The sequence below is a fragment of the Rhinopithecus roxellana genome, chromosome 9 (assembly GCF_007565055.1).
Source record: "Rhinopithecus roxellana isolate Shanxi Qingling chromosome 9, ASM756505v1, whole genome shotgun sequence".
NCBI classification, from domain to species: domain Eukaryota; kingdom Metazoa; phylum Chordata; class Mammalia; order Primates; family Cercopithecidae; genus Rhinopithecus; species Rhinopithecus roxellana.
Genome location: NC_044557.1, coordinates 112,131,788 through 112,708,503, shown reverse-complemented (window position 1 = coordinate 112,708,503; position 576,716 = coordinate 112,131,788). Strand labels below are relative to the sequence as shown.

The 576,716-nt window shown below is 41.9% G+C and overlaps 4 protein-coding genes and 1 non-coding gene across 11 annotated transcripts; 2 read left to right on the top strand and 3 right to left on the bottom strand.

The window, feature by feature from the left end:
- Positions 1–192,475: 192,475 nt before the first annotated feature.
- On the bottom strand, positions 192,476–243,252 carry CDCA2 (cell division cycle associated 2). 3 transcript variants are annotated; one of them, XM_030938214.1, is made up of 15 exons: positions 242,722–243,186; positions 241,900–241,960; positions 241,643–241,813; positions 239,990–240,144; positions 235,550–235,700; positions 233,532–233,728; positions 231,731–231,815; positions 221,296–221,507; positions 217,993–218,080; positions 217,279–217,523; positions 214,954–215,035; positions 213,467–213,555; positions 211,799–211,936; positions 196,870–197,041; positions 192,476–193,866 (listed from the first exon to the last, which is right to left on the bottom strand). In XM_030938214.1, the coding sequence occupies exons 2-15, from the start codon at positions 241,958–241,960 to the stop codon at positions 192,638–192,640; spliced, it is 3,075 nt and encodes a 1,024-aa protein (XP_030794074.1). In that variant the 5' UTR covers positions 242,722–243,186; the 3' UTR covers positions 192,476–192,637. The 3 variants fall into 3 exon arrangements, with proteins under 3 accessions (XP_030794074.1, XP_030794075.1, XP_010376449.2); XM_030938215.1 differs by having other exon boundaries at positions 243,014–243,143; XM_010378147.2 differs by having other exon boundaries at positions 192,477–193,866; positions 214,957–215,035; positions 242,722–243,252.
- A 467-nt stretch (positions 243,253–243,719) lies between these two features.
- KCTD9 (potassium channel tetramerization domain containing 9) lies at positions 243,720–273,904 on the top strand. Of its 3 annotated transcripts, XR_004059269.1 has the most exons (13): positions 243,720–243,983; positions 255,651–255,772; positions 257,581–257,624; positions 261,244–261,340; positions 261,950–262,008; positions 262,213–262,341; positions 264,985–265,052; positions 265,138–265,233; positions 265,959–266,108; positions 268,306–268,411; positions 269,122–269,255; positions 271,787–271,999; positions 272,493–273,904. XR_004059269.1 is itself a non-coding variant. In XM_010378149.2 (12 exons), the coding sequence occupies exons 1-12, from the start codon at positions 243,936–243,938 to the stop codon at positions 271,901–271,903; spliced, it is 1,170 nt and encodes a 389-aa protein (XP_010376451.1). In that variant the 5' UTR covers positions 243,720–243,935; the 3' UTR covers positions 271,904–273,904. The 3 variants fall into 3 exon arrangements, 2 of the variants coding, with proteins under 2 accessions (XP_010376451.1, XP_030793650.1); XM_010378149.2 differs by having other exon boundaries at positions 271,787–273,904; XM_030937790.1 differs by lacking the exon at positions 243,720–243,983 and adding an exon at positions 244,738–244,888 and having other exon boundaries at positions 271,787–273,904.
- Positions 272,508–282,451, top strand: GNRH1 (gonadotropin releasing hormone 1). Of its 2 annotated transcripts, XM_010378153.2 has the most exons (5): positions 272,508–272,643; positions 277,395–277,520; positions 278,366–278,507; positions 280,018–280,113; positions 282,249–282,451. In XM_010378153.2, exons 1-5 carry the CDS (start codon positions 272,606–272,608, stop codon positions 282,288–282,290), a joined length of 444 nt encoding a protein of 147 aa, XP_010376455.2. In that variant the 5' UTR covers positions 272,508–272,605; the 3' UTR covers positions 282,291–282,451. The 2 variants fall into 2 exon arrangements, with proteins under 2 accessions (XP_010376455.2, XP_010376453.2); XM_010378151.2 differs by lacking the exon at positions 277,395–277,520 and having other exon boundaries at positions 272,562–272,643.
- A 3,568-nt stretch (positions 282,452–286,019) lies between these two features.
- Positions 286,020–524,186, bottom strand: DOCK5 (dedicator of cytokinesis 5). 2 transcript variants are annotated; one of them, XM_010378154.2, is made up of 52 exons: positions 523,933–524,186; positions 463,970–464,053; positions 438,522–438,562; positions 432,052–432,107; positions 428,834–428,930; positions 415,115–415,263; positions 410,674–410,809; positions 408,107–408,264; positions 406,527–406,608; positions 404,737–404,866; positions 402,860–402,932; positions 398,583–398,725; positions 394,587–394,712; positions 383,149–383,273; positions 380,661–380,759; positions 379,255–379,327; positions 375,718–375,821; positions 374,548–374,731; positions 367,746–367,843; positions 367,399–367,488; positions 365,894–365,994; positions 363,700–363,834; positions 358,807–358,918; positions 357,665–357,735; positions 356,966–357,072; positions 353,869–354,005; positions 348,108–348,203; positions 343,443–343,541; positions 339,295–339,389; positions 337,739–337,817; positions 335,463–335,563; positions 334,158–334,216; positions 333,669–333,823; positions 332,751–332,836; positions 329,602–329,761; positions 328,632–328,672; positions 327,632–327,722; positions 324,869–324,988; positions 322,864–322,953; positions 320,590–320,694; positions 314,155–314,296; positions 313,091–313,172; positions 311,145–311,229; positions 310,190–310,276; positions 307,354–307,530; positions 303,051–303,134; positions 301,982–302,119; positions 299,322–299,488; positions 293,511–293,682; positions 292,724–292,862; positions 291,465–291,568; positions 286,020–290,545 (listed from the first exon to the last, which is right to left on the bottom strand). In XM_010378154.2, exons 1-52 carry the CDS (start codon positions 523,973–523,975, stop codon positions 290,441–290,443), a joined length of 5,613 nt encoding a protein of 1,870 aa, XP_010376456.2. In that variant the 5' UTR covers positions 523,976–524,186; the 3' UTR covers positions 286,020–290,440. The 2 variants fall into 2 exon arrangements, with proteins under 2 accessions (XP_010376456.2, XP_030793258.1); XM_030937398.1 differs by lacking the exons at positions 286,020–290,545; positions 291,465–291,568; positions 292,724–292,862; ... (44 more) ...; positions 428,834–428,930; positions 432,052–432,107 and adding an exon at positions 436,197–436,632.
- Positions 397,606–397,718, bottom strand: LOC115899863. The gene has a single exon (XR_004059450.1). It is a non-coding gene; the product is annotated as a U5 spliceosomal RNA (small nuclear RNA).
- Positions 524,187–576,716: the final 52,530 nt, after the last annotated feature.

Here is a 576,716-nt window from a genome sequence, read left to right as displayed (position 1 = left end):
AGCTCACGCCTGTAATCCCAGTATTTTGGGAGACCAAAGCAGGTGAATCACTTGAGGTCAGGAGTTCAAGACCAGCCTAGACAACATGGCGAAACTCCATCTCTACTAAAAATATGAAAGTTAGCCAGGTGTGGTTGTACGTGCCTGTGATCCCAGCTACTTGGGAGGCTGAGACAGGAGAATTATTTGAACCTGGGGAGGGGGTGGAGGTTGCAATGAGCCAAGGTCACGCCACTGTACTCCAGCCTGAGCAACAGAGCAAGACTCCGTCTCAAAAAAAAAAAAAAAAGACTATAAGTTCTTTCAAGACGGTAATGCATCTTCTACATCCACTGTTTCTTCACAGCACCAAGCACAATATTGAATATAAAGTAAGTATTTGAAAAACACTCAATAAATTAAATTTTTGTCTAAAGCCAACTGGAAAATAGTATTCAGTATACAGTAAAAAATTTTTCAGAAATGTACTAATTTCTTAGTCTCTACCTGAATACTAAGAAAGAATTGGAGACAATTCAGTGCCCAAAAAGAAGTATACTATTTACTGAAAAGTTACAAGATCTCTAAATTTGGAAAGGACAGCTTTATTTCTGAGAAGAGTTGCAATCTGCATGCTGGCAAGCAGAGTCACTGGCTGAGATTCAGAAGGGAAGGGTGGGACAGGAGTTTTATGCTTAACAGGCTGGCTACACACACATAAAGGGGGTTACCTACATGTGTGATAAGCAAATTTACATGTTACATAGATCCCATGTTCACACAGGGGTGAGACTTAACATTAAAATGCAGCAAAATTAGGCTCTATAGGCACTATACATTAAAAGGTGACATGTAGGACACAAAGGCACTACGTGCGCAGCCTCTGTAAACCAGTCAAAGCCAGTTCATGGTCAATGGTCATTTGTAAGGAAAGAATGCTTTGTGAAACTGGTTATTTGCCAAGTCAAAACTACAAAAAGGGATGGGAGTTGGGCCACAGTGTCAGGTGGTGTGCTGAAGTCTGTGGAGGAGTGTCTTCTTTCTTTTCCAGGGCTGGTTTCTATTTAACTCTCAGGAAAAAAGAACAAGAAAAAAAAAAAAGTATACCGAAGAAGGGGGTGTACTGAGGTGTGACCAACTTGCCATCCTGTCACTGCCTGGAAATTTAGTTTTTAAAGTTTTCCTGGAGTCCCCTTGGCCAAGAAGGGCCTGTTCAGTCAGTCAGGGGGGCACTTAGGATTTTATTTTAATTTCACAATATTCATGCAGAGGGAGTTTCAAAGAAAATGAGATAGATAATTTAAAAGTTTGACCTGTGAAAGGAAGGTTTAGGAATTGAGAGTTTTAGTTCTCATTATGAAAAATTCTAATTGTGTTTCATAATGACAAGTCCTGGCAAAGTTAAGTTTCTATGCACAGCTTCAAAACACTTTAAACACATATACATGGGCACATATATGTTCCATTTAAACAAATATACATGGGCACATACATGTTCCATTACTAGTGCTAACAATTACAAATTCTGGGGAGACTTAAAAATTGGCCTTTATGATTTTTTTAAATGGGTGGAACATTTAGATTATCTGTAGTCCTAGGACTTCTTGTGTTTAAATCTTCAGTTTCCAAAATAAGTGGAAAATGTTTCACAATCCATAGAGAAGAGCCCTCACAATCCCAAGTTTTCTTTAATAATCTATGATTAATACTGGTAAGAGCAAATAATTTATTGCCATTACTATTGCAGGATTAAAATTCTACCTGCTTGTATCCCTCAACAGACACTAATGGATAAATGGCTTTGTTTCGGTTTTTGTTTGTTTTTGAGACAGGGTCTTACTCCGTCACCCAGGCTGGAGCGCAGTGGCACAATCTTTGCTCACTGCAACTTCTACCTCCCACGCTCAAGCAATCCTCCCATGTAGCTGGGACCACAGGTGTGCACCACCGTGCCCAGCTAAGTTTTGTATTTTTTTGTAGAGAGGTTTCCCCATGTTGCCCAGGTTGGTCTTGAACTCCTGAGCTCAAGCAATCCACCTGCCTCAGCTTCCCAAAGTGCTGGGATTACAAGCATAAGCCACCATGTCCAGCTCTGAAATTCTTTTCTGAAGCTAACTTTAAAAATTACCTTTATTCTACTTATTTGTTTGATATCTCCCTTTATGCAATTCATTAGTATATCCAGGTAAATGGATTCATGGAACATTAATGAATGGCATGTTTCCCACAGCCTTTAAAAATTCTGGAAATATTTTAAATATAAGACATGAATTTTTGCCAAAGTTGTATTTAAAAGTTTAATTAGTTGAAATACAATTTAATCACATGTATCAGTCAGGATAAGCTAAGTTCTGCTACAGTAACAAACCTTTCCTAAATCTCTGAAGACAGCCATTCCTTTCTTGCTCTCACTGTGCATCCAACATGGGTGACAGGTGGCTCTGTTCATCTTAATCACTCAGGACTCAATCTGATGGAGGCTCCATTTCAACATGTGCTTCCACACTCACTGTATGAGTGAATGGGCAAGCTCTAGTGACTTATACTGCCAATTAAATGCTTCTGCCCTTGGCAAAAATGCACATCACTTCTACTTCCATTTCATTGACTAAAAACAATCTAATCATGTTCAAGTAAATCCTATCAAATTTTTGTTGTTGTTGTTTGATTCTTTCTGGCTTAAACTCTACTCCTGCATAGTCCAATACATCAGTCACTAGCCACATGTGGATAATGAACTCTTGAGATCTGCTAGTCCCAATTGCCGTAAGTAAAAAACCACACACTGTATTTCTAAGACTTACTACAAATAGGAATGCAAAACATTTCATTAATCATTTTTCCATATGGATTACACATTGAAATAATATTTTAGACATACTGGGATAAATAAAATATATTATTAAAATTAATTTAACATGTTTCATTTTATTTTCATGTCACTATCAGGAAATATAAAATACGCCTCACACTGTCTTTCTATTGGTAGTTTTCTGTTTTATTCAGGATCTTGTCAGTCAGTTCAAGGGTCTACTCTTCCTCTTCTCTCACGGACCAATTCCAGGTAGACTAAGTGTGCAAGGCATTCAGAGTGAGGGGCTTATCTGGCACAGGCTGTCCTCTGCTCTCCTCCGTTATCCGTGGAGCTGTACTTCATCCCACCGAGTCTTTCATGGGCAGCCTCTAGACTCAATGCATCCTCAGCTGAGGTCAGTACTTCTAGCAAGATTTTCAACTTAAGAGTCCATGCCTGAGTGCTGACAAGATCGTCTCAATGAGACAGAGGGGCTCTGTGAGGCTTCCGTCCATTTCAGGTCCACTTGCCTTTTTTAACAATCGATGGCCCATTGTTCTCTTACTGTAGTAGACACAGCACTTCTTTACAACATTGACAATCTCCCAGAGCAACTCCCTCAAACCTATGTGCATTTTGTTTATTGTGATAAAATATATATATAATGTACTATTTTAGCCATTTTTAAGTGAACAGTTCTGTAGCATTAGATACATTTACACTGTTGTACAACCACCATCATCACACACGTCCAGAACTCTTTCATCATGCCAAACTGAAACTCTGTACCCATTAACTATGTGCATTTTTTTTGCCTTTTGGAAACAGGGTCTCACTCTGTCCCCCAGGCTGAAGTGCAGTAATGCAATCTTGGCTCACTGCAACATCTGCCTCCAGGGCTCAAGCAATCCTTCCATCTTAGTCTCCTGAGTAACTGGGACTACAGGTGTACACCACCATACCCGCCCAAGTTTTGTATGTTTTATAGAGATGGGGTTTTGCCATGTTGCCCGGGCTGGTCTTGAACTCCTGAGCTCAAGCGATCTGCCTGGCTCAGCCTCCAAAAGTGCTGGGATTACAGGTGTGAGCCACCATACCCAACCAACAATGTGCATTTTATTTTTTATTTTATTTTTTATTTTAAGACAGAGTCTCACTCTGTCACCCAGGCTGGAGTGCAGTGGCATGATCTCAGCTCACTGCAACCTCCTCCTCCTGGGTTCAAGTGATTCTCCTGCCTCAGCCTTCTGAATAACTGGGACTACAGGCCTGTGCCACCATGCCTGGCTAATTTTTTTATTTTTAGTGGAGACAGGGTTTCACCATGTTGGCCAGGCTGGCCTCAAACTCCTGACCTCAGGTGATCTGCCCACCTCAGCCTCCCAAAGTGCTGAGATTACAGGCATGAGCCACCACACCCAGCCACAATGTGCATTTTAAAAATCATCTCTTTCTCGCCCCAGTGGAACTCAATTCAGGGCTAGGCCATTGACTTTTTCTTTCATAAGGCACACCAGGGATTCAATCTACTCTCAGTTCTTCTCTAGAAACTTCTCTTCCTCAAGATCTGTGAACGAAAACCGGCTAAGCCAATACTTTTGGCCTGTAGTTTGCGAATAGTGTGTCCATATAATTTTTTTATCCAAACTTTTAAGAGTACAGAGGGTTGCTGTAATAACTATATTAACAGGGACAGCAAACAAACTTGGGCTATCCTAGGCAAATTGAGATATATGAGAACCTATTTATAAATAAGCAGTTCTCAAAGTACAGCCTGGGGACTCCCAGGGGTTCCTGAGGCTCCCTTGGGAGGTCCATGCTATGGTTTGAATGTTTGTCCTATCCAAAACTGATGCTGAAATTTAATTGCCATTGTAACAGTATTTAAGACATGGGACCTTGGAGAGGTGATTAGTCCATGAGGACTCTACACTCATAAGAAGGATTAATCCCTTTATAAAGAGGCAAGTTCAGTTCAGTCCTGTCTGCCTCTTTGCTTGTTGGTCTTCCACCATGGGACGATACATCAAGAAGGCCCTCACCAGATGCCTGCACCTTGACCTTGGACTTCCCAGCCTCAAGAATGGTAAGAAAATAAATTTCTGTTTATTATAAATTACCCAGTCTCAGGTATTCTGCTATAGTAGCACAACATGTACTGTAATAGTCCACGATATCAAAACTACTTTTATAATACAAAGATAATGTTAGCCTTTTTCACTCTCATTTTCTCAGGAGTACGCAATAGATGTTTCCAGAGACTGCATGACATATGAGGTCATTACTCTGGTACCTAAAAGAATATATGTTTTGTTTTCTTGAGTTTTTTAAGAATGTTTCAAGGTCGCAGGTTTACTGTATGAGCAAATATGTTTTCAGAGATTAACTCTTTTTTCTCAGGGCTTCAAAGGAACTTTTACCAGTTACCTTTGGCTTTATCTGCTATAATATCTAATTATTGTCCAATAAATCATTATTTTGAAATTCCACAGTTGCCGTAATGCTCGTATGAAAATTTAAGAAGAAAATATATTTTGTTGTCATTTGCAATTTTATTTTTTTAATTCATCACTTTTAATTTCTAATAAAGTAAATAGCAATATATATAACCTACCCTATCACCTCCTCTACCCAAAACAATCCTGGGATCCTCAATAATTTTTAAAAGCATAAATGAGTCTTGAAACCAAAAAGTTTTAAAACTGTTATAGATGTATTTTATGTTTAGTCTTTGGTATAAAAAATACTTTAATTCCCTCACAAAGCATACCTCTTACAGTGAAACAAAGCTTAGCTTTCAACACCATCTGCTCTTCTAGGGGCTTTAAGAGTTTATCTTGCATGGCAAAGACCAAGACTTTGATTCTGTTTTCAGCAGTTCAGTTTCCCTAGTGATGCCTTTTTAATAGTAAAGGGGCTGAGGGAATAAATGGACTTGGAGAGAATTAAAAATCATTGTTTAATAGTTCAAAATATTATCCTTACACATCTATAAATCATATTGTGATGGAAAGATGGTATTTGACCAGGACCCACAATTCAGAACACCCAAAGTCTGCATTGTCACTCTCAGCATTTTGAAATGGTCAAAAGATATGTGAATTCAGAATACAGCCTGAGAAATGAATACTTCTAACTGGAAACTTGACTTCAAACCTCTATAAAGAACCCTAGCCATGGTAAAGTGAGTTAGGCCACATGCTGCCTGACTGCTACAAGGATTCCTTAACTACAAGACAGCAACTACTTAACCCCATTCTCTTTAGAGGCAAAGTAAGTATGAGGATCCCCACTTTGTGATCCACATATCTCAGTGGTAGAAAAGCTGAAAGTTTTCTGAGATGGTTACATTTCTGGTATATTCACTTCATTATTTCTAGGTTAAAAAAATAATTCTAAGATAAAGTTAATTTTAAGGAAAAGAAAGGAGGTAGGGAGTAAAGTTTGCTCAAGTAAAGTTTACTTTGCCCCAACTAATGTTCCTTTCCACAGTAATCTTGCCCAACATTAATACTGGGGTAACCCAACCTAAGCAGCACTCTAACACTCTACCATTGTAGTGGTGGTAAAGGTACTTTACCTCTCTAGGTCAAGAGGCTAGCAAAGTTCTCCATTCACTCCTAGACAGTAGCCAACTCAGCCTACTCAGTCCCCAAGACAGTAAGTACCCAGCCTGCCAGGATCTCAGCACCTCCTAATAGCAGACAGGATCTGGAATCAGCTAGCAAGTCTATTAGTAACACGTCCCAGGAGGGCTCTAAGGACCCTATTGAGTCTTGCTTTAACCAATCAAGCAATCCAAATGGGCTTCAGTGAGACCAGCTGACTCCCAACCTCCTGGCAGTGAATCATGCCAGTGCCAGGAGATAGTCTGAAAGACCCTTTTAAATAACAAAGTGAGACCAGTCAGTCCTCACAGTTCCACTGCCATTGGAACATTGTCATTTGAACGACTGGGATATCCTTAGAATAAGCTAAAACTAAGTCAATTTCCTTAGTCCAAGCCACATTTGCTCTTGGTTAATTCCCTTCCCCTCCCAGACCACCATTTTGGTCCCCAAATTCCTCACTGTATAAGTGCATGTGATCTAGTCTTTTGCTTCCTCCTGTTCACTCAGCCTCCAGTGTTCTGGGACTGCACACCTCCGTGCCCACTTCCTAAGTAAGGCATTACTGCATAAGCTTTGCTTTGAGTTCTGGGACTGCACACCTCCGTGCCCACTTCCCAAGTAAGGCATTACTGCATAAGCTTTGCTTTGAGTTCTGGGACTGCACACCTCCATGCCCACTTCCCAAGTAAGGCATTACTGCATAAGCTTTGCTTTGAGTTCTGTTTTCTGGGAAGTCTAGGCTAAGATATTAGAATCATTATGTAATTTAGACATGGATAGGTTTCAATCAATTGTTCTTCTCAAGGGATAGATAGAAGATGTTGATGGAAAGGTGTTTGAAGCCACACTTGGTGCACCTAGAGCAAAAGGAGGTCAAAGAACAATGAGAAGTCTTGGAATAGTGTTCATCTATCTGGCAGCTGTTGGTATGGCCTCTTGTAAATGCAAATATGCTCGGACTCCACTTATTTCCGTTGGTCAATCCCATACTTTGTCCAGTCTTTGACGGCTCTCCTGCCTCTCTTGACTCATGCAGTTTGTCTCACCTTTACTGGCTCTTGCCATCTCCAGATTTGCGTTGCACCTGTGCTCTATGTTGCTCAGATTGACTTTCTCAGGCTTCTGGCTTCTCTTCCTCACCTGTGGCCCCATGTTCTGGCATGCGACAGCCCTGACCCACTCCAGATGCTCAGCCAGCCAGCTCCATACATCTCAGCATGTGGCCATAATATTCTATGCCCTTGAGTAGAAAAGAAATCTCTAGCCTGTGTCACAATGTGGGGAAAATTGTAATGAGATGATATTACAGGGAATGAAACTTCTCCCGTGTGCACATATTAGTTTCATACTGCAATAGGAGGGCCAGGCTAGAGAAATCAAACCCTTCAATTAATGCCAGCTGGATACTATGTTCTGGGTTTAAATTTTGCCAATACACACGAACTATTTGGAAGGGAGAAGAGACTCAACCTTGTGAATGGATAGAATTTTTGTAACATTTATGCCTAGTTTTTCACCAAAAATGTATCAAGCAGGCACATTTTAAATGAAATGCAATAATTGCAATTGGTTTCAGGTTAATCGACTAAAGATAGCAATATATTTGGGGAACAAATTGGTAGCTGGAAATTGATCTGACTTAGAATATTAGAGTTGGGGGAAAGATTTTTTTTTTTTTTTTTTTTTTTTTGAGACAGAGTCTCACTCTGTCACCCAGGCTGGAATACAGTGGCACAATCTCGGCTCACTGCAACCTCCACCTCCCAGGTTCAAGTGACTCTCCTGCCTCAGCTTCCTGAGTAGCTGGGATGACAGGCACACGCCACCACACCCAACTAATTTTTGTATTTTTAGTAGAGACGGGGTTTCGCCATGTTGGTCAGGTTGGTCTCAAACTGCTGACCTCGTGATCCGCCTACCTCAGCCTCCCAAAGTGCAGGGATTACAGGCGTGAGTCACTGCGCCTGGCCGAAAGTTTTGTTTTTTTTTAAGGAAACAGGAAGTGAAGGTGAGAAAACTGAAGTGTAGCGACTGCTGAGTGACCAAACCTGGTCTTGACCCAGGCCTCATGCCTCCCAGGGTAGAGGGTGGGGTTGGTGAAGCCAAAGGCAGGTTAATTTTTTGGGTCAAAGGACATTTGTATTGTCCCTGGGCTTCTGGGCCATCTCAGCCTATGATGTTCTTCTGTCAGCTACCAAACATGGGACATGAAAATGGATTTGTTCAAGTGATTCCAAGCCTTGGCACCTTTCTAAATGAGCCAGTGACACAGTGCCAGGCAAGACGCAACCTCCGCAAATGAATTAATTAGACTTTCAAAAAGAGCAAGCAGGCTTGCAGTGGTGTTTTATTACACAGTTTTCTAAGTGGTAATTGAAAAAGAAGCACTTGATTTTAAATTCCCTCCCTGAGGTGTTAATTGTAGCAGGGAGGGACTGGGGAGACGGAGAACCCTTTGTAAAGTGAATCGCTTCCTTGCTCAGGACCCGATGGTTACAGACTCTTTTATGCTTGTTTTGGGAAATTGAAGGAGAAGAGCAGGTCACAAGGCTGGCCGTGGGAGCTCCAGCCATCACTGTAATAGAGAAATTTTAAACATGCTCCTACAGTGCTCTGCTTCCAAACTACTAGAGATCAGGTTAACATGAATCAAATTTTTAAAAAGCACTGAACTTGATCCTGCCATTGTGTTCTGGGTAGCCTGCCACCTGTTTTCCAGTTCTCTTTCTCCCTTTCCTTCCCTCAAGAAAATCTAGTCTCTGGGCTACTATTCAACCCAATGCCCTTCAAGTTCCTTAAGATTTGCTGAGCAGCTACAACATATAAGCCATTCAAGAGCTACAGTAGTGAATAGGATAGTCTGTCCTCCTACAAGGTGTAATAAGGGGAAGACAGGCATATGCCTTGAATCTGAACAGATTCACGGTCCCCATGGCGTAAGAAATGAGAAAATGCAGCGTAAGTGATAAACCAGGGAAACTGAAAGACTTATGCATGACACTTTTGACCCACCTAGGATTAGGGTCAGAGTTGAAAGTTATGAAGAAATCATCCAATCAAATCCCTTCACTAATGCTGCCCAGACACAGTGGCTCACACCTGTAGTCCCAGCACTTTGGGAGGTTGAGGCAGACGGATCACCTTAGGTCAGGAGTTTGAGACCAGCCTGGCCAACATGGCGAAACCCTGTCTCTACTAAAAATACAAAAGATAGCCAGGCTTGGTGGCGGGTGCCTGTAATCCCAGCTACTTGGGAGGCTGAGACAGGAGGACTGCTTGAAACCGGGAGGCAGAGGTTGCAGTGAGCCAAGATCATGCCATTGCACTCCAGCCTGGGGGACAAGAGTGAGACTTTGTCTCAAGAAAAATAAATAAATAAAATAAAATAAAAATCCCAAATCCCTTCATTAATGCTGTAGTGTCCTTGGACACCTGGGATTTCAAATATGTAAGATCAGTAAGAGCGTAGGTCCTGGTGCCAGGTGACATTTTGAGTCATGGCTCTACCACGTGACCCTGGGAAAATTACTTACCCCTTTTCTGTGTCCCAGTGTCCTCATCTCTAAAATAGAGATGATAATAATACCCACCTCTTAGGTGGTATGTATTCATGAGAGCAGAATACATTTATATACGTAAAGCACTTATAATGGAGCCTGGCACATGGGAAATGCTATCTCTATTCAAACTGGCTGAAGGACTGGTAGAGCCTCACAGAGGAGAGGGATGGAGAGGGACTCACGGGAGCCTCTAAGGGGTGGCAGAGGACTTTAGGAGATACAGCATAGGACCAAGCCATGCAGGTGTCCAGCACAACAGGCACACACACATTTCCCTGACAATAAGCCCACTCACCACCAACCTCACTTCTGTACAAGGGAAAAAGAGCAGAAAAAGGAACCGGGATCAAATGAGAATTTATATCAAAGTCACAGAGGAAAGAAAAAACTGGCAATGACCGTTTATCTGAAAGTAAGTAAGTTTTTTTGCTACGGACACAAGAGAGCTTAAGAGCCAAGTCCAGCTCAGTTGCAGAGAAAAAGGTTCTATTTTGCAAACCGAGTTGATGGTTGAAATTCATACCCAAGAATCGGATCAATGAAATTGCCCCATGCCTTGCTCACTACATTCCTGCTTTCTGTTTCCGCAGCTGCTTCCTCTGGTCATTGATGTGTCAGCTCCTGCTGTGCCTCTGTCCTGCTGCTCCCCGGAAGCCCCGCCTTGCAAACCACAAAATGTACCCAGCACTCCCTCGCCCAGCCTGGGTTGGCAATGGCCCCACAGGACACATGGGAATGAGGATCTTTAAGTCTCAGATGCCTCATGAATAAAGTGGATGTGATGGTGCCAAACCTGATTGAAAAGTGGGGAATCAGCTGACCTTTCCCAGGGATTACAGCATCACCTGCTGTGCAAGGGTTTTGTGATACATTAAGGCAGTAGTGCATGTACAGTACCAGGAGAAACATTATTTTATTTTAAATAATGAAAAAAGTGCTCAGGAAACAAATTATTATGTTGTCATTATTATTTTGTTCCTTTGGTTCTAAGATCTCTGATGTTGCAAAAGATATACGCATGGGTTTCTATGAGGGCACTTCCATGGAAAAGAATGTAGAGTTGTACATAGGAAAGCTGGGAGAGATGAGGGCAGCTAGAAAGTATTCTAGCTAAACATAAGAATAGCCTGGAAAACCAGGCATGGTGGCTCATGCCTGTAAACCCCGTGTTTTAGGGGTCTGAGGAAGGAGGATTGCTTAAGCCCAGGAGTCTGAGGCTACAGTGAGCCATAATCATGCCACTGCACTCCAGCCTGAGCAACAGAGAAAAAATCTAACAGTAAAAATAACAACAACAAAAAAAACTGCCTGAAGTTTCAAAAAATCCCATTGCCCAGGGCACTCTACAACAATTACATCAGAATTTCTAGGGATAGGTTCCAAACATGAGTAATTTTTAAACCCCCAGGTAATTCCAATGTGCTGACAAGGTTAGGACCCAGCTCTGCAGTTTAGATCTTTGCTTCTCAAAATGCGATCTTGGACAAGCAGTATCAGCAACCCATGGAGGGTGTTGGTTAGAAATGTGAAATCTAATTTACATTCTTACCAACTACCTATTGGGTAATATGCTCATTACCTGGGTGATGGATCCATACCCCAAACCTCAGCATCACACAATATACCCATGTAGCAAACCTGCCCATTTACCCCCGCATATCTAAAAGTTGAAATTATTTAAAAAATAAATAAATAAGAAATGCAAAAATCTCAGGTGTCAACCCAGATCTACTAAATCAGATCTGCATGGGAACAAGTTCCCGTCCTCTGCGTTTTTTGTGAGGACCAAATGAGCCTATGCATGTCAAGGACTGTTGCAGATATGCCTCTTTCGGGACATGGGAGCTGTACTCTCTGTGGCTGGCTAAGCTTTGGCGATCCCTGGGCCTCGGTTTCCTCTCTGGTAAAACAGGACGCTGAGCTAGACGATCACAGCCCTGGCATCGGATGAGTCTTTGGGCCTTCTGCCCAAAGCAGCCCCTGATAGGCCATGGTCCCTCCCCCACCCCCGGCCCTGGCTGGGATCCCCAGGGTGTCCTGCTGAGGAGTCCTACCCAGGAGCGACTGAATCTGGCAAGAGCTAAAAATTAATTCCCTTCAAATCAATAATTTGCAATTAAGCACAGAAGACACTAAAGCCAAGGGGGGCCGGCTTCTGGAGAGAGGGCAGCTGAGCACTTCAAGCCTTTGGAACTGAGAAGGGGGGGATGCCCAACCAGTTCCAAGCAAACAAATGAACATTCGGTTCCATTGTTTGTGAGGAAGCAAGCAGAGGGACTTAAGTGGTACTTGAAGAGTGGGGGGGGAAAAAAAATCAAGAGATTATATCAGCAGGACTCAAAGCCAGAAGCTAATTTACTCTCAGCAGCCCTCTTTGCTCACACACTTCCCATGGCTCGGTGCCCCCACCCCACCATGCTGGGGCCCTCTGAAGCCTTTACAACAGTGCTTCACAGTTTGCTGGCTTCAGGCAGCACCCAGCTCATGAAAGAATTGGAAACCTGCCTGGGTCCCCGCCCCATCCTCAGCAGCAAGTGTCAGACCAGCCTGGGTGAGCGCCAGGCGGGCAGTGCCAATGGGGAGTGCAGATATGACAGAAGCAGAAGCTCAGTGGAGCCAGGATGGAGAGATGGTTGATGCTCCACAGTGATCGCTGCAATCTGGGGCCCAGAGCCATCCCATAGATCTCCAGAGATGTGTGGGGATCTGCAGAAATCCTTGAAACAAAATGGAAATGTGTTTAATTTTAGAAGAAATGGATGCCATGCAGCCCTGGGAGGTGGAAGAGGCAAAAATACAGTATAAAGAACCACAGCTCTGAAAAGACAGGAAATTCAATGTATAGAGATTGTCAAACCAAATTTGCTGCTTGAGTTTCCACAAACCACAGTAAAACAAGGAAGGGAATGCCATTTTTTCTCCCGTAACAATTAAAAAATGACTTTCCTATGAGTCCTTAATAAGTCAAAGCTAAACTCCCTGCCAGAAAGGACAGGGAAGGGAATGATACCTATTGAAGGCCTACTGTGTGCTGGGGTCTAGGGGCTTTAAAACAGCATCTCATCTGGTCCTCACAGTCCCATCTGGAGGAAGATTTTAGTATTGCCTTCATTTTACCTGGGAAGAAATTGCCCAGGATTGATGGCTCAAATCTGAAATAGGAATTGAGCTCCACTCTATGGAAAACACTCATCTGAAACATGAAAGAAAGATACAAAGAACTATAAGACACCACTCCTACTTATGCTGTAGTCGGGAAAGCAAAATCCCAAAGCAAAAAAGGTAACATCTGGCAAGCGCCACATGGGTAGAGCTGAAAAGAATAGTGGCATAAGTGTGAATAGGGAGAGATTAGCCGGGACTTGAGTGGACAGAAAGACAGTGCACATTAGGATTGAGGGAACCTTGAGAGAAAACATGGTTTGAAGGGTGAAAGGGAGGAGAAACATGCCAAGTGAAGGTAGCAGCTGGAACAAAGCCACGGGAATGAGGGTAAACTGGATCTGTTAGATGGTATGAAGACCATTCATGATGCATTTTTCTTTGAGGATGTTGTGATAACCTGGAATAAAAAGAATTGGCGCTATAAAGTTGTTGTCCAAATCTTTTTAATTGTGAAAGGAATTCTGAACCTGGGATATAATAAGGAAACAGAACTATTCAGTCATCTGACAATTACTTGCTTGTCTTAGGCCAAGACTCTAGGGCACAGCTGCTGGCTTGGCATGTTGTTAAGAGCTCAACCTCCTCAGAAAACATGGGACCAAGTTCCAGTCTCCTAATAGGTAATATAGAACTACAGCCTGAGACTCCCACCCACCTACAACTATATCAGATCATGGCATGCTGTATTGTTCTCCTAAATGTAGAGCAAGGCTCCAGGGAAGGTTTCAAGCATCTCATTCTAGTCCACTGGAGTTATTTCTGTGAGCACCCTTGGAGAAGAGCCAGATGTGCCACAAGTCAACTTTACATATCATTGTCCGAAGAGAAAAGAAGCAAGAGAAACCAGGAAGAAGTTGAAACACTCTATGGGAGAAGTTTTGTATCTCTATTCTCTGTTTGGGGTAGAGAGGAGGCTGGTGGAGACTTCTCTTCTTTTCTCTTCTTCCTCCTCCCTCTGGAGCAAGACATTCCATCTCTAAGGAGGAAAAATTCTGGTCTGGATTGTTTAAATTCCAGAACATTGTGTTGGATGGAGCACTCTTCTACTGGGTGCAGCACCTAACAGAACAAAACATCCCAGGGCATATGAGTGCTGTATCTTAATACCAATGTAGCGGTAACATGAGATATCCCAGGTTCAAAGCCTGTTCGTCTTTTCTCTTCTCCTTCTTCCCTCCATGTCCGAGTGGTGAAGATCCCTGAACTGCTCTGAGCAGTTCTGTTTTCCCTATTTGTATTCTATTTTCACTCCCCTTTGGATGCACACATACTCTCTCTCTCTTGGGTTAAGGAGTCCTGGGAGGGACAGCATAGGCCAACTCTACTCTCATCACAGAAACACTTAACTCTGTCTATTCGGGGCTCCTTTTTACTGAGTCTGACTTGTTTTTCCATTGCAGATGTAACATTAAGACTTATATTTGGCTGTGGAGAGGAAAATACAAGAGTTCACATGATTTATTATTTATTTATTTATATTTATTTAGAGATAGAGTCTTGCTCTGTTGCCCAGGCTGGAGTGCAGTGGTGTGATCTTGGCTCACTGCAACTTCCGCCTCTGGGGTTCAAGCAATTCTCCTGCCTCAGCCTCTCCAATAGCTAAGATTACAGGCATGTGACACCATCCCCAGCTAATTTTGTATTTTTAGTAAAGACGAGGTTTCACTGTGTTGGCCAGGCTGGTCTCGAACTGCTGACCTCAAATGATCCACCCGCCTCGACCTCCCAATTATTTCTTGTTGAGGCTATGTTGCCCTGCCTGGTAGAGGGGAAACTGTAGAGGGGACTCAACCCAGTTCCTGGAGTCCTACATCAGGGTAGGAAATGCTAAATGGAATCTTCCTCATTCCCATGCTTTGTCTCCCCGTGCACCTTCTCTCCTCTGAGGAAGACCTAGTGAAAAGGAGAACTACCTAGACCAAGGCAGAATTCAAGTATTTCAGAGTTCCCTAGGCAAATATAACAGTCACTGCTTCCTAACCCAAGCCCTTAATACGACTCAGTGTCTGAGATGCAGCACTCACCTGAAATCATCAACTCCCTGGGAAATGAGGAAAATTGGAGGTTCTATGCAAATTCCCTCTTCCCACTTCTCACCCCCTTCTGCAACTGAAGCACACACACAGACGTGCACACACACAACGCGGCTCTACACAAATTAGATTGAGACATTTTCTGGAAAAACAATCCATGGTTCTGTTTCCATGGAAGCAGTCGCAGGTCCCCAGTGGCAGCAAATGGCAGGCAGACGGCGGTGAGGGAGCTCGCGGTGCCGCTCTGGGCCCGCTCCTCGCCGCCCAGCTGAGCAGAATGCGCAGCAGGAAAGTGGGAGGCAGCATTGAGCTGCACCAGGAAAACCAGGCCTCCAGGGAGACAGCGAACCCCAGCTGTGCCCCCTCTTTTGGGGCAAATGTACATCTGGGCACTCTGGGCATGGCTCCAGCCAATCAGCCAGGCTTATCCTCCCACAGCTTCTCACAAAAGCCTGCTTGCTTGGAGCAGATGGCAGTGCCAAGACGGAGGCTCCACTGAGATGGAGGCCACCCATGGGGCTGGTGCTGCAAGAATGCTGCTGCTCCTTCCAAACGCCCCTTGTCCCACCCCCGTCTGTAAGGCACGCTGCTTGCCTCAGCTCCTACAGTACCCCAAAATGTGGTTCATGTCCTATGAGTGGTCCCCAAGATGATGTGAGGTGGGACATTCATGAATATTCTCTAAAAATTTTAAGTGACATATTTATTGTAATGTGTATTAGAGGGAAAAAAAGGGGGAGGGGGAACTGGGCATGATGGCTCATGCCTGTCATCCCAGTACTTGGGGAGGCCGAGGTGGGAGGACCCCTTGAGGCCAGGAGTTCAAGACCAGTCTGGGCAATACGGGGAGATCCCATCTCTAAAAAAAAATAATAATTAAAAAAAAATGAAAATAAACACAGACTACCAGTTTTTAAATAGTATTAACATAAAACTAAAGTAGATGTTTAAATAAAATGAGTCAATTTTGAGGAATTATGAAGTAAATAATAGGATGGACATTTCACAGGTACAACAACAAAAGAACATGACAATTGCATGTGAATAAATAAAGACTAGGAAACCTGTGTTAAGGAAAAGATTACAACGTCCAATGTCCTCTGTTAGAACTGCACAATCTTCCAAGCAAGAGGAAAAAAATGCTTGAGGTGACAGGTGCAAGGTCAGGGCTCTGGAAAGGGGACCCCACCAAGTTCTCCCTTGGGGCCAATATTTTGGAGGTTCCCTTTGCCTCCCCTAGTTGACACCCAATGCCAATGCCCAGCACACTTTGCTGGGGCTCCCAAGAGTGGTATCAGATAGGACGAATAGATGAATTCTATTTCATACTGATCGCAAGCCTACCCTAAATCAATTTTCCGGTAAGCAAGACCAGACCACGCAGAAGGCCCACTTAGAACCATGACGTTGGAGTCAGCTCTAAGGAGCCAGCTCCTTTCTCCCCAGCTACACGCTGGCTGCTCTCAGCATTTAAGACTCAAATGCAACTTCTACAAAGAAGGCACCCCCACCTCACCCTCTCCAACCTGCAATTCCCGAGGTTTCACCACCCCAAAATGTAGTCTCAAAAGAAGCAATAAAAGTAGACAAGTAGTAGAAGCTTCTAACTCCCTCTTCAAACCCAGCTGTATATTAGCTCCAGTTGCTGTAACAAAATTCCACAGACTGGGTGCTTAAACAATAAGCATTCATATTCCCACAGTTCTGGAGGCTGAAAGGCTAAGATCAGGGCACCAGCATGGCTGGATTCTACTGAGGGCTCTTTTTCTGGCCTTCAGAAAGCAGCCTTCTCTCTGTCTTCCTATAGCACTAATTCTTCAAGGCCACGAATCCCTTCATAAGGGTCCCACCCTCATGACCCCAGGTAACCTAATTATCTCCTAAAGGCCCCACCTCCAAATACCATCACACTGTTGGGCAGGGCTTCAAAAACAGGAATTTTGAGGCCACACAATTCAGTTTATAGCAACCACTTTGAATCTTCAGGAGACAAAAGTAAGAACTGGAAGATCAAGTCCCCAACGTAAGCTACAGTTGGCCCTCCATATCCATGGATTCCACATCCAAGAATACAACCAACCTCAGAAAACAGTGGCTGGGCATGCTAGCTAACACCTGTGATCCCAACACTTTGGGGGGTGAGGTGGGAGGATTGCTTGAGCCCAGGAATTCAAGACTAGCTTAGGCAACATAGCAAGAATCCATCTCGACAAAAAAAAATAAAAATAAAGAAATTAGCCAGGCATGGTGGCACATTCCAATAATTCCAGCTACTAGGGAGGCTGAGGCAAAAGGATGGTTTGAGCTCAGAAGTTTGAGTCTGCAGTGAGCTATGATTACACCACTGCACTCCTGCCTAGGTGACAGAGTGAGAAAGATCCTGTCTCTAAAAAACTTAAAAAATAAAAAATAAATTAAAAAAATACTCAGCCAGGCATGGTAGCTCACGCCTGTAATCCTAGCACTTTGGGAGGCCAAGGCAGATGGATCTCCTGAGGTCAGGAGTTTAAGACCAGCCTGGCCAACATGGTGAAACCCCATTTCTAGTAAAACTACAAAAATTAGCCAGGCATGGTGGTGCCCACCTGTAATTCCAGCTACTCAGGAGGCTGAGGCAGGAGAATTGCTTGACCCTGGGAGGTGGAGGTTGCAGTGACCAGAGATTACACCACTCACTCTAGCCTGGGCAGCAGAGCGAAACTCCGTCTCAGAAAAACAAACAAACAAAAAAAAGTAGGACAATAAAAAATAATATAAATAAACAATAACAACAATTTATATAGCATTGACATTGTATTAGGTATTATAAGTAATCTAGAGATGACAAGGTATACAGGAAGATGTGTACAGATGATGTGTAAATACTACGTCATTTTATACAAGGGACTTGAGCATCCTCAGATTTGGGCATCCTGGTGGGGATGCCTGGAACCAATCCCTCATGGATACCAAAGGACAACTGTATTACCAATAACAACAAAAGTAATGATAATTGTCACTGAATCTATCTAAATTCACTACAATTCTGTAAGGCACGTATCATTTTTCCCATTGTATAGAAAACCATTTTAATACTCAGATAGGTTAAGTGATTGGCAAGGCCAGGACTCTACCCAAGTCTATGTGACTCCAAATCTTGTTCTAGTTCATCGCTCAGCCACCCCCTTTCCTGGTCTTCCTCAAACTCCAGTGTCCTTCTGTGCCTCTTCAGGCCCCTCCCTACTTCCTCTGCGCATGTAGTCAGAAGGGGTCCCTAGAGAGCCCATCAATCTGAACCCCTGTAAAAGGCCATTTCCTCATAACACACCCTGAACATCTGTAAAAACAATTTCTCCTCAAGCTCACAACTCAACCTCATAATAAAAACTCAACATCCAATAGAGCCTTTCCTGATGGCATTTTAACTCCTAGAGGGGCTTTTAGTGATGTTTATTTCCCAGTTATTCTGGGAAGATGCTTGTCTCTTTGGGATAGGGTTTTCTATAAGGCACTGGGATTTTTATTTTTTTCCACTGGGAAGAGTTTGTTGGTGTTCAACTGTATAAACTAGATCATGCTGCTATAACAATCTCCAAATATCAGGCATTTTATTTTACTTCTCACTCAAAATTGGCTCCAGGTTTAGGCAGCTTTCCAGGCAGCTAGCCTCCCAGCATTGAGTTGACATTCCAGCAGCTTCCATCTTACAGCCCTTTCTCCTCCAAAATAGCCCAGACAGTGGAAGACAAGACTGTGAAGAACTGCACATCAGCTCATGCTGCATTGTCCAAAGCAAGTCAGATGGTCATGCCTAACCCAAGGGCATGGCAATATACAACCCTCCAGGTTCCAGGAAGGAGCAGAGAACCAGAAATATGGGGGACATGCACTGTTTATCTGCCACACTGTGGAGAGGCTGTCTTCTCATCCACAAGTGCAAGGAGACGCCTCCTTGTTGACAGGACTGCTCATCTAAGAGTTAAGATGAGAGTCTGAGGCCCTTCTTGGCCATTTCTTAGCTATGTGGCGTCATGGAAGTTGCTTGGCCTTGCTGAGGTTGCGTTTGCTCATTGATGGAATGAGAAAAACGCTGATTCTGCCAACCTCACAGGGTCATTGTGGTGGAAAATTCAAAGTAGGCAATGAATGGGAGTGTTTCTCCACAAAAATGTGTTACTCTTAAGTGGTAGTTTTTCAAGTCATCTTTTCCCTCATGTGGAAGGCAAAGAATAAAAACAAACAAAAAACAAAATCCTAACCAGTTTCAGGCATCCTGAGTTCATATCCTCCCTCTCCCCTCTCTAATAAAGTCATTTGATCTCTGTGAGCCTCAGTTTACCCATCTATCAAATGGGTGGTGATGTTGGTCCCACCTATCCCCATATGAGACACTGAATGAAAAGCACTGTATAAACTGTAACAATCTCTACAAATGCATTCAATCTTTCTCCTCCCTTCCTTCTTGTACCTGGGATGTCTCCCCTTCTATTCACCTTCCAGTCATTCAACTTCTCAACAAGGCCTTCTGCCCTTCAAAGGGCCTTTATTCAGGCTTAACCCCGGTCCCTCACACACGTGCTTAACTTTCCACAGCATCTCTTCTTTGTTGACCGTCAGACTTCCTGAAAATAAGGCTACACCCATGCCTCGTCTCCATTCCTATCTTCCATTGACTCTCTAGACACTTCCTATTTAGCCTCTGCCCTATTTGTGAAGAGTGCTTTTTAAAGGTTGCAGAATCTCGCCATTAACTTTCTGTGAGTCTTACTTGTCCTTGACCTACCTGCAACATTTGACAGCAGGGACCACCATCAACCCCCATCTAATCTGATCATGCTACAACCTATCAGCTCTATCAGGTCCTGCTAGTTGCCTCTGTAACACGTCTCTGTCTTATTAATTCATTCACTGAACCTTTGCTCATACCCATCTCGGACTTTCCTCACTAGCCCACTTGCATGTGTTAATGATTCCATTTGTTATTGCCTTTAATCCTCAAACAGCTCTCATCCATGTCTTCTTCTCCATCCTCACTGCTCCTGCCCCACCCAAGCCCCTAGTCATCTCTGGTGTGAACTTGCTCCCGTAGCTACCTGACTGGTTGTTCTTCATTCTTCTATAAAATGAGAGCGTAATATTATATCGACCATCAAGGCATATTGTAAGAAGAAAATTAATCTGTGAATTTAAAGTAGTACTGCTGAGTGCCTGGTATTTGTTAAATATAGTTCTTTTCCTTCTCCCTGATTAAAACACTGTCTAGTTTTCTTTCCAGGATTTGATTGGTTACCATTTACCTGTAAAAAAAAAAAAAAAAACCTTTCAAGCTTTTCTGTTTTCTTCAAACTCTAGTCCAAATATCTCTTTCCAGGTTCATATATAGGGAATGTCACACCACTTACTCATGTCTCTTTAAGAGACTATCCAGTACTCCCCAAACATGCCACCCACCTGTATCGAGATTGCACTCTTTCCTACACCTGGAATTTATTTCTTCTGTTCTCTGAGGGAAAAAAAAAAAAATCCTTTTTGTCCCCTCCGCACCTCGATGTAAACATTAAATCCCGTACAAGGCCGGGCGCGGTGGCTCACGCCTGTAATCCCAGCACTTTGGGAGGCCAAGGTGGGCGGATCACAAGGTCAGGATATCGAGACCATCCTGGCTAACACGGAGAAACCCTGCCTCTCCTACAAATACAAAATATTAGCCGGGCGTGTTGGCGGGCGCCTGTAGTCCCAGCTACTCAGGAGGCTGAGGCAGGAGAATGGCGTAAACCCAGGAGGCAGAGCTTGCAGTGAGCTGAGATCACGTCAGGCACTCCAGCCTGGGCAACAGAGTGAGACTCTGTCTCAAAAAAAAAAAAAAAAAAAAAAGTCCCATACAAAGCTTTCTCCAACTCAAAGCTCCTACTCCCAGGAACAAAATCATTCCTCTTAGCTCTATTTTCCTGCACTTGATCCCAATTTCTGCGGACATGTAGCATCGGTCCCTTCTTACTAGAGTAACTGTGTGACTTGGAGAGTGAGAATAGAGCCAGGCTACCACTAGGGAGACAATTCACTAAAATGCGTCATAGGAGGCGAGGGGGCCTGGAAAAGGAAGAGCGAGGTAAATGAGATAAGAAAGTCACATTGAAGAGGAACAGGAGAAAACAGATCAACAGCTCAGGAGTAAATGGAGTCTTTTCTGCTGGAAGGCCGGGGTCATGGGGAGGACGAAATGGAAAGTGGAAATGGATTAGTGAGAAAGGAATCTGCCAGTTGTGAACGAAGTGGTACTCATCCCTGATTTCTAGTCTGCCTATTAAATGATGTCATATGTGATTTTTGCTGTTAATTAAAGATCATCCCATAACTAGAGTTTGCCAGCCCATGCCTGCGGGGAGGGGGTTGGACTGTCCACTATAACGTAGATCACGCTAGATGGGCTTCATGGGCTAATGCTCAGTGAAGTAAGATCCCTCCAGCCAAGGCTCCTGTGAGTGGGCAGATATGTGAGTTGAGACTGCTTTAGCCTGCAAGCTCCCATAAACAAACAGCAGCTGAAATGATAAGGGGTTTACTTCTCTCACAAAGCAATATCAACATAGCAGTCCAGGGCTGGTGTGTGCCACAGAGGAACCAAGCTCTCCCTTCTCTCTCTCTGCCAGCCTTAGCACTGCCAAGCTCAAGCCCCACACTCACAACGGGGAGGAGGAAGGAAGAAGAAAAGAGGCCTCACTTCTGTGATGTTTCACCGACCACAACTGCAGCCACAATACAGTCACTCCAGACTGCTAGGGAATTTGGAAGGTGTGTTCGGATCTTTCCAGACTTTATATAAGAGAAAAACAAATGAAAAGTAGACTGGAAGTGAGCTACCCTACATCACTGCCATGGCTGGCTTGAGACAAATTCTAGGATTGTCTGTCTTTCCTCTATGCTCTGAGCCCCTTGAATACAGTGGTACTGGTTTAGTAATCACAAAACAAAATAAGCAACACCAGAGACCCAGTAGTATGTATTAATGTTCAATAAGCATTTGTTGAGTTAACATCTCCTTGAAGGAAATTATGGGAATTAGTGCTCTATAGGTAAAAGTTCATGACCAAGATGAGTCCTGCTGAACAGAGAATGTTCCTAAAAGCCACTGAGCAAGGCTATGGTGGAATCACTATTTCAGTGGGGATTTATTTCTACCTAAGCCTACTTCGAAAGAGATCAAGATCATATCGCATGGTTAAAACCATCTATGAGCCATGCCACGTAGAAGGACAAGTATCAAAGAGGGGGTATGTGTAGCTGCAGATTCTGGACACTAAAATAAATGTGATCATGGGAAAAGATGAAAAAATGTCAAATACATATCAAGAAGTCATGTAATGGAGCTTGATGTAGGCATTAAGATTCCTTGACGGACTGTGTCCAACTGAGGCCAAGCTGCTGGAGTCTCCCCATTAAAAACCTCCAGAGTCATATGAAGACACTGAACACCTAATTCTTTTTTGTTCATTTTCCCATTGGACCCTCCTCAGGGATTTAACCAAGCGTAAACAGCTACTATGCAGAAAGCATGGGAATAGGCACTTCCATGTGTCTCATCTCATCTGATTTCTGAACCAAGAGATGGATTGGTAAAATTAATTTTAGTTCTGCAACTGGCCTGCCTGGATATTATACCAGGAACAGGCGTGGAGTAAGAAGGCAAGAAAGGCTGCCTTGAAAGAACACAACAAAATATCATCTTGTATTATGATAATTTTATAAAGTACTTTCACTCACACTGTCATATTTGTTATTCAAAATAAGTATTGAGCAGTTTTCTGGTGATTGATGAAAGAGAAAGGAAAAAGTTCATTTCTACCATAATGAGCTCAGAGATGAAAGAAAGAAAGGAAAGAAGGAGAGAGAGAGAGAAGGAAAGAAAGGGAAGGAGAGGAGAGAAATGAGAGAAAGAAAAGAGGAGAGGAGAGAAGAAAGAAGAGAGAAGAAAGGAAAGAAAAGAGGAGAGAAGAAAGGAAAGAAAAGAGGAGAGAAAAGAGAAGAAAGGAGAGAGAGAGAGAAAGAGAAAACTGCAGCACAGTAGAATGTGCTATGGAAGCTCAGGGTAGGAGAGGCTGGCTCTCCCTACTCTTATCAAGGTGGGAGCTTTGGAGCTCACAGAGACATCTGAGTTGCAGAAAGAAGTAAGGAGAGGCCACCCAGATCCAGAGACAGAGTAGCAGGCCATAGTTATACAGTTAGGGGTCAAGGTGATGTCCCTGTATCGTTTTATGAAGCCTTTGTAAATGTTAAGCTTGAAGGAAATTCTGTCCTTGCAACCAAATGACTCCTGATTACAACAGTTCTGTAGGCACCCCTGTTTCTTGGCAATCAGACGGAAAGACCCGTTCTCTAACAGGATCTGTGAACCCTGGATTTGCCTGCTTGGCTCCTTTATCTGGCCCTTTAACCTTTCTAATTGGTGATCCCCTCTTTCGTCTCATTGATGTCACCCCCTGGTTACCATACATCAGCCTGGCCCTTATGCACACATATTGTCATTGCTCTAACATCCCTCTTTTAAAGGCCAAGAAGATAAATAAGATATCTAACTAATCAGATAGGCTAAATCTTACAAATCCACTAATCCTCACAAGTCCAAACAGCCCTCTTGTCCTGATAACTCATGCATAATCAATTATACAAGCAAAAAGCAGAAAATAAAATGCACTCATAATCCCATTCCCCAAATATAACCATTGTTATCATTTTTAGGGTATATACTTCCAGGCTTTGCTTTACAGACATTTATACACAATTTTCCTTCACAAAAATAGGGCCATATTAAACTAACTACTTTGTAACTTGCTATTTTCACATCTGTATTAGTAATGGTTGCTTAATTACAAGTACATAGTAGAAATCAACTTCAAGACAGATAAAGCGAAAAAGGAAATTAAAGCATCAGATGGAATTCAAGGAAGAATTGACCAGACAGGCAGCGGGAGGGTCAAGCCTGGCTTCTTCCTCCTCCTCCTCCCATTCCCTCACTTCTCCTTCACATCTCTCTGAATATCTGCCTCATCTTTCTCTAATAAAAGTTTCTTCATTTGTGTCTATAGGTTTTAGCTCAGGCCTAATGTTAAATGTTTTTTCTTAATGCAATTCTTTTTCAAAGTTTACATTTCTCCCCCTTTCAAAGAACCATGTTTTACATGGTTTTAAATCAATTCTACCATATTTCTGTGTTAGAGTTTGTTAATTGTTTGAAACACATTCATTCCTTTCTTCTAAGTTTCCTTGGGCTCATTTATTATTTTTCTAGTCTCTGTTATTTTCAATCTCCCTTTTAAAAACGATAAAGGCAACTGTGAACTTTCCCAAGCCTCCTTCCCTACATGATGCTCATCCTTTCTTACTCAAAGATGTGGAATTGATGATGCACATTAGAGAGGTGGCTACTGAAAAGACTTATTGCCCCTGGAGCAGCACTTCTAGCAGAGAGTCCTTCAGACTCTGCCAGTGCTTTATGATTTTAGAAGGTCCTGAATTTAAAACCAAGAAATGGCCAGGTGCGGTGGCACACCTGTAATCCCAACACTTTGGGAGGCCGAAGCAGGTGAATCACTTGAGACCAGGAGTTCGAGACCAGCCTGGCCAACATGGTGAAACCCTGCCTCTACTAAAAATACAAAAAGTTAGCTGGGTTCTGTGGTACATGCCTATAATCCCAGCTACTCAGGAGGCTGAGGCAGGAGAATTGTTTAAACCTGGGAGGCAGAGGTTGCAGTGAGCCGAGATCGCACCGCTGCACTCCAGCCTGGGTGACAAAGTAGGACGCTGTCTCAAAAAATAAAATATAAAATAAAGAAATGATTGCAAGTCTATTTGCCAAACATTGTGCTAGTCACGCTGACATATATCCAGGAAGGAAGAGAGTATTATCTTCATTTTACCAATAAGATAACATATGGGCAGAGAGCTCACATGATCTACCCACTTACACAGCTAGTCAGTGACAGAGCTCAAAGATGGGCCTAGATTTAGCTAACTCCAAATTGCATGCTCTTTTCACGACCAAATGTGTTTCCCAAACAATTCTGAAAAGAACCAACAAAATCACAAAGAAAAGCGTCCCTGACGTAGCACGATCTAAAGCCAACAAAACTTTTTAGGATGCTTATATTCAAAATCTCTGGCATCATAAAAGTGGGTATTTTATCTTTATACCTATCCATTTATACATATATAGATAGCATCTCTATCTATAATAGCCAGGTATTTTTCCATCATCTGTCAAGGTATTTTTCTTGATTTTCTGAGAGATGAGCTATGAGGATGCAGCAGAAGCAGCTGTTTTGGAAATATTGCCTTTTCTTTGTTCTGAATGCTATTTAAACATTGGCAGGGGGCCTCATTAAAGATGAATCGTTGAATTAGCAAGTAGTGTTGTAGCTAGAAGAGACAGCATGTGCTCCTGTGGTGAAAACAGATTTGCACAAAGGAGGGAAGGTTCGGGGGTAGGTGGGAGGTGGACGGAGGATGAAAAGACCCAAGACATGGCAAAGTCGTGTGTTTTACTGTGTTCTCTAACCTACCCACTACCATAGGAAAGCACAAAAAGGCCAAAAAGGGGCCACGAGCAGCTCCATCTTTCTGAAGTATGAATATGAAAAGGAAGCCCTTCACTCTAGGGCAGTTCTGGTTATTAATAATCCTCACTCCTTCTCTTTATGATAAATGAGTGACCTGCAGCCTCAGATGACCTGAACACTCAGACACCCAGCCTGGTGCAGTAGCTCACACCTGTAATCCCAGCACTTTGGGAGGTCAAGGTGGGAGGATCACCTGAGCTCAGGAGTTCAAGACAAGCCTGGACAACATAGCGAGACCCCCATCTCTACTACTAAATAAATTAGCCAGGTGTGGTGTTGTGCACCTAGTCTCAGCTATTCAGGAGGCTGAGCCAGGAGGATTGCTTGAGTCTGAGAGGTTGGGGCTGCAGTGAACTATGATCATGCCACTACACTCCAGCCTGGGCAACAGAGTGAGACTGTGTCTCAAAAAAAAAAAAAAAAAAAGGCTTGGGTGCCAACACTGCTTTCAGTTTGGAGTGCCAGGGGTGCTATTTAACAACAATAGCAGCAAGAGGTGAATGATTCTAAGATATCTCCTCTTCCCACTCTTCTCCCCATATGCCCTCTGCCCTCTCTTATCTTGGAGGTGGCAAAGAGGTATTGGTAGTTTTATTTCCTTGAATATTTGTTGCAATTCCTACATCATCTCTCATACCTGTGATGGCTTCAATTTGCCTCTGGGTTTAGAAATGCAATAGGTAGGTCAAGGGGATCTCCTGTGGGGTGAGTGATCCCACCCCTGAAGTTGAGACTTATCCCTCAAGCAACGTTTCACTGGTGTGTCACTTCCCTTGGCCCTCTTCTTTTCCCTGAATTTTTGACGCCTTGTAATTTGGGGAGGGAAAAGGGGAGAGTGGGAAACTGATGGAGAAAGAAGAGGTGAAAGGAACTAGTACTGAGTCTCTACTAAGTTCCATCTATTATTTATTCTTAATAGCAACCCCAAAGGAGAGATCTTTATTCCCATTTCTCAGGAAAAACAAAACAAAACTGAGTGTCAGAATAACTTGCCCAAAGTTGCGCAGTTGAGAAATAGCCCAGTTGGAATTCGAAGTCACATCTATTTGACTTCAATGCCTGTGCTCTCAATTTGCTAATTCTCATAGATAATCATTGCTATGTTAAGAGAAAGGATTTGTGTATGAGTCAGTAGCCTAAATTGGGGATCCTAGAAGGCCTTGTCTCCAGTGACCTCTCCCCCATGGGGACCTGAAGAAATTCCTGGCATGAGTCACCAACAGGAACTCATCTTGCTCCCTTAACTCCTGCCATCCCAGCTCCCAGGGCCACTGACCATTTGGGCAGAAAGTGCAAGAGTCAAGATCCAAACAGCCAGGGCCTGGAAAGCAGATGTATCCCAAACTGTTCTGGTTGCAAAGGTCAAGAGCTTCCTGCCTTGCTGAACTTCTGTGCTCCAGACCTTCAGCCCTAACACAGGCCCTTCCCTCCCCAGGCAGGCGTCCTCCTTTATTTCTCCTCCAGAAGTTTGTGCTCTCGAAGTACAGATGCGGACTGATTTACAAAGGACCGAGTGGGTAGGCTACATTAATATGTGAGTGCAGTGGCGTGATCTCGGCTCACTGCAACCTCCACCCTCGGGGTTCAAGTGATCCTCCTGCCTCAGCCTCCCAAGTAGCTAGGACTACAGGCATGCGCCACCATGCCTGGCTAATATTCTTTGTATTTTTAGTAGAAACGGGGTTTCACCATGTTGAGCAGACTGGTTGTGAACTCCTCACCTCAGGTGATCCACCCGCCTCAGCCTCCCAAAGTGCTGGGATTACAGGCGTGAGCCATCACGCCCGGCCCTTTGAAGCCTTTTATACCAATGAGAATATAGCCGTGACAGGGATAACACCATAGGTTTTCATCCAGGCTCTTGGGTCACCAGGATTCAGCTGGGGTCGCTGAAGTGGATGCAAACGGAGATACAGACCAAAAGACAAATTCTAATTTCCTACCAACGTGCGCAGAGATGGTCCTGCTGATTACTCTCATTTAAGGTTCAAGCACGAGTCCTAATAAGCAATAAGTATCCTGCACCCTTCTCAAAAGCAGCAGAAATTACAAGTATTGGAGTCAGCCGCCATGGGAGGTTCAGAGTAAATAGTCTGTGGCTGCCGCTGATAAGGCCTTTATATACCTGTGGTCCTTACCCTGAGTCTGCTAATACAGCCTCTTTAAATTAGCAGCGTCAGGGACCTCGTGGCCCCCACTCCACCCAGATCAAACCAAAAAGCCAGTTAACATAGCTGAAATATCCAGAATAACCCTGCATACCGGAAATCTGAAGACCTCCAGCAGATGCAATTCCATTCATCCCCTTAGACGTCTGGCCTTCAGCTCGCTACTTCTCACACCAGTCTTCACTTTTGCTCATGCATTGAAAACATCTGCCTGTCCTCTAATTCCCTCTTTTCAGGTGGCCTAATAGCTAACTGCTGCTTTCACTGGGCCCCAGGTGCAGACCAGCCTGGAGTCTGCCGCCCCTAGAATCTGTTTCACTGGGGAGTCACCAAAGACTCCTCTGGCCACTGTGTTTCTTTGTTCATATGTTGTGATGCGATGTCCCCACCAAAAGACATTTTGTAAAGTCATCTGCAAGGACCTCCCTGCTCTGAGCTTCCCACCCCCTTTAAACTCACTGGCCTGGCCATACCATGGAAATGGTAAAATGAAACAATACACCCTTCTGTCCAAAGTTGACAGAGCTGAGTGGAGTCTTTGCTCTTCCATCTTTGTTAGCTGTGTGACCTTGGTCAAGTTAACCTGTTTGAGTCTCAGGTTTTCCATATTTAAAATAGGAGGATAGTACAAAGCACACAGAAGCTGTATGAGTCTTAAATGACTAATGTACAGAAATGCATCTATCTATTTATGCCTGGCACACAGTAAAGAATCAGTCAGAGTGTCCTTCCCCAAGCCCCAAACAAAAATTGGCTGCCATTTCTACTGAACAATGGACCCAATTAAATTGGTTTATTAGCCCAGCTGAATTAATGCACATTGTCAATCAGAACATCAGCACAACCTGCAAACAATCAAGAAGCTTTTTTAAGAGCAAACTGAGTAAGAACTTGGCTATGGTTATGGAGTAGAAATAGGCAACCATTTGTCACCTTCTGTAGTTAGCATAGAGGTGCAAACAGCAAAATGGTCTCCTTTTGAAAACAAGTTACAGTATTAAAAAAAAAAGTCAAAGTACAAGTTTGACACAAAAACCGTTTACTTCACTGTGTGGCATCACTGACTGTTGCTTTAAATTTCAGTGTTTCAACTGATGCTTGGTCTTATTTTTCAACATGCAACCAACTCATTTTCTGTCCATAGGGAGAAAGGAGCAGAAAAGGGCCAAGTGCCTGGAAAGAAATGCCTGGATATTAATCTCCTCTCTTTAGAGATTTAATACTGCATAACTTTACAGCCAATAATTAGTCAAGGTGCTGCCTTAGTCAGGAAATATGGGGAGAAGGACCAGTTCATGATTTAAACGAAAAGGCTTTACCTATGACCAAAAGCACTCCAGGACCAAGACCTGGCTCCAGCTGCCCAGTTGTGTGGCTCAGATAAAGAATGCGTCTCTCCTAAACTGACGTGGCATGACATGTCTAAATAGACAGGCCTTCGGTTAAGGAGGTTTTGTTTCCTACTGTTCTGTACCTCTGCCTTCCCTGTACTTTCTCAGGTTAGGTCATTAAAAAAAAAAATGTACCAAAAAATGTACTAGAAACTATTGATTTCTGTTGTGCTAAAGCCCCTGACGTTCCGGCGCGATGAAGATATTGCTGTGGACCTTGTGAGCTTTCTCATACTTCTCTTCTGCTTATGAGGGTCTCTGAGGATGGTATTAAAGATATTGTAGTTCCCACTTTCTGACTGTGGGATATCAGCAGGGTCTCTCCTGTGTAAAGAATAATTATCAGCACTGCTGTTACCTCTAGTAAGTGTGTAATTACATGCTCGGTTTTGTGGGCTCTAGGCTGTGCAATTTTAAATTATACAATGTCAAATTCTCTCTCCCTCCCTCTCCCTCTTCCTCTCTCCCTCTCTTTTTTTTTATTTGAAAGGGGAGGGGGGTACTTTTTTTTTTTTAAGAGACAGAAGGAGGAGTGAGTGTGGGAGTCTTTCCATCCACACTGGCCGAATCGACAGTGTGGTAACCAGGGAAGGTCAAACGCTGCCTTTTCATGCCAGGATGTCAACCTAGAGGACGCCTCTTTAAAAATCAGAATGTACTTGGCAGTGGATGGGGTGACATTAAGAGGTGGAAGGGTTGCCCCCCCAAATGGTGGAGGTGGGGAGATCAGGGGGCTGAGGGGAGTAATGTAAGAAAAGGAGGTGTGTGTTGGGTGTGTGGTGATCAACAGCAACATCTACAGGAAAGGGGCATGGGGGCAGCATACCCTCCTTGCTAATTCCCAGCCAGAAATTAAAGTGGCTGGAGCCTGACTGCGTGTGAGGTTTAGGGGCTGATCAGCATCAGCTCTCAGACTGGGAAATTAGCCTGAGCGTGATGAACAACCTAAGGTGAGGCAGGAGGCCATGCTTTGGGATCCCGAGGCGTCAGACGGCACCTGCCTGCGCGACTGGCCAATCAGCAAGTTCCGAGGATACCCCGCTCCCACCCCGCCCACCTGGGGGCCAGCCCCAGTGCGGCAGGTGCAGCACCCAGACCAGTGGATTTGGGTTGTCCTGGGCTTCCTTGCTTACTGCAGAGCTGCTGCCCTCCTCCTTCCACTACCCCTCCAGGAGGTTAGGGGATGCTGGCTCTTGTGCCTACCTCCACCCTTGAAACCATCCAGACTCCTCCCGCTCCCGACCTTGGCTTACATGTCTATTTTATAATCAACTCAGCCATCCAGGTGTTAACTTATTGAACAGTGTTGGGACTCAGAAAACAATATCCCCAAACAAAGGTTTCAGAGGCAGCCTCAGAAGCAAAAGTTTTTCTCTCACCTCCTGCCCTCCTCTCTCTCCCCTCAAGGTTAGCCATGGAAACTAGAATTCCTCTTTCCCAAGGCCAGTCATAGAAACCAGAACCCCCTTCTTCAAAGCCAGCCATAAAACCGAAAAATATTACTCTAAATTTCCTCTGCCTTTCTGTGTAAAAATAGGCCATAAAGAAATTATCTGACCTACCTTATTTGACTGTAGGTCATAGGACCCCCATTCCAGAGAGGGCCTTCCCTACACCCAGAAGGAAGGAATGCACACTCAGAGAGGCCAGGAAGGATCTAGACAGACAGGCCTCGCTGGGTTTCCTAACTCAGTCTGTTAGCATTAGAACACACCCATTTTCTCCAATCGTATTTCTACATGGCTATCCATACTTTGTTGCACCTAAGCATAAAAATAAACAATTTCCCCTGTATATTTGGGTGTTCATTCTGAAGGCTCCCGTGCATACACATTAAATCAATTTGTATGCCTTTTCTCCAATTAATCTGTCTTTTACAAGTTGATTTTTCAGTGAAACTTCAGAGTTCACTGAAGTTCCCCTTAGCCCCTACACCTACATTCTCCATTTCCTCCTACCTCCCAGAAGAGGGTGCCTACAAACTCTCAGTCCTGCCCCCTCACTGGGGTTTCACATGCAGAGTCCCCTATCTCTGCCAATCCCCACCAAGCCCCTTCCCCACATTGGCCATCACTTCTGCAGCTGCCACTTCTTTGAGTCATTCACACGTCTTGAACACCCTGGGTGTTCAATAGGTATTTGGTCACAACGTGCAACTTTTTTTTTTTTTTTTTTTTTTTTTTTTGAGACAGAGTTTTGCTCTTGTTGCCCAGGCTGGAGTGCAATGATGTGATCTCGGCTCACTGCAACCTCTGCCTCCTGGGTTCAAGAGATTCTCCTGCTTCAGCCTCCCAAGTAGCTGGGATTACAGGGGTGCCCGCCACCACACCCAGCTAACTTTTTGTACTTTTTTTTTTAGTAGAGACAGGGTTTCACCATATTGGCCAGACTGGTCTCAAACTCCTGACCTCAGGTGACCCATCTGCCTTGGCCTACCAAAGTGCTAGCATTACAAGCATGAGCCACAGCGCCCAGCCTGCAACCTTCTTTTTACTGTCCAGGAAGACAGGGCTGTAAAAGTTAAGTAACTGCCCAAGGTCATAGAGCTGTTAGTGACACATCCAACAGAACCCTATTCTTCATGGAATCTACTCCCAGTTCACCATGCTGCTTCTGAGAACTCTGAGATTAGAATGTGTCAATGACTTCAAACAACTAAAAGGCTTGAACTGATAATACAGAAGACGTTGGCCCATAGTAATAAAAAGAAACTAACATGTATTGAATACCCATATATGATAATCACAATAATCATTAGAGGTAGGGATTTTATTCTTCCCATACAGATAGGAAACTAAAGCAGAGAGAAGAAGAGTAACCTACCCTGGGCTCCTGGGTAGAGGCAAGATTTGAACTCAAACCTGCCTGACTACAAATCTTACATGTTTAACTCCTCTGCTTAGGGCTTCTGGTAAGATACATCAATAAGCCTGTTGTGCTGATGATTAAGAATGAGTTCATGGTCTTTGGTGAACATTTCTCTCCTCGTCTATCTTATTCTTTCCTGTCCTGCAAAATACAGTTCACCATTTCTCCCCTGCACAGTCCCAGATTGATTTTTGGTTTGGGGCAGTTGAAGTGCAGGGCCACTAAATCCTCTGAAACTGACAGGGAATCCATCCACAGACCTACTCAAAGCTAGGACCCCTTCTCTGAAGGCACGAACTCCCACCAGCTTGCCTGGACATCCTCCTCACGGTCCATCTATAAAGCTTCCTCAGTCCTAAGCAAGAAAACAGCACAGAGAGATTGCCAACCCAAACAGATCAGGTCAGATTGAGTTTCTGAATTTAATCATCACTTTCTGTAGTTTTTGTAGTTTCCACAGTTTCTGTGGGATGTGCTAAAGGTAAACAACCAGAGCTGGGCAAATACCATTTAAAGACTGTAAATAACAACCTCTTGCATTTAAATAGATGTTTTCATTTCATGGTGTTTTCACATTTATTATCGCAGTTGATGCTTCATCAACTCTGTAGAGAGAAGGCAGCTATTTCTATTCACCTCTACCCCATCGCACCACCATGTTTTGCAAAAAGAAAAAAAAAAAAAAAAGGGAGATCTAGTTACTTGGTCCAAATTGCAAAAAGAAATGGAAACCTGCATCCAGAACTCTGACAAGTGTTGAATATTATTGGATTCTTTGAAATGATCATCTTCTACCCATGTGTTGTGTGTCATAGCTCACTGGGCCCTACCACATCTATTGCATTGTGTGGAAGGAAAAGGACCAAAGTCTGGGGAGGTTGAGTAGCCTCCACGGAATGCAGACAGTATGGAATCGGGCCTAAAACCCCCAAGACCAACCCTTCTCCCATGAGCTTCCTCATCCCGATGCTGTCCCCAGACAATGTCCTGTTGTGAGAACCTCCAATGGCCTTGAGCCAGGGTCAACGTTTCCTTTTCATTTCTCTTCCCACATCTATCTACAACTCTGATGTTCAATAATAGCTTCCCTTCTATACAGGAAGTTTGAGATGCAGCAGGGACTCCCTCTTAGGGACCAGCCAGGCCCTTACAAACACGGAAATAAAGGAAAATCTCGAGTTCCCTGGAGGGAAATTACAGGCACCTAGCTAGTCCTGAGAAGTAAATGAGGAACTTGATCAGCAAGAAAGTAACAGTAGCTTAAAACAATAGCCAAGGAAATTAGAGTCACAAGATATTTGGCTCACTATAGAAACTAAAGATAACATCATGACATATGTCTGATGTGTTTTTCAGAAACCTAGGTCCCCCACTAAATGAATCCACTGTCACACAAACCTCAAATAAGGGGGAACTGAGGACTAAACTCTGCCATTCTTTGTTCTGTATTTCTACCTGAGGGGCCTGGAGGAAGGCACACCCATAGGCCAGAACTTGACATTCCTTTATCCTGACCAGAAGTTTTTAGACAGAGCTTCCATTCCTTAACCAATCACAAATCAGAATCTCTGAATCCACCTGTGGCCTGTAAGCCCCCACTTCCAGATATCCCACCTAAACCCACCTTTTTAGGTGGGATAAACCAATGTTTAATTAACATTCATGTATTAATTTACAGTTTTGCCTGTAACTTCCGCTTTCCTGAAATTTACCCCTGCCTTTAAAAATCTTCGCTTGCAAGTCATCAGGGAGTTCGGGTCTTAAGCATGAGCGGCCCAATTCTCCTTGCTTGGTGCCCTGCAAATAAACGCCTTCCTTTCTTTCCCTGCAAAATCTTGATGTAGGTGGTTAGCCTTGCTGGGCCTGCAAGCAGATCCCAGTTCAGTTCAGTAAAATGTTCAGGAAGAAGTCTGCTTCACAGTCCATATGCTGTAAATTCAGACTAATGATCAAATAATGTCTCCTACAACTGAAACATCAAATTGATGTATATTTATTCAGAGCAGTGCTGGACTATGAAGGAACAACAGCAAGATGGAACTGCCTTCAAGGAGGATGCAAATCAGCTGAAGAGAAAAGATCTTTAGGCAAGTAATTAGGATTCACAGAAATGTTCAAGAGAGTAAACGAGGTTCAGGGGAGTATACGGGTGTTACCTTACCGGACCTTGGAGAATACAGTGGTCAGTGGAAGAGATCAGATTCTGTCCTCATGGGAGAGTGTTGGGAATCGATTCTTCATTCAAATAAACATTGAATTCACAACCTACTAAGTGGGATGAAAGAAAAGTAACAGGGGTTCATGAGCATCTAAACAGAGGGATATGGCCTGTTTGTGTAGCTGGGGGGGCTTCCTGGAGGAAGAGTGACTTTTCAGTTGAGATCTGAAGAAGTGGGAATTAATTGGGATCTGTGTAGGGTGGGAAGGCTACAGATAGTGTGTGGCATACCATTTCAGAGGAGGGGAGACCACTTAGTCTTGTGACCTGAGCAGATAAGGTTTGACACGGCTCTCAGAGGATGGGTGGATGTAGAACGGGAGAGGGGGGTGTGGGAGACATCTCTGGTGCCAGTGGAGTGCAGAGGCGGTAAAGGGTAAGTCCTGTTAAAGCCTGCCAAAGTGTACTAGTATCCTGGGAGGGCTAGATAACATTAATAAGACAGCAGAATCTGCTTCATCTCCATTTCCCCCTCCCTGTGTAGCTATTTCTTACCACCCTAATTTATATAGGCCACCCAAGGCAACCTCAACTTTTGTGAAAACAGAGGCTCAAACTAAGTAACTCGAGAAGCTGGTTAAATGGGATGGGTAAAAAGAGCAAGGACCCAGGAGCAATCAGTGGAGGAAAGTCTAATCAGGCAAGCTGAGGATATGTGATGTGACCACTAGGCCTTTAACCGGGAAAGAACATAGCCACAGGAAATCTGCGTGCAACAGGATCTGGAGTTCCAGGCAAACCATGCTGGAGGCCGTAGACCCCCTGATGCAGACTTTGGGTAGGACTCTGTTCCCTAAGAAAGGAGGGGGTTAGCAAAAGCAAGGAGGGACTGGAGCCAGGCCAAAAGGCCAAGCCATGCCTAGGAGCAGTGTCCCTCCCCCAAAAGGGACATATGCTAACATGGATAATGCATATGCAAATAGACCCTTGGCAGGTGCTTGTGATCATAATAAAGATAAAAATACACATTCTAGACACGTTTATGAGTTCTCTTAAAGAGTTCATTAGCTGGCTGGGCATGGTGGTTCATGCCTATAGTCTGAGCATTTTGGGAGACTGAGGTGGGAGGATTGCTTGAGCCCAGGGGTTTGATACCAGCCTGGACAATACAGTGTCACTCCATGACTACAAAAAATGAAAAAAAAAAAAATAGCCAGATGTGGTGTGGTGCCTGTGGTCCCAGCTACTTGGGAGGCTGAGGTGGGAGGATCACTTGAAGGTACCCTGAGCTATGATCATACTGCTGTACTCCCATCTGGGTGACAGAGTGAGATCCTTTCTCAAAAAAAAAAAAAAAAAAAAAAAAAAAAAAAAAAAAAAAAAAAAAGCTTATTACAGCCTTTTGGCACTGAATCAGACATTAGAGATTATCTGATGTACCCATTCTTTTTTCAAATGAAGAAACAAAGATTCAAAGACTGAGTCACTTAGAAGTGTCACACAGCTCATTAGCCAGAGCCAGAGCAAGGATGAAAACCCAGGTCTCTTAGCTCTTAATCCACTTCTCTTTCCACACATACTCTAATTTTTAATTTTAAAGAGTTAGGTTTAAATTAGGAAAGAAGCCGTCTACGATCAATCCCATAGTGCCCAGTGAATTTTCTCCTCATCACTGACAAGGGCTTTTATTCTGAGACTAGTTCACTTTTTGTCTATGATCATTATATGTCATCTTATAAAGTCGGACAGATAATTTGTTTCAATTGTTAACAGAATTGCTTTCAGATGTCATTATGAGTTGTTCCTTTATCTACAACCACATTTATTAAAGCTTTCATTTTTCCATGACTTTGGGGGGGGTGGAGTGTGGACATCTATATACGTGCTTATTCACCTTGTGTACATCAGGTTAGAGACACAGCTGTGAACAGACAGTTACCCGAAGAGTTCAGTTGATCCACAGTCACAAGATCTGTCTTTGAAACCCAGCTTTGCCTTCTTACCAACTGAGGAAGCTTAGGTGGCTAATTTAACTCCTCACTACTAAATGGTGATAGGAGACCCTGCTCTGACTAGCCCGCAGGATCTTAACTTGACATAACCCAACATTTCTCCTTTTTTTACTTAACATTCTGTAGACACCAATGGAGAAAAGCTGCCCTAGACCCCATCTTTGTTGTCACACTTGACTCTCCAAGGAAAGGGGCATTTGGCCAACAGAAGTTGCCCCTGGACTTAAACTGCTGCAAGTACATCATGGGAGAAGCAAGCAGGGAGAGACAGGGACATAGGTGATAGAAAAGGGAGAAAGTCCATCTATGTCTACTTTCTACTTCTAATCTCATTAGTCCTATGTGAGGCAGCCAATGTCACAGTCCCCTTCCTCCTGTGCACCCTTTCATGGGCTCCTAACCCCTGGATCCCATTTCTTACCACTAGCAAATGCCTCTCCCTCTGCCTGGGGGCCCTGCTCTTTCTGTCCTACCCAGCCCTTCACCTTGGACCTGTGTCTAGCTGTCAGCCTCCTCCCTGGGACTTGATGTTCCACTCTTCTCTGGGGCTCCCTATCCAGGATGCATATCCCATTTCCTCTGCTACTAAATGTGGTAGCTAAAGGACCCCTGGGACCTACAAGTGTGGGAGAGAAAGCCCAGTCTGGCTCTAATCTCCCAGGGCATCCTGTGGTATGGCCCTATTATCCAGCTTTGGCCAATTTGCATGTAGCTACAAACTCAAACTCTCACTTTCACCCTACTTGGCTCCTATTTGGCCCCTGAGGGAGGATCTCAAACACAGGCCTGGGATACGATGCTCACCTTCCAGCATTCCACGGTGGCTACGGATGGACATGACAACTGGCAACAGACCCGTGTCCTTTGTCCATAATCCTTTCCCTTGGCCTAACAGCACTTCCACTCACAGGCAAAACAGCCACAGCCACAGAGCTGCCATCTGAACCCAGAGCCAACATATCATGGTCTCAGCAGCCCCTACTTCTTCCCTGTAGACCTTCCTGTCCTCCTACAGACTCACTTTTATCTGGAGGTTCACAATACACAGGTGACTTTCCAGGGTTCACATTTCATGGAGGTAGGCAGATCTCCCCCAGCCCCATGTCTGATGTCCCACAGCACGGTCAAGATGCTTTTGCAAATATATATCATTCACTCCTGAAAACAGTCTTGCAAAGTGGGTATTATGAACCCTGTCTTACAGATAAGGAAAGTGAAGGCACAGCAATGTTCAAAAGACACACAGGTGGTTAGGGGTAGAAGTGTGGGTCAAGCGCAGACCCCGATTCCAAATGCCGTGCTCGCTCCACCACACTAAGCTATGGGAAACCTGTGATCAGGCCTCGTCAGCCAGGGCCCCCACGTGCCAATCACATCACAGATTCAGAAGGCCATCCCCACGTTCCCTATTCCTAAGCTAATTCTAAACAGAGGGAGCTACTGTCTGCTGATCATGAGAGACTTTCCAGCTGTCAGAATGACTTCCCAAGAGAAATCCAGGGAAGTCTCACTGACTTGTGCATTTAAAGTGGGGTGAGATAAACCTTCTAGAAACATTCCAAAGGAACGAATCTGTAATTGGGAAGGAAAGAAACAACCAAAATGGTCTTTCCAAATTCACATGTCTGTCATTAACTGTCTCCTGGGGAAAGGGGGCAGAGAAACCAGGACAGATTTAGGGAAGGGTTAGTCTAATTCTTTTATTTCCTCATTAGAGGAGTTATCAAGTTCTGAGTCAGTGGAGAGATACCAGTGTTAACTGCTAGAAGAGGAGCTGGTTCACCACTGTGCTGTCCCTTCCACATGTCAATTTCTGAGAGGAAATTCAAGGTGAGGATGACTTTGCAAGCCCCGAGAATGGAAAGAGGGTTAGTCTCCTGGCATGGATCTGTAGTCTCAAATGTGATCTTAGGATTCTGGTCTACTGTGATCCACCATGGTATATGAGGAGAGTAATTTGTTACTGTTAATGTATACCGAGTTTTGCAAATGGTTTTTTCCTATAAGTAACAGAAATTTCAAAAAGTGTCGGCCGGGCGCGGTGGCTCACGCCTGTAATCCCAACACTCTGGGAGGCCGAGGCAGGTGGATCATGAGGTCAGGAGATCAAGATCATCCTGGCTAACATGGTGAAACCCCATCTCTACTAAAAAAATTAAAAAGAAAGAAAGAAAGAAAAAAAAAATTAGCCAGGCGTGGTGGTGAGCACCTGTAGTCCCAGCTACTTGGGAGGCTGAGGCAGGAGAATGGCGTGAACCTGGGAGGTAGAGCTTGCAGTGAGCCGAGATGGTGCCACTGCATTTCAGCCTGGGTGACCGAGCAAGACTCCGTCTCAAACACACACACATACACACACACACACACACACACACAAGTTTCCCATCATTCTCACTCTAACATGCTTTCAAGAGTAGGATAGAGAGGAGTTGAGAAAAGGTCAATGACATGGAGACACCCAAAGTTTTGCCCAGGATGCTGAGATGTGACTATATCTTTTTTGTTCAGATGGGAAAACATTTGCCACTGCATATTCTTAAAACTACCTCTTTCCCCAATACCATTACAGTAGCCCCTCTTTAGATTTCTGAGATTGAATAGATTTGTTAGTTAGCTTCATTTCTAAATAAATAAAAACCAAAATAAGGGTTTCCATCAAGGCAATAGTTTAGAGTCACTGCCTACTTTGATTCATTGGGTGACTTTGGGCAAGTCATTTAACACCTCTGACTGTAGTTATTTCATGTAAAAGATGTGGATAACTTATTGTCCTGCTCTGTGTCTCTTGTAAGGATTTTTCTGATGTTCAGATGCAAAATAATAAAAGCTGGTGTTATTAAGCAGCTACTCTATGCAAAACACACAACATCTCAGTTAATTCACACAATGGTGCCATGAAACAGGGTTTATTATCCGATTTTACTAAAGAAACTAAAGAAAGAGGTGACCTGTGCAGAAGTGCTTTTAAAGGTATAGGGAATAATTTGCTGTGCCTGGTGGCATGCACCTGTAGTCCCCACTACTCAGGAGGTGAGAGGATCACCTGAGCCTGGGGAGGTTGACCCTGCAGTGAGCCGTGATCACACCACTGCACTCCAACCTGGGTGACAGTGAGACCTTGTCTCAAAAGAAAAAAAAAAAAAAAAGATACAGGGAGTTGTCATTAATCATAAACATTTAAAATGTTTTACTATTAGAACTGTCAACTATAGATGCTTTAAAAACAAGAATTAAATATAGATAGTTTTAAAACATAAACCAGTCTGAGGAACTAGCAAGACATATGATCTTTGGAAAAATCATGGCAGGGGAGAGAGCATTCCTGTATTCCTTCCTTTATTCTTGGCATTGGGACACAATACTGAACAAAAAGCTGCAAACTCTCTGCTCTTATGAAGCTTATATTCTTGTGGTAGACACAGACGATGAACAAATACATGAGTAAAAAACAGAGTACAGTCATGCCTCAGTATCAGTGGGGGATTGGTTCCAGGAACCCCATGGAAACCAACGTCTGAAGATGCTCAAGTCCCTGATATAAAATGGCATAATCACACCTGAAATCCCAGCACGTTGGGAGGCTGAGGCAGGCAGATCAGTCGAGCCCAGGAGTTCAAGACCAGTCTAAGCAACATGGCGAAACCCCGTCTCTACAAAAAATAATTTTTAAAATGGCATAGTATTTGCATATAACTGATAAACATCCTCCTGTGTAGTTTAAGTCATCTCTAGATTACTGACAATGCTATATAAATTGTGGTTACACTACATATTTTAAGTTTGTATTTTTAAATTATTAAATTGTTATTTTTCATTTTTCAAATATTTTCAATCAGCAGTCAGTTGAATCTCAAGATGCGGAACCTACAGATACAGAAAGCTGACTCTATGTCAGATGGCGATGAAAGCTAAAGAGAAAAATAAAACCAGAGAGGGAAAAGGGGAGCTGCAAGTTGAATATGTGGTCAAGGAAGGTCTTGCTAAGAAGGTGCCACTTGAGCAAAGACCAGAAGGAGATGAGGGGTGATCTATGCTCGTACTGGAGGAGGAACCTTCCAGAGAATGCAGTAGACCAGGGGATGAGATCCCAAATCACTTGATGTTCTTGTGGACATTCCTGAAGGTGAGACCGCACTTCTGAGGTGTTCTAAGAATCCTGAGATTGAGAATAGGAAGAAAGGAGGGCCCTCAAGATGACTGACTGGAGGCGTCTGGTACTCACCTCCTCCATAAAGAACCTCCGAAATACTGAGAAGATAATCACACTTCAAATATACCATCTAAGAGAGAATGCTGGAATTCAACAGAGAAGTGACAGGAAACACCTAAAGCAAAGAGAAGGAAGCGAGGCAGCCTGCTCAGCTGCCTCACCAGGATGGGCTGCCTTGGACCTGAGGATCAATCCACCCCTTCCTACCATAGCCAACACATGCACGCACCACCAGGGAGCCTGAGGATAGATCCATCTGGCCCGCCTCTGCACCGCCAGTGCCTGAGCACATTATCTGGAGGCCTGGGGACCACCCAGCTCAGTCCACCACCATTGATACCCGAGCACTCCTCCCAGGGGCCTGAAGTCGGGCCCACCCAACCTGCTGCTACCACCACAGCAGGCACCCACCCACGGGCCTGAGGGTTGAACTACCCAGTCTGTCACAGCCACCACCAACACCAGCATGGAATACTTGGGACCCAGAGGTTAGTCCCACCACTACTCTGCCATTGTCCATGCCACACCTGCTGCTCAGGAGCCTGAGAACCCGTTCATCTGCTTAACCCACCACTGGCACTACCTATACCTGAGCAAGCCACCTGCAGGTCCAAGAATTGACCCACCTGAACTCAGTAGCACCAGTGCCAGCATATGCCACCCTGTGGCCCAAGGATAGGCATACTTGGCCCACCACTGCCACGACTAGGGTCCAAAGACAGCCGCCCCCCGCCCACCCAGTAGTCCCATATCCAGCAAAACTTTGCCACAGGCTTCATTAACAACTGTATTCTAAGTCATTGAGGAAATCAGAAACCACCAACATTGTTTACAGCAAAAGAAATCATACAGAGACTATACTATACTACATGCACCCAGAATCAAAGCCAATGTGTCCTAACCAACCAACACTATATCTAAATCTTCAGGAAAAAAAGTCCTCCCCCACAAAAGCAAATTCAAAATATCAAAAGAGGCAACTGTTACATCAGATGCATAGACAGCAATGTAAGGACACATGAAACATGAAGGAAGCTGTCATACAAAAGTATGACACCTCCCAAAGAACACAATGATTCACCAGCAACAGATTCCAATCAAAAAGAAATTTATGAAACCTCAAAAAGAGAATTCAAAATAACGATATTAAGAAGCTTAAGAAAATACAGAAAAACAATATAAAGAAATTAGAAAAACAATTCAGGATATGAATGAGAAATTTTCCAAAAAGATAAATGTCATTTAAAAAATGAAACAAATTCTAGAATTGAAGGATTAAATGAAACACAAAATACACGCAAAAGCTTCAAAAATAGATTAGAACAAGCAGAAGGAAGACTTTCGGAGCTCTAAGTTCTTTTGAGATAACCCAGGCAGACAAAAATACAGACAAAAGAATTTTTTAAAATGAAAAAAAGCCTACATGACATACGGGATACCATAAAGCAACCAAATATTCAAATGTTTGGTATCAAAGAAGGTGAAGAGAAAATGAAGGGGTTAGAAAACCTATCTAATGAAATAATAGCCAAAAACTTCCCAAGACTAAAAACAAAGTTAGACATCAAGATGCAGGAAGCTCAGAGATTCCCAAACAGATACAACGCAAAAAGATCTTCTCTACTGTACATTACAGCCAAAGTGTTAAAAGTCAAACATAAAGAGACAATTCTAAAAACAGCAAGAGAAAGGCATCTAGTCACTTAGAACTCCCCACAGACTAACAGTGGATTTCTCAGCAGAAATGTTACAAGCTAGGAAAGAATGAGACGATATATTCCAAGTGCTGAAAGAAAAAAATGTCAGCCAAAGATACCATATTTAGCAAAGTTATGCTTCATAAGTGATGGTCAAATAAAGTCTTTCCTAGACAAGCAAAAGGTGAGAGAATTCATCACCATTAGCCTGGTCCTACAAGAAAAGCTTAAGGGAGTTGTATACCTAGAAGCACAGGGACAATATCTACCATCATGAAAACACGTGAAACTATAAAACCCACTGGTGGAGCAAACACACAAATAAGGAAGAAAAAGGAATCAAATGTTACCACTACCAAAGAAAACTACCAAACCACAATGATATGAAATGAAAGAAAGAAAGGAACAAAGGATATACAAAACAGTAAGAAATCAACTAACAAAATGATAGGAATAAATCTTCACATACCAATAATGCCCTTGAATGTAAACAGATTAAACTTTCCACTTAAAAGATGTAGACTGGATGAATGGATGAAAATACATGACCCAACTCTATACTGCCTACAAGAAACTCATCCCAACTGTAAAGATACACATAGACTGAAAGCAAAAGTATGGAAACAGAGATTCTATGCCAACGAAAACCAAAAGTAAGCAGGAGTAGCTATACTTATATCAGATAGAAAGACAAAAACAGTACAAAGAGATATAGTAATAAAGGAATTAATTCAGCAAAATGATATAACAGTTCTAAACAAAAATGCACCCAGCAGTGAAGCACCTAGATATATAAAGCAAATACTAGATTTAAAGGAAGAGAGACACTTCAATACAATACCTGGGAACTTCAACACCCTACTCACAGCATTAGACAGATCAGCTACCAGGGGTGTCCAAACTTTTGGCTTCTGTGGGCCACACTGGAATAACTGTCTTGGACCACCCATAAAATACACTAATGATAGCTGATTAATTTAAAAAATAATCACAAAAAAAATCTCCAATTTTTTTTTTTTGACCAAGTCTTGCTCTGTCACCCAGGCTAGGCTAGAGTAGAGTGACACAATCTCAGCTCACTGCAACCTCTGCCTCCCAGGTTCAAGCAATTCTTCTGCCTCAACCTCCTGAGTAGCTGGGACAACAGGTGTGCACCACTACGCCCAGCTAATTTTTGTATTTTTAGTAGAGATGGAGTTTCACCATGTTGGTCAGGCTGGTGTTGACCTCTTGACCTTGTGATCCACCTGCCTCAACCTCCCAAAGTGCCAGGATTACAGGCGTGAGCCACCACTCCCGGCCAAAAATCTCAATGTTTTAATAAAGTTTATGAATTTATGTTGGGCCACATTCAAAGCTGTCCTGGGCTGCATGCAGCCCTTGAGTTGGACAAGCTTGATTGGTCTAGACAGAAAATTTAAAAAGAAACGTTGGAATTAAACCTCACATTAGACCAAATGGACCTAACAGACATTGACAGTACATGTCACCCAACTACACAATACACCTTCCTCTCATTAGTACCTGGAACATTCTCCAGGATCAACCATATGTCAGAACACAAAAACAAGTCTTAAGAAATTTTTAAAGTCAAAATTATGTCAAGTACCTTCTCAGACCACAATGGAATAAAACTAAAAATTAACAAAAAGAGGAACTTGGGATATTGCACAAATACATGGAATTTAAACAACATGCTCCTAAATGACAACTGGGTCAAGGAAGAAATTAAGGAGGAAATAGAAACATTTCTTAAAACTAATGAAAATTGAAACACAATATACTAAAACCTATTGGATACAGCAAAAGCAGTGCCAAGAGGAGAGTTTATAGTAGCAAATGTCTACATCAAAAAAGGAAAAATATTTCAAATGAACAATCTAACAATGTACCTTGAGGAACTAGGAAAATAAGAATAAAGCAAACTCAAAATTAGTAAAAGGAAAGAAATAATAAAGATCAGAACAGAACTAGAAAAACTGAGGCTTAAAAAAAGACAAAGGATCAGTGGGGCACAGTGGCTTATGCCTGTAATCCCAGCACTTTGGGAGGCCAAGGCGGGTGGATCACAAGGTCAGGCATTTGAGACCAGCCTGGCCAACATGGTGAAATTCTGTCCATACTAAAAATACAAAAAATTAGCCGGGCATGGTGGTGGGTGCCTGTAGTCGCAGGTACTCAGGAGGCTGAGGCAGGAAAATTGCTTGAACCCGGGAGGCAGAGGTTGCAGTGAGCCAAGATTGTGCCACTGCACTCCAGCCTGGGTGACAGTAACACTCCATCTCAAACAAACAAACAAAAATACAATCAACAAAAAGTTGGTTTTTAAAAAAGATAAACAAAACCAATGAACAGGGATTACTTTGAATCTGTAGATTGCTTTAGACAGCTAAGCTAACCAAGAAAAAAAGAGAGAAGACCCAAATAAAATCAGATATGAAATTGGAAACATTACAACTGACACCACAGAGATACAAAAAAATTGCAGACCATTATGAACAACTATACACTAATAAAATAGAAAACCTAGAAGAAATGGATAAATTCCTGGATACATACAATCACCAAGAGTGAATCAGAAAGAAATAGAAAACTAAAGCAGACTAATAATGAATAATGAGATTGAATCAGTAATAAAAAAGTCCCCCAACAAAGCGAAGTTCAGGACTGGATGACTTCAGTGTGAAATTCTACCAAACTTTCACCAAGAACTAATACCAATTCTCCTCAAACTATTCTAAAAAGTTAAAGAGGAGGGAATTTTCCATAACTCATTCTATGAGGCTGGCATTACCCTGATACCAAAACCAGACAATGATGCAACAACAAAAAAAGAAAACTGCAGACCAATATCCCTGATAAACATAGATGCAAAAATCCTCAACAAAATAACAGCAAACAAAATCCAACAACACATCAAAAAGATAAGACACCATGATCCAGTCCTCAGGAGGCAAGGATGGGTCAAAAAAAGCAAATCAACAGATATGATACATCACATCAACAGAATGAAGGACAAAAACCATACAGTCATCTCAACAGATGTAGAGAAAGCATTTGATAAAATTCAACATCCTTTTATGATGAAAATCCTCAACAAACTAGTTATTGAGGGAACATAACACAACATAATAAAGACCACAGATGGCAAACCCACAGCTAACATTATACTGAATGGAGAAAAGCTGAAAGCCTTTCCTCTAAGAACGGGAACAAGGCAAGGATGCCCACTTCAGCCACTCCTATTCAACACAGTGCTGAAAGTCCTAGCCAGAGAAATCAAGCAAGAGAAAGAAATAACAGGCATCCAAACTGTAAAGGAGGAGGTCAAATTTTCCCTCTTTGCAGATGATATAATGTTACATATTTTTAATTTTTGGATCTGATATTGAAGAAATGATATTATATATAGAAAAACCTAAAGATTATACCAGAAAACTCTTAGATATTATACATTCAGTAAAGTTGCAGGATATAAAATTAACATACACTATTCTATATACCAATAGTGTACTGTCTGAGAAAGAAATCAAGAAGCCAATTCCATTTACAACACCTACCAAAAAATTAAAATATCTAGATATAAATTTAGCCAAAAAGATGAAAGATCTCTATAAGAAAAACTGCAAAATACTGATAAAAGAAATTGAAGAGGACACAAATGGAAAGATATCCCATGCTCATGGATTAGAGGAAATAATGTTGTTAAATAACCATACTGCCTGAAGCAATCTACAGATTCAAAGTAATCTATATGAAAGTACCAACATAATTTTTCACAGAAATAGAAAAAACAATCTTACAATTCATATGGAACCAAAAGAGAGCCGGAATAGCCACAGCAATGCTGAGCAAAAAGAACAAAATTGGAGACATCACACTACCTGGCATCAAAACATATTACAAGGCTGCAGTAACCAAAATAGCATGGTATTGGTATTAAAAACAGACACATACACCAACGGAACAGAGAAGCCAGAAATAAATCCATGTATTTACAGCTAGCAGATTTTCAACAAAGGCACCAAGAACAAACATTGGGGAAAGGACACCATGTTCAAAAAATGGTGCTGGGGAAATTAATATTCATACACAGAAGCATAAAACCGGACCCCTATCTCTTACCATATAGAAAAACCAAGGCAAGTTAGATTAAAGTCTTAAATCTAAGACCTGAAACTATAAAACTGCTAAAAGAAAACACAGGGGAAACACTTCAGAACATTGGTCTGGGCAAAAATTTTATGCCTAAGACCTCAAAAGCACAGGCAACGAAAACACAAATGGGACTATATTAAAGTAAAAAGCTTCTACACAAAAAGAAAACAATCAGCAGAGCAAAGAGACAACTTGTTGAATGGGAGAAAATATTTGCAAACTATTCATCTGAGAAGGTGCTAATATCCAGAATATACAAAAACTCATAGAACTCAACAGCAAAAACAAAAACAAATAATGCCTAAAAAGTGGGGAAAGGACAGGAATAGATATTTCTCAAATGAAGACATACAAATGGCCAATAGGTATACAACAAAATGTTCTCCCCATCACTAAACATCAGAGAAATGCAAATCAAAACCACAATGAGGCTGGGCACAGTGGCTCATGCCTGTAATTCCAGCACTTCAGTAGGCCAAGGCGGGTGGACTACCTGAGGTCAAGAGTTCGAGACCAGCCTGACCAATATAGTGAAACCCCATCCCTACTAAAAATACAAAAAATTAGCCTGTGCCTGTAGTCTCAGCTACTCAGGAGGCTGAGACAGGAGAATTGCTTGAAAACGGGAGGCAGAGGTTGCAGTGAACTGAGATCACAACACTGCACTCCAGCCTAAAAGATAGAGGGAGACTGCATCTCAAAAAAACAAACAAGAAAACACAAGGAAATATCATTTTACCTCCAGTTAGAATGGCTGTTATTAAAAAGATAAAAAAGTAACAGATGCTGGCGCAGATATGGAGAAAAGTGAACTCTTACACACTGTGAGTGGGAATGTAAATTAGTACAGTCATGGTAAATAGTGTGATTTCTCAGAAAACTAAAAATAGAACTACCATATAATCCTGCCACCTCGCTACTGTGTGCCTATCTACAAAAGAAATCAGTATGTCAAAGAGATATTTGCGCTTTCATGTTCACTGAAGCACTACTCACGATAGTTAAGATATGGAAACAATGTACATATCCACTAATGAATGAATAAAGAAAATGTGAGACGTATAAACACACACTGAAATACTATTCACACATAAAAAAGGATGAAATCATGTAATTGGAAGCAACCTGGATGGAACTGCACATAAGTGAGATGAGCCAGGCTCAGAAAGGTAAAAACCATATGTTCTCACTCACATGTGGGAGCTAAAAATATTGATATCACAGAGGTAGAGAATAGAACAATAGACAACAGAGGCTGAGAATGGTGTGGATGTGTAGAGGGGAGGGAATACAGACAGACTAGCTAACAGGTACAAAGAGACAAACACACACTTAGAAGAAATAAAGTGTAATGTTCGACAGCAGAGTAGCGTGACTAAAGTTAACAGTAGTGTATTGCATATTTCAAAATAGCTAGGAGGGGACTTGAAATATTCCCAACACATAGAAATAATAAATACTAGAGGTGGGCCAGGCATGGTGGCTCACGCCTGTAATCCCAGGACTTTGGGAGGCTAAGGCGGGTGAATCACAAGGTCAGGAGATCGAGACCATCCTGGCTAACACAATGAAACCCTGTCTCTACTAAAAATACAAAAAAAAAATTAGCTGGGCATGGTGGCGGACGCCTGTAGTCCCAGCTACTCGGGATGCTGAGGCATGAGAATGGCATGAACCCGGGAGACAGAGCTTGCAGTGAGTCTAGATCGTGTCACTGCACTCCAGCCTGGGTGACAGAGCAAGACTCTGTCTCAAAAAAAAAAAAAAAAAGAAATAATAAGTATTAGAGGTGGTAGATATCTCAAATACCCTGACTTGATCATCACAGTCTGCATGTAACAAAATATCACATGTATCCCACAAATACATATGAATGTTGATATCAATAAAAAATGCAAACCAAATAATAATCATCATAGGAAAAAACATGACTTATCCACTACATATTCTTGACCATCCCTGAAAAGTCTCGTTCTTGCCGTAGTATTTTTTAATACAGATATCAACCCATCGTGTTACACTGAGATGCTAATAATCCTTGTTTGAAAATCCCCCAGGGCCGGGCACAGTGGCTCACGCCTGTAATCCCAACACTTTGGGAAGCCAAGGTGGGCGGATCACCTGAGGTCGGGAGTTTGAGACCAGCCTGGCCAACATGGAGAAACCCTGTCTCTACTAAAAATACAAAATTAGCCAGGCGTGGTGGTGCATGCCTGTAATCCCAGCTACTAGGGAGGCTGAGACAGGAGAATTGCTTGAACCTGGGAAGCAGAGGTTACGGTGAGCCTAGATGGTGCCATTGCACTCCAGCCTGGGCAACAAGAGTGAAACTCTTGTCTCCAAAAAAGAAAAGCCCCCAAATGCAAGTGACTCATGTTGAAATCCCATTTCAGAGGCCCGTGCAAGAAATTATCATCGCTTTAAGAATACACAGAAACTGCTAAGTTTTTCCTGCAGCTCTCTCATGTCTACAAAACTGAGTAGAACAGTGTGCCCTTTGGGGCCAACAAAGCGACTGTTGCCAAGCAGGGTAACGTGCTTTCAAACCTGAAGCATTTTAGTCCTCAAAAGAAAGCCCAGCCCCTCCACAACTTGGGTGTCCTGCTGGCCACAGAGCCACTGTCCCAGGCTGCTACCCTCTGCGCTCGGCCCCTCCCCTCCACCGCCCCTGCCCTCACTCCGTTATTAGGTATGCATTTCAGATTTTGAATGGATCTCCTTGTCTGGCGTTAATTGACAGTGAAAGCCCGGTTTTCAAAGCCAAGGTACAAGCACTGAAGGTAAGTGATCAGAGGACTGCCCTCGCAATAAATCACTGCAGCGCAGGTCACCGTTTGGAGTGTGAATGCAGTGTTCAATAAAGAAACACACTCCACCTTTCAGCTTCAAGCCAACCCTAGCTAATTGACCTCATTGTAGTCCCCCCATTAATCATTCTGGCACATGGGGCAAGAGGCAGTTTCACTGCTTAGGTTTGCAGGGAGGAGGGGGACCGAGTCCGTGTGGGGGTGGTTGAGGGTTGAGGGGGCAGTTATAATGTAAAAGGAAATCATAGACAATTCTACCTTAATTAACTCATTGGATTTCCAGGTTGACCAGATATGGTTAACTTTGCTAAAGGAATGTGGGGAATAGGGCAGGGGCCTTCATTAACTTCATGCCAGGTCGCAGGAGTTTGAGGCTGTAACAAAAGCAGATGTGAGCATCTGTAGCCCATCCAGACAGCAGCATGGCAGAAGGACTGGGGCGTTCGCCTAATGCTACATAATCATTCAGTGTCATTGATCTCCCCAGACCCTGATTAATAAATTGCAGCAGAAGTCTTTTACAGCAGTGACTACAATTTTATTTCACCTATTAGAAGCCCGTCACAGTGCACACCAGTCATGCAGGACAAGCTTACACACCCCTCCCTCCACCTCTCCAGGCCTGTCCATAGTTCTGAATTCACTTTGCTTGTGCACCTCCATGGGTCTGTTTTGGTTAAGAAATGTGGGGTGCCTTTTGCAGGTCCCTTCATCGTGCCAAGCTAACCCCAGGCTGACCACAGGGAACAGAAAGGGAGCATTTGCAAAGGGGTCAGTTCAAACAGCAACTTGAGGTTTGTTTTTTTTTAATGCAACACAGCAAACATAATTTGGGCAGCCATGATGCCAGAAAGAAACTGCACCAGAAAGAAACCCACGCGTGCACACACACAACATGGTTTGCGTGCTCACGCACAACATGATTTGGTTATAGAACTTGGAATCTGCATTGATCCCTTTACATTTTCAAAATGCAAGATCTGCCTTTTTGTACCAAGCTGCTTTAAATTAGGCCTTTTTTAAAGGTCTGTTTCCCCATGCTTAGTGGCAATCATTCAAGAGCGCAATAGTTTCACAGTTCACAGGGGCAAACAAAGCCTCACAGGTCAGCAACTTTCATTTTGAGAGGAAGAAAATGAAAAAGAGAGGAGGGTGAAGGGAGAGCCGATGCTCATTTTATACTGTGCATCTCTCGCTGGTGCTGTCTTCCCTGTGTTTCATTACTGTTAATGAACTTAATTGTTTGGTTTCAAAAACCGCAGCCTGAAGGCATCACTCTCCATCTCCCTCAGTGCTGAGATTCAGTCTTGCTGATCTCCAAATTAACTTGTAAGCAAATACTTCAAGTCTGTGCCCTTCCCTGACAAGCACCTGGAGGAGAAAATTCAGGCCAAGACTCCAGGACAAATTCAGATGGAGCGTCAAGAAAGACAGAGAGGGTGCATTCAGATCCCCACTTGGTATTGTGTGTAATTCAATTCCACTTAACTATATTTATGGCGTGTCTACTATATGGTCCAGTAATCATGCCAGTCATTGGGTTTAGAAAGTTGATAAAACACAGTCACTGACCTCCAGGAGGGCATGGTTTCTTACCAGCCCAGCAAACATATCAAATTTCCTTGGTTCTATTATCAACAACACAACCACACCTACGGGACCTGCAAGTTAAAGCAGCTCTACTCAGCGAGAAGCTCACAGGCTTTGGAATCACAGATGTAGGCAGACTTCGAAGTTTGTCTATTTACAAGCTATGCAGGCTTGTCCACATCATTGAACCTCATCGAGACGCAGTCATATCTACCCCTCTTGCATTACCATAATATGTGCAAAGTGCTGCTTCTGCCCCACTGTAAAGGCTAGGCTTTCTATAAGAAAATTCTGATGAATTATTGCAAAGACTAACAATATAGTTTGGATATCTGTCCTCACCCAAATCTCATGTTGAATTGTAATCCCCAATGCTGAAGGTGGGGCCTCGTGGGAGGTGTTTGGATCATGAGGGTGGATCACTCATGAATGGCATGAGCCAGCCCCTTCATGATAAGTGAGCTCTTGCTCCGAGTTCACACAGGATAGGGTGGTTTAACAGTGTGTGGCACCTCCCCCACCCAATATCCAATATTCATTCTCTCTCTCTCTCTCTCTCTTGCTCCTGCTTTCGCCATGTCCTGTGCCTGCTCCCCCTTACCTTTTGCCATGAATGGAAGCTTCCTGAAGCCTCCGAAACAGATGCTGGCACCATGCTTCCTGTACAGCTTGCAGAACTGTGAGCCAATTAAGCCTCTTTTCTTATAAAATACCCAGTCTCTTTTTTGTTTATATAGCAGTGCAAGAACAGCCTACTACAACTACTCACAAAGATGATAATATACCAGACTAAAATAAAAACAAATCCATTCTAGTATGTGCTTTTTTCACTCCTTCTTCTAGGAACAAAACATTGTGTCAACCTCAGCACACAAACCAGAAACAGCAACCCCCCACCTTCAACAGGAACCCCTTGGAGGCTTCACTGCCCTCTCCATTCAAACCTGATTTTCTTCCAAGCCCATCACACACCCCACCTGCCTCAAGTCAATCTTCGACTGCACTCAGAGCCCACACCATTCATTTTTACATGTGGAATGATCAAAACCAAAAATGTCTGATAGTCTCAAGAACTAGAGATCTTTCTTGACCTTCTCACATAGGTGCGTTAGTCGGGGTTCCCCAGAGAAACAAAACCACCAGGAAAATCTGTCTTATAGATACAGAAGAGAGTATGTGTTATTGGAATTGGCTCACAAAATTATGGAGGTCAAGTCCCATGATCTTCCAGCTGCAAAAGGAATAACCATAAGGCCCAGTGGTATAATTCAGTCTAAGTCTGAAGGCTCGAGAACTAGAAGAGCCGGCAATGTAACTCTCAGTCTAAGGCTTAAGGCTCAAGAACTGGGAGCACCAATATCTGAGGGCGGGATAAGACGACTGTCCAGTTCAAGGAGAGAGAGGAAATTCACTCTTCTCTTGCCTTTTTGTTCTATCTGGGCCCTCAGTTGGACGACTCTCATCCATGTTGATTAAGGCAGATCCACATTACTCAGTCCACCAATTCAGATACACATCTCTCCTGGAAACACCCTCACAGACACATCCAGAAAGCATGTTTACCAGCTGTCTGGGCATCCCCTAGACCTGTCAGGTTGACATCTTGGTTTAACTGTGATTAATTTCAGATTTAAAGACCTTAAAAGAGTTGTTCAAGTTTGCACAGCTGGTTAATGTTAGTTAGAGCTAAAGCTCAGCTCTTTTGATATCAAGCCCAGGGATCTTTCTATTACATGAGATGGGTTATTTCCAACGACATTCAGATTAGTACCTTATTTTATGCTGCATTAACGTGTCCTCCAGGCTGGGTGTGGTGGCTCATGTCTATAATCCCAGCATTTTGGGAGGCCAAGGCAGGTGGATTGCTTGAACCCAGGAGTTTGAGACCAGCCTGGGCCACATGGCAAAACCTCATCTCTACCAAAAATACCAAAATTAGCTGAGTGTGGTGGCACATGCCTGTAGTCCCAGCTACTCAGGAGGCTGAGGTGGGAGGAACACCTGAGCCTGGGGAGGTCGAGGCTGCAGTGAGCTGTGATTGTGCCACTGCATTCTAGCCTGGGTAACAGAGTGAGACCTTGTCTCAAAACAACAACAATAACAACAACAAAGTGTCTTTCAACAGTTTAATGTGCTATCATAGCTTCCCTTACTGGTCCTCCAGGCTTCCTCTCTTATCTCCTTTTTGGTCCAAATCTGTACATCACTCTCCTGATTAAAATAGTATTAGGCTTCCGGTTTAAAGTAGTATCTGAATCTGGCCGGGCGCGGTGGCTCAAGCCTGTAATCCCAGTACTTTGGGAGGCCGAGACGGGCGGATCACGAGGTCAGGAGATCGAGACCATCCTGGCTAATACGGTGAAACCCTGTCTCTACTTAAAAATACAAAAAACTAGCCGGGCGATGAGGCGGGCGCCTGTAGTCCCAGCTACTCGGGAGGCTGAGGCAGGAGAATGGCGTAAACCCGGGAGGCGGAGCTTGCAGTGAGCTGAGATCCGGCCACTGCACTCCAGCCTGGGTGGCAGAGCAAGACTCCGTCTCAAAAAAAAAAAAAAAAAAAAAAAAAAAAAAAAAAAAAAAAAAAAGTAGTGTCTGAATCTAAGCCTTAATTCAATCTTTTCCAACATCCCACTACAATATCTCTCTTTTTTTTTTTTTTTTTGAGATGGAGTCTCTCTTTGTCACCCAGGTTAGAGTGCAGTGGCACAATCTAGGCTCACCGCATCCTCCGCCTCCCGTGTTTAAGCAATTCTCTGCCTCAGCCGCCCGAGTAGCTAGGATTACAGGCGCCCACCATCACACCTGGCTAATTTTTTTTTTTTTTTTTTTTTTGTATTTTTAGAGAGACTGGGTTTCACCATCTTGGCCTAGCTGATCTTGAACTTCTGACCTCGTGATCCACCTGCCTCGGCCTCCCAAAGTGCTGGGATTACAGGAGTGAGCCACTGCGCCCGGCCTAAAATATCTTTTAAAAAACTTTTAAAAAGTTAAAACCCAACTCAATTAAAAGATTAAAAACAACCAGAGGAAAAGAAAATCTTCCAGACAACATAATGCCAAACCCAGAAGGAAACCCCAGAACCTACAGAAAAACAGAGTTTTTGTTAAAAAAAAAGCTGGCAGTTATTGCCTCATGAATCTCAGTCTCTGCTTCATAAAAAGGAGATCATTTAAAAAGAAAGAAAGACAGGAGAGAAAGAAAAGAGAGAAAAAGAAAAGAGAAAGGAAGATAAGTCATCCCTCCCTTACCATTGTCTCCTGACTCAGACCCGGAAGTTGTATGACCAAGAAACTTGGGGTGCAGATGCCACCTTTTAGTCTTGGCGGGTGCCATTCCCCTCTGTCACACATTCTCACCCAACATTTGTTTAACAACCAATCAGATATAGCAATGCCCAGAAACATCTAAACAGGAAACGTGGGAAAAAAGTAGCAACATAGCACAGCCTAGGCCAAATCCCAGCAAAAAGGCTCTTTAGATAGGAGCAGAGGCAGAAATAAACCAGGTGGCTGTATCTTCTAGGAGCAGAGCAGCTATGTATTCCATCAGTCCAGAGAGTCGTCAGTCCAGGCGGAGGGGAAGAACACATAACCATTAGAAAGCAGCTCTAACACATGGTTTCAATGCTAGCAAATATCCACTAATATGCCTCAAAGTAGCAGTTAGGTAAAGCAGATAAGGATGTCATCAATGTCAGCATCCATTGATAATTCAACATACATTTTACTATATGTATTAGTGAAATGAATAGGAAATACATTCATAATTCAATTTCTATGAAAAATCATCTGTGCTTACTTCAGGAAAATATACACTGAAATTTCAAAAGACACAGGCATGGATAAAACATAAAGTCTTCAAATCATCCCCGCTTTTATATCTTACTCAAGAAATGCACAGTAAGAAAAAGAAAATCTCTTTGAAAACAGCATCTAATATACTTAAAGCAAACGCATTCTTTTAAAATCAAGAACAAAACAAAGATGTATTTAGCATTGTTGAGGAAATTTTGGTCAATGCAATAAGTCAAAAACACATTAACAAGGTATAAATATAGAAAAGAATAGAAAATGATTCTTTGCAGATGATATTAGTTGTCTAAAACATCCATGTGAATCAACTAAACAATGATTGGGTCTAATACCTTTGTCAACCTTTACTTCATTTTAGAATCACCTGGAAAGCTTCTAAAACCTATCAATACCTGGGGCTCACCCCAGAAATACTGATATAATTGTTCTTGACTGAGGCCTGGTTCCATGTCTGTTTTAAAAGCTCCCAGATGCCTTTAATATGCATCCAAGCTTGAGAAGCACTGAAAAAAAAAAACACAGGAAATACACAAAATCCAACAGATTTTTCTTTATGCCACCAAGGACCAATTACAAAATATGATGCAGACAAAATTCCACTAATAACAGTATAAAACATTCGCAATAATAGAATTATCGTGTGATCCAGCACTTCTACTTCTAGCTATATACCCCAAATAATTTAAATCAGGATCTCAAAGAGATATTTTTACACTCAGGTTTATATTGGTATTATTCATGATACCAAGAGTTGGCAGCCAAATAAGTGTTCATGGATGAATGAATGAACAAAATGTGATCTATACATATGATAGAATATTATTCAATTTTTAAAAGGAAAGACATTCTGACTCACACTACAACATGAATGAACCTTAAGGATGTTAAGCAAAATAAGCCAGCCACATTCTTTATAATTCCATAAAGAAAAGTACTTTATAAATTCCATAAAGAAATTTTTTTTTTTTTTTTTTTTTTTTTTTTTTTTTTTTTTTGAGACAGAGTCTTGCTCTGTCACCCAGGCTGGAGTGCAGTGGCTGGATCTCAGCTCACTGCAAGCTCCGCCTCCCGGGTTCATGCCATTCTCCTGCCTCAGCCTCCCGAGTAGCTGGGACTACAGGCGCCTGCCACCTCGCCCGGCTAGTTTTTTGTATTTTTAGTAGAGACGGGGTTTCACCGTGTTAGCCAGGATGGTCTCGATCTCCTGACCTCGTGATCCGCCCGTCTCGGCCTCCCAAAGTGCTGGGATTACAGGCTTGAGCCACCGCATCCGGCCAAGAAAAATATTTTATGTGAAGTACCTAGGGTAGACAAATTCACACAAATAGAAAGTAGAATAGTAGCTGCCAGAGGCTGGAGTAAGTGTGAATGGAGAGTTCTTCAATGAGTACAGAGTTTTCCCTTTGCAACATGAAAAGAGTCCTGAACATGTGTTATATTAAAATATGAATGAGCTGAAAATGAGCTTTACTGCTGAACTATATGCTTAAAAATAGGATGGTAAATTTTATGTTATGTCTATTTTACCACAACTTAAAGCGTTTTAAAGTCATTTAGAAGAAAAAAATAATAATAAGTTTTAAAACAAATGCTATATGAAGAAATATCATATGAGGAACTGTTTCTTCATGAGATGGCTCAGTGTCATAAAGATGCCCATTATTTTTAAATTAATTTATGAATGTGTTTCATTTCAATCAAATCTTAAACATGTTTTGTGTAGCTGAACAAAATAATTCTTCAGCTTGTTAAAAAGAATAAACATCTGCTACTAGACAAGAAAAAACAGGACTGTAAGGTGGCCTGAATTTCCCAATATTAAAACGTATTAGAAAGATACACTACTTAAAAGAACATGATAATAGCACAGGGAATGACAGACAGATCATTAAAGTAAAACAGAAAGCTCTGAAATTCACCCCATATGCATGAGAATTCATGATAAAGGTGAACAGAGAGTAAGAACGAATTACTTAATAAGATATGTTTAGACAACTGGTTAGCCATTTGGTAGTAAAGTACAGTTAGATACCTATCTTACACCGTGTACCAAAATAAATTTCACATGACTTATAACTTTCAATGTAAAAAAAAAAAGTAATTTTTTAAAACCTAGAAAAAGTACAGATGGAGTTTTTTTTTTTTAATCTCAGAGCAAGAAAGACCTTTCTAAGCAGTCTCTGGAAGACAAAGATAAAGCAAGGAGCTTGAAAGCTGATTCCTCAGGACTGCAGATGGTGAAAGGTTGGGAGAGAAAGGACTCAAAGAATACATACCTAAGAGTGAAGGGTGGGGCTTCACACATACTATGACTCCTGCAGGGACCCTGCAGGACCCTGTAGTTCATCCAGGGGCCCTGAAAAGGCCGCACTGTCAGTAGAACTTTAAAACTCCAGACAACATAATGCCAAACCCAGAAGGAATCCCCAGAACCTACAGAAAAACAGTTTTGTTAAATAAAATCTGGCCCATTTAACACCTCAGGGAAGAAAAAAGTGTCATCATCTCTGACTAGGTTTCTGGGGAACAAAAAAGAAAATAAAAACTTTCTGGAAGAAGGCGAAAACAAGTCTATGCCATATGCCGGCACAAAGTACAAATTAGCGCTTTTTCGTTGTTGTTGTTGTTGTAAAAGAAGACCCAAGCCAATGATCTTTTATGAAAGAGCATATGTGGCTCTTACAAGAACACTTTTTTAATGCTCGCTGCGGCCGAGCTTCCAAAAATAAATCACAAGAGAAAATAATCTTCTGTGACCAACAGTCAAAAGTTTTAAAAAGGTGGCAGTTACCGGCCGGGCGCGGTGGCTCACGCCTGTAATCCCAGCACTTTGGGAGGCCGAGGTGGGTGGATCATGAGGTCAGGAGATCGAGACCATCCTGGCTAACACGGTGAAACCCCGTCTCTACTAAAAATACAAAAAATTAGCCAGGCGTGTTGGCAGGCGCCTGTAGTCCCAGCTACTCATGAGGCTGAGGCAGGAGAATGGCGTGAACCCGGGAGGCGGAGCTTGCGGTGAGCTGAGATCCCACCACTGCACTCCAGCCTGGGCGACAGAGCGAGACTCCGTCTCAAAAAAAAAAAAAAAAAAAAAAAAAAGGCAGTTACCATTTCCCAAAACGTCAGATAATATTCTTCCAACAGAAAAACATAAACTAAATATGTTTTAAATTGTCAAAATGATAAAGGATGGTATAAAAAAACATACTGAAGAAAAGCACATTATAAAAACAGGCACATTTGCAGAAAGAGTAGAATAGAATTTAAAGAAATAAAACACACAGTCCTTGGAATAAAACGTTAAAAAAATATACAATGAAGAATTTGGGGATTTAAAGAAATGGGAAATATAAAAGTGGTTAAGACATATGGAAGAGAGAATGAGAAAGCCCAACACACATCTAATAGGGGTTCCAGGAAAAGGCAACAGGGGAAAAGAGGAGAGGCAATATTTAAAGGAAAAATGACTATGAATTTTCTAGCATATATTAGTTAATACCATACATATTTATGAAGCTCTACCATGTACCCTGCACTATTTTAGGTACTAAGAAGAAGGCAATGAATGAAGACAAAAATCCCTGCTTTCACAGCATTTACTTTCTAAAAGAAAATAGATAATGTTGTAGTTGTTGCTTTCTTCTCTTTTTTTAAAAATGGTCCACTTGCTAGAAAAAGACAAGAGAGATAATTTTATAAGTACAATTCGATATATTACTATGTGTTTGGTGTGGTAACCAGACAATCCCCAAATCTCAATGGTTTACGGTGATATTTGGTTTTCATGTCAAGTGAGGGTTGCAGGGTTCCCTGTGGCTCTACTCCAGGCTGGGGGTTGACTATGGGTCTAATCCGTGAGTTCCAGGATGCAGGCTGAAGAAGGAGTCCCCATCTGGGACATGCTTTCACAGTGGCAGAGGGCAAAAATGCAAGTCACCAAGCCAATCACACTGTTGTACTGAAAGCTTCCGCTTAGAAGCAACCTGTGTCATGCTTGCTCACATTCTCTTAATATAAATAAATCGCATACCCAAAGCTGCCAGTTGTATGCACTAGAGACAAGCACGGCAAGAGTGGGTATGCATAATCCTCCTACAGAGAAGGGAATAAGTAATCGTGAATGAAAAATAAAGCCTACCATAATACAGTCAGTGGGGCTAATTGCTATGGAGAAAACCAAAGCAGGGAATGGGGATAGGAATTATCAGGGAGTGTGCCACTTTAAATAGGCAGACTAGGGCAGGCACAAAGAAAGTAATCTCTGATTAAGACCTGAAGGATATCATGCAGATATCTTGAAGAATGTTTTGAGAAGATGAACAACAAATGCAAAAGCTCCAAGTCAAGGGCCAGCCTGATGGGTTTGAGGAGCAACAAGGAGGCCCTTGTGGCTGTCAGGAGGTGAGAGAGGGAGTGTGGCAGGGAAACAGATCAGGCAGACCTCAGAGGCCAGACGATGGCTCTGTGAGGCCACTGTGGGGCTTGGTTTCACCTGCGGTGAGATGAAAAACCATGTGAGGGTTTTGAGCAAAGGAATGACATGATCTAATTTATATTTTAACTCAGAGATATGCACAGAATGGACTGAAGGCAGACCAAAAAGACCAGTAGGGGGCCTTCATGACAAATAGACGAGAGACTATAAACAAGAGGCTCCACCACATAGTGAAAGTGGTTAGAATCTGGATATATTTTGAACATGATTTGCTGAAATGGAATGTGGGGTACAAATGAGAGAAGAATCAGCCACGATGCTTGGGTTGGGGCAAGCATTGCAAAGATGGTGTTCCCGCGGACTATGATGAGACTGTGGCATGAGCAGGTAGGCAGAACCCAAGTGCTCTGTTTGAGTCATGTCAAATTTGAGGTGCATAGAAGACATTCATGTGGAGATATCCAGTGAGCAGTTGAATAAATTCGTCTGGAATTCAGCAGAGGGGTTTGAACCACAAATGTAAATTTAGGAATCACCACCACACTACACATTAGGGGATAACAAACTTTTTTTTGTAAAGGACCAGACAGTAAATACCTTAGGCTTTGCAAGTCACATATGATTGTTCTTGCATGTTCTTCATAAAAACCATCTTTGGATTATAGAGACAAGCCAGGTTTGGCCAACAGACTGCAGGTTTGCAGACACTGCTAGCAAGGATATTGAAGACCATGAGTTTAGATTAGATCACTAAGAGAGGGAGTGCAAACAGGACAGACAAGATGTTCATACATGAGCCCAGGACACTCCAAAGTTGAAGAGGTTAAAGAGATGAAGAAGAACGAATAAACAGACCAAGAAGGAGTGATCAGTAAGGTAGAAAAAGAACAGGAGAGTGTGTGACATGGTTTGGCTTTGTGTCCCCACCCAAATCTCAGCTCAAATTGTAATCCCCATAATCCCCACGTGTAGAGGTAGGGAGCTGGTGGGAGGTGATTGGATCATGCGGGCAGTTCCCCCATGCTGTTCTCTTGATAATGAGTGAGTTCTCACAAGATCTGATCGTTTTTTTAAGTGTTTGACAGTTCCTCCTTCACACACTCTCTTGCCTGCCACCATGTAAGATATTGCTGTTTCTCTTCCTGCCATGATTGTAAGTTTCCTGAGACCTCCACAGCCATGCAGAACTGTGAGTCAATTAAACCTCTTTCCTTTATCAATTACTCAGTCTCAGGTAGTATCTTTATAGCAGTGTGAGAATGTACTAAACAGTATGGTATCCTGAAAGCCCAGTGAGGAATGACTTTCAATCAGGAGCAACAATTAACTGGGCCAAATACTGCTGATGGGCCCAGTAAGAGGGGAACTGAAAACTGATCCTGTGATTTAACAACATGGAGGTCATTGGTGGCCTCCTGATTAGAATGTGTACAAGGAAGAAGGGGAGAATGTCATTGGAGTCCACAACTATACTCAAGTTTTTCAAAGAGGTTTGCTCTACAAAGAGGAAATGGGGTGCCAGCTGGAGGGGAGTGAGGTACAGAAAGAGCTGGGTCTTCTAAGATGAGACAGATGAAAGCATATTGGTATGCTATATGCAGTAGAAAGGTGAACACTGATGTGGAGAGATGCTGGAAAGATGCCTATGAATAGTTGAGAAGGGGAGTCCAATGTACATGTGGAGGGGTGGGTCCAAGCCAGGAGCATGGTTCCTCCCAAGTCACAATAAAATGGTAGTGTACATAGAGATGCAGGAAAGTGGGTAGATGTGGTGGGGAGCACTTGGGGAAATCTCTTTGAATTGCTTCTATTTTCACTAAACAGAAAGATTCCCAAGGAGGACAAATGAAAATAAATCCACACTGAGATTCATTGTAGAGAAAGTGCAGAATTAAAAAAAAAAAAAAAAAAATTCTTAAAAACACCCTAAAAGACAAGACAGATTAGACTCACATTTCAATAGCAACTTTAGAAGTCAGATGACAAGGGAATACACTCAAAGTGAGAGTTCAATTAAAAGTTCACATGGAGTGAGGCCAACTACTGACTTTTTTTAAAGACAGACTCAGAGTTTTACATTCTCTCACCTGGGCTGTAATAGGGACTAATTGATGTATTTGAGTCAAGAAGCAAGAGAATGGCCAGGCACGGTGGCTCGTGCCTGTGATCCCAGCACTTTGGGAGGCTGAGGCAGGAAGATAGCTTGATTCCAGGAGTTTGAGACCAGCCTGGGCAACACATACAGATCCTACCTCTACAAAAGCATTTAAAAAGTAGCCAGACATGGTGGCGTGAACCTGTGGTCCCAGTTACATGGGAGGCTGAGGTAGGAGGATCACTTGAGCTGAGGAGGTGGAGGTTGCAGTGAGCCAAGACTGCATCACTGCACTCCAGCCTGGGTGACAAAGGGAGAGACTGTCTTAAAGAAAAAAGAAAAAAAAAAAAAGCAGCCAAAGAAACCAAGCACGAAAATATGGGAAGCAAAAGCACTGGTGAGGAAAGACAGCAAGGAAGTAATAACATCACATATGTATGAAGTGTAATGTCATTAAGAATACTGGGTGCCTCAAAAAGAAGGTAGAGGTAAAATACTAGGCCTCAATACCATGAAAGAGGTAGGGATGATCAGAATTAAAGTGGTATATGAGTCCTGATCATTCTGAAGTTTATCATAAAAACCTAAGATGTTCTTAAGTAAAATATGCATGTTACAAATTCAAGACTAGAACAATTGGACATCCACATGGCAAAAAATGAATTTTGACCCTGCCTTATACCATATACAAAAATTAACTCAAATGGACAATAGGTATAAATGTTAAGAGCTGAATCTACAAAACTCTTAGAAGAAAATGTAGGAGTACATTTAGTGAACTTGGGCTAGACATGACACCAAAAGCACAAGTGACAAAGAAAAAAATAGAGAAATTGGATTTCGCCAAAGTTGAAAACTTTAGTGCTATAAATGATACCATCAAGAAAGCAAAATACAACCCATAGAAGGGGGAAAAATATTTGCTAATCACATATCTGATATGCAACTTGTACCCCAGAGCTATAAAGAACTATTACAACTCAGTAATAAAAAGATAAATAACGCAACTTAAAAATGGTCGAAGAACCTGAGTAGACCTTTCTCCTAGGAAGATACATGAATGACCAAATGGCACATGAAGGGTGGGTGTGGTGGCTCACGCCTGTGGTCCCAGCACTTTGGGAGGCTGAGGCAGGCAGATCACAAGGTCAGGAGATTGAGACCATCCTGGCCAACATGGTGAAACCCTGTCTTTACTAAAATACAAAAACTTAGCCAGGTATGATGGTACATACCTGTAGTCCCAACTACTCAGGAGGCTGAGGCAGGGGAATGATTTGAACCTGGCAGACAGAGGTGGCAGTGAGCCAAGATAACACCACTGCACTCCAACCTGGTGACAAAGTGAGACTCCGTCTCACCAAAACACACACACACACACACACACACACGAAAAGATGCTCAACATCATTAGTCATTAGGGAATTGTAAAGTCAAACCACAATAAATACCACTTCACATCTACAAGGATCATTCTTAAAAAAAAAAAAAAAAAAAAAGAAGAAGACAATTACAGTGTTAGTGAGGATGTGGAGAAATGCATACATTCCTGGTGGGAAATGTAAAATGGGGCAGCCACTTTGGAAAGTAGTTTGGCAGTTCCTTTAAAAGCTAACTATTGATTTATCACATTATCTACCAATTTCATTTCTCTGTATCTATCCAAGAAACTTGAATACGTATGTCCACATAAAAACTCATACGTGAATGTTCTTTATAACATTCATAATGTCAAAAAGTGGAAACACCCAAATGTTCATCAGCTGATGAATGGATTTGACTTATGCATATAATTATTATTTGGCCATAAAAAGTAATGAAGTATGGATCTATGGTACAACATCAATGAATCTTGAAAACAGTACATTAAGTGAAAGAAGCCAGTCACAACACTTACTCAATGATTCCATTTATGTGAAATGTCTAGAATAGACAAATCCACAGAGACAGAAAATAGATTCGTGGTTTCCAAGGGCAGAGGGGAAGGGAGAATAGGGAGTGACTGATAATGGCTCCGAGGTTTCTTTTGGAGATGATAAAAATATTAACATAAATTATGGTGATGGTTGCTGCACCCTGTGAATACATGAAAATCCACTGACGTGTACACATCAAATGGGTAAACTGTATAGTATGTAAATTATATCCCAATAAAGCTGTTTAAAATATTTTAAGAATAACTCCTAAAAGAGTAGAAATAAATTATCTGTATAACTTCTAAATCAATAGAGGTGAAGGAAGGACTAAGAAAAACTGTTCAGTCCAAGGAATGACAGGAAAGAGATGCAGGAGAAGCAAAGGAAAGGCAAAGCAAAGAAAACATCTAGAAAAAGGGTAAAAAGCAAAGAAGCAAATAAAACATTTAAAAAGAGGGTAAAAATCAATGTTTAAAGAAAATTACAGTCGGGCATGGTAGCTCATGCCTATAATCCCAGCAGTTTGGGAGGCTGAGGTGGGTATATTACTTGAGGTCCGGAGTTCGAGACCAGCCTAGCCAACATGGCAAAACCCCATCTCTACTAAAAATACAAAAATTAGCTGGGCGTGGTGGTGGGCGCCCGTAATCCCAGCTACTCAGGAGGCTGAGGCATGAGAATCGCTTGAACTTAGGAGGCAGAGGTTGCAGTGAGCCGAGATCATGCCACTGCACTCCAGCCTGGTGACAGAGCAAGAGACTCTGTCTCTAAATAAATAAATAAATAAATAAAATAAAATTACAATAACTATGCTCAGTATGATAGACATTTTAAGAAGCACATTATTATATATTGTTGGAGACATCTGTGAGTGGTAAAAGTATAAAAATATCCACTTAAAAACCCTTGGGGGCCAATTTCCGGTAGTCTAGTGATTATATTGGGGGCCAGGTACAGTGGCACATTCCTATAATCCCAGCACTTTGGGAGGCCAAAGCAGGAGGATTACTTGAGCCCAGGCGTTCAAGACCAGCCTGGGCAACATAGTGAGACCCTTTCTCTATAAAAGGAAAGAAAGAAAAGGAAAAAGATGTTGGGTATTGGGGGACGGAAGGAGAAGAATGAGATGGGAAGGATATGAATGAGATGGGAAGGGGATGAATGAGATGGGAAGGGGATGAATGAGATGGGAAGGAGATAAATGAGATGGGAAGGAGATAAATGAGATGGGAAGGAGAGAGTGGGCTTGTGCTGTCCCTATCACACACACTTTATTTCTTTATTAAAATATGAAAAACACTATGGCAAATTGTCATTATCTATTAAATCTAGGTAAATAAGCTCATAGGCATCTATTTCCTGTATCACTTTGTATTTAAAATATTTCTTAATTAAAAGGCAATAAAAATAGCATTGGCAAGAGTTCAGGGAAATGGTACTCCACCTCTGTTGATAATAAGCCTGTACACATTTGGAGAGGGAATTCTGACAATATGTACCCAAAGGTCTTTAAAGTGTTCACATTGCTTAATGACGCAATAAGTTTTCTAAAATTTAAAAAGAAAACGTTGCACAAAGATTTAACTACACAAATGTTTGCTATAGTTCCACACATGTAGAAGCAAATATACACACACAGAAATGAAAATAGAATGTCTATTATTTGGCAAATATTCAGAAGCACTGTACAGTTAACATAAATAATTAGGGATAGAAAAGGTCTTAGGCCTCTAAGAATCTGATAAGTTATGTGTCCCTCTCCGGAGAAAGGCAGATGTACATAACACAACACACCAATTTGCAGACAATATCAGTGTGTCCCAGAGTACTTAAATCTCACACCTTTTATTGTGGAAGGAAAACCAGCCAACTCACCCCTAATTCTCCTTCAGGAACCCCATCCCCTAGGCAGCTTTTCCATACCCTTCCTTCTCCATCTTCCTCAGCCTGGGACAGGTACCCCTTCCTTAAGAACCTATGCAAATCTGTACCCTGCATGGCATATATTTTGTATCATGATTGTCTATTTATTTTCTCTCTTTTCCATCAGCATCTTTGAGAACCAGGTATACAACTCAATTGGCTTCACATCCCAGGACAACACAGATATAAATATTTGTTGACCAGATTGAGGCAGGAGGTAGGATTCGACTCCAGAGGGAGGGCTCGGACACCTGACCGAATTGAGGACTAGCTAAAACAGGGATGAGGTGGAAGCGGTTTTCCATAAGACACACCTACCAGTGTGCCATGTCAGTTTACCATTGCCATGGCAACACCTGAGCGTTACTGCCCCTTTCCATGGCAATGAAGTGACACCTAAAAGTTATTACCCCTTCCCTAAAAATTTCTGCATGAACTGCCCCTTAATCTATATGTAATTAAAAGTAGGTATAAATATAACTGCAAAACTGCCCTGAGCTGCTACTGTCAGCACACTGCCAATGGGCCAGCCCTGCTCTGCAGGAAACAGTCATGGAGTTGTAACAAGGCCACTTCAATAAAGCTGTTTTCTTCTACCCCACCACTGGCTCACCCTTAAATTCTTTCCCCGGTCAAGGCAAGAAACCTCGTGGGCTAAGCCCCACTTTGGGGCTCGCCTGCCCTGCATCAAGATGACCAAATGAATGTTCCTTAAGGAGAGCAACACGGTCATGTATTGCTTCTAGATAATGCTTCACATCGGGAAACATTTCTCATCTATTTACTGATCCACAATCATATCAACCCCTTCTCTAACCAGGTCATACACACACCCCAGCCTCTGCAGCTTGTCTTTTGAAATACACTGGATTCTAAATGCAGCCTTATCTGAAAGAATGAGATATGACACCGGCTGCAAATAAATTGCAAAGAGGAGCCAGAAAAGCAGGGTTGCAGCTTCCTGCACGGCTCAGTTGCCGCTCAGCTCGAACCCAGACTCAGCAGTAACTTAGTCAAATTAGCAGCAGCTTGTTTTCATTTCAGAGGACAAGCTTTCCAATCCTTTCTGAAGTTATTTCCCTTCCTCTGCCTTCCCGTTATTCCCTATTTTCATCAAGCAGAGCCCTTGAATGCGCTTCCCCGCCAGCTATTCAAGAGGCCGTTCCCCCCGGAGCTGGCGACACAGAAGCTATTAATAAGCAAACAGAATGAACTGGCTCGCTCTCCTCATAGTGAAATTCCTCTGCCACCGATTTCTCAGACACTTCCCTTTAGGGTTTTCCTGCGGAGTCCCATTCATTTAGAGGAAATGTGGAAAATTGTTTAATGTTTCTTGTTGTAAGCAAATGCTAGTAAATGCCGATTACACATGGAGAGTGAAATGCCTCTCTCTGACTTAGCTTCCAAGCCCATCTGGTGGGCCTGGCAAAGCGTGCACGTCGCTCCCCGCACATGCGGCAGTCATCATGATCGTGTGGGGAAGAGCGAGGACTGTAAGATGGAAACCTCTAGCTCTGTTAGCATGCCTAGCCTTTATTTTGTAGGTCAGTGAAGTCACTTTCCCATTCCTTGCCTTGGTTTCCCCAAATGTAGGGTGGTGACAAGTATCTTGGTTCTTTACCTGTATGATTCAACACATTCTTTTGCATCTATTTTGGGCTGCAAAACATTGTGTGGACTACAGAATAAGCACGGAAGAATTCCTATCATTATAGATTCCAAAGAGAGGCTGGGAAATAACAATGGTAGAAAACTCTGAGCTTGAAATGATGAGATAAGAGAAGTATAAAATACCTGGGTCTGCTGTCCCCATGTAGGGGAAAGAGAGGACACAGGTTAATTACTCAGAGGAGAAAAGGGTAAGTCTATCCCATCCTGGGTTTTCTGTTTTTTTAATAAAAATACCAAAAGGATCTTATGTTTACACTTCCTTCTCTAATACACTTCAGAGAAGAGGGCTTTAGAGAGCCTTCATCCTGAAAAGGGGCTATTATACCCAGGGTAAAAGAAAAATGGGAAAGGACCTTTTCCCAAGCCTCTCCTTTTTTCAGTAAATGAAGCAAGGAGAGTCATATAGCCAAGTATTTTTGACTTCTTAACAGGCATGAAAACACAATGAGAGCCACCCAGCTGAATCCTTTAAGTCTATGGATGGACAAATCGAAGCCCAGCGAGTTGGAGTGACTTACCCAGGGTCACACAGCTGATGGGGGCCAAGGCAAGGGTGAGATCACGAGTTTCTTATTCCAAAGCTCCTTCCACTGTAGGAATTCTCAGCATCTAGGAACATAATCCAAACATTAACACAACCACCCTGTTCTCACACTGGTCTTCTTACCCCACTAAATGTCCCTTCTGTGGCAGTCAAACGAGGCCTTCTTCCTGTATTATAAAGGCAATTTGTTCATTCCTGCTCATGTGGTTTCCCCTGCTGGCAGGGCTGCACTGTATGACCACACAGGTTGTGCACTGCACAACTCTAAAAAGACACATACAGACAAACACACCTCATTCACACTGTATTCCATATACCAGCCCAAGACGTTCTTCTCATTATCTTCATCTTATTCAAGATATTTTTCAAGTCACATTTTCACAAAGCATTTCTTGAGTGGTTTAGACCACACTGGTTTCTCCTTTCTCTAAGTTCCCAAGATTCTTATTCTTGACCACTTATAAGCTGTGAATCCTTGGGTAAGGCGATGATTCTGAGCCTCTGTTTTCCACTAAGTAAAATCAGTAATGTGCTTTTTCAAGATGTTGAAAAGATGAAACATACCTGGATACACGGAGGAACTCTACGAAGTACCACGCGCTCTGTGATGCTTGTTCTTATCACTCCAGCTCATCAATACTGCTTTATGATGTTTGCTAACAGTTTCTTACTCTTAGCCTAGCTTTCCCCAAAAAGAAGTTCATTCCTGGAGCGCAGGCAGAAACCTCCGCTAATAACACATCCCTTGTAACAGGTGATCAAAATAATGATAACGGCTCACGCGTCACCAGGTGGTCTTCCGAGTCCTTTATCATGCCTACTCATTTCACCTTTATAACAAATTGTAAATCAGTACCAATAGTACCTTGGTTTTAGATGAGGCAATTGAACACAGAGGAAAATAATTTACTTAAGAGGCAAAAAGCTTACAAATGCTGGAGAGATTCACACTCAGACAACCTGGCCCCAAAGCCTGCACTCCTACCGTCTCGCCATTCCAATCCTCTTTTGTATATATACAATGGGACAGAGAGTGGGAGCTCCACGTATTTTTGATAATTGATTATTTGATCTTTGGGGTTACACTGCCTTTAGACAGTGTTAGGTCTTAGAAAGAAAACTTTTTTTTTTTTTTTTTGAGAGACAGGGAGATAAGGTCTTACTCTGTCACCCAGGCTGAAGTGCAGTGGTGCAATCACAGCTCCCTGCAGCTTCTAACACCTAGGCTCAAGCAATCCTCCCACCTCAGCCTCCCGAGTGGTTGGGATTACAGGCATGCGCTACCACACCCAGCTAATTTTTACATTTTTTGTAGAGACAAGGTTTCACCATGTTGCCCAGACTGGTCTCGAACTCTTAATCTCAAGTAATCCTACCACCTTGACCTCCCAAAGAGCCAAAATTACAAGGTATGAGCCACTATGCCTAGCCAGACAGAAAAACTTAAGTCTGTGTTTTACCAACTGGTAAATGATCCGTGGACATATTCAACTCAGGCTAGCTCCCTATCCTACCTTCTCAAACCACAGCTTACTGGAGCCTCAACTGGTTTGTAATAAAGAAAGCCATGAAACGTTTTCTCAGTTTTAAAAATTGTAGTAAAATACATACAACTTAAAATTTACCAATTTAATATTTTTATGGACAAAATTCATTAAGTACATCCACATTGTTGTGCAACCATTACCACTATCCTTTTTAGAACTTGTCTTATCACCCCAAACAGAAACTTTGGACCCATTAAACCATAATTCTCCTCTCCATCCTCCTTCCAGCCCCTAGAAACCTCTGTTCTTTCCATCTCTATGAATTTGCCTGTTCTACGTACCTCATGTAAGGGGAATTATACAATATATGTCCTTTATGTCTGGTTTATTTCACTTAGCGCAATGTTTTGAAGTCTATCCATGTTGTAGCATGTGCCAATATATTCAGTATATTTCTTTCCTTTTTTTTTTTTTTTTTTTTTTTTTTTATTGAGACAGAGTCTTGCTCTATCTCCCAGGCTGGAGTGCAGTGGTGCAATCTTGGCTCACTGCAACCTCTGCCTCCCAGGTTCAAGTGATTATCCTGCCTCAGCCTCCTGAATAGCTGTGACTACAGGTGCACACCACTATACCCGGCTAATTTTTCTAGTTTTTTAGTAGAGACGGGGTTTCACCATGTTGGCCAGGCTGGCCTCGAACTTGTGACCTCATAATCCATCCACCTTGGCCTCCCAAAGTGCTGGGATTACAGGCATGAGCCACTGTGCCCGGCCATCTTTCCTTTCTAACACTGAATAATATTCCATAATAAACCATGTTTTGTTCATTCATCTGTTGATGGACGTTTGGGTTATTTCCACATTTTGACTACTGTGGATAATGCTATGACCACTGGTGTACAAGAAGAAAAAGAAATGTTAATACCAGCCTATAATAAGCAGTACTGGACACAGATAAATCAACATCTGAACAATAATCCCATGACGTTTCTTGAAGGCAAACATGGTGGCCACTCAGGACAATAGAGAGGGCTTTCGGGGTTGGGATCAGGACCCTCTTCTAATTAGCTTTGTGATCTTTGGGATTGAGTTTCTTGATCTGTAAAATAAGGGAACAAGAGTAGACAACTTGAGAGGTTCTTTCTAGCACAAATGTTCCAGGATTCTGTATCTCAAATCAGTTCCCTTAGTGCCTGCAGGTGAGTGTGTTCTGTTCACTCACTTTCCTGGAGTTTTAGCATTTGTATGTGTGAGCAGGTGGCTTTCTGGGTCTGTTTTTTTTTTTTTTTTTTTTTTTTTTGGATGCAGAATGGCTTCTCAAACAGGCTACCACTTTCCCAGATCTTCAGAAAAACTAGGCCGGGCACAGTGGCTCACGCCTAGCACTTTCGGAGGCCAAGCAAGGCAGGCAGATCACAAGGTCAGCAGATTGAGACCATCCTGGCTAACACGGTTAAATCCCGTCTCTACTAAAAACACAAAAAAATTAGCCGGGCGTGGTGGTGGGTGCCTGTAGTCCCAGCTACTCGGGAGGCTGAGGCAGGAGAATGACCACCACCAGGGAGTTGGAGCTTGCAGTGAGCCGAGATTGCGCCACTGCACTCCAGCCTGGGGTGACAGAGTGAGACTTCGTCTCAAAAAAAAAAAAAGAAAAAAAAACCACACAAACAAACAACAAAAAAAAACTAGACTAGAGATTCTAAACCATTACCTCTTTCCCACCTGTATTACTTCCTTTGTTTCCACAGACATTCAGCTAGCCGGGCCGACTGGACTGGCTCCCTCCTGGGAGACCCTCATTTCTCACAGAAACCAAGCCACTCCCATCTCTGGGCCTCTGTTTTCTCATTTTGCTCATTTGCAACCTGAGAATGTTGGGCCACTTGTGTTCCTTCAGCTCCAGCCTCTGTGATTCCAAGGAGAGAACTAGGGAAGGAAGGTATTTGTTTGAAAGAAGAAGGAAGCTTAGGGCCCAGGGCAAGGAACCTGGAAACCAGCTCCAGGTGGGGTAGGTGGATAGGAGGGGTGGAGATTGGGGCATCCTATGCCCTTGTAACAATCCAATGAATACATCAGCATCACAAAGAAAAAAAAATTTGTAGTTTTCATAAATATAAGGGAAATGAAACTATATAATTGCAAAATAAAAGTCATGGCTCTATTCCACAACAGTATGAAATTACACATTTGATCAAGAAAACAAAACAAGACTAAAATACCATGGCGTAAGAAAAAAAAAAAAAAAAAAACAGTCCCAACTTCTGAGCCCCCTCAGCCATGTTTCTCACACTGCCTTTGTTTTCTTACCTACAGTTTCCACCTAGCTGAGCTCCTGACTCATGGATAATGGGGTCCCTTTAGCTAATGTGTAACACACAAATATTCTCACCCACAGTTCAGCCTTCAAGACTTTATTCAGTAGGGCAAAGCCTATTCAGGATGGAACTTTGAGAAAAACCTTACCTTTTACATTGCAAGTACAACACAAAGTTTCCATGTCCTTTTCTCTATCTACCTCTGGGTATTTTATCTGGTTTCCTTTCTGGCTGAATTGTTATCCTGAAGCAAATATCTCACTTGAGCCCATGTGGACTTGCTGTGTTTCACATTTAGCTTTGTAGCTTAGGGGAGTGTGTGTGTGTGTATGTGTGTGTGTGTGTATTTTATCTCCCATGACTTAATGCTTCTCTTGGTTGTCCTTAGACTAAAGCTATGTATATACACATATACACACACAGACACATTATATATACACACATACATATATGTGTATATATATATGAAAACTCTTGAAATACAAGAAAACTCAAGGCTTTTTTATGTTAGCAAAAGCAAAATGTCTCTCTGTCACCTTCCCACCTCTTCCCCCCATCCATTATTGCCACATACCTGCTAATTTCTCATCCTGACGAACTCATTTTGCCCAAATTTCAACCTCGTCACTTATGTATGGACTGACATCTATGACATCTCCCCTGACAATATGGCTGTGGTATGTTTTGGCAATAAGAATAGAGAAGTGATAGGTTTTCTTTTTCTGATTATTTTTCAGGAATCATCCATTAACCAATATCTGGAATTCTTTGCAATACTAGTATCAATAATAACCTTTCCTGGCTGGGCACAGTGGTTCATGCCTATAATCCCAGTATGGGATTTTTTTGGGAGGCTGAGGCAGGTAGATAGCTTGAGCTCAGGGGTTTGAGACCAGACTAGGCAACATGACAAAACCCTGTCTCTATAAAAATTACAAAACATTAGCCAAGCATGATGGCATATGCCTGTAGTCCCAGCTACTTGGGAGGCTGAAGTAAGAGGAAGACTTGAGCCCAAGAGGTGGAGGTTGCAGTGAGCCGAGATCCAGCCTGGGTGACAGAGCCAGATCCTGTCTCAAAACAACAAAAATAGTTACTTTTTCTGCACATCCTTTAGAATCAACTTTGAAGCTTAAAAACAAATACATATGTCTGGGCCCCACCTCAAACTTACTGAATTGGAATCTTGGGGATAGCTCCAGGACATCTGTATACTTTTCATGTTTCAGAAAAGATTTCTGATCTGTATTGGGTTGGGGACCAATAGCAGAGCAAGCGAAGTGCGTGCAATCAGAGAAGGGTAACTTCAAAGATGCAGAACACTATGAATACCATGACCTAATTTCTCACCAAAGAAGCAACCAGACACCCTGTTTTGGAGGTAGCACACTCTCATTCCATCATTTGCCAACCATTTATTCAATGCAACTTTCCTAAGCATGTGCTGAGAAAGATGCAGAAGTAGATGAGGACATTACACAGGCTGTCTCTAGTAAAGAAGAGAGGACACGGGGAGAGTTAACCATAATATAAGAGCTGTGCAGATGAGACATTATAGGAATTCAGAAGAGTGAAAGTCCTTCCATGGCTGAAGACTTCATAAAGGCTTCATGAAGATGTTTTTTGAGATTTCTCAACAGGCAGAGATGGGAGGAGGTAGTCATGGGAGAGAACCACTTGAACAAAGATTCAGAACTGGGAAAGCCCAGGCACATTCAACTGATTTCCCTCAAGAGGGAGAAGTGAGACAGAGATGGAAAGGTGAATAGAGGGGGCCTATGAGTGGTCGTGAATGACAGACCAGGAAGCCCATGCTCTTAGTCTATTTTGTGATGCTGTAGCAGAATACCTGAAACCAGATAATTTATAAAGAAAAGGACTTTATTTTACTCACAGTTCTGGAGGCTGGGAATTTCCAGGGCATGGCCCTGGCTTTTGGTAAGGGCTTCCATGCTGTGTCACCACATGGTGGGGAAGGTCAAAAGGGAAGCAGACGTGTGAAAAGACAAAAATCCAAGGGGTGTCCTGGCTTTATAACAACCCACTCTTGAGGGAATTAATCCAGTCTTGCCAGAACAAGAACTCACTGCTGCAATAACAACACCAAGCCATTCATGACAGATCTCTGCCTATGCCCCAAATACCTTCCACTAGGCCACATCTCAATACCATCACATTGGAGGTAACATTTCACATGAGCTTTGATGGGAACAAGCAAACCATATTCAAATCATAGCACCCACTCTTTATCATGAAGCCCTCCAGCCCACAGCTGCTTTGACACAATTCAAGCCCAGACATCTCTGTGTAGGACTCCTGGAGCCTTTCTATAATTTTTGTCTTGCCATACTTGGCCTCTCATTTCAAACAAATGTGAATCCCTGAATTTTAACCTTCAATTCTTTTTGCTAATAACCAGGCATATCTCCATAGTAACAGGTAACACTTACTGAGTGCTCATTATGTGCCCAGAATTAACTCGTTTTGTTCTCATAATAGGTTGGGTACTATCTCTATTATTGCCATTTTGCAGATGAAGAAACTGACATAAAGGGAGGATAAATAGCTTACCCAAGATTGTGCATGGGAGCAGGAGAGTAGGGGCTTGAACTCAGGTACCCTGCTGCCAAAGTCCACACTGTCAGCCCTCACATTATACTGCCTTCATGTAAGATAACCATGGTTTTTTTGTTTGCTTTTGGTATTGAACCACCTTGAAACCATCTACCATTTTTTCAGTTAGTCACCTCTCACCACTAGATTGATTGAAAGAATGAAGAGTGAAGCACAGGGTGAAAATGAAATAAACACACAGCAATCCTTAAGGGGATCAGGACCACATTCTATATCTAAATCAGGACCACATTCTAGATCCAATCTAACTTTGGATGTGAATCAGTAATCCACTGTAGTGGGCAGAACCACGTCCCCAGTGATGTTCATGTGCTGATCCCCAGAACCTGTAACTATGTTAGGCTACATGGCAAAGGGGAATTAAGGCAGCAGATGGGATGAGGATTCCTAATGCTGACTTAAAATAGAGAGATTATCCTAGATTATCTTGGTAGGTCAAAGGTCATCACAGGGGTCTTGAAAACTGAAAAATGGAGGCAGAAGAGAAGGTCAGAGAAGGAGATGTAACTACAGAACAGACCAGAGTGATGCAATGTGAGGATGAAATCTGCCATTACTAGTTCTGAAAATGGTGAAGAGGCCATGAGCGAAGGAATGCAGGAGGTCTCTAGAAGCTGGGAAAGGGAAGGGAACAAACTCACCCTTATTCCAGAAGGAACGCAGTTCCGACAACACCTTCATTTTAATGCCTTGAGATCAGGGCCAGACTTCTGGCCTATAGAACCGTAAGACACATAGTAAATGTGTGCTGTTTAAGCCACTAAGGCTGTGGGATAGTTTTTTACAGCAACAAAGCAGAAAAATACAGCCACTGTGTTAGCCCACTCAGCTGTGAGTGCTTGCATACGGCTTTGTGGGACTAATGATGCTTTTGCTGATGATAACAAGTTAGCATTGCCAAGTCGCTTTTTAGTAGAGAGACCATCCTGTTGTCCAGATGAGCCCCTGTGGTGGGGGCAGAAGGAGGCAGTCTAATATTGAAGGGAAGACTGTAGACTTTGGAAGCCAGAGATGTATGTTCAAATCGCAGTTGTGCTGCAAACTCACTGTAAGAACCTGAATAATTTACTTAATTTGGCTTAATTTAACTTTCACTATCAGTGAAACAGGAATAACTGGCAAAAAGTGTAGAATAAGATGGAATAAAAACTGGAATAATAACATGTATCAGACATGGCTATTAGGAGGAGTCAAGCTAATGTATGTAGAGTAACTGACACATAGTAGGTGCTCAGGGCAAAGTAAGTGTTGTTTTGTTACTGAAGTGCCAGAAAACTTTACCAATTATGATACTGAGTGGTTAGATGCATATGTGAGATAGTAACTGGTAGAAATGTATGATATTTTTTAAAAGCCAATACAAAATCCTGGCCGTCACTTTGGGAGGCTGAGGCAAGAGGATCACTTGAGGCTAGGAGTTTGAGACCAGCCTGGGCAACATAGCTGAGACCCCCATCTCTTTAAAAAATGATAAGAATAATAAATTAAAATTCTGGTGAGGGAGAAATAACGAAAGGGAAGCATTTTCATATCCATTCTTCTCAGCGGGTAAAGATGTCTAACTTCTGCCTTTTTAAAGACCTAAGTGTGACCCAGATATCCACACATTCCCCAGTCTTCATGGATTTTCCTTCACATGATGTCAAATCACAGTAGAGCAGAACTCCATTCCCTGGACTGGGAATTTCATTCTTCTTACAAGTACCCGCCCCCTATAATTTCTGCAAAACTTTGAGAAATTTACCCTGGTTGTCACTGTAGTCTTTTTATTTTTCCTGACTTCTGCCATGGTCTCTCTATATTTAGCCTGCTGCATGGAGTCAAACCCCTTCCTTAAATCCTAGAAGCATAGACAAGCCAGGTTGCAGTGTTATCAAAACATCACAGAAGAAAATTAGAACACAAGAAGTAAACCTTAAAATTGGTTGTTACATGTCACTGCTTCTAGTTGTGGGCTCTGGTTTTCACAGGGTCTTCTCCAGGCCCTCAACACCTTTCTCTCATTTTCTTCGGACCTACTGGCATGTTGCAAGGGCCAGACAACCTTCTTCAAATGTCCCTCTATCCAAATTCCCAGTTCAGCCACTCCTGGTCCAGTGGAAAGATACAGATCTCCCACCCCCAGCCCAAGGCTTACCTCCTTCTTCCTCCAGATGATTAACAATGGAGTTGCCTGGACCATGTAGCCCATTGATAGTTAAATTTCTACAAAGTTTGATTTAATCAATAAGAAAACACCTCATGGAGTACTTGAGATCAAATAGATTTTAGCTTTGTCATCGAGTCCTTTTAGGGTCCCACTGCCAAATGGTGAAAATATAGAGCCTTGTCTTCCCTATTCTCAATTTCCTACACACACACACACACACACACACATACAGAGAGAGAGAGAGAGAGAGAGAGAGAGAGAGACAGAGAGACAGAGAGACAGAGAGAGACAGAGAGAGAGAGAAACAGAGAGAGAGAGACAGAGAGAGAGAGAGACTGCCCTATAAGAACAAAGAATAATTTTTCAGATATGATACTTCCTATTCCCCTTATAAACAAAATGTGGTAGATATTACTAGTGGTCCCCAATAACTAGTTCTCTTTCTTTCCTGGGAATATAGAAAATCTCAAAGTTTCCAACCCCTTACAGTCAGGTGGGGCCATGTGAGTAGTTCTGGTCAGTGAAATGTATGAAAATGACTTGTGTTTCTTCTGAGCCGATTCAGCAAGTACTCTCTGTTTAACTCTCTGGTCTTTCCTTCTTCCCTTGCCACTGCGACCACCAATATTCTAGATGGTGGTCCCTCAGAGAGGTGGGATTCCTGAGTGATGATGTGAAGTAGACCCCAGTCAACTTTCATTACCTGTACAGTAAAAGCCAAAGATAAATTTTTATTATGTAAGAACATCAAGATTTGGGAGTTTGTTACTGCGATATAACCTAGATTATCCTTGCTAACTCAGAAAATAATCAATTCTCTAAACTCACCATCTGCACAAGCCTATTAGAGTTAATATTTTATACTGAAGTATCTGCATTTATTGAACATTACAGTTTTCCCCAAATACAAAAGGTAATATGTGATAGACAAAAATCTCAAAAGACCCTTCACGTTCTCCCCCCAAGAAGAATATCTTCCAAAAGTGAATTAATATATCAAACTTTAGAGACATATACTGCTATTAAGTTTTACATGGAACTTCTACAACGTAAGAAAAATATACAAAGCAAGGAAAAAACCACCAAGAGCCTATTTGCCAAAATGCTAACATATGAGTTGTTGAAAATCTAGTTGTGTTCCTTTACTTCTTTACGTTTTCTGTACTTTCCACAATTTCTATAATAAATACATATTTGGAAATGTTTTAAATTAACTTTTTGGGGAAAAAACACATACATTAAACTTACCATCTTAACCACTTTGAGTGTACGTTTCAGTAGCGTTAGGTTACATTGTTGTGAAACAGATCTTCAGAACTTTTTTGTCTTGCAGAACTGAAAGTCTGCCTCTATTAAACAACAAGTCTCTGTTGCCCCCTTCTCCAAGCCCCTGGTAACTATAATTCTACTTTCTATACTTATGAATTAGACCAGTTCAGATAGCTCACGTAAGTGGAATCACACAGCATTTTTCCTTTCGTGACTGGCTTATTTCACTTAGTATAACGTCCTCAAGCTTCATCCATGTTGTAGCATATGACAGGATTTCCTTCCTTTTTAAAACTGTGTATTATTCCATTGCATGTACATACTACCTTTCATTTTATCCATTCATACCTCAATGGACATTTGGGTTGCTTCCACCTCTTGGCCATTGTGAACAGTGCTGCTAAGCATGAGCATGAAAATATCCTTTTAGGCCCCTTATTTCAGTTCTTTTGGATATATACTGAGAAGTGGGATTGCTGGATCACATGGTAGAGCATTTCGGAGGAACTGCCATACTGACTTCTGTAGCAACTACACCATTTTACAATCCCAACAACAATATACAGGGTTCTAACTTCTCTACAGCACTGTCAATAATTGCTATTTTCTGGATTGATTTTTTTTATAGTAGCCATCCTAATGGATAGGAGGTCATATCTCATTTTTTAAAATTTCCATTTCTCTGATGATTAGTGATGCTGAGCATCTTTTCACATGTTTGTTGGCCATTTGTATTTCATCTTTGAAGAGATGTCTGTTCAAATGCTTTGCACATTTGAAAAATTGGGCTAGTTGGATTTTTGTTGTTGAGTAGTATGAGTTCTTTATATATTCTGGATATTAAACCCTTATCAGATGTACAATTTGCAAATATTTTCTCCTATTCTGTGTGTTACCTTTTCACTCTCTTGACAGTGTACTTTGATAAAAAAAAAAAAAAAGTTGTAATTTGATGTAGCCTCATATGTCTATTTTTGCTTTTTTTGCCTGTGGTTTTGGTGTGATAGCCGAGAAATCATTGCCAAATCCCATGTCATGAATCTTTAACCCTATGATGTCTTCTAGGAGTTTTGTAACTTTGGATCTTACTTTTAGGTCCTTAATCTATTTTGAGTTAATACTTTGTGTATGATTTAAGAATCCAGTTTTATTCTTTTACATGTGTATATACTGTTTTCTCAATATCATTTGTTGAAGAGATTGTCTTTTCTCCCAATGAGTGGTCTTGGCACCTTTTTCAAAAATTATTTGGCCATATATGTGAGCATTTATGTCTAGACTGTCTATTCTATTCCATTGGTCTATCTGTCTTTATGCCAGTACCACACTGTTTGATCACTGTAGTTTTGCTATATGCTTTGAATTCAGAAAGTGTGAGTCCTCCATTTATAATTTATTCTTCTTTTTCAAAAAAATGTTTAGCTACTTGAAGTCCCTTGAAATTCCATATAAATTTTAGGATAATTTTTCTTATCTCTGCAAAATATGCTGTTGAGATTTTGATAGGTATTGTGTTTAAACTGTAAATCACTTTGGTAGCATTTATATCTAATAAATATAGTCTTCCAATCCATAAATATGGGATATCTTTCTATTTATTTGTATCTTATTTAATTTCTTTTGGCAATGGCTTATAGTTTTCAGTATATGAATTTTTTGCCTCCTTGGTTAGACCTATTGCTAAGAATTATATTTGTTTTGATGCTATCGTAAATCAAATTGTTTTCTTAATTTTGTAATTCTTCATTGTAAGTGTATAGAAATATGTATTGATTTTGTATCCCACTACTTCACTAAATTTATTAGTTCTAATAGCTTTTCATGGAATCTCTAGGGTTTTCTACATATAAGATCATAGGTTTGTGAGGAGAGATAATTGTAGGGGTTTTTTTCCTATTTGATGGTTTTAATTGATTTTTCTTGCCTAACTGCTCTGGCTAGGATTTCCAAAACTATGTTGAATAGAAGTGGCAAAGAACAGGCATCCTGCCTTGCTGTTGATCTTAGAGGAAAAGTGTTAGTCTTCCACCATTGAGTAAGATGTTAGCTGTGGACTTGTTATATATGGTTTTTATTACGCTGTGAAAACTTCCTTCTATTCCTAGTTTGTTGAGTGTTTTTATGATGAAGTGGTATTGAATCTTATCAAGTGCTTTTCTGCATCAATGGAGATGATCATGTGATTTTTGTCCTTCATTCTGTTAATGTGAAGTTTACATTAATTGAGTTTCATACGTTGCATCATCCTTCCATCCCAGGAATAAATTCCACTTTGTCATGGTGGATAATCTTTTCAATGTGCTGCTGAATTCAGTTTGCTAGTATTTTGTTGAAGATTTTTCATCACTATTCAACAATACTGGTCTGTAGTTTTCTTTCTTTTAGTGTTCTTGTCTGGCTTTGATATTGAGGTAATGCTGGCCTTGTAAAATTACCTTGGATGTACTCCCTCCTCTTCAATTTTTTGGAAGAGCTTGACATGGATTGGTGTTAATTCTGCTTTAAATGTTTGGTAGAATTCTCCAGCGAAGCTGTGTGGTCCTAGACTTCTCTTTGTTAAGAACTTTTTAATTGCTGATTTAATCTCCTTACTGGTTATTGATCTCTTCAGATTTTCTATTTCTCATGATTCAGTCTTGGTAGGTTGTGTGTTGGATTGTATACATTTCTTCTAGGTTATCCAATTTGTTGGCATACAATTAATCTCTTTTCATCATTTTTATTTCTGTAGCATTGGTTGTAATATCCCCTCTTTTGTTTCTGATTTTAGTTAATTCAGTCTTCTTTTTATTTCAATTAGTTTAGCTAAGAATTTGTCAATTTTCTTTATCTTTTCAAAAAACCAACTCTTAGTTTTATTTTTATCTACTATTTTTCTATTTTCTACTTAATAGTACTAATCTCTTCTCTAGTCCTTATCATTTTCTTCTTTCTAGTAGCTATAGTTTAGTTTGTTCTTCTTTTCCCAGTTCCTTGAAGTATAAAGTTAAATAGGTTTATATCTCTCTTCTTTTTTAATGTATGAACTTGTACCTACATACGTCTCTCATAGCCCTGCTTTCACTGTATCCCATCCATTTCGATATGGGATTTTTTTCATTTTCATTTTTCTCAAAGTGTTTTCTCATTTTCCTTTGACTTCCTCTTGGACCCATTGGTTGTTAAATAGTGTGTTGTTCAATTTCCACATACTTATGGATTTTCCAGTTTTCCTTCTGTTATGGATTTCTAGTTTCATTCCATTGTGACTGGAAAATATATGTTGTATAAATTCAATCTTTTAAAATTTGTTAAGATTTTGTTCCATGATCTAATATGTGATCTATTCTGGAGAATATTTCATGTGCACGTGAAAAGAATGTATATTCTGTTTCTGTTGGGTAGACTTTTCTGTATATCTTTTAGGTCCAAGTGATCAATACTGTTTTTCAAGCCTTCTATTTTTAAACGTATTTTCTGTTTGGTTTTTCTATTCATTATTGAAAGAGGGGTATTGAAATCTACTTCTATTGTGTTGCTCTCTATTTCTCCCCTTAATTCTGCCAAAGTTTGCTTCATATAGTGAGGCTCTCTGATGTTTGGTGCATAAATACTTAGAATTGTATCTTCTTGGTGAATTAATCCTTTTATCCTTAAATAATGTCCTTCTTTGTCATTTATAAACAAAATTTTTGACTTAGAGTAAACATTTTCTGATTTTAGTATAGCCTATCCTGTTCTCTTCTGGCTACCATTTGCAACATTTTTTCCATCATTTCATTTTCAACCAATATGTATCCTTAAATCGAAAGTGAGTTTCTGATATACAGTATATTGATGAATCCTGGGTTTTGTTTATTTGTATTTATTTATTTATGTATTTATTTTTATTGAGAGAGTCTTGCTTTGTTGCCCAGGCTGGAGTGCAGTGCTGTGATCTTGGGTCACTGCAACCTCCGCCTCCTGAGTTCAAGCAATTTTCCCACCTCAGCCTCCTGAGTAGTTAGGATTACAGGCATGTGCCACTATGCATGGCTAATTTCTTAATTTTTAGTAGAGATGGGGTTTTGCCATTTGGCCAGGCTGGTCTCGAACTCCTGACCTCAAGTGATCCACCTGCCTTAGTATCCCAAAGTGCTGGGATTACAGGCGTCAGCCAGCGTATCCAGCTGAATCCTGTTTTTTAAAATCAAATTTTCCAATATATCTTTGACCGGGGAATTTAATCCATTTACATTCTAAGTAATTGTCTATATGGAAGGACTTACTATTGCCATTTTGTTAATTGTTTCCATATATCTTACAGCTTTTTGTTCTTTTTCTCTCTTACTGCTTTCCTTTTATGTTTTGCTGATTTTTCTATACTGACATGCTTTGATTTCCTTCTCATTTCCTTTTGAGTATATTCTATAGTTTTTTTATAGTTACCACTGTAATTACATATAACATCTTAGAGTTATAAGACTCTATTTTAAACTAATAAATTAATTTCAATGTCATACAAAAACTCTAGTACTAAATGCCCAATCTCCCATTTGTTATTGCTGTCATAAATTACATCTTCTTAGGTTGTATACCCATTAATATAGGTTTATAGTTTTTTAATGTTTTTGTAATTTAAATTCTATACAATAATTAAAAGTGAAGATATGCAATAAAATTACAGTAATAAAGTTTACTATGTCTATGAATTTACCTTTATCAGAAAACTTTATATTTTTTAATGACTTTGTGCTGCGGTCTCTACCATCCTCTCCCTTCACCTTGAGGAATTTCCCATTAGCATTCCTTGCCAAGCAGATCTAGTGATAATGAACTCCTTTTGTTTTTGTTTACCTGAATAAGTCTTCATTTCTTTTTTAGTTCTGAAGAACAGTTTGCTGGACACAATATTCTTAGTTGACAGGTTTTTTTGCAGGGTATTTTTGTTTTTCCTTTTTTCTTTCAGCACTCTGAGTATAATATCCTACTTCCTCTAGCCTTCAAAGTTTCTGCTGAGAAATTCACTGGTAATCTTATCAAAGTTCTCTTTTATGTGATGGGTTGCTTTTCTTTTGCTGGTTTCAAGAGTCTCTCTTTGTCTTTGATGTTTCACAGTTTGATTATATCTAGGTGTGGGTCTTTTTGGATTTATCCTTGTTGGAATCTTTGAGCTTCTTAATTTGTATGTCCATTTTTCCCTTCAATTTGGGAGACATTTGGCCATTATTTCTCCAGTTGAGAGCTCTGGCCTTTTCTCTCTCTTCTCCTTCTGGAATTTCTATAATAACTATATTGAACTGCTTGATAGTGCCCCATAAGTTCCTTGGGTTCTCTTCACTTTCTTCATTCTTTTTTCTTTTTGTTCCTCTGACTTGAGGATTTCAAATAACCTGTCTTCAAGTTCAATGATTTCTTCTTCTGCAGTATCAAGTCTGTTGTTGAACCTTTTTGGTGATATTTTGAAGTCACTTATTATGGTTTTTAGCACCAGAATTTCTGTTTGGTGTTTTTAAAATAGTTTCTCTTTGTTGATAGTCTCACTTTATGCATGTGTCATTTACTGGATTTCATTTAGTCATCTATCTGTATTCTCTTTTAGCTCATTGAGCATATTTATGACAGTTATTTTAAATTCTTTGTCAGCAAGCCCATACATTTTCATTTCTTTAGGGTTGGCTTCTGAAGTGTTATTTTGGCCCTCTGATTGGGCCATAAATCTTTGTTTCTTTGTGTGCCTTTTGATTTTTGTTGTGCTGATGATGTTAAGACATGGACATTCAAAACAACAACCACTTTTCATGAACTTTATGGTCTGGCTTCATGCAAAAGACTTTCACTGATCAGACCAGCTAGAGTTTATTTTAGGATCTTTCAAACTCTGAGAATGTGTCTTCTCTGGGCATGTATATAAGCTTTTAGTCCTGTGAAATTCCCATTGCAGCTTGTCCTTGCTTCTTCTCAAAAGTCTGTAATCTCTTGCTCCCTCTGGCACCTGCCTGTGGAACTGCAGCTCAAATGTGCCACTATTATTGAACCTGTTTTCAGCAGCTTGCAAACAAGGCCACAAATTCAATCAGCCCTCTGAGCCAATTGAGATAGATACCAATTCTTGAGGCAGCTCCCAGATGAGCCAGACTGTTGTACACATGGTCCTCTCCTTCGTTTTTATTCAAAGAGAGGATCTCTGGTGTGGGAAGTTTCCTTCCAGTTGTGTTGCATTAGGTCAAATGGGGGCAGAGCACAGATGAGCATACAAAGTGCTATGAACTTCCCTAACCCTTTATCTGAAATCCCTTCCCGTTTTATGTTGGTCAGGGTGCTTAGACTTCTCAAGTAGTATCCAGAGTTCTCACAAAAATATTTTGGTCCACATATTTTTGCTAACTTTGCCTCTCTGTGAAGCTTCCTAGTCTGCATCTCTAAATCTCTAAATGTGTGTTATTTTAATAGTCAAAATCAACTATTACATTTTCTAAAAGAGGTGATGGTTCATTTAATGGGTATCTCTCCCCTTTTCACTCCCAAAACACTTGGCTTTAATCTTCCTCATATTTATCACATTCTGCCTTTATAGTCACCTTTGAAATGTGTTGAATCTCTCCTCTAGGGTGTCAGGCACCCTGAACTATGCATGTATTGTAGGTTTGTGTCTTTTAAGTGAAAAATAAAATAAAACAAAGTGAAGGGACTTCAAATAACAAGTCAAGGAAGGTAGTGGATTGAGGAAAAATAGATGTTCCCGGCATAGAATATGATAAATTAAAGAATGAAAGACTTGGTGATCAAGAGTAGATAAATCTGAAGGAGCTAAGGGAAGGTGATAGAGGACCCAGAGAAGTCTGGCAGAGACCAACAAAGGACTAGGGGAAAAAATCACCATTTTAGTTTGCAACTGACAAAGGTCTATGAGTATTAGGATGCTCATAAATGTTGTCTACACATTTTAACTTTAATTGACACAGAAACATGAGGACTGCAGCTCCATGGTGCTTTAAAAATCAAGTTTATACCCGGGTGTGGTGGCTCATGCCTGTAATCCCTGCACTTTGGAAGGCCAATGTGAGCAGATCACCTAACATCAGGAGTTCAAGACTAGCCTGACCAACATGGAGAAACCCCTTCTCTACTAAAATTACAAAAATTAACTGGGCGTAGTGCCACGCGCCTGTAGTCCCAGCTACCCGAGAGGCTGAGGTAGGAGAATTGCTTGAACCCAGGAGGTGGAGGTTGCAGTGAGCAGAGATTGCGCCACTGCACTCCAGCCCGGGCGACAGAGCGAGACTCCATCTGAAAAAAAAAAAAAAAAAAAAAATTGCTTACATGGGAAATGTTAAGACACATTGACATTAAAAATAATAATAATAAACGTATTGGACTTTCACAGATTTACATAAACAATTGCATGCTTACCACCAGTCCATTGAACAGGAGCCCTGTTTTATTTTCTGTTTCCTGGTGTTGAGTACTGAAATTCAATTGAAAAATAATACAAGTAAAAAGGGAAGACAAAACGAAAGAACCCAGTGTGAAACTTGCTTGGTTTTCAGGCCTCAGTGAAGGAATTGTGTCCCAGGGTTCAGGACCACCAAGATCACCTGCAGAGCCATTTGACTCAGTAGAGTTAGAGAGAAAGAGAGCCAGTAAGTTCTTTAGCAAGTAGGGATACAGAAATAATAGTTACTAACCATCCTGCTGCCTGAGAAACACATTAACACATACACTAACATGGGCACCTCTGATTTGTAGGAGCTCAAGTCCTAATTAACTGACAGTGAGCCAAGTTAAACGCTAAGCCAATTCTTTGAACATTTACTATAACTACCCCAGTGTACCTTACTAAGCCTCAGACGGCTGATTTTCAAATTGATGGGAAAACGTCTGTTTGGAGATTTTGGTAGTGGTGGTGGTAATTTGGTTTGTTTTAACAATGGCATGTTTTAAACTCAATGGCCAGTCCTACCCAAAGGGAAATGGATCATGGCATTGCTCTTAAAAATGACCTGAGCTATTAGCCTAATGATGGAGGAGGGCGATGCACTAGACATGATGAATCAAAAACAACCACATGAATGCTGACAACACAGTCAGGAAACAAAAGAACGCAGCTGTAAACATGAACCATAAGGCTTCATAACTAACAGCACCTTTAAATGTCTGGATTGTTGCTATTGGTTTAAATCTGGCTAACATTTGGCCTCGCTTATTATAACTGAAATGTTATCTATAGATGCAATCTCTCTTGTATTTCAAAATGTTGTTTGTAAAGCCAGATATGAATCCATCAGAGACTCTTTCATATCTTGCAGAGGAAAAGTTCAAATGCACGAGTCTCTGTAATAAAGCCTACCCAGATATAATAAATGGGGCTGTCAGATTCATTCTCACTTGAGTCACCAACTGTAGCTAATATTACTCGATATGCAGATGTTTTCTGTCTCTCTCTCTCAGACAAAAAAAAAAGAGCATTTAAATGGAATAATGATAAATTAGTATCAATATGAAAAGACTCTGCTACAGTGTGGCAAAGGGCTCAACAGGTCAAGGCTTGGGGATGCATGTGAGCAACGGAGCCCTCACCTCTGTGCTAAAGGGGCTCAGGAATTTATTAGCTGAACTATTCACTCTGCTCAGGACCACACAACACTATTTAAAAAAAAAAAAAGAAAGAAAAGAAAGCCCTGAACTATACTACAACTTCTGGTGGGAGAGACAAGGTCCCCCGCAGTGCCTGAAACACTGCACTGCATTGCACACAGATAGAAATGAACGGCTTAATCGCAAACAAAAGTACTAACACGAGTCCATCAAAGGGGTGAAAAATAGAAAAACAAATCCTGACAATTCTTTATCCCCATGCCAGAGCCGATACTCGTTCTTAACAATTCTGCTGTCCCTGGACGCACCGCCAGGCTGCCTTCTGGAATTTCGTTCCACAGCACCAGCAAATAGTCACCTTCACATTTGTTTCCATTTAAGTCCCCCCCCCCGCCCCGCCTCTCTTGCCTTCTTGCCAACTTGTGTGCAGGTACACAGCACTGTGGAGGAATGTGGGAAAACGTCACTTCACTGCTTTTCAAAAAAGGAAGAAAAGAAAAGCTAACGATAGGAGCAAAGGGCAAAGGTTCTAATGGGACATCTCCCTAAATGATGAGGCATTTCTTCCTAGAGAACACTTGGGAAGCTCTTACGAAGTGTCTCCTGGTGCTAATCAAATGCTCTCTGAAGTCCTTAGGACCTGGAGTCTGTAAACCTAGAGCACAGCCTTTTATTATGCTTCTGAGAGTTTACTTTGGACAAATAAACTCCATGGGGGGAGGGAGATTTAAGTCACATAGTGCTATAACACACAGTCTGCAAATGAATATCCTGAGTGGGCAGTGGTTTAGGTATTATTTATTCACATATATGTTATTAGTGGAAGTCAGAAACTAGAAGATAACCATAGAAAGTGAACCAAATATTTATTCTATTCATCACGACTCTCTAAATGGCTACACACTCAACCTCCAGTTTTCCATGGAAATAGTCTGGATACCCACCATATTATAGAATTCATCACAAAACAGCTATTCCTCCTTCTCTGTCTCAAAGTTTATCTCCTTAATTAAATTGAGTTAGGCTAATATTAAATATTGCCATATCTCAGCACCCACCAAATTCTCGGCTGAGAAAGGCAACAGAGAGCGTTACCATGATGGAGAGGCCAAGCTGATTCAGGGAACTGCCAGAGAGGATTCGTTAGGTAGGAGGATCTGACGTACTAGATTTGCAGTTTAAAGTTCTATGGCTTCTAAGAATTGAGAGGAGTAAAGGAACTTGGAATTGGTGCTTCTGGACTCTCTTCCCCTCCTCATCTCCTGCAAACTCAGGAATAGTCACTCAATGTGCTTATGAACTTCCAAGTTCCGGAGTCGAGCTTGCTGCTAACAAAATGCGCTGCCGAGGTCTTTCTCTCATTCATTGATCAGCCAAGGGGAGGAAGGGGAGCTACGTCCAACTAAACTGAGCCCAGAAGTGGAATGAAACAGCTGATGACATGTCCTACCTCCACGCTTCTCCTTGAGTGCACTGTCACCCATTTCCAGGCACATCCTCTGTGCTGTGCAGCCGTGGCCAGTCTTACTTTGCCCTCTTCACTGTGGATCTGTGATGCTCCAGCTGCAAATGCACAGCCTGTTCTGCTCCTTTCCTTTCCAGGACCTTCCCTCCACACTTCCCCTTCCAAGGGACTTCAGATTGATTTCCTTTACACAAGGCAGTTGGTGGCTTTATAAAAAAACAAAATGCATGTGTGTCATCCTGTGCAAAGGGCCAGCAGGGCAGTAGGAGTCCTTTTCTAATGTAGGGGCCTGAGTCTGGCCCTTCTGTAACAGTCAGGGTTTCCTGATGGGCCCCAGGTATGCACGGGTTCCTCTGCTGTAAAATAGAAGTGGTAACAATACCTCCTCCCAGCTGAAGATGGTTCCAGCACCATTGTAATTGGATTCAACTCCTGGCTACCACATTTAATAACTGTGTGACCTTGAGCACATTACTTGGGTTTTCTGGCCTTAGCTTGCTCATATGTAAAATGGGTTGGTAATAGTACCTACCTCATCAGGTTATTGTGAGGATCAAATTACCTGGTTCAAGTAAAGCACCTAGAATGGAACTTGTCAGAGCAAATGCTAGGTAAATGTTGGCTGATGGAATTTTTCCTTGGATTTGCATAGTTTTCTAAGAAGATAATATGAGTGAAATTGCTTTATAAGCCATGTCCAAGTATAGGTCCTTGTACTCTCTACTCCTTGAAGCTGAATTTGAGGTAAGTCTACAGGTTCTCGAAAATGCAGGAAGACCCTCATTGTCACTGTTTTCAACAGTGATTGCATCTCACAAATGGATCCCAAGGCTACCTGGAGGAGAGGTTTTCCCTGGAGCTGAGAACAGAAAATAAAGGTTCCTGCTGTCATGTAGCATTGACCACAAGTTCCACAGGCCTACCACCTATGTCATTTCTTACTTGAACAAGAACTTTACTACTCTCGTCTTATAGATAAGAGTTGAGGCATAGTGAGTATAGGCCTAAGGTAACCTATTCACAGGTAAAATAATGACGCAGGCCAAGCATGTCTTCATCGCTTTCTTATTTTCTTCCTCTCTACGTTAAAAACATCTTCTTCCATGTTCCCCTTCCCTTCCATATCTCAGTGCATCCTCATAAGCCAGAGTCTAACTAGTAAAGAATTTAGACTTCAGATAAGCAGACTTATACTAAGAAGTGGGTGGCTAACGGCATCATCTTCTTCCCACAGTATTTACATTCTAAGAGAGGTCCATTGACAGAGCAGGACAATGTCTAACCAAACAACCCTTGACACTCAGAAAACCAATTCATTAAAATGAATCAGAGGGTACTTTTAAGCTGACCAACGTCCCAGTTTGCGTGGGGCTGAGGAAGGTGCCCATGACATGGGATTTTCAATCTGAAAAGAGGGACAAGTTGGCCACCCTGCTTCCCAGGCACACACTCTGCTTCCTGATGAAGCCAACTTCTCTTCGGTGGCTGGTAGTGGTTAACAACCTGCTTCTTTGCAATTTGGCTTGCATAGCTACCGTTTGATCTGCTGAAACCATCTCTGCACCCGCTTCTCCACACCACCTTGGCCTATGAGTTGCTCGTCATTCTTCAGAATGTAGCTCAGTGGTAATGACATTGGGGAAACCTTTCACGCCCACTCCACCTCAGATCCAGTGGAGTTTCCTGATTATATGTTTTCGTGGCACCCTGGACATTTTCTCCCTAACACCTGAACTGTGATAACAGCTTAGAAAAATCTGTTTATTTGCTTGTGATTATTTCAGGAATGGCTTCCCCATGAGTCTGCAGGCTTCTTGAGAATAAGGACAAAGAGAATAATAAGTCATCCATTGACTATGGTGTGAGGCAGTTGAAGGAATCAGATTCTCCTGGTGACCAACACAAAGTAACAAAAGGAGTGATGCTCAATGTCTTTATAGGCAGGAGCTCCCAAGGTTAGATATTTAAAATCTCCCAGTCAAACCTCCACCACCAAGGACTGCTCGGGCCCTTCTCAGCTCAGCTCATATGCACTCCCAAGTGGCTCTCACCAAGGCAAGCTGAATTTCCAGGGTGAGTGACCCCAGTCCAGATCTGCAGGCCTGGGGCTCCCCTGGCTGAGCCACCCCTGTTCCAGCCACTGCTCCAGGTTATGCATTCCAAGGCTCTCCAAAGGTCTTACTGTGAGGTGGTGGCCTGAAACCATGCATGAGTGAAATAACTGATAAACTAAATGAAGGGGAGGTGGCTCAAAAGGAAACACTTCTTCCTCCCTGCACCCTCACCCTCGCTTAAATTTACTCTCCTCTAAAATATACCCTTTGACCCCATAACATCATTCCTATGAACCTATTCCAAGACAGGCAACCAGATTTGTGCACTAAGAGCATGGAGAGAAAGGGCTTTATTTCTTTATCTTGTTTGCAACTCTTCTCACCACATACAGGCATCTAATAGCAATTTACTCAATTACTTACACAGTATGATAACCACACGTGAAATCTCTCAGTATCCATGCCTGGAAAAAAACCTGAGAACTGAAAGTGTTTACAGACAGTTGTTTGGGGTGAGTGAGGCTTGCATAAATGTTTTCTTCTTTCTGCTCTTTCCAAATTTTATATAATGTGCATGATACATTCTATTAAAAAATAAATGAATGAATATGGAATGTGCAGAACCCTTGGTGATACTTGATTTAAAGCTATGGCAGTAGATGGATGTCTAGGGCAGCAAGACAAGGGGATGCTAATTAGAGTCTCACACAGCCCCTTGCTGTTGCTGACCCAAGCCCAGCCTCCTGGGGTCCTGCCGTCCAGACATAGCTGACCTCATCTTCAGGACAAGCTTCTTCCTCTCCAAGTCCCCTCTCCCCTTTCCCACAACCATGCAAAGAAAAGAAATACATATATTGAAAAAAACCGCCCACTTCACAATTATTTAGGGGATGGGTCTTATTTGCATCCAACTCTGCAGGAGTAAAATGTGGTCATACGGTGAAAGTAAAAAATACAGGAGAAAGTATTCTTCAAGGTAAGGTCAACACTCCTGCAACTCATTTGTCAAAGGACACATGGTAACTGACTTCAGGAAATACAAGAACTGCTTGAAAAAAAGAAAAGACTATTCATTTCCAGATCTTGCTAGGAAAGGTCATTTTAAAACCCTTGAGCCAGAAGAAACAGACGTATATAAACAAAAGACTGAATTGTATTCTAGATCCATTCATTATTGCTGTTTATCCTGCACGTAACCCTCAGCTTCCAGTAGTCCTCAATATTTGTTTCTGAATATCCCAGGGAATGAAACCAACTAATATTCTCTTTCTTCATTGCCAGATTAAGAAAGTGAAAGTTTTTCTTTTTTCTGGAAATATGCAAGGACCCAGAAACTTTGAAAATCTAATTTAGAGCCATTTAGACTCCAGGACTTACAGCCCTTATTTAATTAACATTTATGGAACACCTGTTATGGGGAGGGTATCGTGGAAGGATAAAAAGATGGTTAATATGCAATTCCCATCCTCAAGAAATTTTTCAGTCCCGCAGGGCGACAGTCTGGTGGGACAGCTGGGAGCAGCAGGGAGAGAATATGCCCAGGTGAGCTTGAAGAGATCTGGTCTCCAAATCTTTTCTGGCCCTGTATTGACTCACTGAGAAACATTAGTTCAGTCCTGTCACCACTGAAGGGCTTGGTTTTGTCAGCTATAAAATCAAAATTAAGAGTCATTGCCCTACCACCTTCCCTGGGACTGCTACCAGGGAAGCAAATGAGATGCGGGGTAAGAAAGCCTCCTGACTAAAGCATACGATGGTCCTGTTAACACTGTGAGATCCTCGACTCCTACAAATATTTAAAACGGCTGCAAAAGGGCTTTTATTGTTGCTTATGGATGTTGTCGTCCTCATAGAATGTTTTTGAATGTAAGACAGTTGAGCACCATGAGGAAGAGAATAAATGACATCTTCCCTGTGACAATTTTCCCTCCTGAGTAGGTGTCAGTGTGCGTAACGGTTTCTGTCTTTGGCCATCACCTTTTCTTTTATGAAAATGCCTTTTATTTTAAGAGTAAAGGAATTTACAAGTCATCGACTTTGGTCCCCGGAGAAACTTCAACAAGGTGGTTTGAGGAAGAAATGTTTGTGTCATTTTCTTCTAAATGTCTCTTTCTGAACACTAAAAGGACTCAGTTCAAGGACACAACAGTGAAGTACTGACTGTTTATGCAACTCAAAAATGGTTTGAAAATGGGGGAAAAAGAAGACTTATTAATTCAGTGGTTTATTGAAATTCCCCAAACATTCTATTTCTCCTTACCGAAATCTACAAGTTCAGCTTTTTTTCTTTGAGAATTTTTTTCTTTTTAAATAAAAATGTAGGATTTGGCTAGATGAAGGCAACTCAATTTCAACCTTTGTTTTCAATGTTTTAGCTTCTGCGTTCATTCCTTGATTGGTTTATTCTTGATTTGAGCTGATCAGCAGATATGGTAACGTAAAAGGAAAACAGGGTGCTGGCCAGACCTTTAGTTGTCTTCCAGGGCATTCTAAGCCCCAGCCTTCAACTTCCATATCTCCCTGTATGGCCCCCATACTGTAACACACAAAGTTCCCCACTTCCACTACCACCACCCACCCCCGGGCATCAAATATGCGTTTTCCCCACCTCTGCGCATTCACTTGTCTTACCCCCTTGGCTTGAAAATACCCTTTCCTACCACATTCATCTGTCAAATCCTATTGCATATCAAAGGTCAGCACAAATGCCTCCCCCATCTGGTCTTCCCAGGTTACTCTAAATTGACATCAATGTTCACTAATCTGTGTTCCCATCACTCTTTCTTTGCAATTCTCTGATCAACTATTGCATTCTGCCCACTTTAAACTATTTCTTTATATACTTAGTGGAGAGTCATGCTGGAAACTGAACCTGTGGGTTTTTTTCACTGAGTTAAGCAAGAGGGGTCCTGGGGATTATCCCTGAGCATTCTTTGGAAGGTGACTCATCCCTGTGATAGAGAAGGCTTTCCTTCAAGTGAAAGGAAGCCATTGTTTTGTGTTTCTGATGGCTAGGAACATCTTTGAGGAAAGGAGTTTATTTAAGGGAGGTAGGAAGTGGGTGGAGTGGCTGGTGAGAAACCTTGGCATTTCTCGGGTTGAAAGGCAGCGTCCATGAACCTGGCAGGGGGCTGACTCCTGCACCTCCTGGCACAGCTCCCCGAGGTGAGGAGGAGGACTGTATAGAACCCAAAGGGCTGAGCACTGAGGGCTGTCTTCTAGAAACCCAATGAGAACAGGCCACAGGGATAATTTAGGAAGTGGAATCAGCTGGGACTTACCCTCCTGAAAAAAGCTACTATGCCCATTCAACAGTGGCACCGTGTGGCAGCGAGGGGCAACGGCAGGGGCAGGGGCAGCCCAAGAACAGACCCGGACTGTTACCTGTTTGCAGGAGGGGTCACAAGGATCTCCTTTATTAGAGGAGCTTTATTCAATGTATTTATATATTTATTTATTATTTTTAGAGACAGGATCTCACTGTTACCTAGGCTGGAGTGCAGTGGTGCAATTATAGCTCATTGCAGCCTCCAACTCCTGGGCTCAAACAAGCCTCCAGGCTTAGACTCCCCAGTAGCTAGGACCATAAGCATGTGCCACTATTTTTTTTATATATATATATTTTTGTAGAGAGAGGATCTCACTGTGTTGCCCAAGCTGATGTCAAACTCCTGGCCTCAAGTGATCCTCCTGCCTCAGCCTCCCAAAGCACTGGGACTACAGGCATGATGCACTGCACCCAGCCTTGGAGGAGTTTTCTTTAGATGGTTCTGAGGATGTAGCAAGAGAGCCATAAGAGGGTGATATTGGACTTCTGACAAAGGTAGTGGGAGGTGGGGAAAGAGACAGGAGAGGATTTTAATTTAACTGGAGAAATTAACAAAAAATTATGGAAAAGTCTTAAATCCCCTACAAAGTTGCAAGCTCCTGGAGGACAGAGACCATTTTCATCTCATGCCTTGGATGCAAACAAAGCACTGACTTGACTACATTAAGTATTTTTACTTTGCATATGTTTGAGGACTAAATAAATGAGACCATAGACTCCGGAAGGATGGGATCATTGATTTAACCACTTTCAGCATGGGCTATCCCCAAATGTTGTTTACTTATCTTTGAAGCAATTGTTTTGCTTCTCCTTGGATAGGCACCCACACATGCATGCACACATGTGTGCACACAAACATACATACACATACACACACATGTTTAGTCAAAGATCAGCCAGTTGGTCTACAAAGATATTGTCCATGATCCTCTAGGATTTAAACTTTGCCGAATTTTGTGATGTTTACTAGGACATAGTTTTCTGCTTCTGAAGACCGTGCCTGCTAAGTCATCCCCGACCCACTAAAGGTCCCCAACAGTAACCCAGTTCAACTGACTTGGGTTCTGGCCAAGTTAGAGTCCCTGATTCTTGGCACCTGTCATTCCCCACTTTATTCTGCATCAGACTCAATAGCATTCTCTTCTTCTTTATAAGCTACAGTGATACATTCAGCTCATGAATATGTGCTTCCACATCCTTCCAGAGAGTTAATTTTCACCCAGGATGGCAAAGTTTTAGGTGAAAATGTCTTCCCCTCCTCTGCATTTTGTACACTTATACCTCCTTAACTGATGGCCTCAATCGGTGAGCTAAACTATTTTCAAGTAGATGAGAGAAGTGGGGCTTGAAATATAGAATATATCGTCATCTCCTCTTTCATGATAAATAGCTGTTATGGTCATTTATTGTTCCCATGTTCCAAAATCTAAAACTGCTTTACAGACGTTCTCCAGCCCAGCTTCCTAACATCTGTGTGGGGAAGGCAGGGCGCAGAGTTACCAGCTCCATTTTGCAGATGAGAATAGTTATGGGAGGCCCAAGGGGCATGGACTTGACATTTTTAGGACGTTGTGATTATACTTTATTAGCCTTTGCTCATAACATACTGGAGCAGCAGGCAAACAGCATGTGTCAATGTCCAGCACGAGGCCATTCCATGAAGTCGGTGAGAGCTAGAAACAGAACCCAAGATTTGGGGACTTTCTATCTCAGGTTGCATTCGCTATTTTCCTAAGTTAAAGAGGCAGGCATAAAATCACAAATACATACAGATACACCCAGAAACAAGAATACTTAGGAACCCACAGAGGTATATGTTAATATAAGGCAACAGAGCAATTTGCTTTATTTTCAAAAAGCAAAGCAGCTCACTCTGCCTTTCTGGTCTCTTTTGTGACAATTGACCTCAATCCAGTGGGCCACCCTAAAGACATGGTCCCTCCACAGGGACTATTTGTCTTCTGGGCTCCTCGAGTCTCTAATGAATATAAAGTAGGACTGTTCTCTTGTTGCATGTCATTGGAGTCTATCCAAATAGGAATCAGGGAGAAAAAAAAAAAGTAATAGAACATTATGCTGGGATTTCCATATCAACACTTCAGAGATAGTTAAATGTTATCTCAATTTTTTCCTAAATGAAGTCTAATACCTTGAGGTATTTCCCGAGGTGTGTTTTCTATTGTCTATATGAGCACTGGGTACTTCAAAGGCCGGGTTTGGGTTGCGCTGTGCAGCTGGTTGGAAAACTGCATTAACCTACGTCCCAAGGTGAAAACAGCAAAGCTCCCTGGAAACATGTGGGAAAATGCCCCATTTCTAATTATTTTCCCCTTCCTTCCTTGGTACTTGGCACTCATACTGCACACCAACTTGAGGAGCATTTCCAGGGACTCGTGCCTACCTCCACTCACCCCACATCATTTAAAACCCACCCAGACTGGGACAGCTCTGCAGAGCCCGCCAAGACTCTCTGGTATCCACAGGTCAGAGGCAGAGGGCCCAGCTGCAGCTTTGAGAAAATGCCCAAGTACTGTATGGCTATCTTATTCTAGATGTCCTCTCAGTCTTTGGCAGGGTGATAAACTCAAGCACCAGGTCTAGAACACTGCTCTCGAGTCATCAGTGAGGGTTTGGGATTGAAGTAGCTATTTACTTCCCCTTAGATAGAGTGCATGCAATCAGGTTACCCCATAATCTGACGAGCAGCCATCCTTTAGGTGTGTTTCAACTGACATGAAAATACCAACATACTCTTCCACTCAGGAATCCTGCTTTTCGTCTAGGACTAGGGCTGTTCAGTGTAGCCAGGCTGAAGAGTACCATGTTTTCGGACAGGCGTTGTGGCTCACACCTGCAATCCCAGCACTTTGGGAGGCTGAGGTGGAGAGATTGCTTGAGGCCAGGACTTTGAGACCAGCCTGGGCAACATGGCAAGACCTTATCGCTATAAAAAAAAAAAAAAGAAGAAGAAGAAGAAGAAGAAGATCGTGTTTTAAAAGGAGATTAAGGCCAGGTGCAATGGCTCACGCCTATAGACCTAGCACTTTGGGAGGCCGGAGCAAGTAGGTCGCTTGAGCTCAGGAGTTAAAGACCAGTTTGGGTGACATGGCGAAACTCCATCTCTACAAAAAATACAAAAATTAACAGGGGGTGATGCCATGCGCCTCTAGTCCCAGCTACTTGGGAGGCTGAGGCAGGAGAATCACTTGAACCCAGGAGGTTGAGGCTGCAGTGAGCCGTGTTCATGCCACTACACTCCAGCCCGGGTTACAAAGTGAGACCCTGTCTCAAAAAAGGAAAAAAGGAGGTTGAGCACAGTGGCTCACACCTATAATTCCAGCACTTTGGAAGGCCGAGGAGGGTGGATCACCTGAGGTCAGGAGTTTGAGACCAGCCTGACCAACATGGGAAAAACCTGTCTCTACTAACGATACAAAAATTAGCCAGGCGTGGTGGCAGGCGCCTATAATCCCAGCTACTTGGGAGGCTGAGACATGAGGATCATTTGAACCTGGGAGGTGAAGACTGCAGTGAGTCAAGATCATGCCACCACACTCTAGCCTGGGCAACAGAACGAGACTCTGTCTCAAAAGAAAATAAAAGAAAAAAGTAGACCGAAATGCAAAGTAACTCAGGAAATGATACACACCTAGGTATAATTTGGCTCTTTTTTCACTTCCTTAACCATTCTTGGTGATTTAATTTAGCCTTAATCTATCTTCTTCGGTTTTCATTAAAATGCTTTTTCCTAACTCACCTTAAAACATTCTCTTCTAATTCAATCTTTTCTGGGAAAGAAATGTATCAAGCCTGTTTGGGACGAGAGCCCTGTCTGGTGCACGTCCTCCACTGTCAGAGCAGATCTCTGCTGCCCCAGGTCCCCTCTTCACCTGGCCAGGCTGCTGGAGAAGGGCTGGTTTAATTGGTAGTCAGGACAGGCATCACCATCCCTGCCAGCAGAGCTGCCATCTCCTGCCAGGGAGGACGCAGAAAGCCACCGCCTTGCCCATATTTGACATTATCAAAGTCTTCTCTCTTTTTTATAATCAAAAGGAAAGATTTTTCTGCTCTCAGATTGCACAGGTTTTCGAAGAGAAGCCAACAGTGGTTTCATCATCGCACCCTGAAGCAAACATTTCAGAAAAGTTTCCTCTTGCCCTTTGTTGGTTGCAAAACAAACACCAGAGGTCAATTGCTGCTTTCTCTGGCAACCTTAGCATACAGATGCCCTCGGCCAACACTTACCCTCATGCTTCAGATGAGATAGAGACCTTCTCCTGCCAGGGATCCTGCAAGCCCAGTTCTTGACAGCATTGCAGGATTTTAAGAAGGTTTCTATGTTACTTTAATAAAAAGCAGCAGCTTAATAAATCTATCTTTCTGCCAGGGAGAAAAACTTTACTTTGTGTCTCTCAGAAAGAAGCCCTATCTCAAGTTGATAAAAGGAACCTAGGAATGTTCTAGTAGATCAGCACCATGGACGTCCCCATCCCCACCACCCCCATACACTGCTCACTGTCTCACCCATTTAGTGTGGGCTTGTGGAAGCGGAGAGGGACACATAAGAAATGTTCTAGGCTGGGCACAGTGGCTCACACCTGTAATCTCAGCACTTTGGGAAGCCGAGACAGGCGGATCACCTGATGTCAGAAGTTCGAGACCAGCCTGACCAACATAGCAAAACCCCATCTCTACTAAGAATATAAAAAATTAGCCAAGCATAGTGGTGCATGCCTGTGGTCCCAGCTTCTCAGGAGGCTGAGGCACGAGAATCGCTTGAACCCGGGAGGTGAAGGTTCCAGTGAGACGAGATTATACCACTGCACCCCAGCCTGGGTGACAGAGTGAGACTCTGTCTCAAAAAAAAAGAAAAGAAAAGAAAAGAAAAGAAAAGAAAAGAAAAGAAAAGAAAAGAAAAGAAATGTTCTAGGTCATAAGAAAAAATCTGGCCACCAGAAAACTCCAACTTTCATATGATATAAATAATAGAGACATGAAATTATTTTGCCAAAATTTCATCATGCAAAAGCTATTTAGCACCCTGGTAAAATTGTGGTGAGGAAAGTGTCCAAGTGGTCTCACTGTGTTGTCTGTTATTCTATTAGAAAATAAGGATGATTAACTGGAGTCCTTTGTAAAAATAGATTAAAATGGAAACCAAAAAACATGGGACTTCCTAGGGTCTGTGATAAAATTGCTACTGATTCTGACAAACTGTTTTTTTTGAGACGGAGTCTCGCTCTGTCACCCAGGCTGGAATGCAGTGGCCGGATCTCAGCTCACTGCAAGCTCCGCCTCCTGGGTTCATGCCATTCTCCTGCCTCAGCCTCCCGAGTAGCTGGGACTACAGGCGCCCACCACCTCGCCCAGCTAGTTTTTTTTTTTTTTTTTTTTTTTTTATTTTTTATTTTTTAGTAGAGACAGGGTTTCACCATGTTAGCCAGGATGGTCTCAATCTCCTGACCTTGTGATCTGCCCGTCTTGGCCTCCCAAAGTGCTGGGATTACAGGCTTGAGCCACCGCGCCCAGTCGACAAACTGTTAAGAGAAAAAATGTTGGCAGATGCTGTGGCTCACGCCTATAATCCCAGCACTTTGGGAGGTTGAAGCAGGAGGGTCACATGAGACCAGGAGTTCAATATCAGCCTGGACAACATAGTGAGACCCCGTCTCTGCAAAAAATTAACAAATTAGCCAAGTGACAACGTGTTCCTGTAATCCCAGCTACATAGGAGTCTGAGGCAGAAGGATCGCTTGAGCTCAGGAGTTAGAGGCTGCAGTGAGCTATGACTACACCACTGCACTTCAGCCTGGGCAACACAGTGACACCCTGTCTCTAAGAAAAAAAAAATATATATATATATATATATATATATATTCCCCTCTGATTAGAAAAAGCAAAGCACCCAGCTCTGTTTTCTGCCTACCCCACAGTTGCCAGGCTAAGTAGAAAGCTGGGGACAAAAGTGGGTGGCCATGGAGAGTTGAACCTTGGCTTCCAGAGTCTCTGGTAGGAGATCTGCCTTTTCTCAAAGGGAAAAACTGCCCGTAGAACAAAGCCTAATTCTCCCTGAAGTACCTAGGCATCTTCCCAGCGGGCTGAAGATGCCCCACTCTTCAGGTGTGGCCCTGTATCTAAGGTCTGGCCAGAAATGACCTGAGAGAAGATGTAAGCTCCATGAGAGAGGGAGAGAAAGAACTGCAGTGGGAGCACTCGGATCAAATCCCAAGACTCAGAGCTTTCCAGAAGTCAGTCCATTGCTCATCCCAATCACGGAAGGGCTCACATGCAAAAAACGTGCACAATGTACATACCTCTCACCAAAGAGCAGTGACTCCAGAGCAGGCATCTGCAAAGCAACAGTATGTGTTTTGGAGTACTTCCCTTTATCTAAAGGAATGCAGAAATGCCTCCTCCTACCTCCTCTCTTCCCAATTCTTTCTGTTTCATTCCCCTTTTTTTCCTTTCTTCTTTCAGTCTTCTTCCAACTCCCCTCTAAGATTTGAGCTTCAGAAAACAGGAGAGGACTCTGATAAGGTTTGGGAAGAAAACTCTTCCAATTTCTGGTCCTGGCCGTGGAGCCTGAAGGATTTTTGAGGCATTAAGTAATTGACCTCTCACCACCTCCGAGTGTTAAGGGACACGTGCTACTGTTATCTCCCATTTTATAGTCAGCACAACAGAGGCAAACCGAGGTTTAGAGACTTGCCCCAAGTACCAGGGTCAATAAACACGCAAGAAACACACACTCCCTTCTGTACTCACTACTCACTTCCAATAGCCTCATTTATTGTCAAATGCATGCTTGTTTGGTTAGTTTTAATCCCCCTGTTATTAACATGGGAGCCTGGAATATGTTGGCTTCTTAACAGCTCCCAGAACCACAATCATTTAGGTTGAAAAGTAAACAGCATCTTATCCATATGAGGGCAGACGGGAGGTCAGCGGAGAGGGAGGCTGCTGCTGTGGATGGCCAACAAGGCAGGCTGGCTGCACCAGCTCTCACTGATCAGGCCGCGCAACTTAGTGGGGGCTCTGGTCTGGGATGTGCTCACTGATCTTTTATTTTTTTTATTTTTATTTATTTTTATTTATTTTTGAGGTGGAGTCTCGCTCTGTCGCCCGGGCTGGAGTGCAGCAGTGGTCGGATCTCAGCTCACTGCAAGCTCTGCCTCCCAGGTTTACGTCATTCTCCTGCCTCAGCCTCCCAAGTAGCTGGGACTACAGGCATCCGCCACCTCACCCGGATAGTTTTTTGTATGTTTTTAGTAGAGACGGGGTTTCACCGTGTTAGCCAGGATGGTCTCAATCTCCTGACCTCGTGATCCGCCCGTCTCGGCCTCCCAAAGTGCTGGGACTACAGGCTTGAGCCACCGCGCCCGGCCAGCTCACTGATCTTTCCATTGTCTCCATCGTCCAGATCAGCTCCAGGTTCCAGTGATAGCAGATCCAGGAACCAGGTATCAGATGCTAAGGCTGTATCAGATCATTTTTGCCATAGGAAAAACTCCCCCAAGCCTCTCCTTAAATTCCTATCTCCTATAATCCAACTTCCAGCTAACGCTAATGTCTAATTCAGAAAATACTGCAGCCAAAAGAAGATAAGATTTGGAGTCAGGCCGACCTGTCCTCCTCTTCTGCAGCTTTGCAGCCAATGGGCAAGTCATAGGACTCTCTAGGACTCCCTGCCCTGTCTGTCCTGGGGACAGATGACACCCAGCACTGGGGAGTGCCTGCTGGGATAAGGTCTAGAAAGCATTATTCTGATGCCTACCACACGTCAGCACGGGATAGGGACTGAAGTTCCTAATTTTTTTTCCACATTTAGTTAAATAATTAAGAGTGCAGGCCAGGCACGGTGGCTCACACCTGTAATCCCAGCACTTTGGGAGACTGAGGCGGGTGGATCACCTGAGGTCAAGAGTTCGAGACCAGCCTGGCCAACATGGTGAAACCCCATCTCTACTCAAAATAGAAAAACTAGCCAAGTGTGGTGGTGGGCGCCTGTAACCCCAGCTACTCGGGAGGCTGAGGTAGGAGAATCACCTGAACCCAGGAGCTGGAAGTTGTAGTCAGCCAAGATTTCGCCACTGCACTCCAGCCTGGGGGAGCAACAAGAGCAAAACTCAGGTCTAAAAAAAAAAAAAAGTGCAAATTTAATAATTTGATTAATTTTATTCAATGTCACTGTTACTTTATTCTATACCTGTCATTAACCACTAAGAAACAGTATTCTGCAGAAAAATAAAATTACAAAAAAGGAAGGAGAGAGGGAGACAAAAAGGAATGAAGGAAAGAAGGGAAGAAGGAAGGAAGAGATGGAGGGCGAGAAGGAAAGAAAGAGAGAAAGAAGGAAGGAAAGGAAGAGAAGGGATGCAAAAGGAAGCAAGGGAAGGGAAGAGAGAGAGAAAGAGGGAAGAGGAGGAGAAGAAGAGAGGGAGGAAAGCAGGCAGGTGGCTGCCAACAAGTGCCGTCTCCAGCAGCCCTGCATTGCTAGAAATGGGTAGGGGGTCAGAGAATCTGGATTGAAATCTTGTTTGCTAACATATGCTACCTTGGCGACCGTGGACAAGTTACTTAACCTCTCTCCAACTTTCTTGCCTCTTAAATATGCTTATAATAAGAAAGCCTAGCTCATGAGATTATTTTGAGGATTCAATGTAATCATAGTCCTGAAGGTGTCCAGCATGTTATCTGGCACTTGACAAACACAAAACAAGAAAAAAAGAAAAGAAAATGCTGATCGAATTTAAATGTCAATTCTAAGATATTCACATAAACCACCGAGGGAGGATAACTCAGTTTCCACACCCAAAATAATCAGAACAGCCTTCCAAGCTCAGAGTGTACAGTGTGGTGTGTCCTAGAGGGACAAGAGCGCTTCACTGTATAGTTGCAATATTAAGTTGTTCTTATTAAAATAAGCTCACCTGACTGCATGGGGACAGAAAGAAATTCAATCCATCTACAGTGGGGCAAGAAGCAATCATTCTGCTCCTCAGCACACAACAATAAATAATTCAGCGAGAAGGAGACACTAATATCCTTCCAATTTTTCTTCTTCTAGTCATGAATCCTGCTTACATTTTCTGGAACCATAAATGGAATACGATTTTACAAACTGAGGGAGAAATGAAACATGCTAGACATGCAGGGACATTCTGACTCATTATTCCCTATCACCAGTCCTTGGTGACCTTTTCCTTGATTTGAACTCCTTTAGCATTGGGTTTACAATCTGTATGACACTGTTAGTGACTGGAGTATCAAACACTTTGGAGGGATTTCTCTTTTCACTTCAAAGTTGTTCTCTCAGCGATAATAGGAGTTCATGTTTATTGTGCACTCACTCTGTACGAGGCATCATTTTATCATTTAATTTTCACAAAAGTCCTCTATGTTGTCATTTAAGCAAGTAAAGACTGGGGCCCAGAAACATTAAGTAGCTTGTCCAGTGTCACATGGTTAATATGTCACCCAGCTAAGATTTGAACCTGATACATACTCTTCATGAGTCATGGTGCATATTACCAGGATGTAAGTTTCTTGAGGGCCAAAGGCTCATCGTCCTCCAATTTTGCTTCCCCCTACTTCCTAGAAAAACTCCTGAGAATTAGGAGAGGTTTGAACAGATGATTGGTAAACTGAATTCAATAAAGGCTTTCACAGGCTTCCACTAGAAGACTTCAGCATACATCCTTTCCCCTTGAAGACCACCACATGCAACCACACTGACAGTGCCCTGCACAACCCCAGGGGTACCTTTTACAGAGACTACAATACAAAGGGACTACAATACTAAGCAAGGCCATTTGCCTCTTGCCAACTCAAATCCATGTCATTTCCCAAGCCCTTTTCAGTGCACAGCAGCCCAGACTTACTCTATGCCAAATAGAAACAATCAGACTCCTAGAAGTAAGTAAGCAGACAAGTTGTATATTTCGATGTCTAGAACATAGAAGTCATTTAGGGAACATGTGATATAATAGAAAAGGAAAAGGGAAGTACTGTCTACTTCTCGTTTTCTACATTAGAAAATGAGTTTGGAATGTGATAGGAAATGTTTATAGCCTATGTTTTCTCCCGTCATCAAAAATAAACTATGTGCTGATCAAGAACACAGGATCACAGAACAATTTTTATTGAGGTCGAACTTATCTAAATAGGTCATCATCCTTGGCACTAGTACAAGTGAGAGCTTTAAATGGGGATGACAACTACACAACCTACAATGGTCTGCAGTGATCTGCCAGCACCATTGCAGCAGGGAGACATAGGAAAAGTAGGTGCAGTTGGATAAGATCATGTTGCACCTGTGGTCAGAGCCTCCTTGCAATAACACAGCTCTGTGGATCAACATGAACCCAAGAGTGGCACCATCAGATTGTAGGCAGTACCCACAGATTCATGTGGTAGGAAAAGTGTCATGTCATTTACCTTCTAATCATTCTTATTAAATCAATGGGAGAATCAGCCTTTACAACCTCTCCACCATTTGCTAATCATCCTTTTTAACAAAAAGAGAGCATGGCTCAACATTAGAGCCTTTAGCACATAAGTGAATCTGGATAGAATTTAATAACATTGTTTGTATGTTTTAATCATTACCTTCCCTGTTTGGCCAATGATATTGGTTTTCCATTTACAATAACGATATAAAGTTTTAAAACAAATGTATTTAAGTTTAAAAAACCAATTAGGTGATCTAAAGAAAAAATATAACATTGAGTACAGTCTGGATATAGCTATGGTAAAATTTGTGAAAGTGACAAATTAATGAATAAAGATCGGACATTAGCCTGGCTCAGTGGCTCATGCCTGTAATCTCAGCATTGTGGGAGGCTGAGGCAGGTGGATTGCCTAAGCTCAGGAGTTTGAGACCAGTTTAGGCAACATGGCAAAACCCCATCTCTACTAAAATAAAAAAATTAGCCGGGCATGTTGGCACACACCTATAATCCCAGCTACTGGGGAGGCTGAGGCATGAGAATTGCTTGAGCCCAGGAGATAGAGTTTGCAATGAGCCGAGATTGCTCCACTGCACTCTGACCTGGGTGACAGAGCAAGACTCCATCTCCAAAAAATAATAAACAAATAAAGATTGGGCATCGCGGCTAATGTGAAGATGAACAGGAGTTAACACAGGTGACCCAAGTTGCTCAAGAGTGGAGGAGGAAGTGGTCAGGGAAGCTAGAGAGAAAGCTTACAGAATTAGTGAAGGAAACAAATATCCTTGTCCCCCCAAAACTAAAATCGGGATGCCTGGGGTCTGAGCTCCTGGCCACGTGATTGCAGGAGGGAAAAACCACAGAACATGAGTGCTACCTGCAACCCCCACAGGGGGACAGCAGCCTCCAATGCCCAAAGAGTTGGCAAGGAGATGGAGGCAAGATGAAATGTCTGGAAAAACATAAAAACACGAAGGCTAGGTTTCAGACAAGCACTGTGTGAAGGCAATAAACACACAGAGGAAAAGCCCTGGGGCACTGTGGAGAGAGCACTGAATTGGGAGTCGAGAGACCTAGTTTTAATCCCAACTCTGCTGTTTCTGCGTGGCCCAAGAAAAAGACTTACTCTTTCTTGCCTTCAATTTCCTCACCTGTTACAAACCCTTTCCTGGGACTACATTCTTTGCCTCTATGTTCTTTAATAAATACATTAGCACAATTTCCAATTTGGTATTATGGGGATACTATTTAAAAGAGACAATATATTTGCTGCAAGAATACCAACCTCCCCCTGATGCGAGTGCACACACACACATGCGCACACGCACACACACACATACACAATTGCATTTAGAATTATAATCATTTGACTGTTAATATAATCACCAGCAAATGTTGGTCATAAATATTAAGTGCTAACGGGGTCAGATTCCCTGGTGGATGTTGAGGAATGTGCCTGGTGGGTGGTGGAGGGGAGCTACTTTTCCAGGGAAGTACGAGGGAATTAACCACCAGTCTTTACCTCCGTGGCCTTGCAAACTCTCTTTCTGTCTAACTCTACAACTGGAATTTGCCCAGCCTTTTGGGAAACGTACTTGAACTTTGAATGTTGGAAACTGCCTATGATACATAAAATCACAGCTCTTCTCTCTTGAGAATTAACAAAGCAAAAAAAGCAAACAGTGGAGTTTTGTCTTGGTAAACTGAGGTTCAGAGATTGTTTTTATGGGACTCACCCAGAAAAAGGTATCCCTCTGTTTATTGCCCACTGAAGGGCTATTGCATAGCCTGAGATGTTGAAATGGCACACTGAAAAGGAAGCAACATAAACATAAAATCAAACTACCGCAAGCATCTACTGAACATCTACTATCATTTGTGCACAGAAGAATAAAACATGGTTCCTGGTCTCAAGATGTCTGTGATCTAGCTAGAGTAAAGGCCAATACACATAGAACAAAGAAAGAGAGAAGACAGCATAGAATTGAGCACAAAAGTAGGTGATTTCCATTTAAGACAACCTTCACTTGCAAGGCTCCACCCAATCCATTCTACACCACAAATAGAGCCACTTTCCAAGACACAAACCTAATTATGCCACTTGCATGCTTAAAACATTTCAACAGCTCCACCTCCAAATGAAGTCCACATTCCTTACCATGGTGTTAAAGGCCACTTGAGACTGTGCCTCTGCTTACCACTAGGGTGTCGTGTCTTACCAATCTCCTTCCTCCTGGTCCTCCATGTGTCCTGGGGGGTCCTGCAGAACTGAAATGTGTCTTTTCCCAGCATGCCTCTCTCTCTCTCTGTCTCATGACTATTCATGTACTTTCCTCTGCCTGGAACATTTGCACACAGCCTGGCAGGCTGACTACTGCCTATCCTTCAAGTCTTACCTTAAACATCACCCATCAGGGCCTCTCTCCCTCTTCCCACAACTTCCTATCTTTCTATATAACAGCATTTAATATGCCATATTATAAGTATTTATTTAACTGATTGCTGCCACCATTATACTTTAAAATCCATGAGGTTGCCAGGTGCCGTGGCTCACGCCTGTAATCCCAGCACTTTGGGAGGCCAAGGCAGGAGGATTGCTTAAGCCGAGGAGGTCAAGACCAGCCTGGGCAATATGGCGAAACCCCATCTCTACAAAAAATATATAAATTAGCCAGGTGTGGTGGTGCATACCTGTAGTCCCAGCTACTCAGGAGACTGAAAGGGGAGGATCACTTGAGCCCAGGAGGTCAAGACTGCAGTGAGCTGTGATCACACCACTGCACTCCAGCAGGGTGAAAGAGCAAGACCCTGCTGCTAAATAACAACAACAATAACAATAATAATAATAACAATAACATTCATGAGGTCGGGAACGGTAATTGTCTTAATTCACATGGTGTTCCCTCCTCCAGCAAAATGCACATCGTAAGCGTCCCTTCACTATGTTTGGATGAATGAATATATGCCATGGATAGTTAGAGAAAATGAAGACTGATAAGAACCACAGTGTAAAAGAAAGGAAGGCATGGAGGAGGTGCTGCTTGATTGGAACCTTTAAAGGTATGGATGATTTCACAAAAGGGAAAGAGCGGATTAAATTATGCTCAGTAGTAGAGGTAAAATACTTTGACTTCCATCCAACACGTGGAGGCCCTTCAAACAAACGGTAAGTAAATTGGTGAATAAATTAATGAATGAATACAAAATAAGTAAGTGAATGGCTTTCTTGATGAAAGGCATAACAAGTAACATGAATGAAAGGCATTTTTTTCTGAAAATGTAACTAGTTGCCTTTATCCACAGCCTCAAACACGGGGTCATCGAGTATACATGGGAGTGGGGTAGGGGAATTACTGACCGGTCACCAGAAACCAGCACATTTCCACATCTCTCGTCATTTCTAATGTCCTCCAACCCTCCCTTCACCTGTTATTATTTTTAAGATGTCCAGGAATCTAGAAAAGCCTTTTCCCAGTTGCTTTCAGACTTTATATATGTTCAGCGAGGTTTTTTCTCCCCATAGTTCTCACCTGAACATAAAAAGAAAGACACTCTTTCTGCTGAAAGTATATCCAGAACTGAGTGGACTGACAGGTATTCAAAGCCAATCTCAAAAACATTTTTCAGATGTCATCATTGCTGAGCTTGACCTTCTTTTCAAACGCTCTGGATTATCCTGGAATTTTTTATTTCATTTGCAATTCTCCTGACTAGAAGTCCTGATTAATAGGGGACATGGAGCCCTGTTTGGAAAAATTCAATACATTATGCTCTAGTCTAATATATCCTCAGCAACTCTTGCAAACCCACATTGCAGCATTCACGTTGACTCTTTCCTCAGGGGCTTGAGAGGCCGGGGAGGGGAGAAGTGAAGAGAAAGAAACCAGCTTCTTGGCTGCTGCTCAACAATAGCTCCAGCTCCCTAGCCCCTCAAAAAAAAAAAAAAAAAAAAAAAATCTTTTACATAGTTGTTCTAACCAAGAAAGTATGCGTAGCTTCCTGACAGATTGGATAATGTGGAGATTTGAGAAAAGTGTGCAATTTCCCTCATTTTCATTTTACCCCCAAATGCTTTGGGTGCAAGTATAACTTCCACCCACATATAATAGTAGTTTCAATGTCCTAAACTGAAGATTGGGAACAGGGAGCAGTCTCTGCGCAAAGGTAGTTACTTAGGCAGGAAACAACGTCAAAATGACACCCAAGCCTGCCTAGGGTTGCCCTTTTGATTAGCGCTCCATTTGAGTCCAATCTCTCGCAGCAGAGCACCAGCTGACCCTGCGCTTCCCTGAGATTAGATACTAGCAGACAGCACAAGGAAACCTTCCAACTTCCAAGCTGGAGAATCCAAAGGAGCCTGAATCCCAGCTCACAGTTGCCAAGAAACTCTATATGATGCAGGTGCAAATCATTTTTTTTTCCTCTTTTAAATTCAGACTCATTAAAATATGTATTTTGCAAGGGGATGAAATTCAAACATCTGGGAGAGGGGGAAAAATCCACAACTCCGAAATATTTTTAACTTGGTTTCGGATTTTGATTGTTTCATTTCTCTTAAGTTGGGCAAAGAGGCTGCTTGTCGGTGGGATGACAGAAAGGCGCAGGGAGAAAGTTGGAGAATTACTTTGAAGGGCCCCAGACTTCATCAGCAGCCATAATTGTGGGAAAGTAACCTGAAGATGCCAAACAACAGGAAATTATCAGAAGAATCTGTCAGCACAATCAACTGTTATTTTCATTGTTCTTTGGCAAATTTATACACAGTCGGGAACACCTGGGCTGGCCTGAAGCCCAGGTTTGACTAATTGCCAGGGGAGAGGAGTCGTCATTTGTCTTCGGAGGGATTTCCTCCATTCGCTCCTCAAAACATGTGGTTTCACTTTTCCCCTCTCTCTGCAGGAAATGGCAGGACAGTGAGACGCAAAATAAATGAGTTCACTTCCAAGAGGTTGCCTCCTAAGAGGCCACTCCAAAAATAACTGTCTTGTGAGAGGTTGTTAATAACCAAGATTCTATATACTGTCCTCAGAAAACAACGTTTCAAAGGCACAATGATATCCACCCCCAGCCCCTTCCCTTCCAAGCACAGTGCACATTACAAATAAAAGCCATGGGAGCCGAGAGAAGGAATCAAGTCCTGTCTTCTGGAGGTAGGGAATGTCACTCCTCTCACTTTGCAAAGCCCCTCTCCTTGGAGTATAACCGTTCCCAAATCCTCTTCCCTGACAATTGAAAGGTGCAGTTGGAACAGCAAGAGATGTCAGAGCCCACTCTCCCCGGTTCTTCCTTGCTGCCCATCACCAACTGCTCTGTCTTAAACGCAACATTGAAACTTCCCAATGGGTTGACACTTCTTGGTTGGTGAAAGAAAAAAAAAAAACCAAACTTCTCAATGGGAACCAAGGGAGATTCCTTGAAAGCTCGGACTGAGTCCTGCTCATTTTTGTTACCTTGTGCCTGGCATACAGTTGGTGCTGGGTCAGTATTGGTTGAAGGAAGAACACCAAGGACTCTACACAAATCACCTGCTTTGCGGCTTGCTGTCTAGGGATGGGTGTAGATATTTAGAAATTTCTTGAACTTCGAGAGATCACCTTTTTACAAGAACCACCTGCCGGAATGACAGCCTTCTCCCTTAACCTCTCTTCATATTTTTATAGGTTAACATACCACTACACACACACACACACACACACAGCTACCCGTCTCATTATTTAAGCACAGTTCGAGCCAAGAGATCCTACTTGGGTAGCAAAGTCATGTTTTATATTCTTCCGTGAAGCCAGTAGAGCTTTCTAACTTAATTGCCTAGTATTTTCAATGTGCTGATTGGGAAATGTCACAGTGACAGTATGTTTCATATTGAAATGTACATCCGCCTTTGGTATATTTTCACCTGCCTTGTGTTCAATCTCTCCAGTGATTTAGGGGTTCTGGCATTGCTTCAGCAAAGAATCAACTGCTTTTTCTTTCTCTCCTTCTTTCTCTTTAAAGCATTTAGAGCACGCGGCAGATCATTACTACCCTAGGTGAAGCCAGCAACATTTGGGTTTGATTTGGTTTCAGTCGCAGATCCCTTTCTCAAAGTTGAGCTGTGCCGTAATTCTAAACTGACCCACCTTCCCCCTAGCAAAGGTGAAAAAATGTTATGGAGCGTTTTACAACCCACAGCCCATCATTTATGCCGAAACACTGGGAGAGTTCAGACTTGGCTTATTTTCCCTAAATCAGAGATGTTTTGACATGTTTATTTGTTTAATTTGTTTATTTTGACTAGCTCTGATTATAATTGGCAGCAGTGTGTAGAATTAACATTAGACAGTGCCTTAGACTTGTCTGTTACAATAATGCAAAAGGAATGTGAAGAGAAATCTCCCCACGATATAACAATAGCAAGCAGGCAGGAAAACGATGAGAGGTTTCTTTCACAAAAAGAAATGCAACCCCAATTTTAAATTTTATTGAAAACTTTATGCTGACAATTTTGCAAATTTTCCTTAAACATGACTGTTTCTTTTATTCAATAAATCTGCCCCTCTGCTAATATACTTGTTAAATATTTACTAAAAGTGGAAATTTTAAAAAAAAACCTTTTTAACCTTTGGAATTTGTTTTTAGAGATTTTCTATTGTTCTACGGCCTGTTTAAAAGTAAAGGTGCTGTAACTATTCAATAACATGACAGTTACATTGGAATGATCACACAGTATCTAATGCAATTGTACGGTTGAAAATGCACTTTCTGAATTCTTCGTCTGCAAATCTCTGAACAAAGATTTACATCCCAAACAGAGAAGTTTGTCTGACTAAGGCAATTTCTCCTGCCTTTATTTGCTGTAACAATAGTCCTATCGTGTCCATGCTCTTCTTTATGCTTGCAAAGCTCTATATAAAGCTTATTTCACAAGGTTGATCCATATTACACATATAGAAGAATATGCTTTTAGAGAGAAAAAAAATCTATATTTGTTGTTTAGCCAGATCATACTTGGAAGTCCCTGAATTCATTATGAGGCATTAGTCCTAAACCGGTGGAGGGCTTCCTCTTCCCCCAGCCTCATCCCTTGCTCTGGAGTTGAAGGCTGTGCTCTAAGACATGTCTGGAAGGTCATCTGGCCGTATCTCCTTAAAGAGGAATACAAGAAATCAGTTCATCTACATATTCTACTGCCAATTATGCACAGAGCACAAACATGCTTTGCTCACATTTAATATCCCATAAATATTTTCCCCATGCACAGTATGGTAAATTGCTGCGTGTGATCCTGACTTGGAACACCATATGCACTTGGAGACGGGGCCAAGTTCAGGTTGCCATATCTATGCCAAGCAACCCAGAGGTCTCCTGCTATGGAGTGTTTACTCGGAGAAGCCTGGAGTCTCTAAACAATGGATCTCGCAGCCTCTATTTCACTTTAGATTAAATCAGACTTCTTTGGCGCAAGAAAACTCGTCCTAAGATTATGGGCATGGCCAGTTACACATGTACCCCCAAGAAGTTCCATGCTAGGGTCTGTTCAAGGCACTAGCTGGTGTTGTTGATGGGAACTGGGAAGACAGATAACTTTTAGGGGGCACTGGAGTGTTATTTATAGGAGATTGAAAATGTATTATTTCTCCCCTCCCCCCTTAAAACAACAAACATAGGAATTGTACAACTACATGGTACAGGGAGTGAGATCAGGCATCAAGTGCAGGTTTTAAACATACAATATGGAGAAAGAGTCACGCAGAGTTCTGTCTTTCCTGAACTGCATCCTGAATTTTCCCAAGAGGAGTACAAAGGGGAGACAGACAAAGGACCGAACGCCCAGATGGACAATGTGCAGTAACCACGGCACTCAGCAACACAATCTCCACAACCTCTGAGCCTCTACACCATGGTGAATGCTTGTTGACTGAGGCATCACCATGCCAAGACTCTAGAAGAATGGGTTTAGGGGAAGAGAGAAGTAGGGACAGGTAAATGTGAAACACACAACAGGAATTCTCCCATATTTGGTGAAAATACAACGCAGGGCTCCACCCAGAGACCAGAACATGGTCTCCTTCCCATTTCTCATCTTTGATCTATCAGCAGGTCTGACAGTGATGAGATGGTATGGATAGGGACTGGAACTCAGAGAACCAGATCACCAAGGAGAAATTCAACCTGGGTCTCCAGACATGAAGAAGCATTCAAACAGGAAGGGTTTACTACGGGACATTCATTGACTATTTAATTCAAAGAACTAAAATGCCTCACTCCTTGAGTACTGGGTTAATTGCAACTTTACCATAGACAATGTTCTGTGTTGTTCCATCAACATCTTGGGAGAACTAGCCAGAAAACAGAGATAAAGAATGCAGCCTCACATCTGGATGCAGAGGAAGGCCTGGGAGATTCTTCCTTTTAGTTGAGAAAAAAATGAAACTGTACAAGATTTGCCACAAAGAACAATAAAAGGAAGTCACTTTCCCTTTTCCTCTAATTTACCACCACCTACTTGCAACTGGTGTGAATGGAACACTGACTGGAGTCAAGTCCTGTCTCTGATTTCCAGTCTGCCTGCTTTTTGCTGTGTTGTCTTTTGACCAAAAACTTGCTTGGTCTGTTCCTTAGATTCTTCAGTCGTTTCATTGTCCAAATTACTTTGAGCTTCTTGGAAGAGAAATGTGTCATACCAAGTGCTATTATTACTACCTGTCTCCAAAGGGAGCCCTTAAATTTGTTAATATGAAATGGGCTGACTGTCTTTTTGGTTAAACTAAGTAATGAAGCATGGGCCGTAAGTGTTTTTAAGCTCCTTGGATATAGAGGTTATATAAATACAAAGCAATATTATTGAAATGAAACTTCTTTAGGGCGTTTGCCAAGGGACCCGGTGTTAGGAATATTTTACGTGAGAAGATTAAATGAGGGATAGTGTAATGAAGTCTTCCTGCTGAAGGTTCCATTAGGGCCAGTTCTCAATCCCACTGGATATCTGGGTGAGTTAGAAGAGGAGAGCAACCGAAGAGTGGCTAACTTGAAGAATTTAAAAACCATTTTACTGCCTGCCAATGCAGTTCTATGGCTTCAGAGATTTCCCAATCTCATTACGTTAAAAATTATCAAAAGATATTCGAAGAATCCTTCAGGATAATAATACCTTATGAGTGTTCATCTTTAAAAAGACGATTCCTTCTTCTAATCCCCAGGTTAAAAACCTCTGACTTTTAGACATCAGATTTCATTGCATAAGAAGACATACTTTTAGTTTACTGTCTAGTCATTTTAGGATACATAAAAGCTATATCTTATGTAAAACAATTGTCATAGAAGGAGGAGAGTGGTAGGTATTGGCCAGGACTATGAAGGTTAAGGAGCTGTGCTAGTACCGAGAAGATAGAATTGGTCTACATTTTTCCCACGGCCAAACTCCTCCCTAATGTCTTCCCATACCCTAACCATACCCAGCCACACACAGCTAAGGACGGTCATAGAACATCACAACAGTCTCTGATGTCTCATTTTCTGGTCTCACTTTATAGAGTAAAGAGAGTTGAGGACAACTAAGAAATTTAAAAATTGAATTAAAATAAGAAATATTTAATAAAGTATCTTATAAACATAATATTCTTTTTTTTTTTTTTTTTTCTGTAACCCAGGCAGTGGCATGATTATAGCTCACTGCAGCCTCAAATTCCTGGGCTCAAGCCATCCTCCTGTCTCAGCCTCCAAAGTAGCCTGAGATTATAGGTGCATGCCATCACACCTGGCTAATTTTTTTTATTTTTTGTAGAGACGGAGTCCTGCTATGTTGCCCAGGATGGGATATTCTGTAAAATATATATAAATAACTGCAGAACTGAAATGTAAAATAAACACTACATTTTGCCTGACTTCTGCCCCAGTCTTTTAACACCTTACAGGTGACACTGGATAAGTCATTCAATTCTTTCTGGGCCAAAATATCTGCACTTGGTAAATCAGTACTATGAATAGTACCCTCCCTACATCACAATGCTATATGAATCAAAGTAGGTCATGGGTATGACCATGCTTAAAATTGTATTAAGTCTTGTACAAATATATAGTATTATTTTTGCTGATGGTTGAATGTTGAAGTGAACAAAAATAATTCAGCAGTTAAGTCAGAAATATCAAATGGTCTGAGAGACACAGCTCATATCATACCTTGACCTCAATGTTACCAGCCATGAAACATTCAGGAAGTCAACAATGCTCTGAACACAATAAATGGGTATGAACTGCCTTTCGAATACAGAAACAGTTTCATATGTACTCCAAAAGCAGAACAAAATTCTGTCATCTCTCAAGAGAAGTTCCCTGTCTTGCCTTTCCAATATGCTCTTGGCCAACAATGCCCTTCTTTTGTTTTGCTTGTTATATAAGTTTATACAAACATGAAATAGTGTTATTTGATTGAACATAAGGTTATATTATTTTTATGTATTTCTTTTTTTTTCTTTTCTTTCTTTCTTTTTTTTTTTTTTTTTTTTTTTTGAGACAGAGTCATCCAGGCTAGAATGCAATGGTGTGATCTCAGCTAACCGTAACCTCTGCCTCCCAAGTTCAAGCGATTCTCCTGCCTCAGCCTCCCAAGTAGCTGGGATTGCAGGCATGCACCACCACACCTGGCTAATTTTTGTATTTTTAGGAGAGACGAGGTTTTGCCATGTTGGCCAGGCTGGTCCCAAACTCCTGACCCCAGGTGATCCACCCACCTCAGCCTCCCAAAATGCTGGGATTACAGGTGTGAGCCAACATTCCAGTCCCAACATAAGGTTTTATTCAATATGATTCAAAGGATGTCCCCAGAGAAGTCCCTTCTTTGATTCTGATTTCTGGACCTCCCCACCTAAGGGCCTCTGAATAAGCACACTCTGGCACTCCAGCGCACACACGCAGACCGGCCTTTCTCCTTTTCCCTTGCCTGCATGTCTCCTCAGACTGTGCTGCCTCTCCTGCTGGCCCCAGACCCTTCCTTTGGAGCTCCAGGCTACAGGGACAATCAGTGGCTGACACTGTGGGAGATGGTTTCAGGATCCCAGGGGAAGTTGTGCAATCCGACTCCAGTTCTCAGCTCAACAGATGCTGATTTGGGGTCTTTTCTGGACTCCCACTCTGAGTCCCAGGCCAAGGGTTGCATTCTCAGGCTGCACATCCATCAGCCACTTGGATCCCTGCAGCCAGCCCATGGCCCTCTTGACTCCCCAGTGGTCAGAATCTGGCTCTTGGTGTGTCCTGCACGCAACCTGGGCAGAGAGCCAGGCAAGGCTGCAGACACGAGGTGGAAGGCTCTGGGAGCTCCAGCAAGGACTGTCTTACAAGCATCGGTAGGTGACCTCTCTCATGAGAACACTCCATTCTTCTTCTATTCTCTCCCCCTCTCCTTTGTCTTCTCTTTCTTCTTTAATTTTTACCCCTTCTCTCTTTTCCAATGTGATAGTCAAGCCAGTGGCACCTACACGTTACTGACTGCACTCAGAGCCAAAGAGATGTGCAGCTATTTCAAACTCCCAAGATGGCTACGTCAAGAAGTCCCTGCCTTTTCTGTCTCTGTCTCGCTCCAACTCCCCCTCAGCAATTCTTTGTTTCTAGAACAACATCAATTAAGTCCCAGGAGAGCAGCAACCCCCACGGGCCTTGGTGTGCGCCATATCACCCAGGCTTTCCCTCTTGTGAGCAGGAAGCCACTCGCGTTTCCTCGCTCTGCTCTCAAACTTCCCACAAAACCTCACATTGTCTTCTCGGTGGTCAGACCAGGCCAGGAGGCAATGACCCGCCCAAAGAAAGAAATGTTTAGCCTGGAGTCTGACAAAAGACAGGTCTGATTCTGTAGGGAGGAGTTAAAAAAAACTTCATACCCAGCAAGGTTGGCTACTTAGTTCTCAATTAAAAGAAAAATATTTTTTTCAAAGAGCAACGTGTGCTGTTGTCTAAAAGGAAAAGGGGAAAATGTTCCTTGGCAGTTTGCTAAGGAGGTTAAAACAGTGACTGTCCATATCTACGTGCATTATTTTTCCTAATAATGAAAAATAACAAGCATGGCCACAGGTGGATGTGAAGAGATAGAAAATGGGCACAGAGCGAGAAGAGTGGCTCTAAACAGCCAAGAATCAACACCTCTTAAGCAAAATTCTTGGTATTGTTCCATTCAATAAAGAACAGGGATTTTAAACTTCAGCAACGTTGAGGTGAAGTTATTCCAGCAGCTGGGATGCAGGCATGGACGGCTCTCTGTTGCCATCCAGTGGATAAACACTGCGTGATCATAAGATTCTTCACCGAAAGGTTCCGTGCACAACATTCAGTCCGCATAAAATCACATTTTCTCCTCCGAGGAATTGCTAAAGCTTCCAGAATGTCCCGTCTTCCCCCATCCTCCTACCTCCTTCATTAGCTTCCTTTGTTTGTCTTTGAGATAAAGGGACTTTGGCTGGACTCTCCTTGTTGACTGAAAAACTCACTACTCAAAAAGAACAGCTTTTGTGGCACTTGGACCAAATCTGCAGTTCCCTTAATTGGTTTAAAAGATGGGGAGGGGAGTGGGGTGTGGAAGGAGAATAAATGAGAACCAGGGAGAGACTGAGAGACCTGGCTCCCGTCTGAGTGCCAAATGGTCAATAAGCCCTTTTTATTGACTCATTTGGTCTCAGTGCTACAAAGCTTCTCTAATTGAGGGAGGAAGCAGACAGAAAGTGGCTGCCTTTAAGTGACACTCGATTCTTCCTGGGGAATGCTCAGGTTTGTGGTTGATCTGGAGAACAGATAAGAGGGATTCGCCCGTGGCCCTTTAAGTCCATGGGTTAGTGAACCCAGAAGGAAGCCTCTAGCTCAAATAGTCCTGGAATTTTTCTTCCAAGCACATACCTGGCTTTTCCCTCAGTGGGTCTCCCATCCTCCTGTTTATGCTCTGATACATCTGAGATAAGCTCACAAGCCAGGTCCTGCCTATGTCAGCTGCTCGCCAGTCATCCATGGTGTCTGAGCCAGACCAGTTTGAGGATCAGTTGTCAATGACATGGGAAGTGTAGAGAGCTCCGAAATATATTGCAGGCAGTTTCAAAATGCATACCCCTGAACCCCAGGTTACACAAGGGTTTGACAAATATGTGAATCACATATCTTTAAAAACTAGTTTTACCTTTAAAAAAAGTTAAATGCACTATTGAATGTCTCGTATGTCAAATTTTAACACATTACGACACCAGTAAATTAGCCTGTGTGTCTGGACTTTTTACAAACCCAGGCCAATGCATGACTCCTCGTGTAACATTGTACGTGCACGTATGTTCTTTTAACATGAACTGACTGTGCTCATGCATATCTGCTCAGAGCACGTGTCTCCCAGCATCTGTCAGTTGTATAGTAACCAGGAAAGAGATGACAAGACATGCGATAATATCATATTACAAATACTGCTAGCATTTGTTATACATTTTTGGATGTTTTTTATTTTGTTTTATTTTGTTTATCTCTTAGCGATAAAGAATATTAACAGATGTTAAATATTGGTAGTAATTCAACCCAAGTTTTTTTTAAAAATCCAACTATTTTTCTTTTGGGCTCTGCATCAACGTATTTGAAGAGTATCCACAGATTACAATATGAGCTGTTTATTTTAAACTGTTACCATTTGTAAATGTAGAAATGACAATTTTCCCAATATTGTTCTACCAGAACAAAACAAATATTACATTAATAAAGCCAGGGAAAAAATTCATTTTTATACATTGATGTTTATGAGCAGATTTCATGAACAAACACAATGATGGACTTGTATTGTCTAAAAAAGTGTATACAGAAGAAAAAAATAAGCTGGAGCCTGTGATGTGTCCCTCCAATGTTGAAGTTTCAACACTCAGTAATTCAGAATGTGACTATATTTGGAGATAAGGTCTTTAAGAGGTAATTAAGTTAAAATGAGGCCATTAGGGTGGGCCCCAATCCAGTATGACTCGTGTCCTTATGAGAAGAGATTAGGGCACAGACACAGAGAGAAGACCATGTGAAGACACAGGGAAGAGAAGGCGGCCGTCTGCAAGCCCAGGAGAGAGGCCTCCAAAGAAACTAAACCTGCCAACACCCTGATCTCAGACTTTCTAACCTCTAGAACCATGAGAAAATAAATTTCCATTGTTTAAGCCACCCAGACTCTGGCATTTTTTCATGGTAGCCCGAACAAACTAATACAGAGTCAAAAATAATTAGGTCTGAAATTACCTGCTTTATTGCATACTACCTGCATGGTCTAAAAAATAGCTTATTGAGATATTATTTATATATCATAGAATTTATCTGTTTTAAGTGTATAATGCAATGATTTTTAGTGGTTTACAGAGTTGTGCAACCATCACAATACCTATACAATCTTAAGAAAGACACTTATCCTCATTGAGCCTTGATTTCTTCATCTGTAAAATGGGGTTAACACTTTTTACATGGGTTTGTATTGAGCCCTTGATGGCATAACATAAAGCATGTAACATATATTTATTTCCTTTCTTCTCCCATTGTTCTTACGACTCTGGGCCCTTCCATTCCAACCCTAAGCTGCACCAGAATTCCTGACTCACAGAAACTGGGAGATAATAAATGTTTGTTTCAAGCTGCTGAGCTTGGGGGTGATTTGTTACACAGCTATAGATAACCAAGGTACCCACTTTCCATTACTCTAGAAGAAAAAGGATCCAAACGAGGCTGACCACTGCAAAAAAGTCCTTACTCAGCTCATTGCCCAGCACCCTGTCAATGGTCAAATAACTAGCAAGTAGCATGAGCCCACACTTGGCCTTTGAGACTCTGCTAACATTTCTGTTGCTCATGGTTGCTACTTCTTCCCACGCCCTGCGAAAAGCACAGTAGTTCACGTGTCTCAGGTCTCCTCGGATGGGCTTACTGCCCCAACACTGGAAATCAGTTTGGGTTGCCTTGTGACCTCAGCTCTCTGATGAGCTCAAAAAAAGTTATGATTTTGTAGATTGCCCAGCTTTCGCTCAGTGTTAGGGTGGAAGCAATGTTCTCTTGTGGCTTTCCACGTCTTAACTGGAAACAGAACCCCAGGCTGGGTTTGAATTTTGATCTCTCCCTTCCTTTCCTTCTGACCCAATGCTGTGACACAGGCCCCAGGAAGCCCAGGTGACCAAGATAACAAGGCTCGGACTTACTCTGAGCCTCAGTGTGTTAGTCCATTCTCACACTGCTATAAAGAACTGCCTAAGACTGGGTAATTTATAAAGAAAAGAGGTTGAATTGACTCACAGTTCCGCATGGCTGGGGAGGCCTCAGGAAGCTTACAATCATGGTGGAAGAAGAAGCAGGCACATCTTACATGGCAGCAGGCAAGGGAGGATGCAAAGAAGGAACTGTCAAACACGTATAAAACCATCAGATCTTGTGAGAACTCACCTCACTGTCATTAGAACGGCATGGGGGAAACTGACCCCATGAGCCAATCACCTGTCACCAGGTCTCTCCCTCTACATGTGGGGATTATGGGGATTTCAATTCAAGATGAGATTTGGAAGGGAATCACAGCCAAACCATATCACCCAGGTCTAAGCTGATTGGTCCCACACACTAATCCTAAAGTGACGGGACACCTCAAAGTGGAGGATTCACAGCATCTGGGTAAAGCCTTCAACTTGACTCCTTTCAACATTTACATGGCTAAAGATTACCAACTACTTTTTAAAAGGCAGAGGAAGAATCAAGGTTTGTAGTCAAACTCTCCAGCAACAGGGTAACCTGGGCATAGTTTATTTCAGATTCTATTTGCTTTGCCTGTGACTGCCAATGGGTAGAACAACCTGAATCCACTGAAATGACCAGAAACCTATGCTGTCCCTCATTCTGGCAGCCTCTGCTTTTTAAGTGCAATGTGGCTCTGGAGACAATGTCATTGATTAGATTGTCCTATTACACAAGTCGGCTACACATGTACTCAGAGAAGTGGCATTGTGTTAGAGGGGAAAGCATGGTGTTAGAATAGCATTAGACTGGAGTCAGGCAATATACTCTCTCACCCAATCCCCAATATGTGCAAGGGTAAAGGGTGTCACCTCAGATTTGGAGCCATGAGACACCGACAGATCCTATGGGGATACAGCCAAGCGCCTTGGCCTTGGTCTCATTAGTACCAAGCTCCAGCCAGCTCAATCAATCACAGAAACTAGCACTTGTCTGTGTCACACATGTTTTCCCAGGACACTTAAGGCCGGGATTTAAAGGAAAGTTACATTAACTGTAGTAATCCATATTTTGTTGAGTGTTTCTACCCTACTTGCTGTAGTGGAATATCCAGCCCCCTAAGCAGTTCCCCAGTGTTATGTCTCGGGGCCTCGGAGGGGGTTTACAATGCACAAGAACAAGCCCCGACAGCCACAGTGTCGTGTCCATCTGCGTAATTTTGGTTCCATCATCTCTTTCACTGCCCCTTTAATGTCACCAAAAAGGATTGCCATTGCGTCCTTCAGCTTCCAGCATTGCACCAGCACCACACTCCATGGAGTAAGGAAAAATCTCCCTCTAACTCCTAATGCCCACCTACAGCAACCACTCAGCCACCAGCACTGTACCCTGTGAGTGTACACACATGCATGCACACACAAGCACACACATGTATACACACACAGAGGCCCCTTAGTGACAAGGTCTCTCACAAGGATCCCCAAAAAAGAGATGTGTTATATCCCAAATCTTAAGGGGATCCTTTGTATAGAGCACATTTTGCATTCCCATACTTAGGGTTCCCTTCTTTTTATTCCCCATAGACCCAGATGTGAACTCTGGTGCTGACAGAGAACCAGCTCCACGCCACCTCCAGCGCTGTCCCCATCCTGCTCCACTTCCCACCGCCTAAGCACTCACCTAACCCGCCCTACGCCCTGTCCCTCCCTGTCAGCCAAAACCTCTTGTGCTTCCATAACCAATCCCTAGGTCATAAGCCTTGGGCTTCACTTTGATGTTCTGTTTGCAGGCAGATAACATCTATTTTTGTGTAGCATAAAAGATAATACAACAATTGCTACTGAACCCAGTAATGCTGGAGAAGGCAGACTCATTTCTTCAGTTTGCCTTAAAGAAGGGAGTCCCACTACAGTGTGCTTTATGGTACAGTGAGGAAAATGAATATGATAGGAATGATCTTAAAATGACAGATGGGAATTTATTTCTTTTCCTCTGCTTCTTGCCTGCCATCTTATGGAGAGATGTATGGGCCATTGAAATAGAAAGTCTAACGACAAAACAAAAGAAAGAGAGTCACTTTGGGCTCATACAATTCACCAGCTAGGGAAGTCAATCTTAAATGCAGAGTGCTCAACTACTTGGTAACATTTTAGATTCAAATTCAGATCTCCAGTACCAAGGCCCCCTTATCTTTCTAATCCTGTATTAGGAACTTTCTTATACATTATCCTACTTAATCTCCATGATTAAACTGTGACAGCTATGCTATTTGAAACAAAATATATTGCTTTACCTTTTGTGCTCCAAATAATGTATTCACTGTAAAAAAAAATCTGATAAAAAGAAACATTTAAAAATATCTGTAATTCCTGCACCTAGAGGAAAACTATTTTATCATTTCGACATACGTGATATATACTATCATCTTTTTCTATGCATATGTAATTTATAATATTGTCATTTTGAAGCTACCTTTTTAACAAGACATTAGTGAATATTTTTCCATGATATGAGATATAATTTTTTTCTACAATGTTATGATTGCTTGAAGTCGCATCATACATCACACACCATGATATATGTAACCTATTGTAAGAGACTTAAGATGTTTCCCATTTTTAGTTATTATAAAAATGCTTTGATCAACATTCTAATAGCAAAATCTTTGCACAAATACATGAGTATTCCTCTCAGATTTATTCCTACAAGTAGAATTTCTGGGTCATGACACATGTAAAATTTTAAAACTTTTCTTCTATATTGTCAAATAACCCTCTAGAAAAGTTGTAGCAATTTACATGGCCACAAGCGGTATTAAAAAAAATACTAATTTCCTTACAACACTGTAAGTGATTTTATTTTTATCTTGGCCAATTTTTGGGGGGAGAAAAGTTAACTTTCAATTGTTTAAAATGTGTACTTCTTGACATTTACCAAGGAAGTTAAATATATTGTTCATGGATTTACTGGCCATTTACATTTTTTTCTGATGTGAAGGATGTCCATTTCTTTCATCTGTTTTCTATTAAGTTGTTCATCTTTTTCTTGTTGATTTCTAAATGCTTTTTTATTAAATCTTCCATCTGCATTATAAATATATTTAGGTTAACTCTCCCATAGGCACCAAAAATATGGTTACCTAGTATGCCTTTTAATATTTAGTATTTGATATATACATAAGCTTTCATAATAAATTTTTACAGAATGAAATTATCATCTTTTTTAAATGATTTCTGTACTTTTAAGCACACTTAGAAAAGGCTTCCAAGATTACTAAAAAATTACTCAATTATATTTTAGAATTGTAAAGTTTTATTTTCACATCTAAATCTTTACTTTGGGTGTGATCTAAAGGAGAGATTTTATAAACTCTCTTAGTTAAATGACCGGCCATTATTAAGCAATCTATTCTCCTCCCACTGGAAGTGCCACTGTTATCACACACAAAATTCTGTCATATATTGAGTTTATTTCTATTCCGTTTCCTTGATGTAGCACACAGGTCTCATCAGTTCCATGTCTTGCCTTTTCCATGTATTTTGCTATCCCACTGGGAAACCGATTCCTTTTCTACCCAAAGTGAGCACTGGTCAGCTGTGTTTAGATCTCCTTGAAAAGCAAAGGATGAAAATAATAATTCACCACGGATACCATTTTAGACTTGGATATTTTTAATTTAAAGAGTGGCATTTCAAAGGAACTCCTTCCTAAAGAAATAGACTTTAGTCCTAGTGTTTTTGTTACTATAAGCCATTAGCAACTCGGCAGGGGCGGGGGCGGGAAGAGTCCTGTTAAAACACTTGTCTCTCTCCTTTTTAACCCGTGAGTTACATGAAGATCTAGTTAAAGGAAGGTGGGAGTTGGCCAGAACAGCAATGCTGTATGATTGTGTAAAGCAGGGAATCATGACCTACCCACTGGGCCATCTTGTCTGCTGCCGCCCCTTTAACATGGTAGAGTAAGAACCCACTTACGCTCTTGGGTAGTGTAAATAGGCCTTTGACCCTTCTCCAAAGACCTCTATCACTCACTGTTTTGAATCTGTTTCTGGTCAACTCAGTTGGCCTGAATGCAGCTCTAATGAGGCTGAGGTCATGGGTTCAATACCAGTGTGGTCTAATTACCAATAAGTCAACTGTTTCGGGGGCCTCACCTTATACTTCTCAACCAGGCCAGTCATTTTGCATATGCCCAGCTTTGGTCACACAAGGGACAGGGTGAGAGACCAGAGATAAATGAGAACAAATCTCCCACCAATCTGGGACATGCACTCAGTGCTCTGCTGTTGGCAGGTCAGTAGCAGAATTTTGGATATGAGCAACAAGACCACATTTTCATATCAGCACCATGGCCATCAGTAATTGGCATATGCTCCTCTCCATCCTGTGGAGAGGCTGCCAAACTCCCATCTCAAAGGGCTTATTATTCTAATTTAGAGGATAGAGGTTTTGAGGGGAGGGGATCTAGTGCTTTAATAGGAATGTTTTCAGTTACCACTGGTGTCCAGGAGAACTCAATCAGAAAATTAAATGGAGATGTAGCACTCCTTTATAATTTTATTTTTATTATGAGGTAAATAAAAACATGTTAAAGATAATTTGGAGAACAAGGGAAAGAAGAAAACATCCAGTCTCACCAACACATGTACAACTAGACATTTTTTAGATTTATTACACGTTCATTATTATTTTAGCACATTGCACAAATAATATTCAACAAAAGGAATAAACATTTTTAGATGAAATGAAAATCGCCTACCATCTCTAACAAAGGGACTAGTTTAAATTTTCCCCAGAAACTTCCAGTCCTGACCCACAGAAGCACCACGGCTTGAGTGACTCCTCATAAGTCCACGAAGGTGCTGGCCCACTAACGCGGTAGAAAGCCCATCATCAAACTCCACCAGGAAGCAAGAGACACCTTGGTATTCCCGACACCACTCACACTTCATGCACCAAAGAAGTTTCTAATAGCAAATATTCAGCACAAATATCATTTGGAAAACATCAAGAGGGAAAAAAATCCTCCCTGCCTGATGTGAATTGGTGCTCCCCTTTGGAACGTACTGTAATTTCTCATGGAAACACTTTGTGAAAAGCCAGTCATATATCGTAGCCCCCAAATATGAGACCGCAGGTCCCTCTAACCACACAAAACAGCTGTGCCCTCAGAGAAAAGGTCATCTGCTGCAGTTGTGTTTCTTTTTACTTTTAAAGAAATGTCAGACTATGTTTTATGCGGTCCTTATGACAGGGTGCTGTTTATTGTATCACCAAGCTGCCATAACTTCAGGACAAGGAAACTGCCATTATTTGGAGAGTATATATCTTTCTGACTTACAGGAAAGATGAAAATTAAGAACGGCCCTTTTTCGGAGTGGGTATAAGTATTCTTTGACAGTCTCTTACAATATTTCAAACATCTTCGTCAGACCCATAAAACCTGATGCTTGACTCCCTTAGCCCAGATGAGGCTGTGTTGGAGTGAAGATATTTATCCCAAGTGTGGTGCCAGGCTGCCCTTGGCAGATGTTTTGAACACAGACTTTAAACTAGCTTGCTTGACGCCCCCCCCAAGACACCAAGGCGTTCATCAAGAAATCACACGACAGGAGGAAATAATCACGAGAGCTAAGGTTGATCATCTGCTAGCTTCTGTGCTAAGCATTGCACGTGTGTTATTTCCATTTATCCTCACATCTATGAGACAGTCACTATTAGCATCTCTATAAGATAGCTGCAATTAGATATCCTTATTACAGGTAAGAAAACTGACATAGAAAGAATTCAAGTAAGGCTAGGCACAGTGGCCATGCCTGTAATCCTAAAGCTTTGAAGGGCCAAGGCAGGAGGATCACTTGAGGCCAGCGGTTGGAGATCAGCCTGGAGAACATAGTAAGACCCCATCTCTATAAAAAAAAAAAAAAAAAAAGACTTTAAAAATTAGCTGGGCATGGGGTGCATGCTTATAGTCCTAGCTGCTCAGGAGGCTGAGGTGGGAGGATTGCTTGAGCTCAGGAATTTGAGGTTGTGGTGAGCTATGATCATATCACTGCCCTCCAGACTGGGCAACAGAGTGAGACTCTATCTCTGAAAAATAATAATAATTAACTAAAAATACAAGAAAATCAAGTAATTTGTTCCAAGTTCACACTGCTGGAGAGTGAGGGTGTTAGGATTCAAGCCCACAGGGCCTCATTCAAGCAGCACATGTAATCAACATGTATGAATCATGTGATGTTTCCCAGGCATTGTGGTCCCACATAATCGTAAGTGTCTTCACAGTCTTTCCATGTGGCTATTACTATCTAAATTGTCTCCAAGATGATAAGTCCCCTCCCCACTGTAACACAACCATGTGACAGCTTGCGTTTGAAATCAGGTCTGCATGACCTCAAACTCCATACTCCAAGGCCAAAGTTCTTGATCTGGCGAGTTTTCTAGAGATGAGAAGCAAAGGGAATGTGAAACATTTTTAAAAATCTGCTCCAGTTCATCGTCGTCCTGGGTCAGGAGGCAGTGGGGTGGTGGTGGGAGGGATGTGATGATCTCACTTGCGAGTTCCGTTTAAGCCAAGATCGTGCCACTGCAGCCTGGGCGATAGAGCAAGACTCCATCTCAAAAAATAAATAAATAAATAAATAAAATAAAATAAAATAAAATCCTTATCCAGTTCTGTTTCAGTGTGTTTTCATACTCTAGGGTAGGTGAAATTCTAGAAAGTCCAAGATCTTTCCAAAAACCGTTCGGATTTGGACCAGGCTTATGAGAGACCTGTGATTACTAAGGAAAGGTAACCCGTTAGTATGGGTTAATCCAGCAGTATTTTACCCTGGTTGTGCAGCTAGCTAGGTGTGTCACAGGGCAGTCTCAACCAGGCCTCCAGCCAGCTAGAGTTCTCTAGTGGGATGTGGAAACCGTGAAGTTCAGATTGAGTAGGTGAGGTGGCTGTAAACTTTCTTCTGCTTAGAGAAAAGCAAGTCACAGGGGAGGCTGACGGCCTATGTACAAATTTAGTTTTTGTCGTCCCACTTCATCTGCCACACGCCCCTCATCCCATCCCCCTCTCATTCTGACCCCTCTCTTCTATCCCCTCCTCGGCCACCCTGAGAGCCATGTGGTGGGAGATTACTGGATAGGTGGGCTGGCTTCTAGCCCTCATTCTGACACTCACTAGCTTTGTAACTTTAGACAAATTATTTAACTTATGTCTTTCGACCTCAATTTCTTCATTTTTTTTCAGCAGATTTGTATTAAATGCCAAACAAAATGCTCATATTTCATTAGTGACATGAAGGAGTTAGGCCAAATGGAAGCTTGAATCCCTTCTAGGTTTGAAACACTGTGACTCCCCCTCTTATATGACAATGTCCCTTTCCTTTTTTTCTTACCTTTTCCCTTCCTTCTCTACTTCCTTCTTCTGTGACTTGTGTTCCAGCATACCTCTAAGACACGGAAGCAGAGAAAGAAAGATGAAGGGGAAAGAAATTCATAGCTGCGTAGAATTTCTCTCTCTCTCTTTCTTTTTTCTGCTAACCCCACGGAGCTTTCCCTTGGCTTTTTGAGAGCATTTTCAGGGGCTAGAGACCTCTCTTCATTCATTGCTTCATTCAAGCAAGCATTTGGAGCACTCACAAGTGCCAGCATTTTGTTAGGCATGGTCACGACAGTGGCCAGCACAGGGATCTGGGAAATACGGGCCCACATTGGTTTGCAAACAGCGGTTTTTTTTTGAGGGGGAGAACAAAGGATCCTCTACAAGGACTGCCTAAACCAAACACGAAGACTACCTTAAAAGGAACAGTCTCAGAAGCCCACAGCAACAAAGCATGAAGGTTGCTAGAGGTTCTGGTTAGGCCCATTTGCTTATTATAAAGGATACTCACTCATGTTAGTTTAAGTAATGATGGAAGCAGCAGTAGAAAGGCTATACTTCTTCTATACAGAGGGTAGGATATTGTAGGTCCCCAAAATCAGGAGCCTAATGAAGTTAGGTCTTACCATGACTAGGTGGTTCTGGAATACGTTTCAACAATTATTTAAAAAATAAAAAAGAACTCCATGTCAGACATCTATAAAACTGTTTTAGCACTTTTCTGGGTTTTAGCCTAGATAAGTACCAGTGATAACCAGGAAGCAGATAAAAGTTTAAAGGTATATCAAGTGCAAGAAGACTAAGGAAGTTTTATGCGTGGGGAAGAGACTGAATATTAATTGATCATAGATGAAAATAGAATTATTCAGCTCCAGCTCCAGTTTATATTTCTTTTTTTTTTTTTTTTTTTTTTTTGAGGCAGAGTCTCACTCTGTCGCCCAGGCTGGAGTGCAGTGGCGCAATCTCAGCTCACTGCAGGCTCCACCTCCCGGGGTGACACCATTCTGCTGCCTCAGCCTCCCAAGTAGCTGGGACTACAGGCATCCACCACCATGCCCGGGTAATTTTTTGTTTTTTTTTTAGTAGAGACGGGGTTTCACCGTGTTAGCCAGGATGGTCTCGATCTCCTGACCTCGTGATCTGCCCGCCTCGGCCTCCCAAAGTGCTGGGATTATAGGCGTGAGCCACCATGCCCCACCCTTTCTATCTTATCTCAAGGCAATTGATCTTCATATTAGGAAAGATAATACAAACATTGTAAGAGAAAAGCCAAAGTTGGTTATTATGCTCTCAATGAGTTCAGATCTCCAGATCTACACCAGTTATACCAAAGGACAGGTGCAGTGGCTCATGCCTGTAAACCCAACACTTGGGGAGGCCAAGGCAGATGGATCACTTGAGCCCAGGAGTTCGAGACCAGCATGGGCAACATGGTGAAACCCTGTCTCTACAACAAAATACAAAATAATTAGTTGGGCATGATGGGGTGTTCCTATAGTCCCAGCTACCAGGAAAGCTGAGGTGGGAGGATCACCTGAGCCTGGGAGGTTAAGGCTGCAGTGATTCATGATGGCACCACTGCACTCCAGTCTAGGTGACAGAGTAAGACCCTGTCTCAAAAACAAACAAACAAACAAACAAACAAACCCATTATACAACCAAAGTCTTGAAGAAATAATGAAAGGTGAAATGCTACAGATACTTTCTGAACAACTGTGGAGAATGTCGGAAGTCTCCGTAGGCTGGAGAGGATTAAATATGTTCCCACTTTTCAAGAAAAGATGGGGAAAAAAAGATTCTATCAACTAAAGAGCAGCAGACTAAAGGAATGGATTGTTGATACATTTTGAAAGGAAAACAGTGATCACCAAGAGTCAGAATAGGTTCACTAAGAATAAATCATGCCAGTCTAACCTCCACTCTGCTTTTGGCACAGAGAATTGCAAAACACATAATAAGTTACACCTCGGCAAGGCATTGGACAGAGTTTCTCATTAGATTCTTCTGGACCAGATTCAGAAATTTGAGCTCAATGCTGGTACCATTAGATACATTAGCAAACACTTGGATGGCTCTCCTCAAAGAGTTTGATTAATAAATGACTGTCAACCTGAAGGGAGGTTTTTATATCGTGCCATAGAACTATCTGTCCTTGGCCTCCTCCGTGAAACATTTGCAGGGACTTACATGAGGACAATGACGGTATGTTCATTAAATCACCGGATGACAGGAAACTAGGAGGGATAGATAACAGATTTCAGGCCTCAAATCTGCTTAAACAATCTGAGATGGGCCAACATTCATAAATTTGCAATGCAAGGATCTGCCCTAGTTCACAATGACAAATACCCCTTCAGCTCCTTGAAAGACCAGATAGGGTGAAGCCAGGAAAAATTCTTCTGAGTGATTAAAAACCCGATTTCCACCATTTTCTGTGATCAGGCCACCAGAAACAATGTGTCTTCCAGTCTCTTCTTGGCCAGTCTTGTTTTGTGGTCAGCAGAACATGCAGAATGCCTCTTATCTCATCCCTGGGCTCTTGTTAGGACTCGCCCCCAGGATGACTCCTCCATCCCTTGTCTTGGCACCCTGCTCCCCAGGAAGAAGTTTCCAAGTCTCGACCCATAGTTACAGCCTGCAGCACTTTGCTCCCCTTCTTGGTGAGGAAGCCACAAGGCCAATTCTTTTGGTTTTGTTTGGTGATGGGGTCTCACTCTATTGTGAGTGCAGTGGCGTGATCATAGCTCACTGCAGCCTCCAACTCTTGGGCTACAGGGATTCTCCTGCCTTAGCCTCCTCCGACTACAGGTGTGCACAACCACACCTGGCCAATTTTTAAAAATACTTTTTTGTAGAGACAGTGTTGCACTATGTTGCCCAGGCTGGTTTTGCACTCCTGGGCTCAAGCAATCCTCCCACTTTGGCTTCTCAAAGCGCTGGGACTACAGGTGTGAGCCATTGTGCCCAGTGACTGAGACCTTTAGATGACATGAGAGATCAAGTTGAGCCTGCTGGACAGAGGATATTGCAGATTCTCACGACAAACCCAAGACGTCACTGAGGACAGAAGCCCTCTTCAGTCCCATCAATACGCAAATTTCAAAAACTGGCCTAGCACTCAGCTTGATCTCCGTGGTCATCTAAAGGTTTCAGCAGCTGGGCGTGGTGGCTCATGCTTGTTATCCCAGCTACTCGGAGGCTGAGAGGATTACTTGAGCTGAGGAGCTGGAGACTGCAGTGAGCCATGAGTGCACCACTGCACTCCAGCCTGTGCCACAAAGCAAGATCCCATCTCTTTAAAAAGTACAACTCAATAAAATAATAATAAAAATAAAGGTCTCAGCCAACGATGCTTTGCGCCTTAAGGCCTTGATACTAAGGCCCCTGTGGTATGTTTGTTGGGTTTGAATACCAGTAATAAAAAAGCAGTGGAACAGTAGTAGCTTGTGCAAAATCCCATATGATCTTAAGCTCCCCTATCAGAGATAGTGAGTTCATTAACAAATTGAAATTTCCTTGGAGAAGAGTGGCTAGCATAGTTAAGAGGATTGAAGCCAATTAAATAAAATAAAAGTTGAAAAGTTTACATTTTTAACTTTGAAAAGATTATAATAGTTATCCACACATTTTAGGTCTGGCATGTGAGGAAGGATTGGCACTATTCTATGAGACAAAGCAAACATCAATAGGTGAAATCTACAGGTAATCAGATTTCTTACAGAATCTCTAAGAATTAGAACTGTCCAATACCGGCCTGGGCTACTTTAGGACCTTCTGAATTCCCTGCTGTTTAGGTGCTCAAAAAGAGAGGGCTATCTGTAATGTTACAGTTGAAATGCATGAACCAGTGTGCGTTAACTAGAAAATCTTCAAGACCCCTTAGACCCTAGACCTGTGATTTTATAATTATACATCTGATTTAACTTGGGCTATTATTTCCTAATTCTCCTCATCTACCATTCCAAGAATATATTCTGAAGAAGACACATGATGTCTCTTTTTAGGTTTGCAAAGCCAGACAGAGAAAAAACAGGGAAGACCAAGATTAATTATTCTTTGAAGATACAGCTGGTAAATATCTGCTGGGGTCTCCAAAATTCTCCTCATCGTTTGTAACAACCCTAGTCCACATCTTAACTCCCTTGAGTTGTTTGAAATATGACCTCAATCCTGTCCTCTTATCAGACTCTGGACAACAGGTCAGTGTCTCTCCCAAGCCTTCCTCTTCGCAGATGGGAACCACTCCAGGACACTGTGGCCAAGTGTGGTGGAGGAGCCTGCTTTACTCAGTCACTGAAACCCACACCAATGACCCGACTGGCTCTGCTTTGTCACAGCCTAAGAAGGGGAACAGACAAAGGAGGGAGTGAGGACGTGGATGATATGAAGCAGGCTCATTCATTTCCCTGTGTCAGCCTATGGCCATTCAACCACTGGGCTTTCATATATGGGCCTGTCTCTCTGGCCAAATAGCCTCAAGGTGACTCCCTGCTTCTCCCCTATTCCTCTGGGCCATCCTTCCCAAATGACAGGATGTCTGCATCAGTAGCATCTCTATCCAAAACCACACAGCTCTCACCTGGAAGAGGAAGATCTAGTTCAGACAACTACCTTCAGACAGGGAAGGGATGCTTATCTTAAGTGTTAGTGTTATCATCTTGATAGCAACAGGGGGCAGCCAAATGCCTAGGCAGTTAGGGATGGGTACTTGGTGAAACCCCACTTCCAGGTTGAAGACAGTTTAAAGCCTGAAACCCAAGCTGCAAGTTAAATCCTAAGACAGGATTGAGAACTTGTCTTCCCATTTGGCGTGCTTTCCTCTGATTGATCCCAACCCTTCACCTATTTTATACATGCCTACCCTTTCCTAATTGGTTTTCTACACTGCTGTGCTCACCTTTGAGTGGTGTCTTCACTTTAACCTTTCTTGCATACTCACAAACCAATCAGCACATGCTCCCCATCCTGTGCCTATAAAGACTCCAGACTCAGTCAGTAGAGGAGGAGATGACCTGACTTAGGAGAAGAGACAACCTGACTTTGGGAAAAATAACTTGCTCTTCTCATTTCTTCTCCAGCTCCCCTCTCTGGACTCTAGACTCAGTCAGTAGAGGAGGAGAAGGCCTGACTTAGGAGAAGATGACCTGCCCTTCCCATTCCCTCTCCAGCTCCCCTCTCCGCTGAGTTGTTTTCATCTCTCAATAAAATTATCTGCCCTCACCATCCTTCAATCATCAGTGTGACCTCACTCTTCTTGGACACCAGACAAGAGCTCAGGACCCACCAACTGTGGGTACCCCAAAAGGCTGTCACACTGGCTCTTTGCCCTTGCCAGTGGAGGGCAGCCACCCCCCATGACAAGGCAAGTGGCCAACTGAGCTGCTAACACGCCACTGTCCAGGGATGGTGGAACTAAGAGAGCATTGTAAACACCCCCTCTGGGGATTCAGGGTCACAGGCACCCTCACCTGGGCACTACCACATTCCCCTTGAGGCGTACACCTGGTCTGGCCAGGGGCCCCACACAGAGCTTGCTTCTGTGTCAGAAGCAGCCAGCTGGGTCCCACACTCGCTCACCCACATGCTCCCTCCCACAATGAACTGAGCACAGTGGGCCAAGCAAACAGGGCACCCCTGCTGTAAGTCCAACAAAGGGGCCAAGAAAAATCCTACATCAATCTCTATTTCCTCAAACTTACAATTTCAATACTTGAAGATACTTCCTTTAACAAGCTAGGATAAAGAATATGGAATATTCAGCTAATCTCAGAGCATGCTCTAGAGAGAGCCAAAGACGAAGGGAGGTGAAATTAGGTGATCCTAAGAGATTCTTTCAGACCTAGATTTTGGCACTATGAGTTTTACTTTTTCTAAATGTCAACACATAGATAATATGGTATAGGCCACAGGATCTGAGACACAATGCAAAAGGAGGTGAGGAAGTAGGGAAGAAATACCTATAGGCTGGAAAGTCATAGTTCTCACAGACTAGAGAATTTTCTAACTCGGAAATTACTGACCAGGCCAAGTACAGTGGCCCATAACTGTAATCCCAGCATTTTGGGAGGCCAAAGCAGGTGGATTGCTTGAGCCCAAGAGTTCATGACCAGCTTGGGCAACACAGTGAGACCCTGTCTCTACAAAAATTACAAAAACTAGTTGGATGTAATGGTGTGTACCTGTGGTGCATGGGAAGCTGAGGCAGGAGGAGCCCTTGAGCTCTGGAAGTCAAGGCTGCAGTTAGCTGTGGTCACGCTACTGCACTGTAGTCTGGGCAGCAGAGTAAGACCTGATCTCAAGAAAAAAGAAATTACTGACCCTCAATAGCTACCTCTCTCAGTCTTGGTTTTCTGGATTTTCAGCTAACAATAGATGGAGAGCAGCCCATCTGAAGATAGCAGGATGTGGCAAGGAAGAGATGTTAAAGGAAGACCCAGAGTCTAGAAAGATATTGGTTAATGATTAAAAGCATATACAAAAGTAATAAAAGTCAACCGACAGAGACCATTTAGTGCTGGAGCAAACAGCTCTTTGCAGCTCAATAGACCCTGAGGGCCCAGAACAATGACTGATGCACGTAATAAGGACAGCATGGCATCATTTTCAGAGTTAAATATCTTCTGTGTTCTTAGTTAATGAAAGCAGAAAAGCAAATACTCATTAGATGCTTTAAAGGTTTTGTTCTTAAGTTTTGCTGTTTAAAATGGAATGCATTCAGTTATCTGGAAGATTCTCTGACCCAGAAGCCCTCATTTTCTAATGATGTCTGATAAATGAGTGTGCCAGGGAGCCCCAGAATGCTCAAAGTTCTGCCATTTAAACTGCCTCCTTTTGGGGGAGGGAAGTAAACCCCAAGAGGGGTTTTTCCCTACATGGTTTGCCTTACTCTTGCATGTGTATTCTCAGTTAAGTAAACCCACATGGGCCACATGGGACCACAGATCAATGCAACCACAAGCAACCCATTCTCTAGGCATGAGAAGCGCTGGGGTGGATTGGGAGGTAAACATTGCTCAATGGAAATACTCTAGGTTGAATGGTAGCAACCTGATCCAACTAAATACTGTCTTTTGGGGAGAGTAAATGCTATGAAATAAATAGAAGGTGGGCTGATCAAGCTTGGCCCCTTGTTCCAAAGCTGCTGTTTATGCTGAATAATGTCACTTAGATGGTTAACAAGCCCACTAGCTCTTTTTAAGGGACTTCAGCACCCATAGTCCCCAAGAGATGAAAGATGTTTATTGAGCAAGAGAGTCTTTTATGGGACCAGAAATGCCACCTGATCCAATACTGGCCAATCTATAGACTGGTCCCCAACCAGTAAGGTGGCATGGCATAAAACATTCTACCCCATAGGTAATTTGCTAGGTCAATCTTTCTCTCCCATCAGTTTTTGAATAAAGGCCAGGCACAGTGGCCCATACCTCTAATTCCAGCACTTTGAGAGACAGAACTGGGAGGACTGCTTGAGCCCAGGAGTTCAAACTAGCCTGGGCAACACAATGAGACCCCCATCTCTATAAAACATAAAAATTTAAACATTAGCTGGGTTTGACTGCATGCACCTGTGATCTCAGCTACTTATGAGGCTGAGGCGGGGGGGGGGGGGGGGGGGGGGGGGGTCACTTGAGCCCAGGGGGCTGAGGCTGCAGTAACCTATGATCACCCCACTGTACTCTAGCCTGGGTGACAGAGTGAGATACTGTCTCAAAAAAAAAAAGAAAAAAAAAGAACTACAACAAGAAATGATGGAGAGACTGAACCAGTGTGCTTGGGGTACACTATCAATAAAGAAATATGTTTGGGTGAGGGAGAAGGGACAAAATGGAGGAAGATGAACAAGATGGAGCAGTACCTGTTGTTTTCAGGTTCTCCATCACCAACTTACCCAGGCGCGGGAAAACACAGCCCGCCCCAGGGAAGATGCAGATCAACGGAGCATGCGCCAGGTGACGTCAATCCGAAGAGATTGAAACTTACCCAGCCACGCCTATGGAGACGCCCCTATCACGCCCTTATCCCGCCCACTGTCCTCCCCCTTCCAGTACCAATGCATAAAAGTCCGCTGCCGGCAGGAGCCAGTGTGACTTCTTCGGCCCCCGCATTCGTGGACCAGGGAACCTCACCCTAGAGCGCAGGCACGACTTCCCTGGCCCCATACCTGAGGACCGGAGAACTTTGCCCAAGAGTGTGTGCATATTTGCGATAAAAGGGCTGCCGCTTTCTTATGTACTTTGGCCTCATGTTTAACTACTTAGCTCTCCTAAATTAAGTTACATTAAACTAAATTAAGACAGGTGATGCCAAAACCCGGGAGGAGACCCCTCCTCAGGGCCCCCCAAGATCTGAGGAGCCTCCTCCTTCCATGCCACGGACGGACCAGGACCTAGACATCGCTTTCCACACCTCCAAGCCTCCTAGGGGTGAGTACCTCTTGCCTCCCTCTCATACTCCTTGGCCAGAAGTCCTGTGCAGGCCCAAGGCTTTTGGTCACCAGGTGACCCACAGGAGAGTTCCCAAAGGTAGAGATGTCTGCCCAAAGGAACTCCATTCCAGTCCGCGTGAGACCCGTCCAGGACGGAGACGTCCGCCTGGAGGTAATCTCCATTCCGGCTCCAGGAGCCATCCGGTCTCTAGTGGCTCCAAAGTACGCTTTGTAGCCAGATAGAGTTCAGTTTCCGCCTTCCGCGAGAGAGAGAGGCAATGGGAAATCCCCAATCCAAAATACCAAGAGACATCCCTTTAGGGTGTCTTCTGGCCAATCTCAAAACTTTACAATTACAACAAGATCTTAAACAAAAGCGACTAATTTTCCTCTCCACAGTGGCATGGCCGCGATACAAGTTAGACAATCAGTCTCAATGGCCACCAGAAGGAACCCTTGACTATAATATTTTACTTGATTTGTCTAATTTCTGCCAAAGGCTAGGAAAGTGGTCAGAAATCAATTATGTCCAAGGCTTTTAGGACTTGCGCTCTCGCCCGGACCTGTGTGCCCAATGTTCAATGGCCCAGGTCTTGTTAGCAAAAACCCGGCCCTCGGCCCCCACCTCAGCAAATGAGGAGGACTCCACCTCCATTTCAGATGGGGCCGACGGTGGGCGACCTCCCTCCCGACCTTCCAACCCCTCCCCTCCCTATGGACCTCCCACCGCCCCTCCCTCAGCCACTCCCCTTACCCCTCCCTATGCACTTCCCACCGCCCCTCTCCACACTCCTCCCTCAGCAGCCACTCCTCTCACCTCTCCCATTGCAGCCCATACCCGTTCAAAGACTACTATACCAAACCTTACAAATCAGCCTTCCACTGACCAACCTAACCCTGCCTCCCCTACTAATCTACTGGCCCCCCCACCGAGAGGTCGCGGGAGCCAAAGGACTAGTTAGAGTCCATGTCCCTTTTTCCTTGGCAGATCTTTCCAAGATTGAAAAATGGCTCGGCGATTTCTCTGCTAACCCCACCCTATATTCCAAGGAGTTTCGATACCTATGTCAGGCATATGATCTAACCTGGCATGACTTACAGGTCATTTTGTCTTCCTCCCTTAACCAAGAGGAAAGAGAGCGTATTCTCGCAGCCGCCAGGCAACATGCAGATCAATGGCATTTAACCGACGCCACTGTCCCGTTAGGAGAGATGGCTGTCCCGTCCATAGAACCAGATTAGGGCTACCAACCACAGCAGCCTGGGCGCCGTAGGAAGGACATTATGATTCAATGTCTCTTGGCCGGTATGCAGGCAGCCTCTAACAAAGTAGTAAATTTTGATAAATTAAGGGAAATTATCCAACACCCAGATGAGAACCCGGCTTCCTTCCTAAATTGCCTTACAGAGGCACTGGCCCAGTTAACTCGGCTAGACCCCACTTCCCCAGCCAGGGCAGCTGTCCTAGCCTCCTATTTTATTTCCCAGTCAGCCTCAGATATTTGAAAAAAGCTAAAAACGGTTGAAGATGGGCCTCAAACCCCCATACAGGACTTAGTAAAATTGGCCTTTAAAGTTTTTAACTCCAGAGAAGAAGCAGCTGAGGCCGCAGAGCTAGACAAGGAGAAAAGAAGGGCTGTGCTTCAGGCACAAGCTTTAGTGGCTGCCCTCCAACCAGCATTGCCCACTCTGCCGGCAGGGAAGACACAGGGCAATTCTCCTAAGGGCTCCTGCTATAAATGCAGAGACCCAGGACACTAGGCAAACCAGTGTCCCCAGGCCAACCCGGCCACTTCATCTCGTCCATGCTTTAAGTGTGGCACAACCGGGCATTAGGCAAAACAGTGTCCAAATTCTCGCCCGCCTACCACGCCGTGCCCAACCTGCCATCAGGAAGAGACACTGGAAGTCTGATTGCCCCGCCAGCAGGGCAGGCATTGCGCCTCAACATGGTGCCTCTCCTCAAAGGCCAGAAGGCTCCTTCCAGCTACTACACCTGGATGACAACTGACGGTGCCCACACTCGGAGACCCCGGTCACCCTCGCCGAGCCCAGGGTAATGCTACAGGTAGCAGGTAAGCCAATTTCTTTTCTCCTCGTTATGAAGGCTACCTACTCAGTTTTGCCATCCTATAGTGGACCTAGCCAACTCTCCACTATTTCAGTAGTAGAAGTAGACAGTAAGCCATCTAACCCTCGCCAGACCTCAATGTTACACTGTTGCCTAGACTCAATGTTAAACTGTTGCCTGGACTATGCATGTTTTGCCCACTCTTTCCTCATCATGCCCTCATGTCCTACCCACTTCTTAGGACGAGACATCTTAACCAAACTCTCCATAGAGGCACGTCAATTGTGGGTAACCCTACTTCCCCTTGCCCTTACCAGACTACGGGCGACACCTAGAAAGAAGCCCTACAGGCCTTAGCCCATTTGAACTAGTTTACGGGCGCCCGCTTGCATTACGAGAACTTCCTATTCTTCCCACACCGTTGGCACCCTACTTGCCCTATCTCTCTCTCTTAAGACAATTACTTAGAGAACACGCCGAAAGGTCACTTCCCCCACCTACACAAGGAAATCCAGACACCCCCTCGGCCCTTTCTCCAGGTGACCAGGTTCTACTCAAGGATCTACATGCAAAGGGCCTTATTCCTAAGTGGAAGAGCCCATATACAATAATTCTTACCACTTCTACAGCAGCCAAACTTTTAGGTCACAGTTCCTGGGTCCATTTTACCCAGTTGAAAAGAGCCGAGCCCCCTCAGGCTAAGTGGCAGTCCACCCAACTGTTGCCCACCCGTCTAAAAATAACCAAGATAGAAACAGGCTAGATGAGCCACACCCTCCTCAAATTTTCCTGTTTCCTCACTATTCTTCATCTTAACTGACTTTTCCCTCACAAACCCCATAGATACCCTCCTCCCCGACCCATTCCCCAACCAGTAGGTCTCCCGACTTTTTACTCTCATAGAAGACCTAGCTTGGCAGGGTGCCCTTTGTGATTTCAGCAATGTTGAACTTACTCTCTACACTTTTGCCACCATTATTATGGTTCACTCTAATCCCCCTAGTTACTCCTACTAATCCTAACTTTGTATCGAAACTTTCTATAACTGAAACCTGGCCTACAGACAACCAGGTACACTCACTCATGCAGGGCACTGCAGAATGTCCCCCCTAGGGCTGTCAATCTGCCCTCTCCCTAAACTTTTCCCTAAGTTCCATCACTGGAGGCCTCCCGGCCATATGTTTCTTATATGACCAAACAGAATATAATTATAAGAACTACTGGCAAGAAACCAACCTCGGGTGTTCATACAATTACTGCAAAATCCATCCTTTGTATGACTTCTTTGCACAATCCCAACATAAAAATATGTTTCAAAGCCCTTCGCCAGGAATATATAGTCTTCTTATTAATGATCCCTGGGACCCTCGGTGGGCCCAGGGAGTAAAAGGTGGACTATATGCATCAACTTCTTCCTCATATCCCACTGCAACCATCCAGGTAAAGAGAATAGACGTTCAGCAAGTACAACTCCCTAACGGTGTACAGACCCTACAAAATTTAACCTCAGCCGTAAAATCTCATGAACAAAAAATACAGAGGCTGTTAAGCCCCCCAACCCCCCCCCCCAACAATGAGGACCCATTCTCATGGCTAACACTTATTCGCCAGGGACTTAACCCAGGCTGCTGGAGTAAGAAACCTCTCCCAATGCTTCCTTTGCACTGCACTCGGAAAAGCTCCCTTAGTGGCAGTCCCTCTACCAGCTGCTTTCAATATCACCACCGACTCTACCAGCTCCTCTCAAGCAACATCCTTGCCTCAAGTCAAACTATACAGTAATCCACAGAGTCATACGCTTCCTTTTTGCTGCTCTACTCCCAACTCTTCATGGTGTAATCACACCCAAGCTCCCAAGGGAATCCAGACGGCCCCCGTTGGCAGCTACTTCTGGTGTAACCAAACTTTATCTAAAACTCTTAACCATAACTCCATCACCCAATCCCTTTGCGTTCCGGTGTCTTTAGTGCCTAGCTTAATCCTATATAGTGAAGGGGAATTGTCCGAACTAGCTTCCCAGCTTACCACTCCCAGCAATAAAATCCAAAAGTGGGCCGTTTTTCTTCCCTTAGTCATCAGGGTTTCCCTAGCATTGTCCCTAATAGCCTCAGGACTTGGGACAGGGGCACTCGCCCACTCAATTCAGTCCACACGGGCTCTCTCCACTCAGGTCCAGGAAGCCATAGAGGCTTCAGCTGAAAGCCTGGCCTCTTTACAGCGTCAGATTACCTCAGTGGCCCAGGTAGCAGCACAAAATAGGTGAGCTTTAGATCTTCTTACTGCTGAAAAAGGAGGAACATGCCTCTTCCTAGGAGAAGAGTGTTGCTATTAAATAAACGAGTCAGGCCTGGTTGACACCAACGTCCAAACATTAAACAAAATCAAAAAGGAGCTTCAACAATTTAACGCCCCCTTAACCCCCGGACCACCAGTATGGCTGCTGCCTGTAGTACAGCAGATGCTTCCATTCCTAATTCCCATACTAATCCTCTGCCTTATGTTATGTCTTGCTCCCATTCTAATAAAATTTCTCTGAGCCAGGGTCCAAGAGATCACCCGAGTCACCTTCAACCAAATGCTTCTGCATCCCTACACCCAACTGCCAACCTCAGACCCTAACTATGCCCCTTAACAGCAGGAAGCAGCCAGACAGACCATGGCGCCCCAAATTCTTATAATCAATAAGAGGTAGGACTGTTTGGGTGAGGGAGAAGGGACAAAATGGAGGAAGATGAACAAGATGGAGCAGTACCTGTTGTTTCCGGGTTCTTCATCACCAACTTACCGGCGTGCGGGAAAATACAGCCCACCCCCGGGAAGATGCAGATCAACCAAGCATGCGCCAGGTGACCTCAATCCGAAGAGATTGAAACTTACCCAGCCACGCCTATGGAGACGCCCCTATCACGCCCTTATCCCGCCCACTGTCCTCCCCCTTCCAGTACCAATGCATAAAAGTCTGCTGCCGGCAGGAGCCAGTGTGACTTCTTCGGCCCCCGCATTCGTGGACCAGGGAACCTCACCCTAGAGCGCAGGCACGACTTCCCTGGCCCCATACCTGAGGACTGGAGAATTTCGCCCAAGAGTGTGTGCATATTTGCAATAAAAGGGCTGCCGCTTTCTTATGTACTTTGGCCTCATGTTTAACTACTTAGCTCTCTTAAATTAAGTTACATTAAATTAAATTAAGACAAAATATCCCCTGCCTTTGTGGACCTTACTGAGGAGTGGTTTTGCAGACAAGTCAATGCTATGACCATAAATGCTGTGAAATGGTGTGAGACACGCTGAGATAAATGAAGGGAGGGTGCCAAGAAATCACAAATCTGGAACTGAATTTGAGAAAGGCTTGCTAGGGGACAATGTCAAAGCTGAAACTAGAACCTAAGTAGAATGATGAGAAAAGAGTAGAGAAGACAGAGCAAATTGTGAGCGGGTAGGACCAGTGCCAAGAAAAAGCCAGTGAGTCAAATGATGTGAGATTAGAGCAGTAGAGTATAGAATGAGTGGGGAAAATGTGGAGGCCAGAGAGATGTGCAAGGCCTCACAAACAGAATTAGGGCTTTGCTGTATATAACAGCAGATACACTGAATTGAAAGAGAGGGCTGAAACAGAGGACCAAATGAAAGAACGCTGTAGGACTCCCAGTATTCTACAGTCAGAACAAGCTGATAAAACTTCTCAGCCACAAACACATAAGATCTTTTCTGAAAAAGGAAGGATGGCCCAGAAGGTAGAACCTTGGGCCCAGAGGGTGGAGCCTCTGGCCACAGAGAATTATTCACTGGCCTTGAAAACTAATGAAGTATGCCTTGCTGGATTTCAAAATTGTTTAGGACCAGTGATATTTTTTCCTTCCATTTTGTCCTGCTTTGAATGCGAATAGCTGCAACTGGCATCCTGTTCCATCATTGTTTATTGTATTTGCAGAGCAGATAATTTGTTTTATAATTTCACAGGTCCATGGATGGAAAGGAATTTTGCACAAGGATTGATGATACCCAGAGTCTTACCTATACATGAGTGAGATGATTTAAATATTTAATAAAGTATCTTATAAACATGATATTCTTTTTTTTTTTTTCTGTCACCCAGGCTGGAGTGCAGTGGTGTGATCATAGCTCACTGCAGCCTCAAATTCCTGGGCTCACGTTTATTCTCCTGTCTCAGCCTCCCAAGTAGCCTGGGATTATAGGCACGTGCCACCACACCTGGCTAATTTTTTAAATTTTTTTGTAGAGAAAAGTTTTTTAAATTTTTTGTTATGTTGTCCAGGATGGGATATTCTGCAAAATATATAAAAATAACTGCAAAACTAAAATGTAAAATAAACACTGCTAGGAAAGTCCAATCTTTGTAAGGCAGGCCAACAGGAAGGGCAGGCTAGAATTCTGAGGTATGAGCTGAAGCTCTTGTTTGCAGAAAAGCCTCAGTTCTACTTGTTAGGCCTTTCAACTGACTGAATTAGTCCTGTTAAGATTATCTGGGGGCTGGGTGCAGTGGCTCATGCCTGTAATACCAGCACTTTGGGAGGCCGTGGCAGGCAGATCACCTGAGGTCAGGAGCTCCAGACCAACCTAGCCAATATGGTAAAAACCCATCTCTACTAAAAATACAAAAATTACTTGGGCGTGATGGTGCACACACCTGTAATCCCAGCTACTCAGGAGGCTGAGGCATGAGAATCACTTGAACCCAGGAGGCAGAGGTTGCATGAGCCGAGATTCTGAGATCACACCACTGCACTCCAGCCTGGGCAACAGAGAGAGACTGTCAGAAAGAAAGAGAGAGGAGAGAGAGAGAGAGGAGAGAGAGAGAGAGGACAGAGAGAGAGAGAGAAAGAAAAGAAAAGAAAAGAAAAGAAAAGAAAAGAAAGAAAGAAAGATTATCTGGGATTATCTGCCTTACTTAAAGTCAACCGATTATGGGCTTTAATTACATCTACAAAATACCTTCGTAACAACACCTAGATTAGTGTTTGATTGAATAACTGGAGACTATAGCATAGTCAAATTGTCACACAAACTGATCATCACAGATCCATTCCAGATTTAGCAGGGAGGCCAGTGAGGCTGGACAGGTGTAAGCAACTGTGACAGCAGTAGGAGGTGGAGTCAGAGAAACAATGGAGGGCCTGCAATGTAGGGTGTTGTAGGCCATTGAGGAGAATGAAAAAGGTTTGAAATCATTAATTCAGAGAATTCAGCCCTGTTAGGGCTGAAAAAAGTATGAATCTAGAGTCTACCAATCTATATGATAATGCTATTTTCTTTAGAAATGCAGTAGTCCAGGTTTAAGCAAGATGAAGTCAGACACTCAAATTGACCCATAATCCCAGTGCTTTAGGACGTCAATCCGGGTTTTTTAGGGAGGATATAACAACAACAACAACAACAACAAAAAAGGAAATGTGAGCAAAGAAGTTAATTAGCAAGTGTATTAGTCTGTTCTCATGCTGCTAATAAAGACATACCTGAGACTTGGTAATTTATAAAGAAAAAGGGGTTTCACGGATTCAGTTCCACATGGTCTGAGGCCTCCCAATCATGGTGGAAGGTGAAAGGTACGCCTTATATGGCAGCAGGCAAGAGAGAGAATGAGACCCAAGTGAAAGGGGAAACCCCTTATAAATCTATCAGATCTTATGAGAGTTGTTCACTACCTCGAGAACACTATGCGGAAACCACCCCCATGATTCAATTATCTCCCCCTGGCTCCTTCCCACAACACGTAGGAATTATGGGAGCTAATAATCAAGATGAGATTTGGGTGGGGACATAGTCCAACGATATCAGCAAGGGAAATGTGGAAACAATGAATCAAAAAGTCTAAGTTGGGTAGAAAATAAGGTGAAGACTGGATAGGGAAGAGCTGAGCCTCAAGGGATTAAGGGTCAATAACAACAGACCACAGGGTCAAGAAACACGTGGGACAGGCATGAGTGCATGAGGGAGCTGCAACACTAAGAGGCCCTGGTTGATGGAGGGCATGTCTACACTTATTCTTTTGGTGACGGACAGTTATAGGTTATGATAAAGTACAGGATATGTTTGTGAAAAGGGTTGCTGGGGACCAGCAGAGATAACATCACAGAGATGAGCAGGACTTAGAGTGGAAAGTAGAAGCCGGAGCCCCATACCAGTGACTTCCCTAAATGGAGGATATTTTTCAGGCAGACAGTGGGTGGCAGTAACAGGAGGGAGAGATCCATGGTAAAAACTGGAGGAAAGCAGAGATTTTCTGCCCACCTTTGGGCATGCATGGGGTGAGAAAATAAAAAGGACTCATTTGAGATGGCTCCCGGGGGGAAGCAGTGTCCAGAGGAGCCAGCCCGGTTTCGGCTCAGGCATGGTGACACAGGAGAATCTGTTTACTATGGGACCGGTGGAAGGCTTGGAAAGAGAGCAGTGAGGTGAGTCGGAGAAAAGCAAGCAGAGAGCTAGAAGCAGAGAGAAAGTGGTAACCAAGGGTAACAGGGAAGGGGAGGCATGACAGACCCGTTGGTGGTGAGTTTTCTAAAGGGCCATGTCACAGCAGCCTCCTGGTGAGTGAGCACAGGAACACTCAGGCCTGGAGTCTTGCAGAGCATGGATGGATTCCACTGGCAGGAGAGGACTAGTCTGCAGGATAAGTAGATTCCTAACCTCACTAGAAGAGAACAGCAATCATCAAAGCTGAAGACAGGGGTCTCAGTGGGCAGCACCATACAGTTCTGCAGTGGTAGAATGTAAGGATATGTGGAACCCATCATGCATGTAATCCCAGTATTTTTGGAGGCTGAAGGTGGAGGATCACTTGAGCCCAGGAGTTCAAGGCTAGCCTGAGCAACATAGTGAGACCCCATCTCTACAAATTTTTTTTTTTTTTTTTTTTTTTTGAGATGGAGTCTCACTCTGTTGCTCAGGCTGGAGTGCAGTGGCGCCATCTCGGCTCACTGCAAGCTCCGCCTCCCAGATTCACATCATTCTCCTGCCTCAGCCTCCCAAGTAGCTGGGACTACATGTGCCCACCACCACACCCGGCTAATTTTCTTGTATTTTTTTTTTTTTAGTAGAGACTGGATTTCACCGTGTTAGCCAGGATGGTCTCAATCTCCTGACCTCGTGATCCGCACGCCTCAGCCTCCCAAAGTGCTGGGATAACAGGCATGAGCCACCGCTCCCGGCCAAAAAAATTTTAAAGACGTGGTCAGGCATGATGCTGCGTGCCTGTAGTCCCAGCTACTTGGGAGGATGGGGCAGGAGGATCACTTGACCCTGGGAAGTAGAGGGTGCAGTGAGCTATGATTGTACCACTGCATTCTAGCCTGGGTGACAGAGCAAGACGCTGTCTCAAAATAAAATAAGATGTAGAGTCCCATATATAAAGCTGACTACTTAGAAGTGATATTGTGGGTCCCTCAAGGATGAAGGTCAATGAAAAGAAAAAGTCCCAGTAGATAAACGATGGGACAAAGCCTTATTTATAAATACACATGTATATTTTTATACTTCTGTTTGGATGCTATCAATATTAGCATGTAAATGAAAGTTGAAGCTATGAATATCAAGAAGAAAAAGTGCTATCCAGGGATGTCATGTAGAATAACAATAACAAATATTTATTGAGCATTTCCTCCATGACAGTCATTGATCTGGCACTTGACATGGATTCACTCAGTTAAATCAAACAATTCTATGAGTAGGTATTGATATTTTGCCATTCTACAGGTGATGTGCAAAATTTATAAATGATGGTGCTAGGATTCAAATCCAAAGCCCACATTCTTAATCCCAGTCTTATACTACCAAAAAAGGTAAGAAAATTGAGGACATAACCCTGGAAAACATCAATAACTAAGAATACACTGCAGGCCAGATGTGATGGCTCACACCTGTAATCCCAACACTTTGACAGGCCAAGGTGGGCAGATCCCTCAAGCCCAGGAGTTTGAGATGAGCCTGGGCAACATGGCGAAATTGTGTCTCTACAAAAAAAAAAAAAACAAGTTTAGCCAGGCATGGTAGCACACACCCATAATCCCAGCTACTCGGGAGGCTGAAGTGGGAGGATCATCTGAGCCTGGGGAGGTTGAGGCTGCAGTGAAACATGATTCCACCTCTGCATTCCAGCCTAGGCAACAGACTGAGACTCTGTCTCAATATATATATATATATATTAACCTCAAGAGTGTATATATATATATACTGCAGATGAAATGTAGAAATTTACATGATTGGGCTACATATCGAATGGATCCTAAATATTGTATTGAAAGTTCCTTTTATGATAAGTTCCTGACAGCATCTTGTTTTCTTGCTTTTGAGTCTGTTGTTTTTTTCCTTGAAAATAGAATGCAGCCAAAAAAAAAAAAAAAGAGTGTTCAATTTGGTTGGGTTTCAATTAATGAAAGTTTTGTTTTATCTGCTTAATGGGTTAATAAAAGCAACTTTAGCACTGGGAAAACTTCCTCTGGTCTTTCTGCATTCCCACAAGAAACTTTTATTTAAAAAATAATAATCACCATAATAATAATTTTTCTTATTTTCCAAAGTGGACTCCTTGGACTCTACTGACTAGAGCAGTTACTGAGGAAGGATCAGAGGTGAATTTTAGTTCTCCTGGGTTACGAACAATGACATGGGACTTAAGAAAAACCTTCATCCAATTTTTTTCCAAATTAAATCAAGAGCATTGATAATTAGTTTCTATCAAAGACATCTAGAGGGAAATGAAAGAACTGAAAAAGCCATAAGCTGCCTTTACTTCTTCATTAATATTTGCTCCCAAATGCAGGTCAAATAAACCACACTCCCAGTTTTAAATGAGTTGCTTTAAAGTTGATGAATTATTTTTCTCTTTGGATTTATACCACCCGTTGTGGCTAATTATTCCCACTACATTGTCTTCTTTTATTTGAGGTTTTGGTCAAACAAAGAAAACAAAGCTTGGCTCCTTAGAAATTGAACTCCGTTTTGTTTTAAAATTTTCTCTTACTGCATACGCAATCCCACGTGGAATATTGAGATAACTGTTTTCACAATCAGAACTCCTGGCTCTAACAGTTGGTGAGGTCAACTGATTTTATGGCTTTCAGAATCTCCTAAACAGAAAAATGAGTTAGGAGGTTAAAGCCTGTAGGAGCTACAAAGGCACATTCGCCTATGACCATCACTATGCTCATTTTTCTCAGTCGAGGCTTCTTTTTACTCTACTGTGCCCCAGTTTGCTCATCTGTAAGATAAGGATAAGAACACTGTAGCATGGCTGGGCACGGTGGCTCATGCCTGTAATCCCGACACTTTGGGAGGCCGAGGTAGGCAAATCACCTGAGGTCAGAAGTTTTAGACCAGCCTGGCCAATATGGTGAAACCCTGCCTCTACTAAAAATACAAAAAAACTAGCTGGGCACGGTGGTGCACACCTGTGGTCCCAGCTACTGAGGCAGAAGAATCTCTTGAACTCAGGAGGCAGAAGTTGCAGTGAGCCAAGATTGTGCCACTGCACTCCAGACTGGGTGACGAAGTGAGACTCCATCTCAAAACAAAACAAAACAAAACAAAAGAACACTCAGCAGAGACAGCTAGCTGACCACCAAAATTCATGCTTCTCCTCCTCTAGTGCAGAGTTATTGCTGAGAAGTAACTGTTCGGCCAAGAACATCTCCTCACCCCCATTGTATCCAAGTGGAACCATACAACTAGTTGTCACCAGTAGAAAGTGGATGGAGTTTTGTAGCCCTAACCCTTGAGAGAGCAGGTGTTCACTCCCAGCAGCCCAATTGTCCCATAGAAATGATGCTTATGGTTTCTTTTGAACAAACAGAAATTGACCCTTCCAGTCTTAACATTTGAAAAAGTTATATTGATCTTATCTGAGTTCCTTTCATATGAAACCCACCATCAGGCCTCCCAGATAGTAGCAAAGAGACAAAACTTACCAGATCACTGCATCTGGACAATGAGATGATAGACCGTCCTTCATGACTGCCTAAGCAACCACCTGCTTCCTGTTCACTGACTCCTTTTCCCTACCCTTCCCTAATTCTTGTTTTCCTGCATGTACTACATTTCTTCCCTGCTATATAAACCCCTGATTTTAGTTGGCCAAGGAGATGGTTTGAGACTGATCTGCCATCTACTCCTCTGCAGCACCCAATTAAAGCCTTCTTCCCTAGCAATGTTTGTTGTCTCAGTGATTGGCTTTCTGTGCAGTGAGCAACAGGACCTAGACTGAACTCTGCCATTTTGGTAACAGTAACAGAGACTAGATTTACCATCACACATGAACACCAAAACACTGGATCATATATATGAAGTGATGATTCTCAAGAAAACAAAGAGTGGGTGATGCCTGCCTGATGGAAAATAAATAAGATGAGCAGTATGTTAGCCCAAACTTATTACCTGGAGAAGGTTTCTGATCTTCAGCATGGGGAGGGGGAATCCAGGAAGATCCCTGTCCTCCCCCTGAATTCAGGAAATGGAGCTGGAAGTCTGGGAAAGCCAAAGCAGTTAGAGTTCACAGGGCAGAGTACCAGAGAAGCGAGAGCTGCACAGAGAGTGAACTCTGGAGATCTGCAGAGGGTCCCCATTGAGTATTCAGTTGAATATTGTGTGAGTAAACTACCTGAGCTCAGGACATGAGCCACTCAAAAGGATTAGAGAGAACAATACCCAGAGCACACACAAGGCCAGAAATAATGACCTTCTGATATGGTTTGGATCTGTGTCCCCACCCAAATCTTGTGTTGAATTGTAATCCCCAGTGTTGGAGGTGGGGCCTGGTGGGGGTGATTAAATCATGAGGGTGGAGTTCTCATGAATGATTTATAAAGCACCATCCTCTTGGCGCTGTTCTCATAATAATGAGTTACCACATGATCTGGTCATGTGGTAAAAAGTGTGTAGCACCTTTCCCCTCACTCCCTTTCTTGCTCCTGCACCTTCTGCTATGTTTGTAAATTTCCTGAGGCCTCCCCAGAAATCAAGCAGTTGCCAGCATCATGCTTCCTGTATAGCCTGCAAAAACCATGAGCCAATTAAACCTCCTTCCTTTATAATTACCCAGTCTCAGCTGGGCGTAGTGGCTCACACCTGTAATCCCACACTTTGGGAGGCTGAGGCAGGAGGACTGCTTGAGCTCAGAAGTTCAAGACCAGCCTGGGCAACATGGTGAAACCCCATCTCTACAAAAAATACAAAATAAGGCAGGCATGCACCTGTAGTCCCAGCTACTAGAGAGATTGAGGAGGGAGGATCCTTTGAGTACAGGAGGCAGAGGCACCTGGCATAACACAAAGTAATATACAATTCAAAAATGTCTGGCATCCAATAAAAAGTTATGAGGCATGCAAAATAGAAATATACAACCAATAATGAGGAGAAAAAACTATTAAAACTGACTCATAACTGACATAGATGTTAGCATCAGTACAGAAGGACATTAATAGTTTTTGTAATGGTATTCCATGTATTCAAGATGCTACAGAAAAGGTAGAACAAGCTAAATAGAGTCATAGAAGATATTTTTAAAAGAACCAAAGTGAGAAATCTATTAGAACAAATACAAGAAAGCTACTAGACCTAATAAATGACTTTGGCAAGGTTTCAGAATGAAAAATACACAAAAATCAATTGTACTTCCATATAGTAGCAATGAACAATTAGAAATTGAAATGTAAAAGCAATACCATTCACAATAGCAACAAATATACTTAGGAATAAATCTGACAAAAAATGTGCAAGACTAAATACATTGACAATACCTCTCAAAATGCATTGTATGACCAAATCACAGTCAGCAGAGAGCATTTCCCCTAGACACACTCTCTGTCTCTTTCAACTCTTTTATTCCCCCCTGCTATGGTTTGAGTGTTTGTCTTCCAGAATCCATGTGTTGGAAGCTTGATTCCCAATGCAGCAGTCTAGGGAAGTGGGGCCTGGTGGGAGGTCTTGGGATCAGAGCCTTCATGAATGGATGAATGTCATTATCTCAGGAAAGGTTAATTACCTTGAGAATGGGTTGTTATAGAGCAAGCCTACCCTTGTACTCTTACTCCGTCTCATGTGCTTGCTTCTGCCTTCTTCCATGGGAGGACTCTCACCAGATGCCAGCACCATGCTCTTGGACTTCCCAGCCTCCAGAATCACAGGCTAAATAAACATCTTTTCTTTATAAATTACCCATCTTATGGTATTTTGTTACAACAGACAATTGACTAAGACACTCCCTAATCTAATTAGGCCTTTGCTCTCCCCTAACTCCCACCTCCTGTCCCCAGTCTGAAGCCTGTCCCAAGGTCCCACCACCTTTTAGATTAGATTTAGATTTAGATCTGCCTCTGGCATTGATGTCAGGAAGAAGTCCTCTCTGCATCTGATGCAGAGTATCTGGAACATAATCACCCTTTTATATAGTGAAGATTAGCCTCCTGTTATCTTTATCTATTATGTTGGATGATGTATGTCTTCCTTGTAGCCTTGGGGTACAGTACCAAGGGCTTCTTTCCACTCCTTAGATTTCCAGTACTTCAAGAAGGTGGTAGATGAGAAGAAGAGGGGAAACATATCTTGCCCTAGTGTAACCACCTAAACTTCATGAGTAGTTGGATAACTCTCCTTAATAAATATTAATAAAAAATATTTTAAGAATCAATTGAAATAAGAACATACTTTCATCCAGGGAAATAAATCCCTCAGTCATTGGATGCTAAGCCCAGACAGCATTCAAACCTCAGCCTTGGCCTTGGTTATCTGAAGCAGCACTTTCTCTGTTATTCCTTTGAATAAGAAGGTCCCCTCACTACCTACAGGCATTTGAGGTATACCCTTATCTGGCAAACCTCACCTCCCATTACTTCCAAAGGGAACCCTAATGAGACTGATTTTGTCTCAGATCCCTCAAACATACTAGGCTAGCTTCCATCTGTCAAGGTTTTTCTCAAGTTGATCCCCCTGTCTGAAATTTTCATTTTTCTCTCTCTGCTCAAATTCTCTAGACTGTTTTGTTTTTGTTTTGAGAGATAAGCCCTGCTCTGTTACTCATGCTAGAGTGCAGTGGCACGATCATAACTCACTGAAGCCTCAAACTGCTGGTCTCAAGTGCTCCTCCCACCTCAGCCTCCAGGACTTCAAGAAGGAAATGGGTGAGAAGAAGGAGGAAACACAGTGTTGGGATTATGGACATGAGCCACTGCACCCAGCACAAATTCCTTAGACTCTTTTTTTTTTTTTTTTTTTTTTGAGACGGAGTCTTGCTCTGTTGCCCAGGTTGAGTGCAGTGCCACCATCTCGGCACACTGCAAGCTCCACCTTTCAGGTTCATGCCATTCTCCTGCCTCAGCTCCCCGAGTAGCTGGGACTACAGGCGCCCACCACCACGCCCGGCTAATTTTTTTGTATTTTTAGTAGAGACGGGGTTTCACCGTGTTAGCCAGGATGGTCTTGATCTCCTGACCTCGTGATCCACCTCGGCTTCCCAAAGTGTTGGGATTACAGGTGTGAGCCACTGCACCTGGCCTCCTTAGACTCTTAAAAGTCCTAGCTTGTCCAAGTCCTCTCTCTAGGCGTTGACTGTTGGCACCACACATTTTACCGTTTATGATCCCACTTGATCATCACCTTATTGAAGAGAAAAACCATAATATCCTCAGTGAATCAGAAGGTCTAATTTTCTTTTCTTTTCTTTTTTTTTTTTTTTTTTTTTTTGAGACATAGTTTTGCTCTTGTTGCCCAAGCTGGAGTGCAGTGGTGTGATCTCAGCTCACTGCAGCCTCCGCCTCCCGGGTTCTAGTGATTCTCCTGCCTCAGCCTCCTGAGTAGCTGGGATTATAGGCACACGCCAGCACTCTAGGCTAAGTTTTTGTATTTTTAGTAGAAATGGGGTTTCACCATGTTAGCCAGCCTGGTCTCGAACTCCTGACCTCGGGTGATCCGCCCACCTAGGCTTCCCAAAATGCTGGGATGACAGGTGTGAGCCAAGCCACCGCGTCCAGCCAGAAGGACTAATTTTTATCCCCAGTGCTTATCACAATTCCTGTCATATCATAGTCCTTAGTATTTGCCAGTCAAATAAATTATTATTTAACTTTTAAATGGAAAGTGTCTTGGAGGAAAACATTGTGCAGTGTGAACTTGAGTTCTAAACGGTTCTGTTGCAGCCTCAAATTGTAAAACTTCCCAAGTCAAGTCAGGCATGGTGGCCTGTGCGTGTAGTCCCAACTACCTGGAAGGCTGATGGGGGAGGATTGCTTAAGCCCAGGAGTTTGAGGGTGCAGTGAGCTGTGACCACATCACTGCACTCCAGTCTGGGCAACAGAGTGAGACCCTATCTCTACAAAAACTGATAAATCAGGCCAGTCACAGTGGCTCATGCCTGAAATCCCAGCACTTTGGGAGGCTGAGGCAGGCTGTTCAAGATCACTTGAGGTCAGGAGTTCAAAACCAGCCTGGGCAACATGGCAAAACCCTGTCTCTACTAAAAATACAAAAATTAGTCATGTGTGGTGGTGGGCGCCTGTAGTCCCAGCTACTCGGGGCGGCTGAGGCAGGAGAATCACTTGAACCCAGGAGACAGAGGTTGCAGTGAGCCGAGGTTGCGCCATTGCACTCCAGGGGTGACAGAGTGAGACCCTGTCTCGAAAACATACACACAGAGAGAAAAAAAAATGAAACAAAAAATTGATAAATTAGTAAAAAGCTTTAAAACTCCTAAACCTCAGTTTCCTCCTGGACAACACAGGCACACTAACCTCACCGTGTATACCACACACAAACATACATACTTGTCGCCTTTACTATGGAGTGCCCTTACAAGGCCATGTGACAAGTGCAAAGCAACTCTATATTTTTGCAGAAGAGTTAGTAGACTTGCACTGATACGGCGAGGAGAGAGATGGCCATGGAGGAAAGGGACAGGTTGAAAAGGAGAATCGAGTCTGGGGGAAAGGTTTTCAATATTGCGGCACGGCCTCGTGGAAAAGAACTGGATCAGTTCTGGTGCTCCAGGAAGCAGACACCAGGATAAAATTAGCAGTTTCCGAAATTTACCCGAGAAATACCATGAAGGGTAAAAGAGACAGGGAGCAGGAGGAGGCAGGGAGGGGCTTCTGACGTCCATGAAAAGAGTGAAGAGGGGGAGGAGGTTTGGATAGGAAGGGCCTCAGGCTGCAATGCTGGGGGAAAGACAGCATCAGAGACAGCTTCCTGGGGGACGTGGCATCGAATGCAAGACCTGATGGACAACTTAGAGGCTGGCCGCCAGCAGGGGCAGGGTGTGGCAGCAGGAAGCAGACAGCAGAGCAGTGGTCCTGAAGGAAGGAACTGTGTCCCATGGCCAGGCGACAAAGGAGATTGTGGCCATGAATTGAAAAAAAGATTAGTATGGATGAAGTGCAAAGAACTTGGGGTGCAAGAGCCTGCCATGTTCCAGGTATAATCAACATACTGTGTCAGGTAAAAGATACATGCAAATGCTAGTTTGGGGAGAGAGGTAGGCAGGATGACGTTATGCTGGATCCTGTGAGCCATGCTCAAGAATCTTGACCTCTGGACTAGGGGCAAAGGGAGCCCCTTTTCAGGCTGTGAGGAGAGCAACAAAGATGACCCAAACATCCCTGGGCTTGGGAGCCTCTCTGATGCAGTGGCAGGGTGGAGAGGGTGGCTAGAGGCTGGGTGTCCTTCCCTAGAGCACAGCTGAGTGAAGCAGGGCACATCAGCTCCAGCGTCAGTACAAACCTCAGGTACACACCAGGCCTCACCTCTGCTTAGCCTCTACTAAGGCTGCCACTCTCTTAAATGTTGGTGACCTCCAGGAGCTCTGGCACCACCGTCCTCCCTAGAACAGAAGCTGCCATCTCCATGATGGTATTGAAAGTGGAGGAGTAAGGACAGAAAAGTTGCTTTCCCCTGTGACACTCCATCTTCAGTGCAGATAATCTTTTAAGCCTCCAGCTCAGCTAAGACCAAGTAGTGACTGTCATCAAAGCCACGCTAATGCACTGAGGATAACAGAAGCTCCCACACAGGTGGAGTTAGAACAGGTGCTCTAGGTAACTGCGCTCCAAATCCACAGGCTAACCTGTCCTCAGTGATCGCCACATGCTCAGCAGCCAGCCTGGTTCACAGTCTGTTGAACTGGGCCGGCCATCTCCTCTCCCACCTGTGGAGCTAGAGGGACCTCTGGCATCCCTCCTTCCCATGAAGACTCATGTCCTCAATACCACATCTCCTTTGCCCCCCAGTACCATTCACATCTTCGTTTTTTACCCTTGGATCTGTCCCCTTGCTGGTGATTGATCATAGGAATTTTCATCCTCAGGGAATACTCGCCACCCAGGTGTCTCACTCTATTTTTAGTTTCTTTTTATTTTATTTTATTTTTTATTTTTGGCTGGAGTGCAGTGGTGTGATCTTGGCTCACCGCAACCTCCCCCTCCCAGGTTCAAGCAATTCTCCTGCCTCAGCCTCCCGAGTAGCCAGGATTACAGGCACCAGCCACCATGCCCGGCTAATTTTTGTAGTTTTAGTAGAGATGGGGTTTCACCATGTTGGCCAGGGTGCTCTTGAACTCCTGACCTTCAGTGATCCACTAGCCTCAGCCTCTCAAAGTGCTGGGATTACAGGTGTGAGCCACTGTGCCTGGCCAGGTGTTTCACTCTAATCTCCCCCTGCCTGTGGGAGCCAGGTGATCCACTCCCAGTGCACTGCTGATGGGCTGGATCCCTGCACCTAGAATAACATTTCTGTGGGGCTTTGAAGGTTGAGTGTTGAGTGCCCAGTCTGGGTCATCTCAGGTTCCTCCCATCACCAGCGTGATCTGGGCTTGCCCCAGTCGTGGACTGAGGAATGGCTTTATCAAGAGCCACAATCAATTTTGGCAAGAGGACTATCTAAATCCATATAGAAGGAAAAAATTTTCCCTAATGAAAAAAATAATCTCTGGAGATACAACCTTGCCTACAAAGAAGAAAGAACAGCTTATCTTCTTAGAGCCTCTAGTTTGTTTGAAAACTATCCTTTCCAAGAAGAAAAGGATTGTTAGATTACATATGCAAAACCAAGTTTCCACTGAGCTGGTCTTCCCACAGTCAAGAAATATTTGTCCTGAAGTTCTTTCAAGACTCCATCTTTTAAATTAATTTTTTCATCAAAGTTTCCAAGATCCCAAGACTAATTCTTTGCCAGGGCTCGAGTTCTCAGTATCTATACTTGTCTTTTCCCAACTTACACTGCAGCAGCTCGTGCAAAAAGGAAATATTTCTAAACCAGCAGTCTAAGATGGGAAACTGCCCACCCACAGCAATCCCGAGGGATCACAGCCTGTATCGTATTATATGATACACATGCGCACACTCTCACACACACACATAGATAATATGCTATACACATATTATACATAATCTACAATATAGCACACTGTGAATGGTTATCCCTGACTTATAAACAGCTAAAATATTAACACCCCATGCCTATGAATGGCTGCCTGGCCTATATCCCTGTTCTCCTAAGATATCACCCCAAAGTCCTTGCTCTTAATAGTAAGATGAGGGTCCCCCTATGCAACACTTATAACAGCAGATAAAATAGGAATTTAACAGTTACAGGTGAACCTATACCATTTGAATGAAGGCATCCTTGAATCTATATACATATTAATACTAGAGCTATGTAGTAATTATCTGCATTCCACATTGTAAATAGTTTCTGGGGAATATCAATTTTGTGTTCTTTTATTTTATTATTATTTTTTGAGACAGTCTCACTCTGTTGCCCAGGATGGAGTGCAGTGGCGCAATCCCGGCTCACTGCAACCTCTGCTTCCCAGGTTCAAGCGATTCTCACGCCTCAACCTCCCTCATAGCTGGCATTACAGGTTCCACTTTGTGTTCTAAGTGACTAACTTTGAACACGACCCTTACTTCCTTTAAAGTGCTTGTAATATACTATATCCCGTAATATTCCAAAAAATGTTTTCTTGATATACTTTCCTGTGACATAAATAGCAGGCAGATTGCTAGCTCCATTTTGCAGATGAAAAATGTGGGGCTTAGAGAGCAAATGAAACAAAACAAATTCTCCAGAGGCCCAGAACAGAGCTTTCTTCTGCTAAGCAACAGGGTCTCGCCAGCACAAACCAATCTTCCAGATAAAGAAATAAGAACCAGAAGAGAGAAAAGGGGAGCAAACCTTGCCCAGAAGACAGCATGTCATCTCCATTGCCCAGCCCTGCAGACCCTGGAGTTTTAACATTTATTCATAAATGTAGAAGCCTGTTTTGGCCAGACGGTATGGTCAGTGATTGTGCTACAAAGAGGAAGAAAGCTAACACAAAACTCAAAAGGATGTTTTGACCGTGCTATGCTTCTATCAATCAGCCAAGAACTTCCTTGCTGCAAATGAAGTATTCAAACTCCTAAATTTTCCCTTCTGTCTCCCAACCCTGCCACCTCTGGGGAGAGGCCACCATGTGCTTGGGACAATTCACCTCCTATCCCCCCTCACTGGGCGACATTGAGTTAGAACTCCCTAACTTCTACCCCACTCCATTCCGTTCTTTCTTAATAATGCACTCCAGGCGTTCTGTTTCAGGCTAGTATTTACGTGGCTATGTGGGTTAGATCCAGGCCCAGCTATTACCAGTGAACGCGGTGACATTAATATGAGTAAATGCAGGAAAAGGGATGAAATAAAACATATCCTATTGAAGGAAATGAGCACTCCTTAAGAAAGGAAAACACACATAGGAAAAGACATGGGCATATCAGAATACAAATAGGGCCCATGGGAACAGTGGATTCCACAGGCATGATGTTATTGAAGTATTTGATACTAGAGTAAGCACCTGCAGATATGAATTACATCCTTGTTCAGACCACTAACATTAGAGTACTGACATCTCAGGAAGCGCCTATGTTATATTTCAAATCCCCCTGCCTGCTGCATAAATATCCAATAAATCCATCAGTGATAAAAGACGCTAACTAAAAGGCTTATAAAGCTGAACAAGCTGCTTCTCCCTCCTCAGAGAGACTGCCACCCTTAATTTACTGGGGGTTTCCCTAGTCACTCACACTTCCAGCCTTGGGACACAGAGAAGGTGAGATGGGGGATTAACACCTTCAGTGCTGGGTTTGGGGAAGAGCAACAGATTGGTCATCTGGGGATGTTTCCCAAAAGTGGGCAGCAGCTTTGAGGGGGCAGATAGAATTTCCTGGTGTCTTTCAGGAATTACGAAAACCCACCCTCCTCACCACCATCTTAACGGGGTTGCCATATTTATGAAATGAAAGAAAAACATTCCTTCCTCCTTGAGGAGAGACAGAATCATGAGCCATGTTCGTTTTATTTGGTCATAATAACATGTGTTTTATATGTATTCAAGGCAGGTTTTCTAATAATTGTTTCATAAGTGGAAAATCAGAGGCATAATAGAAATCTTCATGACTTTCCCAAGTAAACAAGAAACAACATTAAATCTCTAGTCAAACAGAATGGGTGATTAAAAAATTGACCTGTGACTGCACTCCAGCCTGGGCAACAGAACGAGATTCTGTCTCAAACAAACAAACAAACGAACAAACAAACATTGATCCGTGACACATTTAAAAAAAAACGAGAAAGAAAATGTGCCAACTGTAATAATGATTATCTGTGGGTAGCAAAATTGGGGCAGTTTTGACTTCTTTCCTGCATTTCCCAAATATTCTACAACACTAGTGTGTTGGGGACTTAATTTTGTGTGTTAACTTCAGTAGGCCCCAGAGTGCCCAGATGTTTGGTTAAACATTATTCTGGGAGTGTCTGTGAAGGTGTTTTTGGATGTGATTAACATGTGAATGGGGTAGGCGGAGGAAAGCAGGTTGCCCTCATTCAATTCACTTAAAGGCCTGAATACAAGAAAAACCCTGGGTAAGAAGGAGTCTCTCTACCTCAACATCTTCAAGCTAGGACATCAATCTTCTCCTCCCTTCAGACTCACGTTGGAACGTGCACCATCGGCTCTTATGTGTCTCCACTTGCCAACTACAGATGTTGGAAATTCTCAGTGTCCCTAATCATGTAAGCTAATTCCTTATAATAAATCTCTTCATATGTTCATATCTCCTGTTGTTTCTGTTTCTCTGGAATCCATGACATGCAGTTGTGCTCCATGTTCATTTTATTTGGTTACAATAACAGTATATTTTATATACTCAAGGCAGTTTTCTAATAATTGTTTTTTCAGTGGAAAATCAGAGGCATATGGAAATATTTGTGACTTTCCCACAACTAGTTCCGCATTTACACATTTACTACCAACTTTATTTCTATAATTAGAAAATTATTTTTAGGCTGGGCACAGTAGCTCCAACAGTAACCCTAGCACTTTGGAAAGCTAAGGTGAAGGATTGCTTGAGCCTGGGAGTTTGAGACCAGCCTCGGCAACATAGCAAGACCCAGTCTCTACAAAAAACAAACAAAAAAAAATAGCCAGATATGGTGGCACATGCCTGTGTCCGAGGTACTTGGGAGGTTGAGGTGGGAGCATTGTTTGAGCCCGGGAGGTCAAGGCTGCTGTGAGCCATGATCACACCACTGTACTCCAGCCTGGGTGACAGAGTGAAACCCTGTCTCAAGAAAAGAAAAAGAAAATAATTTTTAAAAATTAGCTACACAAATTTAAGAAGAACCATGTACTATGCAAACAAAATCTGACAGAATTAATCCCACCACAAACATTCATATTTCATTTCAGGCTTAATTTTGATATTTATTGTTACTGCATAAATCTTAAAGCATCTGGAGAGTATTAACATAAATATTATTTACAAAACATCACTCAAAGCCTTTACTGGTTTTGAGAGCATATTTTTTGTGTTTAAAAGTTTTGCATTGGATATGAAATCAGTTTTAATTATATACCAACATTATTTTTCTTTAGTTATTTTTAAATCAATAATAACAAAAGTCCTAGCTGTGTTCTTAAAACAGGTGGGTTTCAACAAAAATTTATGCACACTGCATGGTAGTAAGCTGCATGGAAAATAAAAATGACAATAATGAACATCTGTTTTAGGCCTACCAAGTATTGTATTAATTATTATCTTATCAATTATTTAATGATCATCTTATTTAGAGAAACCCATGTCTCAGGTACATCAGCTCCATTTTACAGTGGAGGAAGCAGCAGAGGGCAGAGGTTCCATGACTAGCCAAAGGTTACCTGGGCTAGCAGGTAGGAGCACTGGGGCTTCAATCCAGGCCTCTACTTCTAAATCTTAAGCTCTCTTCTATGGTGTGTGACCAGTCCCCCTGCCCTGAAGAGCTTGCTGTCAAGATGAGATGAATATGAAGGAAACACAGAAGAGTATACAATGAAGCATTAGATCTGAGTGGTATTTTTATTGACTTTCATCAACTATAGCAAGTCTCATCTGACTTGCTCCATTTTGAAAACTCAAGTTCAAAGTTGGGAAATAACTCACCCACGTAGTTAGTGGCAGCTCCAGAAAGAGAATCCTGGACTGATGGCTTATGTTCCAAATGAGGCAGAAACACAGACAGAGCTGCAGCCCAAGGAGCTGTGTTGTGAGGAGGGCCAAGCAAAGGCCGTCTCTGGCTCTGCCCAGATGTTCGGGAACAACAGAATGTAATGATTCAGGGGGGAAAAGTTTTTGTTTGATTGTTGACTTTTATTAAGTCTTTATGAAATCAGTGATTCTCTTCAGAGTCCTCAACATCACTGGGGGTTTGTTTTTTTTTCTACAAAGAATGCCAAGAACCGGATGTTCTTTAATAACTAACCTCTTACTCTGGATCATGCAGAATGGGACTGAGGGAGGGGGAGGGAAGGAGGATGGTGGGAAGAGTGGGGAATGATCAGGAAGGGAGAGAAAAAGCAACGAAGAAGGAAAAGAAAAAGAGAAAAATATCGGTTTTTTTGCCCGATTCAAATTTGTGTCTATTATAATTACCCACTGTTCATGAGAATCTCCTAAGGGTCAGGGTCTATCCTAGGTACTTAACTTACATTATTTAAGTCTCACAAAAAAACCTTGAAAGGTAGGCGCTGTTGTTATTTCAGACAATGAATTTTAAATTAACTTGCTCAGGTCACACAGTTAAGTGGTGGAGCTCGGACCCCAATCAATCTGACCCCAGATCCCAAGTGCTGAACCTCTATAGAGAGAACTGTTTCCCCATTTCCAGGCTCCATAGGCAGAGGCCCCAAATATTCCCAGGTGCTCTCTCAACTTGGCCAAACAATCCTAACGGGCGGCTTCCAAGTTACTTGGAGTTCTTGGGGTTTTTTTGTTGTTGTTTTTTGTTGTTGTTGTTTTGTTTTGTTTTGTTTTGTTTTTAAGATGGAGTCTTGCTCTGTAGCCCAGGCTGAAGTGCAGTGGCACCATCTTGGCTCACTGCAGCCTCCGCTTCTTGGGTTCCAGTGATTCTCCTGCCTCAGCCTCCCGAGTAGCTATGACTACAGGTGCACGCCACTGCGCCCAACTAATTTTTCTATTTTTTTAGTAGAGATGGGGTTTCACCATGTTGGCCAGGCTGGCCTTGAATTCCTGTCCACAAATGATCCACCCGCCTCGGCCTCCCAAAGTGCTGGATTACAGGCGTGAGCCACCGCGCCTGGCCGTAGTTCTTTAACTATTAAAGTGCATTGTCTGTAAATTAAGATTATTTTCCCACTGAATTTTAATGCAACTGATAACCAAGGCCACTGATTCAAGCACAGGATTTTATTTAAGTAGAATTAATACTGGTTATAAAAGGGATCTGCTAGAATTCTTGAGTACTAAAAATCTCTAGGACTTTTTATATAAAGATATCTAGGAAGGGATAGATATAAAAATATCTAGGAAAGGATCTTTCACTCCAATGCATTATGTTGTGCTTGTTGTTCTCTTTGCTTAAGCAGAAGACAATGGAGCCAAGCTACATTTAGCTAGTACATGAGAAAACAAGTTGACATCTCTCAATTGCTCCTAGAATCTTGGGGCAGAGCCAGAGGCTTGAAAACAAATGACATGCCCAGGTTCTAAAGAGAAGTTTAACCATCCAAGCCATTAACAATATCCTCAACATTTCCTGGGAAAATAAACCTTTGTTTTAAAAATAAACCTGACTAAAGGTATCTGAAGACTAAAGGCTTGGTTCTCAGCCAGCAGCAAAATGTGAAAAAGAATTACAATTATTTTGAAATGAAGTTCTGAAGAGTGTTTCAGAATTAGAAAGAACCATGAAAACCAAACTTCTGCAGCGCAGGCCACAGAAGTACGTGACAGTTTAGTGGCAATGAGCACACACTGGCTCAGGGGCCCCAGCAGAGCTCCTTCTTGTTTTCTTTAAATAGTTTTCTGTCTTGCTTTTTTTTTTTAATTGAGATAGAGTCTTGCTCTGTTGACAAGGCTGGAGTGCAGTGGCGCGATCTTGGCTCACTACAACCTCTGTCGCCCAGGTTCAAGCGATTCTCCTGCCTCAGCCTCCTGAGTATTGTAAGAAATCAAACATATATCTCAGTCCTGGGCCCAGTACAAACACATTCCTCCATATATCTCAGTCCTGGGCCCAGTACAAACATTCCTCCATTTGTCTCAACTTCCTGGGCCCAGTACAAACATTCCTCCATTTGTCTCAACTTCCTGGGCCCAGTACAAACATTCCTCCATTTGTCTCAACTTCCTGGGCCCAGTACAAACATTCCTCCATTTGTCTCAACTTCCTGGGCCCAGTACAAACGTTCCTCCATTTGTCTCAACTTCCTGGGCCCAGTACAAACGTTCCTCCATTTGTCTCAACTTCCTGGGCCCAGTACAAACATTCCTCCATTTGTCTCAACTTTAGAAAAACACCACCTGGAGAGTCCCCGATAAGGTCACAACCGTTTGTGGAGTGGTTTTACTGAAAGCGCGGGAACCAATAAAAAACTGCTAAATGTATAACTTAAAATGTTAACCAATTGTAATGCTGTAACCAAAAGAATTCCCTTGTTTCTCTGTAACCTTACATATCCTGTTTACATCGGGCTATAAAAAGCGAGCACATGCATCGTTCGGGGCCCTCTTGTATGCTGTGGAACGGAGGGACCAAGTTCGAACTTGCAGTAAAGATCCTTGCCGCTTGGCTTTGACTCTGGACTCTGGTGGTCTTCTTTGGGGAATAAACGGTCTGGGCATAACATCTGGGGGCTCGTCCGGGATTCCCCAAGCCCACCAGACCCCTGGTCAACGGATCTACTAGGATCTATCTGCTGATAGGTAAGCCTGCTCGTCCCTGTTTGTCTGTCTGTGTCTGTTCTGAACCTGTATCTGTGACTCGCGAGGTCTGTAACTGAAGCTGAAAGCTGACATAGTCCTGGCGGACGTGCTATAGGACGGCCAGTGGAGACCGGTGGGAGACATCCCCTGGCTCTCATCTGATTCTTGACTGAATTAATTCTGATCCAGATTTCTGGAGCGCACTCGCGACTGACTTGTTGTTGATATTCAGCAACTCACTTTCCCTTGCAGGACCTGTTCCAGCAACTCACTTTCCCTTGCAGGACCTGTTCCAGACGCCACTCAGGGTGCTACTGTTTAAGATGGGTAATACCCAAAGCACACCTCTATCTCTCCTCATAAATAATTTTAAAGATGTTAAAGCGAGGGGCCATGATCTTAGTGTAGAGGTAAGGAGGGGAAAGCTGAACACGCTGTGCTGTTCTGAATAGCCCACCTTTAACGTGGGATGGCCACCTGAAGGGACTTTCTGTCTTCCTGTCATCACTAGAGTAAAATCCAAGGTTTTCCTGCCAGGACGTGCCGGACACCCAGACCAGATCCCATATATTCTCATATGGCAGGACCTTGTTGAGAACCCGCCCCCTTGGCTGTCCCCTTTCCTACTAGCCCCCGAACCATGCAGGGCACTGGTTGCTCGGCCGCTAAAATCCAAGCAACCGACCGCCCCCCCAATCCTGTTTTACCTGATAGCGGGGACCCACTGTCCATAGATCCCCCTCCGTACCCCTCTGGGCCCCAGACCCCAGACCCCGGGCTGAGCCGCAGGAAGAAGTAGGCGGACGGGAGGCGGCCGGGGCACCCGAGCTCACTGAAAGTGAAAGTAACTCTGAAGGTCCGGCGGGCGGGGCGGACGCGAGGGCGCACTTTGCGGATTAGCCCCCCCCAGCCGCCTGACTCCACAGTGGCTCTACCCCTTCGGGAAATAGGACCCCCAGATGACACGGGAATCCCCAGGCTCCAGTACTGGCCATTCTCCACCAGTGATCTGTATAACTGGAAGACTCAGAGTGTCCGGTTTTCAGACAACCCCAAAGATTTAATGGCTTTACTAGATAGTGTCATGTTCACCCACCAGCCCACTTGGGATGATTGTCAGCAGCTCCTCCGAATTTTGTTCACAACGGAGGAGCGAGAGAGAATCCAGGTAGAAGCTAGAAAGTTGGTCCCGGGGGACGATGGTCAACTGACTGCCAACCCCGACCTCATAAATGCGACTTTTCCGCTGACCAGGCCGGCATGGGACTACAACACGGCAGAAGGTAGGGGACGGCTACACCTTTATCGCCAGACTCTAATGGCGGGTCTCCGGGCAGCTGCTCGCAAGCCCACTAATTTGGCTAAAGTATACTCTGTTCTGCAGGAAAAGACAGAAAGCCCAGCTACCTACTTAGAAAGACTAATAGAAGCTTTTAGACAGTACACCCCCACAGACCCAGAGGCCCCAGGGAGTCAGGCAGCTGTTGTAATGTCTTTTGTAAATCAGGCGGCCCCAGACATTAAAAAGAAACTCCAGAAATTAGAAGACTTAGAGGGAAAACAGCTTCAGGACCTTCTTCAGATAGCCCAGCGAGTTTACAATAATAGAGATACTCCAGAGGAAAAGCAATTTAAGGCCACTGAAAAAATGACCAAGGTCCTGGCAGCAGTAGTACAAAAAGAGCATCTACAGCCAGAGGACGCCCAACCTAGGCGGTCCCCCAGACATGATAATCTAAGCAAAGACCAATGTGCCTACTGTAAGGAGGCTGGCCACTGGATAAAGGACTGCCCTAAAAAGAAACAACGCAGAGGACAGGGACCCCCTAGGTCTACACCCGTACTAGTTACTCAAGACGAAGACTAGGGAAGATGGGGTTTGGACCCCCTCCCCGAACCTAGGGTAACTTTGCAAGTGGAGGGGTCCCCAGTTCAGTTCTTGGTCGATACGGGAGCACAGCACTCAGTCCTAGTTAAAACTAATGGAAAATTATCCTACAAGTCCTCATGGGTACAAGGGGCCACAGGAATTAAGAAATACCCCTGGACAACACGAAGAACAGTAAACCTTGGAGCCAGGAATGTAACCCATTCTTTCCTGGTCATCCCTGAGAGCCCCTGTCCCTTACTAGGGAGAGACCTGCTGACTAAAATGGGAACACAGATCCATTTCCTCCCTGAGGGGCCCATCGTGACCAATTTCCAAAATCAGCCCGTGCTGGTCCTGACTATAACCTTAGAAGATGAGTACCGGCTCCACCAGGAGCAAGCGGGCCCTGACCAGGACATAGCAACCTGGCTTCAACAATATCCAGGAGCTTGGGCAGAAATGGGGGGCTTAGGACTAGCAAAACACCGTCCTGCCTTGTTTGTTGAACTCAAGCCTGGGGCAGACCCCGTTCGGGTACGTCAATACCCAATGCCCCTAGAGGCCAAGAAAGGAATTGCACCACATATACGCCGGCTCCTCGACCAAGGGGTCCTTCGCCCCTGTCACTCGCCCTGGGATACTCCATTGTTGCCGGTATGGAAACCTAATAGAGGAGAGTACAGACCTGTACAAGACTTAAGAGAAATCAATAAGAGGGTTATGGACATACATCCAACTGTGCCTAACCCATACACCCTCCTGAGTACTCTAAACCCTAAACATCAATGGTACACTGTTTTAGATCTGAAAGATGCCTTCTTCAGTTTGCCTTTAGCCCCTCAGAGCCAAAAGCTCTTCGCCTTCGAGTGGACTGACCCTGAGAGGGGCATAAGTGGCCAACTGACATGGACCAGACTGCCGCAGGGATTCAAAAACTCTCCTACCCTGTTCGATGAGGCCCTCCATGAAGACCTGGGTGAGTACCGATGCAAACACCCTGAAATAACCTTACTACAGTATGTTGATGACCTCCTGATTGCTGCCGAGACCCAGGAAGCTTGTATCCAAGGGACCAAGGGTCTCTTACAAGCTCTAGGGGATCTGGGCTACTGAGCCTAGGCAAAGAAAGCTCAAATCTGTAAACCAGAAGTAACATATCTGGGGTACCTGCTAAGAGGAGGGCAACGCTGGTTAACAGATGTCCGGAAGCAAACTGTTCTGCAGATCCCCAGGTCACAATCCACCCGACAAGTAAGGGAATTCCTGGGATCGGCGGGATTTTGTAGACTATGGATACCTGGGTTCGCAGAGCTGGCTAAACCCTTATATCAGGCAACACGGGGACAGCAGCCATTTAATTGGACAGAAGAAGCCGAGTCGGCTTTCCAACAGATCAAAACCGCCCTACTCTCTGCGCCTGCACTAGGACTACCTGATGTCACCAAGCCCTTCCACTTATACGTGGACGAGAGCAAGGGTGTTGCCAAGGCAGTAATAACTCAGAACTTAGGCCCCTGGCGGAGGCCAGTTGCCTACCTGTCAAAGAAATTAGACCCAGTGGCTGCCGGGTGGCCCCCTTGTCTCCGAATGATTGCAGCCGAGGCCCTGATGGTACAAGATACTGATAAACTTGTCATGGGTCAAGAATTATGGGTCGTTACCCCACATGCCATCGAAGGTGTACTCAAACAGCCACCTAATCGATGGATAAGTAACGCCCGGCTCACCCACTACCAAGGACTACTACTAAATCCCCTCAGGATAACTTTCCTGCCCCCAACAACCTTAAACCCTGCCTCGCTGCTGCCCAACCCGGACCTGGACGCCCCACTCCATGATTGCACTGAGATACTAGCTCAGGTGCACGGAGTTCGAGAGGACTTGCAGGACCGCCCACTTCCTGACGCTGACCTCGTCTGGTTCACCGACAGGAGCAGCTTCATACACCAAGGCCAGAGGTATGCAGGAGCAGCAGTGACTTCAGAGACTAAGGAAATCTGGGTGGAACCCCTGCCCCTGGGGACATCGGCCCAGAAGGCCGAACCTATAGCACTCACTCAAGCTCTTACCTTAGGGGCAGGGAAGAAACTGACAGTATACACAGACAGCCGATATGCTTTTGCTACGGTGCATATACATGGGGCCATTTACAGGGAGCGAGGGTTGCTAACGGCTGAAGGAAAAGAGATAAAAAACAAGCAAGAGATCCTAGCCCTGTTAACAGCCCTATGGAGACCAGAAAAATTGGCGATTGTACATTGCCCAGGGCATCAGAAACCAACCACTCCAATTGCTCAAGGCAACTTTCTGGCAGACCAAACTGCAAGGAGTATAGCAAAGGCTCCCAGCCAACTCCTTGCACTCCAGCTCCCTGATCCGGGCCCCCGGGACTCGCCATGTCTCCCTGACTATTCGGAACGAGATCTCCAGTGGATCGACAAACTTCCCCTGAAACAGATCCAGAATGGGTGGTGGACTGATACTAATGACCAAACCATCCTACCAGAAAAATTAGGACAACAAGTGTTAGAACACATCCACCGAACCACCCACCTGGGTGCCCAGCGGATGATAGACCTGATCAGACACTCCAAGCTCAAAATCAGACATATAGCCGAGACGGCCAGCAGCATTGTGACAAATTACAAAGTCTGCCAGCTTAACAACACCTACCGCCAATCCCAGGCTGCAACGGGAACAAGGCTCAGGGGAACCAGGCCCGGTATTTACTGGGAAGTAGATTTTACTGAGATAAAGCCAGGAAAATACAGGTATCGGTAGTTACTTGTCTTTGTAGATACTTTTTCAGGGTGGATTGAAGCATTCCCAACCAAAAAGGAAACTGCTCAGGTTGTAGCAAAGAAAATTCTGGAAGATATCCTCCCCAGGTATGGTTTCTCCGTCCAGATAGGGTCAGATAATGGGCCGGCCTTCGTTGCTAAGGTAAGTCAGGGTTTGGCTTCCATCCTTGGGGCAAATTGGAAACTACATTGCGCTTACAGGCCCCAAAGTTCAGGACAGGTAGAGAGGATGAATCGGACCTTAAAGGAGACCTTAACTAAATTGACTATGGAGACTGGCACTAATTGGGTGGTCCTTCTCCCCTACGCTCTGTTCCAGGCCCATAATACCCCTTACAGACTGGGCCTTACCCCTTATGAAATCATGTATGGCAGACCCCCACCCCTGGTTCCCAGCGTAAAAGATGATCTGCTTAAATCTGAAACAGAAAATGTCTCTGAACTCTTATTTTCCCTACAAGCCTTGCAGAAAATTCATCAGGAAATCTGGCCCAAGCTGAAAGAACTATATGAGACCGGTCCCCCACCGACACCCCATCCGTACCAACCGGGAGACTGGGTCCTGGTTAAACGACACCGACAAGAGACCTTAGAACCCAGGTGGAAGGGACCACTCCAGGTACTCCTAACCACACCCACCGCCCTGAAGGTAGAAGGCATCGCGTCGTGGATCCACTACACCCACGTCAAACCAGTAGACCCGACCTCCGACCTTCTTGGACCAATCACGGCAGCGACTGAAGCACCGGCCACGTGGACTGTGGACAGAGCTAAGAACAACCCCTTAAAATTCACCCTGCGCCGGCAACATAGCTCACTGCAAACATGCAGCTAAGTAGTCTAACCCTAACGTTAGTCGCCCTAGTGGCCGCTGGAGCAAACACAAAACCAGTTCCTAACCCCTTTGTCTGGAGATTCTGGCTTTATGAAAACCGAACCCACCCTGGGCAACCTCGTAAGCCCGGGAAGTTATTGGCCAGTGCTGATTGCCCCTCCACAGGGTGCAGTGACACAATTTTGCTAAATTTTACTGGTTTGCAGATAGCCAAACCAGTGGTACCAATGATATGTTTTGAGTTTGATCAGACTAAGTACAATTGTAAACACTATTGGTGGCACCAAAATGCAGGCTGCCCCTACAGTTACTGTAAAACGCACTCAGTCAGAGGGTGGAACGAGCAATCTAGGTGGAACTTCTACCAGCAGGGTAGAGGCGGCATCTATACTTGGATAGTTAAGGACCCTTGGAACTCCTGCTGGACCACGCCTCAACATGGGGCTGTATACTATTCCTCTTCCTCCACGTGGCCTAGCAGTCACCTCTATCTGTGGCGTGGCCTAGTTCAGGTACAGTCCCTGGTCCATGGGGATATCCAACGACAGCAAGACAGACTAACACAAGATTTACGTCCTTTCTCCTGGTTAGAATTATTACAAGAAGGATTAGAACTTGCTAACCTTACAGGACTTCACAGCTTGTCTGGCTGCTTTCTGTGCGCCACCCTAGGGCATCCCCCATTAACGGCTGTCCCACTGCCATGGGAATCCTCTACCCAAATTAACAATCTTCAAAATATCTCAACTGCCCCTATTCTTAATGTGCCACTGTACCTGAACCCCAGTCAGGAGAAGTTTCCCTACTGTTTTTCAGGCACTAACTCTAGCCTCTGCAACATCACTGTAACGCCCCCTAATACCAACCTGAGGGCCCCACCGGGCATATTCTTTTGGTGTAATGGAACGTTATCTAAGACCCTATCTGGTCCCTCTGTTACCAACTACTGTGTCTTCCTGTCACATTAGTTCCCTGGTTAACTCTACTAACTACCGGCGAGTTCTTGGGGTACACCGGTAACTGGACTAGTACTGCCATTCACTCAGCCCCTAGACCAAGACCCGCATGAGCCATATTTCTCCCCCTCATTGCGGGAATCTCCCTCACCTCATCCCTCATTGCAGCCGGATTGGCAGGGGGAGCCTTAGGCCACACCCTTATAGAAAGCAACAAGTTGTACCAACAATTTGCCGTTGCTATGGAGGAATCGGCTGAGTCCCTTGCCTCCCTTGAGCGACAGCTCACATCCCTAGCTCAGGTAACCTTGCAGAACCGGAGGGCCCCAGAGCTACTCACTGCTGAAAAAGGTGGTACATGTATGTTCCTGAAGGAAGACTGTTGTTTTTACATAAATGAATCAGGGCTTGTAGAGAACCGGGTCCAACAGTTATGCAAGTTAAGCATAGAAATGAAAAAACAGCAATTTGCCTCAGCTGCAAACCAATGGTGGAATTCCTCTATGTTTTCTCTGTTAGCTCCCTTCCTTGGACCCCTGCTAAGCCTACTATTTCTGTTTACCATAGGACCCTGTGTCATTAACCGAATTTTGCAGTTTGTCAGGAAAAGGTTTGACACCATACAGCTCATGGTCCTCAGAGCCCAATACCAACCTGTAAACGCGGAAACAGAATCAGACTTATAAGACCCAAGATTGGCTCCAGAGGTACCTGAGAAAGGGGGGAATGTAAGAAATCAAACATATATCTCAGTCCTGGGCCCAGTACAAACACATTCCTCCATATATCTCAGCCCTGGGCCCAGTACAAACATTCCTCCATTTGTCTCAACTTCCTGGGCCCAGTACAAACATTCCTCCATTTGTCTCAACTTCCTGGGCCCAGTACAAACATTCCTCCTTTTGTCTCAACTTCCTGGGCCCAGTACAAACATTCCTCCATTTGTCTCAACTTCCTGGGCCCAGTACAAACATTCCTCCATTTGTCTCAACTTCCTGGGCCCAGTACAAACATTCTTCCATTTGTCTCAGCTTCCTGGGCCCAGTACAAACATTCCTCCATTTGTCTCAACTTCCTGGGCCCAGTACAAACATTCCTCCATTTGTCTCAACTTTAGAAAAACACCACCTGGAGAGTCCCCGATAAGGTCACAACCGTTTGTGGAGTGGTTTTACTGAAAGTGCGGGAACCAATAAAAAACTGCTAAATGTATAACTTAAAATGTTAACCAATTGTAATGCTGTAACCAAAAGAATTCCCTTGTTTCTCTGTAACCTTACATATCCTGTTTACATCGGGCTATAAAAAGCGAGCACATGCATCGTTCGGGGCCCTCTTGTATGCTGTGGAATGGAGGGACCAAGTTCGAACTTGCAGTAAAGATCCTTGCCGCTTGGCTTTGACTCTGGACTCTGGTGGTCTTCTTTGGGGAATAAATGGTCTGGGCATAACAGTATCTGGCATTACAGGCACCGACCACCAATCCTGGCTAATTTTTCTATTTTTAGCAGAGACGGGGTTTCCCCATGTTGGCCAGGGAGCTGGTCTCGAACTCCTGACCTCAGGTAATCCACCCACCTTGGCCTCTCAAAGTGCTGGGATTACGGCATGAGCCACCGCCCCCGGCCAGTTTTCTCATTTTTATAGCAGCATGTGGTCGTCAATCTATTAGGCAAGAAAGAGCACCATTTTTACCCGAGTGAATTGGGTTCAAATCCCAGTTCACCACTTCACTGAAGTCCTTGGGGCAATTTACTAACTTCCTTGAGTCTTAGTTGCTATGTTCTGCAAAGTGGAGTTACTAATCTGCTGCTTCACTGGGCTGCTGAGAGAAGTCAACAGAATATTTTTCAGAGCATCTAGCACTATGCCAGGCACATAATATGCATTCAGGAAACTTTACTTTGATCGTAATGTGAATCTGAGTTAGAGAAACACTGTGGAACTACTTCAAGTACTTTCACTGTAATAACTGCAATAGTTACAATACCTTAAAAAAGTAATCAGCTTAAGTAGGTTATCTCTTATTTTTAGGCAATATACACTGAAGCTTTTTTTGTTTTGTTTTGTTTTGTTTTGAGATTCACTGTGTTGCCCAGGCTAGAGTACAGTGATGAGATCTCAGCTCACTGCAACTTCTGCCTCTGGGTTCAAGTGATTCTTCTGCCTCAGCCACCCAAATAGCTGGGATTACAGGCATGTGCAACCATGCATGGCTAATTTTTGTAGTTTTAGTAGAGATAGGGTTTCACCATTTTGCCCAGGCTGGTCTTGAACTCCTGACCTCAAGTGATCTGCTTGCCTCAGTCTCCCAAAATGCTGGGATTACAGGCTTGAACCATCATGTCCAGCCTGAAGTATTTAGGGGTAAAGAGGGATCGTGTCTACAACTTTACTTAAATTGCTCAGAAAAAGACCATATATCTAGCCAGATATATGGAGAGAAAGAGAGAAAGCAAATAAAGTAAAACGCTAATATTTGGGGAATCTTTTCGTACTATTTCTGTAACTTTTCTTGAAGGATAAAATTATGTCAAAATAAGTGGTAAAAAATTAATGTAACCTTATTGCATTCCCATCACATACCAAATACCAAATAAGGAACTTTACATACATTATCACCACATAATTCAACACCCACAATAATTGTAGGAGAAAAATATTATGACTATCCTCATTTTACAGATGTGACAATTGAGATTCGGGGAAGTTAAATAAATTAGCAAACACCACAGTAACTGAGGCACTGAGATTTACACTTAGGTCTAACCTCAGATCCCACACTCTCAACCCACAGAAGTCCCATTGGTTACTACGTCAAAAGGATTAAGCAGGAAGTCCCAGCCAGAGGAAACGGGCAAGAGAAAGACATAAAACACATACAAATAGGAAAAGAAGAGGTCACACTATCTTTCTTCACTGATGATATGAATCTATCCCTAGAAAAACCTAAAGACTCCACCAAAAGTCTCTTGGAACTGATAAACGACTTCTGTAAAGTTTCAGGATACAAAAATCAGTGGCATTTCTACACACCAATAATGGTCAAACTCAGAGGCAAATCAAGAATGCAGTCCCATTTCCAACAGTCACACACGCACAAAAATCGAGTATCTATGAATACATCTAACTAAGTAGGTGAAAGATCTCTACAAGGAGAACTACAAAACACTGCTGAAAGAAATCACAGATGACACAAACAAATGGAAAAATTCCATGCTCATGGAGTAAAATAATCAATATCATTAAAGTGGCATACTACCCAAAGCAATCTACAGATTCAACACTATTCCTATCAAACTACCATTGTTACCTTTCACATAACTAGAAAAGGCTATTCTAAAATTCACATGGAACCAAAAAAGAGCCCAAATAGTCAAAGCAATCCTAAGCAAAAAGAATAAAGTGGGAGGCATCACATCACCCAACTTCAATCTATAGTATAAGGTTACAGTAACCCAAACAGCATGGTACTGGTACAAAAACAGATACATAGACCAATGGAACAGAATAAAGCTGCATGCCTATGGCCATCTGATCTTTGACAAAATTGACAAAAATAAGCAATGGAGAAAGGACTTCCTACTCAATAAATGATGCTGGGATAGCTGGCCAGCCATATGCAGAAGAATGAAACTGGAACCCTACTTTTCACTGTATACAAAAATTAACTCAAGATGGATTAAAGATTTAAATGTAAGATCTCAGACTATAAGAATCCTATAAGAAAACTTACAAAACACCATTCTAGACATCAGCCTTGGCAACGAATTTATGACAAAGCCCCCTAAAGCAATTGTAACAAAAACAAAAATGGACAAGTCGGACCTAATTAAACTAAAGAGCTTCTGTACAGCAAAATAAACTATCAACAAAGTAAATAAACAACCTACAGAAAGGGAAAAAATATTCAGAAACCATGCAACCAACAAAGGTCTCATATCCAGAATCTACAAAGAACTTTTATTATATTTTAAACTCTGGGGTACATGTGCAGAACCAGCAGTTTTGTTACATAGGTATACATGTGCCATAGTGGTTTGCTGCAGCCATCAACCCAACATCTACATTAGTTGTTTCTCCTAATGCTATCCCTCCTTTAGCCCCTCATCCCCTGACAGGCCCCAGTGTGTGATGTTCACCTCCCAGTGTCCATGTGTTCTCATTGTTCAACTCCCACTTACGAGTGAGAACATGTGGTGTTTGATTTTCTGTTCTTGTGCTAATTTGCTGAGAATAACGGTTTCCAGCTTCATCCATGTCCCTGCAAAGGACATGAACTCATCCTTCTAAATGGCTGCATAGTATTCCATGGTATATACATGCCACATTGTCTTTATCCAGTCTATCATTGATGGGCATTTGGGTTTGTTCCAAGTCTTTGCTATTGTTAACAGTGCTGCAATAAACATACATGTACGTGTGTTTTTACAGTAGAACGATTTATAATCCCTTGGATGTATAGCCAATAATGGGATTGCTGGGTCAAATGGTATTTCTAGTTCTAGATCCTTGAGGGGTTGCCATACTGTCTTCCACAATGGTTGACCTAATTTACACTCCCACCAACAGTGTAAAAGTGTTCCTATTTCTCCACATCCTCTCCAGCATCTGTTCTTTCCTGACTTTTTAATGATCGCCATTTGCCATTCTAACTGGTATCTCATTGTGGTTTTGATTTGCATTTCTCTAATGACCAGTGATGATGAGCTTTTTTTCATATGTTTGTTGGTCGCATAAATGTCTTCTCTTGAGAAGTGCCTGTTCATATCCTTTGCCCACTTTTGATGTGGTGGTTTTATTCTTGTAAATTTGTTTGAGTTCCTTGTAGATTCTGGATATTAGCCCTTTGTCAGATGAGTAGATTGCAAAAATTTTCTCCCATTCTGTAGGTTGCCTCTTCACCCTGATGATAGTTTCTTTTGCTGTGCAGAAGCTCTTTAGTTTAATTAGATCCCATTTGTCAATTTTGGCTTTTGTTGCCATTGCTTTTGGTGTTTTAGTCCTGAAGTCTTTGCCCATGCCTATGTCCTGAATGGTATAGCCTAGGTTTTCTTCTAGGGTTTTTATGATTTAGGTCTTATGTTTAAGTCTTTAATGCATCTTGAGTTAATTTTTGTATAAGGTGTAAGGAAGGGGTCCAGTTTCAGTTTTCTGCATATGGCTAGCCAGTTTTCCCAACACCATTTATTAAATAGGGAATCCTTTCCCCATTGCTTATGTCAGATTTGTCAAAGACCAGATGGTTGTAGATAAGTGGCATTATTTCTGAGGTCTCTGTTCTGTTCTATTGGTCTATATATCTGTTTTGGTTACTGTATGTTACCTACTGTTTTGGTTACTGTAGCCTTGTAGTATAGTTTGAAGTCAGGTAGTGTGATGCCTCCAGCTTTTTTCTTTTTGCTTAGGATTGTGTTGCTTATGAGGGCTGTTTTTTGGTTCCATATGAAATTTAAAGTAGTCTTTTCTAATTCTGTGAAGAAAGTCAATGGTAGCTTGATGGAGATAGCATTGAATCTATAAATTACTTTGGGCAGTATGGCCATTTTCATGATATTGATTCTTCCTATCCATGAGCATGGAATATTTTTCCACTTGTTTGTGCCCTCTCTTATTTACTTGAGCAGTGGTTTGTAGTTCTCCTTAAAGAGGTCCTTCACATTCCTTGTAAGTTGTATTCCTAGGTATTTTATTCTCTTTGCAGCAATTGTAAATGGGAGTTCACTCATGATTTGGCTCTCTGTTTGTCTATTATTGGTTATAGGAATGCTTGTGATTTTTGCACATTGATTTTGTATCCTGAGACTTTCCTGAAGCTGCTTATCAGCTTAAGAAGATTTTGGGGTGAGGCAACTTGGTTTTCTAAATATACAATCATGTCATCTGCAAACAGGGACAATTTGACTTCCTCTTTTCCTAATTGAATACTGTTTATTTCTTTCTCCTGCCTGATTGCCCTGGCCAGAACTTCCAATACTATGTTGAATAGAAGTGATGAGAGAGGGCATCCTTGTCTTGTGCTGGTTTTCAAAGGGAATGCTTCCAGCTTTTGCCCATTCAGTATGATATTGGCTGTGGGTTTGTCACAAACAGCTCTTATTATTTTGAGATATGTTTCATCAATACCTAGTTTATTGTGAGTTTTTAGCATGAAGGGGTGTTAAATTTTATCGAAGGCCTTTTCTGCATCTGTTGAGATAATCATGCGATTTTTGTCATTGGTTCTGTTTATGTGATGGATTATGTTTATTGATTTGTGTATGTTGAACCAGCCTTGCTTCCCAGGGATGAAGCCAACTTGGTGGATAAGCTTTTTGATGTGCTGCTGGATTTAGTTTGCCAGTATTTTATTGAGGCTTTTCGCATCGATGTTCATCAGGGATGTTGGCCTGAGATTTTGTTGTTGTTGTGTCTCTGCCAGGTTTTGGTATCAGGATGATGCTGGCCTCATAAAATGAGTGAGGGAGGAGTCCCTCTTTCTCTATTGTTTGGAATAGTTTTAGAAGGAATGGTACCAGCTCCTCTTTGTACCTCTGGTAGAATTCAGTTGTGAATCTGTCTGGTCCTGGGCTTTTTTTTTCTTTTTTGGTTGGTAGGCTATTAATTACTGCCTCAATTTCAGAACTTGTTATTGGTCTATTCAGTGATTTGAGTTATTCCTGGTTTAGTCTTGGGAAATTGTATGTGTATAGGAATTTATCCATTTCTTCTAGAATTTCTAGTTTATTTGAGTAGAGGTGTTTATAGTATTCTCTGATGGTAGTTTGTACTTCTCTGGGATCAGTGGTAATGTCCCCCTTGTCATTGTTTATTGTGTCTATTTGATTCTTCTCTCTTTTCTTCTTTATTAATCTGGCTAGTGGTCTACTGTGTTAATGTTTTCAAAAAACCAGCTCCTGGATTCACTGATTTTTTTGAAGGGTTTTTTTCTATCTCTATCTTCTTCAGTTCTGCTCTTAGTTATTTCTTGTCTTCTGCTAGCTTTTGAATTTGTTTGCTCTTGCTTCTCTAGTTCTTTTTTTTTTTTTTTTTTTTCTTTTGAGTCTTGCTCTGTTGCCCAGGCTGGAGTGCAGTGGCATGGTCTCGGTTCACTGCAAGCTCTGCCTCTTGGGTTCTCACCATTCTCCTTCCTCAGCCTCCCGAGTAGCTGGGACTACAGGTGTCCACCACCACGTCCAGCTAATTTTTTGTATTTTTAGTAGAGATGGGGTTTCACCATGTTAGCCAGGATGGTCTTGATCTCCTGACCTTGTGATCCGCCCACCTTGACCTCCCAAAATTCTGGGATTACAGGCGTGAGCTGCTGCACCTGGCCTGCTTCTTTAGTTCTTTTAATTGTGATATTAGGGTGTCAATTTTATCTTTCCTGCTGTCTCCTGTGGGCATCTAGTGCTATAAGTTTCCCTCTAAACACTACTTTAGTTGTGTCCCAGAGATTCTGATACATTGTGTCTTTCTTCTCATTGGTTTCAAAGAACTTATTTATTTCTGCCTTAATTTTGTTATTTACCCATTAGTCATTCAGGAGCAGGTTGTTCAGTTTCCACGTAGTTGTGTGGTTTTGAGTGAGTTTCTTAAACCTGAGTTCTAATTTGATTGTGCTGTGGTCTGAGAGACTGCTTGATTTCCATTCTCTTGCATTTGCTGAAGAGTGTTTTACTTCCAACTATGTGGTCAATTTTAGAATAAGTGTGATGTGATGATAAGAAGAATGTATATTCTGTTGATTTGGGGTGGAGAGTTCTGTAGATGTCTATTAGGTCCGCTTGGTCCAGAGCTGAGTTCAAGTCCTGAATATCCTTGTTAATTTTCTGTCTCGTTGATCTAATATTGACAGTGGGGTGTTAAAGTCTCCCATTATTATTGTGTGGGAGTCTAAGTCTCTTTGTAGGTCTCTAAGGACTTGCTTCATGAATCTGGGTGCTCCTATATTGGGTGCATATATATTTAGGATAGTTAGCTCTTCTTGTTGCATTGGTCCCTTTACCATTATGTAATGTCCTTCTTTGTCTTATTTTAAATCTTTGTTGGTTTAAAGTCTGTTTTATCAGAGACTAGGATTGCAATCCCTGCTTTTTTTCATTTTTTGGTTTCCATTTGCTTGGTAAATATTCCTCCATCCCTTTATTTTGAGCCTATGTGTGTCTTTTCACATGAGATGGGTCTCCTGAATACAGCACACTGATGGGTCTTGACTCTTTATCCAATTTGTCAGTCTGTGTCTTTTAACTGGGGCACTTAGCCTATTTACATTTAAGGTTAATATTGTTATGTGTGAATTTGATCCTGTCATTATCATGCTAATTGGTTATTTTGCCCATTAGTTAATGCAGTTTCTTCATAGTGTTGATGGTCTGTACAATTTGGTATGTTTTTGCAGTGGCTGGTACCGGTTTTTCTTTTCCATATTTAGTGCTTCCTTCAGGAGCTCTTGTAAGGCAGGCCTGGTGGTGACAAAATCTCTCAGCATTTGCTTGTCTGTAAAGGATTTTATTTCTCCTTCACTTATGAAGCTTAGTTTGGCTGGATATGAAATACTGGGTTGAAAATTATTTTCTTTATGAATGCTGAATATTGGCCCCAACTCTCTTTTGGCTTGTAGGGTTTCTGCAGGGATATCTGCTGTTAGTCTGATGGGCTTCCCTTTGTGGGTAATCCGACCTTTCTCTTTGGCTGCCCTTAACATTTTTTCCTTCATTTCCACCTCAGTGAATCTGACAATTATGTCTCTTGGGGTTGCTCTTCTCGAGGAGTATCTTTGTGGTGTTCTCTGTATTTCCTGAATTTGAATGTTGGCCTGTCTTGCTAAGCTGGGGAAGTTTTCCTGTATAACATCCTGAAGAGTGTTTTCCAACTTGGTTCCATTCTCCCCATCACTTTCAGGTGCAATCACATGTAGGTTTGGTCTTTTCACATAGTCCCATATTTCTCGGAGGCTTTTCTCATTCCTTTTCATTCTTTTTTCTCTAATCTTGTCTTCACACTTTATTTCATTAAGTTGATCTTTAATCTCTGATATCCTTTCTTCCACTTGATTGACTTGGCTATTGATACTTGTGTATGCTTCACGAAGTTCTCATGCAGCGTTTTTCAGCTCCATCAGGTCATTTACATTCCTCTCTAAACTGGCTATTCTCATTAGCAATTCCTGTACTCTTTTTCAAGGTTCTTAGCTTCCTTGCATTGGATTAGAACATGCTTCTTTAGTTTGGAGGAGTTTGTTATTAATCACCTTCTGAAGCCTATTTCTGCCAATTTGTCAAACTCATTCTCTGTCCCAATTTTGTTCCCTTGCTGTAGAGGAGCTGTGATCCTTTGGAGGAGAAGAGGCGGTCTGGTTTTTGGATTTTTCAGCCTTTGTGCGCTGGTTTTTCCTCATCTTCATGGATTATCTACCTTTGGTCTTTTATATTGGTGACCTTCGGGCGGGGTTTTTGAGTGGATGTCCTTTTTGTTGATGTTGATGCTATTCCTTTCTGTTTGTTAGTTTTCCTTCTAACAGGCCCCTCTGCTGCAGTTCTGCTGGAGTTTGCTTGATATCCACTCCAGACCCTGTTTGCCTGGGTATCACCAGCAGAAGTTGCAGAACAGAAAAGATTGCTGCCTGTTCCTTCCTCTGGAAGCTTGGTCCCAGAGGGCCACTTGCCAGATGCTGCCCGGAGTGCTCCTGTATGAGGTGTCCGTCAACGCCTGCTGGAAGGTGTCTCCCAGTCAGGATGAATGGGGGTCAGGGACCCACTTGAGAAGGCAGTCTGTCCCTTAGCAGAGCTTGAGCGCTATGCTGGGAGATTCACTGCTGTCTTCAGAGCTGGCAGGCAGGAACATTTAAGTCTGCTGAAGCTGCGCCCACAGCCGCCCCTTCCCCCAGGTGCTCTGTCCCAGGGAGATAGGAGTTTTATTTATAAGCCCCTGACTGGGGCTGCTGCTGTTCTTTCAGTGATGCCCTGCCCAGAGAGAAGGAATCTACAGAGGCAGTCTGGCTACAGTGGCTTTGCAGCACTGGGGTGGACTCCACCCAGTTTGAACTTCCAGGCAGCTTTGTTTACACTGTGAGGGGAAAACCACCTATACAAGCCTCAGTAATGGCAGACGCCCCTTCCCCTACCAAGCTCAAGCATCCCAGGTTGACTTCAGACTGCTGTGCTGGCAGCAGGAATTTCAAGCCAGTGGAGCTTAGCTTGCTGGGCTCCATAGGGGTGGGATCCGCTGAGTAAGACCACTTGGCTCCCTGGCTTCAGCCCTCTTTCCAGGGGAGTGAACAATTCTAACTTGCTGGCATTCCATGTGCCACTGGGGTACAAAAAATAAAAACTCCTGCAGCTAGCTCGGTGTCTGCCCAAATGGCTGCCCAGTTTTGTGCTTGAAACCCAGGACCCTGGTGGTATAGGCAACCGAGGGAATCTCCTGGTCTGCAGGTTACGAAGACCATGGGAAGAGCATAGTATCTAGGCCTGAGTGCACTGTTCCTCACAGCACAGTCCCTCACTGCTTCCTTTGGCTAGGGGAGGGAGGTTCACGACCCCTTGCACTTCCCAGGTGAGGTAACGCTGCTTCCTGCTTTGGCTCACCCTCCATGGGCTACACCCACTATCTAACCAGTCCCAATGAGACAAACCTCAGTTGGAAATGCAGAAATCACTCGCCTTCTGCACTGATCTTGCTGGGAGCTGCAGACCGGAGCTGTTCCTATTCGGCTATCTTACCAGCCATTAGCTCATTTTGTAATTTTATATAATGGTCAAGTACTACAAATTCAAACTACAAGTACAAAACAATATATCCTGAAATTTTATAATTTGACGTGTTACTGTCACAGGAACATTTGCAAGTAAAATGGGGTATAAGTGAAATAAAAGTTTTTATTCATTTATTTATTTTATATGTTTATATTTATTTATTTATTTATTTTGAGATGGAGTCTCACTCTGTCACCCAGGCTGGAGTGCAGTGGTGCGATCTCAGTTCACTGCAAGCTCTGCCTCCCGGGTTCAAGCCATTCTCTTGCCTCAGCCTCCCGAGTAGCTGGGACTACAGGTGCCCGCCACCACATCTGGCTAATTTTTTTTGTATTTTAATACAGATGGGGTTTCACCGTGTTAGCCAGGATGGTTTTGATCTCCAGACCTTGTGATCTGCCTGCCTCAGCCTCCCAAAGTGCTGGGATTACAGGTGTGAGCCACCGTGCCTGGTCATTGATTTATTTGTATATCGACTGATTGATTGATTGGCAAGGTCTTCTCTGTTGCCCAGGTTGGAGTGTAGTGGCGCAATCAGCTCACTGCAGCCTGGAACTGCCAGGCTCAAGTCATCTTCCCACCTCAGCCTCCAGAATAGCTAGGACTACAGGTGCACGCCACCATGCCCAGCTAATTTTTGTAGTTTTCATAGAGATAGGGTCTCACTATGTTGTCCAAGCTGGTCTTGAGCTCCTGGGCTCAAGTGATACTCCTGCCTCGGCCTCCCAAAATTTTGGGATTATAGGCATGAACCACCACACTCAGCCAAGATACATTTTTCAAATGATTGATTCTTTGAAAAAGCTATTGGGGAAAGGAGGGTAGCTTTCACCAAATTTGGAAGTTAACTCCTACAGGAGGGGATTCCCATTCTCTCCCCCAAATTTCTATGTAGAACTAGAGCAAGGAGCTAGAGAAATCCCTTAACAAGTCTCATAACTTCAGTGTGCCAACTAAAATTATGCTCTACTTACCATCTGGTAATTAGTTATCACTTAATAAACATTTCTTTTTGGCACTTGCTGTCCTAAGCCCCCAAAACAGGACCAGTGCCAGTTTCCCCTCCAGACCTCCCGACAGAAATGCCAACAGCTGCCCAGAGTACAGACCTGTCTCTTCCTGGAATTAAGGTGCCCAGGATGGACGGAGGGCTGTTAAACTTGGATTATTCCTACAAGTGCCCTACGAACAGGATAAGACTTCCTGACAGAAGCTGGTCTTTTACCAGACTCTAGAGAGAACTTCCTGGCCATCTTCCTGCCCTTTGCTGACACACACACCTAACCTCTCCTGATAAGCCACAGGTAGACACACTTTGGGTGTGAAATTGATTCAATAGTCCCAGAGACTAAACATAGAAATTGACCCTTCTGGTCTTATTTTATTTTTTGAGACGGAGTCTCACTCTGTCACCCCGGCTGGAGTGCAGTGGCACAATCTCAGCTCACTGCAACCTCCCCTTCCCAGGTTCAAGAGATTATCCTGCCTTAGCTTCCTGAGCAGCTGGGATTACAGGTGTGTGCCACCACGCCCAGCTAATTTTTGTATTTTTAGTAGAGACGGGGTTTCACCATGTTAGCAAGGCTGGTCTTGAACTCCTGACGTCAGGGGATCCTCCCACCTCAGCTTCCCAAAGTGCTGGGATTACAGGCGTGAGCCACCGAGCCTGGCCAACCCTTCTGGTCTTAAAGTTTAAAACATATATTTGTTTTATCTGAGTTCCTTCCTTAGGAAGTCACCTTCAGGCTTCTCAAAAAAGTATCAAAGAAGTGAAACTCATCAGATCACCACATCTACACAATGAGATGCTGGACCCCTCATTCATCCTGATTGCTTCCTTGCCCCTCCCTAGTTCCTGTTTTCTTACATATTGTTTCATTTCTTCCCAGCTATATAAACCCTTAGTTTTAGGCTGGTCAGGGAGATGGATTTGAGACTGAGCTCCCATCTCCTTGGCTGCAGCACCCGATTAAAGCCTTCTTCCTTGGCAACAATCATCTCAGTGGCTGGCTTTTAAGACCTAGATCGAACCCCTGGAGTTTTGGTAACATGGTGAAAAGACCCATGGATGGTATTTGATTTCCATGGCTAGGGACAAGCTAGAACAAGGCTATGGATAGGCTGATGTAAATTTTTAGCCAAAAGTAGTGTAATAGAGGATGACACAAAAAATGACCTTGCTGGATCCACATAACCTCCTTACAATGTGATCAAGACAAATCTAAATTAGGAGTAAGGAGTGCAATGGGCTCTGCGGTAGTTGACATGTGTGTACTAACGGGATGGATTCCTTTGGAAGAAATGCAGAATGAGGCTATGGCTTAAGGACAGGAGAGTAAGACTGGAAGGGGAAACACACCCCTCTGATGGAGCCAAGATGTGGTCATTGTATCTCCAATCACGTGGTGAGGGCGGCTCTCCATTTCTGAGGACATTGGCATATCTTGCACAAAACTCTTATCTTTCTGGATGAGACTCTATTCTCCTCTTTCACAGCCCCCAAATCATTGCCTCTCAAGGTACAGCATTTTCATCAAAGGAGAATGAACTTGAGGGGAAGACAGACTCCTAATTCCAGCTAAGCCACCGACCAGCTCTGAGACCTTGGGCAGATCACATGACCTCTTAAATGTCTCAGTTTCCAGCTGGGTATAGTGGCTCATGCCTTTAGTCCCACTTTGGAAGGCTAAGGCAGGAGAATTGTTTGAGGGCAGGAGTTTGAGATCAGCTTGGGCAACAGAGCAAGACCCCATCTCTACAAAAAATTTTTAAAAAGCTAGCTGGGTATGGTGGCACATGCCTGTGGTCCTAGCTACCTGGGAGGCTGAGGCAGGAGGAACATTCAAGTCCAGGAGTTTAAGGCTACAGTGAGCTATGATCCTGCCACGGCCCTCCAGCCTGAGCAACACAGTGAGACCCTGTCTCTTAAAAAAAAAAAAAAAAAAAAAAAAAAGGCTCAGCTCCTTATCAGTAATGTGGGTGTGATAATGAAGTCACATAAAATGAGGCATGTGGAAGAACACCTGCTGCAGTGACAACACTACAGATGAACAAGATAATGCAATATTTTTCATCTTTTGGTTACCCTGTGATCAAGGGAATAGGTATCCATACCTATAGCAAGGTGTAGGATGCTGGGCTGATGAAAACAAATACAGAATATTTGTTGTTATTTTCATAGAGGTCCCATAAAGCAGGCATTACTAATATTCCCATTTTGCAGATGAAGTAACTGAGACTCACACCTTTGCGGTTTTAAGCACTTTACTTTTTAAAACTGATTTTGAAATAATGATGGATTCACAGGAAGTTGCAAACATAGCAGAGGCCCCGTGTACCCTTCATCCGATTTCCTCCATCATTGCATCTCCCCTGACTAGAGTCCAACAGCGACTTTGCCATTTCCTCACCTGCACACCTCAGAAAAGGAGCTGGTCTCCCGGAGGCTGACTCAGGGGCCTGGCTGGAGCCACTGGAGGGATTTTATTAGGACAGAGGTATAGATTTCAGTGAGCTGGGGAGCTATGCTAATATTCCCCTTGGAGATTTATAAGACAGGACAACGCTGAGACTGGCCAACATTGTGAGAATGTTCCTGCCTCCAAGAAGGAAATTGGCCCTAGCAATTCAACGATCCTGCCAAAGGAGACAGCTAACTTGCCCCCCGGCCCTCCAATCTGTTAGCCAGGCACTGGACACCAGCAAGCTGCCAGTCACTAGATGGGCATTTGGCGATGAAAGGTTCATCACTTTCATTGCTTAGGCCCTCCTGCTTCTCAGCACTTTCCTCCAAGTGACCACTATCCACCGCCAGCAGATGCATACAGCCAGTTCTCCTGGGTCTCTTCTCCACTCCAGCTTGTGAACTTGGAAAAGCAAACAGCTCCCACATTTCTTACTGCACTGTTTATTAGATGGGAGTTATTTCATCAGTCATTAACATCTTTCCCTGAGAACCAGTTCCCAAGAAAGAGGAACTCGAGCCTCTTCTCCAGCATGGATGTTGCATATGGAGCCATGCTATCTGCACCACCTTGGTGATCCCTTCCAAACATTTGACAAGTGTTGCTCCTTTCCTGACGACCATGATGCCACAGCAACCCCCTTCCCTTCTCCCTACTCATTTGGGGGACGGGGACACTCTTTTGCGGCTGCTGCGTCCCAACCTGTCCCAGGGTCTGGTGTCGTGCCCCGGCTCCTGAAACTGAGGAAGGGAGGGTAATAGCAAAAACAAAGAATACTTGTATTCCTTAAAAAAATAAAGGAGAAATGTTCTCTTTGACCCCCCGTCAAACAAAAACCCTTACAGAAAAAAGCACCCTGCTCAGCTGCAAGAAGGTGAAAGTTTAAATGTGGACAGAGTAGTAATATATAAGCAGTTTTTTAGTTTTCTGATGGGAATACTTAACAACCTAAGTATGTTTCCCCAGGAGGTCATCTATTATATTTTGTCCAATTTCTTCCTCCAAGAACTGAATCAATTCATGATGTAATGCCCAAGGGAGAACAATCTTCTGGAAACAGAGTATCTTTCTGGGGACAAGGTTGAGGAAAACATCTTAATATTGTTACAGCTTTTGGCCCGGTGGAAACAGGCTTTGCTTGTGGATGGTAGAGTGAGAGGGAAAGGCAGGGAAAGTCAAAGGGACAGAGGCCTCACAAGTGCCGGGGATATGGCTAGGGCTGTTGCCCTCTCTTGGAGAAACAGAGGGTAGAGATCCACCCAGACATTTATAGGACAGCTCTAGGGCACTGGGCACAAACCTTAGGGACTGAACTGAAAATGCTCCTTAGACACAGTGCTGACTTCTAGGTTATTCACTTTTTTAGAGACAGGATATTGCTCTCTTGCCCAGGCTGGAGTGCAGTGGTGCAATCATAGCTCACTGCAGCCTCCAACTCCTGGGCTCAGGGATCCTTCTGCCTCAGCCTCCCGAGTATCTGGAACTACAGGAGCATGCCATCACATCTGGCCTATTTTTGTATTTTTAGTGGAGACGAGATTTTGCCATGTTGCCCAGGCTGGTCTCAAACTCCTGGCCTCAAGTGATCCTCTTGCCTCAGCCTCTCAGATTGCTGGGATTAAGACAGGCATGAGCCACTGTGCCTGGCCGACTTCTGCTTTAAACAGGGCTGCTTCTGTCTTCTTCCTGCTCCCAACCTCTCCCGCACCCCAAATATGAAAAGAAAATATAAGTCAACATTCATCATTCATTTAATTTTAAGAAAATAGATGCAACTTTGGATTATTTCTGAAATTCTGGATGGCTTCAAATCTCTGCTGTGGGCCACTTTCACCAGATTCCCAACTAAAATTTTAAAGACTAGCCAACAGGAATCCAAATGGCCTGACATCCTCAAGCATGGGAAGGGGAGGCAGCTGCAAGATGGAGGCGGCAGCTGAGGCAGGGAAATAAACCACAAGCTGAGAGTCACAGGCCTCCAGCCTTTCCCAGCCTTGCGGTAGTCCGCTCCTCCACGCGCTTCCCTCTGGCTGTCTCATTGATAACAATGGAAGCAATAGCACATCTCCCTCTGTGCTTCCAGAGGCAGAAAGATCTGACAATACCTTAGAAGGATGTTTTATATGTTTTACTACAGTGTGAGCTGCAAAACAAAACAAAACAAAACAAAAAAAAGTTGGGGGGAGGACAAAGTCTAGATTAAGCATTTTAAGGGGGGCAGGATATTTATTTAAAGAAAAGCCGGTTGTTTCTCTCTAAGGGGAAAGCAAGCCACAGTGCGACTCATTTAAGAGTCTTCAATTTGACTGGAGAAGGTAAATTGTTTTTAAACCCGCAAATTTCATTTAGGTTTAAAGGGATCCCTTCAGCTGTCACAGGGTTAAAAAATAATAAGGCAGAACTTGGATAAACCAAAGTGTTAACTTAGTACTTTTACCCAAAGAAAGTGGCCTACCACATTTAAGTTTGAAGACTAAGAACTTATAGCAACATTTACAAGTTGAAAAGGGTTTTCCCCCTCCGCAAGACTCTAGTGCCTCCTCCTCACATTTACATTCACCTCTTAACAGCCTGAGCCAAAGATCTTGGCAATACCCACGTAGCCACTCGTGACAAACTACAAAACACTCAACACGCACTGCTTGAAACTCTTTACATGCCCAGGATGTGCCAGTTGGGCTGGTTTACAGGGATATAATTGGATCTCGCAGTGCTTGGGAAGAGGTTATCTTTCCACTGCTATGCAGTGCTTCTGAGATGCAAGACGTGGGCCATTCCATCTGCTGTGTTTATTTGACGGAAAAGTAGCAGCCAGCGGAATTTCCACTTATTTCCACTCACACAGATGTCTAACATCGCTCAGCAAAACTTAAATGAAGGCTAGAATTTTATATTTCAAAGGGATGACCAACGGTGAAGTCTTTGCCACTATTATGCGAGGCAGGCTGCCTGGCTTACAATTTGTTTCCTGTATTTCTTGGTTAAGACACAAACCGAGCCAGCTGGTTATAGGCAACCATAAAATCAAAGTGATTATTGTGACCAATAATAAATATATTTTGTCAGGGTCATGAAGCACAATGGCACATTACAAAATGATTCATCTTGATGGTATAGAATATGTTCTCCCCACAGATCCAAAGCAGGGAATACTTAACAGCCTAAGTGTGGGGGTGGGGGGTTGGAGTCAGTAAACAACCCTGGGGGTTGCGTCATAAAGGAGCCATTGATGCTTCCTAGAGTGGAGGCCTTGGGGACAGTAGAAGGCTACTGTCAAGGGGGTTTTGGTGCATATTTGCTGGGTCTGATATTCCTAGAATTCTGAGATTCTTAGTGGTCTCTAAATGTTTAAATACTTAAATTCAAGCATTTATCACTCTTTGGGGACCCCCATAGACTTTATTTACATTTGGAGTTATTATTATCAGAGAGTTCATTTAAAAAATATTCACAAAAAGTAGTCTATTTAAAAGTATTACCACAAATGCAATTCCTTAAGACAAATCTCCGACTTTTAAGAAAGAATGCCACCTGCAAGCTGTAAATATGTGCATTAATTTTTCCCCATAGTATTTGCTTTGGCTGTGACCTATCCTAATACTCAGTCGAACAAGGGCTAAAAATTGTCAAACCGAATTCTTGCTTGAGAGCTGAACTCTAACTACAGCCAGTTTGAGAGAAACACACATCCAGGTTTAGGGAATATGTTTTGTTTGTTTTGGCTATGACATAGGGCAGAACAGTTTCCATCCCTTCAAATGCATTCAAGAGAGTTTGAAATATTGCACAATAAAAGTCATTCATTATATCTGTCTCCTTTCCCTTCCAAAAACAAAAATGGCTGCCCAGTTCCAAATCTACACAGGGGGCAGGAAGAAGGGAGGCAGAGGGTCACTGGAAATCACCCAAGACTAACATCAGGTTTTTCAGGTTTGAGTTAGGGAATACTTCTGAAATCTTCATTCCCAGCGTTTACTTAAAACAAGAAAAGACAAGACTGGCTGCTTTATTGATTATTGCTCTGTTGTGAACAATTAGAAAATGGACATACTGTATTGTACAAACGTTAGGCAGATAATCTTACATTTTACATTCGAGTGCTTGGCATCCAAACTAAATGTACTTGAACTGAAAAAATCCTATTTTACTCATCTTCTCTATAACGTTTCAACTGTTTGACCCCCATTTTATACTGAAAAATTATTCCCATGTTTGAATCAGACATAGGGATGAACCTATTTTTGAAAGCACCTGCTACTTAGCAGTTACGTGATGTGAAAAAAGAAGAAGAAATTGACATTTACTTCCTTGTTTACCAACAAGGACCTGGGATATCAGAACACTGGGAATGCAGTTTGCTTTTCAAAAGCAAAAGAAATGCCAGTATCAGATCACTGTATTTGACATTATGAAATATTATCAAAGTGGAAGAATTTTTAAAGCAAATTTTAAGACAGAAAAAAGAACCATGAGAATAAATTATTAGATATAGCAAATATATAAGTTACCTTTAAATTCTGAGCTTAAAAATTCACATATACACTTACAAATTTGGAACTTTAAAAACTTAGATAATTTGACATTTCTTCAATTACATCTAAAACCAAAATGTCAGCTGTTTGCATCCCTGAAGGAAACTTTTTATCACAGAACATAAATCAAGCTAGTCAATTAGTATGCCTAGGATAAATGAGAAAAAAGAAAGTCAGCTCTCCAGGTGGTCACCGGAAATTTTGTGATGAAATCCCAACCTGCCTTTTAGAAAATGCAAACCTGTATTCTTTTTTAATGTAAATGCTCCTTTATTTTCTCTTTTCATGTAAGAGATACAACACTTAAAAAGTATCAAAAAATAAAAGCAGTTTCAGAAAATATTTGCTTCTCAATTTCTTAGAAATTTCTAAAAACCTTTCTAATAAATCTTTAAGGTCACATCAAAATCAGACTAAGTATGATCTTGGTTGAAGATGTGGAACAAATCTTCAACTGATATGTATCAGTTGAAAGACAGTAATTACTTACCTTCTTATTTAAGCTATGTTACTTGCAGTCTAACACAATTTCATAAACAGAAAAGCATCAAAGAATGTGCAAAAATGAACACACCTGCACAATATTAGACAAACTTGAAACTATTAGTACATTAGTAATTAACCCATTCTAGAGCTAAGTCAAGGCTATGTAATAATCTTCAAATAAATTTAAGACACCCCAAAAGGGGGATGTACACTTATTTGCTGTAATTTAATCCCAATTCCACTCACTTGGTCTAGGACTTCAAACCCAGAGTGAAACCCTTTAGACACGCTACAAAGAAACCCACTGGTATGAGCCAGAAACGCCTAAGCAATTGAGAACAGAGCAGGTTTCTTTAAAATTTTAGGTACAATTCACAACTTGTAGTCTAATTTCAAATCCATGCTTTTCCAGATGTATTTATAGGTTAGATTTTAATGAAAGTTAATAAATACTTAAAAGAAAAACATGAGATGAAGCCGGCCTGTATCATCTAGTCTCAGTTTAATGATGAAATTATTGAATAATTATTGAATAATAATCAAAGGAGATTTGGACCAGGATGTGCCTTTTGGGTCCCCACTCCTCTAAAACTCCTATTAGTGAATTTGGTTCAAGCATCACTTATTCTGGAAAGAAACTAAACTTGCGTGATCGAAAGTTGATGCCCACTGGAGGGTTGACAGGTTGGGGTATTTCTTTTTTGTCATACCCTGTAATGTATTTTGTAATGTAATTTTGATCCCTTATAGAAAGAAAACTGAGCATCTTGAAAGTAATTATATTTAGAAATTAATGCCTGGCACATAGTTGTTGAATAAATGGCTGGCAAATGATTTTATTAACGAGTCCATAATCTGCCTACCTAGAATGAGCTGGTGCAGGAAATTTTCCTACATTAGGAACTAATTCTCAAATGCTAAGGTTACTAAGGACAGTGACATTTATTCATTATTTATTTATTTGAGACAGGGTCTCACTCTGTCAACCAGGATGGAGTGCAGGGGCATGAATATGGCTTATTGAAGCCTCAACCTCCTGGGCTCAAACGATCCTCCTGCCTCAGCCTCCAGAGTAGCTGAAACCAACCATGCCCAATTAATTAATTAATTAATTTTTTTTGTAGAGGTAGGGTCTTATTGTGTTGCCCAGGCTGGTCTCAAACTCCTGGGCTCAAGCCATTCTCCTGCCTTGGCCTCCCAAAGTGCTGGGATTACAAGTGTGAGTTACCATGCCTGGCTAATTTTTATACTAAACCAAACTGTAATAAAAACTTCAATTTATGAAAATAAATGAGTCATGCTTATTAAATTTTAGCAAATTGAATTTTGAATCTTATTTTAATTCACCTTATTTTCTTACTGCTCTATAGAGTACAGAGTCCAAAGAGAATTATTTCTTGACGACTGAATCTTTCAGTGACTTAGGGTCAAATTATAAATCATAAACTGTAGTAAACTAGTTTCTAGAGGACTAGGCTGAATGCAGAGGCGCCCAGATCAGTTAGTTTCCTTGCTGTGTCTCTGATAGCCTGTCATTGCTGGCTTGGCTTCTTGTACCCAAATGGTACTACAAGTCTGGGTATATAACTGAAGGCCCCAGACAGATGTGGTTGGCCAATCTTTTGCTTCTTCTGGTCTCCTCTCTACTCTCCAAAAAAAAAACTATGATTTAAAAAAATCCAAAACTTTCTCATATACTTGAGGTGGCATGATATTGATAGAATAGACATACAGATAAACAGAATAATGTCCAGAAATAGATATACACATATAAGGTCAAATAATTTTAACAGAGGTGCCAATGTAATTCAATGAGAAATGGTTAATCTTTTCAACAAATGGTGTTGAATGATTTTCATTAAAAATTAAAAACCCGGCCGGGTACGGTGGCTCAAGCCTGTAATCCCAGCACTTTGGGAGGCCGAGGCAGGTGGATCACGAGGTCAGGAGATCGAGACCATCCTGGCTGACACGATGAAACCCCGTCTCTAATAAAAAAAATACAAAAAATTAGTCAGGCGCAGTGGCAGGCGCCTGTAGTCCCAGCTACTCTGGAGGCTGAGGCAGGAGAATGGCGTGAAGCCAGGAGATGGAGCGTGCAGTGAGCCGAGATCGCGCCACCGCACTCAGTCTGGGCGACAGAGCAAGACTCCGTCTCAAAAAAAAAAAAAAAAAAAGTGAAAAAAAACCAAAACAAAACCCACCTTCATCTTACACAAGAAAGTCAATGTGGATCTAACACTTAAGTGAGAGCTAAAACTATACAACTGGAAGAATACACAGGAGAAAATCTTTCTGCCTTTGAGTTAGGCAAAGATTTCTTAGCTAGGACACAAAAAGCATGAACCATTAAAGTAAAAACAAGGTAAACTGGACTTCATCAAAATGAAATCTGTTCTTCAAAAGACATTGCTAAGCAAATAAAAAGACAAGCCACAGAATGGGAAAAAATATTTTAAGAGACATATCCAATAAAGGATGTGTATCTAAATGTACAGATTCTTTTAACTCAATAATAGTAAGACAGTAACAGCAACAGCAAATGTGGGCAAGAAATTTGGACAGACATCTCAACAAGGAAGATAGAAAGATGGCAAATAAGCATAGGAAAGATGTTCAATATCATTAGTCATTAGAGAAATAAATCAAAACCCATGAGAAACTACTGCACACATACTAGAATGGCTAAAATGAAAAAAGGCCAAAAATACCAGATGCTGGTGAAGATGTGGAGCAAACAAAACAAGGTGTTGCCAGTGGAAATGCAAAATCATGCAGCCACTATGGAAAAGTTTGGCAGTTTCTTAAAAAGGTAAACATATATTAATACTACCATCATACAGCCCAGGAACCCTACCACCAGATCTTTATGCAAGATAAATGAAAACATGTGACTATAAAAAAGGATCCATATGTGGTTATAGCAGCTTTATTCATAATAGCCCCAAACCAGAAATAATGCAAATATCCATCAAGTGGTAAACTGATAAACAAGTTTTGGTACGTCTATAAAATGGAATAAACAAGTATCAGCAATAAACAAGTATCAACGACTGACAGCATGCAAGCATGAGGGAATCTCAACAGCATTATGCTAAGCTAAAGACACAAAGGAAGGCCGGGTGTGGTGGCTCACGCCTGTAATCCCAGCACTTAGGGAGGCTGAGGTGGGCAGATCACTAGGTCAGGAGATTGAGACTATCCTGGCTAACAAGGTGAAACCCCGTCTCTACTAAAAAATACAAAAAATTAGCCTGGCGAGGTGGCGGGCACCTGTAGTCCCAGCTACTTGGGAGGCTGAGGCAGGAGAATGGCGTGAACCCGAGAGGCGGAGGTTGCAGTGAGTGGAGATCATGCCACTGCACTCCAGCCTGGGAGACAGGGCGAGACTCCGTCTCAAAAAAAAAAACAAAAAACAAAAAAGACACAAAGGAGTATATATTGTAGGATTTCATTTGTATGACATTCTGGAGATGAAAGAACTGTAACACTAGAAATCAGATGAGCAGTTGTGAAGACCTGGGGTTGGCGGGTAGACAATTGACTATAAAGAGGCAGGAGGAATTCTGGGGTGACAGAAATGTCCTATTACTTGATTGTGGCACTGGTTACATGGCTGTATAAATTTGCCAAAATTCTGGATGCTTTAAAAAAGCGAACTTCACCATAGGTTAATTATACCTCAATAAACTTGACTTTGAAAAGTAGCTCTTTCAATCTAAAGCATGAACCAGGCATAATTAATCATTCTCTCCTCCATATGCCAGGTCTAAGGCTCACCCTCAATTCTGCAGCTTAAGTGGAAGTAGAGGCAATAGTGACAGAAGATGGAAGCAAAATGGCATTAAGTAGTAGGAACAGAAAATGAGAGGCAGAAAGAAGGCAAGGATACTAAAATGTGTGTAAGGGGAATGTGCCAGTTAAGATCCACAGAAGAGAACGTAATCATTTTAATTTCAAGGAATTTATCTTACAGATATTTTCAACAAGCCCAACATGGCTTTGTATTTGCTATATTTACTGCTATAATTGCAAAAGCTAGAGACAACTGACATTCATCCATTAGTAAGGAGATAGCCACCTTCATTACAGATGTTCAAGGTATATGCAGGGGTTAAAAAAGACTGAAACAACAGCACTAGGGCTGTCCATAAAAAGACTGAAGGATACTCACGGCATTTTGTTGAATTAAAAAAACCAAGTGGCAGAATGGCACATACAGTGATCCTGTTAGAAAACAACAAAATGATGCATGCATGTTTACACAGGAAAGGTCTGAAAGGTGCATGCCAGGTGTTAAGTGCTTGCACAGAGAGAGCTGCAGAGAGGAGGGTGTGGCTGGATGACACCTATGTGGAATGGAAGGAAGATAGATTCCACATTTCCACTTTTAAATTCTATACAGTTCTGTGTTTTTCAATAGATACATTTTATGTAAGAAAAATGAGTAAAAATAGAGGGCCACACAGGCCACAGCCATTAGGTTATGCACAGAGAAGGAAAAACTTCAGAGGTTGTGCTGCCATCTTCTGGAACAAACAAGAATGTACAGGAACAGAAACATGATGGAAGAACGTCAAGGGATAGTTACCGCAGTGAAAAACTACGGCAGGGAAAAAAACATTTTGAAGCCAAGCTTTTGATTTCACCATTAATGAAAACAAATGGGAAAACAACAACAATAACAACAACAACAAAAAACCAAGAATGACCAAATACAGAAAGTATTAATGTTTTACAAATCTTGTACAAATGAGACCTGGTAGATAAAACTGCATCTAACTTGCTTTGATTGTTCGTATCTGTTCTTTTTAGGAAAAATGCCTATTGGTTATTGACAAATGCCAAGAAAATGTTTATAATGAAACATTTTGAAACTAAAGATGTGTTTACATTTTTAACTGCTGCTAGAAAAAGAGAACATTTCACATTTGAAAAACCATGCCCAAATCACAGATTGGAAATGTTTCCCTCATTGTCATTAGCACTTTTTGAGAAATAAAACAAAGCATGCGAAATTTTAAAAATTACAATACAATTGAGATCATATATCATCATAGAAAATAGGGAGTGAAATAATAATAGTTGTTAGTCTTCATATTAGACAAGGTAGAAATGCAAAACAATTTTATTAGATTTCTGAAAGTTTTCTTTTCAAATCATTAAAACAAAAAAGCTTCAGAGAAGCTAATTCATTCATTTTCTTGGGTGGGGGGAGTGGTGAACTTGTTTTTAGTGGTAGTGATTTGCCAACACCACCAAACTAGAAATGGAAAAAAAGAGTCTATAAATAATTTACATGTAAAGATAAAAGAATTTTTAAAACAATCCACCCTTGAGCAGAAGAAATTGGGGATCACTTTGAGTGTTAATGTAAAATACATTAGTCTTTAGCAGCGGGAGTTCCAGACCTGCCGGTGCCAAGAAGGTAACAAATAGTCTCTATGTAAGAAGGGGGAAATGGGTGCCCAGCGGGAGCTTTCTTCCCTGCTGTGTTATTTATAGAGAGCTCTATTTGTTAACATGTTTCTGCTATCATGGAGAGGGGGAGTTTAATGATTTAAAGGATTTCAAAGACAATTGTTTAATGATATAATGATTTATGTGCATTCATAAATTCCAGATATATGGCAATTTAGTTTTTCAAACTGCTATCACCGAAACAGCCATAGGAGATGTTGCAAAAGCTAGAGAAACCAAGTCAAGTGCCAGATATTACAAAAGAAAAAGAACGGCTGGAAAACTCCGTGTTAAAAAATCAGTGACCTACCACCACACTTAGTGTTAGTAAACTAACTTTCTCAGTGAGTTTTTGGTTTTCAAAACTTTTAATGGAAAATCGTGAATTAAGTCCTAAACTGCCTGTGACTAATTAGAATAAATTGAGAGCCCAGTCTTCAACTGAGCTGCTATATTTTCACTAACAAAAACAAAAAAACAAAAAAACAAAAAGCAAAAACAATCCTCTCTCACACACACACAAAACATACAGGAATCTTGTTTGAAGGGATGAATAGTTTCATATCAGAGTTATTTCTAAATTATATATTCATTTATAGTGATGAATTTTTAAGATTGTGGTTATTGAAAGAATTTTCTGAAATTTCTTGTTTAGGATTTAAACTATTAAAATAAAAATCTCATTTGGGACAGATAAAACAAGCCATCAAAGCTTCTCTTAAATTTAACCAAAAGGAAAACAAGTTTTGTAATTTCAACTTTTGTCAGTTAAAATTCATAGCCAGGTTTTTTTTTTTTTTTTTTTTCTATTTAAAGAAAAATACATATCTCACCCACTTTAAGTCTTAAAGTTTATATTTCCTTCCATTTTAATAAAGTTCCATTAATTCTATCAATTTGTCTTTTGTGGGGGAAAATCAAAAACAAAAACAAAAAACAAACCTCTTATCCAGATAAAATTAGCCAATTCTAAAAGATGCTTCTAACAACAGAGTCTAAAACTTCAGTGGTAAATATGTACTTAAAAATATATATACTAAAAAAAGTCTAAAAATTGAGAGATGTCTTGTTGGGCCTAAAAATAACCCCTTTAGCAAAATAGTAATAAAGCATTTACTCTCTGAGGAAAGAAGAATATATTTAATAGAATGTTTTCTATCTGAATGGTGAAGAAACTTATTTATTTCTACATAAAAGTAGGTTCAACTCAAATGAGTTTATTAGCAACTTTTGAAACACCGAGGTTGAACAGAGGATGGGAACTAGACAGATCATTTCAGCATAGATGGTTACTTTCCATCTTGCCACAGACTCTGCAGGAAATGTCAATTACTGCTTTTTTTCTCCATTATGCTCAATCCTTTCCAAGGCATTCAAAGAGCTCTCTCCCTTCCCATTAAGAGAGGATCTTCTCCGGTAGCCTTTGAACTGGGAAGTGGCTTTAGTATTTGCAAGTGTAGATATACAAAAGCTCTTCCTCCTCTTACCAGGTTCATCAGAAGAACCAGCAGCAGGGCCCTGGCTGTTTTCTTGATCTGAGACGGGAGGTGCCATCTGTGGTTTTTGTCTGGAGGACACAGTTTCTTTTCTGGGAGACATACTTTCAAATCCACTGCTGTCAAATGTACATATTGTTCTTCTTTTGGCTTTTTGGGAAGTGGAAGGAAGTGGAAGTGAAATCCATACAAGCCCTTCATTTTCCAAATCTTTCTGTAGCCTTGTGCTACGTCGCACTTTGGTTTCACTATTTCTCCTCCGAAAGGTTTGCTCAATGGCATCAGACAAATCTTTAAACAGTTCAGAATTTTCTAAACTAATTTCTACAGAGCTGCCCACATTGGAGGAGGGTGTGTGATTTCCCTTTTTTTCCAAATGTAAACTTTGACCATCAGAATAATACATGGAGCGTCTTCTATCTTTCCTGTCTCTGCAACTCTTAACACTGCTACTTTCCATGGGTTTTCTTTCCAAATCTTCACTTTGGCTTTTAGATTCTTTCATATTTTCAATTAAGACATCTCCTAAGCCATGACAGTCTTTTTGTGAGTTAGGCATTAAACGACTGCATTGCAGTTTTCCTTCTGCAGCTACTAAGAAGTCATCCTTTCTTTCACGCTTCATGTTTAGATCTGGTGAAATTTTCAAGATTTGACAGAGGTTTTCTGCATTTTCACCACCACCAGCAAATTCTTGACTCTGCTGCAGGGTCAGAGCAGGTTTGGGACTATCTAATGCCACACGTTCTTCAGGTACAGAAGCACAAGAAGCAGGACTGTCAGCTCCAGCTTCTGGTTCATTTTCACTTTCTGACTTATTTTTTGCTTTTGGAATATTTTTATTTTCATTAATGTTCATTATATTTGTATTTGGATCTTCATCAGAAGTAGCATAGACAACCGATGAGGAATTTTTCATATAAGAGCAAAATTCAGACACATCATATTTATCAAAGCCTTGATGCATATGCAAATCTGGGTCGTGAGGAAAAAGATCCTTTCTTTTCACTGGATTTTTAGGAGCCTTCACTTCTTCCAGTTTGCCATTTGAGTTGAAATAACCTATGGGCATGTAAATAGGTTTCAATCAAATTAAAAAGTAACAATGGGAATGAACTTTACATTTATTACATAATCAGGTGCCCTGTTTTGTTTTTGTGTTTTAAGCATTCACAAGACCCACAAATGTTACACTGTACTTGCCCATCTGTCATCCTCCTCCTCCTCTCCTAGTTCTCCCATGATCCACAGGTTAAAAAAATAGGTATTCAACGCATGAATTAATAAAGCATATAAAACTAAAACCATGAAAATGAGAACGGCATCTGAAACTGCTTCCTGCATTCTAACACCCTTCCCATGCTACAGGGTCCATTAGCATGAGGCAGCGACATTTCTCATTTCCCTGAAAATGAATGACTGCAAATGGGCAACATTATGCTTCTGAAACTTTCTACCAAGGTATCCTCCGAAACAGGGGAGGGAAAATTTGGAATTCTGGGGGTATTTGAGGACTTACGAGCTAAAACAGCATGCCTGAAGACACTCAGGTCTCATGCCCTTGGTTAAAAATTACAATAAAGTGCACTGTATTCTCAAGCAGAACCATGTTTGTTTCAATATTATAAAAATCAACCCTTAATTCCTCAGCATTTGACTAAATATCCTCTAGGAAGATACACATGGGCAGCCTTTCATGTGTTTCTGGCACATCAGAGGTGGAAAAACCATCATCAAATTGGTAAGTAACACAGCCCACATGAGTTCAGGCTTTATGAGTTCTAAATCTTAGAACAATTAGATGCAATCTTTGTTACCTCAGATGATGTTTTTCAGTGGCCAGTCAAATGAATAAAGTGTTTTAAACAAAATAAAAACTAAAAGATTTATAAACCATAAGGTGAGCCACAAGTCTAAAAAATCAATGTTTCCATTTAAAAATATATCCATGACTAAGGTACTTAAAATTATGTCACTTAAAGCTAGAGATTAAACAGATCAGTGTCCACTCAATGCCAACCAATGTTAGTTGGGTTCTTTAGACAGCTTTAAAAATTGATATTTATGGCCGGGCACAGTGACTCACACCTGTAATCCCAGCACTTTGGGAGGCCGAGGCAGGGAGATTACCTGAGGTCAGGAGTTTGAGATCAGCTTAGCCAACAATGTGAAACCCTGTCTCTACTAAAAATACAAAATTAGCCAGGCGTGGTGGTACGTGCTTGTAGTCCCAGTTACCTGGGAGGCTGAGGTAGGAGAATTGCTGGAACCCAGGAGGTGGAGGTTGCAGTGAGCCAACACTGAGCCACTGTACTCCAGCCTGGGCGACAGAGTGAGACACCATCTCAAAAAACAAACAAACAAACAAACAAACAAACAAACAAACTAACAAAAAGATATGTATTTCGCATAAAATCCAACATACTAGAGAAGGAAGGTAAAGGAGATATAGTGAGACAGGAAAGGAGAAAGAGATAAAGGAAGGAAGGAGCTGAATTGCTTTAAATCCATGTAGCAGGTGATACCACTAGTTACAGATAAAAAATGCTTTAGGTATTTTTAAAAATAAATTCTCTAATAGGATGCAAGATGGAACATTTTACTACAATCACTGTTCCAAAATCTTTTGAAAAACTCCTGTTAGAACCAGAGATGTAATGAAAATAAGACTTAGTTTCCACTCTCAAGGAGACTGAAGTTTTAGGGAACAGGGGAACACCGAAAATAGATCATCATAAAACCAGGCGATGGAAGTATGTCGCAGAGTATTCCTGGAAAAACAGACAGTACAGCAAAATCTTGGAAGATAAGCAACATTAGGTCAGATTAAAAAGAGGTAGAGTGGCGGATGCCCTGTCGCAACACAGCCTGTGAGAAAGCATGGCAGGAGAAGAGTGTGTGCCAGGACATGTGCGACAGAGGGGTGGCTGTTTATTTAAACTCCTGTGCTACCCTAATGTTAAGCAGGACACAGAAGCCAAGAGTCTATGGTGGCATGTACCTCATTCATCCTCAAGTCTATTATTAGTCTTGTATGGTATTCTGCAAATAGGAGGCAGGCTACAAATATCTGATGATTGACAAAGGTAGCCATTTAAAAAATGATTCTATACAAATCAATACACCAAGTGGACACACATTGTTTTTCAGGCAAGATGGCGTGGCTCATGTCTGTAATCTCAGTACTTTGGGAGGCTGAGGCAAGAAGACTGCTTGAGCCCAGGAGTTCGAGACCAGCCTGGGCAACACAGGGACACCCGATCTCTACTAAAAATTAAAAAAAAAAAAAAAAAAAAAAAAAAAATCCTTATTATTTTCATCAAGATCCAGTCCATTTAAAATTTGGGCATTAGAAACCAGAAACAATTCCATTTTTTATCTACTCCATATATCAACTGACTTGATAATAAAATAACTTTCAAGGTAATCAAGCTCAATTTATATGTACTATTTTTAGAAAACGCTCAGTAGTGCCAACTCTAACAAAACATCGTTGCCCTTAACTCATATAAGGTATACATATTACTGAACCATAACCTCGTTCGCATTTTCTGTCCCTTTTTTTTTAAAGACAGGGTCTTGCTAGGCTGCCCAGGCTGGCCTCAAACTCCTGAGCTCAGGCAATCCTTCCGCCTTAGGCTCCCAAATGGTTGGGATCACAGGCAGGTGCCCCAGCCCTCGTTCACTGCATCAAGCTCTCGTTCACTTTCAACGACAGACTACACCACCAAATGGAATTTATTTTCACATAATGCTTTAAAAAGCAAAAGGAAATAGGATGCACAGAAATTATTACTGATATTATAAGCAAAATCTTGTGTCTCAGTTTTCCTGGGGAAAGGATCCAGAATTTCCATCAGATTCTGAAAAGGGTCTAAGCCACCTACAAGTTACAAGTGACTCTTTCCTCCACTTGAAATGCTCATGGTAATGTAAGGAAACGTTGCTTTTTAAATTTATGTACTCTTTACATAGTGAATGGGAAAAAAGTGAAAAAAGTAAAATAGCAACAAAGAAGGTGACGAGAAAAGATAAAATATAACTACCAGGAAAAGGTGAGGATACCTGAACCCAGTCTTCGGATGCTTGGAACTGAAGGTGTCATCTCAGAGACTTCAGGCAGCTCGGGAATAGGACTGAGGAGGGGCTTCTTAGAAGCAATGTCTCTTTCCCCATATAAAGATTTCTGAACACTTTTCTTTCCCTTTCTTTTCTTCTTTCTGCAACTTTTTAAAACCTGAGAAAATGCATTAAAATATTGCAATTGAGAAAGATGTAGTACCATGTAAAATTTTGACCCTTTAGTTATTATTATTATTATTATTATTATTATTATTATTTTTGAGACAAGGTCTTACTCTGTCATCCAGGCTGGAGTGCAGTGGCACCATCTCGGCTCACTGCAACTTCTGGCCCCCTGCTCAATCAATCCTCCCATCAGCCTCCCAAGTAGCTGGGACCACAGGTGCACACCACCACGACCGGCTTTTTATTTTGTATTTTTGGTAGAGATGGGGTCTCACCATGTTGCCCATGCTTGCCTCAAATTCCTGAGCTCAAGCGATCCTCCTGTCTTGGCCTCCCAAAGTGCTGGGATTACAAGTGTGAGCCATAAGCCCCAGCCTGACCCTTCAACTTCTATAATATCTCTAATTATTGTTTACACAGTGCTTTATTGAATAGATCACTTTCATATTTCATTTAAAATTGTAAGCATCTAAATCAAGGGTAGGAAGTCAGGTAACTTCCACAAAGTCAAATAAACTATAAAGCAGGATTCAGTTTCTAAATTGTATGGTAGCTTTCTACATTTCCACAAGGCACTTGCCAAAACAAGGGCTGGATAAGTGAAAAAATATATGAGATGCTTTAGAACCAACTACATGGATGTGATGTCATGAGATATCTGTAAGAAGCACATAGTTATGATGACTCAGGATTAACCAAGTGTGAGTTACATACTGTAAGCTATGGGAGACGCTTTATGTTCCTAGGTCTGGATGAAGAAACAGTAGGTGTGTATGTAAAATATGAAGAAAACACAAAGCTAGCTGAATCTGCAGATTCAAACAACAGATGACTTAATCAAGATTCGGTCAAAACAAAATGGATTTTAACAAGCACAAGCAGAAGATGGAAGACAAAGGTCTGACATTAATTGATGGAAAATGTAGGTTTCCATAAAAATTAGAAGTTGCTTAATATATCCAGAATGGAGTATTACATTCAATTATCAGCGCCATATCAGTAACTAAGAAATAATGTTTTATGTTTTTAAAAAAGTTTCATATGGAAGACTTCGGGGAAATGCTGAAATACTAGAAAGACAGTCTGTTATGGGCAAAAGGAATGAGACATATTCAATGTGATAATGTTGAAGAAAACCAGAATTTAGGGACAACACAAAACATATTAACAACACAGGCCAGGCATGGTGGCTCACGCCTGTAATCCCAGCACTTTGGGAGGCCGAGGTGGGCAGATCATGAGGTCAGGAGATCTAGACCATCCTGGCCAACATGGTGAAAACTGTCTCTACTAAAAATACAAAAATTAACTGGGCACGGTGGTGCACATCTGTAGTCCCAGCTACTCAGGAGGCTGAGGCAGAAGAACTGCTTGAACCTGGCAGGTAGAGGTTGCAGTGACCCGAGACTGCGCCACTGCACTCCAGCCTGGCGACAGAGCAAAACTTCAACTCAAAAAAAAAAAAAAAAAATACATCCAGAAAGTGGAATTCATTCACACATTTATTGAGACTGCTATGTGCCAGGTAATAACTTGCCAGCTGTGGGACCTAGAAGCAAAGAGGATGTGTTCTTCAAGGAGCTGCTGGTGTAAAGGAAAGGAGTTACCATGCACACGCACCATCGCACCATGATAGGCTATGTGAACTGAGAAGATGGGTACCCAGCCTGCAGGAGGTGTTCAAGATCGGCTCCACGGAAAATGTAATGTCTAAGTCAAATCTCAAACAAGCAAGGGCTGTTTTGGCCTATTATGGGGGCGATGCAGAAATGCTTTTCAAAGAAGGGAATGCCACGTGCCTGAACTCAAAGTGAGACAGCACAGCACAGGTGCAGGGCTGCATGCAGCAAGACATGGCCCCTGGATCCATGCAGGAGTGGCAGGAGCAGAGCCCTTGTCACAGTGACTTGAATGAAAGCAATGAGGGCTCACTGCATGGTGACTTCGGGAGTGTCAACGTTTGATCTTAAATTTAAGAAAGGTCATTTGGGTGACAGCACAGAATATTTAGGTGAAACTAATGGTGAGATTCAAGAGTACAGAAATGGCACAAAACTATGTGCTCCTTGAGAAATCTATAGATATCCTGTGAAAACAAAACATTCCACAGAAAAATAATTTTAGAACTGTACAAGATGAATGTTCCTCCTGGTGATTTACAGTGTACATTTAACATGAAATTCTCTGAGAAGTCCGCAGTATAAATAATCTCTATACACATTAGGAAAGTGCTGGGTTAAATATTTTTCCAGTAAATTTTTTTTTCATGGAACATCTGTTGACATTCCGTGGAACAGTTGGGGAAATGCTGGCTTGGTCAATGAACCTGAAAGCCAAGAGAAAAGAAAAATCTTAACTTGAGGCTCACAGATTAAGTTGGAAAAAAAAAAAAAGAAAAAAAATTGGCCTCTGGTGGCAGACACTTTTTGGGTTAAAGTCCTGACTCTGTTACTTAACTGCTTTATAACCCTGGGCAAGTCAACTTTCTGTACCTCATTCTCCTCCTCTGCAAAACAGGAGTCACAACAGCACACCCCACATAAAGCTGAGGTAAGTATTAAATGAGCTGACATGTGATACAGCTGGTTAATGTAGGGCCTGACCCATGGTAAAAGCTACTTGTTCTTTCAAATTCTTTTCCATTACTTGAGAGTGTATACGAGGAAAAATATCAACACACTTTTTTTTTTTTTTTTAGGCCAGGTGTGGTGGCACACCCACGTAGTCCTAGCTCCTCAGGAAGCTAAAGCAGGAGGACTGCTTGAACACAGGAGGTTGAGGCTGCAGCTGAGTTATGATCGCACCATTGCACTCCAGCCTGGGCAACACAGTGACTCTTTTTAAAAAACAGAAAAAAAAATTTTAATTGACAAAAATTGAATATACGTATGGCATACAACATCATGTTTCAATATATGTATGCATTGTGGAATGATTAAGTCAAGCTAATGAACATATTGATTACCTCATATACTTTTATTTTTTAATATTAAATTATGCTATTAATATTACTATAGGGCATAGACCCAGTGTGGTCAGTTAACACACTGTGGGCAATGCCACCAGATTATAACACCAGATTAGCTTCTGATATATGGGTTAAAAAAAAAAAAAGATCCCCTCTTCTCATGATTTTGGAAATCATGTCCCTGGATCTACAATAGTGCCAAGCACACAGTGGCTACTCCACAAATATGAATGAATGAATGAATGGTCAAAGAAGTACAGTTAAGCTTACATAAAATTTGCTCAATGTGATTGAAAGACTAAATTTCTGTTTTTTCATGGTCATGGGCCAACAAAAGTATATTACCACCATTTCCCTCCCCTAAAAAACAACAATTAAAGCACCTCAGGTCTGTCTGTCCTGAAAACATATCTGGTAGAGCTGATCTTAGTCATGAGAAGATTTCATCAGCAAAGGCCAGAAACTTACCAAAATCTGAATTTACTACAGTACAAAAGCCTTGCTGATAGTGTAATAATGAAGAAGTTGTATATGGTTGGAACCCCCGGGGAAAGCCATTTGATCAAGAAATGGTTACGGTGGATTATGGCTTAGAAAAGCCAAAGAACAACTGAAGGGACTGTCCCTAAAGCAATTATATTTACTCCAAAATCACTGATTCCTCTTCTCACACAGTGAAGGAGGTCAGGAAGCAGAAGTAAATGTTTATCTTTTGTCTTATTTGCATAATTAAGACTTCGTTAAATTATTTTCAGAGAATAGCTTTAAAATTATTTAAAAATAATTCAGGCTGGCCCGGTGGCTCATGCCCTTAATCCCAACACTTTGGGAGGCCGAGGTGGATGGACTGCTTGAGCTCAGGAATTCAAGACCAGCCTGGGCAACATGATGAAATCTCATCTCTACCAAAAATACAAAAATTAGCTGGGTGTGGTGGTGGGCCCTGCACTCCCAGCTACTAGTGAAGCTTGAGGCAGGAGAATCACTTGAGCCTGGGAGGTGGAGGCGGCAGCGAGCTGAGATTGAGCCATTGCACTCCACATGGGTGACAGAGAAAGACTCCGTCTCCAAAAACAAAAATTCATGGACATGGCAACAAATCACACCATATAGGAAAGCTTACGGTGATCAAGCACACGCTTGCCTGCCCCTGGTGCTTACTTATCTGCTGGGTCCAGTTTTAGCTCTTGCAGTTAACTCCCTCTTTCTAATAAAGGGCTCATACTGCTATATTTTTAACTTTGTCTAATGGAAAATTTCAAACACCCAAAAAGTACAGAGAATAGTTTACTGAACCCTATGTACCCATCAGCTAACTTCAACAATTACTAGCATATAGAAATCATGATTCACTTTTATTCCCCTAACCCCAGATGAGTTCAAAGCAAATCCCAGATGTTACACATCATTTCATCAGAAAATCCTGCAGTGTCTTGAAGAGTTAAAGGTTCTTTTTCTTTTAGAGACAATTGCAAATATGGTTCAACAATAAAAAGAACTACTGATACACATAATAAGCTGGACAAATCTCCAGAGAATTATGCTGAGTGAAAAAGCCAGTCCCAGATTTACACAGTACATGATTCCATTAGGGTAAGCTTTTCGAAATGACAAAACTGTAGGAATGGAGAAAGATTAGTGGTTGCCAGAGGATGAGGCGGGGTTATGGGTAGGAAGTGGATGTAGCTACAAAGGGCCATGGGAGAGCTCTCTGGATCTTGGCTGTATCAATATCTTGGCTGTGACACTGAACTATGGTTTTGCAAGATGTCACAACTGGGGGAAACTAGCTAGGTAAAGGGCACTTGGGATCTCTCTGCCTTACTTCTTAGAACAGTGTGTATACACAATGATTGCAAAATTTAAAATGTATGCAGGGGACAGAGGCTCATGTCTGTAATCCCAGCACTTTGGAAGGCCTGTGGGGAGCAGACCACCTGAGGTCAGGGTTTGAGACCCGCTAGGCCAACATGATGAAACCCCGTCTTTACTAAAAATACAAAAATTAGCTGAGCATGGCGGTGCACACCTGTAGTACCAACTACTTGGGAGGCTGAGGCAGGAGAATCACTTGAACCTGGGAAGAGGAGGTTGCAGTGAGCCAAGATCATGCCACTGCACTCCAGCCTGGGCGACAGAGCGAGACTCTGTCAAAACAAAACAAAACAAAATGTAATTCAACAAAACACAAAAACCATGATGGCAATTTTCCCTAGTTATCTCCTCAAAGTTCAAATTTCTCCCTTGGCCCATAATTTTTTTTATTTTTTATTTCCTAAAACAATTGTTCTAATCAGGATCCCAATAAGATCTCCACACGTACCATTTGATTAATGTCTTTTAGTCTCTTTTATACTATGGTTCCTTCTTTTACTTCCCTTGACATTTATTTGGTGAGTAAATTGAGGCATCTTTCCTATAGAATTAGCCAAGTCCTAGATTTGGCTCACTACGGTCAGTGTGTCTATGTTCCTCCATGTCCTATAAATTGGCAATTAGATCTAGAAGCTTGATTAGATTCAGTTTTGATGGACAAATCTGAATACGATTGTATAACCAACAGATTAAAACTTGCCTATAATATGGTGGAGATGTTTTGACATATGTATACATTAGGACATGATTAAACTAACATCTCCACCACTTCACATAATTATTTTATGGTAAGAACACTTACAATGTCATCTCTTAGCAATTTTCACATATACATTATTATTTCCTAGTCACCATGCTGTATAATAGATCTCCAGACCTTACTCATCTTGTCTAACTGAAACTTTGTACCCTTGAACCAACATCTCCTCATCCTCCACCACTCAACCCACTAGCCCCCCTGACAACCACCATTCTATTCTTAGCTTCTGTAAGTTTTTTGTTTGTTTGTTTAAAGATTCCACATGTGAGATCTTCTTGTCTCTCTGTGCCTGGGCTATTTTACTTAACATAATGTCTTTCTATGCTGTCAAAACGACAGGATTTCTTTAAGGCTGAACAGCATTTTGTTGTGTGTGTACACACATATTTTTTCTTTATTCATTCATCTGTTAATGGACACTTAGGCTGAATCCGTAACTTGGTTATCGTTCTTTGATAAACTGATTTCATTTCCTTTGGATACATACCCAGAAGTGGGATTTGTTGGATCATATGGTAGTTCTATTTTTAACTTTTTGAGGAGCCCCCATACTGTTTCCCATAATGTCTTGTGAAAATGGATTATTTGGAGTTACCGGGTCATAAACAACTGGAATCCAGAGACCAGGGGAAAAAAAGCACTTGAGATATGTAAGACTAAATTTAACTACCACCATCACTCACCAATCAGAGTTTACCAGCTCCCCAAAACTTTGTGTAGGGCCAGTGAGTTTTCTTTCTAAATAATATGTAACATTTCTTTCTACTCAAAACCCCAACTTTCTTTGTTCTTACGACATATCAAAGACCACCTCAGTCTGTGTATATGCCCCAAACTGCAATTACATTTTCCCAAATAAAACATTTTGTTTAGAGATTCAGTTCTATATTTTTAGTTGACTTTGTCGATCAAAACAGGCTGCAGCAATTTACATTCTTACCAACAGTGAACAAAGGGTTCCCTCTTCTCCATATCCTTTCCAATGCTTGTAATCTTTCATCTGTTTGATAATAGCTAGTGATTTTAATTTGCATTTCCTGTGGTTTTAATTTGCATTTCCCTGATGATTAGTGATGTTAGCCATTTGCATGTCTTTTGAGAAATGTCTATTCTGGACCTTTGCCCATTTTTCAATTGATGTGTTCTTGTTATTGAGCTGTTTGAGCTTCTTACATATTTTGGCTATAAACCCCTTATCAGATGTATGGTATGTAGTTGTAATATCTTCTCCCATTCTATACGGTGTTTCTTTCCTCTGTTGATTGTTACTATGATGTCACATCAGCCTTTTATCAAATGTTTTAGCAGCTTTGTTGAGCATTTCTTTTTTTTATTAGCTGGAATTCTTCTATAAACAACTTTTCCCTCATCAACTATTTGTTTACCTGATATAGAGCTCAAATTTTATCTTCCTGTTATCAGAAAAATGAGTGGGTATCCTAGCAAGGTTCTAAAGTGTCCATTACTTAAAAAAAGTAATAAACTTATACATTATTTCATGATTGTACTACTTCAATGCTTTGCAATGCTGATGGTCATATTTGGTCAGTGGAAGCCCCTTGAAGATGGTTTTGTGTCTGTTAACACGACACCAGTAGTTTTATTTAGCATCCTTCCTTGTACTCTGGTACAGAACCAGCCAGGCTCACTTTTTAAATTTGTTGTTGTAAATCTGACAGCAGCCATTTCACCAATGGACGCTAATCCCTTTTAACTGGTATATCTAATGACAATCTATGCACCAGGGATGCTCATGAATTTAAAGCTTTATCAATGGAGAGAGCTGGACAATTCCTTTAAATGGAAAATAAAATGAGTTTCTACTCTTATTTCCAATTCAAATTTAGTCTTACAAAGTTTTAAATTTCTTGGATTTAAAAATTTATCTTTTGTCTCTTAGTGAATGATTCTTTATGACAGGAAAAATTGCTTATTTGCTTTATTCTAAATTGAGTGCTTCTTGTGAGTGTTTCATACTGTTTATAATTTCTTTGCAGTTATTTTTGTCCTTAAGAGTTATTCCCCTTATAGGGCCAGGTGCGGTGGCTCACGCCTGTAATCCTAGCAGTTTGGGAGGCTGAGGCGGGCGGATCATGAGGTCAGGAGATCAAGATCATCCTGGCTAACATGGTGAAACCCAGTCTCTACTAAAAAATACAAAAAAAAAAAAAAAAAAAAAAATTAGTTGGGCATGGCGGCAGGCACCTGTAGACCCAGCTACTTGGGAGGCTGAGGCAGGAGAATGGCATGAACCTGGGAGGCAGAGCTTGCATTGAGCTGAGATCACGCCACTGCACTTGAGCCTGAGTGACAGAGCGAGACTCCATCTCAAAAAAAAAAAAAAGACTTATCCCCCTTATATTCAAATTTCTAGGTTTGAAAAAATTCTTAATGAGGTTAAGCCACCGATTTGACATAGTAAGATTACTTTGTCAAATTTTGTTTTCGCTTTTTAGAGATTGCTGTCTTTCTCCTGGCTTTAATTTTGTTTCATAGTCAGGCAAAACATTTAAATGGTCCCACAATCAAAACTAAAAAACAGTACACACTTAATGAAGTCTAGCTTGTATTCACATTCTCTCCTGTCTCCTCCCTTCTCCCTATAGCCAGTTTTTAATTTTTCTTTGGCTTATTCTTCAACTTAAAAACCAAAACTGTATGTGTGTGTATATACATATACCATTATTATTTTTTAATGGTCTCTACTTTCTTAGACGAAAGGTAATGTATTAGTTTGTAAGGCTACTATAATAAAATGTCATAGACTATGTAGTTCAAACAGCAGAAATTAATTTTCTCCCAGGTCTGGAGGCTGGCAGTGTTAAGATCAGGGTGTTGGCAGGGCTGGTGTCTCTTGGGGCCTCTCTCCTTGGCCTTCAGATGGCCACCCTGTGGCTGTGTCCTCACATGGTCATTTTCTATGCGCACGCGTCCCTGGTGTCCCTTTGTGGATCCAAATTTCCTCTTCTTACAAGAACACCAGTCAGAGTGGATTAGGACTCACGCTGTTGATCTCATTTTAACTTAATAACTATTTTAAAGACCAAATCTCCAAATACAGTCACATTCTGAGATCCTGGGAGTTAGGACTTCAATATATAAATTTGGGAGGGGACACAATTCAGTCCATAACCGGTAGTTGATCACATATATTATTTTATAACATGCTTTTTTCATTTTAACAGTAAACACAGTCATCCTGCAGTATCTTTACGGGAATTGGTTCTAGAACCTCCTGTGGATATCAAAAATCTGCAGATACTCAAGTCCCTGACATAAAATGGCACAGTATTTGCATAGAGCCTATGCAAACTTCCTTTCACAGCATTATACTGTAAAAATACAGCATAAATATGCTTTAAAGCATCTCTAGATGACTTAACACCGAATACAATATAAATACCACATAGTTAATATGCTATATTTTAAAATTTGTATTTTTAAAATTGTTGTATTGTTATCGGATTTTTCTGAGTATTTTCTTTTTTAAAAAATAATATATTAAAAACATACAGATGGGGTTGTACTATGTTGATCAGGCTGGTCTCGCACTCCTGGTCTCAAGCAGTCCTCCAATCTCAGCCTCCCAATCTCAGCTGAGATTACAGGTGTGAGTCACCTCGCCTAGCCCTGAATGTTTTTGATTCAACCAACCACGGATGCTGGACCACAGTATATAAAGGGCCATCTGTTTCCCCTTGGCATCACTACATAGAAGTGTATGGAAGTTCTCTTCACAGCTTTCTACAGTTGCCTAATACTCACTTTATGGAAACACCACAGTTTTTTCAACAAGTCTCATATCGATGAGCATATGGTTTGCTTTTAGTCTTTTCCTTTACAAAGAATGCTGCAATAAATAAACACATATTTTTGTATTTTCATCAGTGGATCTTTGAGATAGATTTCTAGAAATAGGCCTATTGGGTCAAAGGATAAATAATATTTGATTTGGCCAGATACTGCCAAATACTCCTCCACAGAGGTCTGCTTTAACAGAAAATGTATGAGTGTACGTTTTTGCCCCATAGCCTCACCACGTGAGTGTGCTGTCAACTTTCAGATTTTTGGTAATCTAAAAGGTGAGAAACGCATCTCAATGCATGTTAGAGATGCAGTTCTCTTACGATGAGGAAGTCTGAACATTTCCTTCCTATGTTGAAGGTCATTTTCATTTCAGTTTTGTAAATGTTTTGTTATCTTTTGAAGACTGTTCCTTTCTAGGTAACTTAGAAGCTCTTTAACTATTAGTGACATTAATCCTTGGTGTCTGATATGAGTTGCAAATACTTTTCCCAAGTTTGTCCTTTGTCTTTTAAATTTTCTTATGGGGATTTTTTTCCTTATGTATACTCCATGATGTATGGTTCAAAAGATATCAAATTCACCAATCCTTTGCCTTCACTGTTTCTGCTTTTTGAGTCACACTTTGGGAACTTTCTCTATTTCTGGTTTATAAAGGAATTTACTCTTGAGGATTCTAACGCTGCTTCTGGTTAAGAAGTGGCGTTTAATCTAATTTTAGTTATCTGTCAATGCCTTGCTATGAAAGATAAAAAAAACTGCTCACTTAAAACCAAACCTGCCTCTTTTCTATGTTAATTTTGGTTCTTCTGTTGGTAAACATTGAACTTTTACATTTCTATTTCTTTTCATTAAAATTTAAAATATACATCTTGAATGTTTCATGATAATGATGATAATGGCCACAAAGCTTACTATGGTCAGGCGCTTTTCTAAGAGTTGCGCATGCATGAATTCATTAAGATTCACAAACTTCTAACATCCATTTCCACCACTGTGTTACAAACAAACAAAACAGGAGTCTAGACTTTTACCCAGCATTGCACTGGAGGGAGGAGTGAATGCAGGATTTAAACCCAGGGGTCTGGTCGAGAGTCTGCACTCTTGCCAGCAACACCATTAGCCCCCTTGTTTCTACCTTTTTAACTCACTTTTCACCTTCTGCTATTAACTACATTTTCCTGTTATTATTGGATTGTTAACACTTACATCGTCCTGCACAACAAAAAGCTTCGTCCTTAGTTGAAAACAAACAGCATCTATATTATGATGACTGTGCAAACACCTTTCATGGCTCTGCCAAGCACAGCTTTCATATTCCTTTCTTCTCCTCTGGGACCCTTGAGGGAGATGATTCCTAGCACCATAAAATCTACTTCTCCTTATTCTGCATTATTGCTTGAAATCATAGTAATGTTTGCTTCATATTTACTCTGAAACTTTTACATAGACTTTTATTTGAAATGGTATATAATTACCATTTTTTTTTTTGTATGTGACGTAACTTTCATTCTTTCAATCACAGGTCTTTTCTGTTTTTTTCCTCCAGCACCTTCTCCCTGCTCAAATTTGGACTGGTTGCTCTTCTGGGCTGGCTGAACAGCTATAACCAGCGATTTCCCTTTGATCACGCTCTTGTATTGTTAGATCCATCGTGTCCTGAATTCTTAAGCTTAGTTCCTCATTTTGCTAGAGTTTCTCCTCCAGTAGCATCCAAAGAAAAATAACTTTATGGCTGGGCATGCTGGCTCAAGCCTGTAATCCCAGCACTTTGGAACGCTGGGGTGAGAGAAGTGATTGAGCCCAGAAGAGTTTGAGACCAGCCTGGGCAACAAGGTGAGGCCAACCCCCACACCCCCCACCACGCTACAAGAACCTAAAACAAAATTAGCCAGCCGGGCGTGGTGGCTCAAGCCTGTAATCCCAGCACTCTGGGAGGCTGAGGAGGGCAGATCACGAGGTCAGGAGCTCGAGACCAGCCTGGCCAACATAGTGAAACCTCGTCTCTACTAAAAATACAAAAATTAGCCAGGCATGGTGGCATGCACCTGTAGTCCCAGCTAATTGGGAGGCTGAGGCAGGAGAATCGCTTGAACCCAGGAGGTGGAGGTTGTGGTGAGCCAAGATCATGCCACCGCACTCCAGCCTGGGGCAACGGAGTGAGACTTCATCTCAAAAACAAAATAAAACAAAACAAAACTAGCCAAGCGTGGTGGTGTGCACCTGTAGTCCCAGCTATTCATGAGGCTGAGGTGGGAGGATCACTTGAGCCCCGGAGGTCAAGCATGCAGTGAGCAGTGAGCAGTGACTGCAGCACTGCAGTCCAGCCTGGGTGAGAGTGAGACCTTCTCTCAAAATAAAAAGAAAAGAAAAAAGAAACACTCAAATGTCTTTTATTTTTTCCTTCACACTTAATTGAGACTTTGGCTTGGTATAGAATACTCAGTTAAAATTAAGTTTTCTTCTAAGCTTTAAATGAACTCTTGTGAGATTTTGCGGCTTTCAGGCTATTGTTAGACTTGATGCCACTCTGGTTCTTATGTCTCTGTAGGAAAAGTCCACTTTCCTCCTTATCCTTATTGTTCAGTTTCACAGTTACAGGCCTACCCCCCGCCCTTCTTCATTGTACCAGGCATTCAGTGGGTGCTTTTAACTTGAAGACTCCTTTCTTCAGTTCTAGGAAATCGTCTTCTTTTATTTAGATAATTTCTTCCATTCTATTTTTGGGAAATATTCTTCTTTTATTTGGATAACTTCTCCCATTCTCTTTTATCCTTCTTCTTCCTAACAGTCCTACAGATGTCTCCTAGATTCTCTTGTTTCCAGTCTTTCTTTTGCTCTACCTTCTGGGCGACTTCCCTTAACTTTAATTCTTTTGTCCAACTACTAAATTTTATGTTTTTGCAATTCCTTTTTCATAGCATCTCCTTACTTTCATGCAAATGATATTTTCTTAAATTGGAGTACATATTTATGTATATAAAATTTCCTTCTATTCCTTGAATAACCTGTTTCTCTGAGGTCAGTTTTTAACCTTATTAACATTAGTCTTTTCTCTTTCATGCTATCTGTTCTATTCAATTGTCTGTTTCTTATTTAAGATTGGGTAAGTTGGTATAGGTTTACTTGCTTTCCAGCTCAGTCTATTTCCTGCATGAAAATCCTACCTAGGAACTCTGTGTGGGGCAGGGTGGGGCAGAATGCTGGAGTGTCAACTGTCAGGATTTGCATCAGGGCAGGAGCTGGCTGTCAAGATTGTGGGACTTTCCAAATGCCAGAATGAGGGCTTTAATCTAGATGACAACATCTGTTCTGAGCATCAGGGTGGGAGGGGGCTGGCATGCCAACTGGTGCAAACTGTCCCAAATATAGGACTTCAATTCATCTCTCTGTTTTTCAGTACCACCTCTCACACTCACCATCCATCGTACCTGCCAATTCTGGGCCAGGGTCTCTTGGGATTCCCATGAACAGGCCGGCTCCCGGCTCCCTCTCTAGTTCCCTCCTAGAACATTCTGAGCTGTCAATCTTTCCACCTTTTTTTATCTGTCAACATGCTCCCATCTGCTTGGTTTTCTAGAAATTCATTGAAAGCTGTTGTCGGTTTCTCAATACCCCTCCTCATCCCTTTCCTCCTCTCATTGCTATTCTAAGTGTATTCCTTTTATTACATAAATGGTATTAATTCAGCAAACTCCTGGGAGGGATTGCAGTGACTTAATGCTCAATCCTTTTTGTACTTTCTGGCTGTAATTTTATATGAATAGGTGCATATTCTTTGTAAGAGTGCTTTAAAATGTACATATATATATACACACACACACGAACAAAATCAATTTCTAATATAATAAGTTGTATGTATATTTTTGAATTAATGGTATTTTTTCAGTAAGATAATCTTTCATCATTTTATCAAGAATGTGTGACCTAAAAAAGTGAACTAAAGCAGGAAAACACTCAGTTCCTTCTGGATTTAATGACTTAAGGATATCTGTGCCATTCAACTAAGAAAAGCAGCCATTTTTATTTCATGGAGGGGGAAGGAAGTTTATGGAATGTTTTGGGTGGGTGTGTAGATTGATAAGTTTAGTTTTAGAAATGTTGATTTTGACACAGCATGGTTAAAGGCAGATGTCTAGTATGTAGTTGAACACAGATTTACAGATCAGGAAGTTCTAGTCTTCATATATGGTCATTAACTATGTTTATGAAATTACCCAGAAAACAAACAATTTACAAGGGCAAAGAAGAGAATTCTGGAAAATACAAACATTTAACAATGGGGGACAGAAAACAAACCTTAGAGACTGTACAGGAGTGTTCCATCATGTCAAATGCTAAGATGTCCAGTAGGAACAGGACTGAAAAGTATGCACTGGCTTTAGTATTAAAAATAAAGTGAAGCAGCAAAGTGGTGAAGAAGGCCAGATGTCAGTGAATGTGTAGTAGCACTACCCCCGACTCCTGTGTGAGTGTCTCTAGAGGCTATGTCAGATGGGAGAAAGGATAACTCAGTCAGACTGGAAATTTTGCTGGATGGATGAGGTGGAAGGAAAAGGATCCGGAATTGAGATTCCTGACAAGAGTTGGAAACACTTCACTCAGTTCAGGATGAAGAGGGAAACGTGAACTTAAGGTGTGTCTAAAAGCTTAATAGTACAGAAAGAATTTCAGAGTAAGGGAGTGAGTAGGCTGGATGGACAGGAAGTTGGGGGTCAGAGAATGAGCACTGCTACACATGCGAAGGTGTTAGGCAGTAACAAGTTGTAAGAATGGCAACAAGAGTGAGTAGGTGGCTTCAGAGTGCGGAGTCCAGATCACTGGGCTGGAGAAGGAAAAGGAACTGGATTAAGGTGTTAAATTGGCTAATCACATGGACTGTAAGCGTATCTGAGATGACGAGAAGTGTTAGGAAAGACTGAGAGCTAGTTTCCAAATTTTTCCTTAAATTTCGGGAAAAATTTGATTCAGCAACTGGAAGAAGAGAATCTAACAAGTAGCAAGTGGCAAACTCATCCCTGTCTAAAAAAATCAGGATTCCCAAAAGGGTGATACGTTGGGGTACATTCAAAGATGAGAATCAATTTCAGGTTTGAGTGCCTATTAATTTACTGTGCAGGATGTACGCAACACAAGAAAGATGAAGATGCAAAAGTGTTCCTTAGGTAATTCAAAGTTAAGTATATAACCTCCCAACCCCATTCTACTCCACGATAAGATTGCATTAATAATCTTTGTCCAACGTTGACTGGAAAAAATTTGTTTCTGTATTTTCCTAATCATACAATAAGGAAACACACCACTTCTACTTTTTATTATATCTTTAAACACATGCTTACCTGATTCTTCTTAGGAAGTGTTCTCTTTGTACACTTCGTTTCTTGAGACTTCCTCCTATTACTTTTCTTTTCTTTACAAGGCTGAACTTCTGTATTCAATAAGTTGCAAACATTTTCTTCTACAAAACTGACCAATTGCTATAAAGAAAGTGTAAAGTAAGGATACCATAAAGCACAAGCAATTACATGATAATGTGCAGCTCTCAATCTTGTTGTGCTTCCCAGGATGCTTCTACCACTTTAGATCCCATTTCTTAATTCACAGATCCTATTAAAAGCACTTTGATGAAAATTGGTGGAAATGGTAATTACCAATCTCTGAATCATCAAATGCAGACCCAGAAGCGTATATTACATCACCCAATTATATTGGGGAAGAAAGAAAAAAACAGCTTAAGAATTCGTTAATTTATTCATTCATCAACTACTCATTAAGAACCTACAATTTAGCACCTAACTGCTGGGTTATGGGGACAAAATCATGAATTTTTAGATTATCTAGGTTTGAATCCTGGGTTTAACATCCAACCATATAAGCTAAATACCCCATGAAAGTATATGTTTATACTTTATAATGTTATAAACAAAAATCCAAATTTTATCTAATTTAACAAAATAGCAAAAAACATGCATTCAATGGGAGTTATGCTTATATATAACTCACAGGTGAAACCAAGTGTTAAAACTCAAACAGATTGAAGCACAATTTTAAAAAGGTTATACTTATATCATTTTCTGGTTCTGTTAATTACATGCTGATCCTCTCCACTTTCACCTCAATGAAATTCATAAAATCATACAGATCCCAAACAAATTTTGTTAACTTCCATGTTAACACAGCTCTGAAAGCAGCTTTTTTTTGAGACGGAGTCTCGCTCTGTCGCCCAGGCTGGAGTACAGTGGCCAGATCTCGGCTCACTGCAAGCTCTGCCTCCCGGGTTCCCCCTATTTTCCTGCCTCAGCTTCCCGAGTAGCTGGGACTACAGGCTCCCGCCACCTCGCCCGGCTAATTTTTTGTACTTTTTAGTAGAGACGGGGTTTCACTGTGTTAGCCAGGATGGTCTTGATCTCCTGACCTCGTGATCTGCCCGTCTCGGCCTCCCAAAGTGCTGGGATTACAGGCTTGAGCCACCGTGCCCGGCCCAAAGCAGCTTTTTAGATTTTTCTTCTAATAGAATTAAAATCAAATCAGAAACACATTATCACCTTATAGGTTACATGCTAGGTAGGATAAAGTATTAGTTTTTTTTTTTTTGAGACGGAGTCTTGCTCTGTTGCCCAGGCTGGAGAGCAGTGGCACGATCTCGGCTCACGGCAAGCTCCACCTCCCAGGTTCATGCCTTTCTCCTCCTGCCTCAGCCTCCCTAGTAGCTGGGACTACAGGCACCCGCCACCACGTACGGCTAATTTATTTTTGTATTTTTAGTAGAGACGCGGTTTTACCGTGTTAGCCAGAATGGTCTCGATCTCCTGACCTCATGATTTGCCTGCCTCGGCCTCCCAAAGTGTTGGGATTACAGGCATGCGCCACGGCACCCGGCCAAAGTATTAGTTCTTAATGACACTGATTAAACCAAGATTTCACCCATTATCATTTGACAACGAAAACAGAAAAAGTATATTGCACGATTTAAAAACAAGTATGTTGTGCCAAACACAAACACTTACATTTCTTCTGTTAGAAGTCCTTGTTATTCTACCAACTTTATGAGAGGATATTTTCTCATGGTTATTTGAAGAACTAAAGGTATCCGTGCCTGATAAGACAAAGACAGAATCAGGGTAGGAAACCAAAAATTATAACATGCATCTTCCTTTGGAAACACTGTGTTTAGGATATCCACCTTTAATATCATATGTAAACAAAAAAAAGAAGTCAAGCAGCAGAAATTTTGAAATCCAATTTTTTTTTCGTTTTAAAAAACTTTAAGTTTACTGGATACTCAGAAACTTTCACCACTTTCCATGGTGACTGCTTAACATATTACCAAGCTAAGACAGCAGAATAAATCACATTATAATAAATGCATGTATTTTCATGAACGTCCATTTATTCCACGATATTTTGTATAATGAAATCACAATAAAGGACATTAAGATAACTATGAAAATACTTTACTTGTTTTAAATTTTATTTAAAGTGTAGGATAGGAAAATTTTATTTTGACCACTTTTCTTCTTTGAGATGGAGTCTCACTCTGTCACCCAGGCTGGAGTGCAGTGGTGCAATCTCAGCTCACTGCAACCTCCGTCTCCTGGATTCAAGAGATGCTGCTGCCTCAGCCTCCTGAGTAGCTGAGATTATAGGCACCCACTACCATGCCTGGCTAATTTTTTTTTTTGTATTTTCAGTAGAGACCAGGTTTCACCATGTTGGCAAGGTTGGTCTCAAACTCCTGACCTCAAGTGATCCACCTGTCTCAGCCTCCCAAAGTGCTGGGATTACAGGCATGAGCCACCGCGCCTGGCATGTGACTTTTAATGATATAAATGAAAGGCATATAATGTGTTTAAGGGTATGGGATTTGTAACGTGATAGACTGTAGTTCAAATTTTAGCTCTAACTTAGTAACGCACGGCTTGGAGTCTACTATGTTTGGTTTGTGTCAACAAGAAGCCATTAAAGGGTTTCCACCAGGGAGGACACCTGAATAAAGATGCCCGTCCCATGACATCTGCCAGCTAAGTCCTGGTTTGTCAGAAAAGATGGGAGCAATCTCTGTTGCTTTGTCATAATCATAAAAAATCCAGAGACCTTGGAAAGCACATGTGCTAAAAATGCCACATTAATGTTGAGGAAAAAGTCTGGATATTCAAGAATGATCCTTATAATACAGATATCAGTTCTGTAAACTGTGAATAGCAGTTTGTCATTGATACTTACGAGTTCAGAAGCTAACTCCACTGCTTCTAGCAACTAACGAAATGGGGATTCCATCTGAGGAAGTGAACTGTGGGTGATTATGAAGTATGAGGCTTGGAATGGAAAAGGGATGGACGAATAGCTTCATGTCAGCTTTCCAATACTATTAGGTTTTTTTAAACCAAGTATATGTTGCGGTAACAAATACGAAATTTTTAAAAGAAAATAAAAATAGTCAACATATACACACATAAAAAATGACACTTATGATTTTAAGGTAAACAAAAGTTACTACCTGAAAGGGTTTCAGAGATTGATGACTTATTAGGAGAACTCAGAACGGCAAATGATACTTGAAGTGGTTCTATGTTTTCCTAAACAAAGGAAAAAAGAGTAGAAGTTAGATATCTTTAAAAGCAGTGAATATATAATGTGCCCAAAAGAAAAGTAAGAATTTATTTTGGTAGGAGAAACTATAATAAACATAAAGATGGGTAATCAATAAAAGATTCTAAAAGTCAAAGCAAAACAAATATATTGAATAGAAAAATGTATGTACATCACTTACCAATCATGTTTGCAATTGAAGGTTTACTAACTGCAATCCATCAAACTATTAAGAAAATTTATAAGCGAAAGTACACATAATGATCTGCTGCTAAATTTCTAACTCCTATAAAGAAAATTTAAAAATTCATTCATAAACACAATCTAATGCTATAACATTACTCAGGAAATTCAAGGGTAAGATGGCAATATAAATACACAGAGCAAATCTTTTCCACATAATTGCTGGTAAGACATTAACTATTGGTTTTGCATAGACAACATTTGTCACTTTGAAGAAATTCTCTTTTATTACCATTTTGCTCAGAGGTTTTTTTTTTTTATTATTATTATACTTTAAGTTCTAGGGTACATGTGCATAACGTGCAGGTTTGTTACATATGTATACTTGTGCCATGTTGGTGTGCTGCACCCATCAACTCGTCAGCACCCATCAACTCGTCATTTACACCAGGTATAACTCCCAATGCAATCCCTCCCCCCTCCCCGCTCCCCATGATAGGCCCTGGTGTGTGATGTTCCCCTTCCCGAGTCCAAGTGATCTCATTGTTCAGTTCCCACCTATGAGTGAGAACATGCGGTGTTTGGTTTTCTGTTCTTGTGATAGTTTGCTAAGAATGATGGTTTCCAGCTGCATCCATGTCCCTACAAAGGACACAAACTCATCCTTTTTTATGGCTGCATAGTATTCCATGGTGTATATGTGCCACATACATTTTCTTAATCCAGTCTGTCACAGATGGACATTTGGGTTGATTCCAAGTCTTTGCTATTGTGAATAGTGCCGCAATAAACATACGTGTGCATGTATCTTTATAGCAGCATGATTTATGATCTTTTGGGTATATACCCAGTAATGGGATGGCTGGGTCATATGGTACATCTAGTTCTAGATCCTTGAGGAATCGCCATACTGTTTTCCATAATGGTTGAACTAGTTTACAATCCCACCAACAGTGTAAAAGTGTTCCTATTTCTCCACATCCTCTCCAGCACCTGTTGTTTCCTGATTTTTTAATGATTGCCATTCTAACTGGTGTGAGATGGTATCTCATTGTGGTTTTGATTTGCATTTCTCTGATGGCCAGTGATGAGGTTTTGTTTTTTAAATGAGAAATAGATACTAGATTTTGTTAAATGCTTTTTCTGCATCTACTCAGATGACCATATTTCTGTCTTAGTCTCTTAACAAGGCGAATTACACTGATTGTTTTTCAAACACAACATAACTTTGCAGCCCAAGGCTAAATCTCACATGGTTATGATGTATTTTATCTTTTTACATATTGCTATGTTTACAAGGATACAGAACTGTAGTTTTCTTCTCTTGCAATGCCCGTCTGATTTTAGCACCAGGTTAATGCTGAAATCACAATGCTGACATCAATTAACCTACTCCTTCAATTTGTGGAAAAACTTGTGTAGAATTAGTATTTTAACTTGTTCAAATGTTTGGTAGTATTCATCAGTAAAATCATCAAAAACTAGCCAGGCATGGTGATGTGTGCCCATAGTCCCAGCTACTTGGGAGGCTAAGATGGAAGGATACGGGAGGATAGCTTGAGCCTGGGAGGTTGAGGCTGCAGTGAGCCATGATCACACCACTGCACTCCAGCTTGGGTGACAGAGTAAGACCCTACCTCAAAAAAAAAAAAAAAAAAAAAAAAAAAAAAAAAATCATCTATACCTAGAGTTTTCTTTGTGGGAAAGTTTAACTAAAATTTAAATGTCTTAAGTTGATATAGGGCTACTGAGGTTATTTATTTCACCTTTAGTGAGTTTTGGTAGTTTGTCTTCCAAGGAATGTATCCAGTTTACCTAAGTTGTTAAATTCATTGGTATAAATATGTTCAATATGTACAAGGAGTCAGGGAAGTATTATTTGTAATGGGGAAAAATTCATAAAAACCTACATACAATAGAGATTAATTTAAACCATGGCATATCATTTAGTGTATCTCATTATTTCAAAGCACAGTTATTGCTCATGCAAAGCAGGTGAAGCCTGATGAAAATACAGGCAAGTTTGTTCCATGCTTTTCACACTTACAAGATTCTCCCCCTTGTCATCAAAATCTGGTTGAGGTAATGGCTCAGGAACAGGTGACTGCTCAAGCAGCAGGGAACTGAGACCATCGAAGTCCTTTTTACAAACAGGTGTTCCTCCTTTACGCAATGGAGTATTTGCTGGCAAAGATTCATCAAACACTTCCGGGCTTAAGTCCTCTCCAAAAGTAACTCTCTTCCTCTTCCTCATATTTAGAAAGGCCGGTGCTTCAAAATTTTCTTCATCTTCTGTAATTAGATAATAAATGAGAGTAACTGAAAAATTAAGCTATATTTCTTATCTAAAAGGCATATACTAGAATCTTTTAAAGTGATTATATTCAGCTATTATTTGTATAATAGCTAGTAAAGTAAAGCTACAAAATAATTGTTGGTAGAGCAAATTCAAAATGGAGAAGACAAGCACATTTACAATTAAAATATGGTAACAGATTTCCAAGTAAAAATGTGCATATCTTAAACGTTTATAAAATTGAAATATAAATTTTCTTACAAATCCCACCACTACGTAAAAATGGATCCATGAAATGGACAGACCAATTCTGAGGCTCTCCAAGGAGATTCTATTCCTCTCAACTGTTCTTCATTCACGTGTTATTTCAGAAACATTAAGGCATTGAAAATTTCATATATTATAGCAGGTTTATTAACAAGAAAATGATATCCTCAAGCTTAAAAACAAGAATGAATTTCTTACTTGCTTCTTTATCTTTGCAACAGTTTGGGAGATTTGAGATTAAGCTGGGATGAGTCCCATCATCATCACAGACATTGTTACAGTGTTCCTAAACAGAATAAACATCAGTGAATCATTTTACATATAGAAATACATAGATGTCGTCATTAAAAATGGCAGTTTTTGAAATTCTCTGTCAGCTGCAGATAGATACTCCTGTATGAAAGATTACCTTTATTTTCAATAACTGTCCTGGCTCAAAACCATGATATCAGGCACAAATCATAACTACGTCCCCTACAAACCACTTTAGAACACAGCATTTCAGGGCAAAATTGAAGCACAGGAATCAATAAACGTGGATCAAATTCATTCAATGTTTGATCTAGCAAGTAAAGTTAAGGAAAACATCAGTAGCTAGAATAACAGCATATGGTTATCGCTTGGTATCTATGGGAGATTCGTTTTAGGGTACCCTAAGATACCAAAATCCACGGATGCTCAAGTCCCTTTTATAAAATGGCACCGTATTTACATACAACTTGAACACATCCTCCCGTATACTTTAAATACTACTTATAATATCTAATACAATGTAAATGTCATGTCAAAGAATACTTTTTATTCATTTATTTTTGAGACAAGGTCTGGCTCTATCACCCAGGCTGGAGTGCAATGGTGCAATCTCAGGTCACTGTAACCTGTCTCCCATCTCAGCCTCCCGAGTAGCTGGGACTACAGATGCGCACTACCACACCCAGCTAATTTCTGTATTTTTCTGCAGAGATGAGGTTTCGTCATGTTGCCCAGGCTGGTCTCGAACCCATGAGCTCAAGCAATCTGTGTGCCTCGGCCTCCCAAAGTGCTGGGATTACAGCTAGGAGCCACTGTGCCCAACCTAAAAGAATACTTTTAAATGGCATTGTTATATGGTATTGTTAATATGTATCGTATGATGCTGTTATATGTTATTGTTTTTATGTGTTTTGTGACTTTTTTTTCCTGATAATTTTTGATCTGTGGTTGGTTTAATCCATGGATGCAGAACCCATGGATTTGAAGGCTACATGTACCATATATGGTGTCAGATGAGGAAAACTATATAAATGATCTGAGATAGAAGAATTGCACTAAAATAAGAAAAAAGCCAACAGTTAAATGGTATAACATCGTGTTCTATCTTTTAAACATGCGAACCACACCTATTCCTGGTATTTAAATCTTTTTACGTTACTATATTCTTGAGGAAGAAACAACGAAAGAAGGTAGCAGTTGTCCCTGTGTGTTTCTCCAAATGAAGATTACAGTGTAGGCAAGTTAGGAAGGAAGGGATATTGTAAGCCCCGTAGAAAAAGACAGAACAAGCCTAAACACAGGGCCCCTGGAGCTCAGCAGGAGATAGCCAGGCCTACAGACTGGATCAAAGGTCCCTCTTAATCACCACCTACTCGTCTAGCCTCCACCTAAACCTCTGACCAGTCCTTGTTATCAAGAATTCCTCATTTTCTCCTGTACATCCAATTCTAAGAACAGTACCTGCTCTAAGAAATAGTCCTGCCCCAAATAAACCTCCTTCATCTGTCTCTCAAGTCAGTTCATTTTTCTGACCAGGAAAATGCACATACCAATATTGCAAAATAAGTTAACTTATACAACAAAGCTCATGTTTACTTTTAGATTTATTTTTAACTGAAACAATCAGAAAAGTCAGCAAACAACTCACAATTTATATGCCTCCCAATATTTGCCATCTTAGTATAAAGATCATTAGTTGTAAATGTTTCATTTTCCTTTTTTTTTGAGACGGAGTCTCACTCTGTTGCCCAGGCTGGAGTGCAGTGGCCCAATCTTGGCTCACTGCAAGCTCTGCCTCCCAGGTTTAAGCCATTCTCCTGCCCCAGCCTCTTGAGTAGCTGCGACTACAGGCGCCCGCCACCTCGCCTGGCTAATTTTTTGTATTTTTAGTAGAGACGGGGTTTCACCCTGTCAGCCAGGATGGTCTCTATCTCCTGACCTCGTGATCCACCTGCCTCGGCCTCCCAAAGTGCTGGGATTACAGGCGTTGAGACACTATGCCTGGCCAGTTGTGTTTTCATATGATTCTAATGACAAGACTTAATACTTGCTGTGTCATATTGTTATAAAATAAGAGTTGCACGGATCATTCAGATGTTAAGTCTTTTTGAGAAGATATGAACAAACAGCGCTGTGTGTATTACAGATCCAAACCAGCTTTTTTTTTTTGGCCCAGACTGGTCTCAAACTCCTGGGCTCAAGCGATCCTTCAGTCTTGGCCTTCCAAAGTCAGGGGATTACAGGTGTGTGGCCACAAATCACCTCTTTAACCAAAATTATTAAAGCTTTATAAATAGCAACTGACCATCAATGATCCATGTAAATAGAAGGTAATTTAGTTCCTTTTGGCTTCAGAACAGATTAGAACAGGCTTGTAGGCATACTTGTATGTTAAAATGTTTATGGTTTGAAAAAAAGATTTGTATTTCTGGGGTGCCAGACACTCGTGGTGATTTTATAGTATCCCATTTAACGCTCAAATTACTCTAAAAGTAGTTACCAACTTTACATTTTTATGGATAAGGAAACCAGGCACAGAAAGGTCAAATAATTTGCTCAGTGACTATGTTTCCAAGTCAAGATCTGAAACTTGGCATTTTGACTCCTGAGGCTATTCTCTCAACCTCTCATGGACTGACAGCCTGTCACAGATTTTAACAGTAGACTTATCTGGGTTCACTTAACAACCTACAAGCCTAAGTGTATGTCAAACAGGTCCTATACCTTTCTGGGAGCACTACTGCTGTATATATATGCCAGAACTATCAATAGAAACTACTCAATAAATGCCAGCTAGTTCCTATCAACTTCCTCTTTCCTCATATTGACTGGGCTTAGACAAAAAAGGATGGCTATAAGAGGTACTTTTAATACCAAATATTTTGGGAGGAATAATCAGTTTAACAGACTGACACATTAATTATGATTAAGTAATTAATATCACTTATATAATTACATAAATCAATAATGTTACTGCAATAAGATTATGTAAGATTATGACCCTTTATAAACTACAGTCTACTTATATTAAATTCTGCATACTATATAGTGTATTTAATTCTTTAAAAATAAGAACAAAAAGGAACTACACAGTGTTGTCAATAAGAAAAGATAAGGAAAAAAATTCACAATAAGACAGGTAAGACATTTCCTTTTAAACTAGTATGAAATATGACATTTCAAGGGTATTACTTTGAACGAAAATGCATTTTTATTCATTTGCTTTAGGAAATTTAACTCTCTTCTTACCTGTAAGCTCTCTAGACACATCTTAACAGAGGGTTTCTTCAGTACAGAACGAAGTACAAAGGTCTTAGGGGTGGAAAGGTCCCTCCTGCACGCTGGAGTAGCTGGTGACCTGACATCAGGGACTGCGTCTGAGCTCACTTCTGCTGTGAACATGTCAGGCGAAACGGCATCGCTTGATCCTTTGCCCACTACACAGTCAGCAACCTTCAGTGCTTCAAGATAAACATGTAAACTTGAGAGGAGGAAGATCTCTTAAATCTGTTTGTTCTAGACCAAAAATATATTGTGTATTTGCAAAGATAATAACGTGCTATGAAGAAATTCAAACCTAATATAACCTGATTAGGCAGTAACGTCTGGGATTTCATTTGGAAAGAAAAAAGGAGGTAAAGAAGCAGCATTGGTCAGTTTTTACCTCAAATATGACTATGAAGGGTAAAGTGGGTATGGGGATTTGGCTCCCCAGGAAATCTCTGAGTCAGAGTTTGAAAGAAGGTATCATGAATCAGCTATAAGCTATTAGTGTGCCTCTACTCATGACACCTACTACTTGGACCATAAAAATTAATCTGAGCCAAGCACTGACTAATAAGCAATTTTATTGCTAGAGTCACAGGCATTTCAACATTCGAGGGTGGCAGGAATGAGAAGAGAAAGATCATCACACCAAACTACAAACACACTGTATGTGCCCCAAACAGGCATGGCTTTTCTTCCCAAATTCTTCCCACAGGAGAACGTTGCCTTATGATTAAGTGATCCATTTAACAAATACACGATGTGGCAGGCACTCCTCTAGGTGCTGAAGAAGTAAAGATGAGCACACCCCATCAACCAGCACGGAATAAGCAGGGATTATAATATCTCACAGCAGGGAGGAGGGAGAGGGAAGGAGTGGTGGCTATGAAGAGAAACATGAGGATCCTCAGGACAGAACCGCACTGTGGCTTGGCTGCACTGTGCTCACATGAATCCACACGTGATAAAAACCACATGGACTAAACATACACAAAAGTGTGTGCATGTAAAACTGGTGAAATCTGAAAACAAGTTGGTGGATTGTAGCAATGTCCATTTCCTGGTTGTGATATTAATATATTGTAGCTATGCAACATGTCACTACTGAGGGAAACTAGGTGAAGGGAATACTGGATTTCTTTATATTATTTCTTACAACTAGATAGCAAATTTAGTTATTTCAAATAAAAAGTTATATATATATACACACAACAAGTAGTTAATATATGCTATTAAAGAAAATAATGTAGTAAGAGAGGAATACAGTATGATAAGCTGGAAGGAAGTGCTACTGCTTTGGGTAAACAGAGAGCTCCTGAGCAGACACCTGAATAGAACGAGGTGAACCACACACTGATTTAGGAATGGACACTATGCACACAAAGCCAAGTGCAAAGACCTGAGGTAAAGATGTACCTGGCATAGCAGAGGCCCAGCAAGGCTGCTGTGGCTGGAACAGGGGGCATGGACAAGAGAGCTGAGAAATAAGCTCAGAGCAATGGTTCAGAACCAGGCCAGGGAAGGCCTAGTAGAAATAATATGTTCTTTGGCTACTTCTCTAAGTATAACAGGAAGTTGATAAAAGATTTTGAGGAGGGCAGTGAGATACTGTGACTTACATTTTAAAACCAGTGCTCTGGCTACTGTGTGAAAAACTGTAACAGGGGACTGGGGAAAGAGCGGAAGCAGGACAACTTCAGAGGACATATAAAACAATCCAGGCAGGAGATGGTGATGGCCTGGACCACACTGATAGGAATGCAAAAGGTGAGAAGGGGGTGGACATTTGACATATTTTGAAGACCCAACAGCATTTGCCAATGCGGTAACAAGTTTCATTTGAAAAAGAGAGGTATCAGTTGGGTGCAGTGGCTCGCACCTGTAATCCCAGCACTTTGGGAGACTGAGGTGGAATGGAAGGATCGCTTGAGCCCAGGAGTTGGTGACCAGCCTGGGCAACATAGTAGGATCCTGTATCTACCAAAAAAAAAAAAAAATTAGCTGGGCATGGTGGTATGCACCTGTGGTCCCAGCTACTAGGAAGGCTGAGACGGGAGGACTCCTTGAGCCCAGAAGGTTGAGGCTGCAGTGAGCCAAGATCACACCACACTGCACTCCAGCCTGGGTGACACAGCAAAGACTCTGACTTAAGAGAAAAAAAAAAGGGAAAAGAAAAAGAGAGGTATCAAGTTAAGTCCAATATTTGAGATACAGCAATGAGGTGAATGAGAGTGTCATTTACTAAGATGAAGAAAACAGAGATGAGCGGGTTTGTGAAGGAAAAAAATCATCAAGACCTATTGGACTATGTTTAGTTTGAGATGTTTATTAGGCATTCAAGTGAAGGTCATGAAAGGGAGCTGGGGACTTAATTCAAGAGTTCCAGGAAAAGACCACGGGCAACTATTTTAATTTGAAGTCAACAGCATGTGATAATGTCGCCTAGAAAGAGTCACCTAGAAAGAGTACACATTGGGTATCTTTTATCCAAATGCTTAGAATCACAAGTGTTTCAGATTACAATTTTTTTTCAGATTTTGAAATATTTGCATTCTACTTACCGGTCAAGCATCTCTAACCTGAAAATCCAGAAATGCTCCACTAACCATCTCCTTTGCGTGTCATGTCTGCACTCAAAAAGTTTCATAGTTGGCTGGGCGCGGTGGCTCACGCCTGTAATCCCAGCACTTTGAGAGGCCAAGGCGGGTGGATCACAAGGTCAGGAGATCAAGACCATCCTGGCAAACACGGTGAAACCCCGTCTCTACTAAAAATACAAAAAAAAATTAGCCAGGCGTGATGGCGGGCGCCTGTAGTCCCAGCTTCTCAGGAGGCTGAGGCAGGAGAATGGCGTGAACCCAGGAGGTGGTGGAGCTTTGCAGTGAGTGGAGATTGCGCCACTGTACTCCTGCCTGGGCGACAGAGCGAGACTCCGTCTCAAAAAAAAAAAAAAAAAAAGTTTCATAGTTTGGATTTTTGGCTTAGGGATGCTCAACCTGTATATAGAGAAAAAAGGTCCAAGCACTGAATGCAAAGGTCCGGGGGCATTCAAATATTTGAAGGTCAGGATGGAAGAAGAGGAGCAAAGAAAATACACAAAGAGGAAATGGTCAGTGATACACGGGAAAATGAGAATGACATCCTGAAACCCAGTGAGGAAAACGCTTCTCACAGGAGGGCCTGGTTATAGATGTCTATATCCATCCATAGTGCTGCTAAGACATCAAGGAGACGAATGTGTTGAGACTGACTACCACTGGGATGGCAGCCAGGAGATGGTGGGTCAACAAGGCCTATTTGGAGCTGGATCAAGAGAGAATGGGAGGCAAGGAGACAGAGTGCAGCCTTCTCTTAAAAGTTTTGCCTAAAGGAGAGTAAAGAAATGGTGTTCTGGCTAGAAGGGAATCCTGGGGCAAAGGGAAGTTTAAGATGGGATATTTTACAGCATCTAGTAGCTGAATAAGAAAAGTTAACAATTCAGAAAAGAGAGGGGACAACTCAGACACAAGATCCTTGGAAAGAGAAGGAGCAATGGGAATCAGTCCATAAAAAAGAGGGTGGAGGCCAGGCATGGTGGCTCATGTCTGTAATTCCAGCACTTTGGGAGGCCAAGGTGGGCAGATCACCAGAGATTAAGGAGTTTGAGACCAGACTGGCCAACATGGTGAGACAGCATCTCTACTAAAAATACAAAAATTAGCCAGGCGTGGTGGCGTGTGCCTGTAGTCCCAGCTACGCAGGAGGGCTGAGGCAGGAGAATGACTTGAACCCGGGAGGCAGAGGTTGTAGTGAGCTGAGGCCGCACCACTGCACTCCAGCCTGGGCGACAGAGTGAGACTCCATCTCAAAAAAAAAAAAAAAAGAGGCTGGCCCTACGTAAGAACATTGAGACCCTTTTGAAAGAGGAGCAAAGGTAGATACACACATACAGAGATGCAGGAGGGCTTAGGGGTGAGAGGCCTAAGACCTTTGCTCCCAACATCTCTTATTTTCTCAATGGTACAGGAAGCAAGGAACTGCAAAAGGCTACCAGGGAACTTTCTCTCAGATCACTCATGAGTAGAGCTGCCAGATTTGGCAAATAAAGATGCAGGGGCCCAGTTAAATCCGAATTATATCTAATTCCTTACATATATGTACTTTGATATAAAACAAAAATACTGGAGTGACGTGGGGGTAGATAGTGGAGTAAGAGTTCTGTGGCTTCATTCCTTGTTCCCAGAGAAATCCAATGAGCAACTGTCTGCAGGCAAAAATAACATCCTGAATATACCAGAATTTGGGAGTGAGGTTGAGACACCTCCTTGGACCCCAGAATGGAGAAAAGCCATAAACAAGTGGTAAGAAACTGTTCTGTTTGACTGTGCTGTCCCTCTCCCAACTGGCACAGTGCCACACACAGAGAATTCCCCTGGACCCACAGTTTCTACAGTGGGAAGAGTGAGTGAGAGGCAGACATTTGGCTTCCCCACCGTTCTGGGATCCTTTGCAGGTGCTGCATTCTTGTCTCGTCCCCCAGGAAACACTGGGAGTACTGGCAAGGCTGGACCACTGGGGGTCAGATAAAAACAAGGAATGTGGGATGGTGATCACAGCCACCAGAGCAAATTTTGGTGGTTTCCTGCATTCCAGCTAACAGAGATGCCACACCAGAGAAACCAGCAAGCTATGTTAAGCTGCAGGAAACATGGTTAGTGGTTCAAATCCCTGTCCAGCTTCCCCACACAGCTTGGGTGCTCCCATCAGGTCTTCCCCAGGTCCAGAGGCAACTATAGGTCAGCGATTGCCCACAGAGGAAATATCTGGCCCCTAGCTGTAAAGATGTGAGTCAACTAAGTTCTAGTGCTTGCAATGAAATATTTGCTTTTTTTTTTTTTTTTTTGAGATGAAGTTTCGCTGTGTCACACAGGCTCCAGTGCAGCGACGCAATCTCAGCTCACTGCAACCTCTGCCTCCGAGATTCAAGCAATTCTCCTGCCTCAGCCTCCTGAGTAGCTGGGATTACAGGCAGGTGCCACCACGCCCGGCTAATTTTTGTATTTTTAGTAGAGACAGGATTTCACTATATTGGTCAGGCTGGTCTCGAACTCCTGACCTCGTGATCTGCCCGCCTCAGCCTTCCAAAGTGCTGGGATTACAGGCGTGAGCTACTACACCCGGCCTAAATATTTGCATTCTGCTTACCAGTCAAGCATCTCTAACCTGAAAATCCAGAAATGCTCCAATAACCATCTCCTTTGAGTGTCATGCTGGCACTCAAAAAGTTTCAGAGTTTGGATTTTGAGTTAGGGGGAGCAACTGTAGGTCAGCAATTACCCATGAAAGGTACATCTGGGCCTACCCAATCCTAGAAGTGGAAAGGTGATCAAACTAAGCCCTTCTGCTGTCACTAAGCATTCCCCAAGCCAGGTAGTGTCAGTGATTACCTGTGGAAGGAGCATCTGTCCCTGCTCGACCCCAGCTGCAGAGAAGTGACTCTACCAAACCTCAGTGCTCTGCTTAACCCTTCCCTGGGCTGGGAGGCAAGCCGAAATCCACACACATCTGTGGAGTACAGCCTCAGGCCCTGCCCACCCTATGGGGCCAAGCAACAACCTCAAGCAGCCTCAGAGCCCATCACACGGTTCTGCCCAACTACAGATTCTAAACAATAGTACTGACCAGCCAAGGAAGACAACCTGCAACTCTGCCAAATCAGAGACAATCACAGAGCCCAGAGAGCAGCTCTACCTGACTGAGGCAAAGTCCAGCCAGTGATCTTACTAGACCATGGAGGATAGCTAGCAATATCATTTGACTTCAGAGCACAGGAAGCAACCAGAGAACCTGACACCAAAATACAAAGGATCACAAGAAACTACTATGGATAATTAAATGCCAACAAATTGGATAAAAGAAATGGATCATGAACAAATAGAAAATCTCAAAAGACCAATAATGAGTAAGATGACGACTGAATTAGTAACAAAAATCTCCCACCAAAAGAAAAGCCCAGGACCAGATGACTTTATTGCTGACTTCCATCAAACATTTAAAGAACTGACAAGTTTTCCCAAACACTTAAAAAAAAAAAAAAAAAGTAGAGAAAATACTTGCAAATACTTTCTTGTCATTTTACAAGGTTAGCAGTACCCTGCTACATACAAGAAAATTATACATCAATATCCCTGGTGAACAAAGATGCAAAAATCCTCCACAAAATATTAGCAAACCTAATTCAGGAACACATTAAAAGAATCATTCACCGTGATCAAATTAGATTTATCCCTGGGATGCAAGGATGGTTCAACATATCCAAATCTATGTGATACATGACATAAAGAAGATGAAAAATAAAAGTCATATGATCACCATTTATGTTTCCTTAAGCAGATCATTGTGAAATTATTCATAACTATTCTTTCGCCCTCTGCCCAGAAACCTTTTCTGTATCTGACAATTGCTGAGATTTGGGGAAAGGAGCAAATCATACTAGAAATTAGGACTCCCCTCCATGTATTATGATCATAGTCTCAAAGAAGCTACTATAAGGCATTCGTGGTGCTCTGAGCAGTGTTTCGTGTGTGTGTTTTAAACTGGTAGGAAACTGCGTGCATATTTATAAAAATAAAAAACTGGAAGAAATGAAAAAATATATATCAGAAATAGCCTGGCTTCAAATTTTAAGCACGCACAAATTCTGTCTCTGGGTATTATGAAGCTCTTATGTGAAACATGTTTCTTTGTAATGAAAACCACGTTAGAGATGTTTAGTAATCATATTGTTACTGGTACCAAGACTACTAAGGAAATGCCTTTGTACTTTAGGGAAGTACTTTTGGCATTTTATTATATAGACAGGAAAACTGAGATGTAGCCCCTCTCCTGGAAGGGCTGATTTTGAATAACTGCTCATATGATGTACATGTACTGATTACTGCCTATTTTAATAAACACTCTTGGAAAATGAAAAAAAAAAGACTGAAAACCATATGATCACCTCAATAGATTGGAGAAAAAGCATTTGACAAAATTGAACACAATATCACAATAAAAATTCTCAGATTAGGAACAGAATGTTCTTCAACACAGTAAAGGTCATACATGACAAACCTGTCACTAACATCATTCTTGTCAATGAAAAGCGTCCATTAATGGGTGAATGGATAAAGAAAACATGGTATATACACACAGGAGAATACTATTTAACCCTAAAAGCGGGGAGACTCTCATTTGGTAACAACATGGATGAATCTGGAAGAGATTTTGCTAAGTGAAACAAGCCAGGCACAAAAGACAAAAACTACATGATTTCATGTACATGAGGAATCTAACAAAGTTGAATTTATAGAAGTAAAGAGTTGAATAGTGGTTACCAGAGGCTGTAGAAGTGGTGAGGAAGGAAATGGGGAGTTGTTGATCAAAGAATACAAGGTTTCAGATAGACAAGTGGAATCAGTTTTGAGATCTATTACACAACAGTGTCTACAGTCAATATTAGTGTATCATATATTTCAAAATAACTAAGAGAGTAATTTTCAAATGTCTCATCATAAAAAAAAAGACAGGTAAGTGAAGTGAGGGACATGTTAATTAGCCTGATTTAATCATGCCACATTGTATAAATATATCAAAATATCATATTGTTCCCCATAAATATGTACAGTTATGGTTTGTCATTCAAAAATAATAGTAATACATTTAAGAAAAACAAAACAATTACATGACACATACACTATAAAATTATCTGTTGAAAACATAAATTATATGTATCTAAATTTTAAAAAGAAATAAAGGAAGGAGTGTTGGATATTTTAAGAGAAAAATAAGGTGTGAAAGTGTGTGGATTGATTAAGAAACGCACAGATGGGCTGGGAGCAGTGGCTCATGCCTGTAATTCCCACCCCTTTGGGAGGCCAAGGCGGGTAGATCACCTGTGATCAGGAGTTCAAGATCAGCCTGGCCAACATGGTGAAATCCCATCTCTACAATAATACAAAAATTAGCCGGGCATGGTGGCGGGTGCCTGTAATTCCACCTACTCGGGAGGCTGAGGTGGGAGAATGGCTTGAACCTGGGAAGCGGAGGTTACAGTGAGTTGAGACTGCGCCACTGCACTCCAGCCTGGGTGACACAGCAAGACTCTGTCTCAAAAAAAAAAAAAAAAGAAACAGCACAGAGCCATTTGGTTAAAAAAAAAACAAAAACAAAATTGAGACTATCAGCATACCAAATATTAGCAGCTCTGGGGCAGGTGCAGAGAACGCAGGGAGAGTCACTGAGTTGGATTTCTGGCTACATAGGTAAAACAGAGGAAGCAGAGGGGGTAAAGGAGATCGGAGGTGCCATGCAGGTCTCCCTAAGCTCCCCCCTAACAAGGGACACTTGATTCCATCTTAGAACATCTTTTTATTCTCCCTGAAGGTGCACTGTCTGGGGTGCCAACAAAAAACAACAGAGTTTAAAATACAGAAATCAACACCAGACTCCTTTCATCAAGGCCCCATCTACTATGGTAGATCTATTCTTCCCTGTCTAATTACAATATCTCTGAGTATGGCTTCATGGCATGCCTAAATAAAATTTTGGCCTGTGTGATGTCAACATTTCACATTGTAGAGTGAGGTGTTTAGTACGATGACAACTGTTAATCGCCACACTTCATACAATCTATAATCACTGTCACAGAGAATCTGTCACTCCTACGCAAAGTCCCATAAGAGCAAAGCAAAAAGAATTGTTAAGAAACCGTTGGGCCGGGCACAGTGGCTCATGCCTGTAATCCCAGCACTTTGGGAGGCCAAGACGTGGATCATGAGGTCAGCAGTTCAAGACCAGCCTGGCCAAGATGGTGAAACCCCGTTTCAACTGAAAATACAAAAAAATTAGCTGGGCACGGTGGCAGGTGCCTGTAATTCTAGCTACTCAGGAGGCTGAAGCAGAGAACTGCTTGAACCCAGGAGGCACAGGTTGCCGTGAGATGAGATTGCGCCATTGCACTCCAGCCTGGGCAACAGAGCGAGACTCCATCTCAAAAATAAGAAGAAGAAAAAAAAAAAGAAACTGTTGAAGGCAAGAACACCTTATTCTATCGTGGTAACAAACTCACAACTTTGTCCTGTGCAGGGGGACCATGCAGGTGCACATCCACCCATTTATCTTATGATTAAAATTCAAAGTCAGAGCAGAGGCTCACTACAAAATTGCTAAAAAAATTCTTTTTCAGCTTGAAGAAAAATAAGACAGAGAAACTCAGATCTTTAGGAATAAATGAAGAACATAAGAAATGGTGTATCTGGGTAAATATAAAAGACTATTTTTCTTCTCTTAACCTATTTAAAGCACATATAACTGTTTTGGCTGGGCACAGTGGCTCACGCCTATAATCCCAGGACTTTAGGAGGCCAAGACAGGTGGATTGCTGAAGGCAAGGAGTTGAAGCCCAGCCTGGCCAAAATGGCAAAATCCCATCTCTACTAAAAACATAAAATTAGCTGGGCATGGTGGTGCACGCCTATAATACCAGCTACTCAGGAGGCTAAAACACAAGAATGGCTTGAACCTGGCAGGGGGAGGTTGCAATGAGCCACGATCGCACCACTGCCCTCCAGCCTGGGCAACAGAGTAAGAAACTGCCTTAAAAAAAAAAAAAGGAAAAAAAAGCACATATAACTGTTTAATCCAAAAACAACATCTTGTGGGGCTTATAATGAAATAAATGTATATCCGTAAAGGATCATAAAAGCCATGGCTGGAAAGGAGAGGAAATTGATCTGCAGAGTTTGTAGTTTCTGTATTTTATGTGATACTGTATAATATCAAACAGACTATGAAAGATTACAGAGCAATAATTAGGAATAGAAAACATATGATAAAATGACAGATATGAATAAAACCACGTTAAGTAATTACCTGAAGTTAACAGATGAAATATTCCAATTATAATAAATTATCAGAATGGATTAAAAAAACACAAGATCCAATTATATGCCCATAAGAGTTTTACTTTAAAGATCCAAGTAGAAAAAAAAGTCAAGCTAAACCCTTGCTAGTAATGTTCACTCAGTACAAGCATACTGATTTTGAGAAAGAATGATTTTTACATTCTGGTAAAACTCTTTTTACATACTTAAAAACAAATAAAATTATTACAAGTAGTGTTTCTCTAACAAAGAATACTTGTTAATATGTTCATAGGTGCTACCTCTTTATACTAAATTCCATGAGTTTGGAAATACTTCACTAATTCTTATTGAAGGTAGCTTAAAAAAGAGAGTATCTCTCATATGAAAAGAATTCAGAAGCATCTCTACTAGGCCATGAGCTCCTAAAAAGTAGGAAGCAATATCATTTTCCCCAAATTTTAGCAAACAGGTACACAAATCATAAATGTCTATGAATTGGGAAACTGGCCATGTACTAAGAAAAGATTACTTACCATTTGAAGTCTCTGTGAGCTCTGAAAGGGGAAGAGATTCTTCAACTAAAACTCCAGACTGTATTGAACCACGTTTAGACGATTTCTTGGGGAAAAATGGAAAGAGTATTACATTTTATTACTTACAGTACTACTAATGTCTTTATAAAGATTTGAGTAAACATTATAGATTACCTGGAAATCTGGAGTTCAGTCACCTTCATTATCTCATAAACACAAAGTGTACAGGATCTAACAATGAAGTATCCATACTAACTGCATCCTGAACATCCGACAAATCAACTTTTAATTCCCCAGGAAAAGTTTAAAGGACATATTTTTGTTGTTATAGCCTAGAGAGTTGTATTATCTGCAATTCTTTAGAGAAAATTCTCAAAATAAAGTTTATATAATTATCAAATACCAAATGAAATCAGTAACTGGGATATGAAAAACATTAAAGGCTAGGATAGAAAACACAGCCACATTAATTCAGAAATAATATCTGAATCATGATGTATGTTCAAACAATTAATCAAAGTTCTGATAACAAACAATTACTCTTGCTTCTGTCCGGTGGGGATTTCACATCAACCTGAACAGGGTGGAGGGAGCCAACATTATAGGTGACTGAAATCCACTGGAGCCTGAAGAATCTCTAATAACTATCAAATCTTTGTTCTGCCAGTCCATATAAAACGAATAGGACGAGCACTGGATCTAAATGACAGAGAAGGTGCAGAAAGAGTTCCAACTGTAATGGTGTTAGGTGTCTCCTCTCACAAAGGACATGAGGAGCTAGTGTGTCAAACCAGAACTAGGAGCATGAAGCAAGAAAAGCCTGTCAGGAAAGACCAGCTCCCTGTTCACAAGTGCGCACACAGGTCAGCTGATCTTCAGTAGTATTACTTTTCTTCTAATATCACCTTTTGATCATGTTGACAGGGTTTAGGTAGTTGTAAGCCACAAAAATCCCTACAGCTACTTGAAAGAAGTGAGCAAGGCCGGGTGCGGTGGCTCAAGCCTGTAATCCCAGCACTTTGGGAGGCCGAGACGGGCGGATCACGAGGTCAGGAGATCAACACCATCCTGGCTAACACGGTGAAACCCTGTCTCTACTAAAAACTACAAAAAACTAACCGGGCGAGGTGGCAGGCGCCTGTAGTCCCAGCTACTCGGGAGGCTGAGGCAGGAGAATGGCGTGAGCCCGGGAAGCGGAGCTTGCAGTGAGCTGAGATCTGGCCACTGCACTCCAGCCTGGGTGACAGAGCGAGACTCCGTCTCAAAAAAAAAAAAACAAAACAAAACAAAAAAGAAAGAAGTGAGCAGAGCAAAGGCGAATTTGCTGAATGGCACCCTCATTTCCATCAGAAGGAAAGCAGTCAGGGGCAGGCATAAGTGCAAGACTTCCAGGCCTGTGGAGTACACCCCACATAGAAGGCATCTGCTTATACCCTGCTCCCCAGTAGAAAAAATACTGCCTGAGGGCAGGACTGTAACTTCCTCCCTTCTTAGAGTATCACCCTCTAGAATACCTCACACACAGAAGATCCCAGGGCTTATTCTCTTTGTAAGGTTAGTAGTCAAAAGTGAGATTGCTATCCAAACCGTCTCTAATAAGCGATAAATGCCAACAACCATAAAATTAACAGGTAGGAAACACACACACACACACACACACACACACACACACACACACACACACCCAGCTACCACAGGGCAGAACAAGGTACTAAAATTGAAGAATGGCACTGACAGCCTTAAAACTGCCTATGCAGAAAACCAAAACTTCATTTGCCTATGCATAAAGTAAGTGAATTACCTCAGAAAGATCTGCAGAAGTTTCAACTGCACATGCTCTGTCTGTATCAATATTGAGTATCTGGAGACCAATTACTTTTCCTTTAGCATCTGTTAGATTTTCATCAGAGTCTCTCTGATAGGATATTCTCCGACGTTTGGAGGACAACACTGCAGGGAACCCAGACTGCTGGCACAGGTTGAGACCTTCCTTTCTGGCTATAAACACAAAACAAAAACAAAACAACACAGGCATAAATGTTTTCATATATATAAAATATATATTTATTTCTTTTCTTTTTTTTTGAGACAGAGTTTCACTCGTCACCCAGGCCGGAGTACAATGGTGCGATCTCAGCTCACTGCAACCTCCACCTCCTGGGTTCAAGTGATTCTCCTCCCTCTGTCTCCTGCGTAGCTGGGATTACAGGCTCATGCCACCATGCCCGGCTAATCTTTGTATATTTAGTACAGATGGGGTTTCACCACGTTGGTCAGGCTGGTCTGAACTCCTGACCTCAGGTGATCCACCCACCTCAGCCTCCCAAAGTGCTGGGATTACAGGCATGAGCCACCAACCCGGCTATTGTGCATTGTAATAATTTTAGTAAAATCTAGTTCTTGAGTCTAAATTATCAATGAAAAGAAAAATCTAGCACACTTTTTTATTCCAAAACAATAAATCTAACTGAAAGGAATGAAAACATGCCTATTGAAAAGATATACTAAAATACTTTCGCATGTCTAACATAGTATCTTACGCTTTTTAAATGTATGATGACACCTGTTATTTTAAAAGATGTGGTTATTTTCTAATACTCTGTATGACTTTATGAAACAGATAACCACAATGTGCCTCAGTTTTTTCTAGCTTAAAAAAAAGGAATTGTCTGCAGAATTATAATGATGTAAATAAATTTTAAGACCCAGGAAAAAACTGAAACAATAAGTGAGTCACAAACTACAAATATAAATCGGTACATCTGAACAGGTCACACACTCTAGAGACAGATGAGGGGGCCTTGTCTTGGGCTAACAGAGCAATCCTCATGGGTGGTGTCGAAATCGCACTTAAAGATGGTTCAAGAATTCAAAACAAACTCATTTGGAACCTTAGCGTGTAAAGTACCAGAGAATGGTTATAATGATTACAGTAAGACCAAGATTTTGCCACATTCTGGTGTCTGAAATGCTTTGTGATTAGGGGAAAAAAAAAAAAGACTCAAAAACAACCAAATAAACTACAATCTAAGAGTTACAGAACATAGCAGGTTATCAGATTGGATATACTTGTGTGTGTGGTGTTTTTTTTTTTTTTTTTGAAAGTGAGTCTCACTTCTTTGCCCAGGCTAGAGTGCAATGGCACGATCTGGGATCACCGCAACCTCCACCTCCCGGGTTCAAGCGATTCTCCTGCCTCAGCCTCCCCAGTAGCTGGGATTACAGGCATGTGCCACCATGCCTGGCTAATTTTTTGTATTTTTAGTAGAGACAGGGTTTCACCATGTTGGTCAGGCTGGTCTCGAATTCCTGATCCCAAGTGATCCTCCCTCCTCAGCCTCCCAAAATGCTGGAATTACAGGCATGAGCCACTGCGCCTGGCTGGATATATTTGTTTTTAACATCAAGGTTGGGTGTTTGGTACTCATATAAAATTTATATGAATTTATTTCATGTATTAAATGCTTGCCAAGCTTAATAATAATCCTGTAAAAATCAAGATTTATAAACTCAAAATTGCCAAAAGCTCTATGGTAAAGGTGAAATGAGCTAATTATCTCTGACATTTTAAAACTTAAAATTTAATTGCAACCATGTGGAAATGTAGGATTAGGAATGCCTGATGCCAGGTTTTTTTTTTCCAAGAGAAACCAGAAATCCATATTTTTGTGTGAAATGCCCCAAATTTTTAATGTTAGTCTCATTTCATAAACATAACTGTGTTCTGAAAAGATTGGTTTCACACTAAATCATTTCATATCTCAGAGGCTTGTCTTTATAAATACTGAAGTCAAAACTGAACGAATTATCTCTACTCACTCAAGTCTGTCATCTCGGACTCTCTTCCTGCCTCTGAGAATTCTGGACAGTCGGTCATTTTCTCGTTTTCCTTTATGGAGTGAAAAGCTGACTGGAAGGCCGATATTCGTTCTCTTAAAGAGTTAACATTTCGATACAGTGCAGGGCTGCCCTGCAAAAGTACAAAATATATAAGATTATAATCAATTCATACTTTCTATATTCTAGGCCTACAGCCTTTGAATCCCAAATTAAATACAGTACACATATGCTTTTTGAAGATCAGAGGTAAGGAGTTAGTGTGGTAGAGCTTCTTCACCCTGGAATCACACATTTTCAGTTTGAATAAAGAAGTTTGGCACAAAAATGTTGAGAGGCCAGCCTAAGAGTAGATGGAGGGTGCCAAGAAAACATTGCGCTCTGGGATGGTACAACAAAAAGGGACAGGAGCAACCTGTTTGCAATTTTTACCAAATGTTGTGCTAGATGTATCCATAGGAAGCCATCTGCAATGGTGCCTGTGTCACAGGTAAGTCTCAGCATACCTACTTCAGTCCAAGCTGTTTCTACTCAGCACCGCTCTACACATGCCCTCCAGCCCAGGGGCCAGAATGAGATACAGAAGTTCCATACATACTCAGATACCACATTTGCATTGCTCTCTTTTTTGGCTCTTCCCAGTTAATTGTCCTGACTGTATGGGACCTGGAGGATATTTACTTCTTAGGGTTGAAAGCCTGCCATTCTCTTAAAATACAAAGTTAGACGGTATAAGCACAGAAGCTCTATGGAAATCCCGTTAATAGGGTTCCAGCCAAAGACGGATAAAATGAAATTTATACTAGTAGGGATAGAAGTGCCAGATAAAGGCAAGTAATATAAAAATTGAGAGTTCCATTTACATAAAAAATAAATTACAAATGAAGTTCTCTCTCTAAATTTTTTTTTTATTACTTGGACTACTAACATTTCCATTGACACAAAGTTTGTGGCAATGTTTAAATATTATACTAATGGGCAAAAAGTGAAGTAAAAATTACCTCCCTTTAAGATATCATACACAGTAGGCCGGGCACGGTGGCTCATGCATGCAATCCCAGCATTTTGGGAGGCCAAGGTGGGAGGATCACTTGAGGTCAGGAGTTCGAGACCAGTCTGGCTAACATGGTGAAACCCCGTCTCTATTAAAAATACAAAAATTAACCAGGCATGGTGGCGCGTGCCTATAATCCCAGCTATGTGGGAGGCTGAGGTGGAAGAATCACTTGAACCTGGGAGGTAGAGGTTGCAATGAGTCGAGATCACGCCACTATACTTCAGGCTGGGCAACAGAATAAAACTTGGTCTCAGAAAAAAAATATATATCATAGGGAGGAAAAGCAGTTCATATCGTGAAGCCAGGTTTGATGGTGATTTGTTCACACATTTGATTCTCTTCCCGGTTAAATATAAAGCAAATTCTCTATTATATAATAAGAAAACATTTTACATTGAAATATGCTTGATGACATAAATGTTCATGACATAAACAGCAATAATATTCATAAAAGGCTTGTGCTCAACTCATCTAATAGAACAATAGGGAAAAGATGATCTCAAATTCATACAATTTACTTTGAATGTGCTTTTTCTGTACTCATATTTGAACATGGTAGGGGCAGGTTTAATATCCTAGCAACACGCAGCACCTCTGAAATGCTACTTTTAAAAAAATGGTAAGTTTCTCTAGTCAAAATAGTTTTTTCTCTGTTTTCTTTTTTTTTTTTTTTTTTTGAGATAGAGTCTTGCTCTGCCGCCCGGGCTGGAGTGCAGTGGCCGGATCTCAGCTCACTTTAGCTCACTGCAAGCTCCGCCTCCCGGGTTCACGCCATTCTCCTGCCTCAGCCTCCCGAGTAGCTGGGACTACAGGCGCCCACCACCACGCCCGGCTAGTTTTTTGTATTTTTTAGTAGAGACGGGGTTTCACCGTGTTAGCCAGGATAGTCTCGATCTCCTGACCTCGTGATCCACCCGTCTCGGCCTCCCAAAGTGCTGGGATTACAGGCTTGAGCCACCACGCCCGGCCTTTTTCTCTATTTTCTACTGGAGAAGGAGAACAATGTTTACATACAAAGCAAATGAAACATTTAAAATGCACTGCTTTTTTGAGATTTTTGTCTTAGGAATTGTGTCGGTCAGTCAACAACCTTCCTTCCATGCACCACAAACTGTTCGAGGGGCTTGGAATCTAGGGAAAATTACTTTATTTTTTTTTTGAGACAGGGTCTTGCTCTATTAGCCAGGCTGGAGTGCAGTGGCACAATCACAGCTCAATGCAGCCTCGGTGTCTTGGGCTCAAACGATCCTCCAACTTCAGCCTCTCAAATAGCTTGGACCACAGGCATGTGCCACCACACCCAGCTAATTAAAACATTTTTTTTGTAGAGACGGAGTTTTGTCATATTGCCCAGGCTGGTCTCAAACTCCTGGCTTCAAATGATCCTCCCTCCTTTGCTTCTCAAAGTGCTGGGATTACAGTGTGAGCCACCATATCCGGCCAGGGAGGTTACTGTCTAGAGTGAAATTCTGAAAACATATAAATGTAGTTACAGGTACAAGAGGTGCTATTAAGAAGAAAAATCAGTAATGTGGCTGAGTCCCTAAAAGTGCTGGTTTAGCTAGAATCAGGACAGACCTCTATCTTTAGTAAAATCTGAGTTGAAGCCAAAACAATGAGAAAGTGGTCTAAGGGAAGTTGTCATAGGAGGGCGGTACTCTCCAAGAACGAGGGCCAAGGCCCCGAGTGGAAACAGAATGGGGCAGAAAGGCCAGCGTGCCCTTTGAGTGGAAGGAGACGGGGAGACACCAAAGTGGACACACAAAGGCATCAGGAAGGGGTGTGGGTTTAATTCAAGGGATCACAGGAGGCCATGGGAAGATTTTGAGCAGCCGGGTGAATGATTCGGTTTCTACTTTAAATTAGTACCTCTCCTTGACTGCTCTGTGGGATAGCCAATGGATTATGGAGAACGTGTGAGGCTGCTGCCAGCACGACACACGTACTACATTAAGGTCCTTTTTTTTTTTAAATCAGAGAAGGAATACACTTTAAATTAATGTACAAAGTCTATGGTAAATACATAAACCAGGAACAGTCATTCATTATCACTATCAAGTATTATATATTGTAGATAACCTTTTGTAGATAACTGGCAGCAGTGTAGAACTCTTTGCACCAGCATCACCACAAACACGTGAGCAATGCATTGTTTCACAATGTTACGTGAGCCACATCACCAGGCCTTAGAAATTTTTCAGCTCCATTATTATCTTATGAGACCACCATTGTATATTTAGTCCTTCATCAAGCAAAATGTCACTATGTAGCACAAGAGTGTATCTGACTTTTTAGGAGCATGTATTATTTAAATAAAAATTTGAAAAAATAGTTAAATACACCCCCATCAGCAGATAAATAAGCTGCTCCTCTCCACAAGGTTGTCCCAAATACATTTTGTCCCAGGAGACCCTTGCCCCTATACATCAACACACAGTAGTCATGAAAAAATTAGAAACTTAAGATAAGCTTTTAAAAAGGTAGTAGTGCCTCACCTCATAGAAAAGTAGATATTAATTAGAAAAAAAAACTGTGAAATAAAATAGAAAGCTCCTCTAGAAAGCTATTCTATCCAGGGTCTCACAACTCTTAAAATACCCTCGTTTGGGTTGGGCACTGTGGCACACACATGTAACCCCAGCACTTTGATAGCGAGTGCTTAAGGTCAGGAGTTCAAAACAAGCCTCGGCAACACAGTGAGGCCCCATCTCCACAAAAAAATTTTTTTTTAATTAGCCCATTGCTGTGGCACATGCCTATAGTTCCAGCTAGTTGGAAAGCTAAGGTGGGAGGATTCCTTGAGCCCAGGAGCTCATTGCTACAGTGAGCTATGATTGTACCACTGTACTCTAGCCTGGGCAACTGAGATCGTCTCTAAAACAAAACAAAGAAAAATCACCTATGGTCAACATCATCATTTATGCTAACTGCATTGTTTTTTTTTTTTTCTGAGACAGTCTCACTCTGTCGCCCAGACTGGAACACAGTGGCATAATCTTGGCTCAATGCAACCTCTGCCTCCCAGGTTCAAGCAATTCTCGTGCTTCAACCTCCCGAGTAGCTGGAATTACAGGCACCTGCCACCACACCCAGCTAATTTTCGTATTTTTAGTAGAGATGGGGTTTCACCATGTTGGACAGGCTGGTCTCGAACTCCTGACCTCAAGTTATCTGCCTGCCTCTGCCTCCCAGAGTACTGGGATTATAGATGTGAGCCACCGCGCCCAGCCGCTAACTGCATGTTCTCTAAAACACAGAGAAAATCTCTCTCCAGATTTGAAACAGAGCAGATGCACTAGAAGGTGTAAAGACAGCACAAAAGCTTCCTAACAGAATTCACAACAGAATTCAGAAGCAAATCATACCTGGAAAGGAGAATCTTGTGCCAAAGGAGATTTCCTAGCATTCTTTATATTTTGCTGCCGAGCGATGAAACGAATCAGATGGTTTGTTTCAGGAGAGCCCCGAGCACCGACTGCAGAACGTCGTCTGGACTTTTTAAGGTAGGATGATGACTTTCCTGTAATGAAACTCTCTTACAAATTGGAACAAAACAAGGCAATCATCAGTAACCACGTCCAATACGCGTGATGTACCAGCCTGAGAGAGAAAACATGATAAACATGTGCTACAGAAAGCTCAGTAGAGAGTTACTGGCAGAGTCGTTTATACAGAGTCAGTGGAAGAGGAATCTGTTTTGTCTGCTGACTTAGTCCATGCTTCTAAAACAGTGCCTGGTACATAGAACAGTTATTAAAAGTTGTAGAATAAATAACATGAACACGTTTTAAGTTTTCATTTTCGTTTCATATTTCCTACACACAGATGGCTTTTGCTTTTGACTCAGGATTTTTCTTTTTCTAAATAAGTCAGTTTTATCCCCAACAACTGAAAGGTAAGATCTCCACCTAGGTACATGCAGTCTCAGGTTCTTAATTCTTCAAGATGATTGGTTTCTTTCTGATACCTACCACTGGCACTATCCTGAATTTTGGACATATGCCTAAGCACACAAAATGAATCCAGCTTTTTAAAGGTCTAAGAGTCATGTTCTTGAGAATGCAAGTTAGGGTGGCGTGCCACTTATACCTTGTCTTATGTATTACCTGGTCTAGTGCCCTGTGATATTCAAGACTTCCATTATCCTCCAACTCTAAAACCTATTCTCTGATCCAATTCCATTCTCATATAGTATTTCCTTCTTTTCCATCTAAGTCAGACTTCACTGGTAAACTTCATTTCTACTGCTTGAAGGACATTAGCTGGAATCAATCTTCTGTTTGTGATTTTTTTTTTTTTTTTTTGAGACAGAGTTTCACTCTTGTTGCCCAGGTTGGAGTGCAATGGTGCGATCTCAGCGCACAGTAACCTCCGCCTCCCAGGTTCAAGCTATTCTCCTGCCTCAAACTCCTGAGTAGCTGGGAATATAGGCATGCGCCACCACGCCCGACTAATTTTGTATTTTTAGTAGAGACAAGATTTCTCTATGTTGGTCAGGCTGGTCTCGAACTCTTGACCTCCGGTTATCTGCCTGCCTCGGCCTCCCAAAGTGCTGGGATTACAAGCATGAGCCACTGTGCCCAGCCCTGTTTGTGATTTTTAAAGGAGGTACATCCTGATCTTTTAGTATATTATTTTCTTAATTGCTCTTAAACTTTCTCTTATTTTTGCCATAAATGAAAACAAAATGTATTATTAGTATTCATATCAAACACCCTCCTGCATCGCATGTGACAGGTCAAAAAGTGACTCACACACATTTTTTTCTAGTATTGGCATTAAGCATGACTCTGACTTCAGAACATTATCATGCCGGATGCCTTGCAATTCTGTGATCCCTGCTATGCTAAATGAGCCATGCATGTGCACAGAAGTCTCCCTGAAGAAGCGAGTTTACAGAGTAGGCAATTTAGGTACCTAAAATAATATGACAGTACATATAAATAAATAAAGCTGAATTATATTAAAGTTTTGTTTAAACTTGAAAAGCATTACACTAGAATGACAACTTTTCTTACCTGTAGAGTGCCTAACAAAGCTTTCAGGTGTAATTCCCAATTGCTCTACGGTTACTGTGGAAAAGTTCAAAGGTGATTTCAAAGTATCTGGTGTGCAAGGATTAGGAGGTAATTCGGCATGCTTCTGAGGAGTCATAATCTTCCCAGTTCCCAAACTGAAAGACGCATTTCCTGAAACGCACGACATATTGTAGGGGTGAGGACAACTCTCTGTCTAAACCTTCAACTTCACAAGGAGGAAGCAGATCATCACATACCAGCATTATTCATTGCAGACTCCTTGGTTTCAGGCGGCTTGTCTTTTGAATTAGCATCCATCTAAGAGGTGAAGAGAAACAATGAAAAATAACCCCACCAGCAAGATGAATGTGATTCGATCACGAACCTCATTCAAGACTGAACTGTAATACAGTCCATACTGGCATAGAAACACACGTCACAGGTTCCATTTTTTATTTTAATTTCTGTGGGTATACAGTAGATGTATATATTTATGGGGTACGTGAAATATTTTGATACAGGCATGCAAGTCGTAATAATCAAATCAAAGTAAATGAGGTAGCCATCATCTCAAATATTTATCCTTTTTGTTAAAAACAATCCAATTACACTTTATTTTTAAATGCACAATTAAATTATGGACCGTCACCCTGTTGTGTTAGCAAATACTAGATCTTATTCATTCTATGTTTTTGTACCTGTTAACCATCTCCACTTCCCTCCCACTCAGCCCCAATACCCTTCCCAGCCTGTGCTAACCATTCTTCTACTCAAAACGCCTACTTTTAAAGCCAAATTAAACAGAAAGAAATGGAGGAAACTGCTGTTCAGGCACCAAAGCAGACCCCAAAGGATAAGCCATGGCTTTTCAACCGAAGCGAAGACCTGAATCATAAGGGTACTTCCTCTCAAGACGCAGCTCTATTTCCAGAAATTGTCTCAGCAGGTCCGGATGCACCCCTGGTCACCCAGAGCAGCTCCTGAGAGGAGTACTAACTCTGTGCTGCAAGGTAAGCCGAACATACTCCATAAAAACGCCCCGGAGAAGCAGCCCCATGGCAGCGCGGCTGCAATCCTACCTCTCACGCCGCACCTGAAGGCCGGCCAGGCAGATAGGCTTATTCCCAGAGCCCCGAGGCAGGCGAGCGTCGCGTTGGTCGCTGCTTCCAGACCCCGGCTCCTCTGTCCGGAAGGGCTCTGCTGGCAAAGCACTCGTAGCCGGGAACCGCTCTCCGAACAAGGAGTCCAGGGTCCCTGAGGCCGACTCGCACTCACAGCCCGCGCAGTCGCTGTCTTTCGCTCTGCCCGGCCGCCTCCTCCGCCCGCCGCCCGATTCAAATTCCCGGCCCCGCCCCTCGATGCCGAACTTACTCTACGAATCACTCCGCTACCGCCCCTTTCTCCGATGCGCGCACACTCCGAGCGCTCCCAGGCCTCTTTCCTTGGCACAGGAGTGACTTCCTGGGCTCGGAATGGGGCCACCGCGAGCTGCAGTCAACCCGCCGACCACAGACACCTGCCACTGACCTGTGACCGCGGGGACTACTTTCCGGGAGCGTCTCGCGGAGTAACGCGTCTGTTAGAGCTTTAACTCCGCCTCCCACCTTTCTATTGGATGCTGCAAACTTCGAAAAGACTCATTCAACCAATCCTAACAGAGCGAAGAGCTGGCTCTTACCCAATCAGTCCGTCCCTACCGCAGCCGTTTCCTCGCTGGGCCGGCTTGTGGGCGGGGCTAACGCGGGAGGAGGGGCTGACTGGTGCTTGGGTCCCTTTCAGCGCTCCACCTCCTTTCCGTAGACCCCGCCCTCGTATGCAGATGAGCGCTGCCTAGACTTGAGTGTGCGCCTGCTCAGTAACGCTGTAAGTCGCCGTCCGGCTCCAGGAGCCTCTCTGATTGGCTGATGCCCCTTCCCGTCTACTAGCCTTCAGCGTCTCTTCCCTCCCTCCATCCCGGCTAGGTTAGCCAGGGCCCGCCCGACACTGGGTGCTGATTGGCTGGACCCTGGCCGGTGACGCGGGTTGGTTGGTAGGCTGAGTGTCAGTCTCGGAGTGGTGGGGGAAGGGCCCCAGGCAGGCTGAGGAGCCTAGGGGCGGGGTGGGAAGGAGGACCGGCCGAGCCCTGGGTGTGGGACAGAGTGCGTGTGTGTGGTGTGTCCCCAAGGGCAGGAAGGTGGCGAAGGGAGGCGAATCCGAGTGGGTGGAGGGAGGGGAAGGGCGGGAGGAGAAAAAGGTGGGAGGAGGACCAGGTGGGAGGGTGGCGGCTCACTCAGGACCCAGCGGGGGCAGCGCGATGAGGCGGGTGACCCTGTTCCTGAACGGCAGCCCTAAGAATGGAAAGGTAACGGGGGCGTGAGTGGGCGCGGCGGCCCGTGGGTCGGGGCGAGGGCGGACGGCGCGGACCCGGCTGGCGGGGCAGCGGTGAAGTTGGGCAGAGGGGCTGGGAGGTGGGCGTGCGCGGGCTGGGGGCGCCCGGGGACAGCACAGGGTCCCCGCGGCCTCCTCCCTACCCTCAGGACCCCTGTGCCCGAGCCTGCCTTTCGGCGCCTCAGCTGCCTGGGGGCCGGCGCGGGTCGGGCCGGGGGCTCCGGGACTCCCGGATGCGCGGTGCGGGGGGCGCGGGGACTGGGGAGCGGAGAGGGCCGCGGTCACCTGGGCGCCCGGGCGGTCGCGCCTCTTCCCGCCTGTCCCCGAGACCCCGCTCCCGCCTGCCGGAGGAGGCGCGCCGGCTCCCGTGCTGAGTAATGGTCTGCTCGGAAAGTGGCGGCGGGCACCAGAGCCTGTGGAGATGGGTCAGGGAGACAGAAGTAAACTGCGCGTGGATAAACAAAATCTTCTCCCATCCGAGGTCGAAGACAGGATTTTTAAAATGGGGGCATTTTCTTGTTGATTTTTGCCCTTCTCTGTGAGATGCCTCAAGCCCCCACCCCCCGACGCCGCCAAACTTCTCTGTACTCGTTTTATTATTTTGCCTTATTTTGATTCCCTAGAGGACGGGGACAGCAGACCCAAAAGGGATCGATTTGACAGTCGCCTTTGCTGTGTTAGGTAGGCCTTTGCGGAGGGTGTGGTGCTAAGTGTTCTTCCAGCGCTGGAGCAAGCCAAAACGAATTCTCTTCCTTCCCAGCCTTTTGCCCCACCCATGAAAGTTGTTCTGCTACTTTGGGAAATTTTGACTGTTCAAGGCAGACATTTACTGCGTTGCTAAATGACACCCAGAAGTAACTCAGCCTTTACGAGTCTAAGGTAAAGGTAAATGGGTTTCACTGTGTTAGTTGCCAAAATACTCTGATGCCTGCACATTCGGGAAACACTGTAAATTTTTAAATAGTGAAATTGTCCAGTGGCATTAAAAATGGCTTTCCGATTATTCAGTGTAGAGTGAACATGCCCTGAAAATTCGAACGAGAGTGTGGTTTGTTGGCTATAATTTTGTGTTCTTCTGATCTTAGAGATTTAATACTCATTTTAAAACAGAATTGGTATAAATTAGAGTTCTTGAGGTATCATGAATGCTACCCCGAAAATATGCTCACGAAGTTTACATTTCTCATCACTATTAACTTTTTCTAAACCTGTTCTGTAGTTAGCTGGTATTATCTAAAACGTTATGTTGTTACTCTAAGAAAGATTTAGTATATCCAAAATTGGTAATATTTCTCAAAAATAAACTTCCGATTGACCTTTTTAATGCAGTATCTCTGCTATGTTACTCATGGAAGACAAATATTTAGACCTAGTCATAAATATTTTTGCTCTGAATCTCTCCCGAATCCACTCAATTTGGTTGTCAAAAATTAACTGAGTTGGTCTTTCCATATTGTTCACACGGATTTTTTTTTAACTATCTAGGTTTGACTAGATTAGATTCTTGGATTTAAATTTTATTTACTTTAAAAATATTCTGCTAGAGAATCTCAGAAGATTGGGGAAAATGCATCTCAAATAATTAAATATGAGTATGTTTATGTTACAACGATCATAAAAATCCAAACTGGAGAGTACTAGATAAAAAGAAACAAAGCCGTGATCTTCACTGCTCAGCTGATGAACATATTCTAAGATAACGTTGGCAGTGCTTTCTCTCCTTTCAGTTGATTAAAAAATTTTATAATTACTCTTATTTGACAAAAGAGCTACATAATACATAACAGCTTGCATTTTTATATATAAAGTGACTAATTGGATTGGCATGATCATGACATGAATGTTCATTAAGAATAAGCTAGGGAAAAGTGCTACTCAAATAGAACAGAATTTGATTTCCCATCCACCAGTTGGAATATCTGTACCACTTATCTCCTTTACCTCGCTTCTGCTTTTGTTTCCTGGTTATAAGAATAATCTTTTTTTTTTTCAAATAAGTTTCCCTCTTATAGCTTGTTTAGTGGTTACCAGACTGTGGGACTATAAAGCCTGGGGAAAGGTGTGGAGAGGCAGAGAATTCTTCCAAGGTGCTGTGTTACATGCTCACCACGAATTTTCTGTGTATTGAATAAATGCAACTAGTGGTGAATGTATTTGATGTTGGAGAGAGGGCTATGCATTCTCTGAACAGTGGTTTCCAGAGTGAGATGGCACACCACGGATGGTGTCCACGATGATTTATTGGAGGTCAGGAAGAAATATACCTTTTGTTTGTATCTTACACTTAAAAATATAAAATAAGGTGGAAACGTGATTTTTCGGATCTGGAACGACACAGGTGCCTCCAGTCACTGAACATGTCAGCTGGTCTCAGGTCTCCTGTAAGAAGGGAGGGCCTTCACATGTGAAAAGGTTAATTAATAGTGGCTTCTTCACCGATTGGTTGTCATTGACATTGTGCTATGGAAGCTTACAACTGCCACGTTAAGATTTATATCTAGTTTTAACTAAATTAACCCTCACCAAAATGCCAAGTGATCTTAAAGGATTACTTCAAAGAAACTGCAGCTTGAAGTCGATATGAATTATGCAAGCACAAGTAAACAATGAGGAAATGGCAGGAGCTGCCACTTCTCCTAGTATGTATAAACCATGGGACTAAAAAAAGAGTGGGTCTGGCCGGGCGCGGTGGCTCAAGCCTGTAATCCCAGCACTTTGGGAGGCCGAGACGGGCGGATCACGAGGTCAGGAGATCGAGGCCATCCTGGCGAACACGGTGAAACCCCGTCTCTACTAAAAAAATACAAAAAACTAGCCGGGCAAGGTGGCGGGCGCCTGTAGTCCCAGCTACTTGGGAGGCTGAGGCAGGAGAATGGCATAAACCCGGGAGACGGAGTTTGCAGTGAGCCGAGATCGCGCCACTGCACTCCAGCCTGGGCGACAGAGCGAGACTCTGTCTCAAAAAAAAAAAAAAAAAAAAGAGTGGGTCTCTTTGGGCCTGAGAAGTTGAAACAGTGCTGAGTTTTAAAGAAGACTAGTTGAAGTCCTATTTATTAATTGCTATTAATAATCTGCCTCTCCCTAAGTGTATGTTATTCTTTGAAATATTAGCCATTGATAGGATGAGTCATCCTAGTTAGCAAGATATTTAGAAATACTTTTATAGGACATGAAGACAAATGGCTTCAGACTTTTTTCTTTTCTGATTTTATTTTTTGGTTTTTGTTTTTTACTTTTATATTTATATTTATTTATTTGATACAGCGGTTTGCTCTTCTGCTCCAGCTGGAGTGCAGTGGCGTGATCTCAGCTCACTGCAACCTCTACCCTCCAGGTTCAAGCGATTCTCCTGCCTCCTCCGCCTCTTGCATAACTTGGGACTAATTTTTATATTTTTGGTAGAGACAGGGTTTCACCATGTTGGCTAGGCTGGTCCTGAACTCTTGACCTTAGGTGATCCACCTGCCTTGGCCTCCCAAAGTGCTAGGATTACAGGCATGAGCCACCACACCCGGCTTATTTTGATGTTTAAAGTCAATCCTGTGTTTGGCAGAATTTCACTAAATTTAATGATAAATATTTAGGAGATTCTTACTGGCTGATTCATAGTCTAAATCACTGAAATTCCTCATCATTTGGGAAAACATGTACTTTCTAATAGTGGAATATGGTTTGTAACTACATAAATATACAGATGTTTGAGCACATGCCCAAAAGTGTGTTACCATTGGGGTGTGTGGTCAGAAACATTTGAAGGCCTTAGTTCTAATCACTGGAATCTTTAATTTAAATTTTGAGGGTTTTGTTGTTGTTGTTGTTGTTGTTGTTGTTGTTGTTTTGAGACGGAATCTCGCTCTGTCGCCCAGGCTGGAGTGCAGTGCCCGGATCTCAGCTCACTGCCAGCTCCGCCTCCCGGGTTTACGCCATTCTCCTGCCTCAGCCTCCTGAGTAGCTGGGATTACAGGCCCTCGCCACCTCGCCTGGTTAGTTTTTTGTATTTTTTAGTAGAGACGGGGTTTCCCCGTGTTCGCCAGGATGGTCTCGAACTCCTGACCTTGTGATCCGCCCGTCTCGGCCTCCCAAAGTGCTGGGATTACAGGCTTGAGCCACCGCGCCCAGCCTTTTTGTTGTTTTTTAAACTGCTCCAAAAGAGTCAGTTATGTTGTACCTGTCATCCTTTTTCCATGTGCCTCAACATTTTCATTATTCTTTTTAATATTCCCTGTAAGAGTTGGCATTAAGGAAATTGAAATGGGGACTTGCGCATCTGAATGCAGCGTGTGGCTCCTGAGCAACTTAATGTCAGTGCAGAATTTCTGTATGTCTTGAACACAGAGTGCTTTTTTTACTTCAGAATATTCATTAATGAGCTGTGCAAGTCCTAGGCCTTTTGTATACGGATTCATTCATTCATTCAGTGAACACTTAGTAAATGCCTTCTGAGTATGTGGCATCATGCCAAACATGGCAAACAGGGTAGGAAATACTTTCATTCTGTACCGTGTTTTCATTCTTGGTCCAAGAAATAACTTTTCTTCAGGTTTTGGTATTAGGTCAAAAACATGTTGTTGGGGGCCGGCACAATGACTCATGCCTGTAATCCCAGCACTTTGAGAGGCTGAGGTGGGAGAATTGCTTGAGTTCAGAAGTTCAAGACGAGCCTGGGCAGCAGAGCGAGATCCCATCTCTAAAACAACAACAACAACAACAAAGAATGAAAAAGAAATGTGTTGTTGGTAGTAAGTATCCTGGTTCGAATCCATGACGTTGTTAGAGTTGGAGGAAGGTGAAAATTTTATGTGAACCTCTGCCTCTGAAGTCCAAACATTAATAAGAACCTAGTGAGAGCCCACTTTTTAAGCTTGAACTTTTCTTAATATATTTGATACATAGTAAAGAATATAATAAAGAATGTACATAAAAATTAAAAGGAACATAATATAGCAAATATCTGTAAGTCTGCCAGACAACCCAAGAAGTAGCATGTTATCAATAACATAATGTGCTCATCCACTTTCCTGTACCTCTGTTTTGTTTTTCTCTTTGCTGTGTGTGTTTTTAAATCAGTAGTTTTGTCACATATATATGCATAACTAAATTACCTTTTTTTTTTTTTTTAAGACAGGGTCTCGCACTGTTGCCCAGGCTAGAGTGCAGTGGCGCGATGTTGGCTCACTGCAACCTGTGACGGCCTGGGTTCAAGTGATTCTCCTGCCTCAGCCTCCTGAGTAGCTGGAATTACAGGAGCTTGCCAGCACTCACGGCTAATTTTTCTATTTTTAGTAGAGACGGGGTTTCACCATGTTGGTCAGGCTGGTCTCGGCTGACCTCCTGATCTGCCTTCCTCGGCCACCCAAAGTATTGGGATTACAGGCGTGAGCCACTGCGCCTAGCCATTTTTAAAAAATCAGCTTCGGGACATACTGTATCTCAAATTGATATTATATTGTATATAGTTTTTTGTGGAGACAGCGTCTTCTCTATTGCCCAGGCTGGTCTCAAACTCCTGGCCTCAAGCAGTCCTCCGTCCTCAGTCTCCCAAGGTGCTGGGACTACAGGCATAAGCCACGATGCCAGGCCAGTCCTTGCGTTTTTCATTCAGTATAATTCTGTTCCAACCATAATATCTGACATAGTGATGATTTATTCATTTTTACTGCTTTATTAAAGTACATGCTATACAAATACTGTCAGTGGACATTAGGTTATTTTCTTTATATTTTGTTGTTAAATTAACAGTGCTGTCATGAATATTTCTATATATGTATCCTGGTGCACAGCAGCAAGCATTTTTCTAGGGAAGTAGTTCTCAAACTTTAGCATGCATCAGAGTCACTTGAAGGAGGAGGAGGATCTGAGAAAACCGCTAGACTTCATCCCCAAAGGTTAATATTCAGCAGGTCTAGGGTGGGGTAGGAATGTGCATTTTTAATTTGCAGGTGAAATGTGGTTCAGATGCTCTAGGTGACAGGATCACACATGTGAGAACCACCACTCTAAGGTATAGACACGTAGTTGTAATTATTGGGTGTTAAGTTATATAAATATTCAGTTTTGTAAAATAATGCCAGATTTTTTTCAAAGTCATTGCAGTAATTTATATTCCCACCAGCATTGCATAAACCTTCCCCATTGGTCTACAACTACTCCAGCACTTGGTATTGTCAACATTTTCCATTTTAAATATTTTCTTTTTTCATCTTAGAGTTAATTATCTCACCTTTTAAAGAATCAGCTCATGTAAATATTTAAAATGTGTTTGACTAAAAGTATAGGTAGAGAAAATTGAGTTCTACATTTAGCTATTAATTGTGATTGGTGATTTTGTTGGGTAAATCAGCCTGCATAAATTCAACAAGTATTCCTTGTGTATTACGTAATAAATATTGTGGGTAAAGAAGAAAAAATATTTTATGTACATGTATAGGTTTTAATTTTTAAATTTAAATAATATAGATTACAATTTGAAAATTGTATTTAAAGGCAAATTAAAACTAGCCAATCCTACTAGGCATGGTGTCCTTTTACTTTCCAACTTATAGACAGCTTTCACTTATCATGGGATTTGAAATTGAAAAAGAATTGACTCTGAACAGTAGCATAATACAGTCATCATGAACTTTAATAGACATGCTTCTCAATTTACTCTGTAAAATGCTTCTGTTCTTAGGGCCTAAGTTATTAAAGTAGATAATCACAGTGACATGGAAACATCAGGCCCACATGGTGGAGACAACACATAGAAAGCAAATGATCTTTGTAAGCACTGTCATTTTATGATTTCTTTGGCTCAGTATGAGGACAACAACAAACTTAGTATATACTCAGTGGAGCTTATGTCCATGATATACAAGATTTTTATCGTTTCTCTTTCTCAACAGAGTTGTTATGTAAAGAATACATGTGCCAATCTAACTTAATCATCTTTTCTATATGTATGACAAATTTATGTTGATACATATTTTAAAATCTGGTTTCTAATTAGTTTAAAATACAGAGATTTTGAATGTTTGAATATTAGTATTATAATATAACTCCTTTTTATTTGTTTGGTATTGTTAGTATGCTCGAATGACTAGTTGGAAAACAAATGTCAAGAATAGCCCTCCAAGTGAAAACAAGTATATTGGCCCAAATTAAGGGAAATTTTCAAATTTCTAGAACTATTAAATTCTTTGTACTAATTTTGATTCTGTTTTCTCTGATTGACTACCCTTTGGTTATTTCACTTAAAGGAAATTGTTAACTGCCTGATTACAAACTGTTAAAATAATTTTATTTGTAAAACTAGTATGTGGAGCTATGGAGACCTTAAAATAAATTAAAACTTTCCCCCCTTATTACAAAAGTAATAAAGGTTCGTTGTAACAAATTTGGAAAACAAACAAAATAAAACAAAAAACTCAGCTGGATGTGGTGGCTCGCGCCTGTAATCCCAGCACTTTGAGAGGCTGAGGTGGGTGGATCACGAGGTCAAGAGATCGACATCCTCCTGGCCAACATGGTGAAACCCTGTCTCTACTAAAAATGTAAAAATTAGCTTGGTGTGGTGGCGCGGTTTTACTATGTTGGCCAGGCTGGTCTTGAACTCCTCACCTCAGGTGATCCTACTACCTTGGCCTTCCAAAAAGTGCCAGCATTACAGGTGTGAGCCACTGTGCCCAGATTGCTTTAGAATTGCATTTATACTGTGTATTTTTTTACCCTAATGACAGTGTAAGAGACTTAAATGAATATGACTGATTGTCACACAAAAAAGGCATGTCCTAGTTCAACACTCAACATTCAAGAAATATTTATCAAAGACCTGCTATAAGCCAGGTAATGTACCATTTAGCTAGGTGGATCCTTCAATTTGAACCTATGGCGGTTATTAGTAGAACAACTCAGGGATGTACTTCTTTAGTACTGCTTATCAGCTTTACCAAGGGGTAATTAGTCACCTCTGTTCACAGAATTCATAACAAGTTTTTGCAAATTAATTTTTTTACTGGACCTTTAGGATCCAGGCAGACAGCCAGATTAGAAAATACTTAGTGATATGGTAAATTGTTTTTGATACTTTATTAAGATTGATTTAAGTGGCAATAAAATAAAAGTTGAATTCAGTTTATACCTAGACTGTGATCCTTTAGTAGTTTTACAGCCTTCAAGGAGACACCTATTGTACTTTGATTGCCTTGAGAATAGTCCTTGCCAAACAGTATGTGTGGTTTTTTTTCTCTCATCTGGTCACATTTAACTTCAGTAGGGAAGAAATGGAAGATGGCAACATCCTAACCCTCTGAATAAAACAACAAACAGGTCTTGAGTTGTATTTCATCAATTTGTTACTTTGGGTTCCTATGTCATGGGAAAGCCTAATAGAATTAAAATAGTGTTTTTTTTTCCTTCTTCTTCATTTTATTCTGCTCTTTAGAATGGCACTGTCTGATAGAACTACTGAGATGATGGAAATCTGTGCTATTCAATATGGGAACCACTAGCCAGTGTGGCAGTTGAGCACTTGAAATGTGGCTAGTGTGACGGAACTGCATTTTAACTTTTAATTTTAATAAATTAAAATTTAAACAGACTCATGAAGCTCGTGGCTTCCACATTGGACAGCACAGCTTTAAAACATGACAGGTGGCCTTTATTTTCATCGGAAGACAGCTGACCCACAGAAAAACCAAGTCAATCCTGTGGAAGTAGACAACAATTCAAGTTAGTGTATTTTCAATAAGTCATATAAGATCTTAAGCTATAATATTATGTTAATCACAGAAGGATAATACAGGCAGGTGCATTCAACTTGCATCTGTTTTATGGTATGGATGAGAGAGCAGTGGAAGAGATACTGAGGAAGAATGTTGGTGTTAGGGCAAGGAGGGGATATCAGGCAAAAGAAAGCCATACTGAGATACAAGGGCCAGAGGTAAATAAAGGGGAAACGAAAGATTTAGAAAATGATTTGTATAATGGCAACTATGCCAAGAACATTGAATTGGGAAAGAGGTACTTCTTACTCTCCTCTCAGCACCTTCTGACTGCAGAGGTTGTTTTGCATCTGCTTTGGTCAATCTCTTGCTCCTTTGCATGTTTGCTTCTCTCTTCTCTGTCTTTACTCTCTTCATGCTCTTTGCCTTAACACAACCCCAGCTTTGCCATGTGCAATGCCCTAGGTACTATATTTCTCTTACCTTTTTCCCAGGAATGTGTATGATGCAATTACAGAATTCCTCACTGTGTTGCAGAGGTGAACAATCATAGGAAATATGGGGGACGTATTTTACTCAGGCTTTAATTATTTGTGGCAAGCCTGCCGTGTGTAGGACACTGCGCCTAGTGCTTTGCATTATTTTTTTATTGTGATGAAAGATAGGACAAAATTTATTATTTTAACCATTTTTTAAATGTGTAATTCATTGACATTGTTTACATTCGCAATGTGTGTAACCATCACCACTGTTTATTTCCAGTACTTGGTCATCATCCCAAACAGAAATTGTACCCATTAAGAAATAACTCTGCATTCCCATCTATGCCTTGGTAACCTTTATTCTGCTTTCTATCTGTATGAATTTGCCTGTTTTGGGTACTTTCATGTGAGTGGTATCTTAGAATATTTATCCTTTTCTTATTGGCTTACTTCATTTAGCATACTGTCACAAAGGTTCATCCATGTTGTAACGTGTCAGAATTCATGTCTCTTCTCTTCTCCCTTCCTTTCATTTCCTTTTCTTTCCTTTCCTTTCCTTTTCCCTTTTCGTTTCTTTTTCCTTTCCTTTCTTTTTTCCTTTTTTCTTTTCCGTCCCATCATGTCCAGGCTGGAGTACAGTGGTGTGATCTTGGCTCACTGCAGCCTTGACTTGGCAGGCTCAGGTCATCCTCCCACCTTGGCCTCCCAAGCAGCTGAGACTACAGGGATGTGCCACCATCTTTGCTACTTTTTGTATTTTTTTTTGTAAAGACCATGTTTCACCATGTTGGCCAGGCAGGTCTCAAAATCCTGGACTCAAGCGATCCACCTGTCTCAGCCTCTCAAAGTGCTGGGATTACAGGCATCAGCCACTGTACCTCATTGTTTCTTATTGCTGAATAATATTCAGTTGTATGTCTATACCATATTTATACAATTACCTGCTTATAGACACTTGGGTTATGCAGTATTTTTAATAATGCACTTGGTTCCGTTTATATTTTTCTCGCCTTCAACACTTTCCAAAATGCCCCAGCACTCCTCTCTCTTTCATTCTTCTGATCCAAGAGAAAAAAGTTGGAATCTGAGTACTCTGCTTTTGAAAAACTGCACACTCTTTGTTATCAAGCAGCTTTTTCTATGGCCTTCATTTACTTTATTTATTTAACTAGAAACTCTCCACTGTATTCCAGTCACTGGTGGACAGAGGACCAGCCTTAGTGCTCACTTCATATGGCATCTTGACATAATGATCTTGGGACGTCCATGAGCTAGCTGATTGTACTTCGTGTTTAGCTCTTCACGTACTTCTTTTTCTTTTTTTTGTGGGGGAGACAGAGGCTTGCTCAGTCACACAGGCTGGAGTGCAGTGGTGCAACCTTGGCTCACTGCAACCTCTGCCTCCCGGGTTCAAGCAATTCTCATGCCTCAGCCTCTGGAGTAGCTACAGGCATGTGCCACCACACCTGACTGATTTTTGTATTTTAGTAAAGACAGGGTTTCTCCATTTTGGTCTGGCTGGTCAAACTCCAGGCCTTAAGTGCTCTGCCCGTCTCAGCCTCACAAAGTGCTGGGATTACAGGCATGAACCACTGCGCCCGACCCTCTCCTACATTTTATTCCTAACTTTCAGAGGTCATAACTGATAATGGTGCAACTGTACAACTCAGCTGCTGGGAACCCACAGTTACAGTTAGGACCAGGGCACAAAATTCACTTACATGTAGAGATTGTCAGCCCCCGTGCTTAAACAGTTGCATGTGTCTTACACATATATCAGAATGCTGGATTCACAGCAGGACAGATCAATTCATTGTCACCTGGCTGTTTGCTCTATTCTTAATATTAGATGCTAAAATCTGGCTTAGTTAATGAAAAATTAAATAAATGAGGTAGGAAGTTATGTTTTCTATGGTAGTTGATGTAGATAATGATATAATAAACAGCACTAGTGGACTCCTATTTTAAGGGTGTACCATTCAAATAAATAAATAATAAAAGGACAGCATAATAGGGACTTACTAGGTCTCAGTCTCTTCACTAAGCTCTTACGCATGAACTCGTAATAATCTTCTGAAGTAGGTGCTACTATTTTCTTCATTTTTAGTTAAAGCAACAGAAGCATCAATAGGTTGACTCAAGTTGACAGCTAGAAAATGTCAGACTCTAGATTGAAGTGTAGGTCTATCTTACTTCACAACTGGAGCGCTATTGAACACACCTTAGGATTGTAGATTGTTTTGGTCAGAGATGATTTCTTATGTTCTAGTTTAGGATTCGACAATTTTAGGCACCAAGTGAATAAATGAGTCATAGAAGAAAAGGGGGCACTGTTAAGAACCTCTTGAAGTCTCCTTTTATATGATACTCTTTTTAGCCCTGTTTTACTGTGATGGTTTGTAACTTGTTGGGATAACATTTATTAAATAAGTTGTTCATATTAATCTGGTGTATTTACAGGTGGTTGCTGTATATGGAACTTTATCTGATTTGCTTTCTGTGGCCAGCAGTAAACTCGGCATAAAAGCCACCAGTGTATATAATGGGAAAGGTGGACTGATTGATGATATTGCTTTGATCAGGTAACCTTCACCTTTTTATAAGCTGTCAACAGTGTGCCTCAACTTCTTGGTGCTGTGCTGTTTCCCTTAAGCAGTAGTTTAATCACTCTTAAGAATACAGGATTTTGGCAAGTGATTACCTAGAATTTGGTCTTTGGAATTTAAATCATTTGGGCTTAAGCTGTATTGATCAGCTAGAAAACCCTTAGTATACATTTGAGTATACTGATAGTCTTTCTGCATAGTTCATATATGGCTATGAGGAATTTCTTCTTTGTGGTACTAGAGAAGGATCTAATAAGACATGCAGTTTTTAACATTAGAAATCTAATTTATCTCTTCACTTTTATATGCACCTGCTTGTTAATCATTTCCTAAGAAATGCTTTGCATTTTATAAATATTACAAAGGCCAGATTTTGTGAAAACTTTATAAATATGATATAATTCTAAGTGGAGATATCACCAGTGATCCACCATAATTAAAGACTTATTTGTTTGTTCTTTAAATATCCCAGGCAGATTCATCTCTTTAAAACAAGTGTGTAGTTCACCTTACTTCATCTTCATGAGGTCAGAGAATTTTGGAGCAGGAAGATACTTAACAAAGAAGATGGTAAAGGGAACACAAATTAAGTATTGACTATGCCAGTTATGTTATAATTGCTTTGCCTCAGTTATACCATTTGATTGGCAAAGCATGAGTTTTTTTTATCAATGATGTGAAGATAATGATGCTTTAACTTACAATAATATACAAAGTCTCTGTATAAATCCAGATCAAAATGACCTTTCAATATGATACTGCCTTTGCAGTTAATCAGTTCTAGACCCTTCATTTTACAGATGAGGAAACGAATTATCTGTGAAGCTGAGGATTCACTCAGGTCATACAGCTAGTTGGGTTTTGTTAATGAAAAAAAAAAAAACAGTTATACTAATCTGAAAAAAGTAAATTGGCATGGCGAACAAGTAGGAAATACTATATACTACATTTTAAATCCAAATAAATTAGGATAATTTCTGAGTTTTTCAATATATAATATTCAATATCCCAGCTTCTTTCAGTTTCTAAGGAAAACTGAGTCACATTGTTGGATGATGATCCTCATCAACCTAACTTTCTCCTTAACAAGCACAAACTCTGCTTCTTAGAAAAATTTAATGTGTCCTGTGATGTCCTATAGGAAATAAAAACTTCTACAATGGAAGGTTATAACTGAAGCCTTCTGAGCTATAAAATGTCTGCTTATTCGTTTTGGGTTCACAATACAGTATCTGGTGTAATGGGTTGAGGACGAGGATGTACACTGATTTTCTAGAACTGTGGGTTATGTGCAACCATTTACATTTGGGTGTATGGTGGATCTGTAGTGGGTAAACACTGACAGCAGAGTTACTTCCAGCTATATTTTTCCTAGATTTAATATGACAGTTTATTTCATCTCCAAAGCACACAACAGCTAATGATTTAGGGATAAAAAAATGTAAAGAAGAAAAGAGGAGTTAGCTGTGGCTTTAATCTATCCTTTGAGCATAATTATTCATTCTCAGTTGATAAGAAAGCTGAACTCACATAATTTGTGTAGGGGGGTTTCCCTTTTGAAATAAAAGTACTTTCATGTGCAATATCTTATTTTTGAATTTAAATTCAAAGACAGTTAAGTTCAGGGAGCTAAACAAAGCATTGGAAACTTAGCTTCTTTGCAGTCTAGATTGATAGCAAAACATATTGTCTACATAATTCTAAGGAATAGTTCCTATAAGCAACAGATAATTAATGTGATTTTTAGATTTTGATGGTGGCTTTTTAAATTTTGATTTCCCCAGGGATGACGATGTTTTGTTTGTTTGTGAAGGAGAGCCATTTATTGGTAAGTGACTTTAAAAGCCAATTTTATCTGCCAAAAAAAAAAAAAAAGATGGAATGGCAATTACTTTAAATGGGGCTATTAAGCTTAAACATCAAAAATGATCTTACGGCTATAATTCAGATCTTCACACTTTTTGATTCTACATTGGGTCTATGTGTTAAATTTTTTACTATATGATCGTAGTTTATTATGGATGCTTCATCTTTTACATGCCTTTAAAATGCTTTCGAGGTGTACATATTCATTAACTATAACATAGTAAGGTAGTTTTGATTTTAGAAACAATTGTTTCAAAATTTTTTCTTTGATAGTAAATGTCAAAAATTTTCTACATGTTGTATTACATATTTGTGAGTAAATATTGCTTGCATAAGTAGTGTTTGACAGTATTTCACAGTGATCAGATCAGTCAAAAAATAACTTGGTATCAACCACAAACACGGGTGTGCACACACACTACCCTTTGATTTGGAAGAAAGCTTATAGTTGTATATCTCAAAAGAAAAGGCCAAAAGTAAGATAAAGTATTTGATTTATTTAGATTCATACAGTCAACACTCTGAATATTTAAGTATTTTTTAAAGCATCATACTAATTGCATTTGGTGAGTGGAAGTAGTTCTCAAGATTGATGCACAGGCAATTGTCAACTTAGAAGTAAGTGCATACTCTTGTCTGTCTGTCTTTACCTTAAAACTGTAAGAACTTTTCCTCATCTTCTTTTATCCATTGGCCTAACAGTGATTGGCAGGCAATGATCACTTAATTGGTCCACTGCATACAAACACAATAAAAAATGATCAATTAAGGTTTTTTTTTTAAATTGTTAACTGATGGATTTAAAAATATTTGGTATATTTTCATCTTCTGCATTTATTGATGTTCAGATTGTCTTAGTTTTGGGCCACTGGAAATCTTTTCAGGTGTTTTTAACAAGCCCTGTTGGATTTTATAGCTTTCTTGTTATCTGGAATAACAGGTGTTCATCTTAAAGCCTTTTCCTGTCTCAGACCTGGATCAACATTTTTCCAACAAGCCTTGATTTTTTTGAGTGGGAGGTGTCTTTCCAAGACAAATCTGGGTGCTAGGGAGGCTCTTTGCTATTGGGTTCATCATTGTTGCTATGCCTTTTGGTGGACAGAATTGAAAACATATAGGTAGAGATAAAATTTGTATATATGTTATAGGATATAAAGTTTATATATCATATATAACAAAATATGGATAGATGAAATAACTCATGGGTTCATACTAATACTTAAAGTTTATATTAAGGATTATAAGGTTTTTACTTTTCCTCTTCTGTTCTTACATCTGTGTCTCCTTTTTCTATATCAATAATACTGACTTTCAGGGACACAGGGACTAATAGAATTATAATGTCACATAATTACTCATTTACTATACCCCATACAGAGCACATCTAAAAATGTCATCGTTACAAACCCAATACTTTCAGTACCAATATAATTACTAAAAATAGTTAAATGTTTTTCATATGCTAAATCCTTTCTCCCCTTACTTAAAAATAATTTTATTGTTTCTGCATTGTCAGAACATACAGCCATTGTATACTATACTGTCTCCCTTTATACTCTCATTTAGTTTTGCTTCTTCAAGCGTACAGTTACCTCCATCCTTTTGTTATGTTCCCAGTGGTTATCTGAAACTTGTTCTCAAGTTGGAGAGATAGATTTCTCTCCAAGAAACTATGAGAACAATAGTCTCTGACATCTTCCAGTGGCAAGATGCCGTTGCCATCCACCATCTTTATATGATTTTGGTATAAAATTATGTGTCAACGCTTATTATAAACTTTAGTATGTGTAATTTGTTCTATGTTAATTATACCTCAGTGAAGCTATTGAAAAATCCTTGGTTCACATCATATTTCTTTGAATATCTTAAATATGTTACTGCATTTTATTCTGGCTTGAGGTGTTGGTCTCAAAAAATCTGATCTTTCTTATGTGATTATTTTTCATAGATCACCCAAAGGATATTTCTCTTTCTTTAAAGTACAGTAATTTTAGTAGAATATTTTTGGTGTTCTGAGTTGTTCTGGACTGGTTTTCTCAGTATGTGATGGATCCTTTCAATATATAGTTTCAAGCGTATGTATTTTAAAATTACAGTACAGTTTTCTTGAAGTTTACATTTTTATTTTGTTCACTTTGATTTGATTTCCTTCTTTCAGGACTCTATTGTATGTATGGTGGATCTTTTACACTTGTCTTTTACATTTGAAACTTTCTTTTCCTTTCTTTGTATTTTATTCATTTTTTTGAGACAGGGCCTCACTTCGTCACTTAGGCTATAGTGCAGTGGTGTGATCTTGGCTCACTGTAGCTTCACTTCCTGGGTTCAAGTGATTCTCCTGCCTCAGCCCCCATCCAGTAGCTGGGACTGCAGATGTGTGCCACCATGCTCGGATAATTTTTTTGTATTTTTTTGTAGAGATGGGGTTTTGGGGTTTTGCCCTGTTGCCCAGGCTGGTCTCAAACTCCTGAGCTCAAGCAATCCACTTGCCTTGGCCTCGCAAAGGATTACAGTTATGAGCCACCATGTGTGGCCGTTTCTTTTTAATTTTTCAAGCTATTCTCTTTTTTACCTTTTCTTTCCCTTAAGTCACTGTCTATTGTGTTTAATCACTGTTGTATTTCTTTTGCTTTAGTCTTTATTTTAAAAATCGTTTTTCTTTTATTTCTAATTCTCTTGGGAGTTCTTGCTACTCATTTCTGAATTTGTAAATCCTGGTTTATATTGTTATTTTATACCTTCTATAAACTTATTTTAGCATGTTTTGGAATATTAGATTATAATTTTAATCTTTTGTGGGTATTTCTGGCATGTTTTCATTATCTACAAGGACATTATTATTATTTTAACACTTTCATATTACATTTGATCAATCCTTTTGTATTGCTCATTTTTATGTGAAGTTAGTTTTTCTTAACTTGAAAAGAGGGCTGACAGGACAGTTTTTCTAATTTCATGGCTCTAGAGTTCCCTTTTCTGTTGTTTTTGTGAAGTGTTAAAAACATACAGAACTCATTTTCTGATATATTCTGGTCTATTAGACCTCTTAACTTTCGTCTGGAGTCCTTTTTTTTTTTAGTCTCTGTTGTCTTTGTTGCATTCAGCTTGGATTATTTTCTCAGCATGTTATCAGTGTGGGGCTTTGTCCGTAGAAGGGAGTTTTGACCATTTGGTTTTGAGAGTTTATTTTCAGCCCTATCAGATCTTACTGCAAAGTACTTGCATCACCCACTTTTGGGGTGATCTCAGTCTGTTGTTCTCAGCTGGACTTATTAAGCAATGAAGTCAGTATCTGTGGATGGCTTTGACATTCATGGGTTCATCATATACCCTGTTGCATCTCTCTGCTTTTTCTTTCACAGGCGCTGAAAGCATGCTGCTCTTATAGCTGTTGGTATTGGTGGGACTACCTTATCACCTAGTGTTGTTTTAGATGCAGTCTGTGGGTTTGGGTATTGCTGTCCTAGTAGCTCTGGTATGCTTTTATTATGTGTGTATTCAGTTTTAAAAATTATGCCATTACCGTCTTCCCAGAATCCCCAATCTTAATATTTGTGTTATTTTCTACATGTCATCTCTAGATCCTCAGACAGATTCTAAGCCTCCTGAGGGATTGTTAGGATTCCATACAGACTGGCTGACATTAAATGTTGGAGGGCGGTACTTTACAACTACACGGTAGGTGTGTGTGTATGTGTGTTAGAGAGAAAGAGAATGCAAAAGGAGCACTCTGTGTCATTTGTTCTTCAATTTGCTGAATCCCTAAAAAGATACTCAAATGCTGCTTACACTGTGTGATCTGAAACCATTTTTTATAAGTTTTTCTGTAGAAAAAAGTAAAAACATGGTTCATTCCTGAGAAAGCATAAAAGGCATCACTTCAGTGTTTTAGAACATGCTTTTTAGATATTGAGTAATAGACACATGATATAAGTAAAAATTAACTACTGAAATTTGTAGAGGCTACAACTGCTTTTATTAAAGGGCAGAAAAATCTAAGTTTGGAAGATCAAGAATATTATTATGTAATAGTTTGCTAACAGGATAGACAGAGAAGTGTTTAAAGCAAAGGAAACTAAAACAATGTTTAAATCAAAGGAAGTACCCGATTAGAAGGGATCTGATAAATGGCAACTTACTGCACGTTTTTGTTTCCCAGCGTTACTCCTACCAGGTTGTAGCATGCATCTTTTTGAGAGAGCAGCTGGGATCGAGTATACTCTTGACTTAAATATGTTTGTTTATAAAGACAAATGGAGAAATCAATTTTTTTCCCTGAATTCTTAGGAGCACTTTAGTGAATAAAGAACCTGACAGTATGCTGGCCCACATGTTTAAGGACAAAGGTGAGTGTAATACGTTGGTTTCACATTTCATCTTACCTGTTTTGTATCTGTGCTGACTTTATAACTCCCGACTTTCTGTACTTACTAATTATGTCAGTTTTTAAGAGTAAAAACTTACTGATATATTAAGCAATTTTTTCCTCATACATTTCTGACTTTATTTTTTGTTTATGGGGTACTTTCTTTATTATAATGGTAACACAGGTGTCTGGGGAAATAAGCAAGATCATAGAGGAGCTTTCTTAATTGACCGAAGTCCTGAGTACTTTGAACCCATTTTGAACTACTTGCGTCATGGACAGCTCATTGTAAATGATGGCATTAATTTATTGGGTGAGTTTATGTAGACTTTCAATATAATTATGTAACTACTCACATTTTTGTAAGTTTAAGATTTTAACTTTGTTTCACTCAGTGACAGTATATTTCCATGAAGTAAAAGTATATTTTTTTTTCTATTTTTTAAACTAGATGTTTTCTCATGTATGTGAGTGTATATAGGTGTAGAAATAAATTTAGGCACGAACAGGTGGTCCTTCAGGTAGGTAGTCTTTGTACATATAGGTAAATATCTAAACCATACACATCAACTTTATATTCTAAACTGATATAGATTCTATATGACAAGTGACTTTAAACGATTTTGTTGTTTCCTTTTTTAAAAATTGAATTCTGAATGTAACTTGGCTCCAAGTTCTGGATATTCTCCACGTTATGTGAGAACTAGAGTGGTCAAGAGGGCAAATCATGCCTTGCAATCATAATTCTCAGTTAGAGATTTGATTCTACAATTTGCTAACTTAGGGGGACTAACTTGGGGAAAATTTCTCTGAGTCATATTGGAAAAATGAGTATTAAAAGCACTCTCGACCCTATCTACATCACAAGATTTTTGTGAAGGTTAATGGAGGTGATGTAGACAAAAGCCCTTATAAAACACTGGTTGCACATTTGGATGCTAATAGGCCTCTAAGTGACTGAAGTTGATGTGATGTTAGTACTTCAGGAGTGGTAGGCAGTTGGCGATCTTGAGGTCACATGCCTGCCAGCTTCAGCAGATCATTGCCATGTGCAATGTGGATAGACATAGAGTGCCAGAACCTTGGTTTTTGAAGAAACCTGGGTATCTAAAATTTTATGTGACATGTTTTTATTTTGAAAACATTACATGCTGAACACATCAGAATCAGCCTGAGGACTGCTAGCTTACAGTTTCTGTAGTGAAATACGAAACACCCACTAACTTCTAGTGTTGCTATAACAAACTTTATATTCCCTTTAACATGTACCTATTGCAAAAAATAAAAAATAAAAAAATACATTATTTGACCCTTTTAGCTAGTTCTGTAACTTTGTAACTAAATTGTTGTTGCTTTCTATTTCTCCCATTTTAATTTTTCTTCAGATTATTGATAGCATTTTGTATCCTACTTGCCTAGAAAATAACATCAGAAATATATTTATCTATGCTCTGTCACATATCTGCAAACCAAGCTATTACCAAGATTTGCTAGTTTTTTCTTTTTCATGTTTCTCAACCATTTCTTTTATTTGTGCAAGTGTTCAAAAAGCAGAGCTCTCTGCTGGATTCATTTTATAAAGCATTATTTTTAATTAGTACAGTTTCCATCCAAACTCTTTATATTGCTTACAGATTGCCCGAGTAATTATATGCTTTAAAACAATCTACAGTAATTTCACTAACACCAAAAAGTAGTGAGTGGCAGAGCTGGGATTCAAATCCAGATTTTTTTTTTTTTTTTTTTTTTTTTTTGAGACAGAGTCTCACTCTGTTACCCAAGCTGGAGTGCAATGACGTGATCTCTGCTCACTGCAAACTGTGTCTTCTGGGTTCAAGTGATTCTCCTGCCTCAGCTTCCCGAGTAGCTGGGATTATAGGCACACACCACAATGCCCAGATAATATTTGTATTTTTTTTTTTTTTTTTTGGTAGAGACAGGCTTTCACCATGTGTTGGCCAGGCCGGTCTCAAACTCCTGACCTCAAGTGATCCACCTGCCTCAGTCTCCAAAAGTGCTGGGATTACAGGTGTTGAGCCACCGTGCCCAGCCTGTCTTTTGTATTTCTAAGGCTTCTCTGGATGTTTTAAAGATTTAATTCTAAACCTAGAATTAGAAACGTATCCTGGCTGTATTCCCTAAGAGTTCTGCTTTACTCAGATCTTGGCAAATTGACAGTGTGGCCCGCAAGAACCTCTTTTATAATGTGTTGGGTTTCCACCAGGGATATATATCCGACCAGAATGGCATAATCTTTGGATGCCCCTTGAAGGGGAAATGTGGACCCTGTATGCCAGAGTGGTAGCCGGATGCTGTACCTTGGATGACCTTTGTTTTACAATTGTATTATCGACCACAGAGTTTGGTTTTCACAGAAAAGATTGTATTATTCTTCCCAAATAACAGCTTGTGGTTTTCTATGTCTACTTAGCCTTATTAGCTTGTGTTTGAAGGGCGGGATTATGTCTGATACTTTCTTTGTAATTCCAGAGTTCTAAGTAGTTTTTTACCAAGTCAACAGCCAACTGATTGAGGTCTTCTCATTTGAAAGATAATGGAACCCAAATGTATTCCCACACATTCTGATGATGTTTATTAACAGATTAGAATAAGTAAACATACCAAGTCATGTAAAGGATGTACATTGTTTTTTACCAAGTTAGAGTAAATGATAAATGAAACCTCTTTTAGTATTTACCAATATTTTTAAAATTTATTCTCCTATAAGAAAGATTTCTGAATTACACTTTTGTGTACTTTTTAAACTTTTATTCATTTCCATCATTTTCTGATTCAATATGTAAAAGATACTTGTGGCAAACCTGTTCAGATCTGCTCCACTTAAAAAGTCAATTAAATGTTAAGATTATGTGAACTAATGGTATTTTACTAAATTTAAAATGACTGTAATACATTCACTAAATTAGTTGTTTCAGAATCATTTTTGTTCTGATAGGTGTGTTAGAAGAAGCAAGGTTTTTTGGTATTGACTCATTGATTGAACACCTAGAAGTGGCAATAAAGGTAAGCCTGTTTTTATATTAGCCACTGTTATATATAGTAGCTATCTCCCAAAAGACTCCACTAATTTCTTTATATCTTTTTCAAGAATTCTCAACCACCGGAGGATCATTCACCAATATCCCGAAAGGAATTTGTCCGATTTTTGCTAGCAACTCCAACCAAGTCAGAACTGCGATGCCAGGTAATTAACATGAATTTTACATGAATTACATGAATTATTTCTATCAGCAAAATAAAATTTTACATTGTTCTAGTGTTTTGGGGTTATTTTGCTTTATTTTTCTTTTATATGCAAGATCTAATTTAATTATGGGTCATAGCATTGATTTAGTTCTGAAATGGTTAACCAAAAAGAGATGCAATAATAGCCTTTTTAAATTGTCTAATTATACCTCATGCAGCAGTTTATGAATAATGCATGGAAATTGCAGCAGTTTTTTAAAAGTCAGTATTTGTACATTTGCAATATATGGTCCGATCAGTGGCAGGTACTTTACTTATGTGTACTGTAGCATTTCAGATTTTAAAGACCACAGTATTCATTTTTGCCTGATAAATGTTTTGAATTATTGAATTAATAAAATAATATAAATTTAATTAGGTTTAAATACTTATTAGCAGGTATAGGACTAACAGGGATAACTCTTTAGAAACTTCTACACATAAATGAATTATAGCCAGGCTATATTCTAATGTATATGTTGATAGAGTTTCTTTTATGAGGAACCTATTTAAGGACACTTCTTTCATGTATCTAAGTCCATTTTGATCATGTTTTGTAATAAACTCCAAGTAACTGAACTTCCAATTGCTTCTAAAAAAAAACTTGGTGGTTAGCTATAGTAATTAAATGTAATACAAACAGACGATTTAATTATGGTGACAATTTGTGCTTTTTTATTTCAGGGTTTGAACTTCAGTGGTGCTGATCTTTCTCGTTTGGACCTTCGATACATTAACTTCAAAATGGCCAATTTAAGCCGCTGCAATCTTGCACATGCAAATCTTTGCTGTGCAAATCTTGAACGAGCTGATCTTTCTGGATCAGTTCTTGACGTAAGTGTCATTTTAGGCTACAAGAGAAAATTAAATGTTTAGTCTATTGAACAGTCTCAAAGAGCCTTTGAGACAGGAATTATAACTGTCTTTTATGGGAGCTTTTACTTGAAAACAGATAATTTATTATGTTGATGTAAGACTAAAGGGTCTGAAAGTGAAATGAATTTGGTTTCACAGGTTTGATATCCTTTATTAAATATAGACCTGAAAGGTTTAGTAACTAAAAAGAAATTAAATCTTGGAATTAGTTCCTGATCTCCTCAATATACTGTACTTTATCAGTACTCGTATTTTCAGCAAATTATAAAGGTAAAACTGAAAGGAACCTTGAAATCTGTTCAACCTCATTTCTGGAATGGGAAAATGTTATTGCTCAAGAATTGTTTGATAGATATTTTGAAATAAATATGGTATGCATCAGTTTGTGGAAGTTAACATCTCAGGGGCTTTTTCCCTCTCTCTCTATATATGTGTATATTTATATGTATGTATATGTATGTATTTATAACAGTTACCTGTGTTTATTTGAAGTTAGAGGGTAGATGCAGACCAACAATGAAATCTATTAATTTTTAACAACTTTTAAGTTCCTTACCACCAAGGTCCATGTCTGTATGTCTTTTGAATTAATACCATCTTGCTTTTGGTAGTCATTTATTGAATTATTGTAATTTGGGTTTTACTCATTAGCTGCAGCTTATTTCTCCATGAAGGCGTGTATCAGAGCTAGCAACAAAATCTACCAAATATGCATTTTAGTTACTTTCGCTGTTCTTATTCTGTCTTATCGTGAAGGGTCAGGTTAGTAACAAAACAGGAAAAAGACTAACATCAAAAAAAAGTTTGAAGGACCTAGTCTTTAAATAGTGGAATGTCGAGAGGCATCTTTGTTTGTGTTAAGCACTAAAAAAAAAGTTTGTCAAAAACTCATTGAGATAAATGAACATGATTTAAAACTCTTGACTGGGTGAAGTGGGTCTAGGTCAAGCCTGTAAACCGAGCACTTTGGGAGGCAGAGGAAGGTAGATCACTTGAGGTCAAGACCAGCCTAGCCAACGTGGTGAAAACCCATCTCTACTAAAAATGCAAAAATTAGCCAGGCATGGTGGTGCATGCCTGTAATCCAAGCTACTCAGGAGGCTGAGGCACGAGAATCACCTGAACTTGGGAAGCAAGAGGTTGCAGTGAGCTGAGATAGCACCACTGCACTCCATTCTGGGTGACGGAGTGAGGCTTTGTCTCAAGCAAAACAAAACAAGAAAGCCTTAAAACATGTATTTTCTACATTTTACTCTCTGCCTTGCATTATGCATTGTGATGTGCCTGTTCAGGGTTGATAATGTTTAGCCATGGTTGGTGCAGAAAGACCCAAAAAGCATCGTGTTAGTGTTTTGTAGCTAAATAATGCCTTTAAATGCTGGCATTCGTGTTCTGACCTCTGACTTGAAGGCAGTAGTAGCATCTTAGAATATCAATAATTTCACTTAAAACATTAAGATTCCCATAGTAATAAGAAAATCCATACCCCTAACAAGTGTATGCCTTCCTTACCCATACATTTTGACTATTTCATTGTCATGCATAGGTGTGTTTATAAAAATAGAGATAGAGACATCATAGTTCTGACTCTCCCAACTTCTTTATCTAAACCATTATGTTTCATGTAAAATGAGCATGCTATTTGCATGCATTTTTTTTTTTTTTTTTTTTTTTTTTTTGAGGCGGAGTCTCTCTCTGTCGCCGGGACTGGAGTGCAGTGGCCAGATCTCAGCTCACTGCAAGCTCCGCCTCCCGGGTTTACGCCATTCTCCTGCCTCAGCCTCCCGAGTAGCTGGGACTACAGGCGCCCGCCACCTCGCCCGGCTAGTTTTTTGTATTTTTTAGTAGAGACGGGGTTTCACCATGTTAGCCAGGATGGTCTCGATCTCCTGACCTTGTGATCCGCCCGTCTCGGCCTCCCAAAGTGCTGGGATTAAAGGCTTGAGCCACCGCGCCCGGCCAAATGTTCCCATTTCTTACTGCGTTTAATTAGAAAAGCTAATTTTTTATTAGCTTTTATTGTAAACAGAAAATAATTGATTATGAGTGTGTTGAGTTGAGCTTTTTCCCCTTTTCTATTTTTTCTTTTACTGTTTGAGCTAATTGGAACAAAATTATGAATCTTACCACCAGGACTTTTCTCTTTTCTTTTCAGTGTGCAAATCTCCAGGGAGTCAAGATGCTCTGTTCTAATGCAGAAGGAGCATCCCTGAAACTGTGTAATTTTGAGGATCCTTCTGGTCTTAAAGCCAATTTAGAAGGTGAGATCCTTTCTGTAAATACCTATTCTATGGAGGAAGCAGACTGTAAAGGAAAAAGCTCTGGAAAATAATTAAGGGTGAAACAGGATAGCTGTAGGGAATAGGTTTCTTCTGTCATCATATTCGGAGAACTTCCAAAGCAGTAAGATACCTCCATTTGGTTTCAGTCAAATGCTAATCAAAACTGAGGACTCAGAAAAAATAAAGCCTCAAATATTTAATAAGGTTTTAATTGGAAAATTAAATATCAACATCTTAAACTTTCAAATGGAATAAAATATTCTTACACTGACGAAAAGGAAAAATTTCTTTTGCATAAAACCAGGGAGTTTATAAAAATCATTTTAAGATTTAATTTATTGTTTCTTAATTTGTTATTGTTTTATCTGTGACTGATCACTTTGTTTACTTGTATATTTAGGAGACTACTTAACTCCCTTATCATAAACCTGTAGAGGCATATTATGAAAGTGCTAACCATCATAAGACAGAACTAAATTTCTTCCCTCAAAAGTATCGATGAAACCCTTCTTTCATCAGTGAACTGTTTATATATATATAAGTTCGTTGAGAGACAAGATTTTAGATTCATTTCCAGAAGTCAAAAGAGGCTGTCATTATTGACCTCCATTAAGTCATCTTGCAGTTTTTGTTGGAGGTAGATAACTATATTTTTAAGTTAAACTACTCCCAGAATGTGTTCACCGTAGGTGCTAATCTGAAAGGTGTGGATATGGAAGGAAGTCAGATGACAGGAATTAACCTGAGAGTGGCTACCTTAAAAAATGCAAAGTTGAAGAACTGTAACCTCAGAGGAGCAACTCTGGCAGGAACTGATTTAGAGGTGAGTTTACCAACATTTTAAGAGTTTTTATTGCTCTAGACTTACTAAGCATCTCATGCAAAATGTATTGAAATCAAAACAAAGTAGTTGGTTGGTAAAACTGGATTGGAAGGTTCATCTGACATTCAGACTAAGTTGATTTCATTTCTCTCCTTTTCCTTAAGTTTTTCTCAAGTAAATAAGTTTGATAGATGCATTATCTAATGTATTGCATTTTCCATAAAATTTAATTCTCAACAGAATTAAATGGGCTAGATTACTTCTTAAACTACTTGAGAAATTTAAATGATATCCAGGTTTGAAATCAGGTTCAGGAAGTCTATTTAAAATTGGAACCATATGTTTTTTGGTTTTCAGCCTGAGATTATAATTTTGCCTAGTCATCTTTTTCAAAGAATTGTATTTGTATGTCTTCTTAATTTGCCAGTTTAGCTAGCAGACTCGATAGCTGTTGATAGGTCTACATCAGCACCATCCAATAGCACTTTGTGCAGGAGGGACATGTTCTATGTCGGTGCTCTTCCGTATAGTAGCTACTGGCCATATATAGTTGTTGAGCACTTGAGATGTGGCTAGTGCAGATGAGAAATTGATTTTTAAATTTTATTTAATTCATTTAAATTTAAGTAGCCACATGTGGCTGGTAGCTATGAAATCTGGTATAAATTGGATAGCAGAGAACAGTATGTCAAAATTTAGCTTGCTGTTAATTTTTTTTCTTAATATTTTTGCCTAGATCTCTTGATAGCTCTCAGTAGCAGAGTAGCAGACCCCTTTCACCTTCAAGGCAAAAAGAATTGGCCTAAGATTATAATCCTATCACAAGCACAATTATTTATTATTTATTACATTACTTTCACCTAAGATTATATTATTTGCCTTGGTTTTAGTTACTGTGTACTCAGAGTGGCTTAGCAGCAAAAGCCTCCCTCTGTCCAACTGATTGCAAAGACTGATCAGGTTGACTATTGAGGGGTGAGCTGCTGACATTTGTTCTCCTAAGAGGTTACATTTAGTCACCCTTCTCTCTAACCATAGTCCCGTACCGTATCTAGGGACTTAACTGGAATCTCTATCTTACCACTCCGTGATCTCAAGAGAAATTAAGAAACAGCTTCAAATTGCGGTGGTTACACTATTCTGTACATCTGTCAAAACTCACTGTATTATATACATACCTTTGGGGCTTTAAAAAGAAAGGCAGTTTCTTGCTATAAAAATACTAGGGCTAGGGAATGGAAAAAGGTATTACATAATTTGATTAAGTAAAATCTTTTCAGATTAAAAAAATAATAGTCTTCCCCCCATCTCATTCCTTTTGTTGTTGTTGTTCTTGGATCATAGTAAAATTGTTTTGATAATATTTATTACCTTGGGCCGGGCGCAGTAGCTCATGCCTGTAATCCCAGCACTTTGGGAGGCCAGGGTGGGTGAATCACTTGAGGTCAGGAGTTTGAGACCAGCCTGGCCAACATGGTGAAACCACGTCTCTAGTAAAAATACAAAAAATTAGCTGAGTGTGGTGGTGAGTGCCTGTAATCCCAGCCACTCGGGAAGCTGAGGCAGGAGACTCGCTTGAATCCTGGAGTTGGAGGTTGCAGTGAGCCGAGATTGCACTCTGGCCTGGGCAACAAGAGCAAAACTCTGTTTCCAAAAAAAAAAAATTTTGTGTGTGTGTGTATATATATATATTTACTTATTTATTATGTTGGAATCCATTCTGTATTTTAAATCAATGGTCCCCAACCTTTTTGGCACCAGGGACTGGTTTTGTGGAAGACAGTATTTTCACAGACCAGGGTCGGGAGTGGTTTTGGGATGATTCAAGTGCGTTACATTTATTGTGCACTTTATTTCTACTAGTATTACATTGTAATAATATATAATGAAATAATTATATAACTCACCATAATGTAGAATCAGTGGGAGCCCTGAGTTTGTTTTCTTGCAAGTAGACATTTGCATCTGGGGATGTTGAAGACAGTGAGAGATCATCAGGCATTAGATTCTCATAAGGAGTACACAACCTGGATTCCTCAAATGTGCAGTTCACAATAGGTTTCACTCTCCTATGCAAATCTAATGCTTCTGCTGATCTGACAGAGGTGGAGCTCAGGCTGTAACTTGAGCCATACAGGGAGTGGCTGTAAATACAGATGAAGCTTCATCTACTGGTGACCTGCTGTGTGGCCTGATTCTTAACAGGCCATGGACCAGTATCAGTCTGTGGCCCAGGGGTTGGGGACCCCTGTTTTCAGTGTCTCATTATAAAATATGCAAGAACAAGGGACATGCTTCCTCTTTAACTAACTTGGTTTATACATATACAGCCTGAACATTAACTAGAGGTAACAAATACAGATAGAAGAACATCTTAATTTAGGGTGGTGTATCATCAGTGTTCTGGAAATTAAATGAATTTTATTATATAGGAACATTTTCCTAATCTGCCCCAGAAATCATTTTGAGCAGAAACAGATAAGGCCTGAAATCTCCATATGAATTATGTGAATATTGTTTTCATCTTGCAGAATTGTGATCTGTCTGGGTGTGATCTTCAAGAAGCCAACCTGAGAGGGTCCAACGTGAAGGGAGCTATATTTGAAGAGATGCTGACACCACTACACATGTCACAAAGTGTCAGATGAGAATTTTAGGGGCTGGAGGAAGATATACAAGATGAAAATGTTTTCCTTATCACTTTTCTTTCTCCACCCACTCAGTTGTCTAGAAGAAATAACACTGTAAGGAAATTTAAAAAAAACATTTAGAGGATTATGCTTGTTCTGAGCGGTGCATAAGGAAAAAAACTGACTTTTTTTCCATTTTCTGATTTTTAACAGAAAAGCACTCATTTAATAGATGTAGGGAAACTAGATATTGCTGCCTTTTGAACGGGGTAGGGGGGTTTACCTGGTTTTATGACCAGGAATAGTATCTATTATATTTGCTTTTAAATAGGCATGATGTGGAAATACCATCTTGGTTTGAGATGCATTTGAGGATTTTAATTTATGGAAAGCACAACATATGCAATTATATTTATTGAATACCTAGATGCAGTATGGATATTTAAATTGTTAAAACTTTATGAAAACTTGGAAAAGGTTGTTCAGGTTTATAAATAGCTTTAGTGATGCCTCCTCTCTTTAAATACCTGTCACACCATATGAATATGGTGAGATCAGACTCCCTAAGACTCTTTTCAGGTTCATTTTTATAATGTTTACTTTTTAGGACAAAACAGTAGCTAAATTAAAGTAATACCCAGTTCTTACTGATTGAGACAGAGTGGAAAGAAGGACATCGTTGTACATCACTGTCATTCCAAAGGTACAGTGGGACTCTGGATGGAGGAAGAACTTACCTATCACTACAACACTTATAGGTGAGAATTTCTCAGAATTTCATTCTAGGCAAGTTCCATTCAACACCAGACCAAGCAATTCTATCTATTTACACTGTTAGCCTAGTTTTCTCATACAATCGTTACAAGGATAGGAAGACACTTCAAAACCAAAAAACCAAGGTGCATCATTAATATTCATTTAATTCAAATACCGAATAGTTTACATAGGGCCAGCTTAGAAATAGATACTAAATCCAGAGCTACTGCAATCAAAGCATATATGAATGAAGATGGTAGAGTTGCCTGCCAAAAGGCAATGTAATATAATTGCAGCTAGAACCCTACAGTGGGGAATGAGGAATTTTAAACACGCATTTGATAACAGCCACCAAAAAATATATGTAAAGTAAAAATAAAGGCATTTGGCTGGTCCAAGGTGTAATACCAATCAGTCAGCACCTGTGATTCTTCTAATTATATATATATATATGTTCTAAACAAATTCTAGCCCAATTTTCTTGAGTCATTACCTCTCTGCAGCAGCAGAGGAAAGGCCTGTACCTCCCTACCAATGACCTGATGTCCTTATTTCTACCCCAAGAGCAGGGATATTAGCTGTGTCCAAATGGGTTCTGAATTCTACAGACTCATCAACATGAGGCAAGGAATCATTGAAAACCACCTGTGTCTCCTTTGGGAGAATGACATATCTTTAGTATTTACGTAGCTTATTCTTGTATATCTACATATGCAAAGCTTTCCTTAACAGTAAAGGGTACATATGCATAGTGGGAGGAGGTCAGACCTTTACAGGTGAAGGAAAGCAACTTCAGAAATGAATTATTTTCTTTGCTTTATTATTTTTACCAAGACAGAGAAGTATTGTATTGAGAGATAATCTATTTTCATAATCAATATGTGCCTAAATTATATTTAAATCATTTCACTCTGTACTATATTTTCAGGAATTATAGAATGTGTTATTCATTCACTTAAAGGTACCTCTGTAGACATAACCTAAAACTGCAGAAGGATCTGAAAGATCTAAACATGGTGTGCTTAGAAACTGCAGATTTTAGATCTAATGGATACTGCATTAATAAATGATATAAAGTGTTGAAAAGGAGTTTCTTCTCTTCCTTTTGAAAATCATCACTTTCCGTATTTTACTTACATTTCTTCAATATGTGTTGACAACCAGCCCCTGTGGTTCTGGGTAGCAAAGGAAATACAGTATAACTTAATTTGTTGTGGATTAGTCTTTTTGAAAGTACCATTAAAGTAAATTTATTTCTTTAAACATGATTATTTTTATCATTCTTTAAAAAATATACCATGCTAACAACACAAACCTTATGAATTCTGAACAAAAGAAAAGACTGCCTCCCCAATAATTCATTTAATTTGTTTGTGTTAAATTCATCACTCTTTAGGTGATGAATATTACCAGTTAGCTTTATTAGGCTGGATAAATAGTATGCCCCAAAACATTTTTTGCCTGATAACTAGGATAGAGAATTTTAAGGAGGGAGGTAACCGTCAAAATAGTAAAACTTCCATTAACCCTAGAGAGGAAACATGTCTGTACACATAGGTAAAAATACAGTTGTTGGGATGACAGGAAAAAGGTTTTAAATGTAAACTAGCTAGATTATCTGCATTAATAAAATTTGGTACTCAAGTAACTGCCTAAGCAATACTATCTATTGTAGTCTAGTTCTTTCAACTACAGTCTCAAGGAGATTCTAGTAGAAAATGTTGTAAATTCATTATTCTTATGAAGGGTTCAATCATAAATCAAGACTTGGAATATTTTCTCCATTTCATTTTATGACTCTTACGTGTAGTGTAAATCTGCCCTGTCAACTTTAAATCATCTTTAATATATGGAAAAACTTAGAATTGCACTAAGTCCCCAAGGAAGAATTACCTTTAAAATTAAAAGATTCATTACTACAAAGAAAAGTGGTTACATTATTTCAGTATAAAGCACCTTATCCCAGGATTAATTCTCTGAAACCCTTTTACAACCTGATTAGACATGTCAGCAGGAGTTAACCTTAAGTGCTTCCCGCTGAGATTTTACATTAGGCAAGAAAAGATTTTTTTCATCTGTCATTTCAGTGAGATTATGAAATCATCGCTGTAATAATTTTGAGGTGTTTTGATGTTGATGAAGCAGTTTTTTCTCTAACGCCATTCTTTCAAATTTAGAAAAAATATGACAACTGTAAAATCCAATTATTTAAACCCAATTTATTATATTTAACTTTCTGGTAAATTGACCTAACCATGGAATCCTTAAATGGTTTTAAGTTAGTCATTCAATATCAAAAACTCATTAATTACATAGTGGTTTGATAACCTATTTGGTGATACAGAAAGTAAGACAAAACGAAGTTGACTTTTGCCTTGAGATCTGTGTGACCTAAGACAGTGCTAATGGAGACTTTAAGGACATACAGCATGTTGAATGAATTCATAGACCATGTTTGCGATGGTTAATACTGAGTATCAACTTGATTGGATTGAAGCATGCAAAGTATTGATCCTGGATATGTCTGTGAAGGTGTTGCCAAAGGAGATTAACATTTGAGTCAGTGGGCTAGGGAAGGCAGACCCGCCCTTAATCTGGATGGGCACCATCTAATCAGCTGCCAGCAAATATAAAGCAGGCAGAAAAACGTGAGAAGTCTAGGTGGGCCTAGCCTCCCAGCCTACATCCTTCTGTGCTGGATGTTTCCTGCCCTCAAACATCGGACTCCAAGTTCTTCAGCTTTGGGACTTGGACTGGCTTTCCTTGCTCCTAAGCTTGCAGATGGCCTACTGTGGGACCTTGAGATCGTGTGAGTTAATACTTAATAAACTCTCCTTTTTATATATATATGTGTGTGTGTGTGTGTGTGTGTGTATATATTCTCTCCCTCTAGAGAATGTTAATATGGTATTGCTGTATTCATCTTAATAATTTCAAAGCATTTTTCAAAAATTTAATCCCAACTGTTAGAAATTACCTACAAGAAATCGAGAGATAAGTGATTCACCAGACAATAGGTGTCACAAGTCTGAACTCCCGTTTCATTAGTCCTATCCAGAGACCACATTTTCTGCTTCAGCAATACTTAGATGCACATCTCTCAGCAAACACAAATCAATTGGACAATTTAAACTAGCACTATTCAACCATAATGAATTCTTGCTGAAAAATGGTCTGTCCCTACTTGTATACTGTAGTGCAATGAGATTCCACTCTTCATGTCAGAATGACACATGAGTCAAAGTGTCTAAAGGAAATAATTTAAATGGAACAAAGTTAAATACTTACATTTTATTTTTAAATTCTCCTCTATTTGCAATTATACTTTAAAGTGTACTCCCTTCTCTATCCTATCATGAGGACTGGACAGACTCCACAGAAATGGCTGGACAAAGCAAGGGAATTTGCTTAGATAAGGCACCATTTCTCTTTACCCTGAAATCCCTGCAAATGTAGTTATTCCAGAGGAGATTGGACAATGACTGATGGGTTTAGCATCCTACCTGCGGGGAAATTGCCAATCCCAGCTGTAAAATGAACAAATATCCAGTTATATTTATTAGCCATCTTACAGTTTAGCTAATATAACAGGATTTACAGCCAATTATACATGAAAGTTTAATTCTGTGTCAGATAAAGCATATCTTTGTTGCAGAAATAGAGGCAGCATTAGGCCTTACCTGGTTAAAAGGTTTTTGCTTTCTATTCATTCCTTCGTTCGTTCATTCATTCACACCTGTACTTACTGAATGCTGACTAAATGCCAGGGGTTTCTTAAGAGAGATTTAAATCAGATGGGATCTTTGACTATTATAGGTTTCAGCCTAGGGGTAAATTAGGGAAAGACAACCATGTGTATTCAAATAAATGTAATTAAGAGTAATGGGTGTGTGTGTGTGTGTGTTTTACATGCTTGTCCTGTGTAAATAACATGTCCACCGTTACACCTGTGGGGTGGAACATCTATAAAATTTGGATAATGATACCCACTTTGCAGGGCTATTGTAATGAGTGCTCTTATACATGTGCTATTTATTAAATAACTATAATTTCTCATCTTTCCACTGCCCTTAACAATGATTTGCATATTTAACTCAATAAGCATCAGCTGAAATGAGTTGGTCTGTTGCTGTAAGTCTGCTCAATATGGTCTTGCCCTCGGTATAGGTTTCTTGCTTTTTTGATGCTTTAGAACTAGGCTTTCAAGATAAGTCAAGCAGGGAACCTGATGGGTAGATGAGGGAATTTTCACACACACACTGATTTAGGATCCTACATGAACTTGGTATATAGTGTCACTTATTTATAAATCAGATTTTTAAAATTGGAAGCAACTCTGTGATCATCTAGTCCATCTAGTCGACACCCTTCCTTTTGCAAATGAAGAATCCAAGGGCCAGAAGCTCCCAGATACCCTGACTCAATGTCCTATATTTATTGTGTAGCCTCCTTTGTGGAAGTTATGTATGCATTTGACTTCACTTAATCTAAGACATCTATTTTCCTTGAACTTTTGATAGGTCTGCTGGTTTCCTCAAGGGAATCCAACGTAGCTGGATTTTAATCTCTTTGAATTGTGGCCTCAGCTATAACAGTTTTAGCTGAGGTTTTAATGGCTGCACTTAAGTAATTTTAACAGATACACCAGGGGGTGTTCCAATTACATACACCATTAAAGGGCTTTCTGTGAGGATTTTTAAAAATTACCATTAAAAAAAAAAAAGCATAGTCCATGTGCAATATAATTTACCAGCAGGAAACATTTCAATGTCCTGGAAAAATTCCCTATAAAAAGGAAGACAGAAAAACAGAAAAGTCACAATACTCGACCTACTTCAAGGGAAGCTTGGGATCTTTTTGGCTCTCTGCCTCTAAACAGGTAAAAGGCTTTGTATTATTTCTAACACGAGTTTTTCTTTTTTAGATTGCATGCTATTGTATGTCTACAGGGCATTTGACAGCCCAAGGGCTAAATCCAGGTGTGACAGTATCTAATGATGTCCGGTTCGGTTCTTCGCTGTCCTTGCCAGCACCAGCCACAGAGATCCAGGCTTTGGGGAATCCCACAGCTTATCAACCAGTGTTTGATTTAGTCTTTAGCCTCTTTCCCATCAAATGAAAATTAACTTGGAGACACATTTCATTAGAAAATTAGAGGCCCCCTTGGCTAGGAAGGCATTTGGTCAGGGACTAACTACTTTGAACAGTGTTGAGTCCTGAGCCACAGATGGTCCAGCCAGCAGTAATGCTAGGAAGACTGAAGGATAAATAGAAAAATGTCATTAGTACCATGGGGTAGCCATTTAATGTCAACCAATTTTATATTAGCCAGAGATTTCTAGTAGGAGCTACTTTCCTTAACAGATGGCTCAGTTCTCTTTATCTCAGGAATGAAAGAGTTGAAAACCAATCCACAACGGTGGAAATGTTATGGCAAAATGGTGAACTTGATAAGGGATGAATTACGGGGTTTGGATAACCAAACAATAAAAATAAAAGTATAGACTGTTTTAGTACTAAAAAGATCCTGAGCATGTGAGCTTAAGTACTCAGCAAGCCAGCAGGTGTCTCTGAGTTTCAGTGTCTGTGTATAAAAACTGTGACTCTGACTTCTGTCTTCTGCAGGGTTAGTGATACAGATGCTAGCTTTTTCACTAAGGAGGTCTTTTAGTTTCTGCTCAACCTTGTCTGCATCTAATTTGATTGTGCATTCATGTGCCTTAGAATGGAGCCAATTCCAAAACTCCTAGCTGGCCTTATTCTGCTGACTCTGTGTGTGGAGGGCTGCTCCAGCCAGCACTGGTCCTATGGACTGCGTCCTGGAGGAAAGAGAGATGCCGAAAATTTGATGGATTCTTTCCAAGAGGTAAGTTTCTCTCAGCTTCAAAATAAGACATAGCAATTTGATTCAATTTAACTATATTAAACATTCAGGAGGAGCCCCAATGGCAATATTCTATGATGTTGTACCCTAGATACTCCAGCTGAGATAAGGCACTTACAAAGTAGAAGTCCCATTCCTACTTTCAGTTCAGACAGGGACTAAACAAAGAGCTGGAAAAATTCCAAAAGAAGATATTAATAGCAACAAGTGTGAGATAGCACGTCACATTCTGAGTGTATGGGATTGCTAAAGGAATTAGAAACAATGCGATAGGGTCAAGGTCTGTATCAGAAGATGATTCTTTGGGATTTTGAAAGAAAACGTTAGAACTTTGTATGTGTTTTTCATTTCATCTTTTAAAAATATCTGTGATATTAGATCAGTACATTTTTATAATTTATAAATGAGTATCCTTATCAGGGATGCATGCCCTATCATTTCTTTTCACTGGTAGGGGTATTTAAGCAAAGTTGGAGACTGGTAGAATACAGGAATTAGCAAACTCAAGATGATAAAATAACGTAGTAGAAAACGTGCTGATTTAATTTCATATAGATTAGATGATAGAACTAGCACCAACACTAACGTGAGGTACTTGCTTTTCTGTTTTCTGGGGTTGTTTTCTAAGACAGGGTCTCACTGTGTTATCTAGGCTGGAGTTTAGTAGCACAATCACAGCTCACTGCAGCCTTGACCTCTTGGGCCCAAGTGATCCTCCCACCTCAGCCTTCTGCATAGCTGGGACCACAGGCATGCATTCTCACACCCAACTAATTTTTAAAATTTTGTATAGAGATGGGGTTTCCCTATGTTGCCTAGGCTGGTCTCAAACTCCTGGGCTCAAGGGATCCTCCCACCTTGGCCTCCCAAAGTGCTGGGAGGATTTTTATTTATAAAATACGACCACTCATCAGGGTCACGTAAGGAAAGAAGCCATCTATGTTAGCTGATTAACCCAAAAAATAACCTAGGGCTGAGAAAGGGAAAAATTTTAAATCATTTCATTATCATTGGAAGGAATTATCTCTTTTCTGAGAAATAATAAAAATTTAGTATTAAAGAAGACCCAGAATCTGAAGCCTCTTCTCTGCAGGTTATACATGAAGCAAATCTCATTTAACTATGACATATTTAGTAAAACCTAGAAAATAAAAACCAACCCTTTTTACAACTCTAAAAAACTCTTGGGGTTTGTTTTTTGGGGTATACTGACTCTCATGAGGCTCAAAATGCCTCCTTCTTGTCATCTTTAAGGGGGAAATATGGTATCTTTTTACTGTCTCCATTATTTCCAGATCCCTATGCCATTCTGTAGAAATGTCAGATGGCAGATCTGTGTCCTTAAAGTCCCTATGCTAGTCCTGCAACTTTCCCAGTCCCCCTCAGCCCCACATTGCCCTTGACCCCACTCTCCACAATTTTTTGGTGGAAATGGAAAACACCATTTCATTTCTTCATCTCCATCTCAAAGAATCACATTCTCTTTCTTCAGATAGTCAAAGAGGTTGGTCAACTGGCAGAAACCCAGCACTTCGAATGCACCATGCACCAGCCACGTTCTCCCCTCCAAGACCTGAAAGGAGCTCTGGTAAGTTAAAGTGATCATAACGTGATCATAACATAGAGCTCTAGAGGTGGATAGGCCTTTGGGGATCACTCAGGACAGCCACCTCCCAGCCACTGCGGGGCTTACGTTCCTGACTCCTGTGTTACCTCCTGTGGTAGGACTGTGTTTCATGACAATCCCAGTCAGTGGTTAGACAGCACTAGGGGCTGAAATGTTTTGTTTGTTTGTTTGTTTCTGAAGTTGAATTGAAATCTCTCTGTAACTTTCATCTGTTAATTCTGGCTCTAGCTTTTGGGATAACCAACAAAGCAAATTTCTTCCCACTGCTGCGTTTCAGTTCAAGTAAAATCACCAAACCCCGTAGACTACTCCTCTCTAGGCTCCTCCACAGCCCTCCACCTGATCCTGCAACTGCACTTTATCTTACATGGTTTTCCAGAACCCTGGGGAATATACACATGAGAAACACTACTCTAGATGGGTTGTTTTTCTCCTTTGGAATGAAAAATATCAAACTACTAAATTCATAATTTAGAGAGTGATGGATTTGATTTCCAATTTCCTGATAGGACTATAACCACCTCCAAATTCCACCCCCCAAAATGGAAATACACTAATCTTATTAGGTTTTTGATGAAAAAGTATAAAGAGAATTGAATGTATCAGTTGAATCTTTTTAAAAAAATATTTGTTGAGACAGGATCTTGCTCTGTTGCCCGGGCTAGAGTATAGTGGTGCAATCAATGCTCACCACAGCCTCAACCTCCCAGGCTCAAGCAATTCTTGAGACTAGATTAGCCTCCCTAGTAGCTGGGACTATAAGCCCTTGCCACTACACCCAGCTGATTTTATTTTTTAATGTTTTGTAGAGACAGGGTCTGTGTTGCCCAGGGTGGTCTCGAACTCCCAGCCTCAAGTGATCCTCCCAAAGTGCTGGGATTAAAGGTGTGAGCCACTGTGCCTGACTTAAGTTGAATCTTGGATTTGATGTTGATATTCTCTGATCTCTATTGTCCACTTATTTGTGGCAATCAGAAGGCATTACAGTTAATTATCAGTTATGCCTAGGAGCTGGGAAAGCCCAAATAAATCATATATAAAAATAAGCTATAATTTTGTCTACAGTGACTTCAACTTAATATACCCACGGACAAAGAAAAAACTGGGCAGACATTGTTACTTCCTTTCTTTTACTTTCTTTTTTTTTGTTTTGAGACGGAGTCTTGCTCTGTCGCCAGGCCAGAGTGCAGTGATGCAATCCCAGCTCAATGCAACCTCCGTCTGCCGGGTTCAAGTGATTCTCCTGACTCGGCCTCCCGAGTAGCTGAGATTACAGTCACGTGCCACCACACCCGGCTAATTTTTGTATTTTTAGTAGAGACGGGGTTTCACCATGTTGGCCAGGATAGTCTCGATCTCTTAACCTTATGATTCGCCCACCTCGGCCTCCCAAAGTGCTGGGATTACAGGCGTGAGCCACCACGCCCGGACTATTTCCTTTCTTTTTCTAATTTTGCTTACTGCATTACAAAACTGGCAAGCAGTGAAATTTGCCAAACATGACATTATGAAGAAACTGAAGCAAAGACTGGTTTAGTAGCAAAGTAAATGACCAGACTTTTTTTCACTTCCGTCCTCCACAACTCACTCTTACAAACTATTAATGTAGATTTTATGTATATTAAGTAGCTTAAAAAGACCCAATTGGCCAGGCACAGTGGCTCATGCCTGTAAGCCTAGCACTTTGGGAAGCCGAGGTAAATGGATCACTTGAGGCCAGGAGTTCAAGATCAGCCTGGCCAACACGGCAAAACCGTCTCTACTAAAAATACAAAATTTAGCCAGATGTGGTGATGCATGCCTGCAATCAAACTACTAGAGAGGCTGAGGCACCAGAATCATTTGAACCCGGAAGGTGGAGGTTGCCATGAGCTGAGATCATACTACTGCATTCCAGCCTGGGTGACAGAGTGAGGTTCTGTCTTAAACAAAAAAACAACAAACCCAATTTATCATGTCTCTGTAGCACTAACTGGAGTACAAAATCAAACAGACCAATTCCTTCTAGACTGATATTTTAGAAACCAAAACGTCAAAAATGTAATGAAATTCAGCTGGTAAAGTCAGTCTTGATATATTTCTTATATATTTTTCAGGAAAGTCTGATTGAAGACGAAACTGGGCAGAAGAAGATTTAAATCTGTTGGGCCAGAAGGAGTGATCATTACTAACATGACTTGAGTATAATTCTGACATTGAAAATTTATAACCCATTAAATACCTGTAAATTGTGTGAATTTCAGAAATCCTTACACCGAGTTGCACATACTCCATAATAAAGTGCTGTGTTGTGAGTGAAGTGGCATACCTGGTTAAATCTTTCTCTAATTCAGAACTCCCGGGGAAGGGGTACTGTAAGCCCACAAAAGGGAGCCCTCCAGGTGTGTATACAGGTGGCAGATAGGAGGGCAGATGAGATAAAGTGTCTGTTGTTGACAGCAGGGATCTCAGGCTCTCCAGCACCCCTACCCTGCATCTGCCCACAAGCAGAATAGCCACATACTGGTCCAGCCAGAAAAAGCTGATTGAGCTCCAGTTTCTATGGGATTATAACTTTATCTTTGACCATACTCTACAGAAGTTGAGGTGAGGCCACAGCCAAGGCTTTCTCCCACTTGGAAAGAAGTTCCCTCCCTTGATTGTCTCCAAACCCTTTGAAAGTTTAGTGGAACCCAGGTGAGACCTGGAGGTAAGGAGGAGGGGGCCTCCAAGGACTCCTAGTCCAGTGCTCCTTCTGGTCCCATGCAATCTATCCACGTGGTGTACACTGAGGGTTGGGACTGAGACCTAAAAATAATGAGTGTTCTTCTACTTGATCTGTTTGGTTTTAAGAAACACAGTGGAGTACACAGACTGTTGGAGACGAGACTCTTGTTCCCATGTCCCCTGGTCAGATAGCATTGCCACCATTCTTTCTCCAAAAAGACCAGGGGCAGGCTTTGTGCTGGATATGTGCACAGATATTTTTACTAACCATCGTAAGAACCTTGGATTGTAGTTAGTATTGGCTTTGCTTTAAAATGAGGAAACTCGGGCTCAGAGAGTTTAGGAGACCCAGCTGTTTGGTTCCATGTTCACTATTCCAGTATTGCCCTATGATGAGCAGCCAACAGAACTGGACTTTGGATGCTGGGTTATTTTGTCCATTGGAGCTGAAACAGGAAACTAGGGTTCATAGATCAATGTAGATTTAGCAATGACTAATCCTCCATAAGGCCCCAGACAGTATGACACTGATGTTCTCATTTAGTCACATAACTTCCAAGTGGCTATGAGACCATTGGAAAAAAAACAAATTTCAGATAACTTGCCCAATGTCTCAGTAACAAACTGACCTGTCAAAGATCTAAGCCCTTTTTCCTCTTTTAATCAAATGAACTCGCCTCCCTACCCCCTACCCTGCTTCCTCAAAAAAGGAAAGACTTATGCTAAGAAATCTGAATGGGGGTGAGAAACATCCTGTGGGGAAAACCCGCCTCTTTTTAATACAAATATTTGCTACTGCACAATGACAGATTTCCCAAATACCTCCGTTGGAAGAGTCTCTAAAGTGGAATCAAATAATTTCTTCACTCTGTCTTTAATAAAATTAGGCAATGATGTGATCCACAATCTGCTTTATGAAACAAAAGCAAAACTGCACTATTTCACTAATCAATACATGTGAGCAAGATGAGAGGCTTCCATTAGCCAATTACCCAGTGACTATATATATATATATTTTAATGAAAACAGTATACTTTACAATCTTCACATTATTTAACACATTAACAAAAAGAAACACACCCACTTAACTTACACATCCTGCTTGAAGCGTCAGATTTCCTTAGCCAAAGTTTGTCTTTGGGACAGTTTCTTTAGGGCCAGCTGCAGGCCTCCCTTGAATGGGATAAAAAGATGCTCATCCAACTGCCTGATGCTGATGTTAGAGGCTTTCAGGAGGTACCCTTGACTTTCACATGGCCCAAATAACTAAGGGGAGGAGGAGAGTGAAAATGGCCACTTGGGAGCTGAGCATGGTGCCTCACAACAGTTCCAGTTACTTAGGAGGCTGAGGCATAAGGCTCGCTTGAGCCCATTTCAAGGCTGCAGTGAGTCATGATTGCAACACTGACTTTAGCCTGGGGAACAGAGTGAGACCCCATTTCAAAATGAAATGGCCTCCTTATAAAATCATAAACACCTCCCTGAATCTGAAGACTCTAACTCATCAATGTAGCTTTAAGAAAAAAAAAAAAAAAAATCCTAAGCCTTTTATAATAAAGGGTAGGGAAACATATCATTTAATGAGATAAGTTCTCAAATGCATATGGCTTTAAATGATCAAGTAGTAAGAAGAATGGTTCGAAAATATATTTTAGCAAAACTTTTAGAAGTTGCAGTAGCTTACAGATGACTGGAAAAAAGCCAAGAATCACTGCATAAGATAATAGCACTTAGATCTTGACAGAGGAAGACACTTTATAGTATTTCTCAATGGGGATCCTAGAGCCAAAACATTACCCAGATCTGTCAATTTAGTATTTAGGGCCCAAATGCTGTGCTGTTTTCAAGAAGCATGATTCTTATAAATCATATGAACACAGTGAAGCATTATTGCTTCTAAAAAGCAAAGTATTGGAACACATTTTTTTTTCTTTTTTTGAGATAGAGTTTCACTTTGTCACCCAGGCTGGAGTGCAGTGGCATAATTACAGCTCACTGCAGCCTTGACCTCCTGGGCTCAAGTGATTCTCCCACCTCAGCTTCCCAAGTAGCTGGGACTACAGGCACGCACCACCATGCCCGGCTAATTTGTTTTTATTTTTTTGTAGAGATGGGGTCTTACTCTGTTGCTCCTGCTGGAATGCAGTAGGATGATCATGGGTTACTGTGGCCTTGACTTCCTGGGCTCAAGCAATCCTCCTACCTCAGCCTCCCAAGTAGCTGGGACTATAGGCACGCATCACTGTGCCTGGCTAATTTTTTAAATTTTTTTGTGGAATCAGGGTCAGGGTCTCACTCTTGTCACCCAGGCTGGAGTACAGTGGCATGATCAGGGCTTACTGTTGCCTCTACCTCCTGGGCTTAGGCAATCCTCCTGCCTTGGCCTCCAAAGTGCTGAGATTACAGGCTTGAGCCACAGCTCCTGGACAGAACAGTTTCTTGGGGGGAAAAAAATTTTAAGTTGTAAGCTCAGGACTAAACAGTGGTGCTAACTAATACAAGCGTGACTGCCCCTTTCCTCTCTCCAACTTGACCCACCACCAGCAGGGATTTTATGAAACACACCTTAAATACCAATTTCCTAAAGTCTTATTTCCTTTATGTGGTAGTTTTCCAACCTTGGTCTAGCATTGGAATAATATGGGAGGGACTTCAAAGAAATGTGGATGCCTGGGTCTTACTCCCCACCCTCAGAAATTCTGATGTAATTGGTCTGGGAGTGGCCTCTCCCCAGGTGATATAAACATTCAACCATTTTAGAACCAGTTCCTATCCTTTTCATGTAAGTTATTAGATATCCCCTTTAACCTTTTTATTTCTCTCTTTACCTATCTAAATATCTGTGGGGAATGGGTAAAGAAACAGAATCTATGTACATTAAATGAATTGCTATCAGAAAATTGTCAGCCCAGATAGCAAAAAAGAAAAGACAGAGAGGGTGAAGAGAACCAAGTGGTTTGTAATTTTTCTTATTTCTGGGCAAAGATGACTCCAGGTCCCCACAGTGCAGGTTTAACCTAATAGGACCTGTAAGGAAACAAGCCAAAAAAATGCTAGGTGTGATGTGTCATGAAAGAGGCGTGGGTAAGGAGGAAAAACTGCAAAGTTCAGGAAGGATTTCATTAACATAAGGGCAATAACAAACTAAACACACAATAAACTTTAAAATACGTTTCCATTTTTAATTTAAAAAATAAATAACAGCAAATCTGAACAAAATTTTCCTACTTCAATGCACATCTTCCTAACTGTCCGTGTTTGAAACCCAGATAGCAACAAAATCATGGCAAAGGCATTTTGACAAAGTTTAGATGAACAACTCACAAAATACGGCTAATAGTAGATGAGTTTGGACATCTGATACTGCAGACCAGCCTTGGCTAGATCCTAGGCATCAGAGTGAAATCATGAATTTCCTTTTGTAGATTAGAATTGATAGTCCAACTCTCAACGCACCCGAACAGAAACTTACCTTTTCCAATTTAATTGTAAAAGCCAGACATATCATTGAATGAAGGTATCTAAGGAAGTGATATTTATCAACTTCCCAAATGATACAGAGAAGGAAAGCATAATTATTAAAATGAACCTAAAGTCTAGATCCAGTGGGCCAGGCTGGAGAAGCCTGAGGCTACTATGGAAATGACATTGTTTGTAAGATGTTGCACAAATTACGGTAATCTGTGTCAATATTTCAATGTGTGCTGGATTATTACTGGCATATTCATAATTTTAATGTCCACAAATCTTTTTATCTTAACAGCCAGGGTATGGCAGGGTCAAAGCACCACGTGGGATGATAAATGGGACAAGTATAGTCCATGGACCTCAAAGCCTTTGTACAGAAAACTAGTTTCCTTCAAATCCTCCCCCTCTTTTTGTTTACCGAGAATAAAACCAGCTAGGGCTGAAGGAATTCTAAACTTCAGATGGCTTCAAAATTAAAAAAAAAAAAAAAAAAAAAGAGAGAGAGGCCCAGGAACTGACTACAAATTGACTCTTTAAAAGGTACACAATCTTTATAGCCTTGTTTTGTGGGTGGGGTTTTTCTCCCCTTTTTATTATACCTGAGAAGTATGAGAAACGAAGCCACAAATTTGAAGGGCCTTCTAAATACCTTTCACAAAATGGCGCCATGGGCATGTGGGAACCTTCTGTGGTGCTGAAAACAGTGTATGTCTATATCTTAGAGGCAGGGACATGGGCAGATAGCTATATGAAAATTACCCATCTGCATGGCTAAGATTTGTGCACTTAACTGTATATGAGTTCCATCTAAATTTTAAAATAAGAAATTAGCCAGTGACCTAGGGACAACTAGAGGAGGACCCTTCCAGCTTGGAAAGAGTAAACAAAGGTAGATTGTTTTCCCAAAACCTGCTTTACATCTTGTTTTACATTATGAATTTGCAATGTGGCTGCAGTTTTTAATGGGTTTCCCTGGCAGGAGAAAATGACTGCAATTCTGGAATCAGAGGGTTAAGGTGGAGGAGGAGGAAGCAACCCATGGCCCAGCAGTCTTATATAGGGTTTCATTTTCATCTAGTACCACTCCCTTTCCAATGCTACAGCACACCACAGTGAACTGTCTTTGTATACTGGGGCTGTTTCCATTGAACACACTCAACTGCTACATCCCAAGGGACTAGTACCATGACTAGCATTCCATAAGAACTTGATATATGTTGAATAAAACAATTCTTTAAAAAAAAAAATCTTAAAGCAAGTGAAGTCACTAGAGCAGAGAGAGAAAGAGAGGAAATAAAGATTTAAAAACACCTCCAACCATAAAGCAGTGTTCACAAAAGTTGTGACAATTTTAGGGCTAATTTCAATGTCTTTCAATACTCCAGAGTTCTTAACAAGAAAAATAAAGACCAATTCTTTCTCTTTTTTCCTCCTTGCACCTTATCTCTTACATTTAATGTAATCATGAGGTGTTTCTTTGCAGTCATCCTCTTTGACTTCAGGACAGACATCAACATTACTTATGAATTTTGTCAAATGTGACTCTTCCTACCCAACAGCTTCCCTAAAAAATGAACCTTCCATCGTCCGCTGTAATCTCTTAGCCACAATACTACCTGGAATCCCTTTTGTTCAGGCAGGAGAGAGCTCTTATTTCCATTAAGGTGGAAAGGAAATCATATGGAATATGTTCTATAAAAAAGAGAAGGTATCCAGACAGTGATGTATCCCATCTTCCTAGCCTCTGCGCAAAGACCAGGCTGTGGGACTCATTTCTACTGCTCTGGAAGGATAGCCTTGAGGTTTGGTTTTTTTGGTGATCCAGTTTATATCTTTCTATTTTAATGGCAGCCCAGAAAGTAGAGTGTGGTACACAAATCCCCTCTAGCTGGTCTGCTGGGTGACTTCTCAGAAGTCGTGCCAGGCTCTAGGTAAGCCCTACATATCTTTCTGTTGCCTCCTCCTTTCTCTACAGCTTGAGTTCTTTCCATTTAAAATCCTCTTGAGTTCTTACTAAGTTTGTCTCTAGTCATAAATAATCATGTAAAAGGCTTCAAAGGAAACCACCATTTGGAGAAGGGCTGTATGTGCAGAACTAACTTGCACTCGCATTCCAAACTATTTTGGAAGGAAAAAAAAAGTATCAGTAATGCTCTTAAGAGAGTTCCAGTTCCTTCTCAGGCCTAGCAGAGAAAAGCAAGGACCATCAGGTGAGTACCTCTTCCTTCCCATATTTCATCTCATTGAAACCTCACAACAACCCATGCAGGAGGCATCATCCCCGTTCTGGAAGGTGAGAAAATGAAAACTCAGATAATTTCAAATAATTTGTGTGAGTTTGCAAAGTTAATAGATGTCATAACTGGGATTTGAAACCAAATGGGTTTAATTCCACCAAATAGGTTTAATTCCAAAGCCCATGATTTTTCCACGCGAGCACACTGCAGGTTCTACTGGGTGAGGGTAAAGGATAACCTTTTCCACACCCCTTCTAGAATCTGCAATACGCATTTCTTAAGTAATGCCTTGGACACATCTGAGAGCTTTTTGCTTCCTTGACCCTCATGATGAACTGGCAGTTCTCCTAAAAGGGTGGCGGTGAAACAGGAAACACAGACGATAGGCGGGCAAATGCCAGCTCTGGCAGCGGAAATGGAAATCTCTTTCTCTGTTCTCTTCTCCTCCTTAGTGGAAAGGACTCTGGGCAACGTTGTGGGAGAGACTGCTAGCAAGTTTCCCCCAGTGTTGACCTTTGCATTCAGTCAAAAAGCTTGCTGCTTTGCCACAAATATCTAAGTAGCATAGAAATACCTGGGACATTTCAAATATTGTTCCAACAAGGGGTAAATATTAAAGAGTTTGTCAGAGTTGTCTTCTAGAAGTTACCTGGGTATAGACTAATTTAGCAAGCTGGGTTATTAGTAAGAATCTGTAGTACAATTTTCTGTGTGTAGCCTCAATTTCCTCATTTACTAAATAAGGGGGCTGGTTGGTTGATCTTTGAGGCTTCCAGCTCCAAACGTCTAAAACTTCATGTGGCTATTTATGTATGTAATATTTGGTCACCAAAATCACTCCATTTTTTTTCTTCTGAAAGGAGTACTATTAGTACCATTAGCAAGCAATCAAATTAATTCCACAATCAAGAGGAATAAATAATCAAAGAGAAATATTGCACTGTGTTCTCCAGGGTAAAATCAAGTAGCAGATGGGGCTGCTGAGTCATCCAAATGGGTTCTGGAAAAGAAGCTGCTGAATCCAGACTGGTAAGTCCCTTGTAGCCAGTGATTTGCGCTCGGAGGAGGTAATAGGCAAAAAAAAAAAAAAAAAAAAAAAAAAAAAAAAAAAAAAAAAAAGTATGTGCAAAAGGAAGAGCTTCAAAGAAGTCCATAGGGAAGGAGTGACCGCAGTGCCATGAGGGTCATTAGTCAGGAGTGTGGTGAGACAGGGAGAGGGCAGCTTTCTTGTGCCACGAGAAGATGGGAGTTGGGTGGCCACAAGAACTCAGGGCTCACGTTTGAGTCCATGCTCTTTCAATGACAGCCACACATACCTGAAAGCAGCCAATCTCCATTAAAAATGTGTGTTCTTTTCCTCAAAGGAGACACGATAGACATCAGAAAGATACGATTATTTCAGCTACCAAAGTGTATTTGATATCCATCTCTTCCAAGATGCGATATGGGATGGGATGGGTGTGTCCACATGAGAAAAGTACCTAAGTCTCCAGCACAGCTTTTCATAAAGCAAAAAATCCTTCCAAGGAGATTCCACCATCAATGTGGAAGAACTTGTCCAGGCTTGAGCAGACCATCATGTCTCTGCGGTACAGGCTGACATTTAACAATGGTGAATGCGATCTCTTCTTTGAAAAATTCAGAGGCTGTGACTGATTCTGGAATTTCATGTGGACTGGAAGGGAGGTGGCATGGCCTCAAACTTCTATCAAAGAGAAGCTTTTGGAAGAACATAAGCGGTTTTGAGCTGGTAAACATTATCCCAGGTCAGGAAACGCAGTCAGCAGGGAACCCCATGGAATGAGGACACCGGCTGGAGGCCAGTTCTCAGGCAGCAGCTGTCTAAGGCACTCGGTGTTGCAGAGAGGGCAAGATCCTTACTGGGATCCAGACTCGGAAGTAGGGATGCCAGACTTCCGAGCCTTTGGAGGTGGAGGGGGTGGTGCTTTGGCTTCTCTTCGTGCAGGCAGTGGGGGAGCGAGCTGCAGAAGCAGAAACACAAAATTAGAAGCAGGTTTTAGCTTTCTTCCTAATTCTGCCTTCTCCGCCCATTTCTCATATTCTGTTTTAGCTTCTAAAGTGAAATGGAAAACTATACTGACTTGTCCTCCTTGTTTCCCGTGAGCTGATCAGACAGACACACACACACACACACACACACACACACACACACACACACACACACTCACTCTCTGTCTCTCTCTCTCGCTGCTGTATCCCCAACACTTGGGTTCCTGGCGTATAGATAGGAGGCACTTAGAAGTCATTTGCTGAATGAATGAAGGAAACCCATCTAAGGTCATTTCAGAATGACTGTCCTTTACTCAGAAGTAAACTCTTCAAAAGTGAAACAGAGGGCTGGGGGCAGGCAGTGGCTCACACCTGTAATCTCAGCACTTTGGAAGGCTGAGGTGGGGGGATCACTCGAGGCCAGGAGTTTGAGATCAGCCTGGGCAATACGGAGAGACTCCATTTCAACAAAAGATTAAAAAATTAGCTGGGCATGGTGGCACATGTCTGTACTCCCAGCTATCTGAGGGGCCAAGGTGGGAGAATCACTTGAGCCCAGGAGTTCAAGGCTGCAGTGAGCTATGATCGCACTGTTGCACTCCAGCCTGGGTGACAGAGCCAGACCCTGCCCCTGCCCCCCTAAAAAGGTGAACTTCACAGGTACCCAGGACAAGGTACAGAGAACACCTGCTCTACCTTCATCATCTGCTTGAATGTCTGTCCTTCCCATTGAAAACTTCTCTATCTCCTGTGGTTTCAGGAACGAGCCAAGAATCGACTGCAGTGACAGGCCTATGAGCAAACCTGCCCACTGAAGAGCCTGGAAAACCTGATGCTGCCTTCCCAGGAGTGGCGCTCCCTGGCCACAGTTGCCAGCTGTGATTTCCCTACCTCAGTGGAGTTCCTCTGGCTGCCCTCATAGGGCTTGCTTTTGGGGGGAGGTGGAGGTGGGACAGGAGTGGCCGCGATTCCATCTGTCTGCAACGATGGGGAGCCTAGAAATGACACAAAGTGCAGGCGGGCAGAGAGAGGCACTGAGCAAGAAAGCTCATGGAAATGTTGCTGGCACCATAACACCTAAGCCAACCTGGTCAACCAACTTGTGAAAGCCACATTCTGTGGTTTCCGTGGTTAGAATGAAGAAGACTTCCCACCCCACATCACACAGGCAATGCCCTCGCCAGAAGTTTCAAGAGCTCCACATGATGTTCTGAAGCAAAAACTTTATTTTTTTTAATTTTTATTTTTTTTAGACTCGCTCTGTCACCTAGGCTGGAGTGCAGTGGCGCGATCTCCGCTCACTGCAAGCTCTGCCTCCCGGGTTCACGCGATTCTCCTGCCTCAGCCTCCCGAGTAGCTGGGACTACAGGCGCCCGCCACCACGCCCGGCTAGTTTTTTGTATTTTTAGTAGAGACAGGGTTTCACTGTGTTAGCCAGGATGGTCTCGATCTCCTGACCTCGTGATCCGCCCACCTCGGCCTCCCAAAGTGCTGGGATTACAGGCGTGAGCCACCGCGCCCGGCCAAAACTTTATTTTTTGTTCAGGGTTTTACTATTAAGCTGAAGATGAGAACATTTTCTGGAATGTATGGTATTATTCTGTTCTCTGATATAGCTCAAGTGCTTAGGAAAATATTCACTTCATCTCAACTGTAACTGATAATCTCTTAACTCTTGGTTGACAACAGTCTCCCATCTGGCTCTGATAGATTTATCCCTCTCCCATGCCTCTGGACTATGGGTACCCAATTCTTCTCAAGTGTTGTGCACTGCTGGTTCCCCAAGCCAGACTATAAGCAGTAGATGGAATGGGTCTATTTCTTGTCCCTGTTCAGGTCTACCTAACCGATGGTTAGCTTGTAAGTTACTTGTTGTCTGTCTAGTCCTAGTGCAGATCTGCCTCATTTATACCTTCACAATTATAAAACAGACACTAATGCCCTTTGGATCACTATCCAGAAAGGTTTAATGAGTCCTAGTGGCCTCCTTGCCAAACTCCAGTCTAACTGTATAATACATGAATGCTGAATTGAACCAGTTTTACAATGGCTTTACATACATTGTGGCTGGTTTAGTTACAAAATGCCCAGATGCATAAACATACTCCATTCCCTAGTATAAAGACTATAAGGAATACAGGAAAACTTACTTAGGGTCCTGGTGGCTTTGGGAGTGAGTGGAGGTGGGCTCAAGGGCGTTGACTGAGGAGGTGAAGAACCGTGAAATGGTGATAGCCGATTATCCATCAACTGGAGACTCTTTGGCCTTTGTGCTTTTCTGGTTGGGCTCTAGGACCAGAGAGAAAAAGCAAAACATTTTCACGGTGAGGAAGGCTGAGCTCAACAATGCTCTCAACAGCCTTGTCTTCTGAGAAGACACTTGGAAAAGGACTTAACTAAAGGAGCGATTTTTAAGCTTACTACATTGTCATATGATGGGCACCACCAAACAGGCACTGACTAGAACCACTGAACCATAGATTATTTTCTGACTGGCCACAGACTGGATTCTGATCACAGCTGGGCTGCGTCATTTATGTTGGACATAAGCCATCCTGATTCTCAGGAAAAGGTGGTCTTGCCACATTGAACAACTTGATGTGGTTTATGGAAGGGAAAGTACCTTTTAAAAAACTTAAAGAGAAATGACAGTGTTTGGACTGACTGGGGACAGAGTGGCGAGAACCACAGCTCTAAGCATCAACCCATATGTTTACATTGTAGGTGCAACATCTTCACCAATGTTGATCTATAGACTCGAACTTCTCGGTATGTGCTCTCCTTACCACAATCTGCCATCTGACACTAACCCAGGCTACTGAGTCCTAAGACAAGGCGCATGCCAGCTTCAATCTGGGAGGGGATGGTGATGTGCCTGGGTACAGGGGAGGTGGGGCGAGCCTCCAGAGATTTCTTTTTTTCTTTTTTGTTTTTTACCATCAAATCAGGTTCTGGTGCTTTCTCTGCAATGACCTGGGACTTGCTCAGACTCCAGTCTTTTCTCTTAAACTTGCTGATCCGGTTCTCGCTGTTCTCCTCTCTGAGGGCCAGATCTTCAACTCTGGCACCTGACGAGGCCCTGCGCTCCAAAAGTGGCTCCAGGATCGAGCTATTGGCCAGGAACAAGGACAAACATCACAAATACTGATCACCTTGCAATCAAAATTCACTATGAAAGTACCAGCAGTTATGACTCTTTAGCCTACATTTTTTTTTTTGTTTGTTTGTTTGAGACAGGGTCTTTCTCCCATCATTCAGGCTGGAGTGCAGTGGTGCGATCACAGCTCACTATAACCTTGACTTCTGAGTAGCTGGGACTACAGGTGTGTGCCACCATGCCTGGCTAAATTTTGTGTTTTTTTTAGTAGGGATGGGGTTTCACCATGTTGCCCAGGCTGATCACAAACTCCTGGGCTCAAGTGATCCTTCTACCTCGGCCCTCCCAAAGTGCTAAGGCTAGAGGCACGAGCCACCGTGCCTGGCCTCCTCAACCTACTCTTGACCTATGACTTCACTCTCAGATTCTAAATCTAAATTTTCAATTACAACTGAACAAACATCTCAAGGTGTTAATACACAGAAACAAGACCATCAGGTGACTGGACGAAAATATGAGTATGTTATCCCAGGAAGAGAAGGTATTAATTCAATGTATAGGCAAAGACAGAATGTTTAAGAGATTCAACAGGCAGTTTTATGTAGTGGGTAATAGCACAACTCTGGAGCCAGATAGCCTGTGTTCAAATCCTACCCACAAACTACATACTACTAGAATGTAGTAATCTAAATCCCAGCACTTCTAAGAATGCATGCTAATAGGAAAGCTACATATACAAATATGTTTGCTACAGTTTTTAATGAAAATATATTTCATACTGATACAAGTTACATATTTTTGTATTAAAATATATAATGAAGTTTTATGGTTAATTGTTTAGAAAGAAGGATGCAGCTTAAATATTCTATAGTAGGAGAAGAATTAATCACGGCACATTTGTATGATGCAATGTCTATTGCCATAAAAAATGATGGTAAAAGCTGACAATAAAGATGACACGGCCGGGCATGGTGGCTCACGCCTGTAATACTACCACTTTGAGAGGCCGAGGTGGGCAGATCATGAGGTCAGGAGTTCGAGACCAGTCTGGCCAGTATGGTGAAACTCCTTCCCTACCAAAAATACAAAAATTCACCAGGCGTGGTGGTGGGTGCCTGTAGTCCCAGCTACTCGGGAGGCTGAGGCAGGAGAATGGCGTGAACCCAGGAGGCAGAGGTTGCAATGAGCCAAGATTGCACCACTGCACTCCAGCCTGGGCAACAGAGGGAGACTCCGTCTCAAAAAAAATACATACATAAATAAAGATTACATAGCAACATGAAAAGTGCTTATAATAATAAGAAGGAACAGCAGGCCGGGCGCGGTGGCTCAAGCCTGTAATCCCAGCACTTTGGGAGGCCGAGACGGGCGGATCACGAGGTCAGGAGATCGAGACCATCCTGGCTAACACGGTGAAACCTCGTCTCTACTAAAAATACAAAAAAACTAGCCGGGCGAGGTGGCGGGCGCCTGTAGTCCCAGCTACTCCGGAGGCTGAGGCAGGAGAATGGTGTAAACCCGGGAGGCGGAGCTTGCAGTGAGCTGAGATCCGGCCACTGCACTCCAGCCTGGGAGACAGAGCCAGACTCCGTCTCAAAAAAAAAAAAAAAAAAAAAAAAAAAAAAAAAAAAAAAAAAAAAGAAGGAACAGCAAAGTACCAAACTATATCTATAGGATGTATAATTTAAGAAATACTACATATTTGATTTCCAGGTAGGGTGGCATTAAGGAAGGTTATTTTTATGATGTAATTATTGTATTATGGAATTAAACATTTGTGAAAAGGTGAGTCAACTGATAACTTACAGTCAACACTATTTTAAATACTTAATGATGTATAAATATTCATCACCTATATTAAATGAAGCAGTAGGCCACAAAATGACAGATGCAATGCTTTTCCACTTGTATAAAACATAAACATACTCTTTTGGTATTATATAACTGAACTTTAACAGTGGTTATCTTTGAGTGATAAAGTAGTAAAGCATTGTTTTCTTTTAAAAGTTTCCAGTACTTGGCCAGGTGCTGTGGCTCACGCCTGTAATCTCAGCACTTTGGGAGGCTGAGGTGGGTGGATCACAAGGTCAGGAGATCGAGACCATCCTGGCTAACAGGGTGAAACCCTGTCTCTACTAAAAATACAAAAAATTAGCCAGGCGTGGTGGCGGGCGCTTGTAGTCCCAGCTACTCGGGAGGCTGAGACAGGAGAATGGCGTAAATAAACCTGGAAGGCGGAGCTTGCAGTGAGGGGAGATCGCGCCACTGCACTCCAGCCTGGGCGACAGAGCGAGACTCCGTCTCAAATACATAAATAAATAAAAACAAAGAAAAGTTTCCAGTACTTTAGCAATATATTATTTAAAAATAGTAATCTTAGCAGAAAGAACATGACTATAAATTAACTCCTTTCAAATATTTTAAATTTGAACATACAGAAAGGCATTTTATGTTTTTGGCAAGGAACCCTCAGCATCAAAAAGCCATCAGTCTTCCTCAAGTTAGTCCATACATGTAACATGATCCTAACAAAAACAGCAACAGGATTCTAGACAAGTCAATCCAACAGTGAGCAATGAGCAACACTAGCCAGATTAAATTCTGAAAAGGAGTATTAGGAAATAAAAAATGTTTTATATCTACAAGAACTAAGATTGCATAGTACTGATGCATGAGTAGACAGGTAAATCCAAGAAATAGAAAAAAGGAAAGTCCACAGACTGAAGAGTATGTGGAAATTTGATTTTTTATAAGATTGATATTTCAAAAAAAAATGACGTGTTCACTAAATGTTATAAGAAGAATTGAGTAGCCATTCGGAAATAAAAACGTTGGCTCCATACCTAACATCTTATATTAGAATAAATTCTAAAGGATTGGCCGGGCGCGGTGGCTCAAGCCTGTAATCCCAGCACTTTGGGAGGCCGAGACGGGCGGATCACGAGGTCAGGAGATCGAGGCCATCCTGGCTAACACGGTGAAACCCCGTCTCTACTAAAAAAAAAAAAAAAAAAAAAAAAGGATTACAGACAAAATGGTGAATAATGAAACCCTAAAAGTCAATGAAAAAAACAGTACCTTTTTTTGTTATCTTACAGTGGGAGAGGCCTTTAACTGTGAAATAAAATCCAGAAGCCATAAAATAAAAGATTGATTATATGACTACATAAAAAAATCAGTGCAACTCAATAAAAAATTAGAAGCAACAAATTAGAAGTCAAAAGATAAAGGAGAAATTAGGAGAAAACATTTCAACTCATTTCACAGACAAAGGGCCAACAATTCAACAGAAAAAAGTATTTGACCACAGGCCACAGAAAATAAAACATAAACAAATGAAAAGGTGTTCAACTTCAGGCAAACGAGAAATAAACAAAAACCAAAAAACAAGACCACAGGCCACAGAAAATAAAACATAAACAAATGAAAAGGTGTTCAACTTCAGGCAAACGAGAAATAAACAAAAACCAAAAAACAAGACCACAGGCCACAGAAAATAAAACATAAACAAATGAAAAGATGTTCAACTTCAGGCAAACGAGAAATAAACAAAAACCAAAAAACAAGACCACAGGCCACAGAAAATAAAACATAAACAAATGAAAAGATGTTCAACTTCAGGCAAACGAGAAATAAACAAAAACCAAAAAACAAGACCACAGGCCACAGAGAATAAAACATAAACAAATGAAAAGATGTTCAACTTCAGGCAAACGAGAAATAAACAAAAACCAAAAAACAAGACCACAGGCCACAGAGAATAAAACATAAACAAATGAAAAGATGTTCAACTTCAGGCAAACGAGAAATAAACAAAAACCAAAAAACAAGACCACAGGCCACAGAAAATAAAACATAAACAAATGAAAAGGTGTTCAACTTCAGGCAAACGAGAAATAAACAAAAACCAAAAAACAAGACCACAGGCCACAGAAAATAAAACATAAACAAATGAAAAGATGTTCAACTTCAGGCAAACGAGAAATAAACAAAAACCAAAAAACAAGACCACAGGCCACAGAAAATAAAACATAAACAAATGAAAAGATGTTCAACTTCAGGCAAAACGAGAAATAAACAAAAACCAAAAACCAAACAAACAAACAAAACGCTATACAAGAAAATATTTTCCACCCATCAGATTGGTAAAATTTAAAAAGACTAAGAGTACAGTTTGGTAGTTAGGGTATAAGTAACTAGGCATTCCTGCGTGTTGCTGGTGGGAGTGTAAACTGCTATAATCTTTATGGAAGTCAGTTTAGGAATAATTTTCTTTTTTTTTTTTTTTTTTTTTTTTTTTTTTTTTTTGAGACGGAGTCTCGCTCTGTCACCCAGGCTGGAGTGCTATGGCCGGATCTCAGCTCACTGCAAGCTCCGCCTCCCGGGTTCACGCCATTCTCCTGTCTCAGCCTCCCGGGTAGCTGGGACTACAGGCGCCGCCACGTCGCCCGGCTAGTTTTTTGTATTTTTTAGTAGAGACGGGGTTTCACCGTGTTAGCCAGGAGGGTCTCGATCTCCTGACCTCGTGATCCGCCCGTCTCGGCCTCCCAAAGTGCTGGGATTACAGGCTTGAGCCACCACGCCCGGCCAGGAATAATTTTCAAAATTGCAAATATACATCTTTGACAGAGCAATTTCATATACGAGATTTTTCCCATATTGATATAGTTGTATATGTACAAAATAACTTGTGTTTAAGATTATTCATTGTCACACTGAAGGAACAGTAATAAGACTGAAAGCAACTGAATTTCTACCAGTAAGCACTGGTAGAAACATACAGGTTGAATATCCCTAATCCCAAAATCCAAAATCCAAAATGCTCCAAAATGTGATACATTTGAATGCTGACATGACGCTCAAGGGAGATGCTTCCTGGAACTTTTCAGATTTGGGGTTTTTGGATTAGGGATGCTGAACTGGTATAACGCAAATATCCAAAAATACTAAAACATTCCGAAATTCAAAACACTTCTGGCCCCAAGCATTCTGGATGAGGAATACTCAATCTGTACCATGCCACATACATACAATGATATATCTATAGCTACAGAAAGCATAAAGAGGGGACTTTTTATGTTCTAAAATGGAATGAGTTTCAAGATATAATAGTAAATGAAAAAAGCAAAGTAAATTCTACCATTCATATAAAAAAAGTGTAGGGAAGAAGATATAATTAGGCAATGTTTGTGAACCTATAAAGAGCGGCCATGGGGGTACCAAGAACCTGAATGTTAGTATCATTTGGCTCTGGGGGTGGGGCTACTGCAGGGATTCTACTGTAGTGGGAAGTCTGGGAATAAAGGGAGATTTTTTGTGATATATCATTTGGTACTTTTGGAATTTCATGTCAGGTGATTATAAAACCTATTCATAATATAAAAATTTAGTTTTTAAAATGGAAATGATGAAAAAATAGGTAATGACTATAGGTATGTAATAGCGTGGTATTGTGGGTGATTTTTTTTTTTTTGTCATTTTTCATTTTTAGTAACTGTTGGTATTATTTTGCTAATCATGACATTCCTCATGAGGAAGACAATGAGAATGACCCAAAGGCTATTGTTCTCAAAGAAGTGATGCGTGGCTAAAGGCAAACATCATTAAGGCGTTACCCCACCCTTCCTGCAGATGAAAGATCAAACCCTTACCCATCAGATCCCGGTCTGGAAGGAGCATTGTCAGATGAGTTTGAAGAGGTGGAAACCACAGAGGACGTGACTGAGGTGATGGACAGCCTCCGCAGAGTGGAAGACATGATGTAGGGCAGCACAACAGACCCCGTGCGGCTTTGCTTCCTCTCCCTCAAGTTGGGTGGCTGAAAACATATGACTCCACATGGTTAGCGGGCCTGGAATCCAGCCCCTATGAACTTGCCCAGCTGCCCTGTTTGCTTGTGGCTAACCAGTACCCATCTGTATTGGCTGGCACCCCATTCTGATTGGTTGGTGCCTGTGCTGCCTCTATTGTTAAATATTGCACATACTGATATTGTTAGCTATAGGTACAACTTAGATTAAACCTCCCTGATTCTAAGACTAGAGACAAAGTTGTCATAATTTTCTGCTACCTACATGAGAAAGGAAAAAATTAAGATGTGCCTCACACTCTTCAATAAATAGCAAAACCTTCCGTCTGCTTCCCCAGCTTAGCTTCTTTCAGTCTTTTAAAACATGGAATATTGGGGTAAGAGAAAATTTTTAGATTGACACTGTAGATGTGCAGCTTAACCTGGTGAATCCTACATTCTCTAGAAATGTCACCAGTAGGATTACCCCTAGATGCCACCATATGAAACTGACTCACTAATATTGGCCTAATTGTAACAATGACTAAGCTCATTAAATCCAAGACATAGTCTTTGCTGTCTAGGAATGTGTGTGCAAAAGACAAATGCTCCTAGAAAAACTCTTAAGTAGCAGCAGGTTAGGAGGCACAATCTTAGGAAGATGGCAGGACTGAACACTTAATGGCTGAAAGACACGGTCAAAAAGATACCCTGGAGGAAACTGTACTGAAGGTGGGCAGACAGGAATGGGGGAGAAAAGAACATGAGAAGAAACTCAGAGCTTTGGTTTGAGGAAATAATGTGAAAATAAGGGGTTTAAGAATAAGACCATTAAAGGGCTGGGCATACTGGCTCACACCTGTAATCCTGGCATTTTGGGAGGCTGAGGCAGAAGGATCGCTTGAGTCCAGGAGTTGGATGCCAGCCTGGGCAACATAGCGAGACCTTATCTCTACAAAAAAGTTTCAAAAATTAGCTGGGTGTGGGCCGCGCACAGTGGCTCACACCTGTAATCCCAGCACTTTGGGAGGCCGAGGCACGCAGATCACGAGGTCAGGAGATCGAGACCATCCTGGCTAACACGGTGAAACCCCATCTCTACTAAAAATACAAAAAATTAGCCAGGCATGGTGATGGACACCTGTAGTCTCAGCTACTCGGAAGGCTGAGGCAGGAGAATGGCGTGAACCTGGGAGGCGGAGCTTGCAGTGAGCTGAGATCGTGCCACTGCACTCCAGCCTGGGTGACAGAGCAAGACTCCGTCTCAAAAAAATAAATAAATAAATAAAAAATAAAAATTAGCTGGCTGTGGTGGAGCACACCTGTAGTTCCAGCTACTCAGGAGGCTGAGGTGGGAGGATGGCTTGAGCCTGGGAAGTGAAGCCTGCAGTGAGCTGTGATCACGCACTGCATTTCAGCCTGGGTGACAAAGAGAGATCCTGTCTCAAAAAGAAAAACAAAACAAAAAGAATAAGACCATTAAAGAGAACAGGATGAATTTAAAGAAAAAAATGCAGGTAAGTAAAGCTAGAATGTATCACACCATTACCCGCTGGAGAGAAAAGGTTAGTACGTGCACTATCCACTGAACTGCTCAGGAGGAGAAAAGAAAATTGCAGCTGTGAGGAACTCGTCAAAAACAATTATGAAAGCAGCTACATACATATGAAATGTAATTCACAATTCCTTCTTCCCTTCAAAGGCGGGAAAACCGTACACTTTTCATCAAAATAGATACTATTTCTAAGATTAGGAAAAAATATAAGAATTTGGCCAGACAGGACAAAACTAACCAGTGTCTAGGATTCAGAAAACTTTGGGTTATTTTGGTTTTTTTGTTTGTTTGTTTGTTTTGAGATAGAGTCTCGCTCTTTCACCCAGGCTGGAGTGTACTGCTGTGATCTCGGCTCACTGAAATCTCCCCCTCCTGGGTACAAGCAATTATCTTGCATCAACCTCCTGAGTAGCCGGGACTACAGGTGCCCGCCATTACGCCCAGCTAATTTTTTTTGTATTTTTAGTCGAGATGGGGTTCCACCATGTTGGCCAGGCTGGTCTCGAACTCCCGACCGCAAGTGATCAGCCCTCCTTGGCCTCCCAAAGTGCTGGGATTACAGCCGTGAGCCACTGCACCTGGCCTGATTTCTAGTACAGTGGTTCTCAAAGTGTTGTCCCCAGACCAGCGGCATCAATATCACCTGGGAACTTCTCAGAATTACAAATACTTGGGCCCCACCCCCAGATCTATGGAATCAAAAACTCCGGGGTTATGATGGTTCAGCCATCTGTATTTTCACAATCCCTCTGGGTGGTTCTGATGGTTGTTCAAGTTGGAGAACCTCTGTCCAGCACAAGGACTGTTCAAGGTCACCAAGAGGGGAACACGCTCTCTCCCACCAGCCCCACTATTTCCATGTCATAGCTGAGATATTACAACTCATTTGGCATCTGAAAAACGAATCAGTGTCAAAAAAGGTCACGGAGCCTAGAAAAAGGTGTGAAGGCCACTTAGATCATGCTTACCAGTGTTATAACCCCATAGTGCTTTTCTACTTTCTCCTTGAGTTCCCGGAAGCAAGAAGACAACCGGTCATGCAGCGGCTTCAGCTGCTCTGTCAGTTTCTCCCCATGGATGCGGATCCCTTCCGTTAGCAGAGGCATCTGGAAACAAGGGCAAAAAAGGAGTGAAATGTGCCTCAGGAAGAGGGATTGTTTTGATTTAGTTGGGGAAGGGAAGGATGGAGTGGAAAGGTAAACTGGTAGACATAGTATTGGACAAGAGGAAGGCCACTTCTCAGTGTAGGGCTTCTGGACTGGATGGACTTTGGTCAATGATGTGAGAAAATGTGCACACCAAGAATACAGGTTAGCCCTAAACTGGGGAAGGGCTGTGGGATGAGGCAAATCTAACAGAGCCCTGGGGCACTTCCGTGGATGAGCAACTGATAGGTTTAAGTCTCAGACCAAATTTTGTAGTGATGCTTTCTACCACTGCCCACTGAAGTCTTGAGAAAAAAAATGAGGCAATGAGGCCCACATCTCTTAACTGGAAATGCTTGCCAGGAAACCAATGGATTTTTTTTTTTTTGAGATGGAGTCTCGCTCTGTTGCCCATGCTGGAGTGCTGTGGCATGATCTCGGCTCACTGCAACCTCTGCCTCCTGGGTTCAAATGATTCTCCTGCCTCAGCCTCCCGAGTAGCTGGGATTACAGGCATATACCACCGTGCCTGGCTAATTCTGTATTTTTAGTAAAGATGTGGTTTCATCATGTTGGCCAGGTTGGTCTGAAATTCCTGACCTCAGGTGATCCACCCACTTCGGCCTCCCAAAGTGCTGGGATTACAGGCATGAGCCACTGTGCCCGGGGCCCCAACTGATGAACTTTGATCTCAGCTTTAAGAGGGCTCCGTCAACCCTGGGCAGTTTAACTGCTGGCCAAGGAAACAAATACATAGATAGGTGGTGGTTCCACAATGGTTAAAAAAGAAAGAAAAGTAACGCTGAGTGGGCTTGTAGACGTAAGCCCTGGAGAATAAAGGGTGTCCTACACTGTGCCCTCCCCAGGAGTGTAGAGGAAACATGTCCTATACCTGTAATGCTATTAGTCGCTTTAGCAGCTCAACCTTCTCCTGGTCTTCAGGATGCTCCTGCAAGTACTTTTCTGTAAAGAAAGCCTAAAAGCAGAAGATATGCAAGTATTAATTAGAACACATTCCTATCTGTGCAGGAAAGCCTGGAAGGGTGAAGCATGTGTCCTGTGCTGAAGAACCAGGTGTATCTAACTAAAAACGCATCCCTTTCCTGGGATAGCTCTTATACTACGTTGGGCAATGCAAAAAAGTATGTGCTATTGTGTGGTCTTTCCTTTATTAGCAAATTCTTAGCAAGACTACATTCTTGACAGTCACCAGCCCACCACACACACACACACACACACACACACACACACACAAACACATATCAAATAATCATCATCAACAAAGCAAAATGTCATTCATTAAAATAACTTTCCCAAAGAACAAAGCAAAGGCGAAATGGCAATATCTCAAGGCTAACCATTAAATTAAGTGCACAGATAGTATAAGGGAAAGAGTAAAAAGTTTAAAAACACGAGATGGAGGTGATAGGTTTTCTGCTCTTCCCGTGATATTGGCTGTCTCACGCTTTTTTCCTATATTAAGTGAAAGTTAATATCTGCACTTTCTTACTAATCCCCTATCCCAAACGCTATTTTAAAAAGAAAGTGAGATATAGATGTGAAGACATTTCAAAAATATTAAATTCTGGTTGCCCTTATTAGTACATATCAGCACCATTCTCATCAGTAAACACTCAAGACCCCCCAGCTAAGTCCCTATAACAGGTAAATAAGACCCCAACTTAAATTCCAAACACAGGCCTTATATAGGGTACTGTTTGAAAGATAGAATTCATCAGGAAAGAGAAACAGAAGTTCGCAGCAAACGTTTCCAACAGGGTCGAAAATAGGAGTGACATCTTTTCTTCCCAGACTTTAACATTCATTTCTAAAAGTGCTTTCAAAGACCAGCCTTCAGACTCCCCTCCAGTCTTCTGCTTTAATGCCATGAAAGCCAAACCTTCCATTATATAAAACCAAGAGCTCCTGGAACTACACGACAGACTTACAGAAGTGAATGGCCCATTTTGGGTGGCAAACAAAGTATGTGCAAAGCCTACCTTGCGAGCAGACATCAAGGGTTGACTTATGTCCCCCCAAACTTCCTATGTTGAAGTCCTAATGCCTGGTACCTCAGAATGTGACCCTATTTGGAAGCAGGGCTGTTGCAGATTTCATGAGTTAAGAGGAGGTCATACATACTGGAGTAGGATGGGCCCTTAAGCTCATATGACTGATGTCCTTATAAAAAGGGGAAATTTGGAGACAGAAGTGCAAACACTGGGAGAACACTATGTGAAGAGATGCAAGAAGATGGCCATCGACAAGCCACGCAGGAGCAGCCTCAAGTCATGGAGCACCAAGAAGACACCAGAAGCCAGGAAGAGAGACATGGAACGTTCTTTCACACATCCTTGGAAGGAACCAACACTGTGACATCTTGATTTCAGACTTCTTGCTCATAGAACAGTGAAACAAGAAGTTTTTGTTGTTTTAAGCCACCCAGTTTGGAGAACTTTGTTACAGCAGCCCTAGCAAACTAATACAACAGTGAATATGAATATATATGGAACAATTATCACAAAAAGAAGCATGACAATATAATACATTAGCAAAACAGCTCGTTCTAGCCAGGATCGTATTCAGAGGGACTGTCAGCATAAATGAAAAAGGAGTATTTACTTAAGTTTTCACTGACTTTTACCTTTCAAATACAAGTACTTGAAATGTTTGAAAGTTGTAACATTTTTTTTTTTTTTTTTTTGGCTAAATGGTAGAACACACGGAAGTTCCCAAAGTATTGGTTAGATCAGGGAACACTGGAGCAGAGTGCCCTGAAATTCATTTTTCTAGCAGAGTTCTGCCTCAGAACAGAAAGAGGAGATAAATTACAGCACACAGCTCCTGTGCTCTTATCACTTTGGTGATGAATAAAGAGCTGGATTAGAATAGTTCACCTACATCAAATATGTAATGATGGGCTTCCCAACTGATTGCAATACATCATGGTGATTAACGAGTTTACCTTTTTCTTACGTTTAGCAATGTGCAGTCATACATATTAACTAAATGAATACATTAGTATTTTAAGCCAAAGGTCCTGAAATGTATGTACATATGTATGTATTTATCCTTGCTTTTTGTTCATTTTAATTAGAATGCTGTTACACTGGAAAAACTTCATATGACATTACATATCATTCACAGATACTGGCGTATATAAATCTGTGATTGGGGGTATTCTGTAAAAATTAATACTTGGAAAAAATATATGAAGATTAGTACCAAAGAGTACATATGAAAAAGTACACACTGAAAGCATCACAGTAATTAAAAAGTATTGTATATTAGATCCTATTTTTATATGGACTGCCATTGTAACACTGGATATTATTACGGCTCCTAACATGGACAAACTAGAATTTGTCTCTGCTGTTGAGTCTTTCCCAGCTGCTGAATATAATAAGGCTAGAGAAGGCTGAGAGGCTGAGAAAACGGACAAGAAAGAAGATGATTATAGTGGCAGCCACAGAGCATAGACGTCACCATCCATGAAGAACATTCCAATTACACTGTCTGCTTCAAGTAGGCAGGAGGAGGCAGGAAGAAAATCAACACTGGTGAAGCCTCAACCCTATGCCAAGCACTGTCTGATGTTTCTTCTATACAGGAGGTCTCCCTTAATCTTCCCATCCATCCTGTGATCTATCTTGTAAGTCAGGCATTTTCCTTTTCTTTTCTATTCTTTTTTTTTTTTTTTAAGATGGAGTGTTGTTCTGTCGCCCAGGCTTGGAGTTCAGTGGTGCAATCTTGGTTCACTGCAGCCTCCGCCTCCCGGGTTCAAGCAATTCTCGTGCCTCAGCCTCTCCAGTACCTGAGATTACAGGCGCCCGCCATCATGCCCAGCTAATTTTTAAAAATATTTTTATTAGAGACAGGGTTTCGCCAAGTTTGCCAGGCTGGTCCTGATCTCCTGGCCTCAGGTGATTCTCCTGCCTCGGTTTCCCAAAGTGCTAGGATTACAGGCATGAGCCAATGTGCCTGGCCAAGTTAGGCATTCTTCTCACTTTGCAGACATACGGAGCTTAGAGAGGTGAAGCATGTTGCCAGGAGCACACAGTGGCCAATGGGAAGCCAGAATTGAGTCCTGGGAGCAACTAAGTGCAAAGTTCCTGCTCTTCCCAGGACACACACACACACACACACACACACACGGACACAAGAGTGCCACACAGTTAATGTCTCTCACCCTTCCCCTCTGGCTCCTTTAATTTCTACCCAGTCTCCAGGCGGCTCCACAGGGGTGTCCTTGCCAAATGGTGATTTAGATCCAAATAGTTTATATTCAAAAAATATTTAGCCACTGAAAACATAACACAGCAATGAAAAATTCTGCCACCATTATACTTAACATACACTGAATCCATGATGTGTATTTTAAATGCTGTTATATCCTAAACCTATGCCATGGATTAAATTGTGCTGAGTACTGCTTTCATGTCTCAACTAAGAACACTTAGTTGAACTAATTTAATTGTAGAGTCAGGGCCATCAGTTGTCCACACAACCTCTGGCACGCCAAGTCAGGCGGGGCTCCTAGAAGCTAACTCTGCCGCCCAGGCTGGAGTGCAGTGGCCCAATCTCGGCTTACTGCAACCTTTGCCTCCAGGGTTAAAAGTGATTCTCGTGCCTCAGCCTCCTGAGTAGCTCGGACTACAGGCGCGCACCACCATGCCTGGCTAATTTTTGTATTTTTGGTAGAGACGGGGTATCACCATGTTGGCCAAGATGGTCTTGAACTCCTGACCTCAAGTGATCCACTCACCTCGGCCTCCCTAAGTCCTGGGATTACAGGTGTGAAGCACTGGGTCCGGCCCCTAGAAGCTAACTCTAAAGAGAGTGTGGCTCTGCCATCCCCAGAGATGCTGCTCCATTTCCAGTGCATCCTGGGTTCCAGGGTCTACCCATTAGCATGTATAACCCTCAGGGGAAACAGAATAACAGGTGCTTTGACCAGAGGCATGTTGGGTTTTTTTCTGTGACACTTTACTAGGCAATGTACTATACCAGCTAGGTTGCAGATAGTCTCTAAGAAGTCAGGGACAATTGTTTCATTCACTTTACTTGCCAGAAGGGAAAGTGAACATTTCTTAGAGCAGCTGTAGGAAATGAATTTGTTGGTGGCAGATGGCACAGAGGAAGGCACACAGACACCCAGGTCTGTGAATCCCTAGGGGTTCTGGGACCAAGCGAACCTTTTCATAGTTGGAGAAGCCCCCCATGACAGCCGGGTCCACGATGCCACTGAGCAGCATGGAGAGGGGGTGCACAGAGAGGGACCGGTCCCAGGCGTGCTGCTGAACACAATTGCTGATCCTTTCATTGGTCAGCTCCATGGTTTCGATGGCATTCTCCAGAGGACTGATCTCCTCCTGAGTGACAGAGCACATGGGAGAAAAAGGACACTTGTCAGCTCCAAGTAAAGAGTGAAAAAAGTTTAACTCTTCCCTTGAAGAGGTATAAAATATCCACAAGCTACAGAAAAGGGAAGATTTGCTTGTCAAGGTTAGTCTTATAGCAGGGGTCCCAAAACCCCAGGCCAGTATCCGTCCGTGGCCTATTAGGAAACAGGCCACACAACCAGACGTGAGCGGCAGGTAAGTGAGGGAAGCCTCATCTGTATTTACAGCCATTCCCCATCACTCGCATTACAACCTGAGCTCCGCCTGCTGTCAGATCAGTGGTGGTATTAGATTTTCATAGCAGTGCAAACTCTATCACGAACTGCACATGCGAGGGGTCTAACTAGGTTGCACCCATCTTATGAGAATCTAATGCCTGAGGATCTGTCACTGTCTCCCATCACCTCTAGAAGGGACTCTCTAGTTGCGGGAAAACAAGTTCAGAGCTCCCACTGATTCCACATGATAATTATTTCATTATGTATTACAATATACTAATAATACAAATACAGTGCACAATAAATGTAATGTGCTTGAATCATCCCCAAACCATCCCCTATCCCCCAATACCCCCGACCTTCCCACCCCAGGTCCACAGAAAAATTGTCTTCCAGGAAAGCAGTCCCTGTGTCAAAAATATTGGGGACTGCTAGCTTATAAGGACACCACCATTTTTTGGAATAGTGGTAAGATACAAAATAAGTTATTTAAAATCTCCTTACAAAATACAATGATGACTTAAACATGGAAGCTATGGTAATGATTATTCCATGGATGAAATGTCTACAGAATATTTGAGAAGAAAAGAACTGGACCTGTAGTAAGAATCATTTCCTAGGCAACACTTCCTTGGAGACTTTCGAGAAGATCCACAACAAGAGAATAGCAGGATATCAGATCTGAGTCACTTCTGCACCACCAAGAATGTCCACTGGCAAAATGTTGGATGCTTCCTCCATGAAAGGAGGTAAGTGATCTTGAAGGCCATGCATTCAGACCATACATAATCTTAGTATGAATTCTATGGTTATCAGAAGTCAGAAATAATCGGATGTATTAGAATATACAGGCTGAATTTTGAATGAAAAGAAAATGAGACACAATACAGATTCAGAGAGTTCTTCCTATGGAAATGTCTACAAAATCAGGTTTCAAAAAAAAAAAAAATCTCCTCTTCATTCTACCTATTATCAGTCAACATGACCTCCTATTCCAGACTTGATTCCAAAAGTCTCCATCCAGAAATCATATCCATAACTGAGGAATAATGTCTAAATTTTTTTTCTTTTAGAGACAGGGTGTCACTCAGTTGACCAGACTGGAGTGCAGCAGTGCAATTATTCATAGCTCACTGCAACCTCCAACTCCTGGGCTCAAGCCATCTTCTTGCCTCAGCCTCCCAAGTAGCTAGGATGACAGGCACATGCCACCACACACAGCTACTCTTTTTGTAGAGGTGGGGGTCTTGCTATATTGGCCAGGGTGGTCTTGAACTCCTGAGCTCAAGTGATCCTCCCACCTTGGCCTCCCAAAGTTCAGGGATTACAGGCATGAGCCACTATACCTGGCCATGACTTACAACACATTGAACTTCAGCTCAGATTTGTTCAAGAAACATTTCTTGAACACCTACTTTAGGCTAAGTGTCATGCTATGCACTACAGATACAAAAGTGATTAAGATGTATGTACTTCATGGCTTGGAGGAGCTGATGGTGTTAGTGGAGGTCTCAGGACATGTAAACATGGTAGGTTAGAAGCACGCCCAGGGTGCCACAGGGGACAGACAACAGGTAGGTCACCCAATTTGGTTGTTCCAGAGATGGATTCATTGAGAAGCTGGTGCCTAAACCGAACCTTGATGGGAGTTATTTAGGTGCAGAAATTGCAAGAGTGTGTTTCAGGCAGAGAAAACGATCCAATGTCATGGAGGACTGAAATTCGCATGGGATGAGCAGTACGGTTCCAATAGATTGCCTAGGAGATGGGGCAGAAGAGTTAGGCCGTGTGTGTGTGCTAAGGAGGGCAGGCTTTATATTCCAGGTACTTGGGGCCATGGAAGGGCTTTAAGCATGAGAATGGATGAAATGGTGAGATTTCCTTAATGGAATTCCCACTGAGGCAGTGAGGTAACTGGATCTGAGAAGGCCATGCATGGCAGGCAGGCCAATGAGGAGGTAGGAAATAAAACAGATTTAATCAATACTAAACAGGTAAAATAGCAGCTTTTGGGAGAGATGAAGAGGGAGGAGTCTAGGGTGATTGGGGATGTGATTAGCGGAGAATAAAAGAAGAGAACAGGCTTTGGGAGGGAAGATGTAATTGACAGGAAACTCCAAGCGGCATTCCAAAAGTGTTTCTGGGTGCTGGCAGGATCGCTGAGCAGACACCACTCCTCTGGACATAAAAGAGTCATTCACTGTGAGTGACCTTTAGGGCTGGTGTTGTCACATCAGTTTTACAAAGGAGCTCTATTATAGAAGCATGCCTTTTATTTCTCTTTTGAAAAACAAAGTTGGCCAGAGGAGGTTGGCCAAGCTGGTGTGAACTGCAGAGAGAATTCAACAAAGACTGTTATTATATTTGGAGACAGAAAGTTTTTTTCCAAGTGCCAATTTCAAATGACTCACTGTTGAAATCTGTTTGACTTCAAACCACTTGAGAATCCCAGGAAAGGTATATGCAGTCGTATATGTGGTCCGTTCAATCCACATCGTCTGGTGGCAAGAAGGAAAACATGAAATGTTGGTCAATTCCCAGGAGGAAAACATGAACTGCTGGTCAATTCCCAGGAGGAAAACATGAAATGTTGATCAATTCCCAGGAGGAAAACATGAAATATTCGTCAATTCCCAGGGAAAACAGCAAAACTCCCTGGTTCAGTTAAGTGAGATTCTATTCTCAAATGCCTTGCAGGGAATGAGCCAAATTTTCTCATAAAATTCAAGGATTCTGGATGTTTAAAGCTGAAAGGGATAATCTACTTGGGATTTCTCATCCTACAGAGGGAAATGTGAGGTCTAGAGAGGTACGACTAGCCCAAGGTCATTATAAGCAGCAGGCCCAGGAAGAGTCCAGATTCTGGACTCCTAGTCAAGCATTTTCCATGGAGATGACAGCTGGCTGTCTAGGTAATTAGCACTTGCTCTCTAGGTAATTAGCAGGTGAAGCCTCTACTCCCAGGGGTGCCATCGTTTCTCCTGTGGAAGCTGGTTAGGTAGGTGGAAGACCTCCACCTGGGATGCCAATTTTACCTTTTTTTTTTGAGACAGAGTTTCGCTGTCACCCATGCTGGAGTGCAGTGGCGCGATCTCAGCTCACTGCAACCTCCGCCTCCCGGGTTCAAGCAATTCTCCTGCCTCAGCCTCCCGAGTAGCTGGGACTACAGGTGCGTGCCACCATGCCTGGCTAATTTTTTGTATTTTTAGTAGAGATGAGGTTTCACTGTGTTAGCCAGGATAGTCTCGATCTCCTGACTTCGTGATCCGCTGGCCTCGGCCTCTCAAAATGCTGGGATTACAGGTGTGAGCCACTGTGCTCAGCCCATCAATTTTACCTCTTAAAGGACAAAAGGGGTGAACTCACAGCAAATTCATTGTCTGGATCCTTTTCTCCTTTCCGGAACGGCCGGGAGTATCTGAATTGCTGCACTTCATTGGCTCTGTAGTAGCTGGAGAAGGACAAAGCAATGCTGTATTTTCTCTCCTAGAACAACCGCTCCTCGACTTGATTTCAACAAAATCTGTAACACATCTGCCTGGTCTGAGTTTTACCCACTAAGCTATCTCATAATCAATAATGCCTCCACATGAAGGCCTGAGAAAGTGCACAATTTGATTTTATTTCACACCTTACTTTTATATTACTTAGGAATTTATTTCACAGCACACAATTTTATTTATTTATTTTATTTATATTTATTTATTTATTCATTCATTCATTTTGAGTCAGAGTCTCACTGCAGCCTGCACTTTCCAGGTTCAAGTGATTCTCCTACCTCAGCCTCCTGAGTAGCTGAGATTACAGGCACGCACCACCACGCCTGGCTAATTTTTTTATATTTTTAGTACAGATGGGGTTTCACCATGTTGGCCAGGCTGGTCTTGAACTCCTGCCCTCAAGAGATCCACCCGCCTCAGCCTCCCAAAGTCACAGCACACAATTTTAAAAGGTATATGTGGCCAGGTGGGGTGGCTCACACTGTAATCCCACCACTTCGGGAGGCAGAGGTGGGAGGATCACTTGAACTCAAGACCAGCCAACCTGGGCAGCACAGCAAGATCCCATCTAAACACACACACACACACACACACACACACACACACACACACAGCCAGGTGTGGTGGTGTATGTCCCAGCTACTTAGGAGGCTGAGGTGGGAGGGAGGGTCTCTTGAGCCCAGGAGTTTGAAGTTGCAGTGAGCTATGATCGTGCCACTGCATGCCAGCCTAGTTGACAGCAAGACCCTGTCTCTTAGTGGGCGGACTGCCTGAGCTCAGGAGTTTGAGACCAGCCTGGGCAACACAGTGAAACCCCATCTCTACTAAAATACAAAAAATTAGCCAGGTGTGGCGGCATGCGCCTGTAATCCCAGCTACTCATGAGGCTGAGGCAGGAGAATTGCTTGAACAATCATGCATGCCACTGTACTCCAGCCTGGGTGACAGAGCAAGACTCCGTCTCAAAAAAAAAGGCATATGCACTCACATATGTTTGTGATCTCATTAGTCTAGTTTTTTTTTTTTTTTTTTTTTTTTTGAGACAGAGTCTCGCTCTGTCGCCCAGGCCGGAGTGCAGTTGCCAGATCTCAGCTCACTGCAAGCTCCGCCCCCCGGGTTTACGCCATTCTCCTGCCTCAGCCTCCCGAGTAGCTGGGATTACAGGCGCCCGCCACCTCGCCTGGCTACTTTTTTGTATTTTTTTTTTTTAGTAGAGACGGGGTTTCACTGTATTAGCCAGGATGGTCTCGATCTCCTGACCACGTGATCCGCCCATCTCGGCCTCCCAAAGTGCTGGGATTACAGGCTTGAGCCACCGCGCCCGGCCTAGTCTAGTTTTATAACAGTTCTATCAACACTATTAGCATTTGGCTCTTCAAGACAAGGAATGAGCCCCTCCATCACTGGGGACCAGCCACTCCTCTGTGATGCTTTTGGGTCAAAAGAAAAGCTCAGGGGACTGAAACCTAGGTGTGAAATTTCTGATTTTCCTTTGCCTAAAGAAAACAAAACCCCCACATCCCCTTGTATTAGCAAGCTTTTCTCTTACACTCAAAGAAGACTAGACAGTAGGTCTTGCAAACTGTAATAAATGTAAGGCTTTGGTTTTAATGTACTCTAAACAAGTGTGAGGGAGAGACAAACTTCTCTTTTTTGTAGAGACAGAGTCCCACTTTGTTGCTCAGGCTGGTCTCAAATTCCTGGCTTCAAGCAATACTCCTCCCTTGGCCTCGGAAAATGTTGGGATTACAGATGTGAGCCACTGTGCCTAGACACAGATTTTTTTTTTTTTTTTAATGAAAAACCACTTACTTTAGGATCTGCTCCGGAACTGGTTTATCCTTGTAGCTGGGCGGCAAGCTCATCACTGGCTTTACGGTGAAGCACTGCATGTCTGAGGAACTTGTTAAGGAAAAGAGAGGGGTTGGGGCCGCGAAGTTGTCAGACACCAAAGGCCCCGTTCCTCCTGCTTCATAGCCAGAAATGCCACCAGCGCCAATCACTCCCTTTGACCCAAATGCCAGGACCACATTGAAAATGAAGTTCCTTTGTGTATCACCGAAATGCCTTATTCAGTGATTACAATGAATCCTAGGGTCCTTTCTTTTCTTTTCTTTTTTTTTTTTTTTGGTCAGACATCTGGCAAACAACCCTTGCCATAGGGAAATAGACATCAATGCAATATCAGGGGACAGGTGCTTAGAAATGGATTCAAACAATTTCTTGGGACAAGCAGCCCCTGAAATCACCAGACTCAGAGCCCAGGCAACAGGAATTGCTTTTATCTTTGGATCCCATCTGTTTATCCAGTGCCATAGTTGGAGTGCTAGATATTTTGAATATGTTATCTCTAATACACACAACAACTCTACGAGAGGGATATTATTATTCTCTTTTCACAGATGGAGAATCTGAGGATAAGAGAGGTTAAAATCCAACATCACACAGCTGGTAAGTGGTCAAGTTAGGCTTCAAAAGCAGCTCAAGGGTAAGAGCTCCTGCTCTGATTTAATGATCGTGTCTTAGAAAGTCTTAGCTCCCCAACCCACCAGGACAGAGATACTGTTTCAAAGTCTACAACAGAATCCAGAATTCAGAATAGGAAGTCTATGTTCCACTTAAGCTCCCCATCTGGCTAGGAAGTATATTTCATATCCATCACTTGTCTATTGTCTCTCTTCTTTTGTTACGTCATCACCACCAGCTAATGCTATGAGGGTCCCAAAGATTTTACATGGAATGGGAACCTGCATCAGAATGCTTGAGAGGATTGTCTGTCTGCAGAGAAGGGACTGTAGCTCCCATCTTCTCTGGCTTAGCTGGGGCTGTGCACAGCCATAAGAGCCTCGGGGCCATATTCCCCACAGGAAGGATACACTGCTTGGGGGAGGACTTGATGTCTTCCCCAGGAGGCGTGGTACTGGTCATCTTCTCCGCATTGGGGAACTGGGTTAGCAACCTCAGGCTGAAGTCCTCTCGCCTCTCATACTCCTTTCCCCGGTAGATGAAGATTTTATTCTGCAGGTGAGAGACAGCAAGGGAAGTCACTAAATAGGACGAGTGAAGAAGCAACTGGAGTTCCGGGTACTGAGGGAGCCATTGTACTCCCCAGCCAAGGTTCAATCCACACCATCAAGTTCTCATTGAATATCTAGTCTGTGCCTGACAGCAACTGTCATATCTTATAAGAGCTGCGGTTTATTTGAGAAGTTAAATCACAGGCATAAAAAATACTTAGCCCAGTGCTGCTTCTGGTGTGGCCCAAGGACCATGGCCAGTCTGCAAACAGTCTGGACCCATCTGCAAGGAAATAAGGAACTTGTGCCTTCATGTAAATCAATGACATCACTAAGCATGCTGATATTTTCATGGCAAGACATTCTCAAGGAAGGAAGGAAGTGCATTAATTTACATTGAGGTATAAACTATTGATCTCATCACAATCCAGTAACTGTTTGTGGACCAGCACTTAAACAGCACTGCCAAAGAGAATGAGGAGAAGCGTCTTCTGGCACAGAAACAGAGTCACAGAGAACAGAAGCAATGTACCACAGTCCCCAGCCAATCCTGAAAGTGATAGAAAATCACTGCATTAAATACTATTTTCTCCACTCTAGACTGTAAATATAATCTCTTTAATCAAATTTTTTTCCCAAAGAGATTTCCTAGGCCGCAGGTATGGGAGTAATTTGTCTCACAGGTGTGACTGCCTGGGCAAGTGCAAACATAGCCATGTTTGAAATGAGCAGTTTGCACTGGTAGCCCACACATGATTCATTTTTAACCAAGGCCTGGGCCCAGGTTGTCTTATAAAATGTCTTTGAAACTCACTTGTCCATTCATACAACAAATATGTGTTGCGTAAACAGAAGATCAGTCAGACAACAGGAATACAATGGCGATCCTGCTCTCACAGAATTACCTTCTAGAGGAGAGAATAAAAAAGAAGCAAGTAAATAAATAAGTAAACCTGATAGTATAAGTACCGTGAAGGCAATTACACTTTTCAGGCAAATACTGAATGAAGGGAGTAAAAACTACTGGATCTTTTGGAATACATGATAAAACTTTTCCAAGCTAGGAAAAATCTATGGGACTCAAGCCTGTTGATATCCCATCATTCAGGCGAAACAATGGTGGGCAAAGGATCAGAGTGTAATACAACGCTAGTTGTATGATGCAGACGATAACTAGAAAAGGAATCAAAGCAGGTCAGGAAGAATTAGCTTGGCTGGAAAGAGAAGGCTTCAAAGAAGACACGGGCCTTAGATAGGCATAGACAGATGAATGGGAAAAGGAAGTGTAAAGAGAAGGAGTGAGAAGGGCCAGGCAGGTACGTGGAAAGGGTCAGGCCCAGGGGCGGAAAGCAGAGTCCTGGGAGAAGACATGAGCCTGGCCTGGAAGAATGAGCCAGAATATGAATGATCTCGCATGGCAGGCAGAGGTTTCAAAGACTCAGAATGTTCACTGGAGGTTCTGGAAGGCGGGAGCTGCATGATGAAAGAAATGTAGACAACGTAAGCCAACGGTGGCATCTATGCCCAACTGAAGGCTCATAGGCTGGACTGCGCAGGAGAAGGAAAAGGAACAGCAGGAGAGGGAGAAGGAAAAGGAACAGCAGGAGAGGGAGAAGTAACAGCATTCAGTGTTTGTCTCTTTGGTGTTGGGAGAAGGGCGAGGAAGACAGGAGAGTTGATGCTGATTCAAAGATCACTGGTTTTGAGCCTGGGCAACACAGTGAGACCCCACATCAAAGAAAAAATAAAAACATTAGCTAGGCGTGGTGGTGAACACCTGTAACCCCACCTCCTCAGGAGGCTGAGGCAGGAGAACTGCTCGACCCTGGGAGGTCAAGGCTGCAGGCAGCTGTGATTACGTCACTGCATTTCAGCCTGGATGACAGAGCGAGATCCCATTTCTTAAAAAAAAAAAAAAGTCAGTGGTCTTGGAGTAGGAAGAACAGTGGTACCCTTGACAGAAACAAGAGAGATAAATCTCACCCGGTTGGAAGTAGAGGATGACGTAATTTTATATATTCTGAATTTGGGGAAATATCCCATAGAAGAGAATGGCACTGACGTTATATACACTCATAAGGATTTTATATTCTACCGTAAATACGCTTCGAGGTATGTTAACATCTATAAACTACCTTACAGTTTATAAAGCACTCCTACATGCTATTTACTTAATTCTCAAAACTTTCCTGTGATGTAGGCATTATTTTTCTAAATTACGGATCAGAAAACCAAGACTCAGTGATTACGTGATTTCACCAAAATCAGACACTCGCTCAGCAGGTGATTTAGACTAGAATGCTTCTGACTTAAAGTCTGGTGTTCTTGATTTCACAGAATCACTGCTGTCTCTGTGGTCACATTTCTGATTTCATGCAACACACAGGCATATGTAACGGATGTGGCAGGAGTTGTTCTTTTATGTTGACCTGGATTAAAGCAGAGCTAACACTAGACCCTGCTGCATTTTTACCCTACACTCTATTTTTTATTTTATGTATTTATTTTTTTTTTGAGACAGGGTCTCACTCTGTCATCCAGGCTGGAGTGCAGCGGCTTGATCACAGCTCACTGCAGCTTCTAATTCCAATCCTCAAGCAATCCTCCTGCCTCAGCCTACTGAGTAGCCAGGACCACAGCACATGCTACCATGCCTGGCTAATTTTTAAAAAAATTTTTTGTAGAGACGGGGTCATGCTATGATGCCCAGGCTGGCCTTGAATTGCTGGTCTCAAAATCCTGGGCTCAAGCAAGCCTCCCGCCTTGGCCTACCAGTGCTGGGATGACAGGCACGAGTCACCATGGCTGGTCCCAGACCTTCCACTCTTTATTCTCTTTCCTCTGCCTGGTCCATCTCATCCCCAACCACGGTTAATTTAACTCCATATAAGTAACTCACCAACTTTTATCTCGTCTGTAACTTTACTTGAGTTGACTTGTGCCTTTTGGATGTTCCAAATCTACCTCCCCTTGAGTACGTGCAAAACCAAACTTCTGCAAACACTTTAGAAAACCCTAGGAGATCCTCTGCTATCCGGTACCCACAGCCATCCACCCCATTCTCCTATACACCCTCTTGTACACACTACTCCAGCCTCATAGCTTTTGGACTTGCTTTTCTCAAGGTCTGGGACCCGGGCTCATCCTCTTGATAGCTGCATGGCTTATTCTTTAACTTTTTTCTGGTTTTTGCAAAAATGTCATTTTCTTTCTGAAGTCTTTCTTGTTTACCCTATTTAAAATTGCAACTCCATCCCCAACACGTGCCTCTCTAGTCCCCTTCCCTAAGTCCTTTTCTCCATGATACTTACTGAGTAACTACACTGTAGAAGGCAGTGTTCTAGGCCATCTGACATACTAAATAGTTTATTAATTTATCTCATTTTCTGATCTCTCCAAGCTGGAACATAAGCTTGATAAATTTCAAGATTCTGGTTTGTTTTGACTCTGCTCCCATGCCTATATTAGAGCCAAGTACGTGGTAGGAGTTTCATAAATATTTACTCAAGGAATAAATTCATTCTCTCCTCCGTGACTCTGGCCTTTTCCGGTCCTGCTGTCCCAGTAAATGGTTCAACTACCCCCTCCAATGATGCAGGATAGAAGCCCAGAAATCATTCTTGACAACTCTCGCTTCCTCACCCACACAGCCCATCAATCATCAGATGGCTGTGACCTCATCTCCACCACTCTAGTCTTTCCGCTTCCCTCTAAAGCCACCACCCCCACGTCCCGAGTCTAGCCTGTCATCTCTTTTCTGAACATCTGCAATGGTCTTTTAGTGGTTTATTTGCAGCACCTCCCATCCATTCTCCATGGATGACCATGGAGACCAAAGCCAGATGACCTTCCCAACACAAAAAATCTGTAGCAGCTCCCACTGCTCTTAGGATGCAGAGAGAACACGCAAGGAAACCTCAGGGCTGTGCAGGTTCTTCAAGGCTCCCCTCCTCCCTGCCGGCACCCCAGTCTCTCTGTGCCTGCCACATCGGCCTTTCCTTCCCAGGCACTGCCCTGCTCTTGCCTGCTGCTTCCTCTGCCTGCAATGCTTATTCCTACTCCCTTTACCTGCTCCACTCCCAGCTTACCTTTCAGACTGCAGCTGAAATAGAGGTTCCCTGGAAAGACTTTATCTTATCTTGTCTTATTTGAGACAGTCTGGCTCTGTTGCCCAGGCTGGAGTGCAGGGGCACCATTTCAGCTCACTGCAACCTCTGCCTCCTGGGCTCAAGTGATTTTCCTGCCTCAGTCTCCCAAGTAGCTGGGATTACAAGTGTGAACCACTGCACCAGACCCTGATTCTTTTTTTTTTTTTTTTTAATTAAGACATAAGCTGGGCATGGTGGCTCACGCCTATAATCCCAAAACTTTGGGAGGCCGAGGCGGGTGGAACATCTGAGGTCAGGAGTTCGAGATCAGCCTGGCCAACATGGTGAAACCCCATCTCTACCAAAATACAGAAATGAGCCGGGCCTGGTCATGCACACCCGTAATCCCTGCTACTTGGGAGACTGAGGCACGAGAATGGCTCGAACCCTAGAAGGCGGAGGTTGCAGTGAGCCGAGATCGCACCACTGCACTCCAGCCTGGGTGACAGAGTGAGACACTGTCTCAAAATAAATAAATAAATAAATAAAAATAAAAAACAATATTAAGACGTTATCTACATACAGTAAAATGGACCCCTTTTGGCGTAAAATTCTGTTAGTTGCGACAAACATAACCAGGACCACAATCAAGATAAACAGTTTCATCGCCACCAAAAATGTCCCCAGGCCCTTCCGTAGCCAACCTCCCCCTGACCAGCAACCACTGATCTATTTCTGTCCTGATAGGAAGTGTTGCCTTGGCAAGAATTTCATATAAATAAAACCACAGAGTATGTAGCCTTTTAGGTCTAACTTCTTTTACCTAGCAAGATGCATGTGGGAATTGTGCCCACAGTTGTGTGTATCAGGAGCTCACTGCCTTTGGCTGCTGCAGTATTCTGTTGAGTCGAGACGCTGAAGTTTGTTTATCATATCACCAGTTCAGGGACACTTGGATTGGATCCTGTCTTTGGTGACTATGATTAAAGCTGCTATAAATATTCCTGTACATTTTTTGTAAAAGGGTCAGTTTCTATTTCACTTGGGTAAATATTTCCTGGTTACAGATTCTTATAGCACAGGGTATCTTTCTTGGTTACAGTTTATTTATTTATTTATTATTTATTTTTGTGATGGAGTCTCACTCTGCCACTCAGGCTGGAGTGCAGTGGTGTGATCTTGGCTCAATGCAACCTCCACCTCCTGGGTTCCAGCAATTCCCCTGCCTCAAGCCTCCTGAGTAGCTGAGGTTACAGGCACGCACCACCATGCCCAGCTAATTTTTGTACTTTTAGTAGGTACAGGTTTTCAGCATGTTGGTCACACTGGTCTCGAACCCCTGACCTCAAGTGATCCGCCTGCCTCAGCCTCCCAAAGTGCTGGGATTACAGGCTTGAGTCACTGTGTCTGACATGCGGTTTAAATTTTACATTCATGTGTGATTAAAATCTCCCCTCATGAATTTAGGTTGTAAAATCCATGAGGGTAGGGACTATGTTTGACTGTAATCAGCAAAATATTTCTAATGCCTTCTCTATACCTGGCACAGAGTAGATGCTCAATAAATATTTACTGACTGAATGAATAAACAGTGTCTCATCAGGCACTGTTAGGAGTGTAAATTGCTTGCTTTATCACTTGTTTTAAAATTAGGAGAAAGTAGATGGAGAATAAATGTTTAAGCAAAGCTCAGCTCTAAAAGAAACTTTTCTTAAGAGATAAGAATTTTTGTTTATTAAACTATAAAATGAGTATCACATTATAGATGATTTTGAGATGGAAGAAAAATGCCATCCTTGTCATTATTATTATAATAAAATGTTTTATTTTGGGAGACTCTTACAGTCTAGTTTTTGGGATACCTACTTTCAAATTAGCTCTGGCTAGAAACACAACAAACAATGAAATACATCAGTCCACACTCTTCCCCGGAGTGACCCACAGCAGCTGACCAGTGCGGGGCATGTTTTTCCCTTTTGCACTGCACCTGGGAAAAGTCATTTCACAAAAGACCTGCCAGAACACCAGGAGTGTCTGGGGGTGTGGGGTGAAGAGGCCGGCCGCTCAGGAAATGGTTTCCCTCCCTTACCTCCCACAGCGAGAGAACATGGGTCGGCAGCTGCTAACACACTGTTGCCCATCTGGAAAAGAAATGAGTTTCTTCCCTCCTCCTAATGGCCTGGGAGACCACCATCAGGTTTCTTACCCGTAGGAAAGAAGGAAAGCCCTGTCCATAGTATCCAACAGCAAAGTACTCAGGCTGAGGCCTCATTGCCTTAATGATGTTCTCATAAAACGAGGCCCTTTTTTTCTGGAAAACAAAACAAAACATTCCAAGGGGAGGTTATAAGGACAGGGTGAGGGGGAGAAAAAAGTCAGACCTTGTTTTGTTGTTTCTTTGAAAAACACCCTATGGGCAGAAAAGGGTTATCCTGTTCTCAGATCACAGGTTTTGGACCTGGGCTCCATGAATGGACATTGGAGGGTATATACCCTGAGGGTATATGCAGAAGTGTGTGCACGTTTGAATTCTTCTGCATAACGTGGCACCGTGCAACTTTTTCAGCAGTTTCTCAAAGTGGGCTCAGGACCTATAAAAGGTTAAAAAGTGCATTCTGAGATTCACAGAAGGTGGCTGCACTTAACCAGACACCCATGGGAGAAGATAAAGGACCTTCCAAGGCCAGGCGCAGAGGCCCATGCCTATAATCCTTGCATGTTGGGAGGCGGAGGTGGGAGGATTGCCTGAGGCTAGGAGTTTGAGCTCAGCCTGGGCAAAATAGTGAGATCCGATCTCTACAAAAAATGTAAAAATTGGCCAGCAGCTGAGGCCGGAAGATGTCTTGAGCCCAGGAGTTCAAGGCTGCAGTAAGCTATGACTGCACCATTGCACTCCAGCCTGGGTCACAGAGTGAGACCCTGTTGTGAAAAAATAATAATAATAAAGAACATTTTTAAAAAGAAGGACCGTGCAGTTCATGCAGTGGTTTGGATGAAAGTGTCTGGTACGTTGTAAGTACCCAGAAGATGGTGGTGATGCTCTGTTTTTCAGTATCTGCTACCACCTCTATCTTTAATTCTTCACAAGATGAGAGGCTTCCCAGCTTTGGCTCACAAGGTCGGCCTTAAAGTAAGCAAAATAGCCAGCCAGATGTGGGCAGCTGTGAACAATGACCTGAACCCCTTTCCCCCACAATAGTTAGCATGCCATTACTCTTCTATCTAGGTGACGGTCTCATCAAAATACTATTTTCTTAGACCGGTAGGTAACATGTTACATTACTAATATTTCAGCTCAGTTCAGTTGATGAAATTATTATTATTATTATTTTTTGAGAAAGGGTCTCACTCTGTTGCCCAGGCTGGAGTACAGTAGCATCATTACAGCTCACTGCGGCCTTGACCTCCCAGGCTCAGGTGATCCTCCCACTTCAGCCTCCCAAAAGTAGCTGAGACGAGAGGAACATGCCACCACGCCCAGCTAATTTTTTGTATTTTTTGTAGAGATCGTGTCTTACTATGTTGCTCAGACTGGTCTGGAAGTCCTGGGCTCAAGCAATCCATCTACCTTGGCCTCCCAAAGTTCTGGGATTACAGGCATGAGCCACCGGGCCCAGTCCAGTTCATGAAATTAATACATGAGTTTTTTGCATGTGAAGGCAGGGGCTGGTATAGTACACTGGTAGACTTTTTACAAAGTGATCTTGACACCCAGCTCCTCAAATAAATGATCATTTCATGACTATGGGTGACCTGATCTTTTCTAACTCCTTTACTAAAAATTATTAAATTTAGTATTGTGGTTGCCTAGCATTGGGTATTCAGAATGGTGGCCGCCTACCATTGAGCATTCAGAATGGTGGCTGCCTTCTGTTGGGCGTTCAGAAGACTGGCTGTCTACCACTGGGCATTCGGAATGGTTGCTGCCTCCACTGGGCATTCGGAATGGTTGCTGCCTCCACTGGGCATTCGGAATGGTGCTGCCTCCACTGGGCATTTGGAATGGTGACTGCCTAACACTGGGCATTCGGAACGGTGGCTGCCTAACACTGGGCATTCGGAATGGTGGCTGCCTAACACTGGGCATTCGATTTTGTTTTGCTTTACTGATGTCTGGGGATATGGAAGGTCCACATAAAGAAAAACGGCTTCAGGAAGAATGAGAGAGCTGCAGACAAAGATCTGGAGGGATGTGGAAGCCGAGTCACTATTATCTGAAACTCGATATTCCACCACACTGTCAAGGCAACCCCACTCCACTTCCAGAGATGTCCTGAACCTTCTCTGAAGGATACTTTGTAGAAATATTGATGAGAACCTTTGGACTTGGAATCTTTTTTCATTCTCATTTCAAGCAAAGTTGACTTTTCCATTGTAAAAAAACACCATTCATCCTGACTTTCAACTTACAGAAACATTTTCATGAGCACTAATTTTAGCATCCCTGTCAGAGGCCTAACATATTTTGACCCAGACTCACCAGGAGGTTGCCAAGGCCCTCGTAGTCAAATACTTTGCTTTCGTAAGTCTCAGCCAACTCTTTGCTCAGTTTGATGGCCTTCTCCCACATCTTCAGAAAAAGGAAAGTAGGGTTAAAAGTGGAGAACAAGGCAGTCATTGATCTGGTGGCAGAAGCCACTGGCGAGTCACTGGAAATGAGCAGGTGGTCCGGGGGATTGAGTCTTGGTAGATATTCCTCACTCGCTTTACCCTTTGGATCAATGAAACCTTCATTTCCTGACATCATAGATAGTGTGTATTGGCAGCTTTGCCAGGGGCATCTACTGTAGTTCTGTTTGCAAGGACATTAAGTACCATGTGTCCCCCAAAAAAGCAATAACGCGTTTAACAGGCAAAGCACCCACAGCACTTGAAAGTAGAGAGGAGGCGGTGCCAGCCTAGGTTTGGAGAGCATGCAGGTCTTGTTCGAGAGGGAAAGGAAGCTTCCATGGTGCTTTGGTTCTGAAATGTGTGTGTGTGTGTGCGTGTGTGTGTGTGTGTGTAGGGGTGTGTGTGTGTATGTATGGGTGTGTGTACGGGAGTGTGTAGATGTAGTTATGTTGTTTGTAGAGATGGAAAAAGGCTAACAGTACTGTTGTGTGGAATTTGGCAAACTGTGTTTCCATGCAGGGCACTGATTTCCCTACTTAGTGGATGAGTTTTAGGAAATGCCTCCGAGCATGTATAAAGATGTAAGTTACAGGCTAACGCACGTCCTCAGTGTCTGAGGCTAGCAGCCCAGATTGAGCCTTCTAATCCCTTTGGTATCTCATGAGCTGTCTCTTAGACGGATACTATTCAACTCGCAGCATCCGGACATCTCCTGCTTCATTCCTGTTCACAAGGTGCTATGTTCCATCGTTTCTGGCTGCTGAAGGAATGTGTGCAGAGTCCATAAGCCATTGTGAAACACTTCAAAATTAAATCTTTTAAAATCACTGTTTGCAAAATTTGTCCCCCTCTGAAATCTCACAATTCAAGCATACACAAGGGAAGAATAAAGAGTAGCTGTAAGTTTCTGTTGTATATTAAATCATGTATCCGGTCTTGGTCCTGAGTTCCAGTGAGGGAGCTCCTAAAGCCTTAGAATTTCTCAAGTAATAAAAGTGTCTTTGTTGTTCCTGGTGTCCCCACCCCAGGATCACACCCAAATCTATGCTAATGAGGTGACTCATGGCAGTCTCCTAGTCTCAGGATGGGGTCTGCCATGCCAGAAGTACTAACCATGTGACTAGAAGGTGAGGACTGTGAGCCACCTGATATCAGCCTGACCTCCAGGCAAAAAAAGGAGGCTGAAGGTCAAGTTCATCATGTAGTTAATGATTCATTCAATCCTGCCTGTATAATGAAACCCCACAGTGGCTCACGCCTATCATCTCAGCACCTTGGGAGGCCAAGGCAGGAGGAACACTGGAGCCCAGGAGTTCTAGGTTCTAAACCAGGCTGGGCAACTGGTGAGACCCCATATCACCAAAAAAAAAAAAAAAAAAAAAGAAAGAAACCCCAACAAAAACTCTGTACACCCATGGCTTGGGTGAGCTTCCTGACTGAGGAACACACTGATTTGCTGGGAAGGTGTCCCAAGTTCACAGGGGGAAGACACAGAAACCTCGTGCTTTGGAAACTCTCCCAGACTGTTCCCTACGGGTCCTCTCATTTGGCTGGTCTCAGTTTACATCCTTCCTGATGAAACTGGAATCGTTAAATACAGCACTTCACTGTGTTCTGTTGGTTGTTCTAGCAGACTATGAAACCTGAGGGGGCAGTGGAAGCCCCCCAGATGTATAGCCAGTTGCCCAGAACTATGAATGGACTGGGGAACCCCAAACTTGCAGATGGCATCTGAAGTGGGGGCAGTCTCGTTGGAGATGGTGCCCTGAACCTGGGTAGTCGGTGCTAACTCCAGGTGGTGAGCATCAGAATCATACTGCGATACTGCGGTCATTTTCCTCTTTCCCCTGGTACAAAAACAATCCAATACTCACTTTGCCTTTGTCAAAATAGGATATGATTTCTTGATACAGCTTCTCTTTAAGCTCTTGCTGGGTATAAACATAGTAACTGTCCCTCTGAAGTAAATGAGGCACACAGGGCTTGTCAGACCACTGAAAAGGAAGAAAAGCAACACATGGTTAATACAACAAATATTCAGCCCTCTAATATCAAGAAAATAGTGTATATATATTTGACTCATTGATTTTGCATTTTAGGTTATGTATTAAACACAAAAGTTACATATACACACATGTACACATGCCAGCTCCAAAACAATTATCATGCCAAATGGATGAGCACCCACAGCATTTCCCTAAAATGCCAGCGACAAAGCAAGGTCGCTAACCGACATGACTATCGCTATACTGGGGCATCATTAACTCAGTCAGATAGAAGGAACAAATTAGCAGTCTAAAAATGAATAGGAAGAGGTAAAACTATCACAATTTCCAAACATTATGGCTGTATTCCTCACAAGGCAAGGCAGTTGACTAAGAAACTGCAACACGCAGTAAGAGAAATAAGTTACGCAGCAGGAAAACCAATTAATATACTTGGAATAAAACAGATTTCAGATACATGGAGACTAAATATACAGAAGATAATAGAAGAATGGAACCAAACAAAAATAAGTCCAAAAAGAACATTTCTAAGAGTGAACATTACAAGGAATATGCAAGACTTATATGCAGAAAACTTTCACACACCATTGAAGGGCACAAACAGACTCGAACAAATGGAAAGTCATACCATGCTTTTGGATAAGAAAATTCTATTTCATTAACATGTAAATTCTCACTAAATTAATTTTTAAATTTCATCTTTCCAAAGTCCATATGGAAAAATAAACAAAAAGGAATAGGTAGGAAAACTCTGAAAAAGAAGAGCAATCAAGAGTAACTACCAGGTCATAAAACACACTATCAAGAATTAATAATTAATACAGTATGGTACTGGTACATGAACAGACAGAGACCCACGTAAAAGCATATACAATCTAGAAAGAGATTCCTTGCCCCCAAATAAGAATTTAGTAATAAAGATGGGATCTTATATCAATAACCAAAATGTGAACTATACTTAACAGCATCTCTATTGACTAGCAATCTGGGGGGAAAAAGCTGCATTCGTACCTCATACCTTATACCAGGATAGGAGATTAAGGTAACTTACTGAGTTGCTCAAATGAAGAGACCTACAGTTACAGACACTCAGGATTTCTTTGTCATCATCCAATGGCAAAATCTACAGTCAACAAGCCTCACTTTCTCACTCAGCTATATACAGTAAGTTTTTTTTTTCTTTTTTTGGAGACAGAGTCTTGCTCTATCACCCAGGCTGGAATACAGTGGTGCCATCTCAGCATACTGGAAACCTCCGCCTTGCAGTTCAAGCAATTCTCCTGCCTCAGCCTCCTAAGTAGCTGGGACTACAGGCATGCACCACTACACCCTGCTAAGTTTTTGTATTTTTAGTAGAGACGGGGTTTCACCATGTTAGCCAGGCTGGTCTCGAACTCCCGACCTCAAGTGATCTGCTGGCTTCAGCTTCCCAAAGACCTGGGATTACAGGCGTGAGCCACCATGCCTAGCCCATTACACAGTAAGCTTTTTAATGCCCTAAACTTAAATATGAATTGTGAATTTCCTTTGGGAAGTGATGAAGCATAGGAATCCTGTTTTTAATTCATATCTTAGGACAATGCACTTATATTACTTTAGTATAAAATAAAAAATAAAATTGAAAGAATATTAATAACTGGAAACAAGACTGGAGACAGAGACACCCAACAGGAGACTGCTGTAGTGCTCAAGATGTGACATGCTGATGGGATGGACCAAGGTGCTGGCCAGGGATATAAAGAAAAGTGGATTGGCCAGCATGATGGCTCACACTTGTAATCCTAGTACTCTGGGAGGCTGAAGTGGGAGGATTGCTTGAGCCCAGGAGTTCAAGACCAGCCTGGGCAACACAGCAAGATCTTTTAAGAAAAAAAAAAAAAGGAAAAAGAAAAGTGGATAGGTTAGGGCATTTTCTGAACAGAGGGGCCACATTTCTTGCTTTTGGAGAACATGGGAAGTGGTGAGTAAAAGAAAGAAATCGAAGATGACTATGAGGTTGCCTGAGTAACTAAATGGATGGGAATGTTATTAGTAACATAGTAATAAAATGAGGTAGGATGGGTTGGGGAGGAGCAAAGAGTGAGAAATAAAGCTTCCTGTTACTGCCTTGTTCAGTTTGAGCTGCGTATTAGCCAATCAAAGTTTATATGTAAATCCAAAGTTAGAGGAGCTGCTCAGGGCCAGAAATAATTACTTGGGACTCACAGCATATAGATGTATTTATATCTAAGCCACAACATACATTTATTTAGGGAGAGAATAAAAATAGCAGAGTACTTCTATGGTACTATATTCACTTATAACTCATCTTTCTGTGGTTTTCTGCAGTTTTACAATTTTTTTTATGTATTCATCAATGTGTGTTTTATTGCTTTAATTAGAGTGTCAATTACCAAAGGTTCATAAGTCATGCTCTGCTTTCTAAAGACTTTTAAATAAAAGATAACTGACATTTTCCCATACTTGATGTACAAATTTGTTGTGCCTATTTAGAAAGAATTTTTAAAAACTTATATAAAAGGATATCCCTGGAATAAGGTTCTTTCCCATCAAAATCATGAGATGTATAGAATTTAGTCTGAAAGGACAGTATACTCCAGCCTGTTGCAACAAGCTCTCCGAGCCATTCACCTGCAGAAGCTCAGCGTGCAAGAGAAGGGTGTAGGCAGCTTCTGTGTAGTTCTCACAGTCTCGGTGCAAATCTCGAAGCTTGTACAGATATCTGGCAAGAAGGGGAGAAAGGAAGCATTTTGTCACTCGAGAGTTTTGTAGGTTTTTTTAGTTTTGTTTTGAGACAGGGTCTTGCTGTGTTGGCCAGGCTGGAGTGTGCAGTGGTCCAATCATAGCTGACTGCAGCCTTGAGCTCCAGGGCTCAAGTGATCCATCCACCTCAGCCCCCTGAGTAGCTGGCATGTGCCACCAGGCCCGGCTAATTTTCATTGTGTTTTGTAGAGACAGGGTTTTTCCATGCTGCCCAGGCTCGAGTTGATCTAGTGTTCAGCTCATTCCATAACCAGACCCCAGCCTGCTTCCCTGCCTGACTCCCCCTTCCCCACTACTGTGCAGAAGCAATTCCTTCCTCTTGAGCCAAGGAGTCGGTTCCTCCTCATTTCTTTAATACACTCTGCACCTCCTGCCTCCATATTTCTCCGACTCCATCTAGACTAGTTTCTCTTCTGTCTTTAAGGCAGTGCTGTTTAATGTTTTTAAATTTTAGGTCTTGGACCCCTCTGGGAAGCTAATGAAAGCTATAGAATCTCTCCCCAAGAACATGCATGTTGGTTATGTACAAGTTTGTTTCATGTTGAGAGATTCGCAGACTTCAAGCTAAGACTCTTGCATGGGTTTTCCTGCCTCTCCCTGTACAGCCTCTCCTGCCCACCCAGGACAGAAGTTGTCTATCCCTCCCCTGATCCCTGACATGACCTCACGTAGGCACTCCTTCCTGTCATACTTATTCATGTATCCATCTAAAGACTTTGTCAGTTCAGGGTGAATGAAGCATATCATGTACTTTTAGGGGTCTCTCAAAGCAGCAAATACGGTGTTGGGTATAGTATTTGTTCACTGAAGAAATCAACCACAAAGCCATGAAATAAATAGCAGAAGCAAGACATTTCCTTCAGCTTACCTTATGTATATGTCCTCTCTCTTCTTTTCTTTATAAAAGTTCTGCCAGGAAAAAAAAAAAAAAAAAAGGATCACAGAATCCCAATATAAATCAAGAGCTATTGACAAGCTCACCACAAAAATAGCCAAACCACTATTGTTGCTTTTCAACAGTTTCACTTTTCCAAAGAGTTCACTGTTTCCCTTTAACAGATATCCCCATAAGAAAAGGCGATATTTATCCTCAGGACGCAAAGGCACAAGAATGATATAAAGGACTTTGGGAACTCAGCGGGGAAGGTTACAGGTGGGTGAGGGATAAAAGACTACATTTTGGGTACGGTGCTCGGGTGACAGGTGCTCTAAAATCTCAGAAATCACCACTAAAGAACTTATCCAACCAGGTGCGGTGGCTCATGCCTGTAATCCCGACCCTTTGGGAGGCTGAGGCGGGTGGATCACGAGGTCAGGAGATTGAGACCATCCTGGCCAACATGGTGAAAGTCCGTCTCTACTAAAAATGCAAAAATTAGCTGGGCATGCTGGCACGTGCCTGTAATTCCAGCCTGTAATTCCTGACTCGGGTGGTTGAGTCAGGAGAATCGCTTGAACCCGGGAGGCGGAGGTTGCCAGTGAGCCAAGATCACACCACTGCACTCCAGCTTGGCAACAGAGTGAGACTCCGTCTCAAAAAATAAAAAATAAAAACAAACAAACAGAAACTTATCCATGTAACCAGAAACCACCTGTACCCCCAAACCTACTGAAATAAAAATTAAAACAATCAAAAACACACCAAATTTATCCTCAGGGTCTGTGGCTGCTGATACCTGGGAGCTGAGCCAGCCATTCCAATTAGAATCAGGAAGACACCAGCTCCATAAAGGTGCCCATGGTGCCTCTGTGTTTGTGGGATCTACCTAGAGCTAAGCCGTAGGGTGCAGGGGCAGCCTGGCAGTCCCCTCCCGTCACCCCAGGGGCATGTCACATACCAGCACATTCACAGTGCAGCTCATACGGTTCTCCTTGCTCTCATCGTGCATGATGATGGTTCTATAGTCCAGCAGGTTCTCTAAGAGGCTGCTCACCAGGAGGGCAAAGACCTCCCCAGAGCTGGAGAGGTATTTGTGTTTCCGGCAATGTTCTAGGAGCCTGGAGGGGCGGAGGGAGAGACAAAAGCCCAGGTTCCATGCTGTCATTTCAGCAGCACTGACCGGCACTGACCAGGGTCTCAGCAGTGGTTGGGGTAGGATTTGATGACGCAGAATGTTAGTGTTAGATATTAAGTGACAGAGTTAAGCCGACACATACACCTCATGCAACACCTTCCTATCCTGTGACCTTCATTTATGCTGCACTTCTCTGTGGACTCGAGTTCCAGTTTTCTTTAGGACTCAGCTCAAGTCCTACCATCACTTAGAATCCCAGCCCACAAGGTCCTTCTTGCAATGTCTGTTTTTGTTTGTGTTTTATTCAGTCAACAAACCCTTGCTCAAAAGGTTTGTGCTGTGTGAGGACTCTAATCTAGTTGTATGAGACCATTTTTCCTATGTCTCTATTCTCCCTAAGGCCTGGCACTCAGGGCATCCTCTGAACATTCTGGAATGCCTCGTATGGATGCCCAGCCTAGAGGAACCTGGGAACCTAGGACACCTCCTGCAATGCGGCGCTTTAGATAAAAGTGCTAGCTTCAGATAAAAATGCAGAGTTGTAAAGAAGCAAACTGAGGCTAAACTTTCCGTCTAAATCCTGTGCCTTTGGACACACAGAGAGCCAAGTTCTGGGGCTCATTAGATTAGACAATTAAAAGAAAATCTGGGAAAAGAGGGAGAGGGAAAGAGAAAGAAATGGGTCCAAAACATTAGTCCAGATTTAGGGTTATTCTTGGGCACTGGAGACCTAGGTATCCATATTTTTTCTGAGTTAGTGAACTAGGAAGAATGAAGAAAACAAAGTAAGATCCTTATGTAAAAAAAATCAGCTGTAGGATTAAAAAAAAGTAGCGTATCATGTGTAAATATTTTGTGTATATGTGCACAACGTCATTTAATTCCACAAAAGATCAGAATTGCAAAAGATATAAACTGGGAGGCTTGAAGTTCCAATGGAGAGACTTAATGGAAACAGGATAAAAACACCAACAAAAGGTCCTATCGCCATTAAAAACAAAATACGAAAGGCTTCTAGTCCTTTAAAATACAGAGTATTTATCAACTCAATTCCATTTCTAAGTATTTAGAGTGCTGGTTCCTTAGGGAATCTTTAAAAAAGAAAACAGTTGGGAGCGCTGTCCTCAAACACAGACTCTCATCCACAAAACTCCCACAAAACAGGTGAACAACGAAGTGACCCAGGCAAGCACTCAGTTGGAGATGCAGTTGGTCAATACTAGAAAAGTTCAGGGAACATGAGAAAGCAATGGTCTAGAGTAGTTACAACGTGAATGAAGGGCAGGCCTGTAAATATTAATAATAATAATAATAATAATAATAATAATAATAATAATAATAGGCCAGACGTGGTGACTCACGCCTATAATCCCAGCCCATTAGGAAGCCAAGGCTGGAGGAATGCTTGAGGCCAAGAGTTCTAGACTAGCCTGGGCAACAAAGCAAGACCCCATCTCTACAAAAATAAAAATGAAAGCCAGCTGGGCATGGTGGTGCACGCCTACAGTCCTAGCTACTAGGGAGGCTGAAGTGGGAGGATCACTTAAAGCAAAATTTTCAGGCCAGCCTTGGCAACACGGCAAGACCCTATTTCTACACAAATAAAAATAAGAAACAGCTGGGCATGGCGACATATGCCTGTAGTCCTAGTACTTGGGAGTCTGAGGTGGGAGGACTGCTTGAGCCCAGGGGTTCCAGGCTTTAGTGAGCTATCATTGTACCACCGTACTCCAGCCTGGGCAACAGAGAGAGACCCTATCTCTTAAAAACAAACAAACACCAAAAACAAATTGTAATAACAACCACCATGAACACTAGAGCAGCCAATATTTATTAGGCTTGAACTCTGCAACAGATGCTATGTTAGCATATCATCTCCTGTAATCCTCATAATGATATCAAAAAATAGATTCTATTCTTGGAGAGGGAAAAAAAATGAAGTGTTGGATAAGCAGAATCACTGGACTAAAGCCAAACTCTTTTTTTTTTGAGACGGAGTCTCGCTCTGTCGCCCAGGCTGGAGTGTAGTGGCCGGATCTCAGCTCACTGCAAGCTCCGCCTCCCGGGTTCCCGCCATTCTCCTGCCTCAGCCTCCCGAGTAGCTGGGACTACAGGCGCCCACCACCTCGCCCGGCTAGTTTTTTTTTTTTTGTATTTTTTAGTAGAGACGGGGTTTCACTGTGTTAGCCAGGATGGTCTCGATCTCCTGACCTCGTGATCCACCCGTCTCGGCCTCCCAAAGTGCTGGGATTACAGGCTTGAGCCACCACGCCCGGCTAGCCAAACTCTTAATAGGTGGTGATAACAGGGTTTGACGCTCAGTCTCTCACTGAGGCCAACACCTATGTGTTTTTTTAATAATCACTTTTCCATTCTCCATTACTCCACATGTGCCAAGGAGGAGGACGAGGGCAAGAGGGTTATAGGTGAGTGTGGCGGTGGGGGAAGAAGGGACAGTGGTGATAATGGGAGCCCAGACAGAGGTACAGATGTGTTGAATGGGGTGGATGACAGGGCAGGAAAAAGACCAACCTCGCTGGAGATAGAACTGCTTTGGTTTTATGTCCTTTATGGGGCATAAGGTATTTTTCACATACACAGCAGACCTTGAAATATTTTTTCCTTTAAATTGTTGCTTTGCAGTTATAATTAGAAGTGCTAACACTTTTGTTGAAGTTCAAAAATTCAAACACTGGGCAAAATGCCACCACTCTGTACACCTCCTCCTTGCCTCCATCTGCTGTGTTCTCTAGGGCCAGGCTGGCCAGGAAAATACCGGCACTTGACTCCCACCAGATAACCAATGTCAGCTGTGGACAGTATATACCCCATAACCATACTGAAGACCACAGTGGGGGTGGCCCTGGTGACTCTAAGACTACTCAATTGCTCTATCGGTGCAACAGGACCCCCGTTTTTCTCTATTACTAAATGACACCACTGACTTAAGGTTTTGTTCCTGAAATACTCACAGTTTTTCCAGAAGAATCTTGTATTGTTCGTCTCCTCTGCCCCCTTCTACCTCCTGGTCCAGCTTTGTGATCAGCTCGTTCTCAAACTGAAAGTAGACGTAGAATTTCACAGGAAAATGTTGCATCCTTAGAAGAAGACATGGCCAACCTTTCTAGACTTGGCCAACCCATTCATTGAGTTGTGAACTGTTTTCAGCACAGACAGGGAGGATCACAGAGGGACACTCATAAACTGTGCACCAAGGCTCTATTAAAATGTTCTAACACAGTCTCATGTCACTTTGTCCTTTGCATTACATTTGATTAAAAAAATATTATCCAAAACATTGCTTTCTGTTACAACTATGCATATAAAAACAGAATAATAATTTTTGCTTTTCTATTTTACTTTAGTTTCATGTCCAAGTCTCTGCAGTGAGATTGCTTTTGCAGAGGTTCATAGCTGCAAAATCATCCTTTCAGTATTAACACACTTTGTAGATAAGAAAACAGAGGCATACAGAAGACATATCAGGAAAATGATGTTCTCAAAGCTATAGAGTAATGGATTAGAACTTAATCCATTACATTGCTTTCAGCTGTACTATAATAGATAGGTTTTAAAATTCAATTCGCTACATTATTCTCTGGGCTATACTGAAACAGCCAGGATTACAATGCATGAAGTTAACTTTCTTTAATTATCTACAGACAGGATGTTGCCTTAGGAAAGACATGTAGCAACAATATCTCTTCCAGGCTCTGGGCTGCAATGTCTGACTCCATCTCTAATTGACTTATAAAATGAAATGTAAAGTGAACTTTCAGATCAACGTGGACTTGCATTATTTAGGTTACTGCTTCTCTACATAGAAAGAAATGACTTATGAGTTGACTATATGCCCATTTACTAATAGTACACGGTCTACCACTTCTTACCATATGGAAATTGCCATTTCCACTGAAATTGAACTCACACTGCATCATATCAAAGAAAATGGGGATTGTGGCTTTCCGGAGCTCTACTTCGGGGGTCAGAGTGACCTCCAGAATGGGACCCACCATGGATGGGATGAATTTGATTTTATGGGGACCTGAAATGAAAGTGAATGAAGATATTAAAAAATTATTTCACTGAAAGTAAAGTGTTACAATCTTCCTCCACAAGGCCCATAAGAAAAGAAAAGCTTTATGTGGGTAAATCAACTCAATTCAGAAGTGAGTGACTCAATATTATATTCTGATAACATGTGGATGCCAGAGTAAAAGACAGTTCATTGTCAATGAAACCCACAAATCAACTTTCACTTCCAGACACACAGACAAATACATCTCAGGGTTATCTGGATTAAAATAACAAAAGAATTCATCATGGGATGCTTGTCACTCAGAAGTTGTGATCAGGCCTGTTCAAGGCTAGACACTCACCCAGGTTATACCACATGTCCCGGATTCTAAAGCCGATTTCCTTTCTCATGTCCCCATATCTAGGAAGAAGATCATAAACCAGAAGGAGGATTTGCAGTGGAAATGAATTGCATAAACACAATAAGAAGGAAAGTAAAAACAGTCTGTGCCCCTCTAGGTCACGCTTAAGGCCCAGCCTTAAGAGATGAGGTTCACACCTAAACGAGCCCCCAAAAGGAATGAGGCGCACAGAGGCCAGGGGACCTTGACAGCATGAAAAGCCAAATGGAAACACTGAAAAATAACTGAGAAGATGAGATTAACAAACTCACTTCAGGGAGAAGAATGAGGCACAGACAAAGCCAAACAAAACACGGCAAACACTGATGAAAAGGAAGGAGAATGAAGTATGATTATACAGTACTGTGACTGATGTCTAACAGACAGACTAAATACTTATATACTTTATAGACTGATATTTGGGTAATATACATCCATTCCAGTATGTTCTTCAAGTATTCACATTGGAAGACTCTACACCATGCACTCTCAATGGGAGTGATATTGCCCACAAAGGGATAAAAATTGGTCCTTGGGAGCAAAAAATACTTTGCTGTTTTTATATATATATGTAGGCAGTTTTTGAGGGAGGAACCAGAAGTAGAAGGACACTAAATAGTTTTCCTAGATATAACAGATATCCCAACAAGGGGAACAGAACTAAATTTCGAAGTCTTCAAATAATACATTCCTCAAGTTATTTCTTAACAACACGGTCTTTGGATTTCTAGTCTCTCAATGAAATGCAATGCTTCCCTAAATCTCTTATCACTTCTGCACATAATTCCATTTTGAATTCCAGGCCAGGAATCTGGAGGGCATTTTAATGCAATGTTTGAGTCCTGGCTTTCTCTGCTGAAACGGCAGGGAAGGAGTGTGCTTTGTGAAGCACTACGAGTGACTGACTCTTCATAGTGGTTCATGGTACTCATAGTACTTCACAAAGTACTACGCCTGCAATTTGGGGAAGCTGCCAGTAGAGGCGCAGCTGTTCTTGGGGATGGGCATGCTGACAGCCAAGGTCCATCTCTAGATACAGATTTGATAAAAAGCATGGGATGACTGATGGGAAGATGGTTGGGCCTTAAGAAAAGAGTGCTGAACCTGGGGGAATGTGAGGCCTATTAAGTAATTAGTTGAAGACCTACCTCACTAACAACATGGGCAGCCACTAAATAGTAATTTCTGTGATACCTAAAATACTGCTCTCAATATAAACAAATGGAAGAAGCCCCTTCCCGATCTTAACTTTAAAAGGACACTTACTTTTTAACAATTTTGTTGCGCTTGGCTTGTGAGAAGGTTTCAAGCTGAAGGAACTCATGGGTGAGAAATGCTACTGCCAAATGGAAGTAATTGTTCCAGAGCTGTTCAAAATTAATTGTGTGGGTAAAAGGAAATGAAAAATAACATTAATAAGGGTCATAATAAAACAATGTCACATGGTAAAGTCATTAACCAGGGATTAATGAAAGAACAAAATACACTCTACAAGATTTCTTTTTCTTGGGTGTTTATTATTCAACTCTAAGTTTTGAGACTTAATGTTAAGCTTTTTAAAAAAATTTAAACTATCATATTTTTCTTTACTCCTGGGATAAAGGAAAGCTGCTGCCAAGAAGTACATCTATTTATAGTACGTAGTTTGGCACGATGTTTCAAAAGCCCTACAAGTTTGCAAAACTTTTGAACTAGTAAACACTTTTAGGACTTTATCCTGATGAAATAACCACGAAATTTCTTTTTTTTTAGCTGGAGTCTCGCTCTGTCACCCAGGCTGGAGTGCAGTGTGCAATCTCAGCTCACTGCAGCCTCCACCTCCCAGGTTCAAGTGTTCTGCCTCAGCCTCCCGAGTATCTGGGATTACAGGTGTGCACCATCACACCTGGCTAATTTTTGTATGGTTAGTAGAGATGAGGTTTTGCCATGTTGGCCAGGCTGGTCTTGAACTCCTGACCTCAGGTGATCTGCCCACCTTGGCCTCCCAAAATACTGGGAATATAGGCATGAGCCACTGCGCCTGGCCAACCATGAATATTTTTAAAAATTTAAAGCAAGGAAGTCCATCACAGTGTTATTTAATATAATAGAAAATAGAAACAATCTAAATGTTCATAAGAAGAATTTGGTTAAATATATCACGGACCAGGCATAGAAAAGACGGTATGCAGTCATTAAAAATAAGAAAATATTCGACATTATGGAAAAAATCATAGATCATTGAAAAAGGAAAATAGATTAACAGGGTACCAAAGAACTGCACAGCTCAATTCCATTTTGGCAAATATACATATACATACATACAGTATATGTTCATCTATATGCATATGCATCTCTGTGTGTGTAGGTGTGTATACTTTCCTCTACTTACGAGTTTCAACTTTTAAAGTTCTGAGGCAGGAAAACAGGGCCTGGAGGCAGGGCACTGAAGGCCAATTCACACTAATTTCCTAGAACTGAATCAAAAGGAAAACTCCACCTCTCCACACCCAAGTAACAGAAGGATCAGAGGCTACCCCTTTGCACTGTGTGGCAGATGAAAAGTTCAAAGTACCTCTGATTGGTCCCCTCCCGCAACGGGTGGGAGGGTCAAACTGGTCACAGGCTACTCCTTCATTTGCATAGGGTGTAACCAAGTAACCAATGGGAAACTTCTAGAGGGTATTTAAATGCCAGAAAATTCTGTAACCAGTGCTCTTGAGCTGCTTGCTTGAGCCCGCTCCCACTCTGTGGAATGTACTTTCATTTCAATAAATCTGGCTTTTATTGCTTCATTCTTTCATTGCTTTGTGCATTTTGTTCAAAACGCCAAGAACCTGGACAATTTGTAGTCTAGGACCTCCACCGATAACAGTTCCACAGATACACACAAAGACAAAGAACACAGAAAGCACATCACCCAAAAATGCAGAGTGCCCTGGAAGGTGAGCTCCAGGAGAGCAAGGAACTTGTCTGCCTTCACCAGGGAAATATCCCTGTGCCCTGTACATATAAGTACTCTAACGTTTGCTAAATGGATGAATGGACACATGAATGAATGAATGAATGAATGAATGAATGAATGAATGAAGATAGAGTTAGTGATCATCTGTTTTGCAATTCCTTGGACTTTCAACAAACTGTGCATAAGAACTGTTCTTTAGAACCAAACTCATTTGTAGGTAGGAGACTTACCTGTGTGCTTATTTGTAGCCATGTGTGTCTATGCGCATTTGTGTAAATACACAAAGGGTCAACTCCAAATGTTTACAGTGACAAGGAGGACTATTTGTAGTTTTGATCTTTTACTACTACTCTTTAAGACTTTTTTTTAATTTTTATTTTTTTAACAGATGTTACCTTTATAGAAAAAAGAAACAACCCCTATTTTATTGTGTTTGGAGGACAGTGTGACGGGCATATGTGCTTTAGGAAATGAAAAAACACAGGAAAACCTTTTTCATGTGAAAATGGTGAAATCTGAGGAGACACTTTCCAAATTCATATAGTTCTCTTGCCATGGCCAAGAATTCCAGAAGCACGTAGGTGAGTCACATGCCTACCTGAAGTTCAAAGCTTGCCTGATCCATGAAGAATCTTGTGAGAACTTCAGCAAACTGATTTATAGCACGGAGAAAAACCCTGGGGAAGGAAAATACCAGGTAAAGGCAACTGTATGTCCTTTGAAACTTTTCCCCAACTATGTTAAAAACTAAACCAAACCAAACCTGAACTTGGCATCTTAAGACCTCACAATCTAACAGTGTCCTTGTAGACCAACAGCACAATGCCATCCACAGATGGGGCACAGGAGCTCAGTTTACAGAACTAACGAGAAGAGTCACTCAGGGCCACATCCCAATTTAGGTAACTGAAGGTAGATCTGAGACTGCAAACCAGGACTCTTAAGCCTCAGAGCAGGGTAATAGAGACTCTATTATGATGTTTCTGTTTAAGCTTAGGGTTTCTGGAGAAATTTTTAAAAATCCAATCTGTACATAGCAGGGAAGGCTTCTGCTAATCAGGTATTAGAGTAGAATTACTCAGAATTGGATATCCTGTAGAGTTAACAATAATGCTTACAATAATGGTTTGCTTTATTTATCTCATTAAATTCTAACACTTTTAACATAATATATATTCAGTTCATTTCACTTTTGTTCAACAAGTATCTGTTGTGGGCCAGCAACTGCAAGGCACAGGCTCAGGTCTGTGTTGAAAGACACAGTTTCTGATCTTAAGAAATTTACAGCTTGGTCAGGGAAATTAACAACATGTACATCTATTATCCAACATAGAATCTGAAAACAATTCTATGAGGTTTGAATGGGGTATGGAAAATCAAGGAAAAAGAGAAGACATCCAGCTCAGAAAGGCTTCGTCTGGAGGTGACTCTTGAGAAGAACCTTATGGAATGGCTGGAACGCTGACAACTGGAGGTTATGGGGAAGGCACTGCTGGTGGAAGACTGGTGTCAGGCAGAGCACACCATGTGTGCAGGGACTGGGCAGAGGCCAGTTTGATTGGAGTACAGGTAGCATACACAGGGAAGTAGCAGAAGCGACTAGTTAGTTTGGCACTGTGTATCAAAAGTCCTGGAATTTCGCCAAACTTTGGAACTAGTAAATTATTTTAGGAGTGTATCCTGATAAAATAACCATGGATATCTGTAAATATGTAAAGCAAGGAAGGCCATCACGGTGCTATTTCACATAATAGAAAATGGAAAGAATCTAAATGTTCGTAAGAAGAATCTGGTTAAATACATCACGGACAGTTCATAGAACAGACAGTATCAGGTGAACCCTGAATGTCAGGATGACACAGGCCATGTGGAGCCACAGAAAGGTGCAGTGGAGAGTTGAGGATGACAATTACCGTGAGAGCACTGAAGAGACGATGCTAGAGAAGGGAGTAGAGACCCCGAGGTGGAGCAAAGGCAATTACCCTGGGAAAATCAAGATCATGAGCACCTAAATTAGGACCTCTGGAGCAGGAAGATTCTCACTTTACAGATGATGGATTTGAGGCAAAGGGATTTAAAGACACTTCCCAAAGTTCACACAGCAGCCTCAGGTATTCAGACAAATGCCTCAGGGCCAGCCACTGGCTGTCTCACCTGTTCTGAGTCATATTCATCACCATCCAATCTTTGGCATAGACATTTTTTCCAATCAGGTCCTTGAACATGATAAAAGTTTCCATGAGGAAGTCCTGCGGAGAACAGAGGAGTGGTTGGGGGAAAACTGGGTTACATTCATAGTCTTTATTCTGGCCTGTACACAAGCAGAACCACAACCTCAGAACAGGATGTTCCTAGTGCCACACTAACAGCCCATCTTTCAATGGTTTTAGGAATAACAAAGCATTCTTGCAGCTAGCTATGATGCGATTTGATTTTTATATTGTAGGACCCTATAAGGAAGATGAGGACAAAAAGAATCATCCCCATTTTACAAATGGTACAACTGAGACGGAGAAAAACTAAAGGACTCGCTTAACCGCATTGAAAGTAGGAAGGAGGGTCGGGTGTGGTGGCTTACACCTGTAATCTCAGCACTTTGGGAGGCTGAGGTGGGCAGATCATAAGGTCAGGAGTTTGAGACCAGCCTGGCCAACTTGGTGAAATCCCATCTCTACTAAAAATACAAAAATTTGCCGGGCTTGGTGGCATATGCCTGTAGTGCCAGCTACTTGGGAGGCTGAGGCAGGAGTACTGCTTGAACCAGGGAGGCAGAGGTTGCAGTGAGCTGAGATTGTGCCATTACACTCCAGCCTGCATAGCAGAGTGAGACTCCGTCTCAAAAAAAAAAAAAAAAAAAAAAAAAAGAAAGAAAAGAAAAAAAGAAAATGGGAAGGAGAAGAGTTGGATGAGAACTTGGGGCTTTGGACCCCAAGTTTGTAATCCTTATCTCTCTCGTCCTCTGCTACCACAGGTTGTCAGAATGTGTCTCATGCACTTAAACATAATTCACCAACAATTGTGGGGAAATGGATACTTTTAACAGAGTTCAGTTCAATTCTCCTTTATTATGGTCAGAACAGGACACAGTGATACACACGAGAAGCAGAATCACGATTCTTCCTGCGCCAGGGACGTTATCATGTGCAGCCTGGAAGAAGGGTCTTAAATGGTCCTTCAAAAGGGATCATAACAGTGGCTGATGATGACTAATAACTAATCACTTAAGCATACAGAGCTCTTCTGCTCCAAAGGGGGCTATGAGCAAAAACTAATTCAAAAATAGAACAATCAGAGTTGAAATCAAAGCTAAAATGTTTTGAAGGCATTTTTATTAGTTAGCTAAATTTAGACCTTTTCCACCGCAATTCCTGAAAGTCCTGTCCAGTTTCTCTGGCACTAACCTACAGAGTCCTGCCTGGACACTTGTCTGTTGTGCAGTAGCAAGAACACACTATGTGAGAGGAAGGAGGAGGTCCAGGTCCTATTGCTAACCATATTTTTCTGAGACGCTGGTCAAGCTGGGTAACTTCCTATACTTTGGGTGCTGAACAACATGGGGAGTGACTCTCTCTGGCCAGCAAGTGTGTGTGTGCAACTGGATTTTCCCCTGGTTTTATGGTGAGTTAGACGTATCCACCCTCAATTCTGAAATCCTAGACGTAGTTAATGAATTCAAATTTGTTTCATCATATATTAATTTACTTATTTATTTATTTGGAGATGGAGTCTTGCTTTGTCGCCCGGGCTGGAGTGCAGTGGCACAATCTCGACTCACTGCAACCTCCACCTCATGGTTTCGAGCGATTCTGCTGCCTCAGTCACCCCAGTAGCTGGGATTACAGGTGTCTGCCACCACTCCTGGCTAATTTTTTTAATTTTATTTTTAGTAGAGATGGGGTTTTACCACGTGGGCCAGGCTGGTCTCGAACTCCTGACTTCCAGCCAGTGATCCACCTGCCTCAGCCTCCCAAAGTGCTGAGACTGCAGGTATGAGTCACCACATCTGGCCTCATAATATATTTTAAGCGCTTCTACCAATTTATTAGCCATTCTGTTAACTTTTCTTTTAAATCCATAAGAATTCATGGTTTGTGAAGCAAGGATTCAATTTAGATACTTGTTATTTGCTTCAGATACAGACTTTCCATTTAACTCTTGGAAATCTAAATTAATGAGACAGCATGATAAAGGAAACTCACAGGGAATTCCAAAGCCTGGTTTTATCCACCACTTCCCAAGGGCCTTCATGTGGTTCACTCAGAAGGCAGCGTGAGGGACTGAAAGGCCACTGGGAGGCAAAGGCCTAGCTGTGCACCATAGCTTGGCCCCTGGGGACTACATTCAGGCAAGTTCCCTCATTTCTCCAGGCCTTAGTTCCCTCGTGGGGATAATGATCCTCTTCTAATTACATAATATAGCTGGAGGAGCTCACCACCATGCTGGTAAACAGGAGGTACGCCCCTTTTTTTCTTACTTAATAAAGGAGCCAAATTGTTAGGGTTTGATTTTAAAACTTCCCTATTTTGCCTGCTTTCTGAAGGAAATTTGCAACAAAAATTCCTAAAATTTTTATTGTTAATTTTACTTTATATAGCAATAATAAGACGATGATTGTCACAAACAGCTAGTCCTCATAGGCATTAGCTACATGCCAAGCTGCACAAAGCTGGGCATTTCCCACACATGGAGCCAAGCAACACTTAATTAACCCTCAAGGTGGGTACTATCTTGCAGATGAGGAACGTGAAGCTCAGTGAGGTTAAACAGCCTGCCCCAAATTGCATACAAGGAAGTGGAATGGTCAGAATTCAAACTCAGAGCTGGGTGTTCTAAAGCCTGTGCTAAAGCAGGTGCTACACCACCTTCCTGTAGAGAACACATGTCTACCTTTGGCCTTCCCCCTCCCCTCCTTTCCTCTCATCCTGGTCCTCTTGTGCCTGGTCTCCACAGGCATGTCTACGTATTGCTATGGTTCCTATGTCATGCTGCCTGCCACAATGTGGCCCAAGCAGAGGCTCATGGAGACCTTCAGCTCAAGCCACGTGGTCTAACACGGATTTGAGAGTCTACCATTGGGCCAACGAATACTAACAAACAGCACTTTCCCTCCAATTCCTTGTATGTTTGTCCATCATGTGGGCATGGCAGAAAGGTGGGTAGTGGGCATGGCAGAAGGGTGGATAACGGGCAAGGAGGGAGCTGCGAATGCATGGGGGCACTGGCCTCCTAGTCAGCATGACAGAGGCAGAAAGTGGAAAATCTAGAACAAAGAGACTGGAATATGCACCGATGATGGGAAGGTATCCAAAGACTAGTGTCAGTATGACACCAGTGTGCTAATCCAGCAGCATATCCTGTCCACTGCTCTGCAAAGTCTAACCACGCCTTCATGGACATCTGAAGGACCACTAACAATCCCCTGAAGGGAAGGTACAGAGAAGCCACAGCCAGAGGCCTAACTCAGCCTCTTAGGTGAGGGCTCCATAGCAACTATGAGGACAATTTTCCTGCTTAAAACAATAGAGAACAAAATATTTTCATCTGAAGATAGCTTACAAATGCTGTAAAGCAGGAGTCCCAACCTTTTTGGCACCACGTTTCAGGAAAGACAATTTTCCCATGAACGGGGGCAGGAATGGTTTTGGGATGAAACTGTTCCACCTCAGATCATCAGGCACTGGTGAGATTCACATAAGGAAATGGCAACCTAGATTCCTCGCATGTGCAGTTCACAACAGGATTCAACTCCTATGAGAATCTAATGCCTCCATTGATCTGACAGGAGGTGGAGCTCAGGAGTTAATACTCGCTGGCCCGCTGCTCACGTCCTGCTGTGCGGCCAGGTTCCTAAAAGGCCATGGACAGGTTGTAAAGGGCAGGGATTACTTCTTTTTGTTGCCCTCTCCAAAATGATGGTATCAACCACATCTTAGGAGACTTTGCACACCCCTCCCTTCTAAAATCCTTGCCATGACATGAGTAGTTACTGTACCACGTATGAAATCCTGTTTTCAGAGCAAAACACATCTCCCAAATATTGCTAAACATGGGCTCTCTCTAAATCCAAGAAAGATTAAGGTGTGCGATAACCTCTTGGTATATGTGTTGTCCTCTTTTTCAAATCCTATCAAAGAGAGAAAGTAGGAATTAGCTCTCTCCTTTCTGTAACCACTGTGGACAGCCACACAGCACTGGAGGTAGGTGGGAAGAGAAGCCTGGACTCCTGATGCGCAGCGTCAGCCATTTTTTTAAACCAAATATAAGAAGTCTTCAGGTTACCAAGACCAGTAAAGGCAACTTACAGTGATGTCTTGTCTGGTTTTGAAAGTACTGATGTAGTGGCTATAGTGGCTGTCGTCCATTTGCTGCAGGATGGCAATCATGCAAGCCACAAAACTCCCCTGGAAGGAAAAGGAAAGCACAAATCCAAGACTCCTTAGACCACCAACTGTCAAAAACACAATGTGAGCCCCATGAACTTGGCTTTTTCCACTCAACAAGCCATGCAAGTACTTCACCACACTGGAAACACGCTGCATTCTATAGGTCCAAAGGCCACGTGCTTTGCAGTTTCTGCTTCAAACTACCTCCTTCCAGGTATGAGTGAAGGACTCCCATTAACAGCTATGAAGTGTGGAATCCTATAGACAGGACACCTCAATGAGATTACCAGTGAAGATGTAATAACTTGTGGGGCTTTGGGTTTTCTTGTTGAGACAGAGCTGTAGCATAGAATTCCATGGAGAAATGTCCGAAATACTTAGATTAGTTAAACAAATCTTAATGGGGAGGAAGGTTAGCAGGAAAAGAGGTGGCAACACTGAGCATGGAGGAGAGGAGGGCAAGGGATGATGATGAAAACTCCCTGCTAGAATACCTGTGATATGGTTTGGCTGTGTCCCCACCCAAACCTCATCTTGAGTTGTAGTTCCCATTATCCCCATGTGTTGTGGGAGGAACTTAATGGTGGGAACGGTTACACTCATGCTAGTCTCGTGATAGTGAGTTCTCACGAGATCTGATGGTTTTACAAGGGGGTTTTCCCCCTTTTGCTTGGCATTTCTGGCTTCTGGCTGCTGCCATGTGAAGAAGGATATGTTTGCTTCCTCTTCCGCCATGATTGTAAGTTTCCTGAGGTCTCCCCAGCAATGCTGAACCTCTTTCCTTGATAAACTACTCAGATTTATCAACTACCCAGTCTCAGGTATGTTTCTATTAGCAGCATGAGAACGGACTAATACTACCTGATACCACTTCTCCAACTCCAGAGCCCATCAGCCAGTTGTTCCAATATACTATCCACATGAATTGTGACCCTGACTTGAAAATAAAAAATTAGTAACTAGATGATTAATTAACATTGCTTCCATTTGTGAGTTCGGGAATTACATATTCAAGGTGCTATCCCCTAGACCAAAAAAATGTGAATTATAGACTTAGTTTTATAGACAGGGAGTAAAGATCCAGGGGTGCTAACCTCCTGTATTCATGCAGTTATGAAAATAACACAAAGGAATTTAGCACAGGAGAGATGAACATACAGCTGTTTCTAAAACAGAGAGAAAGTTTTCCCAAGCAGAACAACGAAAGACTGTCTGTGTCTATCTCTCACTGAATGCATTCCTTAGACTGTTTCTTTTGTTTTAAAAAGTTTATATTTTAGGCCTGGTGGCATGGTTCACACCTGTAATCCCAGCACTTTGGGAGGCCAAGGCAGGCAGACCACTTGAGGTCAGGAGTTTGAGACCAGACTGGCCAACATGGTGAAACCCCATCTCTACTAAAAATACAAAAATCAGCCAGGCATGGCGGCAGGCACCTATAATCCCAGCTACTTGGGAGGCAGAGGCAGGAAAATTGCTTGAACTTGGGAGGCAGAGATGCAGTGAGCCGAGATTGCACCACTGCACTCCAGCCTGGGTGACAGCCAGAGCCTGTCTCAAAAAAACAAAACAAAACAAAAAAAAGGTTTATTTTTTCAATTACAAAGCAGTGTAAATTTATTGTACTATATATTGCCAAATTATCATATAGCTTGTTTTCCCAACAGTGTCTAACACAATTTGTTTCTCCAAGACCTTGCCTATTCTGGGTATTAGAGGTTTACTTAATCTCACTTCGCATTTTCATTTCCCTAAATTAAACAGTCTGTCCACGAACTTTTTGGCCATTTAGCTTTCTCATGTTGCTGTTTGCACCCATTCTTTACTCATTTTTCTATTAAAACAATATCTTTGCTTAGTGGCTTATAATAGCTTTTGTATATTAAGTTTATTAGCCACCTGTCACCTATGTTACAAAAATTTTTAAAGTTTGGGGCTTAACTTTTAATTTGCATACACACACACACACACACACATCTTCATATACAGGGATTTAAAATTTTACCTAGTAAAATCGATTTTTTCTTGTATTTTAACTATAAAAATCCATGAATCCTGTTCCTCCTCAAATCAGTAATCTATTATTTTATTCTAGCGCTTTATGATGTAATTTTTTTAATTGAATACTTCATTCTATCTGACATTTATTTTATGGGTAGAGCATGAAGTTGAACAAATTTTTTCCAAATTGTTAACTAATTTTCTTTTTCTTTGTTTGAGACGGGGTCTCATTCTGTCACCCAGGCTACAGTGCAGTGGCGATCATGGTTGACTGTAGCTTTGACTTCCCCGGGGCTCAAGCAATCCTCACATCTCAGCCTCCTGAGTAGTTGGGATTACAGGCGTATGTCACCATGCCTGGCTAATTTTTGTGTATTTTTTTGAGACAGGCTCTTGCAATGTTTCTCAGGCTGGTCTCCAACTCCTGGGCTCAAGCCATCTGCTAGGTTCAGCCTCCTGACATGCTGGGATCACAGGCATGAGACACCGCACCCAGCCCCAAATTGTTAACTAATGTTCTAAACAACGTTTACTAAAAACCTTCATTTTCTCTTTTGAAAGGTAACGAAATATTCATACGATTCAAAATTCCCTTTTCACTTACCATGGTTCTGTTCTGCTGATATGTGTCCTCTAAGTCTGACAGGCAAGCTCTCCATTATTATTTTTTTTTTTTTTTTTTTTTTTTTTTTTACGAGACGGAGTCTTGCTCTGTCACCAGGCTGGAGCGCAGTGGCATGATCTCAGCTCACTACAATCTCTGCCTCCCGGGTTCAAGTGATTCCCCCTGCCTCAGACTCCCAAGTAGTTGGGACTACAGACATGCATCACCACAACCGGCTAATTTTTTTTTTTTTTTTTGTATTTTAGTAGAGACAGGGTTTCACCACATTGGCCAGGGTGGTCTTGATCTCCTGACCTCGTGATCTGCCCACCTCAGTCTCCCAAAGTGCTGGGATTGCAGGCACGAGCCACCATGCCAGGCCTCGTTATTATTTCTATTTGGATATTTATTTGTAACTAGTACTTATTCTTACTCTGACATTTTTGTGACTAAATTAAATAGACTTTCTCATTTATAATCTCTAAATAGCTTCTGTTGTTAAAGAACGGGCATTAAATATCATTTATTTTATAACAGGTTAGAGGCTGGGTGCAGTGGCTCATACCTGTAATCCCAGCACTTTAGGATGCTAAGGCGGGTGGATCATTTGACGTCAGGAGTTCAAGACTAGCCCGGCCAACATGGCAAAACCTCGTCTCTACTAAAAATACAAAAATTAGCTGGGTGTCAGGGCACACACTTGTAACCCCAGCTACTTGGGAGGCTGAGGTAGGACAATCACTTGAACCTGGGAGGTGGAGGTCGCAGTGAATGACCTCTACAAAAAAATTAAAAGTTAGCCAGGCATGGTGGCATGTGCCTGTAGTCCCAGCTGCTTAGGAGGATGAGGCAGGAGGCTTGCTTCGACTCAGGAGATTGAGGCTGCAGTGAGCTGTGAAGGTGCCACTATACTTCACCCTGGTGACAGAGTGAGAACCTGTCTCTATTTAGAAAAAACAAAAGGTATTTAATTTCAACAAAAGGTATTCATTTCCTAATCATCTTATTTAAAGCTCTGACTCCCCCACCCTCACTTCCCTTAACCTGCTAATTCTTTTTCCTCTATAGCGCCTGTTGTCTCCTAACACTACGTAGTTTATTTTGCTGTAACTGCTGTCATTATTGTTGAAATGTCAGCTCCTCAAAGGCAGTGATTTTTCTGTTGTGTTCATGGGTACATCTTCAGTGTCCAGAGCAGTGCCTGCTTTACGGCAGTTTTTACATACCTATTTGTGAAATAAATGAATTTTTTTAATCTGACAGGAATTTGGAATAATTCTTTTCCTATGTCCTCTAATTAAAATCTAACCGTAGCTTTTAATACAGCAAGTAAAAGATACTTCACTTTAATGACGACACCACTGAGTCTTTCCACAGCTACCCCTGGTCTCTCATAGTTGTTACCCGGCATCTATTTAGATAGAGTACACAGAAAACAAGAGGCCAGAGCAACACTGGCCTTTCCACAAGCATGCTAACCACACATTCTTTAAAATGTTTGGTTTTGTTCCTTGAATCAAAGGGGCTGGGTGGTTCATACTGGATCATTTTCTTTCTTTCTTTCTTTTCAAGGCAGGCTATTGCTCTGTTGTCCAGGCTGGAGTGCAGTGACACAATCACAGCTCACTGCAGCCTCAACGTCCCACGTTCAAGTGATCCTCCCACCTTAGCCTCCTGAGATCAGGGTGCCAGCATGGTACCTGATCCACAGGCACAGGCACACGCCACCACCACACCCAGCTAATTTTTTAAATTTTTTGTAGAGATGGGGTCTCACTATATTGCCTAGGCTGGATTATTTTCTCTCAATAGAAAATCCATGTCAGAATCAAGATCTGCTCAAGGTTATAACCAATAACCCATGATGTGAGAGGCCCACGTGAAGAACAGCCTCAAGCCACTTGCCCCGAAGGCTTCCCGATAGGCCGTGGGGACAGAGAATCAGCAGCAGCCGTGGGATCCACCAAAGAGATACTCACAATGTGGGGAGACTGCCGGCTCATCCCAATCACTGTCCGGTTGATCCTTCTCAGCAGCCGTTCCATTATAAGCTGAATGTGCATTGCAGTAGCGCCCTGTGGGAACACAGGATTTGATTCCATTCCTTCTGACTCAGTTTCACTTTTCTTAAGGGAACTTCAGATAGATGAGTTTTGTCTGTAAATCTCTTTCTGGCTCTTCTCTACAAAGCAATCTCTTGTCCAAAAGCGGAAAATGGTCTCAGAATAGTACAAAACTTTATGAAGAAAATAATTGAAAATGATCAGTCATAACATTTAAAAGATGAATGTGGGTGTGCAGGGACGAGTGCCTTCCTACTCACTCAGATCGCTCAGGTTCACTGAGAGCTCACTGTGGCCACTGACTCAACAAATAGTTTTGGGGGACCCCCATTAGCAGGATGTATTCTGTTCTGAGGTTGAGCAGATTAGAATTGCCCAGGTCAATTAGGCACATGTGTGGGACATTAAAGGCAAAAATACAAAGCTCTTACCATCTTCTGTGTTGTAGGGAAAAAAAACAAGAAATTCAAGTCAAGGGAATTGTGATGGAGTAAATGTTTGTGTCTCCTCCAAATTCATATGTGAAGCCCTAACCTCCATCGTGATGGTATCAGGAGATGGGACTCTTGAGTTGTAATGAAGGTTAGATGAGGTCATGAGGGTGGGGCCCTGGACTGATGGGATGAACATGCTTTTAGTAAATGAGATATCACAGATATCGATCTCTCTCTCCACCACGTAGGCACACAGCAAGAAGGCAGCTGTCTGCAAGCCGGGAAGAAAGACCTCACCAAAACTTAACCATGCTGGCACCCTGAACTCAGACACTCAGTATCCAGAACTGTGAGAAAATAAATGTCTGTTGTTTAAGTCACATGGTCTGTGGTATTTTGTTATGGAAGGCTGACTGAGCAGACTAATGCAAGGATGATTTTGTATTCTGACTCTGTCATGTGTGACTTTGAGCAATTATTCAACTTCGCTGAGCTTGCAGTTTTCATAGCTGCAAAAGGGAGATAGTAACAGTTTTCTTATAGGAATGAGTAGGGCTGATGTAGTCATCAAGTGTGCTGAATAAATGTGTATTCCTTCTTTTACCTTCTTTCCCTTTTTTGTAGCTAGATATTACACTCATTTGGCTCCGACTTACCCATATGCAACTTGACTTTTCATAGCCTCTATCTGTCCTTGCTTTATGATAGATATTTTGAAATTGCTGCTTAATGCTTCAAATAACTAAATCATTGCTATATATATATATATATATATATATATATATTGCTTAACATTTTTATTAATTTTTACAAATTTAACTGGTAAAGACAGTACTTATCCAGCATGCACAACATGAAGATTTGATATACGTAATCATGTAATGGTTTCCATGGTCAAATTAAAACATCCATTGCCACCCCTGCCATACAGTAGATTCCCAGAACTTGCTCATCCTACAACTGACACTTTCTACCCTTTGACCAACATCTCCCCATCCTGCCCCCTAATGCCCTGAAGCCCCTGGTAAAGGGGATTTTTACAGTGTACACTGTACCCAATGCGTAGTCTTTTATCCCTCACTCACCTCCTAGCTTTTCCCCAGAAAGTTCAGCAAGTCCATTGTATCACTCTTTTTTTTTTTTTTTTTTTTTTTTTTTTTTGAGACGGAGTCTCGCTCTGTCACCCAGGCTGGAGTGCAGTGGCGCGATCTCGGCTCACTGCAAGCTCCGCCTCCTGGGTTCACGCCATTCTCCTGCCTCAGCCTCCCAAGTAGCTGGGACTACAGGCGCCCACCACCATGCCCGGCTAATTTTTTGTATTTTTAGTAGAGACGGGGTTTCACCATGTTAGTCAGGATGGTCTGGATCTCCTGACCTCATGATCCGCCCGCCTTGGCCTCCCAAAGTGCTGGGATTACAGGCGTGAGCCACCGTGTCTGGCCGCATTGTATCACTCTTAAGCCTTTGCAGTCTCATAGCTTAGCTCCCACTTATAAGTGAGAACATGTAATATTTGATTTTCCATTCTTGAGTTACTTCACTTAGAATAATGGCCTCCATCTCCACCTAAGTTATTGCAAAAGACATTATTTTGTTCCGTTTTATGAGTGAGTAGTATTTCATGATGCATATATACCACACTTTATCCACTCATTGGTCAATGGGCACTTAGGTGGGTTTCATATCTTTGCTATTGCAAATTGTGCTGCTATAAACATGCACATGCATGTGTCTTTTTCATATAATGACTTATTTTCCTTTGGGTAGATGCCCAGGAGTAGGATTGCTGGATTGAATGGTAGTTCTACTCTTAGTTCTTTAAGGAATCTCTATACTGTTTTCATAGTTGTTGTACTAATTTACAACTGTTACAGCAGTGTAACAGTGTTCCCTTTTCACCACACCCATGCCAACATCTATTGTTTTTGGATTTCTTAATTATGGTATGGCTATATTTTTATTACAGTATCACGTATTTCAGGTCCACCCTCCCTCTCTGCTTCCCTCTGTCCCTTCCTTCTTCTCTCCCTCCTTCACTTTTTATTAGTCATTTACTCGTTTCCATTTCCCTGAATGAAAGTGATTCATAAAATCAGCCTCTCCACGAGATGCTGCTTTCACTCCATTTACATAGCATTTCCTTAGTGTGGCCCTAAATAGTTGTGCAGGTCACATGCTGTGCCCTGTGGGGAGGTATGAAATGAATAAGGCTCCTCTGAGCCTTTAGATATTTCTATTGTGGAGGTGGGGGTGAGTGGCACATAAATCTTTTTTTTTTTTTTTTGAGACGGAGTCTCACTCTGTTGCCCAGGCTGGAGAGCAGTGGCGCGATCTTGGCTCACAGCAACCTCTGTCTCCTGGGTTCAAGCGATTCTCCTGCCTCAGCCTCCTGAGTAGCTGGGGTTACAGGTGCTCACCACCAAGACCAGCTAATTTTTGTATTTTTAGTAGAGATGGGGTTTTACCATGTTGGTCAGGCTGGTCTCAAACTCCTGATCTCGTGATCCACCCGTCTCGGCCTCCCAGAGTGCTGGGATTACAGGCATGAGCCACTGCACCCGGCCAGGACATACATTTAAATAAGTATAACACAAGGATTCCCCTAGAAGGTGGGCTCCTGGGGGTAGGGTGCTTGCTTCTCTAGTTCACTGCCACAGTCCTAGCTGATCCCAGTGCCTGGAGCGTAAGAGCAGCTACCCAAGGATTTGTGAGCTGCATTCATAACTCAGTGTACAAAGTGATAAAATCCTCAAAAGAAACTCAAGGGGAGCATGAAAAGAATGAGTAGAATTTGGCAGGACCACACCAGAGACAACTTCACAGAGGCGCTTACTGCAGCTGGACTTGAAAGAATGAGGACAATTCCAAAACAGAGCTGTAGGGAGAGGAGGGAATCTTGCAATGTTTCAAAAAATAAAACAAAAGGCAGGAAGAACAAATGTCAGTAATTAGAGCTTTAAATTAAGGAGATGAGAGGACAAGGGAAGAGATATTGAGCTAGTGCACGTATTTCAAAATGTATATGGAGGAAAAAAAAGTACCACCATGATGGACAAAAATGATTGAACTTACTACTTTACCAGAGCTCCAAGATCGATAATTTTGACTGCCTCTGCTCATTACAGGGAACATAATACTGGGAAGACCAAAATGAAAAGCTAATTTAAATATCCTAGCACAGGATTGAAATACATTCAAGTCATTTCCAAAGAGTCTTTCTGGGTGGTGAGAAGGTTGGTAGGGATGTTACGTATTAAAAAATAGGGTCAGAAGTGGAAGAGACCAAAGAGGTCATCTAGAACAATTCCTACATACAACGGACTAGACTAGGAAACTGAGGCACTGAGATATTTGCCTAAGGACAAATAGCTACAGAGTGGTAATGTTGGGACTAGAATCCAATGCTCTGATTCTTGTGTTTCACATTAACTGTGGATCATAAACATGATTTCTAGAACACTGGATCCCTGGCTAAACCAATGTGCCAGACACATTGTTGCCAAATTTACAGGGCGTGGAGCTTTACTGTATTATTTTAAGGAATTACTGAGTTATAAGAGTTACTTTTTAAAAAGTATTGTGTTTATGACATGATTGGTCACATTTATGTATTTGGTGTAAAGTCCTTGGTTAGGAACAAAATCTCCAATTGCTTTGGGAAAACATATTCCATTTTATAATGTGGTTTCTATAAACATACTTAATTTAAAAACGGGGAATGATCTATAATGAATAAATATCAAGTAAGCAGTGTAAAGAGTAAGTGGGCTACAGGGGCTTAGGGAAGTGGAGGGACAGAGATCGGGGGAGTAGCTAGAGATGGCAATGGTACCCTCACATACGTCTGAGGTTGCAGCATGGATTCACAGAAGTGTAGACATCCCAGTGCAAACCATGAGCAGGAGAAAAGGTGGGCTGTGTTCAAACGGTGGTGGACCCTGACAGGTGAACTAACAGTTTGGCTATGGGAAAAGGTATAGTATTCTTACCCTTTGGTAGAACAAAGGCCCAAGATACTGGAAAGATAAAGAGTTTAGGTGAAGACAAAGAGTGGTTTTCCTGTTCTGCGGGAACACCTGTGCCACGAAACCACCACAGATGTGGTGAGTATAATTTGCGGCAAGACACCTTTTTTTTCTCAGCCCTCAACTGTTCGAGGGAACACATTCTGCAAAGTTCTCCAGCTTCCTGTGTGGGGGCTCTGCTAGGCCTATGGGCTGTACTATTTCTAAGACATGGTGAATCTAGACAGGTTCAGCCCTGTGTTTTCTTTTCTTTTTTTTTTTTGAGATGGAGTCTCACTCTGTTGCCCAGGCTGGAGTGCATTTGCACAATCTTGGCTCACTGCAACCTCTGCCTCCCAGGTTCAAGGGATTCCCCTGCCTTGGCCTCCCAAGTGACTGGGATTACAGGCGCGGGTTACCATGCCCAGCTAATTTTGGTATTTTTAGTAGAGATGGGGTTTCACTGTGTTAGCCAGGTTGGTTTTGATCTCCTGACCTTGTGATCCGCCCACCTTGGCCTCCCAAAGTGCTGGGATTACAGGCATGAGCCACTGTGCCTGGCCTTAGCCCTATGTTTTCAGGAGGGATGGGGGCCAGGTAGGTCACAGAGAAAACGCAAGATGAGAAAACATCATTTCCACTAGGTTCCAGAAAAAGCACCAATGTCCAAGAGGATATGGAAATGAGAACTTCTCAGCAGCTCAGAAATATCAGGTTGTTAGGCATCAGAGGATAAGAAGGAAGAGGTTTCTACATAAAAACAGAAAGGCCTTTGATTCTTATTTATTTATTTATTATTATTATTGTTATTATTATTATTATTATTATCATTATTATTATTATTATTATTTAGAGAGACAAAGTCTTACCAAGTTGCCCAGGCTGGTCGGTCTTGAACTCCTGGGCTCAAGTGATCCTCCTGACTTGGCTCCCAAACTGCTGGGATTACAGGCCTGAGCCACTATGCCCAGCCAGGTCTTTGATTCTTAAGAATATCACAGGGATCTCAATAGTGGGCACACTGGGCAAGCCAGGAAAATCAGCCTGCGGAAGGCCCCAGCAATAATCTGACTTTGCACTGGAGGCTCTGGCCTCCCTAATTATCTCTAAAATGGGCACAGCCTGCCCTAATACCTGAGTTGGAAACTACCTGAGAATAGGAAGGCCATGGAGTCACTCCTGTCTGGTGCAAAGGGGCCAGTGTGAGCTCTGTGCAAAATCAGTGATGACTCAACTCACCACATCCTTCCTGTCCAGCACCTCCAGGATGTTGCTCAGAAGCTGTGAGCTTGCCTCGTGGTCAGGCTTGCTGGAGTTGTCATCTAACTGGCCACTGAGCTGGTCTGTCAGCAGCGGCAGCAGCACTTCTCTACACTCTGAGAAGGAAAACACGAACAGCTCACACACAGCAGTGCCACCTCCTGAACTGCCTGTCTCCTTCCTGCAACTCTCTCCAGTACCAGTAGCTCTAAGCTCTGCAATCAGCCCTGCAGGAATGCAGCCCCTCCAGCTCACCCAGGAACACCTGGTTTTAGGTGTGGAACTCTACTCTTGTTCAGTTTGCAGATGAACGAATTAAAAAAAAAAAAAAAAAGAACTTCACCTTTGCAACTGGATTATACAAACTAAGAAAATGACCCTTCCCACAGGTAAAGGTGGGAACTTAGCAAAATGTTTAAATTATTTAACAATTTCTCTAGCTTTTAAAAATGCCAACCTAATACATGAAATTGAGGTCATATGAAACAAATAAAACCAAACAAGTTACAGATTTTTTTTTTCAAAATTTTTTTCACCTAATGGAGAAAATGTACTGAAAGAAGTTCCTATATATACTAAGCTTCCCTAGTACATTTCAATGACATTCTGCTCATGTCTGTGCAGGCGTGTGGAATTCAGAAAGTAAGATATGACATATTATGTCTTCTGAGATCTTTGCTATTGTAACACATTTTATAATGAATTCAGGTACTCTGCTACAAAAATGACTGTTAACAGTGATCACACTCTAATTAGAACTATCAACTGCATGCTTGCTCTTCTGCTCAAACACCTTATCCTTACTATCTCAATTACCTTTTCTGTATCCTTAAAAAGTTATCAAAGCATATTAAAATGTTTAGTAATAATTTACTTTGGTAATAAATGTTTTCTACTTAAGAGCATTCACTAGCTTTTGGCAGGCATTACCTCTACCTTCAATTGTGTCTTAGGAACATTTGCAATTTCTAAGTGCAAATTCACAGGGTCAGAAAATATCAGAGCCCAAGGAGGCTACTGATATGATCTAGTTCAAGTCCTTCCTTCCACAGAACTGGAAGCTGAGACTTGTAGAAGGCCACTCATTTGTCCAGTTACATAACTAGCCAGGGACAAGGCCAGGAAGGCTCTCCCACCAATGATCCACTCAATTCCAATGTTGAGGAGTCCTGCTGGTCTTCAGATCTCCAGGCAATATACATATAACATGAGGTCATCCTCTGTGAGCCTCTGACCATGGAGACCAAAAGAAGTCTCCGCAGCTGCCTCACTCTAGCAAGTCTGGAGTTTATTGGGAAGGCCCAGGTGCTGGACCTCCTGTTTAATACCAGCTTTGGGACAGAACTACTTGGTGGCTATTTCCTAGACTCCACTTACAAAGTGAAAAGTATTTTATCAGTGTAAGAGTTTTTTCCCTCCATGCCCCACTCCTCTCCCAGCAGAATACTAGTAATCTGGCTTCCACCAGCCTACCCCCTAAAGAAAAGGCTTGGCCAGGTGTGGTGGCTCACGCCTAAAATCCCAGCACTCTGGGAGGCCAAGGCAGGTGGATCGCCTGAGGTCAGGAGTTTGAGACCAGTTGGCCAACATGGTGAAACCCCGGCTCTACTAAAATTACAAAAAAAAAAAATTAGCTGGATGTGGTGGCACACACCTGTAGTCCGAACTACTTGGGAGGCTGAGGCAGGAGAATCGCTTGAACCAGGGAAGTAGAGATTGCAGTGACCCAAGATTGTGCCACTGCACTCCAGCCTGGGCAACAGAGCGAGACTCCATCTCAAAAAAAAGAAAAGAAAAGAAAAGAAAAGGCTTGCTTTATCATGTTTGTCAATTTCCCTGGTGTACCTGGTGTAAATCCTTCCACCATGGTCAATTTCCAGCTACTAATGTGATATCACTGAACATGGGGTTGAGAAGGGATGCATGTAACCAGTTCTCCTGTGGGATCCAGCACATTGCTGCTTCCCTATCCCCTGGTTTTTAAGGTCATGCAATAAGTACAGGTTAAAGAAGAATTTCTTTTAAAAGTGTCATCTTTTTCCTACTTGCTTGTTACTTCCTGAGGTTCCTGTTTTAAAGACAAAATTCTCTAATTAATGAACCTCTTGCAGATTGTTCTAATTAAAGATTAAAGAACACATGATTTTGCTCTTTTAGGAACTGTTGGAAATACTGAGCTTACTTTAGAATCTCCTTAAAACTGCTCTCCGAGGAGGTCCTTACATACCAGCAAACAACTGGCAAGGATACTAATGACATTTTTTCTTTTTCTTTTTTCTTTTTTTTTTGAGATGGAGTCTTGCTCTGTTGCCCAGGCTGGAGTGCAGTGGGCTGCATCTCAGCTCACTGCAAGCTCCACCTCCCGGGTTTACGCCATTCTCCTGCCTTAGCCTCCCGAGTAGCTGGGACTACAGGTGCCCGCCATCTCGCCCGGCTAGTTTTTTTTTGTATTTTTTTAGTAGAGACAGGGTTTCACCATGTTAGCCAGGATGGTTTCGATCTCCTGACCTTCTGATCCACCCGCCTCGGCCTCCCAAAGTGCTGGGATTACAGGCTTGAGCCACTGGGCCCGGCCAACATTTTTTAAAAGGAAAAGTCAAGTGCTGACTGGCATGGTGGCTCACACCTGTCATCCCAGCACTCTGGGAGGCCGAGTTGGGCAGATCACTTGAGGTCAGGAGTTTGAGGCCGGCCTGGCCAACATGGTGAAACCCCATCTTTACCAAAAATATTAAAAAAAAAAAAAAAAAATAGCTGGGTGTGGTGGTGTGCATCTGTAATCCCAGCTACTCAGGAAGCTGAGGCAGGAAAATCACTTGAACCTGGGAGGGGGAGGTTGCAGTGAGCCGAGATGGCGCCACTACACTCCAGCGTAGGCAAGAGAGTGAGACTCCGTCTTAAAAGAAAAAAAAATAAAGCTCAAGTGTTAGCTGCAGAAATGGGGCTGGCATTTCAGCACACAGCAGTTTGTTTTAATCCTTTGAGATGGAGTCGTGCTCTGTCACCCAGGCTGGAGTGCGATGGTATGATCTTGGCTCACTGTGACCTCACGCAGCAATTTTTAAAAGAGACTTACCTGACTGTCGAAAAAGAGCACTCTCTACTATCTTGGTCATGCAGTTAAGTTTCTGCCGAACCAGCTGGTTATCAGGAATGCTTTGAATGAATTTGCAGAAGAGCACACTGGAAGAGAAACCACAGGGTTAGGAGTGTCTTCGTTCTGCCAAGTTGAAGGCATCATTATAAACTTTTCTCCTCCACTCTGAGCTTTGGGCATGGAGAGATTTACATGGAAAACTACAAAATGACCTGAGAGTTTACGACATGGCAGCAAGGGAGACTTTATCCTCACTTACTGGAGGGCTCTGCCTTAGAGCTGAGTATTTACATTGCCAAAGAACACCCTTGTCCATCTTTGCTTTCCAGTCTCGCCTTTGTGAAAATGGCTTTCTTGGCTAACTCCACTCTCATGTTGATTGCAGTCTGACTTTGCACTGCTGGGATACTTAGGGGTAGGGCTGGAAGCAAGTCATTATACACTATCTTTTGTAGTCAATTTCATGTCTGCACGTCTTGTTTTCCCAGAGAAAGTGCAAACCTCTCTCAGGGCTGGTTTTGGTTGCTCTTTTGCATCTTCCACAGAACTGAGTACCAAAAGGTATTCAGTTAATACTGCTTAGAAAAATAAAAGCCAGATGTAGCAGCCCAGGCTCCAGCCACGCAGGGAAGCTGTCTCTGTTAGAGTTAAGGAACAAAATTTTGTTTGGCTATTTACCTGAGCTCAACAGGATCAAATACAAGTTTGACGTCATTAATTATGCTAGGAAGGTACTTCAAAGCTGCCCCCTGTAAGAAAAACACCAAAGGCAAATTCAGTTGCCAGGCAAGACAAATACAACATTTACTGCTTCATCCCAGTAAGAAAAGGTGATGCTTGGAACTTAAATAGGGAACTGCATACAGATGCCCTTACAATAAAAAGGAAAGCTGGCACTGCTCTACATGATCTCCTAAAATGCTTTTCCTGAAGATGCAAGGGGATACAGCTTTCTGGTTTCTACTGCCAGCAGGCTCTGTCCACTTGGAGTTCATTTCTCTGCCTAAGGAGGTGGTTAAATCTTTTTTTTTTTTTTGAGACGGAGTCTCGCTCTGTCGCCCAGGCAGGAGTACAGTGGCGCCATCTTGGCTCACTGCAAGCTCCGCCTCCCGGGTTCACGCCATTCTCCTGCCTCAGCCTCCTGAGTAGCTGGGAATACAGACACCTGCCATCATGCCCAGCTAATGTTTTTGTATTTTTAGTAGAGACAGGGTTTCACCATGTTAGCCACGATGATCTCGATCTCCTGACCTCGTGATCCGCCCGCCTCGGCCACCCAAAGTGCTGGGATTACAGGCGTGAGTGACCGCGCCCAGCCAGGAGGTGGTTAAATTCTTGAAGTCTCTCTCACAACGTGGCCATAAAGAGCAAAAAATAAATATTAATAGTAAAGTTCACATTTGAATTTTCAGGGATTATGTATTTCATATATTTTTTAAATTATGATAACAAAGACGGTGACTTTACACTTCCGGGTAAAATGAGGGACAAAAAATAAAAAAAATTGTCACCTATAGTAGCATTGGGATCAGTTTGCTGAAATTATGGGGTCAAACAGGGTTCACAATGGCCTTTCAAGGGATGTCTAATTAGGTAGCATGTCCTTGGCAAACTGACATTTGAAAATACAAGCATCTGTAGAAGTTAAAATGGGCTTGTTTTTTTTCCCTTTATTTTCTGTAAATCATACTAAAATTCATAAGCTATCCAGGAACCATGATTCATTCTGTTTCTCCCCCATGATATGGCCAATTTGAACTGGTCCCAAAACATCGTTACCACAGCCTAAGAAGAGTTACCCATGATGACGCCAGGCTGACCTTGATTTTGACGGCTTCCTCCAGAGGCCTGTCCATCAGCATATTGAAAGCAAGAAATAACTGGCGGATTGAATCATTAAACTCATCTCCATCTTTGCTCTGGCCATAAAATCTTAACAGGAAAAAGAGAAAAGCAGTTGGACTTTCTATTGTTAAAAGAAATTTTAAAATAGATTTGTTGCCTCCTCGACTTCTCCTTCACTGTATCCCCCTAATCATTCTGACTCACCTAATCAAGCCCCAGTCATCTGAAGTTTCGGGCAATGGGTTAGAGAAGCTGCTCAACCCAGAAAGGCTCTGATCCCCAGCCCAGCCTACAAAACCATTTGTTCCAGTCTAGCCACTGAACTGCCCATGCTGATGCTGGCCTGCTCTATCACAAGGGCCTTCCAGGACAAGACCCTGTAGTCTTCACTGATACGTGCTTGCCTTCATTGAAGTACTATAAATGTCTTCAAAAGATCTGTCCGTCAACTCAAAAGTGGGTTCTTTCTCTTAAGTAGAAATCAAGAGATATTTGAGCACTTTCCAAGAAACACAAAAGTCCCAAATGAAAGTGCATATGCACATATAATAGGTGGTAATTTCACCACTAACTGGTCAAGAATAGGATGGCTTGAATTCAGAATGTCATGCACACACTCAAACACACACACTTATGTTTAAATTCGTCTCCTCCATTCACCTATACCCACAGTACCCAAAGAATGTGAACTTCACTGAGATAGTTAATCAGAGGGTTAATGGTAATTCTCAATTCATCCATTTTACAGAACTAGAAAAGAACTTTATTTGCAATTTAGTCCCCAAAGTATCTAAAAATTAACACACCTACAACAGAACTCACTTGATTTCCCTGCTCAACTCTAAGTATTCCAAATGTCAGCAAACAGCACCACCTCGAACCTAGATCCACCCCAAACCTAGATGTTATCTATGCTTCTTCCCTTTCTCTCATTGCCCCATCAAACCCAACAGGAAATCCTACGAGCTCGAATCAGTCCATTCTCTCCCTCTGCCTCTGAGGTGGGGCTGGAGTATCTCACACTTGAACCACAATGGCCTCTTAAAGTAGTCACTGGCTTCTACCTTTAGCCTTCAATAATCTATTTTCCATGTGGGAGATGAAATGATCATTTAAAACATAAGCCAGATTTTATTACTTCTCTAGTCGTCCCCCAGTGGCTTCCCACTACACCCAGAATAAAATCCAAGCTCCTCACTATGGCCTACAAGGCCCCACATCATTTATTATTTGCTGGCCACTCCCGCTCTCTCTCCTGACACTGGATTCTCGTTACTCCTCACGCATCCACACTTGGTGCCCCATAGGTCCCTGCCTGGGGCAGGTCCTGCTTCCACTAACCCTTTCCTGACATCTCTGGAGGCCGCTTCTTCATCTTTCAGTCTTAGCTCACATGATACTACCTCCTCCGCCACTCAGTTCAGCTCAGGCAGCCTTCCCTGTTGGCTCCACCACTCCAACACCACCCTCATTTACAGGGTGATTTCTTTACTCCTTGCCTCCCTGAACTCCATGGAATGCACACACGCCATCAAAGTGGGAGCCTGGTCACATATGCTGCAAAAGCCCTGCACCAATGCAGAACACTTGGCACTCTATGTGGGTGACTTAATTTTTTTTTTTTAAGTACTAATGATAGGGAGCTGAGGGATTAAGATCAAGCTTCTCAACATCCTATGTGGGGCAATTTACAATTTCTTCTTGGTGTTTTGCTGACTGAGGTGAACTCCAGCCAGGTAATGAGCTCATAAGAGAGATTTAAGCTCTGATGAAGGCAACAGGAGGACCGGGGACCAGGTGACATTCCACTGCAGCCTCCAGACATGGCCAGTGCACTGAAGTGATCATTAAATCTAAGCAACCAGAGGACACACATTGCCAGTCTCTTCCCCAGCTCAGGTTCTTCTTTAATAACATATAAGGGAAAAGCAACCACACGCAGGCCATCACAGATGAGGTGCAATGAAGCAACTCTCCTAGTCAATGTCATGGGTCCTCTGTCGTCCTAATCTTTCATTTTCCACACTCACCATCCTTTACTGTCCTATCTGGTATCTAGAATGAGGACTCTGATGTGCCTTGACAAATGAGGAGGAAATGAACTAGTGAACCATCCATAAGAAAATACATTTTAATTTCACATTCAGGTTTTCTTTCTGTAGTTTAAAGGTGATACTGATTTTTGGACATCAGGGTTTACTATACAAACAAACTTTTGGGTAAGAGGATGTTCCATTGGTAGAACACTCCATGCCCCAACCATTCTCAATATATGGAAATGTACCGTAACTGGAAAATATAATGAACCAACTTTAAAAGAAGACCTTCTTTCTTTTTTTTTTTTTTTTTTTTTTTTGAGATGGAGTCTTGCTGTGTCACCCAGGCTGGAGTGCAATGGTGCAATCTCGGCTCACTACAACCTCTGCCTCTTGGGTTCAAGTGATTCTCCTGTCTCAGCCTCCCGAGTAGCGGGGACTACAGGTGCCCACCACCACGCCTGGCTAATTTTTGTATTTTTAGTAGAGACGGGGTTTCACCATATTGGCCAGGCTGTCTCAAACTCCTGACCTTGTGATCCACCCACCTCGGCCTCCCAAAGTGCTGGGATTACAGGCATGAGCCACCATGCCCTGCCAAAAGAAGACCTTCTGAAAAGAAAGCAAATACAGAGACTCTGCATAAATTATGTGTGTGGAAAATACTGCTCACTTCCATCTGGGAAGGTGGAACGGTCATTCAGCCAGATGGGTTTTAAAGTCATTAAACATTTCTAAAAAACAATTAGAAAAGTATATATTCATTTAAAAATCAAAAAGAATATAAAAAAAGCAAATAAAAATATAATAATAAATATAACTAAAATGCTAAAAGAATAAAAATATAAAGAATGAGAAAAAAATTACAAGCCTGTCACCCGAAGCTTTCGTACTATTGATATTTCAGACTGGGCGTGGTGGCTCATGCCTGTAATTCCAGCACTTTGGGAGGCGGAGATGTGCAGGTCCCTTGAGCCCAGGAGTTTGAGACCAGACTGGGTGACGTAGAGAGACCCTGTCTGTACATAAAATATAAAAATTAGCTGGGTGTGGTGGTGCACACCTTTGGTCCCAGCTACTTGGGGGGCTGAGGTGGAAGGATTGCTTGAGCCTGGGAAGCAAAGCGCAGTGACCTGAGATCGTGCCACTGCACTCTCGCCTGGGCGACAGAGCCAGACCCTGTTTCAAAAACAAAAACAAAAAACCCTAAAAAACTCTAAAGAAACAACAACAAAAAAACCACTTTAGCATGTTATCTATCCAGTCTTCTTCACTATACATAGTTCAAATCTGTATTATTTTAAAAGGAAGATCATACTGTACTCAGGCTTTACACGTTTGTTTTATCATTTAAGAATCTATCGGGGCAGAAGCAGTGGCTCACGTCTGTAATCCCAGCACTTTGGGAGGCCGAGGTGGGGGGATCGCGAGGTCAGGAGATGGAGACCATCCTGGCTAACATGTGAAACCCCATCTCGAAAAAATTAGCTGGCCATGGTGGTATGCGCCTATAGTCCCAGCTACTCGGGAGGCTGCAGCAGGAGAATCGCTTGAACCTGTGAGGTGGAGGTGGAGGTTGCAGTGAGCCGAGATCACACCACTGCACTCCAGCCTGGGTGACAGAGGGAGACCCTGTCTCAAAAAAAAAAAAAAAAAAAAAAAGAATCTATCATGGTCCTCTTTCCTCATTAACATACCCTACATTTGAAATGACTGAATGTACATACTTGCACGTTCATTTTTGTCATATCTGATAGATTTTTTTTGTGAGGTATTACTGGACAAATGTGACACTTTTTCCTTTCCTTAAATTTTTTCTTTTTTGTTTTTATTCATACTGTCTATTTCTATCCTGAAGAATTTATATCTCCATTAGCATCAAAATTGAAATACAGGGCCAATTTTTGCCCAATATCATCAAAGGACAAAGATTTTTAATCTTTTTCAAATGTATAGGTAAAAGATGGTGTGTGTGCATGTGTGTGTATCAAAATTCTTTTGATAGTATGAAATTTTTTTAAATGTATTGACCATTTAAATTTTTCTTTTGTAAATTACCATTTTTGTTTTCTATTTTGGCTATTTATCATTCTTTTATTGATTTATAAAAGCTTTAACTGAGAAAAGCTATTAACCTTTCATCTGTACTATATGCAAACTTTTTGCAGGTTGTTTGCCTTTAATTTTATTTTTTTCAATAAACAAAGTTTCTTTTAAAAATACATATGCTTAAATCTACAAACCTTTTATTTTTTCCTTAGAAACACATTTTAACAGTTGGGAAATACAGCTATTTCTGAAGGGGAGGAAAGTCACTGGGGTTGTGAGTGTTCCCTGCAAAGGTACATGCTCTTTTGTGGTTTCTTCTATTTTTGATGGAACTGTTATGCTAGGAATCCAAACAGGGAATAATCCTATCTTTAGTGCTTAGCTGCCCAGGTAGCTAAGCACAGTGTCAACAAGGAAACACTCATCTCAGGAAACATCTCCCCCGAGATGACTGCCTCTTCTGCTAGTGACAGCAGATCATGATCCTAGATTTGCACACTCAATATTGTCATGAAGTCATCAGCTGTATTAGGCACAATCTTGCCAGAGGAACCTGCTTCCCCAAGTCCTGAGGTCATTACTGCCCCAGAATTTTGCTGAACTTCTCAAGAGTCTTCTCCAACAGAGACACAGCCCACCTCCATCTTCAGCCCTGCAGCTCTGAAATAAGGCAATTCTAAGAGCTAACTGCTCACAGAGCTGAACACCAGTGTGCAGAGTCAGGGAAAAACTACACAGAGCGACGGCTGATAATCTAAACATCTTCACTGCAGTTAATATTACCTCAAGTAGAGCACTCGAGATTGGATGATGAATCTAAACAAGTACTTCAAGGCTTTCAACGCAGCAAAAAGCAATTCAGTCTTGCTGGAGTCATCCGCATTAGCCACGTAGAAGTTCAGTACCTTGGAGAGTTTCCTTTGAAGAATGAGAAAGAAAAATTAAGCTGATGAGCAACAGGATACTCTGAGGCTTGGGTAACTTATCTAAGAGGGGAATGTGGCATGCTGGAAGTAGAAGTCATAACTAATTATATCTTCTAGAATACGCCCTGAACAGCAAAATTAACTCTTTTCCAATTAAGTTTCCTCATCTGCCATCTAGGTTTGGAACTACCCTTCTGCTGAGAAATACTAGAAAAGGTTTCTTTCCCTTTGTGGGATTAAACAGGAGGGTTATGAAATGAAATGGTTGAAGTGACCCAAATTGCTAGGATATTTTAATCTCTGGTATGCAATTCTGACATCTTCAGATGCTCCCATAAAGGAGGGATTATGCCTGCCTACAGGAGTTGACTTAAAAGAAGCCTAATTCCTTTTATTCTGCCCCAATCCCTTGGGACCCCTCAATATGGAGCCTGATAGAAACTTCATGGAGTGAAGAAAAAGGAGCTCAATCTGACTCTCTGGAACATTCATGGTTCTAAGCATTCAACAGATAAAAACTGTTCTGGGGTTTTAGGTTGCTCTTTGTGTCTTTCTAGAGTTTTTGGGCTAGGAATGGCCTTCATTTTGTGCTATCCCTTAGACTTTGGAGGGCACTGATATTTTAATCTTAAACTTTCCTTCTGGGAATCTTTGAGCTTTCCTATAATAATATTATTATTATAATTATGTTATATATATATATATAGTAACTATAATAACAGTTATTATTATTATTATTTAGAGGGAGTTTCGCTCTGTCGCCCAGGCAGGAGTGCAGTGGCGTGATCTCTGCCTCCCGGGTTCAAGCACCTGGCTTAATTATTATTTTTAAAAAAGGAAACATATAGAATTGATCGAGTCTTGCAAGTAAACCCAGACTACTACCACCTGGAGTGAGTGCTGTATTTGGCTCGGTTTGATCACAGTGATGGGATTTCCTCATTTATAGCTACCGCCCACCTGGATGTGAGGCTTCTGGGTGGAACGGCCACCGTCACTGGTGTACTTGCTGACAGGTCACTGGGCAGCAATCTACATGATGTGGCCTAAGCCACTGTCATAAGAAGATCATCAACCAATCCAGCTACATTCCTATCACTATTTATCACATTCTGCACAATAACTGGAAGGCAACGGGGTGGGTGTGCCAGGCACATACAGTGCCATGGTGAGCGCTCTGGGGAGGAATATGGAGTGGACTTTAGTTGTTTTCCTTAGTCAGGAGCCCATAAACCAATGATAGAAGGCAGGCTGCACTATGGAAAATGTAGAGACCACTGCCTCTTATGCAAAAGACTGGCAAAAGAAATCTTCTCATATGCTGTAAGTAATACATTTTACAAAGCATCTGTGGTACAGGGTTGAGGGCACGACCTTTTCTTCTATCAAACTTGGTCTTGTTTAATTCATGGTTTGATCTCCTTGATTCCCCGGGCCAATCCCACTGACATCCAACCTCTAAGATCCTGAGTTGGGTCATTTGTCATTCATTTTGCTCTTGATTTTTTTTTTTTTTTAATTTTCGTTTTTAGATACAGGGTCTTGCTCTGTCGCTCAGGCTGGAATGTAGTGGCATGATCACAGCTCACCGCAACCTTGACCTCCACAGGCTTAAGCAATCCTCTTGCCTAAGGCTCTCAAGTAGCTAGAACCACAGGTGTGTGCCACCATACCCAGCTAACTTTTTAATTTTTTGTAAAGACAGGTTCTCATTATGTTGCCTAGGCTGGTCTTGAATTCCTGGCCTCAAGTAATCCTCCTGCCTTAGCCCCACAAAGTGCTGGGATTGCAGGTATGAGCAACAATGCCTGGCCTACTCTGGATTCTTAAGGAGATTTCACCTTATCCAGAAGGAAGGCCCTGATCTTAGCCCCCTTTCCACAGTTAGAATATTTAGATGGTTCCCTTTTTCCAACAAGAAGCTTAGAATAGAGTTCTGCCTTACCAGGCACATTTACTGAACACAGGTTCCTCTCGTTTCTCAACAATCCAGCCCTACGAGTACAAATCCAAAGATCCAACCACACACAGTTCCCTCAGATCATACTTACACATATGCCAAAGTGGCACTGAAGTGCTTGTAAATGTAGGTTTCAAGTACAGGATTAAAATGCTGGAACTTGATGTCTCCTATCAGTGAAATAATAAATACCTGCCAAAAGTGAAAAACAGAAATAGCAGCACTGCACAATCCCAAGTATTCTGCCAACAAGCTGGATTTTAACATCTCGGTGCCTTCTTTTCTCTCTGGATCTTTTCTGCAGCATTCCCACTCTACCATTCCAGAGCTGATGTCAAGTCTTGAGGATTGTATTTATTTAACATAAATAGAGAGGCTATTACCTGTCAGGCACTGTGCTAAATGCTGTGAAGAAACCAATTCAAGCCAGAATCCCTGGCCTCAGGGAGCTGACTAGGTATCTCAAAGACAGGGGAGTCGGTGCCCAGGTAACCTAAGGGGCAGGAGGAAGGAGGTTCTGGAAAGGGGTTTTCTCTAATCCAAGGATGCAACTAATGAAACATTGCACAACATTTTTCTCCTGGGTACACTATGAGTGCCCCCAATAACAACGTCACCAGAGTGTCATCTCCTAATTACCCCTTGTATATTCCCTTGCACTGCCATCAGGCACATGGCCTAAAATTAACCACACTGCCCTGCTTAAGACAGAGGGGTCAAAAGCAAGGGGCATTTGGGATTTCCATCTATGCCCACTGCCAGCTGCTCTGTCCCTCAGGAATCTGTTTCCTTGTCCCACAGCATCCATAACCACCGTCTCTCTTTCCCATAAACCTGAGTCCAACCAGTTGGATCTCAACTAGGTGGTATTTTCTTTATCTTAAACCGTAGCTTTAATATTCTGATTATTTCTTAAACTGACTAGTTTCTTCAAGCTGGTGAATCCCCTAAAGCTGCAACTGACCTTCCTCCTCAGCTGTGGCATTCAGGAAAAATCCTGTCCTGAAATTTCACCCCACCAAGGTAAAAATGATGCTTGCTTTGGGGCCTTTCAGCTTCTTCCCCTCCACCCTCACCTCTGGCCTTCCCAGATTCTGATATCGCTTATCCCTATTCTGATTTCAATTCTTGCAATGGGTTGAAGGTTTAAGTGCTTTGTGTGACAAACTCAATTGTCTGCTGGGTTGAATATTCTGCCTAATGAGGCTCAGATTCACCTCTGACTTGTGAATTCAGTCTCCCTTGCATAAACACACCAGTGCACACACACACACACAACATGTAACAATCCTCCAGACAATGGTAATGTGAGTTAAAATGATTCCTGATTTCCAATAAAAATAAAACACCTTATTTTCTCTAATAAGAAAGAGCATATCAAAAAGTGAGATCTAACAGGAAACAAACAAATAAAGGCCTGAAATATAAGTCATTGTTTCTAATTGTAATTCTAGGAATTCAGCCTAACACAATAACCAGAGAGATGGAAACAAATACTTATGCGAGAAGATATTCACACAATCACTCACAACAGCGTAATATTGAAAACTATAAAGTTGCAGCAATAAACACTAGTTAATATGTTTAACTGCTTACCAGTGCATCAAACACAAGGAAGTCATAGGTTTCACTGTCTGACATTTCCATCATTATGTTAAAAAGTGCATCTAGTGTATCTTGCAAAAACTGAAGATAAGAAAAACAGAGAGGTTATTTTGATGCTTTCATAGATACCATAGCAATCTGGGGACAACTAGATTTAAATCAAAGAGGTTTAAAATAGCATTTTTTAAAAACTGGCACACTTGTTTAACAATGTAGATAAGTTTTACATTTACAATGAATGGTTTAATTTTCAATGTTGAACCAATTAGGTATAACTGGTATAATAGGTATATGTATGTATGTATGTATGTTTTCTAACTATGAATATATAAACATACCTTAACAATCTCTCCTCCATCCACTTCCATTAACTTCTTTAGGTTGTGTTTAATGTTCTGGGAGTTGGAACGCCAATTTAACAAACCTAACAGGTCAACTAGGAAGAACAACCATAAACATTAGACACAGGTGAGACAGAACAACCCAGACCATTTCAGGACATAGCTAAAGACTTCTCTAGAACAGGTAATTGCTCTTAATAGTGTCTAATTCAAGATGCCTATGTTTTCTTTTACTATCTCCCATCTAAGTCGGGGAAAACCTTGTGGTCCTCTTTCATTCTTCAAAGAGAAAAAAATTAACTATTAATGCATAAGAACTTAAAAGAATATCTGACCGCAACTAACATTTCTCAAGTAATAACATCATGCTCATAAGAAGTAAAGCTAAAAAGCACGCTTATGTAACCTTCCTACTTTTAATTTGCTGCCTTACTTAACTCGTCCCTTATCACTACCTATGTCTGGGTGGATTCAGAGGGAAAGAAGAAACATAGGTACGTGTGCATCTCTCTCTCTCTCTCCATATATATGTGTGTGTGTGTGTGTGTGTGTGCGCGCACGTGTACGTGTGTGTGTATATATATATATATATATACATTAATTTATCTCAACATCATGACCACACAGATTTTATTTTTTCCATCTTTTAGATGAGGAAACCGAGGCTTTGTGGAGTTAAATTACATGCCTTAGGAGAGGTAGAAATGGAATTTTATTACATATTTATCTGATTTGAACAACCAACTCCTTGCTATTCTATCATACTGTTTTCCCCAGAGTTCTCTGAAGAAATAGACAAGCAAATGAGACAGGTGGCTACTTCAAAAAAAAGGTGGAACACATTCATAGCCCTTAGGATAAGTCTGGGATAAAAATATTAAGGCATTTTTTGACTTACAATGGAGAATTTTGAAACTTTAAGCCACTTACAGCTTTAATAAATGTTGAGCTATTAAAAATGTCAAAGAGGCTGGGCGCAGTGGCTAATGCCTGTAATCCCAACACTTTAGGAAGCTAAGACGTGAGGATTACTTGAGTCCAGGAGTTCAAGACCAGCCTGAGCAACATGGAGAGACCCTGTCTCTATTAAGAAATATAAAAGTGTCAGAGAGAAACTGCAGTTATCTGGACTGTGACTGTATTATCACCTAGTTTAGTACATCAAGCTACTATTTCTATTCAGAGCATTATCTAGTAAATGTAGCAATACATACTTTTTTTTTTTTTTTTTTTTTTTGAGAGACAAGGTCTTGCTCTGACACCCAGGCTGGGGTGCAGTGGTACAATCTCGCACAGTGGTGCAATCTCGCAATCTCGGCTCATTGCAACCTCCGCCTCCTGGGATCAAGTATTCCTCTCACCTCAGCCTCCAGAGTAGCTGGGACTACAGGTGCACCACCACACCTGGCTAATTTTGTATTTTTTGTAGAGATGGGCTTTCGCCATGTTGCCCAGGTTGGTCTTGAACTCCTGAGCTTCAAGCAAGCCTACTGCTTTGGCCTCCCAAAGTGCCTCCCAAAGGAATTACAGGTGGAAGCCAGGGCATCCGGCTGTTATTTTTCAATCAATGAATTCGTAGAAATATATAAGTCATTACACATGTGTATTTTTCATAAATAGTCAAAGTGCTTCATGAGGGTGTTTATCAGTTTGCCTATTGTTTAGGCCCAGGGAAACCGCCAAAACCTAATGCCTAAGGATTCCTTGTGTCTACAGAATAAACTTCCAATGCCACACAGAGAATGTAATAAGGCCCCACCTATGTCACTCCAGCACACCCCAACCACCACCATTCTGTTTTACCCTTTAGCAGTCAGAGAAATCCAATCACCACCGCCCAACCATGGCAGGTTCTGAAATATGTGTGTCTTTGTGTATATTCTTCCCTTTGCCAGAAATACTATGTATTTGGTAAGATGTATTTGGTGTCTCCTTGACTCTTCCCATAGTTTTGAGCCATTTGAAGGCAGGAACCATACAGTGTTCATTCTTTTATCTCGCCATAATAGTAGACATCTATTAGGTGTTCAATACATGTCTGATGAAGGAATAAATGAATGAATGGAAAGGGAACCAGTAACTAACGAAGCTGGTAATATGCTTAACCCAGTCATTAATGTATTCATTCATTCAGCAGGTAATTAACATAGGTGCAGTGCTAGGCCTTCCACTAGGCACCGTCCACTTCCATATTCTCCAGCTCTGACTTCTGCCACAGGCTAGTCAAAGGTATTGCTCGTTCCATCACTTCACTCATAGCCGCTGGAGGAAAACGATTTAGTCCCTTCACCAGGGGTGAATATTCACCCAGCAGCTTCAGCCCCAACAAAGTACCCAAATATCATCCCAGAGGTTTATTTCCTAGTGATACCCGCATGCCAGATCACGGCTCACATAGGAAAATATTTTGGCATCTGGTGAACTGTTAGGTCTTAGGACCAGGAAAGCAGTGACACAGGGTTACAGAAAGAGCCCCAGGCTTGCTGTGTTTCTAAGATGTATACAGGTTTATCCCTGTAGCTCTAATTTTTTTTCTTGCTGTGCAGTGTCTATTCAGTTGTATGGGTGCACACAATTTGCTTATCCACTCTGCTGCTGATAAACAGTTGGGTTGCTTCTAGTTTTTCTCTACCATAAGCAATTCTGCTACGAACACTCTCATTCGTCTCCCGGTATACAGGTAGAGCGGCTTCTCTAGCACAGAAAACTAAGGTGGGATTTCTGGGGCATCAGGAAGAATATCTTCAGCCATATTAAATATTATCCAAAGTCACTATTCCCATTTTACATTCTCGTCAGAAATGTGTAAGAATTCTGGATACTTCAAATCCTCAGTAATGCTGAATTCAGTAATGCGAAAGTTACACAAGAATTCACACAGGACACAAGACTTCAATTAGACAGTTCAATTATTAACTACATTAATCCTGTAGGCTGTACAATACTGTATACATGAAAATTGCTAAGAGAATAGATTCAAGTGTTCTCACCACTGAAAAATAAGTAAGGTGGCATGCAAAAGTCACCAGCTGCAGGAGATTACTGAACACTTGACATGTGGCTAGGGCAACTAAGGGACTAATAATTTAATTTATTTATAAAAAATAAAAACAATGCAAAATGAAACAATATACTTTAAGGGCTACAGATACGGCAAAACTAATAAAGAGAAACAAGGGCATGAGAATCCCCACATTTAGGGTAGTAATTGCCTTCTACCCTAGGAAGAGAATTTAAGAACACATACTTTTAAAAAGGGAAGTACGACAAAGCTATTCAGACTCAAAAGGTTAAAAGTCACTGGAGTTTGTAACAAACCGATCTTGGAAACTCTAACTGCAAAACGACAAACTGTAAACTGTTTGGAGCTCCAAAGAGCTGTTTTCAAAATCCAAGTCCACCGCTTAAGAGCTTAAGAAAGATTTGTTGCCACTTTAAAACTCAATTTTCTGGTCAATAAGCTGGAAATGATCATGGCAAAGTTGGCGCTGGAGGCTGAAATGACTGACGAGTATGAACCTCCTGGTCCAAGGCCACATACCTCTGGGGACCTGCACATTCCTCTCTTTTTCCTGGAAAAACAAATCTATTCTTCCCTTCCACTGGGCCCAGAAACCAATGATCCCACACAAATTGGTCTGTTTTAGTATCGAAAAAACAAATCAAGTAAACAAAAAAGAGTCTCCAAGATCTCTCTGTTAAAACTCCAGTGGCTTTTAACCTTTTGAGTCTGAATAGCTCTCCTCAGGCGAAGGAGGAATGCCTTTGCTCACCCTCTCAGTGAGAACACAGCTACCCTCTCTACTCAGTCAACGCCCTCAGAGTTAGCCGATGACTTATTAATGCTCTTCGGCATTTTATTAAATCAAATTCATTCTTTATAATTTCCATCAAGTCAGAAAAAAGCAAATGCATGAATAATCTACAATCATTTGTCCCTGGAATACCCCATTTTCCCTGATGCTTGCGATGCCTTTGCCAAATCTCCATCTTTCCCTCTCTGTCCCCTGGTCCCTCTCCCTGCTCTCAGTCCATTTGGATGGCAGGTCACTCCTCTCTGATTCAGATGAGGCTTGCCTTTTTAAACCTTCTTTGCAATAAGATATTACTTCTGACTTTTTTTGTATGTGTTATGATGAGTTTGTCTTTTTTTAAATCAAAACATCAGAAATAAGGATGACAAAGTAAAGCATACAGTGTCATCCAAAGGAACATTCTGTGATGATGGAAATGTATATCCATCTGCCCAACACAAAAGTTAGCAGCTGCAGGAGACCAGAGTGCTTGAAATGTGACTAGGGCAACCAGCGGACTGATTTATACTGTTTTTATTAATAAAATTTAATTAACAAAAATTGTATGTATTTACAGTGCACAACATGAAGTTTTGATACACACACACACATTGTGGAAGGGTAAATCAAGGTAATTAACATACACATTACTTATTTTTTGGTGGTGAGAACACTTAAAATCTACTCTCTTAGCAATTTTCAAGTATATACTATATGATTAACTATAGCCACGAGGATATATAACAGATCTCTTGAACTTACCCTCTTGTCTAGTGGAACTTTTGTACCTTTTGTCCAACTTCTCCTGAATCGCCCCACTCTCCAATTTTAATTAATTGAAATTTTACAAGCTACATGGGTCTGGGGGCTACCGTATCAAGATAGTACAGGCTAGTTAAGAACATTCAGAAGCTGGGGTGAAGTAGGTATACCAGCAAATGAAAGGTCTACATTGAGAACTGCAACTTGTCAGGAAAGCCTGCATTTTTGACATGGAGATAACAAACAATGTAACAACATGGTTATCGCTAACAGAAATTCCTTTTGCTTTTCATTACTAGTAATTTCACAAACTTTTATTCTTGTTTTCTTTATTCCTCTTTGATTTGTAGTCCAGAAAGGATTATCTACTAGATGTTCAGTAAGTGTTATCCCTTTTAAATATCCCTTGACAGTTTTAAAATATTAATGCTTTATATACTATACTACCATACTTAGTTCAAAGAATAACATTTTGACATTTCATAGTTAAAAATTTGGAAAATACCAAAAAGAGTAAAGAAAACAAGAATTATCAAACTTTGAGTTGATCCTATTCGTCTTTTTCTGTGTACAAAAAATGATGATCGTGATAGCTGACATTACAGTGTTCACAATATAGATCGAATGCTATTTTGTTTTTATTTTAATTTACTGCATTCTTTGAAATAGATACGATTATTGCTCCCATTTTAAAGACAAGGAAACCAGTTCACAGAGATATCAAGTCACTTGCCCAAGATGAAACAGCTAATAAGTGGCAGAGCTGGGATTTGAAGCCAGGTAATCTGGCTGCAGATTGCTCACATATACCCAAATAAAACTGGGATCATACTGTGTACAGTGTTAAAAAGTTCACTGTGTCCTTCACTATGTTTTGAAATACCATATTTAGCAGCTGCATATATTTCGTCACTTAATTATAAAATGTGGTTAAACTGACCCCAACTATCAGACATTTGGGTGGGTTCCAGTATTTCCCTGTTACAAATAAGAGGGAAATAACATCGTTGTACATAAATCTTCGTGCACATCTCTCATTGTTTACTTTGTACTACTTTAAGCTCCACTTCCAGGAGTCAAATCACAGGCTCAAAGGGTCTGAAGACATTTAAAATCCTTGATATGCCTTTTAAATTATCCTCCATAAATATTGCACCCATTAACCTACCAGCAGTTAATTGTTAATAGATTCACTTTGTCCATAACAAGGGTATGTTGCTGATGGTTCTGTCACATCTTCTATGTTTCTGGCTTCATTTTTAGTGAGCATGCTTTTATTTGCACACATGGATTAGCCCTAAACTTCACTCTGTTGAGTCTAGCCACTCGTCCAAGTTGAAATGCAATCCTTATTTTTTTTTGTCAACCATGATTTGTCAAAACAAACCTAATACTGAGCCCTTCTAAAGATCAGGGATCTGATACCTGGGTTTACCCTATAACTACACTGTTTTGTCTATCTTTGCACCCCTTACGGCAGAGCTCTTGCCTGTACCTCACTCTAACTGTCTACAAGGCCAAGGCACCAGTCTCTACACAGCATACGGGAGATAGAATTTCTAGCGCAAGTCCCCTAGGCAGCTCCTTCTTGGTTTACTACATCCAGTAGGGCTCCGTACACATCACTTAAGTTAAATAAATAAGAAGTTGATATTGGCTATCAAATGCCACAATCTACACAAGAGAGGTTAAAATTGATATCAGAGATTTGAAGGAAAAACCAAATGAAGCCCTCTTTGAACTATTCAGCTGAATTTATGATAATCCCTGACTGCTTGGGAAAAAATGGGGAAGAGAAGAATATATGAGGGAAAGACAGAACTCAAACAGGAAGCCCTGCCATACCGTTTGGACAGGAGACTGATTATACTTCTTTGCCAGGCTCCTCCCCTTATTACCAACATCTCTTCCTGCATATACTATACAGAATGCACTATCAGGGAACATATGGCTTTTGAATTTTACAGTTGCTGTTAATAAATACACTTATAGGTTTTATGATATTAAAATTCTAAAATGTTTTTCATCCTGCTTTCAAGTGGACAATGAAACTTCCAAAGAAGCTGTGCAATGTGATCAATTCTACCCAGAATACCACTTGAAAAGCAGAGAGCAGAATCCAATTGGCCAACATCCTACCTTATAAGACTCAGCCCCATATGGTCCAGCCCTGTGAGCCTAACCAAGGAGCCCAGGAAGGCTGAGCAGGAAGCTTATTTGTGTCAATGTATTCACCATCCTACCGTTCTGGGTGAGCTTTGTGGAGCAGATGAGGGTGGCGATCTGAAAGCTGTCTTTAGTGCTATCCTTGCTTGGGGTGAAAGTGACCAGGTTTTTGGACGCTTGAAGCTCTTTTTCTTCCATCTCCATCTTGGTCCCAGGCAGGGTCAGGTAGAATTTAGCATCTTCCATTTTTTTGTTGTCACCCTAAAAAGGAAGCATGTTACGAACACCAAATGATGGCCAACATCTCTTATATGCAAATAAAAACAATTTTTCTATCATGCATTTCCAGCATGAGAAGCGTGATTTTATCAAATTATCCTGAAGATCCCTTCCAACTCTGAGATACTATGGTATCTCTCTGCAAACATTGAGCCCAGAAATAATTTCATGATTGAATGGTAACAGAGTTAAGTTGTGAACTAGAAACCAGAATATCCTAGTCTCTGTTAGAGAAAATAAATACATTGCAGAATAAAGTTAAATTTCATTTTCTTCAGTCTCTAAATGGGGACAATTATACTTTATTGGGTTGATGGTTGATGGAAGAAGAAAGAGCTTGCCATCCCTTCCAAAATGATTCATAAACTAAGAGGTTAAGAAAAATACTCATCAGGTAGATGAATCTCAAAAGAGCAGCCAACTGTGGGGAAACCGCCAGATATTGTTGGATAAATGAGATCTTCCAGCATCTACTTTATACTCTAAAATCTCAGTAGAAGTGGGAGCTCAGTTCCAGTTAGAAGAGAAGAACAAAGACAAAACTCTCAAGGAAGGAAGGAAGGCCCCCAGAGCAGAGAAATGGTATGTGGCTCATGGTGACAGGAAAACCACATCCATCACATGCTACTGAAGCCCAGCGGTGCACCTGTCCACGTGCCATGCAGGACGCAAAGAGCAGATGATGAGAGGCCGACCCCTTACCATTCCCTGCTAGGGAAAACCATTTGCAGGAGAGGGTGAGAGCCTCCTTAGAAGACTCAGTAATAATGCAACTCACTCTCTCCAGAAAGGAGGTGGGAAACCACAAAGCTGGAGGGCCCAGAGCCTTCCGAGTTTCTAGATTTTAATGGGCAAGTACAGATAGCTCTAGAAGGGTTTGATGTTTGTACAAATAAATGTGAAAGGAGCCTTAAACGCCATTTGAAAGGGAGTAAATATTTTTCTCAGCCATTTTCTGTTAGCACCACCTTATAAACCACCAGATCGTGCCTCCCATCCTGCAGAGTGGTGCCATCTGGGTTCATCAGCTTCACGAAGGCCACCCCAAATGCTCGCTCTGATTTATCTCTGGCTGAAAAAGCAGAAAGACATGTCTGAGCAGTGCAGAAAGACACCAGGAGGCGATGGCTATGACAGATGATTTCACATTTTGCTTGGGGGTGTGGCGTTCAACCATATTCTAATAAGCACAATTCAGCAAAATGCAATAAGACACGTACCGTGTGCCAATGAAACTGCCTGGCACCCCCAAGTATGCTCTCCTCTTCCTACATCCCCTAATAAATGAGACCAGTATCTACCCAGTCATCCAAATCGGAAATGTGGGTGTTGACACCAACTCCACCCCATGTCAACTCCATGTCCTAAATAGCTCTGGGGCCTGTCTCTTCTCTCTCTTGCTGTCTTGCTGTCCCTTCCTGACTTCAGGCCAACCTCACCTCTTCTCTTTATTTCTACAGGACCTTCCCAATGCCCCTCTCTGTCTCTAGGCTCTCCCAGCCAACTCATTCTCTACGCTGGAATGAGATTTCCCAAGTCCAATCCAATCATGTCAATCACCCTGCTTCAAAACACTTGAATGAGAGATCTCCATTTATGTTGCTCTAAAACAGGCTCTGCAAGATATTTATTCTACTCTAGGGTTTACGGTGCTGCCCAAGGTTTCTTCCCCCTTCCTCCCCAGAATACCAGCTCCAGTGCCAGGAAAGAAGATCTGTATACCCTGTGGCGGCTGGAAGGAGGGTGCGGCTTCATGAGGAGGCAGAGCACCTCTCTCTTGGTCTTCGGAGCCAGTCTCTGAACTCACTGGGTCCCCTGCTTCAGTGGCTCTGACTGGGTAACCTGTGGCCTGTTCTCATCATAGGCACGGCTCTGTGGTCTGCTGTGACGCTCGGGTCCCCACACTGGTGGAGCAGTCATCCATTGTATGATTTTACCTCAATTTGTTTATCCATTCTCCTACTGATGGGGATTTAGGCTATTCTAGTGTTGGAGTACTATGGGTAAAGCTGTTATGAACATAGACCAACCCCTCCCAAAATCTCAAAACCAGAAACCACCCTTGAATTGCACCTCCTTAACATGGTTGAAAAGCATCTTCAGCCTTTGTGACCTGGCTCCAGCCTAGCTAGAATCAGACTGCCTGGGTGCTAACCTAGCCTGGTCATATGCTAGCCTTGTGACCACAGGCAAGTACCTAGCCTCTCTGTGCCTTAGTTGCTTTATGTAAAAATGTAGATAAAAGTAGAATGTACTTTATTATATTATTGTGGATACTAAACAGGACCATGCACAAATATAGCTTCACATAATATTTGGTTTTTTTTTTTTTTTTTTTTTTTTTTTTGAGATGGAGTCTTGCTCTGTGGCCCAGGCTGGAGTGCAGTGGTGTGATCTCAGCTCACTGCAAGCTCCACCTCCCGGGTTCACACCATTCTCCTGCCTCAGCCTCCCGAGTAGTTGGGACTGCAGGCGCCCGTCATCACGCCCGGCTAATTTTTTGTATTTTTAGTAGAGACGGGGTTTCACCGTGTTAGCCAGGATGGTTTTGATCTCCTGACCTCGTGATCCGCCCACCTCGGCCTCCCAAAGTGCTGGGATTACAGGCATGAGCCACTGCGCCCAGCCTCACATAATATTTCATACGAACTTGATCTTTGTTAATTGTTAATCGATCATTGTTAGCTATGCAGAACCATATGAAATGGCTGATATTTGGCCATTTAGACCTAAAAAATGGCAATTCCACACGATTCAACCTGATACTATTATTGCTCCACTGGTCCTGCTTTAGCCTTACTAAGCTCATTGTGGTTCTCCAAACATATTTCTCCTGCCACCCTTCACTGGGCTAATTTCTACTCTCCTTCAAGTCTCAGCTAAGATGTAGGAAGTTATATGCATAAATCCCCCAGACTGGGTAAGGTACTGTGCTACGTATCCATTACAAGTCTTTGCCCCTTGTAATATACACATCACCCTATTCTGTACATAATCACCCACTTTTTTCATTTATCTTCCTAACCAGACCACAAAGACTCTACGTGGCAGTGTCCAGCTGGCTGTCATAGACCAGAGCCTCACCTGCAGCCTGCTGTGTAGATGGTGTTCAACACATGCATTTTTGGAAGGAGGGGTTACATTTTTATGCAGTGCTAAATGAGAATAAGAAGCTTCCAGAAATTTTGTGATCAGTCTGAAAACAATCAGTTTTCTTCTCTGCTCACACTTTAGTGCAGCCATTTCAAGAACTGTGACCTAAGACTTGAAACAGTTTTTTCATGAGAAAAATGATAATTTGGGGAGACAAGTGACTAAACAGTTTTCTTGCTACTGCAACATGGCAACATGCATTGTGAATGTCTAGGAGGGAGATACAAGGTATATATAGCCTTTTCTACACCTATTTGATTGTGAAACACAACACTTTTTGTTACAGAGCATCTAGTAGCATCTTAGAGCAGGGGACCTCAAACCCCAGGCCATGAACCCGTACCAGTCTGTGGCCTGTTAGGAACTGGGCTACACAGTGGGAGGTAAGTGGCGGACCAGCAAGCAAAGCTCCATCTGTCTTTACAGCTGCTCCCCACTGCTCGCATTACCACCTGAGCTCTGCCTCCTGTTGGATCAGCAGCATCATTAGATTCTCACAGGAGCTGAACGCTACTGTGACCTGTGCATGCAAGGGATCTAGGTTGCACACTCCTTGTGCAAATCTAATGCCTGATGATCTGAACTGTCTAGTTGCAGGAAAACAAGCTCAGGGCTCCCACTGATTATACACTATGGTGAGTTGTATAACTATTTCATTATATAGTACAATGTAATAAGAATAAAGAAAACAGGCCCGGCACAGTGGCTCAAGCCTGTAATCCCAGCATTTTGGAAGGCCGAGACGGGCGGATCACGAGGTCAGGAGATCGAGACCATCCTGGCTAATACGGTGAAACCCCGTCTCTACTAAAAAATACAAAAAACTAGCTGGGCGAGGTGGCGGGCGCCTGTAGTCCCAGCTACTTGGGAGTCTGAGGCAGGAGAATGGCATAAACCCGGGGGGTGGAGCTTGCAGTGAGCTGAGATCCGGCCACTGCACTCCAGCCTGGGCGACAGAGCGAGACTCCGTCTCAAAAAAAAAAAAAGAATAAAGAAAACAACAAATGTAATGTGCTTGAGTTACCCTGAAACCATCCCCCGCTCCTGGTCCTTGGAAAAATTGGCTTTCACGAAACCAGTCTCTGGGTGCCAAAGATTGAGGACTGCTGTCTTTGAGAATATTAATGTTCACAAAACACATTTTGAGGAAATCCTAATATAGAGTGATAACACAGACCTTGCAAGCCGAGCAAAATACATTATGCTGATTTCCTTAGCACCAGTGAGTTACAAAAGAAAGTTGCCAAGTCTCTGGTTTCCAAATATCTTGTTCTCCAGATTCACAAGAGGGTTGTCAAGAAAGAGCAAATTTTTTTTAAGTGAAAATATGTCATAGACCTCTTAATACTTACATTCCTGAGATGACCTGTGTCGGAAGGTAAATCTTATATGGCAGCGTGTGACCTCTTCTATAGCAATGGATACCTGTGTCATAGTAAGAAATTAATAGTTTACAGACACAAAGTACTTCACATGCATGGTTTATTTCATGGAATTAGGCTCAATTTTATACTTTCCACAGCACAAATTACTAGAGAGTGAGACTTGGTATAGGTTTCATTCAAAGGAGACTGAGCTATTTTCAAATCAAAAGAATCTCAGATCATCTTGCTGTTTATCATAGATCCTGAGTATAGAGATACTGTGAATTTCTAGCATTTTCTGAAATAAGAAACAGTAATACCTCAGAGGGGGAATACTGGTACTTTGAGGTCTATACAGGACCTTTCAGACTGCAAGATGTGTGTAAATATAGTAATGATTGGCTCTATAAGACCTAATTATTCCATAAAGAGGGGGAAAGGTAATAATTAGGGCTCATAAAGCAGCTTGCTGTTGCTTACATATCTACAGGGGAGAGAAGAAACAGGGCCTTGGGGCACTCAAATGAGCAGAGATTTGTGGTGTGCAGTTCAATTACGGCATGATTATACAATGAAACTTCATGCAAGTATCTAAAATACATATCTGAAGAATTCATATGCACTGAGATAAGTAGTTTTAAAAAGCACAATATAAATTTCTATCAACAGCATCATTCAAAACATATGAACTATATAAAACTGTTGAAAATGGTTAATTCTAAATTGAGATATACGAATGCAATTAAAACAAATTTTTCTTTTTCCATGAAGAACTCGTGTGACTTCGACAACCAGAAAGAGCTGATGGAGCCTAGTATTCAGAAGAAGTGGACTCTAGTTCGGGCCCTGATACCAGTCAGCTCTAGGATCCTAGGAAGTCACTGAACTTTGAACCTCAGTACCTAATCAGAAAGACGGTGTTACAACACCTGCTTGTTCCAGTTGCAGAGCCCTTGTGGGGCTCAAAGGAGATGACTGATCTGAAAAGCACTTTGGAATGTGTAATACACATATTGAAGTTGAAAAGAGGCCCAGAACACTTGGTGAGAGGCCAAGAAGAAAAAAATGTTAGGAAACTGTTTGCACAGTGTGAAAATTTCTGTTTGGTTTTGTACCGTCTTGGCAGTCTATTATATCCATCACGTCAACCACCAGCTTTGCTATTCAAATTCCCATACATTTATGAATGAGAACATTATTGAAGAATACTGAGTTTCTTAATGATAAATGCTCTTAATACAGAATTATAATTACCGATTCGTTTCTTACTGCACACCATAGGCAACTTATCTAAAAATTTCAAAATAAAGTAGGAATAATTTGGGGGTAAACAGAAGATAGGAATCTAACTGAGGTTTAACAGATAACAGGGGTTGCAAATGACTCATTCTCACCTTGACAGTCTCATACCAACAGGGCTGCTTGACTTGGTAATAGACTACTGATTTGTATTCTGAAATGCCTTCATATCCAGCACCAGGGTGAATTGCTTTCTTCGGATGGAAGGAAAAAATTAGAAGGGAATAATTTTGTTTAGAAAAGGAAGAGGACCCCATATACCATGCACAAGCCCCTTACCCCAAAACACATCCACTGATCGGCTGATTAAGTTTGGGGGAATGAAGAACAGAGAATGAATTTCTATCACTTTATTCAAGGGTCTATAATATCAATTTGGTAGCAGTTAAGGAACCCAGCACTGCCTAAATATTCTTCTTTCCTGTAACTTGTATTTTCTCTTCCCTCCCCAGGCATGCATTCTCCTCTGATTCTTTCCTCTTTTCTCTCTCAGGAAACATGACGATGATGAGAAGTTAGGTGACAAATGCAGACGCGCCACTGTTTGCAGAAAAGCATTTCTCTTTCCTGTCTACATTCTGTTTTAGGGACTTGGGGTATTGGCACAGCATATTCACTCAAACTCAGGGCTGCATCTTTTCCTGGTCATGAACCACTTAGCTCAGTAGAACCAGCCCTTGGTGGGGCACTATCAAACAAAATGACCAACAGGAGAAGGTGTCTACTTGAAATGAGCTCATCTGCTCTTACCAACAGCACAAATAAAGCACTCTCATACAGTGGCTCACAGCATTCAGTTTCTCCCTCTCATGCAGAATATGACTTGACTTAGTGAACTGCCTGGCTATCTGCTTCCTTAATGGATTGTAACATCCATGGGAAGTGATGAAATTGTATTTCATTGTAGCCTCAAACAACTCTGCAACAGGACACTCTGTGAGTCAAGTCAATCAAGTGCTTGGTCCTTGGTTATCAAAGCAGGTAACTACGGCTCAAACGAGAAGAGCTGGAGTTCAGCAGAGGTCATGCAGCCTCCTGCGACCACCTCCTGCCTATCCTCTTTGATGTCAGAATCAGGACTCACTTCTTTATGTGGGCAGAAAGCTGGCAGATACCTGCTTTAGATCTTGTCTTAATGTAAAAAAAAAAAAAAAAAGAAGGAAAGAAAATGGAAAAGAAAATAGAAGAAGGGGAGGGAGAGGGGGAGAGGAGGCAGAGGGAGAAGAGGGGAAGGCAAGGGAAAGGAGGGGAGGGGAGTGAAGGGAAGGGAAGGGAAGGGAAAGGAGAGGAAAGAAAGAAAAAAAAAGAAAAGAAAGAGGAAAGCAAAGCAAAACAACGCAGGCTGCACATGGTGGCTCACGCCTGTAATTCTAGCACTTTGGGAGGCTGAGGTGAGCAGATTACGAGGTCAGGAGTTTGAACCCAGCCTGGCTAACATAGTGAAACCCCGTCTCTACTAAAAATACAAAAAAATTAGTCGAGTGTGGTGGCGGGTACCTGTAATCTCAGCTACTTGGGAGGCTGAGGCAGGAGAATTGGTTGAACCTGGGAGGCAGAGGTTGCAGCAAGCAGAGATTGTGCCACTGCACTCTAGCCTGGGTGACAGTGCGAGAGTCCATCAAAAAAAAAAAAAAAAAAAAAAAAAAAGAAAGAAAAGCTGCCAGAGCTGGAGAAACTCTGGACTTGAATTCAGGATACTTGGATACCCTCCCAGCTCTGCCACTAATGCCTGTGTTTCCAGAGAAAATAACTCTTCCTTTTAAAGTTTCTTACAGTTTCCTGTTCATTAAAACTAAAGAGCAGGCTGGGCATGGTGGCTCACGCCTGTAAACTCAACACTTTGGGAGGCTGAGGTGGGCAGATCACGAGGTCAGAAGATTGAGACTATCCTGGCTAACACGGTGAAACCCTGTCTCTCCTAAAAATACAAAAAAACTAGCCGGGCGTGGTGGCGGGTGCCTGTAGTCCCAGCTACTCAGGAGGCTGAGGCAGGAGAATGGCGTGAACCCGGGAGGCAGAGTTTGCAGTGAGCGGAGATCGCACCACTGCACTCCAGCCTGGGCAACAGAGCGGGACTCTGTCTCAAAAAAAAAAAAAAAAAACAAAACAAACAAAAAAACCACTAAAGAGCAGTGGTAGCAGATGCCTACCCAAGGGATCTTCCAGTTTCAGTCTCTGATGAGCGCATGTTCTTTGGTTCGGCTCACCCAGGGAAGGAAATGTGCTTTCTGATGCTATTCAAGCAACCAGGCCACTTAGCTAAAGCCTCAGAGTAACTGAACAAGCTTGAAAGTGGCAAAATAAGTTGAAAATGATAAATAACCTCTGCATTGGAAGCTTACACATAAAATCATTAGGGGCTGAAGCTATTTCTTAGCACAGGAGAAATATAAAAATAAGAGTCTAGATAGCTTCCTTAGTGAAACTGCTCATTGCTAATCATAAACTTAACAGTCTTTGTATTTCTTTTCTCAGGAAAAACCAAACCCATCCTGATGCGAAGAATTAAAATACGGCCAAAAGTCTATGGTGATTGTAAAGATGGATGTGATGGCAGCAGGATTTCTGAGCCACACTGCGCACCTCCAAGAGCTTGCCTTCCTCATCGTGCACAGACATCGTCACCTCCACATTCTTTGGCGTCTTCTTCTTCCCTTTGTCAAATTCGCCATGGATCAGGGTGACATAGATGTCATTCCGAACATCTCCTGCAATATGACCAAGCATGCTGTGAGTGTTGCTGAGAGAAGTCATCCTAAGTTTCACAATGTCATATGACACAAAAGATAAAGACGATATGAAATGTTCTGGTTTTATACTGAACTACTCATTTCACAAGAGGCTTTCATATGCATTTGCTGTCTTCAGCTTATCTCATTTTACCTTTCCATGCATACCAAGATGTCTTTACACTGTGGTTTTATAGAAAATTAAGTAGTAATTCTTTCTCTATTAAAAATTTCTGTCTAATAATAAATATGTATTATATATTATTAGGTTACAGTGGCAGATCGTTTTTCAATAGTGCCTTGGAGACTGTGATATTTTGAATACATCTGATAATAATGAAGGCAACTGTCTATTGAGTGCTTATTATATGCTGGGCCAGGCACTGGTCAAAATGTCTTATATGTATTAATGTAATCAATTACAAACTAACTTGTTAATCTATAGAACAACCTGATGAGATAGACACTCCTTCTGAAAGCCTATAGAGTATGTTTTTCTTTTCTTTTTTGATACATGATCTTGCTCTGTTGCCCAGGTTGGAGTGTGGTGGTGCAATCTTGGCTCACTGCAACATCGGCCTGTTGGGCTCAAGTGATCCTCTCACCTTAGCCTCCCAAGTAGCTGGGATTACAGGCACACACCACCATGCCTGGCTAATGTTTTGTATTTTTTGTAGAGAAGGGGTCTCACTATCTTGCCCAGACTGGTCTCAAACTCCTGGACTCAAGCAATCTGCCCACCTCAGCCTCCCAAACTGCTGGGATTACAGGTGTGAGCCACTATGCCCAGCCTAGAGTACTTTACATTTCTTTAAATCAGTTTACTTGATTTTATCAATGAAAGGATGCTTTCTGCTCGTTTCTTCTTCATTACCCAGCAAAAGAAATTTAATTAATAAATGTGTGGCCCACATATTAAAGAAAAATATTGAATGTTATTGAAGTACATAAAGGAAACTTGGAATAAATGTAAAGTATATTAAACTCCTAGATGAAAAAACTATTGAAAAAGTGATTCCAAAACCTGCACTGTATTAAACTGCCTCCCAATGTAAAAAACAAAACCTTTTAACACTATAAGAAAACAGGAGTGCATATTTAGAGCAGTGATCATTTTGATCATTTCCCCAACTGGAAAAAAATAAGATACTGCTTACACTTGCTGAGGATGAAGAAAAAGGGGCTTATTCACACAGCACAGTTTGAAATCTTACTTGACACACTCTTTGTCAATGGAGAAACTGAAAATGTGTCAAAAGTCTCAATACAGCAATTCCACTGGTAATATTTGTCTCAAAGTATTAAAAATGTGGGCAATAATTTATCTGTAAGGATATTCACTGTGGTGTTTATAAAAGTGGAAACGTGGAAACAGTCTAAATTTCCAAGCACAGGGAACTAGTGGAATAAATTATGGTATAATCACATGATGGCGGTAATATTCATTTTAAAAAGTGCTTGAGCTCCTACTCTGCAGCAGGCATGTGCTGGGTGTCTGGGTGTCGATGGTGAGCCACTCACCATCCTTGCCCCAACTCAGGTTACAGTCTAGTGCAGGAGAGAAGCACCAGTCAAATAATCTGCATAAGTAAACCCACCATTACCAATGGAGGAACATGCCAGGCTCTGTGAATGCACAAAACCAGGTCCTGACCTCGTCTGCGGGGTATGGGAATCTTTCCTTTCAGCTGTTAGCATGGTCAGGGAGAGTGGCCTGTGCAAAGGCCCAGAGGTAGGAGACAACCTGAGTGACATTCTCACAGTGAGGGGGTGTTCTGGTGTGAGATGAGGTTGTAGAGACAGAAGTAAGCCAGATGCCCCTGAGGCCGGTGGGCAAATTAAGAATTTTTATACTTACCCTCCACATAAATGAAAGTCAGTAAGATGTTTTCAGTGAGACAGGAGTGGGGTGAGATCAGGTGTGCTTATGAAACAGAACATTTGCATGCAGTACGAAGAAGAGAAAATGAGCAAAGAGAGAGCGGAAACATGAAAACCAGGTAGGAAGTTATAGCAGTTATCCAGGGAAGAGGACATCGTAGCTCCAACTCGGGTGGTGGCAATGGAGATGGAGAGAAGGGAAAGAGTGATTTGAGAGTCCTTTCAAAGGTAATGCTGACAGGTCTTATCTAATTTATGTGAGTTGTAAAGGAAAGGGAGGTATCAAGGGTAACTTTCTGGCTTCTTGCTTGTGCAGTGGATGGATAGGTGGGTGGATGGATGAGTGGATGGGTAGGTGGGTGGGTGGATGGATGGATCGATGGATGGGTGGGTGGATGGGTGGGTGGGTGGATGGGTGGGGTGGATGGGTGGGTGGGTGGATGGGTGGGTGGATGGATGGATGGATGGGTGAGCGGGTGGGCGGGCAGGCGGATGGATGGGTGGGTGGGTGGGTGGGTGGGTGGGCGGGTGGATGGATGGATGGGTGGGTGGGTGGATGGATGGATCGATGATGGGTGGGTGGGTGGATGGATGGATGGATGGATGGGTGGGCGGGTGGGTGGATGGATGGATGGATGATGGGTGGGTGGGTGGATGGATAGAGGTTAGATAGGTGGATGAGTGGATGGATAGGTGGACGGTTGGATGGGTAGGTGGATGGGTGGGTGGATGGATGGATGATAGACAGGTGGGTGGGTGGGTGGGTGGATGGACGGATGGATGAATGGATGGAGGTGCTATTTTCTTAGATAAAACACAAGAGAGGTGCCTCAGGCCTTAGATGCACAGAATTATGAGGTCCAAATGGGGATGCTGAGTAAGAATTAGCCAATTAAAGCAAGGAGGGGCTGGGTGTTGTGGCTCATGCCTGTAATCTCAGCACTTTGGGAGGCAGAGACAAGAGGACTGCTTGAGCCCAGGAGTTCAAGATTAGCCTGGGCAACATAATGAAACTTGGTCTCTACAAAAAAAAAAAAAAAAAATTAAATTACCCAGATGTGGTGGCTCATGCCTGTAGTCCCGGCTATCCAGGAGACTGAGGTGGGAGGACTGCTTGAGCCCAGGAGATCGAGGCTTACAGTGAGCTATGATCACACAACTGTACTCTAGCCTGGGTGACAGAGCAAGACCTTGTCTCAAAAAAAAAAAAAAAAAAAAAAAAAAACAAGAGGGGAGTCTTGAGGCAGGAAATAGCTGGCTATATGGTCCTAGAGTTCACTAAAGAGGTCTTGGTGTTGGAGCTACAGATTTGAAGGTGATGGGGAGATGAAAGCCAAGTGAGTGGATGATGCCCCTAGGGAGAAAATACAGGTGAGACAGAAAGAGGGCTGTTCTGGGCTGAACTGTGTCCTCCCCAAATTCATATGCTGAAGCCGTAACCCCTAGTAATGCAGAATATGACTGTATTTGGCGATAGGGCCTTTAAAAGAGGAAGTAAGGTAAAATGAAGTCATATAGGTGGGCCCTAATCCCATATGACTGGTTCCCTCATACAAAGTGATTAAGACACAGACATGCACAGAGGGACAACCAAGTGAAGACGTAGGGAGAAGATGGCCATCTGCAAGCCAAGGAGAAAGGCCTCCCGAGAAGCCATCCCTGCTGTCACCTTGATGGTGAACTTCCAGTCTCCCATCCTTTGTTGTGAGAAAACTAACGCTGACACCACCCAGTCCGTGGTATTTTGCTATGGCAGCCCAAGCACACTAATACAGGGTCTCAGAACCAAATAGCAAGGAACTTCGACATTTAGAGGCGAAGCAGAACATGAGAAGGTGGCAAACGGGTTCTGGCAGAGGCCCCAGGGAAATGGAGAAACAGAGAAAAGTGAGGGGTCACCAATGAGAAGGGAAGGAACTATTTCAACAATGTCAGATGCTGCTGAGAGGTCACAGAGCTGATCACTAGGCTAGAAAACACCAATCAGATGTAGAGATACCATGATCATGGGTGACTCTCATGAGAGCTACTCTTGAGAGGCTGGAGTGGGGCTGGCAGAGGTGAGAAAACAGAAAGAGAGTGGACAGAATCACTCCTGTGACACAGAAGACAGAGAGTCAAAGCTCCTCGCTAGAGGGCAAGGGGGTACAGGGGAGAGTTAAGGAGGCAACTGGAACCAGTTCACATGGTGATGGGACAACAGGAAGGAGTTCCAAGCCCAGGGAGTTGGGTCTAGACCTGGATTTCTCAGACCTGACTCACCACCGGATCACCCTGGGAGCTCTGAATCGGTCTCTAGAAATCTAGGAATCTGTATTTTCATGGAGATCTTCAAGGAGATCTTGATTAGCTGATCCACAGACTAGCACTGGAAACCCTTGTTCTAGATGATTTTTTAATTTTTTTTTTTAATTATACTTTAAGTTCTAGGGTACATGTGCACAACGTGCAGGCTTGTTACATATGTATACATGTGCCATGTTGGTGTGCTGCACCCATTAACTCGTCATTTACATTAGGTATATCTCCTAATGCTAACCCTCCCCACTCCCCTACCCCACAACAGGCCCAAGTGTGTGATGTTCCCCTTCCTGTGTCCAAGTGTTCTCGTTGTTCAATTCCCACTTATGAGTGAGAACATGCAGTGTTTGGTTTTTTGTCCTTGCAATAGTTTGCTGAGAATGATGGTTTCCAGCTTCATCCATGTCACTACAAAGGACATGAACTCATCATTTTTTATGGCTGCATAGTATTCCATGGTGTATACATGCCACATTTTCTTTTTTTTTTTTTTCTTTTTTTTTTTGAGACGGAGTCTCGCTCTGTTGCCCAGGCTGGAGTGCAGTGGCCGGATCTCAGCTCACTGCAAGCTCCGCCTCCTGGGTTTATGCCATTCTCCTGCCTCAGCCTCCCGAGTAGCTGGGACTATAGGCGCCCGCCACCTCGCCCGGCTAGTTTTTTTTTTGTATTTTTTAGTAGAGACGGGGTTTCACTGTGTTAGCCAGGATGGTCTCGATCTCCTGACCTAGTGATCCACCCGTCTCGGCCTCCCAAAGTGCTGGGATTACAGGCTTGAGCCACCGCGCCCGGCCTACATGCCACATTTTCTTAATCCAGTCTATCACTGTAGGACATTTGGGTTGGTTCCAAGTCTTTGCTATTGTGAATAGTGCCACAATAAACATATGTGTGCATGTGTCTTTACAGCAGTGTGATTTATAATCCTTTCGGTATATACCCAGTAATAGGATGGCTGGGTCAAATGGTATTTCTAGTTCTAGATTCCTGAGGAATCGACACACTGTCTTCCACAATGGTTGAACTAGTTTACAGTCCCTCCAACAGTGTAAAGGTGTTCCTATTTCTCCACATCCTCTTCAGCACCTGTTGTTTCCTGACATTTTAATGATCACCATTCTAACTGGTATGAGATGGTATCTCATTGTGGTTTTGATTTGCATTTCTCTGATGGCCAGTGATGATGAGCATTTTTTCATGTGTCTATTGGCTGCATATTTGTCTTCTTTTGAGAAGTGTCTGTTCATATCCTTCACCCACTTGTTGATGGGGTTGTTTTTTTCTTGTAAACTTGTTTGTGCTCCTTGTAGATTCTGGATATTAGCCCTTTGTCAGATTAGAATAGATTGCAAAAATTTTCTACCATTCTGTAGGTTGCCTGTTCACTCTGATAGCAGTTTCTTTTGCTGTGCAGAAGCTTTTTAGTTTAATTAGATCCCGTTTGTCAACTGTGGCTTTTGTTACCATTGCTTTGGTGTTTTAGACATGAAGTCCTTGCCCATGCCTATGTCCTGAATGGTATTGCCTAGGTTTTCTTCTAGGGTTTTTATGGTTTTAGGTCTAACATTTAAGTCTTTAATCTATCTTGAATTAATTTTTGTATAAGGTATAAGGAAGGGATCCAGTTTTAGCTTTCTACATATGGCTAGCCAGTTTTCCAAGCACCATTTATTAAATAGGGAATCCTTTTCCCACTTCTTGTTTTCGTCAGGTTTGTCAAAGATCAGATGGTTGTAGATGTGTGGTGTTATTTCTGAGGCCTCTGTTCTGTTCCAATGCTCTATATCTCTGTTTTGGTATCAGTACCATGCTGTTTTGGTTACTGTAGCCTTGCAGTATAGTTTCAAGTCAGGTAGCATTATGCCTCCAACTTTGTTCCTTTGCCTTAGGATTGACTTGGCAATGCAGGCTCTTTTCTGGTTCCACATGGACTTTAAAGTAGTTTTTTCCAATTATGTGAAGTCATTGGTAGCTTGATGGGGATGGTATTGAATCTATAAATTACCTTGGGCAGTATGGCCATTTTCACTATATTGTTTCTTCCTACCCATGGGCATGGAATGTTCTTCCATTTGTTTGTATCCTCTTTTATTTCGTTTTATTTTATCAGTGGTTTGTAGCTCTCCTTGAAGAGGTCCTTCATATCCCTTGTAAGTTGGATTCCTAGGTATTTTATTCTCTTTGAAGCAATTGTGAATGGGAGTTCACTCATGATTTGTTTTTTTCAAAGAACATCTTTATTTCTGCCTTCATTTCATTATTTACCCAGTAGTCATACAGAAGCAGGTTGTTCAGTTTCCATGTAGTTGAGCGGTTTTGAGTGAGTTTCTTAATTCTGAGTTCTGGTTCGAATGCACTGTGGTCAGAGAGACAGTTTGTTATAATTTCTGTTCTTTTACATTTGCTGAGGAGTGCTTTACTTCCAACCATGTGGTCAATTTTGGAATAAGTGTGACATGGTGCTGAGAAGAATGTATATTCTGTTGATTTGGGGTGGAGAGTTCTGTAGATGTCTATTAGATCTGCTTGGTGCAGAGCTGAGTTCAATTCCTGGATATCCTTGTTAACTTTCTGTCTCATTGATTTGTCTAATGTTGACAGTGAGGTGTTGAAGTCTCCCATTATTATTGTATGGGAGTCTAAGTCCCTTTGTAGGTCTCTAAGGACTTGCTGTATGAATCGGGGTGCTCCTGTATTGGGTGCAAGTATATTTAGGATAGCTAGCTCTTCTTGTTGAATTGATCCCTTTACCATTATGTAATGGCCTTCTTTGTCCCTTTTGAGCTTTGTTGGTTTAAAGTCTGTTTTATCAGAGACTAGGATTGCAACCCCTGCCTTTTTTTGTTTTCCATTTGCTTGGTAGATCTTCTTCCATCCCTTTATTTTGAGCCTATGTGTGTCTCTGCATGTGAGATGGGTCTCCTGAATACAGCAAACTAATGGGTCTTGACTCTTTATCCAATTTGCCAGTCTGTGTCTTTTAATTGGATCATTAATCCCATTTACATTTAAGGTTAATATTGTTATGTGTGAATCTGATCCTGTCGTTATGATGTTAGCTGGTTATTTTGCTCGTTAGTTGATGCAGTTTCTTCCTAGCATTGATGGTCTTTACAACTTGGCATGTTTTTGCAGTGGCTGGTACCATTTGTTCCTTTCCATGTTTAGTGCTTCCTTCAGGAGCTCTTGTAGGGCAGGCCTGGTGGTGACAAAATCTCTCAGCATTTGCTTGTCTGTAAAGGATTTTATTTCTCCTTCACTTATGAAGCTTAGTTTGGCTAGATATGAAATTCCGGGTTGAAAATTCTTTTCTTTAAGAATGTTGAATACTGGTCCCCACTCTCTTCTGGCTTGTAGAGTTTCTACCGAGTGATCTGCTGTTAGTCTGATGGGCTTCTCTTTGTGGGTAATCCGACCTTTCTGTCTGACTGCCCTTAACCTTTTTTCCTTCATTTCAACCTTGGTGAATTTGACAATTATGTGTCTTGGAGTTGCTCTTCTCGAGGAGTATCCTTGTGGTGTTCTCTGTATTTCCTGAATTTGAATGTTGGCCTGCCTTGCTAGGTTGGGGAAGTTCTCCTGGATAATATCCTGCAGAGTGTTTTCCAACTGGGTTCCATTCTCCCCTTCACTTTCAGGTACACCAATCAGATGTAGATTTGGTCTTTTCACATGGTCTCATATTTCTTGGAGGCTTTGTTCGTTTCTTTTTATTCTTTTTTCTCTAAACTTCTCTTCTCGCTTCATTTCATTCATTTGATCTTCCATCTCTGATACCCTTTCTTCCAGCTGATCGAATTGGCTACTGAAGCTTGTGCATTCGTCATGTAGTTCTCATGCCATGGTTTTCAGCTCCATCAGATCCTTTAAGGACTTCTCTGCATTGGTTATTCTAGTTAGCCATTTGTCTAATCTTTTTTCAAGGTTTTTAACTTAATTGCTATGGGTTTGAACTTCCTCCTTTAGCTTGGAGAAGTTTGATCGTCTGAAGCCTTCTTCTCTCAACTTGTCAAAGTCATTCTCTGTCCAGCTTTGCTCCATTGCTGGCGAGGAGATGTGTTCCTTTGGAGGAGGAGAGGCACTCTGATTTTTAGAATTTTCAGTTTTTCTGCTGTTTTTTCCCCATCTTTGTGGTTTTATCTACCTTTGGTCTTTGATGATGGTGACGTACAGATGGGGTTTTGGTGTGGATGTTCTTTCTGCTTGTTAGTTTTCATTCTGACAGTCAGGATGGTCAGCTGCAGGTCTGCTGGAGTTTGCTGGAGGTCCACTCCAGACCCTGTTTGCCTGGGAATCAGCAGTGGAGGCTGCAGAACAGCGAATATTGCTGAACAGAAAATGTGGCTGCCTGATCATTCCTCTGGAAGTTTCGTGTCAGAGGGGTACCTGGCTGTGTGATGTGTTAGTCGGCCCCTATTGGGGGATGTCTCCCAGTTAGGCTATTTGAGGGTCAGGGACCCATTTGAGGAGGCAGTCTGTCCATTCTCAGATCTCAAGCTCTGTGCTGGGAGAACCACTACTCTCTTCAAAGCTGTCAGACAGGGACATTTAAGTCTGCAGAAGTGTCTGCTGCCTTTTGTTCGGCTATGCCCTGCCCCCAGAGGTGGAGTCTACAGAGGCAGGCAGGCCTCCTTGAGCTGAGGTGGGCTCCACCCAGTTGGAGCTTCCTGGCAGCTTTGTTTACCTACTCAAGCCTCAGCAATGGCAGGCACCCCTCCCCCAGTCTCGCTGCCAGCTTGCAGTTCGATCTCAGACTGCTGTGCTAGCAATGAGCGAGGCTCCATGGGCGTGGAACCCTCTGAGCCAGGCGTGGGATATAATCTCCTGGTGTGCTGTTTGCTAAGACCATTGGAAAAGCACAGTATTAGGGTGGGAATGACCTGATTTTCCAGGTGCCGTCTGTCACTGCTTTGTTTGGCTAGGAAAGGGGATTCCCTGACCCCTGGAGCTTCCCGTGTGAGGCGATGCCTCACCCTGCTTCAGCTCATGCTTGGTGGGCTGCACCCACTGTCCTGCACCCACTGTCCAACATGCCCCAGTGAGATGAACCTGGTACCTCAGCTGGAAATGCGGAAATCACCCGTCTTCTGTGTCGCTCACAATGGGAGCTGTAGACTGGAGCTGTTCCTATTCAGCCATCTTGGAACCACCCCTCTAGATGATTTTTTTTTGTCTTTCTTTCTTGAGACAGAGCCTTACTCTATTGCCCAGGCTGGAGTCCAGTGGCACAATCTAACCTCACTACAAACTCTGTCTCTCGAGTTCAAGTGATCCTCCCACTTCAGCTTTCCAAGTAGCTGGGATTACAGGCACGCACCACCACTCGCAGCTTTTTTTTTTTTTTTTTTTGAGACAGAGTCTTGCCGTGTCACCCTGGAGTGCAGTGGTGCAATCTCAGCTCACTGCAACCACCACCTCCTGGGTTCAAGCAATTCTCCTGCCTCAGCCTCCCGAGTAACTGGGATTACAGGTGCACGTCAACTCTCCCAGCTAATTTTTGTATTTGGAATAGAGATGGGGTTTTACCATGTTGGCCAGGCTGGTCTTGAACTCCTGACCTCAAGTGATCCGCCCACCTCAGCCTCCCAAAGTGCGGGATTACAGATGTGAGCCATCTCGCTTGGCCATATTCTAGATGAATTTTAAAACCAATGTAGCCCTTGGCATTCTATGAACCAATCCTATTGACTTAAACAACAACAACAACAAACTTAATGTTATTTTACAAGCCAGATTTCAAAGGTAAACTCACCTTATTCAAAGGCCTCAGGACAAGCCAACCCTGCTGTCACCCTGATCAAAGAATAAACTCTACTACTTTATGTTTTCAGATTTGTGTCTCATTGTAGCAGTAAAACCACCTTAAGGTAGAGAATATTACTACTAATTTTTTTTTTTCTTTAACAAGAAGACAAAACATTTTCCCAGAATGTTGATCAATGTATATCAGGGTAAAATGGCTATGGAATGGCCAAATAAGTAAAAAACTATCTTCTTTTATGAGAAAAAGAAAAAAAGAGTGATCTCCATTTTATTACTTTTTTATTCATTCATTCCACAAATATTCATTTAAGACTCACCACACGTAGACAGTGTGGGCAGCAATAAGTTATCACTGCCCCTTAATTTCTCCAAGGAGAAATAAGATCTTGTATTACTTTAAAATACCTTATTTATTTATTTATTTATTTTTGAGACAGAGTCTTGCTCTGTCACCCAGGCTGGAGTGCAGTGGCGCAGTCATAGCTCACTGCAACCTCTGCCTCTCGGGCTCAAGCGATTCTCATGCCTCAGCCTCCTGAGTAGCTGGGACTACAGGCGCCTACCACCGTGCCCAGCTAATTTTTGTATTTTTGATAGAGACAGGGTTTCACCATGTTGGCCAGGCTGGACTGGAAGTCCTGACCTCAAGTGATCTGCCTGCCTCGGCCTCCCAAAGTGCTGGGATTACAGACATGAGCCACCATGCCTGGCCTAAAATAACCTGGATTTTTGTGCAACAGATAAGTTGGTTTTCTAGAATTTTTCTAACATGGCATGGTTGTTTTTCTAGAATTTCTATTAATATCAGTTAGTTTATAGCAACATGTATAAAATTTGAGGGACTGATTCCCTTTTCTTCGTATGGAGATTAAAATTAAATGGGTGAAGTCAGCAAATCGAGAGAACACACACATATGCAGATCACTAGAAAGAAGATGAAACAGGAAAATGCTGACTATTCTCGTCACAACAAGAACAGGGAGAGCCAGAGCACTTTTGGAGCTGCAGAGAATAGAGAGCAAGGCGCCCACGTGCTGGGGACGTCATAACGAGAAAGGGACACTCAAATGAGGCCAATTAGTCTCCTGAACGGAGCACCCTGTGCTATCTGAGAGAGTCTGTGTAAAAGAGAGAGTAAGAAAATTTGAGTTATGTTTAAAAGCATTATCTTGGGCTTGCACACTGGGTAGCTTCTTAAGTACTGCAGGTGTCTCTGTTTGTGTCTCAGTTGCCTCAGGACCAATGAATGTAAATAACCAAGTCTTCTGGATCCAAGTTGCCTCCACCGTCCAATAAGAAACAATCGCTGCACAGGAGGAAGCAAACAGGTGAGCTATGCAAAGTGCTTACCTGGCAGTATGATTTCAGGAAAGCCCATCTTCCGGGCTATTGCTGTTGATCTATCAACCAAGTGTGAAAAATTCTTCTGAACCTGTGTGAGGTCACCTGGCAAGAGCTTCAAGGATACCCAAAGTCCTTTAAACAAATAAAAGATAAATTTTTAGTTCTTTGTATGATCTGTATAACACATGCATACCTGTTGAGAAGAACATTTAAATTGTATAGTCACAATTTTACTATAAAGATGTAAATTCTCCCCCAGTTGACCTATAATTTTAATGACACTTCCATTAAAATCACAACATGACCTCTTTGAGAATTTGACAGAGTCGTGAACAGATGCTAACTTTGGGGGAAAAAAAGGGTAAAGATAGGCCCTATCAGATACCAGAATATATGGTAAAGCTACAATGATCTGTGATACTAGTGGTAAAAAAAGGCATATACATGAAACAACGAAATACTATAGTATATAGCAATTTAATATATGGCAAAAGAGGCATAACAAATCATTTAAAAATCCAATAATTACATGAATATGCTGGGATTATTTTCTTGCTACTTAAGAAAATTTACTTTCTCATCTTGTATTTTCATTAAAATAAATTCCCAATAATGAATTACATAGAAAAAGAAGGCAGAATGTTAAAAGGAAAAAGAAGTGTATAGTTATTAAACCTCTGAGAACAAACCATTTTTCTTTTTTTTCTTTGTTTGAGACAGTCTCACTTTGTTGCCCAGGCAGAATGCGGTGGCATCATCTCAGCTCGCTGCAATTTCTGACTCCTGAGTTCAAGCAATTCTCATGCCTTAGCCTCCCCAGTAGCTGGGATTACAGGTGTGCACCAACACACTGGCTAATTATTGTTTTTTTTTTTTTTTTAGTAGAGATGGGGTTTCACTATGTTAGTCAGGCTGGTCTCGAACTCCTAACCTCAAGTAATCCACCTGCCTCAGCCTCCCAAAGTGCTGGGATTACAGGCGTGAGACATCACACCCAACCCTAATGATTTTTAAATATCAGTTTGCAATATAACCAAGAGTGCAATAAGATAAACACTCACACATGGTAGAAATCTATGGCAAGTGATTTGGCAATATTTGTATCTCCAGGTGTAGGCTTGTTCCCAGCATGTGACCTAGAAATCCAACTTCTGGGAATTTTCTTGGGGAGACAATCTTAAACATGGAAAAGACTTCATATATAAAGAGAGTCAGAGTAGGGGTTTTTATATTTGTAATAATGACAAATTAGAAAGCACTTAAGTGTTTATCTAGGGGATTCCCTTTTCTTAAGTCTAAATGCTGGAATATTATGCAGCCACAAAAAGTATTTGTGAAGAGCATAAAAACATTTGGAAAGTGCTTGTTTGGCATGAAGTATGGTATTTGGGGAAAAAAAGAAAGAAAACAATGAAAAGTGCTTGTTTTGCTGTTAGGTAGCAAGAATGGAAATGACTTTTTTTCAGTTTTGTTAAAAAAAAAAAATTACACATACATGGTAATCTGTTTAGTATAGGGTTTTCCACTCCAGCTGAAATTATACTTAGTCAAGAGCTCTAAAAAAACAGAAATAGGGCCAGGCACGGTGGTTCACACCCATAATCCCAGCACTTTGGGAGACCGAGGTGGGAGGATCACTTGAGTTCAGGAGTTTGAGACCAGCCTGGCTAACATAGTAAAAGCCTGTCTCTACTAAAAATAGAAAAATTAGCCAGGTGTGATAACAGGTGTCTGTAATCCCAGCTACTTGGGAGGCTGAGTCTGGAGAATCACTGGAACCCAGGCAGCGGAAGTTGCAGTGAGCCGGGATTGCACCATTGCACTCCAGCCTGGGCGACAGAGTGAGACTCCATCTCAAAAAAACAAAAACAAAAATAAAAACAAAAATATATTTAGTTATTTGTTTTCAGATTCTTTATCGATTCCTTGCATGTCTTTCCTATGCATGATAATTGCAAGTACATAAGAAACTAAATATTATGAAAATACTGTGTTTTCTGATTGCTTCCATTTTGGAAGACAGTTACAGGATAGTGAAAAAAAAGTCATTCAGTCTCTGTATTTTTGACATGTACAGACTAATTCAATCTCTACTTTTTTTTTTTTGAGATGGAGTCGCGCTCTGTCGCCATACTGGAGAGTAGTGGCAAAATCTCGGCTCATTGCAATCTCTGACTTCGTGGTTCAAGCAATTCTCCTGCCTCAGCCTCCTGAGTAGCTGGGATTACAGCCATGTCACCATGCCCAGCTAATTTTTGTATCTTTAGTAGAGACAAGGTTTCACCATCTTGTTCAGGAGGGTCTCCAATTCCTGATCTTGTGATCCGCCCACCTCGGCCTCCCAAAGTGCTGGGACTACAGGCGTGAGCCACCCCCGGGCCAGTCTCTACATATTTTTGATATAGGAGTTAAGAAATTATTTAGACAGATAGTGAGGGTAAGGAAATCCTTAGGAAGGTTTTCCTTTTAATGAAAATCAGCCCCCAAATCATTTTCTTTTCCAACAAAGATTAGCCTGTAAAATTGAGCTGCAGACACAGACAAGCAAGCTGGAAGCTCACATGGGTGAATGCGAGCAGTTGTGCCAACAGGAAAGGGCTACCTGGAGCTAGGCATGTCCAACATGGCAGCTCCATCGTCCCTTCTCTTTGCCAGCCATGTGTACAGTAAGAAGCAGACGACATGGCGCCAGCCAGGTGGAAAGCCCATTTGCATAAGATTAGAATGGAGTGACCAGTCTTCCCTGCATGCTATGTAAATGTCACACCTGGTCTAACCAATCTGTAGGCCCTACAGAAATCAGACACCACCTCCTCAAGCCTGCCTATAAAATCTGGGAGCCCCTATCTCTCACGAGAGACAGAGAGCTATTCTCCTTTCTCTTTCTTTTGCCTATTAAACCTCCACTCCTAAACTCAATCTTCGTGTGTGTCCATGTCCTTAATTTTCTGGGCATGGGACAACAAACCCTTGGGTATTACCCCAGACAACAATGCTGCCTCATTTTTTTAAACTAATTTCATAAGCTCTGCAAACACAAGGTCTTAAAAAGTTGGTTAAAGCTCAGAGGGGTTCCTCTCCATGGAATCTTTAGTAAAAGGTGAAAGATTTATAAAATATTAAGGAAAATCAAAGTATTCAATGTTTGAAATTTTACAAATACGGTCATCACCTTGGTATTTGAGTCTTAAAACTGCTTTTCCTTATTTGATTCAAAATGCAGTTTCAATAAGCAGAACTTCTCTTAGTTAAAACTCTTATCAACAGAGCATGATATGGAGATACTGAAAACTAAAACTTTTACATTATTTTATATTAATACATATTCATCTGTACTACTTTGATTTCCTTCCTCTCAGTTTTAAAAAATGTGATGGGATAAACTTATTCAGAATAGAGCATGATTATTATCTAGGGTCGGCATTGGGAATGAAGGGTAGACAAAAATGTGGAGGCCAGGAGCGGTGGCTCATGCCTACAGTTCCAGGGATTTGGGAGGCCAAGGTGGGAGGATCACTTGAGGCCAGAAGTTGAGACCAGCCTGGGCAATATAGTAAGATCCCATCTCTACAAAAAATTTAAAAATTAGCTGAGCATGGTGGTGCACGCCTGTAGTCCCAGCTACTTGAAAGGCTGAGGTAGGAGGATTGCCTGAGCCCAGGAAGTGGAGACTGCAGTGAGCCAAGACCACGCAACTGCACTCCAGCCTGGGTGACAACATGAGACCGTCTCAAAAAATAAAGAAAGAAATGAATAAAGACTAAAGACTCATGGGATAAAAATTTGTTCCACAGAATTTACAAAACACAACTGTGATCAAATCATTGTTGGGTGCATCTCAATGCAATTCAGTCTTAAAAGCCTATGGTAGGAAGCCTGAGGTCTCCAGCAGAGGCTGTTTTGTATCAGAGAAAGATAATAAAGGGCAGGAATCCAAGGACCCAGCTGTGAATGTCCCCAACCCTCAGCAGAGTCCCTCCCAGCTCTGGCACCGGACTGTACCTTGCCCTTTGTGATTCACTTCCTTTGCTGCAATCACTTTATTCAAGACTGAAGTAAGTGGCTCATTCTCCCCAGTCACGTGTGATGTTATCAAAGGTGACATGATGAGCTGCCTCTGGCGGATGTAGGTTTCCATCGCAATTCTTGGAAAACAGAAATAAGAGGTAAGGTGGGAGGGGGAGAAAGGAAGTCTCTGCAGCACAACCTCAGATAATGGTGAGTCGTATGGGAATAATTTGGAAATATCAACACTAAATACCCCTCTTCTATCTTTCCGTAGTTTTCCATTTTGTGTGTATCTTAAGCACTAAATTCACCTTGGAAATGACTTGAGGCAAAGAGAGAGGAAAAAACCCCAAGAGTACACAAAACTGGTGACAAAAGGTTAGCAACTAAAATCAGAGGCAATGCTCCATGCTCTGTCAGAGGCAGAAGAGGCTACTGCAGTAGAATTGAAGACAGAGCACCCACAGAAGGGGCAGGAGCCCCTAGCTCTACTTCTACTTGATAGTGAGCTCTGCAAGAGGCTCCCTTTGGGCCTCAGTTTCTCCATCTGTAAGAGATGGGCTGGGATCGCATGCCTGTTAAGGCTTCTGTCTAGTGTCAACCCCCTATGTACGAGCACAGTGTATATGCCTGGTGTCTGGCAGATGTTCTCAGATTTCTATGTGATGACAAGCTAGATCTTGGCATGGGTGCTGCCAAACAAGTTCCACTTGAGTGACCTTATCAGGCTGTGGCTCGTAAAGGGCGATCAAAGAACCAAACACAGCCCCCATTCTACCGAAGGCAGAAGCACGATCAGCAACTGCACCTCAGTGGGCAGTACAGTCGTCTCCTGTCTCCTCTGTCCGCTGCATGTAGGCCAGTTTTCTCCACAGGGTTCCCTGCACCCTGACAATAAAACACACTGCAATATGTGACTGGCAAATGGGATTGCTATAGTCCTGAGTTCCTGTTTTTTACAAATGACTCCCTCTAAATGGACTTGCAGAATACACATACCACACTCTCCTACTGGAAAACATTGTAAAGTTTTTGAAGTAGGTTATGGCAGCGCTTGCCATAAGTCTTAGGCATTCAATGCCAGAGGCTGCAGTCTACATCGTAAACACTTCACTGTGGCTGTTGGCTGCACAGTGAGCAGTAATCAAATTAAGGCAGGGTTCGTCAGGGACTCAAAGTGTGGATTATGCAGTGGGGACAATCTCAGGTCTAAGTATTGTGATATGGTTGCTGGAGGAAAGCTGGTTCAGAAATTAAGCAGGGGGCACATCACCACCAGCAAATATACAGATGGCTGTTTCAGACACCTTTCATATCCATGAAGGCCACCCCTATTATGTACATATAATCTTAAATACAAATGTAACACATTCATAGTACTATAATATATATGATACAGCATTTATATCTATTAAGTATTATATGTATATTTATATTTATTCAATATACAGTCATATGCCTAACAATGTTTCAGTTAATAACAGACTGCATAGATGACATGGTCCCATAAGACTATAAGGGAGCTGGCCAGGCATGATGGCTCACACCTGTAATCCCAGCACTTTGGGAGGCCAAGGCGGGTGGATCACCTGAGGTCAGGAGTTCGACATGAGCCTGACCAACATGGTGAAACCCCGTCTCTACTAAAAATAGAAAAATTAGCCAGGTGTAATGGCATGCCCCTGTAATCTCAGCTACTCAGGAGGCTGAGACAGGAGAATGCTTGAACCCAGGAGGTGAGGTTGCAGTGAGCGGAGATCATGCCACTGCACTCCAGCCTGGCCAACAAGAGCAAATCTCCATCTCAAAAAAAAAGATTATTAATGGAGCTGAAACATTCCTATTGCCTAGTGATGTTATAGCTGTTTTAACATCTCAGCACAACTCATTACCTTTTCTATGTTTAAATATGTTTAAAGACACAAATAGCACTGTGTTACAATTGCCTGCAGTATTCAGTACAGTAGCATGCTGGACAGGTTTACAGTCTAAGAGCAATAGGCTATACCATACAGCCTAGGTGTGTAGTAGTCCATACATTCCAGGTGTGTGTAAGTGCACTCTGTGGTGTCTAGACAATGACAAGAGAGCCTAGCGACATGTTTCTCAGAATGTATCCTTGCCATTAAGTGATGCATGATTGTATTTAACATATCTATAATGTAATTAACAAATTAACATTGTATGAAATTCAACATATTTATTAAATATACTTGAACATATTTATATATTATACAATACATATTTATATAGGTGTGTGCATACAGTGTTTTATATTATACACAGAACAAGAGCAGTACTCATGGAGATGACAGTTATCACAAACTTTAGCACTGTGCTACATAAAATATTTGTCTCCTCTTGGAAGGTCAATATATAGGTGGTAGCATACAAGGTAAGTGCATTTGATTTTTTAATTATTTTATCTATTTTTACTTTATATTTTATTTTATCTGAGACAGGGTATGATTCTGTCACCCAGGATGGAGTGCAACAGTCGTATTTTAAAAATAATTCCTAGCAGTCTCTGGATAAAAGAGACAAGTATTACTTAGCATGAGCTATTTGCACTATTATGTTTAGAAACTGGTCCAAAGGTGTGGACTTAACATTGAAAGATTAAAATTTTTATATTTTATATATTACATATAATACATATTTTTTATATTAAAAAAGACAACAGGAAAACAAAAACAGAGGCAAAATCACCAAGAGTTACATCAACAGAAATAATCACTGTTAATCATGGAATACATTTTTTGAAATACCTAAATTTTAAAGCTTTTAATGCATTGTAACAATTTATATTCCTATAAGTAATGTATGTCTCTTTATATCTACCCAACACTAAAATGTGGTCAAGATAAAAACTAAACCTTGATGTTTTTCAATTTGCATTTCACTCATCCTCAATAAATGTACAATGCCATTTCTCTGTGTGTATGTGTATTCCCTCCATGTCCTTGTTAATTTCTATTAATTCTTTATATATTACAAATACTCATCCTTTCTCATCCACGGTGCAAAGATGGTATTTTTTTTTTTTTTTTTGTATCTAGAAGTTCTTTACAATTTTTGGGTGGTTAAATCTATCAATTTTTCTTTTTTTGGCTGAATCTTTAAAATGGCCTCCTTCTCATTACTACCATATAAAACTTCTATTTTCCTGTTAATATTTTAAGATTCTAGCTCTTACAGTTGTATGTTTAATCATCTAAAATTTACACTGGCATAAGCTGTGAGACTGCAATCTAACTTAGGGATCTTAAATGGCTAACTTTCTCCAAAAACATTTTTTTTTTTTGGCATAATGTATCTTTCTCCACTAATTTGTGATATCATTTGTAAACAAATGATATATTAACTCAAATATATGATTCTGGCTGGTTTGTGGAATTCTCAGTTTGTTCTACTTGTCTGCAGTGGCAGCTGCAAGTGAACCGAGATGATGCCCTCTGACTGGCACGATGGCCCCTGGTGGGCGTTGGTCCCGGCAATGCTCTCGGCCTCCACTAGGCCTCCACTGTCTGAGCAGGTGCTGGAGCAGGTCACGACGTTCACACTTGCACTTCTTCAGAGTGACACGGCTTGAATCTGCTCCCAACAGCTCCTCAATGGCCTACCCATGGCTCCAGCTCCTGCAGCTCAATATGGAGGGCCTTAGTGAAGCTCTGCAGGGATCCTTTCACACACTCCCAGGATGGCTTTTCCCCGACATGCAGGAATGCCGGCCCATGGGTGGGCCAGCCCTTCACTCTCTCATCTCCTAATCCCTCGCTTCACACAGTGTGGCCCTCAGACCAGCTACATCAACATCACCTGGGAGCTTGTCAGAGGCAGAACTCCCCTGCAGCCTAACAAGCTCCCCTGATTCATATGCATGATGTAGTCTGAGAAGCCCTATGCTAGCCCACGTAATTCTGTGTCTTCCATGATGCCTGTTTCATGCAATAGACTGCACATATACTTTGGCACTGGTGACACAAGGACGACACCACTCTCTGCATTCCAGGGCAGACGGATATTTGCCCTTTTATATTCCTTTGGTCCTTTCTATAGAATCAGGGAAGTTCAGTTTACCCTCTTCAAAGGGAGTCCAACATCAAGGACTTTGAATAAAGTCTTCTGTTCAGCTCCTATCTGACAATCTTGCAGCTTAGAATCTTTCCTTCTCTGAGAAAATGGTTTCTAGCACCTGTTTCTGTGTTAACACACAATTGAATGGCTAATCCAGGTCTCAAGTCACCTGGGACACATGCCAAAGTACTTACTGCTGAAAGGGAATAAAATGCTGCTTTTCTTCATCATCCACCTTCCCATGTATGATATCAGTAATATCCATCACTAGGAAAAAGACAAACTTCATTAAAGAAACTAATTGCTTCATGCCTCAGTAAGTTACTATGGAAAAGGACAGTATCAGCAAACATAAAACCCTGGAGGAAGAAAGGTACCAAGCAGGGACTTTTTTTTAGATTTCTTTGCCAATGGTGATTCCCAGTATACCCAGCCCAGCAAAACAGTGACTCATGAGGTGCTGAGGAAGGGTTTTGGGTTTTACTGGATCAATTTTGCAGACCACCCACTTTTAAAACTCTACAAGATCGAGTTGCTAAAATCTTCTCCTTTTTTTTTTAAAGAGGAAGTCATACTCTTTTGCTTAGGTTGGAGTGCAGTGGCGCAATCTTGGATCACTGCAACCTCCACCTCCCCCGTTCAAGCAATTCTCCTGCCTCAGTCTCCCAAGTAGCTGGGACTACTACAGCGCATGCCACCATACCTGGCTAACTTTTGTATTTTTTTAGTATAGACAGGGTTTCACCATGCTGGCCAGGCTGATCTTGAACTCCCGACCTCAGGTGATCCGCCCGCCTCAGTCTCCCAAAGTGCTGGGATTACAGGGATTAGCCATCGTGCCCTGCCCGAGTTGCTAAACTCTTGAGAAATTTAGCATCAGGTTGCTTTTTAGTAAGTCTGGAACCAAAGGTCCAGGAGCAGAATTGTGACATTTCCTTGATCGTTTTCGATCTATGAGCAACCAGAATGTCAATGTAAGGCCCCAAATATATCTCCTCAATTGAACAAACTACAGAGGAAGATGCTGGGCCTTTTGGCAGGTTCTGGGGTTTGATGTAAGCCAAGGAGCCTCTCTGAAAGCATTTAGAAACAAACACAACATTGTCTTCGAAGAGTTAATTTCCTAGACAGGCAAACCACTTCCCAGCAACTATTTTATTCCACTAAAATCAATACGCAGACCCAGACACGGAGGATTCCAATAGTCACAACTTAGGTTCTACTGTGTATAAGACACAGTGTTGGGCACTAAGGGGGAAAGAAAGGAGCATGGGCTAGGTGAGGACACAGAGCCCATGCAAAGAAAACGGGCAGTGCCAGGCAGTAAATGCTGCGTGTCTGATACTGACAATGACAACGTGATCCATCTCTTACTATCTCTGGGCCTTCTTCCCACCTTTCTTCCTCCTTTCCTCCTTCCCTCCCTCTCTCTATTTTCAAAATTGTGGTAAAACACACATAACATAAAATGTACCATCTTGCCCATTTTAAAGTATACAGTTCAGTGGTATTAAGTGTATTCACATTATTGTGCAACCATCATCACCTTCCATCTCTAGAACTTTTTCATCTTCCCAAATGGAAACTCAATACCCATTAAACACTAACTCCCCATTCCTCCTCTCCAGCCCCTGGCACTCACCATTCTATGCTGTCTCTATGAATTTGACTACTCTAGGTGCCTCACATAGGTGGGATCATACAATATTTGTCCTTTTGTGTCTGGCTTATTTACTTAGCGTAAAGTCCTCAAGGTTCATTTACGCTGTATGTAGCATGTGTCAGAATTCCCTTCCTGTTTGAGTAATATTCCATTGTGCGCACACACCACAGTTTCTTTGTCCATTTATGCACTGGTGGACACCTAGGTTACCTCCACGTTTTGCATATTGTGAATAATACTGCTACAAACATGGATGTACAAATATCTCCTCCAGACCTTGCTTTTGATTGTTTTGAAGCAGGGCAGCTGGATCATTTGCTAGTTCCATGTTTAATTTTTTGAGAAACTGCCATGCTATTTTCCACAGCACTGCACTATTTCACATTTGTCCCTGGGTCTCTCTTGCACCTGCCACTCCAAAAGGTCTTCGGAGTCCACAGGTGTGCTTCTTGCCTTCCTTCAGCTCCATGTGGCCCACGCGGACAATCTGGCACACGAGGCTGATGCGGGGCCGGATGAGGTCCATGCTGCTGAGGTCCTAAAGGGGCAGAGAAAGTGCAAGAGGAGGTAGGGCTGGACCACTCTGTCCCCCGTGTCTCTTTTCTCTTTACCCTCTGCAACAAAATCCTGTTCAGACCTTATTTCTCAATGCTAAAATACCAGAATGACTCTCTTCTTCCCCATCTCCATCCAAGAGCTATTATGGCATCAGAGAACATGACTTTGTGCTTGTAAACAAGTGCTTTTTTGTTCCCCGGTTCCTACTTCAAATTTACAAATCAGATCATGGTCCGTCGGAAGTCTCCAGTTCATCAGCTTAAGCAGGGTATTGAAAAAGCAGGGCCCTCATCATTGCGACTGTATAACCTTCTTGGATGTATCTCAGTACAGGATGCATTTCAGCATCAAATGAAGTAAAAACTTGTGTAACACTGACATTTACTGGGTATCCACACAAGTCTGTGACATTTCATTTCCTCTTCAAAACAAGCCCGTGAGGCAACTATAAGACAGGCATTGCTTTATGGGATTATTCACCTGATTTATGAGAGGTCTCCACTGAGAGCTTATCAGTGTATACTGAATCATGACAGAAGTGTCAATGAAATATCTATTTCTCTTCGTTCTACACTTGTCTGCTTTTTTTTTTTTTTTTTATTTGACAAGGTCTCCCTATGTTATCAAAGCTGGCCTTGAATGTCTGGGCTCAAGGGATCCAGCTGCCTCAGCCTCCCAAAGTACTGGGATTACAGACATGAGCCACCACGCCCGGCCATTATTTGTATTCTTAAGGATGGGTGAGTAAACCCGGGAATGAGCTGATATCTCTCATTCAATTCAACTTCAGAAAAAAAATAAATCACATCTCAAATTGGTTATATGAAACAGCTGCCCAAGCTCTCTTTACCAAAGCAAGAATCACTTTTAACATAATCATTCCAAATCCAGCCCCTGTAATTTAGTTAACTCAGGTCTCCAAGATATCCATCAATGATAACGTCCACCCTGCATTTCTACTCTAGGTCTGCAAGGCTTCTGTTAATGGAAAAATAAAGACTCCAGGTGACTAGTTACATGTATTGTGGCGCATTGACAGAGTAGTCCCCCCTTGCCTGTGATGAATATGCTCCGAGACCCCCGGTGGATACCTGAAACCAAAGACAGTACCGAACTCTATATGTCCTGTTTTTTCCTATACATACATACTTATAAAGTTTTACCTTTTCACTTAAAGGAAGCACGCTTCTCTTTGGCATATCCGAATTGGCAGCATCACTCCTCTTCTACTTTGAGGTCATTTTTCCTTTTTTAAATTCTTTAGTAGCGACAGGGTTTTACCATGTTGCACAGACTGGTCTCAAACTCCTGAGCTCAAGTGATCCTCCCACCTCAGCCTCCCAAAGTGCTGGAATTACAGGCCTGGGTCCCTGTGCCTGGATTGATTATCGTTTATTATCTGTCTTACCCATCAGGACAAAAACTGCTTTTTCCCCCTGATTTTTCATGGATGTATCTCAAGTGTCTAAATCAGTGCCTGGCATTGAAGTACATGTTGAATAAATGGGTGGGTTATTCCTGCTGGGGGACTGATGATTTTTCCTTTAACCTTTTCATTTTGTATGTTTCCGACATATTCATTATGTGAATATGTTCATATCATAAACAAAGAGAATGATTAAACAGAAGGGAGGACTTACAGTAAACACTGCTTGGAGGTTATTGAGCTTCTCTATTTCCTTAGGCATCCCATTACTGCCCCAACGAATTAGATAGTTCTCACTGGCAAAGGAAAACAAATTACTCTTAATGAGAGGCTAACGGGGGTTGAGGTGACCCTTAGTACAGACTTACAAGGGAAGGAGGAAGGGCCAGAAATGCTCAGTGAAATTCAACAGGCCAGTGTGAAAAGAGCTGAGTTGGGAACTGGGACCACACAGATGGCCACCACCGGGTGTCCTGGCATTAGAGAAGCATCCCTGCTGTGGCTCTGCAAGGCATGCCCCACACAGACACAGGACACCCACTGCTCCTGATGGGCACAGACACGGTGGAGCTTATGGGATGCTGTAGTCTGGGTTGTCCTTCCATCTCAAAATCTTTGAATAGAAGTTTCAGCTTTGCTGAATTAATAATTTAATTTTAGGTGGGGCGCAGTGGCTCATGCCTGTAATCCCAGCACTTTGGGAGGCCGAAGCGGGTGGATCACCTGAGGTCAGGAGTTCGAGACCAGGCTGGCCAACATGGTGAAACCCCGTCTCTACTAAAAATACAAAAATTGGCGGGGCATGGTGGCAGGTGCCTGTAATCCCAGCTACTTGGGAGGCTGAGGCAGGAGAATCACTTGGACCTGGGAGGCGGAGGTTGCAATGAGCTGAGATCGTGCCATTGCACTCCAGCCTGGAAGACAAGAGCTAAACTCCGTCTCAAAAAATAAAAAATAAAAAAAGAATTTAATTTTATAACAGTCATTCCAAATCTATCCCCTGTAATTCACATTATGACATTAAAATATATATATATTTTAAAGAAATACTTGTAAGCAATTACTTTTAACTATCTTCTCAAAAATAAATTCTTCATTTTCTTAGCTGATAAACAGTAGTGCCACTGTAGAGCTGAACAATGCCCACTGCACTCCTTAGAGTCTTAAAAAAAGGTTTTTTTAATAGACATTATTTTCTTAGAGCAGTTTTGGCTTTGCAGCAAAGTTGAGCTGAAAACAGAGTCCCATAACATATTCTCTCCCCTCAGACACAACTTCCTTTGCTATCAACATTCTCCTGACCACAGTAGTAACATTGGTTAAAACTGATGAAGCTACACTGACACATCATTTAACCAAAGTCCACAGTTTACATAAGGGTTCCCTCTTGGTATCGAACGTCCTGTGCATTTACACAAATTCATAATGGCATGCATCCACCACCATAGCATCATACAGAATAGTGTTGTTGCTCTAAAAATCCTCTGTGCTCTGCCTATTTATCCCTCCCTCACCTTCCCATGTAGCATTTTGAATTTTTTGTTCCCATCTCCAAGTCCTAATGAGTTTTATGTGATCTCTAAATCCCAGGGAGTATACAAACTGGCCACATTGTTCCAGTAGTGACATATGAAGGCTTCATAGCCCACATGATTTTACATTCTACTGCTTAGAAATCTTCCCTGCTTCCCTATTTTCTCTTCTCAAATCTGGCAAAGAGCTGCCTGGGTAGGGGTCAGGGGAAGGCTGGGTGTCTTTGCTAGGTCAGCAGCAGGGGATCTGGGTCTCTGCTACCTGATAAAAGTGGACTGGTCTGGGTCATAGAGGGCCATAAACAACTCTGCATCTTCCCCGATGTTGCAGACAAAGTTCTTGAAGTTCACATAGAGGCCATAGGTGTGGATGGTACTGAAGATGGACTGGCCCCGTGAGTCGAGGTTCTGCAGGATTGACTGAACAAACATGGAACAGAGAAAAACATTTTGATTTTGGCAAATGGGAAATGTTGGCAAAAAAAAAAAAAAAAAAAAAAAAAAAAAAAAATTAGCCTGCAAATGGCAGACAGCCTGGGCACAGTGGCTCATTCCTGTAATCCCAGTGCTACTAGAGGCCCAGGAGTTTGAGACCAGCCTGGACAACACAGCAAGCCTCTGTCCCTAAAAAATTTTTTTAAAAAAATTAGCTGTGCCTGTAGTCCCGGCCACCTGGGAACAGAGGAGGCTGCAGTGAGTGAGCTAGGATGGAGTCACTGAACTCCAGCCTGGGCAACAAAGTAAGACCCTGTCTCAATCAATCAGTTGATGAATCAATAAATAAAAAACAAAACACAGTCAGATAACACCCAAGAGGAAGTACATTTGCTAAGAAAAAGTGTATGTAAGCAGATAAATGCAGTGAGCAAAATATAATCATTATAATTTCAGTGATCAAGACTATCCTGTTCAGGGCCTTGAACCCAAGACATTAAAAAAAATTGCTGTCTAAAAGGGATAATTCCAGGGTTTTGGTAGCTCCAAGAAGTGCTTGTCTTACACAATAGCTTCTGAATGAAGCTCAAAAGCATGAACATCATGATCCATTATCCTGGATAGAGAAATAACTCTCATTAAAAACAAAATATTCCACTGGAAAGGCTTTACCTTCAGACATGGCTTGCCACTGGATTCACAACACAAGTATTATCATGACCATGCTAAAGAAGTAAACACTACAAACCAACAAACCAAAGAAAAACTGATACAAATCTTTACTCATCAGAACAGAAAGACTGAAAGAAAAACATATAGCAAAATTTCAATATGTTTGGGTCTGATAAATCAAAATATGAATAACTTTTTTTTTGAGACGGAGTCTCACTCTGTCGCCCAGGCTGGAGCGAAGTGGCATGATCTCGGCTCACTGCAAGCTCCGCCTCCTGGGTTCACGCCATTCTTGTGCCTCAGCCTCTCTTGCTTTGTTGCCCAGGCTGGAGTGCAGTGGTATGATCACAGTTCACTATAGCCTCAAATTCCCAGCTTCAAGTAATCCTCCTGCCTCAGCTTCCTGGATAGCTGGGACTACAGTCATGCACTACCATGCCCAGCTAATTTTTAAAAAAATTTTTTGTAGACATGGGGTCTCACTATGTTGCTCTGTTGCCCAGTTGGTCTTGAACTCCCGGCCTCAAATGATCCACCCACCTTGGCCTCCCAAAGGGCTAGGATTACAGGCATGAGCCACCATGCACTGATTCTAATTTTTCTTTAATGTCCAATTATTACTTTCAAAGCCTTTCAAACACTTTATTTTAAAATATTATTTATTTCAGCCTGGGTGCAGTGGATCATGCCTGTAATCCCAGCACTTTGGGAGGTTGAGGAGGATGGATCACCTGAGGTCAGGAGTTTGAGACTGGCCTGACCAACATTGTGAAACCCTGTCTCTACTAAAAGTACAAAAATTGGCCAGGTTCGGTGGCTCGCACCTGTAATCCCAGCACTTTGGGAGGCGGAGGCGGGTGGATCACAAGGTCAGGAGTTTGAGACTAGCCTGGCCAACATGGTGAAACCCCGTCTCTACTAAAAACTACAAAAATTAGCTGAGTGTGGGTGTGGTGGTGGGTGCCTGTAATCTCAGTTACTCAGAAGACTGATGCAGGAGAATAGCTTGAACCCGGGAGGCACAGGTTGCAGTGAGCCAAGATCTGGCCACTGCACTCCAGCCTGGGTGACAGAGCAACACTCCATAAAAAAAAAAAAAATACAAAAATTAGCTGGTCGTGGTGGTGGGCGCCTGTAGTCCCAGCTTCTCGGGAGGCTGAGGCAGGAGAATCGTTTGAACCTGGGAGGTGGAGGTTGCGGTGAGCCGAGATCGTGCCACTGCACTCCAGCCTGGGCAACAAGAGTGAAACTCTATCTCAAAAAGAAAGAAAGAAAGAAATATAAATAAATAAATACTATTTATTTTGAAATTGCAATATATGCAATGAATACAAGAGATTACACATTTAAAAAGTCTCCCTCCTACCCAGTTTTCCTTCCCAGAGGACATCCATTAATAATTATTTCTTGTGTATTATTTCAGTTAGTCTATGTATATGCAAGCATAGATTTACATACATTTTTTGAAACACAAATAATAGCATTTTTATATATACCGTTATGGATCCTGATCTTCTCACTTAATACGTATCTTTGTGATCTTTCCATATCAGAACATATATATATATATATACCTGCCTCATCCTTTCTGCTGTTTCACTTTTAAAATGGGGACAAAACTACAGAAGTAGTTTTGTTCTCAATGATTTCCCTTTCTTTCATTAAAAATCAAGGCAAAAATGGAACCTCAGTGGGCAGAATTTCACATTTGAGAAATTGTACCTTCTCTTCTTGGATCTTCTCCTCAATCCTTTTGGAGGCCACCTCATGGGCCTTGAAGAGGGCAATGGTGCTGGTTTCGTCGGGGTCTAGGATGTTCCCGTTGTCATCTCGCACCACCAGATCTAACCCCAGCATTCTGGAGAGAAAGGAGTGGTCAGCTGGTTCTCCTCACCAGGGGCAGACTTTTTACCGAGGAGTCCTCATCAAGGAGCCCAGAGGATCCATAGTTAGAAAGGGAGATGCTGGACAAGCCAAGGGAAGCACAGCTCACTGACTTTTCTCATTTCAGCTTCTGCCACCTTTCAACACTGTTATAAAACTCACAAGATGATGTGAGCCAAAGTCGTAGAAGGATATGCAAATATGGTCCATAGATCCTCAAGAGAAAAGTAAAATTGGCACTGATTCTGACTAAATTCCTCTGGCCAATGCTTCTTGCCTGTAATCTTCTGTTATTATGAAGAGGAACTATGAAATGAAGAAAATATAGCATATAAAATTAAGATTCAACCTGTGTTTAATAAACACCTCCTTTGGCCAGGCACCGTGGCTCACATCTGTAATCCTAGAACTTTGGGAGGCCGAGACAGGAGGATTACTTGAGACCAGGAGGTCAAGACCAGCCTGGGCAACATGTTGAAACCCTATCTCTGCTAAAAATACAAAAATTAACCAAGTGTAGTGGCACATGCCTGTAGTCCCAACTACTTGGGGGGCTGAGGTGTGAGGATTGCTTGAGCCCAGGAAGTTGAGGCTGCAATGAGCCAACATTGCACCACTGCACTCTAGCCTGTGTGAGAAAGCAAGACCCTGTCTGAAACAATAAATAAATACATACATACATACCTACCTCCTATATACACTTCACATACATTGATCATAACGCCATGAGATAGGGTGGAGGTAATTGTTACTATTTCCATTTTATGAGTAAAGAAACAGACCAAGTGGGCGTGGCCTCACTGTTTATTACATTGCTATGAAAGACCAATGAACAATTATTTGAGGGCTTGCCTTGATTTCCTTAATTCATGGTCATAAAGGAGACGAGTGAAGTAAGTCTTGGCTTGCTGCTATCTCATACTCAGAGCATGGGCTCTGGTGTCATTTAGACCAGGATTTGAATCTTGGCTTGAATACTTGCTACCATTATGACCCTGGAGAATTTACTCAACTCTGCAAAACTTTGGTTTCTTCATCTGTATATATTCCTCACCCTTCGAGGTTATTGTGAGAATTTATTTATTTATTTATAGTTTTTTAGAGACAGCCTTAAACTCCTGGCCTTAAGCAATCCCTGTCTCAGCCTCCCAAGTAGCTGGAACTACAGGTTTACATCACCATGCTTAGCTAATTAAAAAAAAAAAATTGTAGAGATGGGGTCTCGCTATGTTACCCAGGTTAGTCATGAACTCCTGGCTTCAAGTGAGCCTCCCACTTCAGCCTCCCAAAGTGCTGGGATTATAGGCATAAGCCATTGCACCTGGCCCTGTTGTGAGAATTTAATAAGATAATGCATGTACAGTACTTAATACAATATATAGCACACAGTAAGCTCTCAGCTTAAGCATAAATGTTAGCTCTTGATATGGTTTGGATTTATGTTCCCACCCAAATCTCACATTTGCCCCAGTGTTGGAAGTGGGGCCTGGTGGGAGGTGACTGGATCATGGGGGTGGATCCTTCATAAACGGTTTAACACCATCCCTTTGGTGCTGTTCTTGTGATAGAGTTCTCATGAGAGCTGGTTGATCTCTCTTGCTCCTGCTCTGCTTCCCCTTCTGCTATGATTGTAAGTTTCCTGAGGCCTCCCAAAGGCAGAAGCTGGTATGCCGCCTGTGCAGCCAGCAGAACTATAAGCCAATTAAACCTCTTTCTTATAAATTACCCAGTCTCAGGTATTTCTTTATAGCAGTGTGAGAATGAACTAATACAGCTCTTACTGCAGCAACTGGTAGAAACAAACACCTGGCTGTGTGTGAAGTTGTAGCTCTGCGTGTTCTTGGGAATACCAAGGGCCGTATCGTGGGTGCAATCCCTCCCCTCAAGGCTTTTGTGCCCAAAGTGCACACAGAGGTAGAAAAAAATTTTGCTTAAGCTCAAGAAGTTGAGGACTGTGGTGGAATAGGATACTGCTATCCGAATACCCAGCATGCATTCCCGGCACTAAAGAGCAAGACTGCTCAGGGATAACACTGAAATGTGCCAAGTCTTTGGGAAGAAAGCAAAAATGCCTCCTCTCCCTCCTCCCTGTTTTACAGCATCTCCATCAACTGATTTGATCTGGCAGGTTCCTTTCCATGGCAGCCAGACCCACAGGCCACCCAGACTCATGAACAATGGCCATGCTGGCTGCTCAGAGACTGGATCAGGAAGGCACTGACATAGCAGCTCCATTTCCTGAGCTACTTCCAAGAGCTGGAACGGGAAAGAAGTCATGTTCTGCTGTTTGTGGGGTGTGAACATCCTGTGCCAGAGATCACAGGACCTCCAGGCCAATGTCATGGCAACACACCAAATGACAGAAGTGTCCTATGTACAATGGAGAGCTGCCTTACCCCACCTAATTGGCCTTTATTTATTTATTTATTTATTTATTCGAGATGGAGTCTCACTCTCACTCAGGCTGGAGTGCAGTGGTGTGATCTTGGCTCACTGCAACCTCCATCTCCTGAGTTCCAGCGATTCTTGTGCCTCAGCTTCCTAAGTAGCTGGGATTACAGACATATGCCACCATGCCCGGTTAATTTTTATACTTTAAGTAGAGATGGGTTTTCGTCATGTTGGCCAGGTTGGTCTCGAACTCCTGACCTCTGGTGATCTGCCCACCTCAGCCTCCCAAAGTGCTGGGATTACAGGCATGAGTAACCTCATCTGGCCTAATTGGCCTTTTAATAAGTCCTCTGACACCACAAGCCTGGCAGTGCAGTCACTGTTGGTATGGTCTTCTGGGTGGTCAAGTAGTAGGGGAGGGTACTATTAATTCTTAACCCTAAGAAGGCAGCATTAGACATGCTGACAAAAGTCTTGGTTTCAAATTGAACCTTTCCCATTTATTATCTATGTGACTGGGAAGTAAATCACTTAAGCTCACTTGGTCTGTTTATCAATAAGATGCAGATAGTAACAGCTACGTCAACCCTATGTTTTAAGATTATAATCAAGTAATGGATATGAAATGTGCATAGAAGGTGTTTCTTAAATACTGGTTGAATCTGAATCTTGCATGGCATGTCCACTTCAGCTACTTCAGAATATAGTTGTCACAGTCTATGACATTTAAATAAGTGGGATAATGATTTGTATTTTAATAGGTCTCTGAGGGATATCCAAGAATTCTGAGATTGGAAAAGCAGGGTAGAGGAGGAGGAAAAACATCACATATGCACAAGTTGAAGAAATTTAGAATGAAACTAGATTCCAAAAGAGTTACCAATAACAACTAACCAAGGAACCACTTCTGCCTTTTAAAAAAGAGCTAGTCAGGAGGCAAAAATCCCAGGCCACCATCAATTTGGATATATGACTGAATTTCTCATTTTCCTAAAGGCAGTGATACCTGGAGCCTGCATATGTGCCTGAGTTAATCAGAAGATTAATGAAATGATTAATGAACTCTGTAGAGGTGACTGTAGACATGATCAGCAGGCTACAAACATGTTTTACTACTCTGGCAAGTCTGCTTTTCATACTCTGTAGACAGTGGTCCCGGTTAGGGGGAGATGAAGAGAAAGAAAGAGAATCAGTCTGGTATTGATTTAGAATCCACTGTTAAGAATAAAAATAGATACAGCCCCAAGCATCTGAAAATGACAACTTCCGAGGCTTGGTCATTTTCAGGGTATTTTTAGTTTAGTTTAGTTTGTGAGACAGAGACTCACTCTGTTGCCCAGGCTGGAGTGTAGGCATGCAATCACGGCTCACTGCAGCCTCGAACCTCCAGGCTCAAGTGATCCTCCTACCTTAGCCTCCCAACTAGGTGGGATGACCGGTGTGCGCCACCACACCCAGCCAATTTTCAAATATTTATTGTAGAGATGTGGCCTCGCTATGTTGCCTGGGCTGGTCTCAAACTACTGGGCTCAAGCGTTCCTCGAGCCTCATCCTCGCAAAGTACTGGGATTATAGGTGTGAGCTACTGTGCCTAGCCAGGTTTTTTGTTTTTGTTTTCTTTATTTGGAGTGGAGCAGCCTCAATCCAAGCCCCATCTTTCCTGGTCATCTGTCACCTCCATGGGATCAGAGATCCTGGAGTCTGGTCATGGAGGGAACTGTAACATTTTTTTCAACAAAATTAAATGTCTTCAAAGACAAAATGAGAGCAGTAAGCATTATTCTTTGGCAACTCTAAGATCAAAAGAATGCTGCAAACAGTGTCATTAGCTTGAACGTGCCCACTGTTTGCCAGGTTTTCAGTGAAAAGTCATCACTGGTTTACCTACCTGTTCCCATGATCAATTTTGGCTGTGACTTTCTTCTTCAGCTCTGCCAGTTCATCCTTGGGGAGCGTACCAGACAGGATCTGGGACCGCCACTCAATCAAGCTGTACGTCATCTGCTGCAGCTGGCGGAAGAGGGTGAGCTTGTTGTTCTAAGATGAGAAATAAGATGGAGAAAAGAGTCTTAAAAAAAGGTGTGACAGAGGATGGGAACATCCTTAATTTATTCATTTGTTTTTAACAGGAATGTCAGACACATGAGAGGGAACATCTTTTGGCTGATTCTTTTTATTTTATTTTTTTTGAGATGGATCTCACTCTGTCACCCAGGCTGGAGTGCAGTGGCACAATCTTGGCTCACTGCAATCTCCGCCTCCCAGGTTCAAGTGATTCTCCTGCCTCAGCCTCCCCAGTAGCTCAGATTATAGGTGTGTGCCACCACACCTGGCTAATTTTTTTTTTATTTTTAGTAGAGATGGGGTCTCATCATGTTGGCCAGGTTGGTCTCGAACTCCTGGTCTCAAGTGATCCACCCACCTCGGCCTCCAAAAGGGCTGGGATTATAGGCTTGAGCCACCATGCTGGCCTGGCCGATTCTTTTTTTTTTTTTTTTTTTTTTTTTTTTGAGATGGAGTCTTGCTCTGTTGCCCAGGCTGGAGGGCAGTGGCACGATCTCAGGTCACTGCAACCTCCACCTCCAAGGTTCAAGCGAGTCTCCTGCCTCAGCCTCCCAAGTAACTGGAACTACAGGCGCATGCCACCACACCCAGCTAATTTTTGCACTTTTGGTAGAGACAGGGTTTCATCATGTTGGCCAGGCTGGTCTCAAACTCTGACCTCAAGTGATCTGCCCACCTTGGTCTCCCAAAGTACTTGGATTACAGGCATGAACCACCACCCCGGCCTGATTCTTTATAAGGTGTTATTTAATCAATCGAGTCATATAGTAACCTGCATGCCTCCAGTGATTTTAAGAAAATATATTAATAGGAATGGCTTTGTCCTGAGCCATTTCTATACCCTCCCCTCTTGCAACTGTGGAAACTGGTGATTGTAGGGTGGACATTGGGTCATATATCATAAACATATCAAATCTTCCATGTACCCTAAAACTGTAGCCATGTCCCTCCTGGGTTTAAAGCCCTCCAGTGAGTTTCAATGTCCTCCAGACACAGTGGATCACACAAGAGATCTTTCCATATCTTGACTCTTCTGCACATTCCCAGCTGCATTTCATACCCAGTCTCCACCCCAACAATCTACGTTTCCTTCCATGCAAAGCCACGTCCCTTTCTCTCCAAGGCTCCAGATTCTCTCAATATGTTACTTCCTCTTTTGTCCTCTTTCTCCAAATCTAACCCCCACCCCTATCCTTTTCTGACTCACACTACACCCTCTGCCAACTGGTAATTCTGACTTCTTCAGTCTCAACTTAGATGTCTCTACCTTGAAACTTCAACTTCAGGTTAGCAGTCCCACCCACAGTGCCAAGAATTTGCTCCCATGATAGCACGGAGAACCCTGGATTACACTGGCTCATCTGCCTCCCTGCTTAGCTGGTAGGCCCTTATAGGACAGAGAGCCTGTTCATTTGTGTGTCCCTAGTATACAGCTGGTACAAGTAGGCACTCTGGCAAATGTACTAAATGAGTGAATTATGAATGGAGAAATACTAAAAAATATAATTTTAAAGATTAAAGTCCCCATTTCCCCAGACAATTGTTAGACCATTCACATATTAAACTGTTCATCTTGGTTTCACTAGTAACTCACTGTAACCAAACTAAATTACCTTACGACTAACTAATCATTTGTTTTTCAATCATTTTCAAATCAAATACTTGACATCTAAGCCCTCACAACCTTCTAAATCAAGCTTGTCCAACCTGCGGCCCGATACAACTTCATAAACGTTCTTAAAACATCATCATATTTTTTGCAATTTTTGTTTTTTAGCTCGTCAGCGATGATTCGTGTTAGTGTATCTCATATGTGGCCCAAGACAATTCTTCTTCCAATGGGGCCTAGGGAAGCCAAAAGATTGGATACCCCTGATCTAAATGACTGACTGCTTCATTTTAACTTTTTTTAAGTCAATGAGCATCCACTATGTGCTGGAAATAAAGTTTCTACCCTCAAGGATCTAACATTCTAGAGAAGAAAAGACAGCAATAAGAAAGTAAATATATACGCTATATATTGTATCATAATATAGATACACACATGAGATAATTTCTGATGATGAAAAATGCAAGAAGAAAAATAAACAGGACAATATGATCTTGTGTATTTAGGGGAAGGATGTTACTTTAGGTACAGTGTTCAGAGAAAAGTCTTCTGTGTATCACTTTTGAGATGTTAAACAAAACCCTGTAGAACTCCACTCAATCCATATATACTATGAATCCATTTCTTTCTTTCTTTCTTTTTTTGAAACAGAGTTTTGCTCTTGTTGCCCAGGCTGGAGTGCAATGGCGCGATCTCAGCTCACTGCAACCTCTGCCTCCCGGGTTTAAGCGATTCTCCTGCCTCAGTCTCCCAAGTAGCTGGGATTACAGGCATGCACCACCACGCCCAGCTAATTTTGCATTTTTGGTAGAGATGGGATTTCTCATGTTATTCAGGCTGGTCTCGAACTCCCGACCTCAGGTGATCCGCCCTCCTCAGGCTCCCAAAGTGTTGGGATTACAGGCGTGAGTCACTGCACCCGGCCCCATTTCTTTCTTCTTTATAGTTGAAAGTCATTATATAGTAATATAACCATATACTTCCGAAATTATAGGAAAACATTCTTCTTATCTGCTATAAAAACAAAGCACACAGGCTGGGCGTGGTGGCTCACGTCTGTAATCCCAGCACTTTGAGAGGCCGAGGCAAGAGGATCATTTGAGCCTCAGAGTTTGAGACCAGCCTGGACAACACAGTGAGCCCTTGTTTCTGTAAAATAAACAAAAAAACCCCAAAAAACAACGCACACACAGAGAGAGATGTTGACACCTTTACAACAATCTTCTCTAGTGATGTCCTTCTATGACGATCCTAGGGACACAGATTCCCGGACCAGGTGTTGACTAGAAACAGGGCTGAAAACATCCAAAATCCTCATTAACAAAGAATAAACTAGGAGGAAAGAGGCCTCGGTGTCAAGTAAGGGGCAATGAACAAGACGGAGATTAGCAGAGTGTGATGAAACCCTAACAGAAGTTCAAAGTTCTGTGGCAACACAAAGCAAAGAGATGAAGAACCCATTTATCTGTGATGGCAATGTGCTCTGTTAACACCGCTGACCTTAAAAAACACAGAAAGCAAAGCCTGTTTAAAATTTTGAAACTACCTACATTTACTGCTTTTAGAATTTTCTGAATTGCCTCTTCCTCATCCCCCAGTCCTTAGCAAAACATAAAAATGAAGCTTTTAAAGATACTACTTTTAATGAGCAAAAGTAAAACCCTGCTTTCTTCCTTCAATCCTACCTAAAATATTTCCATTTCATTTTCTTCAAAAGTGGAAAAAGAAGTGAGAAATTAAGCCGATCGGTTTTTGCCTTTCAAAATTGCTAGGCAGAAAGGGACTCTTTTTTTCTTTCTTGCAACTCATTTGTCCACTCTTAGTTATTCAAAATGTTTTCTAATGTTAAGATACTGCTTTTCATAATATGGTAAAGAAAGGGTTCAAAGGCTCCGGGGATCCTGTGTGTGAGACAGTGCTTTGTTTGGGGCACATGTGCACAAGTTCTTAGTCTCAATTATATTAGATGCTATTCGTGGCAATTTAATTATTGCCCATCCATACCAGCCTTGTGTGCCAAGTTCATCCCCCAAGGAAGGATGAAGACAGTCATTCTTCTCTGATTCACTGTGCCAAGTGAATTCTGAATAGACAAGCTAGAACACACCAAAGGAAGCAATTTCCCCATTTACTTCAAGGAGATGGACTAGGTTGCTACATTCCTAAGAGCATTCTAAGCAAGATGTTTCACATAATAGCTGGTCCCTGACACTTCATGGGTTTTGAGGGAAGCGTATGAGGACAGGTGAAGCGAAAACCAAACACTCACCAAAAGAACATGGGCTGGCCGGGCGCAGTGGCTCACGCCTGTAATCCTAGCACTTTGGGAGGCAGAGGCAGGTGGATCACCTGAGGTCAGGAGTTTGAGACCAGCCTGGCCAACACGGTGAAACCCTGTCTCTACTAAAAATACAGAAATTAACTGTGTGTGGTGGCGGGTACCTATAATCCCAGCTACTCGAGAGGTTGAGGCAGGAGAGGCTGAGGCAGGAAAATTGCTTGAACCCGGGAGGCAGAGGTTGCCGTGAGCTGAGATCACGCCATTGTACTATAGTCTGGGTGACAAGAGAGAAACTCCATCTCAAAAAAAAAAAGAGCATGGGCTAAGCTCCTCTGAGGCTCTATTTTCTCCCCAGTTGCTGTCCTTCCAGCTCTTTCTCTCCTGAATCCCATACTGCCTAGGCCTGCCTATTCTAGAAGCCTTCTCGGTTATCTCTTGTCATCACTCACTTCAGCCTTTTCTGCATCATCAGCTACTGTCACACCATCCAAGAATTTCTGTGACCATCTCTACAAAAGACATCACAATCCTGAAACACAAAAGGGACTCAAAAACAAACTTCGACAGCTTAAATTTAAAATAACACTCTGTAATACTCTGCCTTCAATTTGAGTGAATGGCTCCACAAAATAAAGCAATCTAAGTTTTTTTCAAGATAGCAAAGATATTCCTGCATTTGCTTAGAATTTCTCCCTCTTCTACTTGGAGATACCTGTGGCCTCACTTTTTATAGTTTTAGTCCAAATATTTATAACATTTTTTTTTTAATGGAGTCTCGCTCTGTCACGGAAGCTGGAGTGCAGTAGTGCAATCTTGGCTCACAGCAACATCCACCTCCCGGGTTCAAACGATTCTCCTGCCTCAGCCTCTCAAGTAGCTGGGATCACAGGCCTACGCCAACACAGTGAGATAATTTTTGTATTTTTAGTAGAGACAGGGTTTCACCATGTTGGCCAGGTTGGTCTCGAACTCCTGACCGCAGGTGATCCTCCCGTCTCAGCCTCCTGATGTTTATAACTTTTTTTTTTCTTTTTTTAGAATGTCTAGAGATAAATACGAAGTCACAAGAAAAAATAGCTTTGCCTTCAATACTCACAGGAAAGCAGGAGTCATTCATTGAGTATTATAGAAATTTGAGGGGCCATTTAGATGATGGCCCACCGCACTGGGTATCAGAAAACCTGGACTCTATTCTTCATTTTCCCAAGGAATGCAGACCACAGGGCTGGGTAGAATGATTCATGCCTATAATCTTAGCACTTTGGGAGGCTGGGGTAGGAGGACTGCTTGGGCCTAGGAGTTTGAGACCCGCCTGGGCTAAAGACTCTGTCTCTACAAAATGGCAAGACTCTGTCTCTACAAAAAATAAAAAATTAGCCAGATGTGGTGGTGCACACCTGTGGTCCCAGCTACCGGGAAGGCTGAGGTGGGAGGATCGCTTGAGCCTGGGAGTTTGAGGCACCAGTGACCTGTGACTGCACCACTGCCCTCCTGCCTGGGTGGCAGAGCGAGACCCTATCTCTGAAAACAAAAAACACAGAAAAACAATGCGGACCACAGTCAAAAACCCTTTCTCTGGTCTTCTACCATTTCGTGTATGAAAGAATCGACATTCACTCTGTTCACCAACCTTTCCTCTTCCATGCAGATTTTATGACTTAGAGGGAAACAGGCTTGGCTGAAAGTATGGGTGCTTGAAAGTATGGGCTGAAAGTATGGGCTACTCGAATTCTATCATTAACTTGCTATGTGGCTTTGGGCATGTTCCCTGTAGGGTAAATGCGCATGTAAAATAAAGAGACTGGCACTAAAATCCATTCCCAAGGATAAGCCTCTTTGAGTCTGTGACTGAGACATTAAACTCAATTACTCCTCCCAGGCAGCTTCCTGATTAACTGCATCTGACTCTGATCATCTCATTCACTTGCACACTCAGTTGGCGCTGAATCAAATTTTCCCTGTGCTGAGCTCTTTGCAATCAATCTCATGCCTTTTCCACGAAGCTATAACACCTGGGTCCAGATGGGGTGTTTTGGTCCTTCTTTGTTCTTGAGCTGCACTGACTCCAGGGACCCCGGGAAGAAGAGAATTCCCACCGCCCCGAACACGCTTCCTATCCATTCTAGTGCCTTTTCTCTCTGTCAGATAAAAGCACAGTCTGACCAGCAAAGGTTTGATCTTTAAAGAAACCATTCAAGTTAAAGGCCATTTTTTGCCTCCTGAAGGAAAAGAAATCCTGACAGCCAGGCAACCAGGTCAGAGGAAATAAAAACTGGAAAAATACCCAAAGCACCTCCCATGTCTGGTGCCTGTCAGTCAGTCCCATGCCACATCTTGGCTCTCTTGTTAAAGCCACACTGAAGCAGGGCTTGCAACTCCCAGATAAGATGCCCTGACAAGAGGACAAAGTTTGCTATGGGAATTTTCTCTTCTTGGTAATAAGAAATAAGATGTTGGTTTCAAACCATGAGACCAGCTTAATTATGCTTCAGAGCTTACGTTCCAGCAGCCAGTAATAACCACCAGTTCAAAGAGATTAGAATCGAGCAGCTTTAAACTGCCTGGATATGCGATGATGGGAAGAAAGGGCCATTCAGTGTGTTCTGCAAGTTCCCCTGCCCCCCTCCCCATTATAGGCACTTTTTCTGCTCCTGATTTTTCCAGAACTATAGACAGCCACAGGGTTCTTTATTGCTGGCAAATTTTAAGTGAGGGGAGATCAAACTACATTTTAGCAATTAAATTCACTTGACTGGCTTGGCACGGTGGCTCACACCTGTATCCCAGCACTTTGGGAGGCCAAGGCAGGCAGATCACCTGAGATCAGGAGTTTAAGACCAGCCTGGCCAACGTGGTGAAACCCCTTCTCTACTGAAAACACAAAACTTAGCCAGGCGTGGTGTAATTCCAGCTACTCTAGAGACTGAGGCATGAGAATCGCTTGAATCCAGGAGGCAGAGTTTGCAGTGAGCCAAGATCACGCTACTGCACTCCAGCCTGGGCAAGAAGAGCGAAACTCAGTCTCAAAAAAATAATAACAATAAAAATAAATTCACTTGATTCAACACTATGCCTTAACTACCTTCTATCACCAAAAATGATCTTCTATCTCTTTTCCATAAGGAGTAGGAATAGATTCAGTCTTCCACAGCTAGCCTGACTTACAAACAGCCTGACTGATCACAATTCACTGAACCCTTTCTCCCATGAGAATATAAGGAATAGCACGAAACTAAATCTTAGGGTGAGATGGTGCACAGCGTGTTTATGGCATCCAAACAGCTTGGAATTTCCAGGACAGTCCTGTATTTGAAACCTCTTGCCCTACTGTGTCCACGAATACACTGCAATTTTTCAGTTTCAAGACCAGATTTTTAGTTGAGAAAGTATGATCCTTTGACTTGAGATGTAGAATTGTTTATATTCAAAAAGTATAACTGAGTTGTTATTGAAAAGATAAAGTTAAACATTACACGAATCCGACCATGTCTAAGTCACTGCATGGCATCTGCCCTGATGCCACCTCAGCCGTGTGGAAGCAGGGAGAGGTGTTGACAGAAAGGAAAAGAGGCCAAACATCAGCTCGCTGGATCTGCTTTCCAAGGCTGAGAAAAGCAGCAGAGAACAGTGGATAGAAAACCTGAACCCACTGACCTGGTTAAGTCACTGCAGGGCTGGAGGGCAGCTAGACATTATCTACCCACCCCTTCTGCCGGAAGCTGGAAGACAAGGAATAACCACAGTAGGTGGGCAACTGCACCCTTACATGACCTCAAGGCAAATGTCACTAAATCTTCTAGTGTGATCCAGCTCTTCTCTTACACTTCTCATTATCAGTCAGCTCTTTCTAGGAGCAGAGTTGTGAGGGGTTAGCCAGGGGCTGTGATGTATTGACCACAGTGTGACAGGTACTACCCTGGAGTTTTATACAGATTATCCCGCTGAATTCTTACAGTAAATTTGCAAGGCACATAGTACCAAAAATCCCCACTTTAGAGAAGAAAACTTAAGGAGATCAAGAGACTTGTCTTAGGTGGCAGGATCAGCTGGTAGCCTTCTGCATCCAAGTTCTTTCTGTTTTGGTTTGTTTATTTTCAGTAACTATTACTGGGTTTGTTATTTTTTCTGAATATTATAGTACATACCCAGTAAGGGAGAAGCCAGAACGTCAGAACTAGTCGGCCTGTCTGACTCCAGTGTCCAAGGTCTTGGCACATCACCAGGAGGCCTCCTTGATCACAATGTTCCCTCCTTTCCTGAACAACCACTGAAAACACACCCAGTGACCAGTTCCAACGGAGGCACAGCAGTATAGGGAAAGTCCACCAGAAACTGCTATATATTTGCAGTTTCTCTGTATTTTGGAATGACCCGGGCCTCCTGGACTTGAATTTAAACCAAGCAGGTTCTCTATGTATGGTGAGAAATTTAGCTTGGCTGCTGAGTGCTCAAGGCCACTCTTCCTAAGACGATTGTTTCAAAGGAAGCGGCCTTGGATAAGGGGCCACACAGAAGGGAGCTTCAGAGTCTCGGGCAGGCAGTCGGGTAAGAGGGAAGCTATGCCAAGGCTTCTCAGGAGGAGGGTGTCCAGATGGCTACTGTTTCCAGCTAAGATAACATCAAAAGCACATGCTCCCATTGGCGGAGTCCTTGACGGTCTGTCAGCAACATAGATCACAGCCACTCTCTCTTTCCATACTCTCACAGTTCTATGCGGTCAACAAGGCAGCTTTTACATCAACTTTTGCAGAAGAACAACATCCAGCAGACTTGAAGTGTTTAAGTGACTTGCCCAAGGCCACAGAACTGGTTAGAACAGGACCCGCACAGGATACCCAGCTTCCCAATTCCTGGGCCAGCGTCTGTCTCCTAAAACCCACTTCTTCTCCTGAGCGTAAGGCCAACACCCACTAGGGAAGATAATACAAGAGAAAACAATAATAATATACCTAAGAAACAGAGGTACCGTGGGGGGAGTCATCTCTTCTCTCCATTTTGGATAAGTGGGTTCACCTCTGTTCGGTGTACATACTCCCCTCCCCTTTAAGACATGTTTATGATTATTCTACATGGTTACTGTATAACTGCTAAAAATAAATCACAGCTAGGCAAATATTTTTCCTTTCTAGAGTAATCACCAGTGTCTACATGGCTGGGCTTAATCTGGTTAGTGGATTGCATTTTCCCCTCATATGAGACTGTGGATCCACAACGTACATTTCTGGTGAACTGAAACTGAAAAGAACAAGGACATGTACTATAGAAATGTGAGATTTCTAAGACATCACAGGTATCTTTTTTTTTGGAGAAAGGTCTTACTCTGTCACCCAGACTGGAAAGCAGTGGTACAACCATGGCTCACTGCAGCTTCTAACACCTGAGCTCAAGCAATCCTCCCACCTCAGCCTTCTGAGTAGCCTATAGATTACAGGTGTGGGCCACCATGCCCAGCTAATTTTTGAATTTTTGTAGAGACAGGGTCTTGCTATGTCACCCAGGCTGGCTTCAAACTGCTGGAATCAAACAGTCTCCCAGGCTTGACCTCCCAAAGGGATGGGATTACAGGCGTGAGCCACTATGCTGGCCACAGGTGTCTTTAAAGACATCAAACAGAGTGCCTGGTGTGGTAATTTACAGGGGGAAATGCAAGAGAGAAATAATACAAGTATTGCTACATACTAGTAGAATCTATATTTATCTTTACTGGACTAAAGGAACTTACAGAATCAGAAAGCAAAAACATCAATAAAAGCGTACAGTGGGTAAAAGGAGACGGGACATGAAAACCAGAGATTTGCGTTTTTACTTGTTTCCTAGTGAAACATAATATTGAGGTTTGCTACTTTGATACAGAAATGTTTCAGTAAGAAGTTCAGAAATTCTGCCTGAAGTGAACTGTCAATGCTTTAGGAAGGGACAGGAAAAAAAAAAAAAAAAAAAAAAAGAGAAAGTCACAATTAATACTAGGATGGTGCAAAAATAATTGTGGGTTTTGCCATTGAAAGTAATGGTAAAAGTCGCAATTACTTTTGCACTAACTATAACAAATCTTAGTAGATTGTTCCTTACTGGATGAGCATGCATCAAAAGCAGAAGCAAGTTTCTCAGTCCTATCAACTGATTGAGAATTTGTACAATGAATATCTTTTAGTCAATCAACAGTAGTTACAAGACATTTTAAATTATTCACAAATACCAAAATAATTATGTTATTAGATATCCGAATTAAAATGAGAAATGTGGTGCCCTCGAAGAGGGGATGGCTTTTTTTTTTTTTTAAACGGAGTCTCCCTCTGTCTCCCAGGCTGGAGTGCAGTGGCACAATCTTGGCTCACTGCAACTTCCGCCTCTCGGGTTAAAGCGATTCTCCTGCCTCAGCCTCCTGAGTAGCTGGGACTACAGGCGCCTGCCACCATGCCCAGCTAATTTTTGTATTTTTAGTAGAGATGGGGTTTCACCATATTGGCCAGGCTGGTCTTGAATTCCTGTCCTTGTGATCCGCCCATCTTGGCCTCCCAAAGTGCTGGGATTACAGGCATGAGTCACCGCGCCTCGCCTTTTTTCCTTTTTTTAACCAAATTCTGCTACTACAACATGAAACTCTCCCATCAAGGAAATGCTCAACAAGACCTTATCACCTTTAACTACTAAGAGATTTTGGCAGCCAAAATATGTGAGTCCTAATTCTTCATCCCCATTCACTTCTTTTTTTCTCTTTTTTTTTTTTTTGAGATGGAGTTTTACTCGTCTCCCAGGCTGAAGTGCGACGGTATGATCTTGGCTCACTGCAACCCCTGCCTCCCCAGTTCAAGCGATTCTCCTGCCTCAGCCTCCCAAGTAGCTGGGATTACAGGCACGAGGCACTATGCCCAGCTAATTTTTGTATTTTTAGTAGAGAAGGGGTTTCACTATGTTGGGACAGGCTGGTTTCGAACTCATGACCTCAAGTGATCCACCCTCCTCAGCCTCCCAAAGTGCTGGGATTACAGGTGTGAGCCACTGCGCCCATTCACCTCTTTCTTCATTCTATTCAATGGTAGAGCTGGCCCAATTACTTGTGGATGTGTAGAGGACATAGGTAATAAACTGGGCACACCAGTTGTGTTTTAGCACGAAAAAAACTCGGCCTCACTCATACTCTCCACTCTCATACATCTTTTTTTTTTTTTTTTTTTTTTTTGAGAGGGAGTCTCGGTCTGTCACCTAGGCTGGAGTGCAGTGACGCGATCTGGGCTCACTGCAAGCTCTGCCTCCCAGGTTCACACCATTCTCCTGCCTCAGCCTCCCAAGTAGCTGGGACTACAGGCGCCCGCCACCTCACCCGGGTAATTTTTTGTATTTTTTAGTAGAGACGGGGTTTCACTGTGTTAGCCAGGATGGTCTCGATCCCCTTACCTCGTGATCCGCCTGTCTCGGCCTCCCAAAGTGCTGGGATTACAGGCTTGAGCCACCATGCCCGGCCAACTCTCATACATCTTAAAAAAAAAAAAAAAAAAACTCCTTTCCCAATACTGATTATCTAATGCATTTCAACACTCATCAATTTCCAGAAGGAACATGTTAAGGAACCAACCCATGTACATGCAGTTCCTCATCCATCAACCTTGTTACATCCACCCAACTAACCAATCAATAAACCAGAACCAGAAAGTACTCTCAATTAAGTGCAAGATGATCGATGAAGGCCACGGAGCTGACAGTAGCATCTCCATCCTCCTTGTGATTTAGGAACTTAACGTGCATTCTCTCTTCAACTAAACATAAAGAGATCAAAAGATCACCTTTATTATGAAGCAGTGTGCCCCAAGGGCCAGATGACGAGTTCAGCAGTAAGTGCTTCTACTGTCCAGAGGGAAACATTATAGATGGTTATGTTTAGAAAATACAATAGAAAGAAGAAAGTATCTAAGCAAGGTCTTGAAGGATGACCAAGTAGAGAAATACCATGTGCTTTTCCACCAAAGGGGTTGGTGATTTCTACTGCTGTGATTAACCAAGGGAAACAACAGCCCTGAATGAAAATGAAACAACTTCCATGAACTCTTAGAAGTTATGCCAAAATGAACTTTTGATTATTGCCTTCAGTAGTTAAGATCTAGAGTGAGGTATTCCCAGTAACTTATTAGGATTGGCTTTTGAGAGTTAAAATGAATCAACACATGACTGAACAAAAATCGAGATAAAAGCCACATAAAGAAAAGAGGAAAGTTGCCAGGCCATCAAGTCTGGTCTACAACCTCCCTGAACCTGTACACACATCTAACGAGAGAATCAACATTTGCCATAGGAATTTCTGGTCAGCCACAGAAGGCTGGAACCCATTAACAGAGGCAAGACCCAGTGATGCAGAACTACAAGGGCTGCAGGCAAAGAAGCAACTTTAGAATAAACAGTCTTTGTGGGTGGGGCGTAGTGGCTCACGCCCGTAATCCCAACACTTTGGGAGGCCAAGACAGGTGGATCACTTGAGGTCAGGAGTTCAAGATCAGCCTGCCCAACATGGTAAAACCCCGTCTCTACTAAAAACAAACACAAAAAATTAGCCAGCCATGGTGGCTCACACCTGTAAGCTCAACACTTTGGGAGGCCAAGACAGGTAGATCACTTGAGGTCAGGAGTTCAAGACCAGCCTGGCCAACATGGTAAAACCTCGTCTCTACTAAAAATACAAAAGAAAAAAAAATTAGCCAAGCATGGTGGCACATGCCTGTAGTTCCAGCTACTTGGGAGGCTGAGGCAGAATTGCTTGAACTTGGGAGGCAGAGGTTACAGTGAGCTGATATCATGCCACTGCACTCCAACCTGGGCAACAGAGCGAGACTCAGTCTCAAAAAATAAATAAATAAAATAAAAAAATAAAAAGTATTTGTGGATTCCAAAGTTAACATTAAGGAAAGAGCTTTCTACACGGGAGATGAGGCAGGCTTGCTGCGAACAGACTTTGAGCATCCTTGGTAGCTGTTCTCAGTTTGATCATGTTAAACGCTAGATTTACTTGGTTCCGATTCCTGTTTATCATGGAAAGGATGCACTGGTTCCTTGTAATTTCCCTGTGAACTGACACACTGTATTGGCATTCTGAGGTCAAACCAGTGTTGGGAGAAAGAATACTGTGAGTCTGCCAAAAAGGTGACTCTCAGACTACTAACACTATTCAAGTTTCTAAGTCTGTAAGGTATGTGAGCCAAGGTAAGGAATGTCATCCTCATGTGACTAAGCCCTGGAATATTGGCAAATTTCAGTTCACTGGTATACATGAAGAGGCTAAGAGCATGACTCAGGTTCCTTATTAACAAATTAATAATAATTGCCCCTACTTTATAGGAATGTTGTGAGGAGTCACTGCTTCCGGCACTTAGGAAAGACTGCAGAAGTGTTTGCGGTGATTATTATCATTAGTACTTTCACAATCAGCATGTTTCTCATTTGAGAAAAGACTGCTAGAATGATTACGCCCACTTACTCCACTACCCGCTATCTGTGACCCAGCTCTGGGGAAATGAGAATCTGCTGCTTATCAGCCTTTGTGTGATCCAGGGAGGATGCATCCCACTCCATGAAGTCAGTCAATAAGGAGCTGACACCCTGTAAAGGACCTACAGGCTGAGGACCCAGAGTGAACCTGGGGCTCCAAGCCACAAGGGGAAACTCACCACATAGAGCTTTCGCCAGATGACAGCCCATTCTCGCAGAGTGGACGTGAGCTCCTGCACCAGGGGGAGCTCGCCAGGAATCACGGTTTCATGCTGCCTGCAAAGAACCAAATGAGGGTCACTTTATTCCAGGCTGATCCAGGCACTGCTTTACTTGATGGAGATCAGACTCCCCAACGTGCAAGGATGAGAATGAAACTGGTTGGGCATGAGGGCAGGAGTTGTGCAGGGGACTTTTATCACATCCAAGCATCTGAGAGAAGAGAGAGAATAAGACAGCACAGTCCTCAAAATGGGCTCAGTTCCTGCAATTGAACGAGCCTGCAGCCCAGCCTCGATCTTCCCAATTTGGATTTCTCCAGGAGGCTCAATTACTGAGCCAGGCTGGCTTCAGTGATTCTCAAAGATGGAAGCAAAATATGCAGCATTTTAGCTGGTACCACCAAGCAGCTGTTTCATTTGGGAGGCTGGATGGAAAGCTGTTTCATTTGGGAGGCTGGGTAGAGTCATAGTCCTGGGGCTATGACTCTACCCAGAACCTGGTTGGGGCAGGGGCCAGGGTAGGGGTGCAGGACACGGAGGCAGCACCCCTTTCTGGATAGTCCAGTGTTTTCTTATCATCTGCAGTTTCACAACATAGAAAACGTACACTTAACAAAATCCTTGCTTACTCACAGAAGACTCTCATAAAGGTAGGTACTATGTACTATGTTTATTCACATACATCCTCTCTGGCATTTTTATGATTAGCAAAAAGAAAAAAGGAGAAAGCAAGAGCAAGCAAACAAACGGGAATTGGTGGTAGGACTGCCAGGCTTAATAAGGAAAAATACAGGAGGCCTAGTTAAGTTTGAATTTCTGGTAGAGTAAGAAGATTTTTTTAGAATAAGTATGACCCATGAAATATCCGGGAAATGCTTACTATGAAAAACTACTTACTATTTGAATTGCCAATGTAACTGGGCATCCTGTACAACACTAATTGGTGTGAATGTGCCTCCCCACCTACGTTTTCACCAACATGGTGGGCAGCAGTGGAGGGAGCCCATGGCCAACCGGAAAGAGGACTTCTCCAGCAGGGCAGGAGACCTGGTTTTTGGTCCTGGTTCTGCCACCAAAGAGCTGCATGGCTTTGAGGACATCTTGACCATTATCTGTGAAATGATGGTGCTGTCATTTCTTGTTCCCTGTGCTTTTTCTGGGAGTCTGGAGTGATGAAGACCTCTGTGCTCTTGGGCGGGTCCTTCCTCTTTTTTTTTTTTTTTTTTTTTTTAACTGCTTTGGAATTCTTTTGGACTCAACCTAGCAACAGTTTCAACGTGTTCTGATGATTGGTTGTTAGTCAGAATGAAAATAAGGCCCGTTGATTACAACACGGAAATTAGAATTGGTGACATACACCTGGGAGATAACTGTCCTGTAACAAGACTGTTCTCATTTAACTATGAGTTTTCTTATCCTGTCACTTTTTGTGGAATCAAGATGATGTTCCAAAGAAATGATGTTGCCCAATTATCAGAGGTCAGTGACAGACCAATGTTGCAACTACCTACGAATTTCCAGCGGTTTGCTATGTGAAGAGGCTTAAATTCCCATTTGTGACGCATTTTGGAATGAGTGGGTTTGAGGCCAACGCCTTGAAAGATACTACTCAAAAAATGAAAGGACAGGAGTCATCGGCTCCCACACAAAGTAAAACATGTGAACCTAATTTTAGCAGTGTTAATAAGGAACAATTATCCACGAGTCACTGCAACAAAAACGCCTGTGTTCTAACATTCTCTCCTCCCTGAGGCACGGGAGCAAGTGGCACAAACTTGTCTGGGAACCAGTTTCATCAGTCTTGCTGTGACATGGGTCCAAAAATGAGGAGCAATATCTGTTATCAATTTCACTACCTTTTGGAGTTTTGAATAACATTATCTATACCGTGATATTTACACTTTTTAATGAGTTAATTTTAAGTGGAACTGTCATTCTAATTTTGTGAAATCAAGTTCATACAAAATAAAGCTTGCCAATAATAATAATAACAATAATAATAAAGAAATGATGGTGCTGAACTACAACTGGGAACGCTCTTTCTAGCTGTGAGGCTGCATGGCTCTGTGACCCAGCTATCCACTCTCTCCTCGGCCCCACTCTCCTCTCCATCAGCCCCAGGATTCCAGTCCTACCCCAGCCTCTCCTTACTGCCTCCAGAACTCTCCTGTCCAGAAACTCACCACCAACTAAGTGACCTCTCTCTCCCACTTGACTAAGTAGCTCACTCTTCTTAGCTGTCACAGAGGCAGTACTTCCCAGGACAAATGAGGTGGGCAAGATGAGGTGGGCAAAAAATACAAATATCCAAAACGTAGCAGATCTTATCTGCAGGGCACATTTGCATACATTACCTCATTCAAATCTCATGACAAGCTCATGATCAAAGTAGGGCCAGATCGTTTTCCCCTAATATGCTGTGAAAAGCCCAGGATCCCCTTGAGGCTAAATGACTCATCCAAGGCTCGGAGCTGGTAAATGTAGGCTGTCACTTAATCATCTATCTCTCAAGGATCCTAAATTGGGGGCTTCTCAGATCTTATCAGTCAGCATCCCAAATGTTTATGTGTGCAAATACACACACACACACACACACACACACACACAATCAGTGAACAGGTAATAAAAATAATGTAGAGGCAAAAGCCCTCAGTTTGCTACTTCTGTGTTTAGTATTCTGGAGAAGTAATGCAAAGGAGGAATTACATCAGTGAAAAGTTTTTCTTCATTTCTCTCTCATAGGAGAAGTAGAACTGACAAGATGACAGAAATTTTTTTTTTGGGGGGGACAGCCTCGCTCTGTCACCCAGGTTAGAGGGTAGTGGTACGATCTCAGCTCACTGTGAGCTCTGCCTCCTGGGCTGGAGTGATTCTCCTGCCTTAGCATTCCCAGTAGCTAGGATTACAGGCGCCCATCACCAAGCCCGGCTAACTTTTGTATTTTTAGTAGAGATAGGGTTTCACCATGTTGGCCAGGCTGGTTTCGAACTCCTGACCTCAAATGATCCACCTACCTCAGCCTCCCAAAGTGCTGGGATTACAGGCGTGAGCCACCACGCCTGGCCTGAGATGACAGAGCTATTAACATACATAAGGCATTAATGCCCTAAGATTATCATTAATGATAATGTTACATCTTCATCATTTTGGGGGAATCTTCCCAGCTTGGAACTTACCCCAGGTCTTCCACAGTTGCCTCTTTCAAATGGATATACGTTTCAGGGAAAATGCCCTACAGAGAAAAGAATTTTGGTTATATGGCCATAAAAACAAAACAAAAACAAAAGCCAAACAAAAACCACCTCAGCCCAAAGTAAAGAGAATAAATGTGAACACCCAGGCAACAGCTAAACTCCTGAGATCAGGTTTGCAGGACATTACTTATACTGGCTGGCTACCTCAACAAAAGCATGGTGGAAACATCAAAAAAGCAGAAATTAAAATTTGGGTTCAGAGAGCGTAGGATAATTTGTGAATGAAGAGGCAAACATGCTGTGTCAGCTCAGAGATAACATAATGGGAAGGAGTGTAACTCTGAGCTCCTAAACCCCTCAGATGCTACTTGCCATGAGATGCTTTCCCATAAAGGGTTTCACATAAGGGATGACATGGAAACTGTGCTGTACTCAGTAGCCCATAAAATAAGTCATCCCTCAGAATATGCAAGGGATTGGTTCCAGAAACTCCCTTCCCACAAAGCATATACCCAAATCTGCACATACTCAAGTATGGCACGCAGCCCTGCACAACCTGCATGTACTTTTACATAGGTTTCATGTCCCAAGAATATTGTAATTATGATTTGCATTTGGCTAAAAAAAAAAAATCCATGTGTAAGTGCTGCGGAGTTCAAACCCACATTTTTCATGGGTCAACTACATAGTGATTTTTCTAAAGTCGTTCCTCTCAGCACTCCCACTTAAACCAAATGCACTCAAAATCAACGGGTGTTAGTTACCTGGTTATTTTCAGCACCTCACAGTCTCAAACTGCTCTCCATTCTATATCCCTAAGAGGCAATTCTACATCAGCATTGTAACACTGCCCCTGGGGAACACTTAGGCCTGGAAAGACCTAAGAGAAAGAGGAGAAACTGGTGGACAGAAATCGGAGAACGGAGGACCAGATCTAACCAACAGGAAGCAAGTCCCAGATGTGAGTGTTCTTATGCGTACCAAAGCTTCTGCTGTTTACTGTGTGATATGTTCACACACAGACAGAGGAGATGCCATCTGGAGACAGTGATGCTGATCTGTTTCATGGTATCTTACATGGAGCTTATAGCTGGCACTGTTGGCTAATTGCTCCTAGCCCTATTCCTGGAAGAGTTGGTGTGAACTCCATGAACATGACACGTCACGGGTGGCTGATCATAAAGGTGGGAGGGGATGTCCGAGTGCCCAGAGGCATATATACCCACTGATCCTTACTCCACTCAGACAGGAAACCAGTGAACATTGACAAGGTTGTTCTTGTGTCCAGTTGCATGTGCTATATTTGTCTGTACAATACTCTGCTTTCTCTCTTTTAATCCATTGCCAATAAAAGAGGAAACAGCAAGAACATTTGAGATCAAGCTGCTCCTAGCACTGGTGATGACAGAGTGGATCCTGCACATGCTTTCCCACCAGACACAGAGCCCCAGAATAAAAAGGCATCCCTTCTCCTCCTTGCTTTGAGAAGCAGGCAGACGTTGGGAACATGAGTGAGAAAGTATGACTCTAATTCCATTACTGATGAGACCAAGAACACACACAGACGCAAGGTGACAATGACCTCTTTCATTATGGAGGTGGGATTCAGAACCATTTTGGAAAACTGATCAAAAAATTGAAAACAAAAATTAAATGTGTGTCTCCTGTGGGGCACAGTAGACAGGACATTTTCTCAATGTGCCACCTCTCAGGTCAGGTGAGCTTGGCCAGGGAATTCTATAAGTATAAAAGATACATGCGTAAGCACACCATCTAAGTGAAAAAGAAGGAGATAAGTCTTCTGACTTTATTCATTCATGCATTCATTCATTTATTCATTCTTTGAGACAGGCTCACTCTGTCGCCCAGACTGGAGTACAGTGGCACAATTTCGGCTCACTGCAACCTCCGCCCCCCCGGGGATCAAGCAATTCTCCTGCCTCAGCATCCCAAGTAGCTAGGATTACAGGCATGCACCACCATGCCCAGCTAATTTTTGTATTTTTAGTAGAGACAGGATTTCACCATATTAGCCAGGCTGGTCTTGAACTCTTGACCTCAAGTGATCCGCTCACCTCAGCCTACCAAAGTGCTGGGATTACAGGCGTGAGCCCCCGTGTCTGGTCTATTTAACTTTTTTAATGATCAAAACAGGGAACTGTCCTTCGCAGCGCCTGGCATGCAGCAGGCACTGAGTAAACATCTGCTGAATACAGCAATGAGGAAGGCGGGTGTTCAGTTCACAAACTGTGTGCGATTCCTCTGGGGCCTGATTTCTGCAGTTCGGAAGCTCTAGGCCTGTCCCTAGGATGCCTAAGGAACTGTGGGTGTTTCTTCTGCCTGCTGTGCCGCTGCACCATGGTAAATGATTTGTTGACTGTCATCTCTGCGGGGAACCAAACTGGGATGTTGGGAATTAACCTTGAAGACATTACACTAAGTGAAATAGGCCAGTCACAAAAGGACAAATACTGTATGGCTCCACTTACACCTGGAGTAGTTAAATTCATAAAGACAGAAAGTACAATGGGGGTTCTGAGAAGCTTGCAGGGGATGGGGGACAATGGGAAGTTGGTATCTAAAAGGGACAGAATTTTAGTTTGGAAAGATGAAAGACTTCTGGAGATGGATGGTGTTGATGGTTGTACAACAATGAGCATGTACTTAGTGCCACTGAAATGCACACTTACAAATGGCTAAGATGGTAAGTTTTATGTTATATATATTTTTACCACAATAAAAAAAAGTCCAAAACTCATAAAAAAAGCAGGAGTGGGGCGGGGGAGGTGCTGAGCAGAGATAAACTGTTTAGTTACAAGGATCCAATTCTGGACGTCAAAAGTGAAATGTTACATTGCTACTACAAAAGAATATCCTTGCTGAAGGTTTTTGAAATCAGAAGGTAAAGGACCAATTAAAATTCTCATGTATTCACAATCTGGTGACTAGTCCCTCCTAATAAATGGAGAACATTCAAGTTAGAAGTATTCAGAAACATAACTGCACAGTGATGAATTTTGTGACATCTAAGCAGATCATAAGCAGACGATTCATACTGGGTGTTCAGACATGATTGTTTTCATATTAAAAGAATATTTAAGGCAGGGCACATTGGATCATGCCTGTAATCCCAGCACTTCAGGAAGCCAAGACAAGAGGATCGCTTGAGCCCAGGAGTTCAAGACCAGCCTGAGCAACAAACTGAGACCACCGTCTCTACAAAAAATTAAAAAATTAGTACAGAATGGTGGCACATGCCAATGGTCCCAGCTACACAGGAGGCTGAGGCAGAAGGATTGCTTGCGCCCAGGAGGTCAAGGCTGCAGCGAACCACGATTACGCCACTGTACTCCAGTCTGAGCAACAGACTGAGATCCTGTCTCAAATATATGTATGTATGTATGTATGTGTTATATTACCACTCTGTCATCTGTAGGCTTCACCTTTCCATGATGACACTTGGCAATTTACAGTCATAGAATTGCTCTGGTAAATTTGATGCTTATAGAATGTCTTCTATGCCACGACGGCACACAGAAAGTCAGAGTAAACCTAGGTCATGTGTTTCTGATTTACAGCCTATCTCTCGAGGTTCTGCTTTTCCTTGCTCCTTGTTAAGCCACCCACTTGAGTAGAAAAATAAACTAATGATTTTCTAGATGTTGCCCTTATCCACACTCCCACAATTCCGCCGGGATCAATAATCAGTTTCGGAAAAGCACTTGGCTTCTTCGATTTGTAAAACCACTAGCTCCTTTTATCACTCTAAATGACTGAGTCAGCTTATAAATGACACCAAGAATTTCCATTAAAACATTAGGGCTTGCAAGTAGCTCTGCCCCCTAAAGATGGAGAAATGAGGGACAAAACACAGGAGAGCATTTCTAATGAGCTGATCTCTTAATGAAGGGGTGTCAAAAGCAGAGCAGAATTCACAGCAACTGAATCTGAATTCCCTGTATTTTCCCTGGATCTCTCCACACGAAGGATATTTCGACTTAAAACAACCATCAAATAAATGCATGGCCCTTGTCTGTGTCATCGTTTCATTGAATTAGAAAGTTTTTCTTTACTATCAAGAGAACAAAGAGAAACTCTCACTAAAAGATTTCTTCTAAAGGATGAGATTTTAAGTTTAAAGGTTTTAAGCACTCCTTAATGAACACAAAAAAATTAAAAACATATCCAGAATTTATCATTTAGATCCCGGTGGGGCACCCTATCTATCTACCGTTCAAAGCCAACAACAATGGCACTATTAGCTAGATTGATTTTTACATACACAAGGCCCTCCGTATCATGGGTTCAACCAACCGATGATTAAAAATATAGAAAAAAAAAAAGTAAGCAGACGTTTATTTCCTTGTCATTATTCCCTAAACAATATGGTATAATAACTATTTACATAGCATTTACATTGTATTGGGTATTATAAATGATCTAGACATGATTTAAAGTACACAGGAGGAAACGCAGAGGTTATATGCAAATGCGACACCATTTTATATCAGGGACTTGAGCATCCATGGATTTCGGTATTGTGGGGATCCTGGAACCAATCCCCTGTGGAAATAAGGAACGACTGTATTAAAAAATCATAGGATACTTTGGAAAGCAAGGTCTTCCATGTTCAAAAGGATCCTTACATACTGTAGTCTGTGAAAAGGAAGACCTGATCTAGGACCTTGGTTGAATGTAATTGAATTTCCCAGTGAAAAATCAAGAGTTTCATTTGTTCCTTAAGTTCATCACATAATTTTGAGGATGGCCTTTTGTTTATTGTTTTTAAATTAACATTTTTTTTTAAAAAAAAGATTGGGAATTAAGTGACATAAGTATTCTTACTGTTTAACAAATTCGGAACATCAAAATTGTTAGCTCTAATTGTGCTTTGAAATAACTACCACCTCCATAACCCTGAGTAAAATTAACACCAATAGGGCTAAAAAAGCAGGAGTGGCCATATCAAGTACTCTGTGCCACTGAGGATCCCAGAAGAAAAGTTTTCACTTGAATTCTATCATGTTCTCATTTATTCTGGCATGCCTGCTGTCTTGGACCCCTATTTGACGGCCCAGAGAAACTGAAGTCAGCAAGAGATTAAATGAAAATAATTTGGTTTGAAATAAAGACGTGTGACACAAGAATAACTGTGGGTAGAAAAGTTCATTCTCTGGCTTGGGGTGAGAAAAAAGGATCAAAATTGCGGGAGTTGCATTAAAAGCAAACATTCCTTTATTGTGCTAGATTAGTAAACTGTCAAAGTTAACAAAATGTGTATGTGCACACATACGTGTGCAAACACTGAGTGTGATTTAAGCATCAATAATGAAGAAGCAGTCCTGGTTTCTAATGAACTATACCTGTAGAAAGGTGTTTTCCTGGACCCTATACTCTTTGGAGAGTTGGGTGTGTAACATCAGCCTGTTTGTGCAGGATTACGTCTTTCTCATGCTGTCCGTGAAGAGTAAGAACCGTGGGTCTGGTTTTGTTTTTTCACTCCTCTTTTGATAAATTCTAAAACGTTTCTCTCATCCCTTTCCTAATTTGCTATTTGGCATGTGAACTAATTGTGAAATAATATGGGCCTATCAACTCTGCTCTTTCAAAAGGAAGTGCTGACATGTCATGCTGCCCCAGTGAGCAGTATCAAAGGAAAAGTGCTGACAAGACCTAAAAGAAACTGAGGGGGGTATTAACATAATTAATAGATTTTCTTTAGCCTGACGATTAGTAGTTTTGGCACCGGCAAAAGGATCCATTTAGGTCAGTATTTTTCAAACTGTGCCTTTGTTGCACAGTAAGAGATACATTCTTACGGCAACCAGTACTACATACGAAATACATAAAATATAATAAAAACAATAAATCATATACCTAAAATAAAAGTTTCACAAAACAGTACTTACCATTGCATCTCATGTTCTCTACTTTTTGGTTTCATTTTTTGGAAAAAATTGGTTATAATCCACCATATTGATTTCATAATGTATTACTGGGGTATGAGGCTCACAATATGAAAACCACTCTTGTTTATCCAATTTACAATGAAGGAAAGGAGCAAGTGGAAATGGGGAGATCCTTTAGCTTGGAATGGTAGCATTGGAAGTAAAGGATAAAGGAAGAAATATGGATCCACCCCTCCCGGAAAGACAGATCCCACTAGAGCAATGAATGTGTTACCAACTTGCTTAACTTGAGGGACAGGAAGTAAGAAGTCTTCCAGGACTCTCTCCTTGAATTGGCTGGTGGGAAATATAGTCAATGGGATTGACACTATTACATTTAGGCAGTGAGGTCAGAGAATTTGCTTTCAAATTCAAAGAAGAGCCAACAAAGAGAAAGCAAACTAGGTCTAGAGACAGCAGAGAGCAGAGGAGAGGGTCACATAGCACAGTACAAAACTAGCGGACAGATTCCAAACGAAATAAAAAGTGGATGAGAAGTCATACCTTTTTAGATTTATTTTGGAGGGTATATCCTCTGTACCAACCTGTCAGAGCAAAAGAGAACACAAAATATTTTATGTTTTCTGGGATATCAGAAAGGTATTAGCAATATATTCTCTCGTGTTCTATTAGCAATACTGGGAAGCAACAATTGACAGAGATGATTAACAGTACGTTAGAAGATAAATGTTTTAGTTTATTACACAATAAAAATCTAATTGAATTTTAGAGTTGTATTCTCTTAATAACAATCGGATTTAAAATTCACATAGAACCTAGCCTCATCTCTACTCCTTTGGAGGAAGAATAGAACAAAGAAAAAAAAAAAAAAAAAAAAAAACCACACGACATCTCGTTTCTTATCACCCTAATACCTTACAGTCATTTAATAAATGTTTTTGCATGAATAAGTATGGACTTTCATTGTATACATGCTTTCTACATGTCACCTTATACCATTAAATTTTTTTTTTTAATAACTTATATTTGCTGTAACTCTTCTGAGTTCCCAAGTTAAGAACCACCATTCTGGGAAAATTTTAAATTGAACTAGCATATCTTATGGAGACAAATATTTGCACTTTAAAAATAATCCAAATAATGAGTAATAAAACGAAATTGTGTGCAATTCTTGGTAATGCTAAAAGCAACACCCCCCCCCCCCCACCTCGCTCCCCATAAGAAGATCTTATGTGTTTGCTTGCTGAGGCTTTAGGTAAAGGCTTTAACTTCTTTTTAAAAATTCCGGCCAGGCACGGTGGCTCACGCCTGTAATCCCAGCACTTTGGGAGGCTGAGGCAGGCAGATCATGAGGTCAGGAGTTTAAGACCAGCCTGGCCAACATGGCGAAACCCCATATCTATTAAAAATATAAAAGTTAGCCAGGCGTGGTGGTGCATGCCTGTAATCCCAGCTACTCAGGAGGCTGAGGCAGGAGAATCCCTTGCACCTGGGAGGCAGAGGTTGCAGTTAGCCGAGATCACACCACTGCACTGTAACCTAGGTGACAGAGCGAGACTCCGTTTCCAAAAAAAAAAAAAAATTCCAATTTAGGCACACACCCCTACAGATATTTTCCAACCCTCAATCTTCTAGAGAGTATATAATTTAATCTGTCCCTAAACAGATTTTTTATATTAACTATTTGCTGAACACCTACTATAGGAAGTTCACTGTGATAATTTCTCTCATTCTCCATGCCCATCAACTAAAGCATCAGTGTGGTCATCTTACCCAGGTAAACGCTGTGGTATTAGGTTCGTGCAAAAGTAATTGTGGTTTTTGCCACTAAAAGTAACGGCACACATATATAACGTAGCCATACACACACAGTGAGTAGATGCAAACTGTAATTAAAACTCCAGGCATCTGCCAATAGGATCCTAGAACTCTCTTGTAATTTGTTCTACATGAAATCAACCAGAAAATAGACACATACTCTATTTCATACATGTTACAAGTAGAAAACTGAATTTACCTTCTTTAGGCATATATCCAATAATATTTTCGCAAATATTATTGTAAAAGTAATATTTCACAAATATTTTAAACTGTGGCATTCAGACATTGAAAGGATTTGTTAGGTTTTACAGCGAGGCATGGAGTACTATGCTGTGGAATTGTGGCTTGCATCAAGGCACATGGCTGAGAAAAAGATATCTAAACAGGAAACACTTCCCCCGATTTAGGATGCCAAGTGTAAGAGATTCAGGAATAAGAAGGATACTAAGCTAAGCATTGTTCCCCAGGTCTCAAGGTCTGTACCTATGTGTATATACTTGCTTGGTTGTATGAAAACATGAAAATGGGCTTTTGCATGACTAAATGGCTTCGAATTCACCCTGGGACAAGAGTGGAGCGCAAGGGGAGCAGGCTGAGAAACAAGATCTTCATCTTTTCCAAGTAGTTTTCGTAGCTCTGTGCTGTCAAAGCCAAGCTGTCACAATACAAACTTCATTCCACTTTCAAAGAAGAATTTATCTGTACTTTTGTAAACAGTATTTTGCACAGCCATTCATCAAGGAGTTATGCTTCCTAAGCCTGTCACTGTTGAAAAAACTTTTTTTTTTTTTTAATCTCCTATGTCTTCTCTAGAATTGTGGTATGTGTATAAGCCCTATCTAAAGGCACAAAATTATCATGCTGAATTTGTAAACATGAATGTTCATTTTCCTTGTATCACGCATAAGAGAACAGATCTACCTCTGGAGCTTTAAGCATATACTGTCAGAACTCCATAAATTCTATTTTAATAACTGCACAGAATATGGTAACAGTTCACGAGTATGTTCGCTCATTTCCACATTACATACCTGGGTTGTCATACAAGCAAGAATCCAGTTTTCCAATTAATCCCGCGTATTTACAGTAAGATGATCATAATTAAATATAGTTTGCTATTAGGGTTAAGAAGGCATAATGCAAAGACGCAGCTGCAATCGGTGGGTGGTGTGAACTGGTCAGCAGGATCTCAGATGCTTTCTTAAGTTATTCCACTATTAAAATAAAGGGAATGGTGAGGGGATAATGAGTCCAGAGGGCTACTCTTGTCTACATTTAGGGGAAGTAACAGTTGCAAAAAGCAAGTTCATAGCAACCATGGCGAACACCAACTTATTCTAGGCTGAGGGTTGCTCTTTCAGGAGGCTCACAAGTCATTTCTGCTTTCTTGGGATTGCTCTAATCCAGAATAAAAATCTGTCCTCTCCAATTGAAAGTAACAGAGAGTTGCTAATTCCACTGTCAAAATTATTTACTTTATACCTGGCTTCTCAAGTAATCTCCATGAGTCAGGACTCTCATCTGCTCCATTTCACTTCAGTGATCCAAATGTCTCTCTGGCTGCTGCACACTGTCTGTCCAACAGATCCCTTACCTGATTCTTCTCCTCGCTACATGCAGTCATTCTACAAATCTTTATTAAGCACTAATTAAGAACCAGGATGTAGTGGAAAGCAAGAGTTCACATGAAGATTATTACACTCTAATGTTAAAAATATATACAAGTAGGATGAGCTGAGATAACGACAGTGCGAAGAGGAAGACGTGCTCCAGGAAAGTAACATGGCAGAGAATGGTTGGTAACATGGCACATTATTTTAAATATGGTGACTGAGGACAGATTACTCTAAGAAGCTAAAAGGAATGAGCCATTAACAGATCTGGGCAAAAAAACTTCCAGACAGGAACAAATCAAGCGAGGAAGCTGTGAGGCAAGAGTAAACCTGAAGTTCAAAGACAGAAGAAAAATGGCACGGCCAGAGTTTAGCACAAGAGACTGAGATAGGGAGAGGCAATAAGAAGGTAGTTAGAGGAGGCCTGGTTCTCAACCCTGGACACCGAGGAGATCCACCAGGAACTTTTACAAATACTGATGCCTGGGCCACACCACCAAATCTTCTGATTTAACTGGACTGGGGTGAGGCCCAGACTTAATGCTTCTAAAAAGGCCCCCCGGTAATGCTGATGTGTAGCCAAGATTAATTACCAGACATAGGTATTATATGCCATGGAGAAATTCAAGTTTTATTCTAAGTACAGCAGGAAGCATTGGAGGGTTTCATATGTCATCATGCCTTATGCTTATGCTTTTTTTTTTTTTTTTTTTTTTTTTTTTGAGACAGTCCTGTCACCCAGGCTGGAGTGCAGTGGTGCAATCTTGGCTCACTGCAACCTCCTCCTCCAAGCTTCAAGCAATTCTCACACTTCATCCTCCTCAGCAGCTGGGATTACAGAGCTGTGCCACTATGCCCAGGTAATTTCGTGTATTTTAAGTAGAGACAGGGTTTCACCATGTTGGCCAGACTGGTCTTGAACTCCTGACCTCAACTGATCCACCTGCCTCAGCCTCCCAAAATGCTGGGATTACAGACGTGAGCCACTGTGCCTGGCTGCCTTAGGCTTTTAAAAGAGCATCCTTGCTGCTATATGGGAATGGATTGTGGGATGTGAGGTGTAGTAGAAAGAGGAACACCAAAGGGGAGTGGTGGGTGCAGCGAACAGGAGGAGAGATGAAAAAAAAGCAGGAGATATATATATATATTTGTGAGGTTTTTTATTTTTTATTTTTTTGTTTTTTTCTTGTGGCAGGATCTCACTCTGTCACCCAGACTGGAGTGCAGTGGCACAATCATGGCTCATTGCAACCTTTGCCACCCTGGCTCAATGGATCCCACCTCAGCACCCACCCCTGACCCCTGGTAGCTGGGACTACAGGCACATGCCACCACGCCCGGCTATTTTTTGCATTTTTTATAGAGACGGCATCTCCCCATGTTGCCAGGCTGGTCTCGGACTCCTGGACTCAAGCAGTTCGCCTGCCTAGACCTCCCAAAGTGCTAGGATTATAGGCGTGAGCCACCACACCCAGGCACATGATATATATGAATCAACAGGCATTGCTCATGACTTTGCTGCAGGTGGCCATGAATGGGGGAGTAAAGGCAAATTCTCAAAAGTATTTGTATCTTGGGCTTAAGCAAATAGGAGGACGGTAGTCTTTGGTATACGAAGATTGAAGAAAGGAAAAACTTGCGGAATGGGAATCAGGACAGAATCAGGAGATGGATCCTGGCCCTTCTGCTCTCCCTCCTGGGCAGTGAGTCCTGAGCCATGGGGTGGAGCAGAGTGACTTGGGCATTTGCAATGGGGGAGGGCTGCACATCCGCAGAGGGATCCAGACTGGCTTGGCATGTCAGAGCCCCGGGGGAATGAGCTGGGCATCCATGTAAGGGAGCAAACGGGGTGTCAGAGCCTAAGTGAGGCGAGGGAGTATCCGCACACAGGACTTGGGGGTGGTGCACCGGCCTTGGATATCAGAGCAAAAACAGGGTGAAGGGGGTGTTACCATGGGAGACAGCATGCTAATGGGGATGAGTGATCAGTTACATACAAGGAAACTGATCAAATAGCTAAATCTATTAAAAAAATGGGAAGCTAGGTTTCTTACTATTATACAATGGAGCTATAAGCCCCAGAAGGGAAAAATCTTGAATGAACCCTGTGCTGCCGGATTGAGATTAAAGGCATCCATGTGAATTCATGACTTTATATACACATGGATCAGTCAAAATGAACAGGTATTAATCTATAAGTATACAAATGCATACTACCCCTAGTTGAATTACCTAGTTAGTTCCTATTTTTCTGTCCCCAGGAGAGATGATAAAGGGAGCTCTCAGAAAAAGAGCTATGTCACTGGGAAAGTGCAACCAGTCCCAAACTAGGGAGGAGGACAGACGGTCCCATGAGGAACGAATCCAAGAAAAAAAAGAACTGAGAAATGATCTTATCTGTCTGAACATATTAAAAGGCAGGCAACAATTCTATCAGCAACCTTGAGTATGAAATAGAGGTACATTCACAGAGAATGAAGAAAAAAAGGAATTAGCTCTAGAAAAACATATTATTCAAGAAAGGAAATGTAATCAGGTAAATCCCACAGCCTCTGTTGCTTCCACTACATAGCCATAACAACCCAAATCCTAAGTGTTTAAAAAAAAACTCAGGAGGCAGAGGCAGGAGAATCGCTTGAACCTGGAGGAAGGGGTTGCAGTGAGCTGAGATCACGCCGCTGCACTCCAGCCTGGGAGATAGAGTGAGACTCGGTCTCAAAAAAAAAAAAAAAAAATTGTATCTATATTTGCTTTTCTAAGAGGGATTAATAGGCATCTGTATGGTTGGTGGGGTATACAGAAGAGTGAAATCCTTATCTTCCACAGTAAGAAATGAATTTAGAAATAAAGATATTTATGCCACAAAAATTGGCTGAAAGAGTTGAAAGACTTCTGAAAAAGCTGAAACTCCTCAGAATTCAAGGAGTTAAAAAGGGTCTCCTGTTTTTCATTGTAAACCTTGTAGAAATGGTCTGGATGTTTAAATTTATAAACATATATGACTGATAAAATTTAAAAAATATACAGCTGATAAATCCTGGTAGGCCAGAACTAGGCAAAGGCAAAATTATAGGGATAGAAAACGGATGAGTAGTTGCCAAGTACTCAGGGTGGCATGGGGACATGGGAGAACTCTGGGGCTGACAGAATGGTTTTGTAGCTTGACCATGGTTGTTTCATGATTGCATGCATTTGTCAAAACCTGCAGAATTTTACACTAAAAAGGGTGAATTTTACTCCATGCAAATTATAACTCTAAAAAAAAGACACAGTGAGATACTATCCACCCACTGGAATGGCTAAAGGTAAAAAGATTGACTGCGCCAATCACTGGTAAGGAGATGGAGCAATTGGAACTCCCTTCCATTGCTGGTGGTTTCTTATAAAGTTAAACTTACACTTATCCTATGACCTGGTCACATCCTCACTCTGATGCTTTATAAGAATGTTTATGAATGCTTTATTTTTAATAGTCAAAAGCTGGAACCCATCGAAATGTACATTAATGGGAGTATCAACAAACAATGTTACATGTACATACTATATTATTTACTATAAAATATAATATGTAATAAATTTATATTTGGCAATACACAGGAATAAACTACGGATGTGCAACATCATGGATGAACCTAAAAACCATTACAATAAGTGAAAGAGACCAAACACAAAAGACACATCTAATTCCACTGATATGACATTGACTCACAGGTAAAACCAACTCGCAGTGATCTAAACCAGATTGGTGGCTGTTTACTGAGGATGCGAACCGTGTGGATAAAGATACCAAGGAATTTTCTGGGGTGAGGGAAATGTGTTTTATCTTGATTGGAATGTTTAGGTATATAAGCTGCATTCATTTCATAAAACACACTGAACTATAAATCTAAGATGAGTGCACTGTGTTGCATATAAATTTTACTGCAATTTTTTTAAATGTAAACACTGACACTGTCAAGTGAATATCAGTCTATAAAGTAACCACCTCAAAGTAACACAGAATTGCATTCTGAAATATGACTGAATATTTTTGTTTGGAAATGTCTCTGAAACAAGTTTGAGTCAAGTGTGAAAAAGCACAGAACTATTTCTCCATTACTTTACGTGGTATTGTGTCTTCCCAAAGACATTATTCATCTTAATTACTACTGCATGCTCCAAAATTCATTCTGAACAAGTTTTGCTATTTCCAGAAGTTCAATTGCAGATTGGAGATTCATTTCTCCAGTGAACAATTAGTTACAGATGTTAGGAAAGCAAAGTACTCAATGTCTCCGTGTCCTAAATCTTACTTAATAATGGAAAGAAAAAAATATATGTGTAAACACACAAGCATATAAACAAGAAAAGTAATTTCATATAGGGCTAAAAGTTACGAAGGAATAGAAGAGGCTAGCCTGGGGAAGGCCAACTCCTGAGAATGAAGCTACTTTAGAAAACATGGTTAGAAAATTCTCTCTGGGCGTGGTGGCTCACATCTGTAATTCCAGGACTTTGGGAGGCTGAGGTGGGAGACCAGCCTGGGCAACATAGCCAAAACCCTGACTCTACAAAAAACTAAAAATAAAATAACTAGCCAGGTGAGGTGGCACACACTCATAGTCCTAGCTACTAGGGAAGCCAAGGTCAGAGGAGCCCTTGAGCCCAAAAGTTGGAGGCTGCAGTCAGCTATGATTGCGCCACTGCACTCTAGCCTGGGCAACAGAGTGAGATCCTGTCAAGACAGATAGAAGGACAAAAAGACAGAGAGAGCGTGAGAGAGAGAGAAAGGAAGGAAAGAATAAAGGAAGGAAGGAAGAAAGGAAGAAAGGGAGGAAGGGAGGAAGGAAGGGAGAGAGGGACGGAGGGAGGGACGGAGGGAGGGAGGGAGGCAAGAAAATTGTCTCTCTCTGAGGATGTGCATTTAGGCTGAGGACTTACACTACTAAAGTGGTCCATTCATTCATTATACATGAAAACACTTATTGAACACCAGTGTGCCAGACACTGTCTTCAAGGAAGAAGGAAACATATCTGTAAACAAATAACTAAATACAAAAGGGCTTTTAATGGTAATGCTTGTAGACGCTGGCACACAAAAGAGAAAGTCATGAATATGCTGAAAACTCAGAAGCAATTACTGAGAGGTACTCATGATTTCCCAAGAAGGAAAGCATCATTTAGATGCTGGAATTATGGAGTGTTTTATAAAATCTCTCCCAACTTTCTGATCACAAGATAAATTAGTTTTATCCCACGTACACACATAAAAGATCAACAAATTATTTTTAACCTCTTAGGAATTAAAGGTAATTATGAAGGAGACAAGGAGCTGTTTCTATACACCTGCATTGTGTGTGTGTGTTTGCCGGGGCTGGGGGCAACGGGGGCGGCGGTCTCAGAGAAGAAGCAGGTGCTAAATCCTGTTGTTTTTCCCTTAAGTGTCGCTGGTCTGGTAGGTTGCTGGATAAAACACAGTTAATGGGGCCAAGGTCAAAGGCTCCATCCCCTGTAGGCCAGGTAAACTTGTCAGGTTTCCATGGGCATAGCCTGTCCTCCCACCCCCAGTGAGTTGTCCTTCCAATAAAAGCTGGCTGTCTCTTGGGAAGCCAGTGAGCAGAAACAGCCAGGTGCAAACTCATCACAGGACAGACAAAGGGCTGGGTCTAAAATCCTTCCTTACAGACAGATAGTGACTGCACCTCTGCCTGTGAGCAGCACACTCACCACCTTCCCGAGCCTCAGGTCTCACGATATCCACACTCCACATGCATCTCACTGGGGCTTTTGAAAATAAGTTCAAAGGCAGAAAGTCAAGGGATGCAAAGATGGTAAAAGATGATTCTATTCTTTTATACTTCTTGGTGAGACAAATGAGTTTTCCAGGTTAATTATCTGAGCTCAATTTTGTGGATTTGAGATCGCCAGATATTGGAAGGAACTAAGAAATCACTGAAAAATAACAACCTTACTTAAAGCAAAGGAGGGCAGGTGCGGTGGCTCACACCTGTAATCCCAACACTTTGGGAGGCCAAGGCAGGAGGATTGCTTGAAGTCAGGAGTTCAAGACCAACCTGGGCAACACAGTGAGACCTTTTCTCTTAAACAAACAAACAAACAAACAAACCAATTTTTAAATCAGCCAGGTGTGGTGGTGCATGCCTGTAGTCCCAACTACTCAGCAGGCTGAGGCAGGAGGATCACTTGAGCTCAAGAGGTTGAGGCTGCAGTAAGCCATGGTGGTGCCACTGTGTTCTAGCCTAGGCAACAGAGCAAGACTGCCTCTTAAAAAATAAAATAAAAAGTAAATAAATAAATTAAATAAAGAAAACATAGTTAAGGAACTGAAAAGGCTTGTCCCATATCTCCCAGTCACTTACCACCTAAGCTGGGGATACGAACACAGGCCTCCTACCTGCCAGCTCATTGCTTTCCCTTATACCAAGCTGGCCCATGGCCCTGCTGGGGCACAGTAGGCAGGACACTTTCTCAATGCACCACCACTCAGGTCAGGTGAGCTTCGTCATGGAATTCTAACAGTATAAAACACACACGCATAGGCACACCATCTAAGTGAAAAAGCAGGAGATAAGGCTTCTGACTTTATTTATTCATTCATGCATTCACTCATTTATTCATTCTTTGAGGCAGAGTCTCGCTCTGTTGCCCACACTGGAGTACAGTGGCACAATTTCGGCTCACTGCAACCTCCGCTCCCCAGACTCAAGCAATTCTCCTGCCTCAGCATCCCAAGTAGCTGGGATTACAGGCATGCACTACCATGCCCAGCTAATTTTTGTATTTTTAGTAGAGACAGAATTTCACCATATTGGCCAGGCTGGTCTTGAACTCTTGACCTCAAGTGATCCGCTCACCTCAGCCTCCCAAAGTGCTGGGATTACAGGTGTGAGCCACCGTGCCTGGTCTATTTAACTTTTTTAATGATCAAAACAAAAAACTGTCCTTCGCAGCGCCTGGCATGCAGCAGGCACTGAGTAAACATCTGATGAATATAACAATGAGAAAGGCGGGTGTTCTTGAGCCACTGGCTAGGTACAGAATAGACTGCTATAAGGAATATGCAATGAAACCTGCACCCACAAGACACACTTGGGCAGCAGGGTCTGAGTGACCCTTCTTTGTTCTCCTGGGATCCCATGCCCAGTGGGTAGAGACAGGCAGTGTTAAAGCACCCTGCCTATGAGGCCAGAATGTCCAGAATAGAAGAGCCACTGCTTCTTTATAAAGAGAACTTGTCTGACACGAAAAGGCCTGGTTCTCCATCCTAACTCCACAATAACCAGCTCTGGGGAACTCCATTTTTTCCATTGTCAATTTTAAGTTCTTACGGTTTCAATCTCTTAAATTTCCTTCCACAAAAACATTACAATATTTTTAATCTTGCTACCCCATAATATCTGTAGCAAAGAATACCAAGAAAGTTTCTTCTGGTTGCCTATAATAGAGGGTGATGGCAGAGATTTCTATTTGCAACCAGCAAATACCTTCTGAGACAAGCAGACAGACCTGGTCCAGGCAGTGAGGGGCGAGGAAGAGGACCAAATCACAGTCAGCAAAATAGAGAGATGATATATCCAAATTTCCACTGCAAAACAAGGAAACCTCCCTCTGTGCCTTCACAGAGCCCTGGAAGCTCAGCGAGAGGAAGGAAACAACACTTCCTGTATCCTGGACAACATCATCTACTTGTTGGCCAATTCCCTTTATATTTTCTGGACGTGGTTTTCTTTCTTTCCTTTTTAAAGCAAAGTAATCTCGCCAGCAGTTAGTCCCTCTTGCTAAAAGTCTGACTTTCCTCTTCTGTGATGCATTTCTCTAACTTATCAAACCAGTCAAGAAAGCTGAGATGATAGGAGGTAGCATGTGGTTTTACCAGGAGGAGCCAAGAATTTGCTGCAACTCACTCTTACGTTGCTTTTGTTATCATCAGCATGAGTTTGAAAGATGAACAAGAGAGAGGTACAATTAACCAACCAAGATGAGGTCCACTTTTTATAAAGAGTGATGCTAGAGGCGATGGGACCTCAAGGAGTTTGACAGTATAACCCCAATCCCCGATCCCTCTCCAGGACAGTGAGGAGACTGCTGGGTGAAAACGGCAGGTTTGTGTGCTAAGAGCCGTGGAGGGGAGCTAAGTTCAGGAAGAGCTCACTGCAATACAGACACATTTGGGATGCGGCTGAACTTTTCAGGTGACTGTTTCAGAAGCAAAACAACCCTATCCCCTTTGGAAAACTTTATGCCATGTCCAAAGTGTAAACGTCATTTGCAGAAGGGCTGCATGTTGTGGAAAGACTATACTAGGATTACACAGAACCCCGGTGGGAATCACAGCTCTGCCATTTAATAGCTGTGTGGATTTCTTCAAGTTTCTTAACCTAAATCTCCACATTGATTAAAAGAGCATCAATAACTCTGGTCTCCCAGGATTGTAAGAACTGAGAGGCAGTACATGGAAGGCCTTAGCTCGATGCCTTGCATAGAGAGGGATGTAAAATGTCAGACGCGGAAGGCACCCAATGGCACAGTTCAGAGATCATCTGCAGTGCTTAGGGCTGTCTTCTGGTTCCCGTGCTGCTGACTGTGGAGGGCTCTATTTGGAGTTCTTTTTTACTTACTTTTTGAAGAATGTGTTTGTGCTCCTCAAAAAGAGCAGAACCTCTCTCAACTACTTAAAATACTGCCAACAACCAAAGCTGAGACACACAAAACAGCTAGAATACCATGCTAGGGGTATCCAGACTATAGTACCTGATATGAAGACATAATTTTATTTTCCAACATAACTTCCCTACTCCAAGAAAATGGTAGAAAAGATGACTTTAAAAGAAAGAGGACCAAAAAAAAAAAAAGCCAAGAAGAAACAATTTGAGTGATAGGAAAACCCTAAGACTGTGGCTAGAATCATCGAGACACATGCAGAGGCCAAATGGGGCCGAACTCAAAAGTTACCAAATTGGTTATCTAAAGCCTGATTAAACACTTAGTGTCAGCAATGAAAGTGACACTAAGAAAAAAAAATTTCACCCTTTGTATCTTTCCATTCTAACTATAAGAGATTCTTTTTTTTTTTTTTTTTTTTTTTTTTTGAGATGGAGATTCGCTCTGTCAACCAGGCTGCAGAGCAGTGGTGCGATATTGGCTCACTGCAACCTCTGCCTCCCAGGTTCAAATGATTCTCTTGCCTCAGTCTCCCGAGTAGCTAGGATTACAGGCACATGCCACCACGCCTAGCTAATTTTTGTATTTTTAGTAGAGAGGAGTTTTCGCCATGTTGGTCAGACTGGTCTTGAACTCCTAACTCAAGTGATCCACTCACCTCAGCCTCCCAAAGTGTTGGGATTACAGGCTTGAGCCATTGCGCCCGGCCTGTAACAGATTCTTTAACTGGCATTGGTGAAAACTAAACAAGTATTCAAGGTTAGTAACGTAATACTCATTGTTCCTGCCATTTAGAAGATTAACCAAATTGCTAGATACAGTTGTTTAAAATCCTATATTCCTATGCCAAAATTAAACACACACACACACATATTTAATATTCTTGGTTGCCTGACAAACATTAGGAACAGATACACAGAATATAATTGTAAGACTAAGAATCTTTCTGTAACAAGAAACCTTCCTGTGTTGCCTTGTCCGTTCTTAGTTGTAGCCTGAATTACACACGGAGATGAGGCAAGGAAGAGAAGTGAAGATTTCATGGGTTTCTAAGACCCCTCAATAAAACACAAGTCTTTTAGGCAGTCTGTTTCCTGCTGTTATGACCATTTCTGTTGAATCATTCAGCTCCATGGGTGAAACAGAATGGGTGTACTGAAGCACAGAGTTAATATTTATGACACAAAAGTCTCCTTATAAGCTTACAATTTTTAAATAGCTTTTAATTTTAGGTCCACAGCAAAACTGAGCAGAGGGTACAGAAAGTTATCATATACCTCTTGTATCCTGACAAGACATCCCTGCTATCAACATACCCCACCAGAGTGGTACATTTGTTGCAATCAAACCTACACTGACACATTATTATCACCCAAAGTCCATAGGTTACATTGGGGTCCACTGTTGGTATTGTACATTCTGTGGGTATGGACAAATGTATAATGATATGATTCCACCATTACAGTATCATACAGAGTAGATTTACTGCCCTACAAATTCTCTGTGCTCTACCTGTTCATCCCTCCTTCCCTCTAACCCCTGGCAACCACGAATCTTTTTACCATCTCCATAGTTTTTCCTTATCCAGAATGTCATACAGTTGGAGTCATATGGATTGACTCTTTTTACTTAGTAACATGCACATCTATGTCTTTTCATGGCTTGACAACTCATTTCTTTTTAGCGCTGAATAATATTCCATTGCCTGGATGTACCACTTTGTTCATCCATTCACCTACTGAAGGACATTTTGTTTACTCCCAAATTTTGGCAATTATGAATAAAGCTGCTGCAAACATCTATGTGCATGCTTTTGTGTGGGTATAAGTTTTCAACTCCTTTGGGTAAATACTAAGGACAGAAATCGCTGCATCGTGTGATAAGAGTGTGTTTAGCTTTCTAAGACGCTAACAAACTGTCTCCCAAAGTGGCTGTACCATTTTACATTCCCATCAGCAACGAATGAGAGTTCCTGTCGCTCCACATCCTTGTCAGCATCTGGTGTTGTCAGTGTTCTGGAGTTTGGCTGTTTTAATAGGTGCATAGTAGTATCTCATTGCTTTACTTTTCAATTCGCTAATGACATATGATGCTGAATATCTTTTCACACACTTACATGTCATGTGGATATATATCTTCCTCGGTGAGGTTTCTCTGAAGGTCGTTGCCCATGTTTTAAGTGGGTTGTTTTCTTATTGTTGCGTTTTAAAGCTCTTTACATGTTTTAGATAATAGTACTTTATCAAACGTCTTTTTTTTTTTTTTTTTTTTTTTTGAGCTGGAGTCTCACTTTGTTGCCAGGCTGGAGTGCAGTGGCGCGATCTCGGCTCACTGCAACCTTCGCCTCCTGGGTTCAAGCAATTCTCCTGCCTCAGCCTCCCGAGTAGCTGGGACTATAGGCGCCTCCCACCACGCCTGGATAACTTTTGGTATTTTTAGTAGATATGGGGTTTCACCATGCTGGCCAGGACAGTCTCTATCTCTTGACCTCATGATCCACCCGCCTCGGCCTCCCAAAGTGCTGGGATTACAGGCGTGAGCCACTGTGCCCAGCCTCAAATTTCTCTTTTACAAAGATTGTCTCCCAAACTGTGGCTTAACTTCTCATTCTCGTGACATTATCTTTGGCAGAGCATAAGTTTTAAATTTTAATAAAGTCCAGTTTATCACTTATTTCTTTCATATAACTGTGTCTTCAGTGTTATGTCTAAAAGTTACCCCCATATCCAAAGTCATTTATATTTCTCCATGTTATTATATTCTAAGAGTTTTATACCTTTATATTTTACATTTAGGTCTAGAATTCATTTTGACTTATTTATTGTCAAGGGTGAAAGGTCTGTGTATAAATTCTTATTTCAGCGTGTGGTTGTCAGGTTGTTCCAGCACGATTTGTTAAAAAGACTATCTTTTCTCTATTGTATTGCCTTTGTTCCTTTGTCAAAGGTCAGCTGACTATATTTGTGTGGGTCTATTTGTGAGCTCTCTCTTCTGTTCAGAGATCTGTTTGTCTAGTGTTCTGACAAAAACCACAGTCTTGATTACTACAGTTTTATAGTAAGTTGTGAAATCAGGTAGTGTCAGTCCTCCAACTTTGTTCTTCAGCTTCATGTTGGTTGTTCTGAGTCCTTTGCCTCTCCACATAACTTTAGAATCCATCTGTCAATATCAACAAAATAACTGTCTGAGATTTTAATTGGGATTGCATTGAATCTATAAATCAACTTCAGAAGAACTGACACTTTGACATTGAGTCTCCCTACCCATGAACATGGAACAGCTTCCATTTATTTAGTATTCCGAATTCTTTCATCAGTATATGCTTTTGAAGATATGACTCTTATATTACTATGGACAAAGCAGAAGCATATATTTAACATTTTTTTCCAAATATAAGCAAGAGGAGAAATATCTTATGATCATTTGCCCTCAATCAATTTTAAATCTTCCTCTAAGGCTTTCTCCTTACAGTAATCCTTAACTGAGGCTTAGCCAGCCCAACAGTGATGTTATGTGGAGATAACCTAATACATTTTTTAAAAAATAAAGGTTATGCACCAAATAATGTGAATGGTCCAGCAATCGGGGTGTGAAGTCAGCTGTGAGAGGGTATGTGTGTGCATGGGATGGAAGGACTCTGCTCCCATTTCGACCCCTTGATCCAACCAAGATCTGTTGCAGTCCAAAATCTGTGCAATGCTAAAAGCTCCTGGGCACATTCCTCCAGAGTACTCCCAAAAGCATCTTTGCTTTCACTGTGTTTGCCTCCTTAGGTGCATGGGAGCTGCCCAAATGGGTAATTCCAAGTACTTAGTCATGACAGAATAAATGAATGAAGATACCACTCAGGAAACAGTTCTGAACTCTACAGTAGAAAATTCCATATATGCCTATACCTGAATCATGCATATTTTTAAAGATGAAATTTTAGGGTTGGTCATGGTGGTTCATGCCTGCAATCCCAGCACTCTGGGAGGCCAAGGTGGGCAGATCACATGAGGCCAGGAGTTTGAGGCCAGCCTAGCCAATATGACAAAACCACGTCTCTACTAAAAATTAGCTTGGTGTGGTGACGTGTGCCTGTAATCCCAGCTACTCAGGTGGCTGAGGCATGAAAATCACTTGAACCCAGGAGGCAGAGGTTGTAGTGAGCAAGACTGCATCACTGCACTCCAGCCTGGGAGACAGAATGATACTCTTTCTCATTAAAATAAATAAAGATGGAATTTTAGAAGCGTATTGAAACATACCCGAAAAGGAAAAATAGGAGAAGGCATTCCCTTTTTTTAAAGATTAAGTCTGGATAAAACTTTTCACTGACACTCCTTTTAATTAATTTCTCTGGTAAACACCCTCCTGCTGCCACATATATCTTTTGAAAAACACATCTCAGGAACATATGTCACCAGCAGTAGTAGCTAACAAGCTGTACTTAAGGTAAAGGTCAAACAGATGTGGGAAGTGACCAAGCACACTCAACAAAATGCCACATGGCCTTATCTGCTTTCCAGGCTAATGCCAAAATGTTTGCACGCAGTGTCATAAAATCTAAGCTGTTAGGCTCACTGCCATTTACGTATGTGAAAAGGCAGTGTATCTGTACCTAGATCATGGCGACTGTACAGATTTTGAATTACAATAAACTTTCAATTATTTTAATTAGTGGGTAACAAAAGTAAATGAAAGTTACAAATACCTTAGATGCCCCTATTGAAGCTTATATCTAGTAAACTTTTACACGTTCTATTAAGAATTGATTTTTAACAGCAATTTTGAATCTTTTGTCTCTCCCTTCACTTCTAACCACTATGCATGGATGACTAAGTAGAGAAAGACCAAGTAGAAAGGAGGAACAATAAAGAGATTTCAGTGTTACAAAATGAATTGTCATAGAGCATAGCAGAATATGACAATCAGACATTCTCAAAACGTTAGATACCATACTGTCTCATAATCCAATGCAGGGTTCTTACCACATCTCTGAAGGATGATTAGTAAGCCTCTGCTTGAAAAAAATCTTTTAAAAGCACTCTTTTTTTTTTTTCTTTTTTTTTTGAGGTAAGAGTCTTCCTGTGTCGCCCAGGTTAGAGTGCAATGGCATGATATCAGCTCACTGCAACCTCTGCCCTCCAGGTTCAAGAAATTCTTGTGCCTCAGTCTCCTAAGTAGCTGGGATTACAGGTGTACACCACCACGCCTGGCTAATTTTTTTTATCTTTTTCTTTTTTTTTGCTATCCCTCCCCACTTCCCCCATCCCATGACAGGCTCCAGTGTGTGATGTTCCCCACCCTGTGTCTAAGTGTTCTCATTGTTCAATTCCCACCTATGAGTGGGAATATGTGGTGTTTGGTTTTCTATCCTTGCGACAGTTTGCTCAAAATGATGGTTTCTAGCTTCATCCATGTACCTACAAAAGACATGAACTCATCCTTTTTTATGGCTACACAGTGTCCCATGGTGTATATGTGCCACACTTTCTTAATCCAGTCTATCACTGATGGACATCTGGGTTGGTTCCAAGTCTTTGCTATTGTAAATAGTGCCCCAATAAACATACGTGTGCATGTGTCTTATAGCAGCATGATTTATAATCCTTTGGGTATATACCCAGTAAAGGGATGATTGGGTCAAATGGTATTTCTAGTTCTAGATCCTTGAGGAATTGCCACACTGTCTTCCACAATGGTTGAACTAGTTTTCAGTCCCACCAACAGTGTAAAAGTGTTCCTATTTCTCCACATCCTCTCCAGCACCTGTTGTTCCCTGACTTTTTAATGATTGCCATTCGAGCAGGTATGAGATGGTATCTCATTGTGGTTTTGATTTGCATTTCTCTGATGGCCAGTGAGGATGAGCATTTATTAGAGACAGGGTTCTGCCATGTTGGCCAAACTGGTCTCAAACTCCTGGCCTCATGTGATCTGCCCGCCTCAGCCACCTAAAGTACTGGGATTGCAGGCGTGAGCCACCACGCCTGGCCCACTCTCTCCTTTTTTATATCTCTGTTAGAAAGTTTTAGCAAACATGCAGACAAAATTCATTGACATGTTACTTACCTGTTGTAACACTGCCCGCTGTCCCTCCTCACAAAGGCCTGCTTTACAAAGATGAGATTTAAAACACATACAGCTCAAGTCTTAATCCATTTTTACTCCTTTTCATATTAGAGGGGAGTAGATTTTTTGATTAGAATTCATTCAAAAACTGGCCTCCTTCTATACAGAAGAAATAACATGGGTATTCTGGGGAACTCCTGTACATATACAAACACTTCTTTTTGTTTCTTTTAACTTTTCAGGCTTGCCTATGTCCTCTGGTTCCAGTCCAAGCACTTGTGCTATCCTTTGAGTCTTTACAAATTGCCCTGAAATAATATAAAACTGTGTGCTGCGCCTGCCTCCGTACAGCTCAGCTCACCTTTGAGACGTCTCATTGTGTTTGTTCCAACAGCAGTCAATTGTGTCGTATTTACCCCAGAAATCACTGCTAACACCAGCACACCAGCCACCCTTTCTCATGAGCTTGTGAGTGGTTTATGGAGCAGAAGAAGAGTTAATCGATGGATATGAATTAAACCCAGGAAACCAGCACTAGAGGAACCTCAGACTCCAGGCCTAAAACCACTTGTGACTGGAGCGAGGTTAATCACAGGAGAGGGGAGCTCCATGGTAACAGGATGCTGAAACCTGACACGTACAAGGTACTACGCACTTTTCAAAGCACTTACATGTGATCACTTTCTATTCAAAAAGTGACTCCAATTTAGATGAAATGTCCTTGTCACAAAGACAGCTGCAATGTCTTGCCCAGGGACAGTCAACCTAGACAAGGATGAAAGCATCTATCCTACAGTAGTCTTCCTTCTCCCTCTCCATCGCTGCCCTCCACCTCTGGACTCTGCAGTATTGCCCTCTTCTCCCCATAGCATTTGTAAGCACATATCTGAATTGTTTTATTTACTTACTTTGTTTGCTTGTTTTTGCCTATCCCTCCAATGTAAACCCTACGAGAGAAGGAACTTGCATTTTGTCACTCAAGAGACCACAGAGTACCCAGAACATCTCTCATGCTCAATACATGTACTTGTCACATACTTGGTGCTCAGCAAATAATGTTGAATGAATAAATGACCTCATGGCCCGGCATCTCCAGAAGTCAGTGCACTTTCTGCCATGGATCTGGGGTGGAAAGGAATGTTCACACTAATAAACAGCTACCTCACTGCCAAATACATTCCATAGTAAAAGAAGCAAAGACACAGAAATGACTGTGGGCAGGCCAGTGCCAAAGATGAAGAAAGGCAAGAACGCTTGCTTCAGTCCTTAAAGAATTCTGTTTCCTGATAAAGTCTCTGAAGACAAATAATTCCTGGAGACCTGTAGTGGATGAGCAGTAGATAGCTTCTCAGTCAGTTCTGCTTCTTTCCTTCATTTAGTAACAAAAGAAGTTCAGGGGCAAGGCCAGAGAGTCAAATGAGTGAGAAAAGATAATGGATAGAAGCTCGCTCATCTGGACTCCGTTCACTTGCTTTGGAGCCAAAGCTCAATCAGTCTGACAGTTCCTCAAAAGATTAAACATTGAGTTACCCTATGACCCAGCAATTCCACTCCTAGGTACCTACCCAAGAGAGATGAAAACATATGTCCACATAAAAACTTGCATGCAAATGTTCGCAGCAGCATTATTCATAGTAGCTGAAACATCTAAACAACCTAAATGCCCATCAACTGATGAATGAATAAAATATAATGTACCTACACAATACGTTATTACTCAGCAATGAAAAGAGATGAAGTTGGGCCAGGTGCAGTGGCTCATGCCTGGAATCCCAACACTTTGGGACACTTGGCCCTTGCGAGGCCAAGGCAGGAGAACTGCCTGAGCCCAGAATTTCGAGACCAACCTCAGCAACATAGTGAGACCCTGTCTCTACAAAGAATAAAAATTTAGCTGGGTATAGCAGTGTGCACCTGTAGTCCCAGCTACCTGGGAGGCTGGAGTAGGAGGATTCCTTGAGACCAGGAGGTCAAGGCTACAGTGAGCTGTGATCATGCCACTGCACTCCAGCCTGAGCAACAGAGCAAGACCCTGTCTCTTTAAAAAAAAAAAGAGAGAGAGAGAGAGAGCATGCGAGAGAGAAGACGTCCTGATGCTAAATGAAGGCAGTCAGTCACAAAAGACCACATATTGTGTGATTCCACTTACATGAAATGAATTTGAAGCTGCCTAGAGCCAGGGGAGGCATGACTACGGATGGGTACAGAGCTTCTTTATGGGATGATGAAAGTGTTCTGAAAGTAGATAGTGATGATATTTGCCCAACCCTCTGCACAGTGAACTTAGTAAATATCCATCGAACTGTATACTTTAAATAAGTAAATTGATTGGTATTTGGATTATATTTCAAGAAAGCTGTCATTTAAAAACAAAAAAACCCCACAAAGCCAGGCACGATGGCTCACGCCTGTAATCCCTACACTCTGGAAGGCTGAGGTGGAAGGATCACAAAAGGCCAGGAGTTCCAGACCAGCCGGGCCAACACAGCAAGGTTTCATAAAAACATTAGCCGGGCATGGTGGCATGTACCAGTAGTCTCAGCTACTCAAGAGGTTGAAGCAGGAGCATCCCTTGAGCCCAAGAGGTCAAGGCTACAGTGAGCTATTATTATGCCACTGCATTCCAGCCTGGGGGACAGCAAGACCCTGTCTCTAAAAAAAAGATAAATAGATAAAATAAAAACAAAAACTTCAGCAATGACTAAATCCTCCTATAATCGCGGAGGACCAAAAAACATTAGCCTTGAATCATAGAGAAGGAACAGCACCTCTGCCTTGTAATACCCAGGGTTTTGTGGAGGTGATCCCTGACCCCCTTACTCTCTATACCAGCTTGCCTTGGTCTCCTATTTTATCTTCATCATTCAATACATTGTTGCTGAGCACCCGCCGTATACCAGGAGCTAGGGAGGCACAGGCTCTGCAGATGAAGGAGGAGCAAGCTTTGCCTTCAATGAGCCAATACTTTCTAAAATTTTTCACCCAACCACACAGCAGGAAACAGAAAAAGGAGAATCAAAAATAGTATTCTGTCCTGGGTGGTGGGCAGAAAACATTTTTTATGTCTGGGTGGATTCATGTCCACGCTGGAAAAACACACACAGATCTGGTATGCAGACATCTGGAGGGCAGGGTGGGGCAGGGTGCAGAGGGAGCGCCCCAAAGTCAGCTCCCACAGGAAGCTGGAAGACACAAATCCCAGGGCCACAATACAGTGCCAGTGTCACCCTTCAGTTCCGCCCAGCAGGACTGTCGATGTTTGCATTTTGTTTATTTTTCTAAAGTTAAGAGGGACTAGGAGAGGAGGGGTAGGAGACAAGTGATTACTCAGCATTCCCATCGCATTTCACGTTTGCAAAGTACTCCTGCCCTTGCCTCGAGCTGCCTTAAATAATAAAGGAATTTGAGAATCCAGCCAAGAACTCTAAGTGCTTAGCAGATACAAGGACCTATCATGGGGCATCTGGCAAGATAGGCACGATTTTAAAAACGAATCCCAGAAAAGAAACACTATTGAAAAATATAATCCAATATAGTAATCTCTCTGTCAAGCTGACCTGCCACTTGGTGGTTAATGAACTTGATAAGCTCACGATGCAGACCTGAGTGTTCTCAATCTCCCTGCCCTTCACACCTTAACATGTGCTTACTTTTAAAAAACAGGTACTGACGTCCTTTGAGATGAAAAAGTTCTATAGCTGATGCAGCAAAAATGTTATGGTAGCAATTAAGAAGAGCAGTTTCTTGCTGGCAGGACTACAGCATCCGGACCATCATAACTGAAGAAATTAACCATTTTTGTGTGACTGTCCAATGGGCCAGCACATCCTACAAGCATATCATAGTGGGAGCTGTAATACACTAGAAGCACTGTGGGTTTTGGACTGTTTGGACTCAAGTGCATGGTATTTGAAATGAATGTAAATGTGTTTATATTTATATTCAACTAAGCTCAGTGACCCCCTTAGCTTGGTCCACACGGATGCTGTCTTGAGGAATGTTCACTGGCCAACTGGAGAATTCTCGGTAAAACATAAACAGTCAGCACGCTTAAAAATACTTTATTTTTTTCCTTTTGAGACAGGGTCTCACTCTGTTGCCCAGGCTGGAGTGCAGTGGTATGGTCAGCTCACTGCAGCCTCTGCCTCCCAGGGTCAAGCAATCCTCCCACCTTAGCCTTCCAAGTAGCTGAAACTATAGGTACATGCCACCATGCTTGGCTAATTTTTAAGTTTTTGGTAGAGACAGGGTCTCACTATTGTGCCCAGGTTGGTCTTGAACTCCAGGCCTCACGGGATCCTCCCATCTCAGCCTACCAAAGTGCTGCGATTACAGGAGTGAGCCACCACCCTCATCCTTAAAATTACTATTGATATGAACCCTAACAGGACAAAGTGCTTCAATTAACTATTTCTTAGAAATATGCTGAGGTCATATAAAAGTGAAAAAAGAATTTGAAGAAATCCTGGGCCAGGCCCTATGGCTCATGCCTATAATCCCAACACTTTGGAAGGCTGAAGCAGGACGATCATTTGAGGCCAGGAGTTTGAGATCAGCCTGAGCAACTTTGTGAAACCTTGTTAACTGGGCGTGGTGGCACATGCCTATAATCCCAGCTACTTGGGAGGCTGAGGCAAGAGGATAGCTTGGGCCCAGGAGCTCAAGGCTGCAGTGAGTTTTGATCACACGACTGTACTCCAGCTAGGGTGACAGAGCAAGGCCCTGTCTCAAAGAAAAAAAAAACAAAAAACAAAAGACATTACCTACTTAATTTCAGACCAAGTCGCCATTCTTCCCTCCCATACTCTGTAGGACAATTAGAAAAGCTTGACAAAACAACACACACAAATAAATACATACACCGCTCCCCTGCCCCTGCCACACACACACACACACACACACACACACATGAACTAACATGGCAGTGAAGAATTACCAGGTCAAAATCTGAAAAAGACCAAAACTTAAAAAGACCAGCCCAGCATCTGGGGCTGCTTTCCGCTTGGGGCATCCATCTGCTGATTGAAGAAAGAATTCCTGGCCGGGCGCGGTGGCTCAAGCCTGTAATCCCAGCACTTTGGGAGGCCGAGACGGGCAGATCACGAAGTCAGGAGATCAAGACCATCCTGGCTAACACGGTGAAACCCCGTCTCTACTAAAAAATACAAAAAAACTGGCCGGGCAAGGTGGTGGGCGCCTGTAGTCCCAGCTACTTGGGAGGCTGAGGCAAGAGAATGGCGTAAACCCAGGAGGCAGAGCTTGCAGTGAGCTGAGATCCAGCCACTGCACTCCAGCCTGGGCGACAGAGCGAGACTCTGTCTCAAAAAAAAAAAAAAAAAGAAAGAATTCCTGGCCAGGTGCGGTGGCTCACGCCTATAATCCCAACGCTTTGAGAGGCCGAGGTGGGCAGATCACCTGAGGTCAGGAGCTGGCCAGGAGACCAGCCTGGCCAACATGGGGAAACCCTGTCTCTACTAAAAATACAAAAATTAGCCCTGTGTGGTGGTGGGTGCCTGTAATCCCAGCTACTCAGGAGGCTTATGCAAGACAATCACTTGAACTCGGGAGGCGGAGCTTGCAGTGAGCCAAGATTGAGCCGCTGCACTCCAGCCTGGAGGACAGAGCGGGACTCTGTCTCCAAAAAACATAACAAAACAAAGCAAAGAAAGAAAGGATTCCTAAGTGGCTGAGAAGCTGAGCAGCATTTTTAATGGCCCTATGGAGCCAGGAGGACAAAAATTGAAGCCCTGGGACTTGCCAGTGAGTTGGCTGCAATTTCACACAACACAGAGTAAGACATAGTATGTTACTACCGATTAAGACAATGGGTTTAATAAATAGGAATTAAAAGTTAGAACTGTTTAACACAACAATTCTAAAATAGCAGGCACCTAAAAACAAGTCTCAGAATACATAAAGCAAACAGCTGACATCACCGTAAAGACACACAAACTACGATCATGGTGGAAGAGTTAACACAGTTTTATCAGTAACAGAAAAAGCAGAAAAAAAAAGTTAGCATATAGCAAACCTGAAAAATGACTCAGAAATTAGAACCTAATTATCATACATAGAACTTTGCCGCCAGGCATGGTGGTTCACACCTGTAATCCCAGCACTTGGGGAGGTCAAGATGGGGCTATCACCTGAGCTCGGGAGTTCAAGACCAGCCTGGCCAATATGGTGAAACCCCATCTCTACCAAAAATACAAAAATTAGCGAGGTGTGATGACGTACGCCTGTAATCTCAGCTACTCAGGAGGCTGAGGCATGATAACCGCTTGAACCCGGGAGGCGGAGGTTGCAGTGAGCTGAGATCGTGCCACCGCACTCCAGCCTGGATGACAGAGTGAGACTCTGTCTCAAGAAAAAAAAAAAAAAAGAACTTTGCACCCAATGATCCTTAAATATACATTCTTTCCAAGCCCACATGGAAGAGTTAGAAAAACTGAACACATACTTTTTACCTGTACAATAGGAAAATGTGCATTCATTGAGGCTAGACAAAGTGAATTAATCTGGCCTCCTGACAAAAGAGGTATGAGTTGATAAGATTGGAAGAGCTGTGGTTTCCATAAGCAAAGGATTCTGGAAAAGATAAGGTTACTGCCCTAGTGTCTTGGAGACTTTGAACTGATGCTTGGCTGGGCCTGAGACGGTAAGAATAAGCAGTAGAGACAGAAAGGGAGTTCACACAGCCCTCTCTGTCTTCTCTCTGCCCCTGGGAGCTACATGATTACACTGAGTTGTGTGGAAGGGGAAAGGATAATGTGAAACCCCAGCCCTCTGCCAAAAACTGAAGGGAGGAGGCAGTAATAGCAGAGTCTTCCATGCAATCAGGCAGATAATTTAGCTGTTATATAGCCAAATCCTGCTTCCTTTCCTCCTGCCTTCCCATCTCCTCTTTCTCATCCTGTGTCATCCTGTTCCACCCTAGGAACCTGCATGGGGTCCTAGCGGACCATCTCTGCCATTTCACCATCACAGGGGTTTACATGGGGGCTAGACCCGGAAAATGCACAGTCCCTGTCAAATCCGCCTAACTTCTACCTCATTTGTACCCTAACCTTCTGAGAGAATAACTGGACCGTAAAAGTTGTTCTTGGTTTGGTCCTCAACTTCAGTGGCTTGGCTATGCTTTTATTGTGCTCTGGAGGTTTGGATTAAAAATGTGGCTATATGGAGGAAGACTTCTTCTAGGATTTAGAGAACCTGAACTGAAGTTGGAAGCCTGCAGTGGAGTGGGTACAGACATGACCAGTGCTTTGCAGACAAATAGGCAGTCCTAAGTAATACCCCGCAGCCCTTTAACAGGTTAACGGAACCACGGCCCTAGTCTGACCTAGTTGAAGGAAATATACAATCAGGCTTTCTGGACCTGCTGCAGTCCTGACCTAATTTTCTAAAAGAATCTCAGCAACACCAGAAAGACTCTCCCTCATTTCTCCCCCAACCTGGGAACATTTAGTGCTGAATAGAAACAGACCCTTAATCAGCAGTGCTTCCTTTGAGCTACTGCCAGCCCAGTGTCCCAAGTGTCTCCTCGCGAGCCAGCTGTGTCGCTGATCCTTCTGTGCCCAAGTGGCCTGGCCACACCAGCGCCCTTCACATACGCATGAGCTTTCACCCTGGTGTCTGTGCAGGTTTGTGCTCATGTATTCAGCTGGCTGTTTTGAAATCACTCTGTTCAAAATTGTGTCACCCAAGTACTTCCTGAATTTTTACTAGCACTGTTTCAGGAAGTCAAGCAGGGTGATATTTACTCAAAGTGCCTTTTTAATAAGTAACTCACAATGTTTTTCCCCTGCCCTCATCTGGCAAAAGGTCAGCCAGACTTACCCTCGTACATCTCCAGGATGTGAACTGTGTCGCCGATCTGCAAGGAGAGCTCCACATCTTGAGAAGCATTGTAGTTATAGATCGCTGGAAATGAGAAATAAAAAAGGCAAATTAGAATGCATGTCACTTGGCCGGGCGCAGTGGCTCACGCCTATAATCTCAGCATTTTGGGAGGGCGAGGTGGGTGGATCACAAGGTCCGGAGTTCAAGACCAGCCTGGCCAAGATGGTGAAACCCCGTCTCTACTAAAAATACAAAAATCAGCTGGGCGTGGTGGCAGATGCCTATAATCCCAGCTACTTGGGAGGCTGAGGCAGGAGCATTGCTTGAACCTGGGAGCAGAGATTGCAGGGAGCCAAGATCACGCCACTGCACTCCAGCCTGGGCGATAAAATGAGACTCTGTCTCAAAAACAAAAAAAAGAATACATGTCACTAAAGATACATGCAGGGGTTAGTGAACAATTCGGTCAACAAACAACTCTCTATTTAATAATTTCATGTGAATCAATCATTGTAAAGCAGAGAATGGATCCTCATTTCCCCCATCCAACAAATATTGATCAATTGCCTGCTACATATCACGAACTGTGTTAGAGACCAGTGATAGAGGGTAAAATCACATCAACATGGCCCCATCCCCAAGGAACTTAATAGTCTAGTGGAAGGAAGAAAGATATCAAATACATAATCACAGAAATAACTAGTTAAAGTTGTGATAAGTGTTAGGAAAGAAACAATCAGGTTACAATGAGAATATATTGTGGGATTCCGTTGGTCAGTGCCCTGTTCATCAGACAACAGCCAGCCTGCAAGAACCCGGAACTAATGATCTCTAGGACACAGGCGAGCCATGTCCTGGCTTCCATAACACAGTATCTAATGGCAAAAGGCCACCTGTGAGGCCCATCCACCCTCCAGTGACAAACTGACACAGGGCACGGTGCAGTGATGGTGCCTGGCCCCAGCCCAAGGTACCCTGGGCAACTGGGTTACCGCAGCACTTCCTAGTCAAGGTGACCTCAGCCACCACAGTCCTTAGAACCCAGCAAAGGCTGGGCCAGGTTGTGAAAAACGACAGACTAACTCATAACTCAAAAAAAGAAGACAACCCAATTTTAAGACAGGCCAGAGCTTTGAATAGATATTTTGCCAAAAAGTATGTATGAATAGCTAACAGGCACATGAAGAGATGTTCGACACTATTAGTCATGGGGAAATACAAATTAAAACCACAGTGAAATACCACTCCACACCCACTAGAATGACTATGATAAAGAAAAAAGAAAAGGCAGACAAATGGCAAGAATGTGGAGAAACTAGAACTCTCCTGCATTGCTGGTAGGAATGTAAAATGGTACAGCCCCTCTGAAAACAGTTGGGCAACTTCTCAAAAGTTAAACATAAATTTACCATAGGTCCTAGCAATCCATTCCTAGGTACCTACAAAGAGAAATGAAGCCATGTGTCTACATAAGAACCTGATGTGAATGTTCAGACCTGTGGTGGTGGGCTGTAAAGGTGCCCGCCCCCCCCCAAAATAAATTCACATCAAATCCCTGGAACCTATGTATGTTACCCTGTAAGGCAAAAGAGTTGATTAAGTTAAGGATTTTTTTTTTTTTTAATTATACTTTAAGCTCTGGGATACATGTGCAGAACGTGCAGGTTTGTTACATAGGTATACACGTGCCATGGTGGTTTGCTGAACCTATCAACCCATCATCTACATTAGGTATTTCTCCTAATGCTATCCCTCCCCTAGGCCCCCAGCCCCCAACAGGCCCCGGTGTGTGATGTTCCCCTCCCTGTGTCCCTGTGTTCTCATTGTTCAATTCTCACTTATGAGTGAGAACATGTGGTGTTTGATTTTCTGTTCCTGTGTTACTTTGCTGAGAATGATGGTTTCCAGCTTCATCCATTTCCCTGCAAAGGACATGAACTCATCCTTTTTTATGGCTGCATGGTATTTCATGGTGTATATGTGTCACATCTTCTTTATCCAGTCTATCATTGATGGGCAGTTGGGTTGGTTCCAAGTCTTTGCTATTGTGAACAGTGGTGCAATAAACATACATGTGCATGTGTCTTTATAGTAGCATGATTTATAATCCTTTGGGTATATACCCAATAATGGGATTGCTGGATCAAATGGTATTTCTGGTTCTAGATCCTTGAGGAATCGCCACACTGTCTTCCACAATAGTTGAACTAATTTACACTCCCACCAACAGTGTAAAAACATTCCTATTTCTCCACATCCTCTCCAGCATCTGTTGTTTCCTGACTTTTTTTTTTTTTTTTTGAGACAGAGTCTCTCTCTCTGTTGCCCAGACTGGAGTGCAATGGCGCAATCTTGGCTCACTGCAACCTCCACCTCCCGGGTTCACACCATTCTCCCGCCTCAGCCTCCCCAGTAGCTGGGACTACAGGTGCCCACCACCACGCCTGGCTAATTTTTTTTTGTACTTTTAGTAGAGATGGGGGTCTCACCGTGTTAGCCAGGATGGTCTCAATCTCCTGATCTCGTGATCCACCTCAGCCTCCCAAAGTGCTGGGATTACAGGCGTGAGCCACCACGCCTGGCCTCCTAACTTTTTAATGATCGCCATTCTAACTGGCGTGAGATGGTATCTCACTGTGGTTTTTATTTGCATTTTTCTAATGGCCAGTGACAAGAATTTTGAGAGGAGTTGTCTTCCCTGAATTATGAGGGTGGCCTTAAATGCAATCACATATATCTTTACAAGAGAGAAAGAGAGAGAGCTGAGAGACACACTGGAGAGAAGCTGACGTGCAGATGGAGGTTGAGATTGAACTGACGTGACAGCAAGTCAGTGAAGGACAGTATCCACCAGAAGCTGGAAGAAGCAAGGAATGGAATCTCCCCGAGGGCCTCCAGAGGGAGCACAGCCCTGTTTGCACCTTGACTCCCTAACTCCCATCTCCAGAACTGTGAGAGAATAAACCCCTACTGTCTTAAGACATCAAGTGTATAATTTGTCACAGCAGCCACTGAAATCCACTACAGTAGCATTATTCACAATAGCCCCAAAAAATGGAAATAATTTGTTAACTGATGGAAGGATACATGAAATATGGTATATCCATGCAATGGAATACTATGCAGCAATGAAAAGAAATGGAATACAGACACATACTACAATGTGAATGAACCTCAAAACATTACACTAAAGGAAAGCAGCCAGATGCAAAAGACCACATAGTTTATGATACCATGTATTCAAAATGTCCAGAATTAAGCAAATCTATCAAAGGTAGTATAGGAGATTATTGGTTCCTGGGGCTGTGAGGAAGGAATGGTGATTGACCACAAAAGGCCCTAAGGAGCTTCTTGGGGAGGTGAAAACATCCTAAAACTGGGTTGTGGTGATGTTTACACAACTCTGTAAAATTACTAAAAATCATTAAATTATATGCTTAAAATGGCTGGATTTTATGGTATGTAAATTACACTTGACGGAAGCTGGATTTTTTTTTTAAGTAGATTTACTTCTTACCCTCACTCTACTGATGAGGGAACTACATCTTTCCAGGAAAAAAGAATCCCCTTAGAGATTCAGCTCGAGCCATGGACTTGACAATTCAAGGAACCCATAAGGCTCCCATCTCTGCAGGCCTGATGAGTGACCATCCACACTGATGAATGGATAGTCACTCAATCTATCAGCATATCCCACAGGGAAGAAAGGCGTCCCTGACATTGCCCTTGGCGGGTCTTCCCGGCTCTTCCCAGCTCTTCCCTGAGCCTGCAGTTCACCATGCACCTGCAGCTTGGCTGATATCACAGACAACCTATCAGTGAGCAGGGAGGAGCACATGTCCAGCCACCCATTTTCCAGTGGCCTCTCCTTGACGAAGGAAGTCATCCAAGTAGAGCTCTCCTGCACTCCTGGCACAGAAGCCTGGACAAAGTATGTTGGAATTTATTTTACTATTGAGTTTATGGACTAGGCTATGAATTCACAACCAGGATTGGCTGGTGACATAGGTTAGGAGAAATCGCACACGATTCAGAAGTAGGAGTAATTCTCAATTCCTAGACCTGCTCATGGATCACTGGGCCACCGCTGCCATTCCACTGGAGTTCAACTCCTTCATTGGTCTGCTGGTTTATACGCATGCTCTGCCTGCTAGTCTGGTAGACCTCACATCCTTGATATCTCCTAGTCCCTATTCATGGCCTTGTACTGAAATGGTCCCTTCCATTGGCCCCCTTCTCAAATGAAAACAGGAAGTAGTGAGGTCACTGAATCACAATGCATTGTGTAATGACCAAGCTTCACCTCTTCCTGGTTCCGGTCATTAGAAAAGTAAGCAGAAGCTCTCAAAGGCAGTACTTGCTCTGGAAGCTCCAAACACAAACACCTACCAAAGACTGCTGGAAACACACACACACACACACACACACACACACACACCCCCACCCACCCACCAAAGACCGATTTGTTTGCTTAAAACCTAGATCTCTAAGCCTGACTCAAAACACCTCCAAAATTGTCCCAGCCCGTAATTATCCATCTTTGTCTCTATCTGCGAAACTCCAACCTACTCTCCAGTGAAGACTCGTATGTTCTCCCCTAAATTCTGAGCTCAGTCCATGGTTTGTTTCTGCCTAGAACAAGAGCCTGTCTTGACTTCTTAACAATCCAGATTTCACATCCACAATTCAATTCAACAAATGGCTACTAGCTCCCGATTACCTGTGTGGATCTCTTTCTTCTCTGACATTCCACAACAATTTTCCCTTCCAGCGCAGTTTGGGTTTTTAATCACAGACAACCTTGTGTAATGGTCTACCATCAATTAGAAGGAAACCCCTATGATTGGGGCCCTCATTACACATTACTTTTGTGTCTTTCTCATTACAAGGCACAGGCTTAGTCCCAAAGAAAGTACTCAAGGTGTAATAATGACTTCAGAAAAGAATATATTTAAAAAACACATATTTTTATCCTTTCTATAAAATCCATCAAAAAGTTCAGTTATTCACCACTTCTTCCCCAAACTCAAACACACTTCTGCTTTCCTCCAGAACACAGAGGCTTTGGTTTCCTATCACTCAAGAAAGGGTTACTAAAATCACTTCTCCACCCATTTGGTTTATCACAAGAGAGAATCTGCCTCTCCAACCTAAGCTTTCCAAGAGATTAATGTTAGAAACATATCCCTTCAACAACGCCTTTCGCTGGAGTGAAAAGTCACCGCACTGAGGATGTTTGTACAATCTGTTTCATGTCTCTGGGCAAAAGCACAAACAAGATTTCCAATCACTTACAGCCATCATCTATTCATTCCAACTCTTGGCTTTGGTAGTATGCACTCCATATCTTAATATACCTCATATTTCCAGTGTTATTTTATAGTTCACTTTCATATATATCTTAGTAATTGTATAGAGTGGATGCCAGGTGTCACATTATTTAATGGGGAAGCTGAGACTCAGAAGGGTTAAACCCAGCTTGCAAGCAGCAAAGCTGTTATAAAGGTGGTCTGTTCATCGCATTTGACCAAGCCAGTCCATAATGGTGAAGATATGCCCTGGAATAGCCCAGAAACAAAGAGAAGAGCCTAGATTTCTCTCTTTAAATGACGGTCCTACTTCCCAAACCAAGCTTTCTCATACACATCAGTGACTGATGATCACATTGTCTACTAGTCTGATGCTATTTCAAGAATGAGAATACAACTAATGCACTTTGTGGGCCCCATAGTTTCTTTCTAGAACATGAATAGCTGTTATAGAGAAAGCTACAGAAATGGGAAACCAAGAAAAACTTCAGGGTAAGCAAAACAGATTCAAGACTCAACTTTACCACTTACACAATGCATGACCTTGAAGGAGCTACTAAGTCTGGGCCTCAGTTTCTTATCTGTAAAGTAGGATTGGCTTTAAAGATTCCTCTGGCTCTAATGTCTTCTGATTCACGGGGTAATGAGAAGAGGCAAAAGAAACAAGTGTCATTTTTGAACCAGCAGGCACCACCACAAACTCTTGTTTTGACTGAGGAAATTAAACAAGAACCGGGAATTGCTGTACATACGTTGCCTCGCTGGCAGCCATGAACAGCATTGGGAAAGACAAATTGCTGGAATTCTTCCCTAAGCAGCTTACTGTTTATAACAGGAAAGTATAATTTTGCAGAGCCAAGTAGACAAGACAAAATAGTTTGCATTTTACTGAATCTTTGATTTGGCTCTTTCTTTTAAACCAGGCTTACAAGAGAAAAGAAAACTGAAGTCCTGGGATTATGCAATAAGAAACCAACAGAACAGACTTATTGGCTGCAAACTGAGTGATCAGTTTTGACAATGAAAAGCCTGCAGCTAGTTAAGTAAATATTTTTTATTTTTTTGAGACAGGGACTCACTCTATCAACCAGGCCAGAGTACAGTGGTGCAATCATGGGTCACTGAAGCCTTGACCTCCCCAGGCTCTGGTGATCCTCCTGCCTCATTTCCCCAAGTACCTAGGCCTACAGGCATGTGCCAACACACTTGGCTAATTTTTTTATTTTTTTTGTAGAGATGAAGTTTCACCATCTTGGCCAGGCTGGTCTTGAACTCCTGGACTCATGTGATCCACCCACCTTGGCCTCCCAAAGTGCTGAGATTACAGGCATGGGACACCCAGCCCTGCCAAGTAATGAATATTTCTAATGAATGAGATTATTTCATGAATCCTCAAATTACAATCCCCTGAAGAATAGCCACAACATTATATTTTTTATTGGTCACCTGATAGAATTTACAAAAGAAAGATCCAGGAAACACAAAATGAGATCCCAGTTGGAGGCGTATATCATTCATAATATTCCAAAGAAGATTATGGCCAGGCGCAGTGGCTAATGCCTGTAATCCCAGAATTTTGGGAGGCCGAGGCAGGCGGATAACTTGAGGTCAAGAGTTCGAGACCAGCCTGGCCAACGTGGTAAAACCATATCTCTACTAAAAATACAAAAAATAAAATAAAAATAAAAAAAATTAGCTGGGCGTGGTAGCGCATGCCTGTAATGCCACCTACTCAGAAGACTGAAGCAGGAGAATCACTTGACCTTGGGAGGCAGAGCTTGCAGTGAGCCAGCATCGCACCACTGCACTCCAGCCCGGGCAACACAGTGAGACTCTGTTTCAAAAAAAAAAAAAAAGATGGTTATAATTCTTCTTTTCCATTATGATCTTGATGTGCCTAGCTTCAGATACGCATTTTGTAAAAACTAAAGAGGCACAACTCATCTTTGATCTTCATCTTAGCTTTCCTGGAGTGATATCCTAGAAGGCCGAACAGATTTCATTTTCTTGTGCTCTTTAATTACACTGTACTATAAGGACTAGAAAATCATATTCAATAATAGGTATAAAACCAAGAAGTCAAATCTGTGGTTTTAGGCTGATAATTATAAGTAGGTTCCAAATCGGTCTTTCTACGATGAGATGACCATCACGCCATCTCTCTGTTCAGATCTATCCAGGACAGGGGCTATCAGGTTAGGATATCAGCTTTATTTCTCACCAACAGTACTCCATAACAGCAAGCTCTCACAGGATTCTTAACTTCATTTTCTAGATAGTTTTGGAGAAGAGAGAATTTCGTAATCAATGCATTGATTACTATTTAGAAATCTCTATCTTGGCCGGGTGCAGTGGCTCATGTCTATAATTCCAGCACTTTGGGAGGCCGAGGCAGGTGGATCACTTGAAGTCAGGAGTTCAAGACCAGCCTGGTCAACATGGTAAAACCCACTCTCTACTAAAAATATAAAAATTACACAGGCATGGCAGCACGCACCTGTAATCCAAGCTACTTGGGAGGCTGAGGCACAAGAATCGCTTGAACCCAGAAGGCGGAGGTTGCAGTGAGCTGAGATCACACCACTGCCCTCCAGCCTGCATGACAGTGAGACTCTGTTACAAAAAAAAAAAAAAAAAAAAAGAAAAGAAAAAAATCTCTATCTTGAAGATTATATATATTTGTGAAGGGAATAGGTAAGTATCTTGAACTGGAGGGACATTTCTCAGATATAAACTCAAATATTGTTTCTTTTTTTTTTTTTTTTTTTGAGGTGGAGTCTCGCTCTGTCGCCCGGGCTGGAGTGCAGTGGCCGGATCACAGCTCACTGGAAGCTCCGCCTCCAGGATTCACGCCATTCTCCTGCCTCAGCCTCCCGAGTAGCTGGGACTATAGGCGCCCGCCATCTTGCCCGGCTAGTTTTTTTGTATTTTTTAGTAGAGACGGGGTTTCACCATGTTAGCCAGGATGGTCTCGATCTGCTGACCTCGTGATCCGCCCGTCTCGGCCTCCCAAAGTGCTGGGATTACAGGCTTGAGCCACCGCGCTCGGCCAAATATTGTTTCTTGATTGCCTCACTGGCAGCAAGTGATGACTTAGAAGCCACCTCATTTACATGAATATGAGATTAAATTTACGTGAAATGCTTACAGCAGGAAAGCAGAAACAAGGCAATTCAAAATTACAGAACAAGGGCCCAGCATGGTGGCTCACGCCTGTAATCCCAGCATTTTGGGAGGCTAAGTAGGAAGATTGCTTGACCTCAGGAGTTCGAGCCCAGCCTGGGCAACATAGGGAGACTCTGTCTCAAAAAATAATAAAAATCAACCAGGCATAATGGTGTGTGCCTATGGTCCCAGCCACCCGAGAGGGTGATGTGGGAGGATTGCTTGAGCCCGGGAGGTCCAGGCTACAGTGAGCTGAGATTGTACCACTGCACTACCTAGGTGACAGCAAGACCCAGTCTCAAACAAACAAACAAACACAAAATTACAGAACAAAAAGTCTAAGGTGTATAATCATGAGTTTTTTCCCACAGCTTCCTCATCTGAAAAAGGGAGGCAACAGTACATTCTTCCTATGGTTTTGTGAAGCCCAAAAAGGAGAATTTGCGCAGGGCCAAAATGATGACTAACACTTGGCAGACAGTGAGTAAAGAGCAGTGTCCTCCCCTCCACTCCTTCCCTTTCTTGCCCTGTCCAGCTTCCCATTCGGACATGGAGACAGCTACATCCTCAAAGATGGACACTACCCTCTCATCAATAAACCAGTGGGAGTCAGTCAATGAAAACAGTGAATCAGGAAGGACTGGAGAGGAGAGGTCACAGAACAAATCAGCCTCAATGGTCCTTCCAAGGCAACGGTTGACAGACAATGAAATACAGGTGTCCTTGATTAGAGCAAAGCCATTTTATTGCAGGCAGCTAAATCCAGAGCTCCTCTAAGAAGCAGCACCAGGCACAGGGAATATTTTAATGTATTCTCCATTTCTTGCTCCCCCTTCCAAGCATCTCTGCAACAATTCAATGAGGAACCAGGGTATTATTCAGAATACTAAAGATGGCCTTGGTCATGTACTCACTACAGGACCCTCAGGCTGTATATAATATCAAAGGTACACATGCTAATGTTATTCATGCCTATAGTTCTATTAGCCTCCATTTTTCTCAATGAGTGTCTTCCTTATTAAGCAAAATAGGAAAAAGTAAAACAGAAAAAAAATCTGACAACTATTGCAGGGCTTTAAGGAAAATAGCTCACTACCCAGCCCAGAACATCTTTTCCAAAGCAAATAAAGTCTTCTTATCAGGTTCTTCTTGGTACACATCCTTATTAAACCAAAGGTGAACAGATGTAAATTAAGATGGTCACATCTAAGACTCTGTTGAGCTAAGACTCTGTTACAGACAGAAATCATCACTGAAGAATAGAGAATCTGAAGATAAATGCCAGAGGTTACTATGGAATCTAGAAAAAGCACTTTTAAATGACAGTCAAGGACGTCACCAATTATTTCCACCGTATCTACATGAATGAGACAAACATTTCACTGAGAAAAGTAATGATCCCCAAACAGGCTACAAAAGTCTTTACTTTGACAATATCAACCTAAAAATGCAAGTACAATAGCAGCTTCCAGCCCTGGGCCAGTCTGAGGACAAGCTCTGGCTTGACTTCTTTAACCTCTGGATCCTACTCAGGAGGATTTTAGAATTGAATCTCAACTTCCTGGGTATTTACACATGCCAGAATCACACCCTACTTAAATTACAGTGAGGAAACGGAAAAATAGGACATGTGTCTGTACACGTGTGTGTGAAGTTCAAAGTGACAGACCTGATGTGATTATTTCACATTGTATGTCTGCATCAAAACATCTCTTATGGCCGGGCATGGTGGCTCACGCCTGTAATCCCAGCACTTTAGGAGGCCAAGACAGGTGGATCACGAGGTCAGGAGATCGAGACCATCCTAGCTAACACAGTGAAACCCCATCTCTACTAAACATATCAAAGAAAGAAAAAGTTGGCTGGGTGTGGGGGCGGACGCCTGTAGTCCCAGCTACTTGGGAGGCTGAGGCAGGAGAATGGCATGAACCCGGCAGGCAGAGCTTGCAGGGAGGCAGAGCTTGCAGTGAGCCGGCCACTGCACTCCAGCCTGGGCAACACAGAGAGACTCCATCTCAAGAAACAAAACCAAACAAACAAACAAAAAAAACACCATCTTATGTACCCCATAAATATATACACCTACTATGTACTTATGAAAATTAAAAATAAAACAAAATTTTAAAAAAATGAAGCACTAAAAAATAACTACAATTTTAAAAAGGAAAGAAAAGTGAGAGACCAAGGTGAACAAAATTATAGCTGTGCCATTGAAGATATTTTCCATGGTGTGGTCAAAAAAACTACCATCCTGAACTCTAGGGCAAGTGATTCAATCTTTGCAGGCTTCTGTTCCCTCATCAGTAAAGCGAGCTTGTGTTTGACCTAACTCTTCTGGTTAAGAATAAAATGAGAAGCAACAAAAACAAGCAATTATTGCTTATGTCTTTGGAACCAAGATCTTTCAGCAGCAAAGACGAGTACACAATCAAAAAAGTTAACTGATTCTGGGACGATGTGGGTTGGAAATATCAGTTTGAATTTGAGATTTTTTCTACCTAAAAAATACATATTTCGGCCGGGCATGGTGGCTCAAGCCTGTAATCCCAGCACTTTGGGAGGCCGAGACGGGCGGATCACGAGGTCAGGAGATCGAGACCATCCTGGCTAACACAGTAAAACCCCGTCTCTACTAAAAATACAAAAAACTAGCCGGGCGAGGTGGCGGGCGCCTGTAGTCCCAGCTACTCAGGAGGCTGAGGCAGGAGAATGGCGTAAACCCGGGAGGCGGAGCTTGCAGTGAGCTGAGATATGGCCACTGCACTCCAGTCTGGGCGACAGAGCGAGACTCCGTCTCAAAAAAAAAAACATATTTCAATTCTACTTGTTGTCCAGGTGGACCAGGGAACCAGGGAACCAACCCATCAGGGACCAGATGAATTATCCTGCTTTAAGCATTAAAAACTGGGCAAAATATACAGGACACGTTGGTTTTCAGACACTGAACAGCAGGCAATGTGGGGAGTGACACCTGAGAGGAGAGAAAGATGAATGAAGTCTACACCTGCCTGCACTTACTGCTGAAACAGGGTTTCTAGGCTATTGTGCAGGCAGCCAGTGGTCACTCTGAGACCAGGAAAGAGAGTGGAGAATTCAGGGGGGTCAAGGTGGCAGAGAACCAGAGAGAAGAGGGCTGCTCAGAGAGAGTGCTAGAGATGTGTAGAAGGTTCCCCGAGTCTTTGGCTGATTACTGGTCAGTGCATGCGTGTGAAAATACCTGAGGCTAAGAAAAAAATCACTGGGAAAGAGCAAGAGGCATTGTTCCCAACCCACACACATGGATGAGAACAGCTTACAGATCTCACAACCAGAGTAGAGAAAGCTTGGAATACGAGGGTACTGGGCTGAGAGATCAGAAGGGTACTGAGTACTCTGCAGTGCAGTGTTATGGACTGAATGTTTGTCTCCTGTCCCCCTAAGTGTTTATGTTGAAATCTATGCCCATGGTATTAGGTATTAGGAGATGGGCTTTTGGGAGGTAATTAAGTCATGAGGGAGGAGCTCTCAGGAATGGGATTAGTGCTCTTATAAAAGACCCCAGAGAGCTCACTTGCCCTTTTTGCACCATGCGAGGAGACAGTGATAAGTTGGCAGCCTGCAAACCAGAAGATGGCCCTCACCAGAACCTGACAATGCTAGAATCTTGACCTTGGACTTCCAGCTGCCAAAACTGTGAGAAATGTATTTCTGTTGTTTATTAGCCACCCAGTCTATGAGACTTTGTTATGACACCCCAAATAGACTTAGACATGTAGCCAAACTGGCCCCAGAATAAAGGCTGTGTTGGTCCTGCATAACAAAGCTTAAATGCAAACCTTGAATAAATTTCCCAATAACTAGCTAAGCCTTGTTCTACATTGCCTTGCATCTGCATTGAAGAACAAGGCTCAAACTACCAAGAGGATTAAATTCACATCTGACATCTGGTTCAAGATTACTAAGCAGCCAGAAGAAGAAAAATATTATTCATAGTTAGGAGAAAAGAGACTTTTTCAGAAATGACATAGATCAGGCAACAGAAGAAGTCCCAAATAATTTAAAAGGATGAAAAATCATACAAAGCATTTTCTTTGACTACAATGGAATTGAATTATCTATTAGTATCAGAAAGATACTTAGGAACTCTCAAAATATTTGAAAACTAAACACACACCTCTAAATAACCTGAGGAACATTCCAATATCAACATCACCCAACATATTATGATGAAAAAAGGAAAACAATATGATCATCTCAATAGACACAGAAAAGGCATTTGGTAAAATCTGATCTCTATTCATAATAAAAATCTGTCAGCAAAGTAGAAAAAAAAAATCCATGATACACATATAGCAAACACCATACTGAACTGTTAAATATTAAATGTGCTCCCCTAATACCAGGTACAAGGCAAGGATATCTGCTTGAATCACTCTATTTCACATTTTAAGGGTGGGTCTAGCTAGTGCAATAAGGTAAGAAAAAGAAATAAAAGGCATGTTAATTAGAAAGGATAACACAAAATTATGTTTATGAGCAAATACCATGATTATCTATATAGAAAATCTTAAGGCATTTGCAAAAAAAATTACTACAACTAATATGTGAGTTTTTAGGGAGGTTTTATGGCCCAATTTTTTGGTCAATGTATAAGAATCCATTGCATTTCTCTATACTACAACAAACAATATGAAATTGCTTGGTTATGATAAAAAGTGCATTTCTTCCCATGAAGTGCAGATGTAGTAACCTGAAGACTACTGCCCCAGAGAAACACTTGCACAAGTGTACCAGGAAATATGTACAAGAAAGTTCACGGAAGCACTGTGTGTGACAGCCCTTTGAAACGGGAATCACCCGCAATGTCCACGGAAAGAAAAACGGATAAATAAATTATGGCATATTCAGACAGAGAATTCTATATGGCAGGGAAAAGGAGTGGAGGCATGACTCTAACAGAATGTAGAGCAAATTAAAATATTATATAAAAATACACAAGGATACAATACCAAATGCCTTTAGATACAATACCAAATCTTACAAAACTAAGTGAATTGAATTTGCATATAAATATGTGTATGGATGATAAAACTACAGAAAAAAAAAGGAGGAAATGAAACACACTAATCTGAGGGTATGTTTACATCCAGGGTGGGGCCAAGCTGTCAGAAATTAGGGAAGAGCAAGAGTATAGGATTAATATACTGAGAATCATGTTTTTGCAATTCATTTGACAGAGATATGTAGGTACTTTTATTACTGTTTTTATTCATACTCTTTGCAAATGGCGTAATTTTTTTTTTTTTTTTTTTTTTTTTTTTTTTTTTTGACACGGAGTCTCACACCATCCCCCAGGCTAGAGTGCAGTGGTGCCATCTTGGCTCAATGCAACCTCCGCTTCCCAGGTTCAAGTGATTCTCCTGCCTCAGCCTCCCAAGTAGCTGGGATTACAGGTGTATACCACCATGCCTGGCTAATTTTTCCATTTTTAGTAGAGACAGGGTTTCACTATGTTGGCCAGGCTGGTCTCGAACTCCTGGGCTCAAGCAATCCTCCCAGTTTGGCCTCCCAAAGTGCTGGGCTTACAGGCATGAGCCACCATGCCCAGCCTGGTATAAATATTCTTTATGCATTCAGTGTTTAATTAAAACAACAAAAACCAGTTAGACAGATATTTACATACGTATGCAGGGGAGGATCATAATGACAAAAGAAAACCTGTTTACATAACTGATGGCACACTACCTACGGGTATTATTCCAGTGGTTCGCAACATTTAGCACACATCAGAATTACGTGAGAGGCTTGCTCCAACACAGGCTGCGAGGTCCCAAACCTAGTTTCTGATTCAGTAGGTTGGGAATAAGGCCCAACAATGTGTGTTTGTAGCACATTCCCAGATATCACTGGTGCTCCTGGTTCAGAGATGACATTGTAAAACCCCTGCATTACTATATGTGAGCCTCATGCAAACCAGCAGAGAAGAAAGAGCTCATGGTCCTCATTTTACGAATAAAGAAACATAATCTCTGAGAGATTAAGAGGTCTGCAGTATTACATAATATTTAATCATACCAGCTCTGGACTCAGACTGTTTATGTCCAATCCTGGCTCTATCCTTGCTGATTCTTATTGAAGGTAATTCTAGATCCAACTGCAGTTTTCACTTATAAGAAAACTATGACCCGAATAAACCAGCTTGCTTAAAATCATACAGAGAATCAGAAGTAGTCTAGGATGAGCAAGCTGGAACCATTTTTTTCAAGGGCCACATTAGTGATCTTTATAATAAATTTTACCCTGTATTAAAGTATACTTTTAAAGTAAATAATAAAAACAGTTTACCTTCTTCATATATATATAAGAGACCAAATAAAATTTTCTTTTTGAGATGCAATTAGCTGCAATCAATTCAAAGCAAACACAGGAAAAATTCTTTTCAATCTCATTTCTTCTTCCAGTCTGAAGAAAGGTAAATCACTATTTCTATTAATTAATTTTAGAAGAAATGAAAACTTAAATTCACCTGAACTGCTTTTTTTTTTTTTTTTTTTTTTTGATATGGAGTCTAGCTTTGTTGACCAGGCTGGAGTGCACTGGCACGATTTCAGTTCACTGTAACCTACGCCTCCCAGGTTCAAGAGGTTCTCCTGCCATAGGTGACCACCACCATGTCCAGCTCATTTTTGTATTTTTAGTAGCTAATTTTTGTATTTTTAGTATTTTAGAGATGGGGTTTCACTATGTTGGTCAGGCTGGTCTCGAACTCCTGACCTCAGGTGATCTGCCTGCCTCGGCCTCCCAAAGAGCTGTGATTATAGACTTGAGCCACTGCACCTGGCTCCTAGTAATTTGTTTAAGTCAAGAAACGTATGTGTGGCATTCTTTCTGGTTCTTACATCTGTGACTTTTTGTTGCCTTCAAGTTCAACTGAGTTTAAAATTCTTGCATCAAAATTTTTTTGTTGTTTCTTTTTTTTGGTAGACATGAGGTCTTACTACATGGCCCAGACTGGTCTTGAACTCCTGGGCTCAAGTGATCCTCCCATCTTGGCCTCCCCAAGTGCTGGGATTACAGGTGTGGAGACACTGTGCCCAGCTCACAATTTTTTTTTTTTGTTTAAAAGATTAAAAGAACCAAGAAAACAGACACACATCATGTTCTCGTAAGAAAAAAAGTAATCTTACAAAGAGTTCAATTCTCTAAATAAAACACAGACTAAATTAAATTCTAATTGAAATAAAAAAGGTTTTTAGAAAATGATACAAAAAAAGGGTAATAAAATGTATCTGGAAGAATAAACGTGTGAAAAAAGTTAAAAAATAGTTTAAAATAGCTTGAAAATGAAAAATTAAAGGGAGACTTGCCTCAGCATATTTATGTCAGGTTACCACCACCATGGCAACACCTGGAAGTTACTGCCCGTTTCCATGGCAACAACCCAATGACCCAGAAGCTGCAACTCTTTTTCTAGAAATTACTACATACTCTGTCCCTTAATTTGTCTACTTCTCAAAGTGGTATAAATATGACTGTAGAACCAGAGCTGCCACTGTGGGCACACAGCCTATGGGGTAACCACAAGTAACAGTCCCTCTGCCACAGCTGTACACTGCCACTTCAATCAAAGTTACTGTTTAACACCACTGGCTTGCCCTTGAATTCTATCCTGAGTGAAGCCAAGAACCCTCCCAGGTTAAGCCCCAATTTGGGGACACACCTGTCCTGCATCACGTATGGGTATTAAATTGGACAGTTACTGATAAAATTGCCATAATTTTTCCTAAGTGGAGCAAAACGATGCTGAAATATCTTATTATGTTCTATTTTCTTTTTTTTTTTTTTTTTTGAGACGGAGTCTCGCTCTGTCGCCCAGGCTGGAGTGCGGTGGCCGGATCTCAGCTCACTGCCAGCTCCGCCTCCCGGGTTCACGCCATTCTCCTGCCTCAGCCTCCCGAGTAGCTGGGACTACAGGCGCCCGCCACCTCGCCCGGCTAGTTTTTTGTATTTTTTTTAGTAGAGACGGGGTTTCACCGTGTTAGCCAGGATGGTCTCGATCTCCTGACCTCGTGATCCGCCCGTCTCGGCCTCCCAAAGTGCTGGGATTACAGGCTTGAGCCACCGCGCCCGGCCTCTATTTTCATTAAATAATTAAATGTGTGTTTCAAAAATGGCCAGGCATGGTGGCACACATTTGTAATCCCAGCACTTTGGGAGGCCAAGGCAGGCAGAGCACTTGAGCCCAGGAGTTTGAGACCAGCCTGAGCAACACAGCAAAAGCCCATCTCTACAAAAAATTAGCCAGATGTGGTGGTGCGTGTCTGTGGTCCCAGCTACTCAGGAGGCTGAGGTAGGAGGATCACTGGAGCCTGGCAGGTGGAGGCTGCAGTGAGCCATGATCCTGCTACTGCACTCCAGCCTGGGCGACAGAGTGAGACCCTGTCTCAAAAAACAAACAACAACAACAACAACAGCAAAGCACAGAAAAACATCTTCATGTCCATACTATAAATTATTAATGGATGCTTAGAAAACTGGAGAAAGTATTATCGAATACTTTATAGTTTCCTTGATTTGTCATAAAACACAATGAAACATACAAATACACACACACACCAGATTATATGTAGTAGATTTAAATAGGATTAGAACCTCACTTGGACTTATTAAAATAACTAACAAATGATTTAAAAGTTCATAAGAAGGAAAAAGTATCTGAGAGTTGACAACATTTTGAGAAGGGAAAAATGGCAAGGGATTTTGCTCCCAAGACATTAGAACTTTCTATAAGGTTTACATACCCAAAGCAATCTATCACTGACACAGAAATAAAAAAAAAAAAATCACTGGAATCAAATTAGAAAATATCCAAAATGCATATAATTATGTATTTTAATTTAGTGGAAAAAATGATTTAATAAACACCCTGGGTATAACTGACTACTCACTTGAAAAAACAAAAATCAGACTCCGTATCTTCTATCACATCCAAAAAAAATGCAAGTAATAAATTTATAAAAGCTACTCAACTTCCTAACTACGTGTATGGAAGATCACAGCAAGGCATTTTCCACCTGCAGACTACGGTATATGGCCCTTGTGGGAGGTCAGCAGTCAGGCTTCTCACAAAGTGTGATGTGAACGTGAGCTGCTCTGGACTTTTTGGAAAATAATCCGGCACTACTCTTGACCTACCAATACTTTTTGAAATTCGGCCAAAGTCAGAACAACCACAATAAAAAGGTAATATGAATAAGGCTGTTTACTGAGACACTGTTTGTAGTGGCAACAAAACTGGAAATAACCTGAAGGTTCAGAAAAAGGAAACATGAAATAAATCATGGTACACACATCCCATAGATAACTAATTAGTCACCTTCTAAAGGAAAGTGAGTCAGATCTCTATTTGCTGACCTGGAAAGATGTCCATGGTATGGATTTAAAACATGGGGGCGCTGGGCACGGTAGCTCATGCCTGTAATCCCAGCACTTTGGGAGGCCGAGGCGGGCGGATCATGAGGTCAGGAGACGGAGACCATCCTGGTTAACACAGTGAAACCCCATCTCTACTAAAAATACCAAAAATTAGCCGGGCGTGGTGGCGGGCGCCTGCAGTCCCAGCTACTCCGGAGCCTGAGGCAGGAGAATGGCGCGAACCCAGGAGGCGGAGCTTGCAGTGAGCGGAGATCGCGCCACTGCACTCCAGCCTGGGGGACAGAGCGAGACTCTGTCTCAAAAAAAAAATAAAATAAAAATAAAAAAAACCGGGGGGAAGGTCAGGCATGGTAGCTTGCGCCTGTAATCCCAGGCCTAGGTGGGCAGATCACCTGAGGTCAGGATTTTGAGACCAGCCTGGCCAACATGGTGAAACCCCGTTTCTACTAAAAATAGAAAAATTTAGCTGGGCGAGGTGGCAGGAGCCTATAATTCCAGCTACTCAGGAGGCTGAGGCAAGAAAATCACTTGAACCTGGGAGACGGAAGCTGCAGTGAGCCAAGATCATGCCACCTGCACTCCAGCCTGGGTGACAGAGTGAGGCTCTGTCCAAAAACAAAAAAATGGTGCGAGACAAGGAAGTTGCTGACTAATGTATGTAATATGATCCTTTAAAAAATTATTTTAAAAGTAAACAGGAAGCAAAAAGCAGCCTATACACCCATTTGGCAGGTATAAGCATTAAGACTAGTGTGGAGGATACATACTACCCTCTTTTTAAATTTTATTTTACTTTTTTCTTAATTTATTTTTATATGTTAATTTATTTTTGTATGCTTATCTCTGTTTTGTTTTAACTGATAAACAGATTCAGTTTTTCTTGATTTTACCTGCTAAATGACTTCAGTATTTTTTCTTAATTTTTAATTGTTGTAAAATAAACATAGCATAACATTTAGTATCTTAAAGCATTTTCAATTGTGCAGTTCTGTAGTGTTAAGTATAATCATATTGTAGTGCAATTAACCTCCAGAACTCTTTCATCTTGCAAAACTGTAACTCTATACTCATTTAGCAATAACTCCCCATTCTCTCTCCAGAATCCCACCTCCTGGTAACTCCCTTTTTACTTTCGGTCTCTATAAATCTGACTACTCTAGGGACCTCATATAAGTAGAATCACACAGTATCTTTTTGTCTGGTTTATTTCACTTAGCATAATGTCCTCAAGGTTCATGCATGTTGTAGCATGTGTCAGAATTCCCCTTTTTTTTTTTTTTTGAGACAGAGTCTCGCTCTATCGCCCAGGCTGGAGTGCAGTGATGAGATCTTGGCTCACTGCAACCTCCGCCTCCTGGGTTCAAGTGATTTTCCTGCCTCAGCCTCCTGAGTAGCTGGGACTACAGGCGCAGGTCACCATGCCCAGCTAATTTCTGTAATTTTCGTAGAGACGGGTTTTCTTTTGAGACGGAGTCTCACTCTGCCTCCCAGGCTGGAGTGCAGGGGCGTAATCTCCTCTTACTGCAAGCTCTGCCTCCCAGGTTCACACCATTCTCCTGCCTCAGCCTCCCGAGTAGCTGGGACTACAGGCACCCACCACCACGTCCAGCTAATTTTTTCTTTTTAGTGGAGACAGGGGTTTCACCGTGTTAGCTAGGATAGCCTCGATCTCCTGACCTTATGATTCACCCGCCTCGGACTCCCAAAGTGCTGGGATTACAGGCGTGAGCCACCACGGCCGAATTTCCTTCCTTTTTAAGGCTGAATAATATTCCTTTGTATGTTAAGACCACGTTTTATTTCTCCATTCATCTGTACACGGACAATTTTGTTGCTTCCACGTTTTGCTATTGTGAATGGTGCTGCTATGAACATGGGTATACAAATATCTCCTCCAGACCCTGCTTTCAGTTCTTTTGGATATACTTAGAAGTGGAATTGCTGGATCACATGGTAATTCTATCTTTAATTTTGTGAGGAACTACCACAATGTTTTCCACAGGGGCTGTACCATTTTACATTCCCACCAGCAGAGCAGAAGACTTCCAATTTCTCCACATCCTGGATGACCATTTATTTTGTTTTTTGTTTTTTGGTTTTGATAACAGCCATTCTAATGGATGTGAGGTGATATTTCATTGTGGTTTTGATGTGCATTTCCATACTGCTTAGTGGTGCTGAGAATCTTTTCATATGCTCATGGCCATTTACATATCTTCTTTGGAGTAACATCTTATCAAGTTTTTTGCCCATTTGTTAATTGAGTTATGAGGTTTTTTGATGGTTAAGCTGCAGGGCAGATGAGTTGCTTAACATCAGTCTCCTGAGAGGGTGCCAGGGTGGCCCAGAGCAGAGGTGGGGCCAGTGAACACAGTAACTTTTTTCTTTATACATTTCTGTATTATTTGATTTGTTATAAAAGACATGGGGGTTGCCCTTCTGGCTCTTTTTATATCTAATGCGTTATAGGAAGAAAATATGATGCCATGTCTTTCAATGCAGAGAAGAGCCTCAGGCCAACCCCTACAATTTCCAGTCCATCTTCCCTCAACCGTATCTATTTTTAAAAAAAGTTTCTCTCCCCTAGTTGAAGTGTTCTTACTTCATTTGTACCTTTTCCAACTACAGGTTAGTAAGATTCAGAGTGACACACCTCCTTGCACTTCTTCTCATGGATATAAGAATGTCCATAATATGTGCCACATAGTGAAAAGGAGGTATTTGTTTATATACAGATAAGACAAAGAAGATTAGGGCCAGGTGCTGTGGCTCATGCCTGTAATCCCAGCACTTTGGGAGGCCAAGGTGGGCAGATCATTTGAGGCCTGGAGTTTAAGACCAGCCTGGCCAACATTTATATTCTCTACTAAAAATATAAAAATTAGCTGGGCGTGGTGGTGCCTGCCTGTAGTCTCAGCTACTCGGGCAGTTGAGGCAGGAGAATTGCTTGAACTCGGGAGGCAGAGGTTGCAGTGAGCTGAGATCATGCCACTGTGTTCCAGACTGGGCAAGACAGCAAGACTCTGTCTCAGAAAAAGAAAACAAAAAACAAAAACAAAGATTTGGAACTCAAGGATAGTATATAAATGTGAAAAGCATGAAAAAAGGATAAAGTTAAAAATGCCTCATTCATCCATTCAACAAATATTAACTGAGTGCAACTTAGCCTTGTTCTCCTTGCTGGAGATACAGCAGTAAGTAAAACAGAAATTGGAGGTGACAAGTGCTGTACAAAACAGTACAAAGGGTGGTCAGGGAAACTGTGTTATGATGAGCCTCAGTTTTGACAGGTCGTGAATTCAATGCTTCATCCATAAAGTACAGGGTCTCACTGTTCAACAGAAATTTAATCTTAGAGAGATTTTAATAAAACTAAATAATCGTCTACCCAAAAGGGCCCAAATCCATCTTAACAAGTAAATGTGTACTCAACATATTTTTTTTACAAAAGTAAGTTATTTCTCTTGACAATAATAGCAAACCATTCTTATCACTCCTTCTTATTTCATTTTTTATGCCCATTGTTGGTTGTATTAAAAATCCTGGCCGGTGTCAGAAGCAGTGGCTCACACCTATAATTCCAGCATATTAGGAGGCCAAGGCAGGAGGATCACTTAAGGACAGGAGTTGGAGACCAGGCTGAGCAGCAGTGCGAGACCTCATCTCTACAAATCATTAAAAAATTAGCTGAGTGCGGTGTCACACGCCTGTAGTCCCAGATACTCAAGAGCTGAAGTAGAAGGATCACTCAACCCGGGGCAGTCAAGGCTGCAGTGAGCCGTGACTGTGCCACTTTATGCCAGCCTGGACGACAGAGTAAAAGCCTGTCAAGAAAGATGAAAGAGAAAGAAAGAAAAGAAAGAAAAGAAGGAAAAGAAAGAAAAGGAAGGAAGTAGGAAGAGGAGAGGACGAAGGAAGGAAGGAAAGGAAGAAGGAAGGAGGATTCGGAAGGAAGTAATTCATTCACACTTACCCGGAACGAAAACAGCCAACAGCGAACAAGCCTTCCGTCCTGAATGAACTAAGGAAGTCCTTCCTCCGTACCTTCCTGCAGTCCCGACGTACTACCGTAGCAGAGAACAGAACAAGACGAAACAAATTAGCAGACCAGAACAAAGCAGCAAGCATTCTGGTTGGATGTGGTAGCTTGTGTCTATAATCCCAGCACTTTGGGAGGCCAAGGTGGGAGGATTACTTGAGGCCAGGAGTTCAAGATCAGCCCGGGCAATGCAGTGAGACCTTATCTCTATATTTAAAATAAGATTTCAAAATTAAAAAAAAAATAACCTTCACATATTACTATTCCCAAACATAAAACATTCCAGCACATGTACTTGATTTACGGGACTGAGACCCTGAATTACATATTCCAAATCTTAGCTCCCAGGGAAGCCACTGGGCTTGAGCAAGGATAGATTAACTAGCTCCTCGGTTCCAGGACTTTCCATGGAAGCACTTTATGGGCACCTGGACGAGCAGTACTCCAGGTAGCATGAGAAGCCCTTTAGGAAGGGGGTTACTTGGGGTGTCATCTGCTGGGCAGGTAGCTGACAAGGGCACCAAGCGTGCCAGACACTTTCGGCAAATTTCACACACTTCGTCCTCACTGGACGATGGGAATCTGCTTGCAGTCAGGGAAATGCTGAGGACCCACAGCCTCTGTGAAGGTCTCATTGAGCTGCCATGGGCCTGGTACTTGCTGAAGATGAGGAAACATAGTCCAGAGCTGCCGGAAGCCCCTGCTGGAGTCAAGGAACAGGTAGAAGAAAGGGAGATTAGAAAGGAAGGAAGGATTTCTAACGTGCTCTACCTAAGTGTGTTAATGTGGTAATAATTATGATTCCTGGTCTTCATCCTATCAGATTAGAGGGTAAAAGAATGAGTTTAGAGATCTTCTTACTTCTTCTCATGGAACTCCTGTGAAACAGCTAGAGACGGGGCATATCACGCTTTTACTCACAGCTCAGAAAATAAAGGACCATCTGAGTTAGGGGCCGGTTCAGGCCACCTGACTCCTAGGAGAGCTCTCATATCCCCCCAGCCTAGAAGTGAACATAATATGACCCGCTGAATTATATTTCCATTTGTTTTAAGGACAGGCTTTGGGAACAATTCATAAGTGATAAGGCACGGACCTCAAGAGTATGGTCTGCCTCTCAGATCCCATTTGAAATAATACTGGAATTATTCAAAGAAAGACAAATCCACAGCCACCTTAGAAAGCAAACCAAAGCATTAACCATATGCCAGGACCTCGGGGAGAGCACTGTTCTATCTAATAACAGTGCAGAGTGGACTAGCAGGAAGAAAGCGAGATCGCCAACTCATCCTCTTTCCCACAGAGAAAACAGAGTGTCCTAAACAGCAAAAACCCCTCGCAAAAAGCAATGCTCTCTGTTAACTCGCAGGGCTGAGAGCAGGAGAGAAGGTAAGATTCAGAGCACATTTCTTCACTCCCAAAGGCCCTGAAGGTGAGTCTTGGTTGGCACGGGTCAGCACAGGCCTGGCAGTGAGAAGCTGACACAATCAGCGTTCCTATGCCATCCGGTGAGCCTGGGCATGAGCCCCAGCTCCAAGCACCCACTAACCATGGGACCCTGGACAGGCTATTACACTTCGTTAAGCCTTCATTTTCTCCTCTGCCAATCTGGGGAATAACTGTACACTTTATGCATGATTGCTGTGAGGATTAAATGAGATGAGAACGAAAAGTGCTCAGCATGGTCCCTGTAAGTACTCAACTAATGATGATGATGATGATGATGATGATGATGATGGGATGGTGATGGAGATGATGGTAGGTAGCAAAAGTGGAATTTCAGATTTGGCAGAATGGGCCGGGCGAAGTGGCTCACGCCTGTAATCCCAGCACTTTGGGAGGACAAGGCAGGCGGATCACAAGGTCAAGAGATCAAGACCATCTTGGCCAACTTGGGGAAAGCCCATCTCTACTAAAAATACAAAAATTAGCCAGGTGTGGTAGCAGCCGCCTGTAATCCCAGCTACTCAGGAGGCTGAGGCAGGAGAATCACTTGAACCCAGGAGACGGAGGTGGCAGTAAGATGAGATTGTGTCACTGCACTCCAGTCTGGTGACAGAGCAAGACTCCATCTCAAAAAAAACAAACAAAAAAGATTTAGCAGAATGTAGCTGAAGCTTCTAAAAACCTTCAAGTATTTTAAATATTTTAATTCTTTGATCTAATCATTTCACTTATCGGATATATTTCTTTGGAAAGAGAAAGACAAGACAAATTAAACATAAAGTTTAGTAATAATTGGGAGAAGCAGCAAATAAGCTAAATACCCAACAATGGGGGGGTTGAAAAATGAACTGTAGAAATAAAGTGATATAGGTTGCTTGGCGCCAATTAGGGACAGACTGGAGAGGCAGACTGCTAAGAAACAGGGAAATCTGAGAGATGGGACAAATGACTGCCATCCCTACCCACCCCCTCCACACATCCAGATAACAATTCCTTCTCCACTCCCACAGCAGACAGGAAAGTTCATCCTCTGTAAAAACTGAATGAGAGGCCAGGAGCAGTGGCTCAAGTGCTCCTGTAATCCCAGCACTTTGGGAGGCCAAGGCGGGTGGATCACCTGAAATCAGGAGTTCAAGACCAGCCTGGCCAACATGGCGAAACCCCAACTCTACAAAAATACAAAAATTAGCTAGGCATGATGGTGGACACCTGTAATCCCAGGAGGCTGAGGTGGCAGCATCACTTGAATCCCAAAGGCAGAGGTTACAGTGAGCTGAGATTGTGCCACTACACTCCAACCTGGGCAACAGAGCAAGGCTCTGTCTCAAACAAATAAAACAAAACTGAATGAGAGATGTTCCAGCCTCAGGGACACCCGGTACCTGTGGAGAGCTGCAGGGTAACAAGTCACATGAAATGTGCTGAGACCCCAGGCCTTCCCGCTACAGACAAAGAGCCCTAGCAGCAAGTGTGTCCTGCCTCAGTATGAAATTAGAAAATCTTTTCCTGGAGAAGCTGTATTGCCACAGAGAAATGTCTATGGATAAAAGCATTTGAAAGTCTTAGAGAACAAAAAAGACAGTTAAGTGTGAAGTCCCCCCGTCAACACCCCTAGCCATACACAGAGCATCGAATCAACTTTCAGTTTCTCACCTTTATATAGGAATAAGCGGTCAAGGACCAGGAAACCATTGGAGAAATTCTTTAACAGGAAGTACACACACACACACACACACACACACACACACACACACGAAAAGAAAAGAAAACAAAACAAAACAAAACAAAACAAACAAAACCAAACCTGGCAGAAAAAGAGGTAGTATACATATTAGAGGAAAAACTAAAATAATAATAATAATATCAAAGTGATCATTGATACCTGCAGAGAAGATGAAATACCATGTCTGTAAAACAAAGAGAAGGATAATAGGGAAAAAAAAAGAAGAAAACTAAAGGGTCAATCCCCAAAGACCAACATCTGTTAGAAATTTCACAAAGAATATACAAAATGAGTAAAAAGAAAATAATATTTTAAATGATACAAGACAGTTTCCAGGTAAAAAGCATAACTTTCTGGAATCAATGAATATCTAGCACAAATAATGGAAAGAAGATTCCTACCAAGGCATGCCAACACAGAAATAAAGAGAAGATTCTAGAACCTTCCAGAAAGAAAAACCAGGTCACAGTTGAAGGGGACAGAAAGTCAAGGGTGGTTGTGAACATCTCAAAAAAAAAAAATGGGACCTAGAGGACAACAGACTACTACATATGCATTATTCCCATGGGAAAATCATTTTCAAGTTCTATGTGCAAACTATCAAAGAAGTGGAAGGGTGGAATAGAGATATTTAAATTTTCAAGTTCTATGTGCAAACTATCAAAGAAGTGGAAGGGTGGAATAGAGATATTTTCAGACATTTAAGCATGGAACCTTTATTTTCAGACATTTAAGCTCTCAAAAGTTACCATGGAACCTTTCCTCAAAGAGTTACTACAGGATGCAATCCAGAAAAACAAATAAGTAAACCAAGAAGGGGAAAGACAAAAGCCAACAATGGAGGGAGGAAAAGGAAGGTCCCAAAATGAGGAGGACAGGAGATCTCGGATGATAGCCATGGACAGAGATATAAAGAGTAACCATGCCTAATCGGAATTAACAGGAAAAGTGCTCCAGGGATGAGGTCTTTAATTAAAAAAACATGCCACTGACAGATTATCAGAGGGGATATACTGGAAGACATAGAAATGAAGCAATTATTAACTCCAGAAAAAGAAAATTGTACAAGGAAGGGCTCAGGGTCATAATACGTATTTTATTCAGCCAAGAAGATCTGCATACCATAATATCATAAACACGGAATGTGAATTTAACAAAAAAACTGTGACTCAGAGGGGAGGGGAAGTAGCCAGGTAGAAGAGCAGATACTCATCTACCAACAGATAACGGAAGTCACTAAATAATGCCTAAAACTGATCAATCAGAAGAGAGCAAAATAAGCATGTTTAGAGTCATCAATATGAATACCAAAAGAATCCTTTTTAAAAACGAGTATCAATGAGATTTGGGTGAGGAGAGGAAGGAAAGTGTTACTTGATACATTATAAGACTGTTAGTGCTCCTTGGATTTTTAAAAACTATATGCATGCATTATTTTGATTACAATTATTATTATTTCAGTTACCCAGCCTTCAAGGTCCTGCCAACTAAGCTCTCTTCCTGGAAACTTGTCTTCCTGCTCTAGCCTTCAAGCCTCTCCCTAGAAGAGTCCCAGCACTGCCACAGAGGCTCCACACAAGACAGTCCTTAATTGTGACAAATCAGTTAGTGTTTCCTTCTATGTCAGATGTATCCCTACAACAGGAAAGTGAACAATGTTATCACCTTCTTCTGCATTGTCCATTACCCCCAGCGTACAGCTGAATGTGTCATAAACACCACAGGAGGGACTTAAAAGATCCTACTAGTCAGGGACTAGGAACATCTCCTAGATGACATTGGTGATGCCCCTTGTAACAATCCAGCTGTCCCTGGACCATGGCAAGGTCCAGACACGACACACAGGCACTACGGAGGCGAGCAGCATGAAATAGAACTGTAAGGGCGCAGTGGCCATGGAGGCATGTGTGTGATAACCAGGGCAGAAGCTGAGCTCTGCGGCCACCCCGGGCCCTGCAAGGATGCTCTATGATAATCAGAGCCTGTGTGACCAACCTGAAGGCACCCTGGGATTCCATACTCCATTCCTGTCCACGGAGGCAGGAGAGTCCCTGTCACTTAATCAGGTCATAACCATTTTGAAAAAACCTTAAAAAGTATCACTTTCATAGAAGAAAAGATTCACGAAACCCACTTGAAAACAAATTCCAGAGACGCCAATGACCTAGGTCAGGATTTCCCAGGCTCTGTTTGTTCATGTACCTGCCTCCACGATTTCAGTTCCATCAGCACGCCACCTGTGATACTTATTTGCTTACTATTTGTTTAAACGAATTCACTGTTTTTCTCATAGGTACATCATTTAGATTTATTTGAAATCAATTTATTTAAATCGATTTCTTTACAGTAATTGGAAAACCAGCACCACTCCCCTTGAATAAAAGGTAATAAAGAACAATCTTAGTAGGTGCAGTGGCCTGCAAGACTGGGATTGCAAACATTAGAAAGCCATTACCAACATGTCCCATTCTATTTGGTGAAACCAGAAATGCTGAAAGATAATTTTTAAAGAATCATTTCCTCACTACATGATTCAATGTTAGATTAATGTCATGCATACTGTACCCTCTCAAACTACCATATGGCTCCGTGAAATCACAGACATGGTCCCCTTCTTGCAGGTGCCGGTCTGGGCAATAATATTCTCCCATCAACCTTGACACATTGTTCTCCACCAACATAACCCACCCAAGAAGCACCAGACCTTGACTGCTGACTTCTGGGTCACTGGAACTAAAGGCATTAGAACAACTCTATTTGCCTGATGTCTGGCACATGCATTGCTGGTATCAGCTGGCACAGAAAGAAAAATCTCAAACTCTCCAACAAGTGAATGCTACTGGTCAGGGCAAGTCCCATGAGTAGTAACTTCAGTAAACTCGTGGTGACTCAAACCCCTAACTTCAGTTCCCCGTTTTTAAGTTGTTCATTACTAAGGTGTCCAGAGATCATCAATATAATTAATTGTTTAAATACAAACTACTTTTAAAAATCTCCCACTAATATGAAATTGTATGTGTATATGTATATTTATGTACATATACGCAGCTATATGTCTATGTCTATGTGTATGTGTATATATACACATATTTTAAATTTATGGATATACATGCATACATGTATATATACATATATACAATATGTATGTGTTGTATATACAATATGTATATATAAGCATGTGTGTGTGTATATATGCTTATATATACATATTGTATACATATATACATATTGCATGTATATGTGTAGGTGTGTGTATATATATCCCTACAACAGGAAAGTGAACAATCCTATCACCTTCTCCTGTATTCGTATCTATATGCAAATATGTATATCTGTATATATACACATTTTGTATACACATATATACATATTTATACACATATACATATTGTATACACATATACATAGTGTATACACATATATACATAGTGTATACACACATACATATTGTATACACATATACGTATGTGTATACACATATATACATATTGAATACATATATACATACTGTATACACATATATACATATTGTATACATATATACATATTGCATGTATATGTGTATGTGTGTATATATATCCCTACAACAGGAAAGTGAACAATCCTATCACCTTCTCCTGTATTCGTATCTATATGCAAATATGTATATATGTATATATACACATTTTGTATACACATATATACGTATTTATACACATATACATAGTGTATACACATATACATAGTGTATACACATATATACATAGTGTATACACACACATACATATTGTATACACATATACATAGTGTATACACATATATGCATAGCGTATACACACATACATATTGTATACACATATACGTAGTGTATACACATATATACATAGTGTATACACACATACATATTGTATACACATATACGTATGTGTATACACATATATACATATTGAATACATATATACATACTGTATACATACATATTGCATATGTGTATGTGTGTATATATATCCCTACAACAGGAAAGTGAACAATCCTATCACCTTCTCCTGTATTCGTATCTATATGCAAATATGTATATATGTATATATACACATTTTGTATACACATATATACATATTTATACACATATACATATTGTATACACATATACATAGTGTATACACATATACATAGTGTATACACACATACATATTGTATACACATATATACATATTTATACACATATACATATTGTATACACATATACATAGTGTATACACACATACATACTGTATACACATATATACATATTGTATACACATATACATACTGTATACACATATATACATAGTGTATACACACATACATATTGTATACACATATACATATGTGTATACACATATATACATATTGAATACATATATACATACTGTATACACATATATACATATTGTATACACATATAGTGTATACACATATACATAGTGTATACACACATACATAGTGTATACACATATACATAGTGTATACACACATACATAGTGTATACACACATACATATTGTATACACATATACGTATGTGTATACACATATATACATATTGAATACATATATACATACTGTATACACATATATACATATTGTGTACATATATATGTGTGTGTGTATATACATATATATATTTCCAGGGTTTGAAAAGATTAAGAAAAAATCGCAGAGGTGTTACTTTTAATTGTCTAATATAGAAATGACGATAACCTTTTTTTCTATCCAAACTGGGGGAAGTAATATCAAAGTCAATAGCTATCACATTCTGTCATTATTGTAACAGGAATTATTATATATTCATTAAAAACAGAACAATACTGCTTTAATAAAGTTTTTTTAATGTTTAAAGGTGAAAAAAAGAGATGTGTTTTAATCATACATACTATTGTCAGAAATGTTGCTAGAAATTGAAATAACACAATGTCCAAGGGATTGAGTAGGTTGCAAACTGCTCTCCTGCCCTGCTTGGGAAGAATTCCTTTCTCCTTATCTGTGCCCTCCCGAGAGTCACTGTCCTACCTTCACGATAAATGGCAACTGTCACATAGTGGACAAGTTTCCCCGGTGACCTTACTCGGCCTCTGATGACGGCCAGGGTGCTGGGGATCGGGGTGTAGGAGAAACACTTCTTGTGCTTGAAGCACTGCAAGTTCTGTGCCTCTCTCTCTCTTCCCAGCCTCTAGGGATCCAGGACAGAGAAAAGACACGTCCCCACCCCCATCCTACCCTCACCCAGGGACACTGCCTTGTTCAAAAGCCTTCTCTGTTCCCACGGAATATGCTGATGGCAATGTCACCCTAGCCTATCCATGTTTTAAAGCTGAAATCAAACTGGTCACCCAATTCTCCTGTTTTTCAAACAGACACAAAGAGTCCAGCTGAGCCATTGTTAGGGCCTTCCCTGGCCTGAAGAACCATATCCCATCGGGGGCTGGATGACTCCCTCTCCAAAATGGAGTCCAGGATTCCCCCAGCTCCAGGACAGGCATGTTTTCCCACAGCCCCTAGTCACAGATCATGTCTCACCTTTCCAAAGGCTCATCTGCTGATGCATGGGAGAAATATGTCCAGTCAGGAATATAGGAAGTCTTTCATTCCAGGCCCTAGCCTCTGCTGGCAAGAGCAAATTTGCAGCTGGCCAGTGGGGGATAAAAACAAAGTTAGGGTAGGACACAGATTTTCCCCATCCCATCTGGTCCTCTGTGCTGTGCCATGACCTCAGCGGAGCAGCCAGGGACAGATGGGGCTCTCTCGCGTGTCACAACCCAATATCCTGATCCTCTCTGTCCCCTTTCACGATGACAAAGTGCGTGGTTTGTGGAAGATTAATGACCAACCGATGGCTGCTGAATCGATAAGACTCTATTCCCACAGGATAAAAGAGATGCCAGGGGATGGTGTTTAAGGCACACTTTAAGGGAAGTGGCAGTGGGGCTTGGGGGTCAGGGGGCTGAGGGGGTTGGCAGCTGGCAGAGTCTTACAGTGAAGGTACAGGAATCACTGTGTATACTTACAGATACTGACGGCGTGTGTCACTCGCCTGGATGTTGAAGAGGTAAACAGGAGATTGAAATTGGGAACTACCAGATTAGACACAACCTATTATTTGGTGTGAAAATGCCACTTCCCCCTTATCAGAGGTTCTCAGAAATGGCTTCCCCACTCACGTGCCCAGGATCCCTTGACCCCAAGACACACACCCAACACGGGGTCCTGGCTCACCTCTCTGTGCCCTCCTGGATACCAAACATCCAGGAGAAAGAGGAAAATATCCAAGGTTACAATCAAAGAGGAACAGGCAAAGCAGAGAATTCGTTCTCTAACAGCAGAGGGGTCAGTGGGGGAGAAAACAATCTGCTACGGGCTGAGCATCCCTAATCCAGAAACCTGAACCTCCAAAATCTGAAACCGTTAGAGCATTGCCATGAGAGAGCGACGCCTTTGCTTTCTGATGGTTCAATGTACACAAACTTTGCTTCACAGACAAAATTATTGAACATAATTATAGAAAATTACCTTCAGGCGGCCGGGCGCGGTGGCTCAAGCCTGTAATCCCAGCACTTTGGGAGGCCGAGACGGGCGGATCGTGAGGTCAGGAGATCGAGACCATCCTGGCTAACACGGTGAAACCCCGTCTCTACTAAAAACTACAAAAAAACTAGCCGGGCAAGGTGGCGGCGCCTGTAGTCCCAGCTACCTGGGAGGCTGAGGCAGGAGAATGGCATGAACCCGGGAGGCGGAGCTTGCAGTGAGCTGAGATCTGGCCACAGCACTCCAGCCTGGGTGACAGAGCGAGACTCCGTCTCAAAAAAAAAAAAAAAAAAAAAAAAGAAAATTACCTTCAGGCTACGTACATAAGGTGTATACGAAACCAGTGAATTTTGTGTTTAGACTTGGGTCCCATCCCCAAGATGTCTCAGTATGTATACACAAATATTCTAAAATCCAAAATACTTCTGGTCTCAAGCACTTTCAATAAGGGATACACAACCTGTAACAGGTTTACTAATCAAAGCATCAACCTCTCCCCCGTCTCTTATTGCATCTAAAGAGGCTACTCTGCGACAGCCACAGTAAGAAGCATAAAATTGTCTGGCTCCACCGCCGTCATTTCCAAGAACAAATGTGTTTATGATGTCAGGATTAGAGTGACTACAATTCTGGATACACATTTAATTTGCATTACTGCTTTTCTTTGGGGACTGAGGAGGTATTCACAAAGAAAGTTTATTCCTCCCTGAAGGCTACTTCAAAGACAGTTGCTAATTAAACCCTGATGTAGCATGAGGAAAATGAAAACGCCAGACCCTAAACAAGAGTAAAAACTAGCAAAAAAACAAAAAGAAAAAAAAAACATGTCTCCAGTTTCTCAAATGTTTAAAGCCTTCAAAAAGGGGACACTACCAGATGCACACAAAGGAAAAGTTACAAATAGCTACACCAGTCAGAAGGGGGCTGAACCTAGAGATTATCAGCATTTTTTTTTTTTTTTTTTTTTTTTTATTGCTACATTTCATGTCTGTTTTCAGGAGGCTCGTGACTTTCCTGTGAAACAAAAATGTCTGGGTGGGGAGAGCTTTGGACATCAGAGAGACCCCAGGGAAGCCACTGTGGCCCATCCTGGTGCCCATTCATTTGAGGCTGAGGCTGGAAACACCAGGACCTTCCCCGTTTCCTAGGTCTGGGCCTGAAGCACAGGAAACTTCTCTCTTGATTAGACGCCCACTGAGATCAAGGTTTAACTTTCCATCTTCCATTCCAACACACACGCTCTGCCACTCTACCGTTTCCAACAAATGTGCCCACCCACGACCCTTGTGGGCAACCTCCAAGACCCCACTTACAATGAACCTTGCCTTTTTCTGGGAACCCAGAAACTAGCCTTTAAATCACTCAGGGAATAGTCTCCAAACAGCAGATTCATCCTTATTCAGGGTTTTGGTAGTCAAAACTCAGGGGTCAATTAAGCCGCGCGAAGCCCTCGTGCCTTAATCTATCTCCTGAGCATTTCCCTGCAATGGCTGGGGAGGGTAGAGGATGGCGTCAGTCCCATCTAGAATCACGCTGGCCTGACACAGACCTCCCTTGCCGAGGTTTTTCTCTAGTCCAGCAGAAAGGGGTTTTCGACGCTTTCTCTTGCAAGCATCGTAATAAAATTATTCAGACACTCTCTAGCTACTTCAGATGAATCGGTCACAGTCACATGACACATCTGGATATTTCCTTTCAAAACAGACTTTGCAAGTGAAATGGGATCCAGATGTTGTGAGCAGAGGTACATCCAGTCCCCTTCCTAGGTGGTACCCACATAATGAAGACTCAACATAATTTGACTTTTGTGTATACTTATTTCCCCAACTAGAATGTAAGCTCTTTCAGCACCCCACATAAAACTTGCCCGTGGACCTTAGTACAATGTTGGCCCACAGCTGGTCCTTAAAAGCTGCTCTAATTAATGAAGCAATAAATAACACAGACAGTTCAAATGTATCAAACACAAGCCAAAGTCAAGAACAAAATGTTTCCTGAACAAGGCTATACAGATGGATTTAGACTTGGAAAAATCCTGATCCTCTTGTTAATTAATACTATTCATAAAGCTAACAGCCAGATTTTTAAAAAATAGCTGGCTATTTTGACCTGAATAGCTCCTTACATGGAAGCTGTCTTTTTTTTTTTTTTTTTTTTTTTGGACAGAGTCTCACTCTGTTGCCCAGGCTGGAGTACAGTGGTGCAATCTCGGCTCACTGCAAGCTCTGCCTCCCAGGTTCACGCCATTCTCCTGCCTCAGCCTCCCGAGTAGCTGGGACTACAGGCGCCCACCACTACGCCTGGCTAATTTTTTTTGTATTTTCAGTAGAGACAGGGTCTCACCCTGTTAGCCAGGATGGTGTCGATCTCCTGACCTTATGACCCACCTGTCTCAGCCTCCCAAAGTGCTGGGATTACAGGCATGAGCCACCATGCCCAGCAGAAGCTGCATTTCTAAAAAATCTGGATGACAAATTAGGTAGACAGCATTTATTTATTTATTTATTTATTTATTTATTTATTTATTTATTTAGAAAGAAGCTCTTGCTCTGTTGCCTAGGCTGGAGTGCAGTGGCATGATCGTAGCTCACTGTAGCCTTGACCTCCTGGGCTCAAGTGATCCTCCTGCCTCAGCCTCCAGAGTAGCTGGGACTACAGGCATGCACCACTGCACCAGACTAATTTTTTAATTTTTTTGCAGAGATGCGGTCTCGCTATGTTGCCTAGGCTGCTCTCAAACTCCTGGGCTCAAGTGATCCTTCCGCCTCAGCCTCCCAAAATGTTGGGATTACAAGCATGAGCCACTGTGCCTGGCCATAGACAGCATTTTATATTTCAGAAATCCTAACCCTTCTTTAAGACCCAAGCCAAATGCTTGCCCAAATTTTATTGAGCACTTACTAGGTGGTGCCAGGCCCTACGTGGAAAGCTTTCTAGGCACTTATATACTTTGTCCATACAATGCTGTGGGAGGTTCTAATACCATCCCCAGTGCATGGGTGATAAAACCAGCGTAGTTGTTCCCTGGGGCCTTCCTGACCTCTCCAATAGAAAGTACTCACTTCTCTCCTGAAACTCTATTTGGCACTTTCTGTGCTTCTCTTACGAGACACAGTAATTCTCCCATGTGCACAAAATAATTGAGAGATCATCCTATCCCCTCTGCTATACTCTAAGCTCCCTAAAGACAGGGATATCTGATTCTAATGGTACTCTGGAAAGCAGGCTATCCAGGTGCTGTTGATAGAACCAGGTTTGAGGACCACTGTCTTATTAAAGCAGCCTATTGCTGGTAATGAACCAAGCCTATGAAATGAATGGGTGGCTTATGAATAACCATTATTATTAGATGTCATCTGAGTACAGATAATTGTTTCCAGTAGACAAAGAACTACCCCCACCTCAGCTCTGCCAATCTCTCAACCTGTCTCCCACTTCTCCCTCCCTCTCTTCCCCCTCCCCTCATTCAGTTCCAGGAACATTGGCACTTTCCACTGCTCCTTAACTGTGCCACACCTTCTGCCCAGAATGTTCTTACTTAGATTTGCATGGTTCAGTCCCTCTTTTTTTTGTTGTTGTTGTTTGGTTTTTTTTTTGGAGACAGTCTTGCTCTGTCACCCAGGCTGGAGTGCAGTGGCGCCATCTGAGCTCACTGTAACCTCCACCTCCCAGGCTCAAGTGATTCTCATGCCTCAGCCTCCCAAGTAGCTGGGATTACAGGCATGTGCCACCATACCTGGCTAATGTTTGTATTTTTCAGTAGAGATGGGGTTTCTCCATGTTGGTCAGGCTGGTCTTGAACTCTTGGCCTCAACTGATCCACCCACCTCGGCCTCCCAAAATGCTGGGATGACAGAAGCCACAGCGCCTGGCCTCAATCCCTTTTATTCACATCTTTTCCCACACATCACCTCCACAGAGCCCTTATCTGACCACCCCAACTCGACAACAGCACTTCACTCCATCACTGTCTATGGCGTCACTGTGCTTCATCAATATTTTCAAAGCCCTCATCGCTGACGTCATGCTACATGTACTGTGCATTTACTATCTGTTTCTTCTCACTTAGAATGCACACATCAAGAGGTTATAGAGGGCCAGATGTAGTGTCTCATGCCTGTAATCTCAGCACTTTGGGAGCCCAAGGCAGGAGGATCGCTTGAGGCCAAGAGTTCAAGACTAGCCTGGGCAAAATAGCAAGGTCCCATCTCTACTCAGATGGATGGATGGATGGATGGACGGACGGACAGACAGATAGATACATACACATACACACATATATAATTAGTTGGGCATGGTGGCACGTGCCTGTAGTCCCAGCAACTCAAGAGGCTGAGGGGGGAGGATCATGGCGCCACTGCACTCTAGGCAACAGAGCGAGGCTGAGACCCTGTCTCTAATGAAAAAGAAGTATGGTGTCTTTTGAGGAGAACACAGGAGGCTCCCATGTTGCTTGCGTCTTCTGCATGAAATGCTGGCAGGGCAGGCTTGCCTCTTGTTGAGAGCAGAAGTGAGAGCCCCGCTGACATTCTAGGTTCCTTCCAAGATCCAAAGTCTCAGAAAAATGCAATTGTAGAGATACAAAAAAAGTTCAGACATCATCTCATGTAAGATTTCTTCTTAAACTGGGATCCTTGAGTCCCCAAAGATTTGTAAACTTCCCAGGGTTGTATGTGAAATGTCATTGACACACATATGCACCATTTTCTGTGGAAAGAATCCACAACTTTCATGACAGTCTCAAAGGAGCTTTATTTCTCAAAAAGTTAAAATCCTCTTGGCAACAGCCTTCATTATAGATGATGAAGCAACTTCAGGAAGGTCAAATAGCTGGTTAGTGGCAGAGTTTGAAGCAGAATTCACATGTGCTGATTTCTAAGCGGTCTCTTGCCTCCACCCCACTCCTTCACAATGTTCGCTTATTGAAAGGAAGGCTCTTCCCTGGCACTGCCAGACTGGCATCCTGGACCACTGGCCTCCCAGAGTAGCAACATCATTGTATGTCTGCCTAAGCCTCAGGCAAGACCCACTATGCATGACTTTCCCCTTCCTAACAATTTAATTATTCACGAACTTTCGTGCAGTGAGAACATCAGACAGGGATGAAAGCGCTAATGTGCTCTGAGCCTCCTTCAAATGGCATTTCATACTAAAGCAGTGCACCCCCGGCATCTTCACAGACCTTCCCTCACCAGATGCCCTCAGCAGATAAAGAACTCATTTTCCTTTCCCTGCTGCTAATGGCTCCAATTTTCTTGTGATTTTCTGTAATGGTAAATGCCAACAAAACATCACCCCACCACATGTTCCTACTGGCTATTCTTTCAACATCATGAATTCCAAACCAGCTCTGCTGGAATGAAAAAGAATGAAAAAACAATATTCACAAGCCATTTGGGAGGAGTGGAGGTAGGGAGCGAAGGCAAAGAAATGAAGTTCAGCGGCATTTTTTTTTTTTTTTTTGAGACGGAGTCTCGCTCTGTCGTCCAGGCTGGAGTGCAGTGGTGTGATCTCCGCTCACTGCAAGCTCTGCCTCCCGGGTTCTCGCCATTCTCCTGCCTCAGCCTCCCAAGTAGCTGGGACTACAGGCGCCTGCTACCACACCCGTATTTTTAGTAGAGACAGGATTTCACTGTGTTAGTCAGGATGGTCTCGATCTCCTGACCTCGTGATCCGCCCGCCTCGGTCTCCCAAAGTGCTGGGATTACAGGCGTGAGCCACCACGCCCAGCCAGTCAGGGGCATATTTTAACCTCAATCAGAAGCACGTGATTTGTCCTCTATTCTTAAGAAATTTGCTATACTGGCATACCTAGGAGATACTGTGGGTTTAGTTCCAGACTGCAGTAAAGCAAATATTGCAGTAAAGCCAATCACACAAATTTTTTGGTTCCCCTGTGCCTATAAAAATCATGTTTACACTACAGTCAATTAAGTGTGTAATAGCATTATGTCTAAAAAATGTACAGACCTTAATTTGAAAATATTTTATTGCTAAAAAAATGCATATAATCATCTGAGCCTTCAAGAACTCTTAATTTTCTGGCTGGTGAAGGGTCTTGCTTTGATGTTGATAGCAGCTCATGGGTCAGGGTGGCAGTTGCTGAAGGTTGGGGCAGCTGTGGCAATTTCTTAAAATAAGACAGCAGTTAAGTTTGCCAGATCAATTGTTACTTCCTTTCACGAAATATTTCCCTATAGCATGTGATGCTATTTGATGGCCTTTCGCCCATAGTATAACTTCTTTCAAATTTGGAGTCAGTCCTCTCAAACCTTGCCACTGCTTTGTCAACTAAGTTTATGGATTATTCTAAGTCCTTGATTGTCACTTCAGCAATGTTCACAGCATCTTCACCAAGATAGAGTCCATCTAAAGAAACCACTTTCTTTGCTCATTCATAAGAAGCAACTCTTATCTACTCAAGTTTTATCATGAGATTGCAGCAACTCAGTCACATCTTCAGGCTCCACTTCTAATTCTAGTGCTCTTGCTATTTCCACAACATCCGCAGGGACATCCCCCACCGAAGTTTTGAACCCCTCAAAGTCATCCCTGGGAACTGGAATCAATTTCTTCCATACTCCTATTAATGCTGATATTTTGACCTCCTCCCATGAAACACCAATATTCTTAGTGGCATCTAGAATGGGGAATCCTTTCCAGAAAGTTTTTAATGTACTACACCTAGAACGATCAGCGTAATCACTATTTATGGCAGCCACCATTTCACGAAATGTACTCTTCTAAATGATAAGACTTGAAAGTCAAAATTATCCCTTGATGCATGGGCTGCAGTATTCATGTTGTGCCACAGCCATGAAAACATTAATCTCCTTGTACATCTCCATCTAAGCTCTTGGGTGACCTGGTGGATTGTCAATGGGCAGTAATATTTTGAATCAAGGAATCCTTTTTTTTCTCAGCTGTAGGTCTCAACAGTAGGCTTAAAATATTCAGTAAACCATGCTGTGAACAGATGTACTGTCATCCAGACTTTGCTGTTCCATTTATAGAGCACAGGCAGAGTAGATTTATCATAATTCTTAAGGGTCCTCAGATTTTCAGAATGGTGAAAGAGCACCAGTTTCAATTTGAAGTCACCGGCTGCATTAGCCCCTAACAAGGGGGTCAGCCTATCCTTTGATGCCCATCATTGACTTCTCCTCTCTAGCTATGAAAGTACTAGACAGCATCTTCTTACAACAGAAGGCTACTTCATCTACACTGAAAATATGTTGTTAGTGTACCCACTCTCATCAATATCTTCACTAGATTGTCTGGATAAGTTGCTACAGCTTCCATATCAGCACTTGCTGCCTCACCTTGCACTTCTATGCTATGGTGATGGCTTCTTTTACTAAACTTCTTTCATCAAACTTCATGAACCATTGCTTTATTGATCGACCATGAATCCTATGTCTGCATTCATAGAAAGCTCTGCAAAGCACCCTGAGTTGCCACATAAACTTTTTCAGTGATGCCACTGTACTACAAGGAACAGAGACTCACTCAAGTTGCCTCAGAAAAGGGATGTTTTAGACCTGGACTTGGAAAGCTGCTAAGAACAGGGGCCACTCTAGGGCTACAGGGTCTCTCCACATCTGCTCCTCTCTATTAATCAGCTTTTACAGTTTCCTTGTGGTTTCCATTCACAACACTGGCTTCCACATGACTTCAGGTTGACACCGACTCAACTCCCAAATGACATCCTTTTAGCTTTTGCCCCTGTGGCAAAACATATTGGTATTCTTTCATTCAAATTCCCAAGAGAAGGAACCTGATCGAGTACTTATTTCTTTGTGTCAAACCATATGTCATTATCCAGGCTATAGAATGGCTTCTAGGTAGTGTGTCCATCCATGGACAATCACTGATGGCCATAGAAATTTTAGATGGTGTAAAACAAGGCTACCTAGGCCTTCCCTGGGTCTTTTATCCAGGCTGTGGGCAGGCAGGCACTGTTAACTATTGGTCATGTAGGAATTAGCCCAGGTCTTTCACAGAATACTGGAGCAAACTTGCACTAGTTTGTGAGGGCCAACTGTTACATTTTCAGGAATTCTGTGAGCTATCTGTTAATCCACTGCTGGTCTGAAATTGGCCACTGTGGGAGTATTTACACCATAGATATTGGCAGATGCTACAAACTCAGTTTTTTCCCCCCACTCTAGAGAGCTAGTTTACCAGCACACTATTGCAGCATGAATGGTTAAAGCGGAAGAAAAAAAATCAAGGTAAACAAGTCTCCCCATAATCTGACACAATCTATATATCATTTCCCCCTTTTCCACTTCACCCACCCTTTGCTTCAGCCAGAATGGACAACTTCCTCATTATCCACTTGCCACAAATATCTGCTTTAGGACCAGGGCTCATGCTGTGCCAGGTACCCAGCCTTCCCAAACCTGATATCCATCTCTGTAAAGTTCAACTTCTAACCTGAAGCTTCCCCAGCTCCCTCAATTAGAATAATCTTTGCTTCTCTAAACTCCCATAACCCCAACTGAACTCTTTTGCAACTTTTTTCCTGTTCAGCCTTCCTTTCCCTGGAGTTATTTATGGTTTTATACTTTGTGGTCTTTTAATTCATTATAAACTTCCCCAAAACAGAATCTATGTCCACTTCTCTTAAGTGTTAACAGAAGTATCAATTAAGTGTGCAATGGCATTATCTCTGAGTATTACAAGTACTAAGTGGATACCTGCTACTCAGGTACCTGGTGAATAGGTGAAGATGAACACAGAGCATTTATTTGCACAAGCCTTCAGTAACCCATGTCTCTCTCCCACTTTCCGACACCTACAATTCTAGACCTGCATACTCATGAGTTCCCCAGTTGATTTGGGCCCTGACAACTGAATCAGCAACAGCAGGATTTTCAAGGCCAGAAGGCTGCTAAAGGCATGATCTGATGTGCATGTGAAATATTTTCACTAGATTCAAATCCCTGTAAAAGAGGAGGGAAAATCAAGGATTAAATTACAGAGATTAAACTTTGATCTGGCAACAGTGGGCTCGTATTTCAAATAACACTCAACTCCCTGTGTCTTAGTCAGCTGAGGCTGCCATAACAAAATACCACAGACCGTATAGCTTAAATAACAGAAATGTGTTTGCTAACAGCTCTGGGGGCTGGAAGTCCAAGATCAAGTTACCATCAAGGTCAGTTTCTGGTGAGGGCTCTCCTCCTGGTTTGTAGATGGCCACCCTCTCATTGTGTACTCACATGGCATAGAGAGAGAAAGAGACAGAGAGAGAGAGAAAGTGAGAGAGAGGGAGAGTGTTCTCCTTATAAAAGAAGAGACCAGGCACAGTGGCTAACACCTGTAATCCAAGCATTTTGGGAGGCTGAGGCAGGAGGATTGCTTGAGGCCAGGAGTTTAAGACCAACCTGGCCAATATAATAAGACCCTCTCTCTACTTTAACTTTTTAATAAATTTTTTAAAATAATTTTTTTTAAAAAAAAGCACTAATCCCCTCATGAGGGCCCCACCATGATATCACCTAAACCTAATCATCTCCCAGGACCCATCTCCAAATACCATCACACTGGGGACTGAGGCTTCAACACAGGAATTTGGGAGGGACATAATTCAGTCCATAGCACCCTGTTAATACCAATCTTCCTTTAAATACTTTGGGAAAGATGACTGAGAGATTTGGGGAAATCTGAGAACTGGAAACCAGATGAAAAAGATCACAAGTTCAGCCTCAGGGGGAGAAAATTAGTTCTTCCTATTACGTATGACTTAGCCAGTCTGAAGAGCATATGAAAGCCACCAAGAAGTTAGAAGGAAAACTACTGGATTACCATTGGCATGTAAAGAAAATTTGGCCATAAAGTAACGGGGTTCTTTGCACCAAAGCTTTTGTAGACAAAGTTTCCTGAGTAAGTCTTCAGGCAGAAAGTTCAATGGCACGTCAACGTTAGAGCCTAGCAGCTTTTAGTCCATTAATGTGGCCTAACAGGCATTGCTTATTTCATTTGCAGAATTTTTCAACAACTGAAAATTCATCACACTCTGAGAATCTAGAAGATAAGAGAAAATATTATCTCTGTTTTGCAGATGGAAAAACTAAGCTAAAGAGAGTCAAACCACTTGGTCGCTTCTGTAACAGAGATTGAAATACAAACCCAACTTCCTAATCCTGGTATCAATACTTCTCTGTTAGTTTCACTCCATGCACTATCTCCCAAAAACCTAAATGCCCCTAAAATTTTTTAAAATTTCTTTTATTAAAAAGTTAAAGTACAGACAAGGTCTCATTATGCTGTATTGACTACGAAATCAACCACTCCTGAAGTTACTTCTATGAAGTCTATAATTCATCCAAACACATGCTATTAAAAATATTGGCAAAGAATTCTCAGAACTGAGGCAGACAAATGAACATGGTATAAGTAACTATTTCTGCAAGAAAAACAAACAAACCCTCTAATCTTCCAAAAGTATAAAACCCTGTCACTCAAGGCTGTTGATAAAAGCAAGAAGATAAAGACATCTAAGATGAAGGAACACATGTTTCATTTTAGATATTTCTATTTCCTCCATCTGTATGTCTTGATAGGAGCAATTTTAGGAAAGCAGGACCACTGAGATGCTGTACTATTCCTAAGGTTTTACAACTGTTAGCGAATGCCTCCACAACATGGAATTTTGTACCTTGAGTCCTAAAAGAAATTAAACCAAAAGTAAAGAGAGGGGGGAAAAAGCAAATAAAAGAAAAAATCAGTATGTCCATATGTCCTCCCTGACAGACTCCAAACTCATCTTTAAAATTGAGTCTTTTGGGCAACAAATGAGAGGCTCTGTCTTTTCCTGGTCTAAAATCTATCCCCACGCCACTGCATTATATCAGAATCGAAATGCCTCCAGAGGAGAGTGATACAGGGTTTGCTTCACAGAGTGAGCTATTTGTTTTTGCAATAAGTCATGTTGCCAAAATCGGAACTGAGCAAGGATACCCATTTCTCATTCAGGAAAGAAAATATAAGACAGATTCAAAATCTCCAAGGCTCTTGGCTTAATCACAGTTCAAACATGAAAAGAATTCTTCTGTAGCCTCAAACTATTTCTGAATTTGTGAGCTTACCAGTGGACCTCCCTGAAGCTATCAAACAATTTGAAAACATTCTTGAGCAGCAATTCTAATTCCGCCAGAGATAAACTGGATGCCACCCTCTGCCAAGCCATGTAAGGATCTTCTGAAAAATGACTCCAGTATATTCTATATGCAAGCAACTCTTTAATTCAAGAAGACATCAGCCTTCTTTGTGTCAGGCTTTCAGGCACATAAGGCAGTCATTCAGGATTCTGTCCTCAATGGATTCCTATCCTCAGATTCTATGATGATCTGGATGTTAAGACCAGAAATGGCTGGTCAAGAGCTACTGGGTCACACGTCCATGAATTCATGACACTGGAGATGTATTTTGTGGCACTCTTATCAAGCCAAAGAAAAGGAAAGCAGTCACTATGAATCCCTTCCTACTGCTTCTATGTTTCTATAGACTCTTTATCTTACACAGTAGTCTTCTAGTGTCCCCTTCTGTGGCTTCAGGTACCCAAGGTCCAAAAATATTAAATAAAAATTGTCAAAAATAAACTGCCATGGTATTGCAGTGCTGGTGTTCAAGTCACCCTTATTTTACTTAATCATAGCCCCAAAATGCAAGGATGGTAATACTGGCATATTGTGTTTATTGTTCTTTTTTATTATTATTGTTGATAACCTCTTACTGTGCCTAATTTAGAAATTCAGCTTTATCACAGATATATTTGTATAGAAGAAACATTGTATATACAAGCTTATGTACTATCCGTGGTTTCAGGCATCCCCTGAGGATAAGGGGGACTACTGTGTAATCCTCACCACCATCTAGCCCAGCAAGCCCCTGGAACACAGAAGGTACTGAGTGAACATGGGCTTCCTCAGAGCAGTGAGGTGGGTTAGCCGCAGTGAGTGGGGATTCACATGCAAGGTGGCGTGACTCAAAACATTCACGTTAGTTTGTTGTGTGTGAATTCATTCATTCATTCATTCATTCATTCATTCATTCATTCATTCATTCCTCTTAGGATTCCAGACTGTTCTAAGCCAGTGAGTGGGTACCACCCTAAAAGCACAGGATCAGAAGAAAGCAACAGTCTCATCACCCAGAGATACCTGGGAATTCAAATATTTTCCAGGGGTGAGCACAGTGGCTCACACCTGTAATGCCAACACTTCCGGAGGCCGAGGCAGGTGGATCACTTGAGGACAGGAGTTCAAGACCAGCCTGGCCAACATGGCAAAACCCTGTCTCTTCTAAATATACAAAAATTAGCTGGGGGGTGGAGGGTGGGGGGGTGAATGCCTGTAGTCACAGCTACTTGGGGAGGCTGAGGCAGGAGAATCACTTGAACCCAGGAGGCGGAGGTTGCAGTGAGCCAAGATCGCGCCATTGCGCTCCAGCCTGGGTGACAGAGTGAGACTCGGTCTCAAAGAGAACAAAATATGTGTATGTATATATGTGTATGTGTATATATATATATATATATACACACACACATTTTTTTTTTTTCAGGAAGATTATTGCAAGATAAGGCCATTTCTGGCCATAAGGCTCTAAAATCAAAAATATACTCAAATCTATTCTGAACTTTGAGGACAGGCCCTGAGCCAGCCAATATTAACTACTTGGTAATCAGTCCCACTCTGCAAACAAAGGCACCTGATTGCCAGGCAAGGGTACTGTCAGGGAGGCTGCGACTAAGCAAACCTTCAGATAGTGATCACGTACTGCCCACTGGACCAGGAAGTGTGCTAATCTTATTCCTTCCTTCGTACTTGGCTTAGAGCCTTATATGACTTCACAAGGTAAAGAGTAATAAAAGTTAGGAGACTTGGACTTCAAAAATCTCAGGCACAAGCAACTACTCTCCAAAACTTCACTCTGCAGCCGATAGCTCTTGCATCTACCTTGACGATTCTGATTTCAAGCACGGCTTGACTGCCTAGCTCCACAGCTGCAGGACTAAAGGTAGTAAGCAGCATTCTAATGTTAGCTTAACCTGTTGCCCTAAACAAGTCAACATCTGTATCTCAATCTTCTTCGGTAACTCAAACATATCTTTTTAAAGGCATGTATTAGTCATACTGTTAGACTATAGAAATAATTATATATAAATGTTCTCTTTCATTATTGAAATACTTTGTTTTATGTAATGCTACACCCAGTGTTTTGTATGTCATGGGACTAAGTATTACCTTATCAAAATAATACAATTACATCACACTTTATTGTTTTCAAGTAGACGAAGCCTGAGGCTAATGGTTTATTTACCATGAAATAGACATTTAGGCCAGGCACAGTGGCTCACGCCTGTAATCCCAGCATCTTGGGAGGCCGAGGTGGACGGATCACCAGAGGTCAGGAGTTCCAGACCAGCCTGACCAAAATGGTGAAACCCTGTCTCTACTAAAAATTCAAAAATCAGCCAGGCATAGTGGCATGCACCTGTAATCCCAGCTACTCAAGAGGCTGAGGCAGAAGAATCATTTGAACCCAGGAGGCAGAGGTTGCAGTGAGCCGAGATTGCACCACTGCAGTCCAGACTAGGCAACAAAGCAAGACTCCATCTCAAAAAAAAGAAGTAGTCATTTAGATCCTTAAACAACCAACAAATTAAGATTACAATTAATAAGATATAATTATGCGAGTTTTAAAAATTAGGATTATAAAGAGGTCAGACCAGCACAGGCATGTTTTATTTTGCCCTTTACTGAGGTAAAATCTTGGATTTGGTTTTTGTTGATTAACAAAGACATGGTCATAAGTAACTAACTGAATGGCAGAAAGCTAAATGTATTAAATTATAGAAGGTCTATTCTAAGGTCATGAAGATGTGCTCTTATGTTTTCTTCTAAGAGTTTTCACTGTTTTATCTTTCATACAGCTGGAATCAATTTTTTATATGGTATTAGGTAGGGGTCCTGATACATTTTGTTCAGTATAGATAAACAAACGACTCAGTACCATTTTTTGAAAAGATCATCCTTCAACCACTACATGCCACTGCCACCTTTGTCAACTTTGTTTGTCACTGCGCCAGATTCTTTTTAATGGCTGTATAGTTTTCCATTGTATGCATGTGCTATAAATTACTAAATCCATCCCCAATTAGTCAACACTTGAGAGTTTCCATGTTTTTGGTATCAATAATGCTGTAATGAATAATCTTGTCCATGTATTATTCCCCACATGTGGAGTATATTTGTAACATAAACTCAGAGAAATGGAGTTGCTAAGTCAAAGGGTATGTGCATTTTTAATCAATACATGATAGAGATTATACCAATTTTAATTGGAATTTTCAAGTCACAATGAACTCCAAAGTATTATAAGATACAGCACATTGCCATTTCAGTTACATCAAAGTTCCCAACATTTTTGGCCCTTAGGATTCTTTTCTAAAAGAATGTCATTTTATAAAAGACATCAAATGTTTAACAATGCTTCCAGTATCCACTGATTGTAAGTATATATAACCATATCAGTTCACAAAAATGTGCTGCAGTATTCTGCAAAATGTACATTAACAATCTAAAACAAGTCATGCAGTCACAAATGGATAGACAGGCCTTCTCTGCTTATGGTAAAGAACAAGGGCAACTTGCTGTTTACTTCTGTTCTGAAGGAAGCTCAAAGCTCAGCACCAGCACCAGCACCTCTGGTTCCACGTGGATAGATACTGCCCCATTTCAGGAGTTTGCTCCTGATGGAGAATGACAGTGGTTGTCTCTGCATGAGAAGAGGCTGCATCTCCTCCTCTAGGGTAAAGCTGTCCACTCCCAGCAAAGAGAATAGAGCAGAAGTTGGTGGGCATGGTGGCTCATGCCTGTAATCCCAACACTTTGGGAGGCCAAGGCGGGAGGATCACCTGAGGTCAGGAGCTCAAGACCAGCTTGGCCAACATGGTGAAACACCGTCTCTACTAAAACACAAAAATTAGCCAGGTGTGGTGGCAAATGCTTATAATCCCAGCTACTCGGGAGGCTGAGGCAGGAGAATTGCTTGAACACAGGAGGTGGAGGTTGCAGTGAGCTGAGATGGCGCCACTGCACTCCAGCCTGGGCAACAAGCAAGACTCCATCTCAAAAAAAAAAAAAAAAAAAAAAAGAACAGAGCAGAAATGGAAGCTGAGGGAGAAGGTGCTTACTCAAACTTTTCCTAAGTCTTCAGAAGATGGCATCACATTTTATTTGAAATACAGGTCTGAAAAAGTAGAAATGTTCTCTCACATCCCGGTTACTAATAGAATAATCCTTTATTAGCAATACATGACCCTTTCTTCACTCCTTACTTAAACTTTGCAAAACACAGTGATGTTCATTCTCAAATATGCCTGTGATATAGTGACAAAGCCACATTACTTGTTAATTTTGCAACTGATATCATGTCAATACCACAGTGCTAAGGACTGAAACCTTAGTGAGAAGTCAGTGGCCAAACCGTGGAACCCACAGTGTCACTTCCGCTTTGCAGGCTCGAACCTCTCCAAACATACTTCCTTCCCAGAACTCTAAAAAAGGGGAAGATACTTAACAGCTGAACCTTACTTATAACAAAACCTCCACCTGGAAAAAACCCAGGAGACACAGGCATCTTCCCCTTCAGATGGAGAGGGGAGAATTTACTCTTCGAACCTTTAAGGAGATCTGGTTAACAAACCTCTCTCCAGAGCTGTAAATAAAGAGAAAGAGAGCAGCTAGAAGACAGCAAGTTGAAACAAAAATTTGCTACTAGCTGTGTGACTTTCAGATAAGTCATCTGATGTCTCTGGGGCTTTTTTTCTTCTGATAAAACGAGGGTGTTAGCCAAAAGGTAATACTTACAAACTCTGGCTCTTAATATCTTCTGATTCTACACACAAGAGGGCAAAACTGTTAGATTTTGACAACTGAGTCTTACCTCTGACTTTGTTTGTTTGTTTGTTTGTTTTGAGATGGAATCTCACTCTGTTGCCCAGGCTGGAGTGCAGTGGCACAATCTCAGCTCACTGCAACCTCTGCCTCCCGGGTTCAAGTGATTTTTGTGCCTCAGCCTCCTGCATAGCTGGGATTACGGGTGTGCCCAGCTAATTTTTGTATTTTTATTCAAGATGGGGGTTTCACCATGTTGGCCAGGCTGGTCTCGAACTCCTGATCCCAGGTGATCCACCCACCTCAGCTTCCCAAAGTGCTGGGATCACAGGTGTGAGCCACCGTGTCTGGCCGTGACTTAGTCTTATACCTGGTCTCTGGCAGGGAAGACTGGGTCATGAGAGCCACATTGTTCCAGGCTCACAGAAAGTACAAACCAAATACGATGCAACTTGTTGCAGGTACACAGGTAACAAACCCATCAGGAGGGTGCATTTTAATGCACCTCGGCTGAGTCAGCAAAGAGTTATTTTCAAGAGGGAATCAGTCTCCACTGTGTTTTCCTTCCCTCAAGCAGTTTTAAAAGACAAAGACATGGCGCGGTGGCTCACGCCTGTAATCCCAGCACTTTGGGAGGCTGAGGTGGGCAGATCACGAGGTCAGGAGATCGAGACCATCCTGACTAACACAGTGAAACCCCATCTCTACTGAAAACACAAAAAATTAGCCGGGTGTGGTGGCGGGCGCCTGTAGTCCCAGCTACTCAGGAGGCTGAGGCAGGGGAATGGAGTGAACCCGAGAGGTCAAGCTTGCAGTGAGCCAAGATTGCGCCACTGCACTCCAGCCTGGGCAACAGATCGAGACTCCGTCTCAGGGAAAAAAAAAAATTAGCTGGGCATGGTTGCACACGCATGTAGTCCCAGCTACTTGGGAGGCTGAGGCAGGAGAATCTCTTGAACTCAGGAGGTTAGAGGTTGCAGTGAGCCGAAATCATCCCATTGTACTTCATCCTGGCAACAGAGCGAGACTCTTTCTCAAAACAACAACAATAATAATAATAATAATAAAAGACAAAGACATTCATGATCATTAGAGAGAGGGTATCTTTGGGGTCCAACTATCATCTGATGTGGACAGTGACAGGGTTTAATCAGCTATGGAAATATGAGAGCAAATGGCACATTTGGGAAAAGGTGGATAATGACCATGAACCCGTTCGAACAACAGTGGCTTTGCAATGGCACAGAGCTTTGTGAAAGACAAAGCCCACTTCTGTCTCTTGCTTGGGAAGTGGCTGCCAGCATTTACACAATCGTTTGAGTGAGCCCAGGCTCTGAGAGGACATGGCTCAAACATTACTTGGAAAAATACAATCAACATGCTCATCCACATCTCTGCCTCAAAATAATTTCTCAAAAAACACTTTTATAAAGCTTGACAATAAAAAATCCATTATTCCTGAGGTATGCTGGTATAGTTATAAATCAGTCAAAGGACTCCCAAAGGGCTTATTATGTCCTTTAATGTCCACAGAGAGTAGGCATATTCTGGGTGTTTTTACCTGTTTGACGAAGGGGAAAACGATTTTTCCTTCTACTTTTTTTTTTTTTTAATAATAGACAGGGTCTCGCTATGTAGCCCAGGCTGGTCTCAAACCCCTGGGCTCAAGCAATCCTCCAGCCTCAGTCTCCTAAAGTGCTGGGATGACAGGCATGAGCCACCGTGCCCAGCCAAAATACTTAGTGAAGAACAAACTATGTGATTCAATTCCACTCCAACTCATTTCAAAGAACTGGATCATTCCTTTTTTTTAAAATTCTTTTGAAAGTACCAAAATCTTTTATATGCATTGCATTATAATTGTAATGTCATTGCATTGAATACAGCTGGAAATAAGCTAGAAGTTAGAAAACTTTGATTTATGGTAAAATTAAGTACAATGAGATTTGATTCCTTACATTCAAGCCCCACTGATGTGTCTCTTGAAATTCAGATGAAGAGAAAAACACAAATTAATTTATATTTTCAGCTAACATGATGGCTATATGACAGACAGACTAATGTTTGAGTAACCATGGCTTCAAACAGTATTCTAAATTACTTTTTCTTCTTCTCCAAATTACTTGTGATTTCTCAGACCTTTTCTTTAATTACTGAGTGTACAGTACATATGCTCTTTTTATAAGGAATCTCAACTCTTTGTATTGGAAATGGGAAATAACAGATGAATCTCAATGTCTTGTTTCTTCCATGAGACTGCACCTTCTTTCCTTTCCAATTTACGTGCTCAACACAGCACCAACCCAATGACTCAGAACCTCCTAAACCCTGTGCACCACATGGTCAAGCATTTTCTTTCCTGGTAGCCAAGTCTGCAATGCCCCTTCCTTCATAAAGCCTCCGTAAATAATAACCAAAAAATAAAAAAGCAAATCCCATCACTTCCATCGAATCATGTAACATTTACGATTCTAGGTCCTCACCCACCCCACAGGATTCACATAATCTTTTGCTTATGCAGTCTATTAAATCTATTTTCTCTATCACTTGAACATCCCTTTCTCTATGCCTTTGATACTTCTCTCATGGGCAACACACATAGGGTAGTATTTTCCAAAGTGTAGGCAAAATCCTGCTGCTGGTAAGCAAGATGAATTTAAATAGATGATGGGGTCAGCATTCCTTTATTCACACAGCATATATTTACTGAGGACTTATTATGAGCCAGGTGCTATTCCAAGGGCTGGGGCATACTGATGAAAAAGAGTTCGTGTCCTCATAACTTTACATTCTAGTATAGGAGACAGACAGTAAACACTAAACAAATAAATAAAGGAAAAGGGCTAGACATTCTGAGGTGTCGGCAAGGAGGCGGGGTCATGCAGCTAGGGTTCTTCTCAGAGAAGCCTCTCTCTAAGCAGGGATTATTTGAAGGAAGACCTGAATACGACCAGAGAACTGGACATCTAAAGATCTAGGGAAACACATTCCACAAGAGGGAGGAGCAAGTGCCAAGGTCCTGAGTCAAACTGAGCTTGGCAAGTTCAAAAACCAGAAATAAAGCTGGTGTGGCTGGAATGCAGAAGGGAAAGAGGTAGGCGGCAGGTCTGATCCCACAGGGCCTGCAGGGCATGACCAGGAACTTCAGTGCCTTCCCAACTGCAATGGGAAAGTGGAAGCAGGGAGCTGGCAACGTCAGGTTCTTGCCTTTGAAAAGTTCCTCTTGGCTGGGCTTGGTGGTTCATGTCTGTAATTCCAGCACTTGTGAGGCTAAGGCGGGAGAATCACTTGAGACCAGGAGTTCAAGACCAGCCTGGGCAACAAAGCAAGACGCCCATCTTTAAAAAAAAAAAAAAAAAAAAGGTAAGGAGTCCAGTTAGAAGACCACTGCAGCTGGGCGTGGTGACTCATGCCTGTAATCCCAGTACTTTGGGAGACCAAAGCAGGTGGATCACTTCAGGTCAAGAGTTCAAGATCAGATTGGTCAACATGGTGAAATGCCGTGTCTACTAAAAATACAAAAATTAGCCATGTGTGGTGATGTGCACCTGTAGTCCCAGCTACTCGGGAGGCTGAGGCAGGAGAATCACTTGAACCCAGGAGGTGGAGGTTGCAGTGAGCCGAGAATGCGCCACTACACTCCAGTCTGGGTGACAGAGCGAGACTCTGTCTCCAAAAGAAAAAAAATAAATAGATACCATTGCAGTAGCCCTGCAGAAGCTAATGCAGGCTTGCGTTGAAATGGAAACACCAGGAGCAATAATCTGAGCATGTATTTTGGAGGAAGGGCTGAACTTGATGACAGATGGAATGTAGAGTGACTTAGTGTTCTGCCTGGGCCACTGGACAGATAGCAAAGAACTGGGGAAAGTGCAGTTCTGAGGTTAGAGAGGATCCAAACTTCTGTTCTGGAAGCAGGGACTGCCTGTTAAAGCCACTGGGAGATGCCCAGTGAACAGCTGAATGTGATTCTGAAGCACAGGGAAGGGGTCTGGGGCTATCAATGTGGAAGGCTGCAGCAAATGAATGGGAATGAGACAGGGCAGAGGATGAGATCACTTGGTAGCAGGTAGATAAAGGAGACAGAAAAGCCAACCAGGCTATGGCAAGACTTAAAGTTCTGGCAAAGCGGAAGGAAGGCAGGGAGGAGAGATGGTGGGTATATGGGAGGAAAACCATGGAGAAAAGGGATCAAAAGTCTAGAGAAAGTCTAGAGAAGAAAATGTTTCCAGAAGTAAAGTCAACTGCATCCAATCTGTGAACAAAAACACACATGGGGAATGGAAGTGATTCCATTTTCAATTATCTTTCATTTTTTTGAGATGAAATTGCTCTGTTACCCAGGCTGGAGTGTAGTGGTACGATCTTGGCTCACTGCATCCTCCGCCTCCTACGCTCAAGCGATTCTCCTACCTCAGCCTCCCTAGTAGCTGCAATGACAGGTGTGCACCACCACACCTGGCTAATTTTTTTTTGCATTTTTAGTAGAGACAGGGTTTCGCCATGTTGGCCAGGCTGGTCTCGAACTCCTGACCTCAGGTGATCCACCTGCCTCAGCCTTCCAAAGTGCTGGGATTACAGGCATGAGCCACCACGCCCAGCTGCAATTATCGTTTTGCAGAACTACAGTAGATCCTCATTGTTGACAGACTCCATATTTGCGAATTCACCTACTCACTAAAATGCATATGGAACCTTAAAACCAATACTCCTGCACAAGTTCCTAGCTGAGAGTGAGCAAGGTGACGCTCTGCATTCTTGTTTCAGCTCGCATATTGTAAACAAGTGTCTTTTTCGTGGTCTAGTTACTGCCACATTTTACTTATTTTTGTGCTTTTTTTTTGTTTGTTTTTTGTTTTTGAGCAGGGTCTCACTCACTCACTCAGGCTGGACTGCAGTGGCATGATCACAGCAAACTGCAGCCTTGACCTCCCCAGGCTCAGATGATCCTCCCATGTCATTCTCCCAAGTAGCTGGGCCCACAACCACATGCCACCATGCCCAGCTAAGTTTTGTATTTTTTTTGTAGAGACGGGGTTGCACAATGTTGCCCAGGCTGGTCTCAAACTCCTGGGCTTACAGGATCCTCTCGTTTCAGCCTCCCAAAATGCTGGGATTACGTGAACCACCACATTGGCCTCATGTTTGTGTTTTTTGCTGGTGATTTTGCTATTTAAAATGATCCCAAGCATAGTGCTACAGTGCTAAGTTCCTAAATGCAAAAAAAGCTGTAATGTACCTTAAAAAAAAAAATACACGTTAGATAAGTTTCTTCATTCAGGCATGAGTTACAGGGCTTTTTGCCATGAGCTCAATGTTAGTGAACCAACTATATATGTTAAATAAGATATCTTTAAACATGAACACACATAAAATAAGGTTATGTATTGATTGGCTGATGAAAAGTTTGTGACCAGAGGCTCACAGGAACCCTGCCTCTCCCCTGGGAGCAACGGGTCAGTATTCACTAACTCAGTGTTCACTGTGACTAAACAGAACATAATTACCATGAAAAATGAGAATGGACACTATATCGAAGAGAAAGATTCCACTGGGCATCAGCTTCCTCCTTTTTTAATGAAGAAAAAGCAGGTCTGAGGCTCTGGGCTTGACAGCAACAGTATCTAGCCAGAATCTAATACACCGCTCTTATTTTTGTTGCTTTCATTTTTACAATTGTTTCTTTTCTACAGCAAGTAGTGGTAGAAATGTAAGGCTTTCTTTTTCAGTAACTGCTAAAATTTAAAAAAGAAAACAAGCAGACAATATGAAGAAAATATAACATAGTAAATAGTATAGGCTGAGCATGGTGGCTGACGCCTGTAATCCCAACACTTTGGGAGGCCAAGGTGGGAGGACTGCTTCAGCCCAGGAGTCCAAGACCAGCCTGGGCAACATAGTGAGACCCCATGTCTACAAAAACAACAACAACAAAAATTAGCCAGGTATGGTAGTGTGTGTCTGTAGTTCCAGCTACTCCAGAGGCTGAGGTGGGAGGATCACTTGAGCTCAGGAGGTCCAGGCAGCGGTGAGCCGAGATTGCACCACTGCACTCCAGCCTGGGCAACAGAGCAAGACCTTGTCTCTTAAAACAGAAAGAAAAAAGAATACAGACGGAAATGAGTATGGCAATAGCCCTGAAGCTGCTACACAGTGGTACCTGGACATGGCAAAACCAAGATGATGATGAACAAGTGGAACTTGGGAAATACAACATGGGATAAAGATTTTGTTTCTGGAGTGAGATTATATGGCCATGGATGAGAAACTCATCTTCTGCGAACCTCGTTTCCTTTATTCAGAAACAGGGGACAACAGCATCTCATATCACTGCCACCATGATTTAATGAAATATCAGGTAAAGCAGCTCAAATGTTTGTCTCAGAACTCCTTTACTTGCTTAAAGTTACTGAGAACTCCCAAAGAGCTTCTGTCTACGTGGGTGACATCTATCACGACTTACCGTATCAGAAGTTCAAATTGAAACGTTCAAAAAGTATTTGGTACTTAATTTAAAATAACTATGATAAATCCAATACATGTCTGTAAAAATACTTATTTTCAATGAACAGAACTATTTTCTCAAACAAAAACACTTAGAAGTGTGGCTTTGCTTTGCATATTTGGAAGTCTCTTTAATGTCTGACTTCACTATAGGCAGCTGGGTCTTCATAGCTGCCTCTGCATTCCATCGGTGGCCATATCGCACTTTGCAAAGCCTCTGGAAAACTCCACAAGACACTAACAAGAGAATGAGAATGTAAACAGGCCGATAATGTCTTAGTATTATGGCAAAAAGAAAGCTTTAATTTCATAGACCACTCCCCCCCAACCCCCCGCACACACACATTCCGAAAGTGTCTCCAAGACTCCGCATGTCCCTGGAACATACTAAAATAAAGGGTTCAGAATGGTACCTCACAAGGGAAGTTCTCAGTGAATATTAATTCTCTTTTCCTTTTGTTCCTAGCCTCCATGTTGTTAAATCATGACCAAGTTAAGGCCAGGCCTTCTTCAGGTCATTATAATTACATAATATCCAGCACAGTGTTATGTGTAAAGAGATGGTCAACAAGTATCACTGTGTTGCTCAGATGGTACTGTAACTAATTAGCTGTGTGATCCTCAGCCAAGGATACTTAATCTGTCAAATCCAGAGGATACACAGACTTGAATAAGGAAAAAAGTTACATCTCTATTTTCTGACATTCAGCACTTACTTTATGACTGTAACCAACAAACCACGATTGCACTAGTAGCGCCTGTGATACTGTCACCAATAAAAATCACAGGGATTTTTATATCATATTATGGTTACTGCAGATATCTTGAAAAATCATATATGCTCATGACTAATTCAAAATTATGGTAGTTATTACACTTGTCACTAGATCTTGGTACTTCATGCATTAATAAAGAAGTACACATATTGCAATATCACTTTGCAAAACTTTGAAAAACATCTTCATAGCTGTATTTCAATACAGCGGTTTTCATTTTCAATCCTTTGCATTTTACTTAATTTTTATTTCTGCAGTGACTTGGAACTTTGTATCGTACCTTACGCATTTAAAAACATTCTAAGAAAGGGGTCTCTGCTGGCTTAACCAGATTGCCAAGGATTCGTGTGACCAAAAAGGCAAGAATCCTTGGTGTTAAGCAATTCGCTTAATCTCTTCAGGCACCAAGTTCCTCTCTTTTAAAGGAAAGGATGCTTACTCCCTGAGGTCGCTCCCAGTTCTACCACCCCAGCTGTAGTCTATGGAATATGATATCCATAGTGGAGAAGAATCAGGTGGGAAACCACATACCTGAGGGCATTAACAAAAAGCACAATTCTGGGCCAGGCATGGTGGCTCACATCCGTAATCCCAACACTATGGGAGGCCGAGGTGGGCATATCACATGAGGTCAGGAGTTCCAGACCAGCCTGGCCAACATGGTGAAACCCTGTCTCCACTAAAAATACAAAAATTAGCCGGGCGTGGTGGTGGGCGCCTGTAATCCCAGCTACTCAGGAGGCTGAGACAGGAAAATCGCTTGAACCCAGGAGGTGGAGGCTGCAGTGAGCCAAGATTGAGCCACTGCACTCCAGCCTGGGTGACAGAGCGAGACCCCGTCTCAGAAGAAAAGAAAAAAAATCAGCCAGGCTCATGGCTCACCCCTGCAATCCCATTAACTTGGGAGGCTAAAGGCTGGAGGATGACATGAGGCCAGGAGTTCCAGACCAGCCTGGACAATATAGAGAGCCCCCATCTTTAAAATAATTTTTTTTTAACTTAAAAAATCAAAAAACTTAAGCCAGGCATGGTGGTGCACACCTGCAGTTCCAGCAACTTGGAAGGCTGAGGTGGGAGGCTGCAGTGAGCCATGATCATACTGTACTCTAGTCTGGGCTGTGGAGTGAGGCCCTGTCTCAAAAAAAAAAGAAAAGAAAAGAAAAATAAAGCTTTGCAAAGAATCCATAGTCAACCTAATCGGAGGCTGTTCTTTACATAAACGGCTTGTGTGGAAGCAAACTTGAAAATAAATGTTTTTATAATCAGACTATTCTGGATATTTATCACTAATGTTTGCTTAAAAGTGTTTTATATCTTCATATGCTCAGACAGAAAAAAAAAAAAAAAAAAAACAGAGAGAGAGAAAAGAGAAACAAAGAAAGAAAAAAGATGAGAAAGAAGCACATTTTCCACATCTCCAGGGAAGAACATTTAGCCACTGAGCACTTCACACAGGGGTACTAGAGCACCATAAGTTTAAAGAATCAAATGGATCAGTCACCTCACTTGATATCACACAGAAACCACTGAGACCCACGTAATGCTAAAAGTCTGAGCCAACACTGCTGTTTAAGAACTAAGAAAGCCCAGACAGGCTGCATTTCAGTCCCTGTCGAAACGTCTAGGATACGCCGGGAACAGCCAAGAGTGGCACCAAGATAAAATATGACAGTAGCGACTGCCAGCTTCAGCAGGCACAATTCAAACTGAGCCCAAAGCTCTCTCCTCACACAGAGTAGCTCTGCAGAGGCACACTCCTCTTAGAGCACAACAGGCAAAGTCATAGCTAGCTCGGAGTCATCCAAAAGCTTCAACATGACTATCCTACGGTTCCTTCACCCAGAAACCAAATCTGTCCACTAGACACTTAGAAAGGTCCAAAAAGCCAGTTTCCCCAACTATATTTAAGCAAGTCTGTCTGCTCCACGCGTCCTTGTTTTCTCAGCAGAATATCTCATTCTCTTACTTGCAGAGATAAAGACAGAGTGGAGGCTCACCCTTCCTCCACCTAACCAAACAAAATTAAACTCATATTGGGGTGAATGAGATGTTATGCCTAATGGGAAGAAAAAGAAGAGAAAAAAACCACATTCAATCACCAGAAAAGCTAGGTTACTGTGCTTTAGAACAGCACCCCAACATCAAGGACAAGCAGACTGAGGGTACCAATACCTGGTACACCTGTTGAGTGCTAGGAATACAAAACCACAATGGTCTGATTCACCGAACCCAAGGATGGCACGGTCCAGGAACTCTGAAGAAGCATGAAGGTTTGGGACGGTCTGACAAATAGAAAATTTGAAGGAGAGAGTAGGAATGGATTTGAGCCCTCAAGGAAAGGTGAGCTGGCAGAGTTGGGAGGGCACTCCTGGCAGGGACAAGCACAATGGGAGCAAAGTCCCAAAGGAGGGCCTCTGCAGGGTATATTGCACAATAGTGGGAAGGGCAGTTGGTCTGCACTGGAGAGCTAGTGAAAGAAGCCTTGAGAGATAATGCTGAAGATAGGCTGAACCGGATTGTAGGAAGCTTGGAAGTCAGGCTCCGACTTTATCCTGTTGACCATGAGAGGCTTCCAAGCAGAGAGGTGACAGAAATGTAAGCAAGGAGGTGACAAAAAACAATGATGAGTTTTAGGAATAAGCAATGGAGACTACTCTCTTCAGTTAATTTATCCTAACTGTGGGTCCTTTTGCCAAACCCAGACCAACCAGAATCTATGTCTGGTGAAATAAGTGTTCAGAATTATATCCTGGAGCAATTTTCCTAACACCTAGGCCCTGGAAATGCAATCCAAATATTTTACACACACACACACACATTTCCACACATATTTCCATATATATACACACACACACATATAGTTTTTTTTGTTTGTTTTGTTTTGTTTTTGTTTTTGTTTTTTTTTAGATCAGGTCTCACAGTATCACCCAGGCTGGAGTGCAGTGTTGTGATGGGGGCTTACTGCACCCTTAACCTCCCAGGCTCAAGCGATCCTCCCACCTCAGCCTCCTCAGTAGCTAGAACTACAGGCTCAGGCGACCATGCGCGGCTACATTTTTTTCGTATTTATTGTAAAGACCCGTTTGCTATGTTGCTATGCTAGTTTCGAACTGTTGGGCTCAAGCAATCCTCCTGCCTCTGCCATTCAAATTGTTGGGATTATAGATGTGAGCCACCGCACCTGGCCCAAATATTTTTCTTGACCTGTAAGTGACACAGTAAACTGACTCCAGAACATGCAAACGAAAAATTTAAAACATATTATACTTGTTCCTAGGACTATGGCAATAAAAACCACATTGTGAAACATGTTTACTTTAATTACCCTCAACTCAACAGTTTTGAAAAGGGCTTTTAATCCTGTTAAAATTAGAGTTGATAACATTTCCATAGTTATTAGGCATTGTTAAATATGCTTTCATCTAGGGGCCTGGTGAGGTGTCTCAAGCCTGTAATCCCAACACTTTGGGAGGCCGAGGCAGGCGGATCACCTGAAGTCTGGAGTTTGAGATCAGCCTGGCCCACAGAGCTAAACCCGGTTTCTACTAAAAATACAAAATTAGCCAGGTGTGGTGATGCAAGCCTGTAATCCCACCTACTCGGGGCGGGGAGCGGTGGCTGAGACAGGAGAATTGCTGGAACCCAGAGGCAGAGGTTGCAGTGAGCCGAGATTGCGCCACTACACTCCAGCCTGGGCAATAGAGTGAGACTCCCTCGTCAGTCAGTCCGTCTCAAAAACAAACAAACCAAAAAGAAAAGAAAAGAAAAGAAGAGCCCTTTCCTGAGGTGCAGCTAAGGGAGAGACTAAGATTCTAAAAGCAACTTAAGAGCAAAAAAGAAAATGCTTTTTGAACTGAGGGAAAACAAAGAATAATAAATATATAAAGGATCAACCTAAGAATAATGTAGTAATTATGAGACTGTTAAAAAACAAAACAAACAACAACAAAAAACCCTGACTCCTGGCCACAGAGTTGAAAAGCCCTTAGACACGTTGAGTAGCTCTTAATTGAGACTGCACTTCACTAACCAGTGAGGTGAGGAAAAACAGGACCTCAGTAAGGGAGTAAAGTCAAAGATTAAATTACAAACAGGCCAAATGAACGGACCTGAGAGGAATTGATAAAATTCGCAACACACTCAGCTGTGTTTATTGTAGGGCATCACCCCAGGTCTAACGGCCATTGTAATCACCCCGCTCAGGGCAGAAGTCTTCCCACAGGCCCTCAAAAACCTCAATCCTTGATAAAAAGCCAAAGGAGCCTGACTTTCCACCTGGGTCAAAACCTCCGCACATTCATTGTTTCGGATCCAAAGCACCACCACCAGCAACCCCTGCGCACAACCCGGGGCTCTCCAGCACCGCTGTTCGTGATGCCAAGTGCCCAGCACGGGGTCTGGCACCGTTTCCTTAATAAAATGTCTTCTTCTCGTCTCCAGGATAAAACTCAGGATCCGGAAGGCAGCCTTACACCCTCTCCAGACAGGCTCCGTTAGGGGATGAGTGCGCACAAACAGCCCCAGGGGCCAGCCACCGCCTTCCCGTGCCACAACTTCCTGTCCCTTCCATCACTTCCACACCACGACTCTAGTTTCCATCCAGTTCACAACTGTCATCAAGATCCCAGCGTCTGGAGGAAAGGGGGCAGGGCGGCTTTCCACCCTTAACTCCTCACTTAAGGGGCATCTGCGAAGAACCTACGAAAGTGGGGGCAGAAAGCACTGGGACCACGAGCACCAGTCCATGTGCCGACCCGGGGGACCACCTACTCCCGGGTGAAACCCACGCTGGGCGCACGGGGGCGAGCTACACAGCCGCGGCCCCAAAAGACAGCAGGCGCGCCCCCTCGCATTGACACTTCTCCGGTGTGAAGTGCCGGAGCTTGGGATGCAGGAGCGGGATTACGGTCCCGAAGCTCAACTGCACTTGGAAGCACTCGGCGTCCCCAAACCCTGGGCGACTTCCCCAGCGGCGCTCCCTGGTGAGGGCTCCGACAGCCCCCGAATCCCAGAGCTTCGCAGCCGGGCCGAGCCCCCGGCCGGGGTCCTCTGCCGGGCTCTGGGCAAACCTGGCAGGGCCGCTGTCCGCGAACTTGGCCGCGTGGGCCGGGCGGGGACCAGGTGGGGCGCGCACTCACCAACCCCGTACTTCTGCCTCTTGGTCGGGATCCAGCGGGCCATGGCGGCGACCTCGCCCCGCGGCGGCGGCGACTAAGGCTGCTACAGCTCCTCCGGCTCCGGCCGCCGCCGCGCCGCGCTCCTGCGTGCCCCGGGCGCTTCCGCCATGTTCCGCCAAACTTCGCAGGACTCCGCTGGCCGCCTCCCTGCCCCGCCGCGCCGCCCGCTCCCGTGCCCGCGCCGCCTGCGGTCACCTGCTGGGCCGGGCGGCAGCGCAGCCTTGCGCGCCCCTCCCGGCGCCGCCCCGGCCCCTCCCGCCGGCCGCGCCCTCCGCCCGCCGGGGCCGCCTCCGAGCCGCGGGCGCCCGGCCTCTCCCGCCCGCGCCGCTTTCTGCGCTCTGCCGGGCGGGGGCCGACTGCGGCTCCGCCTCGCGCGCTTCCCGGGAGCGGCTTCCCGGGCCGGCGGGACTTTGGCGCTGGCGGCGCTTTGCCTTTCCCCTGCCCTCCCTACCAGGCTGATACCCCGGAGGCCGGGTCCCTGCGGTCAGGCTCCCGACCGAGGATTGCGCTGGAGGCACCGGGCACACCCAGGCCGGGCGGCCGGTGGGCGAGGGATGCGGGCTGCGCTCCCACGGCGCGCGCCGGACGCTTGGGGAGCGGAAAGGGATCAGCGAGAGCGGCTTCTTGCCCCGGGGCACCTCCGGTGCCTGGCACTAAGAGGGCGCGCAATAAATATTTGTTGAATGAATGAGCAGTTGACTTCTGCCTTTACCCCCTGGAGCTTGAACCCTCGCCGCAAGCGCGGGAAGCAGTACTGGGGACATACTAGATCTCCTGGGGCCACCAGTTAGAGCTTGGAAAGCAGAACTTTTATCACCAGAGAGCTGGTGCAAGGTAGGCGGGCTCCTCAGAAGTATCAGGTCGTTTGCTAGGGGATCCTCTGCAGGGAAATTGTTCACAAAGCCCTAATTTGGAAGTCCTGTATCCCCAAACTCAGGGGGCCCCCCAAGCCTAAGCTGAAGAAACTTAGACCTTCATGCACAGGGGAAAAGTCCACCCCCAGACCTCCCTTTCTCAACCAGCCAGCAGCCCAGAGGGCATCCCCGCGGAAAAGGGACAAGGCGCATCCCCGTCTTTTCTCCGTCAACGACTGCATTTTCTTGACGAAGATCCCAAAGGGGCTGCGCGTTTGAACCGCCTTGGGCTCCAGGTGGCGCCCTCTCTGGAGCTCCCTCTTGAAATTCATTTCTTCCCGGAGAGACCTGGCGAATGAAGATCCAGGGGTTTCTCGCTACCTTGTACCGAGAAGTAATATTGCAAGCGGAGTAAATGACCAGCTTAATTACGTTCACCGTCGAAGAAGATGCCTCTAGAGAGAAATTATATCCTCCTTGCAGTCTGTGAAGGTTTTCAGGCTTTTTAGGAACGTAAAAGAAAGGAAGACAAACATATAGTAAAGATAGTAAAGACAGGTAGTTGACCGGGCGCGGTGGCTCACGCCTGTAATCTCAGCACTTTGGGAGGCAGAGGCGAGCGGGTCACCTGTGGTCAGGAGTTCCAGACCAGCCTGGCCAACATGGTGAAACCCCTTCTCTACTAAAATACAAAAGTTAGCTGGACGTGGTGGTGTGCTCCTGTAATCCCAGCTACCCAGGAGGCTGAGGCAGGAGAATCGCTGGAACCCGGGAGGCAGAGACTACAAGTGAGCGAAGATCGGGCCACTGCACTCCAGCCTGGGCAACAGGGCAAAACTCCGTCTAAAAAAAAAAAAAAGAAAGAAAAGAAGAAGAAGAAAAAAAGACAGTAAAGATAGATAGGCAAACGAGATAACAAGATAGTAAAGTTTCATTGGAGAATTGGTGCATTTTAACTTTGGTGATTTTTTGCAAAACCAGGTCTGAAAAATTTTTTTAAGTCCTATTCACGGTGGGTAACTACTAGAGATGGCTTTTTTTTTCCTCCATCAACCAATAGGTATTTATTCACCACGTTTAACAATAATTTAAGAAATTCCTCTGTCACTTTAGACTTGACATCCAGAAAGAGTTCCACCATCTTCCCCAAAATAATTTATCTTCCTCCATTAGTATATCATGATTCTAATTTCCCAGGTTAGCTAATTTCTTCTTCCTTCTTCACACACATATTAAATGCCTACACATTAATGTGTAATTAAATGCCAGGCATCTCTCTAAGAATGAGGGTGCAGCGGTGAATACGGTAAAATGTGTCCCTTCACAGAGCTTCTAGTCTAGACGAGGAGAGTAAGACAATAAAGAAATGTACACCAAATGAGGGTAAACATTAGAGAAAATTCCCAAGCAAGGACGATAGGGCATGTAGGGTGCTGCTGTTTGTATGGAGTGGTCTGGCAATGCAGCTCTGCTAAGCTGAGGTTGAGGTGTAGACCTGAAGGAAGTGAAGATTCCAGGGGAAAGTGTTCTGGAAAAGAGGAGCAGCAAAGGCAAAGAACACCAAGCTGGTTTGGCAGGTTCCCAACTCAGCCAGGGATCCCGGGTAGTGAGAGCTGAGTAACAGGTGAGAGGAAACTTGGTCTAAGAGGCAGAGGGGTGCCAGATAGAGCAGAACCCTGGCAGGAATATGGACTTTATGTATTACTGCTGCAAGAGAGGTTTGGAGGGCTTTGAGCCAACCTGGGACATATTGCACCTACCTGCTGTGGTATGAATCCATTGTAAGGGGGCAAGGGAGGCCCACATGGATGGACGTGGGTGGCTATTTCAGTCATTCAGGCAAGACATGAAGGTAGTTGGGACCAGGAGGATAGGGGTGGAGATGAAAAAGAAGTTGGGTTCTTGACATATGTGAAAATAGAACCTGTCCAGATGTGGTGGCTTACACCTGTAATCCCAGCATTTGGGGAGGCTGAGGTGGGAGGATTGCTTAAGGTCAGGAGTTCAAAATCAGCCTGGACAACATAGTGAGACCCTCCTCTACTATATATATATCCTGGGCATGGTGGCTGTGCTTGTGGCCCTATCTACTCAGGAGACTGAGATGGGAAGATTGCTTGAGCCCAGGAGGTCAATGTTAGCAGTGAGCTATGATTGCATCACAGCATGAAAAAGAACCAATAGAAGGGCCACATGAATGGCGGGGAGATTTTCTACGGTGAGGCTTCTAATGTTCTCGGTGTGCTTCAATCTTTTTTGGAAAGTTTTCACCCATAAAGAGATAAGCTTGTATTTTTCTTTTCTTTTCTTTTTTTTTTTTTTTTAAGAGCCCTACCCCTATCATACACACTTCAGGCCCCACACACCTTGGTTCTTGTCCCTGCATGTGAGATACAACCTGGGTCAAGAATGACTCTAAAGCCAGCTAGGTCACATGTGCCTGTAGTCCCAGCTGCTCGGGAGGCTGAGGCAAGAGGATTGCTTGAGCCCAGGAGTTCCAGGCTGTAGTGAGCTATGCCGATCAGGTGTCTGCACTAAGTTCCACATCAATATGGGGACATCCTGGGAGCAGGGGACCACCAGGTTGCCTAAGGAGGGGTGAACTGGTCCAGGTCAATTATTTGGAAAGCCCTGTATCCCAAAACGTCGGTACTCCTCAGCTGAAGAAATTCAGGCCCACATATCCAGGGGGAAAATCCATCCCAAGACCTCCCTTTTCCAACCGGCCAGCAGCCCAGAGAGCATCCCTGTGTAGAGAGCGACTGGATGCATCCTTATCTTTTCTTTGTCACCGACTGTATTATTGACAAAGATCCCGTAGCCAGGACTTCACATTTGAATTGCCTCGGGCTCCAGGTGGCACCCTCTCTTGAGCTCCCCTTCTGATCAATAAAGGGATGGCACCTGTGAATTGCCACTGCATTTCAGCGTGGACAACATAGCAAGACCCTGTCTCTAAACAAATATTGATTCAAAACAAAAAGAATGACTCTAAGGTTTGGGGCTTGAACAACTGGGGAGTAGAGTTGCCATTGTCTTGGTCACCATTGATATCTATCTTGTCTTCACCCTTTCCTGTCCCAGTTGCTCTGTATCAAAGTTTTCCTTTCAATATTTCTTTAGGACCCACTTCTTCATGCCTTCCTCAGCAACTTCTCCATGTGGCCCCTTAGGAGCTAAAGCGCTCTGCACTGAATTATATGACCTGCCTGTTGTGGACTCAGGGCTTCTCAAAGTTACATGGATTCTCCGTGCTTAGGGAAATTGGATGACCTCTGTTCTCTGAACACAGGTATATTTCAAATGTAATATACATCAGAATATTAATGCTGTTATCCAGTGGAACTGGGTTTCTACCAAAGCGATTTCGACTGTGTCATCCCACTCTTGCATTGAAGTCTTCTTCCAAAACTAGAGCCTTGAATTTGGGAGCCAGAAATTTCAAATTTGACAGTTGCTTTAGTTGCTTTAAGAGAGTTGGAGGAAAATGGAAAATTTTAATTACAGCTTTCAGTATGTTTATCATTTCCTTCTGAAAACTGAAATCCACTCACTTTGCTATATCAGATGGCTAAATCCCAGTTTGAATGTCCTTTTAAATCATAAAAGCAGAGCTTTTCGAAGTCTTTTATTAGAATGAGGCTTAAAATTAGACAGTCAACCAGACAGGTAGGTGGAATGACAGCATGATGCCCAGAAATATCCTTTTCTTTTTCCTCTGTTATCTTTTCAGAAGAAACATTAAGCATATTCCACAACCAGAGATCTTCAAACTCCACAACCCACAAAAATACAAACACACTTATGCATGCACAGACACTCACAGGCTCTGCTTGAAGGAGCCATGGAGAAAGAAATGAGGGTAAGTGACTTTGAGGGTTAGTTTGACAAGAGTATTGTGACTATCCCTTACAATGCCTTAGAGAATAAATGGACAGGATATGAAGAGAACTGGCAAGAGCCTCACCTTCCCTGTTGATTACCAGGTTTATTTTTGTCAAATCAGGCTGATCTGATGGCTTCTCTGTGAGATGCTGTGGATTCGTTTAAAGTGTCTTTTTTTTTCTCTCTCTCTAGATAAAGGAAGATTATTCTTTGATCCTATATGAGTGAGTGGCTAGTGGAACTACCAAAAAAATGATAATAATAAAAATAATGTAATTGGTTCTAAGCAGTGCTTTGCAGGCTCCTAAGGATGGTTCTAAGTAAGCCAGGAGTAGGTGACACATTGTAATTCTGGGACCCAGGAGCTTAGCAGGACAAAGGAAACAATCAATCACTCTAGTCCCAGAAGTAACTTTTCATAGGCCCCAGGGATGCCAGCATCATTATTCACTCTCCACTCTACAAGTGACTTAGGTTGTGAGCATCTCTGAGTCTGCACAGGCTCTGCCATGTGGCTGTGGGGGTATGGCTTCTCTGATGGATGGGAAGAAAATGCTCAGGGCTCCAGTGCTATTATCTCCTCGTCCCTGTCACAAGGAGATTTATACTTATGATTTACCCTTTTCATGAACATGGCAAAATTCTTTTTTCTAGTTTTGTTTCTGGAATGTTCTTTGCTGTGTCTAAATGAGCTGATTCCACTGTTGGGAGAGGTTGATGATGTGAGCAGTAAGAAGGCATTAGTTTGTTGAAAACTAGATCCATATTTAGGTGAGATAAAATCAAACTACCTAATTTTTTTTAAAAACCTATGTTTATTTACCATATGTCTTGATTCCTATATGCATTGAAAAATTAATATTCATAAGGCTGTTTAAAATAAGAGAGGATGGGCTGGATGCAGTGGCTCACGCCTGTAATCTCAGCACTTTGGGAGGCCAAGGTGGGCAGATCACTTGAGCCCAGGAGTTCGAGACCAGGCTGGGCAACATGGCGAAACCTTATTTCTATAAAAAAAATACAAAAATTACCAGGGTGTGGTGGTGTGTGTCTGTAGTATCAGCTACTCAGGAAGCTGAGGTAGGAGGATCGCTTGAGCCCAGGAGGTGGAGGTTACAGTGAGCTGATGTGGCACCATTGTACTCCAGCCTAGGTGACAGAGTAAGACCCTGTTCCTCCTGCCAAAAAAAAAAAAAAAAAAAGAGAGAGAGAAAGAGATGATGAAAACTTAGAAGAAATGTGGAAAATGTATTATGTAAGCGTAAATGAAAATAATTAGATTGTCTATGCTGCAAAATGATTGTAACTATAGAAAGTCATAGATTTACAGGGAAAATGACCATAGAAGAACATGAATAAATGAAAGATTTTATTCAACCTTCTTCAAAGCAATATAGAAATATACTTGATAAATAAAGAAATATACTTGATACAATAAAGAAAAATACTTGATTGCCGAAATCTGTGGGCTATGTAGCAAGAGCAGGAAGTTATTTGCCCAAATCTGATCATTTTTTTGTGACAAGAGTGAAGTTTCACTCCTCAGTTCCCTGGTCACACGCACACTGTGACTATCCTGTTTAGACGACTGTCACATTCAGCAGATTTTTCTTCCTATTTGGGGTCAGTTAAGAAAACAAGCATTTAATCCAGAACTTGTATTTAATACCAGAACGATTTTATTTTTCACAGCCACCAACTGTAAAGTAACAATAATAACTGCATATGAAGTAATGAGTACTGGGTAAATGAGTACTGAGTAATGAGTAAATCACCTTGTTTAATCCCCATACAACCTAATGAGGTAAATATAACTCTCTGGTCATTCCCACCTCACAAATGTGGCTTAGGAGATGTCAAGAAATTACCTACATAATTAATTAGTGGCAAAACAAAATCCATACCCAGACAGCCTGACTCCAGGGTCCACGCTCTAAAGCAGAGGTCTGCAAGCTTTTGCTATAAAGGCCCCACTATGTATAGTTCTCAGGCTTTGCATGCCATATGGCCTTGCTGCAACCACTCAACTCTGTAGTTATAGCAGGAAAGCCTCTATAAGCAATATGTACAATGAATTGAGTGTGGTCATGTCCCAGTAAAACTTCATTAGTTATGTTAGATCAAGTTTAGCCTAAACCTGCCTCCTTACATATTTTAAGTTCAGCCTAAAGATTTCTGTGTACATAGTGAACTGTAACCTCAATGGAAGTGTAAACAGACCAAAACCTACTCTTGTGCCAATCACTGAGTTTTGGCCAATCAAAGGGGGCAAACTATTCAAACTGTCTTCAAATAAGGTAAACGCCGAGATGCTGAGCTGTAACCAATCCACCTGTTTCTGTCCCTCACTTCCGTTTTCTGTACATTGCTTTCCTTCTTCTGCTGTAAGTCATCTTCCACCACGTGGCTGCACTGGAGTTGCTGAGCCTACCCTGGCTCAGGAGGCTGCCTGATTCTCAAGTTGTTCTTTGTTCAATTAAACTATGCTAAATTTAATTTGGCTAAGGTTTTCACAGTAGATACGAAATTTGAATTTCGTGTAGTTTTTATGCACATGAAATACGATTCTGGCCAGGTGCAGTGACTCACCCCTGTAATCCCAGCAGTTTGAGTGGCCGAAGTGGGTGGATTGCTTAAGTCCAGGAGTTCAAGACCAGCCTGGGCAACATGAAGATAATCTGTCACTACAAAAAACACAAAAATTAGAAATGTGTGTTGGCACACACATGTTGTTCGAGCTACTCAAGAGGCTGAGGTGAAAGGATCACTTGAGCCTGGGGAGGTCGACGTTGTAGTGAGCTGTTATTGTTGTGCCACTGCACTCCAGCCTGGGCAGTAAGAGTGAGACCTTATCTTAAAAAAAGGAAAGGGAAGGGAAGGGAAGGGAAAGGGGAAGGGGAAGGGGAAGGGATATTATTGTTTATCCTTCTTTTGATTTTTTTCTGTCTCGTGAAAATGTAGCAAACATTCTTATCTTGGCCAGGTGCGGTGGCTCACGCCTGTGATGCCAGCACTTTGGGAGGCTGAGGCAGGCGGATCACGAGGTCAGGAGATGGAGACCATTCTGGCCAATGTGGTGAAACCCTGTCTCTACTAAAAATACAAAAATTAGCTGCATGTAGTGGCGCGTGCCTGTCATCCCAGCTACTCAGGAGGCTGAGGCAGGAGAATGGTTTGAACCCGGGAGGCAGAGGTTGCAGTGAGCAGAGGTTGCACCATTGCACTCCAGCCTGGTGACAGAGCAAGACTCTGTCTCAAAAAAAAAAAAAAAAAAAAAAAACTTTTCTTTATCTTATCTTTATCTTGCAGGCTGCACAGGAACAGGTGGTGAGGCACAGTTGGCCCTTGGGCCTTAGTTTGCCAATCCCCGCTCTGCACTATGACTATCATCCCTTTCGGCGGGTGGGAAGGCTGGGGGCCTCCAGAAGGAGCAGCATAACTAAGGAAGCGTGTGGTGCTGCTTTCCCACTGGAAGTCTGTTTGCATAAGGATTTGTGAGAAGCCCTTGGAAGAGAAGTCATGGGAAGAGAAGGACTCCACTAGTAAAAGTTGCCATAGAAATCGGAGGATGGGGGCACTTCTGAAAGCAGTGAATATCTGTGTTGCGGAGTTGTCTACTGGCCTGGCCCTTTCAACTCTATTTCCACTGATAAGAACTGTAAATAGAAAACTTGGCTCGTCGCAATGGCTCATGCCTGTAATCCCAGCACTTTGGGAGACTGAGGCAAGAGGATTACTAGAGGTCAGGAGTTTGAGACCAGCCTGCCAACATGGTGAAACCTCGTCTCTACTAAAAATACAAAAAGTAGCGGGGTGTGGTGGCACACGCCTGTAGTTCCAGCTACTTGGGAGGCTGAGGCAGGAGAATCACTTGAACACAGGAGATGGAGGTTGCAGTGAGCAGAGATTGTACCACTGCACTCCAGCCTGGGCAACAGAGTAAGACTCTATCTCAAAAATAAAAAATAAAATAAAATAAAATAAATTTACTAACCCCTGGTAAGACAGCAGCGCACAAACAATGGTTTGGTACCCACTGAACAAGCAGGCTTCTACAGAGGGGAGGGTGGCATTCTCATGGATATCCCAGTGGAAATGACATGGGGCCTGCCTGAGATAAGGGTACTAGAAGGAGGTATGACAATATCTATTTAAATATTTGCAAGACCAAGTAGATACTGGTGATACCACCTGGTGAAGGTCATAGCAGAAAAAAACAAAATAGCCCAATTGATTTGTGAATACTCAGCTATATACCCTGAGATCTTCCAGAAATACCTGAAGGAGGCTTGAAAAGGAGGTGGGGGTGATGAAATTGTAGAACCAGCTCCAGATGGATAATGTTCCTAAACGCTTTTGTGTTCATTAGCTCACTGAGATTGGGACAGCTATTTGTTCTCTAATTGGTCCTTGTCCTCAGAATTCATATTTTTGAATGTCAATCTTTACCCTCCTGGGAGAAACTACATTTAGTGTAGAATTGTTATAGCACCAATAAAAGTGACTTAAAGTTTTAGAGAACGTTCATTTAGACAGCCACATTTTGAATTTCTTAATAGATATTTTGAAAGGCAGTGTTTTAATTAAGCAACTATGTGATTACAATACTCATAATAGCCAAACTACAAATCTTTAATATTAAAATGTAGGCTACACTATTACAGTTTGGGGTTTTGGGTTTTTTTTTTTTTTTTTGGTATAATCTCCAATCTCAAAGTGTAGCTTCGTCCCAGGGTTGTCTGTGTCATGTTTGAGCAATATTTCTGAACTCACTTCTTTCAAAATAACAAGGAATCTTTAAATACTTTGCAGCAATTACCTGGCTTGGCTGAATCAGGAGGGCAAGGCCCTAGGGTTCATTACTTACATAGTTTCTTAGTCATGTACTGTGGCATAAAGTTCTTACTTAAACAAGCCCTTCCCTCCCCTGAAATTATGCCTCAGGGTTTGTTCCCCTGAATGACTTATACCACATATGCAAAAAGTCTCATAAGAGGAGAGAAAACTCATTTAGATTCTTCCTGGATGAGGAAATGATTTCCATTTAGAAATGATCCAGTGATTAATGTCTGTCCTTATTAACTTTGGATTGGCCCACACAGCAAGAGCTGGGCAAACACTGGCCCTGGAGGTTGCATTTTTATTTGTCCTGTGAATTGCCAAAAAGGCCTCTCTTGAACACAGTCTTCTTACTTGTAAAATTGTTGTTGTGATGTGTTGCCTGGGTACAAATGTTAGAATTCTTCAGGATGGTGTATTATTTGAAGACAGGAAATTCCACCTACGTTTTCCTAGAATGTGAAAAATAGGAAAATTCAAATGGCCATGTATTTTACTTAATATTCTGTAAGCTGTTTTAAGTAGAAACATAGCAATAAAATGAATATACTTTTAGGGAATCTAGTCAAGAATAAAAGAAAAACACAAATAGATATAATGAAGTAAAAGGGTATGGGACCATAGAAAAGCCACTTATGTAAGACTAGGATGTGCATTGTAGTTCTTATATAATACATTGTAAAGATCACAGTGAAAACAGAACTCATTAGGAAAATGTAAATAAACAAAATTGAGCCAAGAAATAAAAAACCTGAGCCAACCAAACAGCATAGAAGAAATTGAAAGTGTGGTCAAAATATTATAGCTAAAAAATGTGCCAGGCCTAGCTATAAAGGCAAATAGTTTTTTACATTCAGGGAATAGGTCAACTGAATGTAATATAAACTGTTCCGTAGAAAATGATAGAGTGAGGACAGATGTGGTGACTCCCAGCACTTTGGGAGGCCGAGATGGGTGGATCATTTTAGGTCAGGAGTTCAAGACCAGCATGGACAACGTAGCAAAACCCTGTTTCTGCTGAAAATACAAAAAAATTAGCTGGGTGTGGTGGCGTGCGCTTGTAATTCCAGCTACTTGGGAGGCTGAGGCACAAGAATCACTTGAACCCAGGAGGCAGAGGTTGCAGTGAGACAACATCACATCACTACACTCCAGCTTGGGTAATGAAGTGAGACTCTGACTCAAAAGAAAAGGAAAAAAAAGTTTGTTTTATGAAACTAGCCTAACCTTGGCAGTAAAGCCTGCTAAAATATGGAGCCAAAAATATAAATAGAAACATGTATTTGTATAAATATAATACAAATTCAACTATAAACAGAGATGCAAAACTAAAGAAAATATTAGTGAATCTCATATTGTTCTGCATGAAAAAAATGATACAGGATGACTAAATACATTTTATTCTTTTTTTTTTTTGAGATGGAGTCTCACTCTGTTGCCCAGGCTGGAGTGCAGTGGTGCGATCTCGGCTCATTGTAACCTCCACTGCAACCTCCACTTCCCGGGTTCAAGTGATTCTCCTGCCTCAGCCTCTCCAGTAACTGGGATTACAGGTGCCTGTCATCATGCCTGGCTAATTTTTGTATTTTTAGTAAAGACAGGGTTTCACCATGTTGGCCAGGTTGGTCTCAAACTCCTGACCTCAGGTGATCTGCCCTCCTCCGCCTCCCAAAGTGTTGGGATTACAGGCATGAGCCACGGCGCCCAGCTATAAGTTTTATTTTTAAAGTACAAGAGCAGTTCAATAATAGGAAGCTTATCAATAGAATTTATTTCATCAAAAGGTCAGTAGAGAAAAACCAAATGATTATCTGGATTGATATGTAAAAGGGATTTGAAAACACTCATTCTTGATCAAAACCCTTAGTAAACTAAGAATAGGCTATACCTCCTCAACATGATAGAGTATATATTATTAATAGAAACAAGCAGCCAGCATTACACTTAAACGTAAATTGCCATGAATTCCTATTAATCAGAAATAAGAAAAGAAGGTCCTATCACACCATAGTGAGAGCAGTATGCAGAGGTTGCTCTATTCCATGCAAGGAAATAAGAGACATTAATTATCAATATTTGCTGATGACGTAATTAACTAGTAGAACCAACAGTGAATATTTTTGATTAGATCAGAATTCCATTTTTTCTTTTTTTTTTTTTGGACACAGGATCTCACTCTGTTGCCCAGGCTGCCACGCAGTGGCACGATCATAGCTCACTGTAGCCTCGACCTCCCAGGCTCAAGCAGCCCTCCCACCTCAGTTTCCCATGTAGCTTGGACTTTAGGCAAGAGGCACTATGTCCAGCTAATTATTTTTTAATTTTTTGTAGAGATGAGGTGTTACTCTGTCTCCCAGGCTGCAGTGCAGTGGCATGGTAATAGTTCACTGCAACCTTGAACTTCTGGCCTCAAGCAATCCCCTAACCTTGGCCTCTCAAAGCACAAGGACTACAGGCATGAGCCACTGTTCCTGGCTGAATAAATCAGAATTTTATCATGTTTAACTTTTTTCTCTTGTTTTGAAGTACATATAAAGGAACTTCACAGGCTAGATAGATAGATAGATATTATACTAATGTGATTCATTAAATTTACTAATTTGCTACTACTGAAATGTATGATATTTTAATTCTGCAAATTCTGTTTTCCTCTCTGAATTTATTCATCTTTAAACACAGAAGAGACTCTAACCTGTAAATAACTTAATTTGTTATGGAAAAGTTTTTAAACAGGTCAACCCAATTGTTGTTCTTTTACATGTCAATGTGGTACTCTCTGGGTGGAATCCGCCTTTGCAGTGGGTTACATGGTGTCATTCTGAACCCTTCCAGCAAGGCAGATGCCAAGGCCCCCATAAAAGGATTTGCAGGACCTCACAGTTTACCTCCCAGCCCAGTGGAAGCTGACAGCCCTGCCCCTGTGGTTGGGATGGTGTTGCAGTCTCTGTCAACATCATCCTTTCTGCACTAACCACAGAAGTCTGGTTGCAATGGAGACTTTAGTGGTGGTGTTTGCACAAATATATTTCGCACAGAGAGCATCTTCCCCCTATTGACTGAGTTCACTCTTTTTTTTTTTTTTTGAGACGGAGTCTCGCTCTGTTGCCCAGGCTAGAGTGCAGTGGCATGATCTCGGCTCACTGCAACCTCCACCTCCCGGGCTCACACCATTCTCCTGTCTCAGCCTCCTGAGTAGCTGGGACTACAGGCACCTGACACCACGCCCGGCTAATTGTGTTTTTTTGTATTTTTTAGTAGAGACGGCTTTCCACCGTGTTAGCCAGGATGGTCTCCATCTCCTGACCTCTGATCCACCCACCTCGGACTCCCAAAGTGCTGGGATTACAGGCGTGAGCCACCGTGCCCGGCCGAGTTCACTCTTCTTCTCCTGCCTCAGCCTCTCAAAGTGCTGGGATTATAGGCGTGGTCTTAATTTTTTCTTTCTTAAGCGTTTTTTTTCCAGCTTTCTTTTTCAGGAAAAGCAACATTTCCCACCCCGCCTTGATCTTTTTTAGTTTTTGTTATTCTTACATAGTTTCATAAGCTATTTTCAGTAGTATATGATAAATTATTGCTATTTCAAAATGCAATGAATTGCCATGGACTGATTTCATGAAATTTTAAAATTTATTGAGGTTTTGTCTGCTTTCTAATGCGCTTTTTAAAATAGATAGTGTTGTTCTACTATGGGCCACTGAAACAAGAATATTCCACATTTGTGGCCTTTTTTAAACCTGGAATGGTCAAGCAACCTTTTCTGGGATAGTACAGGATATGCATTTGTTAGAAGGAATGTTCAAAAGACTTTGAGTATCGTGACGGGAAAACTACCAACGTCTCTGAAATCGCTCTTAAATTGCTTGATAGATATGCTCGTGGTTAATTTAACAGTAATTGTAATTATATTTTCCAATTATATTTCTGTTGCTTTCACAAGTATCTTCACGTATTTAATTTTGTACGCTGCTGCCTTTACAACTGATGATAGTTCATTCTCTAGGCCCACTTGGGAAGCCACAGATTTTTACTGACTTGTGTGATCAGGCTTGGACTATAGCATGTCTTGGGATTCCCTTGTATCACAGGTTTGGAGAACAAACCCAACTACATATTAGCCAGGCATGGTGGTGTGTGCCTGTGGTCCCAGCTACTTGGGAGCTGAGGTGGGATCACTTGAACGCAGGGCGGCCGAGGCTGCTGCGAGTTGTGATTGTACCACTGGATGCCTGGGCAATAGAGGGAACAGAAGGAGACCCTGTCTCAAAAAAAAAAAAAAAAAAAAAAAAAGAAAAGAAAAGAAAAAAAGAAAAAAAAAAATAGGTTCAAGGTAAAACGAGATAGATATGGTGCTAGTGCCACCTGCTGTTGTAGCTATAAATTGCAGCTATCTAATAGCTGGTTGCTCTGAATATTCAGTATTCTTTTAAAACCTGCCCTCTCATGGCGGGAACCGTGAGTTTTATGTTGCTTTCACTATTTCCACTTATCCAAATCTTACTATGTGCTAAGAATTACGGTGCCAAGAGCTTTACACAAATCCTCTCATTTAGATGTCATAACAACTCTACCAGGTAGATTTTTTTTTTTTTTTTTTTTTTTTGAGATGGAGTCTGGCTCTGTCGCCCAGGCTGGAGTGCAGTGGCGCGATCTCGGCTCATTGCAAGCTCCGCCTCCCGGGTTCACGCCATTCTCCTGCCTCAGCCTCCCGAGTAGCTGGGACTACAGGCGCCCGCCAACACACCCAGCTAATTTTTTTGTATTTTTAGTAGAGATAGGGTTTCACTGTATTAGCCAGGATGGTCTCAATCTCCTCACCTCGTGATCCGCCCTCCTGGGCCTCCCAAAGTGCTGGGATTACAGGTGTGAGCCACCGCGCCCAGCCTGTACCAGGTAGATCTTACAGAAAATTTATGTTTTTATCACTTCAGCCTCAGTTTTCTGTATTCAAAAGGATTAATCTAGTGGAATGGATTATTAGGAAACATTATTAGACCCAAAAAATGTTCTGCAGGTTATTTGGGGTGGTCTTTTAAATTTGTGTGTGTGTGTGTGTGGAGACAAGATCTTACTATGTTGTCTAGGCTGATCTTCAACTCCTGGGTTCAAGCAACCCTCCTGCCTCGGCCTTCCAAACTGCTAGGATTACAGATGTGGGCCATTGTGCCTGTTCTGTCTTTCGCATTTTAATACAAAATTTTTGGTCAGGAGCGGTGACTCACACCTGTAATCCCAGCACTTTGGGGGGCCGAGGTGGGTATATCACTTGAGGCCAGGAGTTTGAGACCAGCCTGGACAACATGGTCAAACCCCATCTCTACTGAAAATACAAAGATTAGCTGTGCATGATGGTCCATGCCTGTAATCCCAGCTGCTTGGGAGGCTGAGGCACGAGAATCACTTGAACCTGGGAGTGTGGAGGTTGCAGTGAGCTGAGATTGCACCACTGCACTCCAACCTGGATGACAGAGCAAGACTCTGTCTTCCAAACAAACAAGCAAGCAAACAAAAAACCAACATTTTTTAAAATCAAATTTTGGGCCTTTATGTGCCTTCATACTAATTTGCATTGCATAGAGGACAGTAATAACTTTTACTCCTATATTTTCAGGGTAACCTAGTTTAGAAATGAGAAGATGAATTAGATTTCCCCTGAAAGGCACTCCCTTAGACTGAGGATGATACAAACGTTGTATTTCTATCAGGGTGACAAGAATGGCTTATTGGTTCTTGCTTGGTGTAATACACATGGCTTGCTGTAAAACATTTTTTGGTTATTGTATGCACATGCCAAGAACTTTTAGCACCATATTCTAGTGAGTCCAAGGGTTTGTTGCTAAGTGTGATGATATTTTGTGTCCAAGGATTGAAATTACGTAACAGAGAGGGAATGAAGCAGATGGAAAAATATAGCAATAGCTGGTGTCCAGTAGGGCACAGGGGCAAAATCAGGAGGGAGACATAGGCAGGTTAATCAATCCAAGTGGAGAAGAGCAGAAAAGTCATGAAAGTGTACCCAGGAGCCAGCTATTGGAAGAGTAGAAGTAGAGATGCAGTTCAAATAGTTGGAATCATTCTTTGTTCTGGCAGATTTGAGGCAAGTGGTCAGGGACCCCATGCCAAAGTGTTGTTTCTTAGGAGAACATTCCTGAAGGCAAGCGAGTCAACATCAGATATCATTAGGATCCAGTCAGTTCAACTGGATAAAGATTTATCCAGCGTCTTTGCTGTGAAAAGCATTGTCGTTGCACACTATGAGTAGTCAAAAATCTGCCTCATATCGTTTCTCTTTCTTATCCTCCACAGGTTTACCTTTTGACAGCACTTGATTCAATCCAGCTGTAAATAGTTAAAAACCTGAGTTGCTGAGTTTCAATCTGAACCCAAGAACCACAGCCCAATTATCTAGTTACAGCTGAGCTGTAGCTGGAAGCTGTAACAATAAGCTGTGCAATTGATTGCTGGGCCAGCATCTTACCTCTTGCCTGGAAAACCCTACTTCATACATGTGTGTGTGCGTGTTTGTGTGGTAACGTTTTTTCCTTTTTAAAAATTGTCGCAGCCAGGCTTGGTGGCACATGCCTGTAATCCCAGCACTTTGGGAGGCCAAGGCAAGAGGATCGCTAAGTCTTGGAGTTCAAGACCAGCCTGGGCAATATGATGAAACCTTATCTCTACAAAACTATCAAAATTAGCAGGGCATGGTGTTGCACACCTGTAGTCCCAGCTGCTTAGTGGGGCTGAGGCAGGAGGATCTCTTAATCCCAGGAGGTTGAGGCTGCAGTGAGCCAAGATTGTCCCAGTGCACTCCAGACTGGATGACAGAGCAAGACCCCGTATCTAAATAAATAAATAAATTGTGGCAAAAATCATAACATCTTATACTTAAGTAGTGTTTAGTATAGTCACATGGTTGTATAACAGATCTCTAAAACATTTTCATCTTACGCAATAGAAACTCTGTACTCATTAAACCTAATTCTTCCTCCCCCTTTCCACAGCCTTCGTTAATCATCTTTTAGCTTTCTGTTTCTATGATTTTGACTACTCTAAATACTTCATATGAGTGAAAGCATATGAGATTTGTCCGTTTGTGAATGGCTTATTTTGTTTGGCCTAATGTCTTTGAGGTTCATCCATGTTGTAGTGAGATATGATTCTCTTCCTTTCTAAGATGCATTATATACCATTGTATGGATATACCATATTTTGTTTATCCATTCATCTGTTGATGGACATTTGAGTTGTTCCCACCTCTTGGTTATTGTGAATAATATTGAGATGAACAGGGTGTGTTGCTTTTACTTTTTAAAAATCGACCGCCATAGTAACTGGAGGTCTAGTAGTCTAGGGAGAACATATGAAAACTGAGGCAAAAAGTTGGTGCTGGGCAGTAGCAGGCTAAATATCTCAGGAAGCAGCCTGCGTGGGAGAATTCTTGGCTTACATTGCTTGAACACTTGTACATCTCACTTAGGAAAAAGAGTTTGGCTTTTAGCATGACCTTTATAGAAAGGCAATGTCTTGATCTGTTTCTGCTGCTGTAACAAAATACCTTAGGCCTGGCGTAGTGGCTTACACCTGTAATCCCACGTGACCGAAGCAAGAGGCTGAGGCAGGAGGATTGCTTGAGCCCAGGAGTTCAAGACCAGCCTGGACTACATAGTAAGACCCTGTTTCTACAAAAAACACAAACAAACAAAAAAATTAGTTGGGTGTAGTGGCATGCCCCTGTAGTCCCAGCTATTTGGAAGGCTGAGGTGGAAGGAGAGCTTGAGCCCAGGAGGTCGAGGTTGCAGTGAGCCATGATTGCACCACTGTACTTCAGGCTGGGCAACAGAGTGAGGCCCTGTTTCAACATACAAACAAACAAACAGAAGAAAACAAAGTACCTTAAACTGGATAATTGTTCATATAAACAATGAAAAGGTATTGCTCACAGGCCTGGAGGTTGAGAAGTGGGAGATCAGGCTCCTGCAGGTTCAGTGTCTGGGTGATTGCTTCAAAAATGGTGCCTTCTTGCTGTGAGCATCCTCACATGGCAGCAAAAGGCCCAGGAAACTTCCTCGAACCTCTTTTATAAGGACACAAATCTCATTCATAGGAGTGGAGCCCTCAAGACTCAACTGTCTCCCAAATGTTCCATCTCTCAATGTTATCCCATTGGGAATTAAGCTCCAACTTAGGAATTTTGGCAGTTTGGCAGGGAGGAGGTACACTGACATTCAGACTATAGCAGACTATCTTGCCACAAAGGGGTGGATCTTTCTTCCAATGTTCCAACCATGTCACATAGCTCATATCTCCAGCGCCATCATTTCTCACCCAGAGAGTTTGTAGGAATCAGTCACTTCCAACTTGGAGGCATGTGCTCTGTCAGACTGCCTGAAGGGAGGCCTAATGATGGGGAGAAAAGGGCACAGATTCTGAACTCCAGACTCTGAGGACTTTAATTTTAGTCCTAATACTGCCATTGTTTTCAAACTTAGGTAAGTCATTTAAGTTCTTTACATTTTAGCTTTCCATTTGTTGAATGAGGATAATAAGAAAGACTTTATACATTTTTTGTAAGGATTTAATGAGAATGACTGTAAATTTTAAAATAAGTGGTTTTTAATTTTTTTTCTTTTTCTTTTTCTTTTTTTTTTTTGAGACAGGGTCTCACGTTGTCACCCAGGCTGGAGTACAGTGGCACCATCATGGTTCACCGCATCCTTGACCTCCTGGGCTCAGGTGATCCTCCCACCGCACCCTCCTGAGTAGCTACGACTACAGGCTCCCGCTACATGCCTGGCTAATTTTTATACTTTTTGTAGAGATAGGGTTTTGCTATGTTGCCCATGCTGGTCTCAAACTCCAGGGCTCAAGCAATCCATGTGCCTCGGCCTCCCAAAGTGCTGGGATTACAGGCATGAGCCACCACACCCGGCCAAAAGAAGTTTTATATAAATAGTGTCTATATTAGTTTTAGTGGCTATCATTGCATAGCATTTCTAATACATTTTTGATTCTACTTGTCTTTTATTAATAGCTGCTTCCTTTCTCTTTATAACTCTGTGCGAGTTTCTTTATCAGAGCTCTCTAAGGGATCGGAAGGGTAATTCTCCCCTCTCAATCCTAATGGAAAAAGGCCTGTGTCTTCACTGGGGTTTAGAGCTACCATAAATACGAAGTGGTTACTCTAGATTTATTAATTAATGAGAACATTTGTGGGGTGTGCCAGAGAATGCTAGTTTTCCTTGAATGTCCATTCTCCCCACTCCTTCCTTAATAACAGAAATTCCATTTTTTAGCTGGACAAAAAGTTATCAAGAATAAAGGCTAGTACTTCCCCACTTCCGATGTGGCTAGAATGTGGTTAGGTGCTGAGCTCTGGCTATTGAAATGATATGTGTTTCTGTATTTTTTTAAGGAAAAAAAAAAAAAAAAAAAAGAAAAGGTTTATCCAGGCAGTTAATTACCCCCTTTCAAAATATTTAAAGGGGCCAGGCCCGGTGGTTCATGCCTGTAATCCCAGCACTTTGGGAGGCCAAGGCAGGTGGATCACCTGAGGTCAGGAGTTCGAGACAAGCCTGGCCAACGTGGAGAAACCCTGTCTGTACTAAAAATACAAAATCAGCCGGGCAAGGTGGCATGCCCCTGTAATCCCAGCTATTCAGGAGGCTGAGGCAGGAAAATAACTTGAACATGGGAGGCAGAGGTTGCAGTGAAATGAGATCGCATCATTGCACTCCAGCCTGGGCAACAAGAGCAAAACTCCGTCTCAAAAAAAAATATATATATATATATATATATATATATATATATATATATATATATTTGAGGGGTGAGCGGTAGTAGAAGCCTGCCATTTGAATTACCAAGTTCCAGAACACTTTGTCATTGCTGCTGTCTACCTTGGAACATGAAGTGGAAGCCAAGTGATGATCTGAGTCCCTAATGATTGGGGGTTTTCAAATCAGCCCCCTATGCCATTCATCTCTAGCCATGGTTTATGTGCGAGAGAAATAAAGTTCTTTCTTACTTATGCCACTGCTGCTTGATTTTTATTATTTATTTATTTATTTTGAGATGGAGTCTTGCTCTGTTGCCCAGGTTGGAGTGCAGTGGTGCAATCTCGGCTCACTGCAATCTTGAACTCCTGGGTTCAAGCGAGTCTCCTGCCTCAAGTTCCCAAGTAGCTGGGACTACAGGTGCACACCACCACACCCAGCTACCACTGCTGCTTTAGATTTTCTGTCACTCAGAATGGAGCCACATGCATCTTTACTTATCTATCAATTTACTTATTTAATTTTTTTAAAGATGGGGTCTTACTCTGTCACCCAGGCTGGAGTGCAGTGACACCATTACAGCTCACTGCAGCCATGAACTCCTGGGCTCAAGTGATCCTTTTGCCTCAGTCTCCCAGGTAATTGGGACTATGGGCACGCGCCACTACGGCAGCTCAGAATGGAACCAAATCCCAACCGATATAAGATCATCTTCATAATTATTTCTCACATGCTATTTTTACATATAGTACTTTTAAAAAATCCACAGCACACATTATTTTCTGTGTCTAGCATATCCTAAAACATAGAAAGGGTCCAAAACTTGATGGATGTGGCAGAGACTGTTGGCTCTTAAAAGAGAACGCCTTGTCCTACATTGAGTCCTTTTTTGCCTGTACGTGTCCCGTTGATTAAATTTTGTATTTGTCCCAGTACTTATTCATTAAGTTGAGGTGTTTTCCCCCTAAAAATGAATATTCCTTCCATGAACCAAAGCAGCGAAAAATCCACTCATTCTAATTTTTAACAGAACAATTCCATTGGCTGAAAAAGAAAAAAAAAAAAAGAATGCTGTTTCAGGAGTGACTTGAGAGGTGCAGGAGAAACACCAACACCTCAGGATCTTGGATAAATGCAGACTCTCTTGAGTGTGTTGAGGGTTTTGATGGAGACATTTTGTAAAAGGAGCTGCAATGCACTGTTTTAGTTCCCCCTCAAGTCCTCCATGCTACATTTCAGAACTCCCAGGTGAGCTCTTCACCTGCCCTGGTCACTTGCTTTTCCTTCTTCCGTGGGAGAAGTATTGTATTCCACTTGAGTTATACCAACCAGATTTCCTGAGCTAAGACCACCAAGGACGTAGTTGTGATAAAAAGTGAGAAGGCTAGGGTGAGGGTGCCTTTATAAATGGCCATTAGTCAGACCAAGAGTTGCAGTGCTTTCAAAATCATCATATAGGCTGGGTGCAGTGGCTCACACCTGTAATCCCAGCTCTTTGGGAAGCCAAGGCAAGAGAATCACTTGAGCCCAAGTAGTGATACCTTGTCTCTACAAAAAATCAGAAAATTAGCTGGGCATGGTGGCCTATACCTGGGGTCCCAGCTACCCAGAAGGCTGAGGTGGGAGGATTATTCAAGCCTGAAAGGTAGAGGCTGCAGTGAGCTGTGATCATGCCACTGCACTCCAGCCTGGGTGACAGAGTGAGACCCTGTCTCAAAAAAAAAAAAAAAAAAAAAAGCACCACATTGCTCTAAGTTAGCGATGTGTCTAGAAGTCACTCTGCTGCACACGTCTTCTAAAGGGTAAAGTTCTGGCATTGGGAGAGAAATAAAAAAGGACCCCTCCCCCCAAGAATGGTGACTTGGAGCCGTGATACAAGAAGTATCTAACTAAAATAGTGCCATGTCCTGGATTTCCTAGGCAATGTCCTCTGACCTCTTAGCAATCTCTATGACGGATGGCGACATCAATTTCGTAATGGATGGCCATGACAGGAGCAGGTGGGAGGGCTAGCCTCCGCAACCCTGGGACAGAGTCTAGATTTCTCAGAGCTGTCTTTCTGTATGGACATTACTTTGCTTCCTCGGTCAGCTGAAGGTGGGAAGGATGGCAAAACATTCTTCCACGCTGAAAGTCTTTCAGGACAGTGCTATGTCTGATAATTTAGTATTTGGGCCTTCAGGGACATAAGGGATATTCCTGAAGTTTTGCTGGCTGGTTAAAGCTTTTTAAACTAATACATACAAAATGAAAATATGCCCCTTCCTACCTTCACCAAGGAAAAAGGGTAGGACTCCATTCCATTTCCCACAAATTTAGTGGCTTAAAACAACGTAAACGTATTGTCTTAAAATATTATTATTATTATTAACTTTTAAAGATGGGTGCTCTGTCACTCAGGCTGGAGTACGGTGGTGCAATCACGGCTCACTGCAACCTTGAACTCCTGGGTTCAGGCAATCCTCCTGCTTCAGCCTCTCACGTTGCTGGGATTTAGGCCTGAGGTGGCATGCCATGCAAATTTATTATCTTGAAGTTGTGGAGGTCAGGTGTCCAAAATGAGTCTTTAGGGATAAAATCAAAATGTTGGCAAAGCTTTGTTTTTTTCTGGAGTCTCTATGGGAGAATCATTTTCATATCTTTTCCAGCTTCTAGAAGTTACCCAAATTCCTTGGCTCATCGCCTCTTCCTTCATCTTCAAAGTGCATCGCTTCAACTTTCTTCCATTGTTACATCTCCTCTCTGACTCTCACGTTCCTGCCTCCTTCTTGTAAGGACCCTTGTAATTGCATTGAGCCCATCCAGACTCTAGGATAATCTCCCCATCTCACAATCCTTAGCCTAATCATATCCACAAAATCTCTTTTGCTATGTAAGGTGACATATTTACAGGTTCCCAGGACTAGGACATGGACATCTTAGGAACCATTATTCTGTCTACCACACTTGGTAAAATAATAATAGAAGCACAGAGATATAAAGTAAAAAGTACAATCACCCCCAATAATTTCAACTGCTTCTGTTATCTAGTTCTTCTGCTTATTTGACACGAAATGCTACATAACTTGCTTCTGTATCTCTATTTCTTGATTCATCAACTTAAAAAGTATATATTGACTCTCTGTGACAGAAACAATCAATGAGGAAAGGACTCCCTATTCAATGAATGGTGCTGGGGTAACTATCTGGCCATATTCAGAAGATTGAAACTGGACCCCTTCCTTACACCATATACAAAAATCAACTCAAGATGGATTAAAGACTCAAATGTAAACCCTGTAAACCCTGGAAGAAAACCTAGGAAATACCATTCTGGTCATAAGCCCTGGCAAAGATTTCATGACAAAGATGCCAAAAGCAACTGCAACAAAACCAAAAATTGACAAGTGAGACCTAATTAAACTAAAGACCTTCTGCACAGCAGAAGAAACTATCATCAGAGTAAACAGACAACCTACAGAATGGGAGAATATATTTGCGAACCATGGCATCTGACAAAGGTCTAATATCCAGAATCTGTAAGGGACTTAAACAAATCAAGCAAAAACCAAAAAACCGTTAAAAAGTGGGCAAAGGACATGAACACTTTTCAAAAGAAGCTATACACACAGCCAATGGGCATATGAAAAAGTGCTCAACATCACTAATCATTAGAAAAATGCAAATCAAAACCACAGCGAAATACTGTCTCACACCAGTCAGATTAGCTATTATTAAAAAGTCAAAAAACAACAGATGCAGCCAGATGCAGTGGCTCATGCCTGTAATCCCATTACTTTGGGAGGCCAAGGCGGGCGAATCACCGGATGTCAGGAGTTCAAGACCAGCCTGGCCAACACGGTGAAACCCCGTCTCTGCTAAAAATACAGAAGTTAGCCAGGCGTGGTGGTGCATGCCTGTAATCCCAGCTACTTGGGAGGTTGAGGCACGAAAATTACTTGATCCTGGGAGGTAGAGATTGCAGTGAGCCAAGATCGTGCCACTACACTCCAGCCTGGACAACACAGTGAGATTCCATCATCAACAACAACAACAACAACAACAACGACAACAACAGAGGCTGGTGAGGTTGCACAGAAAAGGGAACACTTACACACTGCTGGTGGGAATGTAAGTTAGTTCAGCCACTGTGGAAAGCAGTTTGGCAATTTCTCAAATAACTTAAAACAGAACTACCATTGGACCCGGCAATCCTATTATTATGTATATACCCAAAGGAATATAAATCATTGTACCACAAAAAGACACATACACGCATATGTTCATTGCGTTCAATAGCAAAGACATAGAATCAACCTAAATGCCTATCAGCAACAGATTGGATAAAGAAAATGTGGCACATATACACCATGGGATACTACACAGCCATAAAAAATTAGTTCATGTCCTTTGCAACAGCACAGATGCAGCTGGAGGCCATTATTCTAAGTGAACTAACACATGAACAGAAAACCAAATACTGCAGGTTCTCACTTGTAAGTGAGAGCTAAATACTGAATACACATGAATACAAAGAAGGGAACAACAGATACCAGAGCGTACTAGAGGGTGGAGGATGGGAGGTGGGTAAAGATTGAAAAACTAATTACTGGGTGACAAAATAATCTGTACACCAAACCCCCGTGATATTCAATTTACCTATATGACAAACTTCTACATGTACCTCTGAACCTAAAATAAAAGTTTGAAAAGTATCTATTGAATCTCTGAATTTAACACACCTGCCTCTCTTCTCTTGCCCCTTGACACTTCCTTACTTCTTTAATTTAGTTATAGTTTAAACAATTTTTTTTTTTTTTAGACAGAGTTTCATTCTTGTTGTCCAGGCTGCAGTGCAATGGCATGATCTCGGCTCACCGCAACCTCCGCCTCCTGGGTTCAAGCGATTCTTCTGCCTCAGCCTCCTGAGTAGCTGGGATTACAGGCATGCGCCACCAAGCCTGGCTAATTTTGTAATTTTAGTATAGATGGGGTTTTGCCATGTTGGTCAGGCTGGTCTCGAACTCCTGACCTCGTGATCTACCCACCTCAGCTTCCCAAAGTGCTAGGATTACAGGCGTGAGCCACCGCGCCTGGCTTAAATAACTATTTTTTCGCTTTTTTAATGTGTAGAATAGAGATGGCGTCTCACTATGTTGCCGAGGCTGGTCTCAAACTCCTGGTCTCAAGTGATCCTCCCACCTCAACTTCCTAAAGTGCTGGGATGATAGGCGTGAACCACCACACCCAGCTTTATATAACTTTTGACACTGACTTTCAGCACTCTTTATTGATTACCCACACGTAAGATGTGAAAATTATTGTTCCTGTACTTTCCTCCATTTTCCCTCCTCTACGCTTGGCTTCTGTCAGTGATATCATTAGTTGTACATTGTTAAGGATTATTTTTCTGTAATTATAATTAAAACTTCCATGTGCTTTGTGTACAGATTTATTCTAAAATTGAACATTAATCAGTGGGACTTTCAATATAATGATGAAGATATTAACTACTGAAGAATCAAGTGAGGTGTTAGACCTATAGAAAAGAAAATACAATCCTACGTCATTGAAACTGCACTGCTTGGGAAAAAAAGATCGTAAGCATCAAAATCAAGTGGAATCTTTTTCCTGCTGAGCAATTACTCATTATCAGTCTACATTTTAATTTGCCTTATGCAGACCCATGACTTTCTTGGATAGCCTTTTTTTTTTTTTTTTTTTTTTTACTGGGTAGTCTATTTCTTTTCTTTTCTTTTTCTTTTTTTTTTGACTGTCATGTTCAAGGAAGAGAAGAAAAAAATCTTAGTGTCCTATTCAAACTGTATGCTTTGTAAATGCCACTTAAAAAGAAAGTTATTCATGTTAAATTCGTGTTCATTCTTGGATTCCATTTTCATTTTGCTAGAATGACACCTGAAGTAATTTTTTCAGAAATGGTGCATTGGAGGTTAACTCTTTGGGTCTTTACTTCTTTGGAAATGTTGATAAGTGTTTGGCTGAGTATGGAATACTTAGTGAGAAATTAATTCTCTCAGAAATTTGAAGTTGTCATTTCATTTTCCTCTCGCATTCGTTGCTGCTACTCAGTACTCTGACGCCAATAGATGTTCCTGACAGCTGATGATGAGAATGGAAGCTATTTGCATTTTCACCAGAAGCTTGTGAGTATGCTGATTTCCCTACAGTCTTACTGATAGAATGTGCTGCCAAATGTATGGATTTTTGTCAAAGTCGAAGGTGGAAATGATATTCAGTTTAGTTTAAGTTCATATTTACATTATTATTATTATTATTATTATTATTAGAGATGGGCTCTTGCTGTGTTGCCCAGCCTGGTCTTGAACTCCTGGGCTCAAACAATCCTCCCATCTCAGCCTTCCCAAGTGCTGGGATTACAAATGTGAGTCACTGCGCCTAGCCTCTTTTAGCTTTCTTATTTACTTATATAAACTTTTGATTCAGTTTCTTCCAGAAGTCTATTATATAAACAAGTTTTCCGTTTTTACTTATCACTTTTTTTGTTGGTTTTGTTTTGTTTGTTCGTTTTGTTTTTGAGACAGGATGTCTGTCACTCAGGCTGGAGGGCAGTGGCACAATCTTGGCTCACGGTAGCGTGGACCCCCTGGGCGCAAGTGATTCTCCCACTTCAGCCTCCTCAGCAGCTGGGACCACAGGTACCCACCACCACACCCGGCTAATTTTTATATTTGTAGAGATGGGGTTTTGCCATGTTGCTCAGGCTGGTCTTGAACTCCTGCGCTCAAGCAATCCGCCTACCTCAGCCTCCCAAAGTGCTGGGATTACAGGTGTGAGCCACTACACCCAGTCTTTTTCTTCAGGACTTAGACACTCTAATATACTCTTCCTTTTTTAATGATGTAAGTATTGTCACAAGACCAAACTTACACACCTTACTTTCTTTGTTAGGATGAGTGTACCCTAGGAGACTCCCTGGACTCTGACATGACCCTTCTTGCAGAGACCTTGTGGTCTCCACTGTGATTCCTACCACCATCACAGCTGAAGCTCAAGCTGGCCTTGATGACATGTTCATTCTTCCTTTCAGTATTGGTTAGTGCTTCCTCAAATATCCAGGAATAATACAAATCTGATGAGAAATAAAAATTATAACCTTACTCTCACTAAAATGGCCATAATAAAAAAATAATAGATGTCAGCATGGATGCAGTAAAAAGGGAACACTTCTACACTGCTGGTGGGAATGGAAACTAGTACAACCACTATGGAAATCAATGTGGTGATGCCTTAAAGAACTCAAAATAGAACTACCATTTGATCCAGCCACCCCACTACTGGGTATCTACCCAGAGAAAAAGAAGTCATTATATGAAAAAGATACTTGCACATGCATGTTTATAGCAGCACAATTTGCAATTGCAAAAATATGGAAACATGCCCAAATGCCCATGCATCAATGAGTGGATAAAGAAACTGTGATATATATATGGTGGAATACTACTCCGAATACTAAAAGGGAATGAATTAATGGCATTTGCAGCAACCTGGATGGAATTGGAGACTATTATTCTAAGTGAAGTTACTCAGGAATAGAAAACCAAACATCGTATGTTCTCACTCGTAAGTGGGAGCTAAATTATGACCATGCAAAGGCATAAGAATGATACAATGGACTTTAGGGACTTGGGGAGAAAGGTGGGAAGGGGGTGAGGGTTAAAAGACTACAAATTGGGTCAAGTGCATACTGCTCTGGTGACGGGGGCACCAAAATCTCACAAATCACCACTAAAGAACTTACTCATGTAACCAAATACCACCTGTTCCCTCAGAACCTATAGAAATAAAAACTTAGAAAAACAAAAATAAAAAAGATATAAAAATTGTAAAACTTTTCTGAAGGAAATATATGAAGGCATATGAATTAAAAGAGATACTCTGTTCCTGAAAGGGAAAATTTAATAGTTCTCTCTAAATTAATTATTTGCTACATTCCAATAATGGTAAAAATTAGTTCTTTTCCAACTTGAAAAGGAATTTATTTTATTTTATTTTATTTTATTTTATTTTATTTTATTTTTAAGACAGTGTCTTGCTCTCTTGCCCAGGCTGGAGTGCAGTGGCATGATCTCGGCTCACAGCAGCCTCCGCCTCCTGGGTTCAAATGATTCTCCTGCCTCAGCCTCCCAAGTAGTTAGGACTACAGGCGCATGCCACCATGCATGGCTAGTTTCTGTATTTTTAGTAGAGATGGGGTTTCACCTTGTTGGCAAGGCTGGTCTCGAACTCCTAGACTCAAGTGATCTGCCTGCTTTGGCCTCCCAAAGTGCTGGAATTACAGGGGTGAGCCACCACAGCTGGCCTGAAAAGGTATTTTAGGGGTCATCAGGAAGATTTCTGAAAATCTTGTAATGAAGAGTAGTGCATAAATCATCATCTAAAGTTATAGTAGCTAAACCAACATGATGCCAGTGAAGACTAGTGGAATAAAACATAAGACCTAGAACAAGGCCAAGTACATATGAGGATTTAGTTTATGGTGAAATGACATTTCAAATTAGATGGAGAAGGCTAAAGTATTTTTTTAAATGGTAGCATGAGCTGCTTCAACAAAAGTACCAAAAATGCAGCCTAAAATGGTGCCACTCTAAGTGTGGTTTACACACTGATGTTGATCCACAGCCTGTTCAAGGGCCATGATGAGGTAGGTTCTAAAATCGAGTGTAAGCATCTAGAAACTTTTAGAGCAATTTACATTGCTGTGACCTCCACGTGTGTGGTTGTTGGGCCAATCTTACTGAAGAGTGTATATTGCCGTCTGGATGGTGAGGACATGTGCGGTGTGGTGATCGTCATGGAGCCTACATAGGCTAGTCAAGGGCAGTGGGACTCTTTTACAAGTAAGAACTGAATGCGAAAATACTGAGTTAAGTCTGGGAAAATGTGACCGCATTTTAAATATTTTTATAACGTGCTACTTTTAATAATGATTCTATTTTTAATCAATTCTATTTGAAATTCACAGTTTAACATTATTAGGTCAATTCGATAAATACTTTTTTGTTGCTTGTTTTTTAGCTTTGTATTATGAAATACTTTCAGGCCCACAGAAAAGTTGTGAGAAAATGTAGAACACCCTTGTATACTCTTTAACCATATTTTGTGGTTGTTACTTTTAATATTTTATCACATTTGTGTTATTTTCCCTTTGTTTCTCTGTATGTACATACATGGCTGATGGTACTTTCTGAGAATGGTCACAGTGGTAGCCATTGTCCCACAGGCTTTTCTAGAATCTTGCTGTCCCCATCAAGAGATGCATCTTAGCCCCTCCTCTTGGATTTGAGACTGCTACAACCAGTAGAATATGGCCACAGTGAGGCTACACGACTTCTGAGGTTAGGTCCTAGAAAGGATACAACTTCTGCCTTGTTATCTCTCCTGAGACACCCTAGGAGCCCAAATGCCATTTAGTGAGGAAGCCTAGGATATATGAGGAGGCCACAGGTAGGTTTTCTAGTCAACAGCATCAGCATCGGCTTGGCGGACAGCCAGCATTCACTACCAGACAAGGGAGTGGTGATTCCATCCCCAACCCTTTGTGTCTTCCAGCTGAGGCCCCAGGTATCGTGGAGCAGAGACAAGCCTCTCATGCTGTTTTCTGTCCAAATTCCTGATACACAGAAACCACAAGCATAGTAACTGCTTGCTTTAAGTCACTGCATTTTTGGGGTAGTTACTCAGCCATGTTAACTAGAAAAACATGTTAATAATCTTTTTTCTCTTTTTTCTGAACCTTTAAGGGAATTCATTAGGGATACGATGCTCATTACGTCTTTATGTTTTTTAAAAGCAAAGGGAGTTTCCTGCATAACCACAGAGCAGCCATCAAAATCAGGAAATACCACCTTCGAATCCATGGATCCCACTCACGTCGTCCCAACAGTGTCCCATCCAGCTCTAGGCTCTGATCCAGACCACATGTAGCACTTGGTGGCTTGAGTTTCTTTCAATCTGGAACTCAGCCTCCATCTGGCTTTTATAACCTTAGCAGTTTTGAAGAACACAGGCAATTTACTCTGTAGAATGGCCCCCAGTTTGGATTTGTCTGACATTTGCTCATGGATAGTTCTTCATTTCCTCATAGGTTTCCTCAGGTTATGTACTTTTTTTCAGAAGTTTTATAGAAGTGCTTCTGTGTTCTTCTCAGGGTATTAAATTAGGAGGCACATGACTTTACTGTTTATCGCTTGGTTAAAATTGTGCCTGCTAAGTTCTCAGCTGTAAAGTTAATACACATATTATACTTATTATTTTGTGTAAATTTTCTGTTCTTTATCAAAATCTCACCCACTAGTTTTAGTGTTCATTTGTGAGTCTTTGCTTTAATCAGCTGTTACTATAGTGGTTGCTAAATGTTGATTTTTAAATTTCGTTATCCTGTCCACATTATTTATTTATTTGTAGAGATGGGGTCTCACTATGTTGCCCAGGCAGACCTTGAACTTCTGGCTTCAAGTGATCCTCCTGCCTTAGCTTCCCAAAATGTTGGGATTACAGATGTGAGTGACCACGCCCAGCCCCATCCACATTTATCAGTTGGCATTCTACCATAAGGCAAAATTCTTTCTGTGAGTGTGTGTGTGTGTGTGTGTGTGTGTGTGTATGTATATATGTCTCAAGATTCCTATTTCAATCAATGTACTGTAATGTTACTTTTTTTTTCCCCGAGACAAGGTCTCATTCCATTGCCCAGGTTGGAGTATAGTAGCACAATCATGGCTCATTGCAGCCTCGACCCCCTGAGCTTGAGTGATCCTCCTGCTTCAGCCTCCCAAGTAGCTGACCCTACAGGTGCATGCCACTACATTTGGCTAATTAAAAAAAAATTTTATAGAGATGAGGTCTCGAGCATCTTTTCATATGTTCATTAGTCATTTGCATATCTTTTTTGGTGAAGTGTCTGTTCAGTTTTTTTAATGTGGTTGTCTTTTATTATTGAGTTGTAAGACATATATCCTGATATAAGCCTTTTGTTAGATATATATTGTAAATAATTGCAAATAATTCTCCCATCCTGTGGTTTGTCTTTTGACTTTCTTAATGATGACTTTTGAAAAGAAAATAAATATACTTTTTATAGTTTAAGTTTTTTGTGTCCCATATGAGACAACTTTGCCTACCTTAATGTTATAAAGATTTTCTCTACTGTGTTTTCATTTAAAAGTCTCGTAATTGCTGTTTTTCCATTTAGGTTTACAATATATTTCTAGGTTTTGTGATTGTGTGAGGTAAGGATTAATGATCTTTTTTTCCTATACAGATGCATAATTGTTCTAGCACAATTTCTGAAAAAGACTTTCCTTTCTTTGTTGAATTGCCTTGGTACATTTGTAGAAAATGAATTGACCATATATAAATGGGTCTATTTCTAAATTCACTATTCTGTACATTGATCTTTTTGCTTTCACCAACACTACATTGTCTTAATTTTTGTAGCTTTATAGTAAATCTTGAAAACAGATATTTTCCTCCAATTTCTTTTTTGTTTCTTTTTTGAAACAGGATCTCACTCTGTCACCCAAGCTGCATTGCAGTGGCACAATGATGGCTCACTGCAGCCTCAATTTCCTGGTTTCAAGCGATCCTCCCACCTCAGCCTCCTGAGTAGCTGGGACTACAGGTATGTGCCACCATGCCTGCCTGATTTTTTTAATTTTTAGTAGAGATGAGGTTTTGCTGTGCTACCAAGGCTGGTCTCAAACTCCTGAGCTTAAGCAATCCTATACACCCTGGCCTTCCAAAATATTGGGATTACAGTTGTAAGCCACCATGCCTGGCCTCTCCAACTTTATATTTTTTAAAATGACTTTTGTGTCCTAGGTCTGCAGGAATTCCCATCATAAATTTTAGAATTAGCTTGTGAATTTCAACAAAGATACTGCAGGAATTTTGATGGGGATTCCACTGACTCCCTAAGTCAATTTGGGAAGAACTGAGAATATCAAGTTTTCCCATCCTTGAACATGCTATATTGCTCCATTTACCAAGGTCTTCTTTAATTTTTTTCAACAATATTCTGTTCTTTTCAGTGAAGAAGTCTTGCATGTCTTTTGGTAAATTTAATGTAGCCAATCTAAAAAACTTTGTATATTATTTGTTATATTTATTGAAATATAATATTATTGACTCTAATAAAATATTTGGGGTTTGTCTTTGTTTTTTATCTACTTCATGATTTCTAATAATTTAATTTTATAATATTTCCTAAAAGTATCAGTTCATGAGAGATTGTTCTATACCACAGATAGCTTGTAAAGCACTTGTCTAGAGGTATAAAGTCTAGGTCTGGTAAGTGCTTTCAGCTCTCATCATCTTCCAAGCATTGAGAAAGAGGCAAAAAGAGCCAGAACAGTGCATGCTGAACTCTTCTGAGAATCTATCTGGAAGCAAGAGCAACTATCTGGAAGCAGCACATATCAATCCTGTTTATATCCCATGCCATACCTAGCTGCAAGGGAGGCTGGAAAATCTAGCTTTAGTTGGCTGACACGGATCCAGTAACAGCTATTACTATGGAAGGAGGGAAACATGGAGATTGGGGGGAACTATTGGCAGTCTGCCACTATTGTTCCTTCTGGACATGTAAAAGTTAATGCACTCTTCCCTTCCACTGTGCAGAACACACTGATACCTCCTTCAGTGAGACACCTCAGAATCTCATCCAGTTTAATGGCTAGGATCTCAAGGTGATGTGCATTCTTCTCCACCAAGTTTGGAGATGGCTACGCATGGTCTTATGACTTATAAAAAAATCACATCATCTGTATCTCTTCCTATGTATGCAATATGAAATGGCAGACTAGGACCAGCACAACTGTTATAAAAATCCTTACTTGAAAAAGCAAAGAATGTAAAGTGCACAGCAACCAGTGGTCCATAGCAATGATCAAATCTGGAAGCATTTGATTGTGAAGACTCCCTGCCCTAGCTAGCAATGGAGTGATATTTTGGTTGGACTCTGGTTCTACTCTTTGGGAAGAATCGTCTTGTCTGTTGTTCTCTGTGGCCCCTAATTCTGCAGTGACACTAGACACTAGAGAGTCTGGCCCATTTGAAGTCTGTGTAGTTTTCACCATCTGCTTCCTCTTGGTGCAGGATACACTCAGCTCTTCCCAGGGGAGGCAATCCAAAGTTTTATCAAACTATTGTATCTGGTTCAAAGTCCAGGATCTCAGGTTGATGCACAGTCTTTTCAAACATGTGTTGGAGGCTTTATAGTCTATTCTAGGAACTAGCAGTCACCATTTCTTCTCTCAATTCATTGGCCAGAACTTTACACATGGCCATACCCGACTGCAAGAGTAGGAAATGTAGACTTCAGCTGGATGGCTTTGTCCTTGGCTAAAACTTAAGGAACCTCTTATTAGATAAAGGATACTCATGAATAGTCAGTTTCTGTCACACCAGGGCAGGCTGTCTCTCTCCTACACCACACTGGCCCAAACGTGGACCTCAGCATAATTCCATGATTCATGTACACATATAAATGCATTCACACACAAAGCTTTTGTTGGTGATAATAGACTATTTAGTTTGGGGAAATTTATGGCATTATGTAACACATGATTAAAGTTATGATATCAGACCTTTTTAAAACAACTTTATTGGGGTATAATGTTTTTCTTTTTTTTTTTTTTTTGAGATGAGATCTTATTCTGTTGCCCAAGCTGGAGTGCAGTGGCACAATCACGGCTCACTGCAGCCTCAGCCTTCTCAAGTTCAGGTGATTCTCCCACCTCAGGTTTTGTATTTCTAGTAGGGACAGGATTTTACCATGTTGCCCAGGCTGGATTTGAACTCCTGGACTTAAGAAATCCCCCTGCCTTGGCCTCCCAAAGTGCTGGGATTACAGGTGTGAGTTACCGCACCTGGCCTGGGGTATGACTGATATACATAAAAACCACACTCATTGAACGTATATAATTTGATAAGTTTGGACATCACATGCACCAGTGATACCAACACTACAGTCAAGGTAATAAACATATCAATCACCTCTAAACGTTTCCTTATGTCCCTTTGCCATGTATGTGTGTGTGTGTTAAGAACACTTATGAAATCTTCACTCTTTACAAATGTTTAAGTGTACAACACTGTATTGTTAACTATAGGCACAATGTTGTACAGCAGATCTCTAGAACTTACTCATTTTGTGTAACTGTAATTTTATACCCATTGAACAGCTCCCCATTCTTCCCTTGGCCCCATCTGCTGGAAAGTATCATCCTATTTTCTGCTTCTATGTTTTACTATTTTAGGTACTTTACATAAATGGAATCATGTCGTGTCTGTCCTTTTGTGCCTGGCTTATTTCATTTAGCATAATGTCTTCCAGTCCATACCTGTTGTTGCAAATGGCAGAATTTCCTTCTCTTTTAAGGCTGAATAACATTCGTGTGTGTGTGTGTGTGTGTGTGTGTGTGTGTGTGTGCGTGCATGTGCCACATTTTTTAAGCTACTCATCTCTTGATGGAAGTTTGTGTTGTTTCTGTATCTTGGCTACTGCGAAAAGTGCTGTAATGAGCATGGGAGTGCACGTATCTCTTCAAGGTCCTGATTTCCATTCTTCTGGATAAATTCCCAGAAGCAGGACTGCTGGATCATATGGCAGTAACGATCCAGCACTTTCTTTTTCTTTAAAGACCCTCAGCCATTTCATTATGTTTTTAACTCTTCTTCTGCTTTTCTCTTTACTTTTCTCACTCTGTATTTCCAGATTATTGCTCATTCCTAATGCTGAGTGGCTTAGCTTTCTATCTGTGTTCTTAACCACTTATTATGCCCTGACAGTCTCACTTTCCACCCAAGTGGTTTTTTTAAGCAATTTTGCTAAGGGGAAATTATTCTCCTCTAAAAGGAAATCAGTGGCCAAATTTAAAAATTATGATTGTCTTTTACCCTGCTCTGAGTTTGTGCATGGTAAAGAAGAGACTGGAAAGAAAAATATAATATTAGGTTGGTGCAAAAATAATTGCAGTTTTTGCCATTACTTTTAGTGGCCATTTACTTTTAATGCCATTACTTTTAATGGCAAAAACCTGCACTTACTTTTCCATCAACCTAATACAAAAAATATAAAGTACATGTAATTGTAGAGTAAGATTATGAACATTTTACTTTTTTCTCTTTTACAAATTTATTATTATAAAAATGTATTTCCTTGATCACAGGAAAAATATAACAGATGTATTAAAAAAGCAGTATTTTTTCCTGAAAATCGGCGAACACTTGGCATAAATTACATTCAACCTACCCTGCTGTCTGCATTTCCATATGTAAAAAAATAGAAAAGATCTAATGAGAATAGCTAAAATTCATTGGGTGCTGCCTATGTGCTAGGCAATTCACTTAATACTGTATATGAATTAACTAAGTCAATATTTATAACAACCCTATAGAGCAGGTACTATTTTTATTATTTTCATTTTATACATAAGAAACTAAAGCACAGAGAGCTTATTACTTGTGTGAGCTCATACAGCTAATGAGAATAATAATCAAACAAATACATACAGCACTAACTATATTAGAGCACTTCTCTAAGTAAGTGCTTTATATATAATAATGCCATTTAATTCTCACATGACCCCAGTGCGACAGACAATATTATGGCCCCCATTTATAGATGAGTAAATTGAAGCCCAGGAAGGTTTAGAAACTTGCCTCAGGCTACTCAGCTAGCAAGTGGTGATATGGTTTGGATCTGTGGCTCTGCCCAAATCTCATGTTGAATTGTAATCTCCAGGGTTGGAGGTGGGGCCTGGTGGGAGGTGATGGGCTCATAGGGGTGGATTTTTCATGAATGGTTAACATTATCCACCTGATGCTATTCTTGTGCTAGTGAGTGAGTTCTTGCGAGCTCTTGTTCTTTAAAAGTGTGTTGTAATGTCAGAATAGCCTTGCTCTCTCTTGCCCCTGCTTTCACCACGTAAACTGCTTGCTTTACCTTCCATCATGAGTAAAAACTCCTTGAAGCCTCCCCAGAAGCAAATGCTGTCGTACTTCCTGTACAGCCTGCAGAACTGTGAGCCAATTAAACCTCTTTTCTTTATAAATTACCCAGTCTCAGGTATTTCTTTACAGCAATGCAAGAATGGACTACCACAAGTGACAAGGCTGGATTTGAATCTGGACATTTTGGGTGCAGGTCCATGCTCCTAAGCTTTGCACTCCTAAACATTAACATGCACTACATGGGCTTGAATTGTAAAGTTAACAAGTTTATCCTGTCAAATGAGAGGGTTCTTGCAGAGACTACCTTTGAGAATACCAGATTCAGGGAGGTAAACCCTGGTGAATAAGCTCTGCTACTGCTTGGTCATTATGTGTGTTAAGTTGGTGGAATTGAATTTCCATGGAATCTAGTTGGGTGCATCCATTCACAGCAGGGCAGGAGGACTCCTAGGAGGGCACGGTTTGAATTACAGCAACCTAAAAATGAAGTGAGACCCTTGCCTGGAAAGTAAACACCGGAATGCTTATTCAAAAAGCAGAGCCTGGATTTGTTAGGCTCTCTCGAGAGATGCCATAATTATGAAAGGCCTTATCCCTGCTGGCTTCCTGTGCACAGCAAAGCCTAATGATGCTGACAGGTCACATAAGCTTGCATTAATGGGCTCATGTTTTATTTATTCAGGTGCTGATTTGACATTGCCTAGCCCTAGTGAATCTATGGATTTGGAAATAACTGGGTTCTCTCTCCATACTGTGATGTTATCTCCAAAAATGAAGGAAATGAGAAACAGGAAAGGTCTTGAGATTCCCTGCAGATCGCTCCTATAGTTTACAGTAAGAATTCAAATACTACAAAAAGCATTAGGCAACATTTAAAACACAAATCAACAGTGTTTAACATGATATATTGCAAAGAAATTTCTGGCACCGAAAGTCTCTCTTTAAGCAACACTTCCACCCAGTGCCAACTAAATAATGTAACAGCATCTGGACTCTTTCTAAATTGAGCATGAAATTATGTATTTCTCCCATGACACAGATGATACCGAAAGGCAACATTTCCTAAAATAAAAAATGAAGGGTAAATTAAGCAGGCTAAGGAAGACTCTTTCTTTTATTTATTTGTTGCCTTCTTTCTTTTATTTTTAAATAACTTCTATTGTTGAAATAAAACCTACCTACAAGAGTAAAAAATCATGGATGTATATCTGGGCACATTTTTACACATACCCAGAAAGATCCTACATACGTTAAAAGTATAATAAGTCAAAATTATGAATAACTATATGGCAATAAGTTTGAAAATTTAGACAAAGTTGAAAATTTTTTTGAAAAACGCAAATTACAATTTTTATACTAATCTTAAGTGAAACTAACTACGTGAGTTCATAATGATGTTTTAAAAATTTGGCTCTCTTTGAAGGGTGATAGGGAGTCAACTCATTGTTTTTAATACTGTTTTTCTTAAAAATGAAAATAAGCATTTTTTCTGGCTTCCTTATAGAAATGGCACTAGATATTGTTAATTCCATCTACATGAGTAGATGGAACAAGCTCCCCTGTCCTCTGCATTTCCTATAGAATGGCGTTTGGATTGGGCACAGTGGCTAAAGCCTGTAATCCCAGGACTTTGGGAGGCTGAGGTCCACCCAGACTTTGTCAATGACTTATCTACTTTCTGTTTCTATGGATTTGCCTATTCTGGACATTTTATATAAATGAAATCTTATAATATACGACCTCTGTAACTAGCGTTTTCAATGCTTATCCATGTTATGGAATGTATCAATAGTTCATTAATTTTTACAGGTAAATACTATTCCATTGTATGAATATACCACATTTTGTTTACTCATTTACCAGTAGAAGAACATTTGGATTGTTTCTACTTTTGAGCTATTATAAATAATTCCTCTATGAACATTTATATGCAAGTTTTGTGTGTACGTATGTTTTTTTTTTTTTTTTCTCTCTGATATATACCTAAGAATGGACTGGGTCTAGATAACTCTGGTTTTTTTTTTTTTTTTTTTTTTTTTTGAGACGGAGTTTCGCTCTTGTTGCCCAGGCTGGAGTGCAATGGCACGATCTCGGCTCACCGCAACCTCCGCCTCCTGGATTTAAGCGATTATCCTGCTTGAGTCTTCCTAGTAGCTGGGATTACAGGCACCCACCACCATGCCCCGCTAATAACTCAGAAAATTTTGAGGGTCTAGATAACTGTGAAAATTTAGGAACTACCAAACTGTTTTCCAACATGGCTACACCACTTTAAAATTTCATCTGCAAAAGATTAGGGTCCTGATTTCTCCACATCCTCACCAACACTTGTCTGTCTTTTTTATTATAGCCAGTCTGGTAAATATGAAATGGTATGTTATTGTGGTTTTTATTTGCATTTCTCTGATGGTTAAAAATCTTAAGAATGTGTTTATGTGCTTACTGGTCATTTGTTTATCTCCTTTAGTAGTGAAATGTCTGTTCAAGTTTTTTTTTTGTTTGTTTTGTTTTTTTTAATGTAGGGTCTCACTCTGTTTCCTAGGTTGTAGTGCAGTGGCCAGATCATAGCTCACTGCAGCCTCCACCTCCCTTGCTCAAGTGGTCATCCCATCTCAGCGCCCCTCCCCTTACCCCCAGTAGCTGGGACTACAGGTGTGTGCCATCATGCCCAGCTAATTTTTGTATTTTTTGTAGAGATGGGGTTTTGCCATGTTGCCCAGGCTGCCGTCCATTTTTTAAATTGAGTCGTTTGGGTTTTGTTGTTGATTTCTAGGAGTTCTTTATATATTCTGAATATTAATCCCCTCTCAGGTATGATTTGCAAATATTTTCTCCCATTCCCTGGATTGCTGTCTCACTCTATTGATGGTTCCTTTGATGCACAAAAGTTTTTAATTTTGATAAAGTTCTATTCATCTGTTTTTAATATTGTCAGTTGCTCTTTCGGTGTCATATCTAAAAAAAACCCTTGCCTAACCCCAAGTCACAAATATTTACTCCTATGTTTTCTTCTAACAATTTTATATTTTAGCTCTCACATTTGGGTTTATGATTCATTTTGAGTTAATCTTTAAATACTGTGTAAGGTAGAGGTTCCAATTCAGTCTTTTGCTTGTAGATATTCACTTGTCCCAGCAACGTTTGTTGTATTCTTCCCCGATTGTGGTGTCTTAACATTCTTATTTATTTTTTCAATTTCTCCAACTTTTTATTTTATTTTATTTCCAACTTTTATTTTAGGTTCAGGGGGTAAATGTACAGGTTTGTTACATGGGTAAATTTCATGGCCATTCATTGAAAATCAGATGGTCACCAGGCTCTGTACCAGCAGAGCAACAGTTGCAACAGCTGTGCCCCATTCTCCTAGGATAGTCTGAACCAGCACATGTGGTGCTGGGTGAGAGGACGGTGCGATAATTCCCTGCAAGAGATTATTTGAATATATTTTGCTCTGTAAGGATGGAGTCATGTTTCAGATTGAGCAAGCTACGAAGCAGTGCTCAAAGATGACTCTGATGGAGCCCTAGGAGCCTCCTGACATTCCTCAGAACTCCACCTTTGAAGATCAATACGCTATTGGGGGCCCCCAGGTACAGACCATTGTCCAGGTGTCATTGGACAGAAAGTCAGCCAGATCCTAGGAAATCTGGATTGGCATCTATACAGTCAAGGATTGTTACCCTGTCCGGGAAACATGTACCAAAAATTACTGTGTGACACTGTCCATGTGATTTTTGGACACACGGCTGGGTGCTAAAAATCCCTTGGTGTTTACCCCTCCCAGCACATGCCAGGTGGCCCAGGCACAGAAGAAGAGCAAGAATTGTTCCTGGTGAGCCTGTGAACACACAGAAGTTATAGCACTGGATGTCAGTCGCTGATGGCTTCTGCTGGAGATGGTTTTGAGACTGGTTGGGATGAGAATCTTTATTTGAGATAAATATAATTCTAGGAAGATACACATTGATGTGGGTGTTTTTGGTATGTTTGATTTTGACTACTCAAGGTATGCTTACAGAAGAAAATTGAATAGAGCGGATGTGGTAACATGGCCTGGCTAGGTGGCTAACATGAACACTTCACATATTTCCAAGGCCTATTTGGGTCTGGGTTTTCTGCATGTGCAGGTATATATGCAGTGCAGTGCAATGCCATACAATGAAGGTCAGTAGGAGCAGTTTACCTTGGCAGGAAGGAGGATTAGTAACATTGTTCCACATTGTTGGTGATTAAAAAAAAAAAAAAAAAAAAAAAAAGCAGAATGATTTTGGTCAAAAATAAAAGAAAATCAGTTGACTATGACTATGAATGTTAAATATTTATTTGTCTTTTTTTTTTGAGACAGAGTTTCACTCTTGTCACCCAGGCCGGAGTGCAATGGTGCGGTCTCGGCTCACTGCAACTTCTGCCTCAGCCTCCCCAGTAGCTAGGATTAGAGGTGTGTGCCACCAGGTCTTGCTAACTTATATTTTTAGTAGAGATGGGGGTTTCATCATGTTGGCCAGGCTGGTCTTGAACTCCTGACCTCAGGTGATCCGACCACCTCAGCCTCCCAGAGTGCTGGGATTACAGGTGTGTGCTATCAGGCCCAGCTGTAATACATTTTCAAATGAAGAAGTGTAAGCCGGGTATGGTGGCTTACACCTGTAAACTTAGCACTTTGAGAAGCTGAGGTGGAGGGACTGCTTGAGCCCAGGAGTTTGTGGTTGTAGTGAGCCATGACTGCACTACTATACTCCAGCCTGGGTGATAGAGTGAGATCCCGTCTCAAAAAAAAAAAAAAAAAAAAAAAGTGTGAGTCCTCCAATTTTGTTCTTTATTTTAAAGATAGTTTTGGCTAATCTGGGTCTCTTGCATTTCTATATGAGTTTTGGGATCAGCTTGTCCGTGTCTGCAAAAATGGCAACTAGGATTTTAATAGTAACTGCATTGAATCTATAGATCAATTTGGGGAGTATTACCATCTTAATAATACTGAGACTTCTGATCCATAAACATGGGATGTCTTTCCATATATTTAGGTCTTCTTTAATTTCTTTCAACATTTTATAATGGTTAGTATAAGCTTTGCACTTATTTTGTTAAATTTATTTCTGAGTATTTTATTATTTCAATGTTATTGTAAATGCACTTGTTTTCATTTTTGATTGTTAATATGGCTTGGCTGTGTCCCCACTTAAATCTCATCTTTAATTGCAGTTCCCATAATCCCCATGTGTCATGGGAGGGACCCAATGGGAGGTAATTGAATCATGGGGGTGGTTACCTCCATGCTGTTCTCCTGATAGTGAGTTCTCGTGAGATCTGAAGGTTTTATAAGAGGCTTCCCTCTCAAACCCTGCTTCGCTCTGTACTGCTTGCTCCTGCCATGATCCTAAGTTTGCTGAGGCCTTCACCAGTCCTGCAGAACCGTGAGTCAATTAACTTCTTTCCTTTATAAATTACCCAGTCTCAGTTATTTCTTCATAGCAGCATGAGCATGGACTAATACAGTTGTCCTTTGCTAGTGCATAGAAATATAATTCATTTTTGTATGTTGATTTTGTATCCTGAAAACTGATAAATTCATTTATTGACTCTAATAGATTTTTGTAAATTACTTAGGAGTTTCAAGACAGTCTGGAAATAGAGATAGTTTCACTTCTTCCTTTCCAATCAAAGTGCCCTTTATTTCTTTTTCTAGTGTAATTACTTCTATTAGGATGTTGAATAGAAATGCTAAAATTGGACATTCTTGTGATGTTCCTCATCTAAGGAGAGATCTGTCGATATTTCAGCATTAAATATAATGTTAGCTGTGACTTTTTCACAGAAGTCTTTTATAAGGTTGTGGAAGTTACCTTTTATTTTTAGTTTTTTGAGTGTTTGTATTATGAGATGTTGGATTTTGTCAGACTCTCTGTGTCTATTGAGATGATTATATGGGTTTTTGCTTTATTAATATGGATTATTATATGGATTAATTTTCATAGGTTGAACCAACCTTGCAGTCCTGTGGTAAATCACACTTAAAGGGTATAATCCTTTTATGTGTTGTAGGATTTGGTTTGCTAGTAGTTTGTCAAGAAATTTTGCAAATATATTCATAAGTGATATTTGTTTGCAGATTTCTTTTGCTTTCAATATGAGACCAACCTCTTAGAATAAGCTGGGAAGTGTTACCTCTTTTTCTATTATTTGGAAGTTTGAGAAGCATTGGTGTTAGCTAATCTTTAACCATATGGTAAAATTTACCAGTAAAGCTATTTAGGCCTGGTTCTTACTAATTCATTTTTTAAAATTAATACTTGTTACAGGTCTATTTAGATTTTAGATTTCTCTGTTTAGATTTAGAAAACTCATTTCAGGAGTTTCTGGCTTTCTAGGAATTTCTCCTTTCATTTAGGTTGTTTAATTTGTTGGCATACCATAGTTCAAAATATTCTTTTATATTCCTTTTTATTTCTGTAAGGCCAATAGTAATGTCTCTTCTTTCATTTCTGAAATTAGTAATTTGAGTCTTCTTTTTTGTTTTCGCTTGGTCAGTGTAGCTAAAAAATCGTCAGTTTTGTTGTTCTTTTTAATAAAATGTCTTGTTTTATTAATTTTACCTATAATTGTTCTATTTTGTTCCATTTATTGCAACTCTAATTTTTATTATTTTCTTTCTTCTGCTTGCTTTTAATTTAGCTTCCTCTTATTTTTCAAGTTTCTTAAAATAGAACATCAGGTTATTGATTTGAGGTTTTTATTCTTTTTTAACACAGGAATTTATACCTACAAATTTCTCTCTAAGCACTGCTTTAGCTGTGCCCCATAAGTTTTGATATGATGTATCTTCATTTTCATGAATCTCAAATTTTCTAATTTCCCTTACGATTTTCTTCAATTTATTAGCCATTTAATTGTATATTGTTTAAATTCAATGTGTGTGCATTTCCCAAATTTCTTTGTGTTGTTCTTTTATTCTGCTGTGGTTAGAAAACATACTTAGTATGATTTCAACTTTTCTAAATGTATTCAGTCTTGGTTTATGACCTAGCCTATGGTCTATCCTGGAAAATCATCCATGTGAACCTGAGAAGAATTTGTGTTCTATCTTTTTGAGCACATTATTCTATAGATGTCTGTTAGGTAGGGTTAGATTACAGTGTTGTCTAAGTCTTCTTATTGTTCTTCAGCCTACTTTTGACCCACTATTGAAAATGGGATATTGGCCGGGTGCAGTGGCTCATGCCTGTAGTCCCAGCACTTTGGGAGTCTGAGGTGGGTGGATCACTTGAGGTCAGGGGTTTGAGACTAGCCTGGCCAATATGGCGAAACCCTGTCTCTACTAAAAATACAACAATTAGTGTGGCATGGTGGCAGGCGCTTGTAGTCCCAGCTACTCTGGAGGCTGAGGCACAAGAATCGCTTTTACCTGGGAGGTAGAGTTTGCACTGAGCTGAGTTCATGCCACTGCACTCCAGCCTGGGTGACAAAGCAGGACTCCATTCCAAAAAAAGAAAAAAAAAAGAAAAAAAAGAAAGAAAATGGGATATTGATAACTCCAACTGTTGTTTTTGAATTTGAATTACTTATTTACCCCTTAAAATTTTTCCTTCTTTACTCTCAGTCTTCACATCTTTCAAGTCCTTTCAGTTAAGCTATTGGACACCATATGCAATCTGTTCTTTGGGCAATCATTGATGTCTTTAATCTTTTCACTTACCACAATTTGGATAATCTGGGCTGTCCATTACATCTTTCTGGAGATCCTTAGGAGAGACATTTCTGGCCTGATTTGGCTCGATAATGATTGGCCCAGTCTGCACAGATAATTTTGCTCTGTGAATGCAAGTTCCCAAACAGATTTCCCAAAGGCAGGTAGAGCAAGTGGAAAACCACAAAGGCAGCTGCCCTCCATATTGAAAGATCCCATCTGGGTTGCTATGGCCAACTGAGAGAGAGGTCAATGGCATTCTTTCTGGGCCATTCCTGAATAAGAAATCTTGTCAAGTTGCCCTCAAATACTTTCTATAATGAAGCCTTCCTGAACTTTGAGTCATTTTCTTAGTGGTTACCCTGGATTACCACTAGCATGCTTACAGTAATCTAGTTTGACTTCATGTTTATTTAAACTAAAGAGCTTTGGCACAGCAAAAGAAACTATCAACAGAATATACAGAAAACCTACAGAATGGGAGAAAATGTTTGCAAACTATGCATCTGACAAAGGTCTAATATCCAGAATCAATAAGGAACTTAAACCATTCCACAAACACAAAATCAATAGCCTCATTAAAAATGGGCAAAAGACATGAACACACACTTCCAAAAAAAAAGAGATACAAGTTGCCAACAAACATATGAAAAAATACCAAACATCATAATCATCAGAGGAATGCAAATCAAAACCACAGTGAGATACCATCTCACATCAGTCAAAATGGCTACTATTAAAAAGTCAAAAAATAACAGGTACTGGTGAAGATGGACAGAAAAGGAAACAGTTATACCCTGCTGGTGGGGATGTAAATTAGTTTAGCTACTGTGGAAAGCAGTGGGGAGATCATAACTACCATTTGACCCAGCAATTCCAGTACTAGGTATATACCCAAAGCCCAATCAATTGTTCTGTCAAAAAGATGCATGAACTCATATGCCCATCATAGCACTATTCACAATAGCAAAGACAAGGAATCAACCTAGATGCCCATCAATGATAGGCTGGGTAATGAAAATGTGGTACATACACACCATGGAATATTATACAACCATAGAAAAGAACCAAATTATGTCCTTTGCAGCAGCTGGAGGTCATTATCCTAAGCAAACTAATGCACGAACAGGAAACCAAATACTGGATAATTCTTTGTCATGGGGGCTTTCCTGTACATTGTAAGATGTTTAGTAAGTATTCTTGGCTTCTACCTGCTGGATACCAGCAGTACTCTCCGTTGTAACAATTAATAATATCTCCAGACATTGGCAAATCACCTCCAAATGAGAAACATTGGATTAGAGGTTTATCACTTTTATGGATCTTTGAAAAATATTGGCATTTGACTATTGATTTGAATTTGTTTTTTGTCTTCTGAATCTCTATTATGTTGATTCTTTTCTCTAACTTTTTGGACTTGTGGAATATAGTTATAACTATTCTTATATTATTTTCTGCCAATTCTTTTTTTTTTTTTTTTTTTTTTGAGACGGAGTCTTGCTCTGTTGCCCAGGCTGGAGTGCAGTGGCCGGATCTCAGCTCACTGCAAGCTCCGCCTCCCGGGTTTATGCCATTCTCCTGCCTCAGCCTCCGGAGTAGCTGGGACTACAGGCGCCCGCCACCTCGCCCGGCTAGGTTTTTGTATTTTTAGTAGAGACGAGGTTTCACTGTGTTAGCCAGGATGGTCTCGATCTCCTGACCTCGTGATCCGCCCATCTCGGCCTCCCAAAGTGCTGGGATTACAGGCTTGAGCCACCGCGCCCGGCCGCCAATTCTAATATCTATGCCAAGGCTGGGTTGGTTTTGATGGATTCATTTTCCTCCTCATTATGGGTCATATGTTCCTGCTTCTTTGCTTACTTAGTAAATTTTGACTGGATACCAAACCTTGTGAATTATACTTTCTTGCTGGATATGTTTGCATTTCTAGAAACGTTCTTGAGTTTTATTCTGATAGACTATTGAGTTACATGGAAATTGTTTGATTCTTTGGTCCTTGCTTTTAAGATTTATTAGGTAGGATGAGAGCAGTGTTTAATCTGGAGTTAATCATTTTCCACTATGAAAGCAAGACTCTTCTGAATGGTCTACCTAATGTACCATGAATTATGAGGCTTTCTTGACTGGCTGGTGGCAACAGGCACAACTCCCAGTTCTGTGTGAGCTCTGCACACTGTTCCCTTTATTCATTTCGGGACATTCTTTCTTTGGCCTGGGGTAGTTTTCTCACATACTTAGGCCCATCTGTGCTTTGCTAGCCGATAGTCCTCAGATCTCTGGCGTTCTCTCTCGTGTGCTCCTACTCTCTCCTCTCTGGTACTCTGTCCATAAACTGAAGCCACCTTGGTCTCCCTAGACTCAGCTCTACCTTCTAAACTCTGGGAGTCCCGTATACTCTGCAAAGGATTTTCCACCCTGTGCTGCATCCTGGAAGTTCTCTCAAGGCCATAATCTGGTCGATCATAATGGTCATGTTGTTAGTTTTCTATCTCTCTGGGGTCACTCCTCTTTGTTGTCTGATGTTCAATGTGTTACAAACTTTGTTTCATATATTTTGCTACTTATTAACAATTATTTCATGTACCCATTTAGTTTATATTGGTCAGAAATATAAGCCTATGTAAATATATTTTTAAAATCTTCAGAAATGAGGTATGATTTTAGAAAAATATAACTTACCAAATTTAACTAAAGAACTAGAAAATATGAAGAGATACATAACTACAAAATAAATTGAAACTGAAGTCTGTGCAGAAATTAACATCAAGATCAGGCAGATTTACAGTCAATGTCTATAAATTGTTCAAGGAACAGATAACTCTAGTCTTGTACAAAATATTCTAGAGAACAAAAGATGAAGGAATTTTCTCAACTTTGTTTTACGATGCTAATAAACTTTGACAACAAAACCATTCAAGGCAATAAGAGGAAAGAAAGTTTTAGGCTAATCTTGCCATGAACACAGATACACAAAATCTAAATCTAGCAATGTATATTTTTTGAAAATACTAAATCTAATCATGGCCATCCCCTGCTTTGGGTTCTTCAGTTGTTTGTCATATTTAGAATAAAATCAAAATGCCTTTCCATGGCTCTATAAGGCTTTATATGATTTGTTCCGTACTTGGCCCTCTGATTCCTCCTACCCCCTTCCCTTCTCTTTCCACTCTTGTGTTTCACTGTCTATTAAATACAATTTGCTTTTTTTTTTTTTAACAACTCCGTGCTTTCATACTTGCTCTCCCCCACCTCAGCCCCTTTATCACCCAGATCCATAAGGCATGCGTGCACCTAACCTACCTATCATTTAGATTCAACCTCAAGCCTCACCTTTTTAGAAAGTCCTTCCCTGTCCACCTTTCCCATATAGCCTCCTTTCCTTTTGTCCCTCTGTCATCTTTCCTTGCTTTATCTTCTTCATGGCACTTATTAGCTGTGATTATTCATTACTATGGGATTACTATTATCTTTTATTTGTTACTAGTACTCTCCTTCTTCCTAGTATATAGACTGTAGGAGGAAGAGGACTCAATTTTACTCACCTCCGTATTAGCATCTAGGACTAAGCTTGATTCATAATAAAGGCTCAATAAATATAGGTTGAATTAATGGATATCATATCTTCCAAATATCTGTTTTAAGGTTAAATATCCTCATGCTATATTTTTCCTTTAATGAAATGAATATTTTGGAGTATAAGTTGGTTAAGTAGATAATTTAATTGTGACTTATAGTAAACAGTTATTCATTAGAATTAATTGGAATAAACAATTACATTTTTTATCATAAAATTCTTCAAACATACACAAATAGAGAGCTGTAAAATAAACCTTTATACATGCTTTATACAGATTCAATTATTATCACAATTTGCCCCACTAGCTTTATTTTCCCCTTTTCCTGAAGTATTTTTTAAAATATCAGTCAGTAAGTCATGTCAGTCTCCTTTCCATAGTTAGGTGTGGATCTAAAATATGGATATTTTCTGAACTAACTACAACATTATTCATGTTTAGTAACATTATTAACAACTCTTTTATGTCTTTTGGTATCCAGATCACAACTAGAAGTTTTCAATGACCTTCAAAAGTATTTTTATATTTAGTTTGTCTAAAGCAGAATCCCAGAAGAAATCTACACATTATATTTTGTTGTTTAGTGTTCTTAAGTTAAGCAAAAACTCCAGAACAGTATCTCCTCACCTTTTTTCCATGCTACTTAATTGTTTCAGAAACTGGGTCAGTTGTCATACGAACATGCCATGGTTTGAATTTGTCTGTTTTTTTTCTGGTGCTGCCACCTAATTTGTTCTTCTATTCCTCATACTTCTAGTACACAGAAGTTAGCCATAGAGCTTGCTAAAGTTCAGTTTCTGATTTCTTGGCCAAACAATTTCATAGGTGATGCTTTGTGTTTGTATTACATCATAACAGAAGGCACACAAATGTCTGCTTGTTTAACCTTTAGTGATGCTAAGGTTCATTGCTCGTTTTAATGGGCGATGGCTTGAAACTTGCATTACAAGTTCCCCATCAATTTATCCCCCTTTATAAATTTTGAGATGGTATTTCGCTCTTGCTGCCCAGGCTAGACTGCAGTGGCACAATTTTGGCTCACTGCAACCCTCTGCCTCCTGGGTGCAAGTGATTCTCCTGCCTCAGCCTCCCAAGTAGCCAGGATTACAGGCATATGCCACCACAACCGTATTTTTAGTAGAGACAGGGTTTCACCATTTGGCCAGGCTGGTCTCGAACTCCTGACCTCAGGTGAGCTACCCACCTCGGCCTCCCAAAGTGCTGGGATTACAGGCATGAGCCACTGTGCCCGGCTCTCAATTTATCTTTTAATGGTTTTCCCTACTGATGATATTTCACTAGCGGTTGCAAAATGATGGTTTAGAAAAATTATTACATTTCTTCATGGATTAGCTCGATGTTTTCTGAGAAGAGGGATTTTTTCTCATCCACCAAAGCTATTTGTTTATCCTAAAATTAGGTTAAGCAATGAATCTTTGTATTTAAATTACAAATCTTCAGAGTAAACAGTTAGTTTCCTGGTCTTTCCTACTGGTTTCCCGTGGGTCAGGTTTTTGTTTTTGATGTTGCCTTTATTTGACTTTCTCTTTCTTTTCTGCCTTTTTTTGGTATAATTAAGATACAAAAAAAAAAATGGCTATTTAAAAATAAGTCAATATGTTCAAATTGATTGCTTTTACTAACTGTTTTGATGCATAAATTTTTCCATTCTTTGTCAAAGAAGTTACTGAAGGCTGGTTTTGGTGCCATTTGAAGATTATCTTTTAGTTTTGTCATTTTTATCTTGAAAGACTTCTTGATTTCTGTTATGAAAAACCATTCTGATTTTGAGAAACATTTGCATTATAGATTTTTCATGAAGTTTCTTCATTCCAAGTGTACATAGAGGCTTGGACTAACTGAAAAAAATGCTGCCAAAATGTCCCTCTGGATTTCTTGTAGTAACTCATCTGTACACCAGCAATAAATGTATTATTTTAAAACCTTTTTTTCTTCTGTGCTCAATCTTTAATACAGCAAATATGTATTGAGTGGTTAATATATTCAATATAGTATTCCACTTTCTGAATAAACAACAATAACCAAGCAAATCAAAGCTCCTGCTGACATGAAACTTACAGTGTAGTAGGGGAGATAGAAAAGAACAAGATAAATAAGTGAGTACAATATGTTTTTTAGTGATGATTGCTAAGAAAAAGGAGAGAAAGTATGTGTACATTTATGAGGATAAATAGTAAAGTGTTGAATTTTTAGAGAGGGTGGCCAGGGCAGGCTTCACTGAGAAGGTGATACTGGAGTAAAAGACCTGGAGGAAGTGAATGAAAAAATCATGTGGATATCTGGGAGAAGAAAATTTAGGTGTGGTAATGTGTACAAAGGCTCTGCAGTGGGAATATGCCTGGTGTTGTCAAGGATTGCCAAGGCCAGTGTGGCTGGAAAAAAGGGTTCAAGAGGAAGAGGATTAGGGCATCAAGAGACAGTGGTTGGGGCATATTATGTGAGGCTTTTGGGGTGGCAATGAGAATATACTTTGTGAACCTCCAACTATAGAGAGTGTAATTGACCAGGGGCTCCAGCTGCTGCATTCTGAAACCCATCAATATTTCTCAGAACTGCTTTTAGCGTATGACGGGAATACTACAGTAGACCCATTTCTAGGAGACAATGGGGATTTCTCTAATGGGTGACATTGGCAAATGTACTTGCTAAACCTTCCTTAGATTGCATGGCGGTCTAGTATCCTTCTACTCAACCTTTTTTCCTTTCTCCCTTACTTAGGTTCAGACTAGCTCCATGGTGATGGTTCTCTCAAATTCCTCCAGTTCTCCACCCATTCTCTCTCACAGATATGACCCCTAATAAATAATAATGTCCTCTGCAAACAGAGGTAATCTGATTTCTTCCTTTCCAATTTGGAAACCTTTTATTTATCTTCCTTGCATAATTGCTCTGGGTAGGACTTCAGTACCATGTTCATGATCTTAGAGGAAAAACTCTTTTGGTCTTTCATCCTTGAGTTTGCTGTTAGTTTTGGCTTTTTCATTTATGGACTTTATTATGTTGGAGTGGTTTCCTTCTATTCCTAGTTTATTGAGTGTTTTTATCATAAAAAGGCAGTAATTTTGTCAAAAATTTTTGCATTGATTGAGATAATAATGAGTTTTTACCCTTCATTCCACTAAGATGGTGTTTTTCATTGATTTTTTTTTTTTTGACTTTTTAATAATGGTCATACTGCCTGTTAGATGGTATTTCATTGTGGTTTTTATTTGCATTTCTCTGATTAGTGATATTGAACACTTTTTCATATGTTTCTTTGCCATTTGTTTTCTACTGAGAAGTGTCTGTTCATGTTCTTTGACCACCCTTTAATGAGGTTATTGTTTTTTACTTGTTGCATTGTTTAGCTCCCCCATTGATTCTGAATATTAGACCTTTGTCGAATGCATAGTTTGTAAATATTTTCTCCCATTCTGTAGGTTGTCTGTTTACTCTGTTGATAGTTTCTTTTGCTGTACAGAAGCTCTTTAGTTTAGTTTCCACTTGTCAGTTTTTGTTACAATTGCTTTAGAAGACTTAATCATGAATTCTTTGTCAAGGTTGATGTCCAGAATAGTATTTTCTACCAGAGGTTTTATAGTTTGAGGTCTTGCATTTAAATCTTTAATCCATCTTGAGCTAATTTTTATATATTTTGAAAGGTAAGGATTCAGTTTCCTTCTTCTGCATATGGCTAGCAAGCTATTCCAGCAACATTTATTGAATAGGGAGTGCTTTCTCCATTGCTTACTTTTGACAACTTTGTCAAAGATCAGATGACTGTAACTGTGTTTATAGTAGTCTCTGAGGATTTTTTTATATTTGTATTTCTGTGGCATAAGTTGAAATGTCACCTTTGCCATTTCTGAAAGTGCTTATTTGGATATTCTTTCTTTTTCTTTGTTAATCTAGTTAATGATCTGTTGATCTTGTTTATTCTTTAAAAAAAAAAAAACGATTTTTGGTTTTGTAGATCCTTTGTATAGATTTTTAGGTCTTAAGTTCATTTAGTTCTGCTCTGATTTTGGTAAATTTTTTCTTCTTCTAGCTTTCAGGTTAGTTTTTTTTTTTTTTTTTTTTTTTCTGGTTCCTCTAGGTGTAATGTTAGATTCAAATTTGAGGTCTTTCTAATTTCTTTTTATACCCATAAACTTTCCTCAGCACTGCTTTTGCTGCATCCCAGAGATTTTGGTTTGTTGTATCTCTATTTTCATTAATTTCAAAGAATGTTTTGATTTGTGCCTTAATTTCATTATTTACTCTAAAGACATTCAGAAGCAAGTTGCTGAATTTCCATGTAATTATGTAGTTTTGGAAGATCTTCTTGGCATTGATTTCTATTTTTCTATTTTTATTCCATTGTGGACTGACAGTATGGTTCGTATGATTTCTATATTCTTGGATATATTGATACTTATTTTATGGTCAAGCATGTGGTCGATCTTAGAGTTTTTTCCATAACCACGGGAGAAGAATGTGTATTCTGTGGTTGATGGGTGGAGGAGTATTCTGTAGATGTCAGTTAGGTCCAATTTGTCCAGTGTTGAATTTAAGTCCTGAATTTCTTTGTTAGTTTTCTGCCTCAATAATCCACCTAACACTGTCATTGTAGTGGTTTAAGTCTCCTGCTATTATTGTGTAGCTAAATCTTTTTTGTAGGTCTGAAAGTAATTGCTTTATGAATCTGTGTGCTCCAATATTTGGTGTGTGTGTGTATATATATATATTTAGGATTGTTAAGTTTTATCAGATTGAATCCCTTGTCATTACATAATGCCCTTCTTTGACATTTTTGATCATTGTTGGTTTAAAGTCTGTTTTATCTGATACAAGAATAGCAATCTCTGCTTTTCCATTTGTCAGACAGATCTTTCTCCATCATTTTACTTTGAGCCTATGGATGTTGTTACTTGTGAGATGGGTCTCTTGAAGTTAGCAAACAGTAGGGTCTTGTTTCTTGATCCAACTTGCCACTCCATGCCTTTTGATGGGGAGCATGTAGTCCAGTTACATTCAAGGTCAATATTGATATGTAAGCATTTGATCTTGTTATCATCCTGTTAGCTGGTTGTTATGTAGACTTGATTGTATAGTTGATTCATAGTGTAAATGGTCTATGTACTTAAGTGTGTTTTTGTGCTGGCAACTATCATTCTTTCATTTTTGTGTTTACAAGGATCTCTTGTAAAGCTGATCTAGTGATAATGAATTCCCTTAGCTCTTGATTGTGTCTATAAAATATTTTATTTCTCTTTTGCTTATGAAGCTTAATTTGGTAGGATATAAAATTATTTCTATAAGACTGCTGAAACTAGGCCCCTAATCTCTTCTGGCTTGTAAGATTTCTGCTGAGAAGTCTGCTGTTAGCCTGATGGGGTTCCCTTTGTACATGTCTGATCCTTTTCTCTAGTATCTTTGAAGATATTTTCCTTAGTGTTTGCCTTGGACAGTCTGGTGACTATATTCCTTGATGATGTTCATTTTGTATGGTATCACACAGGTGTTCTCTGGATTTCTTGTAGCTGGATGTCTACCTCTCAAGGAAGATTTGGGAAATTTTCTTAAATTATTTCCTCAAATATGTATTCTATATTACTTATTATTATGTCTGTATTCAGAGTTTTGTTAGCAATGTTTTTTCCCTGATTACAAAAGGAATGCATGCTCATTATAGAACATGATGAAAGCACAAAGAAAATAATAAAAATTGAAATCACCAAAACAGATGCCCTTGTTAAAATTTCCATTCTTTTTTCTATGTGTATTTTAAACATATATTGACAAGAATGACTGTATACACAGACGCACGTGCGTGTGCGCGCGCACACACACACACACAATAAGAGCTCCTTATCTCTCAGGACTTCCTCTCTTCCAATTTGGATGACATTTATTTCTTTTTTCTTTTTTTTTGAGATGCAGTTTCACTCTTGTCTCCAAGGCTAGAGTGCAATGGCACCATCTTGGCTCACTGCAACCTCTGCCTCCCAGGTTCAAGCAGTTCTCCTGTCTCAGCCTCCCCAGTAACTGGGATTACAGGTGCCCACCACCATGCCCAGCTAATTTTTATATTTTTTGGTAGAGACAGGATTTCACCATGCTGGCCAGGCTGGTCCTGAACTCCTGACTTCAGGTAATCCGCCTCCCAAAGTTCTGGAATTACAGG

Coding starts and splice junctions, on each gene's coding strand:
- CDCA2 (XM_030938214.1), bottom strand. CDS start 241,960: ATGGATGCTAATTCAAAAGACAAGCCGCCTGAAACCAAGGAGTCTGCA. Junction 240,145..241,642: donor CTTTGTTAGGCACTCTACAG/GTAAGAAAAGTT, acceptor GTTTCATTACAG/GAAAGTCATCATCCTACCTT. Junction 213,556..214,953: donor CTCTGAAACCCTTTCAGGTA/GTAACTTTTGTT, acceptor TTGTCTTATCAG/GCACGGATACCTTTAGTTCT.
- KCTD9 (XM_010378149.2), top strand. CDS start 243,936: ATGAGGCGGGTGACCCTGTTCCTGAACGGCAGCCCTAAGAATGGAAAG. Junction 261,341..261,949: donor CGGTACTTTACAACTACACG/GTAGGTGTGTGT, acceptor CTGAATTCTTAG/GAGCACTTTAGTGAATAAAG. Junction 262,342..264,984: donor TGATGGCATTAATTTATTGG/GTGAGTTTATGT, acceptor TTGTTCTGATAG/GTGTGTTAGAAGAAGCAAGG.
- GNRH1 (XM_010378153.2), top strand. CDS start 272,606: ATGGAGGAAGAACTTACCTATCACTACAACACTTATAG. Junction 272,644..277,394: donor TATCACTACAACACTTATAG/GTGAGAATTTCT, acceptor ATAATTTACCAG/CAGGAAACATTTCAATGTCC. Junction 278,508..280,017: donor TGATGGATTCTTTCCAAGAG/GTAAGTTTCTCT, acceptor CTCTTTCTTCAG/ATAGTCAAAGAGGTTGGTCA.
- DOCK5 (XM_010378154.2), bottom strand. CDS start 523,975: ATGGCCCGCTGGATCCCGACCAAGAGGCAGAAGTACGGGGTTG. Junction 464,054..523,932: donor GAGGCAGAAGTACGGGGTTG/GTGAGTGCGCGC, acceptor TCTCATTTCCAG/CGATCTATAACTACAATGCT. Junction 438,563..463,969: donor CATCCTGGAGATGTACGAGG/GTAAGTCTGGCT, acceptor TTGCTCTGACAG/GTTGGTACAGAGGATATACC.